Genomic DNA, 576,716 nt, shown 5'->3' on the forward strand with positions numbered 1-576,716 from the left:
GGGCCTTCCTGAAGGTAGTGGAAAAATGAAACTTTCACAGTCCCTGCGTGACGTAGAGGAGAATTAACTTCAAGCTGTAGAAGGGTAGAGACAGAGAATCGTCTCCAGATTTCTTCGGAGCTGTGACACGAAGCCTAAATCAGATCTCTGAATCTCTCTCATGTTTCTTAACCACACAGCAGCTTTCCAGCTGCTGTTCAATTGCACTTCTCACTGGGGAAGGAGCAGGCAGGTTTCTGGCCTGAAAACCTGTTAGAAGTGCGCTGCAACTACTGAATTGAGGATATATGCCCAAGAGTTACAACGAACCTGGGCCCAAGACTGCAGTGTTGCACGATATTTGCTTTTATTTGTATAACTGCTTCCTGAGACCAAAACATTCAATTTTTAAATCATGAGAAAGGGTTTCTTTGGTTAATAGTTTAAGAAGTAAAGAAATGGAAAAAGAATGGCTGCTCAGATTTTTTAAAGAGCCACTGAGGTTTCAGAGCTCTTGCGGTTCGTGGGGTTAATTTTCAAACCGAGGCCTTTGAAAAAAACAGCTTCCTAATAAAATTTTGAAATTTGGAAGCTGCCATTCTCTGGAGTTTTTAGGGAACTTAGTTTATTAAGTCATTTCGCCACTAACATTTCTCCGCAGTGACCATACTGCCCTATGAGAAGGACCTTGCGGTGACCGTGGAGTGTACTGGTTCACCCGCAGCTGAGGGCCAGAGGGTCAGAGAAAGTGCTTTAGTTGCTTCGTTTATCCCTTCTGTTTTGTGAGGAGCAAGTTGCTTTAAGCCAGCTCCGCTCAGCCCAAGGCCCTGTTTAGACATGAGAGTCATATCTCACTGATCCAGCGACTCCCAGCTTGCAGCAGCTTTGCCTTACACCGGTGTCTCGTGCTTGCGGAATGAATCGCTGAGGCTCATGCCATTTTGACAGAAAGCTTAAAGCAGCTCAGCAAGTCAGAGTGAGCCTTACTGTGCTAGGGCACACGGGGTCTGATCTGCTAAACTTCGGGCCACGCAGCTCAGCATAATTGTGCTCTTTCTCTTTGCAATTCCTCGAATGGTTTGCTTATATATATGTTTTTCTCCCTATCTGACTAATAAGATTTTTCAAGGCTCAAAAGCCACGCAGCCTTGAAAGAAATCCTTTCTTAGTTGCTTAACAAAGATATGGCTGGATTTTCCACAGTGAATGTGGGTAGCTGTCACATTAACCTCTGAAACTGTTGTCGGGGTTGTGGGCTTATTCTAGAGGAGGGCAGAGAAAAATAATGCTTTGCCCTTTTCAGAACAATGCTCGTTTGAAGACGGAGTGAAGTGTTAAAATTACAGCCAGCAATATTTGTAAGGCTTAGGGGCTTTTTCACCTCGGAGGGCCTCTCAGCTGATATCATCTTTGTTTCACCTGGAGGAAAAAGAAAGGCGGGAGGTGCAATGCTGCAATTCGCAGGTCTGCGCTCAGCGCTGCGGTACGAACCTCACCTCCCCAGGCTGGGACCCAGCCCGGGTCACTGCCTCCCAGCCGTGCTCAGGGCTGCGCTTCCCCCCCTGCACAGCCCCCAGCATGGTTACGGGTCATTTCCTCCTGTCTGGGGTCAGGTACACCAACAGAAATAATCCGCGAGATTGTACCACAAGGCCTTGGTCCTCCCCGGAGACCTGCTGGGATCCCGCAGAGGCAGTGCTGCCGATGAAAGGCAGCAGCAGCAGTCCCCCCACTCGCTGCGTTTCGCCAGCCCTCTAACCCTTGGTGAAGAAGGTGTACGAAATACGAAAAGTAAAGTGGTAAGCTTTAGGGCTGTGTTGTTCCTGCAGGAGTCCCGTAGTGTGTTGCTGGTGCCATCCCAGAAGGAAGCTGTTTCTAATGGGCAAGGGTTTATTCTTATGTGGAAAAGAAAAATGCTTCTCTTTGGTGGTGTGAGCACTGAGTGCCACTGCTGGAGTAAGGACTTGTAATAGGGGTTAATATTTAAAAGACAGATTTTTTGTTAAATATCAGTGCAAAACCATTCCTTTTTTTTTTTTCTTCCCTTTCTTCTTCATTGGAAACTGCTACAAGAAACTAAATATGTATAAATCCTTAAACGTGGACGAAATGGAAGTGAAAACAGTCACAGAAGCTAGCCTGAAGCCTGTTTGCCCTGGCGCCAGGAACATGTCTCCTGAAGCTTCAGTTGTAGCTCTTGTTGTAGCACAGTTTGCGGATCCGCAGAATAATAAACTCAGAGATAACAAGCCACCCTTATCCCAGCTTTGAACAGGAGCAGTAGATGCTGACAGTGCTCACCAGCGCCTGATGCTGATCCGGACTTCTTAAATTTCGAGCTTTACCCACATTCAGCCTACCAAGGGGGGATCATCACAAAGCCACACTGCTGAGATCTACCTTGCAAACGGTGCTTAAGACTAAGAATCAGACATACACACAGCCTACTAAGTTAAGTTAATGCTAGTGGTCTGGAAAGGCAAAAGGATCTAAGAAATACAGTGTTAAAGCTAAACTCTCCATCTTTAACCCTGTCCTTCAGACCCTATGTTTTCTGCTCTTGGTAGGGGACATTTGTAGTGATTTTGAGGATCCCTGGTAATTTGGGAGCTGTTTGTTAACTCTTTTTACCCGGTCTGAGCTTGCTGATAAAGCATATGCGATAATCTCTACAATTAATGAGTTAATGGTGAATATTCAGGGCAAGAATCTCAATGCATTCGAGATTTCTATTAATTTTGTTTTCCTGCTCTTTGAAGGGTGAGGGAGTAGAGAGACTGCTTTGGCTACTCCCTAATATTTAATCTTAAAGATTTTGGGGAGTTAAAAATACTGGCACAAAATGTATTTAATCAGAATACAAACAATACTGTATTTTTTTTCCTCTCTACCAAGAATGCATTTTAGCAGTTTCTTACAAGCAAAATGACAGTGCAGGCACAATGTAATAATTTATCACGTAGAAGACTTTGGAAACAGTTTCTGTTCAAAGATATTGTACTGTTTTAAACCCTGGGTATCTGCTTTGTATATTGAAGCCAGGAAGTGCAACTTTCTTTCTCTCCACCTCCTGGTATGCTGAGGGCAGACGTTCAGCGGTGGTCACAAGGGATGGATTGATCCAAAGAGGCCTGTGACATTTCACACCGACTGGAAATATGCTACAGTCTCTCTCTGCATGCTTTGCATCATCATTACTCAGTGGATCATGACTCTGCAGGCTATACAGCTCAGCACTGCGAAAGTCCTAAAATTTCCAGTCTATTCCAGTCAATGCAGAGTGTTCCCGGTGTGCCTTCACCTCCCTCTTACAATCCCAGACATCTCAGTTATTGGCATCTTTGCCCTGGTGGCCATTCCACAGCCTAACATATCCCACTGCCAGGAAACTCCTCTGTAATTTTTCTCTCTCTTTTTTTTTTTTTTCCCAACATTTCCCTGTCTTTTGAGGTACAGCCCTGTGCTCCCTGCTGGCCCCTCTCAGCTTGGCCTTCAGCTCCTGCAGATAGCTGTGCTCTCCCTTTGTGCAGCCTCCGCACCCAGCGCTCAGGATGTCAGGATGTGCTCTGAGGAACAGCTCTCTCTTCCCTCCGGAGTTTTGCTGCCCTCCTCAGAATTCTTTCCAGCTACTTTGGTCTTTCAGGTAACGACATGCCCAGAAATTAAGCCTGCATTCCAGCGTCTGAAATGAAGCTTCTGGTGACTCAACCCAAAACGGCTTTGGTCTGTTTCACTACTGTATTACTCTTTACTGCGTGTCCAATTTGCTGCACGCTATTACTATTAAATCTCTGTTGACATTACTGCTTTCCAGGTTTCTCCCTCCCATTGTGTGACTATTTCCCATCTGGGCTTTTCTCATGTGGGAAATATTCACACAAATTCAAGACTTCAGCAGAGCTTCCCAGCTGCATTAGGCATTTCACCAATAAATCACTGTTTCCTGTGGAAGAAGAGAAAACTGACTGAAACGGCCTTTCAAATCCCACATGCAGCGATAGCTCACCCTTCTCTATTCCCTTACTCCCAAATCCTGTGTAATGTCACCAGCAAAAATTTAAATAGAAAATTGAATCAAGCAGGATTTCAGGGAGGATTCGAAGTTTCAGCGCTAACAGTTGGCGAGGATCCACACACTACCTCTGAAAGACATTAAAAAGCTAGCTACAAAAACAACGCTGAGTTTATTTTTGCTGTGTTAACTCAAGGTTACGATCTGCTGTACAGCCACCAGGATCATTTCCCTGTCCCTTACGCTTTGGCGAAGGTGGTGCTATAATTTAATGTTGTTTAGATGTGTTGGAGCTGATTTAGACACCTGGCCACTCTGCAGCGTAGCTACAGGTGATAAGAGGTGCTCAGGAGTGACAGCCCCTTCCCGGTGGGGTGCAAGACCTGGAACCCTTCTGAAAACCGAGCAGTTCCCACAGGACATTGCCTGTCTGACTTCAGCCCTGATTATGAAGGGAGAGTATGTCATCTGGAGTCCATCTGTGTCACCAGCAAGGATGTGAAGATGGCCAAGCTAGTTCAGACCCATCTAGCCCAGTGCTCTGTCCCCAGCAGTGACCCCAAGAAGGTAAGGGTGAGAGCAGGGCAAGCACATTTGATAGTTCTTTTCTTTCAGCCTCTGTCTATTTTCAGCTCAGGGGATTTCCTGGCCCTGAAGAGGCTTCTCTGTTTTTGTAACCCAGGGGATTTCTATTTCAAGCACTTGTCCACTTTCCCCTCAAGCCTACTTAAACTTTTTGCATTCATGCAGCTCTTCAGTAAAAGCTCTACAGAGTCTCTAATTGCTGTGTAAAAAAAGTGCTTCTCCATGTGGCAAACCTGGCTTCTGCTAACTTCACCTGGCTCTTGCCTTGGAAGAGGGAGTGAGCCATCACTCACCATCCAGCCACCACTCCCTCCCACTCTGGATTTTTCAGACCTTCTTCATATCCCCACCAAATGCAGGCAGAAGAGTTCTTTGACTACTCAGTGATTCCCCATATGAAAGCCATTTCATACATTTGATTGTTCTGGTTTCCTTCCTTTGAATCCCTCTTCCAGTTCAAGTTGGGCGCAGTATTGAAAGTAGGGAGGAGTAAAGGAACCACACACCGGCACAGTGAGGTTTCCTAGTTTGCTTTTTATTTTCCAGACATTTTCACTGACTTGAATTCCCTTTGGATTGGCTATGCAGATCATTTTAGCTCCATGTGCTGACAACAATGTGCAACAGCCTGTGTTGCAGGAGAAAAGAAAGCTGTGCTGGCTGGTTGCTGCTGGAATAAAGTGTATTAGCAATAGATCAGATCTGAGATGTGAGATTGCAAATACAATTCAAACCAGTTCCTGGATTTCTTAGCTAGAGGAATAGCTGTAAACTAAGCAATTCCGAGGGCTTAAGCACTGGCTCAAGTTCAGTCACTGGCACTGTTCTTTGTGTGCTGCTGGGCATGATTTTGGCCTGCACCAGCCTGCCCTCTCCCAGGCAGCTCCTGAGCGTGCATCAAGAGTTAGCACAGGCCAGGGATGGTTCCCAAAGCAGTCTGGCTGCAACTCCAGTGCAGCTAGAGCCTTCCTCTGTGATATTTAGGGGATAAAAGAGATCAATATAATGAACACAGGCAAACTGTGCCAGCTGGACTCAGAGCCAGGGAATGGGCCCTGGCCATACCTAGAAGCTTCCTGCTGGGGACACAGCCAGGCATCCCCACAGCAGCGAGGGCAAAATCCAGGATGGGTGTGGAGATGGCTAGACCTGGCTGTGGGGTGCCAAGGGGTCTGTACCAGCATCGGTCATGCCTTGTGTGTTTTGGGGAAACACTGAACATCTGTCACTAGAGCTTTCCACCTCCCACTTTCCTCAAGCATTCAAAATTGGAGATGATTAATTTATTCTTGATGAGAAGATGTATACTTTTATTTTACTTCAGTACACGAAAGACTCCATGCTGGGGGGAGATGTTGATTTAACTCATTTGGTTGCTAACCCAGTTTAAGGAAATCCATATCAAACCTGCGTGGAAAGCAGTCATGAGTGCTGATTGCTTATGACTATGAAGAAACCCTATCCCTGTACTTTATGCAGGTAAACACAGCTTGGATGTAGAGAGGTACAAACCTTCACCGTTTGCCTCAGAGGTGTGTTACTCCAAAGCATTTCAACTTCTTTAGCTGTTGTTCCCACTGCCATGCTCCCTTTGCTGATCTATCCTAATGTATTTCCTCTCTCTCAATTGCAGAAGCACTAGCAGTATAAAAACAAATTTCCATTTAAATTTTTTTACCATCTGGGGTAACAAATAATACATAAGGTAACTGTAGTGGAAAGCGATGAGGGACAGGAAGTTTCTCATTTATTGCAGTTAATTTACACTGCGCACCAAGAGCATTTACATACAGTTAATGCACTGTTGGCACTGTTCCCCTGTTGTCTGTGTGGATCTTTCATACAGCAATGGGGAGAAGGGAGTATTTGAACAGATAAAAGAAATTAGGCACAGGGAGCAGAGGTTCAGGTGTATGTAAAAAAAAAACTTCAAGTGCTGGCAGAGACTGAAATAAAGTCTTCTGGAGGAGGGTTGCTTTGGATGTTTTGTGAAGAGTTGTTTTTATAAAAACTGTTGAAATAATGACCAGATTATTTATGGTTACCAGTTCAGTGAGGGGAGGCCAACATTCCCAGAAAATGATTTGTTTGCTTTAGTCATCAGTCATTTATTTTATAACTGTAATGTACAAAGAAGCTAAAAGTATGTTAAATACCTAAAATCAAGAACTCAGGAGCTGGGAAATGCCAAAATTGTGGTTACTGATTGAAAACATGGATAAAATGGGATGATTTGGAAGTGGTGGAGGCAGCACATGCTGGGGGAGCAGTAAGAAGTGGGTGTTTCATCCTCAGGTAAAGTGGTGCTTGCCTTTCTACAGCTTTAAATTAGCTTTTTTAATACAGCTTTTTATTAGTATATAATCCACAAACACTTTTGTTAGCCTGAGTCTGAAAAAGAAGTCCTTTCATATGAATACTTGAACAATGAAATCTGGAGACTACTGAAGGACAGGAAACGCCTCTCTCGTGTCAATTTTACCTGGAACAAGTGCTGCACGGTTCCCCTTTACCTTTAGACCTTTGCCACAGACCCAGATGCCCTCAGATCATCATGGCCTCTTGGGCCTCCTTTTCCAAGGGGCTGGAGTTCTTCTCCTCATCTGTTTCACTCATCCCCAGTAAACTGCTGGCTGCGTCTGTATTCCCCAGACATAGCCCTGGCTACACAGCGGAGCATTTCTTGGAGATGCTATTACAAGTTGCAAAGCACGTTGCCTGACTAGTCTGGTCAGGCTGTGATTTTCCTGATCCTTCCTGTCCTGGGGCTTTTTTTTTTTTCCTGTGCTCTACCTGATGCTCTGAGCAACACCTATTTCCTGATGATGTCTATCAAGCTCTTATGGATAGCTGAAATCAACCGGTCCTGGTTCTCCTTTTCTGAAAGTCACCAGTATTTGTACAGTGTCCTCAACATCCTTGTCCATACATGTTTAATATCTGTCTGAGGGCTTTCAGGACCAGAAAAAAAATGAAGTCATACAAATTAGGGAAAGAAATTGATTTACATGAGGAAAAATACTTGGTTTAATTCAGTGATATGTGAAACCTTGTATTCCCAAAGTAAGGACTGGTTTATGCAAAGGCATTTGCCTGCAGGAAGCTGAATTTGTAGACTACAAAGGCGGGGAACACCTTGTGCTGAGACGATGTGGCAGGACTGGGAATGATGTACGCACCAAGGAGGCCATGACACTAGTCTTTCTTGTCTGTAGGGGAAAAAGAAGGAAAAAAAATAGCTTCTTTTTTTTTTTTTTCTATCTGAGAAGAAAAAAAGAGATTGTGTGGTGCATGAAGAAACGTAATGTCTTGGAAGGACACTTACTGACCTTGTGAGGATGAAAGCAGACTCATCTCTTGCTGAAGCTTCGTCTCATTGTGGCTTTCAGGTCTTGTGTTGCTGTGAAGGTCAGTACACTAAGATGTAGGAGCTATCTGGAGGAGAAGTACCCATATACCCTTCGCTGGAGAGGCAGGTCCAGTGCATGGACAGCCGGAGAGTGGCAGCGTGAAGCAGACAGGTTACGATGCATACCCCTATGAGAAGTTGTGCAGGGCACAAAGCCCAGCTCCACTTACAGTCACGGCGGCTCCTAAATCGTGCGGATGTGTCTGGTACTTTCTGTCTCCATCTCGTGGATGACTTCTAGTGATCAGGTACCCTGACACGCTGCACTCAGCAACGTGCCTGAGCAGGTGAATGGTAGTTTTGGGGCCAATTTATTTGATCATCATAGGAGTGAAGTTCTTTGTTCTTTCCTTTCCATTCTTTCTGTTTGATCGTCTGTTCGCTCTAAGGAAGCCAAATGGGCTCTGAAACATAAAGTTGCCTTCATTTGCAAGGAGGATTTTAGCTGTAAGGTGTAGCATATCCAGCCTTATGCATTTACAAATGATAATTCAAACCCTCAACATTCATGTGATTAACTTATTTTAAAATCACATTTTTTTAAAATAATACCTTTTGAACAACTTTTTTTTTCTCTTTTTTTTTTCCAGGCCTTAGGTTCACGTTTTCAGACTTGTCTCTGCAGGCACAGAAGCTACCTTCTCTTTTAATGAAAGCTGAGATTTTCACATAATCACACGACTCCAGAACCTGGAGCTCAGAACAAAACAAACATTAATTAGAATTATGAGAACTGGCAGTGCTGAGAAGGCAAGGTCTTCAAAATGCCTTCTTGTCTCTACTAGTAAAACCTTTCACTTGCTGGATTCAGCTAAAACTAGTCATTCTTCACCTAGATGATCGTTTAAATTACACCGAGACGGATGGATAGAGTACCTGATGGTGGGATATGGACATGGGGATGCAGAAATTAACTGGTGGTGGGTTGTGGACATGGGCACTGTTACTGTGCTGGTGGCTGTTCTGCTTCCCTGTGACCCTACACAGCCTCAAGAGCACAAACGAATCTCTATGCCTGGGGATGGGCAGAAGAGAAAGTAAGCTTCGATTTAGACTATAGCAATTCTGGTCTGTAACGTAATTTATCCTGATACTTTCTAAAATAGTCTGGTCCATAGTTTCATCCACTTTAAAGAGAATATTCAGATTGAGCCACCAGATACCTTGGAGAGTTTTAGAAAGAAAAGGCTACATATACTTCTTCACTGTTTGTTGGTTTTTCTGACTTTTGTGTTGCTGACATACTTATAAACTGCAGTCCAGATCTGGACAACTCCTGGGCTAAATACTGTGCCGGCATATTACAAATACATACCCTGAGTAAATGTCCATGGAAAGAAGGTGATTACCCACTAGAATAAAGGCTGATCACTCATTGTCCTTGGTCTTCTAGAAACCCTTACCTGTACTCTAACAGAAGTCACACAGTTGGTTATCCAATTATGCTTCTATGACCTTCTCTAGTTGTCTGCACTATTTGAAGAAAACAGAAAGAAAAAATATCTTATTTAAAAATCTAGGCTTATTCAAATATGGTTTTGATTCAGCCCAGACTACTTATAGCATTTGCAAAGTTAATTCTAGGATTTCACCCATGTTCAGAGGTACAGCAGATCAGTGGAAACTGATCTGTGGAGTGTTCAGAGACGTGATTATTGATAAAAACCTGTATCCTGCACTACAACTGTTTTTCACAAGTGACACAATTAGAGGTTTTTGTCTTAGAAAGTAAAGAGTGTGATAAATTTGTTAGATTCTCAGTTGAGCCTCTGCAAATATCTCTAGGGGGATATTCCACAGCACAGGAACAGTCCTTCATTGTGTGTTTATGCAGGGTTTATGTCTGATAAATTAATTGAGTCACAGGTGGTAAATGTGATTATCAGTCACTGTCCTATTTATCTCCTATAGTGGTACTAATGTGTCTGCCAGGGTAGCTTTTCTCTCAGTTTCAGAGGCAGCAAGTAAAGGGCTGTGAGCATTTAAAAATATGCATATGTGTGTATATATGAATGCACACATATGTGTGTGCGTGTGTATACATACATACATATAAAATACATATACCTAAAGCTTTTCAAGGTTTCTCTTATAAAGCTTGAATAATCGGTGATCCTGGCTGGCGTTTCTGGAGTCTTCCCAAGCCTGAAATACGTGTGGAAAGTCCCAGGATTGCCAATCTAAACATGTAAGTTAACCTCCTCTTCCTGCATGCACCCATAGGTGCAGTCCCCCCCCCAGCCCGTGCACCCCTCGCTTTGTTTTCCAGCCCTGGCCCCGCTGAGCGGGTGCCATCCTCGCTCCCGCGTCGGGCCCCGGGCGCACATTCCTCCGGAGGCACAGAGTTCCAAACCTTTTTTAGAAAGACCCAGCTTGTAACTCTTCCAGCTGTAAATACACGATAGATGGATACCAGGCACCTGTTGCCTAATTCCTTGCCAAGTTTTTCGATTTTAAATTGCATTAGATACTTGTTCGGGGGAATCTTTGTAACTTATTAGCTGTCGAATGTGTGGGAAAGCGCCGGCCATGTATGGGAATGGCAGAAAGCTGCTTTCTGAGGTATCAGAGAAAAGCAATAGCCACACGCTTTCAGTATAAGTATGAAGCACCATCTGGTCTTAATTACTGTTGAGGAACGTACATATATCATGCATGGAAATTATATCCATCAGAGGAAATTCCTCCCAGTCATATACCAGTGTAATTCAGCTGGATCCAAGGGGGTTGCTCCAGAGTCACCTGTAACTACGAGCTGAGCCTGGTCCGTCAACTGACTGCTATGGCCCTGTGTAAGCAAGAACATACAATAAAAGTATGTAGTGTAAAGTTAAACTGGCTATTGCTGAGCTTACACCTTAGCAGGAAAATAGTAATTAAACAGGGACAGGAACATCAGGGAAATACTTCAATAATAGGTAATTGTCTGAAATGATTACTTTAAATCTTAGGCGAAGTTATAAGTATTTGTTATTTACATTTTAGTTGTGTCTGTAGGTCTCAGCTGAGAAAGATAACTATGAGATCCCTGTGTTTCTGCAATGCCCATTACAGGATCCCCATAGCAATGACCGACGTTTAGAAACCTTCGTGGATGGCCAGTATGCAAAGGAAAAAATTTAAGATGGCAGTCAGAGGAGCTACAGCTTGCCTTGCATAAAGCTTTTCAAAGAGATCCTGTAGATTTTTTTGGAATCAGACTTCATGCTTCGTAAATGATAATCCTTTTAAAAACACTTGTATTTTGCTCTCTCTTACATAATTGTTCTGTTTCATTTGTATACACTGACAAAAGCAAGGATACCTGTTTGTGTCCTGTAGTGAAGATGACAACTAATTTGTATGCTATACACTTTACATATAATAGTGCAAATATGTGCATATTTTTTTAATTAATTGATCTGACAAACTCCATCTGCAGTGTGAACCTTTGCAATTATCCTCGTGGACACAGGGATTTTTCTACCGCTGTATTACTGCAATTGGTACAGCTACCAAAAGCTTGTAAGGCTGACTCTTCTGCCACTGTAGCTTGCTGCAATACACAAGAAACCACACACAATTTTTCACTTGTTTCTTCCTTGTGTTTTTGTCTGTGGCTGAACATGCTTAATTGCTGTTAAAATCCCTCTGTCATGCTCCAAGAGTGTTTTCTAACTGCTTGCCTAAATCAAATCAGTTATTTTCGGTTTCCTAAAAACAATCTCTTTAATCACTTGATGCCCCGCATACTTCTAATCTATGCAAAGTTGGCATATAGGCCACCTGCAGGCAATGCCAGCTTTGATTAGCCACCACGGAATCCCAAACAGATTTCCCTGATCCATGGCTATGTTTATGTTTCACAGTAACAAACCACACTTTGCACGTTATTTATAAATCCTTTTTCTAAATGGACAATATTTCTAACATCTTCCTATACTGCCTTAGCTGCAACCTATTTGCTGACCCAGTAAATTGACAGATGAACACTGCATCATCTTCACCAGTCAAAATAAAGCATGTAGAGCTGGTGCTTGAGGGTAAGTTCCCCTTGCCTCTCCTTCTCAGAGACGTGACACAACTTTTGCAGTGTTTTTCATATTGGAGAAAGTAATCTTTTATTTTAAATCTGTAGCATGGAGTTGGGCAGGAGGAATTCTAGAGGCTAGTTTTGTTTTAATGTTGTAGCTAGTGTGACATGCAAGTATTTCTTCTAGTCTTAAAAGGCTGCTCCATTTGTAAAAGAAAATGTCATCTTCTAGTTCCATACCATCAGCACACAACTAATAAAGTGCCATAGGATAAGGGATACTCCTGCTGCAGGTAGAAGTCAGCACTCAGTAGGAATGCCAAAGCCTCACCCTGTAGGTGAATATTTAATTTCTCAGTCGTCTTCATAGCGGTCTCAGTGCATCCTCCCTTCGTCTGTTATTAACTAGCATCCAAGCACATTTTTGGTCTTTCCCTTCCAATAAGCAATACTGAAAGCATGTTGCTTATTTACCTTGTCTTTGCCTAAGGAGATTTGAGAAACTGGCATGATCTCTACTGTGCTTTCTACCAAATATGATAGTTCTTGAACCTCACCAGGACTCCATCCCCCATACTTCATCATGATGCTGGAAGTTGCTTTTGTCCTCCTAAATATATCTATGCATCTTAAAGAAGCTAAGGGTATAAGTTATATCCAAACAAGTCTTCCAGTGAACAAAGCCTTGTACGTGGCTTTGTTTCAACAAAGCACTCCATGCAAACAGTAGAGGAAGGGTTCCCATGAATTTTTGAAGGCAGTCTGTGGGGTGGCTTTGAGCCTTTTTACCCATATTTTTGCTACCTGATCCTGAGCCGACTTTCCCATCCTCTCTAATGCTTTGTTTAGAAGAAGTCTGACAGAATGGGATGTCCCAGTAAGCATAATTCCTTTTGAATGTTGCATGGATTACTGTCCTCCCACAGGGGTGACTAACAGCGTTCTGCATCTCACTGTGAATCAACCACCTTCTGCAGTGATGTCTGAGACCTACATCTTGCTGTAAAGAAGGGACTGTAAAAGGGAAAATCCTATACATTGTGGTTTTTGGACCTCTGTATCAAACAAGCTGAGATTATGACAGAAGACTGTCTTGTCCCTGGGATCATTTCTACCTATGATCAGGTAAATAAAAAAAAAAAAAAAGACCAGGTCCCTTCAAAAAAATCCAAAAATCTCATTTAAAGGTTTTTCTGCAAATAGTTTGAGATGAATAACACTTCAAAACTTACGAGGAGCTAAAACTGGCCATCTTCTGAAGTTTACATGCTACATTTTACCTGAGAGGTGGAGGGCAATCCGTAGTTCATCCCAGGCATCTAGCCTCTCTCCTCTGGCCACAGAGATAGGGAAGATTGACTGAGGATGATGCTAGGGAGAAAATTTCTGTGAAAATTTCCCTTCTCAGGCACCATGGTTGGGCAACCGCTGCAATGGAAACTCTTTCCACAGACTGGAATATTTGTCCTTCAAATGGTTGGCTTTGCCAATTTTACAATCCAAGTTAATCATAAACTGTAATTTTAGAAAAATAATTTATACCAAATCCCCCAAATCCTATTGACTTTTGTCCCTAAGCTACATCTTATTCCAAAAATCAGACAGTTGGAAAAATACAGTAAGTCAAAAAAAAAAAAGGATAAGATAATGAGACGAAAATGTATACACTTGTTATATTTAGGGTACAAAACATTGCATGGTAACTGATTTCTATGACTGCAAAAGAAATCTATAACCGTGTTAACTGCGCTTAGCATATGTTTAATTTCTTAATTCTGTTTTCACTTATGGCATGCTTTGATGCCTAACCTGTGATTTTCCCTTAAATATGGTATGTATTGTGGAAAAATTAGGACGTTTACTCTGGAAACTGTGTTTTATTTCAGCAATGAAGAGCCCCTTTTCTCCTCTCCCATACAACTCCTGGTATATCAATCTGGAGTCTTTGCCTCTCCTAGCAGAAATTAAAGGGGGAATTTTTATTAAAGGGGAATTTATTTATTTATATGAATATGGTATTTCTAATGATATGGCATCTACTGGGCCTTTTAATCTTCCTGAGAAAATGCAAAACTGACTGTGCTAACAAAGAATGCAAGTTATCTTTGGTAATGAGTTGAAATATCTACTGCTCAAATTCCAGGTTTCCTTTGATTTATCAATGTCACATTTCACATTAAGGCACCCCACTGTCCATTTTCTTCATTTCCTTTCTAATTGCAGCTACTCGCTCAGCTCGGTAATGTGTACTTGCACCTTTTTTGAAGTCTTGTTTTCAGTTTATTCAGCAAAATGCAACAGTAACACGATGTCTAGCCTTTCTGATAGCATAGTAGTACAAAAAGCTTTCTTCTTCATCTTGCAGTTGTGGATCGGTGCTGAAAAGATGGTTTATTGCCGCACACAGTAAAAAGGGCTGAACTATATTTCTGTTGTTGTTCCTACATGAATATCTTCCCAACTAGTAACTGTAGCAATAAAAGTGACATGGGAACAGCCAAGCAATGCTTTCATTCAGGGAGGTTTATATAGGCTAAAAATTGGACTGGGACATGAACATTATGCAGTGATAAAATCACTTGGGCTACAAAGCAATTTTCTTACATTTTAAGAAGTTGTATTATTTAATGCTTACAATTAATCTGAGGTCTAGTAATCAAGCCCAATGTTTCATCTGTGTAAGGAGAGTACAAGCTGCCTACCTATGCCCATTGGAACCGTCCTTACACGAAGTATGGAAACATACATCTTGACAAACAAAGCACACGTGTTTCTTTGATGCCTAATCATGTTCCTCAGAAATAAAGTGATGGCTCTATATAAGATTCTTAAATGATTTGTACGGAAACAAGCTGTTCCGTAAGCAATGTAAGTAATGAAAGCTGGTTTCCTTAAGATTTGTGCTCTTTGTCCTCAAATCCTCAAATTCAGTTCCCTCTGAGTTTACAGTAACAATGACTCATCTATTGCGGATACTATTAGAAGCAGGTCAGGGCTTACAGAAACCCATGTTCCTACAGTATGGCATGGCAACATTTGTTACATCTGTGCAGGAAATTTCTACTTAATTATCCTACATGCAGAACCAGGTAGTATTATTTAAAACCAGAAGAATACAACTCCCCTTTTTCATTACCTGTAGTAGGTAACTGCCAAGCTGGCAAAGTTGATCACATTCACTCCATGGTCTGCAGAATGCAAAACCTTTGCAGATTGCCAAGAGGGCAACCATGAGAAGACATGATAGGAAGTGGGAGGCCAGACATCCATTGTCTGTGAAATTTCTGCATTTGTTTGTTTGGCAATACCAGATTCTTAGCAAAATGCCAGAAAGAAGGTAAATGTGACTGTTTCTGTATCCAGAGAACTTGCATTTGGTGCTGTCAAGTGTGCAAAGCAGTTACTTCAACCTCAGGCAAAGGGCACACCTTGCATCATGCTGGGGGGGAACAATCCTTGGGCTCCAGCACTTAGCTGGAAGATCTGCAGCTCTTACAGCTCTTATGCAGGTGGATAGTGGATATATAGAGGGAGAAAACTGGCAAAGATGAGCCTGCTTAGGAGTGCTACGTCTTCTGTCCATTTTGTGCTAGAGCAATTCGATGTCATGGAATTTCCATATCATGTAATTACTGCTGATTTACACCAAGGGGCTAGATCACAGCTGGGCTCCATGTTGTAACTGGCAATATGCCTTAGATGCAGATGCGTCTAGTCATAGATGTATATAAAGATTCACTGTCTTTAAAAGATCAAGTTAGAAGACCTCTAATAAAATGAGTCTCACTGAAATTCCTAGCAAAAGCCATGGAAAGAGTGGAAACGAAAAAAAGAAAGGGGAGCTAAGGAGAGGAACACTGGGTTTTGTACTGCTTAGTTTTCAGGAGCTCATCCTCTTCAGGGCTGTTGTCCTTTCGTGAACGGGAAGAATTAGGTTGTGATCCCAAGCAGCCCCTGCTGTGAGCAAGCAGTGTGTTTGGAGCCTTCTCCAAGGAAAAAGAGAGAGCTTACTCAGAGATGCTCGAGAGAGCTTATTCAGAGATGCGGGGTGCCATATGAACCAGGCTCCAGAGTCTGAAATCTTTCTCTTCTCGGAGACACCGAACCACTTTCTTTTGAAACTGAAGGAGAGATGCTCCCCACAATCATCCCAGGGCCCTGTCTGTCAGCGTCCCTTGCAGGCACAGCACTCACCTACCAGCAGAACATGGTAGGTGATCACCTCCACTGCTGCCCAGGTGAACCCTGCAAGGCAGGCAGAAGGAAATTGTGGGGCCCATCCAGGCACAGACGTGAGTTGTGCACCCACCTGCTCTTCTCTGGCTTGACAGCTACTATGGAGGCTGTGCAAAAGTGCAGTTTTAAGGAGCAAGCCTGGGTTTAAAACTCAGGACTGAGGGATCCGTAGACTGAGATGGCAGCTGAGCACACCTGCAGACGCTGCCTATATTAGGTCTAATCCTAATCCTTAACTTTTGTCTTGGCACAACGCTTTCTCCTCTGGCTATGGGAAGAGAGAACAACTTGCTTATCAAAACCATGGTCAGACTTGATACTGGCTTGATAACGGTAAGCTTGTGGGCCAGGCTTACCTGGCTGCTGCAGCTGAAGTAGCACAGGACCAGGAGAGGCTGGAAATGTGTCTGCTGGGAAGCAGGAGGAGCAAACGAGGTGCTCTTTAGCCATGTTAGAGACAAGTCTCCCCTGTCGTTTCTTCTCTTTCTTTCTCCATTTATTCTTCCTTGTCTGGTGTTGCTGTTCCTCTGGGGAAAATGAGGAAACACTAACGGATGTCTGAGATCTCGTCTCACATCATGTCTCCTCATGTTGCCCTCTCAGTAACACTAATAATGAGTCTGGCCTCAACACCCCATTTATTTCCAGCTCTCACTCCTGTCTCCATTAGTTTTCCCTTGATGACTTTGTGTGTGTTTCCAGAGCACCTAGCAAATGGTCCACAGATCCTGATTACGGCTCTTTGCACTAACTCATTAATAACAGCAGTACTCAGAAGAAATGAGTGTATTAATCAAATATTTTAAAAGCTGCTGATCCACATCTCTGGGTTTCCTGGTGTGTTTTGTCCTTCATGTGTCTGTTTTTTAGATTGCTTTCTTTTATGGTAGAAACTACCTTTCCTTAGCGTGTTACCCACTGCCAAGAATGGCACTGACACTAAACGAGTAAGTAATAATCTGTAGTCTTGATTAATACCCTATGGTAATAAAAATAAATAATACACTTAGCAGTTTACAAATTCTGGCTGCCAGATGGTTTCTTCCGCCATTGCTGATCTCTTTGTGATCTTTGACATTATATATGTCCCACAAAGTTTGTGTGTGCGTTGTTACATCTTTGCTTTTTAGCTGCTGTTAGCATAAGAATGAAATAACCTAAAGGTTCTGAGTGTTTGTCTAATAAAACTGGGTAAGATGGATCATGAGAATGACCTGAATGCATGGGGGATTTATCATATGACTCTGAGAAAACATGTTGGACTATTTGTGACTAATATATAAATATTTGAATTGCGGATTCTGTCATCATTTAAAATCTTCAGATGAATAAAAATCACAAGACATTTTAGGCTTCACTAAAACAAAAATACTTCTTCCATTGGCAACCTTTATCTACTCTAAGTTTTCAAGCATTTGTAAAGTCTAAAGGTCCTGAAGTTTTTGAGCTAGGTTACGGTTTACTAAAATAATAAGGGACACTATGGGAAGGTTGATTTTTTAATTTGCCACAATCTGCATTTTTTTAGTTTGCTTGTTTTTAAATCCTGGACTGGAAATGATACAAATTTACAAATTCTCCCTGTGAAATACAAAAATGTATGTTCTTTTTCAAAAATATCAATGAAAATGCGTTTTTTTGACAAGTGTTTTGATTAACTAACTGTAGTATCGTACAAATCAACAAGACAGGCTTCACAGGATTAGCTCATTCATTTCTGGTTAGAAATTATTTTAAAAACATAGACATAAGAAAAGCAGCATATTCAAGGAGAACGCCTAGAATAACTAGAGAAGGAGATGAAGAAAGAGGAAGGAAACTAAAATCCATAACTGAAGGAAAAACTTATTTAACACCTAAACATATGTGTGCATATAAAAACTTACCATACAAAATGCTTAGTTTTAGGAACTAAATAAAAATTGTTGACGTTTTTCACCTGAAGGAATGTGCAAAAGATGCGAGACCTTGTAACCCAGCTGGCTCCTCTCTGTCTGGGAGGCGAGCTGGTTGGGATTTCGGTAAATAATGGAGTTGGTGCACGGAGCTGAGATTAGCTGTGGTGTTGCCCCATCAGTGAGGTCTTCAAAAGATAACTGGTCTGGTTGAAGCCCAAGGGTCTGCTGGTCAGATCCATCTGTCTTCCATTTTTTTGTGATGGTTTTCTCCAGTAAGAATCTTTTTGTTTTTCTTTCTGCTTCCTACAATGTTTCCTGGAATGAGACATCTCTTAGGATGCAGTGCTCAGAAGTGAATATGCTGATTGTGCACAGATAAACATATGGTGAAATGCAAAGCTGACTGCATGCTGCTAACTGAAACTTATTCTGCTTGGCCAATGCTTGACTTGTGTCAAAGGGCTTGTAGGCCTCTAAGGAAGCTAAAAAAGGAATTGGATTGTGAGAATACAAAATACAGGAAAGATACTCTTTCATGCCAGTATTTATTCAGTGTTAGGAAGACATTCATCCTAGAGAAAGAGACCACTCTGTCCTTGTCTACTGGGGCTCTTTCGTGTTCATCTGAAGGTTTTAGTACAACAACCTGTGGAGATTGGACACTGGTGTTCTCTGGTATAATCCGGTAATCTCCAAATTCATATGATACACCAAACCTAACACATCTGTACAATATGGATTCATAGCAACATGTTAAAGTGCAAAATAAAGTTCCTTGGAAGAAGATTTTTGTATAGTAGCAACTGTTGATTTTTGAGCCAGCAACAAGAGGCTGAGTAGCATAAACCTGCCTTTGAAAACATCTTTCATCACAATAAAAATGAGTTTTGATTCAACCTTTTTTTATCCCTTTATTGTGTGCCATTGAGGTATCACTAAGGGAAGAAGTTTGATTGTATAAACATGCCTGGATATTTCAGAATCAAATGTAAGAGTTAAATTCCTTTTGAGTAGAAACTTTTTATGGGTCTTAAACAGTCAACAGGTAGAGCATCCCATGAGTTAGGTGCCCAACACAGTATCTGAGATGTAGTGTTCAATTCATTGATTATCCTTGGGTTGTCATTAGTTCTTAGACATGCATTGAAAAATGAATTAAAATTTGTTCGGACAAATTTTTGGTAGTTGCTAGATATTTTGCAATAACATCTTTATTTACAGAAGTGTTATGTATTTCTATGCTTGATGCAGTTACTTTCTTTTAGAAAAAAATAACTTTAATGTCAACAAATCAGTAATGATATGCACACAATACGAAAAGGTGGTTCAAAAAGAAAACCAAACCAATAACAGTGAATACTTTTGCTTTAGGAATAGAAGGAAAAATAACATGGAAAATATTACTAGTTCATTATGTAGTTTGTGATCCTGCGACAGCAGGACAAATTTTGGGGAAGGAAATATTAATAGCATATGGAGAAAGACGCACTCTTGTATGGGGAGGGAGTACAGAACCTGATCGTTGTGTGGGGTGCTCCCATTTACCCAAGGAGAAAGAGCACACCTAAGGACCTTCATCCCTCCATAGCCCTGTCACAGATCTGTGCCTGGGGCTGCCTGGAAGCCATTATCTGAAGAACAGTGCCCCAGGAGGGCCCACTCATCTCAGGTTTGCCATCTACTGAGAGCTCGGCTTCTGTGCCACCACTAAGCCAGAGGGTTGGTTTCACTGGGAAAAAAAGACAGTATGGTCTCTGGGAGTAGCATACAAAGCAGCAGAGAGGTGCATGCTTGCTCTTTTTCTGCAACAAAATGCAGAAGACAGTGACATGAACAGGAAATCCAGGAGCCCTGCTGTCAGCTGACAGGCAGACCTAGGATGAGTTCAGTGGATGCTTGGCTCAGTCACTTACACCAGTTAAGAACGTAACCCAAGAGGCATAAAATGAATGAATCAGTCCTCGGTGTATGATTATCCTCTGGAAGTTTTTCTGCATTTCAGAATTGGATACGGCAGTTAAACACAGAGGCTTTGGTTCTTTTCTACCCTGACGAGCCGAAATAAGATGGAAAATCATGACAGAGCAGGGCAGTCTCAGCCACAGTGTTTTTGATGTTGTTGTTGTTTTGGTTATGGTGTTTTTTTGAAAAGCAGAGGAGACTGACTCAATACATGTAATACTGAGAAGATGACAGACTCTGCTTCTACTTTGGCACCTGGGAACTCCTGCTTGAGCCTTTTGTTGTTGTTCTGGTCTGGTAGCAGTCTACACACACTCTGTATGGGTAAAAATGACAAGATGATGTATAGGCACTAGAAGATCAAATTTTAAAGTTCTTTACAATTTTGGGGGTGTTAGTGGCCCCAGCAAAATTTCCTACAGTTAATTCAGAAAATAATTCTACAAAAGGTTATTGTATCTTAAGAATATGTTTTGTAGTACAGAACAAAACAAATCAAAACCACATAGTACAGACAGAAGGTCACAAAACATTGTGAAAATAATACTCTAAATGAATTTCAGGTATCATGCTTCATGCATTCGTTTGTGGCAGTGAATTGCATGTGTTATTTCAGTGGTGTCCTTCATTTGAGGTTCTGTGTGCCTGTGGCTGTACCTGTGAATAATGAAATTGCTGCTGTTGCAGAGATCCTTCATCCTCTGAGGTGAGCATTTCCGTTCCCCATCACAGGGCAGGTATGATCTTGAAAAGGCCAAGAACGATAATGAATTCTAAGCTCTCCTTTAGAGGAAGGTTCATCGAGCCTTAGTTCAAAACAATCTGGGCAGGACTTGGAAGAGCCAATGAAAAATGTGCAAAAATGGGCTTGGCTCAGATATTGCAGTACTATGTGCCTTGCAAATGTATCCCGTTCTTTGCATACATCTGCAAGGAGGAGCATGAGGCTGTTCTTCAGATACTTAATGACACATTTACTGGTGACTCAGATGTCCCATCCTGAAGTGCCCATCGTTGATACTGCCATGGAGGAGACCCAGGACAAGGTGAAAATCTGGTGTCACTTCATATGTATCAGGTGAAATTTAATTGGTTTTTTGTTGCGAAACTCCAATTTGTAAATCAGCTTTGACCCCATCTTAAGTCCTCCAACTTCATCTCCGTTGTTTTATCTTAATTTTTATTTCTTCAGCACCTCATTTAGGTCATGAAAGATTTGTATGGTGACTAATTTGGAGAAGGTGCAGGAAAGTGTTGGTTGGAGTGAGAGCAGCAAATGCCGCTCTCCAGGTCCCAGCCTGACCGGGATGTGACCCCTTTGTGCTTTGCTGTGTTTTTGTTTTTGATTTCAGAAAGTTTTGATGGTAGTGCTGTTCAGGAAACAGAGCAGAAAAGCATTGTTTTCCCAGATTATCTCCTCAGATGCACTCCTAAAGTATATTGCTTGGTCCGACTGCAGATCAACCACAAATGATAAAGCAAATAATACTGTGGGAGCCTGAAAGTGCAAATGCCATTCGGAGTAGTCATGGATACTTTGATGTGGGCACTCGCTTTGTATTTCCTGCGTTTTTAACTCTAAACATAGTTTGGGCTCTAACTGTTTTCACCCAGTCTCTCCTGGCAGATCTCTATGCCATTAAATTACAGCGTATAAATTCTGTGCACCTGATGATTTGGTTGGTACCATACCATAACTTAGGCCACTAGTACCTACAACAAAGGCATGGATTTGGGAGGATTCACATGTCAAATGCATATGTGGATCACAAGAGAGTTTGAACCTCCGGGATTAATTTGTTTGGTTATAAGGAGAGGTACTACCCAATAATACACACCTTCAAACTCAAAGAAGTTAAGTACTTGATGTGTGATTTTGAGTCTGGCACATCTGCAACTTGAGCCAATGTGAGAGACTTGTTATGGTAGAGAAGCTATAGATAAAGGAGTGGGAAATGCCTTGTTTTAGGGATATTGTTATGCCTTTGTAGTGGAGGAATTGGAAACATTTGCCTTTTCTCATACTGTACCATGTTCTTCATCTCTGCTGAGCTAGTTAAAAATCAGATTGTAAACCTATTTGTGCAACAAAAAAGGATGATATCTAAAAGGTTATTAATAGCATATGTGCACCAATTCTTGACATGTTCTTGCCAGCACTACAGTATTCACTAATATCTCCCATAACTTAGGCATTATTCTTTCCTTTTCTCTCTGAGGGAACAGTTTCTTTTCTTATTTCATGCACCATGAATATTTATCATCCACATACTTATTTCTTCCTTTTGGCAACCCTCTTTCCATGTTGCACCAGCCAGATGGATTGGGAAGGTCTTTAAAAATACTGTGAAGGACATACAAGAATTGAAAAATCTATAGCACAGAGACCATGCCAAAGACTTCCAGAGCCTTCCTTTTTGATTTGGTTAATTCCGTCTTACCACCTATATGAAAGCAAGAATAATGCTTGTGTGGAAAATGGATGAATACTGTTCCAGTTCTGTGTGCAGTCCTGCCAGGTATTTTCACCTGAGTGGTCAGCAGTGCAAGGCTTGATATAGGCACTTAAATTGTCTCCACCTTTCTCCCCTAAATCTCCCTTCTGCCTGCTGTCCTGAACAGACTAATTCTTTCCTGTAACAATGCCAGCGTGCCCAACTGTGCACTCAGCAGCTACATGTTTGGATGCACTTCTCTCCAGGTATGGAAGTAACAAAATAGAGGTTATTTGGGGCAAATTCATGAAAGCTTAAAACTGAGAGGGAGTGGAGGGGCTGTCAGAAGAATGTGAGAATGACCCAGCAGAGTCATTAGGGCTCAACAGTGTGGCAAACTTCAATGATCACTCTGAACACCCTAGGAAATACCTAGAGCAATATGTGGAAGACCTAGAGATGGTCTTTTAAAAATCATGCACAGTGTTCTTGAATAAAGCATAGCTGATGGTTTGGTGGGAACCGTAGTTTGAAGCAGGGTGTGAAGCAGGGTGTGAAGCAACACAATCCTTCACAAACAGCAAGGCAACACGGAGGTAGGAGAGCCACAGTCCCCAGGCAGGGAAAAAATCAGGAATAGACTCAATGTGTAGAAAACAATGTAGAACATGAAGAAAAACTTTCTGTGAAAGAAGAGAGGAAAATAAGGGCACAGTGGATGCCCCAACGTAAGGAATTTGGTATAAGTTGCTGTAAAATAGAATGCACTTCCTTTGCTTTCTTTGCATCATTATTATTATTATTATTATTATTATTATTATTATTATTATTATTAAGTGCCTTCACTGGCCAATTTCAGTGGGTGACTCTTTCCTTTTATTGTAATAACCAGAGAACAGCAGTTAAACACACTGTTCATTGGTTTCCATCAAACCCTCTCACAGTCATGTTGCCTCAGGTATGAAGAATTGTCACCCATCGAATCCCTCTTTGTCTGGAAGCCACTCCGTATTTCTGACCATCCTCAGAGTTCTTTGTTTGCTGGCTCCTTTTCTGAGGTTGTGGTGGGACATGGAGAGGAAAGGACAGACAGACCAAAACTGCATTCTGTATTATGAATATTCAGTGCTATATTGATTCCCTTTATTCCTTTCCTATACTTCCCAGTTATTGAGAGGTCAATTAGACCCTCACCTCTTCCAGTAATGGTGAAGAAAAGATTTTGTCTGAGTCAAAAAGAAACATGCCAAAACCCAAACTCCCAAAATACAACCTATGAAAATCTATTGCTTTGATTCTGGAAAAAATATTATGTGTTCAAAACCATGCATCTACTTCCTACAAAGCTGTTACCTCACATCCATTTTCTTGAAAAGAAAACAAAATAAAAAAAAGCAGCAGGATCTTGAGTTAATTAAATGGCATTATGTCAGCAGTGCACAGGAAAGAGGCTTAACAACAAGGACAGGAGAATCTTACACAGAACTTACCACATTAGTTGTCTGCTTTGTCCACGGGAGACTTGGACAGAAATTAAAGCACCTGTATGGCAGCTAATAATAAAGGATAGATTTCATAGCAGTGGAAATGGGCCCAAACTATTTATTTCCTAATGTTTCAGGGACAGTTTGGATGTAGGTTTTTGGCTCAGGTGTGGTTTGGAACAGTTTCCGGCTTTGGCTTTTTTCTTGTGTTTCAAGGCATTTGGGTTCTATTTTGCTATAGATTTGGTAGAAATGCATGTAGTACAAGGACAAGCAAAATGTGTTTGTGTGTATATATGTATTGTCTATAATGAAAAATGGATGGTGACCTTACATTCATAGCAAATATCTCAAAGTATATACCCCATATTTTTTCCTGAGCTACAAAAATGTAATAGTTTCCTCTCCCTCTAAGGAAGGACATGCAAGAAAGCAATCCCGGTAAATATATAGTACTTCATAAAACTTTCCTAACTTTTTTTTTCTTTTCCTTTATAAAAACATGAATCTTTTACAAAATCCATAACAATGAAAAGAAAGTACTTTGGTTCATATTATTTATATGGAAAAAGTGTTTGGCTGTAATTATTCTGCATTAGGCAAGTATCTTTTCCTGTGACATCTTTGAAAAATTCTGTTCTTCTTGCTACTTACCCCAAAACTGCTGCAAGTCTGTTTCCCAGGAGACATAACACAGTCCAGATTCATTGGTTATCTTCTGGGATGCGGTGTCCAGAACATAACCTCTGATGGAGCCTTCCCAGATACGCGGTCTGGAATCTCAGGATCTCTTCTGAAGAGACTGAAGTCTTTACCTGTTAGTTAAGAAGTAGCAGAGAGAATCAAATATGCATTCCCCTCATTAAGGTGTGAGATGGGATGAGTGGGATGAAGAAAGAGCCATATCATCTGTATTTCTTCTCCTGGGTTGGAAGCTGTTCAAAAATCAGCGTTTTGAAGGTGTCAGGATCATCACTGAAAGTGAGTATATTCTTACTCTCCCAAACACTATCAATAGAATAAAAATGTGATACTCTGTTCCCAGGAGTAAAAACGAGATGTGGAATACATGCTGGACAGTCAGAGGCATGTGCATTTATCTGTGTATGTGCGAGTGAGGGAGAGAGAAGATAGGAAGAGGGAAACTTAGTCTTCTTCCCTTCAGAAAGATGACCATGATTAGAGATGCCCATGTGGACAGAGGGGAAACGGTGCCCATGTGATCCCTCATTCCTTCATTATCCTCCCTCCCAACAATCAAATATCCACCTTTCTTCAACAGCCCCATCCCTTCTAAACCCCATTCTCAACTTCCAAATTCTCTTACATCCAAGCCCTGATCCATCTTCAAATCTCCTCCTAGATCTCCCATTCCTCCACATATGGAAACCCTCTCTGAATCTGCAGATTTGCACCTAGACACCTCCTAGGCAGATGCTGTAGTCCTTTTGTTGCATCCTGTGCTTGCTTTTTCTCTTCTTCTTGTGGTGATTTCTATAAAATGAATACCAGTTGAACAGATTAAAAAAAAAAAAGAAGGATACCAGTTGAACAGATTAAAAAAAAAAAAAGGAGACAACAGGGACATGCAGAATAAAATATATGTGCTGTATGTAGTTCAGTGTTGTGAAAAATGGCTTCCTCCTCATGGGGCTCAAATTTGCATTCAACATCTTCTAGGCTACTTAGCTCTTTAGTGGACAGCGCATCATTGCTGCACCAAAAAGGCTATCTCAGCATAAAAATAGGGCTATCTTAGAGGGATGCTTGTCCAATATTTCTCTGTCCTTTCTGGCAGTCTACAGCCTGGCACTTTTTGAGCTAGAGGTTAGGGCTATATCTTCCTGTTTAATAGCCCCTTGTGGACTTCTGTTACTTTGTTTAATTGCATTTTAAAACCCTTTGATATTTTAACCCATACAGCATGCTGTGGGAGGGAGATCCACAGTTTATTCTAAGCTCAAAAGCCTTCAGCAAGGTGTGCAGATGTGGTCTCCATCATTACACTACAACTGGGATGGTGATGAATGAACAAAGTTGAAGCCGAGTGCAGTTCTGGCAATTTGTGGGCCAAGCTGTGGACTATGAAATCAGATTCAGAGGATATAGGGCTGATAAGTGATGGAATATCTGTCAAAGGAGAGACACAGGTTACAATCTTTTATTAAAAAAATTATCCTGTAGCTTACCAGTACTTACTGTGCTGTCTCCCAGCTACACTCAGCGGACTCCAAAAGCTAGTTGTTGAAGGAAATAAAATATTTCTCTTCCCAAAAAGTAAGGCTGGGAAAAGTAAATGTCAGCCCATGGCTCAAAACACTCCTCTCTTGTGGGGTAATGCAGTCCTGCAGCCACATAATTTCCTTCTTAAAAAAATGGTATAAAAGGGACTTTTGTCAGTTGCTAGGAGAATGTATCTGTCCCATCAAACACTGGTGAAGCTAATAAAAAAGGTGGGGTGGGGGTGTGCTGGAATTCCTCAAAAATCCCTACAAATATTTGTTATATTGCATTTCAGATGAATTCCTTCTAAAGTTCCCTGCTTGACCGCCCAGAGCATTTCTGTCCTCTAGCCCCTCAAATAATGGTTCAGATATGAAACTCAGACCTTGAGAGTCCTTTTTTTCTTTCTTTTTCTTTTTTTTTTCTTTTTTTTTTCTGAAGGAAAATGTGAAGACAAACAACTGCCTAGGATAAGCTTCTTCTTATCTTCATCTTGTAAAACTCCTCCAGGAAAGCTAATTAGAATATGTAAGACAGGGGAAAGAAGCACCAGAAAAGGAAAGGAAAAAGAGGCCTTGAAACCCACAGGCAGTCAGAGAGGAAAGTCCTGGCCTTTACAGTTCCTGTCGACAGCTGGAGAAGTCTGGAAAAGGTTTCAGAGTGAAATCTGTGTCTCAGTGATTCATTGCTCCGAGGGGAGGTTTAGCAGCACGGGCAGCTGGGCGGCCCCAGCCTCTCCGTGCCCAGGACAGAGCCGGTGGCCTGGTGGCGGCAGGACAGTGCTCCAGGATCGTGGTATGTCCCAGGGGACAGACCTGGGCCTTAGGCACCCAGACTTCTCCACAAAAAAGATCTCCCTCACCAGGCCACAGCCACGTGCTGCACCTACCCCTGACATGGCTCCTGGAGCTGGCGTCCATGCAGCAGCAGCTGGGAATCGGGGCATGCAGTGACAGCGGAGGGCTGCTAATAGAACCAAAGGGGTTTTTATTATTTTTATTGCTGTCAGCGATACGGTAGTAATAGCAATAAGTGTATGTGGGCCTTCCCCCAGGACGTTTCTGAGTGCTGTGGATGGCTTTCGGTTGAGTTTCCTGACTGGCAATCTGGTGAGGTGGAATGGCGCTGTGACATTATTTCCAACTGCACCTTTGAAAGCTCAGGTAGATGTAATATTTTTGTACTGGGAGATAAGGGTTGGTGATTTTTGAAAACTTTCTTGCTGCAAGGGAGATCCTGGAAGAAGTCACCCCAATTCTCCTTCGGGTGCCTGAGAGCCCCCCGGCACTGTGGATCTCATAAGGGAGGGCACAGAGGTAGGCCTCAATGGACATATCCCCAGGGAGCATCAATCAGGATCCTTCCCTCATCTCATGAGGTCTGCCCCCCAAATTTGAAGCACGTTTCTTTTAAAATAAGACATGGAAAGAATATTTTCCCTTTGATTTACCTGCCAGGATCTTGCTCCCAGATTTTGCCTTTCTCCTGCGAGAGCTGCTGACGTGCAGGAGAGCTGAAGTAGGAGGTGTGAACTTGGGCAAGCCACTAATATTGTGGTGCTTCTGTTTTCCCTCTTGTAAAAAAGGCCATAGCGATCCTTACCTGACTTACAGTGCATTGAGGGGCTTGTTATTTGCTGATGACTTTGAAATCCTTGGCAACCTGGTGCTATCCCATATCACTTCTGTGCATTGTAAGGAAAGTGAAGTGGTGATCTTGGTTACCATCTGCTGAATCAATAACAAGCCTTCCTTTCACATTTTTCCCCTTATTTATTTATTTATTTATTTATTTATTTATTTTTCCTTCAAGCCAGCTGACGTTCCTGCAGTGCTCTCTGTATCCCTCTTTTACTTTTCAGCTTTAAAATTTTCCATTTTAGGTCATCTTTTGTAATCTCTCCTTTAGCCCATACTCAGTCCAAATGTGCTGAGCCCCCTCCAGTTCCATCAGCTCCATGCCTTGCCCATTAATTACCACTGTAGAGCTTGTCAGATGGCTTTGAGAAACTCCCAGCCCCAGCGATGCTGCGCCGTAGCCCCTTGCCTAGCCCAGCGGTAACATCCGTGAAGAATTCCCCTTTGCTAGTGAGCCATGGTGACCTCTTCTTCCTGAAGCCATGCTGGCTATTTTCAGTTAATCTGTGCTTTTCCAAATGTTCTCCCTTTTGACTCTTAAAAGAGTTTCAAAGGCTTTTGCTCACAACTCATGTCAAACTGACTAGTGTGTAGTTTCCTACTATGTCTCTATAGGTTCACTTTTAAAGTTATGGCATTATGCATTAGTCATACTCCTTTTCCTCAGAGACCTCTCCTGAACTCAGTAAACTTACGAAAACATCCACCAAAGTCTCTCCGGTTCCTACTGCTACTCTGTTCAGTGTCCTCTGATGTCCTTGGCACCAGAGAGCCGAAACCTGGTCCTGTGGAAGACCCTGGGCACATGCCTCATCCTCACTGCGCCCCTGGAGCTCAGAGAGTAAGTCCAGAGGTGCCAGAGAAGCTATTTTGGCTTTGCACGACTGTTCATGACCTCAAAGTCTGGCCCAATAATACTTGAAATAAAGTTTTTAATATTACTTGCAACAGCAGCCTCAGGAGAGGTGCTGTAATTTACTATAGGCCTTGTACATCTTCAACTATATCTCAAAGCGAAAGTTAAAGATCAGTTCCTTAGTAGGACTCCTATGTTGCATTTTCTGGCCAAGTAATTCATTTACCATCTTCTTTTGCAATATTCATATTCCTGACGGTGTGAATTCTGTCCTTTGGTGATATCAAAAAAAAAAAAAAAAGAAAAAAAAAGAAAAAAGAAAAAAACATTGTCCCCTGATATCAGTGTCAGGCAGAGGTTGCTTAATTTCTCTACCTTTGCACTTTTCTGTAGCTTGTTGCCAGAATCATCATGAATTTCCTTAGTTTATTACATGTGGTTTTGAAATAATTGCCTTTCCTGTGCTATGTTTAGCTTTACACTACTAACTTGTTCTCCCACCCTTCATTCAAATGTACTTTCTGCATAGGATTTTACAACATACCAACATCTTCACCTATCCTGGTATTTACATTTCTGTTCTTATAAACAGGCATTTATATTCTATTAAATATATTTGTTCAAAATACGTTAATATCTAAATTTAATTAATGAATGAGCATATGAAACAACAAAGATAGAAATGTGCTTGTAAAATTTATAGTCATGCACGAGGTTTGGAAGAATGCATTTTATTTTTAGGATCAACAGGAGAAAAGAAGAGAAGCAGAATGTGCAACTGTAGAGACCAATGATGCAAAATGACATTTAAGGTGTGGGTTTTTTTTACTAACAGATTAGTGAGGAAGCATACAGGTTATTTAAGGAACAAGATTTTCCATTCATACTGAAAAAACCTCTTTTTATTGCGTAACGTAGATTAAAAAAATCTTCATATAACTGCTTATAGTACTTCAGAATTTGACAAAAGGCCAGTATTTTCCTGACTAGGTATTAGCATAGTCTTAGGTCTTCTGGATCTGCCTTCATGGGATTGTCTGGGAATGAGGGGATGCTTATGAACTTTACCTGTAATCCGTCCCAAAATATTTTTTAGCAGAAAATTTTCTGAAATTATTCCTTCTCTCTCACTCTGTTTATTTTTCAGTATTCCAGTAATGATAGCATGGTCTTTGAGGACTTCCTCTATTTTTGGATGCATTTCTGTACAGCTAGGTGGTTGGCAAAGGCAGGATGTTTGTCTTTTTTTGCTTCTGTTTTTGGTAAAAGTCAGTGTGAGTTCAAGGGCAGACTGAACATATTCTTGGAAGAGAAACCCAGTGAGGATTATTAATACACAGGCGCCTCATCTTAATCAAGAACTTCTGAGCTCCAAACAGTTGGAGAGTAGGAGATTACTAATGGGAAGTTTCATATATGCTTGTCTCATTCTTTCTCTTCCCTAAGCATCCATTTAACTACCACAGTTGGAGAGAATGTCGCGTGTTCAATGGGCCTTTGCTGTGACGTGTTATGTCCCGCTGTCTTTCCTCCAATGCAAAGATGTTTTAATGACATAAAATGGATTTGGTTTTACCTGGTAATTGCTTCCCAGCTAGGGGAGCTATTCAGGTACCTGGCAGTGTATTAGATGTCACCAAATTGTTCAGGACATTTGGATAGGACTGGCAAACGTAATGTAAGTCTTCTTCTAAAAGACAGAGCCAGTCACAGAGGATCTCAGTAGACCTGTGCCCTTCTAGAGAGGCAGAAAGAGGCCAGGAGGGACACCCTAGGGTGCCTAAGATGATGTGATGCAGTTGTTTAGGCACTCAAATCTCACCTAAGGCTGGCTGTTCAGGCACAGAGTGTAGTCAAGAAAACTGTGCTCCCTAAAAGGTGGTAAATACCCAGTGTGTTTTAGACAAGCATCTTAAGATGGGGTGACTCACAAAGTTCCTATGTCAGTCTTTCACATTTCTTGTTAGGGGAAACAGAGGGCTCCCAGATAACTAGCTAGGTTTCCAAAGTTATGGGACATCAGTATGACACACCATTGCTTTTGTCTTTTTTCCATGTCAAATCTGTTAAGAAAAAAGAAGCAAGGATCTGATCTCGAGCCAGGCTCATACATTGTCTTCCTGCTGTGGTTGTCCCAGCTGAGCTGCTCGTGTGATACCCTTTCACTCTTCTGTTAAAATGTGCAGGTGTGAAATCCCACCAGGTAGCACCTGTCATTGGAAAATGCTTGCTTTGGCAGCATATGTAGCCACTATACTCGCTGAGTCTTTCCCAAAAACATTGAATTTGAACTCTGCTCCAGGGTCCTGCATGCAGTGATATGTACTCGTATTTATTAAGCTGACTTCTGTGTTAAGTCAGCGTCTCCTTCAAAATTCCCTGTATATATATATATATATATTCAGGAGAGATTTTTCCTCCCTCTTTTCAGAAGCTGAATGGAGACAAATAATAGAACAGAGACCTTAAAGCACTTTTAATGCACTGCATGCTACCCACAGCCACCTCTTCAATTAAAGTTAGATCTGCTTCTGGATTGTATCCTTATGTGGAGTTCCAGTTTCCAAATCCTCCTTTCAGAGACTCCCTGAACCTGGGATGGTCGCATTTTCTGCTGCTAACCGTTCCAAATTCGCCATCTGGCACTTCTCAACGCTGGAGAGTGAAGATAGTTGTCAGTAGCAATGCAAATCATTGTTGTTTTGTTAAACTAACCTATAGTACATCCCCTCTTTTTCTCTTGCTTCCAGAGGGTATAAATAATAATGTTTAAAAATGAATAAACACACATGCAAAGACATATAATATCTCAGCCACATTCCAAAGTTCTTGCTCAGGTTTTTCATTCACTTCCTGTGCCAATAAAACTCCAACTGAAGCGAGTATGATTTTGGTAGACTAAAAGTTGAGTAAAATTTGCACAAGAAATCTGGCAGAAATTTGCAACAGCAGCGCTGGCGATTCAGTTCAGAATGCTTATTAAAAGTTTATGGATAAGGAAATCTGAAATGACATTTGTGGCTTGGAAAAAATGTCTATTTTGAGGACTTGGCTTCCCCCCACCCCACCCCGCTACATTCGCTCTCGCTCGCTGTATAATTATTAATGCTTAAGAATGAAATTCTGAAAATCTTCTCCTATCTGCCACCTTTTACAACAGGAATAAGAAATCTACCTCTGGAAGAATAGTAAATTACCTGGTGTAAGACACACAAGGAGCCTTGTAGCATCTTTGCTTTTAGTCATTCTGATTGGTGAGTGGGCTGTTGTATTAATTGTTTGGTTTAATTAAACAGCAGTCACTTTGAACACTGTTCGTACACTCCCCTCCTCAGTAATGTTGTTCAGGAAAATCTGTTGAGGACAGGCTCGGTCACCAAGCGCCCAGTCAAGGCTGTATTTAGTACCTGCGGGATCCTGCTGCCTGTGACACTGTGAATTAGCTTGATGAGAAGCTGTGGAGCAGTGGAGCTGCCACCCTGTGTCCCCTGAGACTGTCACTGTGCAAAGTTTTGATCTCCTCCTACCTAACAGGCAAATGAGATAATTTCTTCAGATACGAGCCTTTGTTAATTATTACCAGAGATATTTTTTAATAAAATGAAATAACAAAACATAATCTTGAAGAAGGGAGCACCGTAACTGCCACAGAAGCAGTTAAGGATCTGTCTGGAGATCTTTGAAATTTCCTTTTAGTGGGATTTCCACGCTGATACAATCTAACACTTTTTGGGGACTGTGTACTTCTGTTCTGCCAAGATATCCAAATTATCAATCTCTGATGATAATATTCATGATACTCAAGCAGACCAGAAAGAGCACTAAAATATAATTTAATTTAACCATTTCCACTTTATTAGTTCTAAAGTTGCTGATAAATTATCCAGGTGCAGTATATCCTCTTGCTATCTTGTTTTGTTTAGAAACACTCCATCCTGTCGTCACATGCTGTTGTGTGCATGTTTTCCTCTTTCTACCTTTTCAGGTAGAAAAAAGGCTGGGTCTCATCCTGACCTAAGGTACACCATTATAAATACAGAACCCTGCCATTTGTTTTCCATTACATGGCTCTAGTTTGCACCAATACAAATCACAGCAGCATCTGAACGTTTGCATGGAGCATGTTTTTCCTGGTGGACAGTGTGTTGGCTGGTCTAATCCAGCAGAGTTCCCACAAAGGCGCTGCCCATTGCTTCATCTGCCCTAGTGCTGGTTCTGTGGAGGACCCAGGTGAGTTTTCTGCTACAGTCCTGGTGTACCCTGTGCACAACTGATCACTGCAGCTCAGCCATGCTAGATTCCCAAATTCCTGCACCCCAACTTGTCCTCTGATGACATTCCTGCTAATGAAGGGTAGATATGGCAGACTGCCCTCCTCCTGCATCTCTGCCCCATCCTCTCCCCACCTCCCAAAAGGGAAACCTTGAGGTGGAATACAACAAAAAGCACTGGAGACACAGGGAGACAGAGAGTGCCTGCGGTTCAACAGCACCAAACTAATCTGTCAACAAAATCTCATTACAGTAATACACAGTAAGTCTTTCATTGTCCTACTGAGGCAAGCCCATCCTTGCCCTGCATTGTTTTTCTACCAGAACCATTTTCCCTGATCCCACCACCTCTTTCCTAGTGCTGGATGGTCACAGCCTCTCCTTGTCCACTTGGGGAGGGGCAGACCCCATGCTTGGCTCTGATGGGTTTATGGCTCTAGCCAGAACAGTGGAGTGAAGCAAAGGTTAATTACTGTGGTGGTTTTTGGAGCTGGGTCTGGTGCACATGTTACTCTCAGCTTTTGTTTGCCTAGCTCTCAGTGCTGAGTAATACCTGAAGTTTCGTGTCACTGCAGCTACAAGACTTAGTACCTGCCCTTGCAGCTTCAGACCACAAGGTACAGACTGACTGACGACTGGTGAAGGAAAGGATTCAGTTGCTTTTCAGTGACATAACATCTTTGGCACCAAATACATTCTCTATTTCACATTGTCACACATCTCACAAAAATGAGGGTTAGGCTCTGTGATAGCAAATGTCTGCAGCAGAAGATCTTGAAGCTCACCGGAGAACTTTCCCTGCCTGTGAGGAGCCCTGATCATTGCTTTGTAGAGCAATAACTAGGCAAACACTGCAAGGGAAACATCCTGGGGGCCTGCACAATCTTCTGAGGGAGAGCTACCGGAATTACTGAGACCAAAAGTACAAGTGATGAGCTGAAGGATTTCTCCCCTTGTTTGCAACTCACACTGACTCTCTGATATCTAATAGGGCGTGTGTTTGTTTTGTTTTGTTTTGTTTTCATTGAGAAAAGCCTGTTCTCATTTAAAGTTAAAAAATGTGATACTTTGAAGTCTAGTAAACAATAAAAAGGAGTGAGCCGAACAATTAAAATAAGTTAATTTGGCACATCATGCTTGTCATCCAAATGATGTTTGAGGAGGAAGGCAAGAAATGAATGAAAATAGAAGCTGAGTTTTGTTGTCAGGCTGAACAGCTACCTCCTAACCACTTTTGTATAGACTTTAATCCTAAAAAGAATATACATTCTGATCAAGTCATTGAGTATGTTTTAAACTTCTATTTCTTGCGTTCTGCTTCCACGAAATACGTGAATTCACTATTCAGTTGAAGGTTTACAAATTGGATATATGAAAGAGGTAACGGTTTTTGAATCTTGCATTACCTAATGGTTAAAGCCAGTCCAGAGTATTGCTAAACGTGTCTGAAGCCACAAATAAAGTTGTTTTTATGTCTGTCCCTTTGGAGAGGTAGACTGACTTGGTTTTAATACTGAACTATATAGAAAAACCTGTTTTCACAACTGAGATTTGGATAGACATTTTCCCTTTTTGTTTTGCTGCTGTTGTCTTAAGTTATGTATAGATTTTTATTGTCAAAAAAAAAAAAAAACTCCTCTGGATCTTGCAATACAAACAAAAGAGCCAAAAGGATGTTGAGAATGACATATTGTGATTTATTCTTGCCTGTCATTCATAATTTTAGTATTCTTACTGGCTCATCTGTGAAGATAATATGTTAATGTATTTTAAGATGATTGCCACATAAGCTGAAGGTGCATACACTTACTTATTTGACTTTTAATGCAAGGGTATGAAAGCTAAGATGCTGCTGAGATAAGATGTCAAAGCTGTACCTGGAGAAAAACTTGTGTAGACCGAACTTGGCCCAGTTTCCTGTTTTATTGAAACCAGATGCCTTCGCAGCATTTAGCTCTCAAATCTGCAGTGCTTCACCCAAGACATGACCTTGGGAGCTGCTGTCACCCAGGGCACAATATGGGAGGGCGCCCCAGTGGCTGCAACCACAGCAGTGCAGAAATGATGGGCTTGGTGCAGAGGTCTCGCTCCTGGTGTAATATATAAGGATATTTAACTCTGTGGGCTGGGTCAACCACGGGGGGGAACTGAGCAGGGCCAGGCTCGAGGGGAGTTTTCTCCGGAGCATGCTGAGGCTGTAGTCACTCTGGAAAATGGAGGATGTGCCCAGGCACACATTTGGAGGCAGATTAACACCAAACCCTTTTCAGGCCATGTGAGATGCCTTGCAGGACCCAGTGCTGGAGCTACACAGGGCCGGGGAGGCGTCTCCATGGGGCAGAGCTTCTCTCCCGGCACTGCCAAGGGTATCCCAGGGCAGGGGAAGGCAGCGGCCCAATTTGGCTTCTCCCAGCTGCCATATGGTGCCTCGATGACTGTGTCCAGCTGCCACAAATTAAGGCTGTCCTTAGGCCTCAGACTGCTCAAGGCTATGCTGGAGCTCGGCAGGACATCAAAGGAGCAGGTCTGACCGACGTCCCAGGGGTGCTCTGCATGGCCACTCTGACAGGGCCTCTGTAGTTAGCTCGGGATGTGCATGTTTGGATGCAACAGAGGTCTCCGATGCCCAGCTGAACTTTTGAGGCTCAAAAAATTGTTGGTTGGCTTTCTTATTCCCTCATCTGTTCCAGTTTTCTGTCCTCACCTGTCTCTGGAAATAGATGCTTTCCCTTACCCCAGAAAGCTGCTTTTTAGGTATCTTGGTTTGCCAATGGAAACTTCTACAAGACAGTCTTCTCTGATGGGATTTTCTTTTTGGGGTTTGGCCTTCTGTGTTGTCAGTTCCTCCCTTCCCCCCTTGTGAGTAGTGGGAGGACTCACAGGCAGCTTCCACCTGAGCAAGGCCTCCTGTGTAATGGCGGCATTTTGCAGATAGAGGAGTGAGTGAGTTAGCTGGTTTGTGAGTTACACTGGTTGTCGTGTCTAGAAGCACAGATTAAATGAATCCTGTGCCTACAGTGATACAAATATACTGAGGCAGAGGTAAAATTCCTTGTCAGAGCCATGGAGTAATCACAGAAAAAGTAGCATTTGAGGGAAAGAAGACTTGTATAAAGTGTGATCATGTATGGCCTGAAAGCAATCTCTGCAGTGTGAAATCAGAGCACAGGACTACAACATAGCTTCCTTTCAGAGGACAAAGTTCTAGTTCCTAGAAGGGATTATTGATGAAACTTTCTAGATCCCTGCCCTATTGTGCCTTAAAAGCCACTTACCCTCTGTGTAACAATATAGAAGTCTAACATATACCCTAAATGTTGTCTTTAAACCTGAGACAGTTGTCCCACTGTGTAGTATAGATCAAGTAGTCAGGGTTTTGTACACTGTATTTCAACAGAAGGAAGCATTTAAGGGGGAAACAATAACATGAAACATAGCTTGAGACACCAGGGCCAGCGGGATGGAAGTTTAGATGTGTTTATTTACATTTAAGATACTGTGTGCAAGATGGGAGATAGTAAATAGTTCACAAAACTTTGTGAAAAACTGAATATTTCAGACACAAAGTCATACATATTATATTTTTCAACCTTCAGACTCTTTGTGAAAGCATTCTTTGTACATCTTGTACCTCTAAAACACTTAAAGTCTTCCCCAACCAAAACATCTTTTAGCCTTTCCTTATCAGATGCTATAATACTAAGGTGAATTTCACCCTTGTTGGTCAAGACTTCCGTTTCCAAAAGTGCTTCTTTATCTTCTTATTTGTTCTGCTTCCTCTGGCTGAGTTACTCTGAGGGAGGGAAAAAAAAATCCTTTTTATGGGTTACATTACTTATGCAGCAGGCATGAAACTGCAAACACCTGGTAGAGTTTCCCTTGTGTGAGCTGCAGCCTACCTCAGAGTGCTCTGCAAACATCTGAAACTCATTCTGTGCATCTCAAAGGCCCTCTCCATCACTGATTGAATATTTTTATGAGATTCATTATGGAACAGCTGTGATTGATACTGGTGATCACACAATGGAGGCTATTAATGTTTGAGATGTGGTCACTGTCATCTAGAAGACTAATTATTAAATTAAGGTAAATACAACATGTACCCCTATTCTACACGTATTATGCCTGCTCTTGGCAAGTAACATCTGGATGAGGTGATGCTTGCTGTAGGCATGGGGGTGGCTGGAGTATTGGCTCACAAGGATGTTAATTTTGGCTGTTGAACTGAGAAGTAAAATATCTGAAAGAATCGCTAAATTAGTATCAGATTTAAAACAGCTAACCAAGAACTGAATGGACAACAGAATAATATATGACTGGGCTGCTGCCTTTCTTTACGTATCTTGATGAATTTCTGTTCGGTACCAGGGAAACCCCAAAATTTCCCCGTGTCAAGTAGTCTGCAGTAACTGTGGCATTATCTCATACTTGGAAATTCTGTACCACTATCACTATGGAAAATAATGAGGTTTTTAGATGTACCATGAATGTCTTTTTCATGGTTGGAAACCCTGCACAAATTCAGACCTGGCATAAGTACCTACAGAGCTGTGTATGTGTGTGTGTTTTTATTTGCACACGCATATGTAGCATTGTGTCTACATACATAGTGTGTGTGTGTGCATGTATGTATGTACATACTCCACAACCCATTTTGATTGAATGAGATTGTCACACGAGCAACATTAAGGAAGCTTATCTTCATTTGGGGAGAATCTGCAACTGAGCTACTTCATAACTTAAAAATTATCTCTGGGACCTGGAGCCCAGCCACAAGCAGCTGAATGCTGCTAGACATAACAACTGATTCACATGAGGGGCACTCTTTGGCAGTTGCACCCTTTGAAGGAGCCTATGCCCTCGATCAAAAACGCATGTGAGAAACAGAAAACGAGTAACTTAAATCTTTTCTTGCTGGCTTGCACCCTCAGTAGTTCTTGGTATTTAGTCTCAGTTCTTCATAAATACTATGGTTTGCGTAAGGTTTATATACTAACCAAGAAAAACTCAGCAGAGTCACATGCTGTTTAAACTACTTCATTGATCACAAACTGGCTGTAGAGTAGGGATCTGAAAATCACCACCATAGTGAGCTTTATTGCTATGGCCCATATCGTGCTTCACAGTATTTCCCATTTAAAAGAAACTTGTCCAGGTTGTTTCATCTCAATGGAATTATGTTGTTTTATACCTGGTGGATCATATGTCCCTACACAGAACAGAGGACAGAAATGCCTTTTTAATTTTGGCTGCTTTGATCCTTTGTTGATAGTTTTCCTCCAATCTTTTTTCAGTTTAATGAAGTGGATACAGTTAAAAGACTACAATGCAAACCCAGAAGTTATTATAAGGGAAAACAACTACCCTCTATTCACTTTTTTATAGACAGACTCTGCTTGTCTTCTTGTTTCCTGTATTTTTTTTTGTTCTTAAAAGTCAAGGGCAAGAAGATCTGTAGTCATAAAAACACACAGGGATTCTTTACTTTGTATCTTGCTAAGAAATAATAAATCAAATAGATTATTTCTAGGTTTACTGTTTCTACAAGTGGCCAAATTCTCCTTTCAGTTATACCTGGGTGACTGTATTGAATTTGGTGCTGCTCACTGGTAGAGATGAGAATTTAGCTCATATTTTATAAATGAATGAAGTATTTTACCAGGTTCTCCTTTTCTTCCTGTGTGAGTCAGTTACACAATATATTCAGAGACTCGCTCCAGCTGGGACTTTACACGGTAATCCACAGTACTCATATGCCAATCTCAAGTTTATACTAGAAAGAATCTTTAAACAGTTATAAGTTCAACAAAACAGAAATTCAGGGTTCAGTGTCAGAGAATTAATCTTTCTCCAGATGTAACAAAATCTGCTCATCGTAGATGATCTCAGTTTATGCAGCTGAAAACCGCATTTCTTTAAAGTGAAACTATGCTTAAATTTTATATTTGGCTAAATTAAGGATCCAGTCCTTGATATCTCTTTCCTGACATAGCCACACTACCAGAGGTGACTACAACTCAACATATGGAGTTTCTCTAATGTAGACAAAGCCCAATTATGGCAAGGTTGAGTGGTTATTTGACATTTATATAAGGTACGCATACCCTTAGGTATGGAAAATTATCATTATTTTCAGATGGGAAATACCTGGCAGACTACTGAAGGAAGTCTGTGAGACCCTTTCTTGCACAGCGCAACATTCAGCTTTGTGTTTTACATTTCTTGCAAGCTTGAGTGTTAGAAGACAAACTGTGAGAGAAAAAACACGGCATGCTACTTCTGTGTGGTTTTTAAACAAATGCTGCGCTTGATCCTGTGCATTCTGCAGTGCTTAAAATTTGCAAATTTCTTTTATATGGGCAATTTAATCCATCAGCATTTGAAAATTTGATGGTAAGGGCCTAGTCACGTTGGCAAGCATACTCTGCATGCGGAGTTGTTCATATTGTGTTCTTAATATCCTAAGTATTTCTTCTGGGCTTCATTATCTCCAAGGCTTTTCTAACATCCTAGAATAATGTAGTCCTAAACGGAGGTTGGGTATGTTATTTTCATTAGCAGTTTTCTGCTGGGACCTTGGAGGAGATGATGAACAGCTGCTGAAGGAAGGCCAGTGGTGCATTGTCTCCTACCACTTGTGTATAAGCAGCTGTGGCCAGCTAGCCAAGCACAGTTTCCAGCTTAGTCATCCACCCTAGTGGAAGTACTCGTGTTAGCACCTTCTAATGTTTTGAGGTACAACTTGAAGAACCTTGGTTTTTTGCTCAACTTTAAAAAAAATATGTTGTTCTTGTAACCTGAAGTCCTAATGAAAGCAACGGGACTTGGCTGGCCAAAAACAGAGGTCCACCTCTGAAAGCCTCTGTTTTTGCAGGGTAATATCTTATTAATATCACCATGATTCTTGTTTGCAGATGGCTTTGGAAAAGTTGTGAGTGAATTAGAAATGCAAACTGTGTGGAAAGAAAGGACGAGAGAGACGTGGCCTGAAGGCTGTCCCGAGGACTCATCCTGACAGGTAGGAAGCAGGGCTGCAGTCCCATGCTGCCTTTCCAGCATGGCTTTATCTGAAGTCGCCTCCACTTCACCAGATAAAGAAAGTGATATTGCCCCTGCATTTTCCAACCATACTTCCCAGGAAGTCCGGGCTGTGCTTCCAGAACCTCCAGATTTGAGTGTGCATGTTTTCTAACATAATTACATTTCAGAGTTGATTGCTTAAAGTACCTGCGATGAGGTCACATCCATAGCAAATGGACAGGGAGAACTTACTTGCTTTTTATCATAGCAACCAGATGCTTGAAAAGAGTTCTCTTTCAGTCATCCTTTCAAAAATCCTACATGATCTCATACATTTGTGTCCCTTCAACTTAGCTGCGTGCTTTTTAACATGTTTCATTTATTTTTATCTTATAGTATATGATTCAAAGGGAAAAGCAGCACAGAGCAGCTGCAGATAACCTAGTGAGGCCTGATGGTATGTATGCACTGTAGTATACCTCAAAGGGTCATGTTGAGTTTGAAATGAGATTCACCCTCCTTGCAGCAGAGATGAAATTCAGTTACCACAAAACCTTCTCTTCGTTCCAGTGGGTCTAAGATAAGGATGCTCAGAGTTAAGCATGCAAATCAGCTTTATCCGAAGCCTGAACTTAAGAGAAGATGACTCAGGGAGAAGTGAAGGCGAGTGCATACCAGCACGTATGAAAATTTTGATAGCATCAGTCCTGATTTTTGCTCTAGCTTTCTGTGCTTTCTCTAGTTCTAAAGGGGAGAGCTATGCTGCTTCCAAAAGTGTATTTATTTTGTCCTACAGCATAAGAGTGTGTTGGATGCTTTAGGTGAACATTCCCAACACAGCAGTACATCCCCATACTGCTGCTGAAATAACAAAACCTAAAAATATGACCAATACCAATGACCTCTCTCCACCCCATATTTAAAGGGAAGAATATTGGTGATATTTTGTTACTGGTTTTGATCAGTTGGCTTTTTTTTTTTAAATCTGAAGGAGCTGAGGATACCTAAATACATTTCTTTTTCTGCATTTACTTGTACGTGGGTGTTCAGCCAGAGACTGTCATAGATAAAATTCCTCTCATGCTCTCCCTATTTAGTCTTCATTGTAAAAGACATGACGTACTATAGAAGAAGACAGAAATCACATGTAAGTGTGTATATGCACAAATACATTGTATTATGTGCAGTGCAGTAAGTTTAACACTGGAATTTAAGCGGTCAATTTACCTGTCTGTTATTCTAGTCTTCTGCTAATGTCACTCCTCTGTGACATCTTGCGATTCAGAGAAGCATCCATTATTTATTTTTATTCCCCCAAGTGGCACGAGGCCCCTGGTATCCAATATGTATCATCAGGCCCTGCAGTGAGTATGGAATTGTTAATTTTGGTGTAGTCTCACTTGTGAGCTGTTAAGAGAGCAAGAACTGGCTGAACATTTCACAAAGGTTGGGACTGATCTTCAAAACATGGGATGCAGTGGTACTGCTGTCTCTATTTTACGGATGAAAAAAGGAGGACAAGATTAAATACAACAACAACAACAAAAACAACAATTAAAGGCATGTCCTAATTTGGGACACTGAGCTTCAAGAGCACTTGAAGGGCATCCTTATCTGGACTTGCCAGCCAGCTCAGAGAGTGATGGGCTCTCCCAAGGAGGGATTCATCAGGTCTGTGTAAGGTGTTGATCGTAGGAAGAGATGAAGGGATGCATTTCAAGTATAAATTTCTCTCCGTAGACTGTGAAGGGAGCAAGGACCAGTAGCTCACAGCTGAGGTCCCAGGTCAGCTGAGGTGAACTCCTGGGAGTCTAATGTTTGCAATGCTGAAATGAAGACTCCAGTTCTTTCTGGATAGTTTTTTGGATATCATACTAGATTCAGGTAGCGGTGTTTCATTATATACAAAGTTTGTTATAATAAATACATACAAGTTTATCACATTATTTATTAGATAGATACACACACAGAAATTTTGCAGCCATCCATACAATGTTGTATACAGACAGTGAAACATAAAGGCATTTCTGAAAAAATGAAGGACAACTAATGCAGAGCAGAACTATGCTGCTCTTAAATTGAACTTTAGATGTTCTTCAAAAGGATTTTATAAGAAGCAGGTAGAGTTTCATGTTAACCATTTGGGAAAACACTGCTAAGATCTTTATTACTGGCTAGTTGCAGGAACTTACTGGATATAAACCTAAGAATGTCTGTACAGCAATAGGATGGCTACAATTCTCTATTGGTATGTATAAATATTTTTAGTGCCTGTGCATTTATTACTAGTGGTGTCGCTTTTTAAATGTCAGACATGAAATTTAATTCTGCTTCCTCTTCTTTGATTTACTTTACAAGTGGTCTACTCAAGTAATGGCCTACATAGGTTGTGGACAGCTAGTCGAGCAACTCACCAGAAGATTATCTGATTTCTTGACTGGCACATACTGCTGGCAATTCTCTCCATGTCCAGAGGTCTTTTTCCAGTAATTGTTAATCAGTTATGTACTGTTATGTCATTTACTTTCTGCAGTAGACTGGATTGCAGTCCTTGTTCCTGTGCGATTGAAGTCCCCTCACCTTTTGGACAACAGAACAATAGAATTGCAGCTATTGCTGCTTTACCCATGGCATTGTTGCTTGGTTTGTTTGTTGTGGTGTTTTTTTTTGTTTGTTTGTTTGTTTGTCTTTGTTTTCCAACAAACATGCACTCCTGCTGAGTGGGCAGTTCCTAGTTTTTGTTATACAACCTGCTGGTTGAGTGAATTCACTTAGCTAATCAATAAGTCTGTTCTGAATGCAATTTATCCATTCATAAGGAAGAAGGGAAGTAACTGGACAGTGGAGGGGTGATGCTTCCTGTTATACCTCAGATGAGGTGGCACGTCTGACAGAACTTGGAAAGCAAGTAACTTTGTGAAGAAGTGAAGAAGTGTTTCCTTTCCCCTCCTGCTCCTCTCTGCTTTCCTGGTAATCTGAAAGTGGAAATGATGGTACTGGCGTGTCTCAAAAACAATCTTAGTGACTCTAACTTAACAACAGAGAAGTGTAACTTAAAGAGAAATAAACACTTAGTTGTATCCTCAGCAACTATCTTCCACCATGCCAATCCAAGTACTACCTTCAAGTCTGTTATGCTTCAGCTTCTTCTTTTTATTCCCAAATTATCTCTTTCAGACTTAGACTTAAGATTTATTCCAGCTCTGCCCTTTGTTCAGCCTTTTAACGAAAATTAAGTAGATTCCATATGACTTTGAGGAAAATATTTCATACTGTCTTTTCAGAAGCATAGCCAGTATTGCGTTTCCCATCTGATTTGTTTGCTTCAGAATCATTTGAGAGAATATGTCGAAGCCTCTTTAGTCAACGTTGATCTGTTAAAATGCAAAAACACTTTTTTTTTTTTTTTCGTAGAGCTAGTATAAGCATTAATTCAGTGTTCTGTGGGACAGCTGTGAAGATGCAGGCAGTGCCTCTGAGGTTGCCTACGGAATAATTTAAATATTGGGGAAGTTCACTCAGACCTAAGAATTAGCTGTTCATTTATGACCAGGTGAATTATAGATGGATGCTTCCAATACTCTTGGTTTGACTTCAAATATCTTTTATCAGGAATCTAGAAACTCTTGCCATTACTATGCCATTACTAGGAATGACCAATCTTTTTTTTTCTTTTCCTCCCAAAAATGCTTATTGCTTTGCTTTCATACAGTCCTGAGGCTGTAAGTTCCACCATCAGATGAGCTTTGTATGGAAAATGTCTTTCTATGGTTTTTTTTTTTTCTGACACTTTTCCAAATCATTACATGTTGCCTGTTTCCAGACTACCTAGTCTCATGTGTTTTATTTAATCTATTTTTAAATCATAGCACTACTTGCTAATCTGTTATAGAGTTAAAGGAACAATCAATTAAAAATACCTTTTTCAAGCATTTAGCTGAAAGTATTATAACAATCCATAGGTTTACAGCACACTGAAGAAAACACTGAGTGCTTTGAACACCAAAGCAAGTTTTCTGTGCTAATCGTTTTCCTACCTGAAGTGTGTAACATCTCTACTTTGCTGTAACTGGTGATAAAGAGAATTAATACTTAACAAAGGGCATTGTTAATTTGCATTGTCCAAACAGAGATGACAAAGCTCACATTCTTAAATTATTTATCAATACATAAGGATTTTTAAATTATTAATTAATTTAATAATAGCTGTCTGCTGCATTGATTAAGCAAGGCAAAAGCAAAGTCCTTCCCTTGGATCCAAACGAGCAGAATTACTGAAGGTAGCTGATGTTGCTCTCTTCTATAGTGCTCATCAGTTGCATTGAGTGGGACAAGCTCTATGAGCAAATCGGTAACAGTGAGAGCTCTTAAAACTGGTTTAACATCAGTTATAGCTAACAGTGGGAAAACTACTCATTCAAAGAGGGGAAGAAGTCAGAACTTTGACCTAGGACAGGAGAACACAATTCTGCTCTCAGGTCTTCAAAACTTTCTACAAAGCTTACAAACATTGTATGTATGGCCAGTGGGTTCTTTCAAAATCCATTGACTTTAAACAAAAAATAAAAATAACTAGTCTTTTTGGTGATTGCACTGGGCTATTGAGCTGGCTTTGTATCATCAGAGCACTACGACAAGTTAAAACGTCATCCATGGGAAACAGAAAGTGCTCATTTAGAAATCATTTTCCTTTACAGAAATCTTAGGCTGTAACCTTAAATGCATTTTTTATTAACATAGATGATAAAATAATACAATAAGATACCTTTTCTTCTCCAGAATTCTCAGAGTAATAAAAAGAACAGTGGGCAAAAGTGCTTTAAATATATTAACATTTTTTTAACTCTGCAAGCCTTTGTTCTCAAGAAAGAAAACTGCTGTTTCACTTCCCTGAAGCCATTGGTAATATGATGCAAAAACATCAGAGAAAATCTAATCCGAGATAGGTGCAGTCCCCAAGGGAACATGCTCTTCTTTGTTTTATATTTCCATTGGAAATCTGGGAGATTTTGCATGCAAACATCTTATTTCATGGGGCTGCTTCTCAAATTGAGAGATTAAATCTAGCACAGTATAAAGGGCTTTTCAATAAAGTGGGTTGCACAGTCTTCTGTTTACAGAAAATTGATGCATCATCTGATATGTCTGAAATTGCTAACTTCTGTTTCAGTAAAGCTGAAGGAATTTCAACCAGCCCATTATCTAGTCAAGAAAAATATTCCCTTAGCATCTTGTCTTAAGGTAGCTGGCTGGCAAGCAGCGTTTGGACTACTATAGATCACGATTCATTACAGCTGCAAAATGGACTGATTTTCTTGGGGAAGTCATATTTGCAGAACTATCCATCATCCACAAAGTGTTCACAAATGCCTCAAAAGGTGCAAAACAGCTATTAAATCCTAACCTCATTTTGGTTTTTCTTCCCCTCTCATTTTCATACACCATCAGAATTTAAATATTTAAGGTAAATGATCATTGTTTTTGGGTGAACGTTGACAGAGCTCACTGCAGTAACAACACTTGGTATGAGCCACAGTCGATTTTCCTGTCCTTGGAGCTTTATGGTCCCCCCGTGCCCCTGACGTTTCCCGTTATTAACATACCTTGCAGACATGCAGAGCTCGTGTCCCCGTGTTGAGCCCAGCACCTGGAGCAGGAGGCTGTCCGTAGCTGTGCTTGGCCAACGAGGCACGGTGTGACCCACCAGGGAGACCCATGCTGTGTAACGCGTCCCCAGGTGGGTACGCCTCACCAGCTCTGCACACTGTGGACAACCCTTTGTTGTTCCACCGGCTGCTTTCAGACAAGTGACGTTATTTAAAACACAAGCCACAAAAACGTTTCAGAGTAAAGAACGGAAAGCTAGATGAAAGCTAGAGAAATCATAGTTGAAAAGTACGTCAGGTGGCAGTGAGGGTCATGGCCCAGCACCTTTTACAGCTCTGGGACAGCAAACATTGGCATACTGCATTTCATAAGAAAGACGTGAAAGCTTTAATTAACAATGGTGACCTTTTCTGTGGTTCTTTCCATGAGTAGATCTCCAAGGGCTTCACTAATGAATTAACAAGAGTGCACATCTCTTGAGTTCCCATCCACCCCTCCCACCGCTTCTTCCTTCCTCTCCATTCCTCCCTGCCATGGTCTTGTGGAGAAGAGCAGGTCTCATGTGCTTGCAGGGCAGGACTGTTGATTTTCTCCCGTGCCTGGACGGGGCTTCACCATTTCCTGTAGTAAGTGGGACAGGGGATATTTTTCTGAATTTAGCTTTAAAAAAATGTAAGCTGATACCTGTTCGCAGAAGTTGTAGTGAGAAGCGTACCCGAAGCAGAATCTGCTTCTAAGTATCTTATGCTAACATTTTCATCTCAAGATTACTTATATAAAAAAGTACATTCCTTGGCAGAGGAGGCAATTAATACATGTATTTAGAATTTAGACTTTTTTTCAGACTGATATTTGTATTAATTGTCAAAAAAGGGAATTGCAAATTTCTGTGATTTTGAGCAATTGTTATTCTGTGTGTTACAGCAGCACCCCTAGGTCCCAAGCTGGCACTAAGGCCTTAATGTACAAGGCACATCACAAATATACAACAGGAGATAAGCCCTTCCCTGATGAGTTTCTGAGCTAAGCAGATATATCGAGGTAAAGGGAGCACATGATTATACCTCGTGTGCAAGAGAGGGCCAGGTCACCTAGCTGACAGTCCACATCTGACTCACACCGCTTCCTTGCTCGGGAGGATGTTTGCTTTCAACTAACAAGCCGTTACTTCTGCTAGCTGTACCGTACGAAAACTATTGAATCTGGCAGAAATAAGTTAGTTGCATAAAAACAATTAGAGCTAATGACAGAGACGAGAGCAGGCTGGGAGTGGGTGCCCCGTGTCCCGTCCCTTCTGCACAAGTCATGACTGCTGGGGGGGGGGGGGGTTAGGGAAAACATCTGAAGATGCATATAACGTGAGGGGTTTTAGGTGTCCATTCAGGTAAATGCCAAAATACCAGGGAAAACAGCTTCAGACCCTGATCCCATCTGAACAAAGAATGGAGAAAAACCTGCACTCAGGAAGTCCTCTCTGCCAACTGCTCCTCTGAGGCCAACAGCGGTGAAGGGCTTCAGGCTGTCTTCTCCTTGCCAGCATCAGTGGCAGCCCCATTCCCATCCCACTGGAAGCTATTGATGCTTCATTCTCTGAAGGAGAAGGTCAAAGATGTGTCTTTTTCAGTGCAACACCGCTGGTACTTTTGATAAGTTTCACCTGTGAAAGGATTTCTGTGTAGATAAATGGATACTGGAAGCATTTTGGCAGCTTGTCTACTTGTGTTCAGTGGGGGACGAGGGTTTAGGAATTGATTACTGCCTAAGATCGTTGTTGGCTCCACAGGGAGCGTCATCCAGGCCTTGAAACCAGTGTCATGGACTACCCAGCAAGGCCAAACTTCAATTTTATTCAATTGGAAGTCTTTGCTGAGGCAGACCTGAAGTAGAGGCTTAAGTAGTTGTTGGACATCATGTCAAACTGAGGCAAGGTGAGGAGAGAAAACCTCAGATGTGTCCATCACTGGCAGGTCCCTGTTTCAGTGACTGTTAAATCAGGGCATTGATTTCTTCTTCCTCTTTTTTTTTTTTTTCGTGAAAGTGTCAGAGATATAAGGAAGGGCTGTGATCACCTCCACCTCTCGCGCTGTGGGGTTTGATCCTGGAAGGAGATGGAAGGGATCCATGACGGGCTGCCCTGGAGCCAGTCCCTGCCACGAGGAGTCTCCCTCATTGACGGGGAGGTAGCGCTGGAGGCTGGAAATACAGGATAAGATAGGAATGGAAGCCCACAGCTGGGGAGCAGAGGGTAGAGATTACTTTTTTATTATTTTATTTTAAACACATGTATTAATCATAGCTCAAAGCAGGGATGGCAATGGGAAACTGCAGCTGGAAAGGGTAAGGCAGGAGGAGGAGATGATTTTTATTTCAGACATAAATTACGTATTAATTGTGGCATGAAGGAGGGGTCAGTGTGGGAAACTGTAGCATGAGGAGGACAAAAAGGAAAGATGATTTCAATTGCAAGTATATTTATTAAAGCATAACTCAAAACAGGGACTGGGTGGGAATCTGCAGCTGGAAATCATAGGGCAAAGGGAAATATTGCTTGGGGGGGGCATTGTTTTAAACACATGAATTAAGTCCTTAGCTCAAAGCAGGCATGAGGGTGGGAATCTGCAGTGTGAGGACGGCGACTTGAGGGAAGAGGGTCTTCGTGCTTCTTCAGGCGTGTTCAGGGTTGGTGAGTGATGCTGAACTGATCTTCCCAGAGCCGAAACCCCGTCTGCTCCCTGCAGTGGGCAGTTGAGGATTCCCCAGCCTTCTCCCGGCAGCCTGCTCTGCCTGACAGAGGCGGACGTGCCTATGTGACCGCCGCCGCTGAGCTTATGACCAGTGAGCAAGGCAGCTGGCTCCAGAGGCTGTTGCTGCTCAACGCAGCGAGTTTTGCTCAGTTTTGTGTCAGTGCAGTCTTCCTGTGGGGTGGCAGCAGCGTGGGCTGCCGTGGCCCATCTGCCTTTCCCTCGTCCTGTGGGCAGCTGTGACCCCACACTGCCCTGGTGGGTCCCCATCACTCGTGCTGGTGATGCCTGATCTCCAGGCCGTGGGTTTGCACTGCAGGCACTGCTGAGGTGCAGGCGGGCTGACGGGGCCAGCTGGGAGCAGGGCTGTGTGCTGAGTGTGCCGGCTCTTGTCTGGGCAGCAGGAACAGTCATTCCCCAGGAATTAGCCTAAAGGAGCTGGCTGGCATGTTTTGGAAAGCTGTTCTTCTGGAGAAGGAGGATCCTTGTTTCAAATGGTGCATGACAGTGGTTAGAAGGAGAATGCCGATCCCATGGAAACGTCACCAAAGTGCTAGTGCCAATTCATATTCACATATCCTAGAGAAATCAGGCCTTTCCTGAGCTCTGAAATCATGTGTCTGACCAGTATGGTTTGTGTTACAGTCCTGAGCAGGAACACTGCAGCTTTCACAGGTTGATGTATACGAGAGCCACTAAACACGGTGGTTTTCCTCAGTGTCATTGCAAAACCACCTGTACCAAGTAACTTTTCCCTAACAAACTGTGAAGACTGTTTCATTATTTTATTGCATGGTTAGCTTTAGCGATTGTTTCTTTGCTCCAAAGAGTAACAAATACAGAAACATTTGATTCTAGGCTCTGCTTCAGAAGCCTTTCATGAGGCACACCAGCACCTGTACCCCTCCTGGCTCTATAAATCATGCCACTGTTGCTGTGCTGCTGATTCCTTCTGAAATTCCCACAAATGCAAACCCTCTTTATGCCTTCTGGGACAGTGTGCACATATTTGTGCACATATGTATATTATATAAGTAAGCTTTCAATCGATAGAAGTGCACTGCTTCCCAGAGCCTAGTGCATTCAGAAAAAGTCACTACAGAAGGGGATTCAAAGTGCCTGAACCATCTGATACAAAACTTTCTGGTAGGCTCCAGAGCCTTTTGGTGACTATGTCTGGCACATGCTTGTGATGATGCTAAACAGTCAAGGAGATGGGAATTCTTGCCATTTTGCTGGACGATAGTCAATGCTGTGCTCATCTATTGTACCTAATTTTACACATAATTAGCTAGCACTAACTTATGAGCTGAAAATGAGAAATCTTTCAGAAGGTTTAGTGTTAGCCTGGTTTTGGTGTTGTCTACTTGTTATTCTTGAGGTACAGAAGTTTTGAGTTAAGTGTTAAGTTTGCCTTGGTTCATGCTGGTTGAGAACACTCTGAAGAGAGACATTAAAAGATCAATTTTCTTCTTAGTGAAATAGCATATCTTTGCTGCTTTTTTGAGGGATAAATGGAGTTGATATCCGTCTCTCTCTGTCTTCTAGATCTGTCTGATCGCATCCTGGTTCTTGGGCTCATTCTTTGCCTGTGCAAGTCCTTGAGCTCGAAGGAGGATGAACTATCCACCATTTTTGGGCAAGGTGCTGTGCCAAATTCGCAGCCCAGCCCTTGGCCCCATGTCAGTCACCTTCAAAAGCTCATCTTTCCCTTTTCCACCTCACTGAGCATGGGGGACCCAGACAACTTCGTAAACTCGGGATGTGGCAAAAGCCTTGCTGTATCTCAGAGTACTGGAATCTCTGTTTGAAGCTTCAAAATCTTCCCAAAACTGCCATGAACACAAAACAGTTCAAGCCCAAATTTTTGAAGCTATTTATGTATTGAGAGTCAGTAGGAATTGCCAGAAGTGCTAAACTGTCTCTTATCCTGATCTTTTCTTGTTGTTAAAAAAAAAAAAAAAAAAAGAGAGAGAGAGAGAGGGAAAAGAGAGAGAGTACAGTTCCTTGTTATTTTAGGTTTCAACTACAAACTATTGTCTCTTTGTAAATTGAGACAAACAGGAAAAAAATTGCTATCTCAGTTTAGTTGGGAATATATCAGCTGTGAAAACTCAAGAAAATCAGACAAGTAGTGCTTGAATTTCAGGCCTTAATAATAGATAGCTATTGCAGATTCTGTAATATTACTTTTTTTACTAGTTCTATCATCAGACAAATTTTCTACTTTTTGTGTTACTGAGTTTTTGTTGCATGGACCAATAGCAATCAGATGATGGGCCACAAAATAATTTTAAGTTCCCAGCTCCTTCAAATTGGTGTGCCTGGTCTCAGATATTCACACATGGAAGTCAGCAGACAGGGTAAGAAATGAATGAAAAAACATTCACAACATAACCTAATTGTGTGGTTGCAAATATGAACTGTCACAGCTGATGGTAGAATTTTTGGAAAGGTCGAGGAGTCCATGGATTGTTACAAAAAGCTCACAAGATTTTTTGATGATAAATGGTAGAGAAGCACTTCCCTATGCTTCAAGCGCTTCTGATTGAGATTTATGCATGGCTTACTCTCTGAGTATTGTTTGGAGATGTTTTGAGGGTGGTTCCTTGTTCATTCATGTGTTCTGTGTAGCTGAGTAAGGATGCTTCTGGTTCGTAAGTTTTATTACCCATGATACTTAAGAGAGAACTTTAAAGGGGATGTATTTTCACTTGTGAGTGTATGGTATCTGGTGTTTAGAAGACAGTTCAAACAGCTGGATTTGGCTCAATTCAGCAAATGCCCATATGGGACAGATAAGTAAGTCAGCTGATGCTGAAATAGATACCAACCACTTTGGTGTTGGAAATAATGTTCTTACACTCCAAAAATAATCAGAGAATTTTTAAAAAATAATCTTACGTCAAACTAAGATGAAAAATCTCAAATATTGTATTTGATCACTCAGAATGTTTAAATCAACAATTGTTGTTGTTGTTGTTACAGATTAAAATACATTTTGTAGTCATTTTACACTGAAACATGCAGTTTTCCTTTAAAACTGTCAAAATGCATCTTTATAACATTAAAACTTTTTTACAAATTTTGTCACATTGAGAAATTTTCAAATCCAATCTGTTTTTCTATAAAACATCGACATTTATGTTAATAAATGTGCATTTGCTAATAAAAAAGTCCAAAATTCCGAGTAGCCAGTGCTTTCTTAAATTCATATTTTGAAAATGTTCAGGATGCTAAAGTAAAGAGACAGCTCATCTGGATTTAAGTTTTATTTCTTGGCGCTTCAATAGCTTTTCTCTGTAAAAGCAAGCATTTACAGTGAATACTACATCTTTCCCTTGAATTACGTTTACCTTCAGTTCTTTTGCCATTTCCAGGTTAGAACTCCAAGCTAAAACATTTTTTCTCTTTTGTAAGACAGCAGGCGTTGCACAAATATACAACGTGACCTGTGTTATCCCCTCAAGAAACAATGAACCTTTAGCTCCTGGAAGCTAAGTCAGGACACAACATGCAATTTACACCTTCTTAAATCTTCCCTTGGTTCTCTTTATCATCCTTTCTCAGTTCAGTCATGTTATGTGTCAAATCTCCCTGTTCCCCAGGATCTCAGGCTTTGAAGCCTTACTGTCCTCCAGTCCTGCTTCTGCAGTACTCATCCTCAAACCTTTGCTGATCACGCTCTCTATTTAATACTTCCCTGGGGCTTCAGACTGCCTATTGATAGTTTCTCTTTCAAATCCTCTTCTCTGCTTCTGCTGCATTTCTCTCAAGCTTGAATTCATTTGTGCCTAATATTTTAGGTGTGTAAGGAACCAGAGCCTAATCTTTTTAGACTAAGGTAGTTATGTAAAACAATGCTGAAACCGTAAGGAAAGCAAATCACAGTAAAAATTGCATTCAGCCACCTTCCCCCAAACTGAAGTATTCTAGCTTTGCAGCATTGTCTAGCTAAGGAGTATACATGAGAACTAGGCTTCCAAATAGTAGTAAGACTCGGACCAACAAACAACATGGGAAATACATGACATGGGAAGTAATGGCGAAGATGAAGCATACAGTTCTGAAGTGTTAGCAGTGCAAACATTTCTTTCATGGTGACACTAACAGGCAAAGAACCCTGGAGAGAGTGCATTGTGAGCATAAGGCAAAGCTCGTGTAGGACTAATGCACTAAAATCTTAGCTTCCTATCCCCAGAATTGCACAAGGCAAGCACTGTGCTTATCGCCTCTGTATCTCACAGAAGTTTGCCAGATTGCCAGCACAAACAGCAACACAGGAAAAGCTAGGTGTACACAAGAAACTCTTGGTGTACGTCCAAACAAAAGATGGAATCCAGGGCAAGGAAGCATGAATGTTAATAATCGTGCCAGAGATCCTTTCTTCAAGGCTAATAGTTCAGTAACCTCCTTTGATGTATGACTTGAATATATCACAGCATCTGTATGCCTCCAGCACCTCCCCTAATGCATGACTGCAGCCAGAATTAATTAGTAAGCAGGAGTGGGAAGGAGCAAATGACCCTGTATGATGCAGATCAGTTTGTTCTTACTGGTAATGCACCACTACCAATAATCAAAGAAGAATTTTAATAAAGCACACATAGCGGCTAGTTCCTGTGGTAGACTTCACGCCCTATAGCCTTTAATTATTCATCTCTATGAACAACAAAACCCAGAGATGCCTAAGGTACTGGACGAATCCCTTGACCTGCTCAGACAAGAGATGAATGTCCACTGGATTCATTCTTCTATTTACCAGTCATTTTCATTACTCCAAATCTAATTAATTTTGTTTGCACTGAGGGATAGTGCTATCCCGCAAGTGATCACATCAGCAATGCAGGGAATTCAACTGGGTTTAATCTAAATGGTTTCAAGGGAGAAGTTTGATTTTTCTTGCACTGCTAGAATTAGCGAAAGCTGAAATGTAAGAAACTTTGCCCACCCTCGGCTGCAAGCTCTGCAACCATGAGCTGAGATCTGAAATCAAGTTCTTGGTGCATGGTGCGTTTTCTGCCTGTAACCAAGTTTGGTTCACAGTCTGAGACACAAAAAAAAAAATCCTCTTCACTGTTTTACAATTTTCGTACTCTGACGATCACAGAAATATATCCAACATAGAGAGAAGACAGTTGGAAGGGAAGGGCAATCTTTCTGTCTTGCCCTTAGGATCCTTTGCAATATCCCAGTGATGTTCTGTGGGGACATCAGGTGTCCACCTCCCTCACTTCACCATAGTTCCTTTTCCTTTATTTTTTTTTTCCATGCTACCCCATTGCTTTAACTCTACGATGCATGTAGCTAGCATACCACATGTTTATTTGTCAAGGTATATCGATACCTACTGTTTCCCTATAATTGTCTAGGAGGGATTCCCCAGTCTAACATTATATATATAAAATAAATACGATAATTTACAAATACAAATAATTACAAATAAGGAATAAATAAAAAAATCCCTAGTCCATCTACAGTCTTTGGATATATTATAAATGATAACAATAATAACAAAAGCAATTACTCCTAACAATTATATAAAGTCACTTTTGTGCTCAGAAAATATTCCGCATTTAATGTTCTGCCTATTTAATTTTTGTGTGATTAGCAAGATTGCTGTGGACCACATTTATATAAGTGGAATCACCACCACGTAGAGGTGAACACAGGAACAATTAAGTTCTCTTCAAGTCTGTTTTTTGAGTCCAAAGCAGACTAAGGAAAAAACATTTGAGGTCAAAACTATCACTGAAGTAATAAAACTAATCCCCCAAGCTAAACTCAGTGACTCAAGTCAGTGGGGTTATACGGGGGTGAGTTTGGCCCATTATTTTTTAATTGTTTCCAAATGTGCCTCTGCCCGGTGAACTGTGCTGATAAAAACAAGGGATTCTCATGAACTTGTCAGACAGCATCAACATCGAAGGCAGTGCTAAACTGTGTCTACTGGTGAAACCTCAGCTCTGTGTCTCCAGAAGTAGCAACACATACAGGTAGAAAGCTAACCCAGAACCCAGAATATCTGAACACAAGACGCTGGCCAGAGAGTGGTGTTGCAATCACATGGCAGATCCCAGGATTGCTATGGAGTGGCCACAGTGCACAGCCAGGTTAGCTCTCTCACCTTTCTTGCCAGTCTTGTTTGGCCCAACAGCCTTTAGAGCTGGGATTGCACCAGAAAAGATGCAGTAGTCCTCATCAGTCCCAACCTGAGTTTGACAACCTCAGACAGCCCTTATATGAATTTCTATGGGGCAGAGAGAAAATGTCTGGCTGCATGCATGCCACATGTTAGGCAAATGGAACAGAAACAGAAATGGTTGTTTTGTTCCAACTAAATGTAATTCCTGGTCCCACAGGTCTCTGAAATGCTCTTCTGATGCTGCAGGCTCTTGCATGTTTTGAAACCCTGTATGCCTAAGCAAGAATGGACATTTTTCTCCCAGTATGCAGACTTTCATACTGGTAAAGAGGAGATAGGCAGATATAGTATCAAGTTAGACTGTTAAGAACACTGCCATTAGGTGTTTTTCAGGCAGATGTGGTCCCTAATCTTCCCAGAGAATTAGGGGAAGGTTATCGGCTTGTTTCTTGAATCTTTTTAATTGCCTGTCTTGAAGATGGGCCCAATGCTTGCCTTTTTCCAGTGTTTAGGAACCTTCCTTCATCACCGTGGCCTTTCAAAGATGACAGACAGCAGCCCTCACGGTGACTTCTACCAGCTCCCTCAGCACCCTTGAATACATCCCCCTTTCATCTGTTGGACTTGTGCATGCCCTGGCTGTATCTTCTGCTCCTGCAGGGAATCCTTCATCCCACAGGCTTTGCTGTGCTGGAAAATGGGAGGCTTGCAGGCACACCTTGCACCTGGGAACTGAGGGAAAGCATTCCTCAGTTCATAGGTCTGGTTCCTTCCTATTGGTGACTCTCACCACCAGCTAAGTTCTGCTGGCATTTTGCCTCCCATCTGACCTGGACAAATAGGTTTCCTTTCTAAGGGTGGGAGAGCATTTCATCTCCTGAGTTACAGCACATAACTCTTTGTTTCCCTGCAACTTCTTCAAAATTGCTGTAATGTCACAGCACCTGCATCTTATTTCCTCCCACTTTGGGATACTCCAGGGTACTTTTCAGCAGCAGCACCCCTAGCCACACACATAGCCACATCGCCAGCTCATGATTAAATTCTGTTGTCTCTTTCATAACAAAGATGGAGGTTTTGAAAAGAATGATACAGGAATTTCATTCAAAGTTCTTCAATACTTCTGACTAGACTGCAACCAGAGAAAGACATGTCCTACACAACTACTGCCTTGAGTAACCTTCTGTAATGATCTTCCAGAATATTGAAATTGCTGTCCTGACCCAATACCATGTAAGAAAATCATCCTTTTATCTCCAGCATACTTCAGTGTTGCTACTTTTGGTAGTCAGAACAGCAAAGACGCCCATAAAAGCAAGCAAACAAACAAAAATAAAGCTTTATTCTCCCAGCTTGGATCTCTACTCTCTTTAGTATGATACAGTACACAGTCTCATCTCTGCTACCTGTTTCCCAAGTGTAAATGGTTAAAGAGTTATGAGCGCATTCAAATGGCAGTGTTCTTGGCCAGCATGCATGGAAGTGGCATCACACCTCCAGTTCATCAGATGTATTGAGACAAAAAAAAAAAAAGATCCTAATGGTAGGAATAAAACATGGAAGAGCTGCTTTGCTGTGAAAACTGGTTCTACAGAAACAAAATATCTATGTGAGCTCCTGAGCCCATCTGGCTTTAAGGTCTTTAACTCCACAGCCAGGAAGGGAGTGGGCCATGGTATAACTGTATTTGTTTATCTATATTTATATGTGGAGCCATGGAGTGGACTGGCGGGTATCCATATAGGTGTTTGGAGCCCTGTAAGCAAAACAATGCTTTTTGTTTTATTTTTTTGTTTTGTTTTGTTTTTACCTGCTACATCATCTCTTCTCCCAGTTAGAGTAAAAAACAAAACAAAACAAAAAACTATGTAATTGCTTACTCATGTATTTTTATGTCTTTCCCGTGCTCTCTTTTTTAACATTTGCTTAGTTCTGTTGTGCTCAGGAGACAGACTATGAAACCCAATTTAGCACTGTGGCAACATCAGTTAGAATGAAAAAACACTCATTCAGTCACATTGGAGTTGCAGCTAAAATGCTAAGAGACCAAGAAGTAGCAAGGTAGAAAAAGGCAGTTCTGAACATACACAGGCTTGGGGGGCTGTTGTATGTGGGGAGCTGTTTCTGTCCAGTCACTTTTCAGAGCAGAATAGCCCCAAATCAATCACCATTAGAATGCAATTCACATTACTCAACATTTTATTGTTCCTTCTGACTATGGTCTTCAGTGCATATTCATTAACTCATGTCCATAAAAGCAATAATAACCAATTTAGGATCTCAGATGAGCTTTTGAGTAAGCATCTGTATTATCTGCAAATTTGTGTTAACTCCTATTTACTTCAGACAAAATAAGGAATAACTGACAATTTCAATCAGAATCAGGCAGTCTGGATCAGGTATTGGGACATATATAGCCTGATTCCTTTCAAGTATTTCTTCAGTAAACATTACAACCAATAGGTACAGCCTACATTCAACATACAAGACTCGGGACATGTTTACATGAGGCACTGGAGCATGTTACTCCTTAGGGAAGAAGAACCAGATGTAGCTTAAGAATTAAAAACAATACTACTATGGCAATTAAGGGGTTGGAAAAACACAGAACGTATGAACAAAAGGTTGCTCCTCAGCATAAGCAGCTACGTACTTTATGGAAGTGATAAACATTACCTCGCTCCTAATAAACGTATCAGGACTAAAGCTATACCTAGTTAGCTTCCACCTAACAATTCTATACTCCATCACAGAGTACAAATGGGCCTGCACAATTTAGTCAAGTTTCCCACTGAGATAGGGAGAAAAAAGAGTAGTCGAAATAATGTGGGAAACACAAGTGTTATTAAGAATGATGTTAGCTGTCAGTGTTTCCTGTGCGATCCTAGAGCACATCTAAAATATTAATTGCATAGGATACAGTATTGGGGATACTGTGGTGTGAGTCAAACCAAACATGAGTTTAGATACGGCTTTCTTCTACATCTGTAATAGGGACAACTCCCGTAAAGGCACAGGATGAAGAGGGAGCAGGAGACCCCACAGGTCTCTGTGCCCCAGGGGAAGACATTCTCTCTTGCAAGGAAAATGGCCCAGGGGATCCATCCCCTGGAAGGGGCTTTCAGCACCCCCGTCCTTCCTCCTTCTTCAAAACTGGGGCTGCTCTCAGGCCATCGGCCCCAACTCCCAACACTGCCACGTTTTGGTCACAATGGGACAGTGTCAGAATCACATCGCCATGGCCTCCTGATGCCACAAGTCACCTTGCTGTCTTTTCTTCCAAGCCCTGTAAATAGAGGGACCCTGTGGCCAGACCATCAGTTGCTGAGCAGCTAGGGCCTCTGATGCCAAGAGAGCTTGGTAGAAGGAGGCCTAGCGGAGCAAGTGGATATTGGATTTTTCAAAAGCTATGCAAGTGTTTTTTCTTCCATTGAGGAAGAATGAATCCTCCTCCCCTGAAGAAGCTGCAGCTCTCGGGGAGATATGACATTGAGCAAGTGGAGATAGATACGGCTGATGGTGACGTGGAGCCCATGGAGGTGGATCCACATCCCGATGAAGAACAACCAATGGAAGTGGATCCACCTCCATCAGGGCAGGCTGGGCACCATACCATCGTGCGCAGGGTACCTGCAAAAAGACAGTACCCGGCCATTCACAGGAGCGCTAAGGGCTCTCCTCTTCCCATCGAACGGCGCGCTCCCTTCCAGAAGTGACCATGAGGCAATTTTCCATCAGCCGGGAGAGCCCCGAGTCCGTTAACATCTGGCAGACTCACAGGAAACATCTGCCTCCTGGCAACTCTTCAACCAGGGCTTGGGAGAGCCCTCCTTTGCCATCCCCCACTCCAGCACTTCCCAGAGACCTGGCATCTCTTCTGTGCTGAGCCCTGAGGAAGAGGAGAGGACAGGGACTGGCGTCCTCTGAGCTGCTGCACCAGGGGCAACGGGAGGAGTCTGTTGGAGGGCCTGCAGGCTCCTTGGGGCCTCCAGGCGGTGCCACAGAAGCTACAGAGGCAGCCGTTCCTCTGGAGAGGCAGAAGACATCTGTTCCAACAGGCAGAAGTGCTGGACTTTGGCACTGAGGTCCAGTGTAGATGCTTCCTTAGGACTCGACTGTCAAGAGTGAAAAATAAAGAGTTCTAAATAACTATGCAAAATAATAAAAATAATAAAAAAGCAGCCAAGGGTAAAATAAAAATAAATTTATAAAAATAAAAAGTATGTGGCTCCCTCTCTTTTTTGGAAATTTGGAGTCTTCTTGTGGATTCCAGTGTCCCCTTCTAGTCTCCCCAGTACAGGGAAAACATTGCCATATGTCACAAGGGCCCAGCCCAGGTCCTCAAAGCTGGGGAGGGGCCCAGGCACATGGCATCCAAGGGCAAGCTGAGGGACCTGCCTTTGGTCGGCATAACCAAAAAGGGCTCGGAGGCGGGTGGGGGGGAATCTGAGTCTTGACTACAGATGCCTATTGGGAGCGTAGAAGAAGATCATGCACTCGGTGAAAAGATGAGAGGCAGCAGTCTGGAGGATGGACAACTCCCAGCTAGGCAAAGGAGAAGGCTCATCCCCGTGTGGGTGCTCAGGCATGGAAACCGTGCCCAGAGCCTGCGGGGTCTCCATCCTCTCCAGTTTATCCCAAGGTGACTGAGCTTGACGGAATATAACTTACAGAACTGTCAACCTGTCCTTTACACGTGGTCCACACAGAATCACAGAATCGTCTAGGTTGGAAGAGACCTCCAAGATCATCTAGTCCAACCTCTGTCCTAAGGGCTACATCTAAACGTCTTTTAAAGACCTCCAGGGATGGCGACTCAACCACCTCCCTGGGCAGCCCTTTCCAATGCCTAACAACCCTTTCAGTAAAGAAGTTCTTCCTAACATCCAACCTAAAACTCCCCTGGCGCAACTTTAGCCCATTCCCCCTCGTCCTGTCACCAGGCACGTGGGAGAATAGACCACCCCCATCTCTCTACAGCCTCCTTTAAGGTACCTATAGAGAGCAATGAGGTCTCCCCTGAGCCTCCTCTTCTCCAGGCTACACAACCCCAGCTCCCTCAGCCGTTCCTCGTAAGACTTGTTCTCCAGACCCCTCACCAGCCTCGTCGCCCTTCTCTGGACTCTCTTGAGCACCTCGTCGTCCTTCTTGTAGCGAGGGGCCCAAAACTGAACACAGTACTCGAGGTGCGGCCTCACCAGAGCCGAGTACAGGGGGACAATCACTTCCCTAGCCCTGCTGGCCACACTGCTTCTTATACAAGCCAGGATGCTGTTGGCCTTCTTGGCCACCTGAGCACACTGCTGGCTCATATTCAGCTGCCTATCAACCAGTACTCCCAGGTCCTTCTCGGCCAGGCAGCTTTCCAACCACTCATCTCCCAGCCTGTAGCGCTGCTTGGGGTTGTTGTGCCCCAGGTGCAGGACCTGGCACTTGGCCTTGTTGAACTTCATACAGTTGACCTCAGCCCATCGGTTCAGCCTATCCAGATCCTCCTGCAGAGCCTTCCTTCCCTTGAGCAGATCGACACACGCACCTAACTTGGTGTCATCTGCAAACTTACTGAGGGTGCACTCGATCCCCTCATCCAGGTCATCGATAAAGATATTGAAGAGGACCAGCCCCAGCACTGAGCCCTGGGGGACTCCACTAGTAACGGGCCTCCAACTGGATTTGACTCCATTCACCACAACTCTTTGGGCCCAGCTATCCAGCCAGTTTTTAACCCAACAAAGCGTACGCCAGTCCAAGCCCTGAGCAGCCAGTTTCTTGAGGAGAATGCTGTGGGAAACGGTGTCAAAAGCCTTACTGAAGTCAAGGTAGATCACATCCACAGCCTTCCCCTCATCCACCAAGCGCGTCACTTGGTCATAGAAGGAGATCAGGTTCGTCAAGCAGGACCTACCTTTCATAAACCCATGCTGACTGGGCCGGATCGCCTGGTTGCCCTGCAAGTGCCGCGTGATGACATTCAAGATAATCTGCTCCATGAGCTTCCCTGGCACTGATGTCAAACTCACAGGCCTATAGTTCCCTGGGTCTACCCTCCGGCCCTTCTTGTAGATGGGCGTCACGTTTGCTAGCCGCCAGTCGACTGGGACCTCCCCTGATAGCCAGGACTGCTGATAAATGATGGAAAGCAGCTTGGCCAGCTCTTCTGCCAGTTCTCTCAGCACCCTTGGGTGGATCCCATCCGGCTCCATCGACTTGCATACATCCAAGTGCTGTAGCAGGTCGCCAACCATTTCCTCATGGATAGTGAGGGCCACATCCTGCTCCCCATCCCCTTCCACCAGCTCAGGGTACTGGGTATCCAGAGAACAACTGGTCTTGCTGCTAAAGACTGAGGCAAAGAAGGCATTGAGCACCTCAGCCTTTTCCTCATCTTTTGTAACTAAGTTTCCCCCCGCATCCAGTAAAGGATGGAGATTCTCCTTAGTCCTCCTTTTTGCGTTGATGTATTTGTAAAAACGTTTTTTGTTATCTTTAATGGCAGTAGCCAGATTGAGCTCCAGATGAGCTTTGGCCTTTCTAATTTTGTCCCTGCACAGCCTCGCAACATCCTTCTAGTCCTCTTGAGTAGCCCGCCCTCTTTTCCAAAGATTATAAACCCTTCTTTTTCTCCTAAGTTCGAGCCACAACTCTCTGTTCAGCCAGGCCGGTCTAGTTCCGCGTCGGCTCGTCTTTGGGCACGTGGGGACAGACCGCTCCTGAGCCATTAAGATTTCCTTCTTGAAGAGTGCCCAGCCTTCCTGGACTCCTTTGCCCTTCAGAACCTCCTCCCAAGGGACTCTGCCAACCAGTGTCCTGAACAGCTCAAAGTCAGCCCTCTGGAAGTCCAAGACAGCGGTTTTACTGGTCCCCTTCCTGGCTTCACCAAGAATAGAGAACTGAACCATTTCATGGTCACTCTGCCCAAGACAGCTCCCGACCACCACATCTCCCACCAGTCCGTCACTGTTTGTGAACAGAAGGTCTAGCGGGGCACCTCCCCTGGTAGGCTCTCTAACCAGCTGCATCAGGAAGCTATCTTCCACACTCTCCAGAAACCTCCTAGACTGCTTTCTCTGGGCTGTGTTGTGCTTCCAGGATACGTCTGGGAAGTTGAAGTCCCCCACGAGAACAGCGCTGACGATTTCGCGGCTTCTGCCAGCTGCCTGTAGAACTCCTCATCCGTCTCCTCATCCTGGTTCGGCGGTCTATAACAGACCCCCATCAGGATGCTTGCCTTGTTGGCCTTCCCGCTGATCCTAACCCATAGGGACTCAACCTTATCATTCCCAGCCTCAAGTTCCTCAACATCAAAACACTCTCTAATATCGAGAGCCACACCACCACCCCTTCTGTGCTGCCTGTCCCTTCTGAAGAGCCTATAGCCAGACATTGCAGCATTCCAGTCATGAGAGTGGTCGAACCATGTTTCCATGATGGCAACCAAGTCATAGCCTTCCCACTGCACGATGGCTTCCAGCTCCTCTTGTTTGTTACCCATACTGCATGCATTAGTGTAGATGCACTTCAGTTGGGCCATTGCCTTCTCCCCCGGCCTTGCCATTGTTCCCGCTGGCACAGCTCCAACAAGCCTAATTTCAGCCCCATCCCCCTTCTTTCCTAGTCTAAAGCCCTCTCAACGAGCCCTGCCAGCTCCTCGGCTAGGATCCGTTTTCCCCTTAGAGATAGGGACCCGTCTGCGGTCACCAGGCCGGGTGCCAAGTGAGTCCAGGGGACAGCTTAACAGTCAGTATGACCTCCTGCTGCATCTCTGCAAGTTGTGAAAGCAAACCCCTGGAACCAGCCTAGAAAACAGTGCATTGGGATCGCCTGCAATCATGGCAACACAGGCACATCAAGCCGTCACCAGAAACACCAACACAACAAGCTTAGTTTTTCTTAGTTCAACAGCAGTCTGCACAACTTCTTGGCATGTTGCTTGTAATTTAGTCAGTGTACAGGAAACAGAAACACCTCCCTTTCCTCTTTACCTGATGTTAGGCTCTGAACCTTTTCCCAGTCCTTCAGATGCGAAGGAATCAACTGATGGCAGACAGAAACCTATGCACACGTGCCACGTACTCATCAGCTCTCCTCCTTATTGATTGTGTCTCCCTTGGCCTCCGTCGGGGTTTTGGTCCACTTTGCCCCCTCTTTGCCACTGTCAGGCACCACAGCAACTCCACTTGCAGGCATATGAGCATCTAGGTGGTAGTGGAGATCCACCGATCCTCCTGGGACAGTCCTGCTACCATCAGTTGCTTTAACAGTAATCTACACTATGTCTTGGTACATTATGTGTGGGCAGTGGCTTATTTGCCCCACACTCTCAACATGATCACTTTTTGTTCACCATGGGATACCCTTAGACTTACATGTTTTCTCACCATTAAGAACGCTGAAGGGGTTTAAGATGTGTGTGTTTTTAATGGCATTTTAAGTGTATCTTTTAAATGGGTAATGTTTACCCATTTTTATGGGTTTAATGTTTAATGAGTACATTTAAGAGACAGATCTATGATAGATATATTACTAGTGGCATTGCCCTCAAAATGCCAGCCTTCTCTCAAATAACTGTGGCAGTAGATATTCATACCTTCTTCACCTTTACGCTGTCATTTATGACTTCAAATTGTTGTGCTACTGCAGTGGTAAAACATGGTTAACCATTATTTTTCCTTGGAATCAGAGCAGTTGATTCAGGAATTTTATCCCTCTAATATTGGTCCAGCTGATTAATAAGTCTAGATTAATTTTATGAAATCTATGTAGCAACTTGGCCATGCGGGTCCTGAGCAAAGGTCCAGTCCCTTGAGGCAGCTTTCACTGGTGCTGGCTGGGACCAGCAGCCTCTACTCTCTGCTCTGTTTTTCATTTGAATTCTGTGCTGGGCTCAAGCATAGCTCTGTTAAACAAGGATGCTGACTTGTCTCAGCTATTTTTCTGTACGGACATGAGTCAGTTGGTGCATATTCAGGAAGCCTGCACTGAGACTGTATGCAGGGCTGCAGGCACAGGGAAAATTGGACTTACATCAGAAGCAGACTGAGACCAGGTTCAGCCTTAACTGCATGAGTCCAGTTTTACTGTGTGGCTGTCACAGGGTTGTACTGTATGTGTATGCATTCAAATGCCTGAGGTTCTTTCATGTGGGCTATTGGCCCTCTTCGCATTCATGAGTTGTTTTAATACCTTGTGATGAGAGCTACATGTGCCACTGAATGCTGTTATATGAGTACAATACATAGAGTTATCAGTACCTGAGTGAATGTTTTTGAAAGTATTGGGGGAAAACTTGGAATCCAAAAGTAACATATTCACTATCAACTTCTCTTGCCTTTGTCAGTGGTATAGAGCAAATGTAAAGACCTAACAGGGGAAAGTGTAGTAGCATCAATACTGATTCCAGATGTTCTGCTAAAAGGTGCTATTTATGAGAGGATATTATTGGGAACAGTCCTGACCTAATACCTAAAGGATTACACTAACTATACACTACACACACACACACTCACATATATGCGTACACATTCCCACCAGCAATGTGAGAATTATATAAGTCTGGAAGGAAAAAGTGAAAAACAGTGGATCAGTGAAAACGTAATTGTAAAAATGTCTCTCTTCAGGTTTAAAGTAGAAATTTAAAGACTTAGGTTTCCCCACTAGAAGTACCTCAAATTACCAAAACAACTCTGAACATTTCTTGGTTCTTATCAAAATTAATAGAGATAAGATCAGAACCTCAAGCTCAGTTCTCTTCAGTCTACAGATTAGAAAAGCTGAGTTTATCTGAAAGTCTCAATCCAATCTGCAAAACCAAGCTGGATATTGCAAAACTTGTGAAGTTGCTTCTAGGGCTTGAAGGAGAATTATTTCAAGAACAGATGCTGTGCTAGTGCTTGGACACCTCCAATTCTAATGCCAAGTAAAGAAAAAAATGAAAATTGAGAGAAAAATTGGAAGGGGAGATAAACATTTTCCAAACCCTGAACGAGATTTGTTCAAATTCTAGGTGAGCTCCAGACCGAGCAGAATCTGCAGGATTCAAATGTAATCAAAACCACAGCGTCCATTTTTAATAGATAAGGAACAAATGAAAGTGATTTAAAGACTAGAAGTGAGAAAGTTAAAGAAAACCCTGACAAAACAGAATCATGTGGCCTTTTCGCTTCCATATTCCACACATCCATCTTCTTATTAGATATGGGAACAAAAGTGTGCCTGATGCTTTTCAGCCATATCTCTAACCTAAATTTCTCTTAGACTCCTGTCTAAGACACACTCCATGTGTGTCTGGACTGCCTGCACAGCCCTCATTAAAGAATGCATTTTTTTCTGAACAGCTTGTACCTATTCACATGTCATAGGATAATCTTCCAATTACCCTGGAATGAGAGTGAAACAACTTTAGGAGATGCCCAGTCTCAAACTAAATCTCAAAGAATTTGGAGATTAAATAGAGAAACTGAAGGATATGTATTTCAGATCAATCCTCGTGTATTAAAGAATGTGTTTGTTTTAATTGCAACTTGCATACAGCATCACCTTCTCTAATAGGGAAGCAATTAAACCTTCAGATATGTCAATTAGCTACTGATGGGCTGATTTCCTGTTTGTAAGTGTACTATTAGAGAGTCATATGGCTCTGGAAAGTTTCAAGACTGCTGTCTGGGACTTTTTGCACTTCAGGGACATTTCTTGCAGACATTAAATCCCTGCTTGATTCCTGATCATTAAATATCAGCTAAAGTCCTAGCTGAGGAGAACTCCAGGCTTGAAACCAGCAAAACTACAGAAAGTGAGCTGCTACCTCATTACGATCATAGAGTCAATAAAGTCACCTGATGGCAGATTTAGAGGAACTCATTAGGAGATGGAATTTGGTTGTGCAGACAAGCTGCTGTGATTCTGGAACCAGGCCCTTTCATTAAAGGTCTTCAAATAAGGTACGAGGCAGAGGGAGGGGAAGCCTGCAGGGCACTTCAGCTTAGGATCATGGCAGTAAGGATTCTATATGCATACAGCGTTCTGAGTTGCATAGCAAAGGAGGTAAGCTCTTAGGTGAGGTTTAAGCAAAAATAAAAGTAAAAGGAATTTAATATACCTATATCCCCTTAAAAGTGATACTTTGTAATTCTGACTTGGAGTGCAAGCTATGACATCCAATGAGAATACAATGCAACAGACCTTTTATTACTCAATCTCTATGTAAATTTACTTATTTCTCCTTCTTGGATTTTTTTTTTAAGCATAATTGAATTAATCTAAGTCGAAACAAACCCAAAGCTTTTCTTGTGGCCAATCCATTTTTCCTTTGTTTCTCTAGTCTGATTGCTGTAAATGCAAACATCTTGTACCCTGACTGTAGTCAGCGTGCTCTGTTCCTGCAGCACTCAGCTTTACCTTAGAAAGGTGAAAAGATGAAGCTCTTACAGAGCACAGGTCTAAGGTACAAAAGTCGTATAGATGTCCTGTAAAGCCAGCCTATAGCAGGAGAAATACTGTCATGTAAGCAACGTGCACACTGGTGCATTGTGCATAGAGAAGTAGAAATAGGTGCTATAATTTTGAGCCGGAGAGAAAACCACCACTAACAATTCTCTTTTTGAGAATCACCGATGTAGCAAAAGTCTAGCTATAATGAAAGAGAATAAAGCTCTGGAGTTCTTTCACTGTAGATGCTGCAATTTTGGTTACTGTGAACTTAGAAAGAAAGTGAATGGAGGGGCGTAGCTTAATTATTAGAGGTCTCACTGTAGTTAGTTTAAAATCTTGGATACAGCGTAGGGTACTTTTTCTCCCAACCATCTCTCTGGAATTAAGGAAGGCCAGGAGTGTTCTGGATAATCCCCCCAAAAGCACACAGTCAGTGCTGTATATATTTGAGTTGCTTTTTTTTTTTTTTTTTAAGTGTAAAAATATTTAGCATAAAACTTTATTCAACAGTATTGTGATAGAAAGAAGCACTAATCAAGCTAGCTTTGTTAGTGAGATGGGGGCTTGGAAACAGCAAGCAAATAACAGATTATTAATGAACCATTGACTAATTTGAAATGATCACCAATTCCAGCCCTGCTTAATAAATAAATAAATGAAACGTTAGAAACCTGGAGAAAGAAAGTATGCACCTTTTTATGCACTGGAAGCTCAACCCAACTCAAACTGTCTCATACTCTGTTTGCTGTAACTGACCTGGCTCTGTTAGCATTTCCAAAGCCATGTTTCTAGAAAATACAGCCTGTGTTTAGCTTATAGCCATGAATATGTAAAGGTCTTTACTCGTGTGTTATTTGTCTGCCATGCTCCTGTGCCTGTGCCTGGCTGTCCAAACCAGAACAAGCAGCCTAGTCTTCCTTTTTGCACTGAATGAAGCCAGCAGGAAGTTTCTTGCAAAAGTTCATTCAAAATGTTAAAAAAGCGCACTCTGCACTGCTTGCGTGTTTGCTTTTCAGAGGTAGCCTCGTGAACCAGCCTGATGCTTTCCTTTACGCTTACTTTTTTCTCATTTGTGTCACTGCAGCACCTTGCTGTCCAAATTGTAGTCTAGATCCACTGTGCTGCAAGTGCTGCAGAAACGTAAAACAGCCAGCCAGCCTCTGTCCCAAAGGTCTTGTAATAATATAATTGAAATACAAGACCAGTGACCACAGATGGACAAGGGTAAGGGAATAACAAGATCATTCTAGGGGGTGTTTTCCATGTGCCTGTAAGCTAACCATTTTCAAGTTTTTGGCAAAGGAGAATTTTAATAAGGGATTCAAAGGAGGATAACAGTTGGTTTTATGAATGCACATGCAGGCTCTTCTCAAGCCTGAGGGGCAGCAAGGGAGAAAGCACAAAAGATGCTTGTTGGAAAATTTAACAAATTGATCAATTGAAGCTGGCATCTGGGGCTGACTGATGCTGGGCATTTATATTTTGGTAGTGAATAAAAAGTGACAAGTTGGGAGTAAGCCATGAAGGGCTTTGCAAGTTAAGAGAGTCACAATAAGCTTGATGTCCCAGAGGAAAAAGGAATCATTGAAAGGGTTCAAAGATAATGGGTATAGTCAGAACAACAGGCCAGGAAAATGATTTATATAGCTGGGCCCTGAAATGAACAGGGCAAGAGTGATTTTGTCAGGGCCAGAGAAAAGGGCATTGCGCTAATCAAGAGGAGCGGCAGGACAAGAACTTTCACAGTAAGTAGAGACAATAAAGACTATTGTTTAGAGAGAGAGTGTGGAAATATGATGCGCACTGAATAGGAACACAGATGGGAGATTCAGCAAGGAGACAGGATCTCGTGTTTCTGCATGTGAACATCCATGGCTGGAAGCGGTGTTGCTCACCACAATCACAGATGAAGATAAAGGAGAGGACTTAGAAACATCAAGGCCTTTCAGTCACCCAAAGTGTGACAGCCAGAGACCAGCCAGCTCCCATTTGGATAGAAGGAGACACATCTGGAATACATTGACATGGAGCAGGTCTCTGAAACTGTATTATGAACATTGTGATTAGTTTGCTTGGATGTACGAGGTTATCAACAGACAATGCATAGAAGTGGAAGACAAGTGAATGTAGTGGAACACCTAATGAAAGCAGGAGAATGGAAAATGCCCCGAGGAAAAGGGCAAGGGCATATCAAGAAAGGAGGGGAGTTCAAGATGAGTCTAGCTGATAGTCTTAGTGACAGTGACAGGTCCAGGAGGGTGAAGTTTGAGTAGAAGTACTGAGATTTAGGTAGGGAGGTGCCGCTATGGCTTCTGCAAGGTGCAAGCAGAGGAGAGCATAGTGGAGTAGCCACAAGGTAGAGGCATAAGAGGGAGCACATAGGGTAGAACCAGAAGGACTGTAAAGTGCATCTTCAGCCTGCTTACAGAGAAAAGAGGTGTGAGGTGGAAATTATAGATGTAAGTGGGGTGAAAGGTGGGAGATCTCAGATAGGAGAAGGAACAAGGCATATTTGTAATCTGAAGAGAGAGAGGAACCAAATGAGAATGAGAGGTGAAGGAAAAAGGAAGGGAGCAGATAAGAGGAAACGCTGACACTGGAAGAAAGGGTAGGATGAGGTCACTGTGACAAGCAAAAGGTCAGCAAGAAAGAATGTTAAACAAAATATCTGATTTTTAAATATATCTTACAGGCTATTTGTGGGAAATGCATCTGGGAATTGGATATCCACAAGAATTTGCCCTGAAGATCTGCTTTGAAGACCTAAGCACAGGCAGTCAAGGGACAAAAGTGTAGACAAATAAGACATGGTAATGGAAGCAGCTCAGTTTTCATCACAGGTTTCTAAAGCAGGACATTTGAAAAGAAAACTACATCTTTTGACAGAGGAAGAAAGAAAACAAAGTTTTGAAGGCATATGGGTTTCTGGGCTTGCACTGACCTACTTCAAAGGTAGAATACCATTGGAGACTGCAGAACCGTAAATAAGTGAGTTCATTTTTCATCAGAATAATACTTAATGCCATACTGTGTTCACAGTGATATTACATTCTTTACTCATACGTGTCTTCATGTTTTGGATTTTAAAATCTCAAGGACATCATGACCTGATTCTTGCTCAAAGTGAGATCTCATTCAATTACTTCTACAACTTGCTTCAGCAGAAAAATCCTGAAAATCCATCAGAAAAAAAACGATGTTCTAAAAATAAAATATTTTCCAGGCACCTACCTGTTTCAAAAACCTTCTGACAAAGTGCTAATGACATCTGATGAAATTCTGCCTTTTTCCCAAACATCTTGCCTGCCCAGGGAGCCAGGTCTCCAGGACCTCTTGCTCTGTGAGAGCATTTCTATTTTGAAAGGGAGGCAGGAGACTCAGGGCTTAGCCTTCCATATTTCATCTAGGGTTGAAAGCACCAGTTTTGAATACCTTCAAATAGTTTTCTTTTCCCTCTTTGGGAGACTTATGATGTTTACTCAAAAGTGAAATTAATTATTTTTCCCCAGCACTTCTGAACATGTTGTGGAACACAAATACCAGCTTTCGAACAGCATAAAACAGAGGAGAAAAATCAACACATGCCTTTCAGTCATTAAGAAACAGTATGAAATGAAACAAGTCTTTCTTGCACATTGTCAAATGTCTGCATTTTGGGGAAAATTTCAGTAAATTAATGAATGCGTTGAACTCACATTAAAACTTCCATTGAACAGTGCTTGTATTGCAATGCTTAACAAATGTTGCCTGTGTTATATGGAGCAGAAGAAAATTAGCTGCAGTTTGGGGTGAGGAGAATGTATAATTTGATACTGGCAGTGCTTTCCAAGGAATGTTACAGACACTGGGTTTGTAATTTTTTAACTGAATTTAAGGATGAATCAATTGATCAGGACAAGTGGCCCTATTAAAACTGCAATTTAATATTTTATCTTTACAGATCACATTATGTTACATGGTCTTAAAAACAGATGATACTTTTAAAGAGAATGCTTTCTGTGTAAACTAGGACTATGAAAAGATATAGAAAAAAGCTTACTGACAAGGTAAACTACACTGAAATGTGTGTATTTGTGGGATATTAAGAACAGAGATTGAGGTCAATCCTGTAAACGCAGATAGGTAAGGCAGCTGTGTTGGACCCCTCCTGCAGAGTAACAGCTTCAAGTAGCAGTCACCATTAGTAAGTTGATTTGTATGTCATGGAAAAAAAGGGTAAGAGTAAGCTATTGGGACAACACCCTACTGTTACTACAGTAAAGCTATCGTACACTATACGCAATCATAATTTTGTATGATTGCTTATGAGTTAAATGGATGCAGGACAAAAAGGTCAAGCAATCACATTAACTTCATTTGTAGAACTGGAGAGGAACAAAGAGAAGATTACCATATACATTTATATTATTTATTTATTTTAGGGTAAACTAGTATGGTCTGATCCTAAACAAAACTAATTTCCAAGTAGCCTGGAAAGGCTATTTTGGCTTCTGAAATAAATTCTGTAGAAAGGAGGTCATTGGAAGGGCAACATCACAGAGATGGAAACAGCTTGAGAACCACTGAGAGCATGCAGCATCTCTTCCCACCATCCCCATTTGCTGCATGGAAATCACAATGTGCTGCCTATTATCCATCTGCAACCATCTTCGAATGTGTTGGCACCTAACGTAATAGGACCTTGCCCCAAATACTCACTTCTGCTGCCTTCACAATGGTTTCTGCCATGGCTGAACATCTTTCCTAAGCTGCCTCGTTAAGTCAGAGTGTACATTTGTGATGTATTCCTTAATGTTGAAATGCTTTGGAAAGAGATTTAGGAAATGCTTCTACTTTTTGGATGTTTACCAACAACCAAAACAGTAAGCACTGTGATGTTTAGCATGTGTGTATAATTGTGACATTGCTCAGCTTTAATAACATTGTGTGATAAAAATTTTGTATTTAAATAAAATAGCACAACTGCACAAATATCTCAATACAGTATTTACTGCAGGTTGACATTACTGTGCCATAAAGGTCTTTTTCCTTCCTCATATGAAGTCAAAACTTCCAAAATTACAATAAGGACCATTTTTGTAGTATACTTTGATTCCTTTCACAAAAATCACAGCATTTCGTTCTTCAGGAAACATAAAAACAGTGTTTTCCTCAGATATACAAACAGGGACAATGTTTGTCTATCTGTATGTTTTCAGGTTGTTGTTTCTATATGTGTGAAGTGATTAACTGACTCTCCTTATTTCTCCAAATAGGATTGCAGTTTGTAAATGGATCCAGGAAATCAGAAAAGAAGCCAAAAAAAAAAAAAAAGACAAGGAAATGAAGTGAAATGAAGGGAAAAAAATCAAGATGGAAATATAGACATAGAATAGAAAAAAAAGAAAAAACAAACAAACAAAAAAAACCACCAGATCCTTCTTCTAGAGTAAAAATCCTGTCAGCTGATATGGTTTTCATAGGAAAAAAATGGTAGGAATAATATATCAATATCTATATATATGATTAGAGGAATTGTGAATCATACATAAATTAAATGAAAACTAAATTTACCAGGCAAAATGGTGTGCTATCTAACTGTTTGCAGGGATCTCACAGAAATATTGTCTCTGTAGTATATATACATAAGTAGTATATATATATATATATAAGTTTTTATATCTACAAAGTTGCTGCTTATCATTAAAAACTGATGGATACATCAAAGAGCATAGGAGTAAAGATAAAATGGATTAATTGTGTTTTGCAGTTGTAGCAAGCTGCAGTGTAACCTATAGCAAAAGACCAGGTGCCAGTCTGTTGCAAAGTGGTGCAAACTCTAAGAGATCTTGATGAAATTCCATGACACCTGCAATAACACCCAAATAGCATAATCATAACTTATAATCATAAGGTTATAAGTGCACATTTTTGGCCTTATGCAAAAGCTTCCATGATGTCAACAGTGTTAACTGTTTTCTGCATGGAATAAAATGTGAATTATAAAGTATGGACAGTTTTGACAGTATGGAAAGAAAGATAACTTGATGAGAAAAGTATTTCTCTTTCACAGTTTATGTAGACCTAGAGATTCTCTGGGAACAGGAAGAAAACCAGAACTAAAATTCCCTGGGACTTTAGTACTCTTTCCTGTTTGTTAATTTTCAGCTTTTACTTCTAACATTGGTTGTGACGAAAGTGGTTTTCTCTTCAACAGAAATAGCATTATTTTACTCCATCTACATCAAAACTTCTGGTGTTTCCTAAGAAGTAGCTAAGTAACTGTGGAAAAAGGTTGATGGATATATGGCTTTATCAGTAACATGTCATCCCAATTGAACCAGTAAGGCATTTCCAGTAGAGACAGACAACTCATAATAGTGTTGTGTAAGGTGTGAGCAAGAGCCAGCTAGAATTACTCTGTGTGTAGTTGTGTCGTCCCATATTAGGAAACATTAACTGAATGTAGAACAAGTTAAAAAAAGAGCTCATAGGATGATCTGGGAGTGGCGCATTTGATGGAAGAGATGAAAGTGGAACGGATTGGCAAAGTAGAGTCTGGGAGTATGTAATTCTATGGGTAGGGAGGATAAAGAGCAAGTGGGGAAAGCACTATTTCAGCATTATTCAGGTTAATGTTGGTACAAAAACAAAGGAATACACCTGGCCACAAACGTATCTGTATTCAGAATTAGAAGGTTTTCATGGAATCATAGAATCATTAGGGTTGGAAAACCTCCAAGATCATCTGGTCCAACCATCCCCCTACCACCAATATTACCCACTAAACCATGTCCCTAAGCACCACGTCCAAACTTTCCCTAAACACCCCCAGGAATGGTGACTCCACCACCTCCCTGGGCAGCATATTCCAATGCCTAAACTCTTTCTAAGAAGAAATTTCTCCTAATTTCCAACCTGTCCAATGTCATATGGCATCGAGTAACTGTTGTAAAACCAGAACATCTTGTGGAGTATTTAGGGAAAAAAAAAATCCAGTAGAGAATTTCACCACAAGCTAAATCCTTACATGGCTCAAATTGGGGTAGCTTCATCAGTAGAAGTCAGTGGAGTTATGTCAGTTTATTTCAGTGAGAAATTCTGCCTATTTTTTCCAGACTTCTTGAAATGGAATGATGTGCAAGAGCAACTCAAGACTGAAACCAGCTATATCTGATTGCTTGATAATATTTGACAGAAGCGGGTTGTCCTCCATAGACTGATTTTACTGCACTCCTGAATGCAAGAGCCTCAGCCACTTAATCCTTACCAAAGACACAGGTAAGAATTCCAGGTTGCTACCTTAAATTACCAGTGAATACACTATTAGACAAAATTCTCCTTACAACTGGAGCAAATTCACTCCACTTAGATACACATTTGCATTGCACCAATTGTCAGAACCCCTTTGTGGACCTACGTAGATGATGCTGAGGTAGATAAATAATGAGCTGCTACTTTTGCCATCCCTTTCAATCCAGTTGGTCCTGCTGAATTATTGCTGCCCATTGTTTGTCTGCCTCATGTTTGGTGGGATTTCACAGAGCTAACAACCACAGACTGGGTTTCTAATAGCTATCGCAAGAGTTTGTGACACTGGGGTTTTACAATCAGAGTGGTAAAGAACTAGAGTATCTTTCCTGCAAGAGTTTTTGGAGGCAAATAATGTAGCTAGTTTTACAGTAAGTGTGGGATAAGGTCTGGGAAGCTTGGGAAGAGGTTCTGGGAAAAAAAAAAAAAAGGTAATTGTTTTTGTTTTGACAAGAATCAAAATATTTTTAACATATTGTTGGTTGGTTAAGAACACATGAGGTTTTGGACTTAATTGACCAGAAGCTCTCTTTCAGTCTGTTTCTGTATAAAATAATATAAATATTACATTTATGTAATTTGTCAGCACAGCACTGAGGTATTCACTCCTCATGGTCAAAGACATGGTCATAGAAAACTAATTGTAAAAGTGGAAGAGAAGAATGCTGAGACAAATATCTACACTTTGAGGAGTTACTTTTATGTTAGTTTTAAGAATTAGTTTATTGTTCCAGAAAATCTGGTATGATAAAATTTGGCCCTTCAGGCACAAATATACAACTGGCCTCTTAATTTTTTCCTTCTTTATGATCTTACATGGAAGACAACCTGACTGTATCCCAAGGATTACAACAGCAGAATACTAAATGCTAAATTTAAGTGGCAACATTTTGATCCCACTCTTTCATACAATATTTCTGGTAAATCATGTCAACATAGTAACCTAAAAAGCATAAGGTACTCTTTCAAAGGTGCTTCTCTGTATTGCTCTTCAGCACAACCATTTTGGACACTCACAGGCCTCTTCCACTAGTATAAAGCATGGTGAAAGCCAATGTAACAGTGCCTGTAAGTTAGTCTCTGGTGTGGGAGTTGTAACAGTGTGAAAGAAGTTGTTAAATTCCTTCTTTTTTTCCCCCCCTTAACGGTCACTGAAATGTGCTTAAACTTTATTTTATTTTTTAAGCTGTTGCTGTTACGATAATATTTTATGAAACCTCTTTTCTTTTTCTTTTCTCTAAACCTAAATTTTGGGCCTATTCTAAATTAACAGTGTCCCTTTGACATTCATGGGATTTATGGGCATGCATGGAGGGAAAATACATCCTTTTGCTGGATTTGAGTCAGGAAGATCCCAGAGGCATATACTGTACTTCTGAATTTCCTTCTGCTTTTCATGACTGTAATTCTTGTGTCCTCTTTTGCATACATAATTGATTAATCTGTATTTTTAAAGGTTTAATACATTTCCTCTTTTTAATCTGGAGCCACATGATTTCATTTTCATTATACTCCCAAGGTCTCTGACTTCTGTTTTTGATTTGCCCGCCCTGTCATCTGTAGGAACATATCAGAGAGAAAATAACACTTTTGGATTATTGGGATAAAGAGAGAATAATACAAGCAGCAAAGAAAAAAAGGGGAATTATATGGAAATTCAAAGATATAGACATGGATTCCCTGAAACAGGAGTGGGGAGATTTAAATTACACTTTGTTGTGCCGGTATCTCTCTTGAGCTGCAAGGGAAGAAAAAACATTTCCACCAGTGTCCTGTGGCCACAGTTCCCACTGGGGACAGCTGAGTCTAGGATCCCACAGAATTTCCACTGATGGAGGTCAATCAACAAATTCCTCAGATTCCCTGGCTGTACCTCCCTACCTTTTTAAGGCTTAAGGGAAGATCCATTAAGAGACTTAAGGGCTTTTCAGGTACTTAAGTGTTGCCAGGCATGTGCTGATCTATGTAGACATTGTGGTGTCCTTTGCATCCTCCACTTTCACCCCTATGACACATTTGCAGGGAAGCATGACATTTTTGCCCTGGATCATGACCCACAAAGCCTCTCTAATCAGACTGCTCAACTTGCATATTGCATGGCTGAGCACCCCAAAGCTCTTTATGGAATATGCCTCTGGCAACTCCTGATATCCTTGGTATGGAGTAAATGCTGTCATTGTGCCTTGACCCTCTCCTGGTGAATTCTCAGCCTGTGGGTTTCTGCTCTCACAGATCACCATGAACCCAGAGTGAGTCTAGCCAGTTCAACAGACCTGGCCTAGTATTTTTCTAGGTTTCATACCCCACTATTCAGACAAAGGAAAATAAAAGGAATGAGGTGTGAGTGAACAGAGCTGGGGCGTTTTCTTCATCTTCTCATGAGTGTACTATGAGTCAGATTGCAGAGAATCAAATTCAGCACTAGCCAAGATGCATTTTTACTTCCAGCTCACAGTAATAATTAAATATGTAGATTTGCAGTGACATAAAAGTTCCAGAAAATTGAAACAAAAATGCATTAACAGGACTATGTGTAGTCTCAATAGACATATAACAATGCTGTTAAGTCATCACAACTGGTTTACATGGCTGGCTGTTTGGACTCTATACCCCACGCAAGCCTTGGGCAGTCCTTCAGCCGGCATCTTTCCTCATGTCTTAAAGCTGAGAGCAGCAGCCACTCTGAACAACTGCCCTGAGAAGCTTGTCTGGCCAAAGGTGTAATGACCTCCTCCTTCCTCTCTTTTCCTGTTTACCTGCCCTCGGTTTCTGTGACTGGGCACTGAGCGATTGGGAATTAGCTCATTTCCTTCCCCCCTCCTTAAAGTTGCTTAATTATTATTTCTATTGTGTTTGCACCTTCCTTCTACCTTCTGAAAACACACTGGTACAATTTTATGTGGGACATCATTAGACATACTGAATACACAATCTTCTTACCAGAACTGTAACCGTCCTCACTCAACAAATATCATACAAAAGCTAAACGTGATACAGGAACAGTGATGGTGGAAGAGGAGCTTTGAACATCTGTTCCCAGTGGGAATTTTAGCAGGGGACTAAGGAGGGTGACTGCATGCTTGCCTGGTTTGTTAAGGTGCTGGTAGTCCTTTTTTTTTTTTTTTTTCCTTTTTTTTTTTTTTGGCAATACCAAGTTGGAAACCTCTCTTATTGGTTGATACTTTTGAGTGTGATTAGCAGTTTGCAGGATTGAGATGGCAAGGTGGTTAATTGGGATTGACTTGTCTCAACACAGGAGTGAGTTCTGCTTCCTGGCCCAAGGATGAACGAAATATTTTCCCCTTGGATCATTGAATGATGCATCGAGACAGGGCCAGGAGGAGGGAAGAGTTCCTATTTTCCTGATTCATGGAGGGAAGCCTTTTGTTTTGCTTTGTTCCTTTCTCAGCCCCTGTTAAACTCACAGTCCTTCACCACTGTGGCCTAGCCTCTTCAGGCGAAAAGAGTGATCCACCTTTCACTGTTTCATAGTCTGGTGATGAGCATTTCCCTAGGAAATGGAAGCTGCAAGGCTAAAACACACCCCAGGCTGAGGAGGGCCAGAAAATGTGGCCTCCAATACCTAAGCAATATTACTGGGTGAGAAGTGGTCATCCTCTTTCGTTCCTGGTGCTGCTCGTATATTTATCCAATGACTTCTAAAAGCAAATGTATTGTAGTCATTGGTAGATAAGCGGGGAGTAGGACATAGTGTGATCTGGGATACTGAGGTGGCACACCAGTGTAAATACATGTAGTGTGTCTGGTTTTATCTTATCTCCCTATCAAGGTGTGTGAAAGGAATTAATCAGTAATTTGTACTGTCAACAATGCTGTCTGGCCTGTTAGCCAAACTGCTGAGCTTGAGAAGAGAGACACTAACATAAATGGGCTTTGTATTATGCATCAAGCTCAACTAATGAAGACATTGGTGTTTTTCTAACATGGATCTACTTTAACTGTTCAGCTGCAAATAGACTTGCTGCCTCCAAGGCAGTTTAAAATAGTTCAAAGAACTTTTTCACATTTCTCAAGCAGATTATCAAGTTACAAATATTACATCATCAACAAAAAGTCTCTTTGGCTGACCACTCTGCTAAACCCAGTCCTTCAGATTTTGCTACATAGGTATTTCTGAGAGTCGTGCATGCTCTGCTAGCTCATGTTCTCAGAGACTTTGTAATTCACCATTGCACGACTCAGGGGCTGAATTCTGGAAAAGTTTTTTTCAGTAGTCTTTCCCAAGTCCACCTAAGTGAGCCTGCTTCAGTGCTGGCATCCATCTGACTTCTGTGGTCTTCTGGAGGACGGTTGGTGTTTTTTGCTGGATGTCTTCCATTTCTCTCTTATCTAAATGTTGAAGGAATATGATCCCAGCTTTGAAAGGAAAACAAATGATTGCTTAGTCACTTTGGAGGTGAAAGGAGGGCAGGGGGAGGATTCCCATCTTCTTTTGCCTGACTTGAGCTGTCATTACAAAAAGTGGATGTCAGTCCTGATGATTAAGAAAAAGATTTTTTGAAGGCCATGCTATAAGCTCCGTTCATGAGAACAAGCAATGTATCCTGTCTTTCCTTCATGCCCCTCCTTACTGGCATCAGTGGCAGGTTTGGGCATGGAACATGGACAGGCAAGGCCTGGAGTTTAAACCATTTACAGCTTCAGGTTGAAATATATATCCACTGGAGAAGTCCAGCGTGAAAGTGGCTATACACTGGTTTTGATCTGCCCGTCAGTCCCACGAGCCAGAGGGTTCCATGAACTATAAGCCAGTATGTAAAAACTGACCTGTTTTGAATGTGGAAAGCAGAATTCCCATTTCTTGCTGGCTTCAGTAACATTACTCCTCACTCCTAATGAGAAAAAGAGGATGATTTTGGATCACATAAAGCAGTGTTGCTGCTTTTTCAAATTATTGAAGTATGTAGGGGCTTCAAACCCGGTAGGTGTTAGTCCTGGACTCCTTCAGACCACGGAGTCCTCATCTTGCATTGACTGAGTTGGTCAGTTCTCCTCATGCTCCTCCTCACGTGAAGTCACCATACCTCCTCACACAGACTGAAAAAGAGCAGCTGTTTTTCTGCTGCATCTGCAGAGGTTGAGGAGGCATGTGAGAGGAGTGTTTCATGCACTGCCCAGTTATTGGCCTCAGTAGGTCACCTCGTGTAGGTGCTGTCACCAATGGTTCCTGGGCAGACCAGCAGCATGATATTGTCCACCTGCAACAAAGGAGACCCTGAGTAACAAAACTTCATAGGATGGTGGCATAACATTATTTTCTGTTCAAGACATGATAGACCCTTAAACGTTTTGCACTGATCTCATCAGTTTTCTATTACAAGAATTCCTCTTGAGTTTGCACCCCTAGAAAGTTTGTCATTTTTTTTTTAAATATGCTGTTTGCTGTTTTTGACGATATGGGACTTGTTATAGGAAAAAAAAAAGTGTCTTTATATCCATATATTTTAAATTAATGGGGGGAGGAAAATATTCTTGCAAGCAGATCAGCTTCAGAGTGGCTCCACTAGGCCCTATCCTCCTTTTAGTGATGAGCCTCAGCTGATGTAGAGTGGGACGCTTTCCTTTCTTGGGGAAGTCACACAAGATTCCTCAACTAAACTTGAAAAACGGTTTCTGTTGCATCTCACTATTTCCATTGAAAAGTTATCCTAATTGAATCAGTTTACCTTTTGAAACATTAATTAAATTAAAAAGGTCTAGTTTTGTCAACAAAACAGAAAAATGCTTTTTTTAATGTACAGCGGAAATCAATTATCCAGTATCTGTGGATATAACCGAAAGAATATTATTATAGTTTCATTTCGTTTTCTTGGGGGGAAGAAAGACTAATTGTTTTTTAAATGAAATGTTAAGTAGTGTAGTTTACCAAGAAGTATAACCACAGACTGGTTTGATGTGTGTTGCACAGCTGGAATTAGAAACACACAAAAAGAAAAAAAAGAAAAGAAACCACAGAGCTATTAAGCTGAGACAGTAAAGTAACAGTGAAATTGGCCTGGCTTTTCTTTTTCCACTTAAAGATATTATTCACTTGGATAAACAGTATAGTCTTCACAAATAAATAAGCTTAAATTTTTAACAACAACAAAACAAAAATAAAGAAACAGAAGAAGGAAATACAAAAAAAACCCAAAACTAAACCAAACAAAAGAGCAAGAACATAGGGATCATTAAGTATGTGATTTCAAACAAAAATGCTGTTAATTAAGGGCAACGCCCAGCAGCAGGAATCTGGGAAAGAGGTTGAAACAAGAAACAAATATCATGTCCTTCAAGTTTAATTAATTTCTTTGGACAATATCCAAATATGCAGGGAAAAAAAAAGAAAAAAGGAACATAAAATAGCCAAAGGAAGAAAAATATTAGAAGCAAGAGTTCCTGAAATTTGAAATAGCAGCATTTACAGAAATACAGAAACCAGTATGTTTTCCACCTGGAAAGCTATAACTGTAACATAAGAGGTTAAGAAAATGAAGTTTAAACTCTTCTATGTTTAACCAAATGGGCTCTTTCAAAGTGTTTGTAGCAGCTGTGCCATGGCTGCTGCTTCATGCGGCACAAAGGCATTTCGTGGCAAAACACTCAGAGAAGTGGTTCCTTCTTGCAGAAAAGACATGTTTCTCCCACGCATTTTAGTTGCCTGGGTCATCACTGTCTGCAGTCCTGACCATACCCCCAGCAAGGCTCTTCCCATCAGTTCAGCAATGCCCACAAGTCCATTTGTAGCTGGAAATGGGACCGATGTAACCTGAGAGCAGTAGCACAGTGAAGTGCCCCTGGCAGAGCAAATCTCTGCCAGGTCTTATGGAAAAAAAACAAAGGCAAAATAAATGAGTCAAAGCAAAAGAATATGCATTACCTTCCCACTGCATTTGCTTCTCTCCTTCTCTCTCTTTCTCTCTTTCTCTCTCCCCCCCCCCCTTTCTCTCTTTCTTTCTCTCTTTCTGTTTCCAAATATCGAAGTCTTCCAGTTCTTCATGTATTAGCCTACCCCTCCAGCCCCAATTCATCCTACAGCTATAACTATCTCATGAAAGTGAGCCAACCACGGACTAATGTGCTTCTAACACCCCCCCTTTTTTTTTACTTTAACATTTCCTGAGTTTTCAGACCAGATGTCTGACTCCCTTCCACTCCTGTGCCTTCTCTCTTCCTTCCACCCTTAACACTTACCATCACTCCCTAATGAATCCCTCCCATCACCAGGCAACTTCCCTATCTCTGTGCTTGGAGCTGAATTTCCTTGTCTGGCCTCAGCAGCCCTGTTACTCCCCACAAGGTTTTAAGAGCTTTTCCCATTGTGAGAGATGAGGCAAAGCCTGCCAGGGTAGTAAGCAGCCAAAGGGTGGAAAATAAACGGGTTCAGAAGTTCCAGGTGTATCAGTGATGCTGCAGACTCCAGGAGGAAGGAAGGGGATAGGTAGTGTGAACAGACACAGCAAACTTGTTTATGCCGAGCACTCATGGGACTGACAAAGATCAGTGTCTTAATGGAAGCGGGTTTTCTATAAACACTGAACAGACTCCTACTGAGTGTCCTGTATGGCTATTTTGGGCAGAATTGCATTATGCCTATTAAAATATTTATAAAAAGGCAAAAATCTTTTCAAGATACTTCTTTTAAGGATGTAAAAAGAGTGGCTTGGATGATTATGCCACTGTATTCTGTTCTAATTGTGTGCAACCATCCCTTGGATGGATTAACTGCATAAATGTTGGCTGAATCTGCAGATAGCTCAGGACACAAAATGAGTAGCCAGCCTGGTCATCACCCCTCCGAGGTGCTCCCTGTCTCCTGTGGGACTTAAGGATACTCAGCTTTAAAGGATCATTTGACCAAAAATATTAAGTGCTGGTAGTGAGGAAACATGAATGAAAATAGAATTGTCTTGCCCTGAAAAAATAGTAGCTTGATAGTTGCTCTGAAGAACATTAACCAGATTTTAAGTGTTTATTTGTATTTATTATTGTGCAGTCTAAGAGGGGAATTAAGCGTCTGAATAATGACGTGTTTACATTTTAAAGAACATCCTAACGGTCATATTCCTTCCTCTGTAGAAATGCTTGCAGACTTCTGAAGAAGATATTTGTTTATCTGTGTTGTTTATTGATCTACTGTCTGGCTAATACACCACTTGAGAAGATTCTGAGCCAAATGTACCGCTAATGTAAGCAGATGCAATGACATTGAAATCGGTTGTGAGTCTGGCCCTCTGAGTTTACTCATGAAGAACATTAACTTTACAATGACCGGTCAAAACATATACATTTATTTTAGTTCAAGCCTCTCACTGAAACCAGATTTATGCTGAGATAATTTCAATGAGTTCAGCAGAATTGCTCTGAATGTGCTCTAGGATGATGAAAACCAAGCATACCTGTTTTTAAAGAGTTCCTTCTAAACACCAACACCTCAGAGAATAAAAAATGTTCTTTTTTTTTTTATGTTGTTTATGTTGGAAAGTGAAACTATAGCAGCCTATTTATCCCAAAGTTCTCCTGGTTTGTGTGTACTAATACAATTAGAGAAAGTAAAAGTTCTGAGCTCTATAAAGGAGAGATCAGGCTTTTTTGGTCAGATGGCAAAGGAAATTTTAAAACGTGCTCACAAAGAGATTAAAGCTGATGCTCCCAAAGTGAGCTTGGGTATTTGAATATTCACCTTACTCTAAAATTAACAAGATTTACTTGTCTAAATACCCTATCTTTGAAAAATTTAACTCTTCAAACATTTATAATTTTCTCCCTAAATCTGGGCTGTGGCCTACCCACAAACATATCAGAAGTCTTCCCAGTGTTAGAGCCAGTTCATGGACTGGAAACACTGCATATTTGTGCATGTGCAAATGTGAGCCTACATATATGTTTGAAACTTCAGTAACAGATGTAACATTTTTATACGATAAGAGAAACCTTAGCAAATGATGTGAGAAGGTGGGTGTCAGTCAGGCGGTTTTCTCTACCTACATTTCAAAGGCAATCCATTTGAAATATGATGAAAGGTGGACCATGTCCAGCCTGACACTGTTTCAAAAGCTTTTCCCTACCCCATCTTTAAATAGCAAGGGGGAGATGATGCTTTCAAAGCAGTCCTTGTATCAAAGGTCAGTATTGTGAAGAAGGATAATGTTGTTTCAGAGAAATACATATTTATTTTTCTTGGCAGCCCATTGGTTGCCATCAGGGTTGCTTTGGTGGAAATATTTTTCTTTTTTTAATTAAGAGAAACAAATTGTGAATTTTTCAGCCTTTTGAAAGGTGAGGTAAGGCAAAGTTGGCATTGAAATAGACTTAATGGAATAAGTTTGATGTAGTAAGTGTTATCTTTTAGTTTCATGACTACTGTGTCCAGCAGAGTGGTACTCTGGTCTCAGTTGTACATTAAAGAAATAACTCCAGAAAAAAGAAAGAATGAGATTTTGTTGTATGAGTCTCATAGTTCTGCATCCTTTATCAGTAAAAAATAAATTTATTTTTTTTAAAATGTATTTCAGACAAAATTAAGAAAATCAATACAGATCTGTTGTACAAGCTGGAACATGTTCAGGCATTTCTGATGTTCTGGAAAACAAAACAAACAAAACCAAACACACACGCACAATTATCCCCTGTAGAAAGGAAGGTTATCTCAGCCCATGAAATGGATCCTAAGTAGAAGCAGCTTCACCGGTGATCTGGGAATAAGTGCAAGGGAACCTGCTGAAAGCACAGATCCACGTGTGTGCCTTCCAGCTCACCACAAAATCCTCTGTGGGGTTTTTCACAGAAGGGTTTCTCACTCACTTTTGGAGCTGCCAGAGCCACTCTGAGGAGCGGGTTGTTTTGTGTGTCGATCAGGCAGGTAGTGAAGAAGCGTGGGTTGCTTTTTGTCTTGGGTTTTGCAGATAAAATGCAGCTCTGTGTTTTTGTCTTTTCCAATATGGTTAGGAGGGTTGGTTGTCTCCCCTGGCATGTGAGGTTGGGGCCTGGAGGAAGGCCAGCTGGCTGCGATGCCATCCAGATAAGAGTGTGTTGCTGTTAATAACATGGGGAAAACAATCAGAAGTTATGGTAGGGATAATATCTGCCGCTGTGGAAGGGCGTGTACCTGCCATTTATTACTCACATTCACAGTTCTGGTTAGCTTTCCACTTCTTGCTGGATAGCTGGAATCCAGCTGTAATTGAGAAGGACACTTTTCCTCACATTTATCTGCGCTTACCTTTTCTCCAAAGCAGACCTCATTCCTGTGATTCATGCCTTTATCACCTCCAGACTCACTGCTGCCTCACCCACCCTCACCACGGCTCTGTCTCAGATGCGTTTGGAAGCTGGCTTGAAATGCAGAGACCTGCATGCAGCTGGCCTATCTTGCTCTGGGCACACAGTACTGGCACTGGCTTTGGTTTGTGAAGCCCACAGCGTCCTGAGGCTGGCTCCCATCCCCTGCCAAGCGTCAGGAGCAGCCTTCCTGCCGATGCTCCCCTGGGTAAGAGAGGGAGCCGCCAGCAGAGCCCAGGGGAGGCAGGCCCCTCAGTAAGCCCCTTGCATTTTCCTCACAACGGCCTCTTGCAAGCTGAGTTGCAAAGTTCATCTCTCTATATGCTTCATGTAGAGGTGAGTCCTCGTCCTTCCCTGGAGGATAGGCTGCTGTTTCGATTTTTTGCTGTTTGGGACACAGGAAGAGTTGCTGCTGGTCTGCCTCTGTACTTCAATCTGTGCTGTTCAAAACTCAGGGTCTGGAGAAGCTACAGCCTCCTTTTGTTACCACACATCTAAATAGATTTTCAAGAGATAGCAGACCAAATACAGGACCACTTTTTGAAGTCTTTATTTGGCTTTTCTTTCTGAGGGCAGCTTTCTCATTGATGTCTCCCAGACTTAGGCAGTAAAACACAGAAAGGCAACTGGATAAGGGCTGCAGAATATGGCCCACTGATCTTAGCCCTGGCAGAAGGAGCAGAACACACCAATCAATCACAGTTTGATACCTGGCCTTATAAAAAGCTTACTGGAATAGTATGTATAAATGTATAATGCATCTGTGACTCTGAAGCCAAGGCATTTTCTCCCTGTTCCATGGAAATTCCCTGGGTTAGACCGTAAAGATATGCTGCTTTTTGTGTGGTACATAAAGAATATCAATACCAAAAGAATTTATGTATGATCCAAGAAATTTTTAATAAACTATGTGTTCTCTGGCCATTGCTTCTGTTCTTTATGAATAGATGTAAGGAGTGATAAAATTTCATCTAAGATCATACACCAAAGGTGGATTGCTAGCTGTCTGTAACCTCCTTGAGTAGGCTGAGCTCTGGAAGAAGGAGCTTGTAATGGTTTGATATAGTGAGTGATATTAGACTGCTCATATATCAGGGCTCAGCACACCCTCTTATACAACCCAACATGGCAGAACAAATTAATCATGCTTTGGCTGCTAAATGGGATTTGGGGGGCATAACTATAAATTAAGCTTTCCGGCACTCCACTTCAGAACAATTCCTCCTCCACATTGCTCAGAAGTCATACCTTTCCCAAGCTCCATGGAACTGAGTAAACCCTGTTCGTTGTCGTATTGCACACAAACTTTGGAGGTCTGCTGTGATGGTTGGATGTTTTCTGTTTATTTTTAATTGTTTGTGCTTCTCTTCCCTTCCTGGTATGGAGATGGCAGGTAGGAGCTCGCAGTTTAGCTGTTGGAACAGAAGACAGCAAAGATTGTTTCTCAGCGTTGCGTTACCCCAGTTTCCTGTACAAACAAGGTTCACTATAGTAGGCTCCAGGGTGTCTGAGGAATGATGTTATTATTGCGGTTATCACCTCTGAGCATTAAGCAGGTTTTTCATTTGCACTAAGCTGAAGAATCTCATGTTCCTTGGGTTTCTTCAGGAAGCAAGTACAGAAGACAAGGGACGGGACTGTTTTGCTTGCAGTAGTCTATACTGTTGAGGAGGCTTCATGAGCAGGGTTCTTTTTATGTTATCATAGTAGAAGTATTATGTGGGACACTTTTATCAGGCAAAGGTGAAGAGGGCAGATGCAGAAGTCAGAGACGAGGTCACTGGCTGCCAGGAAGGAAGCACAGATGGAAGAAAGCACTTCTCGGGGAGCGGGACTGTCAGGGCCCAGGTGGGATTTGTCTCACCAGGCAGCACTGGGGCAGCTGGATGCCTGCGCCTGACCTCCTCCAGTGACTTCCTCGCAGACAGCAAGACGAATCAGCACTGGGTTTCCAGAGGCTGATTCATCTCCCCTGTCTTAGTCACCTGCTCTAGGAGGGGTGAATCACCATACGAGGACTGTCAAGGGTGTCCAGATGAGAAGGTTCAAACTGGAGGATGAGCTTTTAGCCTGTTAAAGTGGAGTAGACATAAAGTCTGCTCATAACTGCAATTGAGGAAGGAGCTCTTCTGAACACGGGCCTGCACTGACCAAAGTTTATCTGTTTAGGTGAAGGAGACAGCATCATGGCTGCGAATTCTCCACAAAGCTCTTGTCTGCTCACCAGCATCGTTTCTTTATTTTCCTGTTTTCCATCAATTAGCTGATCTTATCTAAGCCTGGGACATGATGTTGGTAGTCTTGAAGTCGTATGTGGTGAAGGATGAGCTGAGCTCTCCGTCTATGATCTTGGGATCATACTACTGCCTTCTGCATATGAATTTCTTCTGCTTTATCTATTTATAAAAATGGAAAGGACCTGTCAGCCTTCTTAAATTCGCCTGTGCAGTGTCCTCTGACATTCAATTCTTTGCTCAAGTATCCTATATCATGTGGGTTTTTGCGCACTTACTTATCTCAAACTCTAGATCCCAGAATCATGTGAGCATTGGCTATCATACTGCTTTAGCCATGTCTTCCCTGCCTTTGCAGCTGCAAAGCAAAACTTGCAAGCCTAGAACAGTTTCAGTTTTTACAGCATATCCTTCACTAAGAAACCCTGGCCAAATTGAATAAGCAGAAGGAACTGTAGAGATTTCAGTTGTATTTCGTACTGTGTGCATCATTCACACAGCATATCCAGAAAGCTACCTAAAATGAGAGTAGTTGAGATCCCATTTGTGCTCATATTAACTAAGATTTTGAAAAGTGACAGACATCTGATTTCCAAACCTAGCCTAATAGTTCAACTAACTCTAATAGTAATTGAAAGAAAAATATAAGGCAGAATAAATTTGACAGGGTAAAATAATAAACCAAAGAAAAGAGAAAGAAATCATCCATCTACACCATAGCTGTATTTTTGGAAAGGAAAACTTTGAAAGCTTACGGTGAGCATAGTATGGATGCCATTTATAGTTTTTGGCATTCTTCCTTTGGATTGTGTAAAACTGTTTTGCTTGCTTAACACTAAATGCATGTAAAATGAATACCTGGAACCATTCTTTGTGTCTTGGGATTTTTTTCTAGTCTGTTTGTCTTATTTTTAATAGATTATTTTTCACTTTGAGATATTTTGCAAGCTTGCTTTTTCTTTGTAGCTATTTGTGGTGGTTCCTTGAACTGAAGATGATAATCATAAAACCATGGCTGGTCTCCACTGTAAAATGTTCTAGTGCCTTTGAAGGGGCATTGGTCTTACTGTATATTTCCAACCTAAAAACTGTAATTCTTGTGATTTTTTTTTTCAAAACTTGTGTTTGGTTTTGTCTTACTGGCGTGAAATGCAGGACTATATATTATAGCACATCTTACATTGTTTTCCTTGTCTGGTGTTCTCTTGGTTGGCCAATTGCTGGGCTGTGTCAGTACCAATAACAAGTTAGCACCAGCCTGCAATGTTTATTCAAGTAAAATTTCACAGACTTTTTGTTTGCTTGAGCACTGCAGGACTGAAACCTTTTAGGTTCAATCAAAATAACACACAGTTCTTCCAATTTATTAGGTAGTTCTCAGATTTTCTTGCCAACAGTTGACAAATTAGATGCCTGTTGACAAAGTGTCATAATTTCATAAGGAAAATGCTCCTTTACTCCTTATTTTCCAAATAGCTTCCTTAGGATGAAATGCTGCAAACATACAAAACATTGACATTTGCTTTAAGTGTGGGGGTAATTCCAGTAAATTCAATCGAATTAGCTGCATTCCCTCATGCCCATCCAAACCCATGGCAAAAATTCCACTGACTTCAGTGCTATGGAGTGAAATCTGGGACGGACTTGGGAAGCAGGATTCATATTTGGCAAAAAATGGGAAAAAAAAAAAAGTTGCTAAGGCAAAATATAATTTATGCTTTAATTTAAGACCTACAGGCCCATATGTGTCCCCAGCTGCTGAAGGACATTGAAAACTGCTGGGAAGCTCACTGATTGTTAACTACCACCTGGCACCAGGTTTGACTTCAGAGTGCCAGGGGTTCGGATCACAGCCAGACCACAGCTGGAGAAGGCAGGTTTTGCACCGTGGGACTCCTCTCCAAACTTCCACAGAAGACTTCTGTGAATTTGTGTGATGAAAGGTAGGAAGATCACTGTCTCTTCTTCCCCAAATATCTGCAGGTTTCTCAGCCTTTCTTGTGTGCCTTTGCTTGCTAGGTCCTAGGAAGAAACAAAGCTTGCTTATCTCACTTTGTGTAACTAGCTAGGTGTAATATTGAAAACTAAAGGCTTTCATACCAGGGCCTTAAATTTAGACAGAGGGAGCTCAACTTTACTGTATTTTTATCATCTGCTGTTTTGTGACTAATACATTTTTTAAAAAGTAGTACCAAAGAACTAAATATAAGGCTATTTTCAAAAAGAGGGAGGATATTTCAGGTTCAGAACAGCCAGTTCCTCACAGGCTCTTGTGAATGTTCTTCATTGCAGGAGAGGAAAAGGGAGGGCTCAAATTGTCTGATGTAAATGACCAGCAAGGGAAAAAAAACTGTAGGAAAGATGAGAGGCTACAAAAGCATTTTTGTATGTGTGCATATGTACATATTTGTGCATGTGACTACTCTGTCATTAATGAGAGCTCTACACGCTGCTGGGCCTCACACCAGCAGCAGCTTGATCTCTGTGAATACTTGACCACCTTTCTGTTGAATTAACCAAATACAGATACGCTGGCTGCAGGCGAACAGAAAATCTCTCATCTGGTATAAATTCTGACTGTTCAAGCTTGTTAGCATTTCATGATGTACTAACTTCCTACCAACAGAATAGCCTTATGTTGTTGCATGGCATTGTTCATCCATTACTAGAAGCTGTAAATCTAGCTTTACTGTATTTCTGGACAGTCACCTGGTTTGGGGCATGATGCCAGGGTTAAGGGTGGGAACAAAGTCACCGACAATCCCTCCAAAGTATCACCTGGTGCAATATATATGCATTTATTTGATCCAATTGGTGGGTGTGCAGCTCAGTGCCCTGTTCACAACAGGACTAAGCCAGCAAGTGGTGTGGACAGATGGATGTGAGACTGAGTGATTAAGAGAGGTAGATATAGATAGATAGATCACATGAGGTCTTGGAGGATGAGAAATTCATGCCTTAGATTCACTAATCCTAGATATCACCTGTCTAGATACCATCAAATATGCTGCGCTGTATATTTCTGTAGGGACAAATGTCCATCGAGGACAGATTAAGGCCAGTAAACCGGCTAGATTCCTGATGTGATTTGAGTTTGCACCCAGGTGGCCAGAGAGGATAAACTAGCAATTCCCAGGGATGCCCGAAAGCACACGGAAAGCTAACTAACATACCGACACTATTGTCACGCTTTACTCAGGACAACCTTAACTGGGGACACTACTGTAGTAGTAGAGCATTAAAACTTTATGAAAAGATATGTCAGAAATGCACACTAAGTGGCTCATTATACATATGTAGGGCCAAGATTAAATTGCTTAGGAGATGTTTACCCATTTTTCCTGTTGTCATCAAGAAAAAAGCAAATGAATCCCTTGTACGTTCATTTGAACTATGACAGTGGGTATCAACTACCTATTAATAATTGTTTAAGAAGCTGATGAAAAGTCTGAAGACTGCAAGATTTCTGTGGTATTTGAGAATGCTTTAACTTTAAAATATGGGCTAGTAGATTTAAAGCTTAGGGAAAAACCTAGTCATTTCCTCGGGGAGTGCCTGAATGCCATGTTTCACCTCAGAATGCATATTTCCAATTCACTGCATCAACAGCTGAAGAAAAAAAAAAAAAGACATTTTGACGGATCCTTTATATATGTGATATTTCCCACCATGACAGACACAACTGTACTAGGCAATGTTAAAGTAGGATTGGATATACTAGGAAAACAGTCTTTTTTTCTGATAAAGATTATTTCATTCAAGGAACTGGTTTAAATTCTGCCCGCAGAAGAGTCTCTATAAACTCCATGCCCTGTACAAGGGCTTGTGACTACACCTTGCAAAATGCTGCCAAACCCTTGCCCATGAAGTCCAGCACCTCAGTCAGGAGAGAAGCTGAGACAGTTCCCTTGAGAGAGGTCGCAAGTATCCCAGATCATTTCAAGGGGATGTTAATGATGATCTAGCTAATTATAACAACCTAAATATCAGCACCATTAGCAATTTCATTTCTTATTATAGCATGGCAAAAAGGAGATAAACAGATTATTTATGCTTCTTCTGAGTGGAATTCTATGATTTTGGTGTCTTTATTGGAAGCAGCCTGTTAGACTCTGCTTTTCCCTGTACGTTTCCTACCTGCTAATTAGTATGTAGAGGTTCTTTTAAATAGCAAACATAGGAAACTCCCTCTGCTTGTTTGCTTGATATGTTTACGCTCATATACCAAAGTGTCACCCCCCCTTCCTTCCTCCCCCCAAAAAAAGTTTAAATTTCTTGGAAGAAAACTTTCTTCTTGTGAAATCAATGTTCATAAAAATGAAGTATTTTAATGCAACTATATATTAAATTAGAGAGGGTAAAATATCTTATGCAAAAGTTTATATTGAAGAACTGGAGAGCTCAGGCTTTCTCTGTAGCCAGCCCACAAGTACAAAAAATCCTGCAGAAATGAATGCATTTTTGGTCCATGTGTAAACCCCAGCTCTTTGCGTTACTTTTCCTTCAGTAATCACAGCAAAGTTAAAATAGATAAATAAAGAAGAGGTTACACTTATGCATTTAAGATGGAAAGTGAGTAAAAAATATCACTAGTCCTTGATCTGTTTCATTTTATTGCAAGGCATTCAAACCTAGTGATGGGTATGGTATAAATAGCTAGCTAGATTACTTAGATTAAATAGCCAAAGAAAGGATGGTGGATGAGAGATGATCTGCTAGAGTAGAAAGATAATCCTGATCACAAGGGATCAGTCCCTCTCCCACTGAAATCTAGCAAGATTATGTCCTTCCCAAATTTGTTAACCTCTGTGTACCAGCTCTATATCCCACATTAGGCCATGCACCCTTCCCTGTATCCCCAGCTTCTCCTCCTGCAGACTTGGAGGATTTTCTCATGCTACCACCTCATACCCCTGTTTTTCTTCCACCAGCTGTCTCCTGAGACCTCTGTGCTGTGCTAGACAGTCATGCAACAGTTTGCAATATGTGCGGCCAAGTTCTCTTGAGATAGATACTGAATCATAGAATCATAAAATATTCCGAGTTGGAAGGGACCCATAAGGATCATTGAGTCCAACTCCTGGCACCACACAGGTCTGCCCAGAATTTTAGACCATGTGATTAAGTGCACAGTCCAAACACTTCTTAAACTCCAGTAGGCTTGGTGCAGTGACTGCTTCCCTGGGGAGCCTGTTCCAGCATGTGACAACCCTCTCAGTGAAGAACCTCTTCCTGATGTCTAGCCTAAACCTCCCTTGCCTCAGCTTGACACCATTCCAGCGGGTCCTATCACTGGTGACTAAGGAGAATAGATTGGCACCTGCCCTTCCACTCCCCCTCGCGAGGAAGGTGTAGACCACGATGAGGTCTCCCCTCAGCCTCCTCTTCTCCAGGCTGAACAGGCCAAGTGACCTTAGCCACTCCTCATACGTCTTCCCCTCTAGGCCCTTCACCATCTTCGTAGCCCTTCTCTGGGCACTCTCCAACAGTTTTACATCCTTTTTGTACTGTGGTGCCCAGAACTGCACACAGTACTCGAGGTGAGGCCGCACCAGCACAGAGCAGAGCGGGACAATCACTTCCTTCGACCGACTAGCAATGCCGTGCTTGATGCACCCCAGGATATGGTTGGCCCTCCTGGCTGCCAGGGCACACTGCTGGCTCATATTCACCTTGCTGTCAACCACAAGCCCCAGATCCCTCTCTGCGGGGCTGCTCTCCAGTGTCTCGTTGCCCAGTCTGGACGTATAGCCAGGGTTGCCCCGTCCCAGGTGCAGGACCCGGCACTTGCTTTTGTTAAACTTCATGTGGTTAGTGATCGCCCAGCTCTCCGATCTGTCCAGATGGATATAGCTTCATGGATGTTGCAAAAATGACCAGAAATCAGTGCTGTGGTTCCATACTTCAGTGCTTCACCTGTGCTCCCTGAGGTCATTGCAGCGAGACCCTGAGAAAGCACAGCAGATGCGCCCATTTCATACGATTCATTCCAATAGGGTATTTTCTTTTTGGAAAAAAAAAAAAAGTAACTGTCTTGATAGTTTTGTCTGCTAGGGGGGTGACACTTACCTGGATAACCAGAAACAGCAGCTGAGGGTCTGGCTGCCAATGGGGAAGTGGGTGCCAGTGCTCCAAAGGGTAGCGGGTACCAGGAATACCGAAGACAGCAATCTTCAGAAGCCAAATGCTCACTGGCATTGGAGAGAACGTGGAGGGTGGTGCTGCTGGGGGCAGTGAGAAGACCAGCTGTTGGTGTGACTTAATGTCAGGTCTCTTGCATTGAAACTGATGTCGGCAGGTTACCTGCAGCTATAGGGGAACATGAGCGCACAGCCTGTAATTTTCAAGGCATAGTCAGAGAAGAAGTGGGGACATAAGGTAGACTGAAGAAATGCATGAGGATTGTGCGTGATACAAGTTTTGGCAGAAATGTCCTGTGGCTGTGGTATCTTCCATCAGAGAGATGGGTTTGGGCACTGACTATCAGGTCTGCTGTAAGAGCCAGTGCCCATTTGCAGGGAAACAACGTAGACAAGTCTCACGGTTCAGTTTCTCTTGAAGGGGCAGTCCAGCTGTGTGGAAAAATCAATGCATTTTGTTAATATATACTTTTTGTTTTGCTGTTGCCTCTTAAAATTTCGATTCCTCTGAAGCAGACATGAAAGATTTTAAGAAAGGCAACTCCCTCAACAGAGCTGCCCGTTTTCATTTTGTTTAGCTGAAGGGTCTTGGATGCTCTAAGCTTCTGTTACGTGCTTCATTGTCAAGGTGTTGAAACATTTACAATACATTTCAAATGGCAAATGTCACCCTCTCTCCTTCATTTTTTATTTTCTGCTTGGCCTGACCATTCAGACAGGCACAGGCAGAAACCTCCGTTGTTTTTTCTGTTTCTCTCAAGACTTTCACTGCTCAGAAATACATCAGAAGTGTTTTTTTCTTTTTTTTTCTCCTCCACATAAGCAGAGCTCAAATCATTGTAACTGCTCTTTAGTTTTTAAAATTTCTTGACTGTCTTAATTTTGATAGGATTTGAGTGTAATGAAAGGGGTTTGTTTGTTTGTTTAAATCAGAAATGTGTGACTTAAATAGAGCTGGTATGAATCAGAAATTAAAAAAACAAAACAAAACCACCACCAACAAAAAACAACCCTATGAAATATAATTTTATGATATAACAAGATGTCCACACTCCCAGGAAACAGGAAGTTCTTTTTTTCAGAAGTCTAAGAGGGCCATACTGATCTGAAGGGCTGTCCTCAACTTTAAAATCATAGCCCTATTCAGACATTTTTCTATCTATTGTTAAAATTAATATCTTAAGTTCATCAATACTGAATTATAAATCGTTTGATAAGCAGATTAATTTGTTTCTTTTATAGAGTAACACCTTGTATGTAAGTTAATTTCCCCTATTACTTTTGAAGGCTTTCATTATCCAAACTGAAAAGGAAACGTTTGAGAGAAAAAAATGACTGCAACAATATAAAGGAATAGGCAATATAGAGAAAAGGAAAAAGGGAACTATGATCTGAAAGAATCATATAGCTTAAACTGACCTCTAAAGTGACTACAGGTTTACCTGAACACCCTCCTGTTTATAGATGTGTATCTAAACCAAAACGTCCTCAATGCCATATAACTATCGCAGTACCACAAGGCAGCTAACAATATACCAGGACTCAAAAAGGAAGTCCTGTGAGAAGAAAAAGGTGGAAGAGTGTCAGCTCTTGGTGTCTGTTTTCAGACACTGCTGTTGCACATGCAGGGCCATGATTTGCCCCTTGGTTCGCGGTCAGATTGCTGGCTGCGGTGTTGTGGTGCTGGGTTCACAGGCTGCCACCCTCTCCAGCAAGTGCCAGTGCTTGCCATGATCCCCCACAGTGCCCGGGAACCAGGTTTTGGGGATCTGCTAGCCCTAGTGTGTGAGGCAGGTTGGAGGACGCGCACCTCTCGCTGGTCATGAGGGCATCTAGCTGCTGTGTGTCTGTCCTCAAAGCCAGGGTGCTCCCAGCACCGTGAAGTGGGCTCGCAAACCAGGATGCCTGGCACGGCCGGGGCTTGAGGCACCCCTGAATTACAGGCATCTCTCCAAAGCTGTCTTTCCTCACCCAGAGAACATTTCCAGGTGAAAGCAAAGCAAAGCAAAACAAAACAACAGGAAATTCAGACACGTGGTGGTGGCCTTTGGGTCAGGTAGGCTTGCCTTCTCTTGGTTTCTAAAAAAATCACACACCAAGGCGCCCCAAACAACAAAATAACTATGGCTTTGTTTTGTGATAAAACGCTGCACCTTTTTGACGGCAATATGAACGGGAGCTTCATCAAACGCACGGTGTCAAAGGCTAGTCGTTCATTTTCAGGGAGTGAATGGGCCTGTCTTCGAGCACCGCTGATTTTTGTGGGACTTGCTTGGGGCAGTCCTAGCTCGGGTACCTTGTTGAATCACCGGCATCGGTAACTATCTTTGCTCGGCTCTGTTGCCAGCCAGGTTATGAACAAAGGTGCCTATGAAGCATTTGACATTGTGATGGCAACAACTTAAATATATACATTTTTCCTTGGCCCCGCCTTTGGCTTGTTGGAAAATGGCTGTGAAAATGTCTCGTTTATGTTTTCTGAGACTTTTTTTTAGCATCGGGGGAGCGGTCTGCAGCGCTAGAAAAAGCCAAGGTGTCACTCGCCAGGTCGCAGTGCTTCCCGAAGGAGGGCGAATAGGGGAAGGAATAAGTCCGGTGCTCTTTTGGCTTCCTCACAGCTGCTGCGTCTGAGGCCGGGGGAGGCGTGCAGGGAGGCCGGGAGGAGCTGTGGGCACCCATGCCACTCTTCCCCTCCGTGTGGTCCCACAAAAATCGCTGTTTTCAAGTCCAGTCGCACGGCTTAGGCGAAACTTTGCCTTCAAGCCCCCCGCTCCTGTCAGCCTGCAGCCCACCGGGGGGGGGGGGGGGGGGGCGCGTTTTGCCCCCCCCAAATCCTCGCCTTTGGGCCGGGGGGGGGAGGAAGGGGTGCAGCTGGGGACGCAGGGCGAGCTGGAGGATGAAGGAGGAGGAAGAGGAGGAGGAGGGGGGTGAGGAGGGGGCCGCCCCGGGGGGGTGCCCGGCGTCGCCCCGCGCTGCCTCCCGGCTGTGGGCGGGCTGTCGCCGCCTTCGGGCCGCCGCCGGGGCGGGCCGGGCCGGGCCGGGGGGATGGCGGCGGGGGGAGGAGGAGGAGGAAGGGGGAGCGGGGGTGTCATGCCGAGAGAGCGCCTCGCAGCCCGCCAGGCCGCGGCCCGACCCGCACCCCGGGGCGCCGCCCCCGGCAGCGCCGCCGCTTCGGGGAGCCCGCCCGGCCCCATCCCGGACCCGTCCCACCCAAATCCCGGCCCCGTCCCACCCCAATCCCACCCCACCCCGGCCGAGGGGCGGCGGGGAGGGGAGAGCAGACCCCCCTGCGCCGCAAGGAGACGGAGGGAGGAGGGGGGGAAAGTTTAGCGGAGGGCGCTGAGGAGCAGGGATCGTCCCGAACGCGTCCCCGAAGCGGAGCCTTTCCCCTGCTCCGAGGCAGGGGGCAGCGCTGGGAGGAGGAGGAGGAGGGGGCGGTGTTGGCGCTGCAACATCTGTAAAACTTGGCGGCGAGGAGAGGCGAGGGACAACTTTTCCGACACGTGAGTACCGCGGCGCCCCGCTTTTATTTCCCTCCTCGGCGGCCGCGCCGAGACAAAACAGCGCCGGGGGGGTCGCGACGGGACCGAGGGGTGTCCCGTCCCCGTCCCCCCCCCCCCCCCCCCCCCCCCCGGACTGCTGGGTGCGAGGCGGCGGCTTTTTCTTTTCCCTCTTCTTTTCTGCTTTTTCTTTCCCCTCTTCCCCCCCCCCCCGCTCTTTTCCTTGGAGCGGCTCGGCGATGCCAGCCCGTGACTCAGGCTGGGAGCTGGGTTTACCAGATCCCCCAAACACCGGAGGAAGGGGGGTAGGCGGGTGGGGGGCGAGCCAGCACCCAGCGCCCCCCCCCCCCCGGCCCTCCGCCGCCTCCCCTGCCCGCTACGACCCTTTGGGGGGGTAGGGGGGAGACCCCATGGGTGCTGTGGGGTCGTGGGCGGCAGGTTCGCCCCCCATATGGGGCGGCGAGCTCTTTGTTCGCCGGGCTCCGAGTCCCCCTCGCCGCCCCCCGACCCCCTTCCTCTTCCCCCCCCTCACTCAGGGCCCGGGGGGTCCGGCCCCGAAATGGCTGGCGCTGGGGTGTGTGTGTGTGTGGAAACTTCAACGTGGAATAAGGGGGGTGAAGAGGGTTTGGGGGCGCTGTCACAGCCCAAGGGGCGAAGGGAAGCTGCGTCCCGTCCCGGTGTGTGGGTTTTTTTTCTTTTGGGGGGTGTGTGGGGTGGGCGCCCCGCGGGGTCGGGCCGGGGGGGGAACGGCCTTCGGAGGAAAGTCAGGGAGGAGAAGTTAAAGTCGGGGAGGAAAACTTGGGAGGAAAGTGGATGCTCGGCGCTTTTAGGGAGCCCTCAAGCCGGGCCCTTGACAAACAATTCCTGTTCCTCCCCGCGAGCTTGCCCGGCGCCGTGCCCACTCCCAAATCCTCACGCACCACGTGAAGAGAAAAGGTAAAAGGACCCCCCCCCCCCCCCCCCCCCATTTATTTTATTTATTTTTTTTAACCCTTTGGTGCATAGTTTTGATTCGGTCCTTTGGGTACAGCGTCCGTGGCCTTCTGCCAGTTCGTATGTAGATATATTTATGTAAAACATTTTCTCTCAGCTCCCTGCCAGCTGTTCCACATTTTCCAGCTGCCACTTCAGTTTGAAATGATGGGCTGTATGGATCTCAGAGAGCCTTTTAGTCAAAGGTACGGATAGCTGTCCACTTGATATACAGTGTCACGTTTTAGAGGCCACTTAACTAAGGGAGCATTAGCTAGCCGTCCACAGCTAGATGCTCGTCGCCGTCGCACTCCTGCCACTTCCCGCTTGATTTGCAAGGCTCAATAAACATGATTTTTATGCTTCGACGTGCATACTTTGTTTCTTTTGTGCGTGCTGCGGAAAAACTTGGAAGCGGAGTTTCTCAGAGGCCTTGAGATAATGCGGCTAATTAAATTAACAAACGTTTTTAAGAGGGCACCGCTGCCCCCTCTTTCTGTGCATGCTGCGGGTACCTGTTCTGAAACCGCTGAAGTCAGCAGAATAGTGAGAAATCAGCAAGTTCGTCCTCCCTCCGCGTTACAAAACTGTTTTTGGTGTTGAGCGAGGTTACGTAGTGAAATCTGCAGGAACTAGCCTTAAGTAGTTTGAATATTTGTGCAATTGCATTGTAATTTGGAAAGGTGCCTCACTGATTGATTCCTATAATTATTTCATTTAGGTCCTTTATTAAAAATTAATGATGATCTGACACTTTCTTAATTATATATGTCACGATTATTTTGAAGGAAGACGAATGCTGTGTTTTAAAAGTAAAGTAACCTTAAAATGTAAAAATTGCTGTGACCACACCACTGTGTTTCAGCTGAGGAAATATATAGTCAAAGTAATGGTGAATGAGCCTAACAATGTAAACTGTAGGCAGCCTCCTGAGAGTCTGTTTATACAATGAAGCTTTGGGTTTAACTAGCTAGTATGTAAATACTATCAGCCTGGTGTATAGCCCGATTTTAAAAACATAAATAATAGTAACTATGAGAGAAGGCTGTGTGAAGGGGGAGTACTATTTCTTTTAAAAGCGGGATTATGTGATTTTGAATGAGTAAGAGGAATGAGTAAGGAGTGCGCTCCCTTAGCGTATGCACACTCTTTCTCTTTTAAGCAGAAGTGGAAGTAAAACTGTGGCTTAAGGTGCCTGAATGAATGCACGGTTGCGTTCAGATAATTGCACATGCTTTTCGGTATGACATGCTGTTTTCCAAGGCATTTCTGCGGAAGTACTACAAAACAAAGACATCACCTGCATTTTCCTGCCTAAGTGGAGTAATGTTTTTGGCTTGAGAACGCGCGCAGTGGCCAAGACAGCATTTACGGCTATAAGTAATCTTCAGCTGTGAAAGGTACATTGTGTATTTTCAAACACAAAAACATTTTGTAACTGAGAAATTAAAGTATTGACCGTTGTAAATCATTTCTGTTTGTTTTGGAATCGGTGCTAGAGGAACCAAATTGTTGAAGTTTTGAGATAGAATTTGTTCATCTCGCGGATTAATTATTTTTTTATTTATTTGTTTTTAACGTGATAAATATGTGCATTTGATACCCACCCTCAGAAGTTTCAGTTACACTTCCTGCCTCGTTTTTGGAAAAGCTATTTCATTACCTGCACTCTGCAGCGTGTTTGAATTTCATCCTGTGTATTCAAGCAAGGAATGGCATGTTTTTGTGTTGCAGAGTGTTAGTGAAAAGTTAGTCATCTTTGCCAGATAAATAAGGAATCTGATGGTTATTAAAGCAGGATTTATTTGGAGTTATGGAAGGAAGCAGTTTAATGCTCAGTGTTGCATGCACTCAGCTATATAGAGACAGTAATGTACAAAGAAAAAGCAGACTTGAAGGAAGAGTGAATCAATGAGTCATGAAATCCTCAGGAAAACCTTAGTAATGGAATGTTAATGCTTTTAGACTATAGTAGATTATCTTAAAAGTCAGACTTTTCTTCTTTATGCAATTGTTGTAAATCCCTAGCTAAAGAATACTTTGAAGAAGGCTTTAGTTTTTCTGGCACCCATATTCTGTAGTCATTCTGATTGTTTTGGAAGATTCAGGAAATTTTCTGCCAACTTGCAGTTAGGCAATTAAAATGCTAAAATGGCTACAGAGGAAGCTTTTTATTCAACAAAAGGTTCAGCTGTAATAATGATTTCAAGTTGTCTTTTAAGCATAGGTTTTATAGACATCCTCCCTTTAGACTTTGTCATTTTTATAAGGCAATTGATTTGTTATACTTGAAAATCAAATAAAATGAGACAGAATAAACAAAAATAGGGCATGGGTGCTGCTGCAAACTTTTCAAGTTCTTTCAGTGTATTTTTCATCTTTACTTTTATTTGATAGGTCTGTGAAATAGAGCTGTAGACTGGCAAAGACTTTAAATGAAATTTCACACTTTGATGATTTTTTTTAACTTTGATATATTGACAGCAAAAGGAGCTGCAAAGCTTTTATATAACTTGAGCAGTAACGCCAAGCAGCAGTCAAACGTCTCGATGCATTTGTGTTTAACTGCAGAAGAAAAACATGTCCATGGGCAGTAGAGGGTTCTTATCAACTCCCTAATCCCAGATCCCAGCAAACCTTGAGGGCATGCCTCAGATCTTGCTGAAATCATTGTAGACTCTCACAGTTTGCAGATTAAATATGCTATGTGTTCCTGGCTCCAACAACAGTTTTATGAGCTCACTAAGCTTCCTGTTTTAAGATCCTTTTCTGAAGTTTTTAGGAGCTGCTAAAGGCGATGCTGTCTAGGGCAAGTGGTACTTGTTAATTTAGAGACACTTTAGATATTTCATTCTATCTGTAAAAATAGCCAAAATTGCTATTTCCAAATTGGAAGGCGAGTTACGCTGAAAAAAGAGCCCCTTTAAAGAGTGATTCTGTTGTTTTAATGTGTTTGTCAGTACACAAGGTTACAAAGTTTATGTGAGGCTTGATTTGTTTTATGGGGGCTTGACTTTGACTAGGCCCTTTAGATCGAGACTTCTCCTGTCGTAATTCTAAGCACAGCATAGCTTTTAGTACATAATTTCTGAGCCTCTTTTAACCAATTGTATTTGTAGCAGCTCATTAAACATACCTTTGAAGTTCTTATTCTCCTTTAAGTGTCAAAGAAGGGAAAATGTATTCTGCCAGTGGTGAATTTCAGTGAATCAGGTAGTTAACCCTGGGATTTGTTGACCCTTAAGAACGAACAGTGGGTGTTGCACCTCGCATTCTGGTTCTTGCCTTATTTTCTAGCTCTGAAAGAGTTAACTCTTATATTTCACTCCCTGTAATCATGTTTATGCATTTGGTGTAATAGTTTTAATTAAAAAGGAAAATACTTATTGTCCAACAACATGTGTCATGTTATTCCCAGGAGAACTTGAGCCAATTTTGTGCTTAAAGGTTACTCAATGAATGAAATTTTGAAAGCCCATTTGTCAAGGTGCTGCGCGGTTTCTGTTAGTTTTCAGCCCCCAAATTCATTGTCTGCGTGGCCCAGTCATTAGTCATCAGTGTATTAGTGCTGCCTTCAGGCAATGCTGCCCAGCACTTCTTCACACCATTATAGCTCTAAAAGTGTACTCTGCCGACTTGTAGAATTACCGCTCCGATTTCCGCTTGGCTGGGTCTGAGGTAAGTCCCCTCCCTACCTTCCAGCTCACTCTAATCCCTGCTTTCTTTTAAGGCTGCTTTCTGTGGAGATTTAGGGGAAAACTTTCTTAAAGATTGCCCTGGCATCACACTGTGGTTTTGTTGTGGTGTATGCCGTACATATAAATTGTACCTGCATTACCTTGAAAATGAATTAAATTGGCTGCCGATCTGAAGAGTTGGTTTGTCTCTCTCTCTTGAAGAACAAAACAAGAAATAAGACAGTACATTGATCTTTAAAAATGCCTGCAATAACATTTAGATTGCAACAAGGGACAAACTAATTGGGAGAGAACACATTTGTCTCCTAATAGTTGCTGGGTATCAGAACTGGTAAGATCGGAATCCACTAACCAGAGATCCGAGATCTGGTTGAATAATTTGTTAGCTGAAGTTGTCTCTGTTATGTCAGTTGTTTTTCTTCTTTTTTTTTTTTTTTTTCCCTTCACTGGTTACCAAAACCAATAATCCCTTTTTAAAACGATGCTCAAAATGCTGCTGTGTGTTTTTGGTACCTGCTAGTTAAGCTAGGGCTGAAGGACCCACGTAACCTTTCAGTGGTTTAAGAGCTGAGCCTCCCCTCAGCAGCGTTTGCTGCTTTGTATATAATTCTGTTTTCTTTATATACAAATCTGTTAATGTCAAGCAAATCAACTGTGTGTAAAGAGTACTTCATCCAGCTGGTAAGAGAATGAAGCCTTCATTAAATAAGATGTATGAATACCTGAAACCGAATAGTCAGAAACACAGATCGAGTTAGTGTCGCTTCAGTACAATGTCTGCTGTTCTGAACTGCCTATATTAAAATGAAATCCTAGCACTACCGATTCATAACTAGCAGGGCATGTGGTCTGGTGTGGTTTTGCTTGGCTTTTCAAGTCACTATGAATGTTTTTTCTTGGAAAATCAGACAGCTGGATAATGCTGTGATTACATGATTCGAACAGGGGTAGTGGATTTTGAAGTAGTTTGTACTGCAGCAGTTCAGAGTTGTGCTGTTGTATTTTGTCAAGGTAAAAAGAAAACTTGAAGGAATCATGATGCAGTTTTACTGCTACTATGAGACAGGTGTAAAACCTAAAATAAACTGTAAAAGCTGAAGATAAAGTTTTATAAAGTACCTTTCACACTTGAAGTCCTTCTTGGCTGTACAGAGCTTTCCTTGCTCCTTTTACTTGTGAAAACATCTGTCTTGGGTTAGAACGTGAAATTCTGGATCGAGGCATCCCGTAACCTGAAAGTATGCTGTGCAGATAAATAGGATTCCAGGAATGGGAACGGTGATCAAAACGTGGCGCTTTCAAGAACGTTCTACTCAAGTCCTTTAATCTCGTTTTAAAATGCTAATTGTAAAATACCGGATGCAGTCTTTTTGTCTTTCATTTGCATATCATAAGTTGAAAACAGAAGGCACATCTCTGCAGTAGATGTATATTAAATATGTTCTTCCTTGAGCTTAGTTCCTGTATAGATTGACATTGATACATAGGTCTAGTTTTGATTCTAAAGAAACTTTCATCTGTTGGGATTGATATGAGATAAAGCAAAAAGTGTGAAGAAAATGGTTGCGCCACTGGAATTCATGGTTAGCTTTAGCGCTCTAAATTAGAATATTTTGGCATTTTTCTGTGGCAGTTGTAGCGACTTCTTATTTGATGAACTAAATAAATCATAATGCAAAGCACAGCCATTACAGATGTTTGTAATTTGCTTTACCGAGTTGTTTGTTGAAATACCAGCAAGAGGGGAAAGAAAGCATTGTATACCCTCCCCATAAAGGTTTCTATTGCCAATAACAGTATCAGTGGAGGAAGTCATAGGGTTTGTTATCAACACAGCAAGACTTGCTGATTATCTTCCTCTGGGCATATTCCTGCCTTTTCAAATCTTGAGCATACGAATGCTCTAAATCAGGTTTCATGAAACAAGTGTTTTACAGAAGGAAGTCACTATGCTAATATTTGTTTTGGATTTAGTGCTACTGAATTCCTGAAGAAAAATATGGGCAAAAAATGAATGTAGACTTAGCTCAAAGTAAGTGTTCAAACTTCCCTACTATTGCTACAAACAGTCCACAGGAGATTTTTTCCTCCATGTTAATTCTTTCACAGGTAATCTTATTTTGACATAATTATTACAGCTTTTCCTGCTCTACAGTTTGAAGCACAAGGACATGCAGGATTGCAAAACAAGCTTACTCTGAATTTTCTACCAATATTAGTTTAATTGGGCAGGAGTTCTGATTTGGAAAGGGTAAGTGTATTGCTGTTTTTAACACCCTCCCTCTCCTTCCACAGTATATTTACTGATTTGGAGACTTCAAAAGTATGTGGCGCTTTCTATTTTTTAAGAAATAAAATTTGTTCTATTTTGTGTTTAGATAGTTTGTAAGAGAGTCAAAGTTAAAATGAGGAATAGAAAGAATCCCAAGACCATCTGATTAAAATAAGTATTTAGATGTAGTGTTAACAGCATAGTTTGTTTGTTTGGGTATGTGTTTTTCACTGTAAAGTTCAGTTACTAAATCTAAAGAGTCTTGGATAATGTCTGGATTATAAATTTTAACCTCAGAGGACACATCAGCTCTGAAACGAAAAGCCGCTAAAATGTATTATAAGTTCTAGCTCAGTAACCCTCAGCTTCGTGCTGCTTGTCCCCAGACAGCAACTTCTGTGAGGGATGGAGAGAGGGGCTGTTAGGAATCGGGCAGTTTGACCCAAATCCTACAGTCCTGTTATCCATTACAGTCTGTTTCTTCCAGGGTAAGAAACTATGAATCACCGCTTTCCTTGTGGAAAGCTGTTTTATTTAGATACAGGCTTTAATCTGTTGAAGTAATAGTAAAAACATTTAATTGGAGTTACACTTAACAGCAAGATAAATACCGTAGCAGGAGCAGAGATAATCTACTTGCAGGAGTCAGGAGTATGTGGGTGATGTGTGTGAAGTGCAACCGAGGTGCTGCCTCAGTAGAAATTGTCACTCTCATCTTTGCTGATCCTGTTGTATGTGGGTATGTTTTAAATATTTTTTGTAACTTTTGGCAATTCAGTTTATCTGCATCAGAAAGATGTAAGCAAATGTAATTCCTCTGGAGTCAAGCAATTATTACACTTGATCAGTAGTTCAATGTACTCCATAGAATAATTTCTCACTTAGGATCTTAATCACGAGGATGATAATAGTACTGCTTTGCCTAGCTGATTGCCTTTGTGTTTGTGATCCTGCATTATTGTTGCCACAAGCTATTTAACCTATCAGGAACAGATCAGATCATCATTAACCAGGCTTTAGGTCTAGTTGTTTTTCAGTCTTTACGGGGGAAAGAAATCAAAGGAAAGCAACCCACAGGAAAAGACAGCAGACAGTAATGAATTTGGAAAGATTGTGTTAATACATATGGTGCCCTATAACCTGGGGTATTTTTTAATTTCAAGCAACAAATCTGCCTATCTGATCCAATCATTTTGTTTTGTCTTTTTTTCTAATTTTACTTTGCATTTCAGAACAGATTTAGAAGTATGCAGTTCGCAGCTAGCACATTTATAAATCATGCATGTGAATTAAACAGAGATAAGTATTGTGAAGTATAAGGCACCTTTTTTTTTCCCAACATATTAGTGATTTGATGTGTTTTTATTCTTAGTGGTTATAAGACTTTTTTTGCCAATAAGACTTAAGTTTTTGCTCTGTTTGTATCAGTCTTAGTGACTGATATTGTGACCAGCTGGCTCAACAGGGAAGAATCTGAATGAAATTTGCCCAGGAGTAGTTAATGGGGTTGGCAGAGTTCTGATTAAGCTTACAAAGAACCGAGGAAAGATGAAACTATTTAAAAAACATATAGCATGTAGATTAGTTCCTATAGCTGTTATAAAAATGGTTTGGTGTACCAAGAGGTTAATGCTGCAACTGGAATGTATTTTTGAAAATACCTGAGCACTACTCGTGTATTTTTCAGCGACTGCTGTCAGGGGTAACTTTGGCAGTGCAGCTTTGCCAGCAGGTTTGATGAAGAGCAATGCTGAAATCGAGGTGGGTTTTAGAAGTTGAATGTACCTGAATCAAGCCTGTATAAATCAGCGTGAAATAGCTCCCGTATAATAGCATAGAATTGTCTCATGAAAATTTTGCATTTGAATGTATCTGAACAAGAAAGATTTTTTTTTTTTTTATCCTTAAATAATCCCAAGGAACAGTGTAACTGGTTTTGATAAAATTGATAAAGGGTCCTTTATGGTTGAGAGAGGCTGTAATTTCCTGATTGTTCTTCGTGCCTCCCTTTGTGTTTTTCACTTTCATACAGTTGTGCCGTTCACGATGTGTTGTATCCCCAAAGACTGCTTCCAGTAGTGTGGATCAAAGTAGTACCTATGAACACCCTAAATACCCAGAGCCATTTCTGAAAAATTAAACATGCTATGTTTGCTTGCACGCTGATTGGGGCACTCTGGTTGCTGATAGCAATCAGTCTGAACTTCCCTACTGCTGATGTAATGATGATGAATGCTGTGACACTGCTATTTCAGACAGCTCTTCTCAGCGGATGCAAACCACTTGTTAATGAATTGAATACAACTACAGCAGCTTCAAATGAAATTGGGAAAGGCTTTTTTTTTTTTTTTTTTGCAACGCATTAAAAGATACCTCCTCGAAAATGTACCTAATAAAGGCAGAAGGTTTAAGTTTGCAAGAAACATAACCCATTCTAACAAGCAAATTGTCAGTTTTCGACTGTGATTCCTGACAGCTCATAGTGAAGCAGGTATTCTTGTGGAAGTCAGTGAGACTATGTGCATGAATAAAGATGGGTGTGATCTGGTCCTTAGAACTAATTCAATATAAAAACAATGATCTAAAAAGTAATTCAGAGAGGAAAAGAAATGCAGAGCTGAAGATTTCTTGTAAAACTGAAGTGTATGTTCAGAAAGGGTCGCGTTTCCTGCTCTTCTGAGGACAGGGCTGCTCCACTGGTTTCAGTTAGTTGGCATTGTGAGTAAATGAACAGAGAGATTCCCACCCCCCAGTATACTAATATGATTATTTTTACTACTGCGAGGCACAGTTTTATGACCAGCATACGTAAGGACAGGAAATTATATCATTTCAAATTGCTTGAAAGAATTTTTTTGTTTGAAATACGTTGCCAACATATTGCCATTTGCTGATACTCCTTTTAAAAGAGACAGTTTTCCTGGTGTAACTAAGCTTGTTCCTAAATTTTCTGTAATTTAACATGTTTGTGAAAGTTTACATTTTTGATTCAGAAAGAAGAGACACACCTGCAGGCAGGTTGCTGTTTTGAGAGGGATTAGGTCAAAAATGGGGGTCTGGAATTAATTGTGCAGGGGGCTCAGGCTTTAGGGATATTACAAAAGGTTCAAGCATGATTGAATGGGAAAAAGCCATGAATGTTTGCTTTCAGGAAGGAATGTTTATCCCTCTATTTACCTATGAAAGTTCAGACTTTTACCCGTATACTGTTATAGCATTTTCTTGCCATTCATATGCACATGGAGATGCTGGATAGCTGACAGAAACTAGCTTTCTGTTTTTTTGAAAGCGGAGCTCATTCTTGCAGAATAGATATATATTGTCTCAGGCCTGGGGGCAGGAACTGGGAAGTCACTGACCCACATGCTGGGGAGAGCCATGAACATGATAAAGGAAACCCCATCGTATTCTAATGTGGAGATGACGTCAGGCTGGCTGATTTTTTGAGTGCTTTTTGATAAGGATTAGTGGCCAGTGGAAATAAATCTTCACATTGTCCTGGACTTTTTTTTTTTTTTTTTTAGTAGATTGCAATTCTCATATCTCAGTACAATTTCTGAGAGAAAATAAAAATCACAGCCAAAATTACGGAGAATAATTCCAGAAGAACTGCGTGTCTGGTTTGTGTTTTCAACCTGGGCTTAAGTTTGTGTTCATGAAAAAAAGATTTTTTCAGACACCATATTGATTTCCAGGTATCTGCTTCCATATCAGACGTGCTTGGCAAAACACACCAAAACGCATGCCTCCTATCGTTAGTCCTGCAATCTCTCCTGGCTTTCCTGCCTTCTCCAGCCATGCCTATTACCACGTAGCTGATGCAGCACTGGGGTGTGACTGGAGCTGCTGGAATTCTTGCAGATGCCCTTGGACCACGCGCGTGGGTTGGGAGCAGAGGGAGGAAGGCACAGGAGGGAATGCCTGCAGCCATCGGCTGGTGATGCAGAGAGTGGGACTGAGCAGGAAAGTTTACTTTTGTGATGCTCTCTCTTCAGTGCTGACATGAATAAAACAGCCTCCTATATGTAAACTAAGCAGACATGAACCAGAACAGGTACCAAGAGCAAATGTTTATATTAGCACGTAGCCAATCCTGCAATTTTCTGTCCAAAATTCCACTTTAGCTGCTACTTCAGACCTGCGTTCTGCACTGTTGTCCACGGTAGGTAGCATAAAGCAGGAAGGTGATAGAGAGTGTTAGGAAATAGTGTTACATCTCCTAGTCATCTCTGCATTAAAACAAACAAAAAATTAACGAATGGATGGATGCCTCTCTGGGCAGCCACATGTTGCTCTTGAATTGCAGATGATCCTATCTTTTTATTTTTATTTTTTAAAGGAGATTAAAGCAGTGTTACCTCCTTACCATACCTTTGTCTCTATCCTGTTGTGGGCAGCGCTAGGATCAGGTTTTAGTGGAGGCACTGTCCTGCCATGGAGGAGAGGGGAAGGAGGTGGAGATAAGTGAGGGCTTATTGCTCCTATCAGCCCAGACATCTGTGTTTCAGGAGGTGGCGGAATGCTGCAGACACCTGTCAGCATTTTCATGACCTTTGCCCACGTGTTTCATGCCACTCTGCTGGCCTTCTGAAATGGGGGTAAAGTATGTGACGTCTTCCTTTTTAGCTGAGGAGCGACTACAATTGTTTCCTTTCATGACTGTTAGCCAAAGACACAGGCTTGTGGACTGAGGACAGAAGAGGGAAAAATTCTGCAGCTTCCCCCTCCGAGCTCTCACACAGCCAAACTCCTTGATGTAAATGAAAATGCTGCCTCAATAGATGACTTGGCCCTTAGAATGCTAAACAGATGAAAAATAGACACAACTGAAAATTTATAGCTTTTAAAACTCCTTCACAGAAAGCCTTGAAATTTGTTCTTTTTCAAGAATATGAAGTAACTCAAATGAGGGTAGTCAGAGCACAGAGCTCACTGAAGGACTAGCTCGTGCACTGGTTGGAGAATGGGCAGCGGCAGATTTTGATGCTCACGTGGCCAGGGCTGTAGAGAGAAAACCAGCATGTTCTGGGCTGCACAAGGTGAGAAGCTTGGCAGCAGTGCTAGCTTCCCCTGGTTTCTGCCATCACAAGGCACTGAAAAGTACATTGTGAATGAAAATTGGCCAAAGCTGTGGATGCTTTTGCATAGGGTCTGCAAAGGGAAAGAGGGAGAAAGCATATGAGAAATTTGGAAAGGTCCTCTTTACAAAGCTTGTGTGAGATCTCTCCTCAAGATTTGAGCATTGCTGGGTACAAGTGAGGGCTGATTTGAGTATTGTTAGATCTCTCCGGCTTCGTATTTGGAGGCACTTGACATCTCCTTCATGTACCGTGTTCTGTTACAAGTAATTTCTCAGGTCATGATAATATTTATTGTGCTTTCACAGGTAGATCTTGAAAGTACTCTTATGTTCTGTCAAGGCAGACAAAGCTCCGTTATTCCTTGTTTTTAGCCAGGGAGAAACTCGAGAGGAAAAATGCCTTGCTGAAGGGTAGACCAGTAGGTCAGTGGTGGAGAGGCTCCGGTATCTAGTCCAGTTCTCTGGCTGTGCTGCCTAGCTGAATAATGATTCATTTAGTGATTGGGCTCTTCTTTGATCCCTACTGTATAACAATGAGGCTTTGGAGTGTTTTATTGTGCTATTAAAAAGAACTCCTACCAGGGAGGTGGGAAAGGGGAAGGTTTACTAGACAGCTGTGTTTGTGATGAATTGGCTTTGTAGCCTTTTTTTTTTTTTTTCCCGGACTGTCAGAATTGGGGAAACAGGTTGCTAATGTAATTACACTTCATTATAGTTCAGTTTGTGGCTTGTTTTGAAGCCTTTGTTACTTGAATTTGTTTAAATCTTGTTCTAGAACAGCGCAACTCACTTCCGTTTCAGACCTGCTCAGCTAATGACTGCAGTGCTGTTTGGAGCTGGAAACATGCTCTTAAGTTATTACTAATTTTTGTCGTTGTTGGATAGGATCTTGTCCAAAGTACCCTGGCACAAGTACTTCAGCTCTAAGCATGGTGTGTGCTAAATATTGGTTGTTGGTGTAAAGCTCACGTGGACAGATTGGTGTGCATCGAGTGAGCGGCCTCAGTGGCCTGGTGAGGCTGCACAGAGTTGTGCCATTCGGGATGCTTGTGGGCTTTTTAGGTTTACATCATGAGTATAAAACCTCCGAGAAGAAGGTGAAGTGATCTGAGGTGTATAAAATGAACATATTGCTGGAGATGGCCCTGAGAAGAGTCAGGAAAGGCAGAATAATCGGCCAGGCCCCTCTGCAGGGCTTTCCATTTTCGTGCAAAGGAAAGTGATCTCATTAGCTGCCACTAGCAATAATATTTGCCTTTCCCTGTGGTTTTCAGGGTGTTGCTCCAATGCACTTTTGTTTGAGTTAGATTTCTGAACAAACAAAATGAGAGATGTTTACACAAGTAGGACAAGGTGTAGAGATAGACAGGATAATTCTGACTGCTTTGTGTTCGGATAGTGTGAATGTTGAAATTTAAATATTTGGCTTCTATAGTCAACATGAATGTCTGTCTGATTTCTTTTGCATTGTTCCAAAGTGCTGTGGACATAGGAGAGAAATACTGGCTTTTTTCCCCTGGGTCCATTAAAACCCTAGAGGCTTGGAAAAAAAAAATGGACCTATCCATCAAGCAGTGTAGAGGTTTGTGATGCTGATTCTCTTTAAAGGCAAACATACTTGCTTTTAGTGTTAGTTTTTCCTTAAATTCCTCAGGAATTCATGCATGCAAACCTGATTTGATGGGCACCCAGAAATGTCCTCTGGCCTGCTAATGCGCTTGTGCTGCAGGCTCTTCTTCAGTTGAGAAGTGTGACAGGTTTGGGGCTAAGCTTTCTGATGGTCCTTAAAGTGTATGACACTCTTGTTTCATTCAGGTATTAGGACAAGGAGAGCTGAAGTAATGAGAAGTCATCATGGAGGCGCAGTCCCATAGCTCTACCACGACGGAGAAGAAAAAAGTGGAGAATTCCATCGTGAAATGCTCCAGTCGAACAGATGTCAGTGAGAAGGCTGTTGCCTCCAGCACAACTTCCAATGGTGAGTAACAGCAGGGATTTACTAGAAGCCAAACCTACAGTAATTTTATGTTCACTGCATTCCTTGTGAATTGAGCATTTGCACCTGGATTGGTGTTTGTTCTAAGGAAGGGCTAAAGAAAACAAACAAGGGTGTTGGTGGTGGTAGTGGAAAAGTGGTAGGACACAATAAGGCCTGTTTTGGCATCAGGCATAGTCTTTTTTCTTCCAGATGTTCTAATTTGAGATGTAAATGTGCTAAGTTATTTATTATAGGAAGTTCCTGTTTTCGGCGTTTTGGAAATTGTCTTGATTAGCCTGGCAGGGCTCGCGAGCGCTTTGCATTTTACCATTGAAATCTCTTACGCTAGTTGGATAATTAGTTAATACAAAAGAGACAGAAGTAGCCCTGTCAAAATTAATGGCGAAGGGCTTTTGTCTTCTCTTCTTCTTTCACAAATAAACTTGCTCCTCACAAAGCGCTGCCCCCACCTCCCCGGAGTTCTTTAATGGTCAGCAAAAAAACATCAGCCTACGAGTGTATCCTCCCATGAGTTCATTTCAAAGTTGTGAATGCATAACTTGTTGATTTGCAAAAATGGAGTAGTTTACTTAATTCTCCACAGAGATTACCTCACTTGACAATTTTATGTATTCTCTGCTTCTCCAGAGAGTGTGTGAGAGCAAGCCCAGCCCTTTCATTGTTCAGTTTAAGAGGGCGCAGTGTATTGGTCTCTACTAATACAAAACTCCCTTTGCAAGCTAAGAAAAAAAACTGCTTGAAGAACTGCAGGCAGAGTTTGGCCCTATGAATTTTGGATAGCTGCAGATGAACTACTACTTGGTGGTTGGTTGGTTGGTTTGTTTCCAAATGAGTACAATAATTGCTAAAAATGGAAAATGGCTTTCTGCATATTTTGGAGTCCTGGTGGATCCCTGGCAAAATGTTTTCTGTCCACCCTTCCTGCTTCCATCATGCTCACTCAGATATCTGGTCTCGTGGTCCAGGTCCGTTTCGCACTTCAGTAACTTGAAGAAAGGTTTGTGCTTTCTCAGAGAACCATCTGCCTCCAACTTGTGTAAAGCAGAAAATCCATGAATCCTCCAGCCATACTAGGGGAGGAATCTCTGTGGGTCAGTAAAAATTAGATGGCACATGTCCCAACATCCTTTTGTGTGAACTGGACTTCAGATGCAAAGCAAACTCAGCACCTGCTGACCTAATAGTTCAAGTTGATCCCCAAGAGAATACAGAAACTTTTGAACAGCTATGGAAAAAGTTGGATCAGTTTTCTAAGGCATATGAAATTAGATCCTCAGCTGGTGTAAGTCATCACGGATCCATTGCTGTCAATAGAATTATAGAGGTTCACATTAGCTGAAGAGCTCCCCATTGTTTTTTTTTTTTTATTTTATTTTAAATAATAGGATTTTCTACATTGGCCCAACTTCTCAAGCAGATGCACACTTAAACACATACGCATATTCTTTGATGTGTCGGGGGGTTGTGCTCAAACTCAGTATTGGCACACATCTCTCGACTGCTTGGGCTAGTTTTAGCAATATCATCAAACGTTTCAATTAGAGGGCCAAGAGTAAAGCCTTCAGGATTTTTTTACCTAATTACGCAATTCTGACACTTGGTTTACTAAAACCGTTTGGTCAAATCATTTTCTCTGTCTATTCTACCTATCAGCGTATTGGGAGTTTTAAGTTCGTGTCTACCTGCTGCATCTACACGGTGTATTACTGCATGTCAGGGTCATCAAACTCCCAGGAGCTGAAAAGATTCTAGGTCTAATAAATAACTAGAAAATTTTGTCGCTGTAATTTTCTCCTGTTAATGGACTGAGATGTTAATGTGGTACACATCCTGGGGCCTAAGCCTGTGTTTGTTAAGGTAGTGTCAGTAACCTCTGTTTTCAGTGGGTAAGGATTGGTCTTCTTGCAAGAGTCTTTTTATACTTAAGGGAAGTCACCAGGATCTCCAAGGTCTGGGTTTCTAATCTGCCTTCGTGTATAACTAAGCAAACAATTTTTCAGAGGTACAGGGTTGGGCTTCACAGGGATAAAAATTAATTCCTTCCTGGATATGAAGAACTTTCTCTTGGTTTAAAGGTTCCATGGAGCATGTACCAAAACAAAATCTACTACCAAAACTTTAGGAATTGAAGCATGAGTTTTACTGTTGCAGTGTTTTAAAGTTTTGCTTCTTGCAGATGTGATTGTCATGATAATGAATTTTGGTTACAAAGGACCAATTTGCATGAAACCTGAGCTTGCATCGTATTTGCATCTTTTGTTCTTAATGCTGGAATGAGTATTACTACAGAAACATCATCAGTTGATACAAGACACCACTCCTACAAAACTTGCAGCTTTTGTTGATTCAGTGCCTCCTTTTTGCAGGGGGCTGTGGTTTTGTTAAATTGTTGTGATTTGCATTTGAATGCTCTCTTAAACAAGGTAAGATACCTTTAAAAATAACAGAGGAACAGAATCAACCTTGCTGTCTTTGTCAGTAGACTCTGCTGTGCTTGCAGAGCAACATCTGCCTATCATACCAATGTCACCTTGTAAACATGTCTAGTATCAGTGTTCCTCTTTCTGGACAACACATTAATTAGCAAAGTTTGCAGGGTAACATGTACTTGAGTGACAGCTGTCTGAGAGACAGCTCTGCTGTTTTCCAAAATAGCCAGAACTTGGCTCATAAATAAGTTGAAAGCTATTAGTTATGTTTTTTTATGAAAAGCTTGCAATCGTGAAAAAGCATACATTAATGACAAAGAAAATACCATTATTTCAACAGTTCCCCGAAGTGGGTAACACACCCAGTAGTAGAAACTATTTTAAAATGAATGCTGGGTGTGGAAACCTTTTAAATCTTACCATGTCAAACTGGCTATTGAAGAGCCTGCTGTAAGACCTATGTGCAAGGTAAGGAAGGTGGGGAAGGTGAAGTGGAAGGGCAGCTGGTGTTGACTCAAACACTGCAACGAAAGGTAGGAGGTCTGGACTTGGGGATGCCCCCCGCAAGGCAATAGCTGCCCAGTGGGCTCAAGCAATAAGCGAGTGTGGCCAGAGTTTGTTAGCCACTTTTGCCGAGTTACTGTGCCTGCTTAATGCAAAAAAGATTTCTGCTGCACTCACCTATCCACAAGCTCTTACTCTATTGCTAAGATGCTTGCACTGTGTTAGATAAGGGTCTGCCAGCATTTCCATTATCAACCCTTAATTTCAGGGATTTATAACTAAGCCATTAAAATGTGCTCCAGGCCCAAACATGTGGCGAAGGTCTTAGTGCTGGAGCAAATTAAAACTTCTTTTAAAACACGTGTGATCAAAAAAAAATTAAAAAACAATAATCGTAATTTGTAATAACAAAATTCTTTGGTGTACTCTGATGCCTGATTGGACTTTCTAATTTGGAACCTCTCTTATTTGTTTTGAATTTGTCTTTGCAGGCTTTTGATCTTTGCTACTGGGTGCTTCATTTTGTGTATCTCAACCAAACTGCACACAGTTTGCTAGGATATATTTCTCTGCAAATTTCGTTTACTCCTTTGACTGCTATGTTTAGTTGCTGCTAGGGGAAAAAAAAAGGTGAAGAAAACTGCTGAGATGCTTATTCACAGAAGGCTGCATGAGTAAAAGTTTTTGCTAGGAAATAAAATAAACTTACTCTTGTGTGTTGAGTGATTTGGTAGCCTCAGACTGATCTGCTTTGATAAAGTAATAGCAACAAACAAATATGTTTTTTATGTCCTGACCACATCACTGGTATCGTATTGGAATAACGAGGCTGGGGTCTCGGTCTGCCTTGCTGCCCCAGTGCAGTGCAGTCAGGCCTTCTCTTTTCGTGTGCACATCCCTGCCATGATTCATGATTACAGTGATAGTCTTGGGGCATCAGAAATGGTAAGACCCTGTTCCCTGCAATGTCTGTGCGTGGATTTAGGTCATCATCCTGAAAGCTGCTGCATGCACAGAAAGGTTTTCAAGTGGTGCATGGAGTGGCTTTCTGAAGAGAAGTATTAGGAATATGTTCGTTAGCTTTACGCTCCCCTTGGGGAGCCTTCACCTAATAGTGCAGGTCACGAAACCTGTCTTGCTGGACCTCTGTTGGATCATATGGCACTTCTGTAACGTTAAGTAATCCTAAGGTTAAAAAGCAGCCTTCAGGCTAACTCTTTCAGCATTGCAGGGATGTGCATGGTGAGCTGCCTTGTGCTGAAGTGTGTCGAATGCCGACACGGGCAAGTTCGGTCTCGGCTGCTCATACACACCTGATCAGCAGCACACCAAGGTGAGAGCAGTGCAGTCAGGTCTCGAGCTCCACTCCAGCAAGTTCTCGAGCAATTGCCTTGCTTTGGGCACAGGAATAGCTCCACTGGGCCCAATGTGGGTACTTGCATGCTTACAGTTAGGCAGCAGCTTTAATGCTATTCCGGGCTGGCCACCTCAATGCTCCGCTCTGCTCTGCTTTGTGGGTGAACCAGATTTATTGCTACAACACATCCTAAGAGGTGCTGACCAAAGAAACCCTACGCAAAGCCAACACAGCCCTTAACTACATGCAGTTTATTTTTTTCACTGAATCTGCAGTATAGATGTAATTAATTATTAATTTTATTTTCTGAAAAGTACAGGGAATTACTGTGCAGGGTGAATTAATGCTTTTATGGGGCAAACCTGTACTCTGCAGCACTGCTTGGAGAACGTTAGGAGATTTTAATACTGTGTTTAGCCTTGAATTATTTGCTGCTTGGTTTGTGAGTTTTGTCAGTGACTAAAATGTTTTCCTCTTTTGCACATTTTGGCTCTAAACTGATTTTTTTAATGTTGCCATAGAACAATAAAGTTATTGTATAGGGACTCCTTCAGTGTCTGACAGGCAAGCACTTATTTTCAGTTTGATGTGTTTTGTCTAGTTTTTGACCCATGAGCTCGTTCCAGTGTAATCTGATATTTCTTATTAACCTATTACTCTGCCTTAGAAAAAAAGCTAATTATAAACGTATGTAGGTTGTGGACTTGACTACCTTTATCAGAATCAGATAGTTATTGAGAACATGCTTTAAAGTGATAGAAAGCAGAAATTATTATCTTAATGATGATGTAACTTAAAACCAAGCTTGATAGATGAATAAATGAGAGGAAGTTCATTTGTCCACTTTGATTCTTTTAGAAGAAGAGCCAGATTCGTCTAGGTCTCTTTTTTTTTTTTTCTTTTTCCTAATAGTTCTTTCAGTATTGAATGAGGAGAGTATGCGGCAGCCTACAACTCCATAGGAATCACATTTCCTGTTTAAACTTTCAGTTGGTTACCAGTCCTGCTGCTTGCTTTCAAGCTCACCATAAAGTAGGTGTTAATCATAATGCCCGTTCGTGGCCCCCTAGCTGGATTGATGTGCTCAGGGTCCTGTTGAGAGGTCAGGGTTCAAAAGAGATTGTTGGGTATCAAGAAACATTGCCTGTGCTATTTTAGTGGCCTGCAAATTGAGTCCCAGAATGATTATATGAGACCTGATTCCACACAGCGATCAGGAGATCCCCTCCTCCTCTGCTGGAATCAAAGGGAGCTGAGAGGCCCTGCTCGCTTCTCATTTTCACGTGAGGGAGGAAACAACAGCCTTTAGTATTAGATATTGGAAGTGACAGTCTTCGGTGTGTAAGTTTCTGAGATCTTTTTTTCCGCAAGACAAATATTCCAAGTAGCTCCCGCCTGTAATGGTGACACACAGTACCATGAAAAGTAAGGGTAGAATAGTTACATCCAGTGGTATCAAAAAGTCAAGGGAAAGACTTGAACTAAAAGATTTTGTGCATGCATCCGTTCTAATAATTGCAGCCAGATCCTATCAGAATAACCTCAAAAAAGGTACCTATTGTTGGGGAAGGTAAGCTCTCCTGATGCTTAGGAGTATCACAAGCAAAAGTAGTCGCGGTTGTAATTAAGTGTGGGCTGCATGTCTTGGTATATTGTAATCTGATGTGAGTAGCTGATTAAATGCATGTTCATTCAGAGTAGTGCACCCGTGGTCCTTTATGCTTACTAATAAAATTTCAGTCATCAAGTTAGGGTTTGTCGTTGACTGTAATAACTCTTTCTGTCTGATGCTATTTTCCAGCGTTGTTCCTCAGCAAGCCAGCCCTACCAGTATCCTGCTCTAAACAAAATGATCTGCAAGTGCAATACAGTATTGCTTCATTAATTCTGCAGAGATTTCCCTCCTGTTTTCCCCCCCTTTCCCCTCCCTATAGTGGTTAATAGCATAAGGGATATTAAATGTCAATCCTGCTGTATCCCTTTGCAAGTTCCAGAAAGAGATGATTGAGTGGCTTATCCTTGCAATCACTGTAATCAGTAAGTAATGAGTTAACATCCTGCTGGATAACACGAGGTGGAATTGGCAGAAAACATTAGTTAGCAGTACAGTCTTGCCACCTGAACAGGGTGGGGGTTAAATTTAGTGAATTATATACTGGGAACTTTTTTTTTTTGAGGAGAAACAAAAACCGTCAACTACAAAAAAACACAACACCCAACCAACCATATTGCAGTTGTACCTGGGTTGTGAAATAGAGTAAAAAGAGGTATCAACAAAAAGGCTCAAAATGGGTCTCTGCAGTATGGCAATGGTGCCGTGCTTTGCAGGAGCCCAGCATCACCCATCAGACCTGAAAAAATTCAGGCATTACAAGCCCCAGCACTAGGCAGGGGAGCAACCCAGCTGTTTGATTTTTAGTAGGAAAAGGGCTGCTGGCAGCTGCAGCCGCGGTGATGGTGTTAGCCTTCCAGAAAAAGGCTGGCTGCCGTTAAGTGCTGGTCTCTGGGGACGACACCCTGCAGGAAAAGGGGGCTCCTAATGACCCTGCTGTACCCGAAAGCACTGGCACCTTCCTCCCGGCCGCTGGCAGGGGTGGCAGGTGCAAGGGGGTGGCAGGCACACGCGTGTCAGGCAGCAGGGGGGGGTGGGAAGGGCCCTGGAGAAAGAAAGGCAGAAACCCTTCGCCTCCTGAAAGTTTTCCTGGGCTCTGAAAAGAGACCAAACTTGGGAATCTGAGAGTGAAGGAGCAATGTGGCGAAGATCTTCAAGTAAATAAAGAGATTTTAAAAAAATCCTCCTAATTGACTTAAAACCAGGCAACCCCTCTGGCAGGCACAGTATTTGCTGTACAGTTTGAGCTGTGTAAATTAAGGCAATTGAAGTAATTAAATTACTTAACAGCTTTTTAAATGGCATTCATCTTTTCTAGATATTTTCTATTTCATATCTGTCTCCAGTTAAAAGGAAATAATCAGGCGTCAATGTTGCATTTGATTAAGTTCCTGCTCTGTATGTTTCTATTTACTTTTTTTGATTTGATTTGTTTTGTTTTTAAGATACAGAACTTCAGCTTCTGCTTATATAAAAATGGTTACTAAGTACATATGCCAGTAAGTGGGAGAAGTGAGCTTAGGGTTTGGTATGTGACTATGTAAAGGAGGTACTGCATTAAAACTGCATTCTCCAAGTCCTATCTCATTATTTTGGGGTGGGGGGGAGGGAGATGCATGCTTCTGCCATCCCAACTAAGAGGGACTGAGATGGATTTTATTGCTTTCTTATTATCTTACTTCCCATTAAACGTCTGTGCCTTTGATGTATATATACTGCAAGTGGTCACAATTTAATTTGCAGATTCTGTTTTTGTTTGTAAGGCTGGCAGCTCAGAAGAATGTTGGCTTACTTGTAAATGTGATCTGGCCCTACCGATGCATGCATATTTCAAGTGTGCAGAGGCACTTTGAAAAAGAGAAGGATACAGGAAATACTGTTTTTTGTTCAAATGATTTTAAAATATGACTTGTTAGGCTTTAGGGAACAGATTTTCAAAAAGCAGTTCCTGATCTTCTGCCTGCTATCAGCTGGAGCCTTGCTACATGGGAGCTGCATGTGCACATTCTTTGCACATGCCAACCACTTAAAATCTGCTCTTTTCCATTCATTTGGTATGACTTTCTGTGCATGTAACAACCATCCCACTTTCAGCCGTGTTGTAAATGTAAAAACTAAAGTCCCGTGTATGCAAAGCTTGAACGTATGTCTGGCTATACCAAACTAAGGGGATTTTTTTGTTTTACTGAACAGAATGGATTTCTACTGATGGAGTTTTTCCTAATATGAGATGCTAAATTGCTAGAACTTAAGCTGGTATTATAAATTGCGTGCCTCTCTCTCCCCATCGTGTACTTGCTTTTCTGTTCTTTTCCAGCATAGGCGTTCATACATAACAACAGAGGATTTTGCAGAAAAGTTGCTTCTGGTCCTGACTGGTAGCATTTTTCCCTCCTTGGTCTCTGTCTCTTCGTTCCTTCTTTCTCTCCTTTTTCTTCTCTCTTCTCTTTTCTTTTTTTTTTTTATTCTTTCTTTTTTCCTTTTAGTTTTCAGAAAGTTGAGTTCCATCCCAATTATTAAATCTTCGGAGACCATTCCCACATGGTTCTGTAAATGGTAGCTTCATCCTGAGTTCTTTCATCTCTTTTCCTGCTCTCCTGGCTTGACAGTTGAAAAGGTCTGACTGTGCCACACAATGGTTTGATTGGTTTCTCTAGGGGAGGCTTTACCCTGCCTCATCATTCGCCAGGCAGGTGGACCAGAAAGTCTCTTGATTCTTTTGTTGCCTCTCAAAGTCCGAGGTCTTTGACTGAATAAATCCTCCGTCATGGGATAATTTGCTAAAAGGAGACTGAAAGATGTGAGAGAAAAGCCTCACTACTTGGGTGCTGAATTAATGAAATAACTGGGCCTTAGAGTTTGCAATTGAAAAATCACCAGGAATGCAATGGGTGGAGACAGACTGCAGAATGCAAGTCTGTTGCTTCCCTGTAATAAACTATGGGAGCTTTAAATGATATTGCTAAGTACGCCAGCTCGCCTGGCAGCCTCTGGTTATTTGCATTTGTAGCCCCATTCTGCAGGGGAAGCCCGGGCCGAATAAAAGGCGTTTTGGTGCAGCCTCTAGTTAGTCATTAGATTATTACGAGGGGCTGGGAAGAATTCCATATGACAGAACTAGGGTTGAGTTAACACAGGACGAAAAGTAATTTACAGATAGGCTGTCCTCAGCCATCTTCGTAGACCCTGATAAGGTTTCATTTCAGAATGGATAGGCGACATTTCCACTTACGGGCCCATTCTGCGACACCTGTGATAACAGCTTCTGGATCCTAATTGAAATTGGTTTCAAAATGGATTTTCACTTTTCTCTGTCTGTGGAAAATATTGAATGGACTCAGAGCTGCCACAGAGAATCCCAGACCTTGGAAAATGGAGCAAGAAGCCAGGATCATCTTTCATAACTGTGTCGATGATACGACAGTTTTGTTATCTGTCTTATTAATGAAATCATTGATCACCTGATGAGGGAGATAATAAACTACATTTTGCTGCTGTTCAGGAAGCTCAGTTAGATTTTTTGAAAATATGGAAAGGGGGGAAGCCAAACCAAAACAATGAAGTGACGATTTTAAGGTCTATTTACAACTTCTCTTTTGTAGAAAATTTTCAGACAGAAGTCCCCGAGACTGTAAAATGCTGACTGCATCTTGAGCTTATTTAAAGTAAAAAGGAGGAAAGAAAGCCTGGTACTCGTGTAAAGACTTAGTTATTGTTTTTTGTTTCTAACAAACTGCACTGAGTAAATAACACTTAAGTCATAGTAAGTGCCATGGAAACTCAGATGAAGTGAGAAACAATGGAGCTCAATTTTAGCTGAAGTGGGATTAGCGAGTGAACGCCCTGAATGCCCTGCCGTGGACAAAGGCTGCTGCTCAGGGTAGCGAATGCTTGCCGGGAGGATGGTTCTCCTGAAAATTATTTCTTCTTTAAATATGGATGTCAGTCTCTAGGCGTCAGAGCCGCTCAGGCATCTTGGAAAAATAAGTTCCTTTCTGTTTGTTTTGTGCTAATGGACTTCGGAGGATTTTTAAACGCGAGCAAAAGTATCAAGTTGCCTGCTTGGGACAAAATGGGCAGGCTTAGGAAATAAAATTGGGAAGGATTTTGTGATAATGCTGTTTCCCTGGTTGTTTTCTAATTATTAGGGAAAGAGATAAATCTGCTGTTTGTGCTCGGTTGCTCTGGAATGTGTGCTGTGTTCCTTGAGGAAGGTAGGAAGGGTGAGTTTTTCTGAAGAGGGATGCCGGTGACTTCTCATATTTCACTCTGAATTGTATCCTAGGTGTCTCTTCAGCCTCTCTGCTAGCGTGGGTCAATCTAGCCCCCTTTTTAAGCTTGAAAGAGGAGCTCTGATCAAAGGCTTTAATGATGTCACTGATCTCTGGTGATGGATTAGGAACAGAAGTTCTGGAGCATTTTGCATGTCCGCCTTTTCCTTATCACTTCAAATCCATTAGTGCCTGCCCATTAGAGTAGCTTTCAATCGGGGGGGGGGGGGGGGGGGGGGGAAGGCAACCAAAAAACTCCACGTGCTTGTGTGTGTGTGTGTGTGTGTGTGTATGTATGTATATATGCAATCCTTGTGTATATGTGTATATAAAGAAAAGTAATAGTAGAGCTGACAGGGTTCATAGTCTGAGTTACAAATTTATTTTTCTTTAATGTAAAAGGAAACATTTTTATTGGTTTGTGTTGAAACAAGAAGATATTTACTAATTGCTAAACTTGGGTGTAATTCTCTGCTCTTCTGCAGCAGCTCTAAATCCATATAGGTCTCTGTCTACAGTGGGTTTTTGGCAGCTTCACCTTCATTTACTATAGTTCACTCAGAGCAGAATCAGGCCCATGCTTTTTATGTCTTTGCTGTGCTACGATGTACTTTAAGATCCACTGTGTGTGCCAGTTGCTTAGAGATACTGTTAATTAGAGATTTAAAAATAAATATTTTAAATGCACATCTATTGGAAGTTCAGAGTTAGCCAAAATGTATGCTAAGCTATTTGAAAGATTAAAAAAAAAAAAAATCTTTCACTCCTATGGGAAGAGGGGTCCTCTGGCTCTCAGCTGTGGGAGAGGTTGTGAAATTGGTTTTACTCCTGTAAGTAAGGGTGGTGTGTGTGAGCAAGTGATACAGGATGGAGTGTAAAGGATTTGGATGTGACTTCACTGTGGCACAGACAAGGAAAACGGGTAGTGTGAAGCAGGAGTCTGTTCCTGAATATCCTGCTTTTAACAGCATATTGTGATTTAAATTAAGAACTTAAAAACTCTGCACAGGCTTTAAAAATCTTGAGTTAATTAATTATTCTGGTAAATTGAAGCTCTCAATATGTAGGATAATTCAAAAATGTTAATGTTATTTTCATGTATCTCTTTTCCCCTTTCTTTTCTGAGACGTTGGTTCATTTTTTTCTCTCTCTCTCTCAAATCTCCTCCGCTCTCTCTTCTACTGTTGTGCATTTCACACCAGGAGATGACAAGTCTTGTGATTGCAGCAGAGGCAATTGAAAGAAAATAAAAAGAGAGTTCTTTTTCTCTGGTGCTGGCCCATGAACATACCGTAAAAATTGGATTAGACACACCTAGAGTTGGGATTGATTGCATCTTGAATGGGAAATTAGAACATCTGAAAAATTCCTTTTTGGATGGAACAGAAGCACAAGAAGGAAAAGTTGGATGGAAACCAGAGAAGAACTGTAAATCACTATTAAAGTTACTTCCTATGGCTTACCATTGGCTGTCAAAGAAAATTGCCTCAGGCTTGTTTATAGCTAATTCCCTCTATAGAAAACTTCAATTTGTGGACTGGCCTCTGAACGGGATTGATAACTCTGTTTATAGACCAGGATGGGTATCTAAAGATAACAGATAATGCAAATGAGCCCTTTTTTTGATAAGCCAGGGAAGCAATTATGGATACAACTTGGTTGATGGATTCCAGAGTGCCTTTTTGCAGATTATAGATTTTTTTTGCATTATAGTTTTCTGAGCAGTGTTAGAAAAACAAAATCAAAGTCACTCGAATAGAACTAAGAAGATGGAGCGGTTGATATGACCAGCTTTCCTACTACTTGTAAACATGGTGAATCAGATTAAAATATAAACAGGCAGTCCTCAGCCTTCTCTGGAAGAAATATGATTTGATAAAATGTGCATTTAATATTCAAGTCACAGTTTCATCCAAAGTGTGTAAACCTAGGTGTCCCATGGGAGTTCACAGCCTGCTCCGGATTTAATCCGGATAAAATGTTCCATGTAAACTGTCCTTCTGGTTTCAAATCTGTATTGCTCCTCGAGGGGAGGAGCATGGAGGGTTGACCCTGTAGTTCTTCAGTGTCTCCTGGGAGGTACTTAGCACCTTTAACGATGAAGCCTTTAATCCTGGGGTGCCTGCTTGGCTGCAAGGTGCAGCCCTGTGGAGCAGGCTCAGAAGGCAGTGGTGCCGAGTGGCACCTTTCTCTCTGAGCTCGGTGGGTTTTCTGACTTGAAGTAACTGGGAAGCTGCAGCTTCTCCCAGTGGCATTGCTGTGTGCAAGGTCAGGGCGTCTCCTTCTCTGGACCACTGGAGGAAGGCGATCGTGTGCTCTGCTGAGAAGACCTCATGGGAGAAAAGTCCAGGGGCGGGTGGAAGGGTGACTGCTGTGGATGGAGGTACAGCAGCAGATGACTCTCTATTTTTTTTTTTTAACTCTTTCAGTAAAAGTCTACGTATGAGAAGAAGCTGTAGTGTGGAAATGATGTAACTTCAGCAAGTGTTACTTTGGTGTGCTCTCAGAAAACACAGAACAGCAGGATATGTACATCCAAAGTAGTTTTTCTTACTGCCAAACAGTAAGGAAAACACACTCTGAAGGTTAAGAGACAACCACTTTTGAAGTTATGGTTCAAAACAGGGAATGTGAATTGCAGAATCCCAAATGAGATAAAGATGAGAGAGCCGTGATCCTATAAAAGTCATGGCAAGGTGCATTCATAATCGTAATTTAATATTGTTCGTTAGTGTTAAAACTGGCTTTATTTCATTTAGGGCCCTGATCCAAAACTCACTGAAAAACTGAAAGGATTTTTAGCAACTTTAACTGGTTCAAGCTTTTAAATATTCAATCTTATTTGTAGCTTTCCAGTTTCCTTACTCAAGCAAATGTATTTCATTTAGTTCCCTTCAGTCGAAGTTCTGGGCTTCTGACACCCTTTATTGGTGAACTATAACCTCTGTCTCTGATATAAAACACAGTCGTGGCAATATTTTTTCTTCTGAAGATGTCCTATTTGAAAATTCTTCTGTGTGATCAGAAAAAGAGAGAACAACCTAATTTGATGAGTTAGTTACTATTCAGTTGTAATAGTTAAGAATGACTCATTGTAATTTGAGCTACTTTAGATTTCAGGGATTTGGTAGGATATGAGCTTTGCGTCTACCATGAAGTCAGGGGCACAACTGCCATCGATTTCCGTGGGAGCAGCAGAAAGATGGCAGAAGTGAGCTGTAAGGGAATTCTTTTTTTTTTTTTTTAATTGATATTTAAACAGTCACAAGATGCTGTAAAACTCATCAGTTTTTCACAGTCGCTTTCAGTAGCTTTCAGTAATGGTTCACACCTTTCACTGGAAAGCAAAATTGAAACCAGCATAATTTTGCTTACAGAAATATCAAACTTCTAAGCTGTTGCTTAAGTCCCCTTTTCTAAATGTGTGTGTGATGAATTATTTATCTTCAGAGACTTTTGGCTGAAGTATTAGAATGAATTTTATCATCTTTCAAACACAGTGACAGGTACAGGATCACAGTACCTCTACCAAAAAACCTACCAAACCTACCAAAATCCTAGTTGGATTTTTCCCAACTTCATTCTCAGCATTCATCCAAAGCAAAGTCAGTGCCACCTTTTCCAAGTATTGGCCAAGGGAAAATATTTACAGTAGGTTTTCTTTCATATTTTCAGTCTGATGCGGGTCAGCATCTTCTTTCAAGGGTCCCTCTCCCTGAGCTTAAAATGTCTGCTCTAAGACACTAGTTTGTTTCCTGGGATGACAGAGGTTAATGTTGCATATATAAGAATGGGAACAATTTAAAACTTATGTTCTCAGCTTTGACCACTTTTTTTTTTTGATTGTTCAGAGAATAGGGGGAGAGGTAAGTTAGTTTCGCTGCTTACATTTCCAAAGATGTTTTTCTTCAGCCATCTAACTTAAAGCCACTGTACAGCTTTCATAGAATTTTTCTGTGACACCTCAAAAACTTTTTTTTTTTCCAAGAAATAACTTCAGTATGAAAGATACCGAAACATCTCAAATAATGCAAGTATTTTAAGGCACTGTGGTTTATTGCTACATTTATCTTCAAGGCTCAAAACAGATAATGAAAGGAAGCCTACTTAAAAAAATTATATATATATATAAGTGAATACCATCTTTTACAAAAATATCAACAAATTCCACCAGGTGTTTCACAAGAAATGCAGAGATACAGAAAGAGTGAAAGAAAAGAAGAAAAGCAGAAAAGAAAGAAAAAGGAAGGACAGAAAGAAAAGAAAGAAAGAAAGAGTTCTGTGCTCTTCTGTGCTGCTCTCATTTAAACATTTTTTAAATGATTGTTTTGGTTGTCATGATCACAGTATGTCTGATTTTTGACAGATTAAGAACCTGTCAAAAACAGTTTAGCAAAAAATATAGTTTGCATGTGCATTCATACTGTAAATGGTCAGCCTCCAAAAAAAAAAAAAAAAAGTTTAGCATTACTAGAGAGAAGTCACTGTTTTTCATGGTACAGGTACTTCATCTGGAGAAGTCCAAGAGCTTATATATAGGTGCAGTGCAATTGATACAGAGTATTTTAACATTAATTTTCATATCTCAATGAATCTCAAAAAAACAGTTCTATTTCAAACTCCCTAACTATAGGGGAGAAGTTACCTGTTACCTTCCAAGATCTGCAGACTTTTTGGGAAGTGAAGGCAGAACCTTGGCCCACAGGGATAATAGAGCACAATATGGGCAATGTTTGGTGGCTTTTTTCAGTTCTCATAAGCGCAGATCTTGTGCGTGGTCTGGCTATATGCAGTGCTGCATTTTACAGATGCTTCTGGATTTCCAAGGAATCTTGGCTGCTGTAGAAACCAAATCCTTGGCAGTCTGGTTGTGAGAGACCCCTGTCTTGCAGGATTAAACTTATTTTAACATGGAACATACCTAAACAATGAGAAATTTAGAGGATGGGGTGGAGAAAGTTTTTATACTTATTTTGTTGGACTTATAATTTGTCTTAGCAGAAAAAGAGAACAGGAAAATTGCTTTTCCTTGGCTTTGCTGGCAGAGTTGCAGAGGGTAGCAGCGTGTATATCTCAAGCTATCAAGCTGTAATTGAAACGGAGAACATTTAGATCTTAGCAACAGTTAATTCTTCTTCAAAATGTAAAGAATCCTTGAAGTTAGGTGGATGTTAACTAAAGTAAACACAAGCCATAAAGAGGTATGAAATGACCTCATTGAGAATCTGTTTCCCAGCTTTCTGTTCCTTCAGGTTGTACAGTTCTCTATCCCTAGCTCTGGAGGTCAGGCGGAGACAATTTCCAACCTGAAAAAGCGAGGTACAGAAATAAAAATGTGCAGATGTTGCAGGCAGCATGGTAACATTGCTCCTTCATCTGTTCCCTTCTAGGTAGGTGCAACCAGTCCAAACTTCCTTTTAAGAGGTTAGTGAAGAGTGGGAAATTGGCTTGTGAGACTGCTACCGTGTGATCCCAATGGTATCAGTTTATTTCAAGGAATGGAATTGAAAGGAGGAGCTGGAAGGAGGTAGAAAGGAAAAAAAAGATTACAGTGCTTTCTTTAAACTTTTTTCTTTTTACCTTTTTACTTAAAAAACAAAAAAAAGTATGTTGTACAACCGTTTTTTAATATTCTCAGAAGGCTTCTATTCATAAACACTTGTTTTTGTTTCTGTGCTACAGATGCCTGGCAGTGACATACAATGAAAAGGGGACCATGTAAGCAGAGGAAAGGAGGAGGATATTTTACATTTCAGGATTTAGGAGTGTTATGCTCAGGAAATAAAAAAATTAGCAACCACTTATAGGTGTCTGTTCTTTTCCATTCTTTATTAAAATGCGTATGATGTGGATCAAATGACTTTATTCAGCGCTTAGCATTTCAGCTACCTTGAAATGGGAGACTGCAGGCAGTTGGATAAATACATTGGAAAGCTGCCCAGTTTTACTGCTGCTTATATAAGCTTGCCTGTATGCTCTGGGGAATCCTGTTTTGTTACATGTCATACCAGGATGAGTATCCCTGTTTTCCCTTTAGCTCTGGGATGCCAGAAGTAGATGAGTGGTGGTGGCTATGATGATGGCTGTCTCACTCTCTCCATTTTGGGGTAACAAAAGACTGTCATTAGGGACTTTGGCCAAATCAGGGTGCTACCCCTCTCTGCTTTGCTATCATCTGAAAATAATGTGATGTACATTACTCATGATAAGTAGTTATGGTTGAGTTATAAATTATTTTGAAATTGCCATGTTTTTGGAATTGTCTAAATGATAATTAAAGCAACTTATTGTGAAGCTGGTATAATTAAGGATGTGTAAATGACTCCCTTATTAGACTGCTTTTTTATCGGGTTTCAAGAAACAAGGCATCACAGCTTGTTTATACGCTGGTATTTTATCTCTGCAGATGTATGTGCAGCTCTCAGCTGTGCTACATTTAAGATTGGATTTGAGGTCTGGTCCTTACCTCGGTTGGATAGCTGTTCACGTTAGACGAAAATGTCTGAGAGTTTCGCGCTTTGGATACTAGTATTTTAAATTCACCATTGTGGTAAAGGAGATGGCTGTGACATCTTTAAGCAGATTCTTTTTTTGTCCTTGTCAATGGTACTGGCACTGCGATACATCTGTTTGTGGAGGCTGACCATTTACAGTATGAATGCACATGCAAATTCATCGCTGGACCCTGTAGATGAGCACATGTGGGGTATACCTGCATCTGCTCCAGTTTACCGCTACATCCCTTCTGCTTGGGTTCTCCATCAGGAGAACCACGAAGCCATATATTCATAAGTCTGTAACAATAAGTAGCAATCTAGCTTCCTTATCTACTGGCCTAATTTTGTGTCAAGAATTGCTGTTGGCTTGGCAATAAACCCTTGCAACTGGGTACTGAGTGATGATGACAATTACTTGCATTTTACAGTGCTTGTTGAGGGTTGGAATGCTCTGAGGACTCCTCTGAGGCTTGGAGTGATGAGGACAATACATTTTATGCCATATTTCAGAGTAAAACAATCTTTTAGGGTATTTGTGATCCATAGAAGCATTGAAGATGAAGGTCCTCTCATGCAGAGCAAAGAGTAGAGCAGAATCTGTTGAAGGTAGTGTGAAGAGGAGGCTGAGAAGCAGGTTGGATAATGACAGCGGTCACTGAGCTGAGGTGACATGGATCAGCTGGTAGGGCTGTACAGCAGTTGCTATGGTTCTTAATTCCTTGCTGTCTCTCCAAATGGTAGTGTCTATTCTTCTTTCCTGAGAAGTCCCTTTTGTTCTTTGCCTGAAACCCACCAAGCTGGGTGGAGAACATTTCATTGTGTTGCATATTCTGAACTGTCCCTAATCCAGCCTTTTACTGTAAAATTAACTTCAGACAGTGCTTGCTTGAAGATAATGACCTGACCTAAAAATCCAAAATCCGCATAGTGTATAGTCCTCTTTGGATGCTGACAGGTATTCTGGAATCATTTATGTGTATGCATGTTGGTAGGACTGGGATGTTGTATGTAAAATGCCCATTTGAGAATAGATTTCTAGCTTGGTGAAACTTTGAGGAAAATCTTTTTGCTTCTTTTCATTGCAGATGTAAAAAGAGATTTGTTTCTCTTGATTTGCAGTGTTGAGTTAGAATAAAGTGGCAGGTGTCATTCTGAATGCATGGGTCTGCACTGGCAGAAGTGTTAGTTGATATGGGTTTTGCATATGCCCTGGGAGTTGCTGTTAAGTCAATATTTACTTTTCAGGGAGTAAATGTCAGAGTTGTGTCTGTGCTACTGCTGCCTCAATGAAAGAGTTATTTGCTGTGTCACCAAGCATCCTACAGAGCAGATTCCTGGAGTTTTAGAAGTGTTGTGATTAGGAGCTTATGGTAAGTAGATGGAAACAAAAAAAGGTGTTTTTCAGCAACTCTGTATGACTTTCCAGATCATCTATTTACAGTATTTTAGGCAGTGTCTCTCTAATGCTTCACAAGCAGCTTGTAAGTGCTTCTCCTTTAGGGTCTTCAACAGCACCAATGAAGGCATATGTTAATTGGCATCACTGAAATTTCGGTTAGAATTTATATTTTGTCAGAGGAGGACAACAGGGGAGGGAATTCAGTCAAAGACTTCTGAAGCTGTCTTAATTAGTAGCCTTTACATGTGGACTACACTTGGTGTAGTTGGGGTTCCCTCCCAGCAGGAAAGCAGTGGGCTTAGCTGAAGATAACAAAGGTCTAATAGGAGGTAGGGTGTATTAGACAAAAGGTTGCAACGTGGGCTTGTCTGAATGCTGAATCATACCATACCATAGAATGGCTTGGGTTGGAAGGGACCTTAAAGGCCATCCAGTTACAACCACCAGGCCATGGGCAGGGACACCTCCCACCAGACCAGGTTGCCCAAAGCCCCATCCAGCCTGGCCTTGAGCACCTCCAGGGATGGGGCATCCACAACTCCCTGGCAACCTGTTTACTCTGAAGAACACTCTAAAAATGCACTTTTGTGTCAGATCACTGTTCTCTTCCTAGGAGAACCCAACAGTGCAGCGTTGATGCGGATAAGATCTCTGTTAACGGTGGAAGCAGGCAACCTGTGGGTGCAAACGTGTGTTGCAGTAGCACGTTAGCCCTGGGCACACCTACAGTGTGTTTGTGCAGAAATGCATCATTTCTCCCTTCCTTGCTTCCCACAGAATGTGGCCACCACTTCACAAGGCTGTGGGAGGGAAGCTGGTGGTTATGGAGTATTTAACCTCTGACTGCAGTTAGTGGGAAGCTTAAAAGCCTTCTGGGAAAGAGGCTGGAGTGTGAGGCTGCCCACATCTTCTCCCTCTGCTTATAAAGCCAGGTGATGCATGAACTCTTTGGAAGCTGGAGACTTCTGTGGAGTTTATGACCTGATTCTGCAGTGTATTAAGATTAGTGTCTTTCTAATGGGCCTTGACTGAACCCACAGGAGAACAGGAGCAATTGGCTCACAGAAATGATGCTACCCATGTTTTGCATTTTCCTCTTTTCCACTGAAGAAATCAGTGGGGAGAAGCATGTCTTTTAGTGACTGCTGAATATAAGTAATTAGAAGTCATTCAACATTTAGACTAGCTTAAATAGGTTGTGCTGTATGTTTGCATTTATTAAGCGTTCCTGCTCTCCTGTGCCTTGGTGTCTTTGTTCAATGTCTCTCACCCGTTTCGTGTATAAACACTGGGCGTTAGATCATAGAAGCACAGAATGGTTTGGCTTGGAAGGGGCCCTAAAGTTCATTCAATTCCAATCCCCCTTCCATGGGCAGGGACACCTCATACCAGTTCAGCTTGCCCAAGGCCCCATCCAGCCTGGCCTTGAACACCTTCAGGAACGGGACATCCACAACCTCTCCAGACAACCAGTTCTAGTGCCTCACCACCGTCATTGTGAAGGATTTCTTTCTTATATCTAACCTAAACCTGCCTTTTTTTTTTTTTGTTGTTTTAAATTGTTACCACTTGTCCTCTCACTACACTCCCTGGTAGAGTCCCTCCCCATCTTTTCTGTAGGCCCCACTGTAAGGTCTCCCTGGAGCCTGCTCTGCTCTGCTCCACAACCCCAACTTTCTCAGCCTTTCTTCATAGGATCGGCGCTCCTCTGAATAATGAGCACATGGGCCTCCATTTTGAATGCCTTGGTGTTCCACAGAAACTGGCTCCCTTGCAAACCCCTTCTGCACTTTAGCTATGAAACAACTGATTAGAAAGTTTTGGATTTTCTCCTTAGCTTGCATTTAACTTAGTTGGATTTTGCATGGAGTGAGAATTATTAATCTACAGGTGATGCATGACAAAAAACTTAATAATTCAAACAACATGGCTTGTGCAAACACTTAACACATTGAAATACAGTAAAGCCAAGGATCTAGTAAAGATCAACCAGTCCATACTTCAGCCATGGCACACCAACCGTGCTTTTTTGCGTAAATGTGAGTATATTTTTCTACTTCGTAGATCATGTAACAAAAGGGTAACAGATGAATCTAATAAATATTCCAGTAAGTGCTTTCATGTGCTGTTTACTGTAAAATAAAATTAAAACTTGTAGCATATGTTAGTTTTTCAGGGAAATAGGTTTTTTAAAAAAAGAATGAGGAACACCTCAAAGGCTAGATGTTAGCATTTATATGTACCAAAGAAAATTTTTAACAGACAAAAAAAAATCTGGATTTGCACTTCAGAAATGGCATTGTCTTCATCCAGTTCATAAATGTGAAGCTGAGGTGAAACTACATGGTTAAACTGTGATGTGACAAAGGCAATGTATAACCTCTTTAAAGTCTATATAAATCAAACCTTTAACCCGCTGCCTTTAAAAGGGAATGCCTAGAGGATGCTTTTGTGTAACACTTTTTTTTTGTATTCCATTTAAATGTAGATTTTTAAGGCCTTTAGTATAGTAGTGCATCTTTTGCAATGAAATGTTAATCAGGACTCTTTTGTAGCAACTTGGTTGGAAGATAAAATATTTAGTGCCGTTGTATATTGAGCCCACATTCCTTATATACACACATGCTATTCCCCTTCCCCCATTCCCTCTCCTTTTTCCTTCTTTTTTTTTTTTTCGCCGTCAAGAGTTGTAAGGAATTATTCTAGTTATTATTTGGAGAGCTGACTTGTTCTTTCCATTACTAATAACCAAAGTTGGTTATGTTTCTGGCAGACTGCTAATAGAGAAGTGTAGTATCTTGTAATTGGGTGACTAATTGTAGATTATTCCCTTTTCATCATTAGCCCTGTATTTCTGAGTACAAAACGATGATTATAGAAAGTAAATTTTATTCTTATTAACGTCACATCATAGTGAGCTTAAGTTGATTTTCTCTGGTGTAATGGGTCAGAGTTCGGTCCAAGATTAATAATTGTTTCACAGAAGTCAGATTTTGTTTATGATTTTTACTTTTTGTCAGATTCTTCTTGTTGATTTCTTGATTTTTCTTGATTATTTTCTTGATTACTTTGATTTTGTGTACTTGGTAGAAGCCATAATGATAATACAATGATTGTAATGTTTGATTGAGTTAAACTGAGATTTCCACAAATCATTAGACTTCACAGTCCAGGTATGATCTTCCTTGACTTGTAAGGCTTTACTTCAGCTGTGTCTCTAGTGGACCAGTTTCATTTTTTAAAGAAACATGAAAAAACTTGGAAGCGGTCAGGAGTCGATCTATCATGGAATGGCAACATGGGATTAAGGCATAGAGTCCGTTTTCAGAGGAGTCCAAAGCACAAGTTTGGACTGAGAGGGTGAGAGAAGCCAGGAAGACTGTTCAGCATTCTTGCATTGGCAGGCATTTTGCATGGGATTATGCTCTGCTTTGTCTAAACTCTGCTTCCACAGAAATCAGTGAGAGCATGAACAGAGCTGAATCAGTGCATGCAGCCTGATGATCCTTCTTTCCAGCTCAGCAGTGACCACTGTACTGGAAATACTCATGTGTTCATTGTTTCCTCCTTTTTAGCATACATACAGAAAGAAAAAAACAAAACCACAGGGACTTTTGTAAATACTTTGACTCCTTCCCAAACTTCATCTGTTAGGCTTTTATCCTGAGCATAATGCTCTCTTCTCAACTGCCCCAAACTATTCGTTATAGCTGGATGGTACTGTGCAAATACAAACCAAGCTGAATGCTCAAAATCAAAAGACAGATTGCATCATTATACTTTATTGCATGTAACACACCCCAGAACACTGAAGGATACCTCACCTCCTTTGGGGGGACGGTGAAGTTGAAGTATTCCATTTTGGAAAACAGTGCCATGTTCTGTCAATCTCATGGTAATGCTATATTACATAGGCAAGTTCAAACTAAAATAACGTCAGGTGTTCCAGTTCTGTATTTAGCAGGGGGCTAGCTTAAATATTTTTTTCTGATGTCTTTGCCAGTCGCTCTTCCAATTCTTCAGGAATCACCAGAGCGTGAGGAAAAACAATTTTTGGACTACTCATCCTCCCAAAAAATCACTTTCATAAAGAATGAACAGGCTGAACAGAATGAATAGCCCATTTCTATGTGGGTTTCAGATTTTATTTTATCCTGATGAATCCCAAGATTTTGGAAGGATCCATGTTCAACAGTTGTGCGAGAAGGAGGTGTTTCTTGCTCCATTTCACTGTGAATTTTACTGGGAAGTATAGGCTGAATTTCTTCCACTTGGTTTATTACAGTGCAGCTGCAGCTCCGTTTGTCAGTGACAAAGTGTTTTTGATGATGTTTTCCTAGTTCTGTACCAAGGAGTTAGTGTTCAGACCTAAAACCAAAATAGCGGGCAGTAACCCGTGAGAGCTGAAATTAAGCAGGCAGTGCTGTTACATAAAGGTGCAGTAAGAACCATCATGTTAGAATACAGTAAAGGTCACGCTGGATGCTAACAGTGAATTCCTGGCATTACCAGACTACTTCAGATTGGGTTAGCATCTAAATAATGGGATAGCATGCCCAAGGAAGGCTTTTGTTATAAAGAAGGTAATTTTTGTTCATGGAACTTCATGCTAAGAAGTGCTGAATTCACCAGTCAGCGGCAAGAACATAACGACATGCATTGATTGATCTTGAGCCAGCCAAGGAGAGGAGGAAACTCCTTTTCCAGAATTATGCTCCCTGAGACTTTTGGATCAGTGTTGTCTGTGTGTTGCTTCACTGGATGACTCCTCTTGGTTTACATTGGTTTTCAGGGAGGTTGTAAAGAAGTTTTCCATGTTTAGCTCATAGCACTTTGCATAGTGCACCCTTTGGAAATGCCTTCTGGGAACTTCCCTGAGATTGTTTGAGCATGAGGTGGGATCCTTAAATTTTTTAGAAGCAGTTGTGATTTGCTCTGGCTGTAATCAGCTCCACCCGGCCTTTCAGTCACTGAGCAGAGCTTTACAGAGCCTGTAAATGCTGTTCCCTAATTGCTTCTGAGCAATAAAAGGAACTCTTACACTAGCCAGATCTTTTTAAAAAATCGCTGTTAAATATTAAGCTGTCTTTTATGGTTTAAATGAGGCAGCCTTGTTCTGCAGGGAGCAAGAACTGGGGACCAAACCATTTAAAATCTGAGTCTGATCAACTTGCTATCAGACTGGATTTTATTCTTCCTGGGCATGTTATTTTTGTTCATAAAGGGAGGATTATGTATCCAACAGCTTCTATGCTTCTTATATGCTTGAAAGAAGAGTATGACATACGTGGGGCTCTCTTAACATATGTGTTTAAGGGGGTACCTCGATGTGCCTGTGGGCCATTGATGTCCATGTCCTGCTTCCCTGAGGATTTTGCTTTTTCTCAGGAGCCAGCTATCAGACAAAGGCGCCTACATGAGGGTGATGCTCTTCAGGCTCAGTGTCCCCTGCCTGGAGGTGCACGGCGTGGTGCACTGCCTCTAAGGCAGGTTGTGGGGCTGAGGCCACATCCACCCCCTAGTTTGGTGCTGCCTGCTCTTCACAGCCCCTGCTAGAGGCATGGCTCCATCATGGACTGTGAGGACTGGGCTGCAGGATGTTGGGAAATGAAGTAAGTATTGGAATAAGGCCGGTAAAGAAACAAGTAGACTTGGGAGTATAGGATAAGGGAAATAAAGGGTAAGGAAAAAAACAAGGGGGAAATGTTTTGAAACTGGTAATGGGTAGAAGGTAAAAGAGCTGAAAGAGTTACAAGTAAGTGATAGATGAGATGCCTAGGAGAAAGAGAGCAAATGGGTGGGGAAAGACAGACATGAGCTTACAAGGAAAAGAAAAAAAAAAGATGAACATGTGAGCATTTTCTTGAAAAAGAGGGTATCTGTGGTGAGTCACAAGTGAAATATAAAAGTCACTAGGGTAACAGAGCTGAGGTTAGAGAGAAAGAACCAGAAAATCCCCCACTATGTGTACACATTCAGAAGACACCTATATCTGAAAAAGGAAGTAGGGAAGAAACAGGAGACAACTTAATGACAAACCAACCAACACATCCTTTAGTATACTGAGCCCCAGCTTCTAGCCCTATTCTTCCTGCTTCTCTACCTTGCTGGGCTTCATTCTGATTAATGAAGTAATTTAATACAGTGTGTGGAAAAGAGAGCATTTTTACACCTATAGAGAGTGATGTCACATGTTTTGGTTAGGATGACAAGAGTTACAAAAATAGTCTGTGAGAGTGTTTTAAGTTGGAAGAGATGATGAGATCACAGCTTGAGTTGAAATGCAAACATTCTGCTGAAGCAACCTCATGCATAAGAAGTGGCCTGTAGAAGTTTTTTTTTTTTCTTTCTTTCTTTCTTTCTTTCTTAAGGAAGCCAAACAAACCTGAAACAAAAATAACCTCTCCCCCGGATTTTTTTACGAGGCTGTTCAGGCAGGCCCCAGCCGATGACTCTCACGACAGGAAACCTCAGTTTGCAAGTATTTTGAGAGTCACTAGGGTTCTCATTATCCTAAGTCTACAAGTGATGATTGGTGTAGTGTGTAGTGGTAAACATGGATGTACAGCAGCATTTACAAAAACAGCATAAATCAACTGATGTCGGCTTTTTGGTGGCAGAGTTCCCAGCGGAGTTGCCCAGCAGAGAATTGCAGATTTAACTAGTGCAGAAGGATGTGCTGCAGGGGGGAGAGATAAGGCTGCTTAAGTATGAGGAAAAGGAAAAACGACATGACTTGCTGAATTTGCCAGAGTTCGGAACCATGACCGACAGGGCGGCACAATGTGGGCTGGGTGCTGCTGTTTCCCTTCTTTAGTATGGTTCTTTAGGTTTACACAGGTTCATTAGATTTCTTTTTTACACTGTGTTTTAGATCTGGTACTTCTGGGTCTTTTCACTAGCCATTTGTTTGTGTTGATGCGGCAAGACTGGCCTTCTCTATTTTTTTCCCCTACTTTTACCACCTCTTTTCTTCCCTTCCCTTCTAAGTTTTCTCCGGTTTCATTTTGTCCATCATCTGGTCAGGAGATGAGAAGCATTTTGAAGCATCTCTTTGCCGGCTTCCTGTTGTTTCCACGTCTTGTTTGCTCTCATTTTTTTTCCCTCATATACTCCTTGCAATTTTTCCATTCTCTCTTATTTCCCTTTTCATTTTTTCAGTTCACGCCATTTAAAATTCTGCCCTGTGCTTCTGAAGCTTTGCTTTCTCTGCTACAACCCTCCCAGTGTTTGCTTTTGGAGCTGTCCTGCATGATTTTCCTTGTATCTCAACCTGGCTGCTTATCTTCATTTGCTGCTTTGGCTGCCTAACCTTATCTGGTTTCAGCCATACCTGTTTCTGATGTTTTATTCACTGCTTGATATAATTGGAGCAGAATTTACTATCTTCTGTAGTAAATGAGACGAAGGGGTCATACTCCTGGAGCTTTCTAGAGCTATTATCCAGCTTTGTTTTGTTTACAGAAATGGGAATTCCAGTTTTCTTCATGTGAGTTAGAGATCTATCAAGGATTCCCTTTTTCTGCGCCCTCAGACTTTCCTCCTGTTCATTCACCATTCCCAAATCCTTTATGCAACTGGCAGAATGATAACTCCTTTATTATATGTCTCTGTTCAAAAAATTGCTTGGGACAAGATAAGGTGATGAATGGATGCCTCAGGGCTCTGATGAAAAGCTATATTTACTTTTTAAAAAAGTCTTCATATTTAATGAAAAACAGACACCATACTAGACTGAGCATGCCCTCAAGATATGCCAATGTACACAAAACACAGAAAAATCTGTGAATCACATCGCATAAATGGTTGCAGATACTGGCACTGCAGTTCTTCACAGGCACATGACAGTGATGTTTACAAGCTGTAGGCATTGTGCAGCTTCAAATTAAGTTTAGAAATGAATGTGATATAGATTTTATTGTTGCTACATTTGCAGTAAGCAAACTGGATGTATTGGTATCCTATATTCATATATTGGTAGTGTTTGCCCAGATAAAACTGTTTCTCTTTTTATATACATTTACTTCAATTCCAAGTGCTGATATTAAGATAAGTGGATTTCTTAAAAGAAGTTTTGCTAAGGCTTGTAAGACTTTGATTAGTCCCATAAATACTGGTCAGCAGTTCGGAGGTCCTGTGATCATGACGTTGAAATGGCCACAATCTGACCTGTGGCAAAGATGCTTCAAAGTTTGGCACATATGCAGGGTATATTTAAAGGTACAAGGAAAGATTATTTTGTCATTGTCATTTCCCTTACCGATAGTCTGCCTGCTGTCCCATTCTCATTGCCATTCATTTTGATGTGCTAATTGGTTGCTATTTTTCAGAGGAAGCTGACAGGGAAATTTTTAATTCCTTTCCCAGAAGTGTTCTGCTTGTAAGTTGGGAAAAGCTAACAGAAATATCCTGAAATAACACAAATATTTCCTCCAAGACCACATCCAGGTGTGGAGCAGCTTTTTTCTCTCCCTTTGCTACAATCCTGGGTACTGGTACAGGCTAAGTCAACAGGGAAAATGCTATGTCCCGGGAAACAATCCAAGATAGGAATGTGACCGATAGAAGAGTTTATCTTACTGCAAGCCAACGTTGTCTACTGGTACAGCAACGACAAGCATCGTATCAAAGTGAAAGCCCAAGGCGGTGGGTAGAAATGTGTGCTACCGAACAGGGATGTTGCTGCTGTGTGCCTTCTGTGCAGAGCTGGTAGCAATGATGGGGTCTGTGTGGTTTATAAACAGGAGTGATAGAGAACAAACATGTCATGATTCATAAACTGCAACCACCAGATTCCTTCAGTGTGATGGTGGATAATACAGTGTAGTTAACTAAAATGTACGTGAGTCTAAATGATTTGTTTTCTGTGGTATAATGCTTCAGGAGGAGGTCATTGATGATGTCCGTGTTCTCATGTTTCTAGAAATGATGGACCAGCTCTGCAGTAAAAGGCCAGTCCTTACTTTGACGTACAAAACACAGAGACAGTTTCTCCTGACTGAAATTGGAATATTTTTGGAGAGATCATGCTGTGGTGTTTGGAGTACTTTTAGAGACAGAAAAGTTCTTCCTGTTTCAGCTTGCTGAAAGGGAAACTATTTCCCTTCAGTTTTAAACTTCAAGTTCTTCCCAAAGCTACCCTCCTTAGCCTGGATTGGGGTGTGTGTAGGGAGAACAGGCTTTGGTTTTCAGTGCAAAAGGGGGAGTAATGGCATGTGTAATGCTAGATGAGCTACTAATGAATATTTGATATTTGGCTATTTGTACACAGTAGCACGCCTTTGGGAGGCAGGGGAGCTGAAGACTTTGGTGGAAGTTCAGTGGAATTCCTTGAAATCCTGTACCTATGGCATAATATTTCATAAACTTGTGTAGACAGAATTGTATTTATAGTTTGGATCTCATGTGTTGTGTATCTGTACTCAACATTATAATATGGATGATAGTGACTTCTCCATCCTGAACTCTGTAAAAGATGTGGGATTGTACACTGACTTCTATGAACCTCTAAAGGTAAGGAGAATACGGGAGCTCTGTGTGTGGCAACTTGAATGCAAGCTGTATTTAAATGGGTTAGCTGTATTTAAATGGACAGGTCTGTAAATATTTTGTTAGTCCATACCAGATTATTTCCAGGAAAAACAGCTGACCAGCTGTACCCTCACTGTTGCTTTGCTGACTGGCCACATAATGACAGCTGCCTGCTTGCTTGAGGCTGCTCGAATGCATTAGGAACAGCTACAAGATATGTGTAATTATTTTCTTCTGGGCAGGTAATTTTTGCAGTTGCTGTCATGACATCTTGTGTAAACATTTAGCATGTTAGATTCTAAGTCGATGTAATGATTATGTTCTGACCAACCTCGTAAAAAGTTGGATGTTCCCTGCTGTGTTTCCCTTTGAAATGAATGATTTTTGGGGATGTAAATACTTCTGTGTTTTTTAATGCTCTGAGGCAGCTCTTTGGCATGTCTAAATCAAATATATATCCTTTGGCTGTTGCCTGGATGCTGCTTACTGTGTCAGGCGCAAGACTGACTGAAAATACACACTTTTAAAGGACACACATTTTGTTTTCACCCAAGGAGGTGAGAGAGTTCTGTAACTGAAAGAATTAACAACGCAGATGTTAAATGAAGAGGTGTAATATTGAACAGATAAAGATATGTGTTTTGTTTTGTTTTTCAGTGTTTAAGATGTTCTTTCAAATGGAGATCTCACTGGATGATGCTGTTTTACCTTGGCATATGTTAACGGCTGCCCCGAACCCTCTTATGCTCCTGTGCAAGAAGAGGTTTAATGGTGCATAATCAACTTTTCCAGATGCTTAACAGTGCAAAGCCTTTGACAATTTGTACAGGAAAGGTATAAAGTGAAACATTTGGATTTTGGATGCAACAGCTCCATCTGACTTGATATAAATTGAGGCAAGAGCAGTTGACTTTAAATGTAGACTGTTCTGAACTAACGTTGACCTAGTATATCAAACTAGTATGTGTCAGAATCAAACACACAAGGTCATTCAGAGTAAATGCTGGTCTTAAAGCATTGCATTTGGACCAATGTTTCTTTTTGCTTTTTGGCTTGCCATAAGGTATGGGCCTAGTTTAATACAATTTTTACTGCCACAATGAAGAAGAATTTTTGACTGCAAAGGCAACTAGAGCTTCAAAGATAGTGTTTTGTGTGGGATTCTGACCAACCGCAACTGCTAGGGTCCAATTTCAGTTCTGCCACTAATAGTGTAACCTCTCTGTGGTGGTGTGGACCACTCTAAAATCTGAACTCTGGGGGCTGTATGATGCTGCTAGTGTCATACAGAAATATGCCATGGAGCCGACTATCCCTGTCTTACTGGGGAAACCATGAGGTCTTGCAGAATATGGGACTGTTTGTGAGGGATCCTCAGTGCTGAGATTTTACTGCAGAAAGGATGGATCTTTATCCCTCACTGTTAAAATTAACTTTATTACTATGCACTTTCTCTATCCATGAGCAGCTGACTTGAGAGTCATGACACTAAAATCATATTTTCCAGTTTATTTTGCTTTCCCTCTTTCTATGCTGGGAAGTGAAAGGACATAAAGCAGAAATAACAGGAAGGAAGTAAAAAGAGGGAATTCATGGATTAGTACCAGTTAAAGCTCTTCCTAAGTGCTGTTCCCATGCTGGTCCAAGTTGCAGTATCGTGAGGAGGAGTATCATATGTATTCTAGCCTAGCTGTAGTTTCTTCCTTATTGGCATGCTTCAGGAATGCTAGGAGTATTTTGATTTTTTTTCTCCTTGTTGCTCAATTTCATTCACAAGAACTTCACATTTTTGCAGTTACTACTCATACTTCAAAGAAGCAACACTTCAAAGCGATGTCCTTATGGATACTGTGGCACCAAACTTTCTCTTCCTCAAAGTTTGTCTCTCTGATTCTAAGAAGTGTTCATCTGCTAATGAGGGATGGCTGTCAGGGGCTTTACAGAAGTCCTCTGTTGAACCCTGCCTCCCTCCTCTCTTGCCATCTGAGTTACAACTTCTAAGAAGAGCTTATAAGCAATGATGTGGTTTGGATCCTGAGAGCTAATCAAGGCCAGCAGCCTAGGAACTGCAGAGATCTGTTTTCTGTTACTGGATGGTAGTGCCTTTATTCATAGAATCACAGAATGGTTTGGACTGGACGGGACAAAAAGACCATCCAGTTCCAGCCCCCTGCCATGTGCAGGGACACCTCCCACCAGACCAGGTTGCCCAAAGCCCCATCCAGCCTGGCCTTGAACACCTCCAGGGATGGGGCATCCACAGCTTCTCTGGGCAGCCTGTGCCAGTGCCTCACCACCTTCTGAGTAAAGAATTTCTTTGTACATCTAATCTGAACCTACCCTTTTTTAGTTTAAAGTCATTCCCTCTTGTCCTGTCACTACATTCCCTGACAGAGTCCCTCCCCAGCTTTCCTGCAGGCCCCCTTTAGGTACTGTCAGGCCGCTCTAAGGCCCCACTGGAGCCTTCTCTTCTCCAGGCTGAACAACCTCAACTTCCTCAGCCTGTCTTCATAGGAGAGGTGCTCCAGCCTTCTTATCATCCTCATGGCCCTCCTCTGGACTTGCTCCAGCAGGTCCATGTCCTTCTTGTGCTGGGCACCCCAGAGCTGAACACAGTGCTCCAGGTGGAGTCTTGCAAGTGTGGAGTAGAGGGGGAAAATCACCTCGCTCAGGTTGGCTTTCTGGGCTGCAAGTGCTTATTGCCGGCTCATGCTGAGTTTCTCATCAATCAGTATTCCCAAGTTCTTCTCCTCAGAGTTGCTCTCAACCCGTTCTCTGCCCAGCCTGTATTCATGCTTGGGGTTGTCCCAACCCAGATGTAGGACCTTGCACTTGGCCTTGCTGAACTTCATGAGGTTCCACACTGATCTCCACTTGGACACTGAGCCATTGACCGCAGCTCTCTGAGTGTGACCATTCAGACAATTCCTTACTCACCGTGTTCCATCCATCAAATCCATGTCCCTCCAATTTAGAGACAAGGATATCATGCGGGACAGTACAGGAATAGCTCTTCAGATATTTCCAGAACTGAGCTTAAGAAAAACACAAGTGGTTTGGCCAGTAAGGACTCTTCAAAATGGCTTGCTGTGCGGACACAGCTCAGCTGCTTTTGTTACCATCACAGACATACTTGTGGTCATCTATTTTGAAAGAAATATACTTATTGTATGGACAAGACCTCTGATTTAAAAGGCTGAGAGTCAAGTCGGTGATGACGTCTGTGGTGTGCAGTTGTGTGCAAGCCTGCTAAGACTGACCTTGTTTATTTGTATCTCTTCTGAGATGGAAGAAACATAGTTTGGTTTGTAGCCTGCCAAGAGATGTATGGTACCCATGAAAAAAAGATGCTGTTTTGATGCTTTTGTGTGCAGTGACATCTGGGCAGCTTGGCCATGGGAAGAGGAAATCTGGGTAAAGGCTGGAACTGTGTGCTTTGTGCTCCTTTCTTGGATGGGTGGGTGGATGGATGGGTGAAAAGGTTGTTAATGAGAGCTTTAGGCTTGTCATTATTTAGTGTGTGCCTTTTGCTGGGAAAATTTGATGCTTTGGCAAAAGTCATTGTGATCGGTGTAGTAGCAACTGTGGAAATACCAGAGTGGGAGGCTTTCAAAGGGCAGTACAATATTGATGCCAAGCTGTGATAACAAAGGTCTGTGTTGAGATTAGATAAATTGCTGCTGTCCATAGTCCCACACTACAGCCTCTTCTTGCCATGCTGTTAGCAGAGCCCAATTAGTATCAAATAACTAGCTTGTCAGAGTTGGGTGGATACGTTGGACGTTTTTGTTCAAAATTACTGGCTTGTAGTTGTTGTTTTGACTGTTCCCAAACTCATTGCTCTTTTGTACACAGTTGTCACTGACATAATGTTGGATGCCATCACCATGGCATATTTTTCTCTAGCGTGCATAGCTTTTGGAGTTTATTTGTAGAGCATTTCCAACACCAGCCCAGTTACAGGTTTGTCTTCCCCAGCACCCTTTTTGTGTTTCATTTCAGGTTTGTGCTGCCCATAAAGGCCAGTTCCACATGTGCAGCTTGGTAGCCCACGGGATCAGCTAGGATTTCCATTTTGCTGTGTCACCCCACCCCCATCTTGGCGTTTTCATACAGTGGATAGCATTCTTTTGCCTATATTTGCATAAGCTGTCCCCAGATCCTGCTATCTCTCTAGAGCTCTGTTAGCTCTCATTCACTATCGGATTTCTGCCAGCCATGTTCATCTTTAATACTAGCATGCTTTAGTTTCTGGAGTAGTTTTTGCACATTTTTTTTTGATGCAGATTTCTGATGTTTTCAGCATCGATGTGCAAAATGGACAAATAGCATTAGTAGCAATCCAGACTTTTGCATAGCCGCTTATATGCGCGGTCAGATTTACTACTGTATTTGAAACCAAGCTGAGGAGGTTGGGAAGGAAATGAAATCCTTTAGAGCCAGTTGGGGGAGCGGATGGACAATATTGTTATTTTGGATGCATGAAGCATGAGTATTAGACTTGCTGGCATTGCTTAAAATTGCTACAAACTTTTCTTTCTGAATTGCTTTTTGGCCTTCAGGATGGAAGAAGAAGGGGTGATGGGGCAGTGGGAAGGAATTATTTACTCTCATGCTAGCTTTTCATATTTTACTCAACAGTGACTTTTTGATGAGGAAAAAAAGGCGAGAAAAAAAGGGGTGGTGATTAAAAGAGAAAAAGTGGAATAAGGAGAAAGGTGGGAAAGTAAGGAGCTTGGAGGGGAAAAGGTAACACAGGTATTCTTCACAAGTTAAATTCATAGTCTTTGTAAATACTTTTGTGCTAGACACAGAGTTCCTCAAATGTTGGTTTCATAAAAATGAACAAATTCTCACAATTTTATGTAAGGCTTTTTTACCTGCTTTTTTAACTCTTAGGAAGCCATTCTGTTCATGCATATGGTTAGAGAAATGATTTCCTATTTGAAAGACACATGTTCAGTCTACATTAAAAGCAGGAAAAGTTTTGTTGTTGTTAGTTCTCATAGAATCCTTGATATGTTTACTAACAGGAAGAAATGTAACTCCATTTTAAAGAAAAAATAGATGCAAGCCATATGTACTGTGCACGGAAGGAAGCATCTAAAATCTGGTTTGAGTAAAGAACTGTTCTGTGATCTCTTTGTAGAGCTGAAGGGAGAAGTATTTTTTTTGTTAACAACTCCCTCGTCCCAATTGTGCTCTGTGCTTGATTTTCTCTCCAGATTTGTTAGCTGTTAAGAGATGCTAGCAGTTTTTTAAAACTTATTATCTCTCAATGGTAAATACAACTTCCCCCAACTTTGAAATGAAACACTTTGGCAATGCAAGTTAAAATTCAAATGATAAAAAATAAACATATACCAGCTACGCTCAAATGCCTGGGAATTTTTCGTGAATCACTAAGGTTATCCTTTGCCTTCTTTACAAACACCCACACGTGCTCATTCACAGCAGTTCTTTCAGAATTCTGTCCTCCAGCAGTGTGCTGTTTCAAAGCCATCTGAAGTCAAATTCTGCAAGTAAAAAAATCTGAAGTTTTTCTCCCACTTCTTATTTCTACCTGTGTTTCTTTGACATGGAAATTGTCCGGACCATGTAAGAAGAAAGACGGGATGTGATTTAATTATTCCACAGCTTTAATAACTTACCTAGGAACAGTGACAATTAATTGTACTGTACAGTTCATCAATCTTTGCTGATTCCGGATTTAAAAAAAAAAAAAGTGTTCTTGTCAAGATAGGGAGCATGTGCTTTTTCTTCTCCAGGTGATCACTAGGGGTACTACACAGTCCCCAGTCAGCTAATGCTCCCTTAAGAAGGAAATCCTTACGACTACAAGCTTTTGCTGCAGTAAAGAAAGGGCGAAGTTAACAATGTAAAGCAAAAGAAAGGAAACTGAAGAACCCACTGGAAACAGGTAGCCATAATTCCCGCTGTTCCTAATGCCATATGAAAGACACTCCCACCTCTGTCTGTATTCCTGTGCTAGTTCAGAGTTTGATGCCAAGAACAGTGGTGGAAAGTTTGTTTAATTAAATACAGGTTGGAAAGTGGGAGACCCATCAGAGGGGAAAAGGGGATGACAGAGAAAATATCTGATGAGAGGGGAAAAAAAGAAAGGCAGGGGTAAGGAGCCCAGCTCAGTATGCTGGGATTAGATGGGGAACTTGGAGGGAGACATGGGAAATCATCAGGAACAGGGTACGCTGGCTGGTGTACGTGACTGAAGGTCAAGGAAAAGACATTGAGAGAGAAGTTGGGAACAGCTGAGCAAGAAGTTTCACCCCACAAGGAACAGGATGAAGAGCTGAGACTGCGGCTAACATCTATTGGCCTAAAATAATGAGTCTAAGGTGAGAGGTTTGTGGAAAGGAGTGTGGGGGCAGCAAAAAGGACTGGGATGAGGAGGTATTAGTAGAAACAATGCAGCATTTAAAAAAGAACAAGATGAAAGATGGAGCAGCAGAAGTACACTTCAGTGGAAGAAGCAGAAAGTTTGTTCTCACTGGAGCAACCTTCTTCAACGGCTAAGGTGGAATTCAAGGTGGAATTGCTGTTACCAGCAAATGTCTGTGAACCTGTGACGAGATATCCATGGTCTCCTGCCCTAGATGTCCTAGGGTATAACTTACTACTGCTACAAGGCATTTTGTTTACTTGTTTCAAAGGGGTCAGTGGGTTGAATTGAAAGCACACATTTCTTACGGCTGCCACATTCTGCATTCCATTCAGCTTTCTTTTGTTTTTTGTTTACACTATATGAAGCTACACACAAGACATTAAAATATTATTATTTGTATCACAAAATCATGGTAAATACTCTGAAAACTTGGGTTCACAGGCTCTTAAACTGAGTACCTGCAATTAGGGACACTAAGTGGATAGTTTGTGTATGTGATGAGTGATAGCATCTCTACCACACAGGGCCATGGTAAAATACATTCTGTTAATGCTCATGAAGCATGCCAATAGTATTGTGATGAGCACTAGAGAAAGCCCAGAAGGAAATGAGTAATTCTTTCTGGAGAGCTGGATTGCAATGAAGTGCAGTAAATGAGGCAGAGGGGCCACACGTTGAACTCTGAGAACTAAACACATGCTGCCTACCCCATGAAGCAGGGGCCCTTTAGAATAAAAATGATACATAACTTTGTATGCATCTTGAAATAGATGCTAATTATGAACATAATGGTCCACAAGCCACCTTAATTTTGCCATGTCTTAAGGGCTTGATGCTGGGTTCAAATTATGCTCCTTCCTGTTACATTAACGTTCTAATAGCCACATGTGTGCATATATGTGCAATGCTTGGCAAGCACTGTCATAATTTTGTTTTACAAACAGTTGTGGCAAAAATACATACTTACTCTCAAGTCATTACAAGTAAAACATTCCAATTTGGGAAAAGGGGGGATAAATTAAGGGCTTACTGCCACAAATGTAGATTGCTACACTCATGTGATGGATCTTCCTGAATAGTATTCCTCAGATGAGTGGTTCCACGACTGAGTTTTTGGTGATTAAGCAGTTCTGGCTGATTTTCTCTGTCCCTCCAAGTGCTAGTATCCCACCATTCTGCCATATTGTTGACATTCTGTGTACATTGCCTAATGATTTAGAAATCCGCTCACATTCCATTAAAATTGTAATTACTTACTTCAATAATGAGACAACTTGCTGGGCATAGGCATTTTATTGGTTTAAGGTGCAATTTGTTCCCTATTTCCTTTGGGCCCACTCCTGCCGTTGTTTCCTGCTTGTAACTTCCATTGAAGTGAATAGTGGTTTTGTCTTCTGGAGGAGTTGGGGAAAAGGCCCTTTTACTTATAAACCCAACTACTGATACCGAGGTCTAACATTTCTACAACTGCGCTCCCCTTCTATGAAGATGGCTATGATCACTTCTGGGTCACATTTTTTGTTGTTAGACTTCATAAAGACTGTGCATTTATAGTTTTTCTAATTTCCAGTTTGTGAAAGGTTTTATGGCTAGTTTGGCAAAAACAATGTATAGTCAGTGACCATCTTCCTGCCTGCATATTTGTGAGTGGTTGGTAAGTTTGATGTATGAAAACATTCCTGTGCATTCTTTCTCAGTGACAGATGGAAACTTCGAAGACAATTGACTGGTTCTCAGAAGAATACTCATCTACTTGCAAACAATGTGGACCTCTTAATCATTCAGATAGTGCCTTAGTGCACAGCACTGCAAGTGAATTTTAGCACATCGTTGTGCTATAAGTCGCAAGATTTATCCTGGAAATTTTCTGAGTCACATCCCTTAGCAGCACAAAAGCAGCTTGGAGTGGGAATGGACTTACTTGGGGGTTTCTTCCAGGACATGGCTTTCTGTCTTGATTCTCTGATGTCTGATAAGGTGCTGGTTCTGATCACAGATTTTTCTTCTGGTGGGACGTTTATTGCGCCTTGCTCCTTGGATGCTTTCTTGTATGATAAATGTAAATCTCTCTGCAAACTTGGTGTTAGAGGGACTGGTAACAGTATTTCCTCTACCTGTCTTTTTTTTTTTTTTGTATAGTTATTTAGTACAGAAACTCTTGCCTCACAGTCAAAAATGGTTTTATTTAGCCTTGTTTCCTCAGGAGGTTAGGGTAAAGAAGGTAGTGGTGTAGAAGGAGAATGGATCCTGTGAGTGCAGCTGTGTGTGTTACTCAATATTTCACTACTGCATCACAGTGTATATTCTGGGGTTTGTCCTGTTAATACATGTTAATGTGGTACCAAAGCTGTTAGGAATCCAGACCCAGGTGTCTCTCTCTCAGCTCATTTTCTTCTTCCCATTTACTGTGAATTTTATACTTGTAACCTGTGGTGCATGAGCTACACTGGTTGAAGCCCTCGTGTTGTCTTGGCTAAAGTTGTACGACATTTTCTGAGGTAACATGTTCTGATGACTTTGCAGACAAAGGTAGATTGCAGTATGAAGTAAGCTGGTAAGTTATAGCATGGGGAAAAGGAAAAACAAAGTGGTGTCCAACTGCATTTTCTGTGCTACCTTCCCCACAGAAGTTACCTTAACTTGCACATTAGCTACTCTGTTGTAAGGTCATGGCTGTAAATGCAGGCCCAGACAAATCTGAATCAAAGTTATGAAGATGGCATTGGAGCTGTCTTGGAGAGCAAGGCATAGTGTCTGAACACTGACAAAAATCCAAGTCTTTGCAGGAAATAGTGAGGATTAAGAGAGAATATCTGTTCTGATCTATTACTGAGCTCCGTGTCTTCAGTCTGGTTAAAATATGTAACTCTTTCAATGAGGGCATTTGAAATTGAGTGCTGAGAAGAGAACCGGGTGGTGACATGCTGTTGTGAATGCGGGGTCAGACATGACAGGATGAAGTATATGTTAGTGGCATCTGTTTACATAATTTCTTTAGGCATTTGTATATTTTTTCCACTTTAATTTGAGGTTTCAACAAGCTGTGTCTCTGAGACTGTCTTTCAAAACTTCATTTGCCAGAATTTCCCAGCAAAATGGCAAGTTTCACCTTGTTTTGACACAGAATTGTAAATTATCTCAGGCTCACTTGAAAATAGGCCCCATTGGCTCATAAGCTTCACTAACATCAGCAAGTCTCTCAGTGATCAGGATTGAGTCTCGGAGTGCAAACAACCTGAAAGCTTCCCCAGGGCTTCTGGTTTCTGGATGCTTTCTCACAGGACTTTTACTTTTCCTACGCACAATGGATTCTGTAGTTACCCTCGTGAACTACAGAGTTTGTCTGTGGTGGGTTTGTGATGGGACAGCTCTGAGTAAAGGCCGAACATCTCTACATAAAGTGTCTGAGATGTTATACGGTAATTTTTATGTAAACCATTTTTTGTAGCCCTTGTTTGTATGGGATACAAACAACTGTTTGCCCTAGTGAGAGGGAATTGCTCTGGATGGAGAGTTTAAAATTTCAAAATGTATTCGATAAAAAGAAACAAATGGAAGGCTTCATGTGTTTGGAGAGATGAATTGCATTCCTGCTGCTTGCTTGATCGGCAGCTAGTTGTAAAAACATACTGATACTATGCTTTGAAAAGCTAGTGAGCAAATGCAGGCCACAGCAGAGAGATCAGTTCAACAGTTTCTGAAATTATATAGACACCGCTGATTTGTGTCTGTTAGATTGCTGGTTCAAGGCTTTGGTTAATATCAAAAGTAGTGCATGTACTTTGATGTTAACACTCTTTAATGTCCAAGTTTACATCTTTGTTTCCGTGATTTTTGAAGATAAGACCCGAAAGAAAGGGAAGTATGCAGTTCAGTGAAGCTGACAGTGGTAACCTTACTGCTCTGGAAAAGATTTTTTTTCAGTCTTAAGAAGGGAGTTGCAGCAAGCAAGCCGGATATGTATTCTGCTATGAGAAGACTGTGGACTGTCAATCTTTTTGCCATGAAAAAATGGCATTTTCTAATGGGAATTTCTTCTTTACATCTAGCCCGTTTTGATGTTACAATTCTGGTAGATCTAAAAAGACTAATTGCATTTTACAGGATATCCTCTGCAAGTTTTTCTGCCTTAAAACAAAAAATGGCTGTGGCACAGTTGATAATGCCATGAGTAACAGTAGAAGTAACATCAGGTGTTTAGGTTATTGCTATTAGTTATTGTGTTAGGTTATTTTGCTATTTTTGCTTTTACAAGACTTGTAGTAAAACAGATCCAAACAATGAGATTAAAATGAAAATATTATAATTAATCTGAAAGGTTTGGCAGTTTGATATGAAATATATCTGTATCATAGTTCCAAAAGACAATAGTTGCCCTGTAAAGGGGGCAAAAAAACCCTTATTATGGGTGCTGGCAAGATGGACCTTATGTCCTGTACTGGGGAAGAAAGAAAACTAGTACTTTGAAAGAAAAAAAAATAATCTTCGAATATTTAGCAGGCTGGAGAACACTGGTAGATCAAGTCCATTTTTATTACTCAGTTTTTCAGGAAGCTTAAGCGATCATTCAGAACTTAAGGTAGTTTAGATGTGTAGAGGGGGACACTGTCTTTGGCAAGATTTCTCTGCTAATGGTACAACAGGCAGGAGAGTTGGATAGTGTAAATATGAAGTCAGGGCAAAGAACATTTGAAAGGTTGACTTTTTATTGTTTTCTGTTTTTTTTTTCCCTCATATTTTTTTTTCTTTGTAGAGGGATGTGGTAAATACTTATTAGTCAACAGTTCTGTATTTGTCGACAAGTTGTGTAAATTGTGGACGCCCATTTTACGTAATAGAAGTGGGAGTCATGCTATGTTTTGCAGAATCAGAACATTTAATATACTGCATGATTTAAGGCAGCTTTGCGCTGACTCTTCAGTATATTCTGCCTTCAGATCTAACTGGATCTTTTTGTATATGTGAATCAAATGGACTTTGTATCTTTCCATGTTTCTAGTGACTATTTGCTATGTAGGAATACTATTTCTCTTATGAAATTACGGTCCATCAGCATTTTATCAATTTGGTGAGTGAAGAAGACAAAGTTGTGAGAAATGAAGTGACTTATAGAAGATCAGGGAGAGATCTGAAAAACAGAGATCTTCAAACCCAGAGTCCAATGTGAATTCTCCCATGAAAATTTTACTTGCACAAGAACTGAAGGTTCAGTCATGACTGCCAGTGCTGATTCTCCTGTACTGAGAAAAAGTCTGTGGCCCTTTTAGAAATAGTTAAAATTCTTAGTGGTAAATTTAAGAGGCAGTCCTTTTTTTTTTTTTTTAATCCTTCCCCCTCTTTTTTTTTTCCCTCCTACTTTTTTTTTTTTTAATAGGCTCTTTTCAATAAAATCCAATTTTCTTGTTGGAATACTTTCTCAATTGGAATGAATCCTTACTGGCTACAGTTCCACATTCTTTCTCAGTACCTAGAGGTGATGATACCCCTGGGCAGGAGACAGTGAGGTCTTTTTTGCTTGTTTGTAAATCGTAGAATCACTCAGGTTGGAAAAGACCTCTAAGATCATCTAGGCCAACCTTTAATCTAGTACTAAAGTCCACCACTAAACCATGCTACTAGGTTCTACATCTACACGTTTATTGAAGACCTCCAGGGATGGTGACTCAAAATAGTCAAAGTGAATTAAGTTTTCAGGTGGTTCCCTTCTTCTCCAGCCTTTAACCCATAAAAACTGTGTTTATTTTGGTGGGGGTCGGGGAGGAGGGAATGAAACTTAGTTTGTTTATTTTTGTATGAAATGAGTGTTGCCTGAAAATCTAAGTGGCCAACAATAATAAGGAAACAACGAAATCCCCTTTTGCCAGATTGTGCATGGATGAAGCCACCAAAACATAATAAACAAGTTAAGAAATCTTAACCTGCCATGGCTAGTGTAATAGGAAGAGAGGGTGATGTTTTACTAAAAAATGTTCTGAAATGTTCTGAAGGTATGACTATTATTCTAACTTAGCTGTCTGATTTCAGGTGTCCATTGCGTGATGATAAATGGAAAAATAGAACATTGCTTAAGATAGTTACAAGCATTTAAATAAATGCAATTATATTGTTAAAAGCTTGCAGAAATATCCCACTGTCTTAAAATCTGTTACAGAACATTAAGGTTAGAAAAATAGAGGCAGATGTAGTCAGAAAAGTGAAATCTCAAAAACCATTCTGTTCATCTCTAGAACTCAACAGAAAACATTAACCACTAGCGTAATTTTTTACCTACAAAACGATCTCTATCCCTTTTTGTCTAGTCAACATGCACCAGTCCTTGGGACTCCATCTTTTTATTTTCAGCTGGTGGTAGTATATTTGGTGACTGGGATTTGAAGACTGTAACTCTGTGAGGTAGTGTGGCAGCACACATCTCTGCCACAACTTGTGCATCCTCCACGATGGAGAAAACAGAAGAAAGTGAATGGTGTGAGGAGAAAGAGGTTGGCCCCTGGGAATGTTCATCACTTTTTAAGGTATAAGGAGAGGCTTTTATTGAAAGGAGGGAGGTACCTCCATGGTATAGGCAGGGAAGGCAGTCTGTGAACTTTTATACTTACTGCACCTATCTGATAGGTAAAGAGATGGTTTCAAGTTTGTGGTTTTCTCAAGGATACCAGATTCTTGGGGAGAAACAGCGTAGATAAAAGGATTATATGACAATTTCTGTGGATTAGTAGCTCTGCAGTTTTTAACTAATGGACTAATGACCAGAAGAACATTCAAAGTGTATTCAAATCCTTCAGTTTACAGGACTTTAGTGTTTTCTGGGGAGGTTTTTTCTTTGTTCTTGCTATAATTCTTAGCTATAATTCTTGCATTTGTTGTTCAGCATTCTTCCCCTCCTGAATAATTTAAACTTCTGATGAGGGTTGCGAAAAGCTCATTTCTGTGTTCAGGTAGCCACCATGCCTGTGTGTATGCTTGTACAACAACATCCATGTATCATCCAGAGTTTCATCTAGAATCAGCTGGATTTTATGAAATGTAGGGTGTGGCTGAATTTGTGTGTGCACGTGTACACACATACGTGTGTATACCTGTATATGTATCTATAGATGTGTCTCTGCACACAAAAATATGTATATATCATTTTAATCTTGCCCTGAGACCTTGATGAAGTCATTGTTCTCAACTGCGATTGCAGCTACTGCAAATCAGGGCAGAGTAACCTATAACATATTTTTAAAGAGCTGGTATGCTTCAGAGGCCAGAAGTACAGGGATATTGTGGAAACACTGACTCTTACTGCAACTGTGCAAAAGGATGCAGTGGTAAATAAATTACGCAAGGAAATAGGTGATATCTGCCATCTAAACTGAAGGGTTGTCATGAGTCTGGGTTGTTACAAACTGCTTAGTGACTGGATAATGATTGCATTTAGCAGTTTGAACCCATATGAGGAAAAAAAGGAAAGAAATATTAACTTTGTATGCAAAACACTAATTACAGTAACTTTTATGTTCTGTTGCTGTGGAGGTGTATGGTCTGTAGGTGTTAGAAATGGAGATGGTGTACCAAAGGGGGGTTATAACTCCTCTGTCACTATCTTGCTTCTATTTTTCCTGGCTTCTAAGCATGGCTAATCTAATTTACATCAGGCTACAAACGGCTTTGTAAAACAGCTTTAAGGCCCAGTGTTGCTGCTGGCTTGGTAGAAAGTGACAGCACCACAGAATATGTCCCCCAGTGTCTACGAGTGAAACGAGGCAGTTACCCTCAGATAGGCATAAATGCACTATTAGATGGTTGAGAAATACATTTTTTCCCCCCTAAAACCCTCCTGGGAATTTATTGTAGCGCCTTTGATGTAACTAATTAGCCCGCTCAAAGTAAGCAGTGACTAACAGTCTAATAACTGGCTAATGGAAGGAACTTCATAACGTTTTCAAATCAGGATGCTTTGGAGTGTCTTGCAAGAGGCCGAGGAGCTTTTCCCCAATGAGAAATGGTTGCCAATAGTCAGATCCTGATGTCTGCAGTCGTTTTTCTCTCTATCTGAGACCCTGGTTCTTTGAAGAGGCTAGATGTCGGAGTGGAGCAGTAGTCCCAGAGATACTCTGAAAGTGCTAAGGTTGATTTCAGCCCTGATCTTGGAGCAGAGTTTGGGGCTGTTACACATTAACTTGCAGGCTTTGCTGAATTTTGTATGTTGAACACTTTATAAAAGGGGAAATGAAGAAGTCAGGTTGTTTTTGCAAGAGGTCCTCTTTTTTTCTTTCTTAGTGTGAGTTTCTCAGTCCTTAAGTAGCAAAATCAAAACATTAAATATACCCTACCAAGAAGGGGAAATGCTTTTGCCTACTTCCTGGTCCTGTGAATGTACAATGAGAAATGATACATATAAGTATTAATTTTGCCAGTTAATTCTTGCTTCAAATGTCTTCTATTCCTGCATTAAGGTTTTCTTTTTTCGTGTCTGCTGGAACTGCAGAGTGGTTTTTACTGTGAAGAGTCCCTTTCTCATCAAGCTAGTGATACAGCTTTTACTGCGTTAACAAACATCTCCAAGACATTTTCCACTTGCAGACCATTTATACCCAATATACCGAGCAGTTCTGATGCTGGACCTGAGTCCCTCTTGCTGTACTTGCATGAGTAGTTTCACTGAATCCCTGGGATTACCGTGTGAGTAAAGCAAGCAGGATTTGGCCTTGTAGGCCCCATGAAGGTAAACTTAAAAGCTCACCACCTGCTCGATACCTGGGTGTGGGGTTTAGTGTTTCTTCCGCAGCAGCCGATGTCGTCACTAACACCTAAACCAGAGCATCGGGGGCTGCGCTCACGAGTGGTGTTAAGTATCATTCCAATAATCCACTGTCTGTAATGGGAGAAACACGTAGCACTGAATTTGGGAAGGGAGAAAATGGCTTTCAGCTGTTTTGATTTAAATTGTTTGTTTTTGTTATTTTAAAGCCTGGGTGGAAATAGGCTGGAAGACAGCTTGTTGAGAAAGGAGGCTCCCATTTCTTTGGGGGCCTGACCCTGCAAGTTGCTGAGGATTGGTGCATCTGTTAGCTCCACTGAGACTCGCAGCCCAGCAGGCTGGGGTTCCACGTTTCAAAGGCTCAGACTCTGTGTATGGACTGGCTGGCTGCTCACCTGAGCGACTCTAGGCAAACGTGGCCAACAGCATACTGCGGGAATCTGGTTCAGCAGACAAATTCAGCAGCTTGATCCAAGGTGACTGAAGTTAGTGGGATGGCTTGAGTATCAGGTCAGTAAACACATGTTCCCAGATGTTGCTCCTTTTTTCTACACCCCCCCCCCCCCCCCGCCCTGCAAAATATTGTTGACTTGCTCAGAAGATGTTGGGGTCTGGGGCAAGGGGGCAAGGCAGCTCAGCCCTGCCTTTTGCCCTCCTTGTCTGCGTTTTGAGGGGGAGAATCCTGGGACTGACAAAGAGGTTTCCACAGCGCCCTGTGCCTTTGTGTGTATAGGTAGTCCTGTGTTCCTTAACTAGGATTTTTCATTTTGAATGAGATTTTGGCATCTGTCTACAGATCTGATGCTAGGGTTTGGAGAAACAGACTCCCAGTTACATCCCGTAAGTGTTTGCTTGTATAAAATTCTAAAGATGGTTTTCTTTTACGTAGTTGCGTATTTATCTGTTTAACTTGAGCTACTTGGTTTTATTTGAGAGGAGTTGAGGGAGACAAGAAGCAGTGTAAATTCATCTGTATAATCAAGGAATTGTCTCTGATAACAAGCCTTTCTCCGATCTAGATGTCTGAAAAAGTTTACCTGAATTCTAAGCTGCTTTGTAGAGTTAGCAGCTTCCCCAGCAGTCCTGGGGAAGAGTTATGTGCACAGCTGGAAAACTCTGTGAGCCATGGTTCAACTGGTAGAAATGCATCACTAAGGTAGTGGTGGAGCAGCGTTAGCTGTATGAAGGCCCAGTCTTGTCCATTTGGGTCAGTAGAAGCTCTGCCGCTGATCCAGAGGAGTGCAGGATCAGGCTCAGTTTTGGAAGTCATAGACTGTGTTGATGCACTGTGTTCTGGCTTCCTCTTGCTTTCAGAAAAGGACTGAATTGAGTTGTGCTGTATGTGCAACTAGAATGAATATACTTATCACTTGTATAAAATAGCAGGGGGGTGGAGTATTATGTAAGTGTTTTCAGGATTGGGTCCATAGGCAGTTCTACTTAGTCTTGCTGATAAATCCTTTTTCTTCCAGTGAAAGTTTTTGTTTAAAAACAAAAGAACATAACAGGTTTCTTGAAACAAACAAAGTTCAGAGAAAAGAGCTGTGTATTTGTATTCCAAAGGTCACAAATCAGTTTCTGGAAAATACTATACATATGGTAATGGGAAAATAACTAAGCTGAAAATCCATTACGAACGGGAGTATAAATCTATACATTTTCAGTGGTGAGCTCAGATAATGTATGCTATTTATAATCACAAAAGTCTTGTATAAGGTATGCTTAAGCATTGCAAAGAAGGTAAGTACTGTACTTGTTATCTAACAGATTTTGTAGCCTCTCGTATGGTTGGACTCTATTTTTAAAAGTGATTATGAGCATTGTGCTTCATATCTGTGTTAGCCTTTCCAGAGTGCGTACTTCATGTGCAGTTGCTCCAAATACAGGAAAATAACAAATTTGGGACCAAGGGTACTCAATTCAAACTACTGTACCCACCCAAAAACTTTGGTTACAACACAGGCTTTTGAAGGCAGGCACAATCCTACAGATGCATTTCCTTCTGCTTTGCTCTTAAGGTGGCCAGAAAGTAGTGATCAATGGATGTATGCAAGAAGCTGCAGATACCCATGTCCTAATGAGCTTGGCAATTGCTCTACTATATTATTCCAAGAAAGAAAATAACAGGTCTCAAAAACTTAGATCTTCTTAAACGTGAGGGAAATTGCTTTCTTACTAGATACCTATTCTATTAAGAATTTAAGTAGTCAATCTTTTTTGCATCCCCCTCCCCCCTGCCTTCTGGTTCACAGCAACCTAAAATGCTACTTTTCTGGGAAAGGCTGATATTCTGACTTCAGTTTTGTAATTTAATGATGGAGAGTTTCCTTAGTAAACCAAATTTAGAGTACTAGAATGCTTATCTTATATCCAGACCTTGAACATAAAAGGCATTTTATACCAGCAATTGTTCATTTAATGAGCAATTGCAGAGTGCAGGACGGTTAAGGGATTGAGCTATATGCACCATTATTGCAAGAAGTATTCCGAAATACCAGAAATAGGACGTAAGCTCTGATCAGGGGGACTGTGAGCACAATTACCTTCTTTTCAAATCCTTCTGTGACACTGCGGGAGGAAAAAGGACTTTGAAACTTGAAAGGAAAGAGCTTGCTTTCAACCTCAAAAGCTAGGAGGAAAGGGCTCTGAAATTTGCTCAGTATTCCCAATTCACCATTAGCCTGTTTCTTCCTTTAGCCTCAAGGCATTCTCCGCTTTTTGAAAAGATGTTAAGAAATTCAGTCACAATAGAGAGCCTAGTTTTGAACATGTTTCACTCGGTCCATTGAGGTCTGGTCTTCAGCCTTTGTGTGGGGTGAATTGAGCTGAGCAGCAAGCTGGTTGGGGAGAGGTGAATGAGCAGTCTCTGTGCAGTCACAAATTCTGGCAAAGAAAAGATTACCCTCTCCTTTATTTTACAATATGCATTCCTGTACAATCCTGCTAGTGGCAATATGCGGAGCTGAGCTTGTGCTTAGGTCAACATGGAGCACTTGGTTTATAGCAACTCTTGTTAAGTTTGTCTTGTAATTGAAGCTGCTGTTGACCTTGCTTGGAGACCATTTGTAAAACCGTTTATTTAGCATAAACTGAAATAATAAACCCTCCTTCTCTTAGGCCGATTGTGATAGGGTGACATTAGTTTGATTTAATGATTAGCCGCCTGACCCCTCAGCTAGAGAGAGCTGCTTGAATAGGGAGAGTTCACTAGGAAGCACACAGGAAGAATACTAATGAGCTTGTTAAATTTAGCATGGCACCAACCACTTTTAATTCCTCTAATGGGAGAAGCACTGCCTCTGAGAGAGAGGGAGGGAGACAGGGAGAGGGGGGGAAAGGGGGAGAGAGAGAGAGAGAAAAAGAGGGAGGAATGTCCACAGCCTGGTAGCCAGAGAATTCTGGTCAAGAGAAGAGCTTGGAGAGCGTGTAAGCCAGGGTCTTTCGGACTGTGTTGTAAGTACGTTGTCTCTTCTCTTACCCAGGTGAAGTGTGCCGGCAGCTTGCTCGTGTGGTGGTAATGCTACCTGCGAGTTGCATGCAGAAAGGTGGTGGTAAACTTGATGCAGGAACAGATTTAACCGGACCGGTGGTGTCTCGTTTAAGCTGAGGTATCTTTAAAGTGTGCTGAGAGTGATTTTTAGCGTGGTATAGCAAGTAGATTTCAACTTTTTTTTTTTATAGTTGCTGATTCTCCAAGGTTTTAAATAAAAAGTGTTGACTTTGTCTCTTTAGGTCTGTGGAACTATGATAAAAAGGAAAAAGTTACCAAGGAAAGCAAGTTTAATGGAGTTTTGTGTTTGATTGTGGTTTTGCCCCGGTTTTTAATTTGCTGGGTAAATTAGCTGAACAGCTAGAAGTGCATTTGTTCAGACACACTGTCCAGTGCGAGCTTTTTTTTTTTTTTTGTTGATTAAATGAGGTAGGTGCTTCTTGGTGCTAAACACTTCTAATAAAAACCGCTTCAGATCATAATAGCCGGACTAAATCGGGTATTTCTCAGTGGATGGGAGAATCTTGAATTAATGCAGTCATTCCAGGCTGGGTGCCTGTAACACGTGTCTCTGGCTTCTAGCTCGCAGGGCATACATGAAGAAAGAGAGGCTTATGCAGATCGCTTTGGAGGCCTGATTACTCTCTGCCCCCACCCCAGTCTCTCTCTTCTACCTGCAGAAGGCAGGACAAATGGTGCTGAAGTCAGTGGACTCCCACCAGTAGGAAGCAGGTGGAGATGAGGGAGAATCGGTCCCGTCAACTATAATTTCTCTCTGCAACATTTTAGTAAATCAGATGTTTCTTTTGACCCTAAAGCAGGCTATTCCTAAAATGTGAGAAGAGGAGTAACAGTCATTGTGTGTTTGGCTGTAATGAACCTTTGGCAGATGCTGCCAGAGAAGTGGGCTGTTTGCTTACATTTTTGCTATAGAGTCCCACTTGTTGCCATGGTGGACAGTATGTTTCTGTCAATAATTTGGCCTGGTGCAGCTTGTCTACACTCACTCTTAAACTTTATCGAACAATTCGGCTGAAACAGAACAAGATTAGACAGCTTTTGCCTTTTGGCTCACTGAAGTGGCTTTACTGCCGTTGGGAGACTGGGCAGAATTATTGCAGAAGTTTCCCCCTCAGTGTGCAGGGGGCTTTTCCAAACATCTCGGCTGTTTGTATTCTGGAGTGCAGTGATTGCCAAGCCCCCTCATCTGCCCCCTATCAAAAGCAGCTCTGCAGGGTGGAGTGGGAAGTAAATGCTTAGCAAAATGTTTGTCTGTTGAAATTCCATATTATTGCAAAAACACCATCATGTTTACTTAAAAAAAAAAAAAAAATCTACATGAAGTTTTATATGGTGGGCAGCATACAAAACTGCTTGACTTTAACAGCAAGCGGCATTAATTTCATGATGAGGAGAGATGGTTCATACAGAGGAAAAAATACTGTTTTTCTTTTGTTTTCTTTACTTTTTTTCTAGAGGAACCAGAAAAAAAGGGAAAGTTTATTAAAGTGAAACACATTTTTCCTTTAGTTTCAAAGTTAGTGAAAGTAGGTTTTGAATTTCATTCAGCAGTTTAAAAAATCGTTCCATACCAGTCCCCAGTACCTTGATTCATGACACATGCATGTTTTGAGAAGGAAAGAATAAAACTGAAGCCTGCAGACAGGCATGAGCTTCTTGTTGTATTCCAGGATGGCAGTTTTAACAAATATTATCTTTATATGGAAGAGTAAAAGAACTGAAATCCTATCTGATCCTCAGATTGATTATACAGCCACACAAATCACTTTGGCTCGCTGCTTTCCATACCGTGGTAGCACAGGTTAGCTTGCTCTGCTTAAGGGTCTGTCAGGATTTCAAATAGAGTGTAATCCCCTATTTTTACAAGAGTTTACATCTCATCAGTGAAAGTTCACTCTAGGTTGAAATTTAACATAAAAGACTCCAGCTAGAGAGAAATGTGATGGAAAATATGACTTTGGTTGGGGTGATTTATTTTTTATTTTTCAGTTATACAAGCAGTTTTCTAAAAACCTCATATAAGTTTTAAAGTTTTAGACTCCCTTTTGCAGTCCTCTAACTAAAAACAGCTTCGGTGTAAAAAGTGGAAACCTTAAACCCTGCTAATCCAGAGCAGGGACCAGTGCCTGTGCATATTAATAAAAAATAGAAAAGGGCAAAGGGTTTAAACTCTACAGCGTTGTTGTCTGTTTCTATTAACTCTTTCTCCTCAGACCAAGCCGGGAAGCATTCTGTATGGAGAATTACCGCGGGCTGTTAAAAGAATTCAGTCCCTGGAAGATGCTGATAAGTCAGCAGACCCTGCTTGCTGTAATACCTGGAGATAGAAAAATAATTAAGCACTCAATAGGCTATACTGCTGGGTTTTGTTGCTGTCCCTACTTTGGAGGAGAGGGGGCAGGGAAATGCCTGGAGAGCACGACATTAAAAGTAATGGCGTAGCTAGTTTGTACGTATAATGCCCCAAATTCAGCTCTGGGTATCTAATACGCATGGAGCCTGTTTGTAATCTAATTTATATGAAAGCAAATAGGTTGAGTTATGCTGGTAGCGAACTTGTGAGAGAAGTCTCATGGTGAATTGTCTGCTGTTTGAATGAGCGCAGCAGGGCAAGTTATAAGTAAAAATGTGGCCCTGACCTCAAATATTCTGGCCTCTGACAACTGAGGTGAAATCTCGGCACTGTTGTAAACAACCCTGCTTTGCCTGTGGGTTGGAGAGTAAGTGTACCTGAGCTGTGCTTATTTCCTAAGGGTATTTTCTTTTCCTTTCCAGTTACCTTTTTTGCACCCAATGTTTAATCTGAGGTTCCTAATATACTTTTGAACAACTTTTGACACTAAGAGTATCTATAAGTAGTTCTTCAAGACACATTGGTGTATGCCTGCACATGCAAGGTGGTTTGTTGAGCAAGGCTGTACCTGGAACACAGGCATCTGCCAGAATCCAGCCAGCAGTTATGCACTAGTTTAGAGAAATGTCTCTCTGTTTTAATGAAACAATAATACAACTATGGGGGGCATTTATAGTAGATATTTGTGCAGCTAAGAAAACACTTCTGGGACATGTAAAATATACCTGGGAAGCCACATGTGGCTTCTGAGGAGCAGAGCCCCTTGGTGTGGTTTTCAGAGGGTGTGCATGGCCCACGGGGGTTACAGCTCACGGGAAGCCCAGGCTTGGTTAAACGCCCAGCTGTGAGGCAAGGCAGGTCAGTGGATCCATTGTCAGAAGGCCCTGGGGCTCTTCGCAGCAGGCAAAAAGGCCTCAGAGGGGGATGCTGGAGACCAGCAGGTGAAGAGCCATGGCCTGACGGACATGTGGAGAGGAGGCCTGCAGATACTTCTGCCTTCCCGTACTGAAATGCACACAAGCGGTGCCATAGGCCTAGGGGGTCATCCAGACTGGGGCTAGGGCTCCACCCTCCTCACTCTCTTTCATTTTCCCCCTTTTTCATTAAGAAGTTTTTTTTCCTTTGTGGATATGGGAGAAAGGAAAGAGGGTATGTGCTCCACCACTCTCCACATGTGTCCGTGTGATGGCACTGCTGGAGCAGTTGTCCCCACTTGTGCCTGCCTTATGCCACTGGTGCTGGATTTTGGGCAATTTTACCCATTACCTTGTTGCCCACCTTGCCTCTCATCACTAACGACCTTTCTTTAAGGCTCCAGCCTCTCACAAAAGCAAGCCTCTGAAGGACTGGAGCAGCGCTGCAGAGCAGCAGTGGGTGGCGAGGTTTGATTTAGGCTCAGCTAGCGGGGTTCATCTTCTGCTGTTTGTGACAAATTGTTTTCTTCCTCCCCGTCAGGCAGGCAAAACTTCCAGTCTCCTTGTCCCGGCGGCAAAAAAAACAGCAAGTCCGTGTCTGTTCTTGCAGGATTGATAGCCCCGCTGGTAAATGCATCCGTGCATGGGTGACGATGATCTACCGCCCAAGAGCTGGAGGCACTGAGCGGGCTGGTGTGCTCGGCCCATACCCACAGCATCCCTCACAGCCGGGCGTGTGCCGACGGCCACTAACTTGCGCCCCAGCATTTCGAGTGATGGTGGTGGCGGGGAGAACTTTTTATTTTATTTGCTAAAAATGGACTAAAAGTCTCTCTCTCTTTTTGCTCTCTCTCTCTTCTTTGGTATTTTTTTCCAGAGGATGAAAGTCCTGGACAGACCTATCACAGAGAGAGAAGGAACGCAATCACAATGCAGCCACAAGGTGGGCAAGGCCTCAGCAAGATCAGTGAAGAGCCTTCAACATCTAGCGAGGAAAGGGCCTCATTAATAAAGAAGGAGATCCATGGATCTATATCGCACCTTCCTGAACCTTCTGTACCTTATCGTGGGACATTGTTTACTATGGACCCCAGAAATGGTTACATGGATCCTCATTACCGTGAGTATTTGCTGCAAATTTTTACGGGGAGCAAGGTTGGAAAGCTGCTGAGGCTGTCAAATTGAGCGTCATTTTATTTGTCACATTGCATCGTCCCCGGAGCTGGTTCCTTTGTCTGTCTTAGGGTTGAGGTAAATGTTTTTTTTTTTCTGTCTCAAGTTAAAAGCAGGGAGCAGTTGCATGGCAGCTCAAAATTAGCACAGGCCACTGCAAAGCAACTTCCACAGGATATATCATCTGTTGCTAATCCTCCTCAACGATCCAGTGCTGCATTTGCTCCACCCCCTTCATACACGAAGAAAAAAAGCCTCATTAAAGAAAGCAGAGAAAGAAAATGAAACAGGCCTCAGTCTTTTTTTTTTTTTTTTGAAACAATGTTAAGTGCAGTATTAAGGGGAGAAAGGACTGTGCCTTGTACAATGAGAATTTGGGGGGTGATTGGAAAGTTTATTGCTGCTGTTGTTATTGTTTGTTTGTTTTGTTGTTTTTAAGGATTCACTTGTTCACAAGCATGCAGGCTAATAGGGTAGTTTTGTCATTTTCTTCCCCAGCTACAGTCCCCTGAAGTTGTACAGGGAAAAAAAGGCAAATGTTTTCAACTTCTGAATTCCTGCTCAGGCATTAATAAAAAAGTAAGAAATTAACTGACACTTGAACACAGATGTGGAATGGATTTATCCACAGGCAAAATGTGAAGGAGCTAAGCAATTTTTTTCATCTGCTTCTAGTTTTTTTTTTTTAAATGGCAAAAAATCATTTAGTTGTGTAGTAATGAAGTACATCTTGAGGTGTCAAGGCTTGTGCCTTTTGATTATAGATTTATCACCTAGTCAGGATACAGATTTGCCATTTAACCTTCCAGTCTCCAGTTCCAGATGATAGGTTTAAGACCCACAAAGAGGGGCCAGTCTGTGTTTTTTTTTTTCTTCACATCATTCAGAAATTTTAGTGTTTTAAGGCAAAAGGTCATTAGCCAGACGACTGATTAGTGAGGACAGCTGATTAGTGCATGTTTTTTTGTTAAAGAAAGTGCCAGGGATAAAAGCTAATTTTATCCCTTCATTAGTTGGGCTAGCAGCAAAGGGGAATGTTCACTCATCAGGGTGCAGATCAAAGTATGTCTCGCGCAACCTTAAGTCTCACCGACCTCCTTTTTTTTTAAAAAAAAAAAAAAAAGCCTGATTGTTAATAAGAACGAAGGCATTATGAGAAAATGAACACTTGCTGTCTTTGTAGTCTAGATCAGTATTTAGGGAAAAAGTTTGCAGTGAAGCTTTTCAGCTCTTTTCCAATGTACACAGTTCGTTTCTGCACACTTCTCTTCTCTCACTCTTACGTAGCCCTGTTCGAACCCTGGAGGGGAGTTACTCATCTTTCTGCCTAGAAGGGTATGCAGCAGCACACTAGTGGCAGACTTGTCTGCCAGAGAAGCGTGAATGTGCAGAGCAGAGTACTACTCACAATCAGCAGCACACAGAAATACAAGCTTGCAGACAGGAGACGCCAGTTGCTGCTTACAGTTTTGAGGATTTGTTAACGCAAACCCCAAATCTCACTCAAAAACAAAAGTCCTGTTAGGGAAGCAAATCACTTCTGTCTGTAGGCACTACAGCTGGGAGGGAAGGGAGCATACAACTGTCCTCCGAGCCCCAAACAACCAAACAACAAATGTTATGCTAACTTTAGTGATTGCCATTTTGACCATCTGACCAGCGGCTAACTAACCCCTTAAATCTGGATCAAGGTGTCACTGATACTACTAAAGATTCAGACTGAGGAGTAGGGGACAGCCAGTCAGAACGAGCCTGGGTGGTTTGGATTTGATTTTTGTTTTCTTTTATTGAATTTGCCTCTTGACTAGAGTTCCCAAGACTTAATGTAGTTACTATGTCTATAGTGTGACCAATAATGTGAGCTAGTTAGGATGTGTGGACTGCTAGAGAAGCATTGATGTCAGAAGTTGAGGGAACAGCATAAGTTACCCAGCATATAACAATCGAGAAACAAGAGATGAGTTAATTTTAAATGAACAAGATCTTAAAGCAGAAGTCTAAGCCAGAAAATATCAGATGGGCAGACCCACTTCACTGCTGCTGTAGTGAATTGCAGAGTTTTACTCACTGATTTATAAAATCCCTCAAGCTATTAATGTCATATAAAGAGCCATCATGCTTTTATTTACCTTTAATAGATGTGATACAGAAGGACAACTAAAGAGACAAATGTCTAGTTAGATTTATAGGGAAGCAGACAGGCTTACTGAAATTTTCATAGTAGTTGTATCATTTATATATGTAAGGCATGCTTTCATCGAAGTGGTGACAGTATTCAGGCTGACACTTATAGTGGTCCATATGAGCAAGGCTGAATAATGTAATCATATCCCAGTCCCACTGTAGCAACAGGTGAGGAACCAGCAAAGCTGTTGTTCTTTTCCTTAGTTTCTTGCCAATTTTCCTGGGCATATGGATAGAAAATACTGTTTTAATTCACCATAGTTGGGTATGTAAACACTCACAGTAATTCCTTAGTTTCCCTGTGGTTGGAAAATACAGACTTTTCAAGATGCCTAATTTGTGCTTCTATATATACCCACTTTGTATTTAAAAGTGTGGGCAGGCTTCCTGTAACACAGGAAGAGGGAAAATAATTTTTTTTGAAGAAGGACATCTGTATATTTTTATGGCAAGAAAAGAGCATTTAAGTCAATTGTGTGTGGAACGCATGTCTGCTCCAGGAGCTGCAGTTATTAGAAACAACTTGAATGCCTTGCATTTCTACATGTAAATATGCGTGTCTCTGTGTATGTGCGCTGCAGGATTTTCTGTTGTTATAATTTTTTTTCCTAATTAAAATGACTGATGTTGTAAATGTTGGGAATAATAGTTACCATATATGTGGAATAAATACCTCATTGAGGGGGAGTTAGCTCTCCTGCAGAGTGTGGGTGGGGAGTATGGTTGTGTTTGAAGTGGACCAGCTTTTCAAACAGCTGGGATGAAACATGCTATGGAGCTGGCGGCCCTTGTGCACCACCAAAGAGCTCCTCAACTGTTTAGCAACTGAGGATGAGAGAGCGGCCTCGTGCTCAGTCCAGAGACCTCTGTCCTTCCAGAAATAAAAACAAAAACACATCCAGGCCTAAAACAGACATTTTTGTTTTCTGTTATTTCGTTGTTGTTATGATTTTCTCAAGCATCAGTTAAACGCTGGTCACTAAGTGTGTTTTTTAAAACTTTTTTTTCTGTTTAAAAGCTTTAGAGGAGATGACAAAAATGCAGGGGTTTCCCTTCATATGTTACAGCTTTTCTTTATTCAGGAGAGCAGGGTTACGGAGCTTGAGCATGGATTTTTTGCAGTGTTTCTTAAATGGATTGAAAAAAAAGTGTTTCTCAAACACTGATTATGGTGGTAGTTTGAGCCCCTTGTTCAAGTAAATTCTATCTCCAGAGGTGGGGCTGAGGCAGGGATAGCAACTTCCTTTTGTTATTCTCTCCCCAATTTTAATTCCCACGCAGATTTATGGCAGTGCTAAGACTGCCTGTCTCACAAGTCATTCCTCATGGAAAAAATGAATCATTCCTGATGTAAACACTTTGATTTAAAACATACTGCTGGTATTCTTCCCTGCATTTCACAGCTCATCTGAAAGAATTGTTAGTTCCTAATTAGTAAAGCCTGAAGAATTATCTTAAGCAAGAAGCAGTGACAGTTCAGTTGGCTCTGATCTAAAAATTCATATACACAGGAATGGCGCTGGCAGGATTCTTTCTGGTACGTCCTTTCAGCTTAGTGGTTGCACTGAACATAGCTGAAAGCAGGATCTCACCCTGCTTCTTTTTTTTTTTTTTTTTTTTTTTCTTTCCTGAACAGGGATTTATTCTGCTGGTTTTGAAGCTTCTGTATCTATCTGGGGAAGTGGGAACTGCTTATTGCACATTTCACAGGATTAGCCCTCCAAATGTATTGATTGCCCTCAGTTCCCACCAAATGTGTCTGGACTTGTGCTTTGCAGGGATCAGGTCCTCGCAACTGCCCCCCTTAGATTGCCCAGTGTTACAGTGTCATCTCAAAATCAATTTGCAGCATGGACAAAAGACCAAAGCAAGGAAAATAACAGTGCTAGTTCACTAGGTGCACTCATCACTTACTTGTTCATTGTTTTAATTCCCCTTAGAAGAATTCCCCTTCCTTCATCTTCCCCATAGAAAAGGAGAGAAAAAAATATAATAAAAAGGAAATGAGACTCTGTTTCTACAAATGGTAAGTGGAAACACTGCATTAAAATGCAATAATAAAAAAGCAGTGACTTTACATGGTGAAGTGGCTTGCACTGTGGTGGTCAGCTATGTGTGGCATATTGGATGGTAAGAGCTGTCCAAGCTGCCACCAGCAAATGAACTCATGGAGGGGGGTCCCTTTTTGGGTTGGGGAGTGGGGGCTGGTGGCCTCCTTTGTCCTCTCCCTGAAACATTTTGGGCCTGCAGGGGGAAAGCCGAGAGCCTTTAGGTTAGTCCCATGGCAGGCACTTTTCTTAGCACACCTCTAGCTTCCCTGTGTCACCGCGTGGTGGGGGCCAGGGACAGCTCTTTACAGATATTTTCTCCCCCAGCCCTGCTGGAGAGCAGTAGGTGAGTGTCAGTGAGGAATCCTTGCAGAGATTTAGAGCCAGAGTCTTTAAAGACATTTAGGGGCTCTTCAATTTCAGCGTGAGCTTGGCCTCTTAAATACCTCTAAAAGTCTGGGTCCTACTTCTTCAACCCTTTCTGCAGCAGTTTGCGGAGGAGGGGCATAAGCACTGTAGTAACAAAACTATCCTCCGACAGTGATTTATGGAGTGGTTTCTAAATGTTGTCAAGCAGGGGTTGTTGGAAAAAAGTTGAATTTAAAGCATCTAATAAAACTCACAGGAAAAAAAACCTCTGGTACAAAAGTGAATGTCAGCTGAGCAACCAAAAAGTTGGTCTTAATGAAAATAAAATTAGCATCTTTGCACAGAAGTTTTTGGAAAAAAATCTAAAATTTAATAGCATATTTCAATGGCCTCCAACAGAAAAATCTTACTGCTTTCAAAGTCAAGCTTAGTGTCAGAGGCACCTTCAGTTTGAAATTTTGGAAGGAGCAGCAGACCTCTTGAGCTTAACAGCTACTTATAGATGGAAAGCTGTTCTGCAAGATGCCTCCCAAGCCTCTCTTGTCATGTTTGAGAAGTTCTGCTCCCTGCAAATACTCCTGCCTATTTCTCCTGAGTCCTTCTGTGGAAGAAGCATGGACTCTCTAGAGTCCTGGAGTAGCTGCCCCTGCTTGCTCCTCTCATTTGGAAGTAACAATTGCACTGAAAAGATTTACAGCTAGAAGTGGCACATAAAAACGTCCTTTTTCTACCTGATTTTCTTTCTCCTCAGCATGAGACTGCAAAACTGCCAATACTTGAAAGGCCTTGAAATGTAATGTAGTTGATAAATTGAAGGGTGATCTTTTTGGCTTTTTGCTTTGCTTTAGCTTCAAGTTTAGGTTAGTATTCAAAGATACGTATTTACCATTTTTATCTTGTCATTCCAGTTAGTATTAAATTCAACTGGAAACTACAGGGGATGATCTGGAGAGAGGTGATCCTGTTTGGGCAAAAGGTAGAATAGGGTATTTCTGAGATCCCTTATGACTAATTCTGTTGGACTTATTGTAAAAAATGTCCTGAGGGTCAAATTTTCAAAAACAGAAAAAAAAAAATGTATTTTGTCCTTCTATTGCACCTAAGAGAATTTACCCACTGAGCACTGCTGCGTATGGAGCTGTCCGAGGACCAGATTGGTTCTGTTAATCTATTTTATGGGGTTCTTTAAGAGAATGTGAGTTGAAGCTTTTTTGTTGTTGTTGTATTTTTTTTTTTTGAGAATAAATGCAAAAACACTCACTTCTTCCACAGATTTGATTTGGTTTGTCAGGTGAGGCATTTTTAGATATTTTACAGTGTGTATTTGTTGTATACTGCCTTCCTGGAAGGAGACAGAGTACATTGCTCAGAGCTATAGAATCATAGCTAGGAACTCTGAAAACCAGCCAAGAAATAATGTAATCCATCTCTTTAGCCTCAAGGTGGATCAGCTATCCCTAAATCAGGAGAGAATGAAAAGCTTCTTAAAAGTTGCCACGTCCCTTGATACATGGATGTTCCTGTCTCTAAGAGTCTTGTCACAAGGTCTGTAGTGGGTTTGGACTGATCTTGTTTCCCTACATGGTAACTTCTCTGCATCAGCAGCTGAATGGGGAAAAAAGAAAAACAACAAACCAAAAAAAAAAAAACATTTGGAAGCCCTAAAACTGAGTTGGAAAAAAAAAAAAAGTAAGGTTTCCTCTTCAGAGATTTGCTAAAGCAGGGGAGTTGTGGTATTTGCCATTGCTGTGTACTCTGGAAAAAAAAACAAAACAAAAAAAACCCAAAGCCTGATGCACAATTGTTGTGCTCATTACTGCCATGGCAACAGGCAAGATAATTAGCTTTCTCTTTTTATTTCTTATCAGTGATCTTTGTTGTGTTGTTGTTGAGGATGCATAGTGCTAGGGTTTAGCCAAGTATGACAGGTATGTAGAGAACTAGTGGCCAAAGGAAGATATGCATCATCTGTTTCAAAACTTGAAGCATCCCATAATGCCTGAGGTTGCTGTCTGTCAGTCATCTTTTTCTGAGTACTCTGTCCTGCAAATGTTTCTCGGCCAAGGACACATGGTTAGAAAAGTAGCCTGTTGGACATGGCTGCTTAGAGCCTTTAAAAACATTAGCCAGAACTCCTCCCCTTGCAGCTTTTGGTGTCAGATGCCTTACCTGTATCTGTAAGGAGCTTTGTGGCTGCAACAACTTGAGTCCTTGTGGGAAAGCATGGGGAACATGTCAACCAGGTGCGGGTTCATGATTATGACTCCTTGTATTTTTTGATTATGACTTTCATTGAAAACTGAAGCAGGTTTTCCTGAGTTGATGAGTGTGAGTCTTGTACTTGTTAACCTCTGTGAAGCATCTTATACTGCCAGGAAGACAGTTCACTTGCACTAGTGGTCTTCCATCTGGTCAATGCAATAGAGGGAATTCAGTTACCTAAGCAGAGGTTTCAAGTGCCTTTTAATGTCTGGAAGGATTGTAGTTGGTCTGTCTGCCACCCAGTAAAGCTATTGGTCTCGACTACATCTGATGTCATATCCATTAATTCTGTATGAAAGTCTCAGATAGAGTAGAGGTCTCAGATGGCATTATGTATTTGTGTTTAGGTAGCTGAATCCTCATAAGTGTTGTATATGGGAATTTAAATCAATGTGTCCAAATGTAGAAAATAAACATTGAAGTTCAGTTCCTTTTTATTCCCATATCCACTGATATGGGAAGAACTTGTGAAGAACTCTGTAGCAACAATTAAATTGTGGGGTAGCTAATAACTGCAAGGAGCCCCTCTGTCACGGTCCCTTCTGGGGTAATTTCATTATGCCCTGAGTGCTTGTCAGAGTGAGTCAGCATTTGCACCATCCTTCCATGCTTCAACCCTGGATTTGGGGAGAGCAAATAAAACTGTTAAAGAGTGTCAGAAGAGGGCAACAAAGATGGTGAAGGGACTGGAGGGCAAGATGTTTGAGGAGCGGCTGAGGTCCCTTGGTTTGCTCAGCCCAGAGCAGAGCAGGCCAAGGGGAGGCCTCATGGCGGCCTGCAGCTCCCTCACGAGGGGAGCGGAGGGGCAGGCGCTGAGCTCTGCTCTCTGGGGACAGCGACAGGACCTGAGGGAATGGCATGGAGCTGGGACAGGGGAGGGTCAGGCTGGATATCAGGAAAAGGTTTTTCACCGAGAATGTGGTAGGACACTGGAACAGGCTCCCCAGGGAAGTGGTCATGGCACTGAGCCTGCCAGAGTTCAAGAAGCATTTGCACAACGCTCTCAGACACGTGGTTTGATATTTTTATTTATTTTTTGAGTGGTCCTTTGGGGACCCAGGAGTTGGACTCTGTGATCCTTGTGGGTCCCTTCTAACTCAGATATTCTGTGATTCTATGCTGCTGCCTCTGGGGCCAGAGGAAAGTGCAAATGTGTGGGCGCTGAAGGAGGGTGTTTTTTCCCAGAGTGTGCCTCAGGCAGTTGGGGCACCATAGACCTGCGTTCCCCATGGCACCATCTTGGCCAGGGAGGTTTTAAACAGCAGTGTGGTTCCTAATGACATGGTGAGAGTTCAAGATTGTCCCATGGAAGGCTCACAGCACCAGCTGTGGCCTCCTGTCTGGCTCCAGGACCGAACAGGCCTTTAGTTTTAAGATAGTTTAAATGCTTTGGTCGTTGAATGATTTTCAGGACTGCTAGTGGTACAGCTTTGTTCCTATTGATTGAGTTCAGTAGGTGGAAAGCCTCTTAGCCATATTCTCTGCTTCCTCTTATTCACACCTAGCAACCCAATTAGATTCCTGTTAGCCTGGTTTTTGGGTAGTTTGCACAGTACTTTTTAACCTGTTAATAAAACAGCGCTTAAATTACTTACAACTGGGGCCCTTGAGCTTGCTTGTTCAGTGGGTCACATCTGAGTTTGGAGATCATTGCAGAAACACTTCCCCTTTCAATCAAATTTATAGTGGTTACCATTTTTCATTTGTGATGGTGTAACTCTCAGCCAAGGCAGCAATCACCAGTGTGGGAAACCAGTACTGCGCCAAGTATTGGTGTATTTGTAGCTGAAAGAGTATAGCTTCTGTAATACAATGTGGTCGTTGGCATGCAATGTGGTGGCGTTGTCCACAGCAGCATAAAAGACAATACTGGCATGGAAGTGTTTGTGTATGTACAGGTTTTTATGCTGTCTTCATACTTCCTTTTAAAAATGAGTAGTCACTTCGCAAAAAACAACAAGAAAAAACCAACAAGAGCAGAACATTTTATATTGTCTTTCAGAATTTGTCTTAGTGAGTTTTTGGAGTTCAGCACAGCTCCCTAGATAATGGAATCTCTTTTCAATCTCAATTATGCATGTTTCCTGCTTCACACTGAATAAGGTAGAGCAGAGGGTCCCCCATTGTTCGTTCTGTTTTCCCTTTCACATTTCAATGCTGCCCTGAGCCATCAGTTTTCCCAAACAGCCAAACGGCGCTGATCCAGAACCCAGTGAATTCAGTGAATCAACAGCTGCTGGCTTCAATGAACTTTGTAATAATCCCCAGTTGCCTTATATTCTCCTCTTTCATCTTACCTGCTCCTCATACTAGTTGTAATTTAAAATCATAATTCCCAAGGATCCGTGTTACTATTTTGCAAATGAAGAGCTGAACATTGTTATTCCTCTATCTACAGTCCCCTGTTGAAGTAGCTTATGGTAACAAGCCAAAAGTAATGGCATATGACATACTTCGAAATAAATGGCTGATTATGGTAACAGCTGAGTGTAACACCGAGTGTTGAAGCAAATAACTAATGAGGTAGAATGTGTTGAAATAAATTTCATTCCAGTATGTTACACTCTTCAGTGTAAAAAGGTACTGCATTTGATTTGTATGTTTTTTGCCAACCTGCCTGCAGATACAACTGTTGAAAACCTCCAGATTTGGCCTTGAATTCTGTTAGACGTCGTTGCTGAAATGAAATCAGGTTATTTGTGTGAATAAGGTTTGTTGGATCGAGGCCTGTGTTATGTATAAACAGTGGCTGCTCACTTTACTGGGATGGACCAGCATGGTACGGTGATAGCAGGCTGTTGGCACCAGTGCCATGTTTCATGCTGGATGATATTTGAGTTGGCATCAACACAAGTGAACTATAGCGCTTTTGACAATAAAATTGGTGCCAGACATCAAAAAAAAAAAACATTCATTGCTTCTATGACAGGAGTGGATTTTCTTTTTCTTTTCACTGGAAGCGAGAAGAGCAATGCTGGTCATATATCACTGGCTAATCATGGAGCTGCCCCATACTTGGGATGTTTGACTTGGGGAAGCTCATATATGCCTCTACTTTGCCTGAGACTGGCAGTGACCGTGGCCTGCTCTTATTTGCACTCTTACAGATTTTCAGTTTTTCTTGATTTGTCAACATGAGTACAGAAAATTTAAATAAGCTTACAGGGAAATAAAGCCATCTGGAAGAAGCCCCTCATGAATAAAGACTGAAGACCTGATCTGGCTTTGTCTGCTCCCATGGAAAAAATTGCAAAGGCTGGATGAAACCCAAAATGTTGGCCTGTGAAAGTGTTTCTCAGTTCTTGTGGGGAAATGGCACATCTCTTTAAAGAAGATGATTACTTTCCATGTACATCACAGATTGTAACACAAATCCTACTTTTAGTAGTGTATTCCATCCTTCTGTGCATTCTGAACCAGCTTAAACCAGAAAGGCAGGTTGAGGATGTGCTGCTGTAGTGGTACTTCCCGTAGATGTTACTTTTTGTGTGTCTGTCACTCCGAAAGGGTGGTCTGTATAGGAGGGTAAGGCATACTGTGCCTTTGTATCCTGACCAGCCTCCACCTCTAGGATTTGCTTGTAGACAGCCCGTGCAAGTGTTGCTCACACTGTGCCAACATGCGAGGCTCTCCTAGGCATGCAGGGTCCTGCTGGACCAGAAGGGCATAGGCCAGTGCTGCTGAGGCCATGCTTGAAGGCTGGCAAAATGCAAAATTACCCCGTTGTGTCCTAAAGGCATCCCAGAGGCCACCCCTTTAAGAGGTGACATATACACAGATAGTGCTTGCTAAGGCTACGCAAGGTACTGGCACAGTCCCCTGCAGAAGGCAGCCCTCCGAGGCTGCTCTGCTGGCTGTTGAGAAGTGACCACTGTATTTTCTTAGGGAGGCTGGTGCTGGCCTCACATTGCTCTGTGTTTCTGAAGCAAAATACCCTGCTGTGGGGATGTGGGGTAGGAAGAAATCTTCATATGGATGGGAAGAAGTCTTCAACTTTCTTTTCCTTCTGAGCGTGCAGTGCACCATGTCCACAGGCCAAGCTAGTCTGGCAACATGGGCAATAGGTCTTGGTTCCAGAAAATGCTGTGGTCCACTCAGTGTTTTCCACGTAATGCCTTTTTTAATTAGCATTCAAACACTATAAATTTGTTCCTTTTTTTTTTTTTTTTTGCTACAGTCTTTGCATATCTGTGTGTAATAATAAGAGAAAACATCCAGCCCAGTAGTTTGATGCAGAGTCTGGCTATTTACATGGCTGATTGAATTCTTGAGCTGTGATTTCCCAGGAAGCTTCAAAAGCAAAAGGTGCTTTCTCTTTCTTGCTTCATTCTTCTGCGTAGTACTTCCTTGAGCCTCACCTAACTGCAACTAATGACACCCTTTTATGTTGTCAGTGCAGGGAACTGGGAGGTGCTGCTGACAATGTCCTGTTCTGCGTAGTTATACTTGGCTTCTTGTTCTTCTGACAGTGCAATGCACACAGAAGAAAAGAACTTCAAAACTGGTTTAGAACTGATTGAGTGCAGTAGTGGGAAGTTAGAGGTGGGAGCTGTAGCAGCTTTCCTCCTCTGCCCAGCCCTTTTAGGACCCTGGTGACTTATATATTATGGCTCATAGCTATCGGAATAAAATCTGATGGCAGCTCTCTGCACACATCATCGCTCTCTGTAACTGGTTGATGCCTCCTGGAAGTACATGCCACCAAGCAGAGGGAGTGTACTTACCAGTGTGTCGCTGTTTGCAAACTGAAATGCTGGCTCTTGGCATTCCTGGTAAAGTCATAGCCCTGTGTGTAAGCTGGTATATACTTTGTGTACGCGTGCATCTCAGGTAGGAAAGCTGTTATTTGACATGAACTGGCCAACTCTTTGTTTTCACCTAGGGTGAATCCGGCATCGTTACAGGATGCTGGATGGGTATTTTAGGATAATTGTGTGCACTATAGGATGTGTGCATGCTCTGCAGTAATTTAGTGTAATTTTTTCTGAGGCTTGTTGCTTCCTGGTTATTTTCCTGCCTATTTTTGTAATGTGATCTTTCATATACTTCTGTATTATGAAGCTTTTTGTTTTTTAAGCTATCTCTGATATGCAGCTTTCATATCTTGGCTCCCAGCAACGTTGAACCTCATTGTAAAGTCCCTTCGTGTAAAAGCCATCTAGTTATAACTCTCAAAAATAAGAGGCTTGTCTCCTGAGGACAGCTCCATATTGCGGGCGGAGTATAATCCTTAACATTGTTTTTTTTGCTTTCAAATAGCTGGGGACAGTGAGTCAAGGAGTGAGAACTCCCTTTGTTTCATGTAGTGTGCGTTGCAGGGAAAGAATGTAACAGAGCAGAAAATGAAGAAAGACATAAAAGAATCTCAGCTCAAGGAGGTCAGATCCATCACAGGCTTAGCGTTGCCTTCAAAGATGCCTGGGACAGGTGGCAGTTCAAGACAATCAGACGAGAAGCATCCGCTAGCGCTGAGATAAGGGATTCTTGTAGAATCCTGCTATCTGGTCCCAGTTTGCTTTGATGTAACTCTGCTAGAGAAGACTTCTGGGAGCAGGCTACTGCTTCCCTCAGTGATAGGCTGCTGTTGTTCAGCCTCTTAAGGTCTCATTACAGTGGTCCTTGAGGATTAATCCTCTTTAAGGTTTACATGGGAATGGTTTTGTCTGAAGGCCCAGCCAGGGACCTTGGTACCACCTGTACAAAGCATTATTGCATTCTTTCGTTCTATTTTTTTTTTAAAGTGGCTCATATTTAACAGTATTTGACAGAAAGTAAAACCAAACATCTCGCCTTTTTTGCTTCCCTCTTTGGCTATTACTGAGTTTTTGTTGAGCACAGCTTGAGCAGCCCTTTGCAGACATTGAACCATTAGCAGTAAATTGTCAGCTTCCGGTTACTCTAGTTAGCCTGCTGCTTTTGGCAGTTTTCCTTTTTCTTTTCTTCTCTTTCCCCTGCCCCCCTTTTTTCCTCCGTAAAGAAGGGAAGTGATGATGTTTGGCTTCAGAATCGGAAATCATCCCATCGCTGTTTTATTCGTGTGCCTGAACTAGTGGGTTTTACATTTATGCCATTTTGCTCAGGGAAGAGAGTTCAGGTTATGGCATTGTCTTAAATCATCAGTGGTAATTTATTAAAATAGACTCATCTGCACGTATAAAGGTTTGTTTATGATAAAAAGCATTTGTCTTGTTCTTCAAGGGGCAAACCCTGCTTCCAGTGAAATAGCAGCATTGCAATAACAAATGTGGGAATCACGTCCTGTAATTTGTGATGCAATAGGAAGCAAGCATTTTCCAGCTCCTTGATGTATTTTGTTGTTGGTACAGTTTCCATGTAACTCTTCATTATATATCTACATCTTGAATATGGAAAAAAGGCATGCAGCTGCAATTCCAAACAAAGTGGCATATTACTTTGAACTGGATTTCTTTCTTCAGTATCGTTCCTTGTTACCCTAACCGAAGAAGGTGTTGCAAAGTCAATGTGATGTTACAAGACTCAGATGCTGGCTGAGTAAAGGTACGATGAAGGTTCATGTTGGATAAGTGAAAACAGCAACCTTGACACAGGGGTAAAAGTAAACTTTCTGATCTGAGGGCAGTGAATAGCTTAAGGGATTCATCTCCGCCACACCATACAAGTCCTTCAGTTTAAGTTTCCTGAACTCGTATTAAGCAGCTTGATGGCCTTAATTCAAATTATGGAAGCTGGTATATTATATTTTAAACAAACAAGCAAACAAAAAAGATTTTTAACTAAAAAAATGCAGCAATATCTGCGAGTTGAATCCTTTGGAGGTAAAATAAGGTGTGCCTTGTTGTTGCCTGTGGAGTACTCGGTCAATGGTTATGTGGTGATTTTACTTTAAAAAGAAAGCAAAAGAGTGCCTTCACAAGTATTCTGGGTTGTTTTTCAAGTGTTTTGTTTGGAAGTTATGTGGTATGCTGAAATGTGCTTGTAATGCATATATAGCATATTAATTTTCTTTACACATAAAAATATTATAGGAAACCCTATAGCTAATGCTGGCTATATAAAACTGTATGATTCCGTTATTAGCATATATATGGCTATGACCTTCATACACTTACATTTCCAAACTGCACATAATTTAAGAGTAATGCACATATTTAATTTTTACTGTATTTGTGAAGGTTGTTAAATTCTGCCCATACGAATTGTTTCCCTAATAGCTAATTCTGAGAGAGTGGGAGGATGGGAGAAGCAGAAACTAAGGAAAAAAAAAAAAGATTAAATTAAGTAAAGGCAATAAAAAATGTCATGATGTGAGGTGCTGTAGATCCTTTCAAGAAGACCTGTCTTCCAAAGAAATACAGGCAAATTCTTGGCAGCCTAACTTTATACACACAGACACACCTGTCTGATTTATATATACACATGCTCTCAAGGGCTCTAGCCATAGTTTTGATACATGTATTGAATGTGTATATAAATAGAATAATCTATACTTGCTGTCTCCAAGATGCAAATATTTTGAATAATGTGTTGTTAAATCTATGTCTCCTCCTTTAATTTCACATTAGAGCTAGTTGTCAGCAAGTTAGACTTTTGTAGTACTGTTCTGTTGGTTGCTGATGCATTTCTGACTTCATAACATACAGGGAATGTGAGAACTCTTCTTCCCCCACCCCATGACAAATGAATGAAAATTGCCAGTTGTAAGTATTTAATTGAATTTAATGGCTTTTGTATAATTTCAGTGTAAGGTGCCATTATGAAGCATCTTTTCAAAGTGAAAGTCAACGCTGCGGTTTAACAGCGGTTTGTATTACAGCACACAATTGTTAAGTGTGTTTCAGGTGGAAAAATGTGCTTGGCTACACCAAGCCAAACTGGAGCAGCTCTGCAAATATCCTTTGCTCCTTTGCTTTCCCATCCGAAACACAAATGCCCTGGATGGGACAAAGGGGAGAGACGCTGCTTTTCAGACAGCGTGATGGGAATGCGGTGCTCCTGCCCAAGGACTCAGCTGCATTGTCTGTAGCGAGGCAGCAAGCTGTCTTCTGGGCTGTAATGCTAACTCCTCTGCTTGTCTTTTTCCAGGCTCTAAGGAATAATGCCTCTTGGAGACAGGGAAGTAAAGTGGCCAACTCTCACACTATTAGTAAATGTTACCATGGTATATGTACAAATACGAGTATCAGTATTTTCTAAATAACAAAAGTACCTAGTAATCAGTGAGGCTCAGCCATCCTGGAAGTTCATACCATAAAGTTCAACCATTCTTTCATTGTGAGAGGAAAACAATATATGAAGATGGAAAAACAAAACCAAACCAAACCTAAAAAACCCCACGCAACAGGTTTTCACTGTTACATAAACCAAAAATATGGTAGTTGATTTTGCTCAATAGGGGAACAAGCGTGGAAAACATAACTCTTGAAAATGAAGTTTCCAGAAAGTTATAATCAGCTATAAAAATAGCGTTTTGTAAGTCTTTGTATAAATCTGCTACAGCAGGTGCTACTAAAAAATCTGTCTATATAAATATATAGGTATGTGTATATGCTTATATATATGCATATATATATTTATATTACAAATTTCTTTAGGGCTTTAAGCATCTGATTAGCCAAAAAGTTTTCAATAGTAGTAAATTCTGTACTTTGTATTAGTAGCAGTGGCATGTTAACGTTTTTTATTAGTGAGGAATAAAATTGTGATCGAAGCTGATCTCAGGCTACTGAGTGTGGAACAGACAAAGAGTTGTTCAAAGTAGGTCTTAACGTTTACACCACATTGTCTGTGTTTGAGTTTAGAAAGTACTTAACCAATCTGAAAAAGAAAACCAAAGGAAAAAAGTAGTAACTGTATGTGTATTAAGCATTTACGTATGTATATGGCATTCAGGAGCAGAGCATTGTCATTAGCAAATATAGCTTTCTTTCAGAAGTGGCCATAGCAGTTGTAGATACCAATGCTGCAAGAAGTTTATACTCAAAATGTCTATCAAACGTGATACAATCTGTGAGAACTGCAAGTATTTACTATTTAAATCGTTTCAGTGAATTTTAGTTACCAACTGTTGTGTTGAACACTTAAGCGTAGACTCAAATTACGTTTCCAAGAGTTTGAAGAGGAAAAAATAAAATGGATGGATTTCCAAGTTGTCTTTCTTCAGAACCTTTTAGGGTCTCCTTGTATGTAATTCCTTTTTCTTTGGTCTTCCTCTTCCACCAACCTTCAATTTTTTTCCGTATTTTCTATGAAATCTTGTGCACACTCCCTTCCTTTCCAGTCTTAGTTTCATCCATGCCTGAACGGGCTACCTCTTTCCTGACTTCTCTGTATACTTTTTTTCCTGGCCTCTGTCTCCCCAGGTTAAAGCCACATGAGATTTACTTGTCTTATGTTCATGCTGTAAGAAGAAAACCTCTTCACAACTTAGGTCACTTCTATGTACAGAAGTACACAGAAGATCCTGTCCTGAGCTCAGACATTCTGCAAAGCTTTCCTGATCGGGAAAATATCAGCATGGCCTATAAGACATAGCAAGGACCTGAATACTGGTGTGGCAGAGCAGAATCAAAATATTCAGGAATCTCTTGACAGGGTTTGGCCACTGAACAGGAGTCAGCTCAGATCCTCAGAATCTATCTAAGTGCTGACTGCATTTTAGGAAGAACATACAGGTCTTTGATAGGAGGTGGCTAACAGAGCTTTTCCTTGATTTGGGTGGTACAGTATGAAACAGTGGGGTCTGGCCTTGGCTGTGCAGGTTGGCAAAGCTTGTTCAGAGATGCTGAGGGTCTCATCCCATGAAGCGCACAAACTGATCATAGACCTGTTAGGGAGGAAGCCCTTCCCCACCAAAAACAGCTGAAACCTTTGTAAGTATGTTCAGGATTAGATCTTACAATATTCTAAAAGCAAGAGAGCAGATGAAATACTTCTTAAAAATAGCTCAATTAGAAGTGAAGCCAAAGTGATTTTGGTTCATTGTCTATTTTCATTATTTCTTGGTACATACCCTGTTTTTACAAGGAGTAATTTTGGGGAAAAGAAGGAAAAGTAAATCTTTCCATCTGCTCAAGAAAGCAGTTTTCTAAGATACTAAAGGACTTGTTAAACATCATTCTTCATAAATAAAGTCAATACACAGCTAGTAGTAGAGAATGTTTTCATCATTGACCCACATTATTTTTCAAAAAATGAAACAAAACTCCAGGAGTTGATTAAAAGAGGCTTCATGTCATGTGTTCTGTATGAAATGCTATTTTTCTCTCAAAGAAGTATGCACAGATCCGTTTCCCATTTGTAGCAACTGACAAGTGGAGAGGTTGAGATTTGCTGGAGATCTCCAAGGAAGTTTGTGGCAAAGCCACAAACAAAAATCTTTGTCTAATGTGCTAAGCCCATGCCTTACTAATTAACTAGAAAGACTTTCATGAATGTGGATTCAAATCTCTGTTCCTAGCCTGGTTTTCAGTTTGGATAATTTTTTTTTAACCCTTCATTTTATAGACACTCTTCCAAAGCCTTTTTATTGGTCATGATCTTTTCACACAAAGCTGCTTAAAACCTGAGATGGGGCCAACAATTTGATAGTTAATGACTGTTTAAGCTGTAAACATTGCTCCAGGAGCCATGTGGAGTCGAACTACATACAGCTTGATGCAGCAACGTAAATCTCTTCATTTTCAAAAATGCCGAGCATCGAGAAGTTTTTTTGTGTGCTCTGCAAGGCTTTGTAATTTAAAAAAGAAGAATGCTTTCTTGAGCATTGCTGAATGTCTACTGCATTCCTAGTAAGCTGAATATTTCTGAAGATTCCACTCTTAGAGCTTATCTTTGAGTTCTTTTTTTCTGAAAATCTTGGCCCCAACTTCCCGACTTGAATTTGAATATTTTCTTTGTGTGTATTTTGCCTGTATTCAAGGTGAAAATAGGCTACGCCATAATGAGTGTGGCTGGTTTTGCTATGTAATGAAAGTGCAGGTGTTGTCAGGTGTGCGGTGAATGCAGCAGGTCTCAGAGGAGCAATTCTCAGCCTTGCCAGCTCTACTCACACCTGTATATTAACATGATGACATGTTTTCCCCGTTTATTGGAAAAAAAAAGTGTTTGAAAAATACTAACTCCTCTTTTCAGTATATTGTAATCTCTCAGCATTTACTCATATCATTGTCTTCCACTAACTGCAGGTTCTTACAAGAAATGTCTTGAAGTTAAGTATCTGCTTAATTGTTGTCCTTACAAGATTGATGTCCCTAATAAGGTGTATTGAGGCAGGAACTTTGGGTACCCCAACTGGGGGAAAGAGGAGTTTGTGTGGAGAGAACAGTGCAGGGACCTCACGAGAAATTCCTGAAACACTCACTTTAATAGCCAGTTACAGTCGCTAAGTGACAACAGTGGAGTTAACCTGTCTCATGGTTTACATAATGGTTTATATAATCCCAGCATTTATAAACAAGAAAATTAGTGGTTAAGGCTGTCATAAATCTTACATTACCCACATAGTAAATAGGCACATTATTCTTACCAACTTTAAATTACCTTAACTCGACCCCTAGTAACTGATCGTTGAAACTTTCATTTTGGGGTAGAAAACAGGCTAAACTCAAAGTATTGGTTTGAAAACCCCATGCTCTGCTTATCTTATCTGTAATGTCGAAATAGAAAGACCTACACAAATATCTTACATGAAAGAGTAATAAAACTAGCGTATTTATTAAGTACTTAATAATGATATTATTCCTTAAAACCCCAATTATGAGTCATTGACTATGCATTAAATTTTAACAAAATTTATACAAGACTGTTATAAACACTTCCCTTTGAATATTTGCTTTCAGATAAACTTAGGAAACGGAGAGTATGCACTTTGAAGCAAAACAGTTGGATAACGATACAATTTTAAAATCTCATCGGTTTAGACCTCTCTTAAAGTTTCAAGTATGGAGGGAAGATATATTCATGGGTACCTGCTGAGGATAATGTACACGTTCATTACAAGGACAGAGAGAAATTTATGTCCATAGCCACTCCTTTCTTTGCTTTGAAATCGCTAGGGTTTTGGAAGCGAGGGGTTAGCTAGGTACGCTTCTGTCACCGAGCAACGTTAAACAGACTTGAAACAAATTATATTTGGAATAGGCAGTTTGGACTAACTTCAGATAGAGTAAATCATTTGGGGTATCCCTGGCATTCTCCAAAATCAGATACCTATGCTTGTCTTTTGCAGGGGTCCTTTTTGTTAGGAAACATTTGGAAAGCGAATGTCTTCCAAGGTGACAGAAGTTCAGCTCAGACTTGAGCTTTGGCAAAACTTTCGGAGCAGCAAATGCCATGAAGGAAGATCTTTCCCTTCCAAAAGCCCCATCTGTTTTGCAGTTAAAGGGGGGTCCCACTATGACAGTAAATCAGTTGATCTTGAGTGCCATATTCCCACACGCTGAATGAAGTGGTCTCCAAAGTAACTAGTGCTTGAGCCCACTGAGGCTTTACTGCTGCTGGCTAAGCCAACGTTTCAAACCACAGCAGTAATTTAACTGAATGTTAAGTAAATGGGTATTTATATATGTACCAAGAAGCACAAAAGGTAGGTAATGGCAAGGTTGCATTATCTCGTGGTTACTTTTCAAAGGTGATGGTTAGTGAAGGTGCTTAGGCTCCAAGAAATGTTTATTCTTGATAAAATAGGGCAGGTAGTGTCGTGTTTACTGTCTGCTCATTTGCAGCAATTGCATTATGATATTTTAATTACAGGGAGTTTGTGTACATTATAACATCCATAAGCAGCAGGCATCAAGGAATGCTCCTGATTTTCTTGCCCTCTTTTGTTAGCGCTCTTGCTCAGAAAGAATAAAGGGAAAAAAAGAAAACAAACCTTCATTACAACCCTTCAAGAAGAGCCTGGGAAGGGTATAATGAGCAGTACTGTGCTGATATGTTTTAATAAATATTAGTTTACTGCATACCACAACAGAGAGCAAATACATGCAATTACTTGCAAATTTCTTCAGTGTTTGTACTTATAAATCTCTGCCTAAATCTTCCCAGCTGGGAGTTAGGCTAGTCTTTCTGCTGTGGAAGCAGGGCTTTGTTCTCATGTTCAGTTTCAGCTCAGTCTGGAATAATTCAGAAACGTATTAGATAGATTGCTGCTCCCAAAAGGCATAATGAAATAACCTTCACTCCCAGCCTTAGGGAAATAAGCACACAATCAGGGTTTGGGCAGATTTCTCGATTAAACAAAGAACTAACTGTGCACAAATTGCTCCATAACAATTTGTAAAGAGTCCACTTTATAAATTTCTTGCAGATGTAAAGCTGATATTTTTTAATCAGAATGGCAGGGCTGTTAAAGTCAAAATGTCTTCAACATTTTCCCTTTGCTCCGTAATTAGTATCAGAAATATTTAGATTTAAAATGGAACTGGTAACACATCCTGGGTTATTTTTAATTTGTTTTTGGGAGTCAATGAAATGTGATGTCAAACCCAAGCTAAAATCTCCACTTAATACATACAGTGAACTTAATCCATCTGGAATGGATTCAGGATAACTTTGTGCTGTCAATTTTTATTTTGTTTAATTTCATATGGTGTTCAGCAAAGGAATGAAAAGTTATTGCATTTAATGTTGTTGTGACTTAAGGTGTTCTACGGTCAAATTATTCAATAAATCAAAATCAGGCTCTGGTTGTAGCTGCTAAATGTTGTTTAGAATAGGATACTTAGGAGATTTTTAGCAGCTTTCCATCGATTGAACAAGACACGTGTCATGCAAAAAGCATCCAGTGTTTTGATGAATTGGTGTATTAGATGGCAAGTCTAGGGACCCAGTAAACAGAACTTCTTATTTTACTGGCCTTTGTTTTTAACTGGAGGGCTTCTGTTGCAAAAGAAAATACCACTCAAGTATCATTCTGATGCCTTAGTGCTTGTCTGTGACCCATGCCCTTATCCTCTGAAATCTCTCAACATTTAAAAATACGTACCTATTTTGTACACATTAGTTTGCCACTGATTACCTTATTGTTCAGCTAATTAGATGGTTCTGAGTCCTTCTCGCACCTAAATGTAAGAGGATATTGCTGCTGTTTGTCAAGAATGGAAGAGAGTCTCTGAATGCCCTTTCCATGAAACATCACAACAGCTCCTTGTGCTTGTCTCTACATCTCTGACTCTGGTTCTCTTTCTGCTCTATCCAGATACCAGAGCTGAAATCAGTAGAGCTGCAGTCCCATAACAGAAAACAGGACTTTTGTGTCCCTCTCTCTTTCCTATGTCGCACTGAAGAGGGGCTGCTGCACGTGTATCAACATAGCTATCAGCAGATGATGATAGGTCCAGTTTCTACCAGCTTAACGTTAAGTTTCAGCTTAAACAGACGTGATTTAAAAAAAAAAAAAAGCTTTCCTCAAAACACATGCACCTACTTGCCATGAAGCATGCTGCTTTATAAATAGGTGTAGTTTGAATCCTATTCAGGCTGCTGCTGCCTTGACCAGCTCTGGGAGACCAGTGGTGTCTGCAGGCCAGAGAGATGCTCCTGCAAAGCTGTGGCTGAGCCTACAGGATGTTTGGTGTTCTCAACCAGAATGTCGTCTCCTGGAAGTCCTGAGCACTGACAGTAAGTTGTGGATTGAGCAGATTATGACCTGGAGGGTCTCTGCACTATTTTACCCTTTGTGGGTAGCATACAGACCCAACTGGCCTGACAGCCCTTATCCCTTTCAAAGGAAATGTGGGAAACGTAAGCAGGAAGCCTAAAACCTCTTGCTGGACACACTTAAGCTCCAATTCTGTTATTAATTTATAGCTGTGCAAGTTTATTGGTGATTTGGGTGCGTATTATAAATGGGGAGATAAAATGCATATATACGTTCTTGCTGAAGACTGGACTTCATATACTTCTGCATAAGTGCTTAGCACACATGCTCATCTTGAGTACTTCATGCACCTGGATCAATGTCTAACCTTGTGTGTCAAAAATAATAGAAAAATACCAAAATAGGTTCAGGAGGGAGGAGTGTTAGGGCTGCTCATTGTGAAAGGAAACAGCAAAATGGTAACCGGCATCTTGAGCTAAAGAAGAAAAAGAGGCAACTGAATTTACTGGGAGTCATCTTATCTTTTACTCTGCCTCATGTTTGACAGGACCTTCTGACAGCTTTTACCCATCAAGTAGATATGAAACACTGTTCAAACTACTTATATTCTGATAGCTGAACCCAGGGTTAGGAAATGAACTTTCAGTTATAGTGGACATTTAATTAAATACGGTGTCGTTCTGCCAATAGAGACTAGCAATTGCTTGAGGTGCTCTGGTTTTACACTAGAGAATCTGCAGTGGCATGTTGAACAGGAAGGCCCAGCTTGGTTTTCTTTTAAAATTGCATTTAAATGTACACTAGATACACATTCATCACTTTAATCTAAACTCTACTGTAAATTAACATGTATAGCCTCTGAGATCATACACTTTCACAGAAGTACTCTAATGAAACTTGGCAGCTTTCGCCCAGTAACATCATTTGTTCCATTCACTAGCAAAAGCAGACCTCAAACAAGTCAAAACTGTTTTCAGTAATGAGTTCCATTATTTTTCTTTATGTTTTTGGAGTCTCAAAAGCCTCCTGTCCTGTGTCTTTATTTTACGATAACTCAAAAAAAGCATGACAAGCCTGCAGCTGTATCAAAGGAAAGCTTTCTTATGTAAGATCCTGAGATGTTTGTCATTTATAGTAACCAAGTGTAGGACTTCAATTAGCGTGAGTGACTTGTCAGTAAGGAAGCTTTCTTCTCACAACTGGTACATTAGCTGCTTGATGTTCACAGATGCTGTTACAAGTAAAACTGCCTGTCACGTGGATGATTCAGTTGTAGTCTTTTGCATCCTTGGTGATACTCATGTAACGCTGACTTGAAAGTCAGGTGCTAAAGCTAGCTAATAAATTTAAGGGTTTTGTCTGAATTCACCATTTCTGTTGGCCTCGTTTAAAAGTACATGCTATTGATCATAGATGCACCACTGAGGCAGGGCTGGTGAATGACTTGGTTACAACCATATATTATCAAGGAAGGACGTGACTGCTCAGTTTTCAGGCTGGGGGTAAGGGGGAGGGTATGGAAATTGGCATTCTGTATTGCTCCTCTGTAAGGGAAAACCAACATAATCCAGTTTTGGCTGTCTTAACATATAACAGTGACAGAAAAAGAAAACGATATAGGAAGGATCCATTTGTGCAGCCTAAAAAATGTGTGTATTTGGGGGAAGTTACAGTAGAATTTCCATGCAGTTGATCTGTTGCATGAGCTGTGATGTCTGCTGTGGTTTCTGTTTGCTCGTCATCCTGTTTAAATGAAGGATAACCCACTTTCTTCAGAAACAAACCATTCCTTTGCGGAGGCTTCTGTTCAGAGTTACGTCCCTCAGCTCAGAGATCTGTCCTGAACTCGCAACATAGTGGGACAAGCAAGAGAGAATGGGCTGCTTCACTGCAACGTGGGTCACTTAATTTATACCGATTTAACATTTCTGCTGAAGAGGGCATTTAAAGAAATACTTTAGATCTATCCCGTACTTAACTGCTCTGCTTAATTGTGTAGGCGCCACTAAGGAATATAAGTCATTTGAAAGCTCTGAACTTTCATATTTTCAAGCAAGTTTTTTTCTTTTATTCTGATGGCTATATATCATCTATAATTCTATGAATTGTACTGGCAAGGGAGAGAGTGTCTGTTCTAGTATATATGTCTTCCTCTTGAAAAATATGGCCTGATTCAAGAGATGACTTGATGATCCACTGAAGTCTTCCACAGAAGTCAGTGTTGGTCTGCAAGTAATCAATAGGTCAGTCGATAGCTTTCAGTATGTCGTATGGATTAACCTCATCATGTCTTCTGGATCTATTCTGATGAGTTATCCAGTTCCATGTTTTTGGAAGCAGGATCAAATGCCTCAGAGGAGGAGAGAATTTGTCTTAATAATAGTCCTTTGTTTATTAAATACTTCCTTATGTGTATATAAGTTCTTGAGTAATCAAGAAAAAAAACCACCAAAAACAGAACCTTAGTAGAACCGTGCTGATGTGATCTTGGATTTACAGCATGGTTGGCGTTCCCACCAATTAATCCATGTTGCCTAACAGAGTTGTGTTATGGACCAGTTAGAAAAGCAGAAGAAGGTACAAAGCCTCTCGGTAGAACTGAAAGCATCTTTCTGATAGCAGAAGAACGAGGAATGTCCGTTTCACTTCCCAGCTATTCCAGACTTGGATTGTTTCTGTTCCTATTTGTTTTTTTCTTTTTTTTCTTTTTTCTTGGCTTCTGCTCACTTTGTACTTTATTTCTGTCAGACCTTTTTCCTTCCCTTTTCATAAAGTGTCTCTGCAGCATACTTAGATACTGATTAATGAGAACCCTGACTCAGAACACCTGGCTGCAATGAGTCCTTCATTTAACGGTGGATAAACCTGCAGACTTTAGGGCAAAGAATGCATGTACCTCATGCTGGTGATCAAGTTTAAGCAGCAACCTCTTATATTCAGCCCCCACCATTTAGGGAAAAATTGATAATGTTTGCGCATCTACTGTCAGCTGCTTTCAGCATCGCTCTCTGCAGTGTCCCATGGTTTATATTGATATGTCACCTTTTGTATTTATTCTCCGTTATCCAGAATCCATGGGTAGCTCCCTCCTCCTTTTGTGAAAGAACCTGAAGATGCCACATGTGTTTTTTCTGGATCTACCTGTGGTTAGTTGTTTCCGCATGGAAATCAGAACCAACTTCCTGACGCTGGGCATACCTCAGCTGCCCACGTTTCTGTTGCTCTGTACATGTATGTATATGTCTAGTATTGCAAGGCTTTCATTGCATGGTCTTTTTGTTACTTTTTTTCCTTTTCTTTCTCCTTTTAGAGAAATGTATGGTTGGAAGATCAAGGCTAAGAATTACAATGAACATAGTGAAGGGAGAGCAAGCTTGGTGTGACTGGTGTAAGATGTTACCTTGGGTTTTCTATTAGGCAATGGTGAGATTTGGAAGTGTCCAGAGAGCAGTCCAGGGCACATAGATACCTTCATTAAGATGGAGTGAATTAGTCCTGCAGGTACTTTGGTCTTTGACTTTTTTTGTCAGTATATTAAGAACACTTTAGACTGACCAAACACTAAACTTTTGGATGGATAAACTTAGGTGTGAGTCTTCTTTTCCAAGTGCCTAGTCTAAGACACATGTAAAGCAGATGTAAATGGCATTTAAGAAACAGAACACCCATGCTAGGGAAGAAAATGTGTCAGCATTCCAGATGGCAGTCTTGTCACTAAACTCTCAGATGCCCATTATATAAGCTGTTCTCCCAGTCTATGGTTCACATTTTGCTTGACTAAGTTTTCTTGTGGAGCCCTTTTTGTATCTAGTTCCCTATTAGCTGTAAGTAATAAGGAGTTCCATCTGTGTTCAAGGTTTTATATCACTAAAATTTTCACTTTAAACTCTTCTTGCAACGCATTCTTCTGCATTGTATTGAGCACACACATTTTTGCTTCTTTTCCGTAGCTCTTCCCCAAAATTTTTGAAAACCTCATAGTTTCTGTCCACAGGCTGGACATTTCATTTCCTATGGCTGTGTTTGCTTCCACTGTACATACAGCCGTGATTCCTGCTGCCTCTTGCAGGGTCACACCATTGGCATTTTGCAAGCTCCTTCTTGAAGGATTGCTTCTGCTCGCCCCAGCAGATCGGAGGCTTGTTACATTTGGTACTTTATGATGGTTTTGTTTTCCCTCTAGAAGTTGAATTCTAGTCTGGTTTGGTCTAGTCTGCTGACAGAAAGGCAAATTCTTACTGTTTTTGTAAGTATTAATCATAGGGTGTTTTTGGAGCATCTTATCTCAAATTAAATATTATCCTCTAAACCTGCATGTTTAATTCATCTGTCTCAAAACATTAAGAAATTAATGTAAATCCTTTCCCTCTTATGAAGTTTTTATATTGGGTAGTATCTCTCAGAAGTTTCTTAAGTTTCAATAGTCTTTACATTTCTGTAGTACAGTTGTGTACTTGCACTTCTTCACACAACCATCAACTATGAAACAGCCAATTCTTCTTACCTAGAAATAGTGAACTTTGGCCAAAAATATATGTCAGGGTGCTTGTAGCATGACTGCTAGTCAGTGGTTAGGTAATCAGCCATGTGCCATGATGTGGCATTCAGGTGAAATTCATTTGCAGTTGGGAATTTGAACACAATGCATATTCTCCAGGATGTCTTGGAAATAACAGGAATTGTCAGGAAAGGTGTTTGGAAAAAACAAAACAAAACACCACCTGATAGCAAAGGCAGAAATAGGCAGAAGTGATGCCTGCCCCATAGTCTCTAGAGAGCAGAGAGGATGCCTGATGAATGAATGACTTTGGAAAATATGGCCTTGGCTTCTAGTGGAGGATTGCAGTGCTACAGTGTTGGGAGGAAGAATGGACAGAATAAAGTGGGTGTGAAAAAACAAGGCTAAAACCAGTCCTCTACATTGAGGAATCCAAGGACTTCTTAATGTCAGTAGATGTTTTCCTATATCCAGCAGACACAAAAGAGACAGAAGAGAACAGGAGAGGAAGTGGATTGATGTAATCTTTAACAGAAAAATATCATATGAAGAATGTATCGTAGGTTCGTGATAATAAACAGGTAAAGAGAAAATTGGCTTTGTGGAAGGCTGTGGCACATCTCAACATAAAGGAGAAAGAGGTCTAAACAGAAGGCTCAGCAGTTGGCCCACCTGTTGCAGGAAAATCAGAAAAAAATGTATCAGCAACACAAGTGAACAATATTAAGTGTATTCCAGTGTAGTGAAGACCACCACAAAATGGCAACATCTAGTCAAAATATTAACACAGAGAAGTATCAAGACTTAAGAGGATGCAATAGGAATGTGGTAAAAGGCATATTATTGCATACCAGACCCAGTAGGTAAACAAATTTTGTGGAAAAGATACAGGAACAATAAGGCATTGATAGGGGAAAAAAAAAAAAAAGGGCTCTTGAAAGGCACCATCATAGAGCTTGGAGGTGGGAGCAGAAGTCTTGGTTTGGTAAGGAACAGCTTGGTGGACGCACTGAGATAGCAGTCTGCATGAACATATTGAAGTGATAGGTGTATCTGTAGTCCCAGCTACCTTTATAGATGTTTTTCTCAATAAAACATCCATTTAATTTTAGAAGCATGGGGTCTTCTTAGTCTAGCTGACATCACCTTTTAGAATATACCATGATACAGCTGTTCAGCATGGAAAATCAGATGCAGCTGGTTGGCTTGAAATGAATTTATGCTGAACAGAAAATAAGAATGTTTTTATTGGTGAATGATGGACAGCATGTATGCGATACCCTAGCTAAGTGTACACAGCTTATCAGATCCGTGTGTAATAATGATAATGGTTATATATATTAAACAAACAAACAAAAGTGTACCAGAAGCATTAGTAACTGTCAGGGCCTGAATATATACTTCTTTTTAAATAATCTTGCTGGAAGGATTTTTTTTCTTTTTCCCTTTCTGTGCTTGTACTTTTAATTGAATAAAAAAATAATTCATGCAAGATGGCAGGGCAGCAACAAAATATATAACCTATTCTGAAGGCAAGATATTTGAAGCAAAATAAATTATTGCTAAGAAATTTAAAACCTGAAGGAGTGATTGAAGAGATGCGAGGATAACTTTGGTTTATGTGGCTGTTTTAAGGTTCTGTCAGCCAAGCCCAAGGTGACAAGTTGTTGACTCAAAAGGCTCTGCAGGAATGTTAAACGGTTATCATTATTTAATACTTAAGCTCTATTAAGTGACAGACTCTTCTTTACATCTTCAAAACACTTTTCAAGCATGTACTGGTTTGTAAGGCTGGAAGCTGGCCTTTCTTACAGGTGGGCCTCGAGGTCTTAAATCCTGTGATGGAGCTGAGCTGGGGACGGGGGGAAGTTACCAAGGGGGTTGTTTCTGCACAGATTGATCTCTGCTCTTTGTGGCATAGAGCAGGTTTCAAGTAGGCTGGTTTACTCTGGGGGTCACTGGCTGGTGAGAAGTCCCTTTTCACCTGTGATTACTGAGGACTGCTCATTTAGAAAGTCTGTATGAAGCTGTCAGTGTGAAAGCTAAACAAACAGCTCCTGGGCCCCCACAGGGTAATCCTGCGACTTTAATGCAGGTTAGGAGAAACCTAAAACCTCTTCATTCCAGGGGCCAGGACTGAGTTATGTTTCAGTTTTGGTGTTCACCCTGAGTAAATGCTGTTCTCTTATTTTCATCTTTTGTTGGGAGCTTTGCAGTTCTTACTAAACAGTGAAAAGAGCACATTTTCTAATGGTCTTTGTTAGTAAAGAAAATTAACTGTCATTAATGGTGCTGTTTTGATTTGATAGTGTTTGAGTAATATAAAAAAACATGTGTATTTGGAAATCAGAGGTGAAAGTTCACCGTCTCAAAGTCAGAGACAGCTCCCCCTTGCATACACATGCATGTTCACTTTTAGGGAACGATGACTTCTGGAAATCTATGACTTGTACACTTTAATCTCTGCTGAGGAGCCTAATTTTAGGCCCTTCTCTTTCTGTCTTGGCTCTGATTATTGTATACCGCTTTCTCTTAAATTCGGTCACTCATTTGAGTTCTGTGAAGTATTCTGAATAGTTTTTCTTGCTTTGTTTTGCAGCTAACTTTCAAATTGCAGTAATCTGTTTTATGTTACATGATTATTTCAGCTTAGAATATCTCCACCACAAAATTCACGTGCTTTATAATTAAGAAACATTTGTAATGAAAAACCAGATCCAAACAATGAAAGGCAAGGACAAGACTTGATCACACATCTAGGGAAAAACCAGCAACAACCCAAACCTCACCATATTAAAGCTCTAATTTTTTTCATCTGTTCAGTTGTTTGTTTTCATCATCAGATGTTCTTTTCTAACTTGTTTTGCCAACGATACAATAAAATATTTATGCTTCAAATGTACTTCGGAGAAACTAATTTTTGCAACACCTGTGAAACTGTTTCTTAGACCTCTCTTAATATCCTTTGCTGCCCCTTTATGCTGAAAGAAGAAAATGTTAGCTCGGCAGAAATCAGCATGAGAATTTAAGACAGTTAAGGTACATTAAAGTCTTCTATCCTCATAAATTCAGAATTTTTCACTTAGGGCTTGCATTTTTTATGAATAGATACTTGGTATATAAAAATGGAATACGTTCAGCACACTATGAAAAATATCTTTGTTAAGAAAGAAGGAGTCAGGCTGCTAGAAAATACCCATAATACTAGAAAAATATCAAATTATGTGACAGTAGTTGCACATTTTTGAAGCATAACCAAATAACATATCACTCTAAGCATTTCCCTACCCTCTTGTTGTTTTTTCCCCCCTGGAACTCAGAGGAAATGGATACTACACACCCACCCATTCACAAAAATCCTGGCGGGAAGCCAGCTTCCCTCTCTCTTCATCTCTGAGCCAAGCTCCGGTCTCCGTTCCCCTTCTCCTTTCTTACTCCTCTTTGCAGTTGCTGCCTGACAGATTTGTACCTATATCAGCAACAAATGAGCTCTATAAGGCCCTCTCACAGAGGTCTCCTGATAGTGCTCATTATCCACACAGATCTTATTCCCCTGTGTTTCCAAAAACTTGCATTTTTGCAGGCCTCTGTCTGGTTGCAGATTTCTTTTTTGTCTTCTTTTTAGCTGTTAACTTTATTTCCCGATTCTCCTTCAAATTTCTGCATGTTCTTGTCTGTCATTTCAAAGTGTCTGTATTGGCATAAGCCGCTGCCAACAAGTGGGGAAAAAAAAGTTCAAAAGCCCTTGCACACATCCGTATGCCAGATCTTTGCCAATACCTCTTCCCCAGCTGGTTTGGCAGCAAAAGCAATACCTGTTATGGCGGCAGTGGCTGCTGCAGCCACTCCAGATGCTGTAGCTGGAGTGGTGTGGCAGGATTTAAACACACAGTGCAACACGCATCTGTGCCAGTGCCTGGGGGTTTGAGCCTGAAACTGTCAAATGAAAAAGTGTGTACTGAATTGTCCCCATAGTGATTCTCAGCTGCTTGGGGAATGTGGATTTTGGATCGTGTCCAAACTTAAGATTTTTTTTTTCCCCATGTTGGGGCTAACACCACATGAAGAGTTGCTGGGATATTAAATAGAGTACATTGGCTGGAAAAGCTCTTCCCGGCAGACACCTCTATATTTTATTTTATTGGCTGGAAACTCCCTGGCCTGCTTTAGTCTTCAGTCTGCTAAGGGATGGCAAGGTACGAGCCTCCATAGGAGGGTGGATGTGTCCGTATATGACGATGAATGCCTAGCACGGTGGTGCCCTGCGCTAGGTGCTGGCTCTGCTTGTGGCTGCCCTGGAAGTGATGAGGAGTCATCATTAGAGTGTTAGTTTAGCATCCTGCCACAACAGGGCTTGTTCCCACTTACCTTTAGGCCATGGGGTCAGCACAGAGCCTGTGAGTCTGTACGTTGGTGTGGTTCTGGTTGGTGCTGGTGCTTGTGCCTGCCTGCGCTCAGCCAGCTCAGGTGCTGATGCCACGTGTGGTGGACCCTGTGCAGACTACCCCAGCTATTTGTCCATACATGTAACAAATGCCCCTGGTCCTGATAGAAGTGCTTTCCTTAAAGAACTGTGCACACAAAACAGCACTTAACCAACCCGAAGCAGCCTTGTCAAGCTCCTTCTCCTGTCAGGCCTCCATCAGGCTCCCTGATTGCTTTTAGAGTCTGGTGTGTGCTTTGCTGGGTTTGTGTAAGCAAGATGAGTAAACTGGGTTCTGAGTCAGACAATCTCAGAGTACATATAGCCGGTCAGCGGTGCAAATCATTCATGTCCCATTAACGTAGCTCTAGTTACAGCGTAGTCCTCACGCTCCTCCTCATCCACCAGCTCAGCACCAGGGAACAAGGAGCTTCCTTGTGCTCAGGGTGCAGAGCTTCGAGCCAGAGCTTTCTCTCTGCTGCGGTCACGTGCACAGGACAAACACCATCCAGCCCTGAGCCAAGTGCTTCAGTTAAGAAAGAACTTAATTGCGGATTACTTACAGAGGGTTTGCTGACCCCTCTTCTCCCCCCATTATGCCCTTCTTGGGAAGGGGGAGAGGAGGGAGCAGGACTGTTATTTTCTCTCCAAGCCTGTGTTTGAAAAGGAGAGTCTCCCTTGATTTTTTTCTTTTTCAAAAAGCACATGCTATGCCAAATTTGTAATCAGATACAAATAGCAACGTATGCCAGAAGTGAAGGCAGCCAAAGGGAGCTTTTCATCTTGAGAACTGCTTTCCCACCTGGCCAAAAAGTCCCTGCATGTGCCTGGCATGATGGTTCAGCCCTTCCTGAGTCACCCAAAAGGGCCTGCCTAGTGCTCAAGTGTTTACTCTGAAATCCATTCAGTCCTGGTTCTTGCCTCACTTTGACCTTCCTAAAATCTTTTGGATGAGAGGGAGCAAAAGGCACGTACCTCCTGTCATGAGGATTTACATGCTACTTCTGCCTAAAAAGGAACAGCTCGAGCGCTCTAGGAGGTTGCTTCTCAGATTTCCATCAGAACAGACCAGCCTTCTGTGTGAAGTAGAAGGTGATAGTTGCTACTCCTTTTGAAACATCTGCTGTTGGTCTCATCTTCCACTGTACCTCATCATAGGATTGTTCACTGTGTCACAGTTTAAGGTCTGGTGTTGGCGACTGTCTCTGTCGTTGGTTCACCCCCAAGTTCTAACCATGATGTACTAAGGAATCTACAGGCCTACTAAAAATAGCTTTCTGGCTTCCACCTGCTTAAACAATTTGGGATTGTTCAGCAAATTCTGGAGTTCCATTTCAGTGAAATGAAGAAAACGCTAAATATACTTGTTACTACTTTATAGCCTTGGTCGTGTTTGCACACGAGAAAGGGGCAAGCCCCTCTTAATTGCTCTTTGCCTGCATTGAAAGGCAGCTTGTGCCACCATTATTGTAAACGTCAGTGAAGTGTTGCCATCTCATTTTGACTAATGAGAATATGTCACCGAGAGGAATCTAAGAGCACAGACTATTGTTGATGCCAGTTGTTCACATTCTGCTATCAAGAAAGCTGCTGAACTCAAGCATGATTGAGAGTCTCTCAAGGATGACCCTGGGCTTGGGCATCAAGTAAGAGGTCATTTTTTCCAAAGAGATGTCACCCCAAGTTAAACACTTGGAAAAGACAAGCCATGGTGATCTTGGATGTAAACCAGAGATCTGGATTTCTTCAGTGAATGCTTTTTCTGTGTTTCACTCTTTGAAAGTACATTTATAAGATGTTTACATGAGTTATTGTCATTTTTTTTTTTTTTTATTGCTCATTTGAGGTTTTTACTGCTGCAGTATGGGTAGATGAAATGAAACTAATTACAGACTGCTTAAGTAAAGAATGTAGTAGAAGTAAAACTTGCAGAGAAAGATGGGCTGATGGGATTTTCCTGTGTTCCTAGGATTCTTCTCTATACTTGTGCTTCAAATATAGAATGGGGGATTTCCTTATCTCTGAAGTGACTCTTCCAAAAAGCTTGTCCATTTGTGGCAAGAGGGTGAACTAAATTTGGAGGGAAAGCTGTAGTCTGTTGGTTGATGTCTGAGATGGAACTCTGGCACCCTTGAACCATCAACTCAAAAAAAACGTGCTATTTGGGTAGGCATAACTTCTTGCAGAAGCTGAGATCACTCAGAAATAAAATTCAGTACGTGTCAGTTAAATACCTAGTCAGGCCATTGCATCTTCTCCTCATTTCAGCTGATCAAACAGAAGGAAATAAATAGACGCATACGTGCAAGCTATTCTTCTTTTGCTATTATCTATAATATATAGAATAAATACATGAAAAAAGGGAATAGGGAATGTTGTTTTCTGTTCTGTAGCTTACAGTTATTCCTACCAAAGATTCTTTAAAGACAATGGATAGGCAATTTTCAGCTAGTAGCTGTGAAAGTGCTAGGGAACAAAAAACTGCAACAGAAGACTGTGGAATGTTGTAAAAAAAGTTCTATGGAAGTGGTCTGTTTCAAGTTGAAGATTGGGGAATGTCATAAGAAACAATAAATTGTTTTTTTTCCCTTTTGTATTAGAGAAGCCTCGGGACATAAGCATCTTGAAATAAATGGATATATATATATTTTTTTATCCCTTTGAATGGATCAGAGTTGCTTGAAAAAATCATATTGTTTGTACATAACCAAGAGCAGCAGGGTTTAGATTCCTATTTTTAGCATCAGTAAGTTAACCAACTTGGTATGCTGAGAAATCCCCAACTCCTGGCACCTAAAGGTTAATATTATCAGCTCTCCAAGAACTGGTTTAGAAGATATTTTAGTTCTATTAGCTCAGCTTGTGTTATCAGTTGTAATAATAATAGTAAATTTATTGCCTGTATTATCATAGCACCTCAAAGAAGTGGATAAGACTGTTATTTTCTCTAGTTCTTGCTGAAACTTAAGGGGTTTTATTTCCGCTTTAAACCTAAATTCAGCCATTCCACTAAAATGCTCAGAAACAATCTTTCTACCTCACATTTTTTTAATAAGCAATCATCATAAACACAGATTATAGCCTTAAAGCACAATGTAGAAGAATACTCAACTCTTGCCAGAGAGGACAAATAATACCCTTTGTACAGGAAGCATCTATTTAGACAAATAAAACTTATTGTTATGTGTGTTATGCAATTCTGGTATTGACCTGTACAAAAAAAGTGGGAGATAGTCACAGTTAAAACATACAGATTTTAACGCCTGATGATACTTTTTGGAAAAAGGATGTACTGTCCTGACATCCCCAAGTACCTAAGTGTTCAAAATCATAACTTTGTGTATATGAGCATGCAGAACATACATACCTGTTTTACGATCCTGTACCAACATGTGTGCTCATGTGTGTTTGTGTTGGCTCTTTTTGTTTGCTCACAGGTTATGAAACCTGGGGCTTTCTCATTTTCCAGCTTTTCTCTGCAGCCACAACAGCTGGAAACATATGTGTTTTTTTTTTTTTTTAATGAGATTCTTTCTTAGTGACATAGCTAAAAACACTGGAGCCTTAAGAAAAAAAAATACACTGAAAAGAAAAACAAGAATCATGATAAAATCACAAGAACTACAGTGAAATTAACGATAAAACTCTCATTGACTTAGTGGGGCCTGAGTTTCACCCTGAATATGAAAATGATTAGAAATTATGTTTTGAGTCTTTACAAGGTTAAAGTTGTAGTTGCTTGGGTGTCCTAACTTCCACATCCATACTTTACAATAGTCGATTCCCATTAGCAGTAATCCTATCTGTTCCTTTCCTCTTTATGTGACCGTTTGAGTAACTTCAGTGCTCTCCTGGCTTGTGAACGCTTAACTCCCAGCTATGTGCCATCAGGCCCTGCTGACAAACTTTTGGAAGGATTTTTAGATTTTAGGTGGTTGGCTTTGCCTGAGGATGTATCTAAGAGAGTACGAGTAGTCCATAGTTCACTCCTTAATGCTGTGCTAGAGCTGTGGAGATAGCATTGGTTGTGCCTTACCAGTGATGCCAGAATGTGCAGCCTACGCGTGCCTGCAGGAGCAGCTCGAGTGCGCAGAGGGGAGGGCAGCCTCCCGGCGCTGGCTTTTTCCTTCCTCCTTCCTTCCTGATTGCTTCTTGGGTCTGAGAGTACGTCAGGAGCTCTTGAGGAGGTCGAAAATCTGTATGCAGTTTTTCTAGAAAGAAACAGCTCAGTGCTTTTTCTGGTGAGGCACGTTGTTGATGATGCAGCTTTCTCTCTTTTTTACGAGCCTCTGCCCTGGCCAATTTAACAAGCGGGTTAAATACTGACAGAGGTGGGGTAACCTTGTCATTGGTAAGGGTAAAATTTGATTCCGTTTGTAGAGCCGAATATGCCAAAGCACAGTACCAAAGCAGCACTGCCTTTCCAGTTTAACAGGTTTAGTTTATATTACCGGATTGCCACCGAGTTTACTGTTCCACAGCTCACCTAGGGCTGGCAAGGAACATTTTGGTTTTTCTCTTTGCCCGTGCAGCCGCAGCGATAGTCATCGGGGGCTTTCAGCCCTGCGGATAATCTCTTCGGGGTTATCTTATCATTTACTTACAAACAGACGTGTGAAGTATTTGTGGAAAGGCTTTTGAAGCCGAGTTCCACATGGATGCTGCCGGGGCTGCCGACGGGGCCGTGTTGACACAGGGGCAGAGGATTTCTCTGCCTGGTGTGGTTCTCCTCAAGTGCTAGTATTCTGTGGCTAAACTGTTTGCCTTTCTAATGAAGTGAACTGTTTGTTTGAAATATGTGGTAGAAGGTATTTAAACAGAGACTAAAGTAAACTTTCGGGCTGTTCAAATAAGCCATGCATATCTGGTTTGTGAAGTGAAGGAAAACAATTTGGCTGCAGCTTACCTCTGGGAAGGGCAGTTAGGAGCTGTTTAAATAACAAACTGCGCTGAAGCGGATGTTGCTGCAACCTCTTACAGCCTTTTGCGATAGCTGCTGCTCATGTAGGCATGCCTCGGGATGTTGCCTCGATGGAGAATTTGAAATTATTGTCATTATTTAAAATGGGGATTTATTCATTAGCTGTGAAAACTTGGGTACATTTATATTTGATTAAAACCATCCCAATTAGACAATGGACTGTTGAGAGCCAACATGTGCTATTGCCTTTATAACGTCATTAGTAACCCAGAGTCCCCACTTTGAAATAAGATCGTGCCCAAGTACGCAGACATCTGTTTCTGCCTAGCCAGATGGAGGTCAGAAGCATAACTTAAACTGCTAATCCTCATTGTGGAGAGGGGAACAGGAATCTGAGGAAGGTAGTAACAAATGAACTTCGATCCTGCTTCTGGCAAGGCACGAGGTATCAATGGCTGATACAATGCCTGGAACATGCACTGCATAGATCTTGTAATAAGTTTCTGCCTAACCGCAAGCACGAGTTCAGAGAGCAGAGAAGGGCTGGAAGAAGTGATACTTTTTGTGGTTACGGCACTCGAGCTCGTCTCAGAGAACCTCGCTGCTATTCCTGACGCTGCCACGGTTTTGTCTAATGGGACTGTTAGTCAGCTAATACAGAATGCTTCTCAACAATGACTGGCAAAATGGAGATCTTGATCATAGCAAATGCTTTTCGCCCCCTACCGTAGCACAAAACAATTAAAACCAGTCATGTGGGGAGTTCAGGAGCAAAGATTTCCAGTGCTATCCAACAGGGACCATATGTTTCCATCCATCATTTATATTTTCTGGTGGAGAAGAAAGCTCCAAGTTGGTTGGGACTACAATGCTCCATCCTCTGGCATTGTTCACCCATGCATTCTCCTCAGGAATAAGGGTAGTCACAACACTTCAGACTCCTTCAGTTCAGCGTAGAGATTAAAACAAACAAAAAGTCCTTATGCTCCCAGAGTGCAATAAATATGCTAGAATTTCAATAGGATCCAAACAAGCAACAATAGTAGCATTAAGAGCTGGCAAACCCTTTGATGTTATTGACCAGAAAAGGACTGCTGTCGTCTCTGTCACGAACATTTAAACTTTTGACCTCCAACCTTTGAGTCAAACAGCTTTTCCATATGGAGAGTTTCTATACCTCTCCCAAGTGCCACTGCATTTAGTAGAGCATCAAACACTTCACTGGCGGGAAACCGATGCTTAATGTGTTGGAAAAACTCCAAGACTGCCAAGGGGTGTGACTGAACAGAACTGTCTCTTCTTCTGCTGAAGGGTAAATGAAGTCCCCTGTGAAGTCCCCCGTTTTCCTGTAGCCGGACTGCACAGAAATGCAGAAGGGAGGACTGCTTCTCGGTGGGCAGGGTACACACATCTCAGTTATTTTTATTACCACCGTGTGCTTGATGTTAGCCGTAGACCAAAGCCCCGTTTTGTGCAGTGTGCTGCACAACCACAGAACTAAAAGATTTGCTCTTACAGGCTTGGGAAGTCTTCCTACTCATGCCTCTTAGAGCTGTAGAGGCCCCGCAGGAGGCAGCAGAGCAGCCTGCTGGCGTCCCACGGCTCAGGCACTGCTCTTGGCGAGGCTCTCGCTGAATGTAAGGGGAAGGGTTTTGCAGCCATCTTAGCTCCGAGGCCAGGACTGCACAGAGCATGAGAGGCCAAACTGGCTCACACCAAAGGTCCATCTAGCCTGGCGTCCTTTCCAAGCAGTGACCAAAAGCAGATGCCCAGGCATTTATGTAAGAACAGGGCAGGTGGTTCTCCTCCCCTTGCACCCCCAAGTACTCTCCCAACTCCCAGTCATTTGCAGTCCAGGAATTTCCTGGTCTGGAAGCGGTTTCTACATATTTGGACCCCTGCTGCATTTCTCTTCTGTGACTTTTCCCACGTTCCCTTGAGGCCATTTAAACTTCCAGAATCCGTAGCCTCCTGTGGCAGTTGGCAGTGGGGCAGTGAATGGTGGGCTGTCTGCCTGATCCTCATTTGGCCGTCTTTCCTCTCCACTGGCTCTTGTCTCCTAGTAGCATCCTTGGCTTCTCCTTAAGGATGTAAGGATGAGAATGAAAAGCAGTGACTTCCTCTTTAGTGCTCCCCTACTGCATGGCGGTACAGAAGAACAGTCCTTTTTCACTCCTCTCACATTTGTGGGGTTGTGGTCCAGCTACGTCTACTTTTTTCTCATCTTGTCCCTTAAAAAACAATCTGAAGAACACTGGTGTCCATAGGCAGGTAATGTAACTTTGCTTCCAGTCAGCCTGGACTAAGGCAGGAGAAGATGATGTTGCTATAATCATCTATATTAGTGCCAAAAAGCTCAGTTATGAACTGGGGCCCTATAGCAGCAAGTACTGTAGACACAATGCAAAGACGGAGACTGCTGTGAAGAGTTTGAACATGCTTTTGTGCTTTTGCTATGTAGAAAGATCTTTGCTAATGCTGAGGGCTGCTTTGCCTACTACAGTATTTTTATGCTTCTGCCTGCTCACATCTATGTTCTTCCACGTTTCCTTTTCTCTCTTTAATGGTACCATTTTTCCTCCCTGGTGAGACTGGGCCTACCCATGCAGTCTGAGCAGCGAGGCTTGTGCCAGCTGGACACGGGGCAGACAGGAGAGCTCAGGAGATGTGAGTGAATGTGACACAGCACAGCATCCTGGTTTGAGCTGTTGTGCTGCCAATTCAGGGCTGTCCTCACAGGGCATAAGGACCCTGAGCCAGTCTTGTCCACTCTGATTTCCCCTCACTGAACTAATTTCTTCTTCGTGTGTTTAAAATAGTGTGTTCAGACGTGTGCCCTTCATCCTGTTCCTCAGCATTGGTGCTACAAGTGGGTGATATCTTTCTGCGTGAGGACTCGGGTGCTTTTGGTAAACAACACTGTGTTCCCAAAGTAGGAGAAGCACAGGCCTGACCCTGCCATCAGATCAGCAGAGAACAAAAGAGGAGGAGAGTGAAGCTGTGGGTACGACTTCATGAGAAACTTGCCATGTGTTGTGGAGACAAAAGCCCTACAGTGGGGAAAAGGAAACTGGGAGGAAAGCTGGGCATGGACAGGATCCTCACAATAATCCAGCAAAAAGCACAATTATATCTAAAGCTCTTCGGTAATGGTCTCATCCTCTGTTTGTATATTAGGAAATTATTAGAAGTTGTCTGTAAAGAAAAACAAACCTAAAACGATCATGAGCAAAACCCAAGAGAGATTTGTAAAGAATGAGCAGTTTTAAGCAGTTGAACTATTCTTTTTAAGGAGTTAAATAATGAGTAGACAGAACATGGTAGGTTTAATTCTCTTGTTTTAGCTCTTAATTAGCACTTTTCATTGAACTGTCAGAGTGCTTCAGAAAGGACATCTCTGTGCTAACAGTGGCCAGGGTGAGGCACAGACAAGGGACGTAATTTGACTAAGGCCCTTTTCAGTAAAAATATTTGCCTCGTGAAGCTTGGCTTGAAAAACTAACACAGATTGGCTTGAATATTGACAATATGACATTCTCAAAAATAGCCTGAATGAGCGCTTAGGATAGATGTCAATATGGCAAATTAAGGGAACTTGCCTTACTTTCCATCTTCTGTAATGACCTGAAACAAAAAGTACCCAGCATAAAAATGAAATACGTGGCAGAAACTCTCTAAGAAGCTGAGGGGGAACATGAGGGAGCAAGGACGAAGAAAACAACTCAAACTGAAGTCAATGTCAAGAAGTAACAAGCAAGAGCAAGTTTCTGTCTTTACTTGGCTTGAGCGGTGCCAATTTCACCATCAGTCCCCTAGAAATTGTGGTGTAGGTTGCTACCACATCGCAAAGGCACTTTCTCACAGTGGGAAGAAGAAAGATAATGGTACATGGGAATGTGTGTAGAAACACACACCCCTGCTGGAGAGAGAAATTTGCAGAAATAGGTTATTTGGCTTACAAATTTCTAAGACTTCTTCCTCCTGAACAGTGTCATGTCAGCCTACAAGAAGACCCGATGCCCTAGAGTGCAAGAGTGGTAATTATATAGCTCTCCCAAGCTGGAAGGAACCCAGGGAGCAAAACCAAGTGACTGTGATTAATTTAGAATATGGACATAAAGATTAAAGAATGCAATAAATGTATATTACTGAGTGGCCTGAGAGCACGTGCAGTAACTATCTACTAATCTGCAAGAGCTTGAAGAGTGTAAACACCACAGAAGGAGAGTAATTGCTTAGGATGGTACAGAAAGAAGCGAAATAATTATGAGTATTTGGATGAAATTTAAAAAAAAAATCAAGTTGAACAGCAGGGAAAAAAAGTCTCGCCGAGACTTCATCTGATTGTGCATCCCATAGAATCTGAACTGTTTTAATATCTAAAAATAAACATAATTGATCTAATTATACTTTTCCCTCTCTAATTCCTATCATGCCATAAATTACTCATCAAAGCTGCTAAGTATAACCTATTCCCAAGTCTTTCACCCTGTGGTCCAGAACCTCAGCTGCTGGAAAGCTGTTTAGCCACAGTGATTTGCATCGTGCTGTTCTGATACCCAACTGTTCACGATTTGACCTTTGAAGTAGCTTTTAGACTTGATTTTGCTACACGGAAGAATACACACATCTCCAAAGTGTTACCTAAACAAGTAACATTTTCACATTGACTCCCAGCATTCTTTTACCAACTTCTAAAAATGTCACCAAAGCTTGTTTAATTACCCAACTTTTCTTTATTCGCTCCCACGTCAAATCAGAAGCATACAGGGATATTTATGGAATTTTTCAAGGCTTTACCTTTCTGTTACCTCTCCGTAGCCACATTTACACCTGCATCTTGCATATATCTGTAATCACTACGTTAATATATGTGGCTGACAGCAGGGTGCTCAGACACTTTCCTTGACCAGTGCTGAGCCATATATAATAACCAAGCTGCTGTATGGCAGCTCATCGCTCCCACTGGTCAGGGAGCCCCTGTTCAACCTCTGCTTGGGGTTAGTTTTGCGTTGTGAGGTTTCTCTTTAGCTCTCTTCTGTGTAGGTCAGGATTTATTTATTTTATAATCTTTTCATTTCCTTAGTTTCCACTTTGCAGCCCACCTTCAACCACGGAAATTTTCTGTATGTTACAGAAATGTGTATACACATGTACCTATGTACAAAAGTATTTGTGTGTAAATGTACAGACATACAAAAATGTGTATGTATGGTGGTATGGAAGGATGCTGAAGATAATTATACACATATATAATAAAAGGTGGGAAGCATTCCTGAGCATCAGGATTAAGCCACTTGCCTGAGGTAGTCGAGTTAAACAAGGGTGCTTGTGTTGCTTTCCGTAATTCTGGTGGGGCTTATTTGTAGCTGCAGAGGATGCATTGATGTGTGGTAGCACAAGAAGTTAGGGAGAACAACAGCAAAACAGAAAGCATGTTGCAAGGCAAAAGATAAATTATTTTTTCACTGAAGAGAGTCCATTTGAGGTAATGGAGGGAGGGATTTCTTTTGTCAGTTTCCTGGCAGAGGACAATTTGTCATTTTCTTGTGGAGACCACGTTATTAAGTTTGTTAAGAAACGCTGCATGGGATCCAGAGGTTATGAAAAAGATGAGCTGTGCTGTACCCAGAGCCAGCTGCATTAGATGAAACATTTTCCCTCCAAGTAACTTGGTAACGAGGCCAAGATGTCTCATCATTGTCTTTTTCCTGAAAGCATGGGCCAATGTACAGATGCTGGCTATATGCGACTTGCTAATGTTCATGAGGGTTTTCTGAGGTTGCTTATAGGCTGAAGCAGCCAGTGCTGCTTGCTGGGAGGAAGGCGCTATTGAGGTGGGCTATTCCTGCTGTATTTCTACCCATTTGCTGTTTGTTCTTGGGGAAACTGTGTCAGGGTGCCTTGATTTTCCTTCTCTGAAAAATGTTTTCCCAGGGGGCAGCTGTGGGGCAGTGCTTCTGACAGGCAGTGCTGCGTGCACCCTGCTCAGCTGGGCAGGAGCATAATCACTGCCTGATCAGGGCAGCACGCACGGCCCTTTGGTTACTGGTAAGTGCATCCCAATGGACACAGTCATTTGTAAGTCACCAGCTTATGATGAACCACAATTTATATTTTTAGAGGATGTGAGAATCATGAGTTCAAGGTGTTTTGTAGAAGTAGCATATTTATTACCCTAGAAGCCTGTCTCTTACTACTCTTTCTTTTTTTCTTGAGCAAAGGGTGCGCTGAAGTGAGCTGAATGGACTTGAGGAAGTTTATTTAGTATTCCAGAGGACAGTCCTGCTTCTCAGACAGCAGAGTTGCGGTGACGGGGGGAATAATAAGGCATTCAAACTGAAATCAATCCAGCAGCTCTTTAGCCAATACCTGCAGCAAATTTGGCATATTAAAGACCTCTTGGTGCCAGCTGATGAAATCATTTCCAGCCACTTTTCTTCCACCGCACAGATAACTGCTTCTCCTTCAAGTGTCTGGCATGATGGTTGTTGTGGAACTACTGAAAACAATAAAACATGTTCCCACAAGGTGTTTAAGTTTACAACCTAAAAAGGGGTAAAGTGGATGCCAAGGATCCCAGTTGCCCTGAAGTCTTCATTTTCAGCTTTGCAAAGGTAGACATTATTTTTTCAGCTGTAACAAGAGGCACAGAGCTGGAGCTGTGTTCTGGTTTGTGAGGTTTGGGCTGGAACTCCTGTGGTTTATATTTAATATCAATGTATGGGTTCAGCAAACAGAAGCAGAGGATAGGGAGGGAATTCTATTCATTGTTATTAAACACAGACATGTAGAAGGGACAAGGTCTGATTGAAAACTGTGTTTTTCAATGAAAGGGTTACACCTACTGCATGTTAGCACAATTAACGTATAGTGTTTCTGAAATAGAGAGAACTTACCAATTAAAAAATATTTCTCTCCCTTTCCCTCTGTCCACTTGGAGCTTTAACCCATTTATTTGCCTTTTTATGGTTTTGCCGTGGCTTTTTCTTCTTTGTTTTCCCCTACTTAAAAGCTCATTCGCTGTAAAGTCAGACAGCGAGTGGTCCCATTCAGGTCAACACTACGGTCTCCCCGCTGGAAGCATGCACGCACCCACAGACGCAGAAAAGCCTCCTGAGATAACCGGCCGTAACACATCTGTGGATCAGCCTGCAAATAAGCTGTGCTTCAGATGGCAACCAGCACTGCTGGAACAGCAACTCCAGTCACCGTGGGGAGACTCTTCAAAGTGCACGGAGTTAAGTGCATGCATTACCGTGTGGATGTGGCTCAGTCATTTTTCTTCCTGATTAAAGCCTTTGTATAAGCATAAGTAGAGAGCATAACTCACCCTGGGTTGAAGGAGAACTAAAAAAGTCCCCCAAAGACAACAGGACATGCTCTTATTGAGCCCTAATGCAAGCTGTAATTAAAAAAAAATCCAAAATAAGGCCTTTGCTTGGCAAAAAAATCACCTGATTCTTGCCATAAAACCTGGCAATACCATTAAGTTCAGATCAGTTGAAGCAAATGTGCGTGAAGAAACAGTGGTGCCCCTAGGGACTCTGCAAACCTGAATATTAGAAAATTCCCATCTGGTGATCAGCTTATGAACCAAAGGAAGTGTAGAAATTTGCTGGCAAACTCTTCAAAACTCTTCTGCGTATTGAAAAGACATTAGTGGAGAGGCTATATTTTGCTTGGTATTGTTTCTGTTACATCTGGTATGAAATCTTGGTACCACTGAGTTCAGCATCAAAACCCAAATGAATTTTAGCGGGGAGAAGATTTCACCTCAAATGAGGTTACATCTCGGATGCAGTTTTGCACCTGGCTTAGTTCTGACATGTAATTTGGTGAGCTGATCGTTCTGATGACAAACGTGCTAAAATACAACAAGCACTTCCTGTCCTGTGCTTGAATCCCGTGTTTGCTTGTGCCATGATCTCACAATGCAGGTGCAGACATTGGGGCTGCACTGAATGTGTTCAAGCTGATTCAGGCATTTTCTACAGTAGCAAATGTTTTCTTGACGTGCTGAGAAATGCAGTCTGTCATTTCAGCAGCCATCTTCCTCAAGGGTTTGGCAGGGATGACAAGGTGCTTGAGCATATTGGTTAGCTGAGGGCACTCTGTTTTACATGCCTTGCCACCAAAGCCCAACTCCCCAAATTTAGCGATTCCCTAACTGAATAAGGTGAGAGACTACAGCGTCAACAGAAGAATTATCTGTAACGTCAGTGAGCTTTGGGGCAGTCTGACCTCTTCAGCATTGTCCTAGGGTGTTGCATACCGTCCCTAGAGGGGTTTAAGGAAAGGTTGGACGTGATGCTTAGGGACATGGTTTAGTGGTGATAGTGGTGGTAGGGAGCAGTTGGACCTGATGAACTTGGAGGTCCTTTATAACCTTCATGATTCTATGCTTTGAGCCAGTGTGAATGATCTGCCCTTTCACCGAATCTTGCAGTGAGTCACTGCTGGCTGGCTGCTGCATCCCTTTAGACGTCTGTTCAGATGTACTCTTCAGTACCAAGGAACATACATACCTGTCATTTTTCCTAGTTTCTTTCCCTTGATGCTACAGAGGAGCCATAGGTTGCTGACTTTCAGAGAACAAGTGGAGATGTCTTCTTTCTTTCCTGTATAGGAGTGATTGTAATTTGAGAGAGATGATCCTATTCACTTTCTTTAAGGAGGTAAGAAAGATTCTTGAAGAAGCACGTTTTGCACAACAAAAAGTCAGCATAAATTGACATATTTTCCAGAAAGTCTCGCCAAGTTAAAATGGATTGGTTTGCAGCATTTCAGACAGTTGTATCTCCCATTTTCTTTTAAAGAGACTCTGTTCACTATGTAGGAGACCGAAGAGCGTCTGAAGGAAGCTTGCAGCAGCAGTCAGCAGAGAATTCAGGAGAAGGCAACAGATACCATGTTCAGCAATATGCGAGGAATGTGTTTAAGTGTATTTCCAGTACCTTGGCATGCCCTTAAGAGTTCTTGAAAATAGCGAGAGTTAAACACAGAATCGGATACTTCTGCTGAATGGAAGCCGAGGGCTCCAAATACACAGGCAGCATCCTGTCCGTCCTGACTCCTGTGCTGCATGCTTACGTCAGGGTGTCTCTGCAAGGATGTGAGGGTTTCTTGAAGGATTTGTCCAGGAATTTATAGTTGCCTTTGGATGTCTATAAGAAAGCTGCCTGGCAGATGCTGTGCTAGTCTGCATCTCAGCCAGATTTTTTAAGAAATTGCAAATGGCAATAAATAATTTCCTTAGCAGGATAGGAAGGTTCCTATTTGCTAAGTGTAAGAGTTTTGCTCCTCCAACTTTAAATGGGAAACATGTAAATGTCACTGTAGTTAGAGCAGGTGCCCTGGCTTTTTCACTGAGTTGCCCCTGGTTTTCTAAATAGGTAGAGAACCCTGAACAGCAAAGAGTTGGGTAGGTGCAGTTTCAGTTCCAACCTGTGAGTAGTCTGACTTGCTCTTTACTCAGCTACTGCACAAACAGTAGTGACAGGATGTGCTCATAGTATTCTAGTGGTGGTGTCCTTAATGAAGTAGTTTACTGGGTGGCATATGAAAAAGTAATGGGAAGCTGGCTGGGGCTTGTGTTAGTGCTTTGCAAACTTCTTAGTACGTATTTCCATGTAAATGCATATCAACCAGTTACATTTTTATGGAGTTTCAGGTGAACTCCAAGTGAAGCCCTAGATGATGAGTGTGTTTGCAGGTCTCTGATGCAAGAGTCTTTCCATGTAAATATTCAATGCTCTTAAAAATGGAGTGATTTTGGCCTCTCCAAGCATGTAGTGTATTCACTGCTTACCTCTGTGCTGAGGGCTTACTGAAACATGGCAGGATCTGAATTCCCTCCATAAAACTGACTCCACTGGTTCTGCACATTATTCTCCCTGTCTTCCATTTAGCGCGTTAGTTTGCTGACAGTAGAGTACACAGCACTTAGCAGCTGGTTTGTGGAACCATCAGTCAGGAAATTATATGATAAATAGGAGGTAGCTGGGTTTAGTGGCACTTTATTCTGCTCCAGCAGTTTTAGCCTGACTTTGGAAAAGTCATCATGTGGTTTTTCTTAAGGTTTGCAACAGGAGATGGCTACAGTGTAGTAACTTATTACACATACACTTGAGTTATGATGTTCCCCAGCTGTATTGCTCATGTGTAAATAATAAACGGTGAGATGGATAATTATGTTGGGTTTTGATATGCAGCTCTGCTCAGTTGGTGCAGGGCTGACAGAGACAGCTCCCTGTGCCGTGATGGAGTACGGCTGCTTCCCAGATGGAAACTGCAAACAAGATGCGACCAAGATATACAAAGGATCTTAATGTGAGAGGACTCGGAAAGGTGTTCCTGGAGATTTATGTCCCATGTGTTAAATACAACTTCTTGGTGCTCTGCACTGCACCAGCCCCGCAAAGGGGAATACCATTTTTGAGTCATTTAAAAGGCATTCTCCATTCCCCAGATAGGGGATGATAGATGACTGCGTTCAGCTTCAGCGCTGGCCCTCCGGAGGGTTAAATGGCGTTTCGCTGCACAAACGCTGGCACTGCATCTCAGGGGTAGGTGCTCAGCGTGGGGCAGCGAGGAGGCTCCGTGGCCTCGGCCAGCTGGCACCCATCCTGCCTGAGATGGAGAAGGGTGCCAAAACCTTTGTGGTCTCACCTGTGCTCCCCAGACCTACAATTTTAGATGCGCAGGGCAGAGGAGGACAGCGGGAGAGGTAGGAAAGACCATCCTCATTGAAAGTGGGGGAGTTTTTGCGGTCAAAGGCCAGACATCTGGTTTAAAACCTGCTGTCTTCATCTTGGGCTAAAGCAGTCAATACCAGCAAGGCAGGGAACAGGAGAGGTGAGCAGGGAGATACACTCAAAAACACGTCCCTTGTTCCCCTTTTCCCATGTACACATTGCTGGCTGGCGAAGAATGCATTTTGTGAGGTGGAAACAAGCATCCTCCATTCAGACGACAGCTGTGTGCTTGCCGGGCTCTCTGGTTATCCGTGACCCTCTGTTCCTCGTGCTGAAGTCCAGTTTGTGTAGCAGAACTGGAATGAAAACTACCATGAGGTCGGGTTCCCAGCTCCCATTAGTAAGCCACAATTATTTTTCATTTATGGTGCTAAGCCCTGAGTCAGTACATGGCAGAAATGTGCTGTGGCTGATTGCATGCTAGCTGATGTTTCTCAAAAACAAGCCCTGAAACTGGGCAGGCAATTTCAAATGTTTCCAGATTTCCCTGAAATATTGGAAATATTTCCTCACAACGTACGTGATTTTCCCTTCATCCGCTGTGTTTGTTCCCTGAGGGCCATGATTTTTGTTACTCTAGTTTTTCGTTCCCTCTTCAAAACAATAACAAACCAACCCAACTTTGTACAAATACCAAGGGGAAAAATCCTTTTTTTATTTCTATTTTTTTACCATCACTAGTTGGCATGAGGCAACTGTTTCCATAGATAACATAATCTAAGAAGAGGATTACATTTTGATGAATAGGAAAGGCAGGACACAGGAAGAGAAGATACCATAAGAGTCAGCAGGCAAAACTGAAACAGGCTTGGTTTTACTGCGAGTGCATAATTAAAGATTTTTTCTTTCTAGAAGCATTTTAGTAAATCCATGACATGACCTAACGTCTGTACTTGTTAGCTTTTAGTGTCGGATGAACACATGACTTCATCTCAAGTGGCAATCAGGTAATAATTGGGCAGGATCTGTTTGTTTTGTGCCTCTGGAGAGGCTCAGCACTTCTCGGGGAACTGTTTGAGTTTCGTGCACTTGGGATGCAGCCGGGAACGGCACGGACTGACCCGCAGCCATCGCGCACGCCGGTGGCAGAGGTGCTCGTCCAAAACCGGGAGGCGATTCTGCCGCAGGCGTGGTGGGGAGACATGGGGTGGGCTTGTGCTCGGCCCCTCCGTGTGAGCCCCAGCGGGAGGTGGGGGCGAGCAGGGGTGGCCCAGGCGCATTCCCCCTTTTGTCAGCCTGGTCGCTGAGGCTCTCCGGAAACAGTAGGGAATGGATTCGTGGCAGCTGCGAGCCCCATCCTTGGAGGGAACGGGGCAGGGGTGTAAGGCAGCTGAGGGTCTCCGGGTCTGCAGCCACAGGGACAAAGAAAGCACTCGTCCTTTTTAAGAGGGGTGCACGGAGTGAATCCCCTTGTCCTTAGGCTCATTCCTCCTGATGTGTCTGCCTGTCCGTGCAATGCAGTTAAGCATCTCCGGTACGGCATTTCTCAGTTGCGTGTCCCTCTTAACTTCGTTTTCTGATTTCCTCCAGATTGTCATTTCTCAGCAGGCTGCTTCAGTTTTTCTTTCCGTTGTAGGACTGTGCACATCTCTGAGGGTATACATTTTTATTGTATTGTGTTCTCTGCCTTCACTTTTCTTCCTGGGATATATTTTCTTGTTTTAATAAAAAATAAATCAGGAATGCTTATGAAAGGCTTGATGGTCCTTTTGATCTGACACTTCACATATGGGCGCATAATAATTTATTAAAGATTTCTTTATGTCCCTTTCCATTTAAGCTATAAAAAGAGAATAGTGAAATTAGTAAGTAGATATTCATGCAAATACAGTGGGCCAAACGCTCAGGCAGACCTGACTGACTGCAGCAGGAAAGCAGAATTCGACCTGTAAGTTTTAGAGCTGTTGGCACACATTTTAACTATCTTTTCTGTTTTGATCAACGTTATTTCTAAAGAGTCACCGGAGATACTCAGATCTGGGAACCTCGCTTGTTTTTTTCAGATCCGCCTCACCTCTTTCCAGCATTCCACCCTCCTGTGCCAATTGATGCAAGACATCATGAGGGACGCTACCATTATGAACCATCTCCCATTCCTCCTCTGCATGTGTGAGTATTCAGTATTTCCTCTTTGCTTCAGTTGACTGTGCTGCCTTGAAGAATGGGCAAGTATATGAATCTTTGCCATGCTTAAAACCATGCACCTGGAGCACTTTGCCAGTCTAGCCGAAGAGAGAGATGTACTTTTAGAAAGCATAGAGGGTATCTGTTTATGAAGCAGAACCAGGCTGGTAGCTGAGGAATTCCTGTTCTAGTAGGTGGCTGGCAAGTGTTACCTATATATTTTGCTGACATTTATTCTGTGTGCTGTCGTTCTATAAATACTAAATTAAAAAGTGCTGAACCCTGTGAAATACAGCCAGGCAAAACGTGTATTTTGTCTGGATTAGGCTTGGGATTCTTCATAGCTAAAATTCTCTCTTGTGCCAAAGGTTCTTTTTCCAGTGAATGCTATGAAGCATAATGAAATTTTTGGTAAATTTTCATAGTCCCTGTTGTGTGCACGCACAGGCAATCGGTTGATTGATGGGAATGTCACCCAAACAAAATGGCAAATGTGATAGAGCACATGGTTTACACAAAGATAAAAGAAATGAATACCGGTGATAACATGCATTAGAAAAGGGTGGTAGTGGTGAAATCCTGTAGAAATAAATATTATCTTATTCTATATGTGGAGACAGATATCAGCATTGTAGAATAAAACAGTTGTGTCCAGAAATCTGCTATATACCATTAAAAATGAAGCTGAAAAGCAAGGCTTAGTACTTTGCTAAAAGGCTTGATATATACATTTAATCATATCTACTAATCACCTCTCATACTGAGAAAATAAAAGAAGAAAAGCACAAGTAATACTTTGAAGAATAATGTGAGTTGTTTAGATGGCAGATTGCTTTGCTATGGCTATTAGTTACAGCTGTGTAATTACATATATGCAGAAGAAAAATGAAGTTGTTTTAAAACAAGTCCTCCTCTGTGAGCAGAATTAATTGATATTAACAATCCTAACTACATGCCCAAGTACACACACAATATTTTACTAACAGTTTTTTTGGATCAGTCTTCTATTACTGAATTGTAATTTTAGAGCAGATTTGCCTGGAGGTAAGTAATAAATCTGTGTTGCAGTCTTCTTGGGCATTAGAGGAAAAGTGGGTATTTATAGAAAGGGAGAGTGCAGAAACTTGTGATTTATTCCTGAGTTCCTCTGATGCATCAGTATCTACACTGCTGTCAAACACGTTATAAAGTATACTCAAATACACATTTAAATTTGCTGCTAAAAACGTTGTAAACTGAAGGAGGCAGGCTCATACAGTCATTACGGTCATCCTAGATTTTGCAGTGCATGTGAACATTCTGACTAGATGTTTCTTGCACTTTTTTTCCATTGTTTTCAAAGCAGAAGGAAATAACCTGTGGCTGGGAGCTCAGGAAAGGGTCCTGCTCCTTCTAAAGCTAATGGGAAATTTGTCTTTGTCTTCAATGTGAGCAAGACCACGGTAGGAAGCCCTAGGAAGCAATTCCTGCATTGTTGCAAACAAGCGTACCAGTTCCATGGCTTGCCAGAGCAAGGGCAGCAGGCCTGAGCCTGGTCAGCTGGTGAATTAGATCCAAAGTGGATCACTGACGTGTTTTAACTTACATTAGCAGAGGGACTTCTTCCAAAATCTGGGCACCAGATGCGAGCCTCCACTGAGGCTTCTGTATCCCATGCCCTATGGGGCCCTGTCTGGCCCTATGATGCACCCTCAGGCAGGGGCTTTTGTGTGGGTACATCGCCATCCCCTGCTTTGGGTGACGATGGGAAATTGGGAGTAGCATGTATACTGATAGAGTGCCAGGGTTCCTGTAAGAGCTCCTAAAGACGTTGCCTCCTTTGGAGTTCGGCGGTACTCCCCTCTGGCGCCACGCTTGGTTGCTGGAATCGGAGCAGTGAGTCACGCACACCCGGCGCCCCGGTACCCCTCTGGCCCTGCCTCAGAGCCGTGACTCAGCCGGGCCCTGCAGAGGCTTGTAAGAGACCAGGAGATCTTAACACAGTGCCGTATGGCTGCAGGCAGTTGCTTTAGAGACATGCTCTGATATAGGCCCAAGCTCTAAGCTGAAAATTTACTTGATATTGGCCATTTATTTTTCCATAAACTCCTGTCAATTCTTTTGCTCATTTAGTTTATGTCACCATTAAAATGATGAGCTGTAATAGATCCTTGGGCCATTATGATCAGTGTAATTAAATGTAAATTCAGAATTATGCAACTTAAAAAAAAAAAGTCTGTTGGACTCAAAGAGCTTCTTTGTAGGTTCTAAGGTTTCTCATGCTTTAGCGGGTTTCAGGAATATATTTTAATGTTTGTATGTGACAGACACCAACAGTTTTCTTGTGAGTTTTACAGACCCTGGTGTAAGTATCACTTAGGAATGTTAGATTTGGGATCTTTTGGAACAATTGTTTGGACTGCAGTCCTAATGCCATAGAAAGAAAGGAAGGAAGGAAAGGAAGGATGGAGGGAAGGAAAGAAAAAGAAAGGGGAAGAAAGAGGGAAATGGAAGGAAAGAAGGAAAGAAAAAGGAAGAAAGAAAAGAAAGAAAAGAAAAAAGAAAGAAAAAGAAAGAAAGAAAAAGAAAAAAAGAAAGAGAAAGAAAGAAAGAAAGAAAGAAAGAAAGAAAGAAAGAAAGAAAGAAAGGGGAAAGAAAGAAAGGAAAGAAAGAAAAAGAAAGAAAGGGGAAAGAAAGGAAAGAGAGAAGAAAAGAAAGAAGAAAGAAAGAAAGAGAAAGAGAGAAGAGAGAAGGAAAGAAAGAAGGAAAGAAAGAAAGAAAGAAAGAACGAACAAGAGAAGCAGATATGAGAAGTTATTTGAGAATTCTGAGAGAAAATGGCTAGAACACCAGTGAGGATACATGTTTACCCATAGTTTCATCAATGACTTCATTGCATGAGTGGTTTTTCTCCTTGGCTTCATAGCACCTTCAGATGTGGAAAAATAAAAAATATAAAAATAAAGCAAAAGAATTGGAATAATTCCAATTATCCAAGCTCCTAGAAATATGTTCCAGAACCTGTCAAGCCTTAGTGAAAATAGTTAAGAATAATACAAGTGCAGAAAAAATGTGGAGGGGGCCTTGACCACATGATATCTACAACATATGCACATAGTTTTGAACAGTGGCCAAATGAAAAAAAAAAAACAAGCGGAGGAATTTTTAAGGTGTTACAGGTCTCTTATGTACTTCCAGCTCTAAAGATATACACATATTTATATATATGATTTTTGTAGTTTAATTGCTGATGGGCAGAACTATATCCCAAATTTCACCCTGGAGCCAAATTTTGTAACTGAGTTATAAACCCCTAAAACAGGGCTTTATGTTTATGATGGAATTGCTGACAGATGCTTATGTATACTAGGTCTAGCAGGCATTGCTGTAATTATGCTATCATATCCTATCATTAAAGGTTTCAATTGAAAGAGGTTTATAAATTGCTCTTCTTCTTAGATAAACCACCCTACATTAAGGCATCAACGATATGGTGCAGAATTAAATTAAAATCTCATAAAATGAAATATGTTCTGTATTAGCTGTTTGACACTTAATTTGCCTCTGAATGAGTAGAGGAAATCACAAATTAACCTGCCTTTGTTTTTCCAACCATGGCTTATTAGGTGTTAGAACAACTGCAATTACAGACCAATAATAACCCCCAACCCTTATGAATATGTACTGAAATATGTCACTTTGTGTTACCAAAACCTGTTTGTTAGGACTGTTTAGTTATCCTGGAATTTCCAAAGTACATCCTCGGTTTATACTTCACGGAAGACGTATGAAACTTCAGTTGTTCTTTAGTAGCAACACATGAACACTGTAATTGGATCCAGAGCATGTGTTTTCCTATTATTATTTTTTTTCGAATTCAAGGCATGAATCTTAGTTTTCAGGATATTTCCAGTAAACTGTAATTCAGTTTTACTACTTTTCATTGAACTAGCAAGATAAATTACTTGTTAAATATCATATGATTAAAACATACCAAAAGAAGCATGGCTTTAATAATCCCACTGCTTGTTTTGGTTTTCTTTGTTGTTGCTTTTGTCTAGCTCTTTCTTAATTTTCAAAATTGATTTCTGAAGTCAGGTACTAAAGCAGAAACTGAAGCTAAGCTCATTTTTAGTCCTTGACATTTGCCAGTCCATCCAATAGAGAGAGACCCCTTCTCCAAGTAGTGTCCAGTGATTCAAAATCATGCTGCTGCTGAGGGTATTTGAACATAAATTAATACTTTGAGCATGCTATTTTTTTATTTTTATTTTTTTACTCCTTAGGAGCCAAATCATAAATTTGCTGTTAGCTAGCTCTTAGTCATCTTATGTCTTTGTTGGAATGAGTCGTTAGCAGTGGGCAGAGGAGGAATAACAGCATCTAGACTATTTTTATGACAACACAAATGTAAATAGCTTTATAGTGCCACAATTTTAAAAATTTGGCTTAGCCAGGATGAGAGTTTTATTAATTAGAAAGAGAAAGCTCCAAAGGCAAAGACAAACTTCTACTCACGGATTTAACTGCAGTGCTTTAAGAAGTTACTGTCTGTGGTCACTCATCTCAACAGCTTTAAGGCGCTGCGTTAATAGGTTTCTCCTGATCTGCTTATTACAGAGTTGGGTTGGATGGCCTTTACGGAGACCTGAGGTAGTATTTCCAGGTATCACTCATGTGGTTGTGAAGGAAGTCTGCCCCACAGAGGTGGGGCAGGGGACAATTGCAAAGTGGCAGTGTCTGGAATGGCTCCAGAGTGTCTGTGCATGTCCTCAGGGTGGTTAATGGGCATGTTGTAGGAGGCTAGTACAAAGTTAAAGTTTCAGGGCTGAACATACTACAGGAACCATGCGTGTTCTCAAACGTTCATCCATTTAGTCTTCATCTCTCTTTCTTTTGCCATCCCATTTTCTGTTAGCCCTGGGCTGTGAGTAAGGGAGCATGAGCAAGGAAATCCAAATGAAAGTAAGCCGATGTTACCCGCACACTCATGGCCAGGGAAGTTTGCACTTGCAAGGAGGAAGCTGCAAGTTAAAGCTGCTGTCTTGTAACTTCCTTGAATCAGCAATACTCCAAGCTCCTTTTTTCTAGTTGCTGATTGAGGCTTGCAGGGATCCAAGTTTGGCAGTCACAAGCTCCAAAATTATGCACATGCAGATAATTATGCATGTGCCTAGCAGTAATCCCTTGAACAGATATTTTGAACTGCGTGAATGCACCGGCACTAAAACAAAGCATGTGTTCTGTTTGCAGTCAGCTTCAAGTTCATAAAAAGAGAGTCTGATTCCTGGATATGTTATTTCATATCTAATTTATACAGACATCAGTTACACAAGGGTGAAAAAGAAAGAAAAGTCAGGCCCAGGCACTTAGCTTTCATCACCCTCTGATTTTGCAGTACAATGGGGGATGTCCAAATATGAGAAGAGTAAAGTGTTGGCCTCGCAAACTGTCCTTGATTATGAGAGAAACTATTTGCCATAAGGTTCATAGGACATTTTCCCAACCTTATCACAGATATTTTGATTTTGTCCTTATACTTTCTTTCCTAAACTCTTACTTCTTTTAAAAATCTTAGTGTTTTAACCTCTTAAATCTTCTACCTGCCACTTTATCTCAGTGTACCTCTGAGCCAGAGACTTGACAAGGAGCTTCTCAGTTTGTTGGAGGATTCATTGATTCTCTGATAGTGGGAAGGAGAGCCCCAGCCAGCGTGAAAAACATCACTGGTTGAATTGGCTTTAATTTCTTTAAGACTTGGAAGAAGTTTTATGGTTTAGCCTGTAGCCATTGAAGAATAAAGGCTGGGAAGATCTTAGGACGTGAAAAGATGACTGTAGTTATAAGATTTCCAAAATCATCCATGGAAGCATTTTCTGTAAGCAAGGAGAAATCTTGAATAGGAAGCACCCCAAGAAACTTGTCCCTGGAAGTGGGGAAGGTGCAGCACCAACATAAGCAGTTAATAGCCAAGGACATTGTTACAGCAAGTATTTGAGAAGGAAGCACTATGGTCCAGTGTCTTGGTAAGCTTATTCGATTTTAGTTTATGCCATGGATATGCACATCGTAGGCTCTGTAGGCAACACACATGCCTCTTGGTGACAGAGCGGTGTGCTGATGGTAATTCATAGAAGTAAAATAGCTGGGTTGGATGCCCATGCATAATCATCAGGAGTTTTCATTCAGTGCCAGACCTTTTACAAATCGGGGAAGAGGAGGCCTGAGTCTAGACCAGAATTGTGCTCTCTCATGCAGTATGTAGTGTTGCATCATTTGAAATAGTGAATCAGTGTTCTGTTCAGCTGGTACTACTTGTTTAGTAATATTTACCATAAGACTTTCAGATCATAAATTCTCCTTTGCAAGCACACTTGCAGAGCAACTACAGAAACAAACCGTGTTTTTAAAAAGTATTTGAAACTGGGGAAAATTTGGAAAACAAACGATTCTGTGTTTGGTGGCATATTCTGAATCGCAAAAAAATAAATGGATAGGTGCTACTGTTACATTTGTGATTCTGAAAGCTGGAATAAAAAAATGTGCGTGCATTATAACAGGGAAATATTTTTGAATGTAGCTGTTTTACACAAATTCTGTTACATTGATTTGGTTAGGTAAGCTCTAGTCTAAAGTTTCTGCACATTCTGTTGAAGTCTTTTAAATTTCTCCTGGGTTTGCTTCCTACTAGAAAAAAACAGAGAGTATTGAGAAAATAGTATCTTATTTAAAAGATCTTTTATGCTGGCAAATAAATTCTGGATCAAATGAGGATTCACCACTAAAAATCATCCCCGTTTTTAGCGAGCACATTTACATGAAAGCCAACAGAATTGCCTCTAACTGCACCAGATTAAATTTGGTTCACATCATTCATCTGTTTCTGTTGCGGATAATACTTTGTGACATAATCATTTTCTCTGGAGTAGCTAATTGTAATGCCAAGGAACTACAGATTTATAAAGGAGAAACAATAGCGGCAGATAAATATTGCTTTAACAGAGAGTCTTTGTTCTTATACAGTGAGCTTGATTTCAGGATGGCTGGGGAAGTTATAGCAACTGAAATACGAGGAAAATTTTGGTGAGACTTTTAATGTAGAAGGAAAATTTAGACCTTGCAAAATGCAATGATTTCTTTTGTTAAAAATTGTTTTGTAGAAACTTTCCCCCAAATTTCTATTCATCTCTTATGTTAAGAAAAAAACGACAACAACAAAAAACATAAACACAGACCTCATCTTTTTCTTTCTACATGCCTTTTCCTGCTGTTATCACAAGCTCTCAGAGGCTGTCTGGTGCCCTGACAGCCACCCTATAAAGCCGCATGCACAAGTGGGGTTCACCTCGTATTCTTTCCTGCCTCACGGAGAGCCAAAGATGCTAGAGAAACAGCAGTCCCCAGACTTATGAGACAGGCATGCTTTCACCAGCGGGCTGCTGGCTGACCACCATTCACGATACAGTCACTCGGTAGCAACAACAGCTTGCAGGACAGATCCTGGCACAGTGCGAAGGGAGGAAAGAGAGAGGAGAGCCTTTGGTGGTCATTGTATTAAGTACACCTGAGAGGCCGGTTGACACAGGTTCGTCTGGGGGGACCTAAATCCAGTTGAAAGGGATTCTTAGAGTGGTTTGCATGGATTATGGTGCTGAAGAGAAACAGCTTCTAGTTTTATCAGCATTAAGGTATTACCACTGGGCAGCAGTGCCACTTGGCTGTTTTACCCCATCTGGGTTGTTAACAGCACTTAGACGAATTCCCGGCTGCCAGTGAGAAGTGGTTCCCTAAGGCAGGCTTTCAAACCAGCATAAATTAAGAGCTGATGGAAGCAAAATGAATGGCCACCAAAGTCATGCCTCAGGACACCTTCTCGCATGTAACATTTTGCTGTAGACTGAGGAATAACTAGGCATGGCTTCGAGCATTTGGGATGCTCCCTGTGTGCATGTATATGTACAAGTGTGCACATTTTTGTGCATGTGCGTGCACCCTCTTCGTGTAATAGGATGAGTGTCTTTTCTTGGATTTATTATCATGGACTTGGCCTGAGTTATTTTTTATTTTTACAGTTAAAACTAATGGAAGGATCTATTCAGAGTCTGAGAAAGATGGAAAATTAGAGGGAAAACATAAACAAAACAAGTAGGAAAAATATTCATGCACAAAACCACGGAGAATGCAAATCAGTGGGTCATTGTCTTAATTTATCATTTAACCAAAAAATGCATAGAATAGCTGCAATACCAGAGTTTTGCTACTTGAAATTTATATTACCTCATTCTGTTATCAGCTGCAAAGAATGCAAGCTCTAAATATAGTGCACATTCAGAGGCTCAGAGCCTGTGGTTTCTTGGACAAAATTCCTGTGTTCTTTGTGCTGTAGTCAGCAGTATTAGTCGAGTGAGCAGATATTGACTGTGGTATTCACGTGCAGTGAACCAGAAGCAAGCCAACTCTATAGAGGCTGCTGTCAAACTTGTTGCAGTGGCCTGTGAGGTACTGGACTGTGACAGACTCCTTTTTTTTCAGTACAATTCTTCCACTCATGTTAAATCTTGCTTCAAAGAGAACTAAAATGTTACAGTCTTAGCATTCTTTTTTCTTTCTCTTTTCTTGCTTTCTTTTTTTAAGTGTACTGGTGAGATTTCTGTGTTGTGAATTGGAAGTCCCTAAAGTGAGAGTAGGTATAAACTGGAAGAAATGCGAGCAATGAGTATGTCTGCAGCGTAGGAGCACAGAGCATCTTCATCGTACTCTCACACAGCCTTTCCCCAACTTGGGTTCTCTCCTCCCCCAACAAAGGCATCATGGCCTATAATCTTGGAGTATGGATTGAATTTAGTTCAGAATTTTTCACAAAAAAAAGACAAGGCAGAAGTTAAATACCACCTTACTTCTGGATTTGCCACCCTTCACTCAACCCAGTTTATTATTTGTATGCATGTATGTATCTATATTTGTTTGCAAATTTGTAACAAAAAACAGAACAACAGAAGGCTGTTGTTGATTGTGCTTCTGAGATATAGGAGACTAAACTAGCTACCCCTTGCATATTCTTTATTATATGATGCAAGAGTAAAAAAAAAATGACCTTAATTCTACCGGTAGGAATGTGCTCAATGGGTATTTTATCTGTGTGCCTCATGGTAGACTGGGCCAACATTTGTGGCTGATTTTATCGATTAATAGAGGAAGTGATTTAAAGAAAAATGTCATGCAGTTTGATTTTTGCTCTTAGGATAGTTTACATGACCAAAGAAGGACTTGGGACTTTCTTTTAGAAGATGCATTTCATTGAAGCTGGGGCCTATGTACTTGCTATTAAAAACTAGGCAAGAATTTGTTGCGTAGGCTCTTCAAGCATTGAAGCTCTAGGTCTGATCCTGCAGTAGGTTATGGCTGCATTTATAGTTAGTTGGCTTTGTAGGGATGTTGGTGAGTTTCTGGAGACCCCGCAAGCTTAGACACAGAGGCAAAACATCCTGAAGAAATGAGCCAGGAATACGTTCCTTCTCAAGGAATGAACTGACCTGTCTTCTCTTGAAAGCATTATTTATGGGGTGCTGTGACCAGTGGTGTTAAGGATCAACAGAAAATTAGGGAGTATTTCACATGAGAGAGAATTTCTAAACATATCAGATTTAAGTGGCTATCTCTTTAAAGATACACATCTTTCTGTCCTGTATCTCCTGCTGAAATTCAGCCTAGATTTATCATGGCTTTTTCTCTGGCCTGTGTAAGAAAAAACTGATGGTCTAGTCCAGTTTATAGAGGCCACCAACACAAATAGCCCCATTTAACAACATTGTAGACAGATTTGGTGGGGGAGGGCAGGAGCTGTATGACCAGGAGCAATCAGGTGTTCTCAGCTTCACTGTGGAAGATCACTATCAGCGTACATCATCAAGACAGTACCAGGAAAGCTTCCATAGCTGGTCTCTGCCTTGGTTTGCTGTACTCCTTCCATGGACATCGGGCTTTTCTAGGAACTATGTTTCTACTCCGGTGATTAGATTGAATTGCAAAGGTGCAGAGGTAGCAAATGTGTAGGTTGTCCTGCTGGTGCAGCTATGTCCCAGATTGGCCAATTTGTTCTTTTTGGGGTTTTCGTCTGCAGCCGTTGCTAGCTATTGTGTTTAGGGGATTAATAATGATTCCAGCACTTAGATACTGCATGCATGTCAAAGACTTCAAACCTAAACTTATTACTTCTCTAAAAATATGCTGCCAAAACATTCATTTGCTTTACACTTTTCCCCCTATAGCCCCAGTAGAAGTGGTGCTCCCACCCATTTGGGGATTTTGAGGTTGTTAAAAGATACAGCTTGGCTCAAGGAATGCTTTTTAAACTCCAGTTTTGCACACAAATAAAGCAAGAACTGCAGTGTGAAGTCTTTGTCCCTTGTTTCTTCTGACGGCTATGGTATTCCAGTCATTATACATTCAACATTTGTGAGAACCAACTTGTAGTGCAGATTATGTAGCATCACAATGGCTTTCAATGCCTGCAAGATCAAATAAAGAAACTGGCCCATGTAAGAGAAAACTTCTTAGCCTGACATGAGAACTGAGTATTTTCCCACTCTGATTTGGTTGCACCCCAGCCAGCCCCCACACCTGGACCTTTGGTACCAGAATGGAAAATACAGGAAGCAACTGTTGGCAGAATTTCTTTCTTCCCCTTTAAAACTTAGATTTTTCAGTGTTCACCTTTGCTATACATTGTGCTTCATATAGCTGTGAATTCTACTGCCCTCCTGGATGTTGGTGCTGATCTTTTGCTTGTCTGGTATTTGTGGTGGTGCTCGGAGGAAGAGAGAATGCTGTCACTTGGTTTTCTGATAAATGATCCTCACAGAGAGCTGAGAAGCAGCTGTGTGACTCCTTGACTTCCAGTCCTCGGTACAGCATACATGTGCACATGGTACTGCCACTGACATCCCCCCCCCCCCCCCCCCGCCCCAAATTAGCTGCCACAGATTGATGTGGAGTGGGACGAGTCATGTCTGAAAATGCCCTCTGTATTTTATGCAGTCAGTAATTTCTATACATCCGTGTAATTGTTTTTGCTGCAGGTAGTACTGTTAGGTGAGAAATTCTAGCTGGTGCTCTATGTTCATTAATAGTTGCCAGTCCTTGTGAATATCAATTTTGGGCTGTCTGGTAATGTTAGTACAGAAATGAGAAGCAAATCCAGCCACACCTCAACAGAAATGATTAATGCTGAACCTTCACATCACTGTTTCTGTTAGGGTTGTAGTCCTTTAAAGTTAGAATTTGTCAGATGTTCCCTTCACAAATGTTGGTAGCAATTGCATTATGAAAGACTTTCAGTCACCAAATTTGTCTTTTGTTATTGCCAGTTTGCTTTTGTTTTAAGCAGTTGAGATCTTATTTCAGCATGTATAATTAGAATTGAAGAAAAGCTTTCTTCCTTTCTCTTCCCCAAATCTCATTTTTGTGATGTTGTGGACATGACTTGTAATAGGAGCATGAAACGAAAGCTGAGGGGTTTGGTTTGCTTTATTTATTTATAGTTTGGAAAAAGAATGTTTCTTGCATCACAAAACAGACTTTGAAGGGGGTATTCATATGAGGTAACATGAGAGGCTTTTCAGGTATTTTAACGGGCTGAAGAATGCCTGCTTTCTGCTGTCTTAGTGGAAGGAGTTAAGGGAAGAAGAGAAGCCCAAATTCGCTGAAACAATAGTAAGCGTGACATTCTCAAGTGCTGGGCAGAGAGGGCTTATGGCAGCGAAGGAAATAAATGAGGAGAGAGGTACTTGTAAGTACTCTAAAAGCTTAGTTCTCTAAAAATTTCAAAACACTAAATTAGGGAAGTAATAACCCATTAGTTGAAAATGATGTTTTTAAGAGAGCAGAGTACTTGTGAAATTGAAGTGTCAGTTGATTTCAAAGTCTAACGTTATTGTCACCAATCCCACCCATCACAAGTAAAACTTCCCAAGAATACCACAGGAGCGTTGGTGAGGCTGACACCAGGCTTGCCCTCTTCTTTCTGGTCAAGTGATCCCCTGGTGGATACAGGAATCTGGTCTTCAGACCGTCAGAGTGGATCCCAAGGAGCAATGAAGTCTTTCCTCAGAGGGTATCAGTGCACATGGGCAGGAGCAATGTTTGCATGCTGGCTGCATCCTGGTCCCATCTGTGAACAGCAAAAAGATAAATGAGGAGGAGTTGTAGAAAGCATTTCAACTCTCTTCTTAGCTCTGTACTGTTTGTATGTTCTTCTTTTCGTAGTCACGCATACATGTACATATGTGCGCCTTCTCTTCTGTACATAACAACTTCAAGGATATTTTTTAAAAGACCTTCAGGCATTTTCTGAGTGTTTTTGAACCACTGCACCATTCACCGGTGTATTTACTTGCATAGAGGTCTTCTTTGATGAGGTTTTTGTCATGTGCACCCACTGGAGTTTCAGTGTACTCAAGCATTAGAAAAGCCACTATTTGAGCGTCTTTGTTTTCTTTGTTGAGCTGTTTATTTTGCTTTCTTCCCACACAGTTCCCTGGCCTCGCTCTGACAACTGCTTTTCTGCATGAATTACATTCCTCGGGGCCTCAAGTCTCCTAATTCTTCCAGTCGATTTGATTCCTGCCTGTGTGATTAGTCCTCTGCTCCAGCACACAGTTGGTCTTTGCCAAGCAAACTGCTTGCTAAGTGCCTTTAACATGAAGACCTAACTACATTTTTTAACCTCATTAGTGCGTAGGGCACTGCTTCATTCTGGCTTAATAACGTGGCCACTATTGAATCATCACTTGCTCTAAAACAGGTTACAAAAAGGTTACCTAAGTTGTCTGGTTTTCTTTTCATATGACTGTGCTTTTGCTGGATAACAGTCGGTCTCTTTCAGCATATGTCCAGTTTTAGCTTGGAAGTCCCTCTTGGAAAGGTAACCCATCAGTTCTGTTCAGTTAGATTTGTGTTGCTGAGAAATTTTGTCTTTGGATGTTCAAAAGATTCTTGGCACCTATTTGGAAACAGCAAATCTGATGCACCCTGTAAGAAAATGTGATTTGGGGAGAAAAGAAGAAGAGGCTTTTGGGGAGCTGATAAAATTCTTCTATTTGTTTCACCTTTGGAGTTACAAAGATCTCATCTTCACCAGTTTAAATGCAGACTTCTCACGACAAGGCTGGATTTACAGCCATGCAGCCGCAGTCTGAGTTGGTTCGCTTTGTCTCACAGGACCAATTTTTAGCTGAACGTATTGTCACTGAAATTTAGATTTCAGTTGCAATTGCCTGTAAACTTGAATGGAAAAGATATTCCAGGACTTAAAAATGTTGTAAATAGACTAAAAAAAGAAAAATTTCCTAAGAAGACAGCGTCACCAGGGAAGCGGGGAAAGAAAAGAGGCACTGGGTCACATGCCACTTGTGATAGTGCATTTGTGCAGTTGCATAGCACAGCCACTCAGAGGGTGAGACTTCATGATTAATGGTGTTTATTCTTGACAGAAGCCTCCTTTATTTATCTGCAATACAGTTTAGTGATTTTATCAGTCACCTGAATGAAAAATATTCAGTCATACCAATATTGCAGTGTAAATTGAGTAGAGTCACTTTTTATTATATCTTTCAGCCTTATCATCTGCACAGTAATTTTCTAGCAGGGGTTTGATATAGAAAGGCTGGATTTAGCTGTACTTGACACAAAGCCTCTTCAATTTCCCCTAAAAGTTCAGGCTACTCTTAGAAATGCGTGTATATATATATATAAAACCCTCTTATCCAAGCAATTTCAGGATTTGAAAGAATAAAGATAAAATGCACAAACCTGGATGTGAGAAATGTTGTTAATGTGAAAACATCTAATAGCTCTGAAGCCACTGGTGAAACGCTCTGCAGTGTTTAAGCTTGTGGCTTACTGCAGTTCTTTTTGCATGGCTACATAGTCCGACTTTCTTCTAATCAATCATCATCCAACTCCAATCAGCATACAGGCAGAGCCTATCGCTCATCCTGGGTGTAATTTCAGAGTTGAAGACTATAATGGCCACATACAGCACATTAGTCACTGCGATAACAGCTAGTGGCACTCCTGAGGAAGGGGGAGGATGGGGGAGAGGGGGAATAAAATTCTTCTCATTCTCACAGTGCATTAGTGAAATAGGAGCAAATGTTAAACAAATGTTTATTCAATTAGCTGACTTAACAGCATTAAGTGTGAGAAAGCTTCTGACACTCCTTTGACCTGCTGTTTTGTGGGAGGAGAGGAAGGGGAAAGGGAAAGAAGAAAGGGGTAGCAGAACGCAGGCAGGATTTATATATATGCCCGCATGCTCCTGTGATGGTGCCTCTGTGGTTAAACACTTCAAGAGATGGCAGGTGCCCTGCCTGTAACCAGGAGGAAGCTAAAATTTGAATAGCAAGTGAGACCACCTCTAGAGCATCAAAAGCGAATCGTAGAGCATGGAAGTTTGCTGTAGGAATGCAGTTGGTAATTTCACTGTCCGATCTGTTATTAATAACAACAGATAATTAGTATGCTGTAGACCTTTTAGACTTTCTTCCTGCACTTTGTGCTACCACGTGAAAAAGGAATGGTATATTGGAGGCCCATGGCAGTCTCTCGTCTAATGTGTAGCAACACATTTTCTGAGCTTATCTGAATAACATTTGCTTGGAGTGTGAGGAGTCTGTTTTATATTTTCAGTCAAGAATTGTGCATCAAATGTAGCATTGATACATTATCCTTGATATATTAGTGGCCACAAGTCATTAGACTGGAACCAGCTGAAGACAGGGGAGGGAAAATGTACCAACACTGAAGCTGTGCTGTGCTATGTAGATACAGGATCTTATTCTATTTATGGTTCATAGAAGTCAGTGTGAGCTGAGTGAGCTAAAACAATTCCTTGGTAAGGCTCTACCAGAAACAAGCAATGGAAATCCCAGCTGGCCAAATCTGGCTAGCATTACTTTTATTGATTGTTTGCATTGCTGTAATGTCCAACAGCTCTGTGCAGGGTCAGCACTCTGTGGAGTGAGTGTTGTGCAAATACAAGGAGCTCGACGAAGACTTCACAGCCAATATGTTTTGGCAAATGAACTCTAGTGAGTCTTGATGTGTGTGAAAGCAGGTTAACAGTGAGATTATCATTATGTGAGGGTGAGAATATAAAGCCCAAGCTTGACTTGGAGAAACATTGAGAAGACAGGGTTTTATGTGCATTTTGAAAAAAATAAAAAACATAGTGCCTACATACACTTTTTAGGAACATACGAAAAGACTCCAAGCCAGCACTTGTGCAATGAAGAAATGAATATGCTCAGTGGCATCTGAAGTAGCAGTTGCTTACTGTACAGGTGTTAATTTAGGATGAAAGTCATCAGTGTTACAGCTTGACCTTATGTAAACAAAATGTTAAAAATATTAAGTAATTGAATGAATATACACTCTTTTTTATGGTATAAACATCTCTTGAGTGAGTCCATGAACTGTCCATGAACTGATGTTTGGGTTGTTTATGAAGTATTGCAGGTAGCAGAGAAAGTAAGTAAAAAGCTGGATCTGCATTGAGGCAGTCCATCATTTGAAAATAAGGAATGCAGTCACTGACTAAGGATTTGGTGTGTTGATTAATGTAGCCAATTTTTAACTGTAACTGCATAATGTTAAGACTTCCCAAATAAGGAAAGGCGAACCAGAGTAATATGCTTTTGCTGTGGGTCATCAGCTGGTTGTCTTGCATGATTTCCCGCACCACAAACATTGCTTGTGCAGTCACTTGTATCTTTTCCTGTGCAATAATACCTTTTAACTTTATGAGGGAGAAAAATTCTGATCTAACCCAAAGTTAGGTTGTTTGTATATTTTATGAGTTTGCATTCCAGAACTGCACCCATTTTGTAAGATGCTGTCCTTGCCACAGTGAGAAAATATTCATAGCATAGTGTCTATTGGTCTGACCTTGTAGACACCAAGCAATTCCTGAGCACTTTGCCACAGTTTTACATCTGGGCAAACAGCTGAAGAGCAAGTGAGCAAACTCGTCAAAGGTGGCAGAGTAGATAAGTGATGGAACACAGAACAGGGCCTGTGTACTTCAAATCCTGGTCTAGTTGCTTTTATACGTAAGCTACATAGGCACCGATCCATTCGTGATTGATATGTACATGTATCTACTGAATGGAGGGTTACTATCACATGTATTTCTGTGACTTACTTCCTCATACTGACTATAGGGCCAGCGTGAACCAAGGAGAAAAGGCAAGCTAAATATTGACCAGTGTTGGAACATGAAAAGCAGTATAGGAAATCAAGGTTCTCTCTCATATTAGGAGTTGCCATGTTGTCATTTTCCCTCCTCTTCCTTTCCACCATTAGGAAATTACAGTAAACAGTGCAGTTCTTTGTAGTATTTGGAGTTCTTTCACGTGAAGACCACTCTGGCATTTCCATATATTCAATTAACTCTAATTCTTTAAACATTCTAAATCATTTGCTTCGCTGTCCTGATTTCGAGAATGCCATACAGCTAACAAATTCAGTTAGAAGTGCAAGGAGAAAAGGAGCCGTGGAATTGCATTTTAAAAATAGGCAGTGCTGTCCTCACTGTCCTTGTATTGAAGTCAGTGGAAGGTTTTCTGGTGGCTGTCAGGGCAGCAGAATTAGGTCAGTACTTTGTGCTTATGAAAAGTATATTCACAATCACTTCAGGATTTTATTAATGAAATCAGTGGACAGTTTCTCATTGATTCAGGTTTATATAGTATTGAACCCTACAATAACAACTAAAGATTTTGAGAAACAGAATGATTGTTTGACTCATGATTTTCCCATATCATTTTGGTGTACAATTAGTTGCATGAGTCTGATTTATCAAGGACCTACAACCATGAATATACTTGTAACAGTGAGGAGTAATTTGATCATTTGGGCTAATCACAACTATTAGAATTGTTCTCACTTGTATTTTCAGGGTCAAGCCTTACTATCTTAGAACTCAGCTTTCTTAATATGACAAGTTTTTACTAGCCAGTTGTTGACTGCTGGTGCAAAATGGTCAGTCTGTACAAATAGTTATCGTATTAAACATGCATAATCATTTAACATGGGAAGTATTACCAAAGGGATTTAGCTATGTGCTTTAAAATAGGACTATTTACCTAGCAAGAAAAGTACTTATTGCTATTTCATCTTCCAGGGTCTACTAGAGATAAAAGTGTTAACGTTTTGGGGGCATCCATCAGAAGATTATTTGAGATTAAAAAAAAAAAAAGGTAAAAAAGAAAAGGATCATAGACAGTTTAATGAGTTCAACATTTTTCAATTCTTCAAGCAGGACTGAATTGAACAGATATCAGAGAAACAGCATGGATATCATTGGTATGAGAGTTATGCCATCAATGCTTGCTCCAGCATTGAATAACGTACTGTTAAATGATTAAATATCGAGGTTTGAACTTTGACACTTTCATAATATAACAAGATGGATGAAAAGGCAATAATAAATTAGGTTATATTACAATATTTCATCCCACTTCGTTGACAAGCTTTGTTCTGTGAGATAGATTATTGTTCCATCTGTAACCTCAGCTCAGTGTCATATTTACAATGTTATAGTTAAGGATCACTTGCTGTTTTCAATATAAATGTATTTTTCAACAGATTCATAAAAGAGCCATTTAAAAATTTATCAGGACAAAACTTGGCATTAAAATATCCAGTCCTGGAGTTATAGTTTCCTCTAAAATCAGGAAATGCTTAAATCACCATGATTTTTTTTAAGATAGGTTATGCTTAGAAGAGGTTTTTACCTAAGCACAGCTTAAAGCAATTTGGAAGCCATTTGTGACAGATCACCTCTCTAACACCAAACCAACCTCAAAATTTTGATCCAGACTTTCCTGTGACACAGACCTTTGTGGCTCTCCTGAGTGGCCTTAAATCTGCTTCCAGGAAACGTTGCTATTTTAGTGCCTTCTGTGACAAGCACGGAGGTTGCATCATGCATCTGGGCCCACTGTACTTTTCACAGTTGCAGGGGATGCCAAACCAGGGACCATGTGCACTATATTGATATCTTGGCACATTTTAGAGCAGTTCCAGCTCTCCAAGGCAAAGAAAACCGATGTGAGGATCCTGAGGCCACTAAGAGGCCTTAACTGCATTGAACAGCCTTACTTAGGACCGTCACCCACAGACATGCACCCAGAAGTGCTTCTTAAGCTTAGCCCAGGGCCCCCAGTCCCTGTCTGAGCTCTGTTGAAGGTGTGCCTGTCTCTGGCCCTGCTCCTGGGTGGGCCTGGGGCCTGCTCAGGAGGTACCTGTTTTCCTGGATGGACCCCTCAGAGCTATGATGTAGCTTGTCTCCCGTCTTGTCTTTGGCCCTCATTTTGCACCTGACTGCGCCCCTGGATGGGGTTCATCACTTTGCTAGGACTCCGACTGCTGATGATCCCTGTGATCAGCACCTGGCTTGGCTCACCTGGCCCAGATCTGGTGGGACTGAGTGCATTGCCTGTGCCTGGGTTATCCAGGGCTCCTGGCTTGCCTTCTCTTAGGGGCAGCTGTCTCTTCCTGCTCCTTGGCACCTTGAACTATTCCTGCCCCTGGAGTAGTTCAGAAACACAGGTGGGAGGACAGGTGCAAGTTTGTAGGGAAAACAAGGCTGGGTAGGGAATGCTCTGCACCTTCTCTAAATGGACATCTGGAGCTAAGATGGCAACTCTTACCCTACTGCACCAGTGGTGAGAGACAGAGACTGGAAATTATTCTCCTGAATCCTGTCCATTTGGCACTGAGCAGATGGGGTGGCTGAAGGACCATGTATGAAGTCAAGTTCTGTGTTTGCTTACTTGCCTATAGATTTTTGCTGCTACTCTGTTGATAGCCGGAGAGTGGTATTTCACCTGCCTGAGTGGGCCTCTCCAATTCCACCAAAGAAAGGGATAGCATTTCCACTTGAATTTGAAGCATCTGATCTTCTTCACTGAAAACGTTTCAAATGCTTACGTACCAAAAGCAACCTAAAGTGTGTGGTATGAGAACCCCCTGCTCTCACTTACTGCTGATAGAAAAAATACGTGATCATTTCAGAATAATGCTAGGTAGTGATATTTTGAAATAGATGTAACTAACTCATGATTGCCACATCAGTTTTCAGAATGCCATATTTCTCCTTCCCCAATTTAGAAAGGGTTACACAGGCCGAAAAGGGAATTGCACTTTGTTCAGTTTTTGTGATGGCAGAATTCCAAATCTGCTGCTGGTTGGTCTTTGTGTGAAGAGTTTCTCCACTGCAGCTGTAAACAACAGAACAAAATGACACACCAGTTTTATGAATAATAACTGAATTCTTACTTATAGCTCACCTGTAGTTCAGCAGCGGCCAGAGAAAGTATTAAAAAAAAAAAAAGTGGCTTCACCCTTTTTGTGATTTATCATGCATCTGATTCTGTTTGCAGCTGCTGAACTTGTGTGACCATGTAAGTTTTTAAGACTCTGCAGACACCTCAGTAACATTCATCAAGGAAAGTGTCATGACTAATAGGAAAAAATATACCTGCCTCCCCATACACTGATCTCACTGCCTCGGCATGCATGTGCCAGTCTCCTGCTGAGTGGTTGAGACTCTCCAGAGCATCAGAATCTGGACAAGGGGAAGTTGGCAGACTGGAGATGGGTAGGTGATGCTGTGTTAGGTACGGTAGTTGTGTGTCATTCAAAGCATTTTGACATGTTTGTGATGAAAAGGAAGGCAGTCTGGCCAGAAAGGAGACACCTACATAGTCAGCCCTGCTTTCTGCTGCTTCTCTGTCCCGGTTCTGTCCCCTCACAGTTCCTCGTGCACCCCCAGGCTCCTCACAGGCATGGTGATGTGAGAAGCTGAAAAGCCTGTGACTTAGTGTAAGCACTGCTCTGCAACAACTAAAACATCGGCGTTGTTCTCAACCTAAATCCCAAACACAGCACCATACCAGCTACTAGGAGGAAAATTAACTCTATTATTATTATTTCTCTTCCTTTTCTGTCCCATTTAACTGTCTTCATCTCAACCCATGAACTTTAACTTTTTCTCCCCCCATTCTCTCTCCGATCCCACTTGGAATTGGGGGGTGAGCAAATGTCTGTGTGTTGCTGAGCTGCCTGCTGGGTTAAACCATGGCATTCTCTTACACGTCAGGAGTGTAGGTGTAATCAAGGTTACTGAGGAGTAGAATAAAATCAGCCTAATGTCACAAACCCAGGGACCTCTGTCTTCAAATAACTATTCAAACTATCTTAGGCATTGTATTAAATTTGAGTTTGCAGGAGCTGTGGGTGCAGACGCAAAGGTCCTGATCTGGAGGAAGCCTTAGTGCTCTAAGTGTGCTGCTGAAGAGGAAAACCCCTGTGTAGGAGAAGATGCACAGAATTCCTGCCTACCCATGGTTTACAAATGAGGCATAAAATGTCAAGCAGTACCTCTGAAAACGTACCTGCCTTTTTTCATGCTGAAGGCTTGTTGTATCCTGTGGCATGGCCTCAGACCCAAGGCAGAGCACCATTTGCCAAGGCCAGTGATGAACTGCATGTGCAATAAAAATGATGGGGGAGGAGTGCCACTCACATCTGGAGATGTGATTTGCTTGTCACTGACAGTGTCTGCAGAGCCAATCCTGGGCTGTAGTGTTTGTTATTTACACAGGACAAAAGTCAGTCTTTACTGGTATGTGAAGAGGTTGCAACGTAAGATCAGATGCAGCACGGGAAAACAACAGCTAAGAGTAAGCACGTTTGGCTGCACCCTTTCTAAAAGTCATATTTTAGTTTGAAGGAGGGAGTTAAACAATTCAAAAGATGTCCATGCTGAAGTTTACTATGAGGGGGAAGGAAAGGAAGGGATTTTCCATTTATTGGAAGAAATCAGGAGTGCTCAGACAGCGGGAGCTGAGAGCAGATGAAGGCAGAGGGAAAATGGGACAGTAGGAAAGGAGTGTCTGGAAACACAAAGGAGTGAGAAAAGCACAGGCTGGAATTGAGTTGGAGAAGTTAGCAGCAAGTTAAAATCAGATACTGGAGAGAAGATTAGTAAACATTAGAGTCCAGAGTCAGGAATTTTATGTGGAATCTGATGACTCCTTCTTTCTGCCTCTGCTAATACAGCGTATGTGCCTGCTGCTGATTGATGTTACCCAGATGGGTGTCCTTTCTGTAGCATCCTCAGACACCAGGCACGCGGAGGAGAGGAGGGAGAGGAAGAGGCAGGGCAGAGGAGGAGAGAAGCAGTTGAGTCCCAGTGTCCTTGAATGGCTCCCACTGGGTCTGAAGGGAGAGGCTGACAGCCTGGCTCTTCATCTCGCTCCCGCTGCAGCGGCTGGCTGTTGGCCAGTTGGAGAGCGAATCACTGAGGATAATACAGACTCGCAGCCTTCTTGCAAAAGCTGTTTAACAGTTTTCTGTTCTATATGCACCAGATAACACCAGGGCTCCTGCTTGCCAGCACTCTGTTTGGGTTTCAAGCTCCGAGTTTATACGACATTAGAAGAAATGATTTGTAAAGTGACATTGTGAGTTTCCAAACTTAGTTTCTTTGTTAGACGTGTATCGAATTTGCTATACTACTGCATTTTCCTCACTGCTGGGATGGGAAATTCACCCTGTAATGTGATATCCAGCTGTGGTATTTTCGCTTCCTACTTCGCCATGAGTTTCAAGGCTCCTGCATTCCACCCTTGGCCTGGCAGGGAACCACAAGACAGCTAATGCTTCATGGCTGCTTGGGTTTCACAATACCAACCAGAGCAAAGCTGTGTTTCCACCAAAGCTGTGTTTCCAAAACACTGGCAAATCAAAAGCATGCAGAGAAAAGGTGCTCTGAGGAAAGGGGGTGCCTGCTCTGCACAGTGGTGGGAAACTGCTCCTGGTTTCTGCTGCTAAGTGCATTTTAAACACAATGAATGGAGAGTGACTGGACTTCTCGTGGGTGCTTTGCCTGGGTGCCAAAGGAGTGATTGCTCTGATGCCTGCTGCTAGCACACAGCCAATGCAGCTCTGTAACAAACTTCAGAGCAGGGAGGTATTTTCATACGTGGAAGGCTTACCTTGCAGAAAGCCTTGCGAGGGCAAGAAACACACAGAAGCCAAATAAGGAAGGGAAAGGGGGAAGAGGGAGAAAAGCACAACAGGAAAGGTCTTTATTCCCCAGATTTTATGAGCCCTTGTGGATTTTGTTGCAGGGAAACTGGTATCCTGTTAGGAATGCATAACTTTGATCTCTGTCCCATTCATAGGTTAGTGTTTCCAAGCTGATAGCAGGGTAGAATTGTCTCACATGTAAGATTATGTTCTGTTGGCCTTCTAGGTGATGACAACTATCTCCATTGATCGTGGTGTGTGTATGTTAAAAGAAAAAAAATACATTTCTTGTTTTATTATTCTTTGTAAGCCAGCAGCATCAAAGGAACAGGCTGCCCTTGCTGCTCTCACAGCTGCTGCCTGTGTCTGTGTTGTATATATGCTAAATTAATTGGAAAAATAGGGACAAAAAGACATTTAGTTCGGGTCAACCAGTTGGACTAGAGCAAATACATGACAGGCTTAATCATTGTCTTTTGCCAAAGAGCAGGTTGGCAAGGGCAGGCACCCCAACCCCTTATGATGAAATTTGGACTTCTTCCAGTGCCTTTGGAGCCTGGATGCTGTGAGAGGAGGGTCTTCACTCTGAGTCCTGAAGCTGTCATACCGTCAGGGTGTGATGGTGAAGAAGGTTACAGCAAGTTTCTTGTCTTTTGTCAGCTGTGAACTCAGCTTTCAGCCTTGCTTCATCACAGCTTGGTACACGCAGCCTGAGAATGCAACACAGCTCTCCCTTCGTGTGGGTGATGTATTTAATTACTGTTGACTTGTTAAAGGCATCAGTCTTTGGTGCCAGGCTAAAAGCAAACACATGCAGCAATCTTTGCTCCTTTGCCACCAAGTTTTCACCAGCTTTTGTGGGAAGGGACAACAAAATTGCTCCAAAGTGCCCAGCTGTCTTAATGGCTTACAAAGTTCGAGTTTTCTGAAATTATTTCTGTACAGACATTCAATCTTGCACTTTCAGGAAGGGTAAGCTGGCAAAGCAAGGGAGTGGGTGCAGTGTGACTCAAAACTTTCTTCCCAATAGACATGGTCATGAAGACGTAAGTGACTCAGCATCTCAGTATGTCTTCCATATTACAGCAGTAATTAATATCTGGTATACAGGGTGCATATTTCACGCTAATTAAAGCGATTATCTGCTAAACTCTATGGAGAAAGGGTATTGAGGGATGTAACGATTAAACTATATATAAGCTTGTGTTAAAACTGGCCAGAGAAATGTTGCTAATAATAGGTAGAGAGAAGAATCCATTTCCTTTCCTTTCTCTCGGCAGGCAGTTGAATTTGGTGGAAGTTACTACATGTGCAACCCAGTTGTTATTTTTTCAAGAAATAAATGTGTTACATTTAAACTGTTTTTTGTTTATCATATAGATAACCTGGCTGGTTTTTTGTTTGTTTTTCTTTCTTCCTCTTGCCTTCCAGGCCTTCTGCCTTATCTACTAGCCCAACGTATTCAGACCTTCCATTCATTAGAATTTCCCCGCACAGAAATCCCGCTGCAGCATCAGAGTCTCCCTTCAGCACTCCTCACCCGTACATTAATCCGTACATGGACTATATCCGGTCCCTGCACAGCAGCCCGTCCCTGTCCATGATCTCGGCAGCACGCGGACTCAGCCCGACAGACGGTGGGTTAAGACAGGCTTCCTGTTTTCTGTCATTGTAGCAACTAAAGTTATATTAATCTTGTCAACATTTTTCCCCCTCATTCAAAGCAGCTTCAGCAGGTTTGTCAGACATATTCATTATGTCATAAATGTTTCAATACTTCATCAGCCTATCACGGCTCATTTGTACATTTCACAAATGTTGAAACTTCAGGAAAAAAAAAAAAGCCTTGCCTCATTCAAAATTTAAGCTGGAAGGGTGGTGTGTGTCTTGTGACATCTTTTGTTTGTGGAGCTGACCCTGGGTGTGATTTTGATCTTCGAAGAAACCCTGTGCATCTTCACTGATTTGAGCCACATTCTTAATGAGTGCAAATCATGTAGTGCCATGGAGTTCAAGTGCAAAGGCTTGTTAATTAACATAGTATTTTTCAGTTATGTAAACCATGTATTGATTTGGTATATTTAGTCAATAGTTCTGTTTAAAGTTCTGTAGATTTATTTCCATTTACCCTAGCCCAGAGATATGAAACTGAAATAAAAGAAGTGGCTGATGATAAGGACAAACACCTTTAGTTTAAAAGGTGGACAGCATACTTGAAATGTTGATACTTTAGGTCTTGGTGGGACCATAGCTATTACTGTCCAGGTTATTTGGGTTTTTAGTGAACCTCCACAATAGGTCTTGTTGTTACTCTGGCACATTTCCTATTCATTTCAGTGGGAATATTGGTGAAGTGAGCAATGAATAGAGTTGCACATGGTCTCAGTCTCATTAACAGTAGGTTTTTCAATAATAAGGTAAGTAGTTTGACATTTCAAAATCGTAGTATTTGCTGAAGAGAGCTGAAATATAACACACTAGCAAACAAATATGTAGTGAAGATAATTAAACTGTTATTTTAACTATGGAAAAGATGTGCCCACTGTATGCAGAAACTTAGCAGAGTTAAACTGCCTTTAGGTGAATTTGAAAAATGAGCAGTGCACCCTATCCAAATGGATAACTAATTAGTCCTCACTTATAAGAACATATACCTTTACAGTTAATCCATTAGTTATGGGCACATATTCTTATGAGAATAAATTTTAATGACCTAGTGTCTGTCAAGTTATATGGCATTCACATAAGGCTTTTCTAGTAGCACTTTGGATGTTATATGAATCCTTGCTAATTCCACCCTTTTTATTTCAGCACAGATATTTTCTTTTTTAAGTTTGAAACATGCATATTTTGAAGTAACAGTTTGGATGCTCAAAGATACTCAGGGAGCTTTGGAACATTCGATATGGGATAAACATAATATATCTATAATGTTATGGCATATTTTGAGAAAATTCTTGCAATGCATATTTGTTCTTTCATAAAAGCTAATATGCAGAACACTGCTATCTTTTCTTTAGTAGCCTTCTGAATCACATTCATGCAGAATTTCATTTATGCTAAGGTACCTCCAATTGCACATACCAAGAAAGGAAGGAAGGAAACCACCTATCACACAAATATAGGACATTATCCTTTGTAAGTTCTCGGTCTCGGGTAAATGGTGCTTACTTCACTTGCATAGGTGTAGGCATATAGTGCCATCCAAATACTCTGGGGCATCTGACTATCACCCAACACTCTAGAAAGGCAGAGATCTCCTAGAGGTGTTTTGTCATATTCTTCAGGCCAGTAGTAATCTCTCCGAAACTCTAGAGTGTTTCAGGGTAGAATTCAATTTCAGATTTTGGCAACTAATTTTAAGTATCTACAGTACAGAACCCTACCTGTGATGTTGGTGTGCTATTTTGCCATTATAGTGCAGTGAGATCTACATAATGCAGTCAGTGAAGCCTTAGGAAACTATTCAGCTAACACAAATATAGGCACTAATATTTTACTAGCTGAATCTGGAGCTCAGTCATAACTACAGTAGTGCTAAGACTCACATGTCTACAAATTAGGTGTCTGCTGTCGGATGAGGTCTGTGGAATATCTTACCTTGCCTCCAGCTGCCACCTCAGAAAGGTAGTTTTCTCCTTTAAGGCTTGTTTCGTGTCTGCCAGCCTTGGATATCCAGGGGCTTTCAAATGGCATGAGACATTTAGGTGTGCAAGACACAGTCTTGATGCATTACTGCTCATGCCTTGAGCTTTGGTCACTGACTTTATACACAAACTTAGCCTTTCATAAGTACAAGTTAAATGTACTAGGTAAAGCTTTTTTCATTGTTTTTTAAACAATTACATGTTAGTTCACATTTTCTCTAGGTTCATGACTCACCTTTGATGAGTTGCTGCAGCACAGGTGTTGTGCAGCAATTCCTGAAAATACAGTAAATGGAGGCATTGGAGATATTTTAATAAAACAACATACTTATTGAAAAGCTGTTAAATTTGTTCTCTGGCATCCATAGGTTGTCATCAGGTTAGTCAGACAATAAAATGTCTGACCTGAAAAAACCTTTTTTTCAGGTGAAGGTTCCTGGAATCAGATAGTCCAGATCATGGCTTGGGCACTGCAATGAAAATTTAAAATCCTGTGATTTAAAGGGAGACGTGCACATAAAGTACTGATAACATGGTGGACATCATGCCTTAAGTCATATAGCATTTGAAATTTGACAACTTGTAAGTTGTTACTGTTCTTCTGAAAGTCATAGTGAGATTTCTCTTGCTACTCTTAATTGCTTTAGGCCACTTAAATAATTAGGTCAGTGTACTACTGGGCTCAGTCTGTTGTCTTACAGATCAGGGGATAGCCAGGAGCCAAAACAATCCGTAACATAACTAAGAGCAGTTTCACATTTACTACAGGTTTTGCCAGCTGTAATTAATGACTGCCACAGCAGCAGTGATGGTAGCGTCATGTACCGTGTCACTTCACCTTGCCCAGCAGAGCCAGTGGGCTGGGGATGGACAAGGGTTCCTCGGAATAACACGAGTGTTCGAGGCAGGGTTAAGGACTGAACCCACTCTTGCTGGTGTGTGTCAAGCTGAGAGCTCGAACAAAGCTCAGCAATGACCACAAATGCAGAAGCACAGAAGCAGATGCCTCCTCCTGTAAAAAGGCAGGAGCAAAGCTGAAGCTACCCAGGGATAAACAGGAGAAAATTCAGTGCTGTGGGCCTTCCCGTTTACCCTTCATTTACCCTTCATGCAATACATCATTTAGTAGGCTAATTTTTTATGTTTGAAGAAGGTAGTAAGAAATGATCTTTAAAGAGCACCGGAGCATTTCTCAGCATATGGAACATTTAGTAATGCAATTATGAGCTTGCTATGTGCTCTGCTGCAGTTCATTTTAAAGTTTGCAGCCAATGTTATTGTTAGTTAACCCAGACACTTATGTCAGAAAGCTCAGGAAGTATGTTAAGTGTGTCTGGAAAGATATGGTGGTTGCCTACTACTGTAAAACTTTAAAATCGGTGATTCAGGGTGAGTTACTTGTCGTTTGGAATCTGGTCTGAATGTTTTTCTTGCCATTTCACAGAAAATGATGGTGGCTGAAGTAGATTATATTTAATTAAAAAGACAAATTTGTAATTTGGAAAAATATACCAGCAACCTTTAATTTATCTCAGCTTATTTTCTTATACCATTTCAGTTCCTGTTCAGTGTACTTCTATTTTTTTGAATCTTTTCTGAAAATTGGTTGTATTTGACATAACTTGAAGAGCATTTTCTTCAATTCTATTTGGTAAAAATAAAGGCAGGTGATGCACTTTAGAAATGTGGTTGCTGAATAAACTTTTCTCCAATTCCCGTGCTGTATTTTCCTCCATTTAGTATAAATGTTGTTTCTTTGCTTCTGAGGTTTGTATTTGGGATCCAATTCTCTAATGTAAACATAAATTATATTTTTAGTAGTACTATGTAAGTAAGAATATTCAGGTAAGTTAGTAATACACAGAACTGCAGCTTGAAATTCTGTTTCCATTCAGGATTTGGTTACTGCGATCAAAGAAATGTCTCATTAAATAATATGAAATAATAATAATAGTAATAAAAAAAAAGTTGTGGTGTAGCTTCTTAAGCTAAGTAGCTTTAAGTTCTTTAGGCTAACTGATGGGCTGATGTATCATCTTCTGGTGAGCAGAGTGTAAGGAAATTTTAGCTGTTTTGCAAGTGGAAGAAGTAGAGAGTAGAGATGAAGTCTGCTCACCTCAGTTTGCACAGCAAGCTAGAGTCAGAATCAGGAATGGAGCGCAGTTCATTTTTTGATCACTTCAGTACTTCTCAAAGAAGCCCATGAAATGACCCTGTTCTTACAGTAGCATTTGGAGCCTGCTGAAACGAGATGATACTAAAATGACATGGATTTTTGTGTTTATCTATAGTTGCCCATTAGTTGATAGACTCTTGAAAACTTCAGGGGAACAGAAAGCTCACACATTATTTTTGCAGGAGAGAAAGGCTAATATAAGTCACTATCAGAGGACTGAATCACTCGTAAGATCACTTACGGGTAGTAGAGCCCATTTTATCTGTGCTTCTGACTCTGCAAACATGCTTATAAGTCAAGTACATGTATATATGAACTTTGAAGGATGGGATGGCCGCATTCATTGACTTCAGTCTGTCCTCCAAAAAAAAGCAACCAACCTTCCCCTGTTCATGGATGGCAGGTATTTGTCCTGAAAGCGTGCTTTGTCCTTGTTTACTCCTAAACTTTTATGCAAACTGTCACTGTGAGTGAAAGTCTCAGAAGACCAGAGGTCTTAGAGTAATAGAATCATGGAATGGTTTGGGTTGGAAGAGACCTCAAAGATCACCCAGTTCCAACCCCCCTTCCATGGACAGGGATGCCACCCACTAGATCAGGTTGGCCAAGGCCCCATCCAGCCTGGCCTTGAACACATCCAGGGCATCCACAGCTCCTCTGGGCAACCAGTTCCAGTGCCTCACTACCCTTACAGTGAAGAATTTCCTCCGAATGTCTAGTATAAATCTATCCTCTTTTAGTTTAAGACCATTCCCCCTTGTCCTATCATTATCTACCCAAGTAAAGAGTCCTTCTCTATTTTCTTTATAAGACCCCTTTAAGTATTGAAAGGTCACAGTGAGGTCTCCTCGGAGCCTTCTCTTCTCCAGTCTGAACATCTCCAGCTCTCTCAGCCTTTCTTCATAAGAGAGGTGTTCCAGCTCTCTGAGCATCTTTGTAGCCTTCCTCTGGATCCCTCCTCTGGTCTTCTGATCAGAGACTCCAGAAATCTGAATGGTTATGGAAGTTGAACCATGTTGTTACCTTAGCAATGGATTCCTTTGGGCCAGGGGTGAGGTAAATGAGAAGAAAGCTCTAGGAAGGTTTTCCTGCATGTGGTTAGCTTTTTATGGAATGAAATAAATCGTACTAGTTTCCATTGCTGTCAGCCTGTCACTTTTTGAATCACTTAATAATAAATATAAAAAAATGAGATCACTGAGCTCATTAATACTTTATGCTTGCTGTTTTTGAATGGTGTCTTTGCATTTGCATCGTTGGTTGAAATACATTGACCGGTAGTGCTTACTGCAGATGTTGCATTACATAAAAAATAAACAAGCTGTTTTAATAGCCAGAGAAACCAGAAATGTGATAAAACCTTCCTTTTCGTTTATCTTACGTCATTAACGCTGCTTTTTATGTTGTGTTTTTAGCTCCACATGCTGGCGTCAGTCCAGCTGAATATTATCATCAGATGGCTCTGTTGGCAGGCCAGCGCAGCCCGTATGCAGACATCATTCCTTCAGCTGCCACTGCTGGAGCCGGTGCTCTTCATATGGAATATCTTCATGCCATGGATAGTAAGTGACATTTTCTAGAAATACAATTCTGCAAAAGGAACTACATTGTCATTCCTGGTCTGACCCAAAAGGTCTCCACGCAGATAAAGGAAGTGGGAGTCAACACAAGCCTCTTCATGAGGCTGGAAGAGAAGACCTAAGCATTGATTGCCAGAAGTACAAAGGTTATATTGAGTCTGAAAGTAAACTGTGAAAGAAAGTAGGGAGAGGAACAGGACTGCTCCTGAAAGTAGGTTATACATTTTATTTCCAGCAGGGCTTGAGTGCTTTTGAAAGTGTCCTTTTCTATTCACAATCAGTAACTCACTTTTATCGTTAGGGTGAGTATTTCCCCTGATGAGCTCTCTGTTAATAAAAGGTTTATGTCTGTTTTTCCATTAGGAGAGCATGTTCCCCTCCTTCTTAGAGAATGGTAGGCATGCCTACAAGTTGTAGGCGTAGGCATCACAGACTTTGATACTGCTTCTAAGGTGAAGCAGGTTGCTGAATTCTTAAGGATCCTGTCTTAGTTTTCCCTAGTATTAAGAACATTCTTTACCCACTTCAGCATCTTTCAGACCTTTGACATATCTCCCTTTCTCTGGTGAAGGAAGAAAAGAGAGCACACCATTCCAAACTGTTCACTGTTGCTTCTTTTGATCAGCTTGAAAGGTAATGCAGAGTACTCCCCTCTAGTCAGAAGATGTTCGTATGCTTATTGGGATGAACTTTGTTTCTTCCAGAAGGGAAGTAAAAGGCAATAACAAAAGACAAGCACTGTTGACTCTTGCTTGGTAGTACAGAACAATGCAATAGCATTAGACCACCTTATTGTCCCACAGCTTTTTAAAATCTTTGTTAGCATGTGGTTTCTTCTTACCCGTGTCCCACTTTTGGCTGCCTGCCATAGCTGCTGATCCCCAGGAGTGTGGGAGTTGGGAGATTCACCTCTGGAACACATGGGAATATTGGTAGCTACCCCTGCAAAACACACTCCTGGGAGTGTGACATATTTGACTGACCAGCAGTCTTTACAAGAATCAGGCAAGACAGATAACTGTGGGACTGGGAAGGCAAACTATTTCCATTTTGTTACCTTGATAATGAAGGATTTTTTAATTCAGTTTCTGTTATCAGTCTCATATTGCACTGGCAGTGTGCATAGTGATTTCACAGTAATGTAAAATACCTTGAAGAACGTAATAAAGCAAAACAAGGAGTATGGAACAAGAATTAATGTGCAGGTTTCAGTGCTTGAAAGCTTAGGAATGTCATACTTCCTAATTTGGATTTTGAGAGGGATATGGAAAGATGAGGTACACTGGTAATGCAATTGGTGCATATTAATAATAGCTTGCAGAATGGAAATTCTGTTGTGGTAGCAGTTCAGGTAATGTAAATCTTCTGCTGTGTTCCAGTTGCAAGGAAAAATCCCTAGCTTGTATAAATGGATGTGACTTCATTGAAGTAAAGGGATATTCTGTACTTGTGATGTTCTTGGTTCCTATTGGGAGTTTCCAAATGCACACAGATAGAAGTTCCAAACCACGTATTTAGAGGCAGACGTGATGGAATGGGCCTGTTCAGTATATAGGAAGATGGATACCTAGGTGTATGATAGAAAACCTAAGAAAATCAGAAGGCACTGCAGTACTCATACCGATAATGGCATATGCACAAAGGACCTTCTTGTGTGAGTAGAGATTATATATGCTGTAATCTACATAGAATTACAGTTTTTGCATCCCAAGCGTATTATCACTTCTTATTTGAGGGGAAGTGTATTGACCTTTGCCCATAACTTCATTCCATTCATAAAATGTACCTAAACACTAGCTCTAATAAGAATGTTTGCTGTCACCAGCTTTAGCAGCTATATATTTGAAATGTGCTCTTTAATTTGTTTTGTGTTTGTTTTTAAAAATTAAAATCACACATTTGAGATTCATTATAGCAGCAACTTTTCAACTAGGGATTATTTCAGAGTTAAAGACAAAAAATGTGTAACAATATTATGCAAATGGGTTATTTTTAAACAGTAAGTAGAGAATTAAAATAACGAATCCTACAAAGGTCACTCAGCTCACCTTCTGTATTTGATGAGAATGTGTTTAGTCAGGCAATAGCTGCTTTTATCTAAATAGAGTATGAAGTTACCCTTTTACTTTGTAAAAACTAATTAAAACTATCTTAACTTGCATGTGTATACAGTAAATTAATTGTCATTAAATAAGAATCTGAATGTCCTATCATTCATCATGCTAAAGAAAACCCCTTTCTTCTTTGTCAGAATTTTACATTAGAAAAGAGAACAAAACAATTAGCAGGAAGCCAATACTAAGGCTTTAAAAAAAAGAAAAAAAAGAAAAAAAAAGAAAACCACAATAAGAATGCCCATGTTTGCATTTAATAGCTGAGTACAGTGATCAATGCAAAGCAATGTCATTTGTTTGCATCTTTCTTCTTAAGGGTTTATATAGTGATCTTAAAAGTACTCTTTCACCTTTGCCCAGTCTTGGCAAAGGAAACAGAAGAGAGACTAGTAGTTTGCCTCATTATCTGCTATCAAATTCTGAGTGAGTTAACTCATCTCAAAGACTGCTGCTCATTTATTCCACACAGCAACCAAATAGATACAAGCAAGACATTGTTCTTATTTTGTAATGCAAGTCTGTCTCCTAACTGTGTGCTTATGCAGCACCTAGCACAGTAATCTGGCATCTTTACCCTGTCCCGTAATATAAATAATAATGCCCACAATTGTGGATGATATGAGCGAGAGAAGGGTTAATCAGAAACTTAAATGTTGCCTAAGGAGGAAGAAACTTCTTGAAGCTCTAAACTTCACTGTCCATGAACTTTTTAATATGTTGTGGGAGAATAAGGCCAAATTCCTGTATACTTGATTGGCATGTTTCCTCATCCTCTCACGTGAGGCATGAAAAGTGGACCAGAATGTTCTTTGTTGTTTATAATGCTTTTCTGCCGTTTTGGCAGCCAAAATCCCTCACCAAGTCTTCCCATCATCTTCCTTGATCTTAAGGGGTCAGATATGTTACCTTTAATTATAACATCAAAGTAACCAGGAGAGTAGCTGTGGAAATAGCTGTTGCTATTGGCAGTAGCAGCAACTGTAATTCATTATTGTGGCTGGAAAGATACTGTATGCAATACCTGTCTTTTAATCACTTACATAATTCTAAAAATCACACAGCTTTTGGGGGTTGATATCTGCATATTTCCCTTGGAGAATAAATTTTACTCTGCTTTTGAATTGTGTTTAGTGGAATAATGGAATCATGGAATCATTCAGGTTGGAAAAGATCTCTCAGATCATCTAGTCCAACATTTAAGGTTGGCAAGCATGTTCCCTGAAGTTTCTAGGTTCACCTCCAATCAGTATTAATATCCTCATTCTGATTAACTTCTGCCTGTGCTCACTCAGAATAGGAGATTTTCCTTTTTCAGAAGCCATTCAGCATTGGCCTACCCCTTTTGCCATTACAGACACTGATAGCAACTCTGCTGATGTAACGAATTAGGCTTACCTGAGCAGTTGAACCTATGTGAGGAGTTTTGGATTAGGCTTGCTTGATTTCTGATTTTCAACCACAACTGGAGAATGAATGCAGAATAGCAAAGCCATTCCTTTTCCTCTTGCATTGATGAGTGACAGAGCATTTTGGAAACAAAGACAAAATTCATGACAGACTTTCATGAAGTGAAAACAAAGTTTATACATACGTGAGCAGAAACCAAAAGGAAAAGAAATAAAAAAGAATGCTTTAACTAAAAAAAAAAAAAAAAACAACACCAAACTTCCATGTTCACAACTTCCAATAGAAACTAATGCCTTGGATGGGTTCAAAGAAGTTTGATTTAAAGGGATGGAATAAAACAGATTTGATGAAGTTTGATTTAGAGGGATGGAATAAATGATACATGTCTGAAGATTGCCTTATAAATGATTAAGTAATGCTAAAAACTTCAGCTCAGAAATCAAATTCATGGGCAAATTTGCTGGATGGCATATTCCATTTTTGAAATTTATGATGGAGATAGATATCTGTTATTTTAGAATTGATCTCCACCCCAGGAATAAGACCTTTTCTTCTGACACCTGCTGGGTTTTCTGTTGGCACACTGTAGTCTTTACTATCTACTACTGGCTTTTTTTAACTATAATATCTACTCCAAAAAGGTGACGTTCCTAAACAAATCTTCGCTTTCAGCTTACATTTACATGCTTTGCCAAAGCTGATTTTTTTTTCAGTGGTTGCCCAGAGGTAAATGGATTTTTAGTGAATCACTAGTCCTGCATTTTTTGGTTTTAAAGCGTTTTGTAAAGAGTGTGGAATGTAATGCTTTGGTGGGAGAATACAGTGCGCAGACAAACATCTCAAATTGCTAAATAAATATCAAAGTGTTTGTGTTTAAAATAAACGCCTGGGCAAGGCTGAAAAGTTTGTCTTAGTAGTCAGAGTAACTTACAAATTGTGATCTATTCCTTTTTATAGTAATAGACTGAGTAAGAATGATGTTATACTAAATGAATGGTTTAGCAAACATTCTCCAGGTTAATGAATGGACAGCTCATGCTTAAGACTTTTTAAGAATGTAAAATCTAATTAAACCATGGAGATCTGAAAAAACAGTAATTCCATTTAATTGTATTTTCTGCGTTGAAAGTTGTGGCCTCCCCTTCTCCCACTGTCAGATTCTGTAGAGCTCTTGTGTGGCCTTGGCTGTCGGTTCCTGCTGTGAAGCAGGAATGTCCTCCTGTATGTAGGGGACTGTTCACCCTTGGGAAACTGGCCCCATCCCAGGTATATGGAGGGTGCTGGCAAATACCGCCATCTAGGTGGGGCTAGAAATGGGCACTGCGTGGAGGAGAAGAGGAAGCCCCAAACTGCTGGATGGTGTGGCTAAAGCCTGGGCTCTCTGCAGCCAATGCTCAGCACTTCTCCTCTAGTAGCTGGAAGAGACCTCTCTGTTTGTCACTGCCCACAGATCTCATGCATCTCCCACAGTGCAGGGGACAGGCATGCCCTGGCACAGGGCCTGGAGTATCCCTGTGCTGAGGTGAGGAGTGGGCTGGCTGCTGGCAGCAGCTGGGAGGCAACGGGGAGGTTTAATGAGCATTGGGAGCAGCTCTTAGAAGAGCCATGGCATGACTTCGACAAGGGGTGAAGCAGATGGGCTCAGTCCAGAAAAGGCAGGAGGAGGACAGAAGTCATTGCAGTTTTTGAGGATCCATGGAGAGCATGGATTTCACTCCTGGGTGATCTGCTGAGGGTGACTGTACTTCTCTCCAAGATCATAAGAGCTTTCAACAGTTGTTGGTGATGCTTGCTCAGACTCCTCTGAGGTATGGGCTGGAGTACTGATGAGTTCAGCTGGGTGCTGCTGGCACAGAAAATAGTGGCTGATCACAGAAGAAGCAAAACCCAGCTGTTGTCTCCTGCTTTTATTGCCCAGTCTAGCTTCAAATGAAAGATGTTCAGTTGTTAGTGTCCTTAGTAACTGTTCCACTTTTTTGATCAAACCTACGCTCCCCCTCTCCAGTTAGAATCAGTATCCATCAGTCCACATTTTGCAGGCTCCTAGCAACTTTCCCAAATAAGTAGCAAACCCTTTGTAGTTGTACAGATTCAAAACTGCACTTCAGATTCACCATCACATTTGAAACTGCTCAAATACTGACATCTGTAGAGCACAATGACTCTAAACTTAAATACAGAAATTTAATGAGGTCTTGTCCCCTTCTGAGTATGCCTGCTGCCTCCTTGCTGGCCTGATGAGGTCTGTGCTAGAGGGTTCGTATCAATGTTCACATAACTACAAAGAGTTCCTGTCATATAAAACACACCATTGGGGTAGTTGGTAATAGATGCTGCTGTGGTCATGGTGCTTGAACAACATCTCACTTCGCTGGTCAGCCAGTGTCTATCAGGTCTTGTCCCGTTCACTTTCTGCTTAGCCAGGAACACCTGTACTTAGCCATCCCCTTGTAAAACAGCGATAACAGAGTTTATTCACATATAAAACACTCAAATTGTATCCTCAACTGAGGCAAATTACATTACCCCTACTGACTTCAGAGGAGTTGTTCTAATTTATGCTGGCTGAACAGTCAGCAGATGAGTAGTGGATGAAAGATGTAAGTGCAAAGTATTGCTATTTTTGTCTTACCATAGCATGTATCTTTAATTTCCTTATTAAATACATTGCAGCTTCTTACAGCTGCTGATCAATGTTGGGTTTTATTTTGGCACAAATAAAGCATTTTAGCCTTTGAAAGATATGAAGCATGGTACTAAGAAAATAGCAAACAGATGCAGTACGATAGCAAGCTTGTAAGAAGGATATAAAAAGGATTACATAAAGCGTAGTAGATTTAGGAAGAAATAAATGACTATGTCTAAGTTTAAAATGATGAATCAAGACGGTGAATATTCATTGAAAGGCTGAGCAGTATGGACTAATGTCTCTTGTGCATAAAAGGAAAAACAATACAAAACAACGTATCAGCCAGATGCCAAAGAGAATTGACATCCACGTTGGCAGTTGAGGCAAAACTCAGCACAGATTAGGAAGAGGACTATAGACAGAGATCTGATCACACAAGCACAGCTGCAGTAAAGTGGCAGCTTTTAATACCAGATAAAAATCTTGAATAGCATGTACAGAAAGAAGGGCAACCCACTCAGATGTGTAAGGAAAGTGTAATGGCAGATTGTAATCCAGTTGTGTCCTTGAGATTAGACTAATTGCAGTCCATTGGGCTGGTTAAAGTTAGGCACATAAATTTAAATACCCCATTTGAAAAGTTGTCCTGAGCACCAAGAGATGAGCAAGAATCAAGAAAAGCAGACCCATAATGGAGGCTTGTGGCCCACTGTTAATTACAAGCAAGTTACAGATGAAGTCAAGGAGTCTGGGAGAAGTAGCTGTAAAGTAGACGTTAAACCAAAGACCTGCATGACCCTGGCTGTCAGGATTGTTAGGACTCAGTCCTTTACTGCAGGTTAAAGGGATTAAAAAGGTAGAAGCTGCAGTACTGTTACAGGAAATAGTTCAGTACACAGCAGGGAGGCTAATTCTCTCTTCAGTCTCAACTGAGATGGAAAATAATTAAATAAGGGGAAGAAATTTAAGGTGATCTTCTATCAGGACTGGAGATCGTTGGGATGATGGTGATGGTAAAGGTAAAATAGACCAGAAGAGGCAGAGATTTTCAAAGCAGCACAGAGAATCTAGAAATATAGTATGTATTTATTTTAATGGTATCTCCATGTTTGCCTTTTCTTTACTGCTTCGAAAAGTTTAATCTTTAGTTTTGAAGAAATCCGGCAACTGTAGTCCCCTGTGAACCCCAACACAAGAATATGGGATCCTGAAGAAATTCAAATAAAGCCTACTGTTATCAATCTAATGCTGCGAATGCCAATTTGACTTCTGTTGTTAGAGTTGGCCTTTATAGTGTTTTTTCAGTACTGATTTTTAGTTTTGTATCAAGCATCGCACAGGCAGCAATACTGTCAACAAAGGAAATGCTGCCACTTCATTTCTACACTATATTTTACAAGTTTAGCTTTGACTGTATGTATTAAATGATGCGGGTTTGGGTTTGCTAGTAGCCCAGATCTGAACCACTGTCTCATTGCTTGTGGTTGAATTAATGATGTGAATGTCTAAGAAGCCATCAGATTCATAAATCACCAGAAATGAGAGGGATAACTCATAAAAGTCTTTTCCTTTTGTTTAGCAATTTATCATTTTGCTTGCACATTAATAAACAGAGCTCCCCTGAGGTAAGCCACAGGAAGATAGATTTTTCATCCTAATTTTCCTCAATCGTAGCCAGTAGATCACAAGTGGAGAGAGTGGGCTTGTCACAGCATGTTGGCGTCTTGTGACTCCCTCTACCCATCACTGATAAAAAATAAATGTGATTAAGTACCCCGGTGGATAATTATTTGTGTTTACATAACAGGCGCCAGGTTTCCGAGTCCGAGATTGTCAGCTAGACCAAGCCGAAAGCGTACGTTGTCCATATCCCCCCTATCTGATCACAGCTTTGACCTTCAGACCATGATACGGACATCTCCAAATTCCTTGGTCACAATTCTCAATAATTCTCGTAGCAGTTCCTCAGCCAGTGGTTCTTATGGCCACTTATCTGCAAGTGCAATAAGGTAAGAACAGCATTTTCTATGTATATTGTATATTCTCGTTTATGTCATACACACACACACAGGCACACACAAGTGTGATTGTACACTCACATCTTAAATAACAGTTCTGTTTTGTGTATACGTGTATTTTACAGTTTCTGTACTGTATGTTCACTAGAGCTTAGTTTAAAGTATAAAATACTTTTTTTTCTTGCTCAGAAAGGTAATCACAAGGGACATTTTGGCATATTATTATCCAGTGTATGTGTGTGTCTACTCAGGAATCTGTGTTCAGAGAAGGAGTTCTAGGATAGGTTTGTGACTTAAGCCACTTGTGTTCTTCTGTTCGTAGATATATCAGAGTGAAATGTTCATACATTACAATCATCAGAGAACATCATCAGCATTGATTCAATCATCAATGTTAATTGAACATGGTGCTGTTCAATTAAAATGTTTCGCTAGAATTTCCTGATATCCATGTTCAAATTTTTTCGTATGTTAGTATGTATATTGAAAGATTAGACTTTCTGTGGCTGAATTATTTTTTTTCTTTTTTTTTTCCTACCAAGGAAGTACTGTTATTATCCAGTATCATCAGAAATGCATCAGAATGGCCACTTCACTTGCATGTGCAAAAAAACAGCCAAAAATGCTTGTTCTGAAGGCAGAAGATCAGAGTAGCAAGGGAATAGACAGGGAGAAATTGTACTGTGTAGGGAGAAAGGAAGGGGAAGCAAAGAGAGCACAGGGAGATGGAACAAAAGCAAGAGTGCCAGAAAAAGGGAGTGGAAGAAAATGAGAAGCAGCAGAAAAACGGAGATGCAACTGCAGAACATTGTTGTATGTGTGACACTGCTATATCTTAACTGAGAAAAGCTCCTTTGGTATTCAAAAAATAAAATAAAATAAATCCCCCACCTCTCCAAAGTCTCAGAAAATATTGGTTTTGCATTTGTGGCACTTGAACAAAGAGTGCTGCTGGTCCCTGGCTTAAAAGCAGCCTCCACCTTCAATTTGCATTGAGGGAAAGGAGCAAGTCCCCACAGCAATTTCTTGAGATCTAAAAAAAAAAACATTTTTGGCAAGGCTCAAACATGCCTTTCCAGCAAAAATGACACACTTAAAACTTCAAAAAGTGGCTATGGGGATTTGCACTTTTGGAGAAAATGGGGCACGCAACTGGTGTGTTGGAAACCATGAGCCTGCCAAACTTTGAAAGTGACAGCACTGTAAATATTTGGTATTAGCATAAGTGCTGTTGTGTTTTTTTTTAAGCACTTCTTTTAAATAGTCGTGTTTCATAGCTCTGATGTACTTGAATAGCTGTGTAGTATTTCACAGGTATGATATCATAGCTCTGCAATACAACTCTACAATCTTTGTAACCACAGCCCCAATTACCAAGCTCCTTAATGTGGAATATGATTTATATCAGTAGCTGGCAGCAGTTTTGGACCACATCTGTTAAATATATCTACTGTATGGAGGTGTACTATCCCCACTGTCGTTAAGATGGGATGGCACTTCAATTACTAACCTCCTTTTCCATTGCTTGTAACTTTGGTTAAGCAAATAGTGCATGAAAGTTGGCATACTCTCTACACTGGAATAAGTCTTCCCGCCTTTTACTCTTCCCCCACAGCTGGAAATGGTTGCTCTATGTTTTTGACACATCAAATCACAAACATAAGGGCCATACCTGCCAAGCTAGAGTCAGATGAATAGTTTTGCTGAAGGCAGTTGTAGAACTTACGTGCAGAGACTGAGTAAGGGTGCACCCACCGGTACGGTGGGTCTTGTGAACTGGTGTCACTGGGGACAACAAGCTTATGCGACTGAGTCTATGGTTGGCAGAAACTTTCAGCACTCCCTGGTCATACTTTCCAGGCATGCATAATACAAAATTTCACACCATTTTGAATTAATAATTATTTTTTTTTAACAAGAGTATGTTCCTCATAAAAAGTGGTAAACATATCACTCCATTCTTTCCCTCTTTGAAAGGAGGGAGAGGGAGAGAGAGCTAGCACTTTTCCCAGCATTGATACTCGCCTCTGTTGATGCCTTTTAACTTCTCTCATGTAAACCTGTCTACAAAAGAGTTACGCTAAAATAAACAGTGACATAAGGTATTCAACCCAGGCCACATTTCATTGCTTTAATAAATTCCAAGACTAAATAACAACAGGGCTATCAGTAAAACTTCATTTATTGAAATTCACTGTCTTGTAAATAATGCATTCAGCACAAGAACTGCTGTACTGAATCAAATCATAGGTTCATCCTGTTTAATATCCTGTCTGCAGCAGTGATCAAAATGTAGAAAAAACTTTTCCTAGTGTAAAATCCCAGCTTCTGGAAACTTGCAGGTAAATCCCATAGGAGTTACAGTAAGAAAATGGTATAGTTCAGCTCTGCACATGGAATTCCAAGATAGGAAGGATTTGTAGTTTAGGCAATGTCAGTATTGTTAACTTTATTTAACATTAAACAGTCCTTCTAGATCTTGTTTCCAATCACTTTTAACTTAGCCCAAATAATTTATGCTTGGCAGCATTTTTTCATGGCAGATGCCTATCTAAAGCTGAGTATTTTAAAAAAAAATAAAAAAGGCAAAATTATCAATTTCTCAGAATGGCGTTAGGGGAAACCAGACTTTCCTGTACATAGTAGAAGAGCTCTTGCTACCATTTCTCTGAGAAGCTAAAATTTGTCAGGAATGTCATCTAGATGCTATAGATAAGGTCTTTGCTGTTCCTGAGAGCTTGTCCCATTCAGCCTGTGATAAGCCCTTAAGAGATTTCTATTAGCATGTGTTAAATAGATGTTTACTAAGAATTCAGTGTGTTCCAGTCCAGGGCCCACAGAAAGGAAGGAGGACTTTTCCCTGCAGCTGCAGCTCTTGTTAATCTGCTACCTCCTTGGGAAGCTTGTGGAGGCAAAGCTGTCTGCTCAACCATAACAGCCTTCCTTCCTTGAATGTGAAAAAGAAAGCAGTCTTCAGAGGAAACAGGTGCCAGACCAGGAACTGTCCAGGCTAAGCACACTGGGACAAAATGCTTGCATATAACTCAAAGTAAGATTGCACTGGAAGAGAGAAAAAGCTGCAAAATAAGGCATGCAGAAGCCAGTCATTAACGAGAATGAAGGTACTGCCCCCTTGTGATTGTGCACTGATACCATCTTTAATTTTAGGGTTGCACAGTATTTTTTTCACAGGATGCCTCCCTGCCTGCTTCAGTGCACTAGCTGAGCCACTTCTCTGGATCAGTCAGAGCTGCAGGACTCTCTCAGTTGCCTCAGGCAGCTGTAGAAGAGAAGGGAGTATCTTAACCTGGTTGTTTGCTGCATGGAGAGTGGGCTTTGCTCTTGCAACAAAATCCTAGCCTAATGCTGGGCAAACTGAACTAGTCAGAAATGACCACCAGGGTCATGTCATACAGTTTCTTTTCTGGAGGCCCAGCATAAAACTTAATTTTGCAAAGAAGCTGAGTGCTCACAGCCATGGCTTGAAGCTACTGACAGCTATTTTGAAAATTTCTTGTGCTGTGTCATGTTAATTAACTCAGGAGATCAGGCCTCCATGCCTGAAACTGGGCAACCACAATGAGTTCTTACTGTAGTCTTTATTTGATTCATGTGCCTGTGCAAATCGAGTCCTTCCTGTTCACCTCAGAGGGAGGCTGAAAGCATTAATGTTTTGTGAAGTACTTAGATTCTGCGGTGATGAGCACAGTAGAGAAGCTCAGGAGGGTATCAGTAATTATGTATTCACAGAAGGTTTAAATACAGTCGAAAGAAGGCCCATGGGCAGTACCCTGGGCAAGGAGAAGAAAAATATCAATGTTTCTCAATGAAGAATATTGTGTGTCTTGTGTCTGAATGAGGTAGGAATCCTGAAGGGGGAAAAAAAGGTGCATGGTCATGTAATTAAAGACTGATGAGTGAGAACAAGAGTGTACGGGCAGGTTAGTTCTGGTATGTTTGATTTTGTAGTCTCAATGCTTTTTCAATCTATTGTTGCAGAGTTGCTACTTGTATTAAGAAAGTGTCTCCAGGACCTGGTTGGTCTTTTCATTGGCTAAAAAAAAGGTGCATCCTCTGGCTAAAAGATTACATCCCGTGTTTCAGACAGCTTTTCAGCCTAGGACCCCACTGTATGATCACTGTGGGATGTTGAGGATGAAGCCAAATAAAAGGAGACACATTTTGGGCTGTGGTTTTACAGAGACAAGCAGGAGAGGGCTCTGGTCCTTGACATGGGTACTACTGCAGTTTGAATAATAAATAATAATAGTTTAGCACAATCCAGATAGGGCTTGACTTGGCGGGCGCTTTGTCATTGTCAGCTGGCAGCAAAATGCTGTATCCTGACTACTGGCTGAGTACTTGAAAAGAAGATGTCGCTCCTGCTGACAGCTAATAGTGGATCTCCTTTAGCACACCAGGTAGAGCTTCTACTTTGTGCATTTGAAAACACCTGGTTTAGGTCTCAGCTGGGAAAGATTATGCAGAAAGTAGGCGTATGAAGCAGCATCAAATGAGGATAATCCTTCATTTGACATTTACTCATTTGGTTACCTGCCTCAGTCCTGCAGTGCAGCACCCCTGCTATTAATCTTTTGTCAGGATGTACTTACATGTTATATCTGCTACCTGTGACAATTATTAGACTTTGCACTTCACTAGCACTTCTTTTTTGAGAGGCAGCATGGCCTAGAGTGATTACAGAGGGGGTAATCACTTCCCATAATATTAAGAGTACCAATTCAAAACCTTTACAAAAGATTAGCTGGTCTTTAATAAACACAGGAGGTTGGGACTTCATGTTTTGTATGATCTGAAATTCAGAACCTCTGTTATTTTTCCAGTCCCTTAACAGCCCTACAATACCAAATTTACAAAGTCAGTTTTCAGAAAATGAGCCAAACTCCCTGTCAGCTACAAACTGTTTAAGTCAGGAGCAGTTCCACCTACTAGAAGAGATTTTCTTTCAGTCTATGCAGATGTAACTGAGAATACACCATAGCCATCTCATAACATCTTAAAAATCAGTTTCTTATGAGCACAGGAGCCCTTTGGGATTTCCTCCAAGGTCTGAAAGAAACTGAAAAAGCACAACAACACTATTTTTTTTTTCCCCTGGACTCTGCCCCTGCATCCCTGATGTTGTGAGAACAGGAAGGAGAGATTAACACAATGTGGTTAATTACAGCCAGACCCTGGTTGTTCTGGCTCCAATCACTTTGATCTGAAGCTGGACACGAGGGGAATGGTGTTGATGTATTTGCCAAGAGCACTAGAAAGAGATAGCCAGGTTTGTAGGGAAAGCTTAGGTAGCAGTGGGTTAGTATCACCGAGGAAGACACGAGACTTCTTCTGCAAGCAGGTATTGGATTATCAATGGTTTCCTCATCTCATACAAGCTTCTTGTGTAGAGCATTTGTGGTAGAGTACCCGTAATGAGTCAGTACACTCCCCTCTGAACTGCTTTATAGCTAGAGATGAGTGACCATGTATTAATTGACCATGTATTAATTTCTACAGTTGCTCTTTGCAAACAAAGAGAAAAGCGAAGAGAAACATAAAAACAGAGTTAAGATGTATTGAAAGTATAAAGCTTTTTGCGTAAGAAAGTGAAAGTAGCTCCAGCAGAGAGCCCAAACAGTCTGACCATGCACTGTATAAAAAAAGCAAAGAGTATCCTATTATCAGGTATAAATTATCCAGTTTTTGAATTTAACAGAATGTCTTGTAGTTATAAGATAGGGAGCCCTCATGTTCTCAGTCATCACGCTTTTTTCAATATTTTACATATTCTTATGTTTCCTTGTATTAATCTCCTTTTGGAGGCAAATGATTGTTTTCAGTCTGCTCTTTGGAGAGCTCTGGCATTGTCATTTCTGCCGATACTCTCTGAAACAGTCTTCCTCTACTACATGCAATAATATTACAGAAAAGGATCAGCAATTCAAACGTACTATGGTTTTCTGTATTCTGTATCCCATTCCATTTGTCTTAATGTGTTTTTTACACAGTTTCATGTTGAGAGAATTTTCATTCCTCCTTTGAATTCTGCACTGCTCCTTGTGAGTTGGCTCAGTTGGCTTACAGTGTATCAATAGTTCAGACTTATCCCTTCAATATCAATATACATCTGGCTGTCAGTGTTGACCATTCATCTAGCGTACTTGACTCTAAAGATACTTCTTAGTTCTTCACCATACTGCTCAAAATAATTCTGTCAAAGAGGCAGCTTTTGTTTTTTCATTGCTTACATCCACTGCCAGATTGTTGACAATTACACTGAAAACCAAAAATGCCATCTGAGAATTCATATCTAACTTATTTTTTTAACTAAAAAAGACTGCTTAATTCTTATCTTTGATTTCACTTTTAGATTGTAAGTTTTAACTATTTATGTGTTTTGAGTATTTATTAAATGTGTGTAAAAGGACACAATCAAATACTGCTTAACAAAGTAAATCTTATAATGGACGTGTTTAGAGCAGAATGGGTAGAACACAATGTATTTGGCAATGTTTTGCAAGAAGCTTTGTTTGATAGGATGTACCAGGTAGAAAATGTGTTATTTCTGTTGGAATTAAAGGTGCTTTGCCATTTTGTTATCGCTCTTATTGGGGTCTAAGTGAGACACAAAGCTGACTTTGAGTGAAAGCATTTCTTGCATCAGAAAGTCTCTTGGTAATAGCATGTAGTATATTGTAAATGAAGGCATAGTTGCAGTTCAGATGGAGTCAAATTCAGACCAGGTGCAACCCCACCAAAACTGGTTCTATTGTAACTAGGCTCAGATCACATATGGGCAGCACGGGGCTTTATTCTCTGTGGTCTTGCACCGTGTATAGTTAATCTACAGAAAAGAATGTAATGCTCTATCATGCCATAATAGCTTCATTTTATACCCTCTTTCAAGAAGTTTGAATGGCAGGGAAGTGCTACAAAGTGAATAAAAATGAAATTCTTCAGTGTTACGGAAAGTTGCATCTAATTCAGGCCCTTTTGAAATGGAATTCTGCAGCTGGCCTCCTATAGAAAGCACAGACAGAATGCAGGATGGTGACGTTCAGGGAGATTGTTCTGGAGATCACCTGCATCTTGCATTGGAAAGTGGTAGGTGTTTTTCACCACACATACACATAAACACAGAATGGCAAGATCTCTGCCTTCAGAAAGCATATATGTAAGAAGTCAAGCAAAATAAATACAGAATATACAGGTGCATGCTGCATACACATTTACATGTACAGATAAACATATATACAAGTGTGATTACATATTTACATATGTGTGCCTGTAGATGCATATACCACAGATCCTGTAATTAAAAAGCATTTTGAAGCAACTTGCTCCAGATCAATTTGGTGTTATTAGAGTTTAAAGTCTTTAGACAAGGCTTTGGATCCAGTGCAGTATTAATTACAGGAAAGTTCTGGATGTAAGAAAACTGTGCTGGGGTTTAACACAGAGCTCACTTAATTTTCAGACCCTAAAAACAAGAATTAATTAGCACTTTCCATGTAATTAATGATACCAGCTTTAGAAACAAAAAAATGCTTAGCCATGAATTTAATTTAAAATTATGTTTACCAGAAATGTCATGGGCTTGCATGGAACAAACACCGATGAATTGTGCAAGATACTTTTAATACAAAGTCCAGTTAGGATGCTAAGGATTCCTAGACAGGAATATCACAGTTAGGAGGACAAAACTGTCAATGCTGTCTGAGCATATAAGGTTAATCAGGTTCTGTTGCTCTCTGAAACTATTCCATTTTACTCTGGCATCTGGCAATGTATTCATGAAGAAAAATTTCACCTAGCCGAGCAGATAAAACAGAATAGATAATATGGTAAGCTGAAGAGAAAGTACAAACCACAGAGTCTGTTAATTTTAAACTGGTAATGGAAAAGTGAAAAAAGAGGCAACGATGCATGTGAGTTAAATACAATTGTAAAATGATGACTATTATCTGACGGAAACTGAAAAAGTAGTATAATATATACTGTGCTTTATTAGATACAGGATACATCTCTACAAATGCAGTTAGATGACTTGTCTCTAAGTTAGTGATTTTTAATAAAATGTGTCAATATTACAAATGCAGGGGGATATTCATGAAACCTAGTCAGTTTTGAAAAATGTGTTCAATGCATTTCAAGTTTCATACCTGCCTTTGGGATCATGCCACATGTCTGGTTTCATGGTCACAGCTTTATTTTGTTTTCCTCTGTACTTAAGTGACAAGCCATAAAACCAACTGATTAATTGTCTGCATTGTCTACATCAGTGCTGCCATTTAGAAAGCAGAGAGAAAAGAACAGAATTTAAAACAAAACTCTTCTTTCTTAGTTTTAAAAATGTTGTGCATATTGTAGGCAAAATGCTTCACACAGAGGTGCATTTTTAAAGTCTTCCATCCTGGTTTTGGTTTCCATTTGGTTTCCATTTTACATCTAGGATATTTCAAACAGTAAGAATTTCACAAATCTTTTCAAGGCTACGAGGTTCCTGAGTGTGTTGTCACTCCTGTGACCTGAACAATTTGTCAATATAAAGTTTTACGGGTTGTTTCCATCAGGAGGAGAAGTAAATGATAGGGTTGGAAACTTCTTTTTATTTGCTCCCGTTTATTTACAAAGAAGGTACATGAGTTCCTGTTTCCGCAAACCTCAAACATCAGGAGACAGTTTTCTTACATGATGTTCCTGGCTTCTTCTCATCCAGTTCCTGTCCAAGGAGAACTCATTGGCTTTCCGTCTTCTGTATCTCTTTCGGGGTCAGGGTATGAGTCTGTCCTGCTAACCATCTACAGCTTTCCACATCTGACTGTGTAGTGTTCTGGCTGCACATTGCAGATACGCATAGTTCCATCAAAAGAGATGCATAAACTTCAGTGTTTGAAGTCAACTTAGGCAGATCTGCTTAGCACCCATGGTTCATCTCCAGCCACTCTTTACTTACATCCCATGCTTTGGGCAGTGGCTCCTGCAAGTCAGTTTACTGTGGGATGAATGAAGCTACTTCTTACGTTAGTCCTTTTAAAAAAAAGAGCCTCTGAGCATGTGAAAGCCATCACCGTTAATTTAATTATGATTTGTATTATGACTTAGTTCAACAACAATTTCTGTGTCTGTAGGGCCTAGGTTTTAGGACAGCCCTTAAGGACTCTCTGATGTTGGTCTCATTTCAGCAGTGCTTAAGAGCTATTAGGGATGCTTTCTTGAAAAGTAGCTGGGTACGTTTGTTATATGGGAAGGGTGCGTGTTTGCCCCTTAAGAACATTCATAAGCAATAAAGAAGGACTTTAGAAATCCAAATTAAAACCTAAAGGTGAATGCCTGACCTGCAAAGGTTAAAAACTCCATTCAATTTAGTGAGTCCAGGTACTCATGCAACATTTATTGGTGGGTTACTGCACCCTGGTTTCTCAGTTTCACTTACAATGGGCTTCATACAACTCTTAAGGGAGAGTAAGACAAAATAGTAACATCTTTACCTACTTGAGCATGAGCTAGAAGAAGCCATGGCGATACCTGATGAAGGTAAGCTAATACCTGATGATCAGCTTTATTCAATATGAAGCCAATCCACTTAACAAATTACCTCTCTCTTTGTGAACTGAGATCCTTTTAGGAGTGGCTTGGATCATTTGGTTTTCCTTGTGTCAGTAGCTGATGGCAAGAACAAATGATGGAGGCTACAGAGTACGCTGAGAGCTCTGGGGCTTCTCCATGTCAGGAAGGTCCCATGTGCCCCCTTGCAGAGCAGGATGCTCCTTCCCCTTGGAGTGAGCACTTGCGTTGTACTTGTGTGTATCAGATCTTGCAGAGCTGTGTGTGTTGTAAGAAAGGTATCTTCAACAGTTTTTGTGAGGATAGGAAAACCATCATGACACGAGGAAACTTTTGTGATACAACTCAACTATCCTCAGAGTTTTCACAAGATCAGGATCTCCTCTGCATTTTTGAGTCAGCCTGTCTGCTTAGGCACACCTATGCGATGTATAGGAAAGAAGGAATTTTTCCTGACTTTGAATTCACAGCTGTTTTGCGGTAAATTCTGCAGCTGTGACCAGAAACTGGACGACCTTGTTAGTAGGACAGCCACAAAGTAGCCACAAAGTTTGGTTTTGATTATAATGTCTGTTTTTCTTCTTCTTGAAGTCAGTTCCTTAAAATTTGATGTGCTCATGTAATTGCAATGTAGTTCACTGCCCTGCTTTACCTCCGGTGAAGGGAGTTTGAGACTTTGCAGAGGAGAAGAGAAAGAGAGAGACAGACTGACAGACAGACACGGAAGCCCACAGTATGGAAAAATAAATGACATCACTGGTGGGCTATTCTGTCATTAAATATGAGTTATTGAATGTTTAAGTAGAAGTATCACACATTTTTTTTCTAACCCTTACCCCCCATAAACAACTGAAAAGATAACCTTCATGTAGTTTACTAGTGGTCTTATAAACATTCATCTTTTCCTTTTTTCCTCTCCTCCTTTGTCAAAAAAAAAAATAGTCTGTAACAAAAATACAAATCAGATTCTCTCTAGTGGTATAGATTTTCTTTCCTAAGTAGATGGAAGAAAAACGTTCATAATTCACTCACATTTCTGTGAATTCAAGATGTTTCGTAAGTAACTGTTGTTTTGGAAAATGTGAAAGACTGGGGCAGCCATTTTGTGTTCTTTTGGCCTCTGGACTTTGAAAGTGTTGAGTACCCCATGTCTGGACTGTAGCCCCTTGAAGGTGTCTTCAAAGAAACATGATGCAAATTGAGGCCTCCAAAGCCACTCATCACTTTTTCAAAAATGCTTGTGGTTTTCAATAGATGTGGACTTGTAGCTCTCAAAATCACTACTTTCAGGCCTTGTTTACCACCTCTGAGCATGAGTTTTAGGCAGTCACTGAGTGACAGCATTGCCATGTAGGTGCAATTCTAAGCAAACATGGCTAGAATGGCCGGTCAAGGTCAGGTGGTGCCACAGCCCGTCCTTCCTGTTGATGCTGGCCTCCTGACCAGAAAACAACGTGGGGTTGGTGGGGCCATCAAGAGGGCACACAGCTGCCGGGCAAGGCCGAGGGATCTCCAGGGATCTCTGAGGGGAGTCTGGGCTACAGAGTTTCTGTATGCGCCTTATACTCACGAGTTATTGGACAAAGTACATTAAAAACTTTGGGAAAGCAAGGAGAAATCCAGGTCTCCCTTCCCAACAGAGCGCTCTGTGCCAGCAATGTTGTAAGTTTTGATTTTTTTTTCTTCGTTTTGGCCCACAATATGAATTTTATTGTTGAGTAGCCTAAATGGTTTCTGAAAGGCAGAGAAAGACCTGACACCTTCTGTTCCTTAAGGTCTTTCTGATCTTTTCAGATCAGAAAAATTGGCCAAGTTGCCCAGTGACAGCATCTCACCTAAGGGTGACATAAACTGAGCCAGGTCATCTTGCCTTATGAAGAGCTCTCCAGAACCAGTTGGAGAGAATTATTTGAAGGCAGCTGTCTGAGATATTTAAGAAATACCCTGGTGCCTGAACTGTTATCACCATTTCTGAGTACTCTTCCTCAGATGTTCTGGCTAGTTGCTAACCTATTCCTCTGCTCCTTCGTGATCTCCTTCTTGTTTCAGTCTGGGGGCTGTGAAGTTTGGAAAGAATGTAAAGCAAGTTGCCAGACTCCATAGGAAAATCCTAGTACCTCAGTCTCAGCCCTGTGCTGTTGGGTACTGGACAAAAGAAAGATACTAAAGAAATAAGGATTCCTCCTCCTTTCCTCAGCACATCTGTGCATCTGTGTCTCAATGCATTTGCTGCTGGTGTCATTGTTTTCCAGTAAGAGCCCCTAGCTAAGATAATGTCTGGACAAAAGTCAGAAATGCCTGGCTTAGCATCCTACTTCTGGAGGCTCCATGTGGTGTTAGAGAAGATGTAAAGAAAGAGGGCATCTCTGTGGGGTAAAATTTATCCTTTTGATGGAAGCCATGTGTATTTATGTACAAAGGAATAACAAATATACTTACTTAACTTTTAAGCGCTTGCACTGTACTGCTGTAAGGCATGTCACTGCAGGCCAGCGAGACTGTCTTCTATATTTGTTAAAGTGGAGCCACTCTCGTCCTTTAGTTAAAAAGGTGTTTTGCCATTGGAGGCATCATCTCTTTTTGTGTTGCTCTCTGTGGGGTAGAGAATGCAAAGCAGGGATAACTGACTAAAAATACCCTGTTGGCACAGCAGTCGTTTCGCATCTTTGGAGGGACAGAGGCGAGAATATTGCCAAACTCCAGTAAATATATATGAGGTACATTAAGTGCAAATTGTGTGCATACATCTTGGGGCTCCCACACTATTTTTTCGTACTCAGGGCCAAAGCTTTCTCTTACCCATCCAACTTCCTGAGTCCTTATCACCGGCACCATAACAGCCTCCTACTGAGCTAAAAATAAATTCAGATCACAGCGGTACCCTCCTGCACCTCCTGAACTGTTTGGGAGTGATCTCCTGTGCTCTGGATAGGTTAAAAATTAATGTTAGATGCAGGTGCTCATGTATCTGTATTCACAGAGCCGATAGGCAGGATCTACACTTAAGGCAGTCATGTCCTGTGGATGAATCCTAAATTTGTCATTTTATTGTGTGGGATTTGGAGAGTATTGCCAAGCTTTTGAACTGGGACTTGCAAAGCTAGGTATTGCTGTGCATGCTTAAACACCTAGAAATCAAATAATAAGAATAATAAAAGACTGTGTTTCTAAGAGTGTTAGGTACTTGCAGCTCCAAATGAAATGAGACCACTTATTTTTTCTTTTAAACTGATTCAGCTAAGGGGTGAAAATGTCCTAGGTACTAACTTCTTACAGAGAAATAAAATACTTCATCCAAATTGTTTGCACGTTGCATTTGTTGATCTCGGAGGATTTGATAGCATCTTCAGGATGGTGCCGTCTACTGTTTGAAGTACACAAGATTAACTTACAGTGTATGTAGCAAGATAGATGCAGGGATATAGTAAAGAGGCGTTGTTACAGCCTCATGTATGACATTGTAATTGTATGTTTTTTAATGAACAGACCAGAGTAGTTACACTTAGTAATGTTTGTTACTAAAAAGGAAAATGGGTGTTAAATCATTGTGTTCTTTGATGAATGGCTTGTACACTGAAGAATAAATTGAACAAACTGGCATAGAGCTCAGTGAACATGAAATCAGCTATTAGAAGAAAGCTGTGAACAAATTCTGAGCCTGATATGCATCTTTTGATTAATGTCCTATCAATCATCCATAGTGGCTACCTTAGCTAAGTCGTGCTGTAATCATTCATGGTTGCTTACAGGAACACTAGCAGGGACTATAGAGCTGCAATAACTGAATATTATTACTGATTTCTCCCTAACTCTTGCTGTGAACAATTACTGTTTTCACTCCGTTTCTGCCTCCCTTTATTAAAAAGAATACAATGCAAAATGAAAAGAGAGTTCCTCAAAGACCAGTAAAATTCTCCCAGGGTATTCTTAATGATATTCTGTCCTAAATGGGCAAACTATTGTAATGCACAGTTCTCACCAGGAATAATAGTAATGTAATCACATTGAAGCTGTCTCTTTATGGATTGGAGTCAAACAGACAAAATGTATAGTCAGATTAATGAACACAGAATTCTTGTAGAAGTATTACTTAAAATGGTTGAAATGATTTCAGCTCTTTTTGTATCACACTATTTTCAGTTAATACACTTAACAGTAACAGCAATTAAGACTCGAGACTGTAAATTTGGATTAAGTCCACGCTTTTGACATTAGAAGAAGCCTTGATTATTAAAAGGTATTATGCCTGCACCCTTCTTTTAAGACTTGATGTTTTAAATTTGTAGGGCTCTTTTGAACTGATCTTTTTTAAAGAAAAAAAAATCAATTAATACCCTGTTTCTTCCTTTTTCTTTTTGCTGTGGTTGTAAGTTATTGGAAAGTGTTTACAGGAGAATCTCACATTTCTGTGTGTGAAGATTTAGCTCTGTACCATTTATTTTTTAAGTATGACACGAAGAATGCTTTGGCACTACCCACAAAATAGGTCCTTAGATGGCAGTGTAATTTCCTCCAAAGTCACAGTAGTCTGGGAAATACAGTGAAGTAATGAAGTGATGACAGGTATTAACATGCATAATGGGCTTTAATAGACATTTAATGTTGTTTAACCGAAAGAAGAAGAAGTGCTTTCCCATTGGAATATTTCTACATTGAAACTCATTGATCACCAATTTCAGAGGGGAAAGGTTAATCCATCAGTTTCTGTAACCAAACGGCACTGATGGAAATTCTTTAGGTGACATTCTGGATGAACTGAGCTTTCCATCTTTGCAAACAAAAGAGTGATATGACAAGTACGGTGTTCAGAACACATTTAACCAATTGATTTTCTCTCCTCTTGTAATAAGATCTAGAGACATATGAAAGAGCGTAGCATGAGCCAAGATTAAAGGAACTGCTTCATACAGGCGAACATAGGGGAACTGCATTATCAATAAAAGTACTATAAAGCATGTAGGCACCCATCCTTTTTCTTTATATAAAGTTTGTTATTGCAATAAATAGCTGTTATTGAACTGCTTGCCTTTTATTTCAGTTTTTCTGAATTTTATTTTACTCAGCTTTCTTGCGGTTTTGTGGTAAATGTTAGGAAAAGATGTTATGTTTTGTTATGGTCTCATTTTTGTGTTCACTAGTAAATCCAGACCAATTCTGGGTTTAAAAGTTGGATTTATCAGCCTTTGGGGCATGAGGAAAGACATGAGGGGAGGGAGGGATCTGACTTCAATTAATGTAAATATATTAAATATATTTTAAGGGTTTAATCTGTACAGTTCCATACAGTAATGACCCACCTCATTTTCCTTCCTTTTCCCTCCTTTTTCTCCCAAATTCAGCCCTGCTCTGAGTTTCACATACCCTCCTACACCAGTATCCCTCCAGCAAATGCATCAGCAAATTATAAGTCGTCAGCAAACCCTGGGTTCAGCCTTTGGACACAGCCCTCCTCTCATCCACCCTGCTCCAACTTTTCCTACCCAGAGACCTATCCCCGGCATCCCCAGTGTCCTGAACCCTGTCCAGGTCAGCTCTGGGCCTTCTGAGTCCACACAGGTGAGAGACAACAAAAGAAACCTTTGCACCCCAATAATTTAAAAATGAAAAAATGAAACAAATCACATTGTCTTTTTGGCAATTAATCACCACTGACACGGAGACCCTTCGATAACAGTTTTCTTGCAGCTATAGCATTTGCAGTCCCGTTATTATAAATCACAGGCATATACTCAGTGTTCCTGATTGGTAGCATGCCTTTTAGTCCTTATAAATATTTCAGTGTGCTGCAGCGGCTTCTCATTCCAACCTGTCTTTCCCGAGTCAGACAACTTAATACAGGTAGGGAGCAGAGAAGGGGAAAAAACACACTGAAACACTTAATGTTTTCAAGCTTAGCATCTTCACCTCAAAATCAGGCTGACTGGCATACCTCTGGACACAGAGTCACATTCTGCCATCCGGAATGGGTGTGAGTACAGAGCAGCTCAAAGATTGTACAGAGGTTTGAAGTTTTTTTTTTTTTTTTCCTCTGCTTTATGCAAAATTGGACTTAGTGGGTTGGAATTAGTCATTTCATTGAGCAAAGCTGTGTTCTCAAAAGCTGGAGATGTGCAGCAGGGAATCAGGCCCATAATGTGCATAGTTCTTGTTTTGTTTTTTTATTAACTCATGTGGTTTGTTTCCAGATGACTTGGGATAGGTTATTTATCAGTCTGGGAGCTGTTTGTCTTCTGGCTAGCTTTTACAAATGCAGAAACAGAATATACTGCTGTGGGAAGCATATTGATTTTTTGTGGGGTCTGTGCAAGTTCAGATATCTCTAAAAGATCTCTGGATTTCTACAAGATCCATTTGCAGGTGTAGATAACGGTGTTCAGTCTAGCACAGCAAGAGGGAAAACAAGATTCCGGCCTGTTTATGTCAATGTTAGTTTTGCTGTTGACTTTAGAGAATCCAGGACTTCATCTAGGATTTTTCAGCAGAGATATTCATGCTTGTGTTCAATTTTCCTCCCTGTCCATCATTGTAAGGGAAATACAATAAAAGAGCTGAGATGTTGCATACAGACATAAAGTGGGGAAACTTTTCCTCCAAGTGTAAAAAAAATCATCTTCTCGTGTTTATTCTAACTAGTGCATAGTGATTTCGCTTTTCAAAGTTGCCTTTCTGAAGTCATCATTATGTGGAAAATCAAGTCCTTCCTACCCCTCCCTGGCCTGACAAAAACAGCATTGGTTTGTAGCAAGGAATTACATCAAATGCTCTCCTTCCTGTTCCCTCCCTGCTCCATTACAAGGTTGAGTGATGCAGCTCTTCCACAAGTTAATGCTATGTAATTGAAACACAATGTAATTGCATATCCAATATAATTAACAGTGTAGCTTCTCCAAATAAAGTTGCTGAGCAGATGCTGCATATTTCTGTTGGGAGCTACATATTTATCACAGTCTAATTTTGTCTTTTTTGGGGGAAAAAAAAAAACACAAAAAACAAACAACTGCCTGCAGCAGAACAAACCCACAAGTGAGTCTGCAGTGAGCAGCACTGGAGATCCAATGCACAACAAGCGCTCCAAGATAAAGCCCGATGAGGACCTCCCCAGCCCGGGCGCAGGAAGCATGCAGGTATGGCCTTCAGCTTACAGTCATAAGCCTTTTTTTCTCACTGCTGGAGGGAAAGCACACCTTTCCCATGTTTTTAGCACTCCTGCCCCCTTAAAAGCCTTCATGTCGTACACACACACAGCTCATGGTAGCGAGGGACTGAGTACAGGATTTAACCTGAGCAGCGAGGCCTTACTTTGCTACAGAATGAGGGCAGAGAGGAAGGAGGCTGAGGGAGAAACGCCTCTGTTGGTTCACTGAGTGCTCCACCCGCTGTTCTCCACGGAAAAGAGAACCAAAGATATTTGTGTCTTTGTTCAGGATGGGTTTTCCATTCGGCAAAAATATTTATGCCACATGGACTTTTAACAGATCTTAGCACTGAGCTGCTTTGAGGCCTCGTTGTTGGCCTGCGGTCTCGCTTGCTGCACTTTCCTTACTGGTTGATCCCGCTGGTTTTAGTAAAGTGACTCGTGATTTACAGTGACGAAAGGCGGGTCAGTGAATCAGTGACTTGATCTTGTGAGAGAATCCATGAAAACATATAAAACAAGATCCATCTAAATCCCTCAGCAGGGTTGAAATGGAGAAATAGCATGAGTTCATAATCCGAACCGAATGTTTACGTCAACGTCGTACTCTCACCCTGAGCCAGCACAAGCTGGGAGAGGCATTCACTTTGAGGAACTGAAGGTGGAGAATCAAAAACCAAAATTAAATACTGTCTTTCCTTGCTTACCCCTTTTATGTACATATCATGGACAAGAAAAGACTGACAAGAGGACTGAAAATTACAAGTCTGTTCTTGGAAAGACTTTTATGTGCAAAACTGTCACTGGATTAGCAATGCAAACACATTTTGGATAACTGGTGATGCGATTTATGTCCAACTGTAGCAGTAAAGACAAATTCCAGTTAATTCAACTATATGGAATAATGTCTTTTTCACTACTACTACTTCTGTATAATTAGGGCAAGTGTGCAAATAAAGAGCTGCATAAATACAGGGAAAAGGAAGCGGGCCTTTACAGTTTGATTTTAACTGACATGTGAATGGATTTTATTTTTTATAAATTCTCTGCAGTGAATACTTCTGGGGAAGAAAAATACATTTTACACATATAGCTGGCACATGGTTTTGGTTTACCAGGCCTGTTTTGAGCTATTATATTTCGTAGACCAGAATAACAGAGTGAACTGAGGGTATAATAATCTGTTTCCCCCCCTACTCTGTCTTTCTTTCAATGCTGAAGTAATTCACTTCTCTTCCTCCATTTCAGAATTTCCTCTCTCCTCTCCTCATGCCTGTTTTTTTCTTCTCTCCAGGAACAGCCAGAAGGAATGACCCTGGTAAAGGAGGAAGGGGACAAAGATGAAAGCAAACAGGAGCCTGAAGTGGTCTATGAGACAAACTGCCATTGGGAAGGCTGTTCCCGGGAGTTTGACACGCAGGAACAGCTAGTGCATGTAAGTTAATGGTATTCAGGAACCGGGTTTTAAAACTATATGACCTTTTTCATGGGGGTCAGGTTCTCTGACCCTGTGCTGAGTCAAGTTTCTTAGCTAACAGCACTGCAAACTGGAGAGGGGTTTATGAGTTTCTGAGAATAAAGAAAACTCTGAGCCACAGTGCTTGACCTGTTCAGTCAGCTAAAGCTTAGTGTAAAATTCAATAAAGTCTTCAATAGAGATTGTAATGGCTCTGATCCTGTAAGCCAGCAAACGCTATTTTGAGTTAGAGACTTTGATAGTTATTGAGTAATAGTAAGCTGGACATGAATTATTATTAACCTTTAGCCAAGTTTGATTTTTTTCCCCAAAAGGGACTGTAACACTAGAAATGGGCAAGGGGAGTTCTTCCCCTTCCCTAAGGGTTTGCAGCTTTTTTGTATCAATTTACTGTTGTGTGAAAACTGAAGTGGATTATTTGGCTAAATACATAAAGACAGAGTTAGTTCAGTCCTTTTAGCAAAAGCAAACTGTAGGGTTCGCTATTTATGCAAACATATTAGCTGTATCTGTCTCGTTTTTTCTTCTCCTCCATTTGCTGAAGGAAATTATTACTATTTTTTAATATTGTAAGCTAGAAAATGAACCACCAAAATTCAGAATGTAACCTACCAAGTACAACACCCCCCACCATTTCCAACCACTTAGATAGTAGCACCTCTTAAATGTCATTGAGCTTATCTAAATACTCTGAAAAAAAATGAATTCATAGTACACATTAGAGAGGACCCTCTTCAGCAAATTGTCAGTGTGTCAGAATCATACTTATTGTAGAAAAATGTTTAATACTTTCCTGGAGATCTTGCAAGATCTATTACATAATATGGCCAATAGTACTGAAATAACATGTTGAAAAATGTACTTTTCCCACAAATTGAAAAAAAAATAAAAATCAACCATCATATATTTCCAAACACTATGCAAAATGGTAAATTGATGCTGCAAAGCTGACTTCAGTAAATCAATGCCAGCTTTCACTTGCTGGGTGTGACAGCGTGATGGTGATGGAAATTATTCATCAAGTATTCAGTTTCTTATTTTTTATTATTGGTAGTAGTAGTAGCAGTAGTGACAGTAACAATAACAGTAATAATAAATTAAAGAATATCATGAACTGAACTAAAGGCAAATATGTGACCTTTTGGGGAGAGTTCTTTAGACACTTTTTGTGCAAAAAGTATCCTAACATTTTGATAGGACAAAATGAAATGTGAGGAGAGAGCCTTTTAATGTTTTAATATCTTTTTGGGAAGAAATTCTATATGAAAGGCTGCTGCAAAGGGTTGGACACATTTGAAAGATCAAGTGTCGGTCTTGCAATTGATTCTGTGCAAACAGACTGATTGACATCATCTGGTGCTCTGCACAGGCATGATCTTTATATCTGCTCATAATTGTAAGGCTAAGGCTTTATGATGCCTGGAAAACCGTTCTTAATATTCAGAAATGATCCCAGCAATGATGATAAATAATTTACACCAAAATATATGAAATAAAAGAGAAATTCAGAATAAAGGTGCCCTTGGAAATGAAAAAAAAAAAAGAAGAGGATTTTTTGAAGTTGCAGATACAAAATTTAATTGAATTCCACTGTGCCTGTTACCTAATAGCTAATGCTTTATAGCTGCAGGTGAATTAAAGTGGGATTGTTATTTAAAAAAAAAGAATTTGTTGTTTCTAATGTGTTTTCATAGCAAATCTGGCAGTATTATAAAGATCAACAGCAAGAATTCTCTGAAAAAAATGTATTCCTTATGGTTTTGCATGATGGCAACATCTGAAAAGGGTTTCTCCAGCCATAAACACAGGCAGAGGAAAAAACAAAACAAAACCAAAAAACAGGTTTCTGTGACACAAGGAGTTCTTTTTGGCAGGGCTCAAGATTTACATATGTTATGGCATTTAAGATTATGAGGCACAACTCCTGACTTGAGACCCTGAAGACAATAGGATCATCATCCTGATCACAACCATCACATTCAAGTAGCTCAAATCACACTGCCAGAGTCAGCGTGACTCAGGGATGGGGCCCTGCTTTGTGATTTCTTTTGCTGCTCTGGCAGCAGCCTGCTGTGTGGACTTGAGCGAGTTATTTCTGTCCAGAATTGCAAAAGGGCTTGAGACATCTAACTGTTTGAAAGGGTGGCCCTGCTCTGTCTCCCTCATGTTTTGTCAGCCCTTGATTGTCGCAGCCCCTTGATGCACACCTGCAGCAGTGCTGGAAATGAAGTCCGGATCTCGGTAGGGCTTCATGACAGAGCAGTCCCAGCTTTGCTTAAGTGTGCGGCTCTGGAAGAAAGTGTTAAGTCCCCGAGCAGCGGTTCAGTCCTTGAAAATCTCCCCACTGCTGTGGCTCATGGCCTCGTACCCAAGTACTTGTGGGTAAATATGAGCAGACGCAAATAGCCATGGCTGAGCTTCTGACTTGGTGTATGCACGTGTGCACCTGTGTTAGGCACAGAGAATGTGCCTCTGGCATGAGCACATCTTTACTCAGTAATATTTACATTGCAGTAGCAGGTGGAGGCCTTGTCAAGCCCAGAGTCCTGTGGTACTAGATGCTGCTTAAATGCAAAGGAAGGAATGGCCTGGATGTGGGCATTGGGTTGTCTTCACGCTGTGACTCCAGGGACATGTACGTCAGCCTCTTCAGTGCTGACTGGAGGTACCTGAGCTGGCTTGTGTACAGGTAGGCCTGTAGCTAGGATCATGCTATGCTTCCCAGCAGGTTCAGGGCTTTGCAGGATAATAGATATCAACCTTCACATCTTGCAGCAGGGCTCTTCTGTGTTGCCTCTGCGGGTGCTTCCTGGCCTGCTGGCAGACTTGGCAGAGCATCAGGTAGTTGCTCCAGCCGAGGCTGAAGTGTGGTTTGAAGTAAGATATTGGACTGCCACCTGGAACATCAAAAACACGGGTAACTTTCCTGTTTTGTTAATTTTACTGAGGGGTAGTAATCACCAAGACAGGGGCACGTGGAATAGATGAAGGTAATAAAAGGCTTAAATTGTCCTGGCAAGACTCATTCACATGACATCTGTCAGCATCCCTGTTTTCCCTGACAGTCAGTGGGGATGGTCTGTGTGAGAAGAGCTACAGACGTGTTCAGAAGTTGGGTGGCTACCTGCATGTGATGTCATATCGTGTACCTTCTTGACTAACAGTAGTCAAGTGAACTCTGTAGTGAAACTGAGAGTGAGCTATGTAGACCTTTACGAAGGATTGCAAGGAAACCCTCTCCTGTCACCCACTCCAAAATTCGTATATTTTACTTGGAGGTATTCACAGCATCCTTTCACCTGTACAACTGTAGCTCTCTAAGCCAGTTCACTGAGCTTTGGAAGTTTGGCTGGGAAAAGAAAAAATTGTAAAATGCAGTAAAATGTAAGGTCATTTTAAATGTTAAAATGTAAGGTCATTTTTTTCAGAAGAAGACTTTAAAAGCATTCCTGTACATCCTGATAAGGCTGAGTTTTTGGGATTTGCTTGGGCTAGTAGTTTTACAATGAATGTCTTTTTTTCTCCCTTTTTTCAGAGGAATAAGGCTACTCTTTATGGCCATGCACATTTAATAAGGAATCAGACCCAAAACCTCCAGTGGTGCAGAACAGACTGTTGTTGCCCAAGCTTTGTTTCCGAAAATTTTAGAGGAACTGCAGTGTTTAGGGAAAAGATGGAAGGCTGTTGCTAGCTGTTTTTTTTTTGTTTGTTTGTTTGTTTGCTAAAGGGTTGGGTACATTAGAATGAATTCCAGTCCCACTAGGTAGAGTGGACCTCAGGACATCTTTTCCACAATACACATATACAATACACAATACACAAGCTCACATTATAGATATTATTACTCCCATCATGTACAGGATGAATCCACAAGTACATACACTTGTATTTTGAAAGAAGTAAGTGTGGGTTTGTTCGTGTATACTCCAGTTTTTCTGTCACATGAGGATAGCATTATTACCTTTCTGGAAATTGTAGAACCTGATTTACTCTGAAATCAAGAATAGGTGAATCAGATTCTAGCCATGTCTGCATTGCGTAGTGATGTGTAATATGGCATATATGAAACAGTAAATACAAACATACTTGTGTTTGAATATGTAGTACAGCTTTACAGCAGAAATAGCGGTCTTGGGCACAATGGTCAGCATACACTGGCATTTTTCTGCTTTATTTTCTGTAGTGAATTCCTGCTGTTATTAGTGTAAAATGTGGGCGCTAGTGATAGTGTGTTTAGGCCCCAAGAGACAATGTTTTCTGACTGAATTTATGAACAGGACCTGGGCTGCTATGAATAAATAACTAAAAAGCTACATAAAAGAATTGTTATTGACCCACCCAGAAGGCTTTGACATCGTAATGATTTTGGTGTGGGAGCTCTTATTTTCAAGCGATACGTGCCACTTAGAATTCAGCATGGTTAAATTTTCATGATACATACACCAAAAGGCAAGGTGTTAAACCATTCACATGCTCTGCCTTATTTATAGCACCCATCCATCCATTTTTTTTTTCCCTCTCTTACAGTTAATAGAAAGATTCATGATTCTTCATGGTTGTCTGTGTAGTGTCTGACAGTACTGACTGCCCTGCTAAAGCAAGTCACTATCTATAATTGATATCCTTCTATGGAATAGGGCACTGGCTGCAATTGAAGGGTTTTGCTGAAAGCTCTTAAATCCTGACAAGTTCTGCCCTTGTTCTGGTTCAGTCGCTGAGCTGCACAGCTGGGATCCCAGGGTTATTTGAACTTGGTGCAAAAGGGGTGCGTGTGTTTCACATTAGCAAATCACAAAGTCGGAGAGCAGCATTAGAGCTGCTGCTGTGGTCGCCTGCCAGGTAGTCTTATTTACATTGCATTGCACTTCTGTAAAGATTGCTCACGTTACCATTTGAACATGTGTGTTATGGATTTCTTTCTTTCCCTTCTTCTTATTAAAAAAAAAAAAATCTTATTTATTTTAAAGCCTCAGTTTGCTGCTGGGGTCTTTATCATTCAGCTGTTTAATTAATTTCTCTGCCCAGCGAGATATTATAATTGGGCTTAGCTGAGCTCAAGTTTGTTTTAAATATGTGATAAATGCACTTGGGCGCCCAGAAGCTAATAAGATATTGTATATTTTTATAAATCTGCTTTTTGTTGCAGTTTGTCTTCTTTTTTTTTTCCCCAGAAATCAGTTTAAGAATAAAATATTGCAAAAGCGTTAGACACTAAAGATAAAAGTTTGTTTAAGAAAATTATCCTTCAAGGAAATGACTGAAGTTATTGTTAAATATTAATACAATGGCAATCAGAAAAATGCAGTCCTGCCTATTTCTCATCCCCCTTGCTGTGTAGCCTTGATGATAATTATTTTTTTATTCAAAAACATGCTTGAAGAACTGCAGAGCTATTTTTTGTTAGTGTTTTCTCCTTAATTGTGCAGCAATAAAATTCTCTCGTTGTTATATTTGATTAGATGAGATCAAAAAGCCCTAAACTGACAGCGATGGCTTACACTCAGAATTTCATTTGCTGAGGTCTTCCTGCCTTTCTTCCAAGCCCTGGTGACTGAAGCAGTCCCCTGGCAATCCCCTGGGCAGTCACTCTTAATGCTCTGCCAGGATCTCTTACTGCACCTCACTCAAAAGGAAAGTTTCTTGTGTTTCTCAGGTACCCATATGTTGCCAAGGTAGTCGCAGTGTGCTGAAGATACCCAGAAGAACCATTTTGTGAGGTTCCCTGAGCTGAGTTTCTGAAGGTTTTTGCCCTCTGCTCCTCCATAAAGCCTGGGCTGTATCCACAGACTAGCTCAGCTCAGGTTTTCATAGAATCATAACATGGTATGGGCTGGAAGGGGCCTTAAAGACCACCCAGTTCCAACCCCCTGCCATGGGCAGGGACACCTCCCACCAGACCAGGTTGCCCAAAGCCCCATCCAGCCTGGCCTTGAACACTTCCAGGGATGGGGCATCCACAGCTTCTTTGGGCAACCTGTGCCAGTGCCTCACCACCCTCTCAGTGAAGAATTTCCTCCTAACATCTAATCTAAATCTCCCCTCTTTTAGTTTAAAACCATTTCCCCTGTCCTGTCATTATCTGACTGAGCAAAATTTGATCTCCATCTTTTTTTATAAGTTTTGCAGCATCTGCAGTGATTTGGGGTGCCTTCATCACCTCAAAACACTGAAAAACTTGGTTTACTGGGAGATGGGGAGCACACTGCTCTCTGAGGGACCAGACCCTTTAGGAGCAGGTCATTTGGGACACCCAGAAACAGGGACACCTAAAGTCAATAGACTTTTGAAACTCTCCCGCCCTCTTACTGCTCTTGGCCTATGGCTTCTTCCTCAGCTCCTCTGTCATTGGAGAAGGGCAGGTAAGGACTGGAGGGAGTTTCACCTCTCTACACTAAAAAGGATCCAACTACAGTAAGGGAATAAGCCACTCCTTGAGATGAGAGCAGTTCCCCTGAGTAATAGCTGCAGTGACAGAGCCGTAAATGAACGGGAGAGTCACGCTTTGCCTACCCCTGAGCTGACAATGATGTGGTGCTGTTCACATTTGTGTGGGCAGGCATCTACACCTTGAAGTAGGCAATTAAAAAACAGCTGCCCCAGAAGGCAGATTATCCTCGGTGCATTAGCTATTTCTTTTCTCTTGGCTCTGGAGGTATGCTTGCAACTCCCTGTGGTACAGGTGAGGCCCCAGCCCCTTCACAATCCAAAAGGGATTTGGTGGCACTACGTGCATGTGAATATGTGCAGGGATTTATTATTATTATTATTATTATTATACTTTGCAGAGGCTGTTTTCAGTGCATTTCCATTATGATTTTGTTTGGTCCTAGTGCAGTAACACAGAAATGCTTCATCCCGAGTCTCATTGTGTGTGACAATGGCAGCCACTGCCCTGAAAGGTTCAGAAATGTTTCCTTTAAATTGAAAAGAGTAAGGAATAGATAAGGACATGAAATCCATTATAGTAATCTTTTTTTTTTTTTTTCCCTGACAGAGGGAGAATGTTTTACGTACAACAGCAAAGGTATTATTTTTGTTTGTTTTGTTTTTTTTCCTGGTGGTTTTATTCTATTTCATCTTATTTTATTTTTTGCTCTGCGGAGTCTAGACCCTGCCCTGTATTTGGAGAAGCAATGCTGTGTGCAAAAGAAAACGTTCTTCAAGTGATACAAGCCCAGGGCTTGGACTGAAGGCTGGGACAATTTTGGGAAGGCAGGGAGCTGCTTTAGAGGCAATCAAATACCATGCAAAGTTTTTCTTCAGCTTGTGCATCCCCTCAGTGTATTGGATCTTTGTAGTTGTGAGGGAGGAAGGGAGAGGAGAGAGAGGGAGAAGAGATTATACAGCAAAAGTAAATAATTGTGAGAAAGATCTGTACAGAAGTTTGGAGTGAATGTTTAGTGTTTAGATTTCAAAATCTCCTCCTTGCTGTCCATGTAAAGGCAAAGTTGTAATTAAGACGCCACCTTACTGTGCTAGGTTATAGGCAGCTGAACCTGCAGCTTTAAAGTGCGCCAGAACAGTGGCATTGTTTGTGTCCCAGCAGTTCATTACATCCCATCCCAACGCTAATAAAGCTGGTCTCTGCCCCTAAGTGCATGTTCACTCTCTCTTGGTTTCCACAGCGGTATCTAACACAGACTTGTTTCCCTGAAGTACGTCTTTTAACCCCCTCTCAGAGGTAACCATGTCAGTGCTGGAGGGTTTTAAGGTTAAGTAACCACAGACGGACCTCGCTGCTGTTTTCTCTGTGCTCCGTGGAGCACCAGCAGCCTCCAGGGTCCAGCACAGTTCCCGCTTGCCTTCCCGGCACATCCCTGCTCTGCACCACCGCCGCGATGCCCTCTGCCTTCCAGCAGTGTTAAAAGCCAGCGCTGCTGCTTTGTGAAGGGATCTCATTTACTCTGGGCTTGACCTGAAGGCCAGCTGTGCTTTGGCTGGGGTCCTCTCGAGCACTCCAGCATCAGCAGTTCCCCTACCTAGAGTCTGGCTTTTGATGAATCACAGAGGAGAAGGGGAAAAAAAAAGTGGGGATTTTTTTTTGATAGAGAAAGGTTTACAAAAAAATAAATCCACCCTAATCTGTGAAGTATTAAGAGGGGATTTAGAGTGAGAAATGTAATCATTTTTTTATATTTTAATTCCTCTGTAATTAGCATTTCTTTCACAGCATTAGGAAAACTTGTTGTTACTCTGCTGCTGCTATGGCTACTGTTCATGTGAATTGCCAAAGTCATTGCCTCTGAATCGGTGTCCCTGAAAGAGATTGCTAAGCTATGCTATGTAGTTGAAGTAGCACTTCCTTCTGGCTGCTGCGGGTAGGGACTGAGCAGTGCTCCTCCTGTGCCCGGAGAAATTACTCTAGCCTTTTAGATTGAAATTAGAACAAGCGGGCACTTTAATGCGAAGGCCACGCATGACAGTGAGCAAGGCTTGGCGGCTCTGTGTGGTTTTAGTCACAAAACACTTTTCAGATGGTTTGTGGACATACGCATTTATTTAGTGTTTATTTGCCCTGACAGCTGAGCTAGTGAGCTCTTCCAGGTTAGTGATGTTTCATGGGTGGCTCCCAGTTTTTTGGGGAAGTGTAGGATAAAAAGCTGGCAGCCAAGTCCCAAGGGAGACCATGCTGCCTGAGTGATGAAGGCATAGACAGAAGTAAAGCTGCAAAGTGAGCTGGCTCTTCAGCTCTTGACTCTGGTTGGCATATCGTGTAGAAGAGAGAAAACAGAAATCGCTGCCTGCTGCTTTTGCTGCCTGGGCATTGCAGGGAATGTTGGACGTGTGCATTGACGGATACCATTCAGCCCTGTCCAAAGGGCCAAGGTAAAGCATGTTTCCCTGGACAGAGCTGCCATTTCTGTGCAGGTTTTTCCTGCTGTGCTACTGCCGACTGAGTGATTTGCTGTTATGTAGCTTGTCTTGTGATGGTGAACCAGTGGAACATCTACAACACGCTTCCTGGAGGCCTCTGTTCTGCATGATGTGTTTCTGCACTGCTTTTGTCACCCACCTCAAGAAGAGCAGGATTTTATCTACCTACCTTCCTATCTTTGTCACAAGTGCCATGTTCTCCCCTCTTAGCCACCCTTATTGTACCCAAAACGTTTTGCTCATAGAAACCTGGTGCCTGGAAGAGCTGAAATCCATGAGTGTAGGCCCAGCCATTGCATGTGGAAGCTATTGCACGTGGACGTGCTTCCTCACAGACAGAAGTGGCAGATAGGCATGTACAACTGAAGGCAAGGATGGGCAATCTGCATACAGGCTCAAGTGTGGATTCTGCATTTGGTTTTGAGGGCTGGTCTGTGTGCATTGATTTTTGCAGCCGCTTTTGCTTGTGTAACCTCTTAATAGGGAAAAAAAAAAGAAAAAGAAAAAAGAGCATGCAAGCCTTTTATGGTTAACCAAATTTAATGTTTTTCAGTGGTCAAACTTTCATGTGAGCGTGACTTTTCTTCAAGGTGCCTAATCTATAAAATGAATGGGTGATGTTGGTCAGGAGTGGGTCCTCTGGTGGCTTGCACTGTAGGTATGAGGTCTGTCTATGCCATTCTTGCGTGTATCACAGGGCTGAGATGCTGCAGTTCTCTGTGAGATAAAGTAGTCAAGCTGAAAATGAAACAAAGCTCTAACTGTATCCCTCCTTGTGTTTAGCAGAGATAAACTACAGTGGAGTCTCAGTGCTGCTCCGTTTGGCTTCTGGCAGCAGCTTTAATTGGTAAAATGCAGATTTTTTTTTTGATCAAGAGAGGATTATTCTTGTTATCAGTCTGGAGCATCTTATTTCAAGATGAAAAGACTTAGCTGAATTACAGATGCCAACATTTTTACAAAGCACTTTGGCGATTGACATCTCAAAGAGAAAGTATGATTTATTAGCCTATAATGGCTAACACTGAGCACTGGGCTAGGTCCCACTGATTTGTAAAATTGCTTAATATGAATTGCCTTTTTGTGTAATTCAAGCCCCAGGTTTTTCAAATAAACTTAGAATATAAATTGTATGAAATGTTACGTACCTGGAAAGGGAAAAGAGGAATGGAGGTGTAGCTAAAAAGAAAAGAAAAAGAGAAAAGAAAGAAAAGGAGGGAAGGAAGGAAAGAAAGAAGACGAAAAAAGAGAGAAAGAAAGAAAAAGAAAGACCTACTTCTAAATCTGTCTTGGTGGTGCTTTTTTACAGTAGTTTGGTTGATATGTTGGCAGGGTAAAGATTAATAACAAGCCTTGTCGCTATCAGTACCTGTTTGTCGATTCTCTGTAACAGGGCTGTCTGTTCAGCATGGAAATTATTGATTAAATAAAAATTGCTATTAGATTGTGATGTGATCCATAATCACAAACAATGGTGGACATTCCTCTTTCAGATCCCAAGCCATGCATCAAGTTTTTCCTTGCAGTAATTTATATTGTGCTGACACTCGCACCCATTAGGCTTTTATCCTTTCCTACATGTGTCAAGAAAGCACTAAAAGAAAGAACAGCAGCAGCACAGCGGCAGGTAGGAACTCTCTAAATTTTCAGAGAGAAGCACAGCATAGCTAAGCCCATCCTTTGCTCCTAGTTAGCACCTTACCCCAGCAGTGGGCAACATCCCTTGAATTCAGGGACCTTTTTCTGAATGTTTTCAGTGACAGCAAGAGCTTGCTCCACAAGTATTTGTACCTAAAATGCTCACTGCCCGGTTTTGCAGTTAATCCCTTGGCAGTGGTTTTATTTATGATCCTTGTTTAAGGTGCATATATGTCAGGATGATGTGGAAGTGGGGTGCATCCAGAGAGATCAAATACTTTTTGTTTTTTTAAATATTCTGGAGTGTGAAGGACAAACGAGTTTCTGGTATTTATTTAGTTCTGATGCTTCCTAATTTGAGGAATTCAGGATCAGAGTGCTTCATTTAAGACTGCATCAGTTTAGGCCAAGTTAATTAAAAAGATAGTATCTCAACTCTTCTTTTCCCAGCACATGTGAGCACAGTACCAACTTTCTGCCTCCTGTGAGAGACTTTGTCTCAAACTAGTGGAAACTTAGTCAAGATTTTTTCCAGAGTTTGGCCATTTATAGGAATTACACCCACACAGCTTCTCTATCGCTTTTTCTCAAAAGACCTTAAAAATATATGCATCAAAACTGGCCAAACCTATCTTGCCTGGCTACGAGGGAGAGGCATTTCTGTAGCTCTGAACTGCAGATTTCAGCACTAGGCAGAATTCCTAAAAGAGTTTTGTACCTCCGTACAAGAGCTGAGAATATAGTAGTTTAAAATATTATGGGTACATGGTATTGGTTTTTTTTTTTGTTGTTACTGAAATTTTTCTTAAAGTTAGTAGAGTTAAGGCTTTATCCCTTAAACTGTTGTCAGTGCTGATTATTATACTATGTATATATCTGTATTTTGCTAGTGTTGAGACAACTTTTGCACATCTTTCTTGTGGCTAAAGCATTTCTAATACTGCCACAGATAACCAAGAAAATCCTACCTGCAGTATTTGACAGTTTGCCACATTACACTCAGCTTAAAGAGCGTTTAACAATGAACTTAGATTGCTTCATTATGCAGGGCACATACAAAGTTTTCAGGCTTGGCCACTGTCACTTAAATCAAGAGACCACTTCATTCTGCAAAGCTGGAGCATGTGCCTTGCACACCTCGCCTCCGGTGCAGCCACTTTCTCCGTGTGGATCAGAGCCAAGGGATTACCAGCCAGGAAATTAATTGCCAAGGGGATTCCGACACTTACGGTTAGTAAAATAAGCCTGAACAAAGAAGTGTGGTTTATATCACACTCTGAAGGCGCCAGGCGCTAGCTCAGATAGTTTTTTGGATGAGGGAGAGTTGCAAAGATGCAGGCTTCTCGCTGAGGCTGCCCTTTGGTTTTCTCCTGCAGACTTGGGGGCTTGACTGCCAGTGCAGGTCTTCCCCTTCAAATAGTGCCACAGTGGTACTCAGATGAGATGAATCTTTGAGATAAACCAGGCTGTTTAGGATTGATTTTTAGTTACCAGAAGCACCTGTAAGTTCACTGCAAGTAAATTAAAGTTCGTGTGTGGAATGCAGGACAGAAAGAAAATTGGCTTTGGCTCTTTTCTAGGTGTGGTAGGTGATAACCATCTTGTTCTACTCTAAGGTCCTACTCAGTTTTCATTCCAGTTGCTCCAACATAGGGCTGAAGTCTGGCTGCAACACAAGTGTGTCTGTGGTATGTACAAGAGAATAGAAAATGTTATCCCATGGCACAAAAGAGGTAAAAGAATATCAAGGACAACCAACTTCTAACATGTGATAGAGACCTTTGCTAACCCTGACTTTGCCACGATGTGGCTGGGATGCCCAAGCCTAGCAAGGGCGTGAAAGATAAATTCTAAATGGACGTTTGATGAACAAAAGCCAAGGGAGGTCTCAGAGGAGCGATAAACTGTTCTGCATGCTGAAGCTTGTTAGAAATGTTTCTCAGAGATATTAGAAAGGAAGAGCCCAAAATATCTCCTCCAATTGTGATGTCATGGCTGTAACACAGTGCTGCTTGTTACCCACTGATGCATTAATTCTGCTAGCATTTCCTCTGTGATGAAACAAGTATTAAAACATACATTACCTAGTGAAGATTTTGATAATGCTTATCACTGCCATAATTTTTCTTTCTAGATTCTGTGAGAAGTGTTGGGTGTTTTAAGTCACTGTGTTCATAGCTTTCTCAAAGTTTTTTATTGTGCATTTAATTGCGAAAAGTGGATCAGGCATTATCTCCTGATCTAACCTGCAGCTTTCTTAGATTACATATAAGGAGACACCTAAGTGCATTTGTTGAAAGAAATCCCTCTATTCAACAATGTCTCTCTGCAAACAAAGTACTGGTATTTTTATTGTACAGGCAATTGGAACGTGTTCATGCAGTAAGCATAGGGCTCTCAAAATATAATAAAATTAAAAAGATGTACTGATTTACACAGGTAAGTCCAGCTGAAGAGTGTATTTTCTTTCACTTCAAGTGGATCAGTGTTATCTGTGCTGTAATCAAAGTATTAAGAGCAGAAGAAAGTGCGTGGTTTTACAAAATCTGGTCCGAGGTTGAACTAAACGAAGCTCATACTGTTCAGCAAGTCCTGTCTACTTAGTCTGCTTAGTGTTACTAGCTGTATGTTTAATATACCCTGAGGAGTAGAGTCCATTTAACTATCTGACATTTACCTTGCTATTCCACCCCATTAGGAGCATGGTCTTTTCCATTAAAAAAAAAAAAGGCAGTGTCTTTTTTTTTTTTTTTTTAAGGGATCAAGTATTTTGCAAATCCTTCTGTGTAGATGGATGACCCACTGTACCAGACTGGGAGTTTGGAAGTCTTCAAAATCTTATTAAAATGATACTTTTTGACTTTTCCTTATTCTGTCTTGCTGTACCCTTCCATAGATTTATAAGTTGGCTCATGAGATTAAGTGGTTTGTCTCTGCTAATATAAAATGATATAAAACTGCCATAATGTATGCTAACAGTTTAACTCAAAGAGCCTGTTGGTACTAACCTGCTTGCAGCCTATTTCCAAAACCGGGCACTGAAAGGCAGTATAAATTTTAACAGATTTTTGTTATTAAAGCCATACAATTTCTGTAAAATAGCTCTGGCTTTATATATTCGTTTTGTGCACCACAGTTCTTGGGATATTTTGCTGGGTTCTTTTTTACTTACATTTCTTTCTGCTCTAGGCATCTTTACTATTGAGCATTTATTTCTTGGCTCCACCAGTCTGGTCTGGAATGTAAAGGTTAGAAATCTCGTCCCATTTTATTTTCTTGTTAACATGCCCTATTTTAAAGGAAAATATTATTACTTTGAGCATAGTTTGAACCCACTGCTCAATAACTAAGTATAAGAGCTGCTAAAGCCCCACTCCTGCAGAGAGCTCAGTGTGGTTGGACCCAATCAAGTTTAACAGGCTCTGAGCCCCCATAAGACCCCATGTGAGCAGAGCAGCTCACAGAATCGAGATCTGCTCATCTCAGCTAGGAGCAATGGCTGGAATTTATCAAAGCCAAACAATACAGGGGGAGAATAGTTAATTTCAGGTTTAATATATACAGCAGGTCTGATTTCCATTGAAGTCAGATGAATTATGGTGGCAGGAAGGAGGCCTATAGACTTTTGTCTTCTGCAGCAATGGGAAATTTAAGCAATGGGAAAACATCTGAAGTATGTAGTACTTCTACCTCATGTGTGCTGATGTGCCTCTTGCAAAACTGAGATGGCATTTTCCTTCTTCATGCCATTTGCAAATACGATGAAATGTCTTAGTGTAATGCTTCTTTATGGTGACTTTCTTCTCAAGTGTGCTGGCAGCAGATCTTCCTATGCCAGTGAGAAAAGCCCAGATATAGGCTTTAAAGTATGTTACACTAACATCTGTAGTAGTGCGAAGTACTGGGGTGTTTATATATATATATATATATATGTATATATTTAAGGTAAGTCCTGTTTTTCTTGCATGTTTTTGTTAAAGAGTGTGCACAGCTGTGTGTGAGTTCAGAACTGTAACGAAGGAAGTCAGCCATTGCTCACATTGGATACTGCCTGTGAGGGAGTTTTAATGTGAGGGGTTTAAACTTGGTTTTCGTGGAAATTCTCTAGCAGTTGCATGCAAAATCAATTTTTATCCCTAAAAGCAAAGATCATGAAGCAAAAAATTTTGAACTTGAGCCTCAGGTAGTTTTCTGTCCTCCCGTATTCAGTCACTCCTAGAAGGTAACAGGCAGCGTATTTTCTATGCAGCACTCACAGATAATGTGAGACCTACTGAAGGGTAGATTTTCAGTTTTTACCCTCTTCCCCGTCCAACTGTAGGAAAAACTCTGCCCTTGTTCGTACGCTACTGTTTTGACTAGATTGAGAGAGGAATGTGTAACTGATATCTGGAGGAGCGTGGAGCTCCCCTCTTGTAAGGCTGCAGCAGGAGGAGGCTTTGTGCCTCCCAGCAGTCATGCCACAAAGCTGTTTCCTGAAGGCAGGAATTGTTCTTGCATCTCGCTCTGTAGCATTTGGGTCTGTAGCCAGCTCACAGTAGGCCTGTGGGGAGAGCTTGTGTGCATGTGTGACAGATAGAGAGGAGGCAGGGAAAGAATGAAGGAAATCAGGCAGAACAGGCTGAAGATCATCAGTGCAGGGCTAGCTATAGGATTTGGGAGCAGACCACGTTCTGTCACTGTTGCGTTGTAAAGGCCAACAGCACAGTCTCATCACTTGGTCAGCTGTGGGTCTTAGATCTTTTAACAAGTGGCCTTTCTTTAGACTCTTCTTCCAGCCCTATCCTTATGAGCCCAGCTTGAATGCTCCTTCATTGCTGCAGAGTTTCTCCCTCTTCCCTCTTCTTTTCTCTTCGCTAGTCTGTCTTGAGTCTCTTGGTTTATGCTGCAGGCACCAAATTAACCTAATTTGTTTCACATGAACTTTACACCAAAGACAGGTAACTCTTAAATGTGGATGTAATTTGGGGACCTAAATGGTAAGAGCATAAGAAATACAAAGTAGAACTGAGCCAAACATGGGTATGTAAAATCATTGTTCTTAAAGTGATTTCTGCAATATCTGAACTCTTGTTGAAGATGAAGTTTATAGTGGGGTTCTACCTGTAAGGCTGCCTTATCCAAAAGGTTGACCCTGCAGCAAAATGCTTTCTTTTGACCAGGTCTTGTAGCTTAGACATTACACGTTCAGTGCAGCTCTGTACCTGTGCAGCCAAACGTGCACAGGAAGAACCACGAAAGATGCTGGAGCTAGTGGAAGATGGAGGAGAGTTTTAAGTGTCCACACAGTGAGGTGAAGCACCTAATACAGAATATTGAGCACCGGGAGCACTGTGGTGGAAGCAACCAAGAGGGCAGCCAGAGTAGAAAACTAATGCACGCAGTGGATGGGTTAGGACAAAGTGGTTGGGAGAAATGCCATGGGCAGACAGCTTGCAGCTGGCCCCTTGTACCCTTGCAGGAGCAGTGGGGGTGTCTCTTCTTCCCTATGCCCCAGGTCATCCTCACAGTCATACTGTAACATCTTTCTCCCCTTCAGCAGCAGTTCTCATGAGAGGAGGGCATACCCTTGGAGGGCAGAGACATAACCATAGCATTCCTGTTGGAGGACAGCTGACTTGAGCACCTGCTTCATGGTTTCTGCTTTCAGTGCATTCACTTCTCTGCCACAGTTCTCTCACACAGATGCAGTTAGCCCTGTCCTTGGGCACGTCACAGAATGAGGTGATTGGAGAGAGAGGTGGAACTTTTTTTTGTTGTTCATTAACATCACAAAATATGGAAGCTGTGATACCCTGTTTAAAGTAGGGTAAATGCAAGACAGAGCATCAGTGCTGGAGGAACTTGCAAGGCCCAGTTATCACAGCAGCATGTTCTGAAAAATTATTTCCGTATACTTGGAAAAAAGAATAAAGAAAGCATGAATTCCCGTAACATGCCAGTTTCACCTATTAACCTCCCAGCTACTAATACAAGAATGCAACTTTCAAGAAAGAGATGGCACTTGATTTTTAGTTATGGAAGGCAACATCAGAGAAGAAACAAAGCTGAGAGTCATCAAAGCATCTTTCCTACTGCTGTAAAAGTGGAATGATTAATATCCACGACATTTATGTTGATGTTCTGGCAGAATCTCATTTATTAAATTTTCAGTTTTAGGAAATAAAGATGCAGATTTTGCCCATTGCTTTACAGCTGCATGCTTTTACACAGGAAATCAAGAGAGAGCTGTAAAACATTGCCCTTGATGGAGCTGCATGTTACTGCTAACAGAGTTAACTGTACTGTATATGTGAATATATGTGTATTAAATGAAACAAGAACAAGATGTGATGTTATTGGGAAAGAATCCTCACAATATCCTATAAGTTCCATTCCCTCCACAAAATATCTCAAAGCCTACCAAAAAGCTGTCCAAAACCTGGAAACATAGACACAGTCTAAGAGAATTGTTTCTCAGCCTGATGAGCAAGCTCTGTTTTCTCTGCTGGTATTATATCCATACTGTATAACTACTACATCAGAGATTAAGAAAAGGTCATGCTGTATTATGAACCGCTGCCTTTATTTTTAGGATTAGATAACTTTTCTCTTCTTTTCCTCCCCACTGATTCTCTTTATGTCCTAAGGGCAGATCCTTTCTCTTGGGTCAGGAATGTAATAAGGCAGGTTTTCCTCTCTCCAGGATATTGTGTCTGTCTCACTGTGTTTAAATTGCCACAGAAAGCTCTTCTGAGGAAAATACAGTATTTTCTTTGTACAGGAGCCAACGATTGACGTATCCTTGGGGACTTCTCTGTCTTTAGCATTTAAACATACAAGTTGGATATGTTTAACCTATTGATAGGCAACAGAGACAACTACAGAATTTATTGCAAGAGAACAAAAGGAGAAACAGAATGAAAACTTTTTAAAATTTATTTTTTAACTAGTGGATTGAGAACTTTTGTTGCTGTTGTTAGTGTAGAGAGATGAAGAAAAATAATCAGACCTATATTTTCAGCTGAAGCAGGGAGGTGAGAAGAAAACAGTCCTGCTGGGTTTTGTCCTTTGAATTAGCATATTCCTATCTATTAGTAATACAGCGTCACATTTAGAGAACAAGAGTTCTCCAGGCCCATGTGTAAAATCCTGCAGCATCTGGAGTCAAAAAATGACTCCTACTCATGCTTGTAGTAAACTGTACAAAATGCGAGGTTTTATTAATTGTTAATAGTTTGACTGCTCTCATTCCTTCTGCATTCCTGGCTTCCAAAGTTAAATACCCCATGAGACAAGAACAGCCACTTTCTGTGTCTTGCCCTGACCCTAGATCTTTAATACATTTTAAAATATGGCTGTAAACCTGGTCCTCTCCCAGTGGCAGCTGTGCTGGCCAAAGACAGCTGTTGACCCCAACTGTTTGTTGCATCTCCAGTAGAGGCATGGTTCCCCTCAGTCTGTCCCTTCATGTGGCAATGCTCCTTCAGACGTTGCAGTCAGAACGAGCCAGATTAGCCCAAGCCATTCAGACCGAGGCAGGTGAATAAGGAATTTATGAGCTGTTGAGGCAGTGAAGTTGGATGTGCAGCAACTTCTTGCCAGGGAAAGTTGATGACCTGTTATGGGGCAGAAGACTTTGTGCTTCCCCACCATAAGCATTCAGCACCAGCGTCTCTTCCTGGGGAGAACACGTATGTTAGAAAGACAACATATTTTCCTACTACCTAGCATTGCACTCCACACCTGTGTGGAAACGTGGTGCTGGGTGAAAAAAGGGAGATAAAACTTTTCTTGGTTGAGGTGGAAAGGTTCCTGATGGGCTGTCCAAAGAATTTTATAGTGTAGGCAGCCACCTTTGAATACAGATGTGCAAGGTGGGAACCATCTCTCAATCTCCTTTGTCCACTTTCCTTCTTCCTTACTGTTTATGTCCTTTCTTCCACCTGTTGGTTTCCATGCTGCCCTTTTCTAGTGCCTGGCATCCCCTTCCATCTACTTCTGCAGGCTGTCTTAAGTTATAAATCATCATTATTTTTCAGTTGACTTGGGCTTCTAATTTTGATCCCTCTCTTTCTTCATTGATTGCTGTTGCCAGTTCTCAAGGGACAGAGACAGGAATCCAGAGCAGCACAGGAATAAATGAGCTTCAAGTGTGAATTCAGCTGGGATGCTGGCTGACGCCTACTTTTTCCTTGAAATTATGTATTATGTCATGTACGAAGAGTTCATATATTAAGTTTATTAAACGGTGTAAGTTATATTTCCTATTTTCCACATACTTTGCAACTTTCTGAAATAATGCCTTTTTGATTTAGACTTCTTTTATTTGGTGATTTGATTATTTTTCTTAATGGAATGAGTAAAACCTTTCTAGTCATGCTGGAGTTATAAACATTTGTGCTACATATTTAGTTATACTGTTCAATAAGTCACACTCCTCTCTCATATGTAACCCAAAAATATCTGACTGCTGACGTGTGGTATGCCACTAGTCCACACTGAGGTTTACAATCATGACCAAATCTTGGGGGAGAGCGGGGGGCTTCATTTGTTCATAGTGGAAAACTTTGAAAATTAATTATTGAGGTTGAATGACAAGATCAAACACTGCAGAGTGAGGAGTTCAGTGTGTGCAGACACAGTATTTAGTCCATTCATTATACACAGAGGAAATTGCCGGGCAGTGCTTTTAAGATCCAGCTGATTTTAACTGTGGGTATTGTGTTTCAGCAAAGGTGTCAAGATTGTCAAGGCACTGAGCTGCTTTGGGCCAGATCAGGGGATTGTATAAATTGTCATGTTGCTAATTAGCATTAGTAAATATCTGTCACAAGAGTATTTCTTAAATCTTCTATAAACTATGCAAGACAGCTGCAAGGACTCTAGTGGAATATGTGTCCAAAGGAAAGGAAGCAGGAGTGGAGATAGTTATCTGAGCTTCTCCACAGGCATGTGCCTATGCAGAAACGCTGAGTTCTTCATGTATAACTATGGCTTTGACTTGGCTTTACGAACTGAAAGCGGCTTAAGCATTTATGCCACCGTAAGGCTTTAAAGCAGCTTAAGTGCTTCTTCTGTCTTAAGAACTAAAAATGACTTAAATACTTATGCCATCCTAAGGACACAAGGTCAAAAGCATACTCTTGTGTTTGTTTAACCTAGTTGTGCCTGCAAATGATCTTTAGTAGGGAACGGACAGAAGGGATCTATACCTATTTTCCAGCAGATAAGAGGAAATTAAAATGCATGCATTGTTCTAACAGTGTCACAGAGGTTAGAGAGAGACTCGATTGCAGTGATTGGAATGTGTCTGAAAAGTCTGCTGGGGATTTCACTCTACAGAGATGCAGTTTTTTTGCCTCCTCACAATGGGATTTCTATTGTTGCAGGGTATTTCCTGCCTCACCAGGACCTCCTTTATACCCTGACTTCTTTACAAAGCTTTTGTCTGTCCATCTTGCCATGGATCATGGAGTTAATCTTTATCAAGATGTTAATGAGATGGTAGGGAGGCCTGGCTGATGTCATCTCTTAGTTGCCTGACTACCTAAAATGGTATTGAGGAGCAGCGATGAGCCATGGATTGCATCCCTGGAGAGCAGGCAAGCATGGGTACTTGCTTAAGTGCTGCCCTGTCACTTTTCTGAATGATGATACTCTTTTTACAACTGCTTATCCATCTCAGGAAGATGTGTGGGTCAAGAACCTCGATAGTATGCATACTACTCAGGAAGGAGTGACTACTTTCAGTGGGAATCATAAGCCTAAATACTTCAGCGCATGTAGTTTAGGATTTACTTTTCCTGAGCCTTAAGTCTCCATCTCTACTGTGGCTGCAATAGTAGATACTATTTCCCAAGGTTTGTTGTTAGGAGAGAGAAATTAACAAGCTATGAGGCCCTCAGGTGCTTTGTAAATGGTCTCAAGTAACTATCCAAAGAGAAGGAGAGATCCGTACTTACACCTACGCAGGGGTAGGGAAGTTTGAATGCTGTTATGCCAGGTCTGGTTAGCTCTGGTGTACTTCATGCTATTCTGGTCAAGGAGGTGAACTCTTACCTAGAAGAGGTAAAGAGCAGGGCTGGGAGGACTGCTGAGGTGGGATGGGCTAGCACAGTCCTGGAAATAGCAATGAGGAACATAGACACAGAGTGACAGGCATGCCAAAGCAAGGTAGGAAGAGAGGAAGCAAGGACTTGGTCATCCTAGAGAAGACCAGAAGGGACCAGTTCATTTAATCCAGCAAATGAAGACAGAGAGGAGAGTGTAGTCTGTAAATTACTTGGGGGTGAGCTATGAAGAGAAATAAATACCATGCAGGGACATAGCTGTTTAAGCTGAAGGGTAGCTTTGGCACAGGAATAAATGAGTATAAATTAGCCGTGAATAAATCGAAGCTAGAAATGAGTTGCTAACCAACAGAGGAGTGAGTTCCTAGAGCAGCTTTCCACTGGGGACAGAGGGAGCAGAGCACCAACACAGAAGATGAAGCTTTCTGGGTTCATGAACAGGATTGCACGTAGTGGAGCTTGCCATAGCCGGGTGGGCTTGATGACCAGGAAGCCCCCTCCTGTTTCTGTGTGTCGCCTTAGGGACAAATCTACATCCCTTCTGCAAAACATGTAAATAAGAGTGTTCCCTGCAGGAGTGACAGGTCAGGTCCCCTTCCAAACCAGCCTCAGAGCTGCTGTTACCGCTGGACACAGTCTCTGCATATTTCCCCTGTGCAGCTTGAGGGCTCTGCAGCTCCCTCATGCAGCTGTGGGATAAGCTGTGTTTAGCGGCTGTCCCACTGCAGTGCTTCTTCACAGTTCACTCTTCATTTCTGATGCACCAAACACAGCAGCTCTGCTGGTTTGAGGGCTTTTCTTTGGCAGCGCAGTTCAGGGCAAGGTGCTAGATGTGCTAGAAGATGCTTTAAGTGCTTCTTCTGCTTAAAGTCAGTAGTGAGGTTTAGTGAGGAGGTATTTAGCACCTCCTTTTTAATTTTTAAAATACAGGGGAATAACTGAGAGGCTAAAAAAGCCTAAAATTGTCATTGTATAATTGAAATTAGAGCAATTTTTGACAATGCTGATATGATGTCTTCTTACTCAATTTACCAGTGTAGTGTGGTCCCTTCCTAGTTTTTTCCTAGTGTATTCTGGGGTAGCGTGTTCAGGGTAGAAAGCAGCATTGCCCATTTCTTTCTGCTTTATCCCTCAAATGACACTTTGTTTTCTGATGTAATCTCAGTCGCAGGTGACAATCACTCTTTTTCTGTTGTTCCAGCTCATTCCACTGGTGTGGAGGGCAGGCTTTCCTGCTGCTGTTTGACTACTGTGACAGCACATGTGGCCTTTGTTTATGTATTGAATAACTAACGGTACCAAGCAGTCAACTTGGTTAGGCTTATACATTTCCTTTCTTCTAAAAAAACACACAGCAGAGGGAAGTGAAGCACTAAGATTATTACAGGTCCCACTTCCAATTTCATCTCATTATCTGCTGCAATATGGAGTTACATGCAGAGTGTGCATTGATTGTATAAGAACACGTATTTTCTAGCGTGTTCCCTTTTAAAATAGTGTTTCTTACTGTGTAAGCATTTATGCTTCCAAGATGATGCAGGTTGTGCTTCCAGATACCAGTTTTTGGAGCTTCCTCAGTAGAGATGACACACCAAGATCAGCCTTAATTTCAATAAATCTGTTGGCTTTTTCTTGCTCTGGAATTGAAATCCATCTCAGAGCTTCCTTCTTCAAAGCCAGGGCACTCTAAAACCAAAATCAGTGTAGAGGTCAGCTTCTTCTGTTCACCTTGAAGCCAAATGTTAATAGCAGCGTTCTTTAAAGAAAAACAGCTAGGACAGACTGAGGTTTGGTAAAAAGCATTGAAATGGCATGAAAGTGCCTGGAATTCTGCAAATGATCCCTGTTTAGCAGCTTTTTAGAGCTGTATGCAGTGGGATATAGCTAGTAGAATACCAGCCTTTAGCAGGGCTTTTTTTTTTTTTTTTCAGGTCAGAAATTCTTAATAGTTCTGAGCTGGTGCTTCAGAGCCTTATGTTAGCAAGCCTGACACTAGGAAGTAATATCGTTGGCTTTCATGCGCCTATTTACTGTCATAAGGATTACCAACGTAAGTAAAACTTGCAGGTTTGGGTCTACAAAATTAAAAGAAAAGCCTTTTCAAACCCTGAAACTGCATCAAAATTCAATTTTACCAAGAAAAAAAATCCTTCTGATCTAGTCCCTGGAATGTGACATTTCATGGGTGTAATAAGGTTACAAACAGATTATAAATTGAAACCCTATAAATCCTTATTGTACTGTACCAAAGCTTCTGCTTTGCATAATACTCTTATTCCTGACTGTTCTTTGTTTTACAAGCTCAAAACTATTCATTCCCTCTCATAATAGAGAACTGGGGAGTCAAAAACACCATGCAAAATCCAAAGGTAATTATCTGAGTCAAAGAACCTGAATGCCAGAGTCACAAACTTCTGAACTTTTCTAATTGCTGTTGTTTGCACAGGGAGACCTCCCCCTTCCTTTAAATGTGTTTTAAATATTGAGCATTTTTTTCTGCCAGATTACAATCAAAAAAAAATAAATCCCAGTATTGTAGATTTAGTACCTGTTTTATTGGTATAGTACTTACTAGGTGTCCATAGTAGATGGCTGATCAGTTTTCCAATCACACCTTGGTTGTGCGAGGGCATTTGAATGTGGCCCTACGCAGTCAGGGTAACAAAGGCAGGGAGCCTCATTACCTGAGAACACTGCTGAGTTCTGCTGTTGTCCTCTTACTTGTGCTCATTTCATGTGTAGCAAGGGTCTTCTTCCAGACCAGCCTTCCGCTATTCAGGCACTTTTGTATGTCTGCTAAAACATTGCCCCTCTGCTAAAACATTGCCCCTCTGCTAAAACATTGCCCCTCTGCGAAAAGCAATTGAGAGGTTTGGTCAGACAAAAAGGCAGCTGAGGTCATGTGAGAGCTAAAGAAATTACCCAGATTAGTAGATGATGTAATGAGCTCATTTCTTCTAGACTTTACCTGAAGATGAGGATCCTCAGAGGAGTTAAATGAGAACAAGATGGCTTTGCAGGCAAGCTCTCAGAGGCCTCTTGGAGCATCAATGCAGTGAGCAGAAACAGTGCAAAGAGGGGTTTGATTGTAGCAAGAGTAGAGGGAACAGGAAAGGAATGACAAGGTGAGAGAGCAGAGCAGGTGACTATGGAGTGACACAGTTACACAGTGAAGTGAAGGTGATCACAAGATGCTTGACAGATGAGACAGTGCAGTGATGTACAGAGGTGGATGATTTAGTCATGATCCTGGGCGAGCTTTTTCAGCAGCTGCAGTGAGCCTGGACAGGAGAAGGGATGAGGAAAGGAGCAGTTTGCCCATGAGAAGGGACAGATTTAAAGGATGCTCACACTGAGAAAGGCTAGATTTCTGGAGACAAGGTGCAAGCTCATTTGGAGTGACAAAAAGTGTCCTATAGAGAATGTCTCTGAAAGAGCATCCACAGTGTGCAAGTGTCCACCCAGGACAGTGAGGGTAAAGAGGACTGCTGTTGTGAACTGATGGAACCAGTCTTGAAGATTTTGTATCAAATAGAAAGACTTGTCTCATCCACCCAATTTTATATTATATACCTCTTAGCCATGTAGGTTTAACCAAATAGCTCACAGTCTGTAGTATTTACAGGAAGATGTGGCCAAGAATTACTTCAATGTATTAAGTTTTGTCCCTTTACTTCTTTTTCTTTCAAGAAAGAAGAGCACACATTAACCTCATCGTAGTGTTCTGATTCTGTTTCACAATGCTGGGCATCTGTACGCTTTTGGTACAGGCATGCATAATGCAAAGGGACTACAGAGATAGGCCCTTGAAACATAAACCCCTGCAGATTACATGCTGTACTTTGTCCAGCACATCTGTTCTGTTCATACACTCTGTGCACCATCAGAAACTTTAAGAAATAACAATAAAGTTTCAGAAAGAGAAAAGAGCAGTCATCTTTTACAGGCAACGCACATGTGTTTGCCATGGGGATGCTGTATAATTCCAAACATAAGTGATTTTATTTGGTTTTCTGATTGTTTTCAGGACCTTAGAAAAGATTGGGATTACCTTTCTTTGTATTCCAGTATGAACTACTGAGTTTCTGTATGGCTGGCTTTTTCTGTGAGCTACTTATGGAGCAGATACTGATTTCATCTCTGTGCTACGATCATGTATAAAACTCTGGAAGGAGCTTTTCTCATATTCTAATGGAAATAATCGCATTTGCTGAGAAATGCAGCCATCTAGTGGCACAGCTAAAATGTTGTGGTAGAAAGCACAGCAATGGTGAAGTCTCTGAGGCAGGGTTTCTCAAAGAGAGTCCAGGAGGATGAGTCAGGTAGCTCCTGTTGAAATTCCAGCCTTTGTGCACCTTTGAAAGTCCTGCTGTAGGATGCTTTTGTTGTTTTCTGAAGTTGTGCAAAAAAAATTTAAACACTTAAACCTTAATAACTTGAGGCTGGCCTTTGTTCACCCATCTGTTTCTGCTCAGAAACTCAATCAGCGAGAATTAAATCTGTATTTAAATACTCTGCCAAACTGGATCATGATGAAGGTAACAGAGCAAGCTACTTTTCTGAAAAGGTGCACGGCCTTGGCCTGACTCTGGATCTGCTCACATAGATTACACTGACCACAAACATGACACGTGCATGAGTGTCAGCAGGCCCAGGGTAGTTGTTGTTCTCAGAGGCTTTCAGGTAGGCCATGCTTCACAATGGCAAAAGCTGGCTCGATGGATGCTTCTGTGCTCAGAGTTTTCAGTTACTAGACTACTTAGGGGTTTGTTTTCCCCACCACAATCTATACACTAAGCCAATACTGAAAGAAAACAGGTAATAAGGGAGTGAGTTAGAAGATTTGATGGAAACTTGGTTTAACAATGGTGTTGATTCTTGAGGTTGGAGGACGTCTTTTTAAAGGCTTGATTTTGTAAGCCTTGTTTGTGTTGAGTGGCACTTAGGGCTTCCCTCATCCAAGAAACCATTACTCAATGTGAATCATGTAAGTGGTGCTGTGCATGAGATTATCCAGGACCCATTTAACAGCCTGTATTCCTGAGGCCTGATCCCAAGCCTGTTGACGTCAGTAGAAATGAATTCATGGGCCTTAGTGGACTTCCAGTGTGATGTGTAATTTAAACCCTGTGTTCTCTTTGGAGTACAGGCAATCTTATTTTTTTGGCACCTCAAGATCTCAGTTCACACCTGAGCCTGTGGTGATCTTTCAATATAAGTTAACAGTAAGGCTGATGATGAAGTTACATTTCTATTAATCTGTGATCTTGCTTCTACCTGAACAGCATATAAATAATGACCATATACATGGTGAGAAGAAAGAGTTTGTGTGCCGATGGCTGGACTGTTCCCGGGAGCAGAAACCATTCAAAGCCCAGTATATGCTGGTGGTCCACATGAGGAGACATACAGGGGAAAAGCCACACAAATGCACTGTGAGTAAAGGGCTCCGGGCTTTGACAGGGGAGCTGAGGCTATACAGGGAGCAGAACAGCACAGATGCTGCATGTCCTGACCTCTTGTCCACCAGGCATCTACTGGGGAAGAGATTGCCATGTCTGCTTTGTTATTCAGCTGGCCCAGATGATAAGAAGTTTAGGAGAGGGGACTCACTGGATAATTTGGCCCATTCCTCAGATTTAAAGAGCAAAAAAGCCCCAGGGGGCAATATTACACAGGGCTCAATTTGCTTAATTATTTAAAAGCACTTTCTCTTACAAAGCTACATCTGGGTATTATTGCTGGCCACCAGTCTCCTAGTGATTTTGCAGTGGATTTTTGTCTTACATGAAGTATGCAAATACTGTTCTCTCCTGTAAGAGAAGATTTACATAGTGCTGGAGGCATTTTAACTTGAGATGTGATGGATTTTGCAGGGGTAAAATTAAAATCCAACAAATCAAAACAAAACTAAATTGCGCAAGTTATGAAGGCTTGGAAAGTTTCTAAACCTTTATAGGTCAGCTTTTACCATTTCTTGCAAGTCCAAATATTAAAATTAATCCAGACTTGTCTTACTTCTTGTGTGCAGTTTGAAGGGTGTACGAAGGCCTACTCCAGACTAGAAAACTTGAAAACACACTTGAGATCTCACACTGGAGAGAAACCATATGTGTGTGAACACGAAGGCTGCAACAAAGCCTTCTCCAATGCATCCGACAGGGCCAAGCACCAAAACAGGACTCATTCCAATGAGGTAAGTAAACACTACTTCCAAAAAAAAAAAATAAAAAAATCCTGAGTCAAAAAGACCTGCAATGTAGTCATAGCAATTTATTACAGAGGACAGACATAGAAATCTCAGCAACTTGAAGGGGATAAGTCTAGATAGCTCTTACCAGCACAATCATCTTAGTGTCATATGGATCTGAAGAATCTATAGGTCATTTTATTAAGTGTGAGGGAATGGAGGGTGGAAGGGGGGGTGTCTAATGGAAGTATGTGTGTTAACCAGGGAAGGGTTCGAACTGACATGCTGCGATCATTTTTCCCTCTGGAGCTGTCTGGGCTCATTCAGCCCCTAGAGTGGGTCCTCTTGCCTTGTTGTGTGCTGACATCTGGTGGCTGTCGAGCCACAGCTCTTGCTTGGGGAGGAAAGGAGCTGCAGCCTCTTGCACTCCTCACCACCTCCAGCAGAGCTGGAGCAAAGACTGCCCAGCCAGGCTCTGCAGCATCTTGCAATGTCCTTTGCAGCAGCTGCTGACAGGTACAGAGAAGCCTTCAGAGGCTGGAAAATTTGGGTTGCCATAGAAGTTCTGAGTTATGCGTTTTTCCTCTTCCCTGGGCTATTTCACTCTTTCTTTCTATTCTGAAAAGACCTCACAGAGCAGGGATGCAGTGGAGGGAATTTGTTCTTTTCCAAAGAAACTCACTGTGGCAGTCACAGCCATCTCACAAACTTTCACTGTAACACCTCTGTGTGTTTCCTGTTAGTGCTGACCCCTTTTCACGAGTCGCACTGTCTTCATGCTTTGTCCCTGTTTCTGTTGCCCCATTTCACATTACACAGGTTACATCATCTTAATCTCACATCTTGGGGGAGTTCAGTCTCTGCTGCTTGACCTGTCCCCTACTATGCTTTCACCTTCAGTCTGAATCAGAAAGCTCTAGCAGGGCAGGACATACCTGCATGCTGACTGTATGGTTCTGAAACCATACCAGCTGCATTCATGTCCATGAGAAAATCCTTCTCTAGCTTTCTGTTGGGCCTGTCATGAATGCGCTGGCAGAATCAAGGTGCACTGTTAAATCCCATCGTCCCTGCAGCATCCCTTGAGTCACAAGGAAAGCAGAGAGCATTGCACATACCTGAATTTGCCCTGTCCTTAAAGCATGTGGCCTCAGCAGCCCAACTAACAACTACACTGAAGCCCAGCAGCTACTTTATGTATTATCACCAATATAGAAAATACAGAAGGATGTTCACCAAAGTCTTGCCCATAGCTGACTTTCATTTCGTTCACTGTCTGAACCAATCTGTTTGTTGTCTAACAGCAGTTGATGAATAAGATCCTCACAGACTTGCAGACATGCTGCCTGTTGTTTCAAGATCAGAATTTCATGTCAAGCAGTAAGTCACCAAGAAAGGTTACCTATTGCACATCATTTTTGGTAGGTGCAGCAGCAAGGACGATTGAAAAATTCCCTTCACTGTTACTGGGCTAACATCTTAGGCAATGTATACTGATGTAGGGTCTGCCATGAATGCCACTGGAAAGCATAGACCCCATTCATCACTTCCTCACAGTCGTATTTTGATTGTAAGTAACCTATAAGGAGTTATAAAAGCAGCTCAGATATCTTGATGAGGATCTGTCATAGCCATAAGAGAGCTAGCTGATGTACGCTTCCATAGCATCTTGAGAAAACCTGCCTCAGTAGCTCAGCATCAACTTCACATTGCTAACAATTGACATTTTTGCTCCCATTCAGGTCAATGGGAGTTTTTTTCCACTGACGTCAGTGGAAGCAGGCTCAGGCCATAGATAGCTATTAAGAAGTCACATTTGTCAAAGTCTCCCTAGTGCCATGTATAAACAGACAGAAAACCCCTTTAAGGAACTCTGCATGAGGATCTCTTTTTCTTGAGGGTTAGTGTAAATAAGACTAAAAATAGTAGTTTCTTGGAAACAATTCAGTAATAAAAGTGAGTGAATGATACTTTGTTTCCCGAGGCAATTAGAGTGTTTAGGAAGGGCTCAACTCTTCCTTTCTAATCCTCTCATAATATAAGAACAAAGAAAGTCTTGGTGAGATTACAAGACAGTACATTTACTTTTCTCCACATTGCTTATTGAAAAAGAGAAATTCATAGACAAAGGAAGCTAGTTTTAAATAAAGTGAGTGATTAGTTATGCTAGTAGCAATAATATTACTGTTGAATATATTGCTGCAGTGTGAAAATGCTTGTGGAATTGAGTCCTGTGCTTTGACATTTAAACTAGTGATCTGAAGGGGCCAAGAGAGGAATTCTTCCTCAGATACTCCTGCCTGAACAAATGTACCAACATGTTCTGAAGGGGATTGTTTGCCTCTGTGTACTGCAAACAGGATATTGAACTGCTGAGAGCAATGGACAGGATTCAAAGTTGGGCCAGTCTTCATAAATCCATAAATTGCCATAGCTCTCTTGGCTCTGCTGCTGTGATAAGTCAAAGCTGTGCCAGTTATATCATGTGAGGTTCTGCCCTCTGTAAGCTATGCAGCATTAATAAGTACCTTCCAAAGCAGGGGGAATTAATAGGTTTGACTAGATGCAGTCACTCTAGAGACCATAAATTAGATAACAAATTCACTGTGAAAGTGTAGAACTGTAGCACCAGCTGTGCTCCGAGGAGTTCTTCAGGAGTCCCATATGGAATTAAATCTAATTTAAGTGTTTTTCCTGGCTTGGCAGAAACCGTATGTTTGCAAGATCCCAGGCTGCACAAAGCGCTACACAGACCCCAGTTCTCTCCGGAAACACGTGAAGACCGTGCATGGCCCGGAGGCACATGTCACCAAGAAGCAGCGGGGAGATATCCACCCGAGGCCTCCGCCACCCAGAGACCCAGGCAGCCACTCTCAGACACGATCACCGGGCCAGCAGACTCAGGGTGCAATTGGTGAGCAGAAGGACCTCAGCAACACTACCTCAAAGCGCGAAGAATGCCTCCAAGTGAAAGCGGTCAAGGCAGAAAAACCAATGGTATGCAATACACCGTGCCATTCCCTTTGTCCTTTCTCTCTTTGTAACAGCTTAATAATCCCTTTATGAAATGCTCAAACCCATAAACTGTAGTTCACAAGGTTGGGTTTTGTGAGGTTTTCTTTTTCGTTTACATTGTAAAATGTTTTTAAAGCCTAAGAAATAGCAAATAAAAAGATTACATCTAGTCTGTGCAATATGCAGTAAGTGCAGTGCTGGCAACTCTCACAATAATTGTTTCTCTTAAAACTCCATCTTCTGGAATCAGCATATTATGAGAAAATCATAGCTTTCATTTTAAAAAGGCAGTTTTTTTCCACTCTCCTGTTTACAGAAGAAAGTTAGAGAATGTGAATCCTGCAGGCTCAAAACGAGAGCGCAAATAAAACTCAGTTCAAAATACTACAAAGATAATGTTGACCATGGTAACTATGGAGAACCTGGAGAAAGAATCGGATTTTAGGGGCTTGAGGTTGTCAAGTCTAACAAACTGTATCAAACTGAAACAGGATAAGGTGAATTTCTTTAACAGCAGGAAGAGATATTTTGATAATATTTGATCCTATTATGATGTGACCTCTTATGTTAATGTGATATTTAATCTAACTTGACCAAATTAGTCTAATTTAAGTAAATTAAGCTGAATTAGTCGAATTAGCTGAATGTCGAAAGGACCATATTGCTCTTCTTAGAGCTTCTGGGTAATATTTATTGCATTTTCTGACATGCTATATTAAATTAAGAAGTTCTTCTTTCATCTGCCTGCATTTCGTGGGCCATCCTGTCCACAACGGTTAAAACTATTAAAGGCAGTCCCTCCATCCTTTTCCATATCTGGGTCTACAATTCATCTGGATCAACCCTTGGGCACTACAACTATGAGCCCTCCAAAAGCTGCTCATATGGTTAATCTTCATGCTGTAATTCAAAATGATTACTCACTGAAATACAAGTTACTGCTATATTGTGCCTAAGGCTTATGCCCGAACTGTGGAATATTAATCCTGAACTCATAAACTTCCAAGGGCCCAGAGTTAACTCCCTGTGAAGTCCAAAGGAGATCCTCTGCCGTCTTTGGTGATAGTTACCTTAGATTACAAAGGAACAAAACCCATTCACCTCTTGCCTAGTTACCTAAATCCATAGCGTTATTGAGGTATGTTGAGCTGTTGAATGTAGATGGTTTCAGTATGAATAAAACTCGCAGGAGAGGGATATTAATTCTAATTGCTTGCATAGTATTAGATATTTCTCACTGAAAAGTATCTTCTAAAAACAATTCTGTTTCCTGTTTTTACTGCATGCATGAATTGAGATATGCTTTCTGTTTTTTAACTAATCCGATGTCTTTTCTGCCTAATGCTCTTAAATGTCTTGTTCTAACTTCCTAAGGACAGTGGGTAATAAGGTGAGGGCATTTTAACTTTTCTGCTGTTTTTCTTATTGCAACATTATTTATGTCTTTATTTTAGCCTTCTGCCTGTTGTCCAATCATTCTTTTATTTAGTAATGTGCAATCCATCAAACTCATTCCCAAATGTAATGTGCTGTGAGCATTTTGCAACACTTGACATGTGAAAAATCTGGCTTATATTGGTGAAATGTCTTCAGAAATGTCTTTGAACCTTCCCCTCTAGATGAAATTGTTTTTTTTTCCTGTTGCACACCTAGAAGTATATGTTTCCCATAATGCTGTTCTTACTTCTGTAACCTACCTCACTGTGATCTTGACATGTGGCTACAAGAACAAGCTTCTAACCATTAGTGCTCTTCTTCCATATGGCACAGAGCTATTGTCTAGAAGCGTAAGCTCTCTTCTGTGTAATAACAGTTGCTTCTATTCTTGTCACCAAATCTGCCATGGCCAGTATTTGGAAATCAACTTGCTCAGTGTGGCCTCGTAAATTCTAAGTATCATCGTTCAAGTTAGAAATAATAAAATAGTTATTGCATCTGAATGGACTCCTCAGGGGCATATGAAGCTAGAGTATTGCCATGCCTCTCTGTCTTCATTCACTGATGTTAAAAGTGAGAGCTGTCACTGCTACCTTAGAAATGCTAGCTAGCATTTCTTGGTAAGAATGTGCATAAAAATCACAGGCTGGCCAAAAAAAAAAACACAAAACAAGCAAACAAACAAACAAACAAAAAGAAACAAGCAGAAAAATGTGAAATAATTACATGAAGCTGTTCTTGGGAGCGAAATAATACTGAATGCACAGATTTGTGGTCACAGTGATACAAGTTACAGTAAGATACCGCTTCCAGAGACTTCTGTCTGTCTTGCTGTCTGTTTTGTTTGTCAGTCTATCTGTCTGAGTATTTCAGTTTGTTAGAGGAATTTTCCCATTCTTTTACAAGAACCTTATGAGTATAAAAAATAAATCAAGCTTGTACTTCCCCAAGAATCCTTCTACATCAGCAGGGAACACTGTTAAGAAAGAAGAAACTATTGCAGCAGATTTATATTCCCATAGATAGCAGGCTGTACTGTGTACTTAGAAGATTACTGAAATTCTGATAAAACAAAGGATTTGATTCTGTGGATCATCACCTTCTTGATACAGGGCAGAGATGAAATAATTTAGAGCATGCTGCTAGGGTCCTTCAGGATGCTGATAATATGATACAGTATTTTTGCACTGATGCTCTGTCCCTGTTTTATTACACGCCAACATTTCTGGCCAACCACTGCTTGTAACAATGAGCCTTAAGCTTGGAAAATACTTATGTTCTTTAGCCACAAGTCTAATTAAAAAAAAAAAAGGCAAAAAAACAAATTCCAGTGCTGTTGGAATCTTGTTTGTTTGTTTTCTGCAAGCCTAGCTTTGTAAATTAGACCTCATAACATGGCTGAATTATGATCTGGTTTATTGACCTGCAGTTTCCATTGGGAACAGTGCATACCCAAAATATGAGTATGAATACATGCATGCTTATGAATGGTATGAAGTGATATAATTCCCAATTATGGGAATAACTGACATAAATGGCTCATGTAGATATAATATATACTGTCAGCAAGATAGTAAAGTAGATTTTAGTCTCGAGTTTTGCAATAGCATTCATTGCAGTTAAAGTCAATATTATAGAAAGCTTCCTAATGAATGATAGTTGTCATCATTTAATGTTAAACTTTTCTTTACATCTGGTATTCTTTGGCTCCATTTAGATACACATTTGTTGCAAGTACCCTGTTAACATTGTCTGCTTAATCCTCACGTTCTTGTGTTTCTTCTTGCACTCCAACAGACATCTCAGCCAAGCCCTGGTGGTCAGTCTACATGCAGCAGCGAACAGTCCCCCATCAGCAACTATTCCAACAATGGGATCGAGCTTACTCTGACCGGTGGCGGTAGTGTAGGAGACCTCAGCGTCATCGATGAAACCCCAATCATGGACTCTACCATTTCCACAGCCACCACAGCACTTGGCTTACAGGCCAGGAGGAATATGACAGGGACCAAATGGATGGAGCAAGTGAAATTCGAAAGGTTGAAACAAGTTAATGGAGTGCTTCCAAGACTGAACCCCGTTCCACCTTCCAAAGCCCCGACCTTGCCACCTCTCATAGGAAATGGTGAGATGCATGTAACAGGAGCGATAACTCTTTTTGACCTTAAATTCCTTGGTTGCTATCTCAATCTTGCAGCCTTTGTAAAAGACTAGCACAGTTAATGAAATTCAGAAGCTGTGAGAATAGTCCGTAAATTGATCACTTTTTGTTTATCCCCTTGTTACAAGTCCTGCTACTGACCCTGAGGGAAGACTGATAGTTCCGTGTTTTATAGCAGGGGAGACCAGCAGGAGAGCCATGTATCACATTTGAAATATTCCCTACAATTAAAGGTTTGGACCCAAGATCAGCATAATCCTGTCTTGTTTTTAGGCAAGGCAGATGAATTAAATATCTAGCAGTTCATTGTACGGAATTCTTGCAGATGAAACCTTAAAAAGATGCTCTTTGCACACATACATTGGACTGCCCTTTAAATTGCTTCCACACATACCAGTAGTCACATGTACAGATACTACTGCTACTAAAGGGAAATATCTATGAATGAGTGAGATTTGACCCTGAAGATCCGTAGCTGTTTTTGTATGAGCTGGTGCTCATTGCTAAAATGTATGTCCTTGATGCTTCTACATTGCCTACAACATACCTGTAGGTTTCTGCTCTCTACCCAGCAATGACTGCCCAGGTTTTCTGAAACACATTCAGTCAGAAGAAACTATGTAAAATTAAGAAATGCATTCTGTTTACTTAAAAACAAAACAAAACAAGGAAACCAGCAAAGATGTTTTGCAGTTGTTAGGAGTTATTTCAAGAACATTTCAAGAAGTCTTAGAAATGACCTTGAATAGCCTCCAATTTGTATATTTTGCCATTCCATGCAAATGCCTGTTCAATTATATTTTGCCTATAAAAAGCTGTCTTACAAATGTGTCCTTCTGGCACATCAGTCAGCATAGTTGCACTGCAAGCCAGAGGACTACACCAGCTGATGACAGTTTGTGGCTATGGCCTATAAATTTTGTGCTGGGATTCACACTGAAATGTTACCATTGAGTCTCTAAATTAGCTTTTAACCTAAGGACACAGTTTTTATCCCTACTTCTTTCAATAAAGATCACTGCTATGATTTGCTATGATGTAGACATTCCCTCTGTACTCGCCTTACTTCTTTACTGGGTGTTTTCTGTACCAGTTTTTGGGTAACGGCCGTTTGTTTAACTGTGAATTTTGCCTCCAGGTACCCAATCAAACAGCAGCTGCAGTGTAGGAGGATCCATGACTATTCTGCCGAACAGGAACGAACTTTCAAGTACAGACATCACTGTGTTGAACATGCTGAACAGGAGGGACAGCAATACTAGCACAATCAGTTCAGCCTACTTGAGCAGCCGCAGGTCCTCTGGAATCTCACCTTGCTTCTCCAGCCGGAGGTCCAGTGACGCCTCGCAGGCTGAGGGAAGACCACAGAATGTGAGTGTTGCGGACTCCTATGACCCCATCTCGACGGATGCCTCCCGACGCTCCAGTGAAGCAAGCCAGTGTGATGACCTACCAAGTCTTCTCAGCCTCACCCCAGCCCAGCAATACAGGCTGAAAGCTAAATATGCAGCAGCTACTGGTGGACCCCCACCAACTCCACTGCCTAACATGGAGAGGATGAGCCTCAAAACAAGGATGGCATTCTTGGGTGACTGCAGGGAATCTGGAGTATCTCCCCTGCCTCCAGTGAATGCCCCTCGAAGATGTAGTGATGGTGGGGCAAATGGTTACAGCAGGAGGCATTTTTTGTCTCATGATGCTCTAGGAAACGGGACAAGGAGAGCCAGTGATCCACTAAGAATGGTCTCCGATAACCTCTCTGTCCCTAGAGTCCAGCGTTTCAACAGTCTTAACAGCTTTAACCCTCCTGCTTTGCCTCCATCCATGGAAAAGCGCAACCTCGTTCTTCAGAACTATACCCGTTCTGAGGGTGGCGTCTTCCGTGGCTTCAGCTCCCCCTGTCCTCCGAGCATCAGCGAGAACGTCGCCCTGGAGGCTGCTACCATGGAAGCAGGTGGCAGTTTGAATGATGAGGATCTCCTGCCAGATGATGTGGTTCAGTATCTGAATTCCCAGAACCAGGGCATGTACGACCACTTGTTGAACAATGTCCTAGACAGTAACAAAATGCATCACGGCGCAGTGTTAGGAAATAACAATCCCAACAACTTTGACCAAGCCCCTCCAACGAGCAGTCAGCCTGCCGGCTCCGAGGCAAACAAGAGCGACTTGCCCATTCAGTGGAATGAAGTAAGCTCAGGAAGTTCTGACTTATCTCCTTCAAAACTGAAATGTGGTCAGCGCTCAGCAGTGCAGCAGACTCGGGCCTTCGGACTGTATAACAATATGATGGTTCAGCAGCAGAACCTGGAGAGAAGCAATGTGGCCCAGCAAAACGGCTATCAAAACCTGATGGAAAACAATGGTTCCTATGGTTTACAGCAGAACACGGTCCTTGGCAGCGGAGCCAATAATTCTTTCGGCATGCAGCTCAATAAGCCTTACAGTGAAAGCATCAGCAGGCAACCAATGATTTCTGGGGCAATGGACAATTCCTGTGGCATGGCAATTCAAGGGCAGAAGCTGAGAAGTGGCAACATGCCAGTGAGTGGGAACCAGCAAAACTTTGGACATCCCATGGCTTCCAGTGATCAAACCACCAGTATGGCAAATGGGATGCAGAACAGGAATATGATGGAGCAGGAATATTTGCAAAGCCAACAGGTTGGAGATGGGATTCATTACCAGGGAGTCAATCAATCTGATCAGATGATGCTAGGGCAGGTTAGTCCTACCTCACAAAGCAGCCTTTATCAAGGGCCACAGAGTTGTCCGCCGGTATCTCACACCATTGGTAGCCAGCCTTCAGGTTCGTTGGTGGCCAAGAGTTACCAGCCATGTGCTAATTACAGTGGCAACAGACGGCAAAATGCATTGAGGAACAACCTGACACAACAGCAAGGACATATAAGTGATGGCAACCAGACGTACAGGGTAAACACCATTAAGATGGAGATGCAAGGTCAATCACAGCAGTTCTGCTCTAACGTGCAGAATTACTCTGGTCAGTTATATGACCAAACCACGGGCTTTTGCCACCAAGCTATGAAAACAGGTTCTTTCTTTGTTTCGGAAGCTAACTGCCTGCTGCAGGGGACTGCTACTGCAAACTCATCTGAGCTTCTTTCCCCGGGGGCTAACCAAGTATCAAGCACAGTTGACAGCCTTGACAACAACAGTCTAGAGGGTGTGCAGATTGATTTTGATGCTATCATAGATGATGGGGACCATGTCAGCTTAATTTCAGGAGCCTTGAGCCCAAGCATCATTCAGAATCTCTCCCGCAATTCCTCACGCCTCACCACTCCCCGAGCGTCTCTTACATTCCCAGCTATGCCCGTAAGCACAACCAACATGGCTATTGGGGACATGAGTTCTTTGTTGACCTCACTTGCAGAAGAAAGCAAGTTTCTTGCTGTTATGCAATAGACATGAAAAAAAAAAACCTTAGGAGATAACAGATGAAAAAAGACTCATATTTTTTAGTTGTGTATGTATTTTAGCAATCTCATCTCACCTAAATGGGATGTGTTTCAAGTATATTCCTTTTATGGAATAAGGACTCTGAAAACCCTAAAGTGTTCTAGGGAGAAACTGTCTTCCATTTCAGTTTTGAATCAGTATTGCTACACCCATTCCCCCACCTCTCTCTCGCCTCTCTCTCTTGCTCCCTTGTTGAATGTCTGTATGCTTCCTTTTTCTTTTTTTTTTTTTAATCGTAAACCAATGTAAAAGTGTGATGTGCATGTTTTTGTTTTGTTTATTTTTTTAAAAGAAAGGTCTGATGAAACGACTTAATTTTCTGTTCCACAAAAGAAACTTGACCTTTTAAAACTGTTGCAATTTCTCCCCTATACATATAGGCACAAAATAACCTGGCACAATGTAAAGTGAACATAAAGTGAGGAAATCCCCTCTGGATGCATTGGATACATCACACTGAGGTGGACAACCAGTTTAGAAATGCACTGCCATGGTACCCCTGAGCTGTAGTTTGAGGAGCACATGAAATGTGAGGTTCAAGCAAATAAGAAATATAAAACCATCAGCCCTTTGATCCCTAGCAAATGTTTAAGGTTTTTGTAAACACGCATATAGATAGATGTCACTGCCTCGCACAATGATACTCAGATTGTGTCATGTGTGCTTAACCCATTTCAGAGGAGGGAGAGGACCAGAAAGCTATTCTTAGTACGACTCTTTCTTTTTTTTCCTTTTTCTTTTTTTTCAGCTTTCTCTTTTTTAAATGACTGGATAGTAAAATAACGTGCCTGTTCTGTGTTTTGGGTAGTCTGTAATCCCTTCTTTGCACACTACACTGGTGGAGAGATGTTCAGGATCTCATCATGGATTACCTCATATAATGAAATAATGAAACTCCAGTATTCCATGCTGGGAGTTCTTTTTTGTTTGTTGGTTGGTTTTAAATACAAATTGTTGAAACATAATGTACTGAGCCACTAGCTCCCATTCCTAGTAGCTATTCCTTTGCCAAAAGAATTGTCTTGTACATCGCTTCTAGCACATACAGCTTCATAGATGGATCATGTGTTTTAAAATAAGTAAACGTCCATTGACATAATACACAGTTACAGCTTCAAAAGCATCATGGTCTTGGCACATAAAACCAAGAGAAAAAGAATGGCCCTGTTCTCAGACTAGCCAAGTAAGTCAAAGTGATTATAAGCAATCTGATAATCTTGAATGTTTTTCCACTGTATCCAGGCCTTTCAAAATTAAAAGATTTAAACTGCCCTTAAAAATAGCAAAGAAACAAGCTGAACGGCAAGTTTGTCTGGTAACTCATCAAAACTTAAAAATACCAAACCAGTTGTCTACACTTGGTGAAAGTAATGTGCATTTCAATTCAAGGCAGATCCAGTGGGTCAGTGCCTATGCTCAGCTAAACCAGCAAAAATTTGACTTAATGCCCTGTGGTCATGAAGTTATTCCCTGATAAAGGTGGATGGAATTTGCTCCATACAAGCCGTCTCTTGTAGCACATTTTTATCTGTGTTGTGCCCCTGAGTTGTGCCACTGTGCTCCTGAGTAAATAGGTTGGGATGGAGAATATGGACAAGAGCAAGGTTTAAATTCACCTATTCCTAGAAGCTGCACTGAAATCCAGCCCTCACAGTCTTCTCAATTAAGACCTGGTATTTAAATCCTGCTAGGGGATACAAATGGTGCTGGCACTTACACTCATGGATCTGGTGTATGTAGGGAGTTGTAGACTTATGATGAGGAGGGGTAATTTGGTCCATTTTGGACTACAGATACCTATTAGCCTGGTCAGAATTAGGAATAGCACCAGAAGATGACACCTACAGCCTGGAAAGCCGTAGCACTCATTTTTTGGCTGTAAAAAAAGGGTGAAATGCCAGTTTGTTCAGGGTATAGAATTTGAGGAATGTGTAGGAATGCAACCTAAATGAAGCTGTCTGGTAACATAGATCTATTAACAGCTGTTAAAATCAGAGGAAGAAGCTGTAAATCAGAAAGAAAACGTCATGGAAATCTAGTGCTGGAGCCATATTTGGGCTTATCACAGCATGTACTAAAAGTGAGCTGGAATGTCAGAGATCAATACAAGAAAAAAGATCCCTCAATATTCTACAACTTTTATCAGCAGTCTGCTCCTGTCTTTCTCCATATCTTTGGCAAGGATTTCTTCCCTTATCTGCATTATGCACGTGTATTCCCTCCCTTTGTGCTCTTTGCCCATTGCTGGTTCCCCTCCTGACCTTCCTGCCCATCATCAGCTTGGACAGCATTTCTGTAGAGGTCCCCAGCCTGCAATTGGGAATGGGGCAGAGCTCATTGTGGCAAATGGTTGTTTGGGTGGAGGGGTGCTTCAGCAGCCACACTTTACCTTGCAGCACACACCCCTGCTGAGAAACAGCATTACAGACATTAGGAAAGGCTGTGCTCTCATCAGCTGGAAGTATTTCAGATGGTTCTCGGTAACCAATCGCTGGCTGTTTATTAAGCCATCAATTACATGTTTATAAACAATTTCAACAAGGAGACTTATGACTGGGAGTAGGTGGCTTGGGAGAGAAGCCTTTTATTGTTATAGAGCCAATACATTAAAAAAGAGAACTTTTTTTTTTTAAACTCAATTTTCCAGTTCATAATTGTATTTGCTGGTGCAGTTGAAGCTGGGAAGCTATTAACACATGTGATCCATCAGAGCTTAGAAGGATCCATTCACATTGCTTAGGGCTAAAAGGGATTGTTTGAGTAGCTAATTTGCCTTCCTGGATTTGACAAACCTTTGTCACTCACTTACCTCTATCTCGGGCCAACAGTGTGTCTTGGCCTAAACCACATGTTCCAGAAAGGCATCCAGTTTTCATTTGGAGATGTCAAAGAAACAGAGACTCCACCATATCCCCAGAGAGTTTGTACAAATGCTTTATCATTTTCACCATAAGCATATGTGCCACTTTTCATATGTAAAGGTATCACTTCTCAGCTTTTAGTATCTTCTCGTGCTTTTCTGTTTGATGCTAAGAGGTTGTTTTGATACTTGTGCAGGTATCAATATATCCTAGGCCAGCTATCTTGGGTTTGTGTTTTGTTTTGATAGAGTAGACTGGGAGAGCGTGGCACCATTAGGCTTGAGACAGGTTTTAAGTTGTTAACCACTTTCTGGATGTGCGTTAGTCTGGAGAAAGTCTCACTAACATCATTCACAGGTTTACTAGCATGCTTCTACTACTCCTCTTCCAGTTACAGAGCTGGAGCTTGCCTTTATGTGCCTGGCACATCAAGTGGCATTACCATGGCAGTTGGAAGCCCACCACTCACCCTAGTGTACTAGAAAACGCAGATTTTCTCTCTCTTTTTTTTTTTTTTTTGTGTGTGTGTGAGTAATTTTTCCTATTTTTTAAAGCATTGCAGTGGGCACAGACTGAATCTAAATCCCCCTTTCTTCTAATAGCTATGTGGGGATCTTTCAGATCCATTACTCTTGGCCTTGGGTGCATCCATCTCACTCACATTTTTCCAGGCATTTTTGCTTTCCACAAAGTGGGAGCCACCAGGGAGAGCTCATCCATAAGGAAAGGTATTTTTGCAGAGAAGTCAGCAGGCTTCCAGAACAGGTTTGCTGGTAAGTACGATGGCCTAGTGCATCCACACAGCAGATTCTCTCCTAGGAGAATGGTCCCAAATGGTACGTGCATTAAAATGCTGGCTTGCTTTCTCGCTTCCAGTCATTCTTCCTCCCCTCCCTCTCTCGATGAAATGGCCGGTCGGCTCGCCCACACGTGTTGCGCAATGGCTCGCCCTTCTGAACAACAGTGTTTATATTCTCACAATGTATGTGCCTTATTTTGTGTTATCTTCTAACAGAGAGGGACCAAGATACGTTGCCAAATTTTCACAAGGAGGCTGTACTCTCTATTCAGCTAATAGCACATACCACTGTTAATAGTGTCTGAAGTGTCTTGTAAACCCCTGGTATCACGTGTTTTTGTCCTTGGATTGATAGAACGTCTTCTATTGAAAAATTACTGTTGTCAGTTCTGCAGATGTGTAACATAAAAATGTGTTTCTTTTTCACTTTTTTTTAGTTCTTTTTTTTATAAAGCTTGTAATCCTTTTTTTTTTTTTAAAGTGTAAATACATTTACGTACAGTAGGAATAGTGTTCGGCTGTAACAGGCCTTAGTGGTCTTCATTTGATAAACCTGCAGTTATGATCTGATGTTTCTCGAGCCTTAGGTTGATCTGAAGGGTCTGTAGCACTGTGTACATATAAACTGTACTTCTGCTTTCAGAACCACTTAGCTCTTTTGTAACAAAGAAAAATGTTTCTTACAATGTCAATAAAAACACAAAAGCCTTTGTACTTAAGTTCTTAGCTTTCAGCTTTTAAAATATCTCCTTGGGGGAGGGAGTTAGTTTTTAATTTCACTGGAGAGCCTGGTTGCAATCAGTGCATGTATCGGTTCCACTGATGTCCGCTCGCTTTTCTGTTTGTGCTTCCCGGATGATTGCTTCATTTCATTCACATTTTTAAAACCGACGGGGAATCAAAACAGGGCGTTTACCTTCCCTTTAAAGAAAAATGGCTGAGGGGGTGCCGGATGCAGGAACACATGAAACTTCAGTGTCACACAGATAGATAAAATTTTTGAAAGGAGGGGAGGAACCAACCTGGTTAACCCTCCGCCACAGGAGAAGGCATTTCAGAGGTCAAACCCACGCTGCATTAGACTCTGTCCTGCTATATTGGGGCTGCATTTTCTTACCTCATTTACCAAGCGTCACTCCCAAAGGCTTGGCCACCCACAAAGCAGCACAGGGCAGGGGAAGAGATGCTCATGTGGCTGGGTTCGTCTGTACATGGCTACTGTGGTGGATTGCTGGGTGGCCTGCAGAAGACTTAAATGCAGTCTTCTTCAAAGCTGGGATTTTGGACAGATTTAGCGAGTGTTACTGTTGAGGATAGCAGTCATGGGCTTGTACATAGCAGACACGCAGAGCGAGTGAGATAAAGTTAGCTGGGGCAAATGCTATAGAAGTTGTGGTGCAGCTTTGTTTTAAGGTGACTGAGCCATTCTCATTTCAAGCCTTCCCTTTCAGTTGCTGTATCTTGGCAAGACCTGGTCTGGTCCACTCTGTTGGTGCTCAGCATCCTGCCTTGGCCTAAATAGTTCAACCATTTTTGAGGTCAAGGCAAGTATCCGTAAATATTTTTTATTTCATGTTAACTTCCCCCCCCCCCCCCCCCCCCACTGTTCAGCCATTATTAAGTTTTTGTAATTTAGTACAGAGCTTAAAGTTTGGGAGGGAGAAAGAGCAGAAAGGAGAGGAGTTGTATGTCCAGCTGAGAGGAGAGAGAGGCAGGAGGAGAGGCCTCACAGCAGGAGGAGAGGCCTCACAGCAGGAGGAGCTGTTCAAAGAGTGAAGGAAACCTCATGGCAGGACAGGGGCTTGGTGGTGGCCTCCTCTGATGTTCTGCCACCCAAAATCCTCCTGGAGTGTGGTGGTGACTCTCCCCACCAGCAAGGCTGGCACGGTGGGTGCTGTGGTGCTCCCAGCTGCCAGACCCTGAGGCCTGCTGCCCTGCGGCCGAAGGAGGCAAGCCTCAGACAAGGACGTGACGGAGCAGTCAAGGGCTCTGTGCTGACTGCAGATCAGGGGCTTAAGGGTAAGCATGGTGTTTCTGAGCCTGATCAGTCCCCTGTTGCCAGCAGCTCTTTGTGAAAACATCATTCAGCCCTGCCTTGTGCTGGCCCATGAGCAGAAGGGCAGCTGATAGCACCTACCAGCCCTCCAGCTGCTCAAGTGGAAGCCCAAGCAGAAGACCTGAATGGTCCAGCCTTGTGCACAACATCCATCAGTCTGACCCAGTGGGAGATGAGGGCCTCTCACATCTGACACACTAAAACAGTAAAGATGTGCCCATGCAGGCACAGGAAGAGCTGTGACTTGATACGGTACAGCTCGGCATCATGCCAAGTCCTCGGGAAATCAAGAAATAGCAGGGCAGTCTTGGTTTGTAACATCCAAAATTAGTGGATGCTGTTGACCTTCAGTTAGTCTGTGTTTTGGTGCCAAAGCTGTAAATTAATTAATTTAATTCATTAAACTGGTTTCTTACTTCAGAGTGGCACGTACCCAAGAGAACTGCTGTTTGAAAAGCCTGCGAAGTACTATGGAGATGCATGGCACCGAGCAGCAAGGCAGGAAAAAAAGCATCCTAAACAGACGATGTGAATTTAATACACCCAAATGCCAAACCCAAGGGCAACACAAAAACTGCTGATAGCAATAGTACAAAGAACTGAGACCTGCCTGGGTAGGGGATGGAGCAGAGCAGGAGAGCACAGGAAGGTGCTGCTGAGGTTAGGGGGCTGGCCGTGAGCCACAGCACCGTAGGGCAGGCCAATGTCATTTTTTCCTTTCTCAATGTTTGTGGGCTCGACTGTGCAATCTTCATACAGTTTTTTGAAGGGGGGATAATGGGAAGGAGACTGCTTGTTCTCTGCATGCTGAAACACAAGCTATTTGTGTTAGGAACATAGCTTTGTTACATGATTAGTGCAATGGGAGCCCCTAGGCACCACTTCCCAGTACAAACAACCAATAATAATAATAACTCATGCTAAAATTGTTTGCTATTTAACAACCTGGGCCTCTTTCCACCCAGGGAAGCACATAACCCATTTGTGTTTCCACTGCCCTTGTTCCCACTGCCTCCACCCGTTTTCCCTCTCTGACTTCGGACTGGCCCAGCAGCTTTCCCAGGCAAAAAGGTGCGGGTTTGGGCCAGGAAGAAGGAAGAACGGGCACTTGATGGGAACGCTTGCACCCGGTGCCTGCCTGCACAGATGCCTCATGGCCCTGGTGAGCCCGCACACAGATGCACCACTAGCCTCATATCTGAGACAATGCTGTGTCGTGTCTCGCCGAGTGTGGCAGTGGCACAGTTGGAGCCAGGAGTGGTGGGCAGATCAGATGGGAATGAACCGTAAACAGGATCAGTTCCCGGGGGCTGGCTGAGCTGCTCCAGCCTTTGCCAGCAGCACCAGGATCTCTGTCAGGTCTGTGGGGCTGTCGCTAAGCCACCCTGCTTTACAGAAAAACATTGCTAATGTTCCCACGACCAGAGCAAGACAGAAGAGACAAACAACTTGGACAGCAACATGAAACAGTGGCAAAAATCTGGAAGGCAGAGCAGGAGAGAATAAAAAACAAGAGGGTGGAAAGCTATGTAGTGATCAAAAAGAGCCCCAGATGGATGTGAGCTGAGAAAAGGCCAGAGATAGAAATAGCAGCGCTAATTATCCAAGCTGAACAACCCCATTGCTGCTGTACCTGCACGTTCTCCGCCATCCTTGGAGGCCCAGTGCCAACAGCCGTGTGCTAGTGACAGGGAGCTGGAGCAGGGAGCTGCCAGAGCTGGCTGCACAGGAGGCACCATGGGAGATGTGTGTGCCTCCCTGTCCTCTCCTGCTGCACCTCTGCTGCTGGAAGACATCCCATTTCTGCAACATGAGCAGAGAGCCTTACTCCAGCCCTCCCAAGCCATAGGAAGAACTCCGTGTGCTGGTCTTGCCTTGAGGCAGTTTGGCTTGGAAGACCTACAGCACATCCCACAGGGCTGGAGGGTCATGGCAATGCTTTCACAGGCCAAGGGCTTCATCTGCCTGACGGGCTGCACCTCAGGCGTGTGCTTGGCTGAGCGGGAAGCCAAGCAGCAGTGGCAGTTATGGTGGCCATGACATGGTGGTGGGGTGGGCTGTGCCTCACTGTTTGACTCACCTGCATTGCACTGCATGCAAGAGATTCGGCGGGGTTTGAGTGGCCTTCCTTTAGAAAGAGACAGTGATGGCACAAGGAGCCGCTGATGGGCAGAGTAAGAGGGCTGCAGTCCCAGCAGCACACTTGCCCAGTGCCAAGATGAGTCGAAGGGCCTGTGATAAGTCCAGCAGCCCAGCCCTGGTGCAGGGCACAGAGGAGGAAGCAGCCAGATGACGCCTGCTGCAGCCCAGTGAGGACCCATTCCCGTGGGTATGGGAAAATCCTGCTCTCTTGCGACCCCAAGACTTTTCCAGCAGGTTATGAATTTTGGCCTCCTCAGCTGCGCTGTGTCTCTAACATTCATCACTACCTGGTGGCTCAGCATCAGCAGAGGGAGATAGCAGTAGGGCAGCAGAAAATGCAGGTTTGCAGGGCTGCTGCAGGTGACAGGGTGTTTTCCTCCCACCAACAGTGAAAGTCAAGCTCTCCTTTGTAGTTCCCCTGGGAGAAACAGCACAGCCAGTCCTCCAGGGCCAGTTTTTCTCTCCACATCACCTTGGAGCAAGCAAACTCACTGCTGCCCCAGCCGGGAAGTGCTGTCCTCCAGGGCACCAGTACTGGGGCTGTGCCATGCTGCTCTTGTTCCTTTTACTTCTAAATTCAAGCAGCTCGTGTCCCTCTGCAGCCCTCCGTGCAGCGTCCCCACCCCTGCCACGCCGCTTGGCTTCTCTGCAGGCTGCTGGCTGCCCGGGGCTGGTGGCACAGCTCTTCACACCTTCCCCCATCCAACCCTTTTCCTGCCTCGGATTTCATTCCCCTCTCAAGGCTGGCCTGTGGCATAGAGGGAAAACAACAACAACAACAAAACAACAAAAACATTTCATGCTGTTTTTTCTCTCCATGGCTGCTCCCCTGGAGATTGCTGATGTTTTCTCCAAATTACAAGAAGCGGCTAAAATGCTCAAAATTGTGCAAAGCTGAGCCACACAATTAGGAGGCAGCAATGCCTTTTTCAGCTCTGTGGGGTGCAGTCTTGAACCAGCATAGCACTTCTTGCTTACCTTCACATCCTGAAACAGCTTGGGTTTCAACCAGCTCCTCACCCGAGCTCTGCTTGGCTCTGGTTCAGCTGGAGCATCAGCAGAGAAGGAGAGGGCTCAGCACCGGCCAGCAAAGTGCTGCCGGGAATCCTCCTCTGCTGGCTGGCTGTGTGCTACACCTCAAGCTGGAGAGAATCAAAAACCCAAGTGCTGTTCCCAGTCTGCCCCAGACAGCGTCATTTTTTAAGTACTGGTGCCACTGCAGCGTGTTTGCTGATCACAAGTATTTGGTCAAAGTCTTCTTGCTGGTAAATGCTGGGCCACTGCAGCCAAAACATCAGATTTAGAGGAGACAATACAAACAAAAAGACTACAAAAAGGCTCTACGTTGTAGAGCCACCCAATGCACTCAACTAAAAGGGGGGGCAACCCCATTTCAAATCGAGAGCATCTTTAAAAGCTGCAGCCACATCCAAGCCAGCTTTTCCTCCTTTGTCCAGTGGCTACCAAATCATTTTTGCAATAGAGGAGGGCTGTGGAAAGATCACCTGGGACCCTCATTGTGCAGCTGGACCTCATGTCCTCACCAGCAGCACAGCTGGGCCAGGGGCTGCCTCGCTCTCCTTGGGGCTGGAAACCCCCTGGCTCTGGCTCAGCTCTAGGAAGGAAGGAAAGGAAAACCTCCCCACAAGGCAAACAAATGGCAAAAACAAAACTCAGAGTGAGATGTCCCAGCTGCCTCCCGGGAAAGGCCCCGGCTGGCAGGAAGCAGCATGGGATCACCTCATCCCCACATCCTAACCCCGTGAGTACCCATGGGGAGTGGGACAGGCAGCTGTCAGGGCAGGGCACCTACTGCACGCTGTGGCAGTGCCGCGTTTCACTCGGCTTTGCATGTGTGCTTCCATCACGCAGTGGCTTTCCATCTTGAATTAACCCTGTTCCAGTATTTCCTGCTCCTCTTCAAGCGCTCAGCAGCAATCCATCTCCCCCTAGATGTGTGCTGTCCCCTGGGCCCCATCACCTCCCCGGGCACATCTCTCTGCCCATGCACCAGCTCGGCGCATGGCTTTGGCCATAGCTCCAGGTGAGCGCTGGCTGTTCAACGTGCATTTATCTTGGTCCCCACTGTCGCTCATCCACCCTTGCTGCTGGGGACTTGTTCATCTCCTGCCCGAGCCCCTTGTCCAGGCAAAGCAAGGTCATTCACAAACCTGCAGCGGGAAAAAGCTGTCTTTGAGGCCGAGGTCCTATCAGTGGTTCAGTGCTGCCCCTCCGTGGGAGTCCTGGCTTACTGTGCGGTGCCATCCTGGCTGCCGAGCCAAAGCCACCCACTGCCCTGCTCCTGCCCGGTGGGCTCAGCTCTGGAGCACTGACCCCTGCCTCCCCATAGCTGAGAAGTGGGAAAATGCAGGTTACTGGTGTGCTTGTCACTCTCTCTCCAGCCCCACTTCCAGCCCATACCCAAGACCCATCACCCAGCTGCGCTGTTCATGGGTGTGAGACCTCTCCAGCCTTCACCACACCCATCCTTTTGGATTTCCAAAAACCAGGCAAAACCCTGTTTTGGAGGAACATTGGACAGGGAGATGCAAGAGTCTGACACGACGTACGAGCATTACTTTGCCTTGGCTTCGCCCCTTTCCACTGGGAGCATTGGGACCAGCGAACAAGACAGCCCCAGGGCAGCATCGGCACCATGGCCAGGAGGCGTCTGGCAGATACACAGTGGCTCCTTGCAGATGCTCTAAGCAGCAGCTGGGGATGGAAAGCGAGGAAAAACATGGTTTTGTCCTGGAAGGAAGGTCAGCTGAGTGCAATTCCCTGGGCTGGCTGCTGGCCAGCAGAGGAAGTAACGAATAGTGCCCACTCAATGTCAAGTAGCAGGAGGAGGGGGTCATCTTCCTGCCCGCTCCCAGCCCAGCACGGTGGTGGCATTGCTACTGGTGTGGCCAGAGGAGAAATCCCGCTGGCAGAAATGCCAGCAGCATGGTCTACATCTCCTCGCTCAGCCTCATGGCTCTGCCCTCAGAGGCAAACCACCAGCCACAGCCAACTCAGCCTGTGAAAACTGGCGGGACAGCAGCCCAGAGACGTGTGGAGTTTTCCATGGTCAGTTATTGTGCTGGCATGGCCAGGAGCTGCTATTATTAGATGGCATATGAATCACTCGCATGAAATGAGTTAGCAGGCTTAGCCTGATCTCAGTTGGCTGCATGTCGTAAAAGCCCCGTTTGCAGCCCCAGTGAGAGCTGAAAGTGGAGGAGGAACCTTCTGGGAGAAACCTTCTGCCCAAAGGTCACTCAGGCTGCTCCCAGCCGAGCGGGAGACACCAGGGTTGTGCGGAGAGAGCTGTTCCACCAAGACTGGCTCTCGTGGCCTTGGTGGCCAGCCCAGGGGGATCTGCACAGCTCTGCAACAGGACACCAGAGATAGAGATGGGGGCAGGAAAACTACAGCCCTGCTCCTGAACCATCAACATCATGCTAAATGTCATAATGTGAAAAATTAGGTGGATAAAACCTCATGTGGTGGTCTGATGGGTTTGGTTGACAAGTTGCAGTCTGACAAAATGAAATTTATTTCAATAAAATGAAAACACTGGATTTAGCAGGGCTGAAGCCTAAGGGCCCATGTGCCTGCAGGGAAGGGGGGACCCCAGGGCTGGGGTTTCCTGGCACGTTCCTGGGAGCTTGCTGGGTGCAGAGCAATAGAGAGATGGGAAGGAGCTGGAAACACATTTGCTTTTCTGGATGGGAAAACACTAACGCCCTTTGATTCCTGCTTTGACTCATTTTAGCCTGGAACTGCAGAAAGGCAGCACAGTCGGTAACAAAACTCACAGGAATGGCAGCTGCTAAACTTTTCCCTTGCACTCCTCTCAACTAATTTCACCAGTGTTGCTCCTCATTTAGGCTCTTGCAAATGAGAGAAAGTCCAGTCCCTGGGTCCTTTCCTATCATCATGAATCAAATGCGTCAACAATGATTTTCAAAGCAGAACTGTGCTATGATCTGTCCTTCACCCTGTACTTTTCCTAGCAAAATTAAAATAACCCACTATGTCATCTTTTCACAGGACATGAAATATGATTTTATGTGCATTGCAAAATCACACTAAGGTGCATTATGAAGAGCAGTGGTGTACACACCATTTCTTATAGCATAACAAAGGGGCCTTTATTTAATAATGGACTATTACAGCACAGTACAAAGATTTGCTTTGTTCAGTGACTAGAAATTGTTTGCAGATTGTTCTAGCCACCGGGAGTTGACAGTTCACTTAGGAAATCAGTTCTTAAAGCAAGAGTGCCTATATGCCTGCTTGGCTTTGAGTGCTGCAAGCCTGGAGTTTCATGGGGTCTAGCCTAGGTTTCTCTTTCGGAGGACTGAAGTAGGGAAACGTTTCTGGGTATGTTTCTCCATGGAGGAAGCAGAGCCATGGTCTGAGCTGTCAGACCTCCCCCCCAGGAAAGCTTCCAGCTTCCTAACCAAACTGCTGAAAGCCAGGTACATAAGGTTGCACCGTGGAGCAGATTGGTAGGAGCAGCCACCAGTGCAGCAGGGGCTGAGCTGCGTGGGTTTGACTCTCAGCTCTCTGCAGGCACAAATTATAAATCCTGGTATAGATGATGTAAAGAACAGAGTAGAAGAAGTGGGGTGGTGCTACAGGGAGCCAGCAGATTTACTGTGTTGGAGAGGGCTGTGATTTCCCTTCCTCTGTTGCTGCCAGTTGTTGCCTGCACCCGTCCAGCCATGGGGCACAGGGCACGGGTGTTCCTGGGCTCCCACCACATATACTTGCACCTCCAGCAGGCGATCAGATAGGACAGCTTGTTTCAGTCACACTGTACTGGCCAAAAGGTGCCATTTGGCTTGGACGCAGCAGTCCCACAGCCGGGATGTGAGTGAATGAGGAGCGAAGATGTTATATTTCCCAGAGAGGGAACGTGGCATGAGGGAACATCCATTCACCTGTGGATGTACCTCGATACCTGTGACCAGCAGCTCCAGCTGGGCGTAAGGCAATTACCAGCCTGTTTTCTTATTATGACCCTTTAGAAGCTGTGGTTGTCTTGGTGAGCTTGTAGTGGGGTGAAGGAGTAGGTGCATGCTTGGCCCTTTAGCTCCAAGCCAGGGCACTTGATGAACATACCTACCCAAGAAATATCCAAGCCCAGAGCAAAGAGCAATTGTTTTTCATTGTGCTGCCAAGGCCAAGGAACTCAGGTGTCCTGGTTCAGAAGAGGTCCTGAATGCCCACAGCAACTTCGAGGACCTCGAGTCCTTAGGTATTTCCAAAATACGGGCCATGAACATGTGTGCCTGCACACATGCATGCACATTTTGTTTGTTTGTCATTCGTAAGCAAACGAATTCACTCTCACTTTTCTGATGTTTCTGGGAGGGAAACTAAAGGCCCCTGCGGCACCAGCCCCTCTCCATCAGTCAACCACTTACAGCAGGGAGCTGGAAATTTGGCACCTGGCCCTGCATTAGCTTTTGGTGCCACTGAGTGGAACCATTTGCAGGAGATGGGAAAATCTTCCTCCTTCTCTGTGCCCTCTTTTGCATTGCCGGACTCTACACATACCACCTCCAGCGAATGCAAAGACAATGTCAGTAAATAGGCCGGTCGTGTGCTGGGCAGCAATGCTCTTGCCAAATGCAGGGCCCCGTGACATCATATGAGCTTTTGTTTGTCTCTCAGTGGTGAGAAAGGGAAAGAAAAAAATGGGGAGAGAAATTTGACTTGGAGCAGCTCCTGCTAGCCATTTATTTACCTTGAGTGCATGCTTCATGGTCTTACTCACGGGTTACAGTCATGGGTGCACATAAGGTCTTGAGAGTCCTCAGCAGTAATCCCTCGACAGAGGAGCTGGCTCGTTGCGTGCTCAAAGCATTTTTGCTTCATTACTTTTCTCATCAGATAACAACATAAAGTAACATCATTGGTGCTTCTGGCAACTGCTGGGCTTCCTTTCCCCCACGCGTCACTGACGCACATGTAGCATGGGAAATGCTCCTCTGTTTCAACCCACAGCTCAGTGCTAGGTCAGGCGGCCTGGGGTGAGGAGATGTGCAGAGCTGAGCAATCAGGAGCCCCAGTACGGGACGCAGACGGCCACTGTCCCACTGGAGGATGCACAAGTGTCCATGGCATTTGGAAGTGCTCTAGGCTCATGGGTCCACCACTGATGATGAACATCCTCTAGCATGCCAGTGCTCTATAGGGATATGAAGTTGGGCCTACTTCACTGAAGTCTGGAAAGGAGAGGTGGGAAGGGGAGAGAGGCCAGGAGCAGGAAAGTAACTGGTCACACCGTGAGTCACAGCGGTGTCAGAAAGGCAGTAACTTTAGCCCGCAAACAGAAAAGCAGAGGTACCTGCACTAGTTCAAAACAAACATAGTCTTGGCACCAGAGTGACGTCCCATAGTGACTTTCACAGACATTTTTCTTAGGCCATTTCCTCTCTGACACCATACTTCTTGCCTCCTGTCCCATGGTGAAGCACACATTGAAATAAACCCACATATGCCAATTCACCCCAGTCTGACGTAGTTCCATGGCGCCTGCTGATAATGTGCTCACCACAGCTTGGCCCTTCCGTCCCAGACCAATTCATTCAGTTTGGACACCAGATAAAGGATGGGCTTCATCCAACTTTACAGACCTACACTTGGCCTCTTCGTTGCAGCTCCTTTTACAAGCAAAGAAGAGAAATGGGCAAGATTCGCCTGACCTGTTTTAGACACCGACCTGGGGAGGGGATGACTCATAGCTGTGCCTATATTTCCCCATATTCTCCTCCATAAAGGGAGCATAGCGTGACTAGCTCACATGGAGACATCTATGTTTAGTCAGATGAATCCCACCCAAAGTGGCTGCAGCTGCCGGAGGAACATGAGCTTTCTCATAATCGCTTCCCTTCCCCATAGTTTTGGGGCAGAGGGAGTTAGTTGAACTGATGAGTCCTTGAAGGATTCCTCAAAAATTGCACAAAATATGCTTGGAAGGCTGCGTGTCTGCTTGCATCAGGTCCAAACATGGTTCAGCAGGCTGTGAAGGTCCCAGGTGATAGGGCATTCAGAAGGCAAGCCAATAGTGGCATTATTACACTCTCTGCTAGCAGGCATCCTGAAAATGGAAAAAGCAAAGACAGCAACAGAAGGAGCATCCAGGACAACTCTTGGGTTCAGACAGCTACTAAGTTGGCCACATCCCAAGAGAAACAACTTCCGCTCTGTCCCCTGGCTCCTACCCTTACCTCTGCCTTCCTCCTTTCCCTCTGCTTTCTTCGGTCATTTCCCTCCTGAATATAAACTTTTGGGAGGCTTATTTCCTTGCACCTGTTTCAGCTGTGATGTAACTGCGGTAATAACTCAACCACTGTTGGATGGAAGGTTACAGCTATTTCTTGGTTCCTTTCTTTTTTATTATTACTTTATGGTTATATTTAGAGATGGGCCCAGATCAGAGCTGCACAAGAGGAGCACTCCCACGGTTTGGGAAAGTCTGGAGCTGGAGTCAGACCCCTTCATCTCACCTGGCCTTTCTCTTGATAATGTGACTCCAGAACCCCAGGTCTGAAGCTGAAAAAGTTCAAATATAAGTCATAGTGCAAACTCTATAGACGAGGCCAGTCTGTGGTTGTAGTGGGACAAAACAATGTGCAAAAACTTAAATTCTGCCATAGCATGTAATAACTTTCTGCAGTCCTTGATGGGAAAGAAAGTCATTAAGAAATGTTGGGAAAGCCAGCGGCTGCCTTGCCTTCCAGAAGTAGTAACCGAGATGCTTGACACAGAGATCAAAGTCAATGGCAATAATGTAGGCTTCTGTCCCAGGAGTATTGCCTATGTGGCCTCAGTCCCTCGCTGTATACTTTAAGATCACATGTCTTTTAGTCACAGAGAAAAACACATTTTTGGATCTGTTGTTCAATGTGACCAGATACTTTCTTCAAAGGGATGTTCTGGCCTCCCAGCTGCCAGGGTTGAAGATGAGCCTATTTTGACAAGCCGATAGGACCTCATGTTCTTCATTGTCTGGTCAACAACACCACCAATACTGAGCTTGAAGACTTCAGCTATACTGAAGCAGCACAGTCCTCCAAAAACTTAGCGTGTCTGTGCTGTGGGTAAAGACCAGAAGAGACCAAACCCCGGAACTGGCTCATGCGTTGTGCACAAGTGATTTTGGCAGGTGATTCAGAGACCGTGCTGCAGGGAGACGCAGACCTCCCCCAAGGTCAGCAAGTCATCAGGGCAGTGGCAGTCCTGGACAGGATCACAGCCATGTCCCAAGGACAGAGAGACACACTGGACCAGCTCATACCTGCCAAAGAAGGTATGAGCGTATGAGAGTTGAGAGATGCCCAGGAGATGAAAATCCCAGTCAAACTCTAAATATGCCAGCTGGAGATTTCCTCTCCAAAGGTGGACTCAGGCATATCTATGAAGTAGGGTCTCATGCCATAGCTGAATTAGTGTAATTCAGTGTCCCCTCACTGCAATTCTGTTCTCCAGCATCACAAAGACAAACCAAACCTCTCCTTGGAAAAACTGACTTGAGTGCACGCTTTAACCCTTACTTGACAGAGGCATTAATTTTCCCAGCCACCAGGACACTTCAGTGGCTCTCCCTGGCATTCCCATATTCCTGCTAGGAGGTGGACACCAGGTAAGACTGCTGCAGCCCAGGGATGCTCCTGCCGATGCTTCTGACTTCCCAGGTCCGGTCATTTGCTCCCGGGTTCACAGCACCATATGAGCCCTCTCACCCATCTGAACCAGCAGCGATCGTGGAGGTAGTCACCACAATGACCCCATAATCCTGCTTTCCAAGGCAGAGTCTTCTGTCCTGTAGGTACAGCCTGAACTCTTTGTTCCCAGATGTATTACTTTTCATTTAGCTAAATTAAAACACATTTCCTTGGATTGTGACTATTCAGCCAGGCAATTCCGATCCCTCTGTAACAGTAAACTATCCTCTCCATTATTTACTAGGCTGCAGGTGGACAGACTGAAACACTAGCCCTGCATGGGCTGCCCCCATTCAGCTCAATGGGCTGTTGATGCTGTACAATAATGACAACTATTTTGGTGTCCAGGGAATCGATTATTTCATAGTTGACTCTTTCAGCTGAAATACTCAGCTCTTCTGAGATTTGGGAGCACATTTGGGATCACTGAAGGAGTAGCATCCTTTCCTCCGCAGCCTGTCTCATCGCTGCATGATAACAGCCTCTCACTGCCTCCCCCTCTCCATTTCCTCTGTATGTGGAAAAGCACAGATAAGAAAGAAACAGAGAAGGAAAACAGATTCACTTCATTAGTTTATGCTCCGAGTCATGCAATGACAGGGCTGCTGAACTGACATCAACCCCCTTGCTGTCCTCCTGGCCACAGCTGCATCCTACCCTGAGCAGCGAAATGCAGCCAAGTGGGGAAATTGAGGCACAGAAAAAGTGAAAAATCAAACTGTCCCCTTCCTGTGAACACACGTGAGCTGCTGCTGTGAGGTTTCCTCTGCAGCCCCCTGCCTCTGTGCTGTGTGGCCCTAATGCTCCGTAGCCTGCAGAGCAGATGTCATGCCCTCCATGTCTTCTCCTGTGCCACGGCACAGAGGAGCTGTGCGAATCCGGACAGGAAAACAAAACCGAGCAATCTGCCAGGGGTCAGAGCCTGTTCCTGCTCCCAGGGAAGTATAAGCCACTGGGTCAGGGAGCTTGCCTTCTGTTTGTGACAGCGTGTTTAGCAATTTTCCAGGAAGATCGCTCTGCAATGACCACATCCAAACCATAGCATTAGTAAGAGCATGCAGCTTTATGGAGCGGGCTTTAAAACTGACCACACTGCTGCGGGGATGCATCACACACATGGTGTGGGTGGCTTACCACCTAGCCTCTTATCCCTGGGCTTATTGAATCAGAGGCAGTGTCATGCTGCGGAGGCCACCACGCCACACATGCGTACCTTTCTGGTGCACGTTGCCTAAATCCTGTTGATCAATGACTTCCTGCACACTTACTGGAAGGCTGTGGGAAGAGGCACATAAAACTCCCTGCACTCATTTAGCCCTTCTGTCAAAGCTGGAGAAGTCCTGGCCTGGCTTCAGCTAAAAAAACATATGAAATATATAATCTGAGGCCAAGCAGAATGGAAGTGGATGGCCAGCCCGGATATTGCTGCTCTTTTTGCACAAAGGTTTTCTTCCGCAGCGGGTGCGGGTGATCCACCCGAGAGCCCAGGTGCTCCAGCACTCACCAGGTACTGCTCTGACAGGGCAGAAAGTCAGGCTAATGGTAAATCATGTCGGCCTACTATCTATAAGCATAACTCATCCATGGTTAGAGTGCTGTGACAGCTGTGAAAAGCACAATTCATTTCCTAGCATTTGCACTTTTGTCTTCTCTTCACGGCTTCATCTGGGGCACTCACAATGAAGCCAGCAGAGAGCTGCATAAAGAGTGGAAGAAGGCCTATCTGGCAAAGGATTTCCAGATTTTGAGATCTGGCTTCCTTTCAAATATGAATGGAAAACAAAAATGTCCACATGCTTCTAAAGGGGGGGGGGGGGGGGCTGATTAAAAACAAACAAACAAACAATAGGATGACTAATGGTTATTGATGGCTTCATTTTTTTGGGACTCAACTTGAAGTACTTTAAAGCAACCCGAGTGAAAGGAGTTAGACTGTGAACGCCTTCTGGAAATCAGGTCCCTTCAAATATGCAAACCTGAGCACATGAAATGGAGACAAATAAATAAATAAACAAATAAATAAATTGCTTATGAACAATGCAGCCCTGACTAGAAGCATGCAATTTTGAGAGATGACCAGAGCAACTTTCACAGAACCAGACCCCACCAGAAACATGTCATTTATTGTTTCTCTTTCCAGACAGTTTTACTGTTGGGTTATCATATTCACATCAAGCATCGTTTGCATGGAAACAACTGCAGAGAACTGCAGAAAAAATCATCAGCAATTTCAGTTGTGATTATAAAGTATTCATGACAGAAATGCCTACATGGATCTAAAAATCAGTAAAATACTTGGTTATGCTATATTGAAACAAAACATGTTTATGTATGTTTTCCTTTCACTTATAAACTCATGCAATTAAATTATAGTCTTATTTGGCTAGAAATGGTTGTTAAAAAAAAAATAAAAAATTGCAAGGCAAACTCTTATTCCACAGCTGGATTAGTTTAAGCATCTGCATTGCAGTAGCATGGGGAGCACCATGCTAGCAAGAAGCCTAAACTGAAGCTAACCTGTAGGGCATGATTTCTAAAGATGTTAAAATGCTGATGGTTGGTACACAACAGGACTTTCACAACAGCTTGAAAGCTTGACGTACAAAGCTATTCATTTAGAAATGCACTGTATAGCAAACCACTTGGCTGTTCAGCCAACTTATGTTCTATAAGCCCCAAAAGTCTCCTGTGTTTTCGCTATTGTGAATCTTCACAGTCCCAATAAATTGGTAACTCAAAAACAAACAAACAAACAAAAAATACCAAAAAAAAACCAACAAAAAAATGAAACACCACCACCACTACCAACAACAACAAACAGAAGAAAAGCTCAAAAAAAATTTCATCCATGGTATTTTGATGTGTATTCAAAATATTGAAGCTATTGGCATTAAAGGTATCCTGAGCAGGTAGCAGCATGTAGGAATGATGGTAGTGGGAATGAAGAAGAAAAGTCCCAAGTGCTAGAGAGACCCCTGATTCTCTGAGCAGGAGCTTGGAGGTGGCAGGAAATACCAGGACCGTGTTGGTGGGTGTGAAGCTGGCAGCATTGGTGTTGTCAAACACCCAGGTGCCCTGCACTTCAGACCACCAGGCTGGGATCATCCCAGGTGTATTTTCTGTTTCATTTTAAATTAGGAAGTCAAGGCAAGCAGGGAGGAATCTCAAATTCAGTGTGACAAAACCAAGGCAAACTGATCTGGTGAAGAAGTCAAAGAATGAACATTTAATTTTTATTTTTTTTTCAGATGTCCACACATTAATTCCAGGAATTTAGGTAACTGGCAACGGGAAATAAGAGTAAAAATAATACTATGAGCCTGGCTGTGCTGAAAACCCTCCAACACCATGATGCTGCGGTCTCACCAGGCACGGAAGAAGTGTCAAGATGGATGTGTCCTGGCTGCCCTGGGTGCTGATCGCTTGAGACTTGATCAGAGCAGGGGATGCTGATTTTGGGTGATGCTGGTCTCCTATTAAAAACCCAAGAGAGGAAGTATGGGGAGCTCTCAAGACCACTCAGACAAGGAAAAGAAAATTCTGACTCCTTTCAGGAGCCATCTTTCATGCAGGAAAGAAGAAAGTGTGAAGGTTGCTATAGGTGACTTCAGTTTGAGAAATATTCTTGAGGTCCCACTGATCCAGCAATAAAACAGCCTAGAGTTTCTAAAATTAGCAAATAATACTTACGCAGCAAAGAAGCAATTGCACATGGAAGGAGATGGCTTTATGATGGACCTCATGGCTGGCCACTGCTGATTCTTGAGTTGGAGGTGGCTGTTTGCATGGGGACTGGTAACTGTGGCCTGATTCTCTATGGGCAAAGAGAAGAGATACACAAGTAATGATTAATACACACGGCTACTGTAGCAGAGAGGTTTCCCAAAGGTCCTCAAAACTGCAAGCCAAATTAGTATGGATGAAAAATCTAAACAGAATAAATCTGAATGAAGAGTGTGCAGGTATACTAAAATAAAAGAGAAATGAATAGTTAGTCATCCCCATCCTTTCCACAACCATGCTCAGAGCTTAAGCTAAAAACTCATCCAAATTCAGCAGCAATTGGAAATTACTAAATAGATCGCTAACAAAGGAAGAATAAGTAAAAAATATTGATGATGTTGTGAAATGCTGAGATGCAGGGAGGGAAGCTGTAGGCCTCAATAGAAATCATCCTGCATTGGGAACACAAAGAACAAAGAGCACAAAAAATGCACTAAGGACAGAAAAAAAATGTCCTAGCAAAGATAGACATCAATCATAAAACAGACAATGTTGATGCTGAAAAGGCTGACAGAGTTACTTATTAACCCTGTATGGGAAAGCAGCGGCAAGGAGTTTATTTCCTGTGAGAAGTCAAATTACCTTTCAGTCCATTGATAGGCAAGGACAACAAATTTAGCAGCTCAACCTTTTGCTTGACTGCTGTGCCAAAAGGGGCTCAGGTGGCATCCTGCAAAGAGCTCTGCTTAGGAAACACCAGCCTGCAAAGCGTGGTTGGGCTTCAGATAAGTGGAAACCCCTGGCAATGCCCCTCTGCCCTGTGCAGGGAGCAGGACGCAGGAGAAGGGGGGTGCAGGAGAAGTGGAGTGCAGGAGAAACTAAGTGCTGCAGCCATGCAGGAGCATTGGCGGAGGCTCCAAGTTGTGTTTGCCAAAGGGGTGCTAAAAACCTGCCAAGAAGCCACACAATAAAGAGCAAAGCTGCATTTGAGTGAGACACTTTCCGAGATGAGTTTATTCCTGTCATCACAGAGAGGATTCAGAGGAGCATGGATTTCAGCGTGAGGGACGAGGACGTCCCCTCCTAAATCTTTCTCTGTCTAGCAGAGAAAGCCATAACGACAGCTCAAGGAGGGTGACTCAAGCCAGATCAAATGAGAAAGCTGGCACCAAGTGCTAAGAATGAGGGCGAATAAATTACTTAGCAGGGTCGTGGATGGCTCTGTTTCTGGATGTTTTCATAGGCTTCGGTAGGGAAAGCACTCACACCACCAGCTGCAGGCAGCCAAGTGCCTCGGCCAGTCTCTCCAGCCTCTCCCATGGAGAAAGATAAAAACCCGTGCAGAGGATGATTCGCTGTACCTAAATTAAGCATCTGCTTTGAATTGTCCTCTGCAGGGGCCCACCTCTCTCTCTTTTCCCCAGTGTTTGCAGAGGGAGACCAGGTGGGTGCCAGGTACATGATTTACCTGCCTGTGGCTAGCACAGACGTCCTACCTACTGTCTGCAGACAAAAAGTGCAGCAGCCTCACTCCTGAGGTCAGGATTCAGAAATTGGCACGAACGATGCCCGCAGCCATCTGTGCAGATCCAGCAATGACCCACGCAATTCAGACACTGAGCGGAGCACTTCCCTAGAAAAGGTCACCAAAAAGCACGGGCTTGAATCCATTTATAAAGTATTCACTGAATATTGTGGACAGGCTGCTAGCTGACTTCCACAGCTGGCTTCCAGCTCACAAATGGCTCACACCACAGAGCCACAGGAATAATCAATACCCACAGTATGTAGGGAAATGCAGTCTTGGAAGTACCATAGCTGGAAGAGTTTTTGCAGCAAAAATCTCAGGCTGGACAGAACAAGGTCTACTTGCTTTTATTTATATGTGGGTGAGAAAATCTGGGATGTGGATTTGCCTCTATTTTGCTTTGCTTTTGGAAGTGAGGTAACGATATACTTTTTTTTTTTTTTCTTTTTTCTTTTTTCTTCTTCCCCTCCCATTAGATCTCTATCAGGGGTGGTCATTTTTCACAATCCCAGCAAACACCTCTATTTCTTCCTTTGAAGAAATTTTCCAAGTTCCTTTTAATTTATTCCATCTGGCTCCTGTTCAAATGTCATTTATCAGCTGGCTCATTCAAAACTGCTTGCTGGGGATGGATTGCAATCCATCACTGCAGCTGGCGAAGAAGCCACAGGCATGCAGCTTTCTGGCTACCAGCTGCCCAGGTAAAACCTGGCCACCTCTGTGTGCCCACACATGGCATGCGAATTGCCGAGGAGCCTGGGGACTGTGGGTCTCTGTGGGCAGCAGGGAGCAGCAGGGAGCCCAGGTACCCATGGTTATGGATGGCTCTCTGAAGTGGACATCTGCACATCACAGGCAGGAGGTGACGTGTTATGCGTCAGGCTTGGAAAGGTGTCCCTGCTCTTTCCTTTCCTCCAGTCTCTGTTTGTAAATCTCCTTTTCCTTGGGTTGCAGTTTAGTAGTATGAAACACACAACCAGCCAAGGCTAAGGGCTTCGTCTCTATGCTAAAGATCTGAACCATTTCTAAACTGGTTCAGTTAAACCACTGAAAACTGCTGTGGGAACACCTCTTCTTCGGCTGAATTCTGATCAGGCTGACTAATTCCCAGATACACAGAAGCAAGTCCAGTGTAAATCCATGCTAAGAGGCCTCATTTGGAGTTTACTCTGCTTTAGTTGAAGTGTTTTACTAGACTAGAGTGGCTCATTCATGGGAAAAAAAGCAATGCAACCTATTCCTATGCATGCACAAAGCGGAGAGCTGCAAGACCATTTTGTTTCTCATTCCCGGTCTTTCATTAAGGGCCATGCGTTGATCATTTATTTATTTCTAATTTAGCAACAGCAGTCCTATGAACTGCCTCCTTGACCTGAGGTGGCTGCCAAATGTTTAGTTCAGGACCAATTTCAGTGCTACTGTAATCCCCTGCACTGGAGAGCTGGAGCAGAAGAAAAGCTGAGCCAACCTGAAACTGGAGCTGTGCGAATGGCGCCAATCTAATTAAGTTATGAAAAACTGTCCCTCTGGAGATGAGTCTCCTGCAGCTCGCAAGCAAAAAGGTGGAGAACATGTGAATCTGGCCACAGGCCTCAGCTGTTGACAACCCAACTTACAAAGCATCTGTACGCATGCCCTTCGGGAAGGAAGATAAGTGGTACTCGGGGGAACCACGCGTTTGTTTAACTCTTTGTTCCGTACTCAACCAGGCAAGGGGAAAATGTTTCGTATTGTGCTGAATACCACCTCAGGTTCTGGCAGGATTACTTGTCAATATTATTGCAGCCTCTTCAGTTACAGTGCTTCAGCAATAAAGTAGTTCAACTGGCTTTGAAATGCAGAAATTCAGGCAACACAATCACGCTATGAAAGAGCGCTCATTAGCCTTTGGCTGACCTTGAAAAATTGTGTTTCTCTCCAATTCTTCCACAAATTGCCTTTAAGGAGACCTTCTTAGTTCCACCAAGTCACAAGGTTTGACTGTGTGACTCATGTTTTTTAGCCGCTCTCTCACGATCACAAGGCGTACTTGCCTTTTACACACAGCCACAATTGCTACAAGGAGGATATGTAAAAATGCACTGACGGCCTTATTAATAGTGGCATGTTCTTATTTGTTTGGGATTTTTTTTTCCAACCTCAAAAGTTTCATAATGAAATAGTTGGTCTTATAAAAAGTGTCACTCATCAAGTCAAATTTTATGGCTAGGTCACTGTGAGGACTCTGTCAGGTTGTGACCGGGCACGATAAAAATCCCATAGCTGTGGGAGCTGAATTAAGTGTAATCAGATACTTCTGGGGGCATGAGCTGGCTCTCAAAGGGATACTGTCTCTTGTCCGAGACAAATAGCACTGCTACACATTTCCTCCAAGACCTTGCTGTTGCTGGACACAGGCCACCAAGCACACTGAACCAGGAGGTCGCCCATGCCTGCGTGCAGTGGCCGAAGCAGATGCAGGGCTGTAATTCCACCCAAAAGAGGGCAGTGGTGCTCGTGGCCACGCCGGCAGGCAGGCCAGGCGGGAGTTTGCTCTCCAGCTGCTCGGCTTTCCCAACCAGCTGACAGAAACCCTCCCCAGCTCTTGGCACCGGCGGAGCAGAGCTCTCCCTTCGCCTCTGCTCTCACTTCCTCCCTTTGACTCATTAGCCCTTTTGCCATGATTTCTCTTGAAATTCAAGGGAAGAAATCATGTGGATCCGTCCAAGTCCGTGCTGCATACCCCGGGCCAGGTGCCTCGGTGTCACCCCACCGATCAGTCCCTCGGCTGCCAGCCCATGCGTGCCCCTTGCAGCGGCAGCTCTTGGATGAGCTGAGGCTTGGGTGTAGCTGGGAATGGAAAGTTGGACAGGCTGCAGTTTATGGCAAGCAGGCAATATCCAGAAGCTTGATGGCACAGGAAACCACTGATACTGCAAATAATTCAAAGCAATTAGAAAATAATTCCTAATCTGCCAACTTTTCCCCCTGTGTGAGTGGCTACGTGTTTTCAAGCAGCCTGCTTGTCCAGCCCCTAAGAGCTCACCTTCAGCAGGTGTCGTTTATGAAAAAAAATTATCATCCCTGAGCACCTGCTGCCAACACTTACGCTTATCATGCTCATCACCCAGCCATGGTGGGCACAAGGATTTCCACAGCCAAAAGCCAGCACGGGTCCCAGCGTCAAGGTGGGGAGAGACACCCACTTTGCTTCCCAGCACCAGCGGTTGCTCCGCCTGGCAGCCTCTTCTGTCTTGAGCTTGTGCAGTTAATGCTGCTTTCTTGGCTCCTGTGCTAAAAACACCAGACATAATAGCAGCAGCCAAGGTATTAACAACAAAAACAGCAGCAAAGACAATAGCAACACAAGCGTAGCTCATAAGCTTAGCTTTGTTTAATGGTACAGGATCTGCACAGCCTCTGGGAGCTGGACCCAATGCAAAAACCGCAGCCAGCTTTCCCTCCTCTGCTGCTTTTGATGGCTGGGAATGACTTTGCTCCAGACCAGCCTTTTACTGTGGGGTAAAGTGAAACAGCCCCAGCGTGGGGCAGTGAATGCGGGCCTTGAGTTGTGATTTATGACATAAATATATTTATACAGTGTTTCACACCACAGGTGAGACACAGAACGGGTGGGTAGCATGGCACAGCAGTCACCCCGGTGGCGCGGCTCTGCCTCCAGGTAGCTCTCTGTGCCCTTATGGGGTTCCCAGGCAGGGGAGGTTGAGCCTGCCATGGCCTGGATGGACAGACAGATGGGGGGCACTGTGCTGAGACAAAGCTGTTGAGTTGTCCTTCAGGCTACATGCTGAGCCTGACCCTCCCAGGTGGGAGAAGCCTGGCTAGGGGATGGGGCTAGCTTGAGTCTGGATGGGTGGATGACACCCACATAGCTCCTGGTGAGACAACACTTTCAGAAAGCCTCTGCTGGGTAGCAGTGTCACCCTCCACTGACAAGGGGCAGATGCCATCCTTTTGGGCTGTTTCTTCCACTGACAGAGAAACCAATAGAGCAGGGTCAGACTGTGCTCTGACTATAATGTCCTCAATCACAGATGTACCTGCCCTGAAATGACCTGATTGCTGTGTGTACCCAGCTTGTTTCTTCAACATCTGCCAGCACCTGGACAGACAGACTAGGGCATTTAAAACCTGACTCTATTCTTGCATTTGAAAGCAGACTGTCATCTAAGTAAAGAGCAGAGTCTATCACACTCTCTGAAGATCCTCTTCTTTCCTGAAGCTGTCTGGACACTCTCCCTTCTAAGTAAAATCTAAAAACTTACTTTGTCTTTCCAAGAGGGAAAACCTACTTGCACCCCTAGAGGATGAGATACTGCCCTTAGTGGAGCATGGTGCAAACAACCAAGCCAGCAAGGTTACTAATATTGTCACCGAGACAAGCAGTCCTGGATCCTGCTGGCTCTGTATTACTCCCAGCTTTGTGGCTGGTGGTGGAGGCATTGTTGCATGATGTACCTCTGCTTGCCAGTGCCTCTTGTACTTGGCGGCACTTACCAGTAGATATCTGCAGGTAAAACTCCAGCTTCAAGAGCACCACAGGCAGAAACCTGTGTGTGCTGTTATTTCTCTGCTATTTGCATGCATCTGGTTAGATGTCAGACTAACTCTCCACTTCCCTGCAGAGGTGATTGTACCAGGACAAGGACCCTCACAGACAGTACGATGCAGCGTGGAAAATATGGGCCTTTTTCTCCAGAGGCAGAGAGAAAAATTAATGCTATTGAGTGTTAGGAGAGGATGAGCAATGTCAGTATTACCGCATTTGGGAAAATGCAAACATGAAATTCTTTCCCAGTGAATAGTGACAGTACCGTGCTATGTAGAAATGTGGGGAATTAGGCAGTGTCATCCCATGTGATTTGTACATATTTAAGAGGGAATTAAATCCTTGTGAACCTATCCAGCTTTACAGATGTTGAGGCCTGATTTGGCTTGCTGGTGTGCCAGTTTTACATGGAGGCAACTCCACTGAGACCTGTGGAGTCATTAAACACTGACAGAAGAAAGAGAAGCCTCAGATGCTGCCACCCTATTCACCACGCCAAGGAACAGCAGGCATTTCCCAAACACTTCACCCATTGAGCAACAGTAGCAGCACTGGCGAGGGCCTCCGTGACCTGCTTTGCCCACTGCCATGCCCATGCGCCCAGGGGGACCTCCTTCAGGAGAAAGAGGTTTATCTGCTCCCCTTCTGCTTCTGGCCTCCTTGCAGTATTAGAGGAATGTCAGCATCTGCCATCTGCCATTTGCACATCATCACTGCGCACAGGCTTTAAAGGGGCTTTTGCTGCACCATTTGGTGCCCAGATTTCCATTCCCTCTTAAATTACTGTCGTATACTGCAACCACTTTAATGCTGGAGCTCATGCAGCACCCTCTTTGCTGAAAGGCTCCCTTTCCGGTACTGTAATTGCAATACACCCCACCGTAATCATTATCACCCCTGTTGAAGGATTGCCTTCCCACTGCATACTGGGCCGTGTGCGCTGGCTGAAAGTAGCCCGATGACCTTCCTCCTTGTTTGCGCTTGCTAGAGAAAAGTCCAGGCCCAAGCAGCAGGCTTTTAAGCAGGGTGCCACGAAGCCACATGAGGGGTGTGAGCCTTTCCATCTGCGTGCCGCAAGGCTTGCTGCCTCATGCAGAAGGAGCCGGGCGTGGAAATGTCATGGAGTGCAAAGCACACTGAGCACCAGGAGCAGCCTTTGAGCAAGTGGCAGGCTGAGCATCCCCTTTCCGCCCCCATCCAGGGAGGAAGGGTGGAGCAGGCTAGACTGGGACGGGAATGCGATCCATATCGTGCTGCTGCGGGGTTTGCATACCGACCGAGTGAAAACTCAGGCAGCCACGTCGGGTCTCCCCCCTCCTCACCCTTCACCAGTAACTTTTGGCTTCAGGGTGGGTATGGGGACGTGAATGTCCATGTGTGTAAAGCAAAGTGTCTGCACATCATGCGGAGGAGCCGGGCTTCAGTGGTGATGGATGCTGGTCCCTAAGAGCCCTCTGGCAGCCCCGCACTGCTGCAGCCCAGTGCCCGTGCCAGCCCTTGCCAAGCAGGCCCTGTGGTCCTGTCTTCTCTGGGTCCTGGAAGCAAGCCATGGATGCTGGGAGAAAGGACTGGCTCCCTTCCCTTCCCTTCCCTTCCCTTCCCTTCCCTTCCCTTCCCTTCCCTTCCCTTCCCTTCCCTTCCCTTCCCTTCCCTTCCCTTCCCTTCCCTTCCCTTCCCTTCCCTTCCCTTCCCTTCCCTTCCCTTCCCTTCCCTTCCCTTCCCTTCCCTTCCCTTCCCTTCCCTTCCCTTCCCTTCCCTTCCCTTCCCTTCCCTTCCCTTCCCTTCCCTTCCCTTCCCTTCCCTTCCCTTCCCTTCCCTTCCCTTCCCTTCCCTTCCCTTCCCTTCCCTTCCCTTCCCTTCCCTTCCCTTCCCTTCCCTTCCCTTCCCTTCCCTTCCCTTCCCTTCCCTTCCCTTCCCTTCCCTTCCCTTCCCTTCCCTTCCCTTCCCTTCCCTTCCCTTCCCTTCCCTTCCCTTCCCTTTCCTTTCCTTTCCTTTCCTTTCCTTTCCTTTCCTTTCCTTTCCTTTCCTTTCCTGACAAACCCACCCGATTTTGCAACATTGCAAAATGAAGACTTTGCCCGTTGTTTGTTTTGTGTCCTGCTGAGGGGAGGGACAGAAAGAGCTGGGTGAGATAAAACAATGGAAATTAGAGTGGGATGGAGGAGTGTGAAAAACAAGAAGGTTGAGGTTGTGAACAGCAGGACCAAGCTTGGGAGAAAAAAGACCTTTTATGTATTTAGGCAACATCTTATATCTGTGCTACATATGTGTCCAATGCCAACCCACTACGTACCGAAAGCACAAACAGGTCTGGAGTTGCTAACAGAGCCCGCTGGGCATTTGTAAGCTGCTGTTCAGCCTAAGGATCACCTCACCTTCAGCTAAAGTCTATCACGTCCATATTGGTGCCTGTGCAAACTAAACTGCCTTAAAACAATAAAAACCAAAAACCCAACCCCAAGCAACCCCAGGTCTAAGAACAACCGTGGAAATCCCGTCAGGTAATCACGGTGAGCCTGGCACACTCAGCAGTTTCCTGGGGCTGCTCCTGGTGCCACAAGTTCCAGCTCTGCATGCAGTCCCCGGAGAGGGTGGTGGTGCTGGTCCCATGGCTACCAGATCCCTCACTCGTTTGCCTTCTCTCCCACTTTGTGCCCTCTTCCATTGTTGTGGAATAATTTGGAGAAGTGGTTGGAGTGCAGCAAAGAACAAAATCAAAGGCTGCAGTGCTTGGCAGCTCCACCTGGGATGGGCGGTTGGGTGCTGAGTACCTTGTCTTTACGAGTTATGTGCACAAGGGGCTCCTGAGGATCCCAAGAGATGCCTATCTCCTTCTAAACCACCCAACCCCATTTTAAAACAGCACTCTTATTTTCATGTTTTCACAACACGACATTTGCAGGCATGTGATTAGCCCTAATTAATGCTTGTAATCAATGAATGCTTAATCACTGCTGGTGAAAAATGCTGGATAAGTGCAGAGTATGGCTTGATTGAGTGCCACTGGACTGGCTAATGGATAGCTCTATTACTCTTAGATTCTGCTTAAGCAGGCAAAATATCTGGGCTGGTGTAAAACAATCCTGCATTGATCTCTGCAGCCAAGTGGGGTCCTTCCAGTAATTAGAAGGGTGGTGACAGGAACAGACTCTGCTGGCTGCAGGACCAGAGGGACTGGGAAGTTTTTTTTAATTTTATTTTTTAATCTGAAAGCCATGCAGCAAATAACAAGAGGACTGGTCAGCTCTTTTGACTTTAAGCTGTAAAAAAATCATTTAGCATTCCCTGATAAGCCCCTTGATTTAAACAGAGAAGCAATTTCTGCTCCCTGGGAGTTCCACTTGAGTAAGTCTGGCCCCAAAATTTCACAAGCTCAAATCTCTGGAACCAAATTCCAGGAAACATTCATATGTGGATGATACATCTGTAACAGATACAAAGGGGAGAGGGGAAGCATTTGGCAATTAGGAGCTGGAATCATTTATAACTCCAGCTGGTACTTCTCTTTTTTCAGGTGAAATGTCTTGAGGGGAGGAGGAGAACCTGTCAGTGGCATGCTTTGCACTATGTCTTGCCTTTTCTCCATATCAAGGCTTGCCTCCATGAACCCTTCCAAATGAGGCCAGTTTCACAGGCACGGAGAAGTTTGTGCTCTCGATTGTGCTCTGGTCTGCAGCACCCTGTGTGAATGCCATGGAGAAGCTTCCTCACTGCGGTTCTCCGGATGCACGCTAGCATGCATGAGAGCAAACTGTGCAGAGCATGAGGGATCATACATCAGAGCCGCGTCCCAGTTCCTTGCCTGGCCATGCCTCCATGGACCCTGCGAAAGCAGGACCACCCGATGCCAGGCACCCACAGGCACCGATCCCAGCATGACTGGGGAGGGAGCAGAGGACAGTAGGGATCTCCAGCACACTGCAAGCTCACTCCCACTGCTGTGACATGGCTGATGCTTCATGAAGATCAGTAGGGAATCATTTTAATAGAAAGAAAAGGGACTCAAGAAAAGCAAAAGAGGTGTTAGCTATGGGGAACTCATTTTCAGTTTCCTTGTAAATCAAGACGGGCTCCATGGCACTCAGCTCACAGCTCACCCAGGGCTGACTTGCAAGGCTGGGCACTTTCAGAAACCATGGCACGGGCACACACAAGTCTCAGAGTGGAAGTGAGGTTTCAACAATCTGGTCCGTTGTCTCTTTAACTTTATGTTCAAATGCTCAGGCCTGTGCTCCAACATAAATACATTGCCTGAGTTTCCCTCCCCCTGCACTGTTCCTCTTGAGCTGTGGAAGATTATGCTCTATAGATAAAAAAAGTGCTTGTTTCTTTGACAAATGCAAGGCTTAAAGACCACCCTCTGTTCTTGAGCAAAATTAGCTTATCTTTGCCCCAAAAAATGTTGTTACTAAATATGAGCCATCGTTTGTGTGTGGCCTGAATGAGACGCTCAATTCATCTTATTAGAGGTTATCCTTTGAGGAGCTTTAAAAGGAAATGCATTGTTCTTAATTATTCTTATCTCAACAGCTGTATAATTCCTGGTTTTGATTTTAAAAAAAGAATATCCAAAGAAAATTTATACTGAAAGCTGGAGATGGGTCTGAACCCAGATTGTAGAGTTGAACTGCAGCTCTTACTCTGTGCTAAACTGTCTTCCCCTTGAGAAGGTTTGTGTCCTTCTTTTTCTCTCAAAGTTAAACATGAATCTGTGCAGAAAATGCCAGAAAGTCTTTGAAGGGCAGGCTTTGTGTTTCTTTCTGGTTTTAAACTTGTCCTAATATTGTTATTTTGGCTATATCAGAAGACAGTGAACAAGACGTGGTGAGGAAATACTACCTTCCTCTGTCGTTCCTGCACCCCTGGCTGCCCTGAAAAATGTTGTACATGTTTTCATCAGAAAGGCCCAAACCCAGTATTTCTTTTCCATTCAGTGAAAATTCTAAAAAATTTCAAAGCAAATTGAAATTTGAGTGAAATGCACTACCAAGCAAAAAAAGCCGCTTTCTGTTGGTTAAATGTTTGCACAAAAAGTGACATTTGCTGTGATGCTGTACGGTTGTCACAAGCTGCTACCCACTTTGAAGTGGAGCAGCACATAATGGATCAAATTCTCCACGGAGCTTAGTGCCAGAGTTTCAAGTGCTTGGCATCTCGCATTTGGTCCAGCTTCTCTGAAGTGGTCAGCATCCAGCAGCTTCTATTGTGACAGTAAGTGGCAAGATGTTTTGCGAAAGGGCTTAGCTACCAAGCTGCTGATTTTTTTCTGAAAAATCTGGTCCAGGATGGTACTGAAGGCAGTTTCAGCTGGTTTGATTGAACCAGCTGTTGAATCGCAGCGGATTCCTTGAACTTCTCATTATAACATGCCTCCACCACGACACACTGTCCCCTCTCCCAGCAGCTAGGTAGTCAGTACCACCACTACCATTTTATCAGAAACAGCAGCCCACGTGCGCACTTGGTGCTGGGATGCACAGGGAATACATGTGTGCCATGAAACACTGCTGAAAGGACTCGAACTGTAAAACAAACAGGAGCCAATGTGAACCCTGCATGTACCAAGGATGCTTTTGGTTGACATCTTAAATGATCAGCTTGATGGAAAAATCTCAGTTTCAGCTGGGTTATTTAGCGCTCATCACATTTGAAAATCAGACTGCTTTGGTGCCGTGATATGGAACTAGGTGCTGCCTTTGATATGTACTTGAAACTATTAGGAATTAGACAACCCTAACAGCCTGGCTGTGGAAGCTTTTTGTCCAGTGTAGCAGACCTTAGCCTCACCTTCTTTATACTCCAAATACCAGTGGAAAGATTTAAAATAAGTTAAGCAGCTGCTATGACTGCTTACTATGCTGTGTTCCTTTTGGCCTTGATGTAGGAGGTTGGAGTGAGGATAAACTACCACATTTGCCTCACTGAGCAGCTGCACATCCCGCAGGGGCTCCTTTCAGCCTGGAAGAAGCGCAGCTTCTGCATCCCTTTCCGGTATGTCTTCAGTATCTTAGCCAGGAGGATTTGATCAGCTGGACAGTCAGAGATCTTCTCACAACAAGATGCTTCCCATAGCACATTCAAGAAGTGTTCAAAGATGTGGTAAGCTCTGTGCAAAGAGTATCTTTGGAGGTGGGGCAGCCAAGAGGCCATGCAGGAAAATCAGAGCACTACACACGGTATGTGGTATGTGGTATGTGGCATGGGCCAGTGGATAGGCACCAAAACATGCCTTAACCAGTTCCTTCTGATGACCACAGGGTGAAACAGCTGCCCAGTTTGCATGGTTCATCACCGTTGCTTGTGTTATTGGCTTGCTGGGCATCCAGAGCACTCTCTTCCCTCACATAGAGTGCACGGCACCCGACTCACACACCCTGAAGGACTGTTGTATTTCCTACATGGCAGTTTCCAAAGAGCTAATCTTGAACTGAACATGCTATGAAGAACTTCTGTAAGTGTCCCAGTGCAGATATTGCCAGCTTAATCTCTGGCAGATAGCAGCAAGGGACTGCTAGCAGACACTGGTAGGACAGGGAAGCACAGAGCACATTGTTCAGTTTCTCATACATGCTTGGGGGTAAAAAGTATGTTTTTCTTTCCACTAGATCTTAAAATGTCAAGCAGCTATAGAGCATGTTTGTAGATATCTAAATCATAAGGATTTGCTTGTTGCAGTCATTCCTTGGTATACTATCTGCGCAGTGATAACAGAGGATAGTAAAACAGCCTGCAGTGGGCACTCTCCATACTGACATCCATACAGCTGTGGCTGCTGGTAAATTCAGCAAGCGATGGTTATTTTGTAAAAATAATAATAAAACAACAACAAACAGCTAACATGAATGCGTTTGTGAAAATCACCTTCTGTCCAACACCCAGCAACTACCCAGCACAGAAATATAATTTCTGTGAAATAGATCTACTCGTTAAGTGGTGTTTGATCAGAATACCAAGCTTCACCTGGAACAAAGCACAGCTATTACCAATGGGGGATTTAGGTCCTCTCTCCTACGGCGTGCATTTCTAATCCCCCAACAGTGACGTTCTTGCTTTTATTTCTCATTAGTGAGAGGCTATGGGAGGACTACAAGATTAATGACTGCAGCATGGCCTCACTCAGTACCTACAACAACAGCAGCTGTTCCCTCATACAAAAAAAAATATTTTTCTCTGGGTGCTCATTCTACCTACACCAGCAGTAGAGATAAGGGCATTTACAGTTTCCAAAATCCCTTATCTTTATTTCTAGACATTCTTAGAGAATATATAAAGCATCACTGCTAGGCGTGAAACAAAAAAATGACCCCACAGCCTAAAGATGCACTACAGCCAGATTTTAAAGAAATAGCAAGGGGGTATGGCAGTAGGCTATCTCTTCCAAAGCCAGCTCTGACTGCTATCCAGACATATGCTTCACAAAGAGTGAAACTGCCAAACAGGTATTGATCACAGAGGAATTTTTTCAAATACTTATTTTCATTTAAAAAGACAAATTCCTGCATCTGAACAGAACCTGACCATTAATGGGAACTTTAAGGCACTGTCCACACAGAAATAACCTTTTGCCCGCACCAGAGAGATCAGACACACACACACACAAATAGCTTGACTCATCCAGACGGTAATTCAAAGCAGCAAAATACATCCAATCCTACCCAAAACCCCATCGTGTATTTTCCACGTGGAAAATAGACGGCTCCCACAGAGAACATCTTGTTGTCCTAAGCACTTCTGAAGTTACACTAGAAAAATCTCTCTTCCACCAAGTCACGCAATATTAATGGACACATAGCTACTCATCACACATACACACTACAGAGTTTTCTACATTTACGTAGTTGCTAGGGATACAACTCAGTGGGTCCTCTTGACCTGAGGAATGATTGAGCAATCTCTGTGCACGCACTGATTACAGAAACGGGCTGGGGGTGCCTGGTACAACTCATGAGCAAGCTTGTGTCCTATACCGTGCAAAGCATGCAGCTGACTTATACCAGTGGCTTGAGCACCAACTAATTTTAAGACTTGTTCCTGTAGTGCAGTCCTGGCACTGTCTGGTTCAGGCTTCACTGAAGATGTAATCTAGTTCCAGTATCTTTCCCAGGAAACATGTGGATGCCCCATCCCTGGACCTGCTCAAGGGCAGGGTGGATGAGGCTTTGGGCAACCTGGTCTGGTGGGAGGTGTCCCTGCCCATGGCAGGGGGTTGGAACTGGATGATCTTTAAGGTCCCTTCCAACCCAAACCATTTTGTGATTCTGTGATCTTTGATCTTGTTTTACAAACTTGGGGTGAAGCACTGGGCTGACTCTAAATGTATAAATGTGACCATCCATCACTCAGCATCCAGAAGAGACAAGAACTCACCCACTCTGCATCGTCCCAATGCTTCTAGCTGCCAAAAGACTCTCTTTTAACTGGAAAGGAACGACCATGCATTTCTGCAGCAAGAGGATCTCTCACATCATAAACACACTGTTGTGAATGTAATTTTACCAGAGGATATAGCTCTCTTTCCATTTAAATTAGGGAGGGGTGAAAAAGGTTGGACAAAATAAAACCTGATCTAAATTTCCTCTGAAGTCTTGAGATGGACTTAGTAGAGAATTAGATAGAATGGTCATGTTAAAATAACTCGATCTCATTTGAAAACATCAAAGAAACAGAAACACCACAGGCCACATTTAATAACTGGCTGCCTGAACAGTGAAAGGAAAACTGTGTAAGCACCACCTCATATACCAAATATGCACTGATGTGTGCGAAAAAGGATATTCATGTACTCCACCACCATTTCTCCTCAGGCAGTTGTCCATTCCCTTGCACAAACCTGGTCTTGTACAGACAGAAAGTAATCAAATCCATTTGTAAGAGCATTTTGGGTACCTAATTTTGAAAACCTATCCCCAGACAATACACTCTGCCCAAAGAGGATTGGTATGCTCCACCAACATGAAAAGCTGTTGCCAGTATTAGTATTCAGGTGGGTTCAAATTTCCATAGGAAGCCTGATTTTAAGTACATTCATTTCTGTGTGTCCAAATGGAAATGCTGACTTCTGCAGGGCAGGTTTTCAGTGCTCTCTTTTTCAAAAGAGCCTTTCAGGGTGTCTCCTGCTCGAGCTCTCTCAGCATCACTCTGGGCAGTTTTGGAAAGGTAAAGCACGTTCCTCAGTCAGGTATTTTCTTTCTACCTCCTGTGAAGGGACCCATGATCCTTCTTAAAATGCTTCCTGGCAGAAGGAGCATTGCAGTGAAGTTTCCAGGTAGTGCATGGAGTGACTAAATGAAACCTCTGGGAAGAAGTTCAGCCTGACAGCACCAGGCTCCAGGCTACAGCTGTGCCCTCTGCCAGACCAGATAAGAGCTGCGAAAACGATCTTTGTGCATCTTTCAACCCTGTTATCTGTCCACCGTCCTCAGCTGTCTCAGCACTGGGATAAACGTGCTCTGGGGAGCCCGAGGCAGGCTGGATGCTGCACAGTGGCCCAGCCACCCCACCCCGAGGGATCTGCCACCCGCCCTGGGCACACAGCAAGGGAAAATGGGTCGGGAGGATGGGTGTGAAGCTGGCTGAGCAGAGCCCAGAGGCTCTGGCCCAAGATTTTGCCAGTCAGCTTTATTACAAACATTTGTGGCGTCCCAACAAGAACACTTCAAAACGCTGGCACTTGCACCGCAGGCAACAACTGCAGAGCGCGGCACTTATTTATTTATTTATTGCTATTTATTAACTGAAAATGAATCTGTTTCTACACTTTTTAAATTCTTCTGGGGGTGAGGAAGAGTTGTTAAACTCTACTGCTTGCCCCATGCAACGGAAGGAGCAGTTTTTCCATGGCTGGGGAGCGAGGAGCGTGCTGAACGGAGGCTCTGCACAGCCACGGTGCCAGCTCTGGCAGGCTGTGCCCATCGCAGGCTGGCCTTATTTCAAAATTTGGGAGCCAGTTTTAGCGCTCAAGAAAGTGAGAAGCAAGCAGCACGGCTGTGCCACCCATGCTGCCCTGCACAGCGTTACCAGCACCATGCCTCTTAGCCATGGCCTGCAGCAGCCTTGTCATCCCAGTCCCTGGGAAGGGACCTCTACAGTTTTCCCCTATTTGATTTCTTATACAGACTTTTCTACAGCCTGCCTCACCAAAGTGCAGTCAGGGCCTCTGATCATTGGGTTGTGTCTTCTTCCCATGCTGTCAGGTTGAGTAGTGGCTTTATTTCCATTTGACAGAGGCCCAGCATGAGCCCCAGGGCCAGCCCAGGAGCTGGGGCCAAAGGGGCAAAAAGCAGGCTCTGGGTGCAGGCTGGGGTGGAGGCAAGAGGGTCCCGGCACAGTGTTGAAGCACATGAAGGGCAACCTGGAGCTGCCAGTGCCAGGCCTTCACAAACACCATGAGGGCAAACGCTAGCCCAGCCCAAAGCCTGGAAGTAGGAGGAGAGGCAGCTCCCCTGGTGGGTCCATTTTCAGATTCCCATGGCCTTGGGAGGTCTGACAGATCAGTGCTCTGGGGAGGGGATACCTAGAAACTTTGTTTTTTAGCAGCAGGGACACCTCTCAAAACAGCTGTGTCCAGAGAGTCCCAAACATCTGCAAAGCTTTTGGGTTCTGCTCCTGTGTTTACTAGGCAGAGGCAGAATAGTCCATATTTCCCAAACTTCTGTTCTCTTTGAATTATTGCAGTTTTGAAATGCAACAGTACCATCCATGGGCATTCAGAAGAAAAGCTAAAAATAAATTTAAGAAAATAACCCAAGTATTGGGGTGTGTGTGTCTCTGTGTGTGTCTCTAAAAAACCGAGACTCCAACCCTGATCTAAACCAGACTGTTTCTTTCCTCACCCCCCCCCCCCATCTCACTCTCTTATTTAAAGGGAACTGGAAGGGAAAAGACGCCATCAGTCTCTGAGTCTGTAAACCTTTCCCCTCCCTAATATCCGAGACAAGACTTAAAGAAGAACCAGTCTGGAATAGAACATGAAAAACCTTCTGAAAAATGACTAGAGGCCTAATGCTGTCACTGTCCCATGTTTATTTTTCTTGCTTTGATGTCTGATGTCAAAGAAAAAATAATGTCATCTGCTGGAAACTCAAACATGTTTGCATTTTGAGGTAATTAGAATTAATGTTGGAGGGCAAAACTAACACCGCGCCACTCCAGTCTTTCCCATGTGAGGAAAACATTCCGTAATGACTTACATTTAATCTGGGAGCTGGCAGTCAGTCAGCAGCAGTCCGGATTCAGGCAACAGGGCAACGTTACAAAAACCTTTTCTGAAATAAAATAAAATAAAAATAATAAAAAAAATGATAATAATAATAGTAATAGTAATAATAATAATAGTAATAAATAGAAAAACTATCTGTATATGCCCTGGTTTGTAAATGCCAGCAGGGGCCTGCAGCCTGGCTGCTGATCCAGCCCCCAAAGGGTGCAATTCTGCTGAAAATGAGTGGCTGACAAGGGTGTAAATCAGGGAGTAATGGCAGCACTGGTTCAAGACCACCACTGCTTCCTAAGTACTCAGCACCCACAATTGCCACCAGATTTTCTGAAGAGCTTGAGCCCCCATTCACATCTAAACAAGGGCCAGACTTTTGTAAGTGCTTAGCAGGCAGCCTCTTCCCACTGTGACATTAATGGCAACATGCTGAGCCCTTTCGGAAAACGGGTCATACATGTTTGTTTTGGACCAGATCTTGTCACCCTTATACATGTTGAGTAGCATCATGCTCAGTGAAGAGTCCTTCTAAGCAGTGCCTCTCTGTGTGAGTGGTGTTGTGGAAGGACTTCTTCTTAAAAGACAAATGCAAGCTGTGTTGCTCAATAATACCATGCTGTTCGGGGCTGAGATATTATGGTTATTACTGAACTATGAAAACCTGGGCTGAACATAATCAAGCTGAACTGAGTAGGTATGGGTTGAAGTTTGGCTCCTGAGAAACTGGATTTGGTCCTCATGGGGCAAAAAGAAGAAGAAGAAGAAGAAGAAGAAGAAGAAGAAGAAGAAGAAGAAGAAGAAGAAGAAAAAGGTTATTTCTGGACTGAGGAGTTTCATTTGAATTACTCAGCTGTCTTCAGGGGTTAAAAATAGAAAAGAAACCTTTTCCAGTTCAAAGAAAATAAATGGCTACACTTATCTGTGTGGGTAATTAAAAACAGCTGAACTCCAAGAGCCGAAACCTTCCACACAGCTAGTCCTCAGTGAGGAGCAGCTTCCTAGCAACATTTGACATACTAGAAAATAATGGCATTATTAAGGATTGCTCTGGGGTAAGTGCAATGCTGTGTGCTGCTACATTCAAAGGCAGGTTATTGGCGATAGAGGCCCACAGTGCCTCTATTGACCCCAACTGTAGCTAAGAGCAGAATAAACGAGGTATTTTCCCTTCTGCAACTGTGCAGAGGCATGTGCCCCGGCCCTTGCCATTGCATGGCTGTTGTCACCATCAGGATGACTGCAGCGTGGCTAACGCACTCATGTGACTGGGCTTGTGCTGCCATTCTACCTCATGGGTTCCCCGAGACCTGCGGGGATGTCACTGGTTCAGCGATCCTTTTCCCTCTGTCATGCACCGTCATCGAGTTCCTTGTTTTCTGCCTTCCTTCACCAGATGATGTGGTCTGACCAGTCATGCGGTCCGTCGGAGGCACATGAAGCAGAAATGATGCAGGGTGCTTTCCACTGGCCGGTCGGAATCCAGCTCGGCGAGTTTCAGCAGAAGGATGGGGCAGGCAGAGAGGAAGAGACAGAGGAGACGTTCTCACAGTGAAACTCTGCTTGGCTTTCTGTGGTCACGTCACAGCTCTCCTCATCTCCTCAAACTTCAACTGATTGCCACTTGACAGCCAGAAATCATCTGCAAAGGCAGCGGATCAGCTGGAGGAATCAGCAATGTCTTTCTGCACAAAGGACAATGTTTTAAAGGCTGTTCTTCTTCATGTTTCATCCAAGAAGCCTATAGGAAAATGAAATCCCAAACTTTGACTATTATCCAGATCATCAGTCTTTTTAAGCCTGCAAAGCTGAAAGTAGATACCTCATATATTTGCAACATATTTTCTTTATTTAGCCATGGCCAAAAAAGAGTAAAACAATAGCATACTATCCTCTTTAAATTTATATTGGCCCATACAGACAACTCCAAAGACAATTTCCCTAATCTGTGACTGCCTCCCAGGCCTGGACTCTTCCAGGCTGTTTCCCATGTTGACAAGACAAAAGCATCTCTAACAACTGTGCAAGGTATATTCCTGCAAATGTCAAGGCCATACAAATTCCTAGGCCCTGAGTGCTGCCTACACATCAGATGTGCTTCAGCCACAGCCAAGCAGGAGGCTAGAGGAGGGCCATGGGATGACTTTCTTGCTGTTTTCTTCAGCCCCAGCCTTCCCTGCTGCTTCCCATCTTCCCTACTGTTCACCTTCCCCCATTTTGCTCCCTATCTTTCTGAATAATACCATTTTCCTCCCTATCTTCCAGGCAAGTAACCTGCTTAATACACAGCTACGGGAAGAGCCAAGTGCTGATCAGGGGATGAAGGGGAAGCATGCATACACCTTGAACCCAGCAAGGAGCTCTTCTATAAGAGCATTTGCCCACTGACTCCAGCCACCCATTTTCTGGCAAAGCTGATGACTAGTGGTGGGAAATGGATTGGCAGCAAGCAAGTTCTCACACAGAGGAAAGGCAGCACAGCTCCACATTCCCTGGTCTTTTTCTATCTTAAAAAAATAATAAATAAATAAATAAATAATTCCTCTGCCTTCTTCTTTTCTAAGAGCAGTGCTGCTATCACAGCCTGCCTGCTGCTCACTGCTCCTCCCTCCCTAGCTTGTTGCCTCTTCATTTCCTCCATTGCTTCTCACCTTTGTTTCCTCCCTGCTATTCCTCATGCTTTTGCTTCCCTGGGCTCCACTTCATTTGCAGCAGCTGGGGTCTGCACAGCAAGGGTACTGTGAGATTAACCACTTTGGAAAGTTTGCCTTTGCTGTGCACACATGCTCTGTTTTCTTCCCTCCACTCCCATTGAAGATAGATGTGTCCAAAACTGCTGTGAAGCTCCTCAGAAAAGAGCTGGCACAAAGCTCCCCAGCCAGAGCACTGCCATGCCTTTGTCTTGCGTAGGAACCCGCACGCAGCTTACAACAAACAGAATAGCAACTGCTAATAGAAATAAAAAAGTCTCCCCACACAATATGCTAGCACTTTAAAGAAAAAAAAAAAGAGAGAGAAATAAAATAAAATAAAAAAAGATATCACACAAATTACAAGTCTTTCATTGTTTAATGTAGATATATTGTACCCAAAACTCGTTTCACTTCATTTGGTGTGAAGCTGTGGTAAGCCTATTAAAGCTGAAGGAGCTGCATCTGCCTCGAACTGGCGCAAGCCAGATCACGATCAGATCCATTACATCTATTGCTATAATATCATCACCTCCCATATGGTGCCGCAACCAGTCCGTATGCTGAACTGAGCGCTGCCTAAAATCTGCTCATCCCAAAAGCTCCATCGCTCTTACCCTCTGTTACACCAAGAGAAGAAGCCACCACCACCACTCCATACCTGAAGGCATGAACATTGCCACAAAACTGTTTAAAAGTTCAAGTGTGTTACGGAGGATTCACCACTCATCCTCTACTACTGAACACAGGTGCTCAGACCTGCTCTCTGGCAACGAGCAGAGCTAAATTTCCTTAGCTGAGTCTGTGTGGGCTTGGCCCTTCATAAACTGTACTCTGCAAAGCAGGTCCATCACTCTATTGCTAATGCATTCCTCCCTCTCCTGAAGATTAATGTGAATTTTAAACCTTTGAAGCAAAAGGTTTCTTCCTGTGATCTTCTCTTGCAAATAGACACCATGTGGACTTTCCAGTGCTGGTAAATAACAGTTACATCTAATTGCTTTAAAAATATATCTGTGCAGGTATCCCACCTATTTCACACTTCGTTCAAATGAGTATTCTGGGTTCCTGCTCCTTTACTGAAGATGTATTTCTTCCAAGTTCCTCCAGCCTTAGATTCTTCAGTCCTTATGATCTCTGCAAAGGGAGCACAAACAACGAAGGACCAACACACAAATACATTTAACTGCTCCAAAACCCTCTTTCTCTGGCACTCAACTGACATATGTGGTATCCAACAAGCAGCATTTATCACTGCAGACTTATCCTCATGTCCTGTCCTATTTTTATCTATTGCCATGGTACACCTCATTTCCAAACTAAACCTCACCTTGTAATCATTTTATGCAAATTTCTTTGGGTGAAATATTTTGTTTGATGGTTAGTCTTGCAGAGTGAGCTGCAGCAGATTTATGCTCTTTTCTTCTTAGCACCCATTATAACTGACCTTTCATTTCTCCTTCACTTTGCTTTCCAAATGAGAACTCACCTGACTATCAGGTGAAATTTCTGATCTAAGAAGAGAGGGATTTCCTGCTGTTTTCTTGTGCTTTTTGCTCCAATGGAATTTCCTCGTATTTATTCTAGCCAAGTTCCCCACTTTTAAAGCATCAAATCTAAATTGGCAGTGATCAATATCATCCAGAAGAGTATGTACACTCACTGTCTGTATTAACTCCTGCTTTTTCCTTAGGGGTAAACTGAACCTCCCCCAAACTATGCATCAAAAAGAGAGGCTTTAAATAGCAGTCATCTGTGGTATTAATCAAGTTTCTTCTTAAAACCGTCCCAGATGTGCCACTCAACCAGCTTATACTGGTTTCTGTAAGAACACCCACTGTTATTATTGTACCAACAGATTTTGCAACTTCCTTAATTTCTTTTAACACATGAAGGTCTTGGGCTAAGATATTTTGCAGCAATGAGGGTGTGCTAACAGCAGAGGGTTGCATAAATCTGTGCAGCAGGCCAGTGGACAGTGAAGGCTGTAGGTACAGTGTGGATGAGGGCAGGGTTTCTTTAAATACTTTGCAAGCCCTGTAATGTAGCTGATGGTTTTCTTCAGTCTGAAAGCTACTGGAAGCTAGACAGATGAGCAGCAGGATGTGAGCTTGGCTTTACACAGCTAAATATGCACGTGAACACGGACTGTGTGAACCCAGAGCACTTGCCTGATTTATTTTATTTTTTTAATTTTTATTTTGTTGTTGTTATTGTTTGAGGGACAGGGAGTGTGTCAGGAAACCTGTCAGAAAAGGCAAGCAGATGGACAGGGATCCACAGCCAGTTCATACCAAAGCAGTGCAGAAAAATGGCATTTGGCAGAGGATGAGGATCCTATAAAAGAGCTCTCCGTCTGGGCCTGAGACTCTTGGGACATTCTGAGCATTTTTCTTTCCACCACCCTCAGGCAGTGGGAAATTACTACCTCTTGTGTGAGCGGAGAGAAAACAACTAGACGGTCCCCTTTTAGCATGCAGGAGGTAGATGGGTCACCTTGCCGAAGGGCTGCCCTTTATTTATGTTAACGGGCAGGTATTTCCACTCTGGCCATGCTCTGGGGATTCATGGCCTGCTCAGCTGCTACCCTGCATGACCCAAGGAGAATTATGGCAGCACTTCCCTTCATTACAGGTCCCCACATTTATCCCCTGGGTCCCTTGATGAAAGCAGAGCCCAGACTGCTGTCTGTAAGACGACTTGATTCTCCCTGTATGTGGACGTCTAGCTATGTACTATCATATGTTCTATGTCTGTTTTTTATTGGATTTGCCACTCTGAAAATTAGAAATTAACCCACTGAAATCAAAGTGGTAAAAGCAAAGCCTGAGGAAGGTCCAGTGAAATGACAGCATACTTAGCTGGAAAGCACTCATACTGCAGGCCTTTTTCAGCCATACCCCTTAATACTAACATCATACTCAGCCCTGTGACACTAGAGAAATCCGATAACATTTTCTCATGCAATGGAAACATTTTTGTATAGACTTACATTTTACTTGGGAACTGGCTATCTGTTACAACCAGCAATTCAAATCTAAGCAATGGAGTAATATTTCAAAAATGATTAGAACAAAACAAATAATCACATGAATGGTATTATTTTGCAAAACATGCGAGCCTCAGTAATTTGTGGGTTTTGGTCCCTGGTGCTAAAATTGTGCTGTGTCTTTAATCAAGCTAATTATGCAAAACTCTCTGAAGGTCACAAAAGGTTCAGGAGGAGGCTTTTTGATGCTGAAACACAGACCAAACACCCATAGTACATCGATCTGATTAGAAACGAAACTCTGCTTTCTTCAGACACATACTGGCCTGAGAGCCCAGTGTGAAATGCCAGCATTTATACCTTGTGTACCCTCAGACCGCTTTGCATACCTCTGCAAAAATGAAAAAATTCCCCTCCTGTTCTCTAACAGGGATATGGAAATGAGCCTTCTCTTTCCACCACTGTGCCCTCTAAAAACATTACATGAGACTTACAGCATTTATTTATTTTTTGGCAGGCAGCCAGAAGAAAGAAAAAAAAATCCTCTTTCAAAAATACCCCTCCCTGTGAATTGGATTATGTTGTAATCCGTTCTGGATCTACCCCAGGCCTGCTTGCCTTCTGGGGTAAAATGACAAGGTTTTGGACAGTCTGCAGGGCTGGGCGGAGGGGGTGGACCACCAGGAGTCTATGATACAGCCCACGTTTCTCTCCGACCCCCTCATTTTACAGCCAAGAGGAAAAAACCTGTACACAGAGTGGGCTTTGTCCATCTGTAAAAAACACGATCACCCAGGTTGCCGCCGCTCATGAGGTCATGCTGAGGGACAGTGGCGTGGGGCGATGTGGGGGTACTTCTGCCCCACCAGCACTGCTCAGGCTGCCGGCCCGTGGTGCGAGGCATCGCTGCCCTACCCCACGGCCACAGCTCCGCTGGGGCTCCTACCCCTGTGCCACCACCGATGCTGTTTAGCTGATAGTTTCCGCGGCTTTTCCCCTGCAAACTGCCACTCTCCTTTATTTCCTTTTTCTTCCTGAGTGGTCTCCACAGCCACTCGCCTCCATCTGACTTTGTGGTGAGCGGGGGATTGCTAGTGTTCTGGAAACCCGATCGCCGCATCTCTGGCTGCAGTGTAGGGACCAGACCGCTCTTCAACTTAAATTGAGGGCGACTCGATGACAAACTGAAGGGACTTCAGAGAGGGGAAAAAATGATCCAAGGCTTAGATGTGGGCTGAAGGAAAATGAAGGGAATGGGCTTTGCAAATATCTTGGCTGGATGATATCTAATTGGGGTATGGTAATTCCCCATAAGTCTTAGGAGGATATAAACACTTAAAAGGCAAAGGAATTGATTAGGACCGGAGAAGGGGGTATAAGTGGAATTAATGAGATGAAACTGAGAGCAGGAAAATTTATGATTTACAGCAACATCTCCTATTAACGAGATCTACTACAGAGTGGGGTAGGATTCCAAGGAGAAGCAATGGAAACCTTGTTGCTTAAACTGTTTCAGAGAAGACTGGACAAAACACTCAGGAACACACGGTAGGGAACAATTCCACAGTGACAGGAGGATGGAAAAGATGCTCTAATAGTAGCTGTTTCCATTTCTAATTTATATGGTGACTTTATATTAGAGAGGGTCTTTTTTTTTTTTCCCTTTTTTTTTTTTTTTTTTTTGAGCGGACATCCAGTCATCAGTAAAAGATTCCTTCTGGTATTCCATAACAGTCCTATATTTCCCTGCTTCCCAAGTCCTGTCTATTACACATATACACAATAGACCCGATGATTTATAGCAGAAACGTCATCCTCCATTCATCCTATTTTGCTGAGTTACTGCAGGGTCTCTGAACAGTGGTTATCTTGTGTGCCGTATGAGCTAAAACATCGCAGCACAGCGCAGCACAGCAAATTCAGTCAGATGATTCAATACAAATTTCCTGGCTTTGAAAAGTCAAATCTTCAGTCTCATTTGAAAACTATTTCTTTTTCCTATTACCTTTTCTTCACATACAAAGGCAGTTTAATAGAATAACACTTAGAAAATCTTTGAAAATAGAGCCTTAGTAGGAGAAAGGCAGAGCCAGGCATTATTCAGTACAAAGAGAAAAAAACAATTTCTCTGTACTGGAAAAAATCACCACAAGAAAAAGGGAATTTTTGCTGAAGACACATTTACTCCTCTACCATTGACTTTGTAATACATGCTCTTCCAAATAGCATGGACTCTGTTTTTTGATTGGTTTACATCCTGTACATGAAAGTGGCACACTCCCATTTCAGAAAGAGGGAGCAATAAAGGTTCCCCTTAATGTCTAACCTAATAACCCGAGTGATAGCACAGATAGCCTGGGGAGGTCACTGAAGCTGAGTTGCCTGCTAGGAATGGTGTAGATAAAGCCCATCCTGCTTTAGGTGAGGGTAGAATAGATGCTTGCTCAAGCTCCTTTCCAGTCATATATATATATATATTTTCTTTTATCAGTATCTTCCATCAGTCTATCTGCAAGTTTTCCAGACATCTATCTGCTAACATTTGTGCAGATGCATGTAGGTCAGCTAAATCCAAACATCAGTAGAGCCTAAGGTCAAAACAGATTGTTGAGCTTATCTCGTCCAGTGTTTCTGAACATTTTCCCAACCGTGATCTCATATTACAGCAGAACAGAATAATAGGCCCCTTTCCATCTTCTTGCCTGTAAAGGAGGAGCAGCTGAAATCCCGTTGCACGTCCCAAGACCAGAAGATTGAGAACGAAGGCTGTAGGTCAGCCCCCGAGTAGAGCTGTGTACACCAGCTCCCAGTGCAGATGGGCGCACAGCTGCATGACTGAAGTGTGCAAATGGCAATATGCACAGGCAGGACACAAAGCATGTAAAGAAAGGGACTCAAGGTCTGCTGTCTGCCACATACCAACTGAATTGTTGGTAGAAGGTGACTGATTTTTGGAGACTCCTCCTAATGCGTACTAACACTGTTCAGAGAGTCATGCTAGTGTATGCCACAGCTAACGCTGACTTCATTAGAACTCTCTGGTCAATGAAAGCAATTGTGTGTTGTCTAGTGGTTGGACTGGAAGACAGGAAAAGGTTTGATTCAATACTAGCTGTGCTCCTGACTCATAGCTTACCCTCCAAGCAAGTCATTTGACCTTTCTGTAGTTCAGTCAATCTGGCTGGAAAATAGTGCGGGAAGAAGGGAAAAGCAGTATTCTTGCTGAAAACCACAGACGGAATCTGAGCTGAGTTTTCCTAGGTTAAAAAAGAAAGAGACAATATCAGAACGTGAGTCAGATTCCGAACCTTCCTGGCCTTTTCCACTCAGGACGTCTGTTAGTATCATCATTATCATAGCAGAAAATCATTTACTTCAAGTCTTGCTTCTAGCTCAGAAACCAAAAGGAAATACTCGGTACTTGTGCCAGGTACACTCAGCTCCTGAATAGATTGAAGGACTATCTGAACAGATTTAATAACTTTGGACTTCTCTACATGGATTATATTTAAAGGGTATAAATAACCAGAGCAAAAACTGGAACAGAGATGGATTTATATTAATAATATTTTTTTAAAAATTTTCTGATGGGAAAATGGAAAAAAGTAGGGACTTAAAAATACCTTTTTTTTTTTTTTTTTTTCCCTCTGTTATGCTTTCTGTCAGATTTTGTACTATAGAGACCTAAAGAACATTTTTTGGCAAAATACCAAGCTAAATACAACATGGTGTAAGTTCCTAATAATGGAAAGAAAGTTGTGGTGGGAAAGTGTCTAGAGCAGATTTTGTAGACAGAAGGTCCCTGAATTGGCTGCAAAAACAATTTCTTTTTCAGAATGTCTTCCTCATTTTGAAAATATAAATAGCTCTAATTAAGTGCCCCAACCTTTTTCTTTTAGTATGAGTAGGAAGTGGAGCTGTAAAAGATTGATTTTGGCCAGTACTGCCATAAAGTGGTGAAAACAATAACGACCTGTAAGGGAAACTGAAATTCAATGGGGGCTGGATTTGTGGTTCTGAATATCTTGAAAATGTCTCTGTTTTTGTGAGAAACCTCTTCTGGACCCATGAAATCAGACCCCCTCTGGATTTCAGGAACGTTTGAAGTAGAGCAAAAGGCCCTCACCCTGACAGATGACTTACGTGGAGAACTACCATATGAATGGTAATATTGAAGACACATCCACACATACAGCTCTGCTGGATGTACCTCTGCACAGCGGGTCTCAGGGGGGGAGGCAAACCCATGAGCACTCTGCAGTGAGGGGATCACATGCAAAATGCTGAAGGTGAGTGAGCCTGTTAAGTTCAGGTGCCGTGCATTTTCGTTTCAGCCCTTAATGAAAACAGAATCTGCTTTCAGTTTGATACCAGGTGAAATATTGTGATGCTTTGATCTGATGGTAGAAATATCACTAGAAATGAGGCTTTAATATTGTAGCCATCACACTGCTGACTATTTATCAAGGGGTCTACAAAAGACCTGCCATATGAAAAATGTTTATATATTTTCACAGATCTAAATGTTCTACTTAAGTCTTCTGAACTTCTCCTCAGAAGTCTTGAGAAGTAATTAGCTCTCTCTCATCCTAGGTAGAGGGATTATCAGAGATTTTAGGTTAATATGACCCAGTAACTATAATGACAGCATTGCATAATAGGAGACATTAGCAGGGAGGAGCTGGAACGTGGAAATGGGTTTTCTCCATCAGAATTTTTATTGTTACAAAATGTGATACAGATAGGAACATTTTTATGAGTCCCAGGGATACTACTTCTCCATCAACATCATTTGAAGACAACGAGTCTCTCAATTTTATTTTCAATTACGAGGTAAAACATGATCAAGAGGCTCCTTGTGGGCTCCTGTGAATTAATCACAATCACTGAACTGTTGCATTAAAAGACATAGAGGACCTAATGGACAATAGAGGTCTGGCAAGGTTTCACAGTAAACAAATCTGAACTGAAACTTAAGTCTTCTTTGAACTCAGACCTGACCTTGACCTAAGCAGGATTTACATCCAGAAATTACTCTCTTGGCTTATACATATGAAGTCAGAACTGCACTGCTAGACATGAAACACTGTGAACTCTGATGCTCTGAAGTAGATCCATGCATCTGTATCACCTGGAAAGTTAAAAATATTTGGACGTAGAATTTGATAGGAGTTGTCAACATTGTGGGCTTGTCTCATCTGTTAGAGTTCTGAACAGTTTTAAAAGTTTTGCTTTTAATCTGTGCAGACACTTCATTTTTAAAATTCCCCTCTGTTACTTCTTTTGTGTAGAAGAAAATTTATTTCCCAAATGCTTATTTTTTCTCCTATGATGCAATTGGAGTGGAATATTGTCTCTTTCTCACATGCTTCTATATTGTTAATGCATTACTTTGTGCATTCAGATTATAGTGACATTGTAATTTCAAGGAATTTACAATTTGGTCATAAAATACAAGTGTACCATGACCACACAACAGGAACAACATTCATGATATAATCCCAAGTTTTCTTATTTCCTTCAACCTCATTTACACAATAATACTGCAAAAATTACCTTACATTGCAACAAGTAAAAGCAACTGAGCCAAGTCCAAAGGGACAGATGCAACAAACAATTTTTCTTTTTTCCCTTGTGTTGAGCTGGTCAAATGCAAGCCAGCTGTACACTAGAAACAATGTATGCATGGCAATTATGTGTGAGCTAAATATGCCCTGATTTCTCCATGAGCAGATAGCTTCAGAATAAATAAATCTACTCACACATGGGGATTTTGCCTCGCTCTCATCTTGAAGGCCAAACATTTAAATTGAGAATTTGCCTTTGGGAGATGGAATAGCCAGATTAACTTTCATTCTAGCATAGATGCTCCAGCATCATAATAGTGCTGGCTAAAACACAGGGCAGTCAGAAGGGCCCTAAGATGGCCTGTGGGATGCCAAATCCGGTGTCAAACTGTTCTCTGATACACACCTTATACAATAATATGGTGGTTGTTTTCTTCATCTACAGAAGGCTGGAAGAGTTGAGACTTGTTGTTTTTTGCACTTTTCCTTTTTCCTGTTCTCTCTGTGAAAGCATTCTTACTTCTTACCCTCGTAGGATTGGGTGAAAGTTTCTGGGGAAATTTCTTTCCCACTTCTTCTTTATCCTGGAGCTCATCAGGACCCCTTACTGGCACAAGTTTTTTTCCTCCTTTGATTTGTGTTAGTGGATCAAACTGTCAGGTAATTCTTCTAACTCATCTTTCCAGAGGTCTGCCATAACCATGGCAATGTAAGTCATGCTTCAGAACCATAGGGCCCCAAATTGTATGCTTATTTAATTAAATATATACTTAGATATATAAATGAAAGCTTTTATTTAGGTATCCTGTCCTTACAGTGAGCAAAAAAATGGACTAGAATGAGAAAGAAACATGAAAAACATGGCAGGTAAAGCAGATGGAAGTTAGTTTATATGAAATTTTGTATGGAATGCAAATGCAGCTTATAGTTGTTTATAAGAATCCAGCTCCTGCTATTTGAAATTGTACATACCAATATCTTGGTATATCTAGAAAAATGCTGATTGCTCTTGGCATATTAAGTTTGACATTTTCTAAACCAGTTCATAATAAAATATACTGAATGAAGGACAGTCTTTCAGATTAGAAGGCTAGTTTGCTCAAAGCATCAAAATAGCATTGATATGGTAACAGTCTGGCATCTCACAATGTGCCAGGATTAGAGCACAAGGCTGCTTCCGATTGGAAACCATAATGGGAAGTTCCTAGTTTCTCTTCCCTATAAACTCTTCCCTATAAAGCACCCATTTCTTTCTAGATGATTCATAAGATAATGGATGTTCATCCTGTAACTAATCCATCATTTAACATAGGCTTTGTGGCAGCATATGCCACTCCAATTTGAGAATTTTACTTTGGGAAATAAAAAGAAAATAATTTATGTGGCAAGCTCTTTCTCCTCCCTCCCTCCCTCCCTCCTTCTTCCCTCCTCCGTCCCTCTGTCCCTCCCTCTGTCCCTCCCTCCCTCCCTCCATTCCTTCCTTCCTTCCTTCCTTCCTTCCTTCCTTCCTTCCTTCCTTCCTTCCTTCCTTCCTTCCTTCCTTCCTTCTTCTTCTTCTCCTCCTCAAATGGCACAGTTCTGGACTACAGTTTTCACCCCAATGTCTATTCCCAGTGATGGGCATTTTATCATAAATTGTATCAACTGTCCATTTCCAGAAGGTTCACTAAAAAACACTTGAGGAATTGTGTCTCATATCCATTCCTAAAAATGATGCTATCTTCTACCACGCTGCTATTCTCAGCATTTCCTCAAATTGGAGAAATCATCCCCAGAAATCTTGCCTTGGCAAAAAGAAACAGTCACATTAAATCCTGATATCAGAGGGAAGTAATTTTATGCATGACCTTGAAGGCTGGATGTGGGCAGAATAGAAGGGGAGATTCCTAGCTTTCTACACAGCCTTGTAACTACATTTGGAAGGTCCCAAGAAATCAGACTGGAAATTTGGGTTGCGTCTAATCACACCACTACTGCACTGGTATTTTTAGTGACTTTTTTTTTATTCCCCAAAATCCCCCTGAAGAATAAATACCCTACTGAAGCCTTACAGGTAAACATAGAAGAGAGGATTTCCAGTAATGTTTCAAAAAATGTGTATGAAACAGCTGTCCAGGTGGGACATTCAAAATACCTGGTGCCTTGGTATGGCATAAGCTATTTGTACTGATAAGGTTTAGTCACTTACAATTAATCTCAGATCCCTGTCAATAAAAGATTTATCACGCAATGCTATGTCTTTTTTATTTGCCTAAGAGTCTCTCCTTCCACTCTGACCAAAAGAAGTGGAATCAAGATTAATCAGTAAATTACTTTAACCTCGGTAGGGTTTCTCATTAATTCGTGGTTTCTCATTTCCCACATCCCCATCACTGCATAAAACTTCCCCTTTTACAGACAGTTCACTGTTTACATGATAAACATACTCCCCGCATTACCCTTCTGGACTTGTATTGCTCAAGCATGAGAGCTTCAGTACATCCCACTTCCTTACCATCCCCTTGAAACCTTGTTGATGACAGTGCTTGGTGACCACAACAGGCAGTGAGTACTAATATTGCAGTACAGAGAATTTCCCCCATCAATGAAGCATAACATTCAGTTTCTCCAGCTGTTCTCATTCCTGGAAACCTGCGAGAAAAAAACACTGTGGAGGTAAATGGACTATCTTGGAGCAGAAGCGTCACCCACATCTTAAAAGAAGTGACAGAAGAGGATGGGGCTTTTGCCCCGAGAGTGGGCTGTGGCAGCTCCTTTTGTTGCACTGCTGAGATAAAAAAGAAATACTTTAGAGTGTGAGTAGCGCTCACTCTGGAAGCTCACCAAAGGGGAGGCAACTCCTCTGGAGGTTTGTCTGGGACAATTGACTGCCTGCAAGCTTGCGCCTGCAAGAAGAGGCTTCATGGCTAAAGCTCATCCTTGCCCTGCCATCCCTGTTTCCCTGTGTGGCTACAGCTCCACAAAACGCCACTTCACATCTGACAGGCACAGCCCTTCCCGAGAGGCAGCCTGCACCCACTGCACAGCAATAAACCCACATTGCCATCTCTCCCATTGTCACAGGGAAGTCCATCAGCAGGGTGGGTATAGGTGTATTTCTGTCTCTTTTTCTTTCTGTCTTAACAGTGTAAAATATTTCAGGTGGCAGCTTCAGAAACCAGACTTCCAGCCTACCTGATATAAGATAAGGCACTTTAGAGATTATGTTTGCTTCGAAAAAATGCACTCCACCAAGACAGTTTTATGCCAGGGACTTGCTAGAGGTGAACCCTACTGAGGTATACATCAGTGCCAGCAATATCTCTATCCCATTAGTACTGACTATTTAATAAACCTCACCAGCTTTATTATAGGGTTTTTAGTAGTGTCCTTCCAGAATTATTTCTGCAAATCAACTGACAAGGGCCAGGGGAAAAACACTAAAATTGACCAGCAACTTACATTAGCAACTTAAATTGAATCATCAGATTCAAGCTATCTGCAAAACCAGAGGCGTTTAAACTGTATTCAAAATTTACCAAGTTAATTTGTATGTTCCTCCCAATTAATTAACTAAACAGTAAGAGCCAGGATCCAGTCTCAGATCCAGGGATACCATCTGTCACAACCTGGCTCAGTCCCATCGTGTAAGGTCACCAGTCTGCTGTGAGTGGGCTCCACCCATGGTGTCCCACCTGCTTCCAACCCAGCCATTTCTGAGGCAAACGGCCTCTCCTTGTGCTTCTCATGGCCCTGGGGCACCTCTGACCCCTCTCTGGAGAGGTGAAACCCTGCAGGGCATCCAGCCCTGCCACGCTGCGTGGGGCTCACGCATGCTCCTGGGAACCTCAGCTGGGGTTTCAGGGGAGCATTTCCACACTTCCAGCTTAACTCCCCCACCAGGACAATGTGATGGAACAAGGAGAGGTGTTTCAGCAGAAGAATGTCTGAACCACAGACACGGGTACTCTTGAAAGGAATTGAAAATCACAGCCCTTCTGAAATAGGGTGGAGTCCTTGCTTAGTCACCCCTTCTGTGAATGTAAGGGCTGGGGTGAGCCCATCCTTGTTTACACACACTCAGGCAGGACTCAGGCATACTCAGCTGCTCTCCTTTGCAGCATCCCCACCAGGAACCCCTGGCTGTTTTCTCCATGCTTTTCTTTGTAAAAAAACATCCCATGGGAAAGGCCAGTACCTAGAGGATACTAGGTACCTACCAGTACTTAGTGTACTGAGTCCTAAATTAGCATCTTGATGGCTTCTTATAGCTAGTGCCTGGAAAGGTCGCTGAGAACATTTCTGAGGCAGAGCCAACCCAGCAAGCTGCCTTGATGTTGTCTACATATGTGTCTGGGAAGATACAAGATAGAGCCATGCTCTTGGCCCCAAATGTGTGCTGGGTGCTTGAGAAGGTTCACCACTGGGGCACCACCCTGTGGTGTAATGTCACCAAGCCACTGTAGATAAGGATCCCTCTTCCCAGCCGCAAAGCATTGATTAAAGGTTGGCGGAGTGAAGCCCCAGCATTACGGAGCTCAAAGGAAGATCTTACTTTGATTTCACTGGAGTCAGAGCTTCAGTCATGGGCTGCAGATGATACAGGGCTGTGTGTACAGATAAATGTGTTTTCTGGATTGCCCTCAGGGCACTTAGTGCCTTGTAAGATCAGGATGCAGATGCTCATGTGGCTTTTGACATCTCCTGAATTACTGTATTTCTGAAACCTCATTGCAGTTAACTGGATGGAATTGTTCTAGACAAAAAAAAAATGTATCTATCAAGAGACATGAAAGAATGATTTGTGGTAAGAAATTAACAGCAAGTGGCTCACCTACCCACAGAACAATACGTTCTTTAGAGGAAAGCAGTCATCTGCCTTTTAAATTGTGTAGAATTTAAACATACTTCTGTAGTATGTATTTGAAAATGGTGTTGAAATGGATATGTTATCAATGTTACATAAGAAAACTGTATTTTAAAGTGCGTTTTTTTACCAGGTCACCTAAAAACGCATAGCCCATAAGTGTAATCACCTAAACAATTATTAGAGGTGCATGTGTATGTGTATGTGTACGGGCACATGTATTTTTAGTAATAAATTTGAAAAGTGCAAATAGCATCTATGAAAAGGAACATTTAGGAGGGATCAAGGAATAGTGGAGGGACTCAAACTCTCCTTAAAGTTAAGAAAATGAGTTTTTATCAGTGTACCCTAAATCTGATGGTATAAAGATGGAAGATACAAACTTACCTAGAGAAGCAGCATATATTTTTGCCCACACCTACTGAAGAGCAAATGAAATTACAAAATAAATTAAAAATAATTAGGAACTTTAGGTGCCTCCACTTTGCCAAATTTTATTCACTGTAACAGCACCTAGACTTCTGTAGCTAAGTTGTTGAGCCGCACAAATAGGTCCTTATAGGGTCTGGTTTGAAGTTAAGCACCTAAAGCACACAGTTGGAAATGTTAGATGAAGAAACAGATGTGTGAATTATCTAATTTCCATTGATGTAAATGGGAGTTAAATGCCTAAAGAAGGAATGATCTGCCTCTTTGCTACAGCCTTATATTTAATGGATTCTGCAGAGACTTCAAACTTGCGCCAAAGATTTACAGCTAACAGCATTTTTCGCCCCAAATCTCCAACAACTGATGAATAAATAAAAGCCTCTATTGTCATTCAGCATGATACTTCTTTTTTTTCAGCAGTATAATGTTTTTACACTTTCCAAAGGTAGAACTTAAGCTATAGGACGTTTCTCTCATCTGCTACCTGGGGGAGAGTCGTGTGCACAGCGTCATGTTTTAATTGAGGCAAGGCTTGGGATTATGCTGACAGGCACAGCATGGTGGAAGGAAGGGGCTGAGCAGTAAAAGTCCATGTGGATCCTTTCTCGGTCTAGACAGGATTTGCTTTCAGGGCCAGAATAAAACTCAGATCAGAAATGAGGCTATCCTTCATCAGCCCACCATGGATCTGAATATATTTCTACTTGGGATTTTTCCCCTCTCCTGTCAGTCCAGAGGGTCACTTGTACCCCTTTATTCTAAGTTTAGGAATACCAATCTTTTTCATTGGTTTTGAGGATGTGAGAAAAAAATAATCCTATGGGTTTTGAAGGCTGAAATGAAGCAGAAACCTTTTGCTGCTGGCTGCAATGCAAGTACATAGAGATGGCCTGCAGCCCAAGCCATTATTTTTTTTTTTTTTTTTTTTGATTTGGGACCTTACAATTTGGGAAACCTAGACAGCCTTGCATCTCATTAGTTTGGTAATCCCTTTGCTTCAACAACAGAAGCAGAGGTAGATGTGACTCATTTCCCAACCACCACTACCTCTGGCAGCTCAAGACAAATTAGTGCCCAGTCTCTGGGCCAGCAAGTTAGATGTCTGTAAGCTCAGCCACACCAGGTCTGTGCAGTAAAGGTGATGCCACCTGTGTGCGTGCAACAGCCACAGCTTTTCCTTCAAAATTTTCCATCATAAAGTAAGGTGGAGCAAGTTCCCAATTCTACATTTATCAGCAGTGTATAGTTTTCTACCAGCTGCAGGGAAAGAAGGGTCAGGAAAGCCTTTATGTATATAAACAGCTATTGAATTTGAATTGTCTTTTTTTTTTTTTTCAGGCAGAAGCATGTTTCTTATTTATCTGAAAACATCCTGTTCAAATTTAAGATTTTCTGTGGTTAGTTGCTGTTCATTTTTATCTGTTCTCAAACCAGTCAGGATGGGAATAATTTCTGATGGGTGACCAATAGTGAAAAAAAAAAAAAGGAGGAGAGAAGATGTATGGGGGGTCCTGGGCATGGTGTGGTTGATGTTACAATCTGAGTTTGAAATGGGATAGCATATGGAAGGACTACCAGGACTTCTGAGAAAATCAGCTAGCTAGCCTGGGATCTGCAGGACATCTGCAGGGCAAATACATCCATGTGTCCTTTTTTGACTATTAGTCATTACTGCGCAGTTTAAAAAGTATGCGTCATGAAATAATCCGGGTAACCTTATGTTCTAGCTGTTATACATGGTGTGTCTTGTGCCTTTCCTTGAATCTATCATTCAGATTTTTGATCAGACATACATCAAAACAGCAATTACCTGACTCCTCTTTTGGAAGATATTTCTACATCTGCATTTCAAGAGATTTTTGTCTGTAGGTTCGTGCTTTGGGACTACAAGATCCTCAACATTTAGTTGAGCAAAACATTCTGAATCCAAAATCAGGTTCAGATTTCCTATCATGTTTAGATTTATGAACAGTTTGCAAACAACTCTGCGGAAATACTATCTACAAACCGTACCTGAGGTAATGGAAGCAGCAGGGCATGCATAATATTTTTGCTTTTGTTTCTGTTTCTGTAGTGGTCACTTTTTGTTCTTCAGTTTGCGTAGAGTTCCTTCAGCTCACTCTACATCGTGGAGTGTTACCACAAGAAAAATGCTGTGAGAGCTATGCTGCATTGCCTTTTGGTTTTTGCACATATAAATCAACCATAGATCATAAAACACAACCTGTAATAACAATCACCAATATTTAATAAATTTCTGACTAGTTTGAAAACCTGTTCAAATACTTTGTACCACCCACAAAAACATTTGTAATAAATTGCAAGGCAATAAAAATCACATAACACATAATTACTGGCATTATTGTATCCTTCACTTTTTTGGGGGGGAGGATCTGGGCAGAGAGAGGAAGACGCTGGGTTTGAGGAACAAAAAAAGGAACTTTTCAGTTGAATTTTATGACCTAATTTGTTATACGATTCTTTAAATAATACACTTTGAGCAGTGCTAAATATGTAAAAGGAGTTTTTCAAACAGATCAAAAGTTCTGTTTCTGAATGAGTCATTTCTGATCAGTAGGATTCTCTTAACAAGGGAGTTACAGCAGAAGGACCAAAACACATTTCCATTGAAACCAGTGGCAAACTCCCGTTGACATCTACAGATGACAGAGGATTGACCTGACAGGCACATTAAAATCAAGGATGGAAAAACTTAGAGAGGTGCTATTTAAAAAAAAAAAATCTGCAAGGACTCTTCCAATTCAATATCCATAGCTTTCGGCACATTTTATCATCCTCCTAGTTTGCACACAGGAATGAGGCGTAAATGTGTAAATGGCTTAAATACATACAAACACTAAATCCATGTTTACATTTGCACTAACATAAGATTCTGCCCTCATATCTATGGCTTGTGGCGAATTTACCAAGAAGTTGGTTTTACCAAGAAGCTGAGTTACTCATTGCTGTAGGGATATTCTGCTTGTGATTCAAAAGAAGTCATTTTACCAACCGAGGAAGAAAACAGAAAATCTATTAAACAAACAAACAAAGAATCAGAACATGGGTTTTCAGGTGAAAATATAGGCTTCTCTGCTTAAAATAAGGACTGAGCTGACTGGATCATAGTATTTGCAAACCACCAAAAGTGATTTAGAAGCATCGACATTTTTGTTACTCTTTGTTTTTAAAGTACCTAGCAAGCCTAATTCCCATGGAAAGTCCCGGGAACTTGGGAACTTGCATGCCTCTGGGAAAGGGACTCAGATTCCTCTGAATATACTACATGTGAGCTTTTAGATGTTTAGCCATTTGAACTAAATTACCTATTCGGTTTTAAAAATATATCAGTTATGAGCTTTACTCATGATCCTGTCCCAGACTCACTCCTTCTCAAAACCTGATTTATTCCTTGATATATTCTCTGATAATTATTCCTTTCCTAGGTAAGTATCATATAATTAAAGCTCTTTAGTTTTCCAGGAACTCAGCTAATGTGATCAATGGCACAATAGGAAAGGTTCAAAACACTGGAAGGGTTGAGAGACAGGCACTGTATAGGTGGTGCCTCAGAAGATGGATACCAGTGCATCTTTCAGATGGCAGCTGCAAGACAGGGCTCAATGCTTCTGGAAATGTTCTCTCTCTCTCTAACCTGGTCTTGTTTTGCCCAGTCTCAAATACTGATCTTGGCTCTCACCAAGGACACACACCCCTTGGCGTCTGGTGATGCTACCATGTAGAAGATAAGGCAAGAAGCAAAGACCAGGTGCTGAACCTTGTCATGAATGACTTTGTCCCTTGTAGATATCCCAGGATATCTATGGATCTCAGAAAGACTTCCACTTCCTATAGAGACTAAACAGACAGCTCATTTGAAGGGAGGCAAACTGTTTTCAGTCCCCTAAAAATAGGATTAAAAAGAACTCAACACGTGGAACTCTGCAGTTTCCTACCTCTTTTTTTTTTTTCCCCCATATAGTGTATTTTCATCTTTAAACAAATGCTTTGAAAAATGCACTTTAAAAAAAATAAAAAATTGTGCAATTAGAAAAACATTTATTTCAATACTGCTGAAATGCTTTTCCTGTCTCTAATTTAAAGTCTTGCAGGTGAAAATGTAAGAAAAACAATTTGGGGCATTTTTCACAGGCGGTCACAAGATCCGGTAAGACAAATTGTGGACCAAGGGAGGAGCAGCCTCTGCCAACTGCAGCAGCTGAGTTAGAAAGTTACATTCTTCCACCAAGCCACTTTTCCCATTGTTAACATGTGTACCAAGGCATTTGGGGATGATATGCATGCGTTGCACACAGACAGTCACGGGATTAAACAGAGCCACTCGCAGAATACATTAGCCCCAGTTTTAATTGCAAACCTTCCAGCCCTTCTGTCACACCAGAATCTCTTCAGATTTACAAGAATTACGAGTAGAAGATGTTATGCAAAGAAATTACAACAAACATCAACCTCAGCATCTTGGATGAATTCATCTTCTGACAATGAATGCTCTATGCATACACAGGACGCTACATGTAGATCATTTAGGGCTCACCAATAAGCAAGTGGTATGGTTGAAGAACCAAGGAAAAAAACTCTGTTGAATGGTATTAATAAAACCATGGAACCACATTTTTAACAAACTGAGACGGAGGAAGCAAACTGGAATTTAGTGTACACTTGAGATGCAAGATTAATGCTCCCAGAGCAAAAATGTTGAGTTCAAATGTCTAAGCCAGTAAAGGCACATTTAGACACCTAAACAAAAATGGCCTGATCTGCTGTGTTGCTGAGCACCTGCACTTCCCAGTGAGATCAGTGGGTTTTGCAGGCTAGCTTTAGGAACACAGGTTTGAAATTTGTGAGTATGAAACGGAATAACAAATGGGGAGTGCAAAAGCTGTGTCAGCAGATGCACTAGTCTTTGCCATAGTAGTGTCCTGCAGATGTTAGAGAGACGAAAGCAATTTTCCACGATAGATGATATGTTCAATATATATACAATTAAAGTAATGGGAAACAAAACGAGAAATGGGGTCACGCTCATCTGCTCTTTTGAAGATGTTTTTTCCATAGAAAGAAGCAGCTGAATGCAACTGTCGTTTAGTTACATCAAAACAACATAACATGTGCGAGCAAGGGAATCCTGGCACGTTAATTGGCAGTGTAGCTGGTAATGTGCTGTGTGCTGGACACCGATGCCTCACTCTCTCCCCCTCTCTCTCTCTCCATCTTTTTCCCTTCTTAATAAGAAGAGTAAACTCAAGAGAAGGCTTCCAGAAAACAAATAGGCATTGTTCCCTGGATGGTAGATACGTGGGATGTACACAACAGATTTTGTTCCACTGGGTATGGGAAGACGAACAAGTCACCACAGGGTAAGCCAGTATGTTGGATTTACAGCACACAAGCTGCTCTATAGTAATAATCCTTATGCACCCTGCAGGACACTGCAGTAAATGCAAAATACTTCACCTCTCAAAGGACTTGGATGCCTAAAGACACTCTATCTCCATGTGCCTAACCCATACTGAAATCCATGGGAATCTGGCACACAAGAGCTTTTGTAAACATTACTAGCTGTCCACCTGCAACTTTATGTACCTAAAATCCTTTGAAAAACCTGACCCTGGATCTCAGGCAGGTAATGAACCATTTTCATACTCATTTCATTTGATGCACGCAGAGCATGTAGGCCATTAGGAGAACTATTAACTCGCTCACCACTGCCTGCGTTACCGGTCCTTACGGCCCCTGCTGCCGGGGGAGAAGCAGGGGGCTGGTGGGGTGGGTGGAAGGGATCGGCATCCTATTGCTCCTGGCAGTGCGGCTCCTCCACATCCACCTGCATCCCCTCTTTCTGCCAAACTACGAGCCCCAGTCTTTTCCTGGCCCAGTTACATCTCCCAGAGGGCAGGTTGATGGGTAATATAGTAGATTGCAATTCCCTCAAGTTCAGCTCTAAAATCAGTATGCTGCAATTGTACCTAAAGAGGCTTGAGTTTTGAAGTTGAGTAGCTCCTGCTGAGGTCAGAGGACAGAAGGCCAGTCTAACAGAAGGTTTGAGATATGAACAATAGCTACCTGAGTGTGGTGTGCAGGGTCAACCCTCCTCTTTCTGCGGTAAGACCACCGCTGTGGGAGTTAGGGACCCCTGACTTTTTGCTACTGCTTCCTCTCACTCTGCTGCTGGTATAATGCTGATGATGCTCCCTCTAAGTCTCCTGCTTTCTGAATGGTGGGGAGTATCTGGTGAAACTACTGACACGTAAGCCCATATGATATGACTGGCACATGTTATTTTCAGGCAGTTGTTAAGGCAAGTCTCAGAAACTGTATTACAAGCTTCAGGACTTTCATGTAGGAATGACAAATTAGCAGAGCAGTGTGATGGCACTAGGGGATTCACAAGTCTGAGATTAGCTTATTTCCTGTTGCAAATATACTTTGTCCTGATGTTATGCCTCACCAAGCTCTGATACCACTCTTAGACAAACACACTGTAATACATAATATAATTAAAATTGTCAATGTTGCATAAATTTGGTAGGTGTTAAAGCATCTAGTGCTTATAATTTCTACTGTAAACAAGAGCCTTAAAAACTTTGGAAGATGTAAGCTTAAAATTTATCTGTTAGTTTGTGTTTTTGCAGCACTACTGAGTAAATTGATATTGGCCTCTTTTGCATGTGAACACCATTATATATAGTTCCAGATTAACTCTATAGACTAAATACATGTAAACAAGAAAAATAATATACCATGACTGAGAAGATACTAAATGCATAGAAATCATGGACTTAGAACTGAGGAAACTTTAATTTCTCCTGTAAAAATATGACCTAAGCCTGTATTGCTCTAAGCACACCAAGAAACAACAACACAGAGCTCAAAAAGTAGAAGTATTGCACAAGTTATTTAGGCCTGAGTGCTACTGCTAAATGCACCTGTGGTCATGAAATGCTTCATTTAATTTGATGGGATGAGAAATCTGAGTATGAGGAGATAGTAGCTCATTAAGGGCCTTATAGTCTTTCTTGTTACCAGAGGAATTTTATCCTTAAGCAGTTTGGCACAGATAAGGAAAAAACACAACTCATCTCGCATCTCTTAAGCCTGCACTTTAGCCACACTTCCCTTCCCTCCCTATCTTTGTGAAAGCTGGAAGACCACAGCGTCTGGCAAAATATTTAATGATAATAATACTAAAACATTTCCCACTGACTGAAGGAACTACAGAAGTAACACACAGTGTGTGTAGGCCTCTGTCCAGGAATAATAAACTATAGGTTTCTGTCTGATGATGAAAAAGAGCTCAGATAGCAGTGAAACAAATACATTTATCCCTGTAAGACTGAAAGATAGCTGTGCTGGGCCAAATATTAAGTGATAATTACTAGGGATAAGCAAACCCTGTGGAGCTGGAGGTTTTGTAAGCAGCTCAGGCTTTTAATATGTTTTGGAGTTAGAGTTTTATAAAATCCCAGGCTTTGAAAAAAGAAGTTGGAGAAGGTTGGAAAACTCATAACTCTCCTTTTTCTGTTCGCTCCTACTCCACTGCTTCTGTAGGAAAAATGGTAACGGTGATGTAGGCTGCACAAGGAGGAGAACGGAAGTACCCATGCCCCTTTCAGACCTCCAAGTCTTGGTCGCCTTGCAGGACACTGAGGCAGACACTCCACCTTCCTCACTGAGCAGCTCGGAAGGAATGTTTTTCCCTCAGCTGAGCTGGGAGAATGGCTGGCAAACATCAAGGTTTTCAAGCCCCTTGTTTTTTGTTGCACCCATATTGATAGTTGGTGTTTCCTTATCAAGACCGTCACTGCTGCAGCTGGTCTACTACATGTGAATCTTTGCTTTCTTTTTTTAGGACAAAGAAAGAAAAGTTAAAGAAGCTAAAACAAAATCTAGCTGCCATGGCTTCTGAAAGAGGCTGTCCTGAGTTGTGACTTCTCAGTTCAAGAGGTCTGCATTGCTGATAATACAACACATCTGCAAGAAACTATAATGCTACCTACAAACCCATCAGCAAAACAGTGTGTGAGCTGCTGCTCAGCTTTCTGAACCCCCAGCAGGGAAAGACAAAAACAAGAGCAGGAGCACAGAAGTTGTGCTGGCAGCAGCAGCTGGGAGCAGGGAGTTACTGCTCTCCAGAGATATCCAGCTGTTTCAGCAGACAGCCCCGTCACAGCAGCTGCTTTGCCCTCACCCACCGTTACCTAGCTTCAACTTTGCTAAGCTGAGCTGCAAACTCCAGTGTTATAGCCCCAGCTTTCTTGCACAGTGGCAAGAGGCAGTGACCTTAAGCTGAAGTGGAGAGGCATATGATGTATAAAATTATTGCAAATACACAGATTTTTTAGAGAAAAAAGGGGCAGCCACAAAAAATGGGCAGCCACAAAAAAATAAGTAATCTAAATCATCACTCGGGGAGCTACACAGCCCTTCTTCCTTACAGAATCTCTTCCTCTGTTGGGAAGAAAGCAGCCTGCTACTGCAAATGATGCTTTATTCATTCGGAGAAGAGGAAATGGAAGAAAACCAGGCTTGCTCTGCTACATAAAAGATTTACCACCCATTCTGAAATCCAGCAGTAGCAAAGGCACAGACCAGGGTACTGAAAGACAGCAAAACTCAAGGTATACCACCATAAACAAGCCTAGGCTGTCTTTGCTCTGACACAACCAAGCCCCTGCTTTTGAAGGACACAACTTCCCTAAATAGCCTAAGAAAGTTTCATGCTATTGGCATGGCTGGAAAGATTTTGCCCAGAGCTGCAGCTGACTATTTTGGCATCCATACTCCTCCAGCTGTAAACATTCTCCATGTACCCTGCTTGCAGTGTATGTTCCTGGGTGCAGTGGCAGCAGCAGCAGACAGGGCTTGGACATAATTCTCTTGCTTAGTTTTTACCATTTGAGCCCTTGCTCTGCTTCAGATTTCTCCGACCCGAAAGGGGGATGACTAGGAGTTAGTGACTCATGAAAACAAACCTCTCAAAGCAGAAAAATGTAGCAACTGCCTTATGATAGAGAGAAGACAAAATATCATTACTTCTCCCATCCACAAAAGAATAAATGTAAGTCTAGAAATGCAGTGGGGGATATATGGGAATGAGGGCAAAGGACTACAGTCTATGATCACAGAATTGCTTCCTGGGAGAATGGGAAGAGTGGGAGAGCTTTACAGAAATCACAGGGTGCAGTTGTATGTGGGATCCTCTGAAAACATGGGACTTTTCCCTCTTCATAGGAAGAGTGTCTGGCCGCAGCTAGGAATTCATACATTGTTAATTCAGGACTTCCTTCTCTTCACAGCAGCCCAGATTGGCATTTTGCCCCCTTTAAAAGGAAAACAAATCTAATCCTTTTGGAGTCCTGTTCCTCATTTTAAAAGTGTGTGAGTGGGTTTGAAATGAAACAAAATATGTCCCCCTCTTATTAGTAATGCCAAATTGCTGGAACTGATCGGAGGAAGGAGAGATTGGAGGGCACATTGCATGAACTCTGCACAGATTGCATGAAACAAACCTCTCTCTCTGTAAAACAATGCAGTTCAGGGTCCAGTGAATTGAGCATAAACCCCTGAGAAAATATCAAGCCAAATACATCAGTACAACATTGCTGTTTTCAAAAGAACTGAAAGATGCAATCGATGCATATATCAGACAGCATTTGCTGAAGCCTGCCAGTCTGAATTCTACTCAAACTGGTACAAAGCGGGTGTAGTGGTGTTTGGATCAATGATCTGATATCAGCAGAAATGAAGTCCGAATCAGCACTAGACTCTAGAAACAAATCTTCTACCACCTCTACCCTGCCTTCTTATCTCCCTGCACATCCCCCCATGTCCCCAGGCTGAATCAGAGAACTCAGCTGCATGGTATCTTGTCACTGAAAAACTAGCTGGAAATGGCTTCTGCTGAGATGTGTTAACCATGGAAACATAGCCCTGTAAGCCGAGCAGCAAAAAAGGAACCTGTAAGCAAAATTCTCCTATCTGAGGTTTTACCTAACACTGTCTGAAAAGGGCGTAGTGTACCAATAATTACGTAGATTGCTTCAGTCATTCTCTGGAGATGTGGCAATGTGCATGCAGCGCAAGCTAGAGAAGAAAGTCTGGAGGAGGCACCAGTCTGTTTGCATTATGTAGTCATCATGCTTGCTGGAGTTGATTTGCAGCATCTGTGAACAGACTTCTCCTAATAAAGATCTTCTTTAATTGAAGGATAATGAAATCCTATGATTTTATTAACTAGGGTAGAAGTGATGAGGGAGTGATACTCACGCTGAAGAAGGGTGCGTGTTTAAGAAGAGAACAAGGCAACATTTATGGAAAGAAGCAATATAACACACTCTACAGGAAAGCTGGATTTCTAGACAAAGAGTGTTGCATAATCACAGAAACCATGCAAGAGAAAAATGGATTCTGAATACTGAACTGACCGTAAGAATTAGTAAGGCAAGGATTTTTCCCTATCTCATATGCAGTACTTTGGCTGGAAAATACAGGAATAATTGATAATTGTAAATGATTTTAGGCAGAAGGACACTATGGACAGGTATTGGGGTTAGGATGAAGGTCAGGGAAGTACTTTATTTTACCTGAAATAAAGAAGAAGAGAGCTTCTTAGGTATGTGAGTTGCACAATGGAGAGCTCTGGTATCCACATGTAACTTTAGAGACAAAAAAGATCCTCTAATCAGAAACAGCTTTTTTTTTTTTTTTTTTTTTTTTTCCTGGGACATGTGATTTCAGTTTGCAGGAGAAAATGTCAAGAGAAATATCCCCAACCCTGGGGAAACACATACAAATGTCAACAGCACAGGAGCTGTCCAAAGGAAAAATCAAAACAGTGACGGCCATTAGTGCACAGAACAAGTACATAGATGCAAGATAAAGAAGCCAATGACTCAGGACACAGCCAGACTGAAAATCATGGCTCATTGTACATACTGTGGGAAGAACATGAAAGGCAGAAATTAACATTCTCAGCCACTGAATACAAGAGCAAAGAGTGTAAGAAATATGTCCCAGTGTACAGCCAGTTGAGAAGGAAGAAGAGCTTTCAGCAGATGAAGAGATTGGAAGAGGACTGGAGTTGTCAGGATTTATGGAAAGATTGGGAAAGCTAGTAATAAGGTTGGGTACAGCATTAGGATTTGGAAAAGAAGAGCTCAATTTCATTGTCAGATCCTTCAAAGCTTAAAGGGCTATCTGAAGTGTTCCAGCCAGCACTGGCAAATGGCTTATGGCTAGGGAAATAATGGTTCAAAAAACTATGGTATAGATTTGAATGAATGTTAGGGATATCAAAAGTGGAGTCAAAAAAAAATAATCATAATTAATTGCTATATCCTGCAAGACTTACAGGAACAGGGTGAGAATAGGTGAAAGATGAAGATTTTTTTTCTGAAGCACTATTAGTCCTGGCTGTGCCTACAGCGCCAGCTTGAAGATCAAAAGTATGTCCAACACTTCATTGCAAGGCTTGCAGAGAAAAGTGGATTATAGTTAGAGTTCCAGCTTCATTTAATGTTAAGATCAGAGTTAGGATTTGGGAGAGCAAGGACTGACCAGTCTGGTTTGCTCCTGTGCTTTGCTGCTGTGCTATGAGCTCAGTTTGGCTGGCAAACAGATTTGATGTGGCAGGTGACAGCAGCTCTTCCCTGTGGCTGTTTCAGATCACTGGCCACACTTGATAAAGGCACGTAGGGCTTGGACATTATGCATATGGGCCTGGCATTACAGTGTCAAACCAAACGTCTATCCGGCTCTGAGAATTATTATAAAGAGACGCCTAGAGTATAAAACAGAGTAAGCCTGATTGTACACTCCCAACATTCAGACATTAAATTCATTTTCATGATCTTGTCTAGTCTCACCTTGAGTACATGTAAACACTCAGTTCCACAAACTAGGAACACTGTGCCTTAGTTATATGGTCTGCAAAGAACCAACTTTGTCAGCAGTTTTAAACATGTCTCTTTATAATTTCATTTGATTAATCTAGCGTTTATATTGGAAAAGACAGTGGCCAAATGATGCCTATTGATTCTGTGAATGATTTTATAAACCATTATCAACCCCACCCTGTGTTGTGTGCTTTCTAGAATAGAAATGCCTAACTTACTTACATGGCCCTTGTATGAACTTTTGTATGGCCCAGTTCTGCTATATTTTCATCCATAAGCTAATGTGCTACCTCAAATTAGGGTAGAGCTCTTCAGCTCTCCAAAAAGTAGAAAAGTTATGTTGGGTTTGCTTTAGAATAAGCAGATAACATGCTACTGTGAGATCCCATGAGGTCCACTGCTGCCAGAAGGCCTGTAGCATTTGAGAGCTGTTAAGGTATGGTTGAGTCAAGGTTTTGAAGGGAGGTTTTGAAAATTGTCTTTCCTGCTTGACTCTGTAAGGTCTGTCTGCATGTACAGAACCAGATGTGGTTTGTGGCTGCTCTTGAAGACAGGCCTAGATTTGCTTAGGACCTCAGAAAATAGAAACAGGAGAGGTATGAATTCTGATGTACCCAGCAGGGCCTGCAGGTCCATGAAGAGGTCCTTCTGGAATGAGGAGAAACCTATGTCACAAATACTTTCAGTTTCAGAAGAATTGCAGAGGAAAAGGTAACTGATTCATTTTTATCTCTAAAGATACATAAACATTAGTAAATGAAATAATTCCTAGGCACTGGAAAACACTTCTCTACAATATGAAACTGCTAGAAACAGTTAATTTTGGCCTGCTCCCAAACAACTCACAGGCACACTTTGGTAGATAGGACACTGCAGGAAATACTTCCAGTTCCCAGCATGGATTTTGGCATACTTCTTCTGCCATGGCTCCCCAGCAGCACGCTGTGCTCGGCTGGTAGGAGGTGGCAGTGGACATCCCAGTCTGGATGGCCTCGGGGTACCCCTCAAATCACTCCAAGACCTGAAGAACAGAGATTGAGGAAGGGCCATGACCATAAAAATCTTGATCACTTTGCTCTTCACAGGCCTGGCAGCAGACATAGAGCAGAGCTCCAGGAGTGCCCATTGTGTTTCCATGCTTCCTGCTCTCAGGGGACAGGGGAAATGTGGATGTGTTTGGGTATCAGATGTCTTACAATGAAGGACAATAAAGAGCATAAGGGTTTGTGGCTTGGAGGAGGAGTTAATTAACCACTGCCCCCCCCCCGCCAAAAAAAAAAAAAATCTCCCATTAAAACTTCAACAGATGAAACAGCAACAGCCATGAAGGACATCTTTACCACCTATTGAATGCTCAGGGAACAACTGCAGCAACTGGTTAGATGTGTCTGCCTCTAAAGTTCAGCCCTGGCAGGCATTTCTGCTTAGCCAGACATGTGCATGTGGGTTGTTTTGGAAAAAATTGCCCCCTTTCCTAAGCTACTCACCTGCTGCCTGAGGGCACGCTGGCACTGAGCAGCAGCACAACAAAGGTGTTTCTGGTGAGAGTTGGGATTAGGAAGCAAGGAGCTGCTTTCCTTCCTAAACCTTGGAATTTCAAATGAGTAGGTGGAGGATACAGCTTAAAAATGGGAGTTTGCAATGTAAAATATAAAATGTTTGTTCTGTAAAATGTCTTTGGTTACTTTGACTGCCTTCAGGCTAGGATTGGGGTCAGCTCATGGGCTGCAATTTAGCACAAGAAAATCTAGAGCAAGACACAAGCTTAAATCTTGTGCTTAAATAGCACTATCTTGTGCTTAATCTTGTGCTTAAATCTTGTGCTTAAATAGCACTAGTTCTAGTTCTACTAGCTTAAATAGCACTAGTTCTAGTATCAAATACTGGAATTTCAGATCAATTTTCTTAGGCTGTAAGCAGCTTTTTCAGATGCTTAGTGTTTGTAGGCCAGGGAAAGAAGAAATCTGGAATGATGTTCATTTCTGAGTCTAGTTATGGTAAGGAAGGAGAGATGAAGTTAGCAGGAAAACTATATTTTTGCTGTAATAGTTTGTGATTTTTTGTTTTGGATTATGGTTAGTAACATGGTTAGGTGTACTGATAGAGTTTTATTCGGAAAAGTAATGTTAATACTACTCCTGAATCTTAGAAGCTGTGCCAGAGTCATGTATTCATTTGACAGAAATTATTTAAGTTTTGCTTCTGTAAGAAGGCAAAGCTCCATTTCAGGGTTGCAGCTTAGAGGGTGAAAGTCTGAATAGTTTTATGCTTGTACCTTGCAAGTCATAACAGGTAAGATGAGGGACAAGGCTACCAGGAAAAAATAACTGATGAGTAATTTCAGCACTTTAAGAACCTGTCTTTCAGGGCACAGGTAAGATGGGGGAGAGGAAGTCTAGAACTTCAGGGACTTTTCTTGTTCTGGAAACTTGCCAACATGACCAACATGAGGTAAGTAGCCTGCAGGCCAAATAGTTTATGATTAATTTTGTAGTCCTTATGAGTTGCAGGTTGTTTAGTCCTAGCCTATTTTAATACGGTCGCGTCTGATGAGGGATAAGAAATTAGTCATAAATTCTTTTTCCCTGCTAACTTCATCCAGAATCTTACCCTCTCAGTGCCTGTAAGATTCAGGAATAAATCTACCTTCAAAATTTTTTGCTTCCTAAACCCTGCCCTGGCAGAGAGGGCTGAAAGCCTGACAGGAATCACAGTCACAGTAAGACTTTTGTCTCCGCAAACTACATCCATAAACTTCCCTTCACTGGAAGCTGAGTTTTGGTAATAAAGCTAAAGCTAGCATTCTTCAGTCTTAAACCTTGCCCAAACCTGAAGAAAGATCTGTAACTTGCATTAGGTTTAATCTAATGATAAGCCATTTATCTGCACCCTTGAAAGTCTTTTGGGGCTTCCAAGATTTGGGCAAGTAGAATTTTTCTGTAGAGTAAGTCACAGTTTCTTATTTTCTGATGCTACCTGTAAACCTAAACTAAATTCTAACATCCAAAACAACTCATATTCAAATCCAAATGAAAAGACGTCCTTTCCACTTTCCAGCACTGGAAAACTGCTGGGTTAGGTTCAGCATTCAGCTTAACACAGATTGAGTATTTTTGGTTGTTATTACAGGACTGCAGATTTGCCATGTTCAAAGACCAAGTGCTAAAGAAGTAACCAGAAGGATCTTTACCTGTTCTTAGCCTCTCTGCTAGCTTTAAGGCAATGGTAGCATTTAGAAAAGGGCAAGATTTCAAGCAGGAGACATGGAGGGACAAACTATTTTCTTCATTCTACAAATTCTCCAGGAAAAGGGTGATGGACAGCTCAGGAAGAGCATGCAGTTTAGTATTCCTGGCCTCTTGGATGCAGAGTTGATTAAGTCTAGGGTTTTGAAGACAAACTGTAGTTTGCTGTAGCTTACGAGGCAGGACAGAATTGTTTCTCTGTTTCGGAATAGGGCTCAAGTCAGCATTAGGTATTTAAAATCATTTTTTTTTTCAGGTCAGTATGAGAATCTGGAGAATATGGCAGCATCTGGCCATGCTGCCTCTAGGTCTCTCCTTTGTTTTCAACACTAGAAGATTTTGTCTCCAGATCTCCTCTTTGCCTCACTGGAGAGAAAATGATCCAGCTGTAGAGCTAATTCTTCAGTTCCTCACTTTCTATAACCAGACCTGCTCCTAATTATAACTTGCCAACTTATCACAACCACAAAACTAAGCATTTCTGCCAGCTAGTTTCAGTTTCATTTCTAACCATAATAGCAGAAACTATCCTTACTCATTCAGACTTGCTCCTATGAGTCCATGGGCTAGCACTGAGAATTTTACAGCAGCTAGCCTTAAGCCATACTTTTTCAGTTTCTGATGTCATCAACAGCAAGGCTAACCAATGATCTCTCTTCATTGTGCCACAGACCAAAGATGCCTGCTTAATTCAGGGTCAGATATTGGTTTTGAGGTTAGGTTAAAAGTTAGAACTAGGGTTCAGGTTACTTTTGGGACAGCAAGGACTAACGAGATAGTTTTATTGTTGGTCACTGCATGACCTGTAGGACTAGAAGATAGGCTATCAGAGACAAATGGCTTATGATTAATTCTCTTGCTGTTAGGGGTCTCTGGACTATTAACCTTAATTTTAAGGTTAGGGTTCAGAAGATCTGGGTCACCAGAGCTAGATTTATTGCTGGATTCTGCAAAGCCCAGAGGGCTAGGCTGATGGCTTGAACAGGAATGAGCAAATGATTTGTGGTTCAGGGCAGTTAGGGATGACTAGGCCATGGGAATAATGTAGCAAACGGTTCGCACAGATGCCAATTTTGGCCTCAATAAGGATTTGAACTGGTAGAAAACAAGGAAATGATAAGTCATGGTGTCTTTTAAATTTAATTAAGCCACCACCAAAAATGCTTTCTATGAATATATCAGATCAACAAATTCATCAAACTTAATTCCATTCTGTTGGTAATATAAGAAAATATTGTAAGACTGGAATAATTGATCAGTTCACTAATTATTATTCTGGAGCAATGGATCTGGTTCAAACTCTGGGGAAGAAACAAGCATCTACATATACATATACAAATACATGAAAGCACATTAGTGTGAAAAATTTGGTGTCACTGACACACCAATCCACTAATAGAAGCAGCTCAGTGCAAATCATACAACTAATCAGAATTTTTTCTCAGTATGCAACAGGAACAAGAATAATTGCTTTGTTCATTAGTCTCAAGCATATAAGGCCACATTTCAAGAAGACCGATACAAGACAAGCTGAAGCCAGAAATAACTTTTCATGTGCGGCACAAAACGCAGCCCTGAATAAGTCACTAACGATGACAATAGCCATTACAGCCAGAAAGCAGCATAGAATAAACCTTTGGTCTAACAATCAAGAGAAAGCCTTCAAAGCAAAGTGGAAGGGTTCTACGCAGCAGAATACTGAATAGACTTGCACCCTTAGTAATGGTGCAGTTACTACCAAAATTGTTTTGGGCAACAACGCTCTGATGCCAACAATGGCTTGTGGCACCAGAACTACTGCCAGTTACCTGACCATTTGTCATTGCATTTGACATTTAACTTTGAGTCTAAATATTATTGTCACGAACCCAGCTACCCAAGTTTTATGCTAAGTACTAAACCTGTCACTAACTAGAGGGATTCAGAAGCACCAGGCATGTAGTTCACCACAGCACTATTGCAGTAGCCACAGATAACAAGAACAGGCTATCCAGTTAATTTCACAATAACAATCACAACCAATTCCCAAGCAAGTACTAGGAGTGGAATATATCTGAATGCAGACAAGATGAAGCCAGACATCTTTTGATCTCTGAGAGATATTGGTCAGACCTGAGAAGCAGAGAGATAAAAGCAAAGCCTAGACCAGGAGATGAAAGGGGGAAACCACTGATTTACATTCATGGCCCGCTGGTTTTCTGGGCTCTGCTTCCTCCTAGCTCTCCCTTAGACAATTAACATACAATGATATCACATAGGGGTGGTCCTGAATGGACCCTGAAAAAAATAAGAATATCCCAAAGTTCCTCAGTCTGTTGGGCAGAGAAGGCAGCAGCTCTCAGATGGGGGTAGCTCACTTGTGTGGCCTCAAAATAACTACAAGGAAGAGCAGGGAAAGAAGCAACAGAACATTGTCTCTCCTTTTCCTGCTTTCTTTTGCTTGTTTTTCCTACCTGTAAGATTTCTCTCCTTCTCTGACAGGCACTTGAAGATGCTTTGAGTTCACTTTGAGCTGGTGGTGGCACAAGGATAGGAAGCCAACAGGACCAAAGGTTGTGGCTATGGTGAAGATCTCTATGTGCATGCAGCTGCTGGATGGCTGTCGACTCCTTCCTATGCCTTCCCTTCCTGGTGCATTGGTGAGTTGAGTTGGGCTGAGGGCATGATCTGTGGCTCCTGTACTGGCAAAATGGATTCCTCCTTCAGGGCAAGTTCAAGATCATCAGCTTGAGGCAGGCTGCTAGAACAGAACAGAACAGTTCGAAGGGACCTACAAAGATCATTGAGTCCATTTTAGGGCTAACCAAAAGTTAAAGCATATTATTAATAGCATTATCCAAATATCTCTTGAACACTGAGAGGCATGGGACATCAACCCCATTGAAGTTCTGACCACTATGCCATGGAAGTTAGTGCAGGTAGGGGGTGCGAGGACAGGAGACAACAAGGGGGAGAAATCCTAGGGCTTTGGGAGTAGAAATACAGAGAAACTGATAGGAAGTGACAATGAACCAGGAGCTGGCATGCAAGGGCTGGGAAGTTGGGAGAGGTAGACTAGACAGGTTCTGATCTGCTAGCATTTGAAGATGCCATGTTTGTTTGTTAGGAAGAGATTTATTTTTTAGAGATACGTGTTATACTTCAGATGGGGGCACTCAGCATAGAAAGGGTCTTCAGAAGGCCAGAGAGGATGAATGCATGCAGGGAAAGGGAGAGGTGGACAGAAGGGAGGGAGGAACAGGAACAATATGAAGCACTTTGAGGAAGACCGTGCAAAGCTGGCAGATCAGAGCACTTCTCTGAGCAGTGGACAGAGGCACATTAAAGTTTTCAGAGCTAAAACACTACCTGATTGAGCTCTTGGGAATGCAAAGGTGCCATTAGTTCACCTTTCAGTTCTGGCTGGATATGAAGCCCCAGTACAAACCGCCACCGGAGGAAACCACCACCACACTTCCCACTACGCCCAAACAATCAGTAAAAGCTGGTAAAGGCGCAGAGAATGATTACAAGGCTGACAAAAGGTATGGACTGGCTTCCATATGTGGAGTGATTAAATAGACTAAGACTCCAGCCTAAGTGACAACATGATAGATATCTGTAAAATCACAAGTGGCATGAAGATGGCAAACAGAAGACAACTACACACTATTTCTTCTAGTATACAAGCTAGAGGGCATCAAATGAAAGGCAGGAAGCATTTTTCAAACAAATAAAAAGGTAGATTTTCCCTTTCTTAACTCACAGTAAAGCCAGCTAACTCCTTGCCACAGGATGCTGTGGGATACCACAAGTTAACTTGTATTTAAAAATTCATGAACAAATTCACAGAAGAAAAATCCATCAGAGCTATTAAAAACAAAGGCCCCATCTCTGGCTCAGGAATTACCCGAGCCACAAATTCTTGGAGGCTGAAGAGTGTTTTGAGGAAGTCTCACTACTTTTGCCCTCTTCCCACACCCTTCTTCAGTCATCTGGCCCTGACCATCTTCAGAAATGAGATACCGGGTTAGGGATGGACCTTCAAGCTTAACCCAGCCCATTGTTGTGGGGTAACAGCAAATGCAAGACAGAGGTAGAGAAAAATGCGAATATTTCTGTGGAATAAGTGTAAAAACTCCACATGTTGTGATAAATGGAATCAATTCCAGAATTTGGGAACTCTGAAAGAGCTTAAGCCATCACTGGAAATAAGATATGCCAGTCACGCAAACAACCATGAAAACACCACGGAACAATAAAGGGAAGCCAGATAGGGTGGAGGCAGGTCCTTCACTAGCAGCAATAATTCAACCACATAGTGGGAGTTTCATTTCAAAACCAATATATTTGAACATCTGTGAGACTTATGAGGCTGTAATGGGCTGGCAAGACAGGATTCCTTGTCTCTTCTGTGACTTATGTACTTGTAATGTCTGGCTTCAGAAAATCAGCAAGTACTGGCACAAAGGACATGGCAACAACAAACACATTTTAAAGGCAACATGTAGCAACCTGCGTGGAGCTTGGTGGGAAGAATCCAGGCTGCTGCCTGTCAGAGGAGAGGAGACAGCAGGAAAGTCGGTATGCATTGGGGGGCTGCTAGATGCAGCTGCAGAACAGCATTTTTGCTCATCTCTCTTCTGCTGGAAGGTTTTCAGTACCCTTCTGATGCTCACAAAGCTCATCCCAGTTCCTAGGCTAATGCATATATGAGTATTTCATATCTGTGCCTTCTTTTGCCCTTAATTTCCTTTAGCTTAGAGAATTCTTGAAATCCAGTATTGACTACCCTCCTTCTTCCCCCATACCTTCAAACCAGCTCCACCTCTTCACATGTACTAAGAGAGATAAACCATACATTGCCTCAGCCTCTTTTTCTACCAGACAAAGCAAGCAAAGCTGCTTTTATTTTGTCTTACAAGACAGACATGGGTTCTAGTTCAAATCATCATATTTCAGCATACAGAACTATACCTGGTATACCCTACTGGATCTTACCTGTGCCTTTTAAAATAATATTAGGACTTCCCTCTTTTTACTGCAGTTATCTTTCCTGATGTAGTTTAGACTTTCATTTTCTAATTCCTAGGCTCCTTCAAATGACATGAACATTTGTTTTCACAATGTAAAACCAAACCTTTTTCCTCCTCGCTCATAGAAAAATTGATGAGCTCCCAGCCTAGAGCAGAAATTCCTGTCTTTAGCTCTTTATGTGCATGACCTCATGAATAGTCCAGTCCTCAGTGTCATACAATTCTGCATATATGATATCTGGATCCCTCCTTCTTTTGTCAGTGCTTCCCATCTTGAAGTCAAGAGCAAATTTCATTAGCATACTGCTAAGTCTGAGCCAGCATCATTTATGAAAATATTCTAGTAGGTAAACCTTCTTTGCAGACTTCTACTTGTGTTCTCTCACCAGCTGTCGGTACTGGCCACTCTTACATACCCTTTACACACCTTAAACTTCAATATTAAGCCATATCTGTGGTCTCTTAACTACTTATTTTATTCGTATGTAATCTACACGAGATTTTCAGTGAAGTAGATGCAAACTAAATCCACTGATTATCAAACACATATATCAAGTTATCCTGGCATGACAAAATTTGGTACACCCTAGCTTCAATAGAATCCTTTCCCCCACAATTTATAATTGTCCTTATCTTTAAAATATAATCTAAATTGCTGCATATTAGGGAGGTAAGCCTAGAAGGTAAGTAAATTCCCCAAATCAGATTTCCTTCCTTTTAGCAGCATTAGACTTGTGCTTTCAATTTACTGGAAATATTAAATACAGTTTCAGAGTAATGTGTCATTTACTCTTGTTGGCTGCCTGGCACTTGCTGTTTTAAAGATTTATGAAATTACTTTGCATGTAACCTGCAATTTCATGTGCCAGTTCTTTCAGCATTCATAAGTGGATATTATCCAGTCTCCTCGCTTTATTGTAGTAAATATTTTGAATTTTGCTTCACCTCATTTTGGTTTCTCCAAATCCTCATTCCTATTTGTCATCTTGCCCATCACCACCTTGGAAAACCAATCACTGCCATATTCTTTCTTCTTATAGCATTCCATCTCCCCCTCCCCCTCAAGTCTTTTTTTTTTTTTCCTTGTTCTCTTTTTATTTCTATAACTGAAGAACTTCTTGCTGCTTGCTTTAGTTTTATTTTCAAGGTACAACTCAATCTGATTCCTGGTAATTTTCACTTTGTCTCTATACTTGCTGACCTCCAAGACATAGTTTTCTTTGCTGGTTGATCCTTTTTTCCATCCCTTGTAAGCTCCATGCTTACTCTTAATATCCCCTTAGAGAGGGTTCTTCATGCAGTTAGGGCTAGGGCCATCTTTGGTAAGTCTTTTTCCCCCTCCTTGTTGGGATCCAAGTAACAGATAGTTTTATACCTTTGATTTGAGAAATTCCAAACTTTCTCCACATTCAAATCCCTGTATTCCTTATGCCAGTTGACTTCACTAATCAGTTCTCTTAAAATTTATTGTATGGATATTTTGGGGTATATAATGCTACATAGTCCTTTATGCATTTAAAACACTAGTACCACTAACTCCAGTTGCAGCTGTGAATACTCAGCTTTTCTGCAAACCAGACCCTAGAGTCTCCTGTGAGGACCCCAGAAATGAGGAACACACAATTAGTGGCCACCTGTGGAAAAGTGTGATGCCTGGCAAGGCACAGAGACTGAATGGTAAAGGGAAAGGGAGAAAATCTAACTATGTAAGCCAGTATTCAACCATCATAGCCGTATGACTTGGCCTTTTTCATCCTATACCCCCCTTGTTCTATCATTATACATCTCACGATTTTTTTTAACAAATGAAGCAAGAGTATTAGAGACAATACCTTGCCCCAGTACTCATTCCCGATTCACTCCCAAAGAAGCTTGGTGAGTAAGTGCCCTGTGGGGAAAAAAAAAAATAAAAATGTATTTCTGCAATTAAAGATGGTATCAGAGAACAAATTTATGGGATAGGGTAGGGAAATGTAATCATGATGGCAAAGTTCAGAGTGCCTTGGAAATTTTAAAACTTTCAGGTGCTTAAATGTAACTTTAATATGACTCAATATGTATTTTTTTCTGTGTAATTTGGCTTTTATTTTAGATGTTTTTAGAAAGCAAAGTGAAAAAGCAGAAGTTCCATTATGTAACTACTTGTAAGTACTACACTGTCGAGCATATGAATTTTCCACACAGATCTAAGAAATTTAGTTTAATGGAATTGCTTATAGCAATAGGTTGTTTACCTCCCTACTGGCAGCACTAAAGTAGAATGACACACTCTCTGCTAGCATTTAAGCAGATATTTGCTGACAGCAGAGGAACTGGTATCGCATGTACTGTTCCATGTTCCTTGGCTATTTGTCTATCCCATGACAGAATTACCCCTCCTTTCTTACCTTCCTTGACACAGCTTTGCCTTAGTTCTCTCTTCCCTGCTGCTGGCTCAGGATCCCAATTTCATTTTTCCCATGAAACCTTTCCACTGGCTGCTCCCAGCATGTCTCTCTCCTTGCCTGACAAATCCGAGTCCTCAGACTTTTTAAGCATAAAATCACTTTTTTTCTCTCAGTCTTATTGTCTAGAGAGCCTGAATTCCCATTTTACCTTGTAGATCCTCACCTACTCATCTTGCCACTCTGTTTTAACTTCCCTTGCCCATCTGCCTCATAACGTTGCCATTCCTCTCTTTCCTGTGTTCCAAACCATAGGACACATGCTGTCTTCATACCTACCTTCTCAACAGCTGTTTGCCCTCAAATCTTCACCCAGCCACTTCCACTTTTTCCTTGTTTCCTGATCTCAACTTTTCTTTAGCACACCTCTACCTCTCCCTCATCTTTCCCCTGTCCAGCTATCTTCTGATCCAGTTTTAATTTCCCAGCTAGTGCTAGGTTCTTCCATTTCACTATCCACTATGAGTTCCCTTCTTTGCCTCAGTGGTTCCTGATCTCTTCCCATCATTCCGCCACCTGATGCATTGCCCCTTTTTCCAGATAGTTTTAATCTGAAGAACATCTTCTGGCAGTGATTGTGACAAATCAGTTTACGTGTTTGGCATCAAAATATTTACTTCAATCAATTCTAAATGTTTTGCTTATATGCTCAATGTATGTCCCAATCTGTAGATAATATTCTGATGTTCACTGTTAGATATATGTGAATCAAGTCGTCTACTTCCCTCTTAAGTACGTCTTCCCATTTTTCCTCCCCTCTTTCCCTAAGATGGAAACAGTTCAACCATTCTGCAACACATAAAAAAAATTGTTTGACTTCTCTTACGTGACTAACTACAGTGAAACAAACTTGAACAGAACATCAAGAACGGAAACTTGGAATTCTTCTGAATATATAGATAAACTAAGATATTGTGAGAAAAAGGGAGGAAAATATTTTGCATGGACAATTTACAAACCCACAGCAATCATAGAAGCTACTGCATGGATACAGCTGAACTGAAACAGGGCTGGTTTCTTTGATAACTCTATGTTTAAAATCAAGCAAGTCACCTCATACCAGTTTCTAACACTTTTTCAGATATGTTTTATTTTTGTATGGGATGCCTTGAGAGTGCTGTCATACTAACTAGGGTGAGAGGTGACAGATTGCAGCATTACTCAGTCTCATTCATACTTGCCAGCCAGAATTAGCTTCAACAGTGCCACAACCAATATTGGATTTAGTGCCTCTCCCAGACTTCGAGTTTCCCTTCACATGCAGTCTGCCCATTTTGGCATCACAAGTAGTATGACTTGGTAGAAGGAACCCCAGTTTTGGAGGTAGTTCACACCAAGGAGAAAAACAAACAAACAAAACCCCCAAACACCCTAACACTCATTTAAATCTGCTCTGTGCTGCCAGGTATCAGACAAACCTACTGGTTGCAAGCTCTCCATACTGCAAAATGACACTATCCCAGCAGAATGCTGCTTCTGCAGGATCCTGCCATGTCCTAATGAAGACAGTCTGCCGGAGAACAAGATTAGCCATGTCTGAGACCTCGACAGGTCAATTCAATCAAATAAATTCAAAGGCATGTTGGGTGGGTAATTCTGGAGCAGACTATTACTATCACTAATGCAAGCCACACGGCAATATTTCAGTGCCAAGGCTTTCATCTAGTGATAAAACAATGTCTCAGGAATATAACACCAGGACAGACAAAAAACAAAAGCAAAAGTATGTGCGTCATGCCTACACACCCCCACGCACTGCATGTTGTAATGGTAAGAGTTGTTTCAGAGTGTTAAAATTGGGGGTGAGGGAAGTTTTCATTTTTTTATCATCTTAGTTAGAAGTTAAAACTGTCATTCTGTTTTGAATATATAACTAACCAAGCAGTAACTTAAAACCTCAAGCTCCAAGTACCCTTGGATGGAGACCAAGAAGTCTGAACACTATATCCATGCAGCTCTGATTAGCTAGTTCCATGCTTATGCTGAGAACGAGGCACGTTTCAAACTCATTTGAAATGGCTCTTTCAGTGCTGTGCTTTAACATAGGTTAACCATCTGAGAAGTAAAGAGTGCCAGACCGCACTACAAATTTTTTTCAGAAGCAGTGGCTGAGTGGAGGCTTGGTTTGTCTGCTTGGCTTAGCCTAAGGCCTGGGAAATGCATCAGGAGAAGACCATCTTCAACCTGGTTTTCAAACATGCCTCCTCCCGTTAGAGGTGGGGTTAATCAAAATAGGGCCAAAAATTGTTCACAAGGTTTGTGAACCTTAACAAACCATTTCCTCAACAGACCATCCTGGTCTGAATTTTGAGTTCATAATGAAAACTGAAACCTGGCCGGTGTCTGGTGGTTTGGGATTTGACAGGGAGTATTTCACATGGCCCTAGTTATTGGCTAAGGAAACACAGCGTGGCTGTGTCTACAAAAGAGAACTAAATCTCTGAAAACTGGGTTGGTAAAATAACAACAATTTTATTAGAAAAAAGTGTAATGGGCAATGTCAGACTAAGTATTTTTGTGGTGTTTTTGTGAAAAACTTGTACTTAGGATGGATTTGGCACCATTTCAACTGCACTGTCCTTTAATTGTGCAGCCCACAGCTTTCACCATAACTACCTGAAGATCTGGCTTCTGGCAGTTTGGGAAGATCTTCCAAGAGCCCAGGGTAACTGTGGAAGAAAAGTCAGTACTTTGGGAAAAAAAAAAACACACAAAAACAAACAAAACCAACATAAATCTCTGAAAGGTCTGCTAAAGCTTCAGGAAGGAAGCAAGCTTTTGACGCAACAGCCTGTACACTTCTCTTCTAGCCAGCTCTAGGCAATGTTTGTAAATGGTGCCCATGAACTGAAACACATCTTTTGTCCACAAACAGTAACAGGAAAAAATATGCATACATCCTCATGTCTGACATGAAAAACAACTCACAAACAAATGAAATACCAATTCATCAGTGTGCATAATACACCTTGTACCTTGCATAACATTGGAGATCATCTCGTGAAAGAGGGTTATGGATATTGTGGGCTTGGCACTTTTCTAGCTGTTGCTTTATACAGTTCTTCAGAGACAATGAGGCCAATGGACATCATTAGCTCTGATCATTTTGGATTCAGGCTGCTAGCTCTCTAGCTCTGACAGGGAGAAAAAAAATGTATTTCAGACTCTAACCTCTGTTCTGTATTGCTCTGACTCCAGTTTCAGAAGGTACATTGAAACAGATTCTCCCTCTCCTCTGCCAATCATTTAGGAGGTGTACTGAAATCATCCTCACCAAAAAGCTGAGGAAAAAAAAACCCACAACCATATGGCTATGAGCCAGATTAGCTGATATGAATCAGCATTGGTCTATGGGCTTCACTGAGGTTAGGGACAAAGCACCAGGTGATGATTTGCCCCCATATTCCGTGCGCTGATGAATACAGATATAATCTGATGTGTAACTCCCCCAAAGGAGGATGGGATTTAAGCGTGTAAATCTTTATATGTTATGATGAAATATATCCCCTGAAAAAAATCAGACTTCTATTTTGTGTTTGTGTCATAAAACTTAAAAGAAGTGCAAATTTTAGCTGGGAGGGAACTTTTATGACCTAGTTATAAATCTCCGCAAGGAGTGGTTTGCAATTGAAACACTGACAAACTCTCAAGCAGAACAGTGCAAGTGGGTGCGCCAGTAACATCCCCTCCAAATTTGACTCCAGCGCAGTCTGTGTGTCTCATGCCAGCATTTAGAGTCCACAATGAACTAACCAGTACAAAGAGAGGAAAATAGTCATTTCTGAATTACTGTCCCTCTTCAGAAAATAACCGCAAAGACAGGATAATTTTGTTACTAGAATGTTGTGGTTCGTATGTTCTAACAAGAGACTGACAAAGAGAAAGCAGCATATTCCTTCTTGTATATGTAAACAGGAGAAGGGGAGGACTAAGAAATCAGTTACAACAGTACTGGTGTGACAAAGAGAAAGCATTCTGTGTTGTGCTTAGAGACAATTAAATGGATTTTAGATTCTTCTTTGCCTATTTCATAAGACTATTTCATCATTTTTTCCCCCTCTAGGTCTGCTTCATTGCTACTTAAATCATATTTCTGTTTTTTAATTACCCCCCCCCCCTTTTTTTGATTATAGACGTGAAGCTTAATAATTCTCACAAAACCAAACTTTAAAAAAAAATATCTCAGTGTTAACATCTTTATCACATCAAAGTGCCTTGATCAATGAATCAGTCTCTTTCACAGTTTGTCTCCCGTGCCCTTTCCTGGACAAACTGCTTTTAAGACAGAATGACATTTGTTTTATAATCCCACCGATGGAATTAATGACCATGCTTATCAATTAGGATTATTGGAATTTCCCGTCTTTCTGTTTCATAGTAGCACTCCACCTCTGCTTGCCAATCATAATTATAACTACTGACTCTATCATATTCTGCTTTTTTAAATGAAATAAAATGTTTGGCTTGGCCCTGTGCCAAAAACAGGGTCATTCCCAAACTTGTAATAACATATCCTTAGCTGATGTTTCTTAGTAACATGTGTAAATAGGAAAAAACAGTTGCACTGCAGGGGTTTGGATTGGCCACATGTGACTACAGTTAAAGAACATGGGAAGAAAATCAGGGGTCTTTCCATGACAGCCATCCAGTTCAACAATGAGCACACTGCACAGATACAGAAGTGCAGACATACGTGAAGTTAAACACTTTTTTTGCTCAGCAGCAAACTAGTGCAGTGTGTCTCTTCTTTGCTAGGAACCAGCTGTGCAACCTCTGGCAGGAGCTGAGATGATAAGCTGAGCCTCCAAGATGAGTCTAGCAAAAACACGGTGAACTCCACCAGAATATTCTTTATGGTATCTTCTGTTTACCTCTGACAACATAATGTTTCTCTTGCAATTAAAGACATGTCTTGGCATTAATGACATTGCAAATGGCTTCTTGGTAGCCTCTGGATAAAAGCAGAATCTAAGTGTCACTATGAGATATGGGCTAAAGTGTGGTCCAGGGTTTGGGTCTTGGATAAGCCAAGACATTTGAGATCAAGGGTTTTGCTCTGACTGCTACAGAAGTGGGCTACCCTTCAGCTTGGCTCAGACTTTGATGCTCCTAGCAACTAAAGTTCAGGAATTTGGGAACTGAGGGTATTCAGGCTCACAGAACAAATTTGCCCTGGTCTTTGTTGCAGAGTATGATTTTATAAAAACAGAGACTTGATATGGAAATACAAAGCAGAGAAGCAAATGCATTGAGCATTTTTGAAGGTACCTTAAATTTATTTTTCCTTCTTTAAGTCCCCAGTGACTTCCATTATTCAGATTTCCATTGCTTGTTTCAGATAAAATGGATTTAATGTAGGCATTCTGCAATGGAAACAGTTGTAACTGAGCACTGCTGGACAAAAAAAAAGAGAAATTACCATCCACGCAGAACATTTAATCCAGCAGGTAACCCCTAACACTCTGCAGTATAACAGGTCTGGGAGACAGACTTCCCAGCTCTACCCTGGATGTACAAAATCATTCCTGCTGCTGAATCTGCTCGTTGGGGATCAGCTGCATCTCCCCAGCCTCACAGATCGACCCACCTTCTGGCCTGAGACCTGTCATGGGGGAAAGCTGGAGGCCACATGCCACAGCCTCGCCTCTGAAGGCCAGGTGCCGCACAGAGGTATGAGCACAGCATTTTGAAATCACTGTGATCAGTCTGAGCTGGAGTTTGGCAATGCTGACACAAACTAGAAAATAATAGGTTGGCAAAGGAAGAACCAAAAAAAACTGTAGGCTAGAGTCTTATCTGATTTCCTTCCCCTGTCCTGGTAGAGCAGAGTTCTCCATTTGCCATAGCAAGGAAAGTGCTTCTTGCCTTGCCCCTGTGCAGAGAGACAATATGCCCCTGATATGCTCATGAGATTTAAGCAGAGTGACACAGTATACTTTTCTTCATTACAAATTCCTCTTTGACCCTTAACAACTCAAGTGGCTTCATTTAAAGATGATCCAGTGCAACTGAACTGTTTTTTTTCCAAGGATGGATGAGTAGATCACATCCTGGGAGGGATCCTTCGTGTGTGGTTTGGTGGTTATGGCAGGAAACTGGCAGACGGCGTTCCTGGGAATTGACATTTGCTGAGATGCTGGTGTGCAGCAAAGCAGATTTAAGGCAGGTGGAAAATGAATCAACAGCAATCAAAAGCAATGTGCTTGGATTATCATTCCTACCGTACATGAGGAACAACCAGTATAACCGCTAGGTACAACCTCTCAACCGGTCCCAGACAGAACAGTGAACATTTTGTTTTGTTTTTCACATAAGCCCAGCAGAACTTGAACATAACTTGTATAGAAGCAGGTGTGCCTTCTATTTTTCACATACTATAAAGTTTCCCATATGGGAAACTGGAAAGTAAGTCCAGATCTTGGCCCAGGCTGTGGTTGTTGTTTTTTTTAATCACTCTGCTGGCACAAAGCAATTGCAAAAATGGTTTAGCAGGATATCCAAATATCTCCCTGTTGTGGATCTACCAATGGGAGTTAGTTGGAGATCCGTTTCAGTCAAGGCAAGCAAGGGTAAGCCTGAGGCCAATCTCATTTTCATGTGGGGCTGATCTGCGTAGAAGAGGTCTACAATCACTACTGCCAAAGAATCTCAAGATCTCTAAAATTTTCAATATTCTCTCTCCACTCTTATTTTTTTTCTTATTCTTTCCTATGTCAGATCCAAACTTTCTTTTGCTATATTATGGATTCCATATTAGTTATAGTAAAATTGAGATGTCACACAAAACTATGCACTGCACTATCACAACACAAGAAACAGTGGGAATAATTCCCCAAAGCTCACTGGGTTAAAAGCAATAACAACAGCTGGCGTTATCCGAGTTTCCCATATTCAGTAGATTCTCTAAAGATGATACATGTTAGTTGGTTTGAACACTGTAAAATATAGGTACCACAATAACAGAATGGGAATTATTGTGATATTAAAACGACAGCAAAAGTTTCAAAATGAATTGCTAAGGATGCCCGGAATAAACTGCAGGTACCCAGTAGCTCGGCAGAATCCATTTGAGCTGAGTGCTTATCCCCTAAATAAATATGATGTCCTCTCTGAGGCACAGCACTCCTGGCTTTTAGGAGGGGGCAGATATTTTATTCTTACAAGGCTGGAGCAAGCCACTTGGTCAAAGTCCACCACTATTGGAAGAAACTAGAGCAGGAAAATGGGAGTGATTTACTGTGACAGTTCATACACCTTTCCTCGCAGAGAAGGCTCCTCAAACATACATCATGACATTTCTTCATGTGATGGCCATGCTGCGGGTAATACACAGCACTTTCAACCAAGAAAAGGATAAAGACCATGTGACGAAGGTTATGAAACATATCAGTGATGGGGTAATCTCAGGAACTATACCACACATTTGTCACCTTTCACTTTCATTTGCCACTGTGGGCACCGTAATATGGCCGATTCGTGTTACTGCCTGGAAACTTGGAATTCAAACATGCTTTTAAGGGAACCATGTAACTCTATTATAAGGAGATATTTGGTGTTTAGATAGCTGCTTGGCACTTGACACGGACATCTCTGAAGAGACAGGAGTAAAATAAAGCCTCATATGTAGAATATAGGATGAATCAACCGTGATTTCTCTGAGTGCTGTGAAAAGCCGATTTAACCTTGACCAGAGATGCTGGAAAAGAGCCTGTGTAAAATTAAAGAAGCAGAGGGCAGGGCCAAATCCTCAGCTGGTAACACTGTCAGAGTTGCATTGAGGTAAATGGTGTTAACTCCCCACTATCAAAAGGGACGGTCCATGTTACATCATCCAAAAAACACTTTAAAGTATGAAAAGCCAGCAAGCAAGCTCAACAAGAACAAATGGTTTACAGAGCAGGAAAAGCTCTTATTCATTAAATAAGGGTCAAGCATATGGGCCAGTAAACTTCCCTTCATTTGATCAATTATGTTTTAAAAATCAAATGAAAACCATTCTTAAGGATATGTCCAACAGTTAAAGCCACAAGAATGTCCCACGGTTGGGTAACAGTAAGGCAGTAAATCAGATCTTTTTGTAGGCCGAGCGAATGCAGTGCAAACAATAACTAAACAGACAATGGCAGCAGAGCTGTGTCCTTTGAACCAGACCCTGTAACAGATATACACTGTGTTTTGCAAAAGCAGTGCAATAACATGTTGCTGATAGCATACAGAAAGCTAATACCAAACATCTTTGGCTTTTTTCCACATTCAGTCCCAAAAAGCCACAAGGAAGTTGAGATATGAGGACATCACAACTACTTTCAAACAGGTCATAGTGCTATGTGAGGTCAACAGTACTGCTGTTGACTTCAGCTGAATCAGGTTTTGGTGTGCTGTTTTTAATTTATCACATTACTGAAGCTGTACACTGATATAAATCCACACCAGAGCAAAACTGGAATAACGCTGTAGTTAATCAGGACTAATGAAACAATGTCCCTCTAGGTCAGAAATGCAGCTGTATCTCTGATGTTAGGATTAATACTCACTCAGCTTGGAAATTAATTAGTCTCTTGCTATAGATGTCATAGATCACATATGGAGAGACTAACCAGCACAGCCCTCAGATCAGTGTGATCTGAAAAAAAATGCCACACAAAGAGGTACAATAATTCTGATGATCTGCCCACCAAAAGAAAAGCCATTGGCTAAACAGCCAATGTAAAACTTCAGCTTGATGATTGGAATGAAGCCTAACAACAAAAATAGCTGCAGATTCATAAACCTCTTTTTGCAGTCGAGGTGATAAAAGAGCAATACATATATATATATTAGTGAAGAGGAGGAATGACACGCACGTGCCATCTCACTAAAGTCAAGCAAAGCATTCATAAGCTCTGAGCAACCTGCTGAGGATACATTTAAAAACTCCCTGATTAAATCCCTTCAGGAACAATTACCTACATCCTCAGAAATTGTAAGATATTGAAACTAAAGTCTGCTGAATTAAGCCCGTATTAATCTTGTCCTGAGACACTCTAAAAATCAGTACCAGAGATCCCTCAGGAATGAAGGAAGTGATGGATTTGTAATGGCTTATGATTTAATTTACAAAAGAGGTTTGATCACTTGAAAGACACAGACAATTTTCTATATAATAGAGACATTACACAGAATTTAAATCTGATTGAATAGACACCATCTACCCAAGGAACTGACACCAAGCAGAAAGAGTTGATTTATAGCAGGAATTCCTTTCACTAGCTCAGGTGTCCCCTTGCTTCAGCACACTCCATATGGTAATATGGTGGGCATTTTCTCCTGCAGTCACTCTGCCTGGTCCTCTGTTCCCTGTCCTGTGCTCACATCCTGGCATATAAATGAGGTCACTTGTGCAATTCATGTTTGAAATGCTCATAAGTCACTGACTAGCACTCTGCCTCACAACACGTAGTGTGCTCTCCTATGTCCGGGAGAAGCACTGAAGCACATACACCATTTGGAGAATGACAGCAGTTCTCACTGACCTATTCCTGTAAGCACTGGCGTAGCATTAAACAAACAAAAACAAAAATATATATAAACAAACAAAACAAAAATATATATAAACATTTCAGCCACTAAGAATTCTGTTCATTTATTTTAAAATGTTTTTGTTTGATGTAGTTACTGTCTTGTTCAAGCACCTCTAAAAGGAACAGGTACTTATGCAGTGCAGGAAGGGCAGTGACTTATTTATACCAAGACCTCTCAACAATGCTGCAGTCACTGTTTGCTCCTCACTAGAACACAAATATTATGCCTATACTGACGGAGAGAATTTTGGCTGGTTGTTTCAAACTTTACCAATGTAGAATCATAGAATCATCTAGGTTGGAAAAGACCTTCAAGATTACCAAGTCCAACCACCAACCTGACCTACCAAATCCCACCACTAAACCACATCCATTAGTGCCACATGTCTCTTAAATATCTGCAGGGATTAGGACTCCACCGCTTCCCTGGGCAGCCCGTTCAATGCTTGTTTACTGTCTGTCTCCATGAAGAAGTTTTTCCAAATTTCCCATCTAATCTTTCCCTGACACAACTTGAGACTGTTCCCTTGTGTCCTACCACCTGTTACCTGGGAAAAGAGAAAAACACCCTCCTCGCTGCAATCTCCTGTCAGCTAGCTGTAGAGAGTGATGAGGTTTCCCCTTAGCCCTGTCTTCTCCAGACTAAACAACCCCAGTTCCCTCAGCTGCTCCTCATAACCTTTGTTTTCTTTTCCCTTCACCTGCTTCATTGCTCTTTTCTGCACATGCTCAAGCAATTCAACTCCCTTCTTGGAGTGAGGGGCCCAAAACTGAATAGAATATTCAAGGTGCAGTCTCACCAGTGCCACGTACAAGGGGACAATCACTTCCCTAGTCCTGCTGGCCACACCATTTCTGATGAATTATCATGTAGTATAAAATATTATGCAGCATAATACTTTATTTATACAACATATAGACATATATATTATGAATATATAATAACAATATATAGCATGCATTTTATGTAGCACAATGCTTTCCTTATATAAATTAATTGCATTCTAATTGAAAATGTATTTTAGAAGATTTTTTGTTTGTTTTTAGCTGCAATTAGAACACAGAAATGGAAGATAATCTGACTTCAGGATGGATCATATGCTTAGCAAGGCAATAAACAGTTCTATGTTAACTAAAAATAGAGCACACTCCCTTTCATTCTGCAGTCAGAAAGCTTTCAGAGATATATATCTCCCCCTTAGTTTTGCATTAACTGAAATCCACTGTTTTATTAGGAGAGGGTAAGCAAAGAGCATTTAAATCACCACAGTCCTGGGATTTTAGGAAGACACCAGTGAACAGAACCTTGCAGTCTCAGAAAGAGAAATACGATGATTTCAGCAGTTTAAGAAAAACATAGTAACATATAGGTATTGAAAAAAACAGCGAATGACAGCAAATGACAAGATGAGTGTTTTTTTTTTTTTTTTTGGCTTTGGATATATGCTTAGATAAAAGACACTATAGTTCCAAAGAACACAAATGAAAAAATCCTGATTCAAGTTCATGAAATGACAGACTATGGGAAAAGCAGGAGAGAATTTGACCTAAAAACCTATTTCTTAGAATATGATTCCTACTCTAAAATTCAAAGAGAAGCCAAAACTAATAAACAATTGGTACAGTGTCGATGTTTATTCATATCAAATCATGATGTGCAAGGCGAAGAATATCAGCAGTTCAAGTTACTGGCTGAACACCCAGCGAGGTATATCAGTTGCTCAAAACATTCACAGGGCACTGAGATGGGTGAGAAAGCCCTCAGCTATTTCCCTCCCTTAACTGCAGGACAAAAGGCCAGTAAAGACATGTGACTGGATCTCCAGAGCGCACCACTGAAGAGAAGTGGCTTCTTCAGTGTTGATAGCACTGAATGCATGAATGCGGGCATTGCTGTTCAGGTCACAGTTCTGCAAACCAACATAAATAGCGCATTCACAGTTGTGTTAAACAGCAAAGGAAAAAAAAAAATCTGTGAGGAATGACAGACAGACAACCATCCTCCAGTCTGACAGTGTCAACCACGATGCCAAGTCAGACCATCTACTTGAGAACAGACCAAAGGTGCCTCAAGCCATGAAGAAATGATGCGGTGGGGTTACGCTCACAATCACAAATGGCAGACACAGCTGCCCCAGCCACCTGTGTGGGATACCAGTGGCACCCCAGCCAGCCACCGGTGTGAAGTGAGGTGGGGGAACTGGTCTGGAGGTGAGGATGAGAGATCAGGTACCGCAGACAGATTTGCACTCTCATGCCCACACCTGCCTCATGCACCCAGTTGAGTCTCTGGGGAGAAGAAGAGAAGTGGCAACTATCAACAGGCTAGGTTTAATAGGAATGGAGGAAACACCATATAAATATGATCTTTTCACATCTTTACTAAACTCTTAAACAGAAATGTTGAGATCTGAAAAGTGCCTTTAATTTATTTCTTTAAGGTTTGATTGAAATACTCAAATATGTGTGTGGAAGTGGCAAAATGCCAGGTGGAATGGGCTTGTCGTTTGTGGTGTGGTTCTTTTTTGGGGGAGATTTTCCCAGTCAAATCTGTTTGCTCCTCCAAAGTGTCCCTTTGATGAAAAACCAGTCTCAGGTATTGCAATAAGCAATAGCTATGACAGTGAAACAGAAATAAAGTATGCAGTGTCAGATATTACACTAATGACTTGAAGTTGTTGCCATCTGCTTTCTATATCCTGATCAGAGTAAAATGAGTTTAGTGATTGCAGTGCTGTTCCTGCGGCACAGAAATCTCCAAACAAAACAAAGCCAACCCCAAAAAACACCAAACAAAACCCACCATCGCAAATTGTATCACTCTTTCTGCACTTGGTAAGGAGGTCAAGTATTTAATAGACACTGAAATGATCTAAAGTCACCTCCAGATAATCCTCTTCCAAAGCAGGTTGGAGGAACAGCAGAGGGATGATGAGGGAAAATGTACATTAAACACAGTTTGGTCTTTGAGTACACAGTTAAGGTTGGTTTTGCTTTGTGTTAGCAAAACTTTGCTTTATGTTAGCCAAAGACAACAAAACCCATAGCTGTGTGATAAACCTCTTTTGAGCTAGCTGGACAGAAATGCCCTTTAAATTAATCTAGGAGGAAAAAACTCTTTCACTTAGCAACAGTCTCTTAGTCCCTGGGCCTTTCTGAAAGCCTATCCCTCCAAAAGAGGTGCCTCTTGTCCTCTCTGTTCCTTCTGGGCTGTCAGCTGGGAATTGTAGCTCTTGGCTAATTTCCAGTATTTGGGTACTGTTTTGTTATACAGTGGGACCAGATATTCTCACAGGTCCTTCAGAGGGCCACATGCACCGTTATACTTCACTATCCCATGCTGTCAGTGTAAGACTGTCCATGTTCACTGCAACAGCAATAAAATTACTTCTGAAAGAAGAATGCATACCCTCCCCTCCCCCCCCCCCCCCCCCCCCCCCCCCCCATGTTTGGGACCATAAGCAGAACCTTGTGTCCTGATGGCCAGTCTGTGAGCTGATGGGCATGGCTTCACGTGAAATTTCAGGGCACACAGCTCCCTGAGTGATCAGATCTGATACCACTTCATTTTGCATATGCAGAAGTTTAACACATCTCAGATCTTTCCGACAGCACTGGAGTTTTTGCTGATGCTGAGAACATTTTGCTGCTAGTTCATATCCTTTCCTGAGGAAGCACAGAAAGAGAAGCCAAGGCTTTAATTCTTCTAAGCTATTCTTTTTGTTTTTCTTTTGATACTCATTTTTACCCATAGGCATCTTGGTTGCTAGCTGTACTTGCCAGTCCCACAAGCACTTTGGAGCCCTTCTCAAAGGAAGCTTCTTCCTTGTCATGTCTAAGTCTTTGCTTGCAGAGAGCTCGCTGAATAAAACATGCTCAACTCTAACATCTCCTTACCTTTTCTAATAAGACACTTCTCCTACCTTCTGCAAGTTTCTAGGGTATGTGGGGTACTACCCACAGCACTGCAACACACGTTGTGCAGTCTGGTTATTGTGGGAGAAGGGCTGTCTGGGTGACCCTCCTTTGGGTAATTAAATACCACAACCAAAGCTTAAATACTGTGCTGACAGGAACTTCATGAATACAAAAGAAAGACTCACAGGTTGGTAAAACCAGCAAGGATCCCAAAGAGCACATACTCACACCCTAGAGTGGTATTTGTGCTTGCAAGAAAATCTCTTTGCTTCTTTTCCTGCCTTGAGTGAAAAGGGACAGAAACAAGACTAGAGCTACGATCCACAACTGAAATGTAAAAATGCTCTACAAGGCAAAGGAGTGGTAGGATAAGCGCTACAATAGACAAGCAAGCTCAGTCAGCACATTGTTGCAGGCAGATGACGTGCCAGCAGAAAAGAACAGCAGTCCCAAGACAATTGTGGCTGGCCCACAACCTCAGTCTATGTCAACTCTGTGGCCCGTAAGCCAAAGGTTTGCTTTTTTTCCCACTCCCTTGCATACCACATGGCATCGCCAGCCTTACACAACTACTGACTTTTTCCTGGATCTTTGGGAGAGCAAAACAAAGTCGGGAGCCAGACTCCAGATAGTAGCAGACAGTATGTGAGACGTTTGATCTGAGAGCTGAATGGCAAGTGTGAAAGCTGCTCTGACTCTGAGGAACTTTCCTGCCTCATTTGACCCAGCTTCTCCAAACACATGACAGCAGTGTGCATCCAAGAACAGAGCAATTTCCTTTTCTGGCCATCCAGGTATTTCTTTAAGAGCTGTATAGAAGTCATTCTTTTTTCCTGATTCTCTCAGTCTTTATTGGTCCCTGCAGCAAATGACTGTGGTTCTTCACGCACTTCCTATCTTGCTGGGATTCATCCCATAAGAGGCTGAAGAATCCCTTGTGGAATGTTTTAAAGGAAAAAAACAAAAGTCTCCACTGGATTACAGCTCATTGAACCTAGTGGAAGGTATTTAAATGAATGAAAATTATACTTAGACCCAGACTGTTGCAAGATCTTTACTCTACCTTCTGAGCATAACCTTATGAGTTATGCATCCTCTGATAACAGTCACGGTGTCAAAGCAGGGAGATACACACGTTATTTCCTCTCAGCCAAGAAATCAATTATAACGCTGCTCCTGAAGGATCTCCATATATGCCAATATGTAACCAGCATTGAATTCCTCGGATTAACCAGTCCTGGGCCTCTCTGAAGCACCACAGCCCATCAGAACTAGGTGTTTGGTAAGAAGTAGGAGCTCAAAACACCACTTCCTTCTCAGGCATGGAGATATAGCGAGATTGAGGGGGCAAACCCAGGCTAATGCCTATCTCCGCAAACCACTGGCGAGGTCAGAGATGGAAAAAGGTGCGAGAAAATTCAGCCTCCCCCCTCCCCAGCCCCCCAGCCCCCCGGACGGCAAACAACGGGGACAAAACGACTCTGGGGGAGCTGCTGGGGACAGAGTTGGGCCACCAGAGCCGTCCAGGTGCAGATGCTCAGCCCCCTCCCGCAGGCTGCGGGGGTCCCCGCTCCAGGAGAGGGCGCTCCAGCACCGACTAAAGACGAGCAGTGCCCACAATCAGCGCCGCCTGCTAATTAATTAGCGCTGCGTGCAGGATTGCCCCCCCCCCCCCCCCCCCCCAGGGGTCCCAGCGCGCTCCGAGAGGGCAGAGGAGGCCGCCGAGCAGAGGGGGAGGCTGCAGTCCGCCAGCAGCTTCCTTCCCTTTTCTCTTTCCTTTTGAACCGTGCAGGCCTGATTCGTTGCCGAAGGGATACGTCCGGCTTCCCCCCGGCTGGAATTTAAGAGCAGTAAGATTTCACACCCTGTTTTATTCCTGGAGGCTGTGAGTTTCCAGGCTGAATCTCTGGCCGCATTGCTCCCGGCTGCCAGGATGGATGTGCACGACCCCTGTTCAGCCGGGGTGCTCCCGGGGTGCAGCTCCAAACCCTATTCTCCCACGGCACCCAGGGTGCCAGCTGCATCCCCCACATGCCTGCATCAGGTACTAAGGTGCAAAAGACCCAGCCCCACAGGCTCTCCCCAAAACAGCCATCTCCCCCTATCCCCAAAGCTGGTATGTACCAGGCAGGGTGGGGAAGGACATCCTTGGGCTCTGGTGGTCAGCGCGTCCTCCCCTTCCACTGGCCTCAGAGCCCCCGAGTGGTATGATCTAGCCCTGGAACTGGGCCTGACTTCAGAGCTGGCCCTGCTCCACACAGGAGGGCCCTCCAGAGGTCCCTTCCAAACCAGATGGTTTCACAATCCACAGCGCTGTGTAAGTATAGAGAAAACATCCTTGTTCCCATTTTACGCCACAGAACAGTAAGGTACAGACAGGTAGGTCAATTTGGACCAAATCTTATAAGGACTCAAAGTTTCAGGTGGAGGACCTGTTGGCTGACAGCCCCAGCAGATCACCACCTTCCTCTTTACACTGCCCTGTTGATCCTGTGCCTTCTTTTAATAGCTCTGTTATCAGGGCAGGTGGGTTGTATCAGTTTACATATGGGTTACGCTCCTGGATTCACTATACATACGAACATCAACAAAGAGCGTGGCACTGGTTGATAGGCCAACTAGAAATGTGTCTCAGTTGAAATACAAAGAAGTTTCTTTCAACGCTTGCAGGCAAAGGATTGTCACTGTTTCTCATTGCAGCTGCTCACTGGTGTGGATCTGCTGCCTCACTTTTAAGTCACGCCATAAATACAGAACTGCTTTATGCAAGTCCCTGAGGTTTGATCAGCCTGGTTTTATTACAGCCTGCTAAGAGAAATTGCCCTTAGCTAATGATTTGATTGTATAGATGTATTTTTTTTCAAGAACATTCTCCTTGCTAAAACTTTTTAAAGTCATTATCAGTGTTATGAGGGGCCAAATTTAACTCAAAAGTAGGTTAAAATATAATAAGAGAGGTTGCTTCTCTTTGTTCCCGCAACTGATTATGTGGTGAGAGGAGACACCAATTTGACCTAGTGGATGTTGCTGCGAACTTGCACTTTGGACTTCCTGGGAGTCCTTGAATGGGTCACTACTCTGTGCCACGCTTCAGCCTTCCATCTGCAAAAGTTTCCCTGCCTGGCAGGGGCACTGTGAGAAAAGCCCTGTTAGGTTTGCAAGATGCTTGAGGACTGCATCAGTGAAGGCCGTATAGGTGCCAAGAACAGATATGTATCTACATATCCAGACAGCTACAGACTTATTGTGACTCAATCAAGTTTAAACATTTTAAGATAAAAGCTGCTATTTCAAGCTTCTTAGGCTCAAGGAAATCCATAATAAAAACAAACCATCAACACAGAAATAACTGGGATTATTCACACTCGAAGTGAGAGAAATCACTTGTCAAGGTCACTGTTGAGACCTTGACAGACTGAGAAAAAAAACCAAAAAATCCAACATATGAAATCCATGACAGAAAAAAGAAGCAAGATTAAAGATTCTTTCCCCATTACTTATTCAAATGCGGAAAAAAAATCCAACGTTTTATCTCCAGCTGAATACTCTTGCAGGCTGAAACACTGAAAATGAAAATGAGTTTATACATAGCAGGTCCAAATTTACCTTTTGTAAGATGCCTTGATGAATAGGTCTGAATCACAGATTTGGTCCAGAATGTTCACTCTTCAGGGAAAACTAAGTTAATTTTGAGAGCATCGTCTCTTGTTTGCCATGTTTCCAGAGTGTCAGGAGACAACTCTGTCATGATTTACCCTCTCTTTTCCAGTTCTGAGACACTGGCCTAGATGAAACTGATAAATTACAAGCTTGATACTAGTTTTTAACCTGCTGGCTAGAGATTTTCCTTGTAAGTGCTGGCACACAGGAAATTATTTTCTTTAAATATTCTGGAGTGACACTAGCAGAGAGTTTTTATTGAAAGGAAATTCTGATCTGGCAAAAGCACAAGATTGGTCCTGTTCCCTTCCTCAGCTCTCGTTTCAAACTCTTAAATATGCAGTCACATGCACCAACATACGCACCACCATTCACCCACAGCCATGCAACCTCTTACTGCAGAGATGGGCCTGAGTCAAGAAATTGTTCTGAATCCAAAGTCCAAACACATCTCCCTAATTCTGGGGTTAGAGTTTTGCTCAGCCCCAAGCCTAATACAAAGAGTCACAACTGCAGAACTACAGTCACAGAAACAGAAGACAAATTAGTTTCCCTAACCTAGAGCCCAAGCATTTATGGGCTTAATTGGATCCTTATCCCCATGACTAATAACTAGAGGAGCATGAAACTCTGTTACACACTATGTGGAAAATGAGCTCTTCAATACTACCTTAGCCTTATTAACCAGGTTATATTTTGCATGTGCCTGCCCAACATGGACAAGCCGTACACTTGGAATAATTAATTAGTGTTGTAATCATGCACAAGTTACTTGTTGCAAAGAAGTTGCCTGTGATCTTTCCTGGAGCAGATCTGGTGTTCTCTCACTTCTGCATTTCAGTGAGCCCCTTTGGTCTGAAGCTTCCCCCTACCAGGTTGCTTCATTCCTCTGCGTCAGAGTGCACTCATGTGGTACGTAAAGCACGTAGGAACATAAGTGTGGAGTATTTAAGCAGCAGCAAAAACGTCATGTTTGTTTTGCAAGATATGCAGTATTTCATATGCAAGTCATTAACAAGACATAGATATCAGTAAAGATATAGATATAGACTCAACATGTGTATGGTTTTGGAAAATGTTGAAACTTTCCTATGCATGGGGTGCTGCAATTTAGATCTACTAATACCAGAAAAAAGGTAATACATTTTTTTAGATGTTGTTTGAAGAATGAAAACCTTTGGTGAGCTCTTGGTTTAGTAGCCAGAGCAAAACACTGCTATTCAACACAAGATAATAAAAATACAGTAGTGAGAACCTTCTGACCAACTATAACAATATTTTCATTCTTTTTCATACTATTTCTTTTTAACCTTCTATTTCGCTCTTTATTTCTGCATTTGTTTTCAAATAACATATTTTTCCTTCTTTCTTTCAAAGGAGATCAAAGAGGTTTGTTATTTGACAGAAGAAATGTTACGGAGATTGCCAGTTACCTTTTGCTGTTGATACCCATCAACTGTAATAGAAACATAAGAACACAGAACTAGAAAGGACCATCTGGAACCATCTGTGAGCCGTTCCTCACACTGTGGGCTACTATGAATTAGATGTTTAATCGCAAACAGTACATAGAACATCTACTCCACTTGCCACAGGTCATCAAACAGTTCCTATGTAACACAGTTAAGAAAGATGATGATTAATAATAAGCATCCAGAACTGTAACGTGCCATAGAAAGAACAGAGCATCAAGCATTATCAGTTTCTGAGAACAGGGGAATATCATCATTTTAAGGTAGAGAGATTTTAAGAAATAAAGTATGAATTTTGCTGCAAGAAGGCAAGAACAAACAAAAAACAGTCTCAGCTACTCTGACTGAGGAGATATCTTCCTTACCTCAAACCTTGCAAACCATTTAGCATGGACTATGTGAACCTCCCACTCACCGGAAAGGAGTTCAGGAAGGAAGCGTGCATTCACCTCCTTTTCATTTTTCCTCCACTGATAGTACTATTACTCTAAGCTGAGCAACATTATTTGAAGTTCTAACCTTTAATAATATGTACTGCTGACTTACATGCACTTGGTTATCTCACTCTCTTACAATGAATACAGACCTCCAACTGTAAAACGGGGATGCCACTGTTAATCTATATCATGGGAGAGATACAGTTTACAGATTACTTTGAGGCCATAAAATATATTCCAGGAATCATAGTTTATTACGAATAAGTTTTGACAGATGGTCAGGGACAAGCACTCTGTGCAAAAGCCACTGTCTTACACTTTGGACAGAAATTGCACAGCTCCTGTGCAAGTCCTTTGGAGACAATGCAGTGTTGTGACAGTGGCTGAGGACAGAATTCAGCCACTTGACTTGGCCTCCAGATACCCAGAAATGTCAGGAGATCTATTTTCTAAGGCGGTCATGAAAGAACCCCAAATTTAGCCAGCAGATAACTGATGTAAAACAGCAGGAATAACACTTGGGATAGTCTGCAGAATAATACTGTTTTATTTACAACATGCAAAGTCAGAACATATGTAGACAATCTGAGTTAAGAAACTGAATTTTTATGCTCAGAAATAGGTTCATTTTTGCAGGAAATGTGTCTTGATCCTCAGTGTTGTTACAGTTTACTGAATACCTGTTAAGTGAAAAACAGACAACTTTTTTCCCTTCCCCTCTGACTTTACAAACAGCAAGTGCTATGTAGTTTCATCTTTTGATGCTTTCCAGAGAGATGTCTTTCTGTGTGCAGTGAGTCTATGAAGATCTACAAAATCAGGTCCCAGTGGTCATTTGTCCTGGGGTGATTCGCAGCCACCCAGGGGAATAGTACTGTCAGTGGAGAAGGTGAAGGGAGCGTAATGAAAGGCACCTTCGGTTTAGCAAGTCCAGCCTACAACCCTTTCTCACCAGCAGTAGGTGACTTTCACCACACAGCCACTGTTTTTCAGTCATCAGGTAGGTCTGAAAAAATAGATGGGAGAAGTGCAACTCCAGGCTAACTCACATGATCTGAGTATGTGCTATAAAGATTTAGGGGTGTCATTGCAGTGCACTCGTCTGCTGCCAATGGTCTTGTAAATAAAACAAGAAGCATTTGAGGCTATGTTAAAACTATAGATGAAAAAGTGCATCAAAAATGCTGCTGTTTTGTGGGCTGGGCTGAAAGACCACCTTTCTTCCTATTCATTCTTAGTAAGTCTTCCTTATGCAGTGTGACTGCCTCATCTAAAAAGGAAAAGTAATGTTTAATGGACCCTTTTATTGGATGGCTTTAGGGTTTGGGGGGTCGTTATCTTCTAGGGTTAAGGCCGGGCTGAATCCCAGGGAGTTCAGTTAGCCACAATCATAAAACAGCACAAAACAACTGTGCTTAAGTGAAAAAAAGAAAGAAAGAAAAAAAAAAGATAAAAAAAAAGGAGCTTGCTGCTTCTTTGACTTTCCCCTGATCCTCATGGTCTGATCAAGAAAAATGTGGCCTGTGTAAATGGAAGGTATTCCATAACTACATTGAGCGGAGCCTACAGCATCCCAAAGGAGCTATTCATCAACCCCAACAGGAATATGCACTCGGAGGCCTTCACTGAATTAAAAACAACAAAAAAAGGGCTATCCACTTATCTCATTATTTGGTTATCTCTGATTTCAAGGAGTGCATAGAGAAATGTTAAGCCCTCACTAGACTTTTTAAAAGAACTCCTAAGCCCGATGTCTTTTTTCCCCCCTAAGTACAGGAGAGATATCCAACAATTTCTGCATGACTTTCTTGCATGTAAAGTACATTTTAATTACATTTACATTACATGGGATTTAAATAATTTATTTTTACTGATTCAGAAAAAGCTATTAAAATCCAGATTGAGCAATTCAATACTCCACTAACAGACAGTTTTAAATACCATTGGCATGTACTAGTGTCCATTCTGCCTGAGCTTTAACAGAATTTTTGTAATTAAATTTAAGATTCTTTAGGGACTATAAAGTGAAAAAAGAAAGTCAGTCAAGGTTCAATCTTACGAAATGCTAAACATTTTTCAAGACAGATTGAATGTCCTCAATTTTATCTTAATCCAAATGGAAGTTGATGGTGCTCAGTATCTATCAGAAGTGCTTGGCACTTTGCAGGATTAAATCCCACAAGAACAAGCAAACAATAAGCTCTGAATACTGACAAGCTTTTAGAAAACACTCTAATGATGACCTCAACCATTACCTGGAGGGACTATTTCTCATGGGGCCAAAGATAATTCAGCCTCTATGTGAATTCACACTTGAGACTTTCTTGACCAGAAATGGTCAAGTGGTGCAGATTATGAGTTATTGGTCTTAAGTTTCAAGACATAAATTACTATCTGTCAGGAAGCAAGAGCTATCAGCTTATTTTATTTCGGAGTTGAACAATGGTAAAAATAAGGGTACTCTATCTGCTAAGTCACTGTTCTCATGAGACTTACAGCTTCCCCTGAGAAGGTCTGGAAGAAGAACCTTACATTGCAAAATATGGTTGGTTCACCATCAGTAAGGCACATTGACTCCATATAATGTGAGAACTTCTGTACTGTGTTATCACCTGTTCTATGGAGCATGGAAAAAATAGACATGTTATAAATTTCACTTGGAGTTCCACATTCTTTTTTTGCCTACAGTGAAAAAAGGTGAGACTAAGCAGACAATTCTTAGAAATACATGCACTGAGATTAGACATTAAGAACTCAGACTCAAAGTTATTAAGACTATTTTGAAGCTTCTACAATCACAAGTGAAGCTGAGCATTATGCATGTCACTAACTGAACAATCTTTTTCACTCTAGTTGGTTATTATTAGCTCAGAAGTGAAGGACAATGACTTCTAAACATCACACCTTTGCTGTGCAGAAAGTCTTTGGGAAAGGTACCTTGCAGGTAGAACTGTGATGAAAGTTAGGTCAGTGGGATGTAACTGCTGCTTTAGAACTGGTCAAAGACTGAAGAGGATCATTTGTAGAAAGTGTCTTTGAGCTGGGAACCTTAATGACAGCAACTGGCTAGAAACCTGGTCTTGCTTATCTTCCAGAGACATTACATCTATCCCAGTATTAATCCTTTCACCATGTGACATATACTGGTACATGCCCCCTCAAGAGAAAGAACCTATTTTTCTCCAGCCTCCTCCATTTATACAGATACTGTTCATCTAACGCTGACCCATCCACATCACTGTAACTGGATACAATACAGAATGGTGGGGCTGCCAGAAGCCAAGTTGCTACACTTTTTATACCTTTGTTTATATCATTAAATCCCTCAGAATCTGAACACTACAGTGTATAATGAACTTGCATTATGTCAAATGAAGAGGACAGCCAAGTGACAGAAGGTAGTGGCTTATTATGACACTGCATTATAATGCAGCTCTGGGGAATAAAACTCAGGAGAAATTATTTGGATGGAAAATTTTTGATCACAGGCAAGTTTTTATTTTCTGCAGTAAAAGTGTTTATTTTTCCAAACTGGAGCTTATTAGCAAAGGGCAGCTTTGTGAATTTCTTTACTGGAAAACAAACCCAGGAAAAGTCCCTGCAATTTCTGTCTTGGTAAAAGTGCTGGTGATTCAGAAATGAGGTTTGAAACACTTTTAAAATGACATTCTCAAATAATAATATTATGAACATTTAAATAACATAAAAATGGTTGAAGTAGGTAGAAAATGCCATAAACTGTATATTTTATCCATATATATATATATATATTTGAACTTCTAGTCTTTTTCGGTGATTTTTATTTGATTTTATATATATTTTTAATATTATTATTATTCTGTTGTAGCTTGGGAATTAAAAAAAATTCTAACAGCTTTTATGCCTTTCCTTTTCCTTTCAAACCAGAGGTCTTCCACGGACATAGAACGTACTTTTCTTCAACCGCAGACTTGTGACAAAAAGACAAAATCTGTAAAAAGCTCCAGATATAACTGGGTGGACAAGGATACCAGAAGAAAACTTGCATTATGTAGAGATTCTTCTATAGAAAAGAATCTAAATACACATGAATAAGACTGCATTTTGGAAGTCAAGAAGGGAGAAAATTGTCAAAAGTTAGACCGAGTCACACAGACTTTAGGATTTTTTTTTTCTTAAAACAAAGAGCAAAGGGTCCTTTGTTCAACAAAAATAAGCAAATAACAACAATTATTTTTGTGTAGAATGGGCAGGATAAGACTTGAGATATAACCCCAAAAATGAACTAAATGTGTTGCTTTAGTTTTCAGTAAAAATGCAACAGTTGAGTGTAAAGAGAAAGTTTACAGAGTGAATGCAAAGGAAAATTTGGAAATGGAATGGACATATATGAAGTCAAAACAAAACTGAAAGATCTAAGTGTGCTCAAATCAGAAGGTAACTGCCACCCCAATTTTTTTTAAAGAATTGGCCTATTAAACAGTAAGCCTGGTACCAATCTGTTAGTAAATCTGTCAAGCTGTGGGAGCACTGAAATACTGGCAAATTTTGAATGTGGCAGTGAAATATAACTGAGGGAAGTGTGATTCAGGCAAAAAAGGGCATTTGACTGATCTCAGGAGTAGTTTGAAGAAAGGAATAATTGAGAATATACAGCTACATGACATTTGGTAGAAAACAGGTAAGAAGTGCACAGGGTTTCATCAGAGGTACTTTGTGCTAGAATACACACATCTTTCCTTCCTATTAACACCAATTTCCTAGCAGAGTAAGACAGTTTGTGTTTCAGTAAAACATTTGTTATGATGCTACGACAGTAATTATTAGGATCTTTAAGAGGAAGTGTGTCCTAAGGATCAGTGATGTCCAAGAACAAGGTATGGAGAACTTCTGATACTTCCAAATCTTTTCCTCTGAGATGAGTAGAACTTCTTTTCTCAGGAACAGAAGATGGAGAATAAGACATTTAAATGAAAGTGTTCAGGAACTCCACGAGAATATGATAAAAAGATGTTTGAAAATGGGATCTGTGAATAGTTAGGACTAACAAAGGATATTAAAAATTAGAAAAAAAAATCATTTGAAAGACAGCTACAGAGGCCAGAAATGATATTCACTATTATATTTTTATTACTGGCAATCTGATCTGTCATCAGAAGAAACTTTAGATGTTACAAACAAAAAAGAAATATTCAAGAACAAAGATGCAAGTGAGGACTAATAACCAGCTCATCAAGCATTACAAATGCATGGAGTTAAAGAACTCTGCCCTGAAAGAGAAGGGACTGAAACGGTCAGTTTAGCAGATGGAGGAGTCGTCTAACTCTTACACAGGAGCAAGCATTTCACCTCTGACAGCACTGAGCACACAAACACTGAAATGGAAGTACAGGGAGTGCAACCAGAGATGGTGGATCTCGCAGACCCATAGTGACAGCTGTGCTTAGCACCAATGCCTCTCATAAACTTTGAAGAGCAGTCCCTCAACCAGTTTCAAGAAGAGCAGCAATCTGTTTTCAAAGAACAGTCGCAGGACACACCAGAAGGGCTACTCTCTCAAAACTGTTCCAAAATGAATGTCAGAGGCTTAAACCAACAGAAGACACACAGCCCTTGACAAGGGGGTTTCATAAGAAATGTGACAAGAAAAAAAACAAACAGCAAAAATCATATAAGCTGATGGCTGCTGTACTAGCCAGGTGCACCTTAATATCAAAAAAGTAGTCTCAATCATCTACGACTATACAAGTTAGGCACTGGAATAGGCTGCCCAGGGAAGTGGTTGAGTCACCATCGCTGGAGGTCTTTAAAAGACGTTTAGATTTAGAGCTTAGTGATATGGTTTAGTGGAGGACTTGTTAGTGTTAGGTCAGAGGTTGGACTCCGTCTCTTCCAACCTAGATGATTCTGTGATTCTGCGATTGTATTTTGCAACATGATGCTAATACACACTCCAGTACATCATCATGCGCAAGAATGCAAATACTGGAATGGGTTCATACAGGGGCAAGCTAGGTTCATACAGGGGCTAGGCACACTGAATTTTATGAACAAGCATGTTAAGACATTACAGCCACATTCTAAGCTGGGCAATTAACTTCTGTCTGCCTATACTTTCCCTGAGAATTGAAATGGATATAGGATTCTGTATTTCGTAGGTAAAACTTTTCTGGCTGTGAATTTAACATTCATGAAAGGTGCCAGAATAATGGCCTGGAGACCAAAGTCTCCTATATGTGCAGAGCAATGTATTATGTGTATTATGGGCAGAAGCAGTGCAAGTTTGCTGCATTCTTCCAGTAACACAGTCCAAACGTGACGTGGACAACTTCTTTTTAAAGATTGTAGAATATTTTAAGACAGACTGGACTAGAAACCTAGGTAAAATCGTATATATATGACAAAAAAACGTGATGTTAAATATCATTCAGACAGCCTTGAGAAGGACTGAAATTTAAACATTATGTCAGCTTGTGGTTAACCTAAGTGGACTATAAGATTAAGCATGATCAGCTGTCATGATGTTAAGTGGTCCTTATCTATAGTAATGTGTATTCTTCTAAATCACCTTATTTTATAGGTGTTCTTTAGTGATATAATTTTTTTTTTCTCCAAAAGCCTTTATTACCTATTAAAACCATAGATTCTGCTGAAAAATTGAACAGCATGCTATTTCCGTGAATATAAATTAGACACAGAGGAATGCAAATAATTGATAAGGGAAGCTAAAAGTATTAATGAGACTCCATGGTCAATAGACATTAATAGCAAAAATAAATAATTTTTGTCCCAACTAGTATATAAATCAGGCAGAAAAGGAACACCTGCAATACATCAGTTCAAATTCTATTCAGATTTTTTCTGTCAGCAATAATGACAGTAAAAGGGCAAATGCACATGATAAATATTTCTGTTCTGTATTTTTCTGTACAAAAGGAAAATGGGAGACTGCATGCATGTTTTATAATGGATTACTTTCTGTTTCAGCAGTAACTACAGAAGTTGTTCTCCATAATCTATTTCTGTTAACCATTCTTAGGTCAAATGCATATTTTTTTTCCAAGCAATTTTAAAGGTGTTGGCTCCCATGCTCATTTATCACCTTAGTGTTAACTTTTAATATTGGTAAAATAAAGATAAAATTCAGATAATTAGGAAGAAAAAAAGGCTTAGATTCATTGCACACTGTCTGCTTCTTAAAGATTCAGCTAATTCAAGCTCCCTTTTCCTCAGTTTAAAACAGGTACATAGGATGAGGATTCTTATTGCACATTAGACACTTTGACACTGTAAAGGGCAAAATAACGGATTCCAAAATTCTTCAGTAAAAAAAAATAAAAATTAAAAAATCAGAATAGTAACATAATGAAATACCAATCTGCATGGTTTCATGGAATACTGATTGGTATTTGGAATGCAAAATCAGTGTGGTAAAATCAACACGGGAGACATTAAGTGGGTTTATATCTAACTAACAATTTCCTGACAGTCAGAACTATTCATGAGGAACCACATAGAATAGGGCATGTCATGGCAATTCTACTGAATCTTCCAGTGTCTCAGTGTTATTTATTATAGTGATTTGAATAAATAATATGGAATATAATATTAAATCATTACTGGCAACAGCTAAACATAATGAAAATTTGGTGCCATGGTAAATAACAATAATAGCAGATCACTTAAGCAGAGTGCTTAGTTGACAGTGATCTCTAAAGGTGACCTGTCTTACATGCTGACCCAGCTTCCTAAGTTCTGTTCAAGCACAATAACAGGTGTCTTAGTATTGTGGAAAGCAATGCCCTACATCTTTCAACAAAGAATACATGCTGCATTCACAGGATGTGGCATTTTACCCCAGGGTAAATAAATTAAGAGATTACAGTAAATAAATGAAATGAGCAAAGCTCTTTTGAAGCAAGAGCAAAATGAAAGAAAGGTTTCAGGTAAAATACAAGAGTGACTTTTCATCAGTGATAAACTTAAGCTCAAACAATTAATATTCCAAAGAAAATATTAAGATGCAATTTTAATGTCAGTTTCCAAATCCCTATAAGAAGAATAGATATCATACAGTAATGGCATCTCTAAATAGCAGACAAATCCATGAAAACAGAGTGGCTGGAAGCTGACATTAGGTAAATTTAAACTGGACCTAAAATGCATTTGCCTACAAATAATGGCAATTATTCACTCAAGTAATTTACCAAAAACACTGTCTGATTGTCCATTTCTTTGATTTAGATTCAACAACTAACCTCGATGAGAATTTAGGAACTTTTTAGGTTGTTGAACCTGGTCCTTATGATCCTCATGATCAAGACTGGACATATTTGTAAAAGACACCTTGGAGAGATGGGAACACAGGTACTAGTGAATGAAATTCTACATCTTTTATCATGTAGGAGATGGAACTGGATCATATGAGGTTAAATCTATTCTTCTGCAACTATATCATGTTGTGATGTTTCCTTAAGGAACCCCCCAGTGCACTTAGAAAGCAACACAGACCATCACAGTTATTACACATAAGATGAAACACTGTAAAGTTGAAGATATGAAGTTGAAGAGAGAGAAGTGACTGTTGAGATAGAAATGACTGCTCTACCCCCACCACACTTCTTTTCCCTTTCCCCTGACCCATAACAGATGAGAGCTGTTTAACTTGATGTCCCATCTGTATCTCTTTCCTTGATGTGAGTCATTTGCTCTAGTGAAATAGCTCTCCCTTTCTGGCTAAGAACTTCTTCCCAACTGAACTTTTCTTGAAGAAGGTATGTTTTGGCCTCAAAAATCACTGAAATGTGGAGTTAAAAGTGAAGGGTTGACTCTATCTCTTCCTTGGTCTTAGGTGGTATACAGCAAGGCCAGCAAGACTATAAAGACATTGGTTTCTTAGCAAATCACTAGTTAAATATCCTTCAAAACAACAATGAAAACACTACCCTTGAAATTGGGCTTATCAGCCTTTTTTTTCTTTTCTTTTCTTTTCTTTTTTTTTTTTTTTTTTTTTTTTTTATAGATAGGTGGACAGGCAGACAAATATTTTATGCTATCTAAAACAAGAGCAGAGTAGAAAATACCTAGTGGAATGTACCAGTGCTGGAATCAGCATATTACGATAGCCTATGTCTGAAGCATTTTAATATGTTTTACTATGGAAGTTGACGTTTTCACTATAATAAATATCACTAATGTTTTTCTATGGCAAATGACTTCATCCTATGAGGATCCCCTGGAATGTCCCTGCTTTCAGTTAAAGACATTCTCTTTCATCTCTAAATAGATTACACCTTCAGCAGGTGTTCAAAATAGGCAGAGACCTGTAGCCTAATAAAGAGGGAAAAAAAAATGGGATGATTGGTCAGACATGGAAACTGCGAGGTGGTAATTATTTTCATATGACACGCGAGAGATGTTATAGCAGAGCTGACTAAAGCTGAACATGAGTTAGCCAGTCCTCCTGAACAGTGATGTCACCCAATTTTTGCTTTCTCCAGAGTTACGATGAATAAACAGGGAGGATTACTACAGTAACTTACTCTTAATGGGCAAGGAGTGACATCAACAGCAGCTGAGCAAACTGACCAAACTTAGTTGTGTGTCGTTGATTTTTTTTTCACTAGCAATGACTAACAAGGGGCAAGCATCTGACAGTACAAAGGGCCCTTGAAACTGCAAGGATGCTTCTGGTGGAACTTTTGAATAGGAACCACAATTTTACTCTTCTTCATTTTACAGTTGAAAGGTGTTTCAGTTAGCCTACAGCAAGCTCTTACCTTTGCTCATGACTTGGACACACACATGCAAACTCAAAACCAGTCAAAAACTGCCCCACTGCCTTTTCAACATAAAGCTGCATGATCTCCATTTTCTGCCTCATCCGTTGACATAAAGCTTTTCTTCATTGCTGGTTCTGGAATATCTTTGTAATGCATGTATTTTGTGTATGGATTATGGATATGTGTATGGATTATTTGTGTATGGAGTATGGATTTTAATAGCAGTGACACAAAGAAAGAAGACACAGAATGTAGAATGCTGAGCCTACGGTTAATCCTGGGGAGAATGCTGTGTTTAATTACATTTTCTTTTTCCAAACTGATAGAGACTTATAGAAATCCTTCCTGCTATTTAACGTTTGCAAATTTGCCCTCCCTAAAATTAGACCTGGCCACCTGGAAATATTTACCCATTGAACTGAAATGCTCTTGTGAAAGCACTGCCAGTGTAAATGGAATTCTTACCCCTGTAGAGTAATGGCACTTGCATTGTGCAGCCCTGAATGTAACCATGAGGTGCCCTGAGAGAAGGTCAGATACTTTGGACTCTGTCAAGTTAACTTTTTCATGTGAGGTGGACAGCATTTGCACTGACAATAAAAAGGGCATGACAACAATTTCAACTCCTGTCCTGCAAGCACTAAGGAAACCGTTCCAAATGGGAGCTTCAGAACTTTGACATCACATTGCTAAAAGTTCTGTGGGCTGATACTATTCAGATGTTCCTTGCTGAACATTAATTAAACAAAAGATAGAGTGTGCAAGCTAACCGTTTGCTTGTCCAAACACTAATAACACTGTGCTTCTCATTTTCACAAAGACATCTTCTTAGGGAAACCAACAGAATTTTCTAAACTGCATCAGTGAATAATGGTCCCAATGGTAATATCTGCAAGCTCAGCCACAAGATGAGATGAGGAGTAATACAGATAATGAAATGTTCCATCACAGACCAGTTAACTGTATCCTAAACATTTTCTTTTGGAGGTTTTTAACAGCTTGGAGTGGTTTTACAGCTCCTAAGTAGGTAGCAACACATTTTAGCCAGCAAACAGAAAAGCTTGGGAACAATGGCAGGTTTCCATTTTCCATTTCCATCCTGACTATGGACTTCTTTGGTAGCCCTGGACAAAAAGGCAAGCACTGTGAGCAAACTCGTATCTTCCAAGTTAAAAAAGGAAGAAAACACATACCTACAATGGAGATTAATCAGCTGATTTCTGAAAAGATTTTTACCTGTCGTGCATTGTCTGAATACTAGGTATTTGTGCTGCTAGTGATCAGCCATTTTATCCCTTATACTTCACAGTCAGAACACATTTAAGAGACAGGTTTAGATTTTGTGCAGTTCTTACTGTATTTTACCTTATTCTTGAATCTCAGAATGTGTTTGGGAATGCTTCTCCCCACCCCCACCCCCCCACCCAGAGGTATCAGATTTTCACCAGATGCCTAAAATGTCTCATAACATCTGTAACTCCAGTAAAAATGTCTGTATCAGTACAACTAAACAGCTCATTCTATGTGGAGATCTGGTAATGAAATACCAAACTGTCACTTATACAAGCAAGTTATTTCATTTCTGTGAGCTGGAGTGCTCACAGGAAGCTACTAGGGTAGCTTTATATGAAAGAATCACCTCCTGACTTCCACCCTTCTTTCTGATTCAGATGTCATTCTGCAATTCCAGCCTCACCACCCATTTCTGTTTCCAGACGGTGACATGCAGCAGGCTTCCCATAAACGTTGGGACATCCAGCCATACCTGGCCAATTCAGAACAGCTTCACAGCTAGACAGCAGAGGAAGTCTTTCCCAGTGATTCAGCTCTGAGACTATGAGAAAGCAGCCTAACATATACAAAAGATGTTTTCTTAACTTTTCATCTTAACCAGAGCTTGACGTACTGCTTCAGCATCACTGGCTGAGGAAATGTTTCCAATTGCCTGTGATCAGAGTTAACCAATAATCACTACAATAATACTGAGCTCTGATACTGATTTTCCTCATAAAAACCCTCAACAATTAGGTAGGGGAAGGAAGGATTGGGGTTTTGTAAGTGTCACTTTTTTTTTTTTTTCTTCAGTTCAAACCCAACCTGTGTCAGTTGTGACTAATGTGGTTATTCAAAGAACTAACTTTTGTCTAGTGTAGATTTCCTTTGAAACTGATGTTGAGAGATAGGCTTTTCTGGTGGATGATTCAGGACAGAACAGTTAGGTCTTGCTCTGAATCACCTTCAGGAGCTTTCTTCTTCTCTCCATGGCATGGAGACAGGAACCTCACTGCCACATAAGGAGATGAGAAACTCCCTGTGGGGTCCTGCCGGTGGTCCATCTAACCCCCTTTTCTCACACCAACAGTGGCAACAGCAGATGTTGTTTGGAGAGAAAATGTGAGCCTGGCCACTTTCCGCGGGCCTTTCCCTTCAAACTCCCCAGCATCCGCAATTGTTGTATTAAGGATGTTAAAGGATATGTCCCTGCCTATTCCCTCTGGTAGTTATTTATGGACCTTTTTTAGTCTGCTGATACTGTCTGCCCCCACAGCCTCCTGTGGCAACAAATCCCAGAAGTTCAGTCTCCATTGTGTAAGCACTGTATCTGTTTTAAATCTTCTCCTACTAGTTTCAACGAGTTCCCCCTGGTTCTAGTACTGCAGGATTTGGTGGATAACAGTTCTGCATTCACCTTATCTGCCATCTTCATGACTTTTCTAAACCCCAAGCATACCTTCCCTCAGCCTTCACCTCTCCAAATTGAAGAGTTTCTGTCTTTTAGTTTCTTTCAGTTAGGCAGCTGCTGCACAACCATAGTCATTTTAGTGGCTCTTCTCTAACTCTACAATGTCCTTCTTGAGATGCAGAGACCAGAACGGCACACAACACCCACCTTGGATGTGCACCAAGGCTTTATATATTAGCAAAATGATGTCTTCTGTCTTGCTCTCAACACCCTTCCTGACAACGGCACACATTTTGTTAGCTGTTTGTACTGCCACTGATCATTAAGTTGATAATTTTGGAGAACCCTCTCTCCCTAGGGTGCGGATACTCCTCAGAAATACTTCCCTGAATGTCACTTCCAGATCGGCTATGTGCTCGATTTGTATGAAAGTATTCCCTTTTCTCAGACCAGCTCCCACTCAGAGCAAGACCACAGCAGCAGGCAGCTTTGCCGAGCGTCCCAAGCATTTGTTGGACTGAGAGGATGAACTACCTGCTGCAAACCCAAGAAAGCGGCTGAGGAAGGCTGTCCTGTAGCTCTCCCTGCTGTACCTCTCCTGTGAGCAAGCAGATTACATTAATATTCAAAGCTGTCAATTTGGCTCTGATCAGAGCAGCTAAATTCAGTTTAAGGGGGAAAAAAAAGAACGAGAACTAATCCCCAAAAAAGTCTGCTTCATGAGAAATATCTGAACACTTCTTTGTTGTTTTTATACTTCCTAGATGCTTGGTTACTGTCTCTGAATGGACAGCTTCAAAGGAGCAATTAAAAAATGTGTGCATGGACACACAGACAAGCCCTGTTTGCACACAAAAACTTTATTCTGGGCTACCTTATGTCACCCCTTTTAGCAGGAGTCATCACGAGGGCACGACACCAATAAGCAGACAATGAATAAAGAAAATAACTGTTTATAAGTTCATAGTTGGCATACGAAAGTTATTGAAGAGGAACTGATATTCTAGGCAACTGGCCATCACTGCTGCATGTCAACTCTGTTCCCTCAACTGTTACAGGGTGATTTTAATGCTCATTCTAAAAGCACTTCAGTGAGACCTCTGAGCTTCGCGCTTCGCAGGTACAATTTTTGGCTCTTTGATAAACATGCTTGCACTGTGTTGTTCAAGCACATTGTAGTCGGCAGGCAAAAACGTCAGGCAAATAAGCATTGAAGTGTCCACATGATCTACCTCCCACCTGCACTGAACTACAAGCATAATATTTCAACCACAAAACGTGAAGTCACATGAGAAAAGTTAGCGGAAGTGGATTACTGAATTAAATCCAGATTTGAGGACCCAATATCTATTCCAAACGTTTGACCTCAGTGCTACCAAGACAAAGTGTTGGTAGTTATACCAACTCAAGGTATATTAAGTGTTATAACCCCCTGATTTGGGGAAAAATCTGAGATAAATTCTCAGAACTTGGGCAGGTTTTTAATTTGAACCTGGAAACTCTGGATCATTTCTGGTGCTTGTTAAAAAGTGTGTGTGCATGTGTACTGTAAAGGGGGGATAACTTAATTACATAAGCAAATGATGATGTTATTTTACTCCCTTCACCTCCCCATACATGAAGTGCCCTCAGAAATTTCCTGAGTTTCCCCCAAAATAACCACAGACAGAGCCCCATCTCATCCCTCACAGGTAATATGTGCCTCTGTTGGTCATGAGTCTGAAAGTGATCTTAAATAACCAAAATTAAAACTGGTGCCGGTGATAAGAATACAGCATGGTGTTGCTCACTGCATATTATATGCCTTAGCTGGACATCATGTCTAGTGAGGGAGCTTCCGAATTTCATGGTTAATGGCAAAAATGCTGGATCGAGATTCTCAGCAAAGACACAGGTATTTGTGGGTACTTACTCCTGTTAGAGCCCCAGCAGGCCCTCCCATCTGACACAAGGCTTGAAATTGCCTCTCCTAGAAGATCACTGGTGCCTCAGAAAGCAGAACTGGTGGATACTTCCAAAAGCACCAAGGAAAGGCAGAACACACTGGGAGAACTGACAACCTGATGAGCTCAGCTGAGCCTGTGTGCTCACACGCACCCTGCCTCCACTTATGGCTTTTCATTCAGATCCCAAATCAAACAACAGCAATGACTCGTTTGGTATTTCTGATCTACGGATCTCAGAACTCCCTGTCAGTTGGATTATTTCAGTTTTAAAGATGGAGAAATGAGGGACTTGTCCTTTTACACAGAAATCAAGGGCAGAACCAAAGAATCCAGACTTGCTAAGTTCCCATCTAATACTCTACTCAGAAAAGAGCTGTAAGCAGTCAGGCTTCCCCTTACCATTTTTACCACAGGATGTATTTACTCTTCCACAGTGATTTGTTTCACAGGGGATTCACAATGGACAAAGCAGCAGCAATGCAAAAGATCAACATATTCTCTTTAAGCCACTTGTTGGTGTCCTCAGTGTTTCACTTATGCCAGTTTTCTGCTGGTCACTGTCACAGAGGGAATATCCATTGACGTGGGACACTGCAGCTTTTCCCAATGGCCTGTGTACGATGACTACCTTGACTGACTACCTGCCGGCATAACCTCTTGTTGAGTTCAGCTCAAAGAAAACAGCCAGCTTACGAGCTTCATTCAATTCCCTCCCACATGTCAGCAGATTTAGAAGTACTCAAAACAGAACAAAATGTATCCCCATCATAGAGGGAGTTAAAGCAAGATGAAATTGGACCTTTCATACAACACAAGAACTGGGACCTATTTTTTTTGAGGACAAGCCAAATAATACATATTCATACATGGAAGTTAAAAAAAAGAAAGACTTTTGATCAGATTTTCTGCTGATGTAACCCAGTCACTGAAATCAGGGGAGCTATTCCAGTTTACATTAACGAAGCACATTAACATCCAGTTCTCCTCTTGCAAACAGAGTTATAAGTCTTTCTAAAATCCACAGGCAATATTACTTTGGGAAGCACATCAGCTGAAGAGCTTTTGTCTAAGACTTGATTTTTAGTTTCTCTTTCCATCTACCAAGGGTTAATATTAATCTTCAGCATCAGAGCCCAGTTCAACTGACTTCTGGTCCCACAGACAGTGTTAACTTCAGTGGCGTTGAGAATTGGCTCTAAAAGCTAAAAGATAGCAAGAGTCTGTACATACAATGTTGCGTATGCTGTGATTAAGTGTAGTAAAACAAACACAGAACAGAGAATTTAGGATTTGTAAGAGAAATACAGCCATTACCCATTATTCTGCAGCTGGCCCAAAAGTATTCTTGATAAAACTCTGCTGACCTAAGTCCAACTGCATTAGGAATGATTTTGATGTATTATTTGTGCAAGTTTTAAAACAGTGTACAACTTACTTTCATGCAATCTATTTTTCAATAATAGCTTCAACTCACCTATAAATGTTAAATGCTGCTCCAACTTTAGCCACAAATTTTCACCCAACTTGGAACCAAACAGGATCCGGCATCTGGGACTCCCTCCCTGTGGGGTTTAAATCGTTGGTGTGACTCTAATCGCAACCTCTGGAAATATCTTTGAAGACAGTATCACTCAAGACATTTTTCACATTACAAAGCTGTTTCTCAAAAAAAAAAAAAAAAGAAAAAAAACGACAATTATTCCAGTAATATGCAGAAAATCAGCCTATCAAGTCAGCAAGGCAGGACACTACATACAGGTTGTATGAACAGCTTCATTTAGATGTAGTTTAACTCGATAGTCTCTATAGGTTCAGAAAAATTCTCTTTGTAAATAGATTTTACCCCACATGCAATGCTTTAAACAAACACCGATCACAGAACATGCGCATATATATATTTTTTGTCATAACATCTCACACTAATATCATCATCAGTGTCACCTGGTTTATGTATTCATATCTCCTGATTTTTATTTTTAAGTGTGAATGGCATCGCCTATGCTAAAATAACATGGATGTAAAAAGTATCCCTTTTAAAGAAACAACTCGCTGTTCAGTGATTTGGAAAGCAAAAAGATCAATGACTAGCACAGCAGAGAACACAGGAATAGTTCAGAAGGAAAGCAAACATACTTGCTTTTGTTAGCCAGACTGATTTTATATGAGAACTTCTTAAAACAGAACATTTATACTTATCCTGCCCCCCTGAGAAAAGTGTCATCCATTAGTATAAAAAAAGGCAAGAAGTTGAAAGCTATTCTTTACCCCACCCTCTAGACTGAGTTCCTATCCTCAGATGAACTTTATTTTTTGACCAGCTCACTAATGATGATTGAAAACACTGGCCCCTCTAAACAGCACATAAGTATTAGTGTTCACAGGAACAAGAAGACTGGCCTTAATTGGTCCTTTTATATAAAATTGGAAACATAAAACTTCTAAATATAAGTTTCTGGCACATCTTTTGTTGCTATTACAGTAAAATAGGTACAAAAGAGTGAGATTCCTTGTGATTTGCAATGAAATCTGTGCCAGAATGTTTTCAAGTGACTGCTCTTCAAGATTTTGTAAGATAAAATCCACAATTAGGAAAAAAGAGGCAGGTTGCTGATATACTAACCTTTCTCTCTCAGTCCCACTCCTTTAGTTATTTCTGATCCAGCAGGGAAATGAAATATGTCTGTAAGCCATCTAGATAGGCTCAGCATCACTCTGATGTTTTATGTGGTATCAATTCATGGCATTGGAATTGGTGTTAGAAATCCCAACTTCACTAAATGAACAATGATTATCTGGATTCTGAAGCTGCCAGAAAAAAAAAATCAGAAAAAAAAGAAAAAAAAAACGAAAAAAAAAAAGAAAAAAAATACAGCTACAGTTTTTCCCAAAAGCCCTTTCTGCCCTTTCTGGAAGGAAGGGGTAAAAATAGAGGCAGCTCATTAATATGTCTTGGCAGCGCTTAATGGCAGCTGGTCTGAAGAGTTAGATCAGTGGGCCTTTCCAGCAGTACTCCCGGACCACTGCCAGCAGGTGTTGCTGTGTTCAACAAAATGAGAAGAAGTGGAGGGGTGGGGAGAAAAATATTTATAAAGAGAGAAATAGGTGTGAAAAAAAATTAGTCACTGAGTAAAGCTTTCATTAGGCCTTTGGTAAAGCTGTACGCTAATTCCCCGAGGCAATAAGGAGCATGCTCTGAAATGAATAATGCTTTTCACTTCTCCTAATCTCCTTTCAGAAGTTATCCCATGCTATAAATCATGTGCACGTTTGCTGTGCTTTGCTCGGTAGCATTCTCTTTTTGTCCCAGACCACACGTTTCCCCCCCGGGAGCCCCTGACTGGCAGCAGTCTGGGGAGAAACCCCCGCAGGTGCTGGAACTGCAGCAGGGTGAGATGCTTGGTGGGACCGGCACCAGCACCAGCACCAACTGCTGCTGCTGCTGAAAGTGGACCCCGTGCCGTCCTGCGTCCCAGCAGAAGGTAACTCTGGTACTGGCAGGGCAGTTTTTCCACTCTCTGTAAAATCAGTGCAGTACAAGGTCTCTTGCTGAGCGCTTGTTGACTGCCAAATCACAACAGTCACTGCGCTACCAGTATGTAACTAATTTCAAAGGGGCTTAGGATGCCAGCTAAAACCAAATTCAGTTTGGTCCTGAGAAAAGCACAATTCTGCGCTGGAAAAGTCCTCTGACGCAACTTGGTTTTAGGATCCCCATTAAAGATAAAAAAAAAAGATTTCTAAAAAGAAGTAGGTATGTGCATGCACGCTCACTATGTGTTTCTTCAAGTGTGCCTCTCTCGCTGTCCTTGAAGGGAAAAATTAAAAATAAAATGTTCTTTGTAACAACTGGAACCACCAATGTCAGGCTGCAGGAAAGCTACTGAAACCTGTTTCAAGAGGCTTCAATCCACAGCACGTTAAAGCCTGAAAACTTATTATATGCATATTAAACCTGGGAAACAAAACAACCTATCTGGTCATATGTTTCCCATTAACTCCTGATTTTTTGCTCATTCTACCAAAGCTGTTGTGTGAATACTGCACATACTTCAGTCTGAATCAGTGCTGCTCTAAGGACTCCCTGGTATCACTGTAAGTTGAAAATTTTAAATCTTTCTTGCCTGATACAGCCATATTCCAAGACAGATTAAATTTACATTACCAACAGGACATAAAAATACAATTATAAGTACGATTCAGGCCAAAAAAAAAAAAAAAATCTGAAGGATGGGGATTTTCTGGTAATCAGTGGGTGTTTTGAATGAGTAAAGACTGCATGATCATGCCATTTGTCATAAATGGTACCACATAAAGCCAGCTATTATGTGTGTTTAAGAAAGGAGATTGATTTTGGCTTTACTTTTGACCTTATATATATATATTAATTACACACTGCCTAATAGGCATAGTTATTTTTGAGTTTCACTACTATAAACTGAAATGAAAATTTAAGTTGATTTTATTTCACAGGAGTTAATATCATACCTGAAAAACAACAACAAAAAAACCCTGTCATTCATTGTAACTTATTTTTATGTTTCTAAATAGTTTTTAATAGTGATGCAATCTGCATGTCAGGGAGCTCTGAGACTTGGACATGAGCAATATAGTTCAGTTTTGGAGAGCTTTAAAACTATCTAAGTTAACAGAAAGGTACATTTATACAAAGATTGAGCTAAAAATTATATCCTCTGCAAAAGGATTCTTAATCAAATGCATTTTCCTGAATTTGAAAATAATCCAAATTTGTAGATAGATTATCTGATATATCCTCAGCATGATAGAAGACTAAAACAATTTGCTAACTAGTAATTAAGTATCTGGCAAATACTGTATTTGAACTAAATCAGTGATATCTACATCTAATAATATCTATATCTAGCTATGCAATAAAACAAGTTGGAGTGTGTCTTCCTGACTCATAATATTTGCTTTCAGTCTCATTTTAGGTTCTATTCTTTAAATGGATACAGAGATCACCACTACAAGTTGAATCCACGATATTTTGTCATGCTAGACAATTAGGAGTTTCCATTAGATAATTACCAGAAGTATGTCTCATACAGGAAAAACAGTCAATTGCTGATGTAACAGGATTAACCAATCCAGCACACTGATCCGGCCCACTTACTTTTGACAGACACTATATGTGAGTGTACACATGAGAAGTACAGTATAAAGCTTCGCATTATAAGTACCACAAAGAGGAACTTCAGCAGTTCTTAATGCACAACACAGCAGTCTCCTTCTGAGAGTGAGGACTAGAGAGGTAAAACTTTAAACCAGCATTTTTCTTTTAAAACTAAAACTTTTAATTCATGTGCATGCTGTTGCATTTTGTTACTGATATATTGAATGAATGTATATACAGAGCTTTTCAGCTCAGGTAATTTTATGGAAAGAATCTGAACCATCATTTCTATATTTATCCAAACACTATGTATTTTTAGACATAAACATATATATATATGCGTATGTATGTAAGTACTATTGAACTATCTATCTGTGGTACTAGCAGACTCGCTTTTAGAAAACAATGCTTTTTGGAAAGTCATGCTTTAATGTTACATCTGTCATCACCATGGCATGCAAGTATAATATGCTATACCTATATGTAATAGATTGTCTGTGATAAGTGTACCTGTTATATATGGCAAGCAATGTACACCTCACAACAAGAACCCAAACATACTTATCTGTCTTTTAAACTGAAATATGCCTATCCCTTACTTTTCGTCAGACACTGTTGGGATAGGTGCTATATTAGAACTATAAATAACCCCTTTAATTAAGTCATCTGTTAGTACATCTAATCATGAATGCATATTTTCATCTGAAATTATTTTTTCATCCAATTAAACTTTTAGTTCTATTTCAAGCTGACTTTCAGACTTCATATAATTACAACAGACTTTGGGCTGTTCATGAGATCCAAGAAATTTAGATGTATTATAGCAAGGTTTGTGTTACAAAGATGTGTTTATAAGAATGGCTGCAGGGTTTATAATGCTGACAGACCCGTAAGTGTAACAGTATATAACAGTATAGCAACTGAGGTCAGTAAAACACAGATGAGGGTGTACTGTGGATGCCTTATAACAGTGAAAGACTTATAAAAGACCTTAATTGAAAAGGACTTGCAATATATAACATTTGTAAAACTTTGGTTGATTGTTCAGTTACTTCTGTATGTTTCATTTAACTATAATCCTGTGCCTGTCTCTCAGCCCATGTGCCTGTAATCATCTCATGGAAACTAGAGACCTTACAATGCTTATATTTATAAATTATACCTTCCCACTAAAATACAATGGTTGACGGTAATATAGTGAAAGTGGAATTTTTGCTGGGTAGGAGGTAACCACACCTGAGAAGAAGGCAGAAGTGCGTGAGAGAGAGAGAGAGTATGAAAGGAAGGAAAAGAAAGAGGGCTATTACTAAAAAAGGCAGAAGCTCTAAGAAAATCAGCAAAAGTTAAAGTCTGGTGCAGAAAAAACTCAAAAGCTAAACTCCATCAGCTTTTAGTGTTCTCATTATCAGTTACCAAGTCCAAACATGAGGGAGTTTGCTAGCTTCACCCTTGCTAGTTAAGGAACAGAACAGAGATGCTGCAGAACATAAAGACGATACGAAGTCATGACAGTAACATAGCAAATGCCTTTCCACTGCTGGGAAAAACCCTCATCAGTATAAACTGCCAAGGGTCTACCAACAGTGGCTGAAACTCTGGGTCCTAGCAGTGTTTTCAACTGTGTTTTATTCATGATGTCTTATTCTAATATTATGATTGTGTCGTTTAAATGAATGAAACAAAAAGTGACTTCTAATAACAATGGGCCAAATGTAGAAGATCTTACTCAGCCTTCACTCAGACAGAATTATTATTGGCTTCGATGAGGGATTTGCCTGAGTCAGGAGCAAGTATGATTTGGCCAGATGACATGTAACACTTTCCATCTTCAAAGCATTTTTCAGACGTTACTTGATTAACCCCAAACCTAAATATATCTGCCTGAGAACTTCTAGGCACAGACTAGCATAGAAGCAGGGATATTTCTGGTGCCAGGGCAGTACCTTAGCATGTCACAGATATGTGCCGTACCAACTCTGGCTTAGGCTCTCAGTGCCTGACCGCGTACTGCAGCTGGAGAGTGTATCATGTATTATATAGCCCTCCAAACAACAGTGTTATTTTGCTCCCGTCAGATCTCTTGCCAGTGTTGATAACCTCCAGCATTTACAAGTGAGTAGAAAAGCTCTTTTCTCTTCTACTCAAGGCAGAATAACATTCTGCCCAGCATACTTTCAGCCCCTGCCCTTAGCGCCCTCTTGTTCGCAAGCTATTTAAGATCTCCTGCTATCCCTAACAATACCAGACAGGACAAGAGCAAGGTGCTCATTAATAAAAGGTTTCACTCTTTTCATTCATTCATGTTTCCTCTGTTTAGTTAAGCCAGTGATACTGTTGAAGGAATAAAACAAACAAAAAAAAAAGAAAGAAAAAAAAAGGGTGGGGGCGGGGGGAGGATGACAGCCAGGAGGGAGCCAGGAGGGTCAAACTGTAAAAAAAGAGAGTAAATTTACAAGAAATAAAAGAGATTTTAGAAAGGGGGGAGGGCAGAAAACCCGAGTAGTGATATTTGAAGAGAGGTGTGTGTTAGGGGAGCAATGAGCATAAGGAAGCCAGCCTGCCTGTTCCTCCCCCTTCCTAATCATAGCCTTTACTCACAGACAAAACTCCCTCCCTCTCCCATTCACTCACTCACTTTAGGCCAATCCGTCCTCTCCCTCTCTCTCCCTCTCTCTGTGTCTCTCTCCTACTCTGAGACAGAGTCAGAACTCTTCTCCCTGACAGCCACAAACATCTACAGCACTTATTGCATTCAGAGAGGGAACCTGCAAACAAAACTTCACAGAAAACTTTTGGTTCTTGTTCCAGAGAATTTGCTGAAGAGAAGGAAAAACAAACAAACAAACAAACAAACCAAACCAGCCCCAAAAAAACTGTGCGTGAAGGGGGAGGAAAAGCAGGGCCTTTTAAAAAGGGAATCACAACAACTTTTGCTGCCAGGATGCCTTTGCTTTGGAAGAGAGGATTTTTGTTGGTGCTTTGCTGGATTATAGTGAGGAGTTCCCCAACCCCAGGATCCGAGGGGCACAGTTCAGTCACTGACTGTCCATCATGTGCCCTTGCCATGCTCTCGAAGGATGTGCCCAGCTCACAGCCTGAGATGGTGGAAGCAGTAAAGAAGCACATACTGAACATGTTGCACTTGAGGGACAGACCTAATATCACCCAGCCGGTGCCCAAGGCAGCACTTTTAAATGCCATCAAGAAACTCCACGTGGGAAAGGTGGGAGAGGATGGCTATGTGGAAATAGAGGATGATGTCGGAAGAAGAGCCGAAATGAATGAAGTTGTGGAGCAAACCTCAGAAATCATCACTTTTGCGGAATCAGGTGAGTGCTTAAAAAACAAAACAGTAAAATAGCCTGCTTGCCAGAACTGCAATTAACTTCTTTTCTTCTCCTCAGCAGTACTGTTTTCTCCAAGGTTGTGGGATGAGACCTGGGGGAAGGGAGAAGGAGGAATGGGATGGGGGGGGGGGGGGGGTTGTCTCTGAAGGAATTTGATTTCTCTGACTTAGTCTTGGCTACAGATTACACTTGCTAAGCACAGGCAGCCACACAGGGAGGAAGCTCTTTAACCAATCTCGAGCAGAAAGTCAGGCTGCAAAGGGGTCCTCCAAACTGCTTGTGAAGCCAGAGTACTTGCACTAAAGTAGTGGATCGCAGGGCTGATGGTGAAAGAAAAAGGGCTGAAGCCTTTTGGGGACTTTCTAAAGACAGAATGTGAGCTGCAAACTACTTGGGAAACTGCCCTTTCTTGTAAAAATTATAGTGGAAGTTATAAAATCAGAGGAAGCAGCTTTAACTTTTAGAAGCGAGAGGGCATTTTTGTTTTCTGATTTAATGCAGCATCTTCGGCAGTAAAGAGTTGCAGGGACTGTTAGATGACTTCAATAGAACTGGACAAGTTGCTGTAGCTGATCCAATTTGTAATGCAGGCTTCTGCATACTGGAAAAAAGGTTCTGCTCCTAAACCTCTCCTGCCAAAAAAATGCAACCTTGGTAGGGTGCATTTTGAACTCTTTTACAGCACTGTTTTCCCTAACTGTTATGTAGTAAGAGCTAAGAATATTGATATTTACTAACTAATAGCTTCAGGCTCACATCAACTGCCAATAGGAAACCACTCTAAAGTTGTACTTTACTGTCTTGTTCCTACATGAATAGGACCAGAACTCATTTTAATTCAATGTATATGTATGTGCATATATATCTGTTTGTATGTGCGAGTATGTTTATGCATGCAACAATGTCAATATCTTGCAATAACTCTATCATCTAACTAACAGCAACTTTTTATGATGCTGTCTAGCCAAAGCATTTTTCCTGTTGCCAAGACGGTTTTAAAAGAATGTCATTGTTTTGTTTGGTACAGCATATGGTAGGCAAAGTATGCAAAGGAACACCAAGCATTTTTGTTTAAAAGTTTGCTGCAGCAGTATAAACAATTAAGACAACACTCAGAGTTTCCAGTCCTGAAAACCTGTTGACTCAGATGTTCTGTTTGCAGGGAAGCCATGCACAAGAAGTGTGCATGCTTTTAAGAGCAGACATTCCTGCTGGCTGTCCGATTTCCAACTGTACAAGGAGCCCTTGCCTTTGGCGTCCTTGTCAATACATACATTATCAGTCCCTTCAGTATGCAAGCGCGAGCTCTTCAGTTTTTTTCATCCCCCCCACTTCAGAAAGCAGGCAGATGTCAATGCCAGTGGTCCCTAGAAGCAGGAGTGGCTCAACCTTAGTTCAGAAATGAGTTTTTAAATGCAGTGAAATCCCTAGGCGATCTACGAGTCAGATTCCCCACCTGGTATTCAGCAGCTCGCTCTGAGCCCAGTGAAACACATATGGCATGAGCAGTGGTTTCTCTTCACTGTGTGAGTCCCAATCATTTGTAAACACATTATTGTCTCTCCTGAGCTCTGACACAAAGGAATTTGGAATTTGATATATGCCTACTCAGTACAACACCCTCCAACGGCAACTCCTGAAGCCATTGGCTCTTGGGCTCACGTGAGCAATGAAAATTGTGCCATGTCCCACATGCTGGCCAATAGTCCAGCCACCGATCCCCCGCTACAAAATACCCAATGCTAGCACGTTGCTTACTTTGATTTACATAGTGTTGTCCTACCACTGCTAGCCAAATTAATTGAAGAAGACATGCTATGGAGCTGCGCGGCCGCATGCCAGGGCACAAGTTGTGTACCCATGCCTTTTCTTCCCTGCTTTCTCCTCCACCTAAGCCCATCCTGGAAGCTGAGGCAGGAGGGCTGCTCCAGCCCTGCATCCCATATCTGCCAGGCTTTTATTTGGGAGGAGCTTTCAGCAACCTAGAAACCGAGTTCCAGGGTTTGGGCTTATAATGGAAATGTTGACTCCAGTCTGTGGACTTCAAACTGCTGATACATATATTTTTCACCTGGAGCCGCTTGTAGCTGTTGTCTTGCTAACACTGGTGGATCCACCATGCTTTACAGGTGCCAGTGCTGCAACGCATGAGTGAACTTCACCTGGGCTCTCTTCCACTCCCACACCAGCAGTATTGTGCGTCGAATATTAAAGCAGTATTATTTTTCCTGTTGAAGAAATTGAGGCAAAAAGAAGGCAAATGACATGCTGGGTAGGAATTAAAAGGGAAAAAAAAAAAAAGACTGGAACAGAATATAGCCACATGGACAGTCACCAGTGTTTGGTCTGTAGTATCTGGGAGGAGTATGGATAAGTTTAAAGCACCAAGCAGGAGAATGAACATGTTACTCTCACAGTCAGGTTAATATTCTTTCTGCTTTTAATGTGAAACTCACTCTGTCTCAAAAGAGGGGAGTAGGAAATCAATGAAAATGAATGGAAACATCTCACGTTGTATCAAATAAATGTCTATGGAAAGAGAAATAATACTTCAGGCTTTTTGCTCCTTTGCGTATGACTTGACATAAACCAGCCATTCCCTTTACCTTTCAGAAGCCACATTTACTACTTGCCTTCATAAAAAAAAATAGTATTTCCATCCTTCATCAGCCGTATCCTCAGACATACAATGAAACGGAGTGAATGAACAAACAGTGCCCTGTGCACGTGGCTCTGGCTTGAGACTGCTCTTTTATAAGAGACCATAATTCAAGCAAGCATAGGCTACAGACAATTAGAGGGGAAACTAAATGCAGGGAACTTGTTTGAAGCACAGGTGTAGTTACGTCCAGGAAATCAGCAAAATAGTTGGCAGGTAGTTTTCACAGCTAACAAATCCAGGCAAATCTTTGCAAAACTAATGACCATGAGTATTGGGCAAAAGTTTACAAATGCACCCTACTGTCCTTTGGCACTCTTACAAGTAAAACACGAAAATGATTTTCTACTTGCATATCAAACTAAGATTACTAACCTCGATTAGTTCTGCTAGGAGGGTAGCTGTGCCAGAGCTCTGTGGGTTATTTCAAGGACTTAAAAATTGTCTTTTGAGGAGAGGGGTCATATACATTCATGACGAGCAAATCCAACAGGTTCTATAACTGAGATAGTGAGTGCTCATAAAATATGTTTGGCTACTAACTTGTTCATTATTTTAAGTAGATAGCTTATTAGGCAGACCTGGGATTTTTCCAAGTGAATTTGATCCTGGCAACTAAACTACCAATGAAATGGGTTGCTAACGTCAGCACCCGAGAAGGCAATGGGAATTTCTGGGTAGAAATACTAAAATCCAAAGGCTTATCGTTAGGAGAACTGTCAGGGGGGAAAAATCAAACAGACAAAAAAACAAAACAAAACAAAAAAACCCACCAACACACGCACACAAAACCACAACAAGTGTCACAGCTATTTACACTGCTTTTACCTTTCTGTCTCCCTTCCTACTGAATTCAAGGTGAACTGGCTTAATCAGGTAATACAAACTTTTTTTTATAAGCAGATATGTGTATATACACACTCACACCTTTTCTTAGGATGATACCTACTCTTATATAGCCAGTCTGGCAGCGCAGGAGGAAAAGAATGGGCCACTTATGACTCTTTAAATCATTTCATCAATTTTCTTTTGAAAGGAAATGTATTTAATGGTATGGATATGTGTGCTGAATAAAGAATGGCCACGAGAGGGCACACTCCAAAGGCTTTTTACTCCATGCAAGGCAACCTTCCTGCAAGCTTCTATTTTACCTAATTGAACCCTGAATCCCAGAGATCTTTATGCTTATCTGCAGCTTCTCTGAGTGGAGCTCTTGTTTCTCTCTTCTCGGTTATTTAAAAGACAGAGATTCACTGGAGTGGAAGACTGCAAGTAAAAAAAAATGCAGTGGAAGGAAATAGGCAAAGGGGAAAAAGATAAAACTGATAAACTGATGGATGCTGGAAGTTCTGGATATCTGGAGAGATCAGAAATGATCATTATTATTTTTACAAGATACTGAGAAATGTGACCATGAATCATCATCTGAGCTGATTTTCTCACATCTTTTTTTCTAATGCAGTCTCCTTGGCTTTCAGAAAACAAGTCTCGTTCCCCCCAGTTTTGGTGTTGCCTTTTTTTTTTTTTTTCTTCTTTTTTTTTTTTTTTTTCTTGGCTTTGGCATACTTTATCGAAGATTTGAAGTTTAGCAAATGAAAGCAAGTTACTTCCAGAAGAAGAAAGCCATTCTGAATTAATCTGTTTCATTGTAACAAAATGTGAGAATTGAAGGAGGTTGGTTGCTTTGAGAACAATTTGAGAAAGCACAGACGAATCTGAGAAGGTGGGAAACAGTTTATAAAAAGATACCTGAGAGACAGAGAGAGGGACAGAAAGTACTGTATGTGTCCCTCTTTGGGTAGTCATGCATACAGTTTGGTATGCAAATCTAGCTGGAAATATATGGATATGCATTTGTTTGTATGCACGTATAAGTGGATGTATGTCCAGAGACATGGGTATGCCAGAGGAGGCACGCTTATATACCCATGCAGCTGTACCTGCAACACTGTAATGTGGACAGATTCCTGCTTGTAAGTATGTGCCTTCATGTGCCCTCCTGTGTGTGGGATATACCTACACTGCTCATGTGTACATTCCTGCACAGATTCATGCTGGGCAGTCCTTCTATCTACTTACATCTATATGAGTGTGAAAAAGCAATCTGATGTCATGCAACTGAGTGTTGCAAGATGTAATTTTGGACTGAACCTTAGTCTTCTGAAAGTAATTGGAAGTTTTGCTATTCATTTCAGTATACTTGCTATTTGGGCCTTACTGCACAGAAATCAAGTATTGTAATTAAGACAGTGACAGCTTCTGATCCACTTAATTTTAGAACTTAAAGTATTACAAGTATGTACAAAAAATTATCTCTTTTGTGAAAGACAAAGACTTGATATTATTTGTATCTTGAAATATGCTATTGGTGCAAGTGACCCTAAGCTTTCCTTGAGATATTTTAGATGTAAATGCAAAACTCAAGTAACAACAACAACAACAACACAAAAAAACCCACAACCAAACAAACACCTTTTTTGTTTCTAAATATTTAAGGCCATGTGGGGGAAGGGCTTTCAATTTGGAAGGAACTCTAGGTTGTGGATGTAAAGTGCTTCTCTCCTGACAAAATAGCAGGGGACAGTCAAGGTTCACCAGAACTGAATTATTTCACATTCTGAATGACCTTGTCAATGCCCCTTTGGGTTAATTTTTCAAGAAATGGTATTTAAATAAGGTTGTTGCTGCTTTTTTATTTTATTTTTCTCCCCTATGAATGCTTGGGGAATAGTGGGGAATAGTTTTTTTTTTTTTTTTTTTTTTTTTATCTCTCACGACAAAAATCCTGTTTTGCTGGCAGCAAAGGGGATGTGAACATAGATATAAGGTGTTTGTTATTTGTGTCATAATTCCTCCTCCCTTTTCAAGAGGCAACCGTCACCCAGTCAGGGAGCAGAAACAAAACTGTGCAACCCAGATGACCAGTCACATACACGGGGTGGTGAATAGTTAGAATAAATCGTTTGTCAGTGATCCATAAGCTGAAATGCATTCACAGAAATGGCCACTGCCTAATCGCAGTAATAATACATTTGTAATAATCAGTCTGCCCAGGGGATAATTGCCAGACCATAACAGTGCTAAATTCACTGAATAAATTCTGCACTGTGAAAAATTCATCTAACTCTAGTGGTCACTCATTAGTAAACATTTTGAGCAATTATCTCTCAATAACCATGCTCTTCTCTTTGCTCTCTTTAGAGGAACCTTTCTAGTAACCTATTTTTTTTTCTGTCTCCTGGGGAACGGAAATGAGAAGTGAAGAGAAGGATGCTTTTGAATGTAATTACAGATTGGCATGCAGCACAAATTCCCCCAAATCTAAACATAGGCAGTAGTAAAGTTAGCAACTAAAAAAGGAAAAAAAAGCTTGCTTTGTATGGAAAAACAGTTCACTTACAGTATAACGTAAAAATGGTTCAAAATTAAGCAGCGGTGAAGAATGGAATTTTAAAGTAACAGCACCTTCTTACCCAGTGAGCATTTCTGAATGGAAAATTTAAATACTGCGTATTAAGATAAATTAAGAATAAGTCACATGATAAGTCAGGAAGCATAATCACTTTCATTCTGAAAAAAAATCAGTCAATCATTTAACAGCATATGGTTGGGGGGGAGGAGGGAACATCATTTTAAGTATGTTAGCATTTTATTCAAAAAAAAAAATCCTCTTAACTGTATAGCTTAAGCCCTCTCTGGTATGTGCACACAGCTTGAACTAACGGGGCCTGATCTTGAAGCAGGCTGCAAATTGCAAATCAATGAGCTTTGGCTGTGCAGCTGCAGCCCGGAGGGACCCTGAGCCTCAGAGCCTGGGCCCTGCCAGCCCTCCATGCTGTCCTGCACCGGGCAGTGGGCAGAGACCCTTGCGTGAGCCCTTCTGGAGGCAGGGAGCAGGGCACCTGTGCGGGCAGGTTCGGGTTTCTGTCCTAAAAGTGTATGTGAGCACCACTGAAGAGAAAAACAGATATGAGCAAACTCTCATGCTGCGTATACAGATGCTACACTTTCTTTCCATTCAGTAACTCCCTCCATTAAACCTTTTACCATATATGCACTTCTTTGTAGGGCTTGTATTTTTAACCATTTTTCATGGCGTTTGCCGTGTCCCCAGCGCTGCTAGAGGGTTCCCTCAGCGTCCCAGCCCTCTTCCTGGAAGGGACTTCTGCCTAGCAGCAAAGCAGAGAGGTGGCCTCTCCAAGGCTGTTGAAAGGGGAGATGAGGAAAAGCAATCAAAGGGGGCTAAAGTAATCCCTTGTCTCCTTTTTCAGCTGCTTTCTGCCACGGTAACAATCCAGCCTGTTGCTGTTGCCGCTTATATGAGCACTGAAGTGATGAAGGCATTGCCACTGTTGTGCTGTGGGTCTTTCCACAGGAGTCAGGCAGGAGGAGCAGGATGATTAGAAATGAAAAAAGACCCTTGCAAATCAGTTGTGGCAGATGAGAAGTCAGGACAAGGGGATAAACAGAGTGTAATTATGGAAGTAATACTACCCCCAACTTGCAGGAAGGTCTCCTCTTAATTTTAGTTAGATGAACAGCATGTATTTCTGAGAGCTTGAACAAGGTCGTTAACTCAGACCAGAAAGGAAAGACTGCTAAATCCCTAAGCAAAACGTGGAAAAAATGAAATACAGCAGAATTTTGTCTTGGAACACCTGAAGAATGTATTTTATCGTAGCACAGAACTTTTTGGAAATATAAAGATCCTGTTATAAAGTGAATGTATAATCATCATAAGCCCGATCCAGAGATCTCAGTTCAGTTCTAGCCCAGGCCAAACCCCAATTTCAAAATGAGCTGGTCTGAGCGTAATTGACCTTGCAAAGATTGGAGCATTCATACTGTTTGTGCTGTGTGATCACAACACACTAATTATGAATGTGGAGAAAATTCAGAAAAGCTCATTTTTTTTCCTAATATAAAAGCATGCTTTTTATCCCCAGCCTTCCACCGTTCCCAGTTTCCATCTAAATAGGATCTGAGAAAGGGAATGATTTTTAAAATTGTTTTAAAACCTCTTATTAGTTATGCAGGTTTGAGGACTGAGTATTTTGTGTCATGGAGAAATATTAGTCTCATATAAGTTTCCTGCATCTTCTTTGTTTAGAAGCTGAATCAACCATTTGTGTGTGAAAATGTAGCTACAATTAATATCCAGTACAATAACAACCTACAGGGAAGCTGTTATCCCTGCATAAGGATGGGTCATATGCTACCTTGCTCTGACTCACTTTTCTCCAGTGAAAAAAAGCAACGCAGATGTACTCCTGTAGTTTCATTTTCTCATATCTTTAGTAATGAGGAAAAAATCAACTTCCACACATACAGGAGCATATGAAAAAACAATTATCAGAGTTCTTGAGATCTTGTTTCTTTCATGTAATATCTGTCAAAAAGAGTGGTTGCATGGGTACACTTCCGGGCCAGTGCATAAAGTAATATGAATATTTGCTGTTGGAGATATGTCACTTCGTAACTATTTTCAGTTCCCACTGGAATGGAAATAACAGAATGTGAAATTCTTCACACATGAGAATGTGAAATACATGAGCACTTAACAGCTTTAAGTTATTCTGTAACACAGAACTGCCCAGCTTTTCTGGTCTGAAGGGCCACACAGCTTCTTCCCCAGTCAGGCCAGGGCTGCACACCCCAGCTGCTCTCTTCAGAGCAAACAATGGGGCCAGTTTTCCATGTCCAGCACTGCTGATCTGCTCGTGCACAGGATCCCTCCTAGCACCAGAACTGCTGTCTGTGTCCAGCCTAGTACCTCAGGAACATGGTATAAGTTTGTGAGACAGGGTCAGGGGGTTGAAGGTGCAGGCTCTATCAGAGGTCCCCACAGGCCTTAGAAGTAACCATTCTTATAGAGCACAGTCTTTATAACATCCCTACATAGTATGCAGCCAGCCTCTTGGACCAGGTTTCCTTCAGACTGGAGGAATGTCACTGTATACTTCCTCACGCTCTGAAACCCAGGCCAGTGAGGGATTAATGCCTATCAGCTACCCTCTGCTCTAATATAGCTGGCAGCTTAGCCAGGGTTTCACTTCCAGAATGGAAAAACTGGTGTTAGCCTTCAGTCATTATTGAACGACTCTCATTTAAAAAATACTAGAAAAACAGTAACTCTGCCACTCCCCACAGTACTGGTCAGCTTGCTCTGTCTTTTCTATAATCCACTTCCTTTTCTAAGGTACAGTCCCACGGGTTCACATGGCTCTCTTAGAAATTAATGGAGCTCGCTTTGGAGACAGGCATCAGCAAAGTCTGTGAGAAGCAGTTAACACAAACCATGTGTTTTCCTATCTCAGTGACAGTTAAAGTCTACAATTTCACACTCTCACTTAGGGGGAAAACAAAAACAAAACACTGTGCCCTTTGGCCACACTAATTCAGACATGTCTGTCTCTTTGACCTGGGAATGCCACCAGGGAAAGCTGAATGTGTCAGTGCCAGGACTTCACAGAGGGGGAAAGCAACAGGTAGCTCAAAGGGCAATACAGATTTTAAAAACCAGGAGCGGCAAGATAGTCAGGAAGGTCATATTAAGTGGAGTTCAGAGGCAACGGGAAGCAAGGAGAAGAGCCTCGCTTCCACAAGGGCAGTTTTTCCTGTATGCTTCCTACCACTTCAGTTTTCTTCACCACTCGTCCTTTTCAGGACGACAAACAGAACCATTGGACAGAGACATGCTTCCCTGACAAGCAGAACCATTGCACAGAGAAACAGGTCAACAGCTGTGGGTACTTCAAGAATAATATCACTGACAAACTGGTAATTATGAATATTGTGTCTGTCAACTAAGGTCAGATATCTGTGCGTTTCAAATCTGTGACCCCTGGCCTCCATCCTGAGAAAGAACAAAAGATACAAGTGGGGACTTTTCTTTTGTCAAGAAAATAGAAAAGGACCTGCCTCTTAAAAAATAATACCCCTTCCCCACAGCAAATTCATTCTCTCTTAACTTTTTCATGCTCCAGTGATCAAATCATTAAACAGCCCTCATTATTCATTCCAACTTCTGCCAGGGATATGAGCTCTGTATCAGAGAAACACCCCCTCACCATCATAATCATCATCATGACATCTCAGCAAGTTGATACAATTATGCCAGAGAACCATCCTCATAATTATACAGTTCTTTAGCTCATTTTTTCAGTGTATTCACCATTACTATAATCACAGCGAGTACAGTGTGTTAAATTAAGAACAGGATTTACAGCTAACATCTCACAGGATGAAGAGTCTGCCTGCTGCAATTCTGCAATTCTTTACAATAAAGCTCTGCAACCCTCTGAAAGCTGAGGCTTATGTGTTAGTATTTCTTTGTTTTTGAGACAATTGACATTTACAACTCATTTTAAGATGCATATAAAGAATGGTGTTTTACAGAGGGAGAAAGGACAGATCTCATTCCCACCTCATTTCCAAAGAACTCACCCCCCAACTTTAGCTATTAGGCTCAGATTTGAATGTGTATGATACACATAGTCATGGACTGTCGTCACAAACTCATTTTTGCCTTTCAGTTAATAGTGATCACAAAGGCAGCTCTAGGAAGTGAACTCTTAGCAGCTACTGATGCTTATTTGCCATGCATTGCATAAGCGCATAAATGAACATAAAGATATCATTGCTATAACAAAAAGCTTAAAATACATTACTGGAAGTGTTAAAATATGGTACTGGAAAGCAACAGACAAACAAGTAGTTTTCTAAAGAATTTTCACAAAAGCATCTGAGAAGGGGATTAGGTGAAGAAAAGTTAGAACAGAAGAATCATAAAAATGTAAAGGGCCAAATAGGAAACCTAGGGAACTCCATGTCTGCGATGACAATAAGGTCTCTTTAACAGATCGCAAACTGACATACTAACTAGCTCTTCCTGTCTATTTTCATTTACCAAATCAGGCACACCCAAGAAAACGTTGCACTTTGAGATTTCCAAGGAAGGCAGTGAGTTATCAGTGGTGGAACATGCTGAAGTGTGGCTCTTCCTGAAGGTCTCCAAGGCCAACCGGAGCAGGACAAAAGTCACCATCCGCCTGTTTCAACAGCAGCGGCAGCCAAAAGGCAACTCTGAAGGAGCAGAAGATATGGAGGATGGAGGGCTGAAAGGTGAAAGGAGTGAGACTCTGATTTCAGAAAAGGCAGTGGACACCCGAAAGAGCACTTGGCACATCTTTCCTGTCTCCAGCAGTGTCCAGAGACTCCTGGACCAAGGCAAGAACTCCTTGGACGTGCGGATTGCCTGTGACCTGTGCCAAGAGACTGGGGCAAGCCTGGTGCTACTGGGCAAGAAGAAGAAAAAGGAAGATGATGGGGAGGGGAGAGAAAAGGATGCTGGAGAAGTCCCAGGAGAAGAGGAGAAGGAGCAATCGCACCGGCCCTTCCTGATGATGCTTGCCCGGCACTCGGAGGACCGTCAGCACAGGCGGCGGAGACGGGGCCTGGAGTGTGATGGCAAAGTCAACATCTGCTGCAAGAAGCAGTTCTTTGTCAGCTTCAAGGACATAGGATGGAGTGACTGGATCATTGCACCTACAGGTTATCATGCCAACTACTGCGAAGGAGAGTGCCCCAGCCATATAGCAGGCACATCTGGTTCGTCATTATCCTTCCACTCCACTGTCATCAACCATTACCGCATGCGGGGCCATAGCCCCTTTGCCAACCTCAAGTCATGTTGTGTGCCCACCAAGCTGCGGCCCATGTCCATGCTCTACTATGACGATGGCCAGAACATCATTAAGAAAGATATACAGAATATGATTGTGGAGGAGTGTGGCTGTTCATAGACACATATGTGCACAAGACTCTTCTCTTTAAGTTGAGAAGAGAATGTTTTAAAAGCCCAAGAAGAGGAAAGACCTGACATGGTATAAGATCCTTTTTGAATGAAACAATCATCTGAAATAAAAACAAGAACAAGCAAATTAAAAACAAAAACAAACAAACAAAAAAAACAAAAACACAACAACACAAAAAAAGAGGGGAAAGTAAAAAAAAAAAAAAAGAAAAAGAAATATTGAGGATCAGAAAAGACTACAGCTATAAAGAGGAGGAAAGCTTCATGAACCCAGGCTTGAATGAGATACGTTTGAATGACGGTATGGGTTGGGGATTTCCCCTTCCTTTCAGTATGCTCCTTATCTTATTAGATAGTATGTTAAGCATAGCTATTACTAGGGGAGTTATGTTCCCTCCCCTAGTTACCCATCAGTTCAAGCCATGGTAGCAGCTCATCTAACCTGCAGCAGTTTGGACTAAGTCCAAAATGTCATTGAAATTCCTTGAAAAGCCATGTGTATGAACACTACATTCACTGGCACTTTCCCCCAAAATTTACCGAGGAACTGAGTAGGTGTGTAGTGTTTGTGTGGATATATATATATGTGGCTATGTATTTATATACATACCTTTATACATACAGACACTACACGCTTACATATACTTACATTGATAAAGAGACAATATTGTGCAGGTGTATACACCTTCATCTTCTGCACTACATTTACAAAAAAAAAAAAAAGAAAAGAAAAATGAAGAAAAAATGATTAAAAAGAACGAATGAAAGAATAAAAGTTACATATTGTAAAGGTGCTTACAACGTTAGAACTATGCAACCTAGTTGGTTTGAAACTGTTTACCTGCAAGAGAAAGAAAAAACAAAAACAAAAACAAAAATAAAAAAAAGAAAGACTTTTTTTTTTAAATGGAAGTAACTTGTTTTAAAAAAAAAAATCTTCAGTGAGAGATACTTGAAAGGAATATGTTTGTCCAGATACTGGAGCCAAACATTTCTATATTTTGTAAAAAAAAAATTTTAATCGTTTACTATTTGCACTACAATGGTGTCTGACCTGTCTAATCCTTATTTAACAAACATTTGCAAGGGAGGGTGGTTGGGTGTGGGAGGGGTTGAGAGCTGCACTTATTGTGAGCTATACAAGAACTGCTACAGCACACAAAATAGCTATTTTTATTATTATTATTATTATTATTATTATTTTGTACCTTAAACTGAATAGACACATACACCAAAGACATTTGTGCGAGCCTCTAAAAAGTCTGTTTGTGGTTGGTATCATTCACCTGTAATAAGTTATGGTTTGAATTAAGGGTCAGTGGGTTGATTACATTCAGGCTAGTATATCTGCTAACCAGTTAAATTCAAATTCTGCCCTAAACAGAAAATTATAATTTGAAGAAAGCCCTCAAAAGCCCTGGGATGTGTATCCAAGGTGCTTGGATCCAAGGTCCATCTAAGCATAACTGTACTTGTTTTGCATATACAACACTTAAGACTTATCCCTGATGCACAGCAACTGTGCATCATTGGGAAACAACTTTATACAAGGGACATACATATATATATATGTATATATTTCTGTATGTATATATGTATGTATACACGAGGTATAAGCATTTCTGGCTTCACTTTAATGTTCTTAAACAATGAATGTTTGTGTGCAAAGCACAGTATGTTAAAAGCTTGTTTGTTACTAACAAGCATGAGTGTTCAAAATGGTATTTGTGTGAGAGGAACCTAAAGTGCTGGTGTACACTTAGAAAATATTGATGTAAAATTGCAAGCAGCTTTGGGCCATGCCCACCATCACCCCTGCAAATACAAAGAAAATGGCACTTGTGGTAGGATTTCTGTTTGAAAAGCAGTCTTAAGCAAAAGGCTGGCCGTCTCAACCACCACCCTCTAGCATGACAACTCTTAATGGGTTTGTGCGTTACCTGTAAAACCTAATTTTCAGTGTCAACACCTAACCTGAAGGGTCCAACCCATAGGGCATAGGTAGATAGGTTTAAAAAAAAAATTCTATCGCTGTCGTATTTAAAAGAATGTTAAAGTTACAACGTGTGTCTTTGGGTAGGGGGAGATGAGAAGAGGGAATGGGAGAAACCTTTAGGCCCTGTTTACACTGAGTTTGATAACCCTGAGCCTGAATCTTCAGACTCTTAGAGGTTTGCAGGACCAAGCCCCTGTTGGCTGCCTTCTGACAGGAAGGGCTTCAAAACACCTCTCACAGAAAGCAGCGCAAACATGGCTCCCCACCTTGCTGAGAGCACAGTCTGTTAAAAAAAAAAAAAAAAGGTAAAAAAAAAAAAAAGAAAAAAAAAAGACAGCACAATTTAACCTGGTCACATTGGCTAGGGATAGTGTGTTAGCACCTTCATGGCGAGAACCATGTTTAAGCAGTGTAATCAGGGCCTTCATTTTTTGTCAGCCAAAATTGTTTGTGTGTGGGGGGGGGTTTGCTCTGTGTCTGTGTGTGTGTAGATGTATGTGCGCATGGGAGCGTGTCTGTATGTGTATGTATTGATAGAGATTTAAAAAAAAAAAAAGAGGAAAAAAAGAAAAAAGAAAAGGAAAAAAAAGCCCTTTCCTCTGTTGAATAGATATCAACATACATGCTTATAGCTAAGTTTTCTATCTAATTTATTCCACAGTATTTAGATTGCATAGTACAGCTAATGGGTTATACATTTATGTACTTTTTATACAATGCATTTTTACAGACTTGTTTGCGGTTTGCAAAAAAAAAAAAAGATTAAAAAATTGTAACAATTGGGTGAACACTAAATTTGTCACTAAAGTATTCTGTAAAATATCAAGGCTTTCTGATTTAAATTATTGCAGATTTTATTTTATTTTTTTTTTTTTTAAGTATTTTCTTCCTGGGGAGAGGGAGGGATACCAAATGGTAGTAGGGAAAAAAAAAAAAAAAAAGGCACAAATAATCTATCTTCATAATTTAAACAAACCAAGTTCCTGACCCTGCTTCATTTGAAGCAAGTGGCAGAAGTATTGTTGATTTTCCTAGAAGTAGGGCCAGGCTCTGGAACTGCTGTGGCAGGAACATAGCCTGTGACAGCTAAGGACAGTACCTTTTATTTCACTGAACTTTGGACCTGGACTTAAAATTAGATGTATATTGCCCTTCTACCCTTACTTATGTCCACAGGCTCATTGTTGTCTACAGATCTCCTTACAAGAGTAGTAAAACTACTTACATGACTAAAGGTAAGGCAGGCTGAACCACAGGTTCCTTGTGCTATAGGCAGTGTGAAGGGAGAGAACGGATTTTGAATGAGTAGCACCATATCCGACATTTAATTCAATTAATTGTTCAAAAACAGGCTGCTTGTATGATGGTTGATCTCTGAATGTAGTGGCAAGGGAAGCAGGTGAGATGGCTCATGTTGGCAAAAATTATTCTCACATGTGATTAATTAAGAGCATCGGAGTCCTGAAATCCCAGCACCTTCCCAAAAGTGACAATGGCAAAACTCCCATTGACTGTAAGCAGAGTAAGTTTAGGCTCATGGTTTTCCTGGTCAAAGCTGACAGAGCCTTTAAAAAGAAGTCTGATACTGAGTTTGATACCAGGTTTTATGTGGTGCACAGGGGCTGGCCTTGGAAAACGTGAAACTAGCCTGAGACAATTTCCAAGTGAGGAAAGAAAAGAGGATTTTTACATGTGGTGAGTGGGTTGCATGATAGGTACACCAAAAACAGAAGAAGGTTTTTCAAAGCAAGAAGCAACTGTTCCTAAGCCCCGCTTTTTAGCTTTCATTTATGTGTTTATACTATTCACAAATTTTAAAGGTTTCTCCCTCTGATCTCTAGATTCAGTCATGGGGTTTTGATTTGTGGTCAGAGTTATTTAAAGCAGGGGGAAATGAAAAACTATATGATAAAATAAAATAAGAAATCGGGATGTTAATCAAGACTGACTGATTCCAGCAAAACACCCCACCCCTGATAATTTGGTTTAATTAAATCTGCATGTACTTAAAATAGCATTAGAAATTGTTACCATATTTAAACAGTTGTTCAAGGGCATGCAGTCTCAAAAATTACTTCTCCCTTCAGGTACTACTATACCAAAAAGAAAAAAAAAAAAAAAAGCTTTTAACTACTAACGCATTCCTCTCTGTATAACCCATTTCCTTTTTATATTGAAAATGTATTTTCAGTATATATTTGATCACAGAAATGTACTTGTTTAGTACGTCCACAGTCTTCTTGTTTCAGAGCTGATGACATTCAGTGGTCTTTCCCCCTCTTCATGTCAGATGCTCACTGTATCCAAGGCCTAAGAAACTGGCAGAAGTGCACATTAAGATGTTTCTTTGGGAGGGCTGAATGTATTTGTATTCTTGGGGTTTAGCAAAAGGAAATGCTAACAGATGCTTATAATTATTCTGCACTTATATGTCACAGCAGAATACAGATCTAGGGCCTGAAACTGCAGAACTGAATGAAATGGGAGTTTTGTCATTGACTTGAATAGAAACAGCCTTTTACCACATCGTTGCAAACTAGGACTCTGTTATAAATACCTACTCTTTTGTATTTAGTTGAGATTCAAGTTACCAGGTTCATATAACTGTGACACCACAAGGCCATGCAGAGGCTGGCAGCAATATCTCTGAATTAGAGAAGTTCAGGCATCTGTAATGTCTATGTGCAAAATGATAATTTTTATGGACTATAGTTACTCATGGAATAGTGCCTTACTCTGTAAGCAATGCTGTTGATTCCAGAGGGTCTCCTTTCCTAGAAAGTTACCAGTCAGCATGAATAAAGTGAGCAGAATCTATTTCTGGAGTGTAGGTAGAAGAGAGGTGATGGAAATTAGTAATTCCTTTAAGTTAAACCTCATGTCAATACTGTGCATCAGTATAAGAATCAGATGCTAACTTTCTGACACTGAAGAGCTTTACTCCCCATCTGCTCTCATTGCATTACATGTGGAGTAAAAAGGTTTTCAGTCAGAGTAATGAAAACTGTAATTTGACCTTTCATGAACAATTATAAGCAATGTTTTCATAGGCAGAAACAAACAACACTTCTGGGTTATATAGCTATTTATTTTTTGAGATACAGTGAATCTGTGTTAATTCTCGATGGGTTTCTTTATATTTAAATACTTTCAGAAACAATACATTGACGATGGGTTGAAGATATATATATATGTATGTATATATACATATTATATATATCTACAATATATATACACACACAACTATATATATATGTATATACATATATATATATAAATTATGAAAGCCAAGATATTATGAAGCCTATTTTGTTTTTATCATTTTGTGTTTTGTTGTTGATATTATTATTATTATTGTTATTATTATTATTTTGCATACTACATGCAGTGCTTTAACCAATGTCTGTTCGGCTAATGTAATTAAAGTTGTTAATTTATATGAGTACATTTCAACTATGTCAATGGTTTCTTAATATTTATTGTGTAGAAGGACTGGTATTTTTTTTATTTACATTATGTTTAAAGAGGTAACAGTTTGATATGTTCTCATTTGTTTATATTAGAAGTTATTTATTTTCACGGCATTCCGTCTGGTATTTTGATATTTGGAAGGCATGCTACCTATACTTTGTACAGTTAGTGGGCAGTATTCAGCAGCTCCCAGTAGATTTTTAGGCCCTGTGTTAAATAAAAGACATGTTTGGGATTTCTATTTTAGATCTTTCTTATTGGTTTGCCAGGACCACTCAGTGCACTTACTGCCAGACACCCTGCCTGCGTGACCAATTTATTCCTACTGTATTTACCCAGGACAGAGGACCAAAACCACCTCTGGTGTAAGTCTGGTGACTTCAGTGAAGTTACACCAGAGATGTATTTGGCTCACCGAGAAATTGCTTGTACAAATCAATGCAAAGAAAGGACAGAAAACAAGCAAGCAAGCAAGCGTCTTTGCATTTGAAAGAGGATTTCAACGTGTTGAAAATGTTTGGGTCAGCTACTATTTTATTTTACTTTGTTCTTTTTGTTATTTTGCTCTTTCTTATACAACAACAGCAACAACACAAGTGAAATAAATAAAGGGAGTTTCACCAAGCATTGTGTAATCGTCCCTTAATACGCATTCCTGGTTGGGAAATACATGGGACGTGGGGAAATACCAGAAAATACCAGAGGTGAAACGCGGGTGCCTCTTTGGATCAAGCAGTGCAATGCCTTTCCTTTCAGTGTCACCATCCTATCTCTGCATTCAGACTCACACTCCTACATGTAATGCAATTTTAGGTTGTTCCCTTCTTAGGAAACAGAGACAGTACCAATGCCACAGCCAGTGTCAGCTCCCCTTTGCCCGCAGGCTGTTAGGTGTTCAGCTACCATCACCACAATTCCCTTGAATAACCCAGAATTAGATGCTTACCCTGATAAAAAGAGAATTTGCATTACCCAGACAAAATTGCAAAACTGTCAGTTCACATGTGCTCATTTATAATCAGTTCACAGGCAGCCATAGTGAGAAATCATCTGAGTACTCTTGTATTTGAAAGTAAAGTGTACTTATGAGGGGTTTTCACCAGTCTTTGCATTCCTAGGGTGATAAATGGACTCCTGCTACATTCCAGTGGGCTGAGAATCAGGAAACAAGAATCTCAAGGTTGATCTTTAAATGGATTACTTACACGGTGCTTAAGCATGGGCCACCACAGCTATTAGCAGGCCTTTTAATAATCAGACATTGAAAGCCATTCTGCAAAGTCTGAAGAAGTGAGTTGCTTTCCTCTAACTGAGAATAAGATTTCAATAAATCAGTGCAATCGTGGCTACAGAAAGCTTTTGTTTCAGAGAAAATTAAGACATGATTGAATATTTGCTTTCTTTCCTTTGTTATGCTCACTATTACTATTATTGCCATCAAGGACAAACCCAATTGGCTTTGGAAGTTGCGCTAGCAATAAAATAAAATCATGAGGCCTATTTGATTCAAACCACTAGCATATTAACCTGCTAAAAATGAAGCTTACACTTCAGGTGTAAAATGGGGAGTTATCCTTTCTCTGGCACGACATGAAGTGCAACACTGGATGGTGTAATCCAGATTTTTTCCATTACACAGCTGTTTGATTTTCTTTTTAGTTTAAGAATGCTATTGAGAACTGTTGCTATTGTATGGGCTTGTTGAAAAGCCCCAGCTCAAAGAACAGTGGAGAGCTAAGAGCTGCCTTTTGTATGAGCTGAACAATCTGTTAAAGCCAAAAAAAACTGCCCCAAACAAATTAGACCATGCTAATAATATACAGACAAAGGCAGATAACACCAAATGATTTTGTGAAACAGATACACAGATAGTGTCTACTCAGTGTGCATTTCCTACCTTTGAGGTGGATTTTCATGTTGCTACTTGGGTTATTGAATTGCTGTGCTAGTCTCAGTGCATATCATGATTTTTTTCCATGCTTGTCACAGGGCTATCAAAGCCTGTATTTTGGTAGTCTCCGTGGCTGCCCTCTGTGATCCCCTTCTTACTTATGTTTGGCTGTCTCCCTGAAATACAACCACAGACTGATTTAAAATACTACCCAGGGCTCAGGGTCACTATCCTCTCTTACGCTACTGATAGAAATATGGCACTGTTATCACTATGGTGATCAAATCCATTGGCTTGCAGATACCTGCCACCCAGCTGCTATGACCTCTGGGCCTTCCTTGGTTTTAAAAGAGTTATCTAGTCATCTCAAACATTGTCACCATTTGATCACTTTTCTACTGTCTACTCATCAGCTTCGTTGGAATTGCATTGACTGGAAAAACAGCGCAGAAAATCATCAGCTGCTAGAGCATCCCTATCTCTCTGCGGGACAGATATAACTGAATGGCAAGGTTTCCCTTTCCCTTCTGATAACCAGCAACTCCAAACACTTGAAGTGGAAGGGTTGGAAGGAAGGTGCACATGAGTTGACACTACCTATGCATCGTTTCCTTATGAGGGCTGTGAGAGGGAATGGGGTTATTTTGTGTTTGAAAGCAACACTGCAGCTGACAGATGCAGCGGCAAATTCATTGTACACGTTACAACACCACATCTGGAAGCAGCATAACAATGATTTTACACATCTGAATCATCCAGCCTCTACTGCACGAGAAAGTTTCTCTGACTCTGAGAAGACAGAAATGTATATCACCAGAGTTATGGCCTCCACAACTTTCTATAACAGCAGACAAAAACAACATAGCAGCTCTACTCAAACAAGAAAAACATTCAGAGGAAAGCTGGCAGAGCAGAGGTCCCTTGAGGGGCTTTTGAGCAGACTGCTCCTCGACAAGTTTTGTGTACACAAGAATGCCTCTTATGGCTGCATTAGGATGCAGTTTATAGTCCTGGGCTTGATCTTAATGAAGTCAGCAGGGTATTGCAGACCTGGACAGCTTAGCTGAAAGTAAAACGAAGTCCTATTGTTTCAGTAAAATCACTGATTATAAAAGTGCAAAGAGTAAGATGGAGATGACATGGACACTTTAATGAGCCATGTATGAGAGCAATCAGAGTTGTATAACTTTGAAAAAATGTAAAGATAACCTAAATGGGGGTAGAGGTAGAAAATTTTGTAGGTACAGAATGTACTTTCACTAGATCTTTCTATGTAAGAAACCCGTTTTAAGGTTTAAATCTTCTTAGCTCTTCTCAGATAAGCTGTGTGTCTCCCGCTTCACTGATACCACCCTTCCTGGGGTCATGCCAGCCTCAGAAGTAGGGCAATGCAGGAAGAAGATGTGGCACCACATTCAGGCATCATACGCTCATTCCTTTTACCACTCTGAGAATGCACGGAATGCCACTAACCTATATGAAGTCCAGGCAGACAGATTGGTAAATAAGTGACAAATCAAACCATGATTTTTTATTTTTTAATTTCTAACACATGACCCAACCCTCAGAAGCAATTCAGGCCTGTCCCAGCACTGGCAAATTACCTTGGTATGAATCAGGTTCAAATTTGTCATGCTTTCAAATGCATACCTTTTTGTGCAAATCCTACTCCTTTCTCACGCTTTCAGTGGACAGCCTGGTCATTTGTACACAGCTGTTGTGGCGAAACTGGCTCTAGGCTTAGGCTCCAAGCCTCACTTCTCCATTCATATTTCCATATCCTAAGAAAATATTCTCAAGCACAGGAGTTTTATACCAACCCCACATGTCTGGGCAGGAAGGAGAGGAATCAGATAAGTTAATTATAACAACTAAGAGACATTCCCTATGGAAAGAAACTCCAGGCCCAAAAAGAGAAGCCCAGCACCAGACCTGCCCTGCCAACCACTCAGCATGGTACCAAGAAGGTCTGCAGCACCTGGGGAAGAGCAGAGGGACTGCAGAGAGAGGAAATTTATTAATGGGGATGGTTTCAGTTACTCCCGTGTAGTCCCTGTCACATGTGGTCATGATGCAGAGATGAAATTTTTTGCTATCACGAAGGACCTCTTCAGTGAGCAGCTTCTCCACTTGAGAAACAGCAAACTACTATTCAGAACCTGGCTCAAGAATCTATTACTAAAATATTACTTTGAAACTGTAGCTATACTACACTTAGGTCTGTTACAGAAACAACATACTTGTCCATCTTCCTATCTACCTACTTCCACTGCAGCAGAGTCTGATTTCAGAAAGAGAAACTGTAAAACCCTATGAAAACTTCAAGGAACTAAAAGGGATTTCAAAGCAGCTTGCAGACTATTTCAGGATACTGTATTAGAGGCACAGTATTGAAAAAAGACCTGAAGAGCTAGTGTGGTGGATCAGCAGGATAAAGTCATATTTAAGTGAGAAAAATAGAAAACAATAGAAAAGCCAGCAAGTCAATTATAAAAACACAATACAGAAAATTAGAAAAGAATCTGAGTACTCTACAAAATCCATAATAGCTAAGAATGAGTTAAAAGTTCAAATAAGATAAATGCAGGACCAGTCAATGTGTGCTTTGTTGATGGAAAACCTGTTACATTTCTCCGAAGTGATCAACAAGGAATAACATTGATATAGTCAGCTTGGATTTTCCAAGTAGTATTTACAAAGACCCTCACTAAAATTTCCTAGAGAAATTAACCCATCATGGGATAAAGAAAGCAACACATACAATTAATAGTTATTGTGAGAAGAGATGAAAGAAATGGAGAGGTGTCATCAGTGTCCAGCTCTGCAGTCAGGTATGGGCTATGAGGTTAAAAATCTGACAAACAGGATGAAAAGTCAGATGACAAAGTTTTCTGACATATGAAGTTAATTAAAATAGATGTGGCTGATTGCAAAAAAATGCTGAAGAACTTCACAAAATAACAAACCGGCAGCTGGAATTCAGCATCGATAAAGTAAGACAGGTAACACATGACATGTAGGAGGAAGCAATCCTGACTTGCATGTACAGAAATGAGCTGCCCCTCAGGTAGGAGACTTGAGCATTATAACAAGGTTTTTATCATGAGTAAGAAAAACAAAGTGAACATTAGGGATTACTAGGTAAGACAGGATTTGTTGCTTATTGGTATACCTGGAAAATGTAGACATGTTTTGGGGTATTGAAAGGGAATGACAGACTTGAGGGTGAAACAAAACCTCCTATTACATAGCTGAAGATAGCAGTCAGGCCCCCCTTTTGATTTCTCTCCTCCACGCTGAGAAAGTCCAGCTCACTCAGACTCTCCTCATACAAGTCCCTTACAGGGACAGACTGAGGGAGGAAGAATAAGACATTATTTTAATGTCATTGTGTTGCTGATCAGCTTGTTGTTGACTCCCCATTAGTTCTGTCACTTTTGTCTTAGTATAAATCCATGCTCCTTCTGGCAGAACTACATGGAGGATCGAGACATGAGCAGACACTGATCCCAGGTGTACACAGAGGTTGCCCAACACCACAAGACGAAAATACAGCAATGCTGCAGCAGATTGGACAGCTTGGTTATCCTCCTGATGCAGCTGGTTATTTTGATTTTTTTAATACATTTTTTTAAAGATCCCTTCCTGTTAAAACACAAACCAGTATAACTCTCATGGCTGAGCAGCTACAGCCTGTGATGATTATCTCCAAGTGTTCTTCAAAGGCCAGTCACTATTGCCTTCAAGCTCAAGTTCAAGTCTTTTTTAGTTGCTCAAGCTCCATGCATCCCCAGGGAGACAGCCTGATGGGCTATGAATGGCCAGGTTTTCCCTGCTAAATTCATGCAACAGCAAGAGAGATTTTTGCTGTTTCCATAATTATTCCTGGCCTATGCTATCTAAAAAGAAAGGGAAAGCTGAGGGGCAGCAAGGCAAACTAAAACAATGATGAGGCTAAAAACGAAATTAAAATAGTCTTCATGTTATTTCCACATAAACACAATTGTTTGACAAGATTTTTCTTAATAGGAAAAGGAGAGAAAATAGACCAAAAATGAGAAGTGGATGTAACTTCAAAGATAGGAACACACCAGTGGGTAATAAATATTTATAAAATAAGACATGCATCAGCCTGCCACATACACATACACTTTCTACAAAATGATATATGGATGACTAGAGCGTGATAAAGAAATGCAGAGTAAAGTAACACAGGGCCTAAATATAGACACATGTAGATTTTTCCAAATGTTGCATTTTCAAGTATATTAAAAAAAAAAAAGAAGACAAGGAGGAATGGGAAACAAGAAGTTTTTTTTTTTTTTCCCCAAACTAAACACAACTGTTTCACATCTTCATTTTTTTCTTTGTTTCTTCCTTTTTTTTTTTTTTTAATTTCCCTCAACTTCCAGCCTTTGTTCCTTTGTCTTATAACACGTTGTTATTCTCAATATGACAAAAGTTGTACTTTTTATGCCAAATTGTTTGATACATTTTATAAAAGAAAATGAAAGACAGACCTTTGACTGCAAGGAGATGTGGAAGTTTGTTTGGTGCCATAATGTGCTACATCCACCATTTTCAGTTAACCCCTTCCTCAGCCAGCTGCTGTCTATGAACCTTGATCAACACATTTCCTGCCACAGCAGCCAAACAAACACAATTTCTGCAAAACTGAGAGGTACTGCTTTAAATTTCTTAGACACTCCTTTGAGATCAAATTAAGGCTTGCCTGGTGCACTTAGCAGAATGGTGACCAGATCTCTGTGCTATAAAAGTGCTGTGCCTCAAGCCTGGCCCCCAGAGAATGACCTCCAACATGTCTCAGTTTGTATCCGGTAAGAGAAGTAAGGTTTTGCTGTTACCAACACTTCTTTCTCCTGCCATTCTAAGACCAAACTGGAGCTGCATTTTATTCTGTGGTGTATATTTTCCTCAATAAGGTGATTGTTCAGACCTGTGACAAGCTCACACAATCCAAAGGGCCTGGCAGTGTCACCAAGGGCATGGCTTGAAGAAGACTGAGTGGCACAAACAGAGGCTTTCCAACATAACATGGCCAGTGGTTGCAGGATCTCATGGTGTGTGTCAACAGCTCAAGTCATAACGCTCTGTGTATTTTGCAGGGCTAGGTGTTCAGAAAGACAGCTTTTTAACTTATAAAATGAGCAATTCTGCAACAGAAAAAAACCTGTCAGACAAATATAGAACCCTGAAATGACATTTTTATGCTCTCTTTTTAAAGTAATACTACACTTTAATGTACAGTAGAGCTTAATGACAGTTTTAAAGAGAAAAAGAACAGATTTGATTTTAAAGACTAGGTATAGGCGAAGTGAGTCAGACCTGATCTCAGGGAAACCAGAGGAGATCTGGAGAGGGGATGGAGTTAAGCATGGCGAGTACTTCTGATGTAGGCAATTATAACTGAAATCAGGATATAGCAAACCCCAGAATAACCAAATGCAGAAATATCCTTCTCTAAAGAGGACTTGAAAACAGCTACCACCTGAGCAAAAAGGTACATAAGTGCAGGCATGGCACTCTTCAGAAATCTTCCTGGAGTTCAGACCTAAGCCCGGGTAGTTTCAGCCAGCAGAGAACAGAGGAACTATGACTCAGATCTGTCTGTTGATGAAATTCCCTGATTTTGGTTTGCTGCGTGGCTGTTCTGGCCCAAGAGTGATTATGTTAGTTATTATGCTAGTGAACCACTTCTCTTTCCCTTCCCGCAGCCGGCTGGTGGATGCGGTGCCATGCCCTGGATTATGATGCTGCTTGGGAAAACACCAAGTGCAGAGCTGTCAAAGTGACGTGTGAGCATAGCACAGCAGAACCCATTTAGAAGGAAGAGTGAAGAACTGCCAGAGAAGAACTGGTGAGCCTGTGGTTGTCATGTAGAAAATGAAGAAAGAAGCGGATGCCCAGCCTATCCCTGAGCAGCCGGTACCCCTCCCATCCCCCAGCCAGCCACCCCACATTAATTGTCCAGCATGACGCCATATGGTACGGAATACCCCTTTGGCCAGTTTGGGTCACCTGTCCTGCTTCTGTCCCGCTTCTGTTCCCTCCCAGCTCCTGCTGCGCCCCCAGCCTCCTCGCTGGCAGGGCAGTGTGAGAAGCTGAAAAGTCCTAGACTCAGTGTAAACACTGCTCTGCAACAATTAAAACAAGTAGGAGACATTTCTTCTCAGAAAGAGCAGTCAGGCATTGGAATGGGTTGCCCAGGGAAGTGGTGGCGTCACTGTCTCTGGGGGTGTTCAAGGAAAAGGTTGGAGCTGGTGCATAGGGATGTGGTTTAGTGGGTGACATTGGTAGCAGGGTGATGGTTGGACCAGATGACCTTGAAGGTCTTTTCCAACCTTAATGATTCTACGTTATACTGATGAGAGGCTAGAGCCTGAGTTGGAAAATGTCATGTGGAACATGTGGAACGAGGTACATAAGGCTGCAGTTTGCTAGGTCCTACATTTCTGCCACCTAACCTTACCCATAAAAGTGGCCTACAAGAAAGCTGGAGAGGGACTCTATGAGGGAGCATAGCCATGGAACCAGGAATAACGTCTTTGAACAGATGGAAGGGAGATTTAGATTAGATGTGATGTGAGGAAGAAATTCTTCACCCGGAGCACAAAGTGCACATGGGAATTAGTGCTGAAGATGCACCTTGCATCTGTTCTTTTCCATAAAGAATAAAATGAAATTACCTAAAAAACGGTGTTAAAAATAAACCCGGGGCACAGGATGGGAGGTGCAGGGCAGTTCCTGTGGCCGAGGGGCAGCCTTTCTGGCAAGCCAAATGGCCTGGGGGAGCCAGCCCCAGAAAAGGGGTCCTCAGCCCCCCCCAACCCTCCTCCTTGTCCATGTGAGGGCATCTTCCAGGCTGCTCCCAACACAGCCACCTTTGGCCACGCATGGGCCACTCCAGCACAGAGGCTTGATGAGGTCACAGTGGCCACCACTGCCTGGCCTTTGCTGCGGGCCCTATAAAACAGGCCCCCTGCAGCTGTCCCACCACACGCTGAGCATCTAGGCCCTCTGACTGCCAGCTTGTGCGGCAGGAAGAAGACTAGAAGCAGCAAGGCAAGCGGCAGGCCTCCTTGGTGTGCGAGGACAGTGATGCAGTCCGGTGAAGCACCAAGGAGGAATGCACCTGATCAGAAGGAGATGTGTTGTGGGTGGAGGGATGGCGCCAGTGGCACAAGAGACACCAATGCCCAAGGGACCTCTGGCGCCCAGCCCACAGACACATACAGGAGGTACCACTGGCACCGCAACAATGCGGGGAACAGGCCGGCCCCTCAAACATCCAGTACCAGGGGGCCTGGGCCTTACCATAGGAGCAATGGTGACGTGGGGAGAAGGTGGGAACATGAGGCAGAGAGCCACAGGGAGCAGAGGCCCATAGTCCGGAGCACAGTGCGGGACCCAGTAATGGCCATAAACCAGACGGCAGCGTCGGACCCATGTATGAAAATCAAGCCGACAGTGGCATGGGACCAAGGTGTGGAATTGGATGACCCTCTGGTTCGGCACCCTGGCCTGAGAATGTTCCGGATGGAAGACATCCCGTTTGGGCAGTCCCGGGCAACGACTGGCTTAGCCTTCTGCCAAACACCATGGAGCCCATGGAGATGGATCCATCAGATGTGGAGGAACAGATGGAAGTGGATCCACCTCTGCCAGAACAGACTTGGGACTACTGCGGCATGTCTTTATGCTCTGCCATCCAACAGCACCAACAGCATCGCAGGAGTGCCCGGCGAGCCCTCTACTTGTTGCTCAGGCTCCATCGCATGCATTAGCTTGGAGCCACCAAACACCATGGACATCCTGCAGGCTTACCTGCAAGATGTCCCAGCAATAAACAGCTCTTTCTGATTCTCAGGGGTTGTGTGAGTGCATCGTTTTCTTTTTTTTTTTTTTTTTTGGGGGGGGGGGGGGGGGAATGGGCTAAAGTTGCGCCAGGGGAGGCTTAGGTTGGATATTAGGAAGAACTTCTTTACTGAAAGGGTTGTTAGGCATTGGAATGGGCTGCCCAGGGAAGTGGTTGAGTCACCATCCCTGGAGGTCTTTAAAAGATGTTTAGATGTTGAGCTTAGTGATATGGTTTAGGGGAGGACTTGTTAGTGTTAGGTCAGAGGTTGGACTAGGTGATCTTGGAGGTCTCTTCCAACCTAGATGATTCTGTGATTCTGTGATTCTGTTCAGGGTGATGTTGAAGAAAGCTCTGGGGTTAAAAGAACACTTAAATCTACTTCTCAGTCTGATCCTGGCAATGCATGTCTGTACAGTTATCAGGCCAGAGAGTAAAGAGACAGTAGGCTGGAGAAGTATAGTAAGGTACAGCAAACAGGACAAAAAACCTTTGAAGACCAGCATAACAGTTCTGAACTGGAGCTGAAGCTGCTTATAAAATTAATATTTACCTCCCTAGATGCAAAATTACACATAGCTCTACGAGTAGTCTTTGTAAACAAGGTGGCAGTGGTGCATTCCTCAAAGGAAGCCTTGCATCCACTAAGACAGTTATTAAAATGTAAAGGATTTCTGTGTAAAGCTGGAAGGACACAAAACAAAGCACAGGTGGCCACCAAAAGATAATAGCTAGATACATACACTCTTTCAACAGCACACATGGCCAAGCTGATATGTAACATCCACTTATTAAAAAAAAGATGGCTCAGTAAAAACATTATACAGAATAACAAGTTCACCATAATTCCTTATGATTAGGAGTATTTGGCAAAATTTGCTGGGTTTTGTAACACGTTTGTATGATTTAGGATAAAAAAGAAATGATGGAGATTTCACACAACCAAATCCATGCACACAACCCTTTGCTTTAACCCATGCATGCTGCAAAACCATTCCAGAAAGGAGACACAAAGAAGTATAGCCTACTTCAAACTGCCTGCACTGCTTCAATTTCTGGTATCAAATGTCCTATTATAATGGGGCTAAAAAGCTTCCAGTAATGGGCAAGATCACTTCTTTCTATTGAAGTTATTAAAGCTGTTACACTTCGAGACAGATTATGTTCTTTAGCTTTCCAACATACTTACAGTCATTGCACTTTGCATCTCTAAACATGTTTTAGACAGTGCCCATCAAAATACAAAACATCCTTTGCCATTAAATTTCCTCTTTACAGAAACCCTTTCTGGCAGCAGTGCTAACATTTTTCTTTACTTGGACTGCAACAAGCGGTTAGTCAAGGATCTTGAATGATGACAGTGATGCACAGTATTTGCTGTTCTACATTTTTCATCTTGGTTACGTGACATGTTATTCACTTTTTGACCTAAATTATTATGCAATCTTTCCTTGCCCTATTTAGAATTTGCCTCATTTCACCTTAAATACCACTAAGCAATGACAGCTGAAATGATTCCTAACATGGTTTGCACTCAGTTTCTGAAGTCTATTCACGTAACATACCATGAGATCTTATTATCTGACAAACTACTGTATGCTTGGAAGTAGTCTGAATATCTAGCTTGGACATCTGAAACAATCACACTTTTTAGGAGACAACAAAGGAGCGAACAGTGTTTAGGACAAACATAATATTAATTCAGTATTGACTAAAAGAAGGACTTACAAATATTTTTTACCAAAAATTTTTTTACCATGCTCTATTTTGTATTTTGTAATAGTGAGATTGCAGGGAAACTGATGAAAAAGTTTATGTTTGATATTAAAGTACCCTAATTACACAACAGAATTTAATCATGTAGCTTGTGAAAATATTTGCAGTAAAAAAGGACACAATTATGAGGCATCTCAGTCCTCCAAAGGCAGTGGGATGAATCCCACTGTCCTTGCTAAGTCTTTTCACTATGAATCCCCACAGAGCAAGGTAAATGTTTCTCATGCCTTTGGCCCTCTTGCCTTAGTTGGCCAAGAGCATTCTTAAACCATTTTGCCACATTTAGCAGCTCCAGGCTCCCTGGGGCCTGTGCTTGGGGCAGAGCCAAAGCCAGACACGAGCACAGAAGCAGCACGGGCTCCTTGGCATGAGGCTGCACCGAGCCTGTCTGTCCCAGCATGAGGCAATGCTCTTTCCCCCAGGCATGCAGCAGTGCTGCAGAAATTCATATATGCTCTTCTAAGACTTGAGCGTGGATTGGGGATTGGTATGTCAGTCCCCAAGTGGTTTGTGGAGGCAGAAGCCACCACCGGTGAGCTAGCTAGGTTTGGGTTCCTCTGCACTTGTAAAAGGGTCTCCCTTGTGCGTTGGAGAGAAATGCTGGGGAGGGGAGAGGAGCCATGTATAAAGCTGAACCCTGAAGAAACTGGTCAGCAGCATGCAAGAGGCCCATGTGTCATGAATGCCCTTGGGAATTGGTTAGCGGAGGACCTGGATGTGATTTGAATTGTGAATGAAAAATCCAGTGTGGTAGCAGTGACCTACTAGATCTCTACAGTTAGGTACAGAAATACTCTGTAGTTACAAATGCCTCTCTAGGGCAATCTTGAGGCATTGCTGGCATTTGCAAAAGCTATACCTAACCTAGGTCTCTCTTGCTCTAACTTAGTCAATGCTTATTGCACCCATAGTAAGACAGTAAAAGGCTGAAAGATCCCATCCCGGATTATCTGAAAACATGAACATGCTACCAGGTAAAATCTTCTTTGGTATTTCTTCAAGACAAAATGCCAAAAAACTGCTCTAGGGTCTTTCTAGCCACACTGTCATTGGTCATTATTTTATTACTTTGCATAAGCAAAGTTTCACTACATCCAGTAAATATATATGGGGGCAAGGCAACTCAGTTAGTTAAATACATAGCATGGTTCCCCCTATTTCTACATTACTGCAACACCCCAGCCTGTGACTCTGAGCAGGGCGTGGGCTTTCTTTCAGATGGTATTTAATGTGAGGTTCTCACTGCTTGCTAAGAGAGATCCCCTGGCACTTTCCACAAAAGTAGAGCTATTAACCTCTCTGACCTGACTATATTCCGCTATTCATCAAGTACCATAGGGGAAGAACTCATTTAGTACTGATTCAGAAAAAGAGTGCCACCCACCGAATCAAAAACATCACACTTAGCAGCAGCCTGAGTATATACGTACATAGCCATATGTGTGTTTATAGTATATGTACACATTATGGTGAACAGAAACCAAAGAGTGATCTGACGTGGTTATAATTCACTGTGTCTCAGACTAATGTGTTACATCGTTCAGTGGCAAAACTGACAAGATGTTACATGATCACATTTACTTACACTAGGCATGTTGTAAGCCAAATACAGAATTTTCCCTGATGCTCATATTTTCAGCATCCAGGGAGAAGTCCCTAATCCATGACTGTAGCCTTAAATAGGTAGATTTACACCAGCAGAAAAATGAAGCCGGGAATCAGGCCCACATTATTTCTCCCATCCCACAGTTTTCTCTCTACATTGTGGCTGCTAACAATAACTTTCCTGCTTGATATGTTGTTCTTTCTGCCAGCTGCCACCTTAAATTAGGCTCTTGTATGTCGTTTGGTAGTAACGATCTTTGGGTTCATGTCAGGAGATGCATTTAATACGCTTCTGATACTCCAGTGTAAGCAGCTGTGACATGTAGGCAATTCTGAACATCCACAACCATCACCGCCAATTACCTCCTTTATTAGTCTGACCTTGCGGTGGATACCCAGGGAGAATTTCACTGTCAGTCTAAGCATTTCACAGCTTCCTATATTTATATATATATATGCTGTATTTCACATTTTGCTTATTTGCTGCTCTCCCAAACACCAGCCTCTTAATTTTAGATGCTTCAGTAATAGGGAATAAATCACTTTTTTATGGCAGCTGCACCGTTTTTCTGGTAACAGCTGTCATATTGTATTAGGCTACATTATACATGATGAAGAACGAGGGAGAGGTGGAGCACGACATACACAGCCTAACAAATTTATTATGCTGTTTGACTGATAGGCCTATTCATCTTTCAACGCTGAGAGTACAGTAAGTCCTACTAACCCAAACTCACAGCACTTCAGGAAAATGTTAAGAATGTAGATTATATACAAATCAGGAAACTCTGATACTGTGTATTCAGCTGGGATAATCTACTCCTTGATAATCGAGCCGATGTATTTTAGGCATCCATTACCCTTAGGATGTTTTTATGAAAAGGCATTTATAATTCAGTTTCCAAGCACAGTGGAAATCTGTATTGAACAATGGGACTGTTTAGCTTGTGGTTATGTTTACACAGCTCAAACACACTCAGGACTTGTCTACACTGCAGGCTGCGGGGCGATGCAAAGATACCACATCTTGACTGAGGTAGCTCCTGGCTTCGTTGTCCGGTGTGGCCATACCCTGTGCCTGCATTTTGGAAGCAGGTGAGTACCCACCAAAAACAATTCAGAAAGACTCTACAGTGCCAGGAGTGCTGCTCTCCCACTGCCTGAAAAATCAAGTTTTGTTCCTGTGCTTTGAAGCGTTCACCCACAGTCTGAGGTTCCCCTAGTCACGTTTATCATTTCAGCACAGCTGGGCTTCTCTGACAGTAGGACATATTTTTAAAAACCGGCAAATGTGAAAGCCTGTTCAAAAGCTCTGACCCCAGAAATGTCAGCAGTTCTTACAGCTATTATGATTACATGCTGAAATTGAATTTTCCAAGTGGAATCCTTCTAAACAAAGAAACAGACGTGTCTGTACAGTAAAAAATAAGTAATCGTAATATGTAAATTTGCAGTTTTAGTATAGATTATTTAGGCTATAATAGTTTAGACTACAGAGGATTTCTGTAGGTTTAACAAAGCTTTAAGGAGCTTTTAAAAGAAATATTCTTCTTCTTCCTTTCCCCTGCAAAGCCCCCCACTGTTTCTGTAGTTTCTGGGAATTTCTTAAATCACAGCATTGAGACTCCATACTAAGGAATACACAAATTAAAATCTTTACAATTCTAACTTTTACCTAATTATCTTTACAGCAGCATTCATAGTGTGGGGAATACTGTAAATTGTGTGGTACTGTTAATTATGTGCAAATGGCAACTGTAAAGGTTTTAATAGCGACCTCTGCAACTAGAACCCTTACTGATCATGTCTGCGCTCCTATATGTAATCACACAGCGCTAGCTAAAACACCAAAATCCTATCTTGGCTTGTCCCAAAGTCTGTGTAAAACCTGGGGTGGACTCCTGAGGAACAAATTCTTGTTTGGTTGCTTTTCAGAAAGCGTTAAATGTCTCCCCCTTTCCTTCAGTAAACAAAAATTTAGAAGTATTTTACAGAGCTACGGAGAAAGCTGATTCAATCAAACATTCATACACGGTAATCCATGCTGTTTTGAATTTAGAACATTTTCAAAACAGTGCTTGAATGAAGACTTTGGCATATCTTTTATTTCCTATCTGAATATCAGCACCATTGCACCCAATGAGTCCCTTTTATATTTCTTGTGTGTTTTGAGACCTATTTGTAACACTTTTAGTCCTTTGTTACTTCAAATGGTTCTGTATTTAACTGCCTTCCACACACATAGTAAATTCAAAGTAAATTTACCAAATATGAACCTCAGATTTTGTGACTTGAAAGTGTAGCAGTTTTCTTGTAGAAACAGTCCACTGACCTGGGACAACGTGGAGAGATCTATTTTAAAATCCATGATACGCCAAAGCACAGATTTTGTGCTTTCTACACCTGTTACCAAGCTGTGTAGATAGCCAAGATTTTCCTAAAAACCATAATTTATTTATTTTTTTAAAAATCACTTATCCACAAACACAAATAAGCAAGGGTCACAAAATTTGGGGAACATCTCAAAAGGGCCTTTTCTGGGACATGGGAGATAAAGCTTCTGGAAATTTAGATTCTTTGCTAAAACTCGGAAGAGCACTGGACACTGCCATTTCTGGTCAGCATTGCTAGCTGCACTGAGCAATAAATGAGACCATATTTTTTGTTCTCTTCATCTTTGAAATTAAGTTCATGTGAGATGCCTTCTGTACCAGTGTACGTGCTTGGAACGTTTGCAGTTACAGCTTGCCACTGTGTAGTGGTGTTACTCCTCACTTCTTCAATGCAGCCATACAAGATCTAGGCACATTTTGTTTTGAAGAGGTTAACTATGGTTGAACCTTATCAAGTGTTTTGAGTGTTAATGGTCTCTGTTCAGCTCTGCATTGCTTTGAAATAGCCCTGCTTATGCATCTGTTTATTTGAACTCAGATTAGCTAATGCAGTTGTTTATTTTTCCTTAACTAGAGCACTAAAACACTTATTCTATATAGTTTTAATCATTAATTCCTAAGAAACACATTTTTTCAGCATAAGAACTTGGAAAAAGTTGTTCACTTTGAGTGGGAAGAGTAAGATGATTTTATCCACATTTGGGTTTTATTGTTTTAAAAGCAGAAGAGAAATGACAAAATGTTGAGACAATTACATATGTGCAAAATTATTTGTTTATTTGATTTTTTAACCTAGTAAGATGCATGAATTTATTTAAATTTTGTTTGGATAAAATTTTCCCTTGACACTATAGCCTATGTATTTTAATTTGGTTTAATGCCTAGATGCTTTGTACAAAGCCAAAAATAAAAAGTACATTCTCCAGCTATATCTAAGACGATTGCTAGTTAACCACTTTTTAACCCTTCCATTCTCTGTAAAGAAGCATCATCGATGTCAAAAAGGCTACTCTTATTTCCTTACCTGGAACAGTCTTTATTAGAGCAGAATGAAACTCTTGGGTCAAAACAAACGTTATGTCAAAAAGGATCATACTGATGTTTTCAAAACAAACTTTCCACTTATCATTTTGCAATCAGGGCTTCTTTTGAAATTTACCTATATTCAGTTTCAATGAATGTTAAAAAGCCTAAATTAAATGTCTTCTGGCCTGAAATGACATTTCTTTCAAATTTGTGCGTTTGTTGCTGTTTGGCAAGAAAACTGACAAAATTTCATTCTGGGTGGACCAAAAGAAATGTTTTTATTGTTGATTTTTTGGTTTGGCCAGCATACAAATACAAATAAATAAATACTTTACACAGCTCTAGTCTTCAGATCAGATAGAAACAACTTGATCAGCAAAACTGTCCTTTCAGTTTTACGCACATAAACAAGTAACTGTATTTGTTTTCACAGTTACTTCATTCTTATGCATGAGAAAAGGGAACGAGATTTCCTGTCAAAATAGTAAAACTGAAAAAAAGGTTAAAAAAAAAAAAGAAAGGAAAAGAAAAACAAACCAGTGCAATAGAGCCACATCTCTCCTGCATGTTGCTCGACACCAGCTGAAATAAAGCTGACTTGAGACTCTGCAGAAGCATAGTTTGGAAGCAAGCAAAATAAATTCAATTCTGCAGGAATAGAGCAACTCCCCCAGACACTGTACTGGGAGGAATCAGGGGAGTTTCAAGGGGCTGTGGGTGGAAAAGAGGATTAGGAAGAGCCAGTGTTACTTGGCCAACCTTTGCTAACTTCCTGACCCCCATTTTTCCCCCCTGGGAACCGGGCTCTGGCCGTGGGAACAGCACCTGCCTTCCCCAGTCTGTCTCCACAGGGGCTGCTGCTGCCCCAGGGGCGCCTGGGGCCAGGAGTGATGGAAGCCCAGGAAAAAACCCCTGTGGCTCATCTGCCACCTCCTGCAGGCAGCGCCTGGGCCCTGAGGTGCCCGTGCCTGTGGAGTAGGGGCAGAGGCGGGGCAGAAAACAACCAAGGGGAGAGGACTTAGCCTTGCTGAACGAAGCGCCCAGCCCCTTCTCCTTGGGGGAGATCCCAGCTGGTGGGGTGCCATGGACCTTGTTGTGATCCTGTCACCCTGATGAAGTCAGCACGGAAACAGAAGTTGATATCATCTTTACCCATGCCCTGTGCCCAAAGCTGGTTTTGGGTCACACAGGTGCATACCAGAGGTTACCCATGCATCTTCTTCAGTCATCCATAGCTACACCATCAGTATTTCCCTTACACTAGAGGTTTTGACCCAGCAGCTACAAGAAACAGAATCTGAATAACATAAATAAACTGAATGTTGAAGACGTTCTCTACAGTACTATGTCTCTCTTATGGTAATGCAAAGACTACAGTAAACTACACACTCATTTCAATACACGTGTATGCAATATACAAAAATATGTGCTACAGACTGAAAACATAACCCTGCTTGGGCCAACAGCTACAGCTCCACTGTTTTCTACACAGACAGATATTCCTGTAGAGTGTCAAGTGTGCACTCTGAGCACACATGCAAGTGTGCACATGTGTGTGTCTAGTCTCCACATTTTTTATGCTTGAATTCCTGTTTAGAGGAAGATCATTTACCCTACAACAGCGATGCACCACATAACATATCAACACAGAGGTCATAAAAGACCCAGTACCCACGTGAAACACAGGTCAGTGCTATCACCACTAGCAAGCATTTTGCCCCTACAAGGTTGATTGCAGGCCCATGGCAAAAGCTGAGGAGATTTCTGTTGAAGCAGATATCTTCCCTTTCCCTTCTACCTAATCTTTCCCTCTCTTTGCCTTTTCCTTCCTCTCCCTCCAGTTTCCTCCTTTCTCCAATTGACATTCTCCTTCCTCTGAATAATACCACTGTTACACATTTTTCTAAATCTATCATCATGTTTAATCATAACAGAGAATCAAACTAGTAACATCACCATAGTTCTTTTCATATCTGTCTTCTGTAGTGTCTCTCATTACCATGACTTGTACAGAAAGAATAATTATATTTATTTGCTTTTCTTCACCAGGTAACTAGCAGAATATTTGTTACGAAGGACAGGAAAGAAGACTTAAAAATGTCCAGACATAAGACAATTAAAAATAATATACAAATATTACATTCTAATACACATACCCACACATATTTTGTGCATCAAAACACAGCAAAAAATGTTCTAGCAGGGTTAGTTTACATGTTTTTCTAAATAGGGAGCAATACATCTCTGCGCTTTCCTAGCCTAAGGTCAAATCAAAGTAAATTAAGTTAATGTAAAAGTGAAACCTTCCTTTCTGCCTCTGCATCTAGCTTGGGAACAGAGGAAAAGCAACAGCTTTAGATCCACTATAACGACAGGTGATTGGTGTTCCCTCTCCCATCATTGCTTCAACAGAAGCTCAACCCAGTGGCACATCACTTTGAGGACCAAAGTCAAAGACTGCTCAACCCTCAGGAGCTGTGGGTGCTGCAGGCTGAGTAGACAAGGGGAGGAAGCTTGCTGCCACCCCACTTGTGCTGATGGACAAATTGGATCTAGAAAGGATAGGACAGTCTTTTTCCAATATGGAAATATAGAAACGTTCCTAATCCTCTTCTTCTAAAAAGTAAAATACAGTAATACAAATAAGATGTTGTGTTGAGTGTACAGTTATACAATATTCAGTTCTACATGCAGGTACGGGAATCTGAAGTGGAAAATTATTAATATAGAAAAAAGCTGGACAGGATGTCTGCAGATGAGTACAGGTTCTGAGATAAAAGGTGAAGCAACTCATTGTCTGAAGAATCAGCAAAGGGAGGGGAAAGAACTGTCTCTCAGAGTATCAGATCTTGGTGGTTACTGCAATACTTTTAGGCAAATAAGATTTGGATCTGTCTAGGGCTATACGAGAAGCGGAAGGAGGAGAGACCTCCATTCTGATTTTGATCTTGCGTCTTGAGATGTGCCCATTTCAATGTGTTTTTCACTTGTTACATTTCTTTCCCCACCTGCTGCTTCTTCCCCATCCTTGGAAAAACAGAAGCTGGCAGAGATGAGCACTTGCTTATAGTCCTGCCTGGTTGTTTAGGGCCTGCTGTGCAAGAGCATAACTCACACAGGCAGTGGTCACACATCTGATCTGGGACTTGTGTTTCCCTTGTAGCATATGGCATCTTGACAGAAAAGTGAATTGGGGAGTTCCCAAAGTGAACAGCACTTGAAAAAGAGGCAGTTAGGCTAACACCATAAAAGTGAACGCTCTTTTTATGAGCCCTCGGTGAGAAATAAAACTGCAAGCAAGTTGCTGAGATTGTTTTCAAGGAAGCAGCTCCAATAACGTCTTATATCTTCATTTCAATAACAACACAGAAACCTGCTGATTAATTTCAATGTGTTTTTAGAAACTTTGGGATGCTTCAGGTGGCTACAAATAACACTGGAGCTTTAAGCAACAAATGCTTGGATGAGCTCAAACATTCTGGGTTTTCCTGTACTTAATATGTTGCATTTCTATCTTGATATGTAATGTCACAGATGGTAATATTAGTCATGAAAGAACAAAGAAGCCAAGTTTGTGGACAAATTAAGGTGGGGGGTGGGTGGGGGCTGGGGAGCAGGGAGAGAAAGGAAAGAAAAAGAGAGCAGTGAATGCCTACAGCAAACAAGTTTTATTTTAAAGCTTCTTTATACACGCTGAACACCTCCTCAAGATCTATGTGTTGGCAAGAGCAGCCATAGAAGGCTGTAAATCCTTAACCTGGCTGGTATCCACTGCAAAAAGTAGAGCAAGTAGTGTGGTGAAAATACTTGGAAATGAATGGATGAACTTAATTTAACAATGGGCAGCCATCCCACAAACTCTCATGCAAACCGGTGGTGGCTTCCTCTCCCCTTTTATTTTTTTATTTTGTTTATTTTTATTTTATTTTATTTTATTTTATTTTATTTTAATTTAATTTAATTTAATTTAATTTAATTTAATTTTATTTTATTTTTTAATTAACTGCACAGCCCTTCTCCAAAAGGGGGATTTAGGAGGTCTGCCTTTATCTTCTTTGCACCTTTCAAACGTCTTATTTTACCATTTGATTACAGTCCCTTTTACCTACCATGAAGAGCTTAAAGGAAAGCATTTCGATAGATTAAGTTCAGGTATGAAAAGAAAGAACAAAACAGTGACTGAAGGCACCATTTGAAAAACAAATTTTAAAGCCCAGGGAAGTACATATGCTAGATGGAGTTGTGGGGGAACATTTTCCAGCTCAGCACATTACATGATCGCTACTGCTTGCTAAGTTAATTCCACTCCCATGAACAGAGGAAGTGGAGCTGATGTTAAATGAGGTAGCATACTTCCATGAAATAAACACACCTCTTGAGTAATTTCTAAAGCCAAATATGCAATCCTATTGAAATAAATTCAGGTGTATAACAACTATATTGAGTCATCTAAGTGTTGGGGAACATAGTGAGAAAGACAACATCTGGGCCAAACAGCTGTGAATTGATGCAATTAAAAAATTTCGTGAAAGCAATGAATTCCTTTCATAGAAGACCAGTTCAGACATGATGAGAAAAAATCACCTATAGTAACTATAACAGTCTGTCCATAAGGTCAGCTGAGAAACAGATGTCCCACCTTTCTTTTGCACTTGGTTGACTTTGAAGAGGTTGGAGTATATACGATGACAATTTATGAGAATTTGAAGGTTGAACTCTCAAGGACGAAGGACAGAAAAGGGTGGCTCACAGGTGTGAGTAAGGCAATAGAAATGAAGTAACTCATTTTTAGGGTGAGCAATAGGGAAAATTCCTAACACTGATTTTATTGTGCCATGGAATAGAGTCCTCAAGTGAAGGTATAGATGCCTAATAGTCTGAGATGGAAAATGCTACATACTGAGAGTACACTTTCACTGGCAAGGAAACACATAATTTAATAGGTCTTTTCCATGTCTATGATCCTATAACTTGGGACCATTCCAATGTGTAAGGCAAAAGGAAAGATATACTGAACTTCTGTGTCTCCTTTATAAAGCACTTGATCTATCTTGGCATATACAGGCACATATAGTGTAGCTATTTTGTTTGAAAGATTTTATTATTTGGAAGGAGATTTGATTGTTCTCCAGAGACTGAACAAATATAGCAAAAGCAGAAATAATGGCACGTGTTACTCTCTCCCTTTAATGTCATTTATTTTATAATCCAGATTGAACAGTCTGCACTGTTGCACTGCTTGAATTGCCTCGAGAAAGAAATAGCAAATTAAGTTGCACTGCATATGATGGTTTTGTAATTTCATTCACATTTGTCATATGTCACTTTCATTCTCCATATCCAATGTTTTTACATAGTCCACAAAGCAGAAGGTCTGATTTTCATTTACCACTTTATTTTATCCTATACTGAACGGGTAAGGCAGAAGCTTAAAGTCACTGCTTCAATAATGCAAGAACCTGAGAATACACTCAAAGATTTACATTCTATTTAAAGTCCAGAGTGTGAATGAACCTTTTCAAAGACCCAATATTTTTATTAACATTTAGCAAAGTTATATTTTAAATAAATAAATTCAATGGGTTTAGATGGTTAGGATGACTGCTTTGACTACTTCTGAGTGATTTGGGGCAGCATAAGTGAGATCTTAGCCCTTCTGCCACAGAAGAATACAGTAAAATTAATCTTTGGTCAGCTGAAAATGTATTGCAATTAAATAGCATGACATACAAGTGCATTCCAAAATTTTTGTTTGTTTTTTTTTTGTTTGTTTTTTTTTTTCTTTTTTTTTCAAGCTGCTGGAAATATAGGCACAAAATTTGACCTTTCAGACATTGACACAGAGGATTCCCTTCCTCCCAAAGTTCCCTCTGGTTGATGTAATCCACACAGTCAGGCTAACAGATATATTTTCCTAGGTCATGAATCATGTCAGCTATACTTCAGCAACATGAGGAAAAAGCACAAACTACTGCTTCTGCTCCAGAACTAACGTCAGCCCTTGGTCATCAATGTCTATTTCTATTTAGGATTTGTTTCCAGTGAAAGGTAAGATTTGAGAATCTTATTTCTTAAAAGAAGAAGATGGTAAAATGTGCATGGATAAATATTCTCTTCATGCTAGGATGCACAGATCTTAATAATTGTATTTTCATACATCCCTGGAGTGGAAATGAGAAGATTTTGTTTTGTTTTGTTTTGTTTCTTTGTTTTTATATGTGTATATCCAATCAAGGTAGATTATATGAAAATCTGTGGGGAAAAAAGTAAGATGTGAAAGGAGGGAACAATGATGTTAAAAATATAAAGTGGTCTTGACCTTCATGTAGTATTAAAAGTATTTAATGTGTTGATGGCCAGCTGACTATCTAACACATCTTTCGTTGTGAGACATGGCTGTCCCAAAATTTATAGTCCTGCAAAAGACTGAATGTAGATATTTAAATAAATTCAAGAAATATTTCTCCTGTAGTTAATTTACAAATACTATGACAGCTGTGAGGATTAGGTGTCAGAATTAAAAGTACACAGCATAGTCTTGTTAGGGAAGGTGTTTTTAGAGCACATGAAATACAGTGTTATCTCTTGTGAGGTCTCACTCTAGGCAGTAAAGAAAGTTCAAATGCTGTGTGTTCTGACATTGCAGGTTTTGATACACACGGACAATGTCCTAAGGATATCAGTTTTAATGTTGTAGGTTGTTGATATTTTCCTTTTCTTTAACATAGTAACAGAATTTTTACAGAGATCTGAGCCTACTCTTTGAGCATTTGTGTTTGTTCATGTAGAATTCATCCCAATAGACTGGTTTCACCAATATAATACGTTAGTTAAAAAACAGCCTTAGAATCAGCCAGAGAAACAAACCCAAAAATGTCTACTTCTTGATTTTTCTTCTGGGATCCATAGAGAAATAACTATTTCATTTACACATTAATGTTAAGTCTGTCTGGTGCTGAAGGGAATATGGTTCTTTCTCTTTCCTTTGGCTCTTCTAAGTTTAAAGATTTTTTATTTCTTTTTATTTTTTTTTTACCTGGCCTAAGAGTCACAGCACCAGAGACAGCATTGCATAAACAACATCACTTCTATGTTTCTTTACAATTTCAGCAGTATGCTGAGGAATGATGGAAAACATCATCTATGAACACACAGACAAGAAACTTCCTGAACTTTGTATCATTTAACAACTCATATCTGCGGTCACAAGATGCAGACAGGTTGCATGATTCTTCTTGTTCACTATTCTAATAGCCTAAGAGGTCAATTGCCAGCCCACGAAGCTATGCAAGAAAGCTCCCTCTGCATGCAATTCTTCTGCAGAAGTCTTGGTGTTTATCTTCTCTCCTAGCAGACAGTACACACAAAGATAGGACATTTTTTTCTACCAAAAGCAGGGCACTTCCTCCTGGAGATAAACCTGGCTGGTCAGCTGACTCGGAATGAAAACTGCATCAGGCACTCCGAATGTCCTGACAAGATACCAGATTTCTGTGGATGAGGCACTACCCAAAGATTGCAGTGAATTGTGTTCTGAGCAGTCATTGCCCTACTGACTGCCCTCTCCTTCTGATACTAAAAATGCTCTACTGAAGACGCTCCTTTTTGCCAGCACTTTATCACAGTGTCTCGGTTTCTGTTCATCCCAACATCACCAGTATGTGGAACTGACACAGGAGAGGGACAAGCTACTGGAAGTAGCTATGGCAGCAAGCTGGGACCAGTAACGTGGGCACAAGTTCTTAGCAGTCTGGAATAACAGCTCAAGAGGGGTGTACATCAGCTACTAGACACATAATCTGGATATCTTTTGTCTTTCAGGTATGTCATGGAAACCCTACTATTCTTTCCTGTAGAGATGAAGGAGCTACAAATGTCAAAGCTTAGTTGTATAATGTTTGAGCCTTCTGCCATTTGATTTTTTTTTTTTTTTTTTGGTCAACATTATAAGGAGCTACAATATTTTACACCTATCTCCAGTTTGGACTGCTGGTTTTAATCCTACTAAGAGAAGGAATTGCTTTGGTAGAAATGGAGAGCTATCTGTCTACAGGAATCAGCATATCTGTGGGCTTGCTGTTTCAATGTTGATCTCTCCTGCTGTATTACACAAAGGTGCTAAACAAAACGTTGTACATTGTTGACTGCATCATAAGCATTTTGTTTTTCTTTCCTCCTCTCTTTGTTATTTCAAGCTGAACATCAGACCAAAACTAAGCTGAGAAGCTCTAGAAAAATGTTGAGGATTGATCCACAGGGCTTTTTTTTTTTTTTTTTGATTAACTGTAGAAAGAACATCCTAAGGGGATGGAAGAAACAGGGATGGACACTAGCTAATGAATCGTTATAGACAAGATGAAGTCAGATGCTTTTCAGAGATGCAAAGCAAAAGGACAAGAGACAAGGGTTACACAATCCAGCAAGTTTTGCCTGGATTTAAAAGGTAATTCTTCATCATGAGGTGGTGCAGTGTGAACCAAGTGCCCAGAGAGCTTGGGGAATCTGTGTCTTTGAGGATATTCAAATGTCACCTGGAGTCATTCTTCAGAAAACATACCTAACTTCCATGTTAGCCCTGCTCTGAAGAGGAGGTTGGACTAGGTGAAACCACAGAGGTCTGTCCAAACTACGTTCATTCACTGTTCTCTATGATACGGAAACCCCTGTATTTCATGAGAGAAAGGTGAGACTCTGTTTCCCCTAGAGGTGTCACTCTAGGTATGATTCACCCAGGAATTTGAAAAGTTACAAGAGATGACAGCTCCAAGACCTTTTGCAACATGTTCTGTCTTTGTCCACCCCCGTGATCCCTGGGCCTGTGAGGGTGAGCATAGGTAGAGGTACAGCTAAAAGCATGGCAGGTGTTGGAGATCCTCAAGATGTTGTCGGAGGTGTGATAAGCAGACAGGACAGCTTTGGTATCTGTGTAGTGTGCTGCAATTCAACTAAGTGTTTGGGCACAACCTGCTGTGCTTGTGCCCTGTCATGTGGCCATCTGTGTGAGAAAGAGGCTGGCTGTCCTGCAGCCATGGCTTCCAACCCTCTTTATGTCTTTTCTTAAGAAGAGATGGGGGCCAAGCAAAACCCACCTGGCTGAGGCTGTCAGCCACAGGAATATTGTTGACAGACCGGGGCCGACCTGCCTGCTGAGACTCTCAACAGAGGAGGAAGCAAAAGGCACACGTGGTTTCATATGCCTTTGGCTTTTTTTGGACTAACTTGATCCCTGAAGCCTGCAGGAAAGCAGAGCTGAGGAGGCAAACTGCTCCAAAAGTAAATGCCGCCTGGGGACTTGGCTGGGAATTAGACAGACGTGTTACTGAGCCAAACTGTAAATCTAAAATTTTGAAATAAAGTTTGGAATTTTCCTCAGAAATCTCAGCCACCAGGAGGTCTGGCTGTAAGGCCAGTGCCAGAAGAGGCAGAAAAAACTGGACTGAACTTCAGCAAGCAAGATATTCCCTGACTGCTAGAGGTTGACAGACCTGGCTTCAGCCCCACTCCTTGAACACACTGAAGCAGCTATCAGGAAAAGGCACCTACTGTAAAAAATTTGGGGAGTTTAGTGGGTGGTAAGAGCCTGCTTTTTGCTCAGGCACCTCTTAGGAGTCAGTCAGAAGCAGCATGCTGATCTCAGTAGCAGCAGAGGCTTATACAGTTGAGAAAACAAAGTTGAAAACAAACAGCTGCATAATGTATTGCAGTAAGGCTTTCACGGCACAGAGATAGTGGGTCATAAACAAGTCCCCCAGTAACTGGAGGATATCCAACAAGGCACAAGGCCTAAAAAGAACTATTTGTTTTTTTACTCTTCATGAGATGAAATGCACACTGCAGGAAAATCCCGTGCAAATCAACATAGAGTCATGGAAACCATGAGACCATCAATAAAAGTAATAAATGGAAAGGGTTATAATAATATATACTTAGCACTTTACATTTTCAAAGTGCTGACAGGACATTAATCCTTAAAATATCCTTGTGAGGGCAAAGGCAGCTTTAACATTTTGAGGTGGGTTTGTGAAAAAAAAATTTTGGTCTCAGATTGATCTGACCTGACTTCTGTTCACTAGGACCAAACTATTCTGAGTTAAATTGGATTAGACTATTTTCACACCAGATAACACGATGCTTCATTGTTTCTCCTTCTCTGAACATGAGAAGCAGAGCCCAGCATCTGCTAGACCACACTCTTATGCCAACACTGTAAAACAGCTTTTAAGGTCAATTCTTCCTCTTAGCTGGGGCTTATGGGCCACTGTGTTTACTATCACTGGAGAATTTTATTACATTCAATTACTCAGTTAACCTATTTCTCCAGTTAAATAACTATATAAGACATAGCTGCCAGTAATTCATATACCAAAATATACAGACTGGCCATTTCTAATGAACAGAGAGGAGAATTGCCTCCAAGACAGCCAGAAAAGGATGACAAGAGAACATAAGCTATATTTTATAACTTCAAAGGGCAGCTTTTTATCTTCCACAGATTATTTGTTCAACTGCAGTTTTGAATTAGCTCTGCTTCTCCCTGTCTAAATGCTGAGGTTGGGGGCAGTGGGTGGGGGGGATGGTCAGTTGTTCAGTTCATTGCATGTTTTTGCTCCTATTTCCAGTTATTTTCCTTGGGGCTGTTTCTTCTACTACCTCTGTTACTGCTCATTATCTCAATAAGTCAAAATGTCACAAGCGCTGGATACTCCTGTATAGTACTGCAAGATGGATTTCATTAAAAAACTATGAAATGAAGTAGATGGTTATTAATAGAACATGTGTCAGAAGCACAGAAGCTAAGATTCAAAAAAGGAAGGAAAAGAAAAAAAAGGGAGAAAGGGAGTCCAAACTAAGGTCTTCAAGAGAAATGATTAGAACTAGAAGAGGAGACTGGGGGGCTGTGGAGAGAGTGAAGAAGCAGAAGAACAGAGAGAACTAGACCCCTACTTCCTAAATATTTCCAAATAACAAGCAGTTCAGGGGATAAGATATTCAGCTTAACTGTATGATACTTCATATTCTGCTAATGTAACCTTAAAACTGAATGAGCAAGTACTTGAGAAGTACTTCAAAGCGTTCTTCAAAAAAATGGTATGATCTAAGCAATGTTCTTCTTCAGAATCATGGCCATACAGTGGCTTTCATAAAAATGGGAAACCATAACCCACCCATTAGAAAAAAGTTTAAACAGTACATTTCTAGCAGAAACTGTGGAATTTGTTGTCAAATTGTGGCACAAGCCACAAATATCTATTTGGTGGAGGCTCATGGGAGGAGGTGCATGTGTGGGCACCTGGGTAGGGAAGAAGGCTCTGAAGTTAAGTTTTGACAGATTTTGTTACTCTGGGGATTCCCAAATGCATCTGCAACATCTAGAAGATGATTTGATTTCAAATCATCTATATTGATTGCCTAAAGAGAGAGAAAGAGAGCTGAGAAACAACTTTGAAATGTGCAAAATCTTTGAAGATGAAGTCCTCAATATGAGTGAATCACCGCTTTATTTATTAGCGACAATGAAAGGAGGTTAAAAAGGATGTGAAATGACCAACCGCTTCATATCACATGGTGGGAAATCACCTCAGTGAATATAAGCAAGCAAACTAAACTGTGGTGGCCTAAAATTTCCATTCTACTGTCTATTAGATAAAAGGCAATGACAATTTTGTCTGCACGCTGACTGTGGGTACACGATTTCAGTGACCCAAGCAGATCCCAGACAGATAGTAACTACTGCTCTCAGTTCTGCAAACTATGAGTTCAGAAATTTAAGCTGATATAAATAGTGCGTTTTGCCATCGTAAGCTCTCTCTTCTACTTATCTTTAGATTTTATGCAGTGCTTATTACAGTGGTATTCCTTCTAGGCTATTCTTCCCACAAAACACTCTTGCCAAACTCCTAATGATCCTGAGTCTTGATATAAAAAAAACTCATGCAAGACATGATAAACATGAAGGCAATTAGCTACACCACCTGCCCCATTCCACCTACTTTCCTGACGCTGCAGGAGACACCACCACATTAACAACAACTACAAATCCGGATCCAGACTCAGACCAACAAGATGTCCTTCCACAAACTTCCAATTATGTTTATTTTTGGCTAGTGCATAAGACAAACTTCCTTTTTGCATCCCATTAGTTTATCCCAGGAAGTCTTTAAAATTAGAAAATGGCAAAGCTTCTCCACAAACTATCAAAGAAAGATGAAAAAAAAAAACAAACAAACATCAAAATGCATAAATTATAGGAAATCATGTGCCTTTTTAGCCAGATCGGCATAGCGGAAATGTGGACATTCATTTGGAAGAAAGGAATTGTTTTTTGTGGCAGAACTGAATATATAACTCATGCTTTCTACCAAGTAAACTTTAATCACTCTACATAATACATATGCATATTTGAGGTTGTATGTTGGCCAAGGGCTAGAAAAATATAACCAACCAAAACCAGATATTCCTCATTCCATGATGGAAGTACCTATTTACTGCTCTAAAAGGGAATAATTAAAGAAGATCTCCTTCCTTTAAACTGTTCCCACAAAAAAAAAAAAAATATATTAGCACAGCTAACCAAGTCTTTTGCAAAAGAGTTGAACAACAAAAAAAATATAGGCATATTCAGGTCACACACAGTTAAGACAAATCTGGATCCCCAACATATCACTGGTGGGAAAAATATCGTTGTACCTTGAATTCTCATCTACTTCTTATTACCTTCAGTGTAAATACTTCCACGGGTTTATGGTGTACAGATCTGACTCAGCATTCAAAGTGCAAAGCTTTAAACATTTGCATACTTTCTGTAATATTGATGAGAATACAGATGACAAGAATTGGGCATGCACATAAGAATCCTGCTAACCAGGAGCCATAGGGAATTGCTTATGTATCAACAGGTAACTAATAATAATACCAGACTAACTAGTGTAAAGTTGAGTGACTATTCTACTGTGGGCTAGCTAACATATTCTGATTGATTGAATTTTCAATATTTTCTGATGGATCTAGTGGGGGTAGTGTTTGTACTTAGACCTGTATGTCAGAGGACAAGTCAAAGTAACTATGAGGATGCTAACTGCATTATTTAATATAGCATAGGTAACTACTGGAACACAGCCTTGTTGCTTATGTCTCTAATGCCATGGCACTGAAATTAAGGAGATGGTTAAAAAACTTTTGCGACAAACCCTTAGAAAAAGTCTCCCTTGAGTGGAACAAAGAAAAAACTACTCCTATCACTGTTGTTCTGAAAATTCTTATCAACAACCAGATCTGAACTGTTTTTACTAAAAGATAGTGGGAAACAATACTTCTATATATAAGCTTACTTTCATTTCCTATGCAGGGGAGAGAATTTACTTGCAATATACACTCAAATTTTCAGATTTTTGCAAAGTCTTTTTTTATATTATTGATTGCTAAAATACGGTAAATGAAAAAACAATGTGTAAAATGGCATTATTTTTATGGATGCAGTATAAGTCCACTGGAAGAATGTTAATACCAAATTGACTCTCCGGGACACTTTAATTGTTGCATCAAGATTTTTTATTTCCACTTCATTTAAGTTCCTTTCTTAATATGAAATAAGAAGCATTTCTATCAATATTACTAGAAAATGACTGAACTGACACCAAGGTCAAGGCAGCTGGACAGTAGAAAGGAGGATGACTGCTCAGTTCTGTATCACATGGGTTTCCCTTTTGACTTAGTATCTTGGCAGAAATAAAATAAAAAGTCTAATTTTCCCAAATTCCAAGCAAACACTGTATCTATAAGAGGCTGAAACAAAGACACCATTCATTGTATAATTATTAGCTCGATCTGAAAAACAGCAAAAATATTCTTAATCTTTGTTGTTTGGAGCTGTGTGCTCCATTTTGCTTAGGTGAACTATTTATTGCACAATTTATGCTAGACAAAGTGTTCTCCAATTCACAATCCATTGTTTCATAAAAACAGAGGAAAAATGCAGAAAGTATGTGCCCACCCCTGTTACCACTTTGCATCACACATGAGATAATCTTCAGCTACCATTAAGCATCTGTGCTAGAGCTTAGCAATATTTGGTTTTAAATGTCTAACCTGAGTGCAATCACCAGGCAAGCTGCACAAAGAGATTTTGCATCTTTATATTTTATTTATAAATACGAATGGCTGAAAGGAAAATGTCAACAACGACAAAAAATCAAACTCCATGCACTTTCTACAAACTGACATGCTTTTGCAGATGACGTAAATCTTTTGTTCTACAGTGGATCGCAATTTTCTAAACAAAAGGATTACAACTGCCAACTGCTTTTTGGTAGTAATATTGAAAACTGACACAGAAGTTTGCCAGTTGGCACAATAAAGAAGGGAAACCCCTCCAACAGGCAGCACATGATAGAACTCCTCCCTCCTAAATACACAGAAGCTGCAGCACTTATTTTGTGAGTTTCTTCTTTTTTGATCCTTACATTGAGGTGGTTTCCACATCTTATATTCAGATTTTTAAACCTTGCCCTTGTTCCAGTGCTATAAAAGCAGAATAATTCTGTTTATACGAGTGGGCACCTAGAAGATAACCTGGCAGAGAGCATGAACTGAAAATAGCTTGTTTTCCTGATTCATGAGCTCATAACTTATCTCAAACCAGTTACTCAGGGCAAAGCACCCCTTACATTCCCCTACATGCCTCCTGTGTGATGGTTCCCACTAGGTTGCAGCTTCACAGCCAGCCCCGGGAAACTCTCAGAAAGCATCTGGAGCTACATTAGTAGAGCAAAGGGTGGCACTGGTCTGCTTAATTTCAGAAAATGGCAGTGTTGGAATTACAATGTGGTGACAGGACTCATCAGAAGAATTTATTTCCATGCTTTGGGCCTGTGGCCTAATGAATTGGAAAATATTTGCATATGTCCTCTGCTTAAGCTCTAAATTAAAGTGACATCTTTTATTAAAAATGCCAGTTTTACAAACTGAAATACATGACATGCTATTGCCTGTTTGATAGTACAAGTTTCCTTGTAGACCTATGTATCAGAATATATTTTTCTTAGCATACATGGGAATATAAGCTCCCCATAGATCAAAGTCTAAGCCCTGAATAGGATATTCAATGCATTGTCTATACTATTTCCATGTAACTCAACAAATACACTAAACAATGCTGTCAGGCTTATAGCACTGAGATTGTATTACTGTATTTTTATTTACAGTGCCTGAAAAAAAAAAAAAAAGCCCACAATAACATCTCATGTCTACTGTTTGCTGTCCATTCTTTTAGCTTCCCATTGATGGGGCAGGGATTCAACAACAAGATGGACTGAACTAGGGCTTTCATTCCTAAGCATCTTGGAGGAGAGGGGACTTCTTCCCAGGGGAACTTAGAGGCGTTTGCATAGAGACAAACCAACTCTGCCTATGCAAGGTCCCCTCTTCTGACACCACATCACTTGGAGGAAAGCAGCAAGAGCTGCAGAGAGTCATGCCCCAAGGGCCTGTTTCTGCATCTGCTGGAGATCTTCCAAAGAGTAGTGCTGCTCTGCAGAGTAAAGAAATGGTTTGATAACACTCCTTCTGTAGCTTGGTGAGCCAGATAAAGACAGGAAGGAGAGATTTAATTTACACTTCAGAGGTTCACAATTGTGTTCTGCTAATGAAGTGGTCCGATTCAGCTTTTCTGGCTGAAAATATGAAGACTGATAAGTTATGTTACAACATTATTATTAGGAGCTTCAGGGGTAATATACATATTCTCTGACTTGAGATTTTGCCTAGAGCTATACTACTCTAGTGAAGTGGTACAATCCAGTGAGCTCTGCACTAGAGTGGGCTAAAGGAAAAGTGAAACGATTCATGAAAGATATATTTTTAATTCCTATTTCCTCAGATAGATTCCATGAAAAGTCTTGCAAAAATCACTTCACAGCATTGAGAGATAATAGGGTGAGTGCTGCACTCACAAAGAGCAAAATGAGCCTGTACCCCTCAAAAGTCCAAGTATCTGTGTTAATTTTAGTGTCTGCCAAAACCTATGCATCTTCCTGAGCAAATGTAATTACTTACAGTATGTGCTTTTGTTGCTCATGCAGCTTAACCTGGACGTAACATAGCACAGGAATGATAAATCACTGACCGTGAATACTGACAGTACTTTTGTGTTTGCTGCATACTACAGGCACTAGGTAGTAAGAAACACGCACCACGCATGGAGGTCTCTTGACATGGGAGTACTCTTGCCCTCGTGAGCTGCCTTCCTCCTCCCCTGTGAGCTTGCTTTCTTTTTTCTAAACTCCTTATATATTGTGTTTCCCTTCATTCTCCTGCCCACAACAGTTCCCACATACCACTTTAAAGGAGAAGTTTTTATTTCCTTTTGTGCACCATGTGCGGATATGCAGACCCACTCATCTGTCGCTAAATGGTGTTTAAGTCAGTGATGTTACACCAGCATAAAGGTGGTGTGAAAGGGCAGTTTGGCTCGGTGTAGTCTTCATCTGTTCAAGCTCATACTAGCACACTGAGTTCCAAATAATTAGGAGCTCCTCTCCAGCTGGTGTTTTGGTAGAAAAGGTGGTTGAGCAACCCAGTCTGGATTTTCCTACTTCTGAAGATGCCTTGAACATTACATACACTTTCCTAATATGTTTTCAGTGTTGGCTATAGCACAGCAGTGGGTGGAATGACAAATAGGTATTCTTTGGGAATGAATTGCCACTGTCAGGGTTCAGAAGAGTTCAGAGCATTACATTAGTATTTATTTACTGGTGCTTTCCACTGTTTACTGGATTTTTTCCCCTGCCCAATCCATGCAGCTATACTCAGAGGAGAATTCCCTTTGCTTCACTGCCAGAGCTCCCCCTAGGTTTTATCACCCACAAAGTCTGCACACTGCTGCAGGAAATACAAGTACTTGGACTGATATTTTGCATATTCAGGTTGCACTCTTGGTCCTCTTACAGACCTGCTGTGCCCATGTTTCTATGAAGACTTTTTGGAGACAGCCTGAAGCATAAGGTTAATGGGGTGTGTATCACACAATTTAATGTTATGGATGAGATTTATTTATTTATTTATTTATTTATTTTAAACTGACATCTTTCTGTTTAATAAGTTGTGAAGCAACAAATGGATAATATGTCAAACTCACCCACTCTCTAGCCCCTCCCTAATACTAAATATACTTTAAAAATGAAGAGGGAATACGAGGGCTGAAACCAATCAATGGAAAACTTAGTGTACCATCACAGAGGTTTCTGGATATTATAAATCTCTTTCCACTGGACTTTCATCCAGAAATTCGTGTGGTTTCTGTTAATTGCTAGAGCACAATGAAGATTTCTAACTGAATCATCTGAAAGATTATTTTAAAGAATGACTACATTAGCAAGTATTATCAGCTTCCTGCTCAGACTAAAAAGAATTTATTCTTCTAATGCAACTAACTCCATTTTTTTCCCTGTCTTCTGCCTCCTCTTGTCTTCATTCCCTTGGGTTTCACAAATATACAGTAACAATTAATTATGACTCAAACCAAGCAGGTTAACACTGTACTATTAATAAAACCTTTCTGGGGAATTATAAACTACTTCTGCATTCACACAGTATACAGGTAGCGATATTTATTCATGTATTATTCATCAGGAGTTGATGAGCTGAATAGGGAAGGTTGTATTAATGTGGAAAAATTAAGAACAGATGAATACCTCACCTTAAAAATTAAACTGACTGTGGATTCCCCCCCCACCACCACCCCTTGGAGACTTTAAAGTGTTCTTTCCCTCTTCTCTATTCATCTCTTTAATTATTTATATAATTCTTCTAATGCTCCCTCTACATTTCCAAGCTTTGTTCAATTACAGCATTATGTGAAAAAAGTGAAGCTAGAAGTATCACTAAAATCATATTAAGTAGAGATTTGCAGAACAAGGAGTATACTGTAAATGTTTGTTTAAAACAATTCCCAACATTGTTATTTGCACTTCTATCATTTATCTGCAGGGAAAAGTGACTGTATTTCCTAGCATGTTATTTAGACATAAAGAAATGTCAAAAAACTCTCCAAAAACATACAGTATTTCAATTCAGTTGGCCTAAAGTGTTATCAATAATTATGTCTTACATAGACCTTCTACACTGCATGTTTGAACATACAGTAAGAACAAACTGCAAGTTAATTCATATTTAAGTATTGAAATGCCACTCTGTAGGTGGTAAAGAACCAATACTATAGTATCACACAAGGACACTACACTACTTAGTTGTGGAAGAATGTATTTAAGAATGCTGTCTCATCCACAGAAATGACAAATTTAAATGGTGCCCAGATTTCATCCCCAAAATGTCACTAGTTCTGTACTAAAGCATGGCCTTAATAGGGATCTACTATGCTCATGCTAAACACACACACACACGCAGAAGAAAAAAAAACTGAACTTCAAAATCCCAAACAGCTGAGATAACCCATTAATTTATTTTTAACAATCCATCAAGTAGTCATGAATTTGCTGTTTCATTTCATTTTAAATAAAATGCCATTAGATGTGTTGAAAAAAAGTGGCAAAGCTTTTCATCAGCATTAAAGTTTCGATGGGAAAAAGGCCCACATTTTCAATAAACATTTCATCACAGCTGCAACTCTCTGATTAAAATATTTAAAATATTGAGGAGGTTTTGCTATTTAAAATATTAATTTCAGAATGGGTCTGGGAATCATCTGAGTGCAAAGTTTTCCCTGTTTTCCAAACAAGTATAACTCTTACAATATAAAGATAAGCTTGCTCACTTGTTGAATTATATATACCTAAAAAACTCTTTTTTCTTTTTTTTTTTTTTTTTTTAATTGCCGGGGAGGGGGCAAATTTAGAGGGGGAGAAAAAGAAGATGATGAGGGGAGTAAAAATGAATTTGTTGTTCTGCTTTTTTGATATCACGAGTTACTGAAAAAAAAAAAGGAGGTGTTGCCCAATTTTCGGTTCTTGTTTAATTCCTTATTCTTCCCACAAATTAATTCAGCTCAAGAAGCACTGCATTCCCTTATGATGTCCACTTCAGATGTTCTTCAGAAAACTGTGTAACAGTGCAACTGTACATAAAGCCTTTTTTTTTCTCATTTTTAATTTTTAGGGAAGAAGTTAAAAAATTATTCAAACTTGATGATTTATATAAAACTAAGATTTTCCAGTATAATTTAATGGGTAAAATATAATCTTAAAACAAAGCCCCCCCCCCCCCCCCCGCCAAAAAAACACCACCAACAACAACAAAACAAAAACAAAACAAAAAAACATATACACATCCCTTTCTGTGACTTGGAATGATTGCAAAGGACAGATGGACTTGGGAGGAGTTTCACTAGTAGTGGAAAAGGTCTCATGTACTACATTTGTTTACAGTAACTGTTTAAAACACATAAATCAGCCACTCCAAGGCAAGCAAAACAAGTAAAGCACAAATATGTATTTGATACTAATAGTGGAAAGCTAATGTATTTGCAGTAGCCCACAATAAACGTGGAGAATATAATCTGCTGCAACTTGTGCTGCTCTCCATGTCAGATCTATTTAAAATAACTGCTTGCTGCTAAATTTAGTTATACCAATCTCAGAAGAGTAAAGAGATGATTAAGAGAGTTAAGCACCTGAAGCTGGTTTGCAGTCAGAGAAGGCCACAGAGACCGAGGCACGTGTAGAGCCTGGGATTCAACAAAAGGGAAAAGGTTCTTAAAATAGTATTGGCCCCTTGTAGTATACAAAGTTTGATAAGGACTTAATCACATCTGTAAGGGACAGAGTTGTGCTAAAGAGTGAGCAACAGCATCTGAAAGCAATAAACTCCTTGGAAGATCTTCCAGGTAGTGTCTCTGAAGAGACAGTGCCCTTTGGGAACGGATAACAATAGCCTCTCCCCCACCCCCAGCAGCCTTTCCAGCACTGCCCAGCATAGGAAGAGACACCCAGGGTGGCGGGAGTGCCTCCATTTCAATGAACAGTACTTGGTTAAGTATTATTTCAAACACAAAGTTTACTGGTCCGTTTCCAAACCCTTTCTCAAACACTAAGCTCTTAGCAGCAAGGACTTCAGTCCCCAGCCATCCAGGAACCCCTTGCCACTCCTGGAAGAGTGACACCAGTACTACAGGGTTGGGTATCTCTTCAGTGCTATGGTTTCTTAGGAACAGAACTCATCCTGTGTTTCTCTCCATTCCTTCCACTACAGGATTTACATCCCTTACAGCTGTAATATGTAATTGATCTCTTACTGTGCTGTTTGAGGATAAACCAGAGAATGATGAATTTGGAAGTCAACTATCGACCTGTTCTATGCAAACACAGGTATTCTTTCCTTCAGAAAGCAGTACAATTTCCTGGTTCCTATATTTTTGCTCTCTCTTGCGCTCTTCCCTCCCCAAAGGATTTTTTTAACCTATATTCCTTCTAGCTGCTGAGTCCTCACCTCACCTAATAGAGCTGCAGCATTGCCATTCTTAGCATGGCACACAGATGATGTACATAACATGCCTATCTGCTTGTTTTAAACAGTGCTGCAGCTCCAGCACCTTTGATTTGGGTGGCAGAGTGCAGCATGCCTAAATCACAGTTGTTCCATGGAAGGCCCTCAGAAGTTTGTGATGTTCCACATAGGAAAATGTATATGCTGCATTTAGCTGTAAGTCAGCATGGTTTAGCTAACCACCAAATTCACAGGCGAAGCCATTTTTTCATATTTGGCAAAACTTATTTATGTGGTCAGTCAAATGTGTAAGTCAATAAAATAGTGTAGGGAAGGATCTAATTATCTCAGTTAGTGGTTGGATCCATTCTTCTCCCTTTCTGTGGGGAATAGCTTCAACCGAGCTTGAGTGCCCACACTGTGAATAGGAGAGCAGAGGCCTGAAAGTTTTGCACTTTCACAGTATACTCACTACTGACACTCACCAGAGCTTCTGAATTACAGCCTTCATCTGCAGCCTTTTTGGGGTCAGGCTTTATTTCTTTCTGTTCATTTCTGGATAGATCATTTGAAATTGTGCAAAATCTTATTTCCCCAGGCAACACAGATAAATCAATATGCTCTCCTCTCCCAATATTTTTGTACAATTCAACAATCCTCCACATTTCTATTGTGTGTTTTCACTTGAGAAATAAAAACACTTTTCAGTAATCATGCTGGTAAGCATTATAGTGTAAGTTCTACAGCAACATTAACTGAGGCGTAGCAAAATTAATGGCACATTCAGATTCACAGTGTGTGTTAGGAGGCATTAGACTTGTGTAAGTATCGTGGTGTTTGTAGTTCAGCTGAACCAACTTCACACTTTGATACTAAACGTGAGCTTAATTTTGCTTAAACAGCAAAAGACAGCAAAATTTGCACACCATGCTGTTCTGACTAAACGCAGAAAATCTGACAAGAAATAATACCACTTCTTTATTAGGTATGCACTTAATGGCTAAGCTGTTACAAAAGTCTGTGACCCAGGACTACCTTATTCCCTCTTCTTTGAATTCAACATTTCCTAATTCAGCACAGGCCAGATGTAACAAGAGGGAATAAAAAAGTTTGTACTGCTGCTGCACTTGATCTATTTGCATAATGTTACAGTATGCTAGACAAAATGATCCATTATTCATTGCAAAGGAATTATCCAGTCATTCGATATATGTCAACAGTCAGAGCAAAAATATCAGTATCAAAATTTCCTTAATCCGAATCACTATTAACTTCATTATACTCTGTCACATTTTGACGAAGCTGCATTTAATTTAATGAGCTGTTTCTATCTCCTAAGCAAAGAATTTTAGCGGCAAGAAAACTATAAGAGAACTCAGAAGACCCTAGATGGGTGTTTGAAGGCTCTCATAACCACCCATGCATACAGTACCATTTATTTGCTGCCATTCATTGACCGTTGTTTGTGATATTAAGAGCTTAAAAAGACTGCATACCTGGGTTCATGTACAAGACAAGATTGCGCTGGTTAATATATAAATGGGTAGCAACTACTTTAACAAGAATAGAGGTGCAATACCACAGTGGCTTATCATTTACCTAATAATTTGCTTCTCAGTTTTCTTAGTGTAAACGTTGCATAGATTTGCTGGATTTTCCTGGTAAGAAATCACAGCATATTTATCCTTCTCTAGAACTGCATCAGTCAGTCTCTTCCATTGAATTTCTACTCCCGATTATCCCCCAAGTGTGTTTTTTTTTCTTGCTTACTTTGTGCTTTCTCACATTTGTCCTCCCCAGAAATCTATTTAGTTTACTAGCAATTAAACAGCAGTCCATACATTTATTTGTTGTTGCTGAGCACCCAAAGCAAGCCATATGGAGAAAACCCTCAATGAATGCTATGAAGGTGCTATTTACACAATGACTGCATACTGTCTTGCAGCTTGTAACCACTGTGGAATTCCCCTGACAATTGCTACACCTTAGTCAAGTGACAGAAAGACATTAAAATCCTCTCTTTCCAGGGACATGCACAGGGCACTCCTCATCACTGGCCGTAAGCTGCAGTTTTGGTCTCTGACATACACTGTACAGAATTTAGCAACTGATAGGCAGAAGCCAATCTCTCTGGCCAGAAGGATTTATGTTCTAATTGCAACAATTCATTCTGATAACACTGAAAATCACACAGGATAGTCAAAGAAGTGTTCAGGATCCAAAGCATTTGTGATCCTCTGATACCCACGCTATAAAAAGGGTCTTATTCACTCCAGGGAAAATGGAATCCAAGCACCAGAAGCAGCTTCATGCCATGAGTCATTTGAAGTTCCAGTGAAGGAGCCCTGTATTTATCTAATTTAGAAAGTGTTTAGTGAGGGAAACTTTATATTGGCTAAAGAGTAATAAGGGATGGGATTCAGATGCGTAAGGCATTCAGTAATGTTCAAATGCAACGTATTTTCTGAGACATTGGCAAAGAGCTGGGGGATACAACCCAGGACCTACAGGAAATATCTATACAGACACTAAATACCTATACTGAGACACCCAGAAACTCATCTTAAAATGTGTAGAATGCTCAGTGACTGAAGGCAGTCAGAAATCAGAAAAACATTTTGTTTAGATAAGGTGTTCTAGGGCAAACAAATACATGCTTTGTTAAGGAATCTCCCTCCTCCTGTTTCACTGGCTGTAGGGCTTCACATTGTATGGCCTGGCAGACCAAGGAATTTGTGCTTAGCAGGTTACCAGCTTGAACTCTCTCAAGTTACATAATGGATAAAAAAAATGAGAACCCACTCACTCTGGGCTAGGAGAACTGAAATTACCTTTCAGGTTTATGAACACTTCAAAGTCACTCAGTAATTTTGTTGCTGTGGTTAAGAACTAGGTCTGCTGATTGCTTTTAAAAAAGTCTCACCAGACTCGCCAAAAACTTACTTTCAAAAGTCAGAACTCTTAATTGTAAAAGACGTTAATATGTGTCATTCCAACATTATCTATTTCTGTTCATATTAAACAGGAACAAACAGCTAATCCTTTTTTTTTTTTTTTTTTTTTTTTTTGCGTGTGTGTGTGTGAACTGAGCAAACCCAGGCAAGGCAAGAGAAGGATTCACACGGATATATGTAATAATATCTTATGGGAATAGCAAAGATGCCCAAGGCTAGAATTATGACTCCCTGGAAGGCTGGAATACAACTTTGGAGCCTGACTAGGAGCAGGTATGAAACAGAGCAGCTGGAACATTTCACAAGGTAATTGGTATTGTGCGGTGGCAAAGAGGAGGAGGATGGACATTAAATGAAACAGATTAAAAAGCACTGCATTCAAATGTACGAGTATTATGCCCACACTGCAGGAGACAGCGGGAGGCAGTGAATCATCCAACATTTAAATCAACACCCCCTTAAAACAAAATGTATTCAGCTCAACGTGGGTATCTCCAGCGGGCTCCAAAAGTTCTGACAATGCGTGGCATGGGTTACTCACATCTCACTCTGCCCATAATGCAGCCACCATTTAGTAAGTAACTTGATTCAGAGGCATAGAGAGTTTCTGATGAATCATAACATGCTCAGTATCTCATTTAAGGGCTTTCTGTCATCACTGTAGTGCTAATTTTATGTAGAAGAGGGCTTTCAGGGACAGAATGATGGTGGGGTGAAGTGGTGGTGGGGAGAAGAAAAAAGAAAAGGGAAAAAAATGAACTTGAGGGTCCTGGAAATGGATGGTGAATGTGCCATACATACTGAAAACAGCATGTACGTTTTCTGCATTTTTGTTCTTGTTTTTCAAAAGAAGGGAATATTGAAGAGACATCAATAAGATTGTTAAAAACCTGGCAGAATAAATGTGTCAACAAAACTCCTTTTTTTACCCACATTCTATTAAAACACTTTGAAGAATTTCTATGGAAACAGTAGGCTGTTACAATGGGAAATACCCAGCATAGCTGAAAATGTCAATCTTCCTTTCAGCAGTGGACTGGCCATAAATAGAGATTCAGTGCAGCAAAATTGCTATCACTTGGAAGCAAAATCTCAAGTACAGCAACATAGGAACACTTAAACTCCAACACAAAGCAGGTGACTGCCTCTGTGAGCAGCAACAGCACCTCATAACAATAAATTATTTAATTATACTATTTTTTATTTCTGAAGAGTGTATTTGGAGGTATCACAATATAGCATCTATTTAGATACACCAGAATAGTCCCTGCTTCTAATATTTTTGCACTTGGAGATAACTCCTAATCACAGAACAAGAGGGATAGCTCACAGAGTGCCTGTTTTATTTATTTATCTTATAACTGATGACACTCCACATCACACACCATCAGCAGTATTGCCTCTGCCTTATCTACTACCCACTCATGCCTTCTCTTTCACCATACCATATTCAAAGTTATACTTAACTCTTCTAGTGCCTTTCCCAGTGCCCAAAGTAGACGTTCCTGTATGGATTCAAACACAAAACCTTAAAACCACACTGTATTCTTTAAAACCCTGCAAACCAAGAAAAAGCTCTTGCTCTTTGCAGAAGGCCCTCAGCTGTGCACACAGCCCCTCCCACACTCTTCCCACACACACAGATCCTATGACTGGAATAGCTGCTTCCTAAAGCATAAAATATTACGAAGGCTCACTTTAAATCTTAGATCTTTAATCTCACTTAAATCTTTAAATCTCTAAATCATATTAAAATGTCATGGTCACAGTTTGCAATATACATTTCTGCTGCTTTTCACACACAAAGAAAAAAAGCACTCTTTCAACACCTTGCTTGTTTAGCAACGTATTTGAAGAGCTTATTCTGAAGAGCAGTTCTTATTACAGACATTCTGTTTCAGTAACTCTTTCAATTAACAACAGGGGCTTCAAAACAGTTACGCAAGTAAAGGTTGTTTTCTATACTTTACAAAAGAATACAAAAAAGCACAGAGACATCATAAACATACTTTCCATGAGAGCTTCTTAATTTTTGCCTCTGAAATCCTGGAGGGCCACCTCTTGCTGATTTTGTAAGTGGTTTTGACAAGTTGGGGTCAAAGAAGTGGTGGCAAGCAGCAACTTGGATAAGATCAGGCAGTGACTCACAGGTGATATACGGGGTAGAAACTACTGGTCTTGACTATCATAATCCTGCTGTGTTAGATTTTTATCACTGCCTCCTTTAGTCATCAAAAAACATAAATTGCTGTCAAATGATAATAAAACTACATTATTTCTTCCATCTTTCTTATTTCCCTAGGAATGGAATGCTTCTCACATATGGAAAATGAAATCTGGAGGGCAATGACATAACGTGAATGAAACGTTGCCCATTGCTTCTGATTGTTATTTGTTGACAAGTCCACTTATTTAAATGTGCCAAAGTAATAACAAGATGGAATTTAAGATAAGCATTCCATAACATATTATTTAGGAATGCTGTGGGCAGCATGGTGTTTCATGCACTGTGTTGCCTGTTGTATCAGTAATGAGTTCATGACTAAATACGTTTTGGGCATTTGCCAAACTGATGGGATTGTGAAAGACCGAGGACAGCAAGAATGATGGCCTGAAACTACAGAGCCCAGCAATGCAGAAGGTCTTTGCTAGACAAGTAAAGGATTTCTCAGTACTCATCTGTGAATTATGCAATTACAGCCGATTAGCGTCAAACTCATGTGGACACACAGGGATTGAATAAACACCACACAATCACACTGCACAGAATAAAACAGTGCTCCACTGCATTAAAGTAGGGCTCCAGCAATGAGGATGACCTATCTACTCTGGAAGTAGCTACCTAATGAATGATATGGTGGTTTTTGTTTTTTTTTTTCTTTTTTTTTTCCTTGCAGTTTCTCCGTTACCTCACACAAAGGTTAGCATACACGTGGGAAAAAATAAATAAATCAAAATCTTGGAATTAAAAGCTTACTTTGGAAAAAACTCCCCCAAATCATTTTTTTGTGAGGAGATAGAACATCCTGATCCTGCAACATCCAGCAAAACAAATCTTACAAATGCTAGCTCTTTTGTGAACTTTTTGAGAATTCTGCTTCTAGCTGCAACTGGAAACACTGGTTTAATTTTCAAAAGAGCTAGTGTCTTGTGCTTAATTTGCAGAGGACAGAGAACTTCTAAGAGAATATACCTTCCAAAAAGCCTGCTTCTTTGAGAATGCTTTGAACTGGGTACCCCAAGTACGACTCAATGTCACACTAGCCTGCATTTAAAACTTAGGTTGCTTACTGATAGCCATTTGGAACACTGAGATTTTTCTAAGTCTATTCAGTACAGAACCTTAAAACTAGTACAGTCACTCAGTAGAAAAGAAAAAAAAAGTCACTTGTTGCAGCTAAGGAATTTGTCTTTTCTTTCCTCTTTTTTTTTTTCTTTTCATTTTCTTTCCTTTCCTCTTCTTTTCTAGTTAAATAACTTGTACCATGCCTATATTAGGAAATAGAGCAATGATGCTCTTTGAGGTATTTTATTTTATTTTATTTTATTTTATTTTATTTTATTTTATTTATTTTATTTTCCCTGCATAAAATACTTCATAATGTACAAGAAAGTAAAATCATTAAGACTTCTACCAGAAAAGAAAGAACAATCTGCACAACCTTGTCTAGTGGAAGGTGTCCCTGCCCATGGCAGAGGGGTTGGAATTAGATGATCTTTAAGGTCCCATCCAGGCCAAAGTATGCTACGATTCTATGATTCTAAGAAAAAAGATGCCATTTTACTAGAAATGACATGAAGTTCTGAAAGGTTCAGATAGAGAAATAAATTTCTGCATTAAAGTGAACATCAGATTCCAGTCATTCTGGTAAACTAACAGTCGATGAATAAGTGGTCATCAGTAAGGGAGACGGTTTCACAATTGACAATACCCTTCTCACGTCCAGAGTGTACAATCATTAACTTAAGTATAATAGCACCATGAAAATTTGTCCTGGATGAAAATCTCTTCGTTTTATTGTAGATTTGAAGAATAAAGACACGGACATAAACATAAATTAATAGATTATTAATCCCAAAAAACCTGATCTGTTATGAATTCTACTATTTTTCTTGTTGACAGTAAAACATAGGAGTGAGATGGAAACACTGAGCAACAGTACTTGATTATGCTAATAACCTTCATATGGGTAAATGAAAATTAATGAAAAGAAAGATATCAGTGCACAAAGGGAAGAAACAGCAATTGAATGGCTTGGAAAAAATATTTCTTTGAAGTACTTAGGACTGAATTCAATTTGAGAGATACTTTTAAGTCATTCTCTTGCATCTGAACTAATGGAACCTGCTTTCTACAGATATATCCCTTTCATTCCCTAGAAGCTCCTCCCCTGCATTCACCCACTTCCCTCCCATTTTCTCATTCACATCCTAAACAGTGTGTCCTATCCATCACAGATGGCATGTCCTGCTGCTTTTCCAGAGTGGTACCAGGGCCTGAAAGCCCTGCCAGACAGTGATTCCAGTGCCTGCTCCTCCTTCTTCATCCTCACTGTAACTTCTTTCAGGGCTTGCTGCCCAGTTCAGCTGATCATGCTCACATATCTGCATGGACAGACCCATCTTTGAGACCATTATTCCTCTGCCCAGTCTGGCTAGATGTGACCAGGAGTTAAATGTCCAAAAGTGTAGCAGGAAGGGTGAAAGATGGGGGAGGAAGAAGTGGAGAGATTTGAAGACTGACAAATACAGACAGACCAGGTACGTAGTTCTTATCTCCTCAAAAGGATAAGCAAATTAAAATAAAAATCAGAAATCTGGAACAGTGATGGGGTGGGTCAGAAGATGCTGTAATACATATTAATCAGACCACAGTCTTACGGGCGGCCAGCTATAACACAGCAGAGATAAAACACGTTTATTAAGCCCTTGTCTCTCATTAAAAAAAAGAAAAAAAAGTGAATATAGGGCAATTCATTTTTATCCAGTTCAGGAAGAAGGCATCCACTGCAGCCTAAAAGCTAAAATTTAGCTTTCCACAAATCTGCTTTAAGTCACTAATAAAGGATTTCAATATTACTTGAGGATGAAACTGGACTTTTTCCCTGTGTTACTCAAAACCTGTTTCAGATACAGTTTGAGGTAAGGAATATTAATCAGGGTGTAGCTGACTGATGTCATGATTATCACGGGAGATGGGATTTGGTAAAAAACAGTTAATTGGAGTTCAACACGGAACTGGGGCAGGATCTGAAGTCTCACTGCAATCATGCCAAGGCCGTTTATGCATACATATGTGAAAGCTTTGATGGTTGCTTTTCTTTGGGAAGTGTCCCTTTCATCAGTCTCAGACACTGTGCAGGAATCAATTAAACCTCATTGCATTGTTCACCAGAGATGAAATTCTGGCATATAAACCCCTCCAGACTCTCTTAAAAAATCTGGGACCAGTTCTCTCTTCATGTATTAGGTTCATGTCAGGCTTTCCTTCCTTGGTAAACATCCTCAGTGGTGTGCTTAGTAACCCAATAAAAAAGAATAACTCCAGCCTGCTTGCATGAGCATTGGAGAACAAGGGAATGTTGGAATGAAAAAAACTGAGAGTATAAACTGAGAGTATGAGAAGAGTGGCCACGCAAAATTACCAAAATTCAATTTACCAGATGGTATCCGAAGTAGAAAAGGAGGGAAGGAGAATAGGGAAAAATATTCCCCAGGGAAGTTTTCCTGAAGATCTCATGCTGTGGACAAGAAAATTGCAAAATTCCAGAAGGTCAGTGCAGAATTCGTACTGTTTCTGCCAATAGAAAAGTGAGTATGTGTCCATGGGCAAGGCATGTACACTTATACTAGAGCAGGTGTTACGATGGTATTTTCAAAATCATCTACCCCCTCATAAGATAGGTTAAACAATGTGAAAGAAATCCAAACAAACAAGCAGACATTTAAAAGCCTGATCAACGAGAACGGTAAGTACTTTTCTAAAACTTTTTCAGTCTCCTTTTTGTTTGTTCACAGCTAATGGCTTACATGATATCACATAGGAGCTACTGCTACCTTAAGGGTCATTTATAATTTTACCACAATTTTAATAAAAATAAATAAATACTCAAATCTCCCAAACCCTTTCAGTTATAATCCAGGGAGGGAAACATTTTTCTTAATGGCACTCAAGTGACTTAGCCTACATTGACTGTTTTTATAACACTAGCCCCATTGTTGGTGATAATAAGACTAGGGGAGAGACCTTGGGAGGTAAACCACACATTTATTTGGTATTTAAGATTTATTGTGGTGTTGGCTACTGTGTGATCTTTGTGAAACTCAGGGATGCAAAGTGCAGTGTTTACAAAGACCATGGCCAGCAGCTTGGACATGGCTTTCACACTGTTTTTTCTGGGAAATGGGACGCTTCTTGTACCCAGGTGTTTGTCTCCTGGTCTTGAAGTCCTGAGAATGTGTTTGGTGTTCAGCTTCCCAGCTTATTTTCTTGGGTTGGATTCAGCATGCTGTAGATGTGGCACTGAACGGATTGCCAGGTATGTTCAGGGTAGCCTGTCAAGTCCTGATGATACAATAGCCCTGAGCCGATTTACCTGTGTGTTGGACACAGGAGAACAGGGCAGGTACCCACAAGAGAACCTTGTGACTGCCTCAGGAATAGCCTCTGGGGGAGCAGGAGAGCTGTCAGTCTCCAATGCCCATTTCATTGTCTAAATTAACTGCTTCTTTGGAATTGAAGCAACAAGGCTGCTGAGCACTCTGCCTTTTGCACCCCATGCCCTGCCCACTTCTCCCTAGCTGCAGAAAATACAGGGCTTGGGGCTGCATGGGACAAGAGAGACATAGGGGGACCCAGGCCTCCCAACAATCACCTCTATGTTTGCAAATGAAGAATTAAGGGGTACTAGTATACGAAGTAGAAAAGTTGCACATCCTGCATATTTACTGTTCAACCTTATGCAAGTCATGCTTTTTTTTTTTTTTTTTCAATGACCATTATTGGGCTGTGTAGTTTTCCATTTTTCAGTCTTCTCGTTGTGCTTCTCCCAGGTTACTTTTTCCAGGGAGATATTGTCAACCTTAACTAATAATGGTCATGGAAAATGTTCTTTATGATTCTTAAACTACAGAAAAGGGAAATGTCTGAAAACTGGTAATGGAAGTCAATGGCACAGCTTCTTATTTTCTGATTTCTCAGACAGCTATCACTTAGGATTTTATTTTCTTAGCCTCTGAAATTTTTTTTTAGCCTGAACAGTTCAGCCACTGCAGACAAAAAGAGAGAGGAGAAGAAATATAGAGGGAAGAGGAAAATTCCACCCTACATGAAGAAAAAAATAAATAAAACCACAACAAACTCATTTCCATCTTATAACGGTAAATTTTTCTAGAAGAAGCTATAAATTAGGAAACTGGACTGAAAAGAGCCCACAGTGAAGTCCTTTGATCAGTACCATTTTATTTTGATTTGGCATAATTACAGTGATTTGAAAATACTATTTTGTGTATGTACAGTAAAAGAAATGTGACTTAGACCTCTTTTCAGGAAAACTCCAAGTCCAGGTAAACTCTGATTGTACACACACACACATTTCTAGCATGGCAGCTTTGTGAAGATTTAACAAGTCTACTTTTCTTGTGAAGAATTGGTAAGCCTAGTAAGTCTATGAGCAGATATGAGGCCTTGGGAACTCCTCTTTTGTACTCCAGGATGGCTTGAGTCCTATTCCCACCTTGGTATCTCCATGTTGATGAGAAGTACAATTGTTTTGGGGATATCTCCAATTAAAGCTGATTTCTTCAAGCCTTCATTAATTCACAATAAACTTAGAAACAACAAGGTTTCATGTGTTTTTTAAGTATCTCTTAGTATGGTTTACAAAGCTAAAAAGTTAAGCTTGTATGTCTGAATCCTAATCTGCATTTCAAGGTTTATCAGCAAGCTTTTAAGATTCTTAGAATTTCTTTGGCAATCTCAGGGAAGATATTTTCTAAGCGTTATGAAATATAAGTTTGAAAAGCATGACTTTTTTTTTTTTTTTTTTCTGTATGGGAACATGCTTATGGATTTTACATTAAGGGAAACCAGAAAGCTCTCAACTCCACAGGGATTAATAACCATACAAAATAATAGACTGTCATGTGTATATTATTTACATGGCATAGTAGTTTCCACTGAGATTCCCATCCCAGGAAGAAAGCAGAACAAGTGCAAGTGAAATATTGTAGGAAAGAACACATGGCGACTGAAGAGTAATAATTTCTAAAGCAAGAAAGATGAAAGTTATTAATCAAATTTGCTAGTAAGTCTCCCTTCCCCATCCACTCCAAAATGCACTTGTTGATAAACTAGTAGCATGTCAGCATAGGGAAGAGGCTTTTGAATTTTATCACCTAATAGGATATAGAAATGGATTTAGAAGAAAGTTTAAAAGTGCTTAAGTGAATGCAAGTTTCTCCAATTTACAGCCTCTTCCAGCCTTTCCACATGTGGAAATTCACTTGGAAATTTCCAGAGAGAATTTTCACCCTCCTACACGTCACCTCTGCTACAGCTCACAGTTCACAGGAATGCAGGGGACTAAATCCTTACCTGACATCAGTAACTGTAGACAGCCCCAAAAGGAGCACACCTACTTACATTTGGGACTGCAGAAACGTGTACCCACTCACCCTACTCAGTGAGACAGAGCAGATCAGAACTATGCATATGAGAAAAATGCCTTATGAAAAAGTAGTTTGCAACCCCAGCTTGGCTGGCCATTTGAAGCGGTGGAAAAGTGCTATGGTTGAATTCTGGCATTACGATTTGTTCACTACTATGCTATGAACTCTTAAGGCAGCATAAGGAGGAGAAAAGAGGAGAGGAGAAGCTCTCTGCTTAGTTTTCCTAGGACAGTAATAATATGAACAATGGATGCCAACAGAAAATAATTTCCTTCAGGCTTTTAGCTCATGTACAGTTTTTGTTCTAATACTATTTTTTCCACTTCATATTCATTCATAGCAGCTTATTTATCTATTTACCACTGCTTACATACCAGTATCCATCCAACCCCTAAAATACAAGCTTCAGCTACCTTTTTTTTTTTTCCCCTTCTAGAAGATGAATTGACCATATTTGTTTTTGATTACTAGTCTTTGAACTTATTTTATTTAAGTGCAGTCATCTTCTGAATATATCACTCCGTAAATATGTTACAGTAGGGTTTCATGTTTACTGTTTTCAATGAGATCAAATTTATCCAGTTTGAAACCAAAAAGATGGTATATGTGCTTGGTTTTGGGCTGGGGTTTGTTTTGTTTTGTTTCATTTTGGGTATGTGGGGGGGAATGGAGACGGAAGCAAGGTTAACCAGTATTACGCTCTTGGCCAAGTCTCTGTAAGTTAGGCTGGCTCATGTCTCCTCTCCATAGCCAGTAACAAAGATTTTGCAACTGGGATTTCACTAACAACTTCATTTATGACATGAGAGACAGGATAGCATATATTTTGCTCTCTCATAGCCCCACTGGCACTCCACTGGCAAAAGGACTGAAAAGTAATGACAGACTACTCTTGCAAGTGAAACATGCATAGGAAAGTGGTAATACACATAGAGAACAGATCTGTTGACTGAGAACATGCCTTTTTCACACAGTCACTTTTCTAACTGTAACTACACTTTATACTCCAGGCATGGTTCTGTTTTCCTCTGCTGTGGCACAGCAGATGTGAAGCATTTAAAACCTTTTAACAGGACCCAACCTAAGGCTAAATGACAAAACCCTGACAATATAATCCTTAAATTTACATCCCTAGCATTTCAAAAGTTTTGTGACAGAGTAAAACATCTCAGTAAATCAAAATTCTCCCACTGAAAAAAAAAACAAAAAACCAAAAACAGAGCCATGACTCATCCAGTGGTAAGAGAGGCAGAAGTCTCCATGAAGTCCTGTTTTGAACAATAAAAATTTTAAAGATGCAATTTTAAAAATACCTCAGCTTCCCGGCTGTATTTGCCCATGACTATATACTGGAGGAGGAGACAATATATAGGGATTGGTTTCTGGGAAACCTCATCTGCCTCCCTGCTGATATGCGTGTGTCTTCAGTCTAGGGTGGAGACTACCTTCTCTTGAAAGTGTAATGTGTTACATTTTTCTTGTAAAGTGAGGCAGTGAAATACCAGACATCTCAGAGGAAGGCTGCATATTGCTACAGCAAAGACTCCAAAAAGTGGTTTCTGCAAGAGAATGGAACTGGCACACGAGAAGAAAGTCCCTCTATCTACTAAAATAAAAGACATTAGACTTTTAAGGTCCCAGCAGCCATTTTTCTTAGCCAGTCAAAATACCACTAGCACTGCAAGCATCCAGGGTTAGTTCGCGTATGACAGTTACTCTTTTTCAAAGGTAATAATTCCAGAATCTAATTTTATGATTCACCCTGGAGACATGAAACAGAAATCAAACTATCCATATTTTGCAATCATTTTTTGGCATGATCCATGTGGTAATTAAAAACCCTTTAATGGAAATTGCTGCCACAATTTGCAGGCTTCCTTAATCCAGCTGTGGTATCTGCAGCACCTCCAGGCACCTGTCTTGTTCTCATAACACAAAATCAACAATACCATGGCAGGGCTGGAGGGGGTGTCTGCATATGATGAGAACTTCGAAAGGAATGCCAGTATGAAAACTTGGCTGGTATTTTTTGCCTTTTGTTTTGTTTTGTTTATTTATCTAACCATTCTTTTACCAGGAAATATCACATGGACAAATGAGTTTTCTTTCACAAAGGCATCCAGGCCAAATAACACTAAATGATTTTAACAAAAAATTAATTAAAAAAAATATTTAAACACTGTAATTCTAAATATGGCCTTCAGCTACATACATGCCAAGCTACGATAATCGCAATGCAATAAATCAGTGTGAGATATATACTAACAAAGTAAAAACCTGATTTTTGCCAGGGCAAGTGCAAAGCTCTCTTAAATATTTTGAAACTACTGACTTGAAATGATCAATTATCAACAGACAGCTGCAAAGGTTTTTTGTTTTGTTCTGATTATTTTTTTAATGAAATTTAGCTCTTCACTGCTGGAGTTGGACTTTATAACTGCCTTTTTTTTTCATTCTGATTTAAATAACCCAACACGTCACTGTCTAGTTTTCAAATTTGCATCCTGTCTTATTGCCCAATTTTCTCTTCCCCATAGTACTCACGTCAAACCTTTCAATGGGAAAAGTGCACAATATCCTCCTGAACTAATTCTTCTTATCAGCTTTTATGAAGATGGAAAAATCCAAACAATGGTATATATTGTCCTATGAATACAAAAATCAGATTTTTTATTTTTTTTTGTACCGAATACCAAATTCTGGTTGACTATTCCAAAGAGAAAATTCATTACGCTATAATTCCTGGATATGCAGTATTCAACACAAGCCTTTTTTAATGTATTTCCATTCTGGGGAGGTGCTTGAGCACAGCCAGGAAAACACACGCGGTAAAGAGGTAAAGAGTCACCTACATCTGATTTTCCAGAGTAGTGCACTTTTGTATACTGGTGGCACAATTCTCCACTCTGATTTTCCTACCCACTGGAGCATACTAAAGTGCAAAATAACAAATCACCCTCTACCTCACACTTTGCCCTCTGAAGGGCTGCTTTTTCACAGAGTTCATATCATTACTGAGAAATATACTCCAATTGTATAATTGCTATTTAATACTAATTCTATTAATGCTATTTAATACTCTCTGCCCTTCCACTTCTAGGGAATTTGAACACAACTAAATTCATAAAGCTTAACCTGACTGGAGAGGGATTGTTTGCCAAGTATTGGTGACAATCAGGTTTGTAGTGACATCTACTATATATTTTTTAGATGTGCTGACACCAGATTCAGCTCATCTTTCGGACTCTCAGAACCTTCCTCTGTACAATGTATGGCCTCTTCACCCAGCTCCCTCTCGTGACACTGGTCCTGGTCCCAGACCACTGCTGCTGTCTGTAAGCCTGGAGGAACCTGACAAGCTGCAGCAGGTTGGGGAAGCAGCAACCACTGACCTCCCGCCTCTGCAGGTGGGGTGGCTGTGAATCCCAGCACGTGCCTGGCCCTGCAGTGCCAGGTGGTTTGTGCCTGTCTTCAAAGCCTACAGCCCAGTTAGAGGAGAGGGCACCTTTCCCTCTGCATTGCCCAGGGCCAACTCTTCTGCTTCTGTATCCCTGGTTTCATTGCCTAGGGCAGGTGAGGATGCTCGCTGTTGTCCACGCTGCACCTTACAGTGAGCTGGAGCCTGGACTTGGCACAGGCACAAGCCCAGGATGCTGTGCAACACACCCGTTTGCAGAGATCTTTACCGAAGGTACAGTGGAAGTCAGAGAGTTAAACAGTTAAAGTCAATAGCCTTCATTCCAAACTATTTAATGTTTGTTTTAAAACTTCAGCAATATGCATTCTGCAAGAATAAACTTCTGATATTATTCATCTGCTGAATCTGCCTCTATCTCATTTTAAGCAATGGACAAGGCATAAAGCAAGTGACAAGCAATTTAACCTTCCTCAGTAGACAAATACTGTTTATCTTATCATGTAAATTATGAAAATAGGCCTAGAGGATTTGGCATAGGAAACTCAACACAGAACAGGTTGAGTAAAGCTTTAGAAGAAGAAAACAAGTAGTCCACCATTAAGACAAGGGGGTGAAGGGTTGTATGACATGTGCTTGAACCACCATTGTGTATTCTGAGACAGACTAACAGAATCTTTAAAATCATTTATTGCTGTATTACTCTAGTGTGAAGTAAAATATAGAAATCTGAAATCCTGAAATTATTTAATGTCGGCACTTGTCATCTCTTTCTTTCAGTAAACGATGTATGAATTCACCATGAACATTTTTGCAAACCTTCTGACACCACTAGTTTGAATAAAGTGTTATTGGTTTCTAATCATGATCAAGAGAGCATATAAAAATGAGAGGATCAAGACATCACGGAAAGAGGAAAAATCATTTAGAATATAATCAGTACACAGTGAATAGCACATAAAAGCAATATTGGGTAAAATAGAAGGAAAGAGGGAGGAAGAACAACTTCTGTGAGATTATAACTGAAAAGACATCCATACTATCTACTTATAACTGAGCCAGCATACGGCCCTTGATTAAATTCCTAAAATAACACTGACAACACTGTACTTGTTCCTTCCACCGTCATTATGACAAACAGTCCTGGCATGAACCATGACTGTGAGGCCCACCCTCACCCCTGACCTGTCTTAAGCAAAGCTATGGTACACCTTGCAGGCACTTGACACACTTACATTCACCACCTTATTTCCAAAATCTGCTGCCTGAACTTGTGCAGCCTTACAAAAGGGCAGCTGCAAGTTTCTCAGCTGTGTAGGCAACACTGAATTTTGCCATTCTGTGGGTTAAGAAAGAATCAGGGCAGAAATACCTCAAGGCACTGACTGGGACTCATGAGCACCAGCAGCTGGGATGCAAAGCTACCCCTGACAAAGGTCAGGTAGCTCACTCTCTTACACGGACCTAGACCATTCAATAAGGACAGAAAGCAACTCGCTGCCACTGTGAATTTATTGCCTCCATGAGTCCGCTTTCCTTAAACTAGTGCCTGTATTGCTCAAGACTAAAGAAATCCTGCCATCCAGTTGCTCATTATAAGAAGTGAGGCATTGAGCACTGACAGTTGAACATGTTTTGTATTAACTTTAGCCTAATGCCACCACAGAGCAAAAAGCCTCCAAGGCCTGTCTGAGACCTTCAAATACAAGAACATCCCTTGCAGCCACATTCAGCGGGCTGGGGGGAGAAAGGGAAAGGCATGCCTTTCAGGCAGGAGCCACAGTCACCAAGCAGGGTGCAAATGGAAACTAGTTGTAAAGGAAATTATATTCCTTAGCACTGCCACAAGGCCTGACAGGACAGGGAATGGCTCTGTCTTGCAGGACTGCTGCAGCAGCCTGTCTGCAACAGGCAGTCATGAAGAAGCAGCCTTTGTTGCAGAGATGGACTAGCAGGTAAAACACTCTTTCCATACAGATTAGAGCTCACTGACCAGCTGTGGTGGCCAAGAAGCTGTCATAACGTTATCAGCCAGTGGCTGATACTGGGCACGTAGAGATTTGAAACCACAGGCGGCCCACTTCACTTCCTGCCAGATATTTATTTTGCAATACAACATATGAAGACAGGCATTTGCATTGCAAATGCCACATTTCATGAACCTGAGAACACAAAAGCAATTTGGCTAATACTTTCATGTTAGCAGAAGCTTGATGGTCAAATCACTTTACCTTTAAATAGCAGCAGGACAGCAGAGGTCAGAGCAGTGAAGCTGCTGTGAAGGGTTTTTTCAGTCATCCTGAGGTGACCCATGCCAAGCTGCAGACCTGGGCAGGAGTGTGATGGATTTTTCCCAAAGTTCGTCTGTTAGTCTACAACATAAACAAAAGCAGGCTGATGAGTGGAAAGCTTCTCTGGGAATCCCTATACCCATATAGAGATTTCTTACAAAATTCAAATTGGGAATTGCCCATAGTTTAAGAAAATCTCACTTCTCCCATACTCATTCAGATTTTGATGTGGTACTGACTTAGAGGAACCCATTGCTGTAAACTCTTTTCACAGATGATTAAACAAAAAGGAGATTATCATCACTTCATTTGATGTTGGTAACTAAGTTTTTGGAAAATAAAATGAAAGAACCCTTTGTTATAGTTTGGAGATTAAGTAAAATCATAGATAGTTTCGCAACATATGTACTTAAAACTGTAAGATTTCATATCCTAAGCTTTTATTTCAAGAACGATTTATGTAGATACACTGTACTGTGGGCTTTTTGGTAAACGGAATAAAACAAAAACCAAAATGAACACCATGTACAAAACCCATAGTCCGCACAGCCTTAACTCTGGTCCTTTACTTGCCTCCTTGCAACTTATTCCAACACTACCAACTTTTACCTGTTAAAGGTCAGCATACAATTTTTTTCAATGTCAGTTGACACATCCAATACAGTACACTGGTGGAGCCGTAAGAAAAAAAATCCATATACTTATAGGAAAGGGGTGGCACGTGAATTAAGAAAGTAATATTGTCTATTTTTCCGTAGCTTGTAAATGTTTTAAGTAATCATTATATGTATTCATTTATTTTATTAAAAGGAGCAGCATTTTTTTTTTGATTTCTTTGCTCTGATCCCACTTATTACTGCTGTCTTTGAAACTCCACAGACACTGCATTTGTTTTACTGACTGGACATTTCTGAAATAGTACCACTATCAGGTAGATCAGATTGTTGGCAAAAGCTTTGGCACCAAAGAGACTCAACAAATAAATTTCATCACGCTGACCCTGTACTAAACAGCAACTTTATGTGGATAACCTCATGGGAATGGAAGTTGAGAAAGAGCTATTTCAAGGCTGCCAATAACTTAATCTCTGTTTGGTTCATAATGCAAAGCCATTTTTGTTTCCTTTGCTCACAGTGCTAAAGAGTTTTTGGGATACTGTAATCCTCATAAGGTGGGGAGGGCAGTGTGGGGGGTAGGGCTTTGCAGGAGGGAGAGGAGATCCCACTCAAATTATGCCCCATTTAAAAAAATGAAAAATAAATAAAAAGCCAAGTTTTCATCTTGGAAATTCTCAGCCTCGGTTATGTGAGTGCAAAAAGTAACTTTTATTTGAAGAACTAACACTCACTTCTTTGTTAAGAAAACTTAGGGCACCACCCAGCAGACATGAAGGCTCCTACGTTATCAGCAAACTATTTCCTGGGTATATGTTCACCCTTTCCATGCAGCTTGCTTATTTTTTCAACCAAAAAAAGAAAGAAAGAAAGAAAGAAAGAAAGAAAGAAAGAAAGAAAGAAAAGAAAGAAAAGAAAAAGAAAGAAAAAAAAGGCAGTGCAAACAAACTCTGTAACACTGCTGAATGATCTGTGTTTTGCTGCAACAACTACTATATTGATGTAATGGAAATTTCATAGGTATCCAGCCTTGCAGAAACAGGATTGGAAAGGCGCCAAGGGGAACCCTACTGCAGCACTGCTCGTTCTTTCCAAGGTAACAGGGCTCTGCCCCGTGCTGCTTGCCATCATCAGAGAGGCAGAAGCAACGTGCACAGCCCAGCAAAATAAAGTGGGTAGAGGAACGCAAACCCCTCACTCCCCTGTTAATGGTTAACCTAACCCCTTACCCACAAACATGTCACCTGTCAATGATAGCTCTGCAAAGCTATCATTGCAAGCCTGAGCACTGCGGAGGGATGAGCTTGAACAATTATACTCTCTGCCCATTTGCCTCTCCTCCCAGTTTTGAGCCTAGATGCTGGTGTGAACTATGTGTGATGGGACTGGGAGAAGGCAGGACTCTCAAAGATACCGTGTTCCTCCAAAAGTCCAGAAAGCCAAGGATGGAGAGAGAGCAGGAGGAGAGCCTGGCTGCATGGCTCCACTGCGGGGACACCCTCGGCAGCTTGCAGCAGCTCTTTCCCACCTGCCCTTCTGCACCTGTGGGTCACCAGGCAGAACACCCTGCAGTGCCCTGAGCCTCACACCCCTCTGGCAGGCATGTGAGGATGCGGGAGGGATGGGAGGGAAAGACGGAGGCACTAGGTCAGGTGTGAAGGGTGTAAAAAGGGAACACGAGACACTGTGGGCTGGCGAGTGGGAAGGGAAGGGGAAGGGAGCCAGGTTGCTGCTGTGGGCAGCTGGGGTAAAACTTAGTCATCAGTAATGCCATAGTTTATGGAGCAAATTGTTCTGCTACTGGGCTCCTCCTGCTATTCCCCCTTAAAAAAACCAACAACAACAACAAAAAAACACTTTTGAATGAGCAGCAGCAGTGGTGGGAAAGGAAGATTATACAAGAGCCTAAATCAATAGCAGATACCACATGCACGAAAGTATTCCTTCCTACAATTCTGTGAGTCTTCTCAAGCAATGAGCCAGGCAGGGATATGGCAAAAACATAAATCCTGAAGAACAGAGATGCTTGGCCCTGTAATATCATGTGCAGCAGAATGGAGCAGTCTTCACTGCCTAGGGCGCTGAGGTGATGCTTGAAAGTAACGCTCTCCCCACCATCCCCCCAAAATTGTGGATCACTGCCTCCACAGCACTGTGTGGCAGCATGACCCTCTGGCTTGCAATAAGCTTCCCTCTATACTCCTGCATGCGAATCTCCTTGTATCCTGGGAAAACCAGACAGAAACGCTGCATCTGCAAGAAACTGAAGTCGCTTCTGCTGACCAGATTGAGCCTGGTGGTGTTACAGAGCTGAGCTTCTCCTGAGGGGCCAGGCTCAGGCATCAGTGAGCTGCACAGACCTCTACAGCACGAATAGTGATATTAATACAAAAAACAGGTGGTGCACAACTTTTTCAGTTGTGTTGTTTTGATTTTTTTTCTTTTTGATAAAGATGAAGATGACCTCTGTCCCTCTATTACTCTAACTAAATCTTTAGTACAAACTTTTTACTTCTTTTAAAATACAATGCACCTTTTCATTAAGCTGCCCTTGAAAATCAGCCGTACTGAATATTGCCGCATGTATCGAGATACAGTACAATTTATAGAGTACGTTAGTTTCTAAAGAATTGGAAGGAGAGATGAAGTAGTCTTGTGAGAGGAAGCTTTTTTTTTTTTTTTTTTTTTTTTTTTAAACTAGAGAGTCTATGGATTTCACAGATTTTACTAGCAGCAGCAGCCGCCAGCCATGGCATTTCAATTTCACCAAGCCAGAGCTTTAAGCACACCTTTTCATTTCACCAAGTTTTGTCCTTGAGAAAGTCAGGTGTCCATGGCTAGTTGTAGCCAGACATTTAACCAGATACCCCATCCACATGCACGAAAAACAAAGGGCTGTTGTGATGGGATAAATGCTTCCCTCTGTGGCCAGCATTTGCATTTTCACTCTCTTTGTCTCTCAGTTCATTGCCCTAGTAAGGTGTCTAGCAGCTGACAACGAACAGAACTCAAAATTTAGGAGAGCCTGCAAATGCCAAGTTAGCTTTACTTGCACATTTAGTGAAAGAAGAGCCTAGGCATCTTGCCATGGTAAAGTAAAGTAGCAGAACAAAACAAAAACAGAGTTTAAAAGTTTATCTGCTGGAAACCTTTTGCAACCTCGACAATGCCTTTGTATTTCAGGGTTTTTTAAGCTGGCCTTGTCAGGCTAGAAAGATCTCTGCACAGTCAAGAAAACACCCCCCTAAGTTTGATCTCACAAGACCCTGAGATATGATAAGGCCACAAATCCCAGGTTTTAAAGAAACAATGACAACAAAAGACCAAACAAGCAAAAGAACAGAAGATTGAGATCAGGAGATGAGCTATGGGGTAAAATTCCAGTAGTTTACATTTTTCAAATATCAGGGAAAACCTTCAATTGCAAGAATGATTTTCATGGTTTTTTTTTAGCCCCCCTACCTCTCTAAGAGAGCTTTTTTTTTTTTCCCCCACTTTGGCTTCTCTTTGGATTTTTCCTCTCGACTGTTTATCCTTTCACTCAGTCCTCAGTAAAATGTCAGCAAACAATTGTCATTTGGTATCTGTAAAAGATAATGCAGGTGGAAAGGGGAATACTGAAATCCAATACCTCCCTGTAAAAAACCTACTGTATTATCATCACCAGATAAACTTCATCTTCCCTGTTAGAAACCTGACCTTGTAAATACACTTACTAGGATAATGGTAAGGGAATACCCATCCAGCATGTTTGGGTAATTTATCAGCAGGTCTTCCTAGCAGAAGGCTGAAGCTTTTTGGAAATTAGATAGCTGATCTAACTTTGCAGTGTCACCTTTAAGGAAGCTTTTCTCTGGATCTCAGTATGAAGCGGGTGAGTTTGCAAAGGAGTTATAACAGGTCCCGCTCTGAAGTGCTTGGCACAAAGCAGCAACAAGGTCAGTACAGTGCCTTCAGCCTGAACAAAGTAATTTGAAAAAAAGTCACCTTTACTTAGCTTTCTCAGCACATCACATACTCAAGCATTTAGTTTGTCTCTTCAGTTGGAAACTGTCTTTTCTGTTTGGAAGTACATTACTAACAAAACTGCACTTCAGAGTCTACAGCTTTGAGGTAAATATATTATTATGTGTGAATTTTGTCATGTGTGAATATGATTTAAAGAACAAGTTAAGGAACCGCTTCCACTGATTAAGACCTGGGTAAAATTAAAGACCACTAGAAAGCCATATACAGCCATCCTGTATTTTTGCGGTGCATGTTTGCTTACATTCTAGTAAACTTTTCAAGTAAGCTCTTGCTCACCACTTTTTTTTTTTTTTTTTTTTTTTTTTTTTTTTTTTTATTGAACCTGCAAATCCCTTGAAAAGAAAGGAAGTGCTCTTGGAGCAAACCTTGGCAATCCATCCTAACTCTTGTAGTTTCTGTTCTTGAATATATATTACTCTCACAAATGCAGCATCAATAACACTTCACAAATATCTAATGAGTGAAGTGCTGGACTAAAATCTAGCCACATATTTGAAAAACAAATGAAAAACAAACAAACACTTGTAAGCTTGTTGAGGAAAAATTATCTTCAAAAGACTATTTTTTTAAATTTACCTCAATCACATGAAAAGTCACACTGAAGTCATGAGAACTACCTGCATTAGCATGAAAAGCAAGATTTGGTCTTGAATGACTCAACTAAACTCTATGTTGTCAACCTAAATTCTACACGTAACTCAAGTTGGGCACTAATGCTGTGTTGTTACAGTTACAGAGGCTGTTTTACTTTGCAGAAATGTCTGGACCACAACAATGTAACTACTAGACATTTTTTGCTTTTTACATGCTTTAGAACTTTTCAGGAAGACGACTGTTTTTTTAAAACAGAAAAAAAATTTTTTCTTTTTGTTCTAAGGTTTAAATTGCATTGGGGTTCCACTAATTTAAATATAGATCTTTGAGATACTTATCTTGAATACAATAAATGACCACCAGAAAATTACAGGTCTTCTGCTACAATACTACCAAGCCTGAACCAATATAAGATCATGATTCACAACATCCACATACAATCCCCAAAATAGCATTCTGAAATATTAAACAGCTTGAAAAATCTTTTCATCTTATATAAATATATATATATATATGGGTCAGATTTTAAAGAGCAGGAGTCAGTCTATTCAAAGCCTGAAAGACCCGTTTCTCAATGAAGTTTGAAATGTTCCTTGAAGTTCCTCCTGGCCTATTCTACTTGCACAGCCATTCTCCCTTGTACCTCTTTTCTACTTCCTGGACATGTTCCTTACATAGTATGACCATATCTTCTTTGCTGTTCTGTTACTCTAGAGGCTACCTTGAGTAAATGAGAAAGATGACACATCCTAATCAGCTTTAATTTCAACTGTGTGTAATAAAATCTTTGACAGAAGAAAAGTGATAATAAATATTTATCAACCCATGGTTTTAGTCCCACACCTTTCCCTCACCACCTGTTAAGTGCCAGCCCTGTTGGGGAGCACCTGCAAAATCTAATGAGGGTGGTGGAGACGTTACTGCAGTATTGACATTTCTCTCATCTGTCCCTAAGACCAGAGGGAAAGTCTGTCTCAAGGAAGACTTGATCTCAGTGAAAGACTACAAGGTTAGGAAGCCCTTAAACTGGACATATATAAGTCCTCAGGGCCTGGAAGGTTGCACCTTAGGCGCTGAGGGAGCTGAGAATGCCATTGCAAGTCCACTCTCAATTATCTTTGAACAGTTATGGAGACTGGGAGAGGTTTGTGAAGACTGGAAGAGAGGAAATGTCACTTCCATCACTGAGAAGGAAGACCCAGGGAACTACATGCCAGTCAGATTCACCTCAGTCCCTGGAAAGTGATGAAGAAAATCCTCCTGGAAAGTATCTTGCAACACCTGAAAGACACAAAGGTGATCAGTAGTAGTTAGCATGGACTTACAAAGGGGAAATCATGTTTGATCAACCTCATAGACTTTTATAATGAGGTAACCAGCTTGGTGGATAAGGGGAGACCAGTGCATGTTGTCTACGTGAACTTCAAGTAAAGCCTTTGACAGTCTCCCATAACAAAGCTGACAAAGTTCAGGTTAGATAAGTAGATTAAAAACCGGCTGAATGGCCAGGCCCAGAGGGTTGTGATCAGTGGCACAAAGTCCACCTGGAAGCAAGTCACTAGTGGTATACTCCAGGGGTCGATACTGGGGTCAGTACTGTTCAACATCTTCATTAATGACCTGGAGACTGGGACAGAGTGCACTCTCAGCAAGTTCGCAGATGATATGAAATTAGGAAGAGTGACTGACACACCAGAGGGTTGTGCTGCCTTTCAGAGGAACCTTAACAGGCTGAATGAATGGGCTGAGAGGAATCTTATGAAATTCAACAGAAGGAAATATGAATTCTTGCATCTGGGAAGGAATAAACCCAGGCAACGGTATATGCTGGGGTATAAACAGCTGTAAAGTAGATTTGCTGAGAGGGAACTCAGGGTCCTGGTGAGCAAGAAGCTGTCCATGCAGGCTGAGGCAACCTTGCAGAAAAAAAAAAGGCGAGGGCATCCTGGGCTATGTGAGAAAAAGAATTGCCAGAATGTTGAGGGAGGTGATCCTTTCCTTATGATCAACACTGGTGAGGCCATATCTGGACTGCTGGATCCAATTCTGGGCTTCTCAGTACGAGAGTGATATACAGACGTGGGAAAGTGTCCAGTAAGGATCACTAGGGGGCTGAAGTATCTCTCAACTGAGGAAGGGCAGAGAGCTGTCACTGTGCAGCTTGGAGAAGAGAAGGCTCGGGGGGTATTTTATTAATGTATATAAATACCTGAAGGGAAGGTGCAAAGAGGATGGAGCCAGGCTGTTTTCAGAGTCCAGTGACTGGACAAGAGGCAATGGACACAAACTGAAAAATCTGTCATATTAGTATGTCAGGTATTAGCATTGTTAACTCATTGGACCCAGGGCTGCCTTTCTCTCCATCTTCCCTCCATCAAACCTTAACTTTTCCCCCTCTATCAAAATCCCTGTTAGCAATTTCACAAATTTGTGGTACAAAACTATGGATTCATATTTATTCGTAGTTACCCAGTACTCTGGACTGCTGAAGGCAACATTCAGAGTATGTGTGTGCACGTGTTCAAGCACTGCTATTTAAAAGAAACCAGCTTCCACTTCTCCATGAAAGGATAAGTTCCCACTGAATTCAAAATGACTCTGCAGGTGAGCAGCATTAAAAAATAACCAGTGAAACGAGCGAAGAGGCTACTTTTATAGTTGGATTTCTTCAGACAGCTTTTTAAGAGATCCCAGAGGTAAAGCAACAGAATAAAATATATGCAGCCAGAGGCAGATAATGCATATCTGTTGATAAAGCAGCATTGCAAGACAAAGATTTAAAACTTCCTTCAAAATATCAAGTAGTTAAAAGCCCTTAGTAAGAGCTAAAATAAATTAAAAAAAAATCCTAATTATAAAAGCCAAAGGCAACACTTAATTTTTCTTGCTTTTCAGCAGTCTTCTTTATAAGGTATCAGTTCTGAGGTATCCTATACTCAAGAAGTAATATGTTAAATATTTGTACTATTTCCTGATTTTTTTACATACCAAGCAATCCACTACTTTTAGATGAAGATCACCATGTATTTTGCACACTGTGTCTTTTGATACACATTCGTCTGGAAGTCAGACAAAATTATACTAAAAAAATATTAATATTATTATAACTATTGTCATGTACTTAGAAAAAGTAAAAACAAAAGCAAGCACAGACACCCCACCAAAAAAAAAAAAAAAAAAAAAAGCAGTTACGGCATATTTCAATGGTTACATATTTCAATGTCACAGTACAGATTATGAAGCAAAATTCACTGCAAGCCATAGAAGCTAATAATAACAACCAGGGACTACCACAAGAGAGACCATTTGGTACTTTTAATGCCTCTTGGTATTGCAGAACTTGTTTTACTGAACAGGCCAGAGTTTCTGGATTCAAAACAGTGCTATGTAGGTTGCTTTCAGTCTTAGAACACCCTTTTCCCATACTATTAGCATAAGACATTACAGGTTGACAATCTGGAAAAATGGAGCTGGTGGCAAATATTTCAGTGTAACAAGTTTTAAAGGAAAAAAAGGGAGCAAATCCATTGAAGCTGAAACACACTGTGGGAACATACTAGTTATCATTAGATTTTCTTAGAAAAAACAGCCTTGGAGTCCCAGTGTTAATCTGTGATCCAAAGCGGTGCAAGGATCAAGGACAGCCAACGGTTTGCAGGTGGTTACAGTGCTCACCAGGGATGCGAGATCTGGCTTCAGAGCTCCTTTTCAAATAGTTGCTCACATCTCACATAAGGCTCTTTAAATAAGACCATCCTGGAGGCACTTGCTCTCACTGCAGCTGCCCTGCTTTGCATAAAAAAATTAGGTGCTGTGGATGAGCTAACACTGGTGGATGAGCTCCCATAGCTGCAAAGAGGAGCCTGGGAGTGACCCACCCTGGAATAGCCCTCATGAGACTGCTGGAAGATAGCAAAGAGCTGGATATGTGCCCCGAGCACAGGGGTGTTGGCTGGTCTGCGTGTTTGTGCTAGTGCACAAGTACACCCACACTCTCTCTGCAAGATGGAAAACTTTGGAACTTGTTTTTCCCCCCACCACTATGCAATGGGAACATTTTTGATTACATGAAAGTTTTCCCAGAACAGAAAATATATTTGCTACCCAGCTCTCAAAATTACCACTCCAGTGGATAAAACCAGTAGAGCTAAAACTTTTTCCTCAGAGCTAGTACAATTTTTACTGAAATGTATTATTTGTACAAACAGCTCTTACTCCTATGACTAGCCTCAATACAATCTGTGGTACTACATTCCTAAGTAAGAAGTTTTTGTGTGATGGCCAGAGGAATGGGGCCCAATGTATATTTTGTACGTGCAGCCAGAACCTTGCAACAATCATGTCTTGCAAATAAAAATAATCAAGCATCATTACCTCAATGTTGGTAATTTGTGAATTAAGTTAATAGAAACTCACTCCCACTTCACTGAATATTCCTTACTTAATTAGGAAGATACATCTTGTCTGTTTTAAAAAAAACATTTACTGTATTGAAAAAAAATCTTACATACTTTGACTCTATCAGTGAAAAAAAAAATCTTCACAGATTAATTCCTATAAAACACTAAAAACTAGTAAGTTCTTGATTTGCCTTAAAATAACACTGCTATTCTCACATGCTTCATTTTCAAATTTCCAGGTACAATGGGCTGAAATAGAAGTCTTAAAATAGCTACAGTACGGTAGTACTCAAAATCTAAAAGACTTCTATTACCTGATTAGAGGTATCCAGAGCTATCATGTATTTAGAATATAAAAAGAAAATATTTAAATTATAACACTGAAAAAAATTGGCACTGAGTTTTCTTGCATACTACCACACATGGGAGATAATAGCACAAAACTCTCCACTGGTGAGGAAGAATAAAAAAAAACGGGAGCTTTGAGATACTGTAGTTTGAAACACAATCCCTGATTCTTCTTAGGAAAACCTGGATAGAGATCTATACTAAAATCTGGAACCACATCTGATTTATGGAGCACAGAATTACATTCAACACTGCCCACAATGACAACAATCCTTGGACATCATTACTAGTGAAATGAAATTCCTTCAGGCTAAAGGTATCTTCAGGGAAGTACATGTTGACCGCTGTTATCATTTTTCCAGCTTGTTACCCTTCTACATTCTCACCTCCACCAGGCTTTTCCAACCCACTCTCCTGTCTCCACTAGACCTATATCTCTTTTTCTGTATGGCAGCAAAAGCTATGGTGTCTGTCTTGGTCCAACCTAATTATGGCCTTGATTGTCTATTATAATCTCATCTCCATTCAAGTTATATTTGCTAAGATCCCACAAGGATCTTTGAGTCCAACTCCTGATACATGCAAGCTATCTCATCTTGTGGACTTCTGAAGTACTGTCATGTCAGTAATGGTCTGACAAGCGAATATTTTTTGTGCGTTTAATTATTTTTTTTTGCTGCTGTTTGTTTTTTTTGCTTGCTTGTTTTCTTTTTTTTATTGTTGTGTTTTACCATTTTAAAGCTTCCATCTAGATTCTAACCAACTGAATACACACAGAAGATAATGAAATATGGTACTGTCTGCAAATGTGATTCATTTCCCACAAATGGTTATCAGAGAGCCATATTTCATGACTATGAGATCATATCTGTGTTTATCCCATAACTGGGGGATTACCATAGCAGTATATCAAAGATAAAGTAGTCACAAGCAGCTTATAAAAAATTATGTTAGTTACAGGAATCTATTATAGAAACTGTAATATATTCCATTATGTACCTGACAGGTAAGTTTCTCGGTTTTCAGTTGGGTATGATTACAATGACTAGCATGTCAAATTAAATATATGAGCATTTACAATAAGAATCACCAACACAGCTCCTAATTCTGAGATGATATGAGATGGACTCTCCATAACTACCTCAGTAATGTTCACTTGCATACATTCAGAAGTAAAATTTGGCCTATACTGTATTCTGTAAGGTTTCAGAGAAGTCATTATGTGTGGGATATATTAAACTATCAGGCAGTTTGTTCTGTAAAAATCCCTTTTGTTTTTACACATGCAGTAATTTCTACAAAAGTATATCCCTTTGAAGGGGTAATCATCCTGGGTATTACAGTATTATTTTTGGCATATTATTTTTGTTTTAACGTAAATTATAGAGAAAGCATTATGCATTTTTTCCTGCCTAAATCAGTCGTGTCTGCTACACTTACATGGATCCAAAACTATTGACAGAGGGAGGGTGGAGGAGAGGGAGAGAAAGGGATGGCTTGTTTAAAAAATAAAATAAAATAAAATTCCAGCATCATTATCATTTTCCTTTCCTTCCCTTGCCTCTCCCTCTCCCTTAACTTAAAACATCCCCTGCCCCCCCCCCAAAAAAAAACACACAAAACAAACATACATCTGCAGATGCAAACAGGTGTTGAATATTGTTTAAGAAAAAAAGATAAGTGTAAACTTCAGCCTAGACCTGGAACTGAATTAGCTTTAAATTATACTTCTGGAAACACTTCATGTGGTTGGAAACATACAAGGTCTACATCTAAAGGGAGAGAGGCTGCCCCATCAGGCCTGCATGTACATCCACAATTCCTGAAGGCAAAGGCAGGAACACAATGGCTGATCTTGTTCATGTCTTCAAAACAGTATCAAGAAACAGTATCGAGTAAAGAGATGAAGGCCCAGTTGGAGGGTAGGTGAAGGAGAGAATTCTCCAAAGAGCTGCTGTAGTGTTTGGGATTTTCATGTAAGGTAGGGAATGCCCCACAGAGTGTTAAAGGTATGTAAAACCAGGCTGTATTAAGACAAAATTATTCTCCTCATCCACATGTAACTCAAGGATTTTCTTAATTGGCAGACACCCTTTTTCCAGGAGAAAATCTCCAGTTAAGTTCCTTAATGTGGATTGGATATCTTTGATCTCATATCTCCAAAGAGGAAAAAATAAATAAGTAAATAACAACAGACAACAGCATTAGATGGGGGAATGGCGAAAACAGGCGGTCTTTCTTCTGTAAAACATACAAAAAGCCAAACCTCACATTACCTTCAATACTAGCCAAATATACAAAAGCATGTAGAAAAGCGTAAGAATTAATTCATTTTAAAGCGATTAATTCATATATTTAAAGAGGAGAAGTCCAAAAATTTATGGGAGCTGCTAATAAATATATTATTGCTCAGATATGAGTAACAGGACTTTTGCAATTATAGTACATTGGACTTCACTGGTTATAGGCCTTATACCTCCTTATAGTTATAGACTTTTATACCTCCACTGTTGGGAATTAAATATTAAACTATTTTGCACCAGTAAGTATCCCAGATCTATAATATTTTTTCCCACCTTGTCAGAACCTCATGAGGAGTTACTTAAATCAGGCCAAGAAGACACCACCAGTGAAAAACATTATAAATAGATTTGCTGTTACACTGGAAGATTATTATTATTTTATTTTTTTCTGGTGCCTTATTGGTCATTTGGGGCAGAGTGGCTGGAAAGCTGTGCAAAGGAAAAGGATCTGGGGATGTTGGTCATTGCTCTCCTGAACATGAGCCAGCAGTGTGCCCAGGTGAACAAGGCCAACAGCATCCTGGCTTGTATCAGGAATAGTGTAGCCAGCAGGGCCAGGGAGGTGATTGTTCCCCTCTACTCTGCTCTGGTGAGGCTGCACCTTGATTACTGTGTTCAGCTATGGACTCCTCAGTACAAGAAGGACATGGAGGCCCTGCAGTGTATCCAGAGAAGGGCTATGAAGCTGGTGAAGGGCCTGGAACACAAGTGCTATGAGGAGCTGGGAGGAGCTGTTCAGTCTGGAGGAGAGGAGGCTCAGGGGAGACATTATTGCTCTCTGCAACTACCTGAAAGGAAGGTGTGGGAAGATGGGGGTTGGCCTCTTCTCACAGGTAACTAGAGATAAGACAAGAGGGAATGGCCTCAAGTTGCACTAGGGGGGAGTTCAGGTCAGAAATTAGGAGACATTTCTTCTCAGAAAGAGTAGTCAGGCATTGGAACGGGTTGCCCAGGGAGCTGGTGGCATCACTTTCAAGGAAAGGTTGGATGTGGTGCTTAGGGACATAGTTTACTGGGTGATATTTGTAGTAAGGTAATGGTTGGACCAGATGATCTTGAAGGTCTTTTCCAACCTTAATGATTCTATATGTCACTATCTGGTGACTGACTTTCAGTGATAAATCTATCTATGGGAGTCCTAGCCCAGGAATTGCAGGACATTGCATTGGGACACTGTGTCTGCTATGCACACAGGAGAAAACCCTTCTTGCCACACAATGTTCATACATAAATTTCTATATTATTCCAGAGACAAAGTCAGGGTACCATGTCTCCCCACATCCACCAGCAGTAAATTGGCTTATGAATTAGCGATGCCCAAAGCTACGTTCACCTGTTTGTTGAATCCACTTTGTGTTAAAGAAAGTGATTTTTAACAAGGCAGTCTCTGACATAATCTAGCTTCTTCAAATGTGGAAAATAAAACAAGTGTGTATTTTGCATTCTGGTGATTTCAAGATGGGACAATCTACAAAAATGTTGTGGCAGCCTGTGCATGCATGTCTTGGGAGTGGCAGGCCAATTCTTTATTTTCTTCTGTGTTTTCTTCTTGAAACACTACCTTTCGTCCATAGCCAGTATTGTTTCAGGAGTGATCTTAATATGTTAAAGATGGTCTTGCAACAAATGTTCTGCCACTTTTTAATTATTTGCACTGGGTTTCAAAGCAGTCATGATGCAATTTACAAGAAAAGAAAACTTCTATAACCATTTGAGAAAGTTTTATCTGTTGCATCATGGACATTTGGAAGTTCAACTGTACAAGCTTGTATTTTTTGTTTGTTTGTTTTCCTGAGAAATAATATAATAAAGAAGAAAATTAAAAGGTAAATCTGATTTTGACATTCACAACAGAATGTCAAAATGAAAATCAACCAAAAACACAAAGAAGAAAATAAAAGGGAAAAAAGCTATAAAGTAACAACCAGGCGAAAGTCTGCACTATTTGCAGAAGAGTGACTTGTGCTGTGCTGATAAATGTAATCATTGCATAACACAGGTTGATTAATATCACAGCATGGCTGACTCAGGGCACATGTCTATCAGCTTATCAGAAACCTAATATGCAATGTTGCTTTTTTCCAATAAAGGAAGAAGAGACAAAAAAGCACGTGACTTAAGGCACGCAGAAGTTAAATACAATGTAATGTGGCACAGTTAAAAAAAATAACGCAAAGAAGCAAGTTAGTAACTAAGAGGAAAAAGAATAAAATGAGCAGATGAGAGAAAAGGGCCCTGTGAAGAGAAGAGAGGATATCATCTGTCCCACTGGGGAGAGTGCAATGCACAAGCCACAGGCAGGGTGGCAGGTGTCTGCAATGAGATGGCCATTGACAGGGAAGTCAGAGAGAGGGCTCCAACCTTCACGCTCAGTCCTGGCTCTTTTGCTCTTACCTGCTGAAATCCCTGTGGGATTTTTGGATTCACACACTAGCTGTAAATTCCCTGCTAGCTCCCATGCTTCTGTCCCTGAGAAGGTTCAACAACTTTCCCTCTCAGGTTAGTTTTTGTGAACATTTCCACTTCTTCAGCTCTGCTTCATCTTCTGGACTGTTGGAGCAGCTAAAATCGCTTTGGAGCACATTTCTTATCTCTGAACCATTTATTTGCTATATTTGCAATCTCTACCCTCTAGACCACAGCACGTGGACTTTTTCCTAGTTCACAGGTCAGAGTCTCTTCCCTAACTGAGAAGATTTGTGTTGCATGAACTGCAATGCTATTACAGAGAAATTCTAAGTGCCAATGATGCCAATAGCTAGCACAATGACACTGTAGTACATTGAAACCAAAGGCTTGTAATTAAAACCCACAATCTAGCTGAAAGGAAAGTAAGCTTGGAAAAATAGTCTGAGTGTCTACTGAGAGGCAGGAGCAAGATCTCTTTTTAGCCAATTGGCATAGGTGGAACCATAATTTACATTTTTTAATTTACACTTAATACTAATGTGACTACTTTAAGGTGTATCTAGGGCAGGACCACTATTCTGACAGTGGACAGTTAAGAGAGATATCAAACAGTTGGACTTGATTATCTTAGATGTCTTTTCCAGCCTAAATGTTTCTATGATTTTCAGAGCTCACTGGTTAATGGCCTAAGCTACTACCATTGATTCTTGGAGGAGGTGGGGGGAAGAAATAAAATCACACTATACAAGGTGCCAGCTAAGGAAGACAGACCACAACTAAAGCTGGAAAATCTAGAGAGTAGACGGGAACAAGAGTTGAATAACTTATTTACTGAGAAATGAAGTCAAATAAACATAATAATTCCATCTGGAACTGCTTTTTTTTTTTTTTTTTTTTTTTTTTTGGGTGCAGTTCATAAAACCAAAGATTGAAAGCTGCCTTTTTATCCATTGGTCTACATTGGCCTGATAATCTGAGGATGCTTAAACACTTTGAAATCTTCAAAGCTTCCCTCTTCCTTAAGATGCAAGAATTTACAAATTGCAAGAACAAAAGCTTTATTAATGAAGTAAAATGGTTCTTGAAATTGAAATGATTAGAATGAATGGGCAAATATTACACTGCAGAAGTTTCTGGTTATGGTTAATAAATGATATATGTTTTGTTCATGACATACAAGCATGAGGTTTTTCACCAACAAACGTTAAAATTATTTAAAATTACTCAAAATACCCCTAAAACATCTTTGTTGACTTCAAGCCTTACACAAAACCTCAGAATTAAAAGTGAAAGTAATATGTATTAAAGGAGCTCAAAGTGATTCAAATAGAGGGGGTTTTACAGTATTCAGAAAGAGTAGTTATGGTAACACCACAATCTTCTGGACTAGAGTATAAAACTTTTAAAATGTTTTCTGTTTGTTTTACTTCTGAGAGTTTATCATATATCTTATAGTACTGATTTAAAAAAAATAAAGAAATAAGTGATTAAGTACTTCTTCACAAACTTCACAAAACTTCAAGCATTAATGTTTGGCTTGCTGCTCCCTCTTCCACTTTTATGGGGCAGCTATGTTCCAGGTTGTTATGAACAAATATGTTATATTTGACTGAAAATCCTCATAATAAATAAATATACTGGAATAGGATACTGCTCTGTTTTCAAGCCAAGAGGCTAACTTTTATATATTCAGAATTGTGCCTATGATAGCTGTACTAAACAATAGCAATATTTTATTCTGAGTTGTGCTGTATTAAAAGGGCTTCTTGAAATATGTTTTGCCTTCTTTGATGATTGTTTTCTTGCAAAGATAATTCAAACCAGCAAAGGCCCACCCAGTCAGAGCAATAAAAGGTCTAGTCCTTGATGAACAGTATTTGTAAGCACTCACTACTAATATTAATTAATTTGATAATTTATCCTCTTTTTCTATTCATCAGTTGTCTCCATGTGGTTTAAATATTCATTCTCTATTCAAAACTATTCACAGTGGATTCATTTCATTCCTCTGTGGAGGACCAGCATAAGGCATATGCATCACTTCAATCCTCTAAATAGTGTTCAAGTAAGTCTCAAAGCTCTATATTGTCTTTCTGCTCATGAATAAATTTTACTATTTGGCTGGATGTAGATTCTTCCTGAACCACTTGTTTCAAGCCACTCTCTGTGCTTCTGCTGTTGCTGTGATGTCTCAGACTATGGCCCCAAAACTTCAGCCTCATAGGTTGGGAAGTTTAGTTTTACACTTAGCGGTGCATTCACAGCACCTCCTAAATGCAGTGATGTTCTGCATCAGTGACTTGAGCCCGGTTTACTGAATAAATACAGACCAGCAGTCTGTGCCTGAATGTGTTTTCCACATGCCCTGTAGACTGATCAGACCCACTGCCTCTGGGATATTCAGATATCCTGGACAAATGTCCAAAGTCTTTTCATTTCAACAAGACTTCTGGTGAAAAAACACATACTCAGAGATGTCCAGACACAGTGTAGGCTTAAGCTTGAACTTGTAGAGGAAGGCACCATCATTTTCTTACACACATAGGGTAACAAGCACAAGAGAGCACACATTTGTGGTTGAATTTCTTACGTCCTGCACCACAAACAGGCTAGCAAAAAATAAGCAGAAAACTCCAATAAGATTAGATAGTTAAAACCTGAACTGAGCTGAATAATTTCAAGTCCAGACTTTGCTCTTTTTGCAAATATTCTGCCAGTAAACTATTTTCCTATATTTTATGTACAAAGCAATCTCAAAGGATGAAGTCAATTGCAAGGTTTAAGTGAGTAATTGTAGAAATGCAGGAATATTTTTCCAGCTGTGGCACTGACCAAGCATCATTTTCCATGACTTTTTTTTTTCTTTTACAGTTCTGTATCATAATTAAACCAGAGCTGAAGTAAACACTTTACTCTCTCTAACAAACGGACTTATCAGAAAGTTACTTTGACGGTGGAAGATAAGATAAAAAGGGAGCTTTCATTAAGAACCCAGACAGAGCTTCTTCATTCATTCTCCAAAATTCATTATGTAGATTGGCAAAGAATGAAAGGTAGCTGTGGGAGGAATGAAGAGACATCATTTTTATACAACAAATATGCTGTAGTGATAAGTGATAGAAAATGGTGGTGTGCATACTTAAAAGTTCAACTAAGGAAATCCTTTGCCATGCAAAACTGACACAGTTTAGCCTCATCACCTATTAATATTACTGGAAAGTTTTAAAAGATACTGCTCTGAGAACACTATGCCAGATTAGGAACTGGAATTTAAACAAATGCAACCTGCAGGAAAGACAAGGGCATTTCTAACTACCTTTGCCACTGTGAGCTTCTACAGAGTTAAACAGATCCTACAATTCAACAAGGATGCTCAGGAAGCTGGCTTCCACTTGCATTTGAATTACATATGTGCAGTTCCATGACACACACATGCTCAGAAAACAAATAGCAAAGTGCTGCAAACTGCTTGTCCTCAACACACACCTGGGCTGTTTCCCAGCGACATACACCAGCTACACTGTTTTCTCTTAAAGCGTACTCTCTGAGCCAGAAAGATGAGAAACTAACATGAGAATGATATATCATGTTCAGAAAACACAGCTGGTATGTCCACACCTAACTTCTACCTGATCCTAAGTTCTTTGAGCTCTCAAAATTTTTTCCCACAGGCAACAGGGGTTTTGTGTGCAAAAAAAGAGCATGGTACAAAAACACAGTAAACACTATATAGTATAGCGATGATATTCAAAGAGCAGACCTTTGAGAACTGTCATTTCACCTATTTTGTTAAAGTAATTATCTCAGGCTGTTCTGAAGAGATGAAAAGAGTCAGTATCTTTTATGTGTAACTGATTATCCTTATTGTCAACTTTGAAGTTTGTTCATATTTTGGTTGCTGGTTTTGAAAGTGAAACTTCCCTCATTGAAGCGGAGCTCCTAGCCCTGACCGGGATTCCACTCTAGTAGCATATTTTTTCCCCTGTAGCACAATACTCATTAGTTTATGCTACATAGCCAGAGGAAAGACTCACACATCCTTTAAAATCCCTGTCTTCCCTCAAAAATGCAACAAAAAACGGTGTGGCATTTCAGGAAGCTAATTAAATTAATTGATGGAGAATAGCAGGCACAACTCCTCTGAAAGTAATGAAGGTAGCCCTGTTTATCCTGAGATTTAGGTTGGCTCCCACTGTCAGCTATCAGTTGATAGAGCAATTGCAATGACAGCATGAATCATAATGCAAAAAACATGTTACATATTGAATGATAGATGAGTGAATTTCAGGCCAATTCCTACTGGATTGTTCTTTGTAGTCACTCAACGGATCAAAATATCTCCTGACTAGAACCACATGGCTTGCTTTTGAAATTTCTGCTACTGAAGTGCGTGAGACATTGTCTCCATGGCCTGTGACAAGGAGGGGCTTCAGTCAGATGGCCACCTGTCATTTCAAACATCAAATACTGAGTATTTTTTAATGTGCCCTTCCATCAGACTCTTTTCCCAGATGCATCAATGTAAGGTCTATTCAACAGGAGGTGTCTCCAAGAGACATGGGAAGTTATAAATTTGCCATGCCATCTCTGCAACTTGTTTTGGGATAAGACAGTAGGTTCCCTATGCTCTACAAGCTTAACAGTCTTCCTAGCTGCTGCCAAGAAAATGGAATTGCAACCTCAGCCAAAGGAGACAGGTCCTAAGGCAGCAAGCCTCTGGGACAAAGCTCTGTTAATACCTGCTTAGTAAAAAAAATAAATAAATAAATGCTGATTTGCTTACGACCTCTGAAAAACTGTTAGAAGTAAAAATGGAACTGGCAGCCTCTGGAGATTCCACCGCAAAGCAGTGCTTCCCACTTTCTAGGAGCATAAGCACTGCTATGTAGTACAGCAGACAGGAAACTTTTGTATTCCTTTGATCTTTTTCTTGCTAAACTGCTTCAAAGTTATCTATTTTTTTGCTTGGATAAATATGTAAAAAGACACACACAAAAAAGCCTGTTTTGGTGCCCTACCAGTTCCACAGATTTAATAAAGAATGTTTCCCCTTTTCACTTCATTCTGCTAGAGCATGCAAATTCTCTAAGCAATGCCAGAGGTGATATAACAAGATGATGGCACCACATTTCATTCAATGTTTCCCCTCATTATGCACTTGAGGAGACATTAGGAATCCTGACTTCCATTCCATTTCTCTCAGGTGGTGCTGAATCACAGTCAACAGCAGTGAAAAAAAGTTGTTTTTGGCAATTAATGCATTTACATTCTTTTATTTCCTTGCATCAAAATCAAAGTTGCCAGCATACTGTTAGTATTGTTTAAACCACAGAAAGTCCTAATAGTCATTTAAATCATATTATATAGTGCACTAAATTCTTGCTCCTCCTTTTCCATGTCCCAGTTCAAGTGATTTTGGTTTGTCTCGCTCTCCAAACTATTTGAAAAAGACTGGAAAGATGAGAAACATAACAGAAATCTTTAGAAAGTTCCATCCATTACACAGAAGCACTCATAATATATTCTTTTCAGGAAGGGTTAGAATACAGGATATATTTCATGTTTTAAAAAGTAACAGCCAAAAAAGGGGCGGGGGAATGGATCGTGCACAGAAACTGTAAAATTATAGCCCTCTTGTTTTCGATCTGTTTGCTAATGTGCTCAAAAAGATCTGTGCTTCATCATATTTTATAGGGAGGATATACAGTATGTGCTCTATGGGGAGCCTATATGAATCCTAACATTGCTCAAAAGGACAGTTAAATAAATGTCTCCACCAGTCAAGTCACTGAAAAATTTGTATTCCTGCCAGCTTGCTTCCAGCCTCTTTACATCGATTGATTGTGGTGACAGCAATTATGTCATCCATAAAGTTAAGAAGCTGGGAATCCTTACATCAGCTCTCAGCTTCTCTTTTTTGTCCCTCCTACAGTTATCACTTGTTATTCTCAGCACAACCATATTTTCTAAAAGAGAGACTGTGTATTAAAATATGGTTGAGTTTCAGCTGCTCTAAAAAGATTGTCATCTTCCTTAATCCCCCAACATGCCTCATTCAGACTACCACAGGCTGCAAGAGGAGGTGTTTTTTTTTCCTTCTTTTGTGTGACCACATACAATACCCTTTAAAGCAATCCATCCCATTCAGCGCTTAACTGTTAATATTTTGTTCCCACCTTAGCAAAACACAGGTTGATGCTTGAAACTAGGGTGATTCAGCCAGACATCCAGCTCTATGAATCTATTGTTTTTCAGGCAGTACAGGGGGCAACTACACATTTTTTCTGGGTTTATCAGAACATCTTCTATGAGGGATGTCAAGGTGAACAGTTTTCTGAAGCACAGCTTTCTTTTTTATGCTCTTTTCTGGTGCTCCCATTTCAGTACAGACCTCTGGGAAACTTTGGAAACTCACTTGCCTCTGTTTCCTTTATTTCTCCTAATGTCCACAAGGCATATTCAATAAGGCTACTGGTCCACAGCAGAATCTCTACAGCTGCTGAAGAGGGAGGAAAAAGATAATCTAAAACTATGCCCCAGTTACTTTCCAGTGAAAAGCTTTAGTTTTGTGATAAATACCAGCATATTCCACCTTAAAAAATCACTGGCAAAAATCTGTCTCCTATTGGCAGTACTGTTGGCAGAAGTCTGTGTCTAATAGATGGGTGATACATTCATGGACAACAATTTATGATTCTGGCACTGCTGCATTTTATGGCTGTCTTGCAATGAGCCATGGTTTTCTCTTTTTTTCTCCAAAAAACATTCCAAATCCACTCAAATACTGAATTCAGCACAGCTCTGCTTTTACATCACAAGTCCTTCACAAGGAGTAGGCCCCTGAATTGACTTCTGAGAGGACACCAACAGCATGTACTATCGTTGGGTGACCACTAACAGAGGCTGCTTTAACTAGCAACACGCTATAGCGAAATTCTCAGTAGCATGGGAAACTGTGTCTTAATAGCAAGGCTCTCATCACTATTCTCCCACTCACAGAAAGGGTAAATCGGGTAAGCTGGCTGCATCAGCCCAGCTAACTTACAACGCACATAACAGATGAGATGTGTTCAACAGCAGACCTTGAAGGATCAGGCCCAAATGGCTCCACAGCTGTCTACCACTTAAAATTGTTACTCCTACTGGCAAGTCTCCGAGTAGTGGCAGGAACACTCAAACTGTATCTCCTGATGTTGAACACACACTAGTTAGTTTACTGCTTGGTACTAATAAAAGGTTTCCAGAGAAGACTGACTCCTGTGCAGCATGCAGACCTTCCTTGTACCACTTCCAAGAGGGCTTTGAGCTCTCTTCACAATTAGCTCCAAGTAATACTCTCTTATTTACCTTGTCAAGGAGAGATGTACAGCAAAGCCAGTATTCCTCCCATCATCTAAATTGTCTATGATGAACACAACTTCTATATATAAACACAAAAATGAAGAAATATTTCCAAACCAAGTTCTGAGTCTATTTTTTCCTTCATTGAGATGTTATTTTTTATCATGCGCTATCCTGAAGTTTAGATAGCATTACCCTTCACTTAAGCTACAACACTTGTCAGACTTAACAGACATTTCACAATAAACTTAAATAATGATGTTGATTAATTAAATCCTATCAAGCAGGAAAACCTGACTTAGGGGGACTGACATAAAGCCAGTAGTTGTGTAATTCAGAGGCTGGGTAAAGTTATTAGTGTTCTAAGTTTCACGAGAAAAAAAAAAAAAAAAAACAGCTTACATGGTACTTACACTTTTCATAGGGAAAAATGTTCAGATGGAAAATAACACTTACTGCAGCAATTTCAAACAAAAATGGTGTTGTTTATATAAATACTGCTTTGACATTTCTGTTTAAAGAAAGCTAGATGAAATTATATTTGAATCAAAAAGTTGATTTAAAACTAGTAAAAAAAGTGTTTTCATCAACGTATTTTGAAAATTTTAAATCTCGCAAAAGACGTGAATCTTGGTCTTTAGATTTAAACATGCATAATATTTTGGAAAAGTCAAGACTAAATCAATTTATTATTTTTTGGTGTGGTTTTAAGCTAATGTCTACATTTATTTAACAGAATTCTTCCCAACTATTCTTTGGGAAGTTTTTATGTCTTCCCCATCTATAAAATGTATTGGAACACTTTATCTAACATAGCTGTCAACAGTTTGACACAACAACAACAAAAAAGGGAACAACACATACACTGATTAAAAACATTAGTCAATCAAATCAGTCCAGTGCAATGTCAATTATTTTTTTCTATATTGATTACAGTTTTATATGAATTAGCTAACATGATTTTTCCCCAGTAACAATTGATTAACTTTCTGTTAGTTTAAAGACTTTGTTTTACCTTACTCTAAATCTTTCATGCCATCAAACAACTGATGATCTTCTCTCCCACATGTGTGAAATTTTTACTTCTGCATGCTCCACTGAATTTCTCTCTAATATGCTTATGGGGGATATAGGAAAGCAACTTGGAGCCTTCAGTTCCAAGATGCTGTATGAGCATGCCTGGACTGTGAGTATAAGGGAGAGGTGCCGGGCTCTTCTGCAAGAAAACATTGAACTGTTTTTGATATCTGACCTAGGGATGCAGTGTACAGCTGAGAGCCCATGTAGTCATTTTTTCATGAACTTTATTCTGATGGAGAACACTCGGATGGTCCTATCCGTTGTTTCATACTAAATCTCATGTGTTTTCTCCAGTTTGCTTGCTTTTTAAAATGGCCAGATCCTTTGAGATTTACATGTATTTTAGCATACTTCCTAACAAGTATCACCTGTTAAAAACACCATGTCCTTCCCTTCATCCTTCTGTTGGAAGTATATATATAAGAAAGGATACTCAATGCATTAGAGGCATTTTCCTTCCTGGCCAGAGCAGGACTGACTTTTGGGTGTCCCAGGCCCCATCATGAAGAGTGTCAGAAGTGAGCCTGGAAATACTAGGCTAAAGCTTCTTGGTCACTGGAGCTCTGAGAACATTTAGCCTCCTTTCTGTCCTTGTCCCCAGCTATGCATTCCAGCAGCTGTCCCTGCTGACTTGCATGGAGTCAAACCTCCCACCTCACTGGACACCTAGCAGTAGCTCAAACTCCTGCTGAAGTTCACACCTTCCATGGAGGAAAACATTCCTACAGTTTCCTCTCATGACCTTCTTGCCCTCTCTGTAGAGGATATACTTCTGATCTCATTAATCTGTACATTGGACAAACACCTGCTATCAGCAGAGCTCAGGCAGGCTCTGTATCAATACGGGATGTTCTAGGCCTGGAATTTTAAAGAGCAGTTGGCATTTCCCATTTCAGCAGTGCAAGAGACAAGTGAATTTTTCAGCAATGATCCATTCGGAAAAGTGGCTTGGATACTTTGGCTACATCCACATCAGGATCTCAGGTGTTACAACATGTAGCTTTTGGATGTCCTGAGAGCTACTGGAGTCTCCAGGGCTGCCTCAGGGCCTGTATTGCAGCTACATGGTCCAGTGAGGATTGCCATCTGACAAGAGGAACATGAGCACAACTTACAGATGCCTCATTCTTCAACAACAACAAAAAAGAGTGCTTCTTTGTGCATGGGATTCTCAGCTGTAAATTCTCAGCCTGGACTCAGGTACCAAAACTAGCCCAGTATTTTCTCATAAAACACAAGATAAATGATATTCTCTTAGGAATAGCCTTTGTAGTATATGGTCTCACTGCTCACTTGCTAAGTTTGGAGCAGCCAAGTGAGGTCTGTAAATACATGTTATTAGACCTAATGTGCTAATGCTCAATCTTGCCCATTTTATCCGTCATTAAACATTGATTGGCTCAAGAACCTCACTCCAACCTTTCTCATCCATTATTTGAGTATCTGTTACCTGCTGCTTGCACGTTTAATTTCAAATCTTCCTCCCCTTTCTCAACCAATGAGGAATTAAATATTTCCACAATGTAGAGCTTTTCAAACTCAGTCTGATTCTGCTACTTTGACAAGGTATTCTCCTGAGGACAGGAAAGCCCAGAACAAAATCCCTACCACAGCCAGCCAGAACAATCTAGAAATACCTCTGTCCCTTGTCCCACAGCAGTGCCATTAGGTCCAAACACTACCCCAGGGAAATCAGAAACATCTCATCCTAGACACTGGCACATTGGGAACAAAACCAAAAAATCCCTTCTACCTTCCTCCAATTCACGCTATTTTGCCCTTCAGACTTCCAAGCATTTTTTCCATTTGGGCAGCCCCTCTTGAGGCCCAAAGCCTATAGCCTACATGAACCCCCCCAGTCAGCACATGGGCTTTGAAGTCACTTGGCTTCCCGGTGTCAAGCAGAGTAACCCATACATGAATACTTTCAAAAAACAGGGCTCTGGAGTCTGCTGCCAGGTTATGGTCAGCTGTTTCCCAGGGGCTTATCATCACTGTGGCTAACTACAAACTAATGAGCAGAATTCACCTCTGACTCAAGTTGCTTAAAGCCTGTGGACTTAAGCCAGAAATAAACTGGAAAGTTTTTAAAACAGACACATAAATTCAGGAATAAAATGGATTCAGGAGGGAGGACTGAAAGGCAGGATTTATAAAGAGGATTGAATAAAATCAGAGGTTTAAGGATCCAACCAAATGTAATTATCTCCTAATGAATACATGCTCTAAGACCAAATGTGTACTATGATACTATAGCTTGAGAGAGGAAAAACAGTTTGTTTTCTTCTGAAAGAGCTTAGTTTCCAAACAACGACAACAACAAAAAGCACGCAAACACCACAAACGTTCCCCAAAAGAGTACGTGAGGGGTGAAACGAGACCTGCACCCCTTGGAGGCGGAACGCAACACACACCACAGTGTCACCTGGACTTCTGACACTCTCCGCATTTATACTTAATCAGCATCAGTCCTGATAAATTATTTACCCTGGAGGAATGCAATGGGATGCCAGTTTGTCTGTGCATATGCTCTCATATTCTCCTAGACTAAATAAGCAGGGTTGGGGGCTGGGAATGAGCCCTGATTTCTGTCAGTGGGACCCTTTCTACACTCTGTTGGCTCCACTTCATACAGCACTGGCGTCCCCCTGTGACACAAGGCATGTTTGATACACCCTTGACATGAGTCTCCTTAAAAGGGAAGTTCAGGGTAGTGATCATGCATCAAAGTATGTTAGACACAACAGGTCTCAGAAACAATAAACTATCACATAGTGAGGTTGAATGAGGAATGAAATCTAAGGGGTAAGAGATAATGCTTAGCATCCAGAGGAAAAAAACAGCACTGATATCCCAGATAACATAATCTCGCCTAACCTTACTTTTAAGGACCTGGTTTAAGGCTGTAAAGGTCAGTTTTGATTGTAAAAGTACACATTCTCATGCAATGCATTGTCCTTACATTGCAGTTGCATTTATATAGCTCATTTTAGACAACACAGGTAACTTTGCATGCAAAAGACGTTAAAGAATGTTGGAGTGCCTGCAGGGAGCTTGGTTGTAAATTTTGGTTGCTTACAAAATTGTTTAGTCATAGCTTTAATATAAAATTTAACCTAGATCTTAAAACAGATTTCACTTCTAGAGCCCTTCCAGGCAGAGAGTTGCAGTCTAATACACCTGATTTTAGATGGATTTGATGGGAGATTAGACTGTGTATTAAGAATGATTTACATCTTAAAAAAAAAAAAAAAAGACCCATGTACATGTAGACAAAAACAAGCACTCAATAAGAACACAAAGAACAGTCTCCACAGATAAAGCATAGATTAATGGTAGATTCCCTATTTGCATTTCTTCCCTTAGGTTTTCCATATGCTTTACAAAATAAAAAGCTATTAGGCTATGTGAAAACAACACTAGCTTTCCCCGTGACACTTCGGCATAAACAGGTGAAAACATCATGATAAAAGCTGGAAAATCATTGTTAAAAGGTGGAAATAGACAAAAAGGCCACTTGAACACAGAACCATTTTTGAGTTCCTCGTGACCCATAAGAATAATCTGGAATCCAAGCAGTTATGGTCAGAAACCTACCCAAACTTCAAAGGAATTTGGAAAAGCAACAGCAGCAATGCCTTTGAGAGTGGGTTCTTAAAAAGAAAATAATGTGAGCACAACAAAGACAGAACTCCCTGCTCAATTGAACATCTCTTCACAGTCAAGATAGTATTGTCATCCCTGGGGTACAAGATTACTCTAAGAAGCCATTCCCCTACCTCTTAAAATAGGTTGCAAACAAGCAATTTCTGCTTTTAACACAAGCCTACTTCAATTCTCTTTGAATATGAAGGGAAAAAAGAAGAAAAATGCTCCATACCTCCTCCTATCTTTGGACCAACACTCATCCTTTATCACAATGCCTAGAGAAAAATTCTGGTAACAGCCTTTTGTTGAAATAAAGGCAGCATCTCCCTGAGGAGTCTGGGAAGAAGAGAAAAGAATTAGCCTGGCTAGAAGAAAGGAACGAGGGTGATGAGATGGAAAACAGAGATGTTGATCTGGACTCAGTACAGGATCAGAGATGGGAGGGAAATATGACTCTAAGTCACCCATCTGCTCTCCTAATTCTGGAACAGAATGAAACTGTACCCAGTCTGCCCAGACACAACTCCTACACGCCTGGGTGAGGAAAGTGTGCAGCATATAGATGACTCCATTGGATTTATTCCATTTCTACCAGGAGAATTTCTGGCTGCCTTGTTAGGGCAGGCCTTGGTTCCCTGAGCAGCATAAAGTCAGTATCTTCCCTGGGGGACTGTGAAACCTTTTCTCCCTGCTGTTTTTGTATTCTCACCATGGACCTAAGAATTATGGCAGCACTGGCAAAAACAATCATTAGAAATATCTGTAAGCTTTTCACGCTCACTTCACTCAGCATACAGACAGGAGATGACCAGGTCTCTTGATTGAGAGAGAGAGAGGCTGCGTAGATTCCTGAGTACAGTTGCCGAAGTAAAACACTTCAATTATGAACAACCCAGATAAGCTAGAGCCATAGACTGTAATGACAATTGAACTACACATTTCATTTTGTAAATGTTTACTAGCAAAATATCTTACAATTTTTTGGATCCTATGCAGTCTGAATGTATTGCTTAGGATGCGGAAGTCACTCATTCAATGGTATTTCTGTTTGTATTTGTAGCACCACAACAGACAAATCCAGTTCTGAATATACACGTCCATATTTATCCCCCACAAATTAAAGATAATTTGGATGAATTGCATATATATATATCAGAAAACTGAAAAAAAATGTTTTGAAAGCTTGTTCGAGTTGCTAAAGGATAATGGTCTACTTATCTACTACATCTTTATTTACAAAGCCAAGTGCAGAAATTAAAAATTAAGGGTATAATAAATCTTAGACTGCTCACAGTCAGAAAACAAAACAAAACAAAAAACAAAAAAACACAACAACAACAACAAAACATTCTTCTCAAGAAAGTATTCTTCTCAATAAATGTTTTGGAGTTGATGGTAATATTTTTGCTATCTAGATTTCAATTAATAATTGATTTTAAATACACTACTAAGTGGGATTTGTCAGTCAGAAAGCTTTTACGGTTTGGGGTTTTGTTCCTTTCCTTCTTTTTAATAACACACTTAGAAGGGTGGTTTCTTGGTTATGCTGTAATATATTCACTTCAACAGAATCACTTCCAAGGAAAACAACAGCAGAAGTTAAATGACAAAGCTTTATAAAGTGAAGCAGTAAGACCAAAACACTGCAACTTAAAGTTGGAAAAAAACTATGAAACTATTCTGCCATGTGATAAATTAAATATATAAATGCACTTTTGTAGTCTGAAACAGAGAAACATTATACATCAAAATTCCAGCATAAAGTTTATATAGTCACTTCTTTGTGTGTGTGAAAATGTCATATTTTTATTTTTAATATTTTGGAAAAAAAAATTATGTTTTCCCCTTGTTATAATGTTATTGCCTTCATCGACTGCCTTTCAACTTTCTTCCTCATCAATCTCTTTAACATTTTTTACTTGCCCTAATCTTTTTCCCTCTTATTTGGCCATTGACCAAAAAATGGAGGCAGCAGACAGATGTGACTAGAAAAACTGGGTTTTTAATTCTAGTTCCCTTTAAATAAAGGCTAAGCATTTTGTATGCAAATTAAGTTAAATCATCCCTTGACAAGGGAACGTAAGCACAGCAGAGGATCTCTGTGCATGTCCAGATCCTTCTCCTATGTGTAATAGGGATGTGACTGCTGTACTCCACAGGGACTTCAAAGCTTCAGCAGTGTGAGTGCAATTAGCATGCACCACTTAGCTGGAGAACTTGCATGCGAGAATGGATGCTGCTGCCAAAGACAAAATAAATGCAGCCTCAAGGCAAAGAGGCAAGAAAATCCGAATGGATTTTCTCCCAATCAGCAAGCCTGCCAAAACTAAATGGCTAATGATGGAGCAAGATATTCCATCATGTCAGCATTTCCTCTTTACTTGCACATGCAGAGGGTCTAGGGCGAGTCACCAGTTTACAGCTTGTCTCAGACTAAAAGAATAGGTCTCCACTGGCACTGAGTGGATGGGTCTCCATCTGCTCCATCACAACTTGATTTCAGAGGTATGGCCTCCACCTCCTTCCCTCTACAAATGAGCTTGAGCCCTGCAGTTTTCCCTTAATCTCTTGGTGATCACATTCATGTGAAAGATAACCACATTGCTCCAGGGGACAATTCAATTTCCCAATGTGCTTTTATAATAGAGAGTCTCTGTTTTTTAACAGAAACACAGTATGTGCATGGAATAGCACAAAAATACAAATAACCAGTATGACAACACTATCTGATGCCACTCTGTTACTTACGAATCCTTCTCCTAACCCTCCCCTCACTCTCTACATTAACAAAATTACAGTAATATCCAAGCCACTAAGTAAAAATGTTGCATATGTATGTAGAAAGAATTCTGAACAGAATCATTTACTCTTGTTAGAAACCGTGCATTTCATAGATTATGCTGCCTTTATTTTTCCACTTGGTTAGAAGTTTATTTTTTATTTTTTTAAATGTTAAGTGCAAATACACTGTCATCTAGCAAAAGTAACTTTTCATTGCTTTTTAATTTTATTTGTCCATATCCTGCCTCCTCATCTTCTGTTTTCTTTCTGGAACATATATCTCCATCAGCAGGAAACCCTTCATGTGGTGTATATTTCAAATAGCTCACTTTATGAATCTGTGTTCACCATACTTAACTTCTGCAGAACTTCAAAGTAATGTCCCATGTTATTTTGAGGAGCATTTTATGGTGTCCTTCAGAGCACTGACTTATGTTATATGGTTCAGGCCCTCTTTATTTTCAGCCATGAAAATCAAGAAGAAAGGAGAAGGTGAAGTTAGGAATGAATCATTTATTGCACTACATACAACTACAGCCATTGTATGCAGCCACTAAATAATCTGCTTGTATGAGTTTCCATGTAACAATTCCTACAGTTGTCACAGAGACCTTGTGAAAACAGAAGGGGTGATTTTATAATTGCAAATGGAAGGAAACAGGTCCATGGCACAGTATCTCTGTTAGAAACCCTTGATCTGAAGTCTGGGATGTTATAAGTTGGCACCAAAATAGAAACACTCAAGTGACAGAGGAACGGACAAACCACAGGCCACCAGATAGGAAAACATATGATACCCTAATGTGAGGCCCCACAGGCAGGAGAGAAGATCTGGACAATGTTACCAAAGAGGAGGAAAGAGAGAGAGAAGCAGAGAGAGGAACTACAAATATAAATGTACAATAGGACCAAAAGCAGAGATAAGGGAACCTATCACATTGTGTTACACTGTCATTTTATTCTTGTACCCAAGATATACCAGTTAGCTTAATTACTTCTCCAATACTGAAAACTTACTTATGTACCCATCTATTTGCCTTATATACACTTCAGTGCTTTATCAGTCTGATCCAAACCCTATGGCAAAGACTGCTATTGACTGGAAGATGCTTCTGTTCAGACAATGCATTGGTGGACCCAAATGCATACTGATATCTCTATTTCCTGATTAACCTGTACTTTTTATTGACTCCTCTTTTAATCTCATTCTATTTAATGCCGTATCATCAATTTTCTGGTAGCCAGATATTGTCATTATGTGGACCTGTTCTTCCATTAGGTTATAGCAAAACTTAAAGTTGCAGACAGCATATTATTATTATCAATTTTTCCTCTTCAGGGTAAAATTTTCATGGCCACTACATAACACAAGGTTTTAAGTGCGTATTTCTTCTGGTGTTATACTGGCTGCCTTCCCCCAAAATAGTTTATCTAGGTATTTGTATGGCACTCATCACCACAGTATCTGGTGTCTTCCAAAATTCAAACCTTATTAATATATGTGCTTATCCACACGGTCTTTGTGTCTGCAGTGCAGTAATACCACCCAAAATAGCTCCTTCCCGCATTCTGAGCTGCAGCCCTCCAAACCTGGCTGCTAAGATATCACTGCTGAAATGCCTGATGATGCCATCCTAAGTGGAGAAGGACAAAATCCCTGTGATGTTCTACTGTACTTGTAAGCAAACCAGTGTCTTAATATATACAGCAAAATCAGGACAGGTACAGTGGTAATCAGGGGCCACTCAACTTCAGCACAAACACAAATTAGATCTTCATTACACTATGCTGACTAACCTGAGAATGAATTGCTGGGAAGCTGGCTTAGAAAAAGCTTTGCCAGGAAATCCAAATAATGCTGAATGAAAGACAGGTGGTGAAGTACCATGTGCTTTTGATGATGAACCCCACCTGTGCTGGTTCTCTGCTCAGCTAAAGGCTGTTCTTGGACCAATGTAAGACAGGACAATGCTGCCTAAAAGCATAGACAGCAAAAACATTGACCAAAGACTGTGAAAGTACAAGTCAGCACTGGAACTAGCCCTTTCAAAATCTTCTCAGTGTCAGCACAGCTGTCAGCAGTATAGGGTATGAACACATACCTCAAGAAGCCTATCTTTACTTAGGATGATCTTCCAATTACATACAAAATCAGCGATGCTGTAGCATTCATGAAAGACAATGGAGAAACAATTCTCACTTCATCAGACTGATAAAACTTGACAAGAAGGATTTTCCTGTAGTCATAGCTTCTACTGAACTGATTTTGTATTTTGTAGAAAGGAAACTTCTGCAAAGACACCAGAGACCTCCCCAGAAATCATAGAATGGTTTATGCAAAACTTCATCCAGGAAAAACAAACAAACAAACAAACAAAAAGTCTTGCTTTTCATCACAGTGCTTACTTATTTCTCAGAAGACTTTGATAAAATGAGTTAATCTGGGATTTGGAATCTCATGAAAATCCTTGGCTATCCAAAAAGGTCTGTTGGTGTTAAAACAGTCCATAGCAGAATCCATGGCTCTTCGTGTGTAAGAGCAAAGCCTGAAAGAATTGCATCTGTCTTTCACGGCAGCAAGTAGTGGTAAGCAATGTTGCACTACATGGTCGCTGCTACTCATTTTGTTTTATGTAACAGAAGAGGACAAGGCATCCGGCAAGCTTGGGATACATATTTTGAGACTGCCTTTTTCAGACAAGGTGCCAAGCCAAAGGTAGTCAAACAGAATATAATTTTCTGTATTTGTGGCAGTACCCTGGTGGGCCATTCCAAACAATAATTTTTCTGCTTCACACTTAAGGAACTTCAAGACAGATTTGAGGACAATGACAGGCCAATCAGCTCTTAATAATGATCTCACAAACCGCCGGTTTAAAGGAAAGCAAAGTATACAGTATATACCTTTGGAAGAGCATGTTTCAGAAAAGATTCTTTACAGGTAGGCAGTACTATCAATGACTGTAACAACACTGATGGAGATACAGGGATTTGCATCTAGATGAAGAGGCTATCCCTTGGCAGGCTTACGCCACTTGACCAGAATCAGCCTAGAATAAAATTTTCCAGGGGACTAAAAGCATTAAGGCTGTCATGTTAGTCATGCTTCTGTGCAGACAAGAGAGTGCACTGTTCTAAATGAAGAAGCACGACAAGGTGACCAAGGGCAAAGTCTTGCTCTGTGCCAACTTCAAATCCACCACAACACACAATGAAATCCACTTATATCAGACTCACTACACAGTCCATGGAAGGGGCAGGATACACTGGTAACCAACTAATCTACTGGGTAGTACATGAGAAAAAGTGCATGTGGACAGCTGCCCATCCACTTGTCCCCATTATTCCCCTATGGCATTGTCATTCTCAGCTTCCCTATTACCTAACTTCTGGTAGAAACCAAAACTTCACTCAGTGTGTTCAGTTCACATATAACCTCAAACATCTCTTTGGGGGGTGGAGAAAAAGGACTTTGATCTCTGAAAAGGTCATTATACTTTATAGCTTTAAGCATGACATGCAACCTTGGGAATGAATCTTTGAACAGGCTTTTTGTCCATGGTACCCACAGCTGCCATCTATTATTGTTAATAGAAATTTAATAGCAATGTTTCACAATCATATCCTTGTAAACAAATAAAAAGGAACAAATGCAGGGTGTTTGGCTTGCTTTTATTTTGTTTGTTTTTGCCTCAAAAATAAAGATTTTCCAATTATATTTTGAGATTCTATACTGTAGCATGTGTTTTAAAATCATGCAAGTCTTTCAGTAGCAGTCAGAACACGTGTAATGAAGAGGACTAGAACAACTTGGAATTTCACTATGTGCTACTGACGCAGACAAACAGGGAACAAACTCTGTAATGGATAAAGAACTTTAATTTCACAAACCTGGCCTCTATCTTTCAAGAGGCATTCCTTAGCAACCACACAGTAAGCCATACAAGCCACACAACAAACACATCTTTACTGATCAGCTGTTTGATTTTTTTTTCTATCAAGTATGCCACATTTTTCAATTAAAATTCTGGTAGCATATCGAGAAAGACCAAAGTCACTAATCTCTTGACAAAAAGAGCTTACTTCATAGCATGCCTTCACAAAGCAGAACATGGTGAACACGTGGTGTTAAACATGCAGTGATTATGCATCTTTAGCGATGGAAAAATTTCTTCTTCTACAGTTCCAGAAGACACTCATTTAATTTTTCTGTACTAAATTTCTGGAAAAAGCTTCCCCCATGATCACCATGGTGCCATATCAGTAGGTTACAGATGTTAGAGAGGTTAAAGAGGTGTGGGAGGAAAGATTTGCAGTTGATAGCAGATAGAGTAAAAAGTTAACTAACAAATTAGACACTAGAACACCAGGCTTGTTTGATGGAGAGACAGCTGTCTCAAAACTAATTTGGGCTTTTCTCAGGAAAATGGTGCTTGATTACATGAGGAGGTATAGTAAACACAGTGGTAAGATCACCTAGTTGAGGCACTTCACAAAGAGATGACTGGAAGCACAGAAAACTCTATTTATGACCTTTCATTGCATAGCAAGATTACATGTGAGCTATCAACTTCAGCATGTCAAAAATCAGGCTCTTTGCACATAGGCAAATTCCCACATAAGAAGAGCACAAAATAAAAAGTATGAATTCTGAGCAAGGCACTTAAAATATGTTATTTCTGCAAAAATCTACAGGGAAAAAAGGGGGGGAGGGGATGAGGAGGATGTGTCTTTTTCTCAGTTATATCTCTTAAAATTAACACCAGTAGTGATATCCCTACAATAGAAACATGGATAATTCGTTTCAAGCTGTTGATGTTATAGCAAAGGTATGCATTATTTTGCTGCAAATGGCTGTGGACTTCCTCTATTCGCATGAAGAAAAGAAAGTGCTACAACGCAACCCTTTCTAACTCTTTGCCAGACCATCCACATTACTCAGACTAGCTGGTAAAAATGTGAGCTACTGACCTGCAAGGACAACAAAACTTTATGAGAAGGACAGGACATTTTCAGAGTGTTTCCTCTTTTTGCTATTTTAAGGAGGAAGCTGACAAGACTCCTATTCAATATGTTCAGTAAGGAGTACATGAAAAACACAAAGGCAAATGAAAAAAGATAAGTATGGGGAAAAGAGTAACACAAGACTGAAAAACATGAGTGCAAAAGAATGGATAACAGCATTCTTTTTTTTTTTTTTTTTTTTTTTCCCCCTCTAAATACCTCCTTGGTCTCTCAAATCTTGCCTTCACTCATTATCTGTGCTCTCCCACTCTCCTGCTTCTCCAAAAGGCCCTCAGAGTCTACTGTAAGTATAAAGAAGCCCTTTTGCACTGAGCCATCAAAGTCTTTTCTGCCTTTGTTTTCCAAATCCATTCCAGGACCTCCAGCCCCCTGGATGTGATGATTCCTACTAAAATAAACACCAGCACTCTCTGAATCTCCCTTCTTATGAGGTATCACATACAGCTACAACTTCAGCTTTTAAGACTGAAAAGAAATGGGGACATCCCAAGAAAATCCTCAAACATCTCCCTAGTGCTCCTGTGTGATATGAGTTTAATAAAATCTAGCTACAATATTCTCTGCAAATGTACTAAGTTTGCTGCTAAATCTCAGCCTTTGCACTGATTCCCATATTCAATGGCTATTCTGGGAGGCCCTGATCTGCTTGGAATAACTCTGCATGTTATCATAGGATGGGATCCCAAGAAACATTGAGATGTACTCCCAGATGTGGCAGAGACACTAATTGGTATCCAAAGCAAATCACCAACTTCTTATTTGATGTGTCTAGGCATATTTTAAATCACTGATTGTCTCCAAACAAAGAGAAGGATTTTTACTTTCCATCAGCAAGGAGTGTGGTTTCCCAATTTCAAAATAGATTCAGAGCAGTAAAATTTCTTTTTAATCAATGATTTATCTGAGGAATGTATTCCCTCTTTCTGCAGGAACAATGATCAGAAATAAGTTCTATTTCTCCAGTTCACTTAACAGAGGTGTTTGCAACTTCTAGACAACAGATTAAGTGCAGACACATCTTTTCCACTAGTTAAATGTACAACGTGTGTTGTATTAGTTTACTTGTCCTTAGCTTCAAGTCAAAAGAATGTAGAAGAAACCAGTTCCATTATAAGTTCTCTCATATGCAAATTCAACTGCTTGTTCAAATATTTGTGAGAACCATGACCTTGCCAAAAAGTGGAAAGAGGCAAACTCAAAGGCTGGCCAAAGAAAATTAATAGAAACTTTCAAACAAAAATGCCCCATCTCCCCCCATTCAATGTTCACACAGTTCCATCTGTTAACTAATGCTGGTAAAGTGATTGGAAGTTTAAAAGTCTCACATTAAGTTAGAGATGGGCACAAATCAAAGCTCTGGAAGGGAACAACCTAAAATTCTCTAATGGTTTGAATTCAAATCTATTTGGCAGCATGGACCCATCTTTGATTTAATGGCTAAGTAACAAATATTTGTCTGGGAGAACATGAACAAACTGCTTCCCGAACATAAAACAGAATCCCTTTGAGATTTTGGACCACACAGTCTTGTTCTTCCTTAATGGACTCCAATAATTTGAGAAATTATATTTTATCTCACATGTAAAATAGAAAGAAGGATGCTTCCAACACATTGAAGTATGCTAAGTTTTTTTATTAACATTATTTTTTTACAGCATAAAATTTTATCGACATTATATCCAGAAATCTTCGGCAAATTAAACCATTTGGTAGAGGAAGACAGAACACTTCCAAGATACATTCAATTTCAAAATTAATCTTATGGGGCCTAATCTCACTTATCTTTTTATCACATCTGAGTTTTTTAAAAACTATTCCAGCTACAGGTTATTAGCTTTTTGTCCTCATGAATTGTTCTTTCTAACCTCTTAAGAAAACCGGGCCTAGCAAGTAATAATAGACACCAAATTCTTTTTAAGTTACTTATGCTTTGTCAAATAAATGTCGCCTCATAACACCACTTAGCAGTTTCACGAAGTTTGCTATTAACAAGTACGCAAATGTCAGAGGAGTCTGAGTGAAAAGGGACCTGAACGTCTAAGGAGATACGGATTGACAACCTCTCAAACAAAACCCTGTATCTTCTGTGTTTTCAGATAGGAGATTGGATGCTAGTATTTAATGTTCTTCATTAACATCAGTATGTTAGACAAAAGTTGCTTTTATGAAATCAACGTAACAATCTGATTTTAGTACAGCGGGTAAAACAGACTGCCTGTGTATGATTACACAAAGTCCACTGATAATATAGTAATGAACATAAGTAACGCACAAAAAATTAATGTTAACATTTATCTAGATAGAAGTATTTACTTAGGTTTGCATTTTGCCTCACTATGATATTCAAGTTTGTTGTCTATAAAGAGTATTTATTCTGTTTTCTATCTTAGCTTTGGATTTTTTTTTCCTATTATTTGTTTAATATTTTAGATTTTTCCACTTCCTGTGTAGTTTTAGAGTTCAGCTGATTTACGGTTCTGTTTTTATTGTTTGTTTGTATAATTTGGTTGAGGTGTAGATAGCTGTCTTTTTTTATTGGTTCATTAAATTGGTTGTTCCCATGGTAACTTTTTAGTACATTTTTTCCTGAGGTTAGAAGGATGCTTTGGGGCTTTTCTGTGGTGGTCTGGTAATCTTCATCAGACTACAACAACATGTCTTTATGTTTTTCCCCATGGTTTGAGTGTCTTTGTTTCTTAACTCTTTGCTGCTTACACAGATCTGGTGGCCTCCTGTACTGCTATTATTATTATACTGGCATTTAAATGAAAGTAAGGGAACATAGGATGTAAAATCCATACAGCAAAAATAGGTATATGATTTAAATATAGCCTGTGCATAGGTCTTTATTCCTTGCCAATTTAAATAGTCTGTCAGAAGGAGCTCCTATCTTATGCATGGAAGTATGTGTAATGGTCCCAGTATGCGTTGGGCTTAATTCTGCGTTGAATGCCCCAGCCCTTTTACAACACATGAGCAGCAGAACAACAACTTCAGATACAAATTGCCTGCCCCCAAAAAAATTATTTCAAATCTTCCAAAAAATTTATAAGTAATAACAGGTACCTCAAGATCTCTTCTACAAAGCTCCCTGTCCAGGACAAGAGACCAGATTCCCTGAGTGCCATTGCATTCCATCCATGGCAATGGCCAGGGAGGTCCCTGAGGCTGTTCTGCTTTCACATGAGAGCTGGGTACTTATGCAGACAGCCACAAACTTTAGAGAGGTGCAAAACAAGGTGCAAAAATGAAGTAACCCTTCCCTTCCCTGTCCAAGTACAGTTAGAACTTGTACAAGTATACATATGCTTGTAAAAGTACAACTTGTACAAGAACAAGCACAGTTAGAACTTACAACTCAGAACAGGGCATCAGACTCACTGTGTAATGAAGTGATCTGAAACCATATTAAAAAAACCCTCTGTCACAGCTCCCAGCTGAGATGTGACAACAGTAACGGTGTCTGTATTCTGAGGCTGTTTTTTGGAAACCAGTTTGCTAGTTTTGTTAAAACACAGATTCCCTAACAGTGCAAAAGGTGTGCATACAACTCACATATAGTACATCAGGTAGGGAAAAAAGAACAGTACTGATGGACCATGATTAAGCGTAACACATCCATACCCTGGTACAGCTCAGTGCCAGAGAGGTAGTTCAGTTCATTCAGCTAAACAGAAAAAGGAAGCTACACTGAAACAAAGACAAAAATTTAACTTTATTTTGCTGACTACTGGAAGTGTGTACATGCTCACATTTACTCAGAAAATCCAGACCATTTTTCTGCTTTATTTCCTATGAAATTCAGCTTGCTACTTGCTGGACTGAAGATATCAAGTAATATTTCGTCAACCTCCTCAGTTCATTTTATAATGCTAACCCTTTACACTGCTTTGTAGACCAAGCAATCCTTGGTATGAAAGAAAAAAAAGAAAGAAAAAAAAAAGAAAAAGCTATGAAATACCTTCAGGAAAGATTAGCTTTCTCCACTAAATTCTGTAAGACTTGATTCTCATTGTTCAAAGAAATACTATCCAAAAATAGTACTGACAAAGTTTGACGTTTTATTTTATAAAGGCAATTCTGCTATTATAATTCTTCATATCAATTTGTACCAAAGAAAATGCACAAAAGAAAGATCTAAACACATAATGCAGATTTTTCCTTTAAGAATGTGCAAAGGTTGAGAGGCTGGACAAACAGTATGTATGATCAGATTGGAGGGGGAAGGGAGATTTTTGCACTCAGAAAGAGAGATAATTTTAATCCCTGGGGAAGTATGCAAATTGTCATTTTAGCCACAAGTTAAGGAAGTGATTAATAATAGGAGCAGTGCCATGTGCACCATCATTTTTCAGTGTCAGGAAGGAAGCAGCTTTGAGATCTGACTCAAGCTATCTGCAGACTCAGGCAGACCTCAATCAGTTAACGCTCTGTTCATATTTGGAAGGTAATATTTACAACCCAAAGAACTACAGGTGGATTTAAGAGATTTCAATTAGTGAAGTCTTTCAGAATTCTGCAGCAGTTTTGGAATAAAGAGGAGAGCATCACACAGAAACAACTCTGCCAAGGAATAAACCCATCTAATCCTAGGTTTTTGTGCATGTGGCTTGGTAGATGAAGCTGAGATTGCTTTAGATTAATCCTGTTCTTTTTGCCTAATCTTTTATTTGGCAGAGATGGATTATGGTAGCGCAATTGCCCTTGTAAAACCTCAAACTTGCAGCCTGTGCTAATTTTGAACACTGTATTTGGATGGTTTTAGAGAAATACTATAGAATTTAATGGTGAATGATACCCTCTCCTTAAAAAATATTTGTAGTGTTTCTCAATCATCCCATAGTAAGAGCAATTCTGTGTTAGTCTACAAAGCATTTTAAAATGTAAGCATTATGATTATGGCCAGTAAATTATATAGACTTTTTGGATGAGAGAATCCCATTAGATTTCCATAGTAAAGCATTGATTTCATTCTTACTACCATTCTGTGGGATGTTTCCACAGGGAAAACTTGAGCTAAAGCAGAATCTCTATCATCTTCCTCTTGGCCTCCAACTACTACAGAGCATAACAATTATAAACTGATAAATCACTTGAATGGTTATGACATCTTCCATTGACTAGGAGGGCAGTGGTACATACACACATGCTGCTGCCAACATTAAATAATGTCAACTGAATTAAGTAAATGATGATTTAACCTCAGCTAAGCTTTTAGGGGCAAACTTCTTTTTCTCTCAAATAGGGGTGATGGTTGTACTTCCTACTTTCAGATCTTGTTACATTTTAGAAGTCCAGTTTATGTATTTTCTGATTTCAGTGAGCATTTTGCTCATGCTGAGAGAGAAGAATATTGGAGCTGAGTCCTGCCATATAGATTTAGGAGGAGAAAAGGCTCTAGTGAGTTTGAAAAATTCTTGAACTCCCGCTGATCTGTAGACAAGAACAAGTTTCATATGGAACAGATACACAAAGTGTGCTTTATTCCAGAAATATTTGCATCCTACAAAGTTTTAAATAATTTACAATATTAAGAGCTATTAGTCTTATCCTTCTCTGCTCCCCCCAGCTCCCTCCCCCAAATAAATTGTCAGTGCTCCAGTAACTGATAGGCACTTCCAGTGGCATAACTGTATTTGTTTAACTATCAGCCTTTGACCCAAAAAGCAGTTCTCACCCCTGCCAACACACTTGCAATAATATTTGTAGAGGCTCACTAGGATATATGGAGTTTGGTCATTCTTTTTCCTCTTTGAGGAGGGAGAAAAAAGCACAACAGTGTGGGCTGGGAACACAGAGATCATCAGGATGAACACAAATTCTTGCTAGACTCTGACTAAGTGTAAACAATCATTTGCTTCCCGACAAAGATGGTGCCACTTCCATTTGCCAACATGAACTACAACTATATGCAACCATTACAAAATACATATAAACACCCTCCACCCCATTATTCAAGGTCTGATATTTTTTGTAACAGGTACTATAATAACTGTATATCATAACTCCACTTAGTCCACCTTTTTGACACGCCAGCTTTGTTTTTTGCCCTTTTTTTTTTTTGTATTTGTCCCTGTCTGATTCTATAGGAATCCTAATATATTTATTACAGCTGATAAATGACAGTAGAAAAACTAAGAAAGATGAAACATGCAGAAGGAGGAAGAAAGTGTAGTTCGTACTTCACCCATGAAGAGAGCTAAATTAAGCAAAGAATTTGATTTTCAAAGTACATTTTTAATAACATCATTATAATGCACATCTGCTCAAGAATTATAACTTCATAATGAAAAGAATGCAGAATGGATTTTGAAGCATCTGATTTTCCATGCTGGTGATGAGAAGCAAGCCTGTTTTTCACTGTATATTCTTTGAGTGGCGAAATTCATAGTAGTCTCATTGCTCAGTCTCTCCCTTTCCTGTACTGTTTGCACATTATCAGCCACAACTAACTGCTTAATGAGATTATCACTAGGTGGGCCCAGTTTTGCCTTCTGCTTAGATCTGGGAAGACTATTTGATTTTACCATAAGAAGCAAACCAGAGAGAGACTGTCACTATATGTTTGAGAATATCAGCATATCTTATTCTTTAGATACCAAAATATAAACCTTTGCTTGGGAATACAGTCATGCAGCCAAATATCTTTTGTCTTGACAATAAAATATGCTCTGGCTTGAAGGCCAAGAGACCTCTTTATCTCCAAATCATTTAAAACAGTGCTTAGAGAATGTACTTTTTTTCTTTGTCACACACTCTGGAAGCGTTCTTCTCTCCTGTCCCAAAGTTACCTTTGTTTTTAAATATACATATATAAATATAAGTATACAGAATGAAATATATTTTTCCTTCAAATTATGCTGACATTCATCTGATTTCTGGGTGGGGAGAAGGGTTGCTGAGATGTCTGAAGAAGCTGAAGAGCGCAGTATTTTGATTCTAAAATGTTTCTAGATAATCTAAAACTTACTCCTCATAACAATTGTATCTTTATTCTTTACTATTTGGTTTGTTACTCTTCACTGAATTCTGAAAACAAATCTTTAGCTGAAAGAGTTAAAAAAGAAAAGCAACTTTCAGTAACATTTATCAGGAAAAGTTATATTCAGCTTCACCTTAAGCAGAGAATAACTTACTACACTTTCACTTAAGTACAACAGATTAACCCCTCTCTCCTCACCAAACCAGTGCCCATCTTCCTTTCCATTCCTGTACATATTTCTCTCTCACACACAGTTTAGTTTCTTGCTCTCATAGGAAAGGAACTAAAACACATACCACACAGAAACAGAATAAACAAAAGGCAAGTCCACAAGACAAAGCCACTAGGACACTGGTTAAAATATTTTCCCATGAATCTAAAAAAGATAACAGGCACTTGCTTACATGTCTCCTTTCATCCCTGAAAGCTTTAAAGTTAATTCATGGTTTCATAACTACAATAAAGTAACCATGCAGAGATTAAAATCAGGGCCTCTTTTTATTTGGATATCAACAGTATGAATCCCACCCAGGTCTTTCTAAAAGCAGCCTTGGCTGACACTCCAAAATGCTTCCTCAAGTTCATCTTCAGCCAAATAAGAAGTGGTCTGGAAAGGATTCATCCTTTTAGTGTACACAGAAGATCCTCGTCTTGGATCTATAAACTGAGTCTTTAAATTCCATTGTAATTACTTTGCAGTCATAAATAGAACAGGCACTATTTGTGGCAACCCAGCTGGCTTTTTAGACAAGGTGCACACATCTTCAAACTTAGCCTTCAAGAAATGAGCTAGGGACAATGACAGAGACCTGAATATGACAACATCTAAATTCTCAAAACGGAAGACAGACAAAAACAAAAAGCCAAACAAACAACAACCCCCAAAACAAACAAACAAAATACAACCAAAACACCAAACCAAAGAAGAACAGCATTTCTTAAGATGCAGTAATAGCAATAAGAATTCTTCTGTATTAAGGAACATTTGCTTAGAAGCTGGATTCCCAGCTGGATTGTTTTTGTTTTCAAGGAAGACAGGGTTGGTGCAAATAAAAAGTTCTGCTACAGTAAAGTGCTTTAAATCATTTAACTCTTAAGACATGATGACTTAATAACAGTCTTTCACAAATAACTGAACTCTTCACTCTGAATTTAAGAATAAAAACCAAAACACTATTTTCCCCAAGAGACATATTTTTGGACAGACAGTCATGGAAATTTAAGACTACTGCTAGGGTGAATGCTTGTTAAAGATTTTACCAAAAATTACAAGTCGTTCACAGTCCCTCTGATATCTATCAATGCTTAGCTTCCATGGATGCATATGCAATGGCCACAAGTCCCTCCATTTTCAGCTGGGATACAATTATTTCCATATAGGGTGTCTGCCAGGGTTTCTCCTGACCCACAGCATTAGCTGGCTCTACTGCTGAATGGAAAATGATATTTGACCATCAGCAGTGCAGACATCTGTTTGTTTATAAATTCAGGAATAAATTCATAAAAGGAATATTCTGTAGGTCTTCCAATGTGTCCAATTCTTGCTGTGCTTTTTAAACTTTAGAAAAAAAGTACATCCTAGAATTTTCATATAGTCCACAGGAAAACATCACTGAAAAATATGGATGATTTTTGGTCACTTTGTTTAGTTCAGCATCTGATCCCAACACTGGCCTTAAGTAATTATTAATGAAAAATACTTGTCACTGCCTCCAGTGGTGTCTCTTAACAAAAAAAGGCACTGTATCAGCACAAGCTAGCTATGTGTTGTCTTTATCCATCATTGTAATCACAGGCCAAGTGTGAACGGGAGTTTTAGAAGAACTGATTTTCTAGGAGAGAAAAATGCATTCAAACTGATCGTTAGAAAAAACTCTGGGGGCAGGGGAAGAAACTCATGAATTGCCTAAAAAGAGTTTACAGTTCTACGGGATAACAATATGAATGATCTATAGAAAACATTAACTACAAGTGAAGACTGAAAGAACTGGAACTTTATCTAGACAAAATACAACAGAAGAGACGTGATATGATTTTTAAGCTAAAAAAAAAAAAAGACTACTGCAAAGGGCAAGCTAGCAATCTGCTTCTCATATCCATAGTGACAAGAAGTGATGGGATTAACGGCGGCAGAAAAGAAGTTTTTTAAACATTAGTGAAAAATACCCAGGAGTAAGGGCAGTGAAGCTCTGTAATAGATTGCCTAGGGGCCTTAAAGAATTACTCTAAGTTTTGGAACAGGTTAGACAAACATCTGTCAGGATTAGCTCATTCTGTCTTGGGGCAGGGAGATGGACTAGGTGATCTCTTGTTCTCCCTTTTAACCCCGAAATTCTGTAATTATTAGCCAAAAAAAAAACCAAACAAACACAATCCCACAGTAAGAACCAGTGAATATCTTGGTCCACTAGCAAACCAAAGACAGTGATTAAAAAAAGCAGTGGTCTACCACTGGATGAATATGGCAATTTTCTAACAATCTTGCAAAATTTACTTATAATCCTGTGAATCTTTCAACATGGGTCTTCAATCTGAAAGGAGTGAGATCTGCTTTTATTACAATTTCTTTTTGAAGTAAATTCATAATTTCCTCAGGGAGAAAAAGAGTCATCCTCTAAAATTCCTTTTCTTGAGAATGGAGGCTAAAAACTAGAAAGCAATAGAGGCACTCCCACAAGGTGTGGAAGACCTATAAGAATACTGCATATGATGAGACTCGGTTCTTTAAGTGCAGATCTGCATTGTGTAATGTAGCATTTGCAGAGCCTGCTGAGCTGCCAGAAACCAAGCTAGAACTACAATCACAGGCTGTAGAATTGTGCTGTTATGGGCTGAGAAGGGATTTTCACTGCAGAAAGCGCACCATGCTAGCTAACTGGTGGGGAGAATTAGGATGGTGTTTGTAAGTGGCATCATGCTGCATCTAGTGTGCATACCAGCCTAGGTCAGTGGTGGCTCAGGTCTACTGAGGTACGAAGAAAAGTGATGAAGAGGGTCATACATCAGATTTGCTATTCTAAGGTAAATATTTTTTCAACTTTGTTATACACGTTCAATTTCAGATCATTAAATACTAGTGGAGTTAGGGAATGACTTGACAAAGTCCTCTGCAATATCCAGTTATAGCTTTCCAATAAAATGAATTTTGCCTGTGAAGCAGGATAGCTCCACCCAAGGAAAGACAAGGGTATAATGGTGTGAGGACTTACCTGACACCTCGCAGATGGAGATGCAAACCTCCCATGTTCTGAACAGATACCTCTCCTCTTGCACCAGCTACATCTGCTTTTGCACTAGCTATATCATTTCTCTCAGATCAAAACCCAAGATACCCTTACTGAGGAGGAGGAACATGTTCCAGCTCTGCATTCTTTGAAATACATGCTCCCATTAACAGCAGCTTTGACAAATCATCATTTTTAAGTCAGCTTCATATGCAAATATTTTGGTCACCTTTCTCAAAATCTGTGGTTTGGTTCCCTTTCTGCACAAAATAAAGATAACACCTGTGAGAAGGTGCACTCTGGAGTCTCTCACAAGTGCCAGACTAGACCTGTACCCACGCTGCCCCTCTTCCTCACAGTGCCCCCATGAAAGTGCCCCGCCAGAGTTCAAAGGCATTCCAAAGTGGGCGCTAATGAAAAGCAGCAAAGCCTACACTGGCTCCTCATCCTCCAGGAAGAAGAGTGGTTACAACGAGTGAGAGAGACAGAGGACTTGTGCCAACCCAAAAGAACGGCAGGGAGCTCGAGAAAAACACAGAAATGTGGTTTGCAGTTTTTTTGCTTTGTCTTCCTTTCCTTTTCTGGCCGCTCTGCTCAACCCCCAAGTTTATTGCTTGTAAAACGGCATGAAGAGAATGTAGCTGAACATTTCAGGCCAATTAGCGTCCATTCGGATTAATCCAGAACCCCTGCACACTTACCCAATGGAGTCCCCTAATGGTTTCTTTTCCTCCTTATTCCTAGAGGGAATTCCTGCAGCACTGCTTCCCAGGAGAAATATGGCAAGTGGTTAATTTAGGATGAACACTCACAAGACCTTTGCCATTCCAGAATAAACTGAATTAAACCATATTGGACACGGTATATTTCATACCTATAAACCAAATCTCTTAATGTTTATAAAATGCCACTTATGCATTAATAATACCACTTAGAGTTGTTGTTGTTTTCTTTTTAAATTATGATATTTTGGTAAAATATTTCAAAACTGCTAACTATGTGAAACACACAGCACCCACACCTGGGCTGCGGCACTGTATCAGATCTATTGGAGGAATAAAAGCCTATCAGCACCTTAGGGCAGTCACCTGAAATGCAGGTAGCCCTTCCAAAATGTCATCACATTAACCCTCCACCAACCTTCTGGAGCTATGATGTGAACACAGACAGGATAGGAGGCTCACGTTTGTGTCTCATGCCTGTGCTAAGGCCTCCCTGAATTAAAAAACACAGCTGGTTACAGCATGCATCTTTCACCATCTGACAATGCTGGCATCCCTGGATGTAACAGAGAAATTTAATGAGGTTTCAATATGTCACGCTAATAGAGCTAAATCAGATCTACTATGACTGTCAGTGACGTTATCCTACTAACTTCTCACCCTGGACATATAAATGGTTCCTGAAGAACATGACTTATCTGAGCATTAAATTGAACAGGGCTTAAATAGCATAATTAAAGATAATATTAATCTACTCATGTTAAATATGCTGAAAGACTTCAGACACTAGAATAAATACAGTCTAATCCCTGGGGAAGGATTAGTGTGATAAAGATGACTACAGTTCCACTGTTTAATTTTTGTCATGTAGATGCTCCCTGTAGACACTGCAGAAAGATTTTTCTAAAATAGAAAATGAGGTTCTCTTTCTGAAGGCATGCAAATCCAAAGCTTAAGACAACAAAATGTTATTCAACCTTGTAAAAACAGAAGGCTAAAACTGCCAAATGTAAAATCGTATTGAATAGCATTCACGCTCATCCAACTTAATGAGGTTTTGGACTCTAGGTGCCAACCCTAGTGCCTGGGGTGAAAATACACAACCTATCCACTGATTTAATAAATCATAAGTTATAACTTCTGTAATGTGCTTAATATAGTTAAAAGGCTGTAGCTTTTTGAATTATGTACATAAAAACAGAGAAACACAAAGGCATCTTTACACAAGTAAGCAAAGTCATGTGTGCTAAAGATTGGCTCAAACATCATCAGAATACAGGATTTGATGATATATTAAGATTTCAGAAATTCACTCAGATCAGAATATTTTCTTAATGGTTCTGAGAAAATGAGGCTTCTTATGTCAAATACTTAGTATTACCAATTACTAATTGAATGAACTAAATAATTGCTGAGACTAACACGAGAAAAGTCACCAGATTGTGGTAAACTGATAAGTTTTCTAAATAAAATTAATATAAATATACACCAAGATTACTAATCTTTATTGGTTTTGCCATAAAATAAAAATACGGTCTACCTACATCGAAACTATCAGAGAGATAAACTTAGCTTATTGATCACCAAAAAGCTTCTGGGCAGGGATGCATATATGCAATACGTAGTGGTCTGTAACAGGATTTATACTGTCGAAATTACAAGTTAATCCTACATACAGTGCTTCACTTATGCAATTGGGGAAGTAAGAAATTTGAATTTATATAAATATATGACAAAAATATTTACAGTGCTACTAAAAACACTCTATGCCTAGATTATTAATTATCCCTGTCTGACCCTGAACTTATGTAGTTGAGGAAATAAGATCTGAGGCCTCACAGTAATGTAGAAATATCAAGATTCATAAAGGAACATCTGTATTTGTTTATTTTAATTATAACAAGCACTCTACATTGATGATGTCAAAACATCCAAACACAAACTCATTCCCCCTAAAAACTGAGGAAAAAATTGAAAGTGGACAAAGACCAAGTTGTAAAATTTTAGTTAAGCAGACTGTTTCTGAAAACTCAATGAACTTGTGAGGTTGTGATAAAACTTTAACTTCAGACAGTCACTGTCATAATATTGTAGCTACATTATGCTAAGTTTTAAACACACTGTGCTGTGTGAAGAAAAAAAAAATGCTTTACATCTCATTAAGCTAAAGTTATTTTTTTCTTCAAGCCACAAAACTGATTGGAGACAAAAGCAAACAAGCCCAAATACTGGGACAGGCATAGAATATACACTCATTACATAAATGGCATTGAGAATACCCTTCATATTCTGCTCTCCTAAAGAATCACTAAAATTTAATCACCTAGGCCTATTTCACCATACCTTGCTGTACTTCAAGAAATAAAAAAAAGCTAATAGAATAGATATCAGTGACATAAGATATTGCTGCTGTATTTATATATAAAATATGCATGTCAAACTCAGACATCAAGTCTTACTTAAGTGTCTTCATTATTAATTAACAGACCTGACAGTTTCTTATATTTTATTGACCTTCCATGGCATTTAATCTAAAATGTACACTCTATGCAGAGTTTAATCTATGGTATACATTCTATAGAGTATATACAAGAAAGAAAAACATTCCCCTGCATTTTTTTTCTAAGACCAATATGTTTTTATAAGTGAAAATTGGGAAGGCGGGGGGGGGGGGGGGGGGGGATTTCCAGAAGTTCTATCCTATTTTTTCCAGCATGAGGGAATGGGAAAATTTTTGGTATTATTATGAGGTCACCGGAAATACAGTGGTGAATATGAATAAGTAAGTCTTCATTAGGTGACTGCTGCTTTGTGGTCATTAGTTGGGAATATTCTGCATTATCAACTTATTTTTATTGGCTCTAACTTAAAGATACCTTCTTCAGTTGGTGAAAAAATAATGTTCCTTCTTCAGTTCTAAGAACAGCAGCCTAAGGCTGGAATGCTCTAAAGAAACCCAAGCTTTTGTAAAATGATGTCATATGCCAACTGTGCCAGGCAAATGCGTAGTAATAGCTAAAGCATTCTATAATTAAAACAAGTCTCTTGTTAAATGAGACTGAAAGTGATCAAAGCTCTTTTGTCTGCTCAGACACTTGATAGATGTGAAAAGAGTTTTGCTTACGGTGAAGATGGTGCTGTGGTTTCTGTCTCCATCTTAAGTGGTGATAGAGTGCATCTTGAACTATGCCTACTGCTAATAAAAGTAATACCACAAAATGAATGCAACAAAAGGGGCCTTTAACAAAAAATTAGACAGGTATTGCTTGCCCTTGTAAGACACAAAGTGGAGCTTTAAATGTCTGAAACTATTATTTAAGAGTGGCAAGGAAATAAAGCACAAAGATATTTCGATAGTACTGCTAACAAAAAAATTGTCCACTCAGGTTAAAGGGACTTTTCGGTACCAGTAGTCACTTGGTTATAGTACGTGGTACACAAGTACTCATTTAAATTGTCATATTTCTAGAACATTTAATATTTACCAAGAAACATCACATGTGAGGAAATACTTGGAAAACAAATTCTTTCATTGAATCACACTCCTCAGCTAAGGACTTTATACCTTAATTGACAAAAAAGTTGACATGGCTATCAAGTCCATCATTGTTAAGAAAGTATAATTTCTCATCTAAGTACACTTCCACACAGTTTTTATATGCCAGAGTTGTTCTTCCTTCTTGGACTTGCTGAAGTACAAATATAACAGGAGGCAGACAGTCCTAACAATAGCACCAGTCATGTTTGCAAGAGAGACACATCCGGAAATTTTAAATTAATACTTCCTCTCCTAACATTTCTTTTGTACTCTAAAGCAACAAAACCCAAATATTACTTAACCCACAGAACTCAGCACCCTTTTTAAAAAAAAATTCAGTTACCTGACCCAAAGCTTCAGGTGACAAGGTTGCATAATCCTAGTCGCAGTATGAGGCTGAAGAGGCAGACAATACAGAAGAAACAGACTCCAACTCAGCATAATGGTTTAAAAGCAGCTGTTTAGTGCTAAGCTCTGTCCTAAGCATTTGCTACCCCTGAATTGAAGATGAGCATAGGAAAGATACGAACAGAAACCTACATTGCCTATAAATATATTGAGCAAGTGCGGAGATGGTGAGCCCACACCCAGTAATTCTTATATGCAACCACATAATTCCTGCAGAAGTTGGGACCCTCTTTCAAAGCTAAATTTAGACACCAGGAAGTCAAAGATTTCCAATTAGTTCTTGGATGGATTACAAGTTTTGCTGCAACAGTCAAACTCTTGCCACCTTTCTCATCCAATACCCAATGAAAATGCAATAGCAAGCCAATATAAACACTGTTTTTCTAGTATACAACTTTACCTATTGCAAATTTACTTCATAAGTAAAGTGATTTTCACTACACAACATAACAAAGGTTATTTCAGGTGCAGAGCTTCTAGCTCCAATACTCTAATACAAGAACAGCGTAAAGCATGAAACATTGTGTAAAATAACATATGTATGTTCCACTCTTTCTGACCCAAAGAGCACTGTATTTTGAGCTGACTTCTGTAGTAAAGCTAAATGGAGTATTCCACTGCAGTCTCATTCTCCCTCGGGAAAACAAAACTGATTCACAAACTGAACAAGAATTACCCAGATTAACAAAAAATAACCAACCAACCAAAAAAAAACCCTTCCACTATTGACCTACTTATAGTTCACCTGCTAACAGTAAATCATTCAAGGTAGAAACCACAACGTAGATTTTCAGAAATCTTTTTGTTTGACCTATCTACACTAGAAATCCTTTCCCATTACAAATAACCCATAATCAGATATGACATCATTTCTCCATTCAAAACCATCCTTTTTCTCTGACAGAGTATCAGTGCTATATAAAAATGGACCACACACTGTCAAATACCTTTTTACACCTCCTGCTTTGAAAAAAAACACAAACACAATGTGTGTTTGTGTATAGGAAAATACTAAATACTAAACCATGCTATACAGACAAGCCTTCTGAAAACAGGCTGTTCAGGGATACACTGTTCAGATATACTGTGTTTTTCCAGATGTTTTGTGACCACTAATGCAATTAATTCTAGGAGGAATTTGACCTGTCTCTAAAATGCTTCATCACTAAAGGCAAGCATAACGATACCTGGCTTCCTGGATCTTTTCCAGAAAGTTTTCATATTCATCTTTTTCTTATCCCTGTTTTAAAGCATCTCCAGCCAAGAAATATTAAATACCCCACAGTAATGGATTAGTGAACTTCTATTTTTTTTTCTTTGCAAATCCTAGTGTAATGTCATTTGATTGAGCTAGTGTTTCTGTCATCTCTCCTTAGATTCATCATGGGGACAAGATGGGACATGCAGCTGCACAGTTTTCTTGTCATGTGATCTATTGTACTGTGAAGTTTTAAGTTGGAATGATCATGAGGGCCTGGCAGCTGTGTGTCTTCAACTAGCTAGATTTGAGAAGGAGCAAAGTAGGTCTTCATTTGGGGGTCTCTGTTGCAACTCTGCCATCTATAATAATTGTATTTACCCAATGATGTTTTATCAAAAACAAACAAACAAAAACTTAATTCTAGTAAGATCACTGTGAAATCAGTATTTCTCATAGTATGATGTGTAACGCTTTATTAATGGCACCCTCAGAAAGCCAAAGAAAAAAATGTATATAGCCAGAAATATATTAAAATAAGCCACAAAATGGAAATATTAAATCAAAATGCTTTGCAAAGAAGGAAAATAAATAGTTTAATCTCTCCATAGATGTTATCCCAGGGAAGTGCAAATAAAATAAAATAAAATTAAAATAAAATAAAAAAAAAAGTAGGGGAATTCTTGTTCTGGGTGGCACAGAACAAAACAAAGATGGAGAATAGTTCTACCAAAAGTCAGTGGGGAAGTCACCTAAAGCTGAGAGATCCCCAAAGGGCTGTGAGACCGGGCAGCTACAGCTCTGTAAACCTCTCCCAGCACAGAACTTCTAAATGTCATTTCTATAGAGGTCATTTGAATATCCCAGTTGTTGTGCCTCTCTCAAGACACCTAGTAAGGGCTCTCCTCTCTTTTGTCTTAACTTACTATGAAACTATTGGGAATGAAATATAAGCAGTTTATCCATTACAATGGGCACCAAGAAATATTAACATCTAAGGAAAACTGGTAATGTGCAAAAATGAAAAATTAGAGTTCACCAGTCAGACTCAAGTTCACACTTCTTTCTCTTTTTGTGACATGCCACCTCCCTAACCAAAAATATCATGATGATACAATGGAAAGTTGATAAAATAATAATAAAGTGTTCAAAAATATCTTCAGGAAGTGACTTCAGTACATAAATAAATGTTAACCCCACTACTCAACATGGTGAATTCCCGGCAAAGCTCCGTTTGGTGCCGAAGCAGAAACAATCAAAGCATTATCAAGAACTAACATAATTCAGCATAAGTAAAGATGCTCCAGGCCAGTATTTTATACTGTACTAACTTTATTCAGCATGCAATTCTAGTTTGCTACAAGGTAAGTTTTTAGACAAAACTTTACTTCAGTATGTCCACCAGTTATTGGCATATTATAGTTATTAAAACCTCATCTATTTCTACAAACACAGGAAATGAAGTGCCTTTTTTTCTTAAAGGAATAAACTACAGAGGTAAAAACATGTTTATTCTGGTACAAGTGTCTGTTTTAAAAGGGCAATGACAGAACTTCTGAAACAAAGATTCATTTGAGTAATGTTCTGGAATATCTTTTTCTGGTTAAAAATAATCAGAGTGCAACTTGAGCAGGTTTTAAAGCTACAGCTTGATCTCCAATCAGTCAAAACATGCTGATTTCTCTAGAAATAGACAATTATGTGCTATTGAAAACTTAATGATATGTATGGTTCCAAATACTTCCTTACCTTTTATGTGTCTACTGAATCTAGTCACCTGTAGTCAACTAAGGGTGAAGTTGCCCTGCCAAACTATAGAATATGGCAATGTGTATAGTGATATATTTGTATAATAGAAATTTTTACAAAATTATAAAAACTACTTGGAAGTTATTTTCTCATGCTCTCCAGTAACCTGCATGCAGATACATAAAGAACAAGTTATTGCTGCATATGCTGTTAGGAAACAAAAGCAACATACTACATTAAGCCTTGCATTATGAGTATTCACTGTTTCTACCCCTAACATATATATATATAATATATATATACATAATATATATGTTTTAACACACTTCTGAAGTACTTCTTTTGTAGTGGAGAGTAGGATCAAACATCAAGAATTGACTTGTTCTTACAGTGGAAAAGAAGGACAACCTCCCTCTGGAAGCTGTTTTAAACATAAGAGCTAGTAGTTTAATTTCCTGGGAGTCGTATCAATTGCCTCTGTGTTTCTATTAACTAAAGAGACATTTTCAGGTTGACTGCTCACCCGACTTTTAACTATCACATTTTAATCAGTGTGGTAGGGCCAGCCTTATTCTCCAAAACAGGCCTAGTGTCCAGATCAATGGGATACTAATCCATGACTCTGGCTCCTGGAAGCTGTAATACACAAATAATAAATAGTTATAAATAACAATGGATGATCCGAAACACCAGCTCACATCAGTGCCTTGTGTCTACTAGCATTTCTAAATCTTCTACCACCAGCAGAGCTGAAATTGAGCCAGTAATTGTGGGAAATTTTAGAAAAGTATGTCAAACGTAGACAAGATAATAGTGTCTGTCGCCCTTCTTTTCCTTTTTTTTTTTTTTAAATAGCATTGTGGGGTTCCATTTTTATTGTCTATCAATGACTTCCAGATTGTTTACTCAGTTCACAAATAAAAATTAAAAGGATTTTGAAAGAGAGTGGTTAGGAAAAGTCACGGAAAACTGGAAAAATACCAGAGGATTTCTTAAAAATGTAAGTAGTATCAAGCTTCAAAATACAAAACTGGAGTAATCCTGACAATAAATATTCAATAAATTTATGAAAATAATCCAAAACACTATGACAATTCCTATTGTCTTGTAAAACAATAAGCAGCCACCCAAGAAGCAAGCCAAAATAGCTTGTTTTATAGCTGTAGGACCTTTTGTGCTATCATTTAAACTGATGGAACGTCCACAGCCAAGTTATTTAATAAGAGGATGAACAAGATTACTTCAGAAATTTCAAACACTAATTTATGTTATTTACGCTTGTGTCTTCACTGAAGCCCAGATGGTATGGTATCAGAATCATCCTTAGGGCAGGTTTTATGCTAAGCTTTGCATTAATTCTCATTCAAAGCTTTTAAAAGCTCACCTTTATCTTGTATCAAAGCTGGAATTGTGGCACAGTTAGAGAAACAGAATTTTCTTCTCAATTGTACTGAACTGGTTGTGTGCTTCATCGAAATTAACTTCGTCTTCTAGTTGAGAATCACCAAGGAGAAAAAAGGTAAAGAAACAATGTAAAATTTATTTCAACTGCATCATGTCTAGAATTCATGACTTGGAACAATGAACGCAGAGCATGGAATTTGAAACACAAAATGCAGAACGTACAACATGGCATTACTCATACCCTGGCAAGGATTGCTCACAGAAACTAAATACAGTTGGCATTCTTTATCATTCAAAGTGACACAACATTCTTGCAGAATTCTGAATTCTGGAAATGTGCCTGAATCAACAGGGTGTTTTCCTTCGTGATCCTTAACCAAAACCTCTGACAGGTGTTTAAGTGACACAGTGGGAACAGTGGGAACCGAGAATGTCATAGGCTGATGACAATTTGTCCTGAAGGTTCACTAATACAGCTGGTATCCCATTTACCAAATTAAAATGTTTTAAAGGGTTAACATATATCATAAACAAATCACTGTTTATTAGGAACTGGTACTAATCATTATGTCATCAGGACATACAATGCTGAAGAAAAAAACAACACGTTTATTTCTTAGAATGAACTTTTAATTTCAAGTTACTTCAACATAAGCAAAACTATTATTCAAACTAGTATAATATTGTGAAAAAATCTGACACGTTCTTTTCTTCCTCTTCTGGGTCCAGTTTCTTCTTACCTTGCACTTTGTGCAGAGTTTTACAGCTTTGGAGCAGATACCTGCAACACTACCAGATCTGAATAGCAAAACCACACTGGGAAGTACAAGACGACCAGATATCTTAACCTAGATTATCTGGTGAATATCGCACACTTGCATTTGTAAACGTTAGCTAGCAAATGCCCTTCTATGTCTCTGCTTATCCAGAAAATAACGTAGCTGGTAATGTTTATCTCACCAGCTTCTAAAGCTAAATTAAAGTCCATAAGCCAATAGAAAATCTTTAAAATAGTTATGCTATAAATACAAGTTTTATTTTATCATCCACCTTAATTCAGAATGGGTTTGTTTCATACTTTACTATTTTAGGAGAGAAGATAAAAACATTGCAAAAACATCTTTGAACTGTGAAACGCATGGTGAAAAACTAATCTTTAGATGATACAGAGGCTGTTAAGCTCCATAAGTTGATTAATCTTACAATTATTTAACATTTTACCATCATTTTTGCAAAAAGAAATCAGTGTAGATGTCAGACAACATGAACTGACCCTACACAGTATGGGAAACAGAAACTGTTGCCCCAAAAGGCATGGGAAAGGGATAAGAATAGGAAATTTTCTTCCAGTTTTAAAAAATCTTACAGAAGACTATGGTATGTAAGTTCAGGGGAAAGCTGACATAAAACCTGCTCTTGCATCTGAAATTTCATACTATGCCTCACTTTCATTGCAATGGCAATATAACATTTGGAATGAAAGGTTTACAAGGAAAAAAAATATCACACCAAATTAGGACATGAAGTGTACAGTGCGAAAGAATTCAGTAGCTTGTGAGACAGATTACTACTACAAGCGGAGCAAAGTTATGTTCCCATCAGACTTTGATTTCTGTATAGTTTGACTCACCTGTTTCCATTCTCAGAGAAGAAACTTGACCACATAGAAATGAATTTGCTTTTCTCATGACAGATACCCTTCAAAATTAAGAAATTCTCTGTTTGCAAGAGGAAGGCAGCATGTAACTGAATCTGCCAAATAAACCAAATTTTATTCAGGAAGTAGATACCTTTTCACAGGAAGGCAACAAAATGTCGGAGACAATAGGAGTACTTACTTGGGAAAAGATAAAGATGTGCTTAAGTGTTTTGCTGTACTGAGGCCAGGAATAGGACAAGATGACCTTGCAAAAGATATTACGTAACAGACCTAAGTGACACAGAACAAATACATAAATTAAACCCCACCTTTTCAAAGATGCAGGACATTAAAAAAAAAATACTCTGGACCTATGTTGCAGCTGGAGACAAGAAGGCCTCTGACAGAGATTAGGGTAGTTTGATGAAAAAAGATCCCTTACATTAATTCTTTGACTAATTGTTACAAAAAAAAAAAAAAAAAAAAAGATTAAATGACAGAAATAGATATACGTCTCCCAAGGAGCAGGAGCAGAAGGAAAAGAGAAATTACAATCAGGCAGAACATGAACTTAGGGCATCATAGCTTGTGATCAACAAGACTCTAGAATGCATGAGAGATACCTGATCTCAAACCTCCAGAGGCAGACATCAAGGGACGCAAAGAATGTATAGACCAAAAACTTTCTTAAACCAGTGGGAATACTGATGATGAAACGTAAAGAAAATGCAATTCCTACATCACTTATTTAGATGAAAGTAAGACAATCAGAAAAAAAAAAAAAAAAGCTAATAGAAAGCTAATAGAAACTCTTTCTTAGTGTACTTAGGGGCACAATGTCAGAATACAGTATTTCATGTAAACAAGGTAATTACTGGCAAACAAGAAGACAAGAATGACTGGATTTAAGAAACAGCTGTATCTGATTTACATGACAAGTGACTTTGTCAAGGCCTTATATTGAATGCATATTAAAGTTCTATAGTGGACATAGAAAATTACTAATAAAAAGTTTCAGGGGTGTGGGGAGTGTGGAATATAGGCAGCAGTGAGATAACTTGTAAGTAAGCAAAAAAAAAAAACAAAACCCAGCAAACCTTAGCAGATGTTTTCAGTCCAGAAGCTAATACAAAAATCTCTGCAGTACCAGTCCTTGTCTGCATCTCACCTGAAACTCCCCAAAGCCTACTTCTTTCAGTTACCCTGTTTTGCTCATTACAGAAAAAAGAACAGCTCTCATGCTAGAGGAGAGCTCGTCCACATACAATGATATTCTGTCTTCAACAGTGAGCAGTCCCACCTGATCCAAAAAGAGATTTTGCAAAACTCTGTCAATAAATCATCACAGGATGAGCTGTCCCATCCTGGAGAAGTTTCCTCATGACCCCATACATTCCAGGCTAACCTCAGACAGCCCAGTCTAAACCTCTAAGCACAAGAAGTGATCTAGTGATACAGTGACCACTTTCAAAGCGTTTTTCTAACTTCTTATTGTAAGTCTGAATACTCTTGTAGGACATATAAATGTCTGATGGTTTTTGGATCCTCATCTTTAAGTTCTATAAAAAGTGAAGTGTTCTGTTCTGAGGCTCAGATACTTTTGTATTCCAAGTCACCATGCCCTCAAGTACCCTTAAATCATTTTTTTTTTTTAAACATAATATTCACTGCAGTATGGAGACATTCCAGCTGCATTCAAAGGACGCTACCAGGAGCAGTTCACCTGCTTCAACAAAGGTCTTGAAACTGGCTAACCTACTCTGTGAGAAGCCCATAACCAGCTACTTTCCCTGTTTGTTTCATTTTGAAGAATATAGGAGTAAAAGCCTCTGCTGTTAATAAACAGCCAGCTTATCATGGCTAAAGCATTCCAGTGCAGCTTTTAAGCTAAATCAGGTACTTCAACATTTAGATTCATAGCATCTGCAAAACACTCTTTAACCTCTTTATTTACATTGTATGTAAATAAAAGCTGGAAAAACATTTTTTTTAAAGTCCAAACGGTATTTATTAACAAGGTTTTGTTATCCCCCTGTCACTCCCCCAATCCACTGTTTTTATCTCCTGCTCTTAAATATGTAGCATAGTAGGTATTTTAAGGAGAAAAATACTTCAAAATATCATTCTGCTATTTCCTTGGATGAATTTCAAGTCAAGATCAATGCATGTCATTCACCAAGCCTTAGATAAGATCATTAGTAAAGACTCCTTGTCTCCAAGACCATAAGCCAGCAATGTGCCTTTGCCACAAAGACTAACAGTATCCTGGGCTGCATTAGGCAAAATATTGTCAGCAGGTCAAGGGAGGCAATCCTTCCCCTCTGCTCGGTACTGGGGAGGCCACACCTCAAGTACTGGATCCAGTTCTGGGCTCCCCAGTACAAGACAGACATGGGCATACTGGAAAGAGGGCCACAAAGATGATGAAGGGACTGGAGAACCTCTCCTATGAGGATAGATTGAGAGAGCTAGGACTGTTCAGCCTAGAGAAGAGGAGGCTCAGGGAAATCTCAGCAATGTATATAAATATCTGAAGGGAGGGTGCAAAGGGTCTGGAGCCAGGCTGTTTTCGGTTATGTCTAGTGCCAGGAAAAGAGGCAATGGGCACCAGCTGAAACACAGGACGTTACCTCTAAACATCAGGAAACACTTTTCTAATGCGCAGGTGATCAAGGACTGGCACAGGTTGCCCAGACAGGTTGTGGAGTCTCCCTCCTTGGAGATCTTCAAAAGCCACCTGGACATGGTCCTAGGCAACCTGCTTTAGGTGTCCCTGCTCGAGTGTGGGGAAGGACCAGATGACCTCCAAAGGTCCTTTCCAACCTCAGCTGTTCTGTGTTTCTGTGAAAAGTTTAGTGTTGGAGTCAGCACTGTATGCAAGCATGCATACATATCTGCCAACATTACCAAAAAAGCAGAGACCTTTGATAAGTTTAATAAGAAAACATACAAGATTTTCTTTACTACAACAAGCACCATCTAACCGTAAATTATTACACTTATTACCACTAGCCTGACTCTACTAAGGAGTTGTTTTAATACTTAATGAACATTTATATGGCTCCTTAGCAGTCCCTGCAACCACCCACACAGAATATTCTTCCCATGCCACAGATCAGGAAACAGTGGCAGATGTCCACTGACAAACAACAAAAGCCCCAGGCCGAAGTGCTGGCAGTGGTACCCTGCCATTAGGGATGGATGAACCACCTTCAAATAGGCCCCTCCAAAACCAAACTGCACCTGCAGGTTCATTTTTCTAACAGATAAAATTTGTTTAGATTTTTCTCACAGTAATTGCCACAATCATTAGAAATCCCCAGGCCATTTACAGTGCACAAATACCTATAAAATCCATGTTTAGCCATGTCAGTTTTGGCAAAAATCAATTATAATACTTTGCATTTCATGCTAGCAACCTAGAGAACTGGAGACAGCTGTATTCTTCTGTCTTGCAACAGTACACAGAAATCTGCACAGGAGTTATGTGGCTGTTGATTTAGAAAACCATGCTGAAGCAATGATATGAGAGAGACTGCCAGACCATGGAGGATCTACGAGAGAAACCAAGATACTTCTGCCCAGCAGATGAGCCCATTTCCCAGAGTATGCTCAAAATCCACTGAGAAAATACTCATGTAAGACAACAGCCCACAGTAGAATAAAATTACTAAAAATAAAATGTTACAAAAGCAATAGAGATTAGAAAATCCACTGTTAGTTTAGTCATTTCAGGGAAAGCTACGTGTACAATAAACTGCTGTTGGAAGCCACATTAAAAGGTGCGGAAAGGAAGGGAAGAGCTCATGAGATAGGACTCAACAAAATTTTTCAAATGCTGTATGGAAAGACAGCGCTGTTAGTCTGACAGACTGATCAATGAGGGAACGGAAAGGGGACAGAAAGAAAGAGGATGACGTGTAGGAAACTACACAAGTAAAACGACTTTCAGCTACAGCGTCACACGTGTTTCTTGACAAGTGCCCAGGCAGTGGCAGGGCCCTGCCAGGCTGGCCTGTGAGGTGAGGCTGGAGATACCCCACGCCGGAAAAGGTAAAACACTGCCCAGCAGTAAGGAAAAGAGTGAGAGAAATCATTTTGCCCATGGCAGTAATTGCAGTAAATGCTCTCCCTGTCTATCAAGACCCACAACAGTTTTTTTCCATCTTATTTTCTCCCTCCCATCCTACAGAGTAGGTGAGAGAGGCTGGGTGGGCAGCTGGCAGCTGCCCAAGGTCAACCCACACCAGTGAGAAGCGATATGCTCTTGTGTTGCCTAACATGATCTTAAAACCATTTTTATCCTTACGCACCATTACACGAACTACTTGATATCTCTATTTCAAAAGGTGGGCTAAATGCTAGAGAATTAAAGCCAAAGTGTTCAGGCAGCATGCACCTTAGGTAGCATTCCTGGAGCAATTTATTTTTTATTGCAATTGTGTGCAAAGCAGCACAACCTGGTCTTCCAAGACTTATTAGTCACTAACAACCCACAGGTAAACAGATAAGAAATTAATATACAAACAGGAAACCTGTGAGCATACATCCCACAATGACAGAGGTGTATGAAGATTAAATTCAGGTATATGCCAGACAGGGGTTCTTTTCACTAGAACTTAAAATATTCCTTTTCACGTGCTTTAGAATTAAAATTTAGTCAGTAAATGTAAACAGTTTCCTTCAGCAGGCAATGGATTTAATTTCTGCTGAGGCAGAATATAAAGTGGCACTCCAGCTACCAACTTCATCTTAACTTGTGTCAGTGCTGTTTTTCATTTAATTGAAGAACTTCCATTAGTTTGAATGGACCAGGATCGAGCCCTTGAAAGACTGTACTTTATGAAGCACTACAAGCAATGAAACTTTTCACAATACTCCACAATTTATTATGACTTTTTTATTATTATTATTATCTCTACCACAACCAGTGAACTCTGTTAATTGTTTCTCAATTTTTTCATGAGTGAAAACAACAAAAGTTAAAAATGTATTTTTTAAAAAAAATTGTTTTCATTGTTAAATGGAGGGCAATAATTTAAATTGATCAAACTTTTGAAGACTAATATAAGCAAGCCTTTGCCCAGGGATTGTATATTAGCCTTACTTAAAATTACCACAAAGAAGATGCATAGAATTCAATTTTATTTTCTTTTAAAGAGATTTCTAAAAATAAAAAATAAGTTAATTAAATTATGGCTGTGAATTTATGACACCTATATATAGCTGCCAGTTAACAGGATTTGCATCCCCTGAATAAATGCCAAGAAAGTGATTCAGTAAACCCACTTATATACAGATTTCCTAAAGTGCCATGCGAAAAGCTTTTATTAAAAAAGATTTAAATTGCTCATATCTTAAAATAACTTTAGCACATGATGTAAAATATACTGTAGTCAGTCTAATTTTTTTGGAATTTCAGAAGGTAATTAAGCCCTCATTCCTGGAACAAGAGCTCTGCTATTATGATTACCAGTGAACTATAAAATTTTCTCTTCACAAATTTATACTTTGTCAGAGATCATCCAGGAAATTACCTTGAGAGAACAACTGCACATAGGAGAACATTTTTAGTAGGCTGATTTGGCCACCTATATAAAAAGTCAATTCTCTACATATGTGCAGGATGATGACTGAATGAGCAACATTAGGGTCTGCTTTGATCTGCACAAAGATGAGAGCTAAGCAAAACTTAAACACAAAATGTAAAATTGCCATGAAATGGAGTCTCAGCGTGAAACTTCCACAAATTCAGCTCAAACTAGTCAAAGACCTTTGTTCAGAAATCAATCGATTTTGATTTTTCTGGGTGTTTCTGGTGAATCACTCATTCTCATCCGTCACTACCCCACAAAGATATAGATGCTAACATTTTTTAACCCTATAGTTGGTAGCTGAGGGAAAGTGGATTTGGCCAGTCAGCTACAATGAAACACAGGCAGTTGTTCTTTACTGAAGGACACATGAACCCACAGCCAGGGCAGCTATCGAGGTGAACTGATGGTTATGTGATGGTGATTTCAAATTTTGATATTCATTCTTATGCATACTTACATATACCTATTATGTACAGAAGTACAAATCAGACAATAACTCATGTGATGCGACTTGCTGCATGAAGTGTTCCAATCACTATTGTAGTCTTTTTTTTTTTTTATCGGAAATTATTTTGAATAATTTACAGATACTAAAACAGTTACAAGACCACCAAAAAAAAGCATAAAGCTGGGAGTTGGGGTTTGCCTGCTGCCCTGCAAGAGTAGGTTTGAAACCCCTCATAAAAGGGGGAATTGTCTTTGTCCAAGACTGCTATAATCACAAGCAAACGACCCCACAAGCTGTTGCATAGAAAGTAAGTTGTGGTGCTTCAGCCTTGCTTTTCACCTTTCTTACTGAGGACCAGAAGAAAGAATTTTTTTCATTCTACAAACAACACATTTTTTGTTACACTGATTGAATATCTTTCCTGACTCATTTAAACAAATACGTCCCACACATCCAAATTCAAACCTTTGAAATATTTTTTTTCCAACTATTTTGATGAAGTAGTTTATCACATAAGGTTTAACAATTAAATTATTTGCAGAATCTCATTGCTCAATTCTCCCATGCCTTAATATACAATAATGGAGAAATAAATATTAAAAAGCTTAATACTGAAACAGGGTTTGGTTCTCCAATTGAGCAAAGCTAAACTACGAAGTTTAAAGACTGTTAATAGTTTCTACTCTTACTTCTCTCTGTGTATTGCCTTAGCCCTCAAGTCTCATCTGACCTCAGAAAAAGCTCTGATGGTAGTATTAAGCAAGGTTTTCAAGGGGGAATTCTCAGTTCACTTTTTTTTTTTTTTTTGAAAGAAAGTGGCAAAAAGCAGATAAAACTTTTACACAGTCTGGATGCTCTCCCTGTATTTAATCCAGCTCCCTTCATCTAAACACACACAAAAAATCGCTGGTAACTGACACGTCAGAGCAGAGGGAGGGAAAATTGAAAGCTAAAAATGTCGTAAGCAAGGACAGTTGTACTTACTAAAACCACTCGAGAGAGCAATGGACTTTGTGTGCTACGCTGGAAGGCATGAGATAGATTTTTAACGTTTATATTGGAGCCTGTAGCATTAGGGTCAAGGCAGATGTGCAACCCAACCCTTGGCTAATATTATATTCACTGCACACACTTTAAACAGAAACAAGCATGCAGCTGCCAGTAAACCTTTAGCTCTCTGTATTTTTCTTAGTGAATTTGTTTTACCTCAGCTTCAGCACAACTTGTACAATTAATTGGTACGGTTTGTTCATTATTTATCTTCCTCATGACCATCTAGACAAATGTAAATATTGTTTCCATAGCTACCATCTGTACATTGCTTAAACTTTCCCCTGACCCAGGCATAAATTCCTACAAAAGCTTTTTCCAACAGCTTTGCACTGTCCAGAGTGGCAAATTTTCATTAGACCTCCTAAATTCAGATAACCTAGCTTTCAACACACATTCATGGATTTTTACAGATCACTGCTTATATAAAATGATGCAATGCTATTAGAGCTAACAAAGCAGGAAAAAAAATATCTTGTGCAAGTTAATCGAGCTTTGTCTACAGCAGAGACCTCAGAACACGAATGGTTACACATCAGAAGCTGATATAAAAACAGTGTAGCTGAGTCCAGAGAAATACAAATGTCTGACTCAGGAATAAAGGATTGTTGGGCAGTGCATGGAATATCATATACTTCACTTCTTGAAGGTAAAAAGCAAATCCTATGTTAAATGATGTGGTGTACCAGAAAAATCGTCGTCTGAAACAAACAGGTACAGAAAGGTCACATCTCCAAACATTTCAAGGTGAGAAGCACAGGAAGTCAATCTTTGTTTGGAAACAGGGTAGCATTTGTGACACCTAAACTGTTTCATTTCACCTGAGGCAGAAATCCAAAGCTACTAAACTATGACCACAAACCACATAGGATTACAACACATCTAAGAGGTTGTGTCATAACAAGATTCTATTTTTGAATAAAGTACATGAAGTATTGAAAGGAACATAAGGGTCTTTTGTATTTTGTTAATATATGTCCTTCAATAGCTTACTAGTTATATCTAGAAACATCATACAAGAATGTAGCAATACAGGGCACATCATACAGTCAAGACTCATTTTTATCTGTTGCCAGAAACAAACTCCAAACAATAATGTATTCTTTTTAGTAAAATTTTCATTCATGTAATTATTATATCAATCTCCAAATATCATATTCTAAATAAAAATAATTTAAGTTCTTCATTTTCAAACTTTTGCCTTAAAAAAAAAAAAAAAAGTATCCAAAGCAGACCACTGCTAATGCAAGTTGATTATATAACCCAATTCAGAAAGTCATCAGACATTACCTCTGAATTGGATTTGGCTCAGTCTTTCTGCAGACACTGAAGGCAATTCCACCTTATGAGAAGAATATCAGAGGAGCATTTTCCAGCCTAAATTTAGTCAGTTAATATCCTTTTCTTTCTGGGCCAGCAGTGTCCCTTAGCTTAAGTACTCCTTCTCTGACCCTAGCATTCATATCTGCTACACATTTATATAGATCTATTATATATTTCCCTCCAGCCTTCAGTTTATGAGGTTAAACAACAAGCTCTCTAGTTTCTCTCCTAAGGCTGCTTTTTGATCCCAACTTCCATCCTAATCGAAACAATGGAGTTGTTAACTACAACAATCCAATAATATTGTAAATTAAGACCAAGCTATTAATAAACAGGAGCTTAAGTGTAGGCTCCTAAAGCTCCATTTGGGCAGCCAGGAGATTCAGGACTGAAAAATATATAAATAGATCCCAAATTCAATGAAACTTGCTGGGAGGGTCATACTGAATTTTAAAAGGAAACAGCCTTGATGTTGCATCCTCATTTTACACCATCTTTATCATAAAAAATAAAAATTGTAATTAATCTTTATCTTTTATTATTATATTACCTTTAATATTGAAAGCATCTTTATTTTTCAAGGATGTGGACAGACTTTCTACAAACCAGGAAAAGAGACAGGAAATGAGGGATGTAATTCCTGCAGTTTATGAACTCTTTACTGCCGTGTTTCCAGGGTCTGAGTTAAATCATTGTACCAAGGAGAGAAAAACAAACCAAAACAAGCACCCACCACAACAGTGGAAAAGCCTTCTGTTTAACTCTCTTGCTTTGGCTCTGCACTACACCTCTTCTTCACACCATACTTGAATTCCAACTATTTTCATGTGACCTTCTTGCACATATCAAACCTCACACAGTCAAGAATATCACAGGAACTCTCTGCTAGAGTCACACCTAACCAGCATGAAGAGAGCATTGAAGTCCTGAGGCACAGAGTAGTGCAGCCCAACAGAAAATGTGGAGAAACGGGAGAGTATGAGGGGTTCTCTCTTTGAACCATGGTTAGATTTGGGTTTTCCCAAAGTAGCAGATATGTAGCATAGCACAGAAATCTTTACAGAGAGCAGAAATACGTACCTCCACCCTCTTCAGCTTATCAAGGGAAAAGATTCAAGACAGCTCTGTGCTGCTTGTCAGGATGTAAACTTGGTATGGTGGGAAAGGACAATGGAATATTGTACAGAAGACAAAGACACTAGTAGTATGCTGAATACAATGGAAACAACGCAACTGAGGTGATTTCGAGAAAGATATTACTTGCTCACTAACTTGTTCCTTTGGTTTACCCTGCAAATGACCTTCCAGGACTCCTTTCTGAGTCACCATATTCTTCTCACTGCAACTCACGGAGGGCTTGAGGTGAAGGAGGAACCTAACACAGAGCTCTATCTGTTATAGCCCTGCTGAATTTTCTGTGGTTGCTTTAATACCTTCATTGATTTTATTTGAGAACTTGCATTTACAAGAAGCAACATGGAAAAAAGTAGAGCTCAAAGACAAAAGAAAGGTGAAAGGGAGAAAAATAAAGGGCAAGGAAACTTTTTAAAACAGTGAGATTAGAAAAACAACAACAAGAACAAAAAAAAAGAGGTGTTGTCTGCCAGGAGTTGAAACTAAAACCAAACAGAAGTAGAGCAGGTTTTGAGTGCTCTAATATGTTTTGCTAAAAAAGAAGTTTTATTATTAGACAAGTTTTATCATGATTGTAGTAAATTTATTACACTGGATTTTTTAATTTCAGAAAAGCTTAAACTTTTTTTGAAATGAACTCATCTGTTTTCATTTCAAAGTGACATCTTTGTTTAGAAAATTGCCAGCGTTCAATTAAAAAGATTTTAAAGGCTTGAGAAAACAAAATATTTTGCTTCTTTCTCTCCCCCCAACTCCCCTCTGTCCTTCCCCTGTTTAGCAAAAAACCACCCAAGTTAATTTGAATCAAAATACTTCTTAAATTCATCCAAAAAAAAAAAAAGAAAAAAGAAAAATCAACATTGAATCAAATACAAGGTAGAAACTAAAATAAAGGTCCTACTAGTAATGAGAAGAGAAGGCTTGCTTTCTTCTTACTGTATTCTGTAAGTGTTTGAGGAAGGGAACAACTGAAACACTGCACTTTCACAACAGCTTAAATTCAAAGTCACCAAGATATTTTTGTGTCTAGAAGTCTCTAGAAGCAGTCACTTTGACGGCCAAATATTTCCATGTAATGCACACACCCTTTCCTCCTCCTTTCTCTGTTAGGGGTAAGAAAAGTAAGAGACCAGGCAAAACAGTTGCATACACATTTATTTTTTCTTGCACCTCTAACATTTTTACCCATGGTAGTTGCTTTGCATGAGTAACTAGTTCCATCTCACACTGTCTTCCAACTGCCTGAAAGCTAAAGTGTTACTTGTATTTGTCACCACAAATTATCCCATCAAGTATTACATAATTGATCATGTACTCAAAATCATAATTGCACTTTTGCCCTTGTCCCACTTGCTTTGTGTCATTCACTGATTATAAACTTCTCAAAGGGTGGGCATGATTTTGTTTTGTAACCCAGAGAATAAAATGGAATGGAAAGCAAATTAAAGTAGTCAACACATTTTATAATATTATATTCTTTTACTACTTTTCTATTTAACGACTAATTTTGTCCATGTGCACACCTACATGCTTGAGTTGTGAAATTCAGCAAGAGACTTATATTGCTTGTACTTCTCCATCATCTTTAAGGCACACCTGCCAACTGCCAGTTAATAATTTCTTATCATTGTGTCCACCTACTTAATTTAAAAAATACAGAGTTATTTAGTACTCACATAAAGCAAGTGTAGGAGACCTTAGCTTAAAAGTCTGACACACATGAAAACATCTTTGCTTCTCTCCTCTCTCTCTAAGCTTGAAGATGAATTCAAAGCTGAATTTAGTTGTTACTTCCTGATAGGAACAGTTTTCTTCCCCTCTCTCATTTTGTGATAGAAAATGATCTTTTTGAATACTTGATATCAACTGCTTACCTTATTAAAACCAAAGGCATACACCTTAATCATTGATAACTTTGCTATATTGTTACGTGAACCTTTAGGGATTTATCTTTTATGTGTATATATGAATATACATGTATATGATATAACCCTAGAACAAGGTCATATTAGATATTCTGATGATGATACACCTTATTTTAGCCAAAAGGACATACTGACCTCTTTCTACATCCAATAAAGGTCCCTTTGCATGCCTTGGCTATAGTTAGTAGCAAGGCAAACAAGGAGACAGGATATCCCTTGGGTTACTCTCCAAGTTGAAAAGAGAATATGAGATCCATTTGGATGATGCTCATATTCTCTGGAGCTCTGTTTAATGAGTGATTTTTGCAGCAGTTGTGAAGGACACAGACAGAAGGAACTTGATGGCTTTTTCCTAAATATGGTCGATAGTTCTTGTAACTCTTGCTGCTGTCTGCTGTAGCACGAGAAGCAAACTACTCTGGAAATGTTACAAGCAGGGGTTCCCCCCACCTCCTTGAAACAAGGAAATACCCCACATAAAAGCTTGATTTTGGCTAGGTAATACATATTAATCCCTGGTCTTAAGAGCAAGTGATCTCACTACAAAACACAACAATAATTCATCTCAGTGAATTATCTCTCAACATACAGCCAAAACTGCATGTTCTCACTAAATGTTCATTGGAACAGGAGGAAAATATTTAAAATGTAAAATTACTGTGGCCTTTCACTGTTATAAATTAAGGCAAGATACATTTTTGATACATCTAATATTTTTTCCCTCTTTCTGAATGATAGTTGAAATGGCTTTCCTTGTCACATTTGAACTAGAAGGTCAGAAATGTGATCCTTTTCCAAGAGGTTCCATGAAAGCAGAAAGCTTTGCCATTGAATTTAGAGTGGCCTGGGTAGCATCCTATATCTAGTCCTGCATGCTATAGTAGCATGCTATATCTAGTCCTATATCTAAGTGCAAATAACTGCTTCTGTGTCACACCTTCTCTTGACTAGCTCCCTTGATGCCTCAGTAAAAAAATAAAAACAGATTAAAAAACAAACTAAATTGCAGTACATAACATTTTGCTACATTATTCAGCCTTTTAAATTGCAAACATACCCATTAACTAAAAGTCCACTAATGTAGAAAGGCATAATTTAAACTATATTTTGAAGGGGATGAGAAAGATGCAAATAATCAGTGTTTATTTTTCATATTGTATTAACACCTAGAAGTGTCAGTCTTCATCAGAGTCTCTTTGTGCAGGTTCTGCATATTCACACTGAAAGAAAAGATTATGGCCCAGAATGGGCTACTAAAAACAAAACATAAAAAAATTAAAAGAAGATAGATGTGTGGAAATAAGGCAATGCTATTTCTGTTGTTGAAATGGAGATCTCAGGCTCAGAATGATGCACTGATTTGTACAAAGCTACCCACTTATATAGTGGAAGAGGTAAAAGAATTTTTTATAGACAATGCATTCAAATCTAGTCAATTCTAAAAGCACTTTCTTAATTCTTCCCTCACTTTAAATCAGCTCACTTGCTTTAAATATTTTAAATAAAGTTGATATCAACAAACACGCGAGAGTACAACAACATCCATTACAACAGTTTTTACAGTTTCTTTCTTTCTTCACTTTTGCTATTACCTTCGCGTCTTAGTTTAAAACAACAACAACACCGAGAAAGTTTGCCTTGCCTCTATCTTTCCTGTAGCTGGTAGATTTACATTAAGGGTTAAAGTTTCCTCTTATTTGAGATTATTGAGATTACATGCAAGAATGAGAAACTAGTTATTTATGTATTGTCTGTGCATAAAGGAGAAGATTTACTAGTAAATATACAGCGTAACAATTGATAACTCTCTTCCCTTTAAATTCAAAGGGTTTAGGCAAACTTGGCAGAAAAAAAAAAAAGGGTATACTGACCCCACTCATAGCAAGAGCTAGTCACATTAAACAGTGGCACATGATGAGTTCTGCACAGCCGGGCAGTTACACATACATGGTAACATAACATATCCTGCAGTGTCTTACTTAAAAAGATCTTTTCCCATGCAAGGTCTCTTCTGCTAGGCTGGACTGACAAGTCAGCCAACAACAATCATCTCAGAAAAGGTATTCAGAAAGGGTCCATACATGGTGGCATACATACCAGTATTCAAACAGAGTACACAAAGGCATTTTTAATTTACTGGATATGTTATTTTCTGACACTTCCATTTTTCGTTTCAACCACTACTCCCAACAAGATTTGCTGCCACTAACAGCATAATTCAAACACTTTATTTCTTCTTCAAATTTCAATATCACTATCTTACAATAATTTTAAATATGTTTCTGCTACTTCATCAAGGAATAGCAGTAAAATAGCAACACACTGCAGGCATCTCCCAACATAGGAGGTTCAGCTAAGTTTGTTATATCAAAATTATTTTTCCAACATTGCTTATGAACTTTAAGCCCTTACGACAACAAAGGATGCTTGTCAAATTCAGCCAGTATTTCTCCATTTTGAAAGAGAAACACTTATAAAATAAAGCATCTGCTTAGAAGCAGTAACAAAAACTCTTAAAAAGACAGTCAAAGGAAATAAGTACACTTAAATAGAAACTAGAAATCATTCAGACACATATACAAAGAAAAAAAAGTGCAACAAATAAAAAGGATTTAGTAGATGTTAATTACAACTAATTATTCTTCAAATTCATCAATTGAAACCCTTTGACCAAATCTTATTTTATTGTCCCTTTGATCAGACCCAAGTGCCTGAGAAGTCCAAGCCTGTAGGAGCTAGATCCATGACGTATGGTAAAGGCTACACATTTCAAAACCAATTAGCTTCATACCTAACATATCCTCTACCGCAAACAGGATAGAATTCTGCAGAGAATAATTATTAGACCTCACAACATCTCTATGAGATAAACATTAAAATTTATGATTTTCAGGCACTAATCAGACAGACTCATCATGGTCTTTCTGAATGCCCATTGGCATTCAGAGAATAGGCCCTGCAAACTCTATCTGGAAGACTGTCCTTCCACCACCTGAAATATTTTTAAGTGTACCAAATTGTTTAGAATTTAGCTAAACATTCATATGTGACTTAGTATCAGAGTTTTCTTGTCATAATACTCAATTCAGGAGAAAATTGTTCTGAGTTTTATTGTGAAATACTGCACAAATCATTTACTCTTTGTGCCTTATTCCCTACTACATCCAAAGAGAACTAAGATGGGGGGATAATGGTTCTAACTTGAAAACTTTCAGTGATCCATTTGCAGGTTAATCCCACAGACATTTGTTTGTGCAACTGAGCAGGCAGAGCTTTTCCAGGAAGAGGATGAAATAAGCCACAAGATGTGAAAGCTTCTCAAGCACTACTTACTCCAACATCTCTATAAGCATACAACCATATCTAGACTAACTTTCTGGGTTCAGAATCAACTTTATCCCAGTAGCTTGTCACGTGTGTACATATGGACACAGGAAAGATTCAACTAATGGTATGCTATAGCTAAATTTCCAGCCAATACTAGAAAGTTCAGCTACTGGCAATGCCTTAACCTCTCTAATAATTTATATTGCATAAACATTTGAACTTGAAGCCAGTTTAGATTCTCACTACAATTAGAAACACATTTCCACTTGTCATGATTTTCTTTCTTGTCTCCATCAGATACAAATTGGTTATCTATTACAGAGGCATCAATAAAAGCTAATGTTACAAAAGAAACACTTACTGAACTAAATGCTAAGTAGATTTTATTTTGCCATGTACTGAAATTCCCGTTACTCCTCTGCAAAAACTCAAACAACAACAAAAAAGAAACAACAGGTGCACTTAAAAAAAAAATCCTAACTATGTAAGAGAACCATGAAGCAAATTACCATATCCCACTAATGGTTTTAACGCATTGGAGCATTTCAGCAAAGTGGCTGGAAAATTCTGTCATATATTAAAGTTGTGTAGCACTTCCTGACTGCAATAATTCATAAAGCGTTCTATACCATAGAATTAATTGCTGTTGTTAAAAATGCTATAAACTATTATTTAAGTATAAAATATATGATCTCAGCCTTAGTGGTCTGCAACAAGGATGCTCATGCTAAGTTTTGTATCTAGGAAAAAAAAAAAACCAACATTCTCTAGAGAAAGGAAATGGCACTCGAGATAGGACATTTGAAATGTTTGGAGTACTCTAAGAGTAGAGAGCGTAGCCCAGATTTTCCAACCCAGACTAAACTGAGAGTCCTAAAACATAAGCAAGAGAAGCACAAACCGTACAAACCCCTCTTTGACCAGGCCAGAATCAAGCCAGCGTAAGTGATACTGCCTTAGCTACTGCACTCCACAGGGCTTATAAGCCTTCTGAACCAAGAAAACTATGTGGCTTTTGGGCTGACTTCTGTTTTTTTTTTGCTCAGCCTGTTCTTATAGACCTGACCATCACTGCCTAACTTGTACACATATGCTCTTTGACTTTCAAATGACAAAGACCTGAAGAGACCTAGGTAACCTGTATCCCACAGCATTTATCTGCAGATTAAACACTTCTCTTTCCCTCCTCTCTCTGAATGTAGGAGGAAGAAGAATTGTATGAATTCCTGTAGAGAGGTGCTAAGATGCATGACATGGAAACGTCCTACACACAGCCCAACTTTGTCTCTCCAAAGATGTTCACGCAGAAGAGACCAAAAGTAGGTTCTACACAGAGAGACTGGTTTGCACAAGTTTTTCTGTGAGGTCCTTTTGAAGCTTGTGAGATTCTTTACAGTCCCAAGAGCAGATTTATTTATTTTGAATTGCTGTGCATTCCCATGGCTTACAAATTGTAAAGGGAAAGCTTTTGTAAAACTGCTATTGCTAGGAACAGGGGGAAAACATACAAGAGAAGATATACCAGGTTAAACCAAAGGTCTGACTATCCCAATCTTTCCTCCAACTGTCCTTAAATTGATGTGAAGATAAAATTAATTTTTTTTCACACTGAACATAATTTTCTTTCTACCTACTTTGAATTTAATCTTCTATTTTATTCATCAGTCACTCAGTCTTTTCAGATCCTTCTTCAATTTGGTCTTGTCCTGAATACCTGGAATTACTAAGCACTGTCAGCAAACTGTCACCTCCCTGCTTGCCCCCTTTTCCAGGTCAGTTATTTTTTACCTGTCAGCCTGTCCATGCAAGGCAACTTTCATGAAAAACAGCAAGAGGTGCAACCTATCCAACTCACCCTTCACTGTTGACCTGTCCTTTCAAAGACCTAACCTTTCTGTCAGACACTGATTAGCAAGTAGCAGGGCTGTGGCAATAGCAACAGAGTTTCAAAAGGTTCAAAATAAAACACTCAAACCTTTATCCAGCAGTCTGGCAATCAAATTGTATTGCTGTGGTACTCAACGAGCCATACTTCCCCACTTATAAGCAGTAAGTTAAACAAATGGTTTTCAATAAAGAGTATACTGGAAGAGAACAAAAACATTTTGGAAATGGATTAGGAAAACCTAAACAATCCAATAGGCAATACTATCTTTTCCCCAGAGCATGCTAGCAACAGCCCCTATCCTAAAACTGTTGAAATATCTCCTTGTCCAGCCGCAGTGTTCACTGTTTCACATCCAAGATTTCAACAAAGGGGCAAATTCATCTGATTGCCCCTAACAGCGCATCATCTTTTTCCCAGGTGTAATGCCCTATCATGTATTTATAGAGAGTGTTTTGCCTCTGATGCGCTTCCAGCATAATCCCTTAGACCAGCACTCCACAGTGATGAGTTTTTACCATGCTGTTTGTCAAACAGTCCCAGGAGTTGCTCTGGAGTACACTCCCCACCAGCACCCACCAGTGCTGGCCCCTGGTCATTCATACTAGTTGTATTCATTAATTACTCCACCAAATTGCTGCCTTTCTTTCCTACTTACTGTGCTTCTTAGCCCTACTAGTCTACAAGTTCGCAGGCTGCAAGTTTACACTTCCCCACCCACAGTGTTGTCAGCATTTTCTAAGAGGCTACAATGACATACAGCTTCTGTACATTGATCTGGCAACAACAGAGATTTCTTAACACACAACCTTTCTCTTCCAGAAAGATCTCTCAACTATCTGTTTGGCAAAGAAGCCTCTGTCCCAGGCTGTAATAAACAGCTTGACTGACCCTGCTCCATTAGGGACAGGTGGGTTGCTCACACATTTTGCCAAGAGAGCATAACTGTATTTATGACAATTAAAGCTTAACTGACTCAGTAGAAGCACCCTAAAAAAGAGCATGTGTGTGAATGATATTTATTTAGACCTGGTCAGCTCTCCCTGCCTCTCCAGGAAATGCTGTCAGAGAACTCCTACCACTAGACCCACAGGGTCACGAGGGACCACAGGGGCCCACCAGCCCACAGCATATGATGGTCTCAGGGAGACCTTGGGAAGGTCTCTCCTATTCTTAGGCTTCATGCATGTAGTCATAAAAAGCTTTTCTGGTATAGAAAAGACACTCATAGCTAACAATGAATTCCAGAAAAAGCTCCCTTTTCATTTCTTCGTTAGAGAAGTAATGTCAAAGGGTCTAAGCCATTTTGGATAACTATGGTTACACGCATAGCAACCGTCTTTATTAGAAATGACACCCAACCATTGTTTGATAAACATGAGAATGCAGTAATTCCATTCAGGTTTGCTTGGTTATAGAAAGCACCAGCCTAGGCCTAAATAAAGAAATCAGCATAGCTGTCAAGAATGACAAAAGCTAGTTCTAAAGACAGTGCTGTTGCCTTCTTCTTAGTCCTTACTTTTGTTACATGAATATAGATGTATCTAGAAAGACATTACCAAAAAAAAAAAAAAAAAGTATGCCCTGGCATGGAGGCAGGTCCATGAGTACATATTTATGGAGGCAGAGAAGCAGTAAAGAGCATCAGCTACCGCTAAACACAACCTGATACAGCTTTTGTTTGCCAAGCCACATGACGTAAACCTGCAATCCCTTTTGGTCTTCAAGAACATCTTGTCATGGCACACATCTTTTTCAGTTATGGACCTTGATATAGCAGTCTGTGCTTTCACCAATCCTAATTTGCCTAACATCCAGCAATCTGGGCATCACTAGGAAGTACACCAAGAAAAAAAGTCAACATTAAAATTCAAGTAAAAAGTAAATGGAGAAGGCATGTCAGTGACAGCTGACCAGACTGATTCACATTCCATTTGTAAGTCAATCTTGCAGTTTTAACACACAGACATGAAAACTAACAGCGTCTTGTACTATCCTAACCCATCTATTTCCTCTGCTCTGCTATAGCATGTAAGTATGGTGGGGAAGCTTTATGTGAATACAGAGAGGCTGGATATTCTCAAAAGAGGGCCCTGACCTGCAGAGTCCACTCCATCTGGGAATCAGACTGACACAGCTTTAAAACATGACAGAAGTTACGTGTTTTTGGGCATGCCTTCTTCCTCCTAATAAATGAATGGTTCTCTAGCTAGGTTGTCCCAAAAGCCCAGTGGGGATTTTATCCTTCTTAGGAGAACAGCTGTCAAATGCGAAAGGAAGAAAATATTTATCCTTTTTAATTAAGAAAGATAACTATTTCCATTATGTTATGTGGACCTCCCACATGACACAGTGATGGGTGCACTTTTAATAATCTTGGTTAGATAATAGCCAAAAAACAGCAGCAGTGTATACTAAAAGATCAAAACATAAAGAGTAAACTATCTTCTTTTGCAACATTAGCCTTTGAATATGAGAGAGAGAACAAATCTTTGCAATTAATGACTCAGTATTTAAAATTAAAAGAAAAGGAATCATTGCCCAACTTGTTGGCAAACAGCAAAGACTAAGTGAATACCATTTGCTACTGTTTACCGCAATAGGTGGAGTTAGCGTGTTTGAGTTTTTCCTCTTTTTTCAACTTAATTCCATCAAATCTTTATAATGTTACTTTGTGAAAGTAGCATTTCTTGGTTTAATTCTTATTCGAGTTAGTCATTTGAACAGAGGTTGGAGATTGTTGCAGTTTGTTGCATGGTTCCAATTAAAGGACATACTATGGAGGTTTCAAAATCACAGGCAAATGTCAATTGGAAAATTCTTCTTTTTTCTCCCCTCTGAAATTTAGAATTTAATATTATTTCAAGATCTGGAAAACCTCTTTTCTGGTTTTCCATTAAAAAAAATAGCCCAAAAGGCAATGAATGGAATCAGAACTGAGAAGGGTAAAGAAAAAGAGAATTATATTTGCCAGGATCACTAGAAGTCTGTTTTAAAGCTAAGTTGCAACAGGAAGGAAGCTTTGATTTCAAACAGTGCTTTAAAGTGAAGGATCCTTTCCAAATGCTATTACCAAGCAGATCCTATTGTGATGGTAATGACATGTTGCGTGGGAAGTAGTGGTTTTACTTGGATGCAAAGGGAAAGAACATTGCCATGATTGATGTACCATATGAGGGTCAAACCACATAATCGCTAACTCTCACACTGCCCAATTCAGTGGAATTGGGTTGCTGAAGAATCTGAGATTTCTAGAGTTTATTTTTATTTAGTGGTGAAATATAATGGTGAAAATATTTCAGAAATTAAATCTATTGTCTCTTAAGAAGATGATACTAATATTTGATTAACTTTTCACTGATGTGCAACAAGCTCCACTAAATTTTTTTCACAGCTACCATATCACAGCCATGCTTTGGATAAATAAGACCACCCACAAGCTATTTGATAGTTCAGAATGTTCTCAAAAAGTTGCACTAAAAGAAAGTGCAAAGCACCTAATGGTGAAATTCAATTTCATCAGCCCTTAATACTCATATTTCAATGTTCATACGTCGATGGTTAACCACTGTTTTAAGCTCATGTATAAAAAGGCCAACATCTGCTTGTAAAAGCACTTTGCAGAAGTAGCATAAAAAAACAACATGCAAACAAAACTTTTTCTTTTTTTTTCCTTTTTTTTTTTTAATGAAGGCCATAAATGAACTCATACCCTTGTTAATATATGTTTTAGAACTAGTTCCTGCACTAGTGAAGTCAGAAGAACTTTTGATGATTTCAATGTATGCAGGATCAAATCCTTCAGCTCTGTTTCAAGCGATTTGGTTCTACTTGGCAAAACACCCAGTTGCATATATTGGTCAGTACCAATTGAATACGTATTTAAAATGCTTTTCTGAATGGACAGGGCTAGGATTGTGATCAGAAAGTTAAATTGTAAAAATGGGAGTCTTGTGTATAACAGTGTGCCCCAGGAAGGTAGGCCATATCTCACATATAGTTCACTTTCTCCTTAGGTTAAGGAACCTCCAGGACTAACAGCTTCTTTTATTTAAGACTGCATCAGTTTTCAACAGCATCAAGAAGTAATTCAAACACTGTCATGAAACTACACAAAAACCAGGTGCAGCACAAACACTTAAAAAGCTAGAAAATGTTCCGCTTTTTTCATCTGTTAAGGAGACATTAAATCTGTATGGATATAATTGTAATTTTAAATTTAATGATGCAAAAGCATCTGATTTATTTATTTTTTGATCATCCACAATTTTATTTGGATTTGACAGGCTGAAAAATGTTTAATAGCCTAGGTATGTTCCTACTGGTTTATTTCACTTCTCCCATGTCAATCCCTATTTAAAATGAAACATGCTGTAATAATCAATGGCAGGCTTATTACCATTAACATGTTCAGAGTTGCTTTTTTTCCTAATGTAATTCCGTTTACATTTGGTAGAAAATTTCTCCCACAGCTAGATCATATGGTGCCTAAAATCCATTCAACTTTTACAGCTGCTAGTGTTTTTCCACAATCAATACATTTTACATACACCAGTCTCATGAAGAAATCCTCTTTACCTTGAAAGAACTCACATGGATCCTTAAAAGTGAGTAAATCAGATTTGAAATCCTGTATATGAAACTAATTGCCCTTTACATTTCACTTCATGAGACTCCATTGGCAACAACTTCTGTAGTTTGCCAGCATCATTGATTGAATGAATCCAGACCAAATTCATGCCAGACTCTTTGCTACACAGCACAAAAATCAGGCCCTAGCCCTCCTCAAATAATAATACCACACAAGGGTATTTTTTCAGTAGGAATAATGGTTTGTTGGTCTCCAACACTTGGTTCTCTGCCATTGTAGAATTGAATTAAATCAGTCCCAGGTCACAAATAATTGAGTTAGACAGTGTCCGCTCTCATAGGTTGTTAAAGGACAGCAGGCCAAAGGAGAAAACTTTGGCTCTACTCACTTCCAGCAGTCTTCACTCATGGGAAGCCTAGTTTTGACCAAGCCAGGGCAAGATATATCAGAGCAACTGGAAATTGGTGCTGTCTTGGAAGAGGTTTGAATTCAGCAAATTCAGCCTCTGTTATTAATCATGATTAACAGAACTTTCCAGTGAGCATCTGAACAGTTCCTATTCTACAGGGGCTGCTTTTTCATTACCGATCCCAGAAAATCAGTTACAGTTCATTTCATCAGTACTCTATGGCTTTGACTGTATTACAAAAAGTAGTTGCAATCCAGCTGCACGTACAGTATCAAGTTGAAATAACATTTTCACTCACTTTTTCAATGCACTGGAAGGTCTCATGCTAATAATTTTTCTCTGAAAATTAACTCCCTTGGTCATTTAATTCAGATCAATGAAAAATTTCTTTCTGAATCAGACAGAATTTCTGTGCGTCTTAAACCACTAAAGCCAAGAAATCCAGATTTAATGCTGAATTGATTTTACTTAATCATAACCTTCTGTTGTTGATAATATTGTTGATATTTCCAGTAAAAAGAGACATTACATCCCAGCTGCGCTATGAATGATGAACTTTAAAGAAACAGATGTTAAATTCAGGTAGGCACCCAAATATTTGGATGAGAATAGGAATATCATTCAGATTTTAAAGATCTTTTGTCTCTAAAATGAGTACAAAATAAACAGTTTTCTCTGAAACCTCTAAAATAGTATTGTTTGGAATAGAGCTAGCAATCTTTGAACTAGTCTTCACTTTCAGATCTATAAATCTGAATCCTGTCATAGAGAGTAGTTACTAGAAAGTGAAGAACTGAAGTTAGCGGCAGTCCTAGTACATTTCCTTACTATTTTCTGACACAAAAAGCTCATGTATGGAGATACTTACATAGAAAGTACTTATGAAAAAGATTCTCCTCAGATTTCTGCTATTTCTAGCCTTCTGTTAAAGTGCCAGGAAAACAGACCACATAAGATGACTTTCATTACTTCTGGTTTAGAAGATACTTGGAAAAAAAATTAAAATAAAACAGATTTGATTCTAATTTTTAAGCAAGGTTCAGACAGCCTTATGACAAAAAGTTATATCAGGGTGATTCAGAAAAAGAAAGAAGTAGCATTTCTAAATGAACATAAGTTGTCAAGCCAAGAAAACAAGAAAAAATGAGCTAAGCTCCCACCTCTAAGGTACCAGCTGTATTTCATTTGATATTGGGATAGACAATAGCTGTGTAAGGGGTTATTTACACTGCAACTCTACAGCTCATTTCCTCTTTGCCTTTCTTCTCCTTACCCTCACCCTGCACATATGGATCTGCCATACAAACAGTTAATTCATGGCGGCATGGATGTGTTCTAGACAGTGTCTCTGTGTAATCCCATGTCCTTGTGTGACCTGAGCAGCATCAGAAGAGTATAGAGGTGACAATCTCACACTTGAACATACCCTTCATTTTTCAGGGCAGAAAGGTGGAACAATATGAAAGAGTCCTAAATCACTTCTTCAAGGCAGGCCGCATTATCCTGGCAATGGCTAAAATCAGAGCCAGCCCTGAGATTGACCACTCAGAGATCTGCCTGAAAGAGTCCCATGGGATAAGGCCCTAGAGGGAAGAGTGGTTTTAGAAAGTTTATTGATATTCTAGGTTCACCTCCTCCAAACTCAACAACAGGCCATCCTGATGAAAAGGAGGTCTATCAAAAATGCCAGGAGGCCTGAATGGATGAACAAGTACACAAAAGATATACATGAAAAGTAAACGAAAGTGTCCGAGCACGCAGATATGGGATTAGAAAAAGCAAAAGTCCACCTGAAGTTGAATATGGGATGTCAAAGGCAACAAGAAGAGTTTCTGTAAGTACGTACAATTAACAAAAGGAAGACCAGGGAAAGTGTGGGCCTATTACTGAATGGGGAAGGGGCCCTGGTGACACAGGACTTGGAAAATGCTGAGGTACTGAATGATTTCTTTGACTCAGTGTTCAGTAAAGACAGTCTTTACAGTCAGGAATGCCAGCTCCCAGAGACCGGGGAGAAATTCAGGAGCAAAGAAGACAAACTGTTGGCTGACAAAAATTGGCTGAAAATTAATGCAGAGGGTGGGGATCAGTGGTATGAATTGTAGTTGGAAGTCAGTAACTAGCAGTGTACCCCAGGAGATGACAGATGCTCCTTTCAGTGGTGCCCAGTGACAGGGCAAGGGGCAATGGGCACCAGCTGAAACACAGGAGGCTCCCTGTGAACATCAGGGAACACTTTTCTACAGTGTAGGTGACCAAGCACTAACACAGGTTGCCTGGAGAGGTTGTGAAGTCACCCTCCTTGGAGACCTTCAAAAGCCCTTCGAAAGCTGCCTGAACATGGTCCTAGGCAACTGGCTCTAAGGTAGCAGTGCTTGAGCAGGGCTGTTGGACCAGATGACCTCCAGAGTTACCTTCCCACCCCAACCATTCTGTGAACAAATTACATCAAGCATAGGTCTGCTGTGGATAAAGCAGCACCTGAGAAGCCTTCTGCCCCAGAAGATTGTGTCCAAAAGGTGCTGTAATGCTTAGAGGACCATTTTGGATATGATCTGCTTCATTTCATATATTTCACAGCTAGGTAGCTGCTTAGTACAGAAAAGAAAAAAAAATATTAAAGGCTAACAGAGACAGGGGTCACCTGAATCTTTTGGGCAGAGAATAGCACAAAGTGTCTCTGAAATGTTAGACTAATACGAATAATATCTGATGTGAATCTAACTTGCTGTTGGTTATATTACTTCAGGCCCTAAAACACATGAAAACTGGAAGATGTCCAGGGTAGCATAGGACCAACTTACCTCAAGAAGGTTGAGGAAGTGGGAGTTATCATCAGATCTACCTATAAACACTGCTTGTTAAGAAAGGACTACCACCATAGATATAAAGCAGAAGTGTCAGAAAATACACCAACCAAAGATACTATAATAACTCCACTCCCATACTTTCCTATAACTATTGACTATGATAGGATTCAGACAAAAGATCTAGAAGAAATGCTTGAGTCAGCAAATACTATTTTTTTCAGTATATATTCCAGAAAAAAAAATAAAAATAAAAAAAGATGATAACACTCGTTTCTTAAATCTTTTCAAGCATAACCTTTACTCTCTAGTTCAGCAAAAGAGCAAGCAAGTCCAAGAGAATTTTGGAATTCTCTTGAGAGAGGGAGAATATCTCCGTGGGAGATATTTGTTTCAGCCTTTGCCATCTGAGAAGTTCATATAAGCACACCTGTTAATGTAACAAAAACATTTCTGAACTCTTCACCAATTTGCTTTGAAATTTAGTGTCTTCATTTCCTAAGGAATAGGGCTTAACATTATCCAAAGACTTGGTTTAACAGAGCTGATATTTACATGGTGCAAAATATGAACTTTGGCTAGCTTACCAGCCATTTCTACACTCCCCAGAACAATTCAAATGATATTCTCCAGTAGCTTTGTCCCAGTATCACAATATCTGCATGAGATATTACTCATTTCTGCCAAGACAGATACAGACAGACTGCCATGATAGTATTGTCTGCCTATCATCTTGTTTCTTTCCATATATGCACACTCGACCCAAAAAGCTATTTGCATTGCCTGCTGTGTTACAAAGACAAACTTAAATGGTCTAGCTTTGTGTTTGCATCTAGAGCATCTGAAACAGTGGCAAACTGATACTTGAATGTCAAAACTGGAACTTGACAATGTCCCTGTCAAAGCAAATGCTATACATGACAAAACAAATCATACAACTCCCCTTGCCCTCTCCCCCCATTAAAAAAAAAAAAAAACAAAAAAAAAACAAAAACTTTATAATACTTGCAAATGCTTGATGGCAAGAGTGATAAGAAGGGGATGATGTGAATTTGTGGGCTCTATGAGAAAGATTCCTTCTTTCCAAGTTGTGTTGTATAATTTGGGTTTCTAGGGAAGGAACAGTTACATGCATGAGAAAAAGCAGTGAGATAGCAGGGTAGTGAAGACTGTATGCTCATTGTCATAGGCATCCTGATAAGAGTAAAAGCTGAGGAGGAAGATCATTGAGCTAGGAATAAAAGGAATACAAAATAAGAACAAAGGAAACGTTTTCATTATAGTTTAACAGAAGTTAACATATTTCCTTTTTAGTTCAAAAGAAATCAACAATTGTAAGTCCTTAGGTCATTTACATATGCAAAAGCAAGCAGATACATATAATACATTGAGTCATTGACCACAGTCTCAGGAAGAAAACAGGAGACTTGATCTGTAAGTTAAACCCTATGGTACAACTTGAGGTACTGTGGAGAGAAGCAAAGTGAGAAAGATTCTCTACTCCCCGCATGAAGAAAGCAAGGATTGTGAACAAGAATTTCTCATGCACTTCACTAGGAAAGTACTTTCCATTAGAAAGTAGAGAAATAAATATATATAATTATATACTACCTAAATCTGGGAGAAAGAACAGACAGGAGCGATTGCATCTTAGTTCTATGCTGTGGCATCAGTCCATCAGCACACAAAGCTCAGGAAAAGAAGCTTGCTTTCACTCTCTAGAAGATACCAGGCTATTCAGCAGAGAGGACAATGGACTGTGCACAGAGTCCTGTTGCGACGGAGGGGACACTGGGAGCAAGTGTGGAGAAGAGAAAGGCCACAAATAAAAAAACATGACTTCAAAAACTGAGCAACATAGAAGTAACAGGAGATCCAGAAGTTGGGTAGAGAAAGTCAGATAGGGTAAAGAGACAGGAATGCAAGACAAAGGGTTACTGCAGAGCAAGGAGAGTGTTCATGCATCACAGAAAGTTTGGATTAATGGAGTTGCCCTCCAGCTGAGTTGGGGATCTGACTGAATGTGTTCGTGTTCTGCCAACTCCCTGCACCTCGCTGCCAGAATGGGCTATTTTTCTTTTTCTCTAGAAACACAGGAATTAAATTATGGCTTCTTCCAATCTGAACAGTTCTATCTTCCAGCTCCACAAAGCTGTCAGATAGACAGGAGACAACGGGCAGAACAATACAACCGAAGTTCCAGAAGAAAGAACACAATTGGATAGGGCTGAAAACAAACCCAGAAATGTAACTTTCTTGTTTGGAACTGGTTACTGTTAATGCACAGCGAATCCCTCGTACTGTCAGAATACAGAAGACCACTGGGTAAAAGATGAGTTCAGCTGGTGACAACCTCCCTCAACTTGCTACAATAACCATGAGAGTAAAAGGCAGGGTCTAATCCATGTATTGAATATAGACAGCAGGGTTTTCCCTTCGGCTACTGTCCAGTCTGTACCAGCAGTCTGTGAAAGCAGGGGAAAAGGGACTACCTCCTTACAAAGCAGAAACAGCAATGTATCTTCAATGGGAACAAATTGCCATGAAACATACGTCACCAGCTCTGATGGTGGTTGGTACAGACAACCATGGCTGGAAAACATCAGGGGAACAAAAGTAAGCTCCTTGCCTCAGACCACAGTTGAATAGAAGTGAAAGCTGCAAGAAATCAGGGACAGTTGCACTGAAGTTTCCCTTTCTGTGGGAAACAAATGTGCACAAACATTTCCAAGTCCGTACCTATCTGTCCAATTTCCCTCCGGTAACTGTGGGAAAAGAATGTGAAGGTTCCTGACTCTGAAGACAATCTTGGGTGAGCCTCATCCTTTTTAGCAAGGATGTAAACACCAGAAAAGTAGGATAAAGTCCAGAATGTCTGTCTTTGGGCAGGCAAGATGAGCAAGAAAGGTGTATCTGCATTTGGCACTGCATTTTTTTTCCTGAAACAGGAACCATCTGTCTATTAGCACATGCTCCAAGCCTTCAAAGACCAAAAATATGTTATTTTTGAAGCCACCTCTTTAGGAATACTAATAGATGAAGAAAGACACTTTCTCAAGAGAGATCAGGAAGAAGTAAAAGTGTTCTCAGTGCTGAGACAGGACACATAGGATATGGAATGACAATAATCTAAATACTTCTCTGATTTTTAAAAGAACAATAAACTAGTATCCAGAAACCAGAAGATATTTTTGCTTCCAGAATTGCATTATGTTGTCCTGATCTTTAAAGAGCATGCCCCACAATGAGAAAAAGACCAAGCTGACAGCACTAACTTGCTGAGACATACGAAATGGCAGCTGAAGGAGCTGGCAACGCTCTCCTTTTTTCAGGGGTACGTTGTAAGCCACAACGTGTATGGGGGCATACTCCACACTGGGAGGAGTTCATACACAATGCTGATGGAACTAGAGTAAACCACAGTGTCAAACAGGAGCTAGGATGATACAACTTGCCAATGACTTAGAGGCAGGGGGATGAGGAGGAAACAGTTCTGAGTTTCCCCCAGGTAAATCCATGCTTGTCTTTATTATACGAAGACTGTATTTTCTTTGACCTTTATATTGTCACACATCTATGAAGCTAACCTAAAGGAATGCTGGAAAGGAGGTGAGAGACTATTTTTAACTTTGGTTTCATAGAGAAATGCCCTGAGGCCTTACTCATCAGGACAGTGCTAGTTACAATGCTGTAATTGAAACATAATTCCTTTTTCTGTTTAAAAGAAGGTTCCTCATTCTTTGTTGAAAGTTAGAGAATACACAGCACAATTCATCCTGTGATCAAAGATTATCAGTAAAAACATACCTTTAAGGAATCTGGTTACTTATGTCAGACTTTTTCTTATCCCCATATCGTTTAACAGCAAAATCATGTAGAAATTTGACACCTTACAGCGTGAATATCACCAGATGAGAAGCTTAATTGTGGTATCAGTGACAAGATCTAGGGCATGAGAAAATTGACATAAAGACTCAACTTACTGCTTTCATTGGGTATTAAAAAGACATATCCTACCTCCTTTCTCAGGAGGAGAAAGGACCCCACAAAATCTTACCTCTCATAATCAATGTTTTCTCCAGCTACAAAAATAATTTTAAGAATTTAATTTGGACCTCTGTCCAAAAGGTTAGTTTTCTTTGGGCTTTTCTGGATTTCTCATAAGTATTCCTTTATCTATCTTACCATGTTATATACATAGAAAGTAAACAAACCCCAACACCTTACTTATCTAATTTTAGGGTTGCGTTTATCCTTAATATTATTCTAGAGCACCCTTCCAAACAGTGACATAAATAATGAAAAATGTTCTGGGAGCTGCAGAGCTTCCCAGAGAACATTTTTCATTTCCCTACAGACTAATTTCTTGAAGTCCTTTTCATCAGGAGGGGGCTCCCCAGCAACTGCAAGGACTTTGAGGCCCCACTTGTGACCCATAATCCACAACTTAATATGGCAAACTGAGAACCATCAAGGCCCAATTTTAATCTCTTTTACCCTCACTCCAATCACTAGCGCAACTACCTTGAAGACAATGGATTTTGGGCTAGGATAAAAGTTGTTGTTTTTTTTTTTTTAAAAAAAAAAGAGGACTGAACAAAAATATGCAGTCCGATGTAGAAAAGGGAAGGGCACAGCAGGAATGCAACCATAATTAGCTCATGATGACAGCACCTGCATAGATACTGCCAGACAACTCTAAATTACTCCATGATTATGGATGGGTAAAGTGGAGCTTGGCCACTCCCTGCCCTTTACCCTCTGCCGCAGATTCCCCGCCTTCCACCCCCCACCCCCCCCACCCCCCCCACCCCCCCACCCCCCGCCAGTGCCACGTGGTAGGAAAAGGGGAAAGGAGGCAGGAGCCAACATGCTTGTGCCAGCAGGGAGTTTTCCTATGATGGGATTAGACATTTGCAGCTGCTTTCCAGACCCTCACTTCCTCCAGGTGCAGAAAGAGACCTGGATGGATGCTGGGCCTTTAGCCTCATGAGTCTAAGTGATTTCTAAATGACCACAACTACACATTCTTCAGATCAAGAGCAACCTGCTCCTATACACCTCAGCCTCATCCAAAGGGAATAACCCCACCAAGGAGACAACTTTTTTCAGTGCCTCTGCCAGGCTCCAATATCTGGGGTGGGGGGAAGAGGGGAAATCATTTTATCTCTTTATATTCTGCACTTTCATGCTTACTGCCCTAAGGCATTTTGTTCATTTTACTGATGTGTTTATGGTTCAAAAATGTTGATATCCAAAAAAGTTTTTAGCCAATTAATAACCCAAGTTAAAACAATTACAACAGAAAACAAAAACAAACCCAGCTTTGCTTTCACCCAGCTTCACTGTGGCCTTAACATGTTGTACAGAATAACCTTCAAAGTCATTTTCACTTATTTCGGGGTAGAAGAAAAATAAATAAGAAGGGCTGGGCTCAGCCAGCATCTCTGTTGTCCTATCTGGGCACCTTCTGGGTGTTCCCCAGAGACCTAGTGACCACCCTGAATCAGCCTCCTCAGGTTAGCACTCACACGTCTGGTGTTTTTCTCCATGGCCCTGTGAACGATGATTATTCTGCTTTGGCACATAACCAGTATGTTGCATAACTGGGAAGAAATCTAGCATGAATCCCCGCACCGCGACAATCATTCTCAAACAGTGTGGGCTGCCCTCCAGAACAGCAACGTCAATCAAGAAGCAGAAAGACGCTTCCATAAGGAGGGAAGGGGGGGGGGGGGGGGAATAGGAAAAAATAAAAAGTTCCTTTAATAAAGCTTTGACTTTCTTTTTTTATGCTGTAGGCTCAAAAGCAAAATTTTCACTGATATCTCAAACGACAAAGAATGTGAAGAATGTTACCACTGTGATTGCAATAATAGGTACAAAGGACTTGGCACAAGAGCCACTTTGTCT

General features: G+C 41.0%; 2 protein-coding genes and 6 long non-coding RNA genes across 16 annotated transcripts; 2 read left to right on the forward strand and 6 right to left on the reverse strand.

Moving 5' to 3' along the window:
- Positions 1-17,376: 17,376 nt before the first annotated feature.
- LOC308188875 lies at positions 17,377-30,164 on the reverse strand. The gene is made up of 3 exons (XR_013945827.1): positions 26,202-30,164; positions 25,340-25,506; positions 17,377-24,827 (listed from the first exon to the last, which is right to left on the reverse strand). It is a non-coding gene; the product is annotated as an uncharacterized lncRNA (long non-coding RNA).
- Positions 30,165-87,500: 57,336 nt separating this feature from the next.
- On the forward strand, positions 87,501-305,326 carry GLI3 (GLI family zinc finger 3). Of its 6 annotated transcripts, XM_080582211.1 has the most exons (16): positions 94,943-95,387; positions 96,475-96,562; positions 109,222-109,384; positions 159,810-160,052; positions 208,152-208,257; positions 231,781-231,986; positions 237,588-237,734; positions 245,710-245,911; positions 260,830-261,046; positions 262,498-262,614; positions 263,920-264,060; positions 289,952-290,101; positions 290,698-290,862; positions 293,563-293,853; positions 297,106-297,433; positions 298,608-305,326. In XM_080582211.1, the coding sequence occupies exons 3-16, from the start codon at positions 109,261-109,263 to the stop codon at positions 300,896-300,898; spliced, it is 4,728 nt and encodes a 1,575-aa protein (XP_080438337.1). In that variant the 5' UTR covers positions 94,943-95,387; positions 96,475-96,562; positions 109,222-109,260; the 3' UTR covers positions 300,899-305,326. The 6 variants fall into 6 exon arrangements, with proteins under 6 accessions (XP_080438338.1, XP_080438335.1, XP_080438337.1 ...); XM_080582212.1 differs by lacking the exons at positions 94,943-95,387; positions 96,475-96,562 and adding an exon at positions 87,501-87,687 and having other exon boundaries at positions 262,501-262,614; XM_080582209.1 differs by lacking the exons at positions 94,943-95,387; positions 96,475-96,562 and adding an exon at positions 87,502-87,687.
- On the reverse strand, positions 305,028-309,053 carry LOC308190623. Its single transcript, XR_013947381.1, has 2 exons — positions 308,302-309,053; positions 305,028-306,126 (listed from the first exon to the last, which is right to left on the reverse strand). It is a non-coding gene; the product is annotated as an uncharacterized lncRNA (long non-coding RNA).
- Positions 309,054-320,478: 11,425 nt separating this feature from the next.
- Positions 320,479-340,279, reverse strand: LOC308189162. The gene is made up of 4 exons (XR_013946066.1): positions 339,834-340,279; positions 338,523-338,597; positions 321,224-321,347; positions 320,479-321,006 (listed from the first exon to the last, which is right to left on the reverse strand). It is a non-coding gene; the product is annotated as an uncharacterized lncRNA (long non-coding RNA).
- Positions 340,280-345,865: 5,586 nt separating this feature from the next.
- LOC308189161 lies at positions 345,866-372,935 on the reverse strand. The gene is made up of 3 exons (XR_013946065.1): positions 372,677-372,935; positions 352,283-352,419; positions 345,866-347,478 (listed from the first exon to the last, which is right to left on the reverse strand). It is a non-coding gene; the product is annotated as an uncharacterized lncRNA (long non-coding RNA).
- Positions 372,936-409,804: 36,869 nt separating this feature from the next.
- Positions 409,805-414,115, reverse strand: LOC308189159. 2 transcript variants are annotated; one of them, XR_013946062.1, is made up of 3 exons: positions 413,253-413,705; positions 412,594-412,775; positions 409,805-412,321 (listed from the first exon to the last, which is right to left on the reverse strand). It is a non-coding gene; the product is annotated as an uncharacterized lncRNA (long non-coding RNA). The 2 variants fall into 2 exon arrangements; XR_013946063.1 differs by lacking the exon at positions 413,253-413,705 and adding an exon at positions 413,740-414,115 and having other exon boundaries at positions 409,807-412,321.
- A 333-nt stretch (positions 414,116-414,448) lies between these two features.
- Positions 414,449-436,779, forward strand: INHBA (inhibin subunit beta A). Of its 3 annotated transcripts, none has more exons than XM_080578924.1 (4): positions 414,486-414,598; positions 416,058-416,388; positions 419,059-419,579; positions 430,174-436,779. In XM_080578924.1, the coding sequence occupies exons 3-4, from the start codon at positions 419,192-419,194 to the stop codon at positions 431,058-431,060; spliced, it is 1,275 nt and encodes a 424-aa protein (XP_080435050.1). In that variant the 5' UTR covers positions 414,486-414,598; positions 416,058-416,388; positions 419,059-419,191; the 3' UTR covers positions 431,061-436,779. The 3 variants fall into 3 exon arrangements, with proteins under 3 accessions (XP_080435052.1, XP_080435050.1, XP_080435051.1); XM_080578925.1 differs by having other exon boundaries at positions 414,496-414,598; positions 416,260-416,388; XM_080578926.1 differs by lacking the exon at positions 416,058-416,388 and having other exon boundaries at positions 414,449-414,598.
- LOC308189160 lies at positions 420,016-425,650 on the reverse strand. The gene is made up of 2 exons (XR_013946064.1): positions 422,231-425,650; positions 420,016-421,825 (listed from the first exon to the last, which is right to left on the reverse strand). It is a non-coding gene; the product is annotated as an uncharacterized lncRNA (long non-coding RNA).
- Positions 436,780-576,716: the final 139,937 nt, after the last annotated feature.

Source organism: Anser brachyrhynchus (assembly GCF_964034855.1).
Source record: "Anser brachyrhynchus genome assembly, chromosome: 2".
In the NCBI taxonomy this organism is placed as follows: domain Eukaryota; kingdom Metazoa; phylum Chordata; class Aves; order Anseriformes; family Anatidae; genus Anser; species Anser brachyrhynchus.

Coding starts and splice junctions, on each gene's coding strand:
- INHBA (XM_080578926.1), top strand. CDS start 419,192: ATGCCTTTGCTTTGGAAGAGAGGATTTTTGTTGGTGCTTTGCTGGATT. Junction 419,580..430,173: donor CATCACTTTTGCGGAATCAG/GTGAGTGCTTAA, acceptor TTACCAAATCAG/GCACACCCAAGAAAACGTTG.
- GLI3 (XM_080582209.1), top strand. CDS start 109,261: ATGGAGGCGCAGTCCCATAGCTCTACCACGACGGAGAAGAAAAAAGTG. Junction 237,735..245,709: donor ATATCTTCATGCCATGGATA/GTAAGTGACATT, acceptor TTTACATAACAG/GCGCCAGGTTTCCGAGTCCG. Junction 264,061..289,951: donor CGCAGGAACAGCTAGTGCAT/GTAAGTTAATGG, acceptor CTACCTGAACAG/CATATAAATAATGACCATAT.